Here is a 576,716-nt window from a genome sequence, read left to right as displayed (position 1 = left end):
ATACAAATAATATCAACATTCCATGACTTGAAAACCTCTCCTACAAACTGCCGCTTCTTGTTATTATTGAGCCCACAAACGTTCACTGTGGCAATACGTATTTCACTTTGCTGTCCCATCTTTATGGACGCTGATCCTTCTAGTTCCCCTGTATGCCTTGTTCGACTTTGCTGCTTTCACACCCTGACACCTTTTCCACTGATAAGAGCCATCCCCGCACCCCCTGTTGCGTGTCCCATTGTCCTTTTTGTCCCTGTGACCCCCCCACCCTCCTCTAACCCAACCCCCAACCCTTACCGCTACAAATGGAATCGCCAGGCTTCTGAGCCTGTAAGATGGTAATTGCCAGTCCCGTTAGCCCACCCATACGTAAAACACCTTCACACACTTATGGCTTGCCAATCAATACACACGGCCCCTCATATTCACCCTCCCGATCAAAACCCTTAACCGATAGATGTTAAAAAAAAAAGACACCCCAATCAGTATCACATACATTTACATATAAACAACTATTCACGGCAGTCCCTCCCCCCCCTTTTCCTGTACCCCCTGCACTTGACCAGTTTTCAGCTGCTGTACATATTCCCCCGCCTTAATTTCTGAAAGAAAAAATCTTGTAGTTGTTTTGTAGACAACTTTTAAACGCGCAGGGCTTAGCAAGTAGGCTTCCGCCCCCAACTCTTGAAATTGAGCAATCATCTGCCTAAGTCACCACCGTCTTTCTACAGTGGCATGTGCGAAGTCTGGCCTACTAAAGAATGATACACCTTCCACCGTCACCTTTGAGTTGGGGCGAGCTTTTTCAAACACAGCCTGTCTCAGTAAAAAATTACCAAAATACACTATAATGGCCCGTGGGTAACTCTGGTCTCTATTAGTAGCAGTCAAAGCTTGTTTTTTCTTCATTAACGGAAAACGGTGCGCTCTCTGAATCTCCTTTTCCCAATCCCAACCATTCAAGTCTGGGAATGCTTGCTTAAAAAGTGAAGCTATATAAGCCCTAGTATCCTGCCCCTCGAGGTCCTCTGCTATACCCAAGATCCTCAAGTTATTCCGCCGCTGACGGTTTTCAGCATCTTCCAGTTTCCATTGAATATCCGAGATCTGCTGCCCTTGTGTCGTCGTCTGTGCTGTTGCTGCTTTAACTTCGATTTCCAGCTCCTCCGTTCGAGTCTCCATGGTGGCGATGCGTACACCAATATCCTGGCAGGATTTGACCACTTTTTTAATAGATAGTTGTAGCTGTTTGCTAGCTGCTTTCATTTTCCTGCTCTCCCTCTGAGTCTGTTCATGATTCTGAACCATTGTCCTGTAGATAAGATCCAAAAAAGGAGGTTCTGCAAGGTCGCCCGTGGGGGGGGGCACCAGAGTACTACAGGCCGAATCCCTTTTCGAAAAGGCCTGTTGGGTGGCCGTATAATCCCACTGCATTTCACCATCCTCTTCTTGAGGCTTGATCGGGTCTCTCCTAAGCTTGGCCCCTGAGCTGCTCCTGGCTTCAGTTTGCTCAACTGATTTTCTTCTGCATGTTAAGTAGTTCGATACCCAGATACTTGCAGCAGAGCTACTCTCGATATCTGAATCTGTTAAAGGAATTTCCTCGTCCAAATCTGAGTCTTTAGACTGATCGGAGAGAGAAAAAAAACTCTCTGCTGTATCAAATGGCCCCTGATCGGTGTTTGTTGGTTTCGCCTCTTTTCCCCTCTGGGCAGGAGCTGGGGGGGGTAGTCTCATATATCGTTGAGGACATATCGTCAATTTGTTGCAAATTTAACTTGCACCTTGATGGACTAGATTGTACTACACATTTCTCTGGAATGGATTCCTGAGACCTCTGATTTGACTCCTTAAGCTCCTGCTCGGATAGTTTCGCACACCCCATTGGGGGGAGGGCCACCCCCTCCCCGCTATTTCCTGGGCTTGTACTGGCGGTCTCTTGACAGGGCTCCCTCCCCCCTGCATCGAACATAGGAGTGAATGCTTCAGGAGATGTAAATGCAACAGGTACATGCTCATCATTGACTCCTAACACATTTGGTTGCGCATCACAAGCTGCCTTTTCCGTGGACCTTTGCTTAGGCCGCATCACGCTAGAAAACATTGTTGGAACAGGTACCTTGCGTCTTTTTCCATGTCGGTTGTTTTGTGCGGGCCCCCTTTCACTTGAAGATTGCTGTGCTCCTTTGATCCGGGGACCGGTAGCTTTTTATCCTTTCTGGTTCTTCCTGGGTCTTGGTTCTGCCGTGCCCGTGAGGAGCGAGGGGTCCTGTTTATCTTCGGCGCCATCCGAGCGTCCCACACGCCCCAAACACCAACTAATATTGCCAGGAAGCGGCGGGAATCGCGCTTAGCCGAGAGGGGTAAGAGCGCGGGTCTGGAGCGAGCGTCACGCTCGCATATTCTTGCGGGGCCCACCGGTGCCTGCCGTTGCGGCCCCAATCCTGGCAGGGACCACCAGAAAGCCGAAAAGCGCCCGCAGCGGTCCGTGCTGCCGGCGCACAGCGTCCGCGGCATCCGCGGCTGCAGGTGAGCGAGAGCCGCGTGTAGTCTGGGGATGGGCTAGAGCGGTAGTGGCGATCAGGCGGGAAATCCGGCCGCCATCTTGGATTTGGGAGTATTAAAAGCTTAGTGAATGAAGAAGGGCGGTTGGTACACAATGGTCCTGAGATTATGGAAGTCTTTAGACAATTCTATCAAAAATTATATACCCAGGAAGAACAGCCCCAAGAAGAGGAAGGGATCGATGCCGCGGGCAATGAGATATCAGGTCAGTTAAGAGAGGAAGATAAGGCAGCTTTAGAAGCACCTATGACATTGGAGGAATTGGATGTAGCAACTCGTGCCTTGGCAAGTGGGAAGGCGGCTGGGGGGGATCTAATTCCACTAGAATTCTATAAAGTTTTTTTTGTGGAGATATGTAAACAGCTACTTAACTTATTTATTGAAGTACAAGCAGGGGCTCCTCAACCGGCCTCCTGGGGGGAGGCTAAGATAGTAGTTTTTTTGAAAAAGGACAAGGAACCCACTCAGCCTGGTTCATATCGCCCAATCTCTTTAATTAATAGCGATGCAAAAATCTACGCTAAAATACTTGCTAACCGCTTGAGTTTGGTAATCTCAGGCTTAGTATCTCCATGGCAGCATGGCTTCATCCCGGGGAAAAGCACGGCAGATCATATAAGACAAGTTATTACGTTACTTGATGTTAGTGCAATAGCCAGGCTTCCCATGGCAGTAATCTTGTTAGACGCGGAAAAAGCCTTCGATCGGGTCCATTGGCCCTTTTATGGTCTGTCCTGCGTAAAAATAACATCGGTCCCGGGTTTGTCAAGGCAATTCAACAGCTTTACCAAAACCCAACGGCTACGATACAAGTTGCCGGGCTAAAGTCGTCCTCAATTAATATTCAGAGAGGCACGCGACAAGGGTGCCCGTGTTCACCACTGCTTTTTGCGTTATATATTGATCCCTTGATCAGGAAAATGATCCGGAATGGTCGGATCATGCCAGTCTCATTGAAAGGGGGGTGTACTAAGATTTTAGCATATGCAGACGATATTGCGGTGGTGAGCACGGACCCCAGGACTGCTATATTGGAAATAGAGCAGGAAGCCCTGCAGTTTGGGAAACGATCTGGTTATTTGCTGAACAAGAGTAAATGCCAAATATTGGTGAATGAATCAGTAGATTTTAAGGACGAGCGGGTGCTGACACAGGTACAATATTTAGGTGTTAAACTTACAGCAAACCTTGACGAAGTGGTGAAAATAAACATGGGCCCAATTTTAACAAAGACTAGGAAAGATCTTGCTCGCATTAACAATCTACACTTGTCACTCATGGGACGCTGTAATGTGATAAAAATGGTGTTTCTACCCAAAGTACTCTACCTCTTTAGAACAATCCCCCTAGAGATTGGGCAACATTGGTTTAAATTAATAGAGGGATTGGTTAATAGCTTCATTTGGTCCTATACAAAACCGCGCCGGGCTTTCCATTATATGACTCTCCCAAGAGAGCAAGGGGGGTGGGCACTTCCCAATTTTAAACTTTATTATTTGGCAGCAGTGCTTCAGTATGCACAGATACTTTATGTTACGGATAGACCCGGACAAGATGCTCTCCCTTCGATATATATACCCTGATTCTGGGCAAAGAAGCAGACGCAGTCTTCCTGCGGATTCTGGAACCCAGCTACTATAAAAAGGTTAAATTTAAGGTAATTTACGCTGCATTTAAGGCATGGACCCAGGTTAAGCGCAAGATAGGTATAGGACGAATCTGCCACTACACTCCCTTGTGGATTACCCCAACGCTTCCAGCAATATTTAAAGACCACTATTGCTTGAGGTGGAGTAATCGGGGTATTCACAAAGTCGGGGACTTGTTTCATTCTGGCAGCCACCTCAAATCATTTGAGGAACTGAGTGCGGAATTTGTGCTGGAAAAAATAGACTTTTTAAATTTTTTACAGATTAGAGCCTTTTTACTAACTAGTATGACCCAAGGTTGGCACACGGATAAGATTAAGCTAATGGAAGTCTCACGACACCCCACTAGCTGCGGTATTAAAAACCTGTATCCACTGCTTTTAAATTCTATACAAGATGACCTGGCGACATTGGTTAAAAAATGGGAAGCACGGGTTGGAGCTAAAGAGACAGAGGTTTGTGAGTCTATGGAAGTGACACGGACTGTTTTAGTGTCTGCTGGCCCGCAAGCTCAACATTTTATGGTTTTGTATAATTTCTATTATACACCTGCTAAGATTGCGAGCTGGGGCAAAACGGCGGGAATTATGTGTCCACGATGCGGTTGCCCGAAAGCAGATCTCTGTCATATGTTCTTTCAGTGTGTAAAACTGGGAAGTTTGATTACTGGGATATCCGATATATTGAAGAAAATCTTGAAACAGTCTATCTATCTGACACCTCAAATGGTTTTACTGGGAGTTGATCATTCAGTCTGCAATAGTCGAGATAGATACTTTCTGTTCATAGCAATGTCAGTATTTCGTAACTGCATAGCATCTCTGTGGCGTGATGTTGATCCCCCACGGTTCAATCAATGGTTTTCACAACTCTTATCTATGTATCACCTGGAGAATAGCCTGTATGAACTAAAAGGAGCAGCGGCCTGTAAAAGATTCACTAGAGCTTGGGCACCTCTCTCCGTATGGCTCTTGGGCCCCGAGAACGTGCCGACTATATAAGTAAATTTATGAGATTCTTAAGAGTAGAAACTATTATCATTGACTCTTGTTTAGAATGTTTGCTTCACCTGTACGACAATATTGATGTATTTATGCTTCTCTTTTTTTGTGTTTTTTTTCCTCTTTATTATTGCAAACATGTAACCCGCTGCGTGCCCTTTAAAAAAAAAAAAAAAAAAAAAAAAGAAACATCCCAACATAGGGAGCTGGGTCATCTAGCAAGGGAGCATAAAAACTAACAAAGATAAATCTTTCTTTGGCAATCAAACACTGCACCCAGCACCTTCGCCCTCCAGGATCAGAAAAAAAATCAAGTGGTTGTGCACTGAGGCCTCTGGCTAAAAAGACCGCAACATCTCTATGTGCCGCTGAGGCTGCAGCGACCACCTTAAAATCGACCATCTTTCTAAACATGTGAAAGCCCAGGACTTTATTAGCCGGAATATGAGTCTCCTGTAAAAGAATAACTGAAGGGTTTAAAGTAACAACCCTTTTCTCAATTGCAGCCCTTTTACTACGGCTATTTAATCCATTGACGTTCTAGGACAGTATTCTTAATGGAGAATACAACCTTGCCATTGATTTAAACCTTGACTTACTTTGAATGATATTGCCCACATTGTGGGCTGAAAAATTCAATAATAATAAGTGTAACAGCGTTCTGGAGTGGCAACAAAAAATAGATCCTGACATCCTACCCTCTTCTCCCATTCCCTCCCCTACTGACCCATCCCTCACCCTTGGTGGCCAATACTTGGAGCCCTCCCATCTGGGCCAACCTAGACCACCCCCCACCCCCATGCCCCCTTCATCCCTATCGTGGTAGCTTGACATAGCACCCAAAGCCAAAGACCAGCAAGGGGCTAAAGTGTGACTGCCCTGGAAGTGCGCTGTGGTCGCTCTCAGTACAATCTGCCATTCTAATACAACGAGATCCTCCCTCTTAGCACAGAATGTGTCTCGCCCCCCCTTTCTGTTATATTTTTTCCCTTATATTTTTCCCCTATACTTTTCCCACCCCAGCTTCCTCCTCACCCGCTTGTCCGTCTTGACTGCTCAGGATTTTTTAATTACATGGAGCAAAGACTTAGCAGCATCAACTGTATGAATAAAATTAGAGTGACCCTGAAAAAAAACTTTAAGCTCAGATTGCTGCACTAGCCCAGCCGGGGCCCCAGCCTTTTGAAATGCCGGGATCAACGCCTTCAGTTCTCTCCTCCGGTGCGCAGCCACCACCGACATATCTGAGAAAAATTGTAGTGCATAGTCGCCAGGAATCTGCTGAATTTTACTCTTAATTGCTTGCTGGAGAATCCGTTCCTTGATGCGAAAATCACCAAAATTCACAAGGATAGAGCAACGGTATTTAGCGTTGGAAGGCTGTATGGCAGGGACCCGATGGGCCCTCATAAAAGTAAGATCTAAGTGCTTGTCTGTTGGATCTAACAAAACATGACGTTGAATAAGAGCAGTAACTCTAAGTCTGTCACTATCTGACCATTTTCACGTCCTTCAGGAACCCCTGTGAATCTCAAATTAGATCTGCGTGAGCGGTTTTCAGCATCGTCAAGCCGAATCTGAAGATCTAGCAAACCTGCCTGATATTTTGTCAAGGAAGGCTCTGTAGACATACGCACGTCCTCAAGATCTGAAACTCGCTACTCGACATCCTTAATTCGTGAGTTAAGTTGCTGCATATTACTGCAGCTTAAGTTTAATTGTGACTCAGTTCTCTGGTTTGCATCATCCTGTGAAATTTTCAGAGATTTTAGTTCCCTTAAAATCTGAAGGAGTAAACTTTCTGGTGGAGTGCCTGTGTCTGTCTTGTCTTTTAGCTCCTGAAATAGGGCTGCTGTTTGATCGTTTGCCTCGGAGGATCCATTAAGAGTGGTAACAAAAGGAGGAGATCCGACTGCTGCGCTATCCCCGGCACTACTGAGTGGGTCGTACGATGGGGAGCTATCTGTCTGAGGAGCAGAAATAGAATCATTGATTAGTGAGGGAGTGATATCCTTCTGGCCCTTCCCCGACCCATTCCCAAACAGAGAATATAACGGTTTAGGAGCTGTATCCATATCGGAGACCTGGCTGCCAGAGGCCTCAAAGTTCCGGTTAGGGGATGATTGATTAAGAAGTGTGGAGCCTCTGCCAGGAGATCCGAGATTGTGATCTGGGTCGAGTACCAAAACTCCTGGTTCCTGCGATAAACAGACAGAACTGAGATCAGAGCTGAGGTGCAAACTTGTCATGTTAATCGTGGAAGAGGGTGAGTTGAGAGGCAGGGGTGGAGTGAAGTTGAGAGATAAATTTGTAGTTGATGGCAAGGCAGAGTCTAAAGGTAAAGCCTTGTTGATGTGGTTATCCGAGGGGGCAGGGCGCTTTACTTTAGCAGTGCGCACTACTCAGGGTGACCTGGCTGAAGATCGTCCTGCACCGATAGATTGATGCGGAGAGCGCCGCATGGCGTGGCGAGGCCACGTCCTGACAGAAGATACCCTGTTTATTCTTCTAGCCTTTTTTTCCTCTTGAAGCAACCCCTTCCTCACCTTCGTGTATCATATACCATAGCGGTCTCCCCCTTGCAGAGTCAAAACGGGAGTTTTCCTAAGCAAGTCCGCCTGCCAACGGGCTATTAGAAGAGCCGGGAAGTTGTAGTCCCAAAATCAGGGTGTTCAAATATGTCAACAGCCAGTAGTCTCCTGCTTACTGCCATTACTGCCTTCTGATCCCTTACAGCCCGCCTCCCACTCAGTAGCGCCGTCACTTGGCGCTGTCTCCGTTTCCCATCCACCGCCCCTCAGCTGGATAACGCACCCCTTACCGCGTCTCGTGCACCTCCGATGTTACTGGTGCTGGGGCAGAGGCGGGAGTCTGCGTCTCCTACTGCGACTGCCTTGCGCCGCAAGGGTTTTCTTACCACAGCTTCAATGTCTCAGCTGTGAGGGGTACGGCGGGGTGGAGTAGTCCGATACAGCTGTTTTTGGCCGTTGCGGGTCCGGTCCTTGCCACGGTGCCAGTGTGCTGCTGTGTCTCCGCAGCGACTTGGCTCAGCTCGGCTGCCGCTCCCCTGCTCCACCTCGTCCTGCTGTTCCTGCTGCTCGTCTTCCTGCCCCTGGAATCCGATGGAGGTGTCAGGTCAGTTTTCAGAATGTGCCCGGTTTAGCTGCTCCATTGCAACCCTTACCACCTGCGGTCCAACTGGGCTGCTGCACCTTGGAGCCTCAGACGAGGCTCCGATTAGAGAAATGCTGAATCGCGGAGCGTCTCCACAGCGCGTCTCACTCCAATGCGTGTCCTCTCGCCATGTCTGTGGCTAGCCGCAGAGCATGACGGGAGCTCCTACACGGCCTCCCTTCGTCTTGCTTTTACATTGTTACTTAGCTTTCCCATCCTTATTAGGACCATGTGTTCCTTGTCTGGAATATGCATTGCACATTTGCAAACTATGAAGCATTACCTAGCATAAATTATTAGCTTTTGCACAGTGTGATTGATCCAAAGATTCTATGTTTAATTAATTATCCTCTTATAAATGTATTAGAAGGGAAGAAGAAAAATAATGAAAACAGGAAGTAAAAGAGAAGTAAGGGTATTAAAAGAAGAGTGAAGGTAAACAGGCATGTAGGAATAAAAGTTGAGACAGTTTGAAAAAGAAAGGCAAGAGAGACTGAAAGCAGAGAAAAAGCCAGAGAGAGAGGGAGAAGGAAAAAAATCTATTATATACATCATACCAAGTTTTGACCACTGTTACCGGGTTAGTGTGATTAGAAACATGATTTTTGCACACAATCTTCTTGGGGAGGAGACATGAGTCATAGAGTAAAGTTGTATTTTCATTCTACAACGTTTAACCAATGTTACTGTGCTCATACATTTTAAAATGGAATATTTGCAGTGAGTACGCCCAAATACATTTTAGAGAGAATCTCTAAACTCTATTAAATTGAGAATGCACCGAGTAGCTTAACAATCATTGCTAAATGCTACACTATCATGCATATGAGATAGCGTATCCTCTGCCATACACTTTAAAGATATTGCAATCCAAAAAGGAGTTCCATGACCATGTAGAGGGACAAGGGTGAAGGTCATGTTCCTCTACAAAGTCATGGAACTCTGAGGTGACTTGAATATATAATTTTAACATAAGGATTCTGACAACAATCAATGTTATTTACCACCAAGGTTTAAATGCTTCAGACATTTTCTTTGTGGGGACCCCTAAATCCCACAATAAATTGGTATTTAAATCTTGCATTGATCAGTCAATGGTACTGGCTTAATGTGCTCATACATGCACTGATTTCACTTTCATATGCCAGTATTTTCTTGATGCATGAAAAGTAGTATGTGAACGTTACTAGGATCTTTCTTTAATGTAGGTAGCTGGATTACAGTGATAAAATGGCATCTTTGACAACTAAGGTGGTCATTCTGAGTTTGGCGGGCAGCGGAAGCCGCCCGCCAAACTCAACCCGCCACCTGACCACTAGTGCCGCCAGAACACCACAGGGCTTATTCCAAGTTCACTGCAGGGCCGGCGGACGGAAACAGTGTTTCCGCCTGCTGGCCCTGCGGTGAACAGGGCCTTAACATTGACGCCGGCTCTGAATCGAGCCGGCACCGATGTGGGGGTGCAGCAGGTGCAGCAGCACCTGTCACGCATTTCATCGCCCATAAGTCGGGCAGTTAAATGTGTGACCGGGCTATGCTTCGGGCCCCCGCACTGCCCATGCCAAGTGCATAGGCAGTGCAGGGATCCCCCAGGGGGCCCTGGGCACCCCCATTCCGCCAGCTTTTTTACAGCGGTGTAAACCGCCATTGAAAGCCTGGCAGATGGGGACAACCGCAGGGACCACCAGGCTGCAGGAGCCTGACCGTGTTGGCAGTTGGACCGCGGCAGATCAGCCTCCCTGAGACAACCACCCCGAGTCTGGCAGACTGCCAGACTCGGAATGACCCCCTAAGTGTTCTGAAGCTTTCCTATAGAGGAACGTCTGTTGGCTCATCCCTAACTTTCTTGCCTTTACCCCTCTTGTTTTCTGAACCCATATTTGTTGGCCTTTAGGACTCTGTTCACTTTACCACCAGTGCTAAACAGCTTGTGTTACCATCTCTAAGCGTGGTAAAATTGGCTGACATCCAATTGGCATGTCTAATTTACTTGTAAGTCCCTAGTAAAGTGGTATTGCATGTACCTATAACCTGTAAATTACACATTACTAGTGGTCCTGCAGCACTCATTGTGCCATGCACTCACACAAACAACTCTCAGGCCTGCCATTAGAGCCTATGTGTGCAGTTTTAAACTGCCATTTTGACCTGGTAAAGTAAGCCTTTTGCCAGGAGTACACCTTCCTTTTTGATATATAAACATCACCCTAAGGTAGACCTTAAACAGCCTTTAGGACAGAGTATGTTGTATTTAAAAAGTTAGGAATTTTACACAGTTTAGTATTGTATACCCTGGTAGTGAAAAACTCCCAAATTTGATTTGTCACCACTGTGAGGCCTGTCCCTCTCATAAGATACCTTTGGGTTACTGTATTGCATTTAATAAGTGATAACTTTTTATTGGAAGCAGACAGAAATGCCTTGTTCATGTTCAAATGAATTTTAATTTTAAACCATCTTTAAAGGTATTGTTAGAATTTATGTCACAAGTCTGAATATTCCACTTTTAGAAAGTTGCATTTTTTCTTGCCCTAGCTATTTGCTACCTGCAACCTGTGTCCTGGGTTACATGACTAAGCATAGTTGGCAGTTGGCCTTTGTGTATTGCTCCCGGACAGTAAGACAAAGGGGGGATTGTTGTTGGCAGGATGGTCCACCCTGCCCCAATTACATTTTAAAGTGGCTGCCTCCAGCACACTCACAAAGAACTTGGCATCAGTCTATTGTCACCCCACATCCCTTGGAGCCCTTGGAGCCTGGCCAGGGAAAGGAAGCATATTGTGGCACCAGATGTGGGTGAAAACCTAGAAGTTTCTCCAACTTCAAAGCTGCAACCAGGTATAATTATTGGACCCTCAGACCAACTCATGAATACACTCCTGGACCTGTGAACATTACAGAAGAAGGACCGCCCTGCTGCCAGAGAACTGCCATGCTGTTTGAGGCCTGTCCTGCTCTCTGAGAAAGAAGGCTGGACCTGCTCCCTTTATCCCAGGCTAACCTAAGGGATTTCAAGGGTCAGTTGGCTGATCTCCTGTTTTGAACTACAGGGATACAAGCTCCAGAAGCACGGCAATTGCCTAGCTGACCTGCTACAACTTGACGTGCCTGGACCTGCATCTGGACCTGCTTGAGCCCTTCGGACCTCTGCTAGATTGAGTCCCTGGTTCCCAAGAGGTGACTTCCTAGGTCCTGGACCCGTGGCTGGCATCAGTGAGCACTCCTCTGAAGAAGAGGGAGGAATCCCAAAGTTTTGGCTTCTTCGCAACCGCAAACTGCCCTGTTCGCTCCATGATTTTACAACCTGTAATGACTGCCTACATAGAGCTTTGATTAACTCGACTCTTCATTCTAAAGCAACCACCATGGATGACCAGCAATGGGAGATTTGTACTTCGCACTACAGTGACAACAGCCTGCAGTGACCGTCAATGCAGTGCCGTGACGCCTTCCAGTATCTTCATGCTACAGCAATCTCCATCTACAACGCCAGTCTTGCTGTCTGCACTACAGAAACTGCAATCTGCAATGCTCGCCTGGCTCTTTGCAGCCTTCCCCACTGCAAACATGACTTATCACGCCAGACTTTGAGAAGGCAACTTTTTCAACAGGAGTAACCTGGTCCTTGGATTTGGTCTGTGATCCATTGAGGTCTGTCTGAATGTGTGGCATTCCATCGGTCTAGCACGACCAGATGACTGCGAATGGCGCTTTGTGATTTTAGGCGCTATACCAACTAAAATGTTTGAAAAAACCTATCTCTCCTTTTTATGCTGGATTTTTCATTTTTTTTGGTCCTAATTTTTTTAATTAAATTTTACTTCTATTTTTCTAAATTGGTGTGGATTTTTTCTTGGGTTGTGTTTTTACTTTATCACTGTTTGTGTGCTAAATAAATACTTCACACATAGCCACTAAGTTAAACCTGACTGCTTTTGTGCGAAATAAAAGGCCTCCCATACGCCTCCCATATGCTCTTCAAGGTGGTATTTAAATCTTAACAAAAAGAGACCAATTCTACTTGGTTCATGCAATTAAAATGCCATTTGCAAGTACATTTTCCCAAAAAAGGTTTTTGGGAAAACCATACCCCAAAACCACACAAAAAACAGAAGCATCAATCATGCCAACCAATGTGCTCATGTGCTTAAAGAATGATAACTTAAGGACCAATATCCTTAATAAGCTTAGAGAAAGAAACTGCTAACCCTTTCAATTGAAACTTCAGGTACTTTAAGATTACTATTATTGGCAAAAACTGCACTGCCATGTCTAATTTTAATATTAAAGTTATTAAAATTATATTGTTCTGATAGCCCTTAACATGGAAGTGCACTATTGACATTCAAATGTTGCTCCATCATTCAGTAGATGTGTAACTATAGCTCATTACCCTAAAAAGCTTGGCAGGAGGGGGGGGTGGCTTATGGATTACATAGAAAATACCTAATTTTTCTGACGCATCAAATTTAGCTGAGCTCAGGAGGTGATGTGCATGTTTGGAAAGCTCATAAACACTGTCTTACCTCTGATGTAGGGACAGCTTATCCATAAGGACTTTAGTGCACTACCCCACCATCCACATTTTGTGAGCTGCAACACAGGTCCTGTATTTGGTGCACTGGAAGTTTAATAGAGGCCTGCCAGCAACAGTGTTGCATGACAACATGCTCTTGTTAGAAAGCTTTATTTTTGAAAACTCACTGTACTCTTGTAAATGCTAAGCCCATCCTTCTGATGGTCAGCCGCACGGATAGCTGTCTCTTTAAATATGATTGCTCTACAGAGCAAAAACACATTACTCTGTAGATCGTTCACTGAACTGCACATGTGAGGGCGTAATTTAAGGCCTGATGTACATAGGGAATGGTTTGTGATTACCAAATAGCAAATCTTTGAGATTTGCTATTTGGTAATCACAAACACCTATGTATGGAAATGTGTAATATACATTTTGCAATTTCCAGTGGGTCACAAACAGACCTACCTCATCAATATTGATGAGGTAGGTCTCGGTTTGTAACCCACTAGGAATTGTTAAAATCACAGGGATGGTGAGGTCAGCAGACCACTGTCAATGATAGCTTTTCAATAAAGCTTTTTTTTTTTAAATGCAGCCCGTTTTACTCAAAGGAAAACGGGTTGTGTTTCAAAAAGGAAAATGAAAAGCTTTCTTTTTTTTTAAGAGTAGGCACTCCCTGCTCTCAAAAAATGTTTTTACAAAATTCACAAAAGGAAAGGGGTCCCTTAGGGACCTGTTCCCATTTGAGAATGAGTTACCACCAACTTGAAGTTGGTGGTAAAATGTGAATATTTTGTGAACGCATTTCGGTGGCAGAACATTCATACATGCCAGTGTGATTCATTGTTAGTAAGGGACACCCTTACATGCCCCTTTCTAATACAATAAGACGTTACTGAATCACAGTTGGGCATTTGTACACTAAAAAGTGCCTTTCTGCTTTCACAAATGAGGCAATTCTATGCGTTGTGTCATTTGCGAACATAAAAACACTTTGGGGGTCATTCCAACCCTGGCGGTCGGTGTTAAAGCAGCGGCCCACCCGCCAACAGGCTGGCGGTTAAAAAAATGGAATTCCAACCCTGGCGGAAACCGCCAACAGAGACCGCCACTTCAACACTCCGACCGCCACGGCGGGACAAACAAACAGCGCGGCGGTCACCGCCAACAGACAGGCGGGAGACAAAGTACCGCCCACCCTATCACAACCCACCAATCCGCCACCTTTTCCGGGGTTGTAGCCCCGCCGATAAAAACACGGCGGAAACAGACATTTCGAACGGAAAACGCTCACCTCCATACACCCCACGAGGAATCTGGACAGCATGGAACCCGAACTCCACATCCTCCCAGCTATTGTCTTCCTGCTCCTCTACCAGGAGCACGAAGGCCGGCGCAGAAGACAACGGTGAGTACTGCACCTACGACACAGGGGAGGGGGGAGGGAAAAGATTGCGGGGACACACATACGCAACACACCCACCCCCACCCTCACCCACTACAACACACACATCAATGCATAGCAATACATCACAGTTACACCCCCAAACCCCCCGGAAGAATGCAAAGACAAAAGGAAATGATCATCAACTGTCGAATATATTGTATCACTGGCTTATAAATATATCACACATCTAAAACTATTATATACATAAATATTAAAAGTCCGATAATTTTTGCAGGCATTGTCCGTGGACCACTGGGCCCAAATCACATGGGCAAAGCCCACACAGGATACCTGACACCAACGGAGAGAACACTGCAGGGGCATCAGATAGCAAAACTACAGGCACCTCAGGGGGAAGGGAAGGGGGGGCACCTCAGCCAGATGAGTCCACGACGCCAGATCCACAAGGTGCCTCCATGCCCACTGTTCCATCCTGGGGAGTGCAAAGCCACAGTCTCTCAAGTCTCTACAGTGGGTGGTTTGCCCACTGTTCCATCCTGGGGAGTGCAAAGCCACAGTCTCTCAAGTCTCTGCAGTGGGTGGGTTGCCCACTGTTCCATCCTGGGGAGTGCAAAGCCACAGTCTCTCAAGTCTCTGCAGTGGGTGGGTTGCCCACTGTGCCATCCTGGGGAGTGCAAAGCCACAGTCTCTCAAGTCTCTGCAGTGGGTGGGTTGCCCACTGTGCCATCCTGGGGAGAGCAAAGCCACAGCCTCTCAAGTCTATACAGTGGGTGTGTTGCCCACTGTGCCATCCTGAGGAGTGCAAAGCCACAGTCTGTCAAGTCTCTGCAGTGGGTGGGTTGCCCACTGTGCCATCCTGGGGAGTGCAAAGCCACAGCCTCTGAAGTCTATACAGTGGGTGGGTTGCCCACTGTGCCATCCTGGGGAGTGCAAAGCCACAGTCTCACAAGTGGATGACAGTCTCCACTTGTTCTGGAGGGGGACTGGTGCCCAGAGTGCTTCGTGCAGCCCTGCCCGACACAGATGAGGGCCTGCCCCTTCTGCCAATGGGCCAGCGGTGCTTGAGACGGCGGTGCCCAGTGCAGCGGTGCTTGAGATGAAGGGCCCAGTTCAGCGGTGCTTGAGACGGCGGTGCCCAGTGCAGCGGTGCTTGAGATGAAGGGCCCAGTTCAGCGGTGCTTGAGACGGCGGTGCCCAGTGCAGCGGTGCTTGAGATGAAGGGCCCAGTTCAGCGGTGCTTGAGACGGCGGTGCCCAGTGCAGCGGTGCTTGAGATGAAGGGCCCAGTTCAGCGGTGCTTGAGACGGCGGTGCCCAGTTCAGCGGTGCTTGAGAAGAAGGGCCCAGTGCAGCGGTGCTTGAGATGAAGGGCCCAGTTCAGCGGTGCTTGAGACGGCGGTGCCCAGTGCAACGGTGTTTGAGATGAAGGGCCCAGTTCAGCGGTGCTTGAGACGGCGGTGCCCAGTTCAGTGGTGCTTGAAAAGAAGGGCCCAGTGCAGCGGTGCTTGAGATGAAGGGCCCAGTTCAGCGGTGCTTGAGACGGCGGTGCCCAGTTCAGCGGTGCTTGAGACGGCGGTGCCCAGTTCAGCGGTGCTTGAGACGGTGGTGCCCAGTGCAGCGGTGCTTGAGATGAAGGGCCCAGTTCAGCGGTGCTTGAGACGGCGGTGCCCAGTTCAGCGGTGCTTGAGACGGCGGTTCCCAGTTCAGCTGTGCTTGAGACGGCGGTGCCCAGTTCAGCGGTGCTTGAGACGGCGGTGCCCAGTGCAGCAGTGCTTCAGATGAAGGGCTCAGTTCAGCGGTGCTTGAGACGGCGGTGCCCAGTTCAGCGGTGCTTGAGAAGAAGGGCCCAGTGCAGCGGTGCTTGAGATGAAGGGCCCAGTTCAGCGGTGCTTGAGACGGCGGTGCCCAGTGCAGCTGTGCTTGAGATGAAGGGCCCAGTTTAGCAGTGCTTGAGACGGCGGTGCCCAATTCAGCAGTGCTTGAGAAGAAGGGCCCAGTTCAGCGGTGCTTGAGATGAAGGGCCCAGTTCAGCGGTGCTTGAGACGGCGGTGCCCAGTTCAGCGGTGCTTGAGACGGCGGTGCCCAGTGCAGCGGTGCTTGAGACGGCGGTGCCCAGTGCAGCGGTGCTCGAGACGGCGTGCCCAGTGCAGCGGTGCTTGAGATGAGGGGCCCAGTTCAGCGGTGCTTGAGACGGCAGTGCCCAGTTGCAGCAGTGCTTGAGATGAAGGGCCCAGTTCAGTGGTGCTTGAGACGGCGGTGCCCAGTTCAGCGGTGCTTGAGAAGAAGGGCCCAGTTCAGCGGTGCTTGAGACGACGGTGCCCAGTTCAGCGGTGCTTGAGACGGCGGTGCCCAGTGCAGCGGTGCTTGAGATGAAGGGCCCAGTTCAGTGGTGCTTGAGACGGCAGTGCCCAGTGCAGCGGTGCTTGAGATGAAGGGCCCAGTTCAGCGGTGCTTGAGACGGCGGTGCCCAGTTCAGCGGAGCTTGAGAAGAAGGGCCCAGTGCAGCGGTGCTTGAGATGAAGGGCCCAGTTCAGCGGTGCTTGAGACGGCGGTGCCCAGTGCAGCGGTGCTTGAGATGAAGGGCCAAGTTTAGCGGTGCTTGAGACGGCGGTGCCCAGTTCAGCGGTGCTTGAGAAGAAGGGCCCAGTTCAACGGTGCTTGAGATGAAGGGCCCAGTTCAGCGGTGCTTGAGACGGCGGTGCCCAGTTCAGCGGTGCTTGAGACGGCGGTGCCCAGTTCAGCGGTGCTTGAGACGGCGGTGCCCAGTGCAGCGGTGCTTGAGATGGCGGTGCCCAGTGCAGCGGTGCTTGAGATGAAGGGCCCAGTTCAGCGGTGCTTGAGACGGCGGTGCCCAGTTCAGCGGTGCTTGGGACGGCGGTGCCCAGTTCAGCGGTGCTTGAGACGGCGGTGCCCAGTGCAGTGGTGCTTGAGACGGTGGTGCCCAGTGCAGCGGTGCTTGAGACGGCGGTGCCCAGTGCAGCGCTGCTTGAGATGAAGGACCCAGTTCAGCGCTGCTTGAGACGGCGGTGCCCAGTTCAGCGGTGCTTGAGACGGCGGTTCCCAGTTCAGCGGTGCTTGAGACGGCGGTGCCCAGTTCAGCGGTGCTTGAGACGGCGGTGCCCAGTGCAGCGGTGCTTAAGATGAAGGGCTCAGTTCAGCGGTGCTTGAGACGGTGGTGCCCAGTTCAGCGGTGCTTGAGAAGAAGGGCCCAGTGCAGCGGTGCTTGAGATGAAGGGCCCAGTTCAGCGGTGCTTGAGACGGTGGTGCCCAGTTCAGCGGTGCTTGAGAAGAAGGGCCCAGTGCAGCGGTGCTTGAGATGAAGGGCCCAGTTTAGTGGTGCTTCAGACGGCGGTGCCCAGTTCAGCGGTGCTTGAGAAGAAGGGCCCAGTTCAGCGGTGCTTGAGATGAAGGGCCCAGTTCAGTGGTGCTTGAGACGGCGGTGCCCAGTTCAGCGGTGCTTGAGACGGCGGTGCCCAGTTCAGCGGTGCTTGAGACGGCGGTGCCCAGTGCAGTGGTGCTTGAGACGGCGGTGCCCAGTGCAGCGGTGCTTGAGATGAAGGGCCCAGTTCAGCGGTGCTTGAGACGGCGGTGCCCAGTTCAGCGGTGCTTGAGATGGCGGTGCCCAGTTCAGCGGTGCTTGAGACGGCGGTGCCCAGTGCAGCGGTGCTTGAGACGGCGGTGCCCAGTGCAGCGGTGCTTGAGACGGCATGCCCAGTGCAGCGGTGCTTGAGATGAGGGGCCCAGTTCAGCGGTGCTTGAGACGGCAGTGCCCAGTGCAGCAGTGCTTGAGATGAAGGGCCCAGTTCAGCGGTGCTTGAGACGGCGGTGCCCAGTTCAGCGGTGCTTGAGAAGAAGGGCCCAGTTCAGCGGTGCTTGAGACGACGGTGCCCAGTTCAGCGGTGCTTGAGACGGCGGTGCCCAGTGCAGCGGTGCTTGAGATGAAGGGCCCAGTTCAGTGGTGCTTGAGACGGCGGTGCCCAGTGCAGCGGTGCTTGAGATGAAGGGCCCAGTTCAGCGGTGCTTGAGACGGCGGTGCCCAGTTCAGCGGTGCTTGAGAAGAAGGGCCCAGTGCAGCGGTGCTTGAGATGAAGGGCCCAGTTCAGCGGTGCTTGAGACGGCGGTGCCCAGTGCAGCGGTGCTTGAGATGAAGGGCCAAGTTTAGCGGTGCTTGAGACGGCGGTGCCCAGTTCAGCGGTGCTTGAGAAGAAGGGCCCAGTTCAACGGTGCTTGAGATGAAGGGCCCAGTTCAGCGGTGCTTGAGACGGCGGTGCCCAGTTCAGCGGTGCTTGAGACGGCGGTGCCCAGTTCAGCGGTGCTTGAGACGGCGGTGCCCAGTGCAGCGGTGCTTGAGACGGCGGTGCCCAGTGCAGCGGTGCTTGAGATGAAGGGCCCAGTTCAGCGGTGCCCAGTTCAGCGGTGCTTGGGACGGCGGTGCCCAGTTCAGCGGTGCTTGAGACGGCGGTGCCCAGTGCAGCGGTGCTTGAGATTGCGTGCCCAGTGCAGCGGTGCATGAGATGAAGGGCCCAGTTCAGCGGTGCTTGAGATGAAGGGCCCAGTTCAGCGGTGCTTGAGATGAAGGGCACAGTTCAGCGGTGCTTGAGATGAGTGTCCAGGTCAGCGGATCCGGCCATGGCATGGATGTCACTCGCCACCTGACATGTGGCTGGCGGGGCCTTCCTGCCCATCTGTCTGTTGGCTTGCGGGGCCCTCCTGGGCTGCAGTACCGGGCCTGTGGGTGTCCTTCTGCACACCTGGGACGTGGCTTGCGGGGCCCTCCTGGGCTGCAGTACCGGGCCTGTGGGTGTCCTCCTGCACACCTGGGATGGGGCTGGTGGGGCCCTCCTGGGCAGCTGGCCTGCTACCGTACTTGTCGGGTGTGCTGCCCTTCCCACCCTTCCCTGTTCGCCTGTGGCCCTTTCCCACCTTTGGCGGTGTGCCAGGTGGCACCCCACTTCCTGCCGGAGCCATGGTAGGGATTTTGGTCCCTGGTGTCTTTGGCCTCTCGCGCCGGGCACTGGCAATCTGCGGATGCTTTTCCGGGGGTGGGCTGGCCGTGCCTTGGCTCCTAGCTGAACTGCCTGCCCTTGAGGGTGGGGGACTCCACAGTCCATGGCAAACAGTCTTTATAGGTCCCGGTTTTGTGGTGGCTGAGGTGCTGATTGGAGTCTTATGAGATGGACGGGGTGGGGGAGTTGTTGGAAAGAGGTTAAGGTTGGCAAGGAAAAGCAATTTCGAAAGAGAGGGACGGGTAGGTGTAGTGGGTATGGGAGTGGAGGAAGAGGATGTGGTTGTAGGAGTGTGAAGTCTGGTGTCTTTGGGTGCAGGTGCTTGGGCTGGAGGCTGTCGTGAGGTGGATGGCTGTTGGGTGGGTGGCTGCCTGCGTTTGTGTAGTTTGGAAGAGGGGGTGACAGACACACTGGGAGAGGACACAGGGGACGTGTAAATGGTAGTGTGGGTGGTGACTGCACGTGTGCTGAGTGTTCTGGTGGGTGTGCTGGTGATGGACGTAGTGGCTGAAGATGTTGTGCATGCAAGTGTGAGTGGAGACGTCACAGGGAGGGAGGAGGGAGACGAGGAGGAGGGGGACACAGTGGAGGCAGTGGGTGTTGTTATGTCTGCATGTGGATGTTGCTTGTGTGAATGCTTGTGTGATGTGTGGTGCTTATGTTTGGCTGAGCTTCCCTTGGGTGTTGAGGTGTGTGCAGGCTGGTCTGATGGTGTGTCTGGGATAGGCAGAGGTACAGGGGATTGGGTCTGGGTGGAAGAAGTTGGAGGGGGGAGGCTAGAGACAGGGACAATGGCTGCCGTCAGTGCTTAGGCCAGAGCGTTGAACGATCGCTGATGGGCAGCCTGACCAGAATGAATGCCCTCCAGGTATGCATTACTCTGGTGCACCTCCCTTTCTACACCCTGGATGGCATTCAAAAGGGTAGACTGCCCAACAATGATGGTCCTCAGGAGGTCAATGACCTCCTCACTGAGGGCAGCATGGGTGACAGGGGCAGGACCTGAGGTGCCTGGGGCGAAGGAGATGCCCACCTTCCTGGGTGAGCGGGCACAGGGCAAACGCTGAGGGGTTGCTGGGAGGGCGGTGCTGGTACGCTGGGAGGTGGCTGTACCTGTTGTTGCGGGGGGCACGGATGTTGCCACCACCACAAGGGAGCTCCCTTCAGAGGACGAGTCGCTGTCACTGACATCAGCACGAGTCCCCCTGTGGAGCTCCCCTCGCCCTCCGTCCCACTGGTGTATTCAGACTCCGTTGCATGGCCCTCCAGGGCCATGTGGGATGCAGCTCCCTCGTGCTCCGATGCCACTTCTCCTCCGCCTGATGATGCTAATGCACACATGAACAGGAAGACCACAAAAAAGGGGGGGGGGGAGAAATAAAGACATGTTGAGTGCATGCATTGGCGACACCGTTGGCGGAGAGGACAGACACAGAAGCCCCCTGCACTACGTCGCGCACTTGGGGTCCACTACGCAATCCGTGGGACATGGCCTACAAGCCTATGTACGACAACTGCACACATAGATGACACAGGGCCATGGATACCTGTACTTGGCACCCTACAGAGGTGGGGGGCGGGGGCACAGGGCCATGCCTTATGGAGGGGCCTAGCCTACAGAAATCGCCCTGGCCTAGGGATACCCACAGCCCTCCTCCCCCACCCAGACACCTCCCACTGCACGCAAACTCACCAGAGTGAGAGTGTGCTCACCCCCTTGTGTCTGCTGTGATGTCCTCACGCGCCCATCCAAATTGGGGTAGGCCACCGCCAGGATCCGGGACATCAGGGGGGTCAAAGTCCGACTGGCACCCCTCCCACGTTGGGAGGCCATCCCCAGCCGAGCCTCCGCTGTCTTCCTGCTCCAGCGGTGGATGTCCTCCCATCTCTTCCGGCAGTGGGTGCCTCGTCTGTTGTGGACCCCCAGGGTCCGGACGTCCTTGGCGATGGCACGCCTAATGTTGATTTTCTGGTGGGCGCTGACCTATGTGACATGTACAGGGAGAGAAGTATAATCATCACCTTCTGCATGCTCCATGTGAGTGGCCCCCCATCCCCACCCTTGCCATGTGGCACATGCTCCCATCTGTCGTTTGATGCATGCCTCAATCGCTCCCCTCCCCACCATCTTTCATCTACCCCACTCAACACAGGCATAGCCCACAAAGCATGGTCCCAGTGTACTTACCTGTTGGTCTGGAGGACCGTAGAGTAGCGCATACTGGGGGAGGACCCCATCCACAAGTTTCTCCAACTACTCCGCAGTGAAGGCAGGGGCCCTTTCCCCAGTTGCATGAGCCATTGTCTCTTCCAGACCGAGGTCACAGCAGCACTTGCAGTGTAGGTCCTCTCCTGTGGAAGATCAGGTATCGAGTGATTAAGCTGATAGAAATTGGCGGTTACGCACGCGGCGGTGCGTACCGCGGTGGTGCGTACCGCGACCACCGGTGCACATCGTCATTGGCTCCTGAAACCCATAGGGTTCAATGTTAACCAATGCTGCTTTGCGCCGCGGTCTTCGACCGCCTACCGCCACGGTGTCCCACGCCAGCGCATTGACCTCACATCCCATTGTCGCACTTCACAGGTCAGGCAGCCGCCATTTCAAGGGCCCACATGGCTGAATTTGTACTGCGACACACATACCTAGGCCTTGCATCGACACTCATACAAGCCATACAATGCATAGGGATTCGTGTTATGTGCAAGCTGTGGGAACGTACCTGTAGTTTGATTGACTCTGTGCTCGCTGTTGTCCTTCATAGGCACCGTCCACTGAGACATGCAAGGAGATGGAGGAATCTTCCCGTGTACAGACCGCTGGTGGACCTGTCGACAATGGAGGAAAGACATGTCATACTGACATACAGTCTTGACCGAGCCACTATACAGGAACTGTGTGCCCAGCTGGAGCCAGACCTGATGTCACCTATCCGCCAACCCACAGGGATCCCCCCTCTAGTGCAGGTTCTGTCAGTACTTCATTTCTTAGCAAGTGGGTCATTTCAAACAACTGTGGCCATTGCATCAGGGATGTCCCAGCCCATGTTTTCCAAGGTGTTGTCCAGAGTGTTGTCTTCCCTGCTCAAACACATGCGGAGCTACATCATCTTCCCTGAGGTGGGGGATTTGGCTACAGTGAAAGGTGATTTCTATGCCCTTGGACATATTCCCAACATCATTGGTGCCATTGATGGGACCCATGTTGCTTTGGTCCCCCCCAGCAGGAGTGAACAGGTGTACAGGAATAGGAAGAGTTATCATTCCATGAATGTCCAGATGGTCTGTTTGGCTGACCAGTACATCTCCCATGTTAATGCCAAGTTCCCTGGCTCAGTTCATGATGTGTACATCATGCGGAATAGCAGCATCCCTTACGTGATGGATCAACTCCAGAGGCACCGTGTGTGGCTAATTGGTGACTCTGGTTACCCCAACCTGTCATGGCTACTGACTCCAGTGAGGAATCCCCGGACAAGGGCAGAGGAACGGTACAATGAGGCCCATGGACGTACTAGGAGGGTGATAGAGCGGACCTTCGGCCTCCTAAAGGCCAGGTTTAGGTGCCTCCATATGACAGGTGGATCCCTAATGTACTCACCAAAGAAGGTGTGCCAGATCATCGTGGCCTGCTGTATGCTTCACAACCTGGCTTTGCGACGCCAGGTGCCTTTTCTGCAGGAGGATGGTCCAGATGGTGGTGTTGTAGCAGCTGTGGAGCCTGTGGAGAGTGAAGAGGAGGAAGGCGAAGAGGACGACATAGACAACAGGAACACAGTAATACTGCAGTATTTCCAATGACACACAGGTAAGAATACCCCCCGGCATATAACATTTACTTAACCTCTACTACCTCTCTACTGTCTGTCCTTTTCCCCCAGTGTATGGTAACTGAGTTGTGACTTTCCCTTCAGATTTCAGAGCTGTGGGCCCCACTACGTGACATCTGCTTTGTTTCCCCATGGACTACAGCTGTGTGACATTGGTATGGTGGCATCACAATGAAAATAAGCATTTTGGCACGGTCATATCTAATACATTTGTTCCAAATAACAGCCAGACTCCTGATTGTTTTGTGCAATAAGTGTGTTTATTACAGTGCTCTAAATTGGTGGGTGGTTGCAAATCGGTGAGTGGTGATGGTGGAGGATTGTCCATGGCAGAGTCCAGACTATCAGTATCACAGGTGCAATGTCCAAATGCCTGTGGAAAGTGGAGCAGGGGCAGTTTAAGGTTGGACAAGGTGTCAATGTGGGACAGTGGGATGACAATCAGGGAGGTATCCTTTCGTGGCGGGGGTCTTGGCATCTTACTCTGTCTTCTTCCTGGATCTCAGGGCCCGCTTGCGGGGTGGTTCTCCTTCTGCAGGAGGTGGGGTTCTGGTGGCCTGTTGGTCTTGTGTCGGGGCCTCCTGTCCACTAGCGCCGGCGGAGGTGGTAGGCAGTTCTTGGTCCATGCTAGTGACAGGGGTCCTTTGTGGTGCCAGAGTGTCCAGCAATGTGGTGACTACCTGATTCAGTGCCACTACGATGGTGCCCATGGCGGAACAGATGTTTCTTAGTTCCTCCCTGAACCCCATATACTGTTGCTCCTGCAGAAGCTGGATCTCCTGAAACCTGGCCAGGACCGTGGACGTCGTCTCCTGGGAGTGGTGGTATGCTCCCATGATGGAGGAGAGGGCCTCGTGGAGAGTGGGTTCCCTGGGCCTGCCCCCCCCTGTCGCACAGCAGCCCTCCCAGTTCCCCTGTTTCCCCGGGCCTCTGTCCCCTGGACCGTGTGCCCACTACCACTGCCCCCAGGTCCCTGTTGTTGTTGGGGTGGTGGGTTAACCTGGGTTCCCTGTAGTGGTGGATACACCGCTGATTGACGTGTCCTGGGGACAGAGGTATGGGCCCGCTGGGTGGGTGCTGTGCTGGTGTTCCCAGTGGGGGGAAGGTCTGCTGTGGGCTGTGGCTGTCTGAGGGGAACCGACTGTCCAGAGGTCCCCGATGGGCCGGGCTGGTCATCTAGATCCAGGGAGACAGAGCTGCTGTCATCACTGTGGGCCTCTTCTGGGGGTGGAGTGGACATTTGTGGACCCTCCTGCGCGGTGACGTGGCGTTCGGGTCCTGCAGGGGTATAAAGGTATGGTTATTGCTTCTGTGTGTGCCATAGCGTGCAATGGGTGGGTGCCCGTGTACCCCAGTGCTGGCATTCCCTTGTGGGGGCTTTTGTGACGGTGGTTTGGGGGGGGGGGTGCAGTGGGCATGCTTAGGTGATGGGTGTCCCTGCTTTGTGGTCGCATGCAGGGCTTGGTGTTGGGATGGGTGGGTTGTGATGGTGAGACATTTGCAAGGAGTAGGTGTGATGGGGGTGAGGGTGAGGGTGGGGGTATGAGTTGGCATGCTGGTGGGGTGGGGGGGATGAAGTAGTTAAGATTAGACTTACCAGAGTCCATTCCTCCGCCTACTCCTGCGAGGCCGTCAGGATGCAGGATCGCCAAGACCTGCTCCTCCCATGTTGTAAATTCTGGGGGAGGAGATGGGGGTCCGCCGCCAGTCTTCTGCACCGCGATGTTGTGCCTGGATACCATGGAACGCACCTTCCCCCGTAGGTCGTTCCACCGCTTCCTGATGTCGTCCCTATTTCTTGGGTGCTGTCCCACAGCGTTGACCCTGTCGACTATTCTGCTCCATAGCTCCATCTTCCTGGCAATGGTGGTGTCCCGAAGAGCTGTGGCTCTACCCGTACAATTTCCTCCACCATGACCCTGAGTTCATCGTCAGTAAACCTGGGGTGTCTTTGCGGTGCCATGGGGTGGTGTGGGTGATGTGTGGGGTGGATTGTGTGGTGCTAAGTGTGGTGCTGTGTATTGGTGTGTTGTTTGAAGTGCGTGGTAATATTGCAGGGTGACAGTGAATTGTGCGTCTGGGTGCTCTGTTCTCTTTTCTCAGTGCGTGTTCACAAATCTCTAGGAGTGGGGGTTTGTGGGTGATGTGGGTGTGTGTTTTATGCTGTATTGGGTGTGTGGGAGTGGTGTGTGTATGTGTATCAAGTGTGTGTATTTGGAATTGTCCAATGTGGCTGTGTTTTGTAAGTGTGTGTGTATTTTGAGCGCGGAATACCGCGGTTGAAAGACCGCCGCGTGGATTCGTGGGTCGTAATGGCATGGGCGTTTTTCTGTTGCCGTGGCAGTGGAGGTTTGGTCATCGCCAGTTTCTCGCTGGCCTTTGGTGTGACGGACTTTTGTGGATGTCTGTATTTTGGCGGTTTGCCTGTTGTGGGTCAGAATGACCGTGGCGGTGTACCGCGACCGCAGCGGTGTTATGGCGGTCTTCTGCACGGCGGTAAGCGCCTTTTACCGCCGAGGTTGGAATGACCACCTTTGTACATCTGGCCCTTAGAAACGTCCCCTCACACAGGCACAATCCATGATCCACAGAAGACTACACTGCAAATGACCTACAATAGCACACAAGGGGGCATATTTATATTGTGCTTGTGCTGAATTTGCATAGTTTTTTACACAAATTCAGCGCAAACTTAATTCCATATTTATATCTTGACGCTTGACACATCTAGTTTCAAAATATAGGAGTTAACATCATTTTTTGATGTGTGAAGCCACCTTGCGTCAATGAGATGCAAGGTAGGCGTTCCCATTCAAAAGATTACTCTAAGCCCATAGCTCCATATTTGTCCCCATGTGCTAAATGACGCACTGGCGGGGGGCGAATCCAAAAAAATGATGTTAAGCCCATTTTGTGTCAAATTTTAATGCCTGGGCCTGAACAGGCGTTAAAATGAGGCACATACACCACTACTTAAGGAAACTTCACAAAAGTAATATTTGCTACCTCCAGGGCACAACATGGAAATCGTACTGCTCCAGCTAGGTACACACCGCAGACGTCCGCAACAGCAGCAACTCCCTCCACCTCCACAACAGCAACCGCAAACACCACCACAGCACCCACAAAGACAACACAGAAGACAGGAGAGGATATTTCAGCAGAGGACACCCCTCCTTGTCCTCAGGGAGCAAGACATCATCAGGACTTACCGTCTCTAACGGGAGTACATTTTACGCCTGCTGAATTAGATTGCACCAGACGTTACAGACAGGTTGCAAACTCCCAATAACGTTCCATCCATGACAAGGCTCCTCACTGTTCTGCTCATGTTGGGTTCTGTATCCTTTCAGCCAAAAGGGGCACTAGTGTCTGGTGTTTCCCAGTCATCAATATCTGTTTTCCTGCCTAAGGTCCTAGATGCCATCATCCTCCTCATACTCCACCACATCTGCTTCCCAAACACCCAGCAACTGGAGCAGGAGACAAAGCAAGGTTTCTATCTAATTGCTGGGTTTCCGCATGTGCTCGGTGCAATGGACTGCACCCATGTACTACTGGTGCCACCTGCTGACACAGAACATCCCTACAGGAACCGCAAGCACACACATTAGATAAATGTGCAGGCCATTGTGGACCAGCGTTGGCTCTTCACAGGCTTCTCAGCCAACCAACAGTTCCACGTTGGACAATATGGCAATGCCCTACTTGTTGGTAAGTCAACCAACCAACCACAACATACACAACACAAAAGCCCTGTAGGACAAAGAACATATACGCCACAAAAAATACACATGGGCATGGGACCACAGATGTACTGGCAACAACACATGCAACATGCAGCAGTACAACGCAATGATTGGACATCACAAACGCAGACACCCACATGTACCGAACACAGCCACAAACTAACAGCCATGCCACGTGAAGGACAGGTGGAGCTATGTCCCCTTTGCATACAGAAGAAGACCACAAACCACTACAAGTGTCCACTGGTTGACTACTAAGTATACTTTGCGCACATTAGACCAAATCAACAATACCTCTGCCATGTCAATGGCCTATGGCATGGCCATGTAAACAAAGTCACACCTAGGCTCATCCCCACTTTATTCATGGTGTGGAAGACTCAGGCACAATCTACATCAAATGCCACCCAAGTGGTGCAACAACAATTACATCTCATCTACACATACCTGACATACCTGTAGGCTGCACATACATCTGTTGAATGCATTGTATTGCACACATAGGAAGTCTAATGTACCTGCCATTAAAGACTATGGGACAGAATCATGAGAAATTGTTCTACAACTACTCTACTGACACCTCACATGCCCCACTTGGCCCCCCTAATACCATCATGCTTCTACCTTAGACTATCAATAGTTCACAATGGTGCTGATTCACTGCTAAACTGTAATGTACGTGGATGCCATAGTAGGCCCCTGAAGGAGTATGGAGGACAGGACTGGTCAGACATGCACTGTGCTAAGTGACACTTCAGAAAAATAGCTGGGCACCCTCCCAAGGTTTGCGCTGTGCATGTGTAGTAAGTCTGGCTGACAATCCAATTACTAAAAAGCTAGGACATACACCTGTACCAAATATGATCAGCATACTAATATGTGATACACATCCTTGGACACCTGGGCACTCATCTTGAGTCTGTTGTCTCGTGGAGGCTGCTCGGCATACTTCCGCCACCATTAGACCGCCATTGTAGTCTATACCATGCCGGTCCTATTAGGAGTTCACTGCTGGGCCTGTGGGCAGCAATACCCCGGACCAGCTGGGAAGAGGGCCAAAACATTGCAGCCGGTTCGTAATTGAGCCTGCTATAATGTGGTGTAAAGGTGGGTGTAGCAGCTTAGTTGCGTGTTCTACTGGCAGTAATTGGTGCAGTGGAAAGTGCTACAGGGTAGTCTATGGGGGCCCCATCACTGCCCATGCCAAGTGCATGGCCAGTGCAGGGGCCTCCAGGGGGCACGTGACACCCCCATTCTGCCAGCCCTTGCATGGCGGTGGATCGGCCATGCAAAGGCTGGCACATTGCAGCACCGCTGGGACTGGTGGCAACCTGGTGATGTTGGTGGTCCAACCGTGGTGGGTCCACAACAGTCATAATGTGGTGGTTAGACTGCCACAACCACAGCAGTCCAAATGCCACTGTGAGTCTGTCATTCCTGAGACCATCAGATTTGTAATGAGGGCCAAGATGGGTGGCACAACTATCATCTCCCACTAAGGCCGACTAAGTGTTGCATTGCATGAATAATGCCACATGCCAACATCGACAGAATAGGCTGGCTTTGTAGGGCAACTACGCTGGCTACACATCTGACACCATTGTGCTGCAAGGAGGTGGTAGCCTCCATCTAATACATGGACCCTGCTACTAATATGGACTACACAAAACATGTTACATACATGATGAGCATACGTATTGGAATCCAGATGGTCATATACAGGTCCTTGAGTCAGTACCCAAGCATGTCATGTACATTAACACAGTCAAATTGAACCATATTATAAGACCAGGAACAAACACAACACCACAATCACCCCGGTTTACCACTCAAACTGCAACCAACTACAGCCATGGAATATTCCAGATCCCTCTCAAGTCTTTACTAAATTTCACACTCTTATCTTTGCTGCTGTCAAAGGTTATGCATACAGCCATGGGTCATGACACCATTTGCAAATCCAACAATCAATGAACAGCATGCCTACAATGAAGCACACCAGAAAACACGCAATGTGATGGAGTGAACCTTTGGCCTTCTCAAATCCAGGTGCCTGGACATGACAGGGGGTAGCCTCATGTATGCTACCCCGCTGGTATGCAAGATTATACTGGTATGTGCTATCCTGCACAACATGTGCCCTGGGATGGACAAGTTGATGTCCACAATGAGGAAGAGGAGGATGATAGGGGTGAGGACTTTGAGGGGAAACAACCAAACACAGTTGCAGGAGTTCGCAGAAGACTGACCATTGTCCAGAACTGTTATACCCATTCAACCAAAAAAGTACTTTGTAATTACCTCCAATAACATTTGGTTTAACAACATAATCCTTGGTCTACTCATTGTCCAATACATATCGTATTGACTCTAACCTCAGGGAGTGTTTCAGAAACACAAAAACAACAAGTATGGTACACACATCCTTGGTGATGTAGGGGGTTCTACAGACTCCATCTCACACATCAGTGACACCCAAATCCCTGGTATGTGACTTCTAAAGGTCTAGATCCAAGCACCACTACATATATTGTGCCATCATGTGAGCAATGTGCAATTTCATAGGCCATTCACCACCACAACACCATGCCTAACAGGTTGTATGCAATGGGGCCACACATAAGGTAGGGGCTGTCACAAAATGGAGGTTAAGTAATGTTAGAAATGAACACTGTCACTACTCTGTGTGATTGTAGCTTTGCCTGCACAGTATATGTGTCAAGGGGGGACATCATAGGTAACTCTCCTTCAGTAATTGCCCATGGAATGTAATAAATGTTGAAAGCTGAGCCTGCACAGTGTGTCCATGAGAATATGTTCTGGCACTGCATTTGGCCACATCCCTGACACATGGAGGACTGTAAATCATGTATGGTTCATACACATTGGCTGGGGAACGGCCAATGGTTTGGCAGTGACATAAAGCAGCTAGGAGTGTTGAATCCATATACAAACACATAACAGATTCTATGGTTCTATGAATTTTAATGGGAGAATGCCTTAGCCAAATGATAGTCTGGCTGGAATGTAGGCAGAGGGGGTCATTCTGACCCCGGCGGTCTAAGACCGCCGGGGCCACGGTCGGCGGGAGCACCGCCAACAGGCCGGCCGTGCCCCGCAGGGCATTCTGACCGCGGCGGTTCGGCCGGTCTCCCGCCGATTTACCGCTGCCCTTAGAATCCCCCATGGCGGCGCAGCTTGCTGCGCCGCCATGGGGGATACTGACACCCCCTACCGCCATCCTGTTCCTGGCGGTTCGCCCGCCAGGAACAGGATGGCGGTAGGGGGTGCCGCGGGGCCCCTGGGGGCCCCTGCCGTGCCCATGCCAATGGCATGGTCACAGCAGGGGCCCCCATAAGAGGGCCCCGAAAAGTATTTCAGTGTCTGCTAAGCAGACACTGAAATACGCGACGGGTGCAACTGCACCCCGTCGCACCCCTGCAACTACGCCGGCTCAATTCTGAGCCGGCGTCCTCGTTGCAAGGGCATTTCCTCTGGGCCGGCGGGCGCTCTTTTGGAGAGCGCCCGCCGGCCCAGAGGAAATGTCTGAATGGCCGCCGCGGTCTTTTGACCGCGGTGCGGTCATTCAGCGGCGGTACCCTGGTCAGCAGCGGCGGTACCCTGGCGGACGGCCTCCGCCGTCCGCCAGGGTCAGAATGAGGCCCAGAGTGTGCAACACACCATATCTACATAGGATGCACACCTGTCACACAAATTGGCTTTATTCACACATGCCTACTGCTAATAATGAAAAATATATGAAGACAAGTGTACGGGTGTCCGTCCTGGGTAGCAACGGGTATGCCATTATCCACAATGATTGACCTGTGTTTGTATGTATACACAGTATGCCCTTGTTGGACCTGGCTTTTTGACATGGACATCCCCAAACTTTTTGCCTCCTTCCTCCTATTTTTTCTGACCTGTTGTTGTTGGCTTTTGACCTCTGGGCACTTTACCACTGCTAACCAGTGCTAAAGTGCATATGCTCTGGGTAAATTGTACTACTGATTGGTTTATCCATGATTGACTATTTAATTTACTTGTAAGTCCCTGGTAGAGTGCACTACATGTGCCTAGGGCAGGTAGATTAAATGCTACTAGTGGGCCTGCAGCACTGGTTGTGCCACCCACCTCAGTAGCCCCTTAACCCTGTCTCAGGCCTGCCATTGCAAGGCCTGTGTGTGCAGTTTCACTGCCACTTCGACTTGGCATTTAAAAGTACTTGCCAAGCCTAGAACTCCCCTTTTACTACATATAAGTCATCCCTAATGTGTGCCCTAGGTAACCCCTAGAGCAGGGTGCTATGTAGGTAAAAGGCAGGACATGTACCTGTGTAGTTATATGTCCTGGTAGTGTGAAACTCCTAAATTCGTTTTTATACTACTGTGAGGCCTGCTCCTTTCATAGGCTAACATTGGGGCTGCCCTCATACACTGTTGAAGTGGCAGCTGCTGATCTGAAAGGAGCAGGAAGGTCATATTTAGTATGGCCAGAATGGTAATACAAAATCCTGCTGACTGGTGAAGTCGGATTTAATATTACTATTTTAGAAATGCCACTTTTAGAAAGTGAGCATTTCTTTGCACTAAAATCTTGTTGTGCCCTTCAATCCACGTCTGGCTAGGTTTAGTTGACAGCTCCTTGTGCATTCACTCAGACACACCCCAAACACAGGGTACTCAGCCTCACTTGCATACATCTGCATTTTGAATGGGTCTTCCTGGGCTGGGAGGGTGGAGGGCCTGCCCTCACACAAAGGACTGCCACACCCCCTACTGGGACTCTGGCAGACAGGATTGAGCTGAAAGGGAACTTGGTGCATTTCTTAGAGACTCTTTGAAGTCACCCCCACTTCAAAGGCACAACTTAGTATAAAACAGGGCCTCTGCCCTACCTCATCAGACACTTGCTGGAGAAGAAACCTGAACCAGAAACTACATCCTGCCAAGAAGAACTGCCTGGCTGCTCAAAGGACTCACCTGTCTGCTTTCTACAAAGGACTGCCGCCTTGCTGTTGCCCTGCTGCCTTGCTGAACTCTTGAGTGGCTGTGAAAGTGCTCTCCAAGGGCTTGGATAGAGCTTGCCTCCTGTTCCTTGAAGTCTCAGGACCAAAAAGACTTCTCTCTTTTACTTGGGCGCTCCGTGCGCCGAAAATTTCGACGCACAGCTTGTTTCGCGGCGAGAAAAACGCCGCACTCCGACGCTGATCGACGCGACGCTCTTGGGACGATCGAAGATCCGACGCACGGCCTCGCAAGGACAACGCCGCCCGACCTCTAGAGGAGAAATCGACGCAACGCCTGCCGTGAGATCGTAATTTCAACGCGCAGCCCCGCAGATCGAAGTCTAGAGGAGAAATCGATGCGACGCCTGCCGTGAGATCGTAATTTCGACGCACAGCCCCGCAGACCGACGTGCAGCCGGAGAACAAGCAGGAAAATCCACGCACAGACCAGGGACATCTGGTAATCCCCGCGATCCACAGAAAGAGACTGGCCGCGCGCCGGAAAACGACGCTGACTTCCCCGCGTGGAAAATAACGACGCAAGTCTGTGTGTGCTGGGGAGAAATCGACGCACACACCCTTTTTCCACGCACCTCTTCCTTTGTGGCCCTCTGAGGAGATTTTCCACCAGAAACCAGGTACTTTGTGTTTGAAAGAGACTCTGTTTACTTTCTAAAGACTTAAGACGCTTTATATCACTTTTCAGTGATATCTTTACAAATTCATATTGCAACTTTGATCGTTTTGACCTGAAGATACCCAGATAAATATTATATAAACACTGTGTGGTGTATTTTTGTGGTGTTATGCTATGGTGTTGTATGATTTATTGCACAAATGCTTTACACATTGCCTTCTAAGTTAAGCCTGACTGCTCGTGCCAAGCTACCGGAGGGTGAGCACAGGCTGGTTTTGGATTGTGTGTGACTTACCCTGACTAGAGTGAGGGTTCTTGCTTGGACAGAGGGCAACCTGACTGCCAACCAAAAACCCCATTTCTAACAGCCCTGTATAACAACATTACACAGCACATAGCAATACAAACCACTCATTATCACTTACATGACAGATCCACTGCATGGTACCAAATGTAACTAAATACTGGCCTCCAATACCACAATCAGGTGTGGCAAGTACGAACATGTGCAGCATTGTTCTATACTGTCAGAGAACCACATCACACTGAGTGGGAGTAGACACAGCCATATCTGTAGCATCTGGCAAAGGATAATTAGAGCACTAAGAAGATAATATACCTCAACATCATTCAGTCAGGGTAAGAGTCAGCTAGGTTGTGGCATGCTGAGAGAATTGCATTGCCATGTTCAAAAGTGGATGTGAATGGACAGCTCTGAGATACTCACAAATTCTTGCTGATACAACATGCCATGCCATTTGGCGAAAGCTCAAGTGCTGTGGCACGTGTAATGTCATGAGTGTCTGGCACTCATTATATCTCACTAATATCCCCAATGGGACATTAACTACTAAGTTGACAGTTGTGGGCGAAGGGAATATCTCCACATTACACAAGTCACATGTTGTATCCTGTCCCTATATCACCAGACAATGTTGCTGTAGAAGATGTTGACAAGGTCCTAGCAGACAAAAGACAGGGAGCAATGGAGGACACAATACAAACCTCACCAGTTATGGAATTAAAAAAGGATAATGACCAGACATACACCAAAACAGATACTGTAAGACACCAATGTCTATTTAACTGATGTACAGAGAGGGTGGCCACATTGTTACGTGACCCAGATATGTATGCCACTAGCATTCCATGGTATTTGCCCTCTGCATGGTACCAGAACAGGTTACAGTCACATACAACTCCATCTCTGCCATGTAATTTGTCCAAGCTTGATGTCACAACACTTATACAACCCCTAAGCAGGCTGAACATGGACACAGATCTGGACTCCAAAAATCTATACATGTCCTACATGTGTAAGCACACAACCTCTGTACCTGAGAGGGGAAGGCTGACATCAAGTACTGCACTGGAATGCATTACTAACCAAGTCTGTATGACCACATTTGTGCATGTCTCCATCTACTAGGGAGTATTTAGAGGCTGGAAATTAGCTATCATTAATGGTAGAGATCCCAGCTTAATGCACCCCCGCACCACTGCTCTGACAACATCAACATATGATAATGTCAGATGCTTGATGCACGTGCACAGGAGGCATAGTGAAGTGTTGCCACACAAACGCACACATTTATGAAGATAGGTAGGCCTGCCATATATGGCACACTGCAACACAGTGGTACGGCATTGTATGTGCCAGTCATGACTAACATGATGTTGACAAATCTGAATATACATTTGGAGGCAGGCACATATATCCCAAAGATCACTGCACACATGTACCACAATAATGGGTCAGCCATGCTAATGTGAATGGATTCAGTACAAAAGCTAACCTAGCAGCAACATAATGGCATTGATATCACAAAACCTGTGAGTAAAAATGTTCTCATCAATTGTGTAGTGACGTACAGAACATAGGTGCCAGTGATGTGACTACACAGGCAGTAGTAAAAAAAAAAACTTCTGTCTATGCAGAAAGATATCAATGTGAGCTTGCACATTTCCCTGACACGGCAAGGTCATGATGTATGACACAATGACAAACACATGGCTGTACAGACACATGGCATCTAGCATAGTTCACCAACACACGTGTCCATAACAGATGCAGCAAAACTAAGATGCATGGGAAACTACATGGCACATGTGTAGCTGGCCTATAACTAGTTAAATACGATAAGTAACCAGTGAGTAGACACACATGCACACTCAACTTGACAGGGGATATGTGATGTCAATGCAGTCCCAGTCCAGTGCATGCTCTGAGTAAAAAATTTAATGGTTGACACATGCCTTAGCATGTTTTGAGACAGGTCCTAAATACAAATATGTTGTAGGTATGTAGACATATATTGCCCACAGACATAACTATGTACTCCACCTGCTACAAACTAGTCATAGACATATGTTCACACATAGCACACATGTGCCAACATACATGTGGACACAGTGTAGGGACACATGCACATATGGACAAAGTATGAGTGAGTGCCTACAGCTGACTCATGAATACATGTATTGGTTGCACATCCTAATGACACCATAATGACATTAATGCATAGACTTGCACATGTAGCCAAAAAACATATACCACATAGTAGAACAGCCCGTGTAACATGTGAATTGAATCAGGGTGTATTCAAGGGCTGCAATGAAATAAATTTCGCTATTCCGATATGCATAAAACAAAATGATGCAAATGCATCAAACCACACCACAACATGGAGAAAATGACACCTGGGCCCTGAGCAGCAATTCAACGTCACCACTACTCTCAGTGCACCATGCAGAAAAATCTACGCATGATGCTAAAAATGTGACGCACACGCCCAGGAAATGATGTACCAGGATATCCTGCCTACAAGTACGGTACAGTAAGTATAGTTTCACTTTCACTTCACAGGCTGTTCTCCTGTAACTGTGTGGTTGTGTTTTGGATGTACTGGTGGATTTGTGGTGTGTTTGGAGGTCTTGTGTCCCTTGTGCTGTGTCCTGTGTTTTTGGTGTCTAAATTGTCTATTTACTTGTCATTTGTATTGCCAGTGTACTGTTTTTGTCAATGTATTGTGGGAAGTCTGTCTGGGGTAGTTACGTTGTTGGGGTAGTTTGGGGAGTTTGGGGTAGCTGTTGGGCTTTAGTTTTCTTTTCTTATATTGTTTTGGGTGACGTCCTTTCCCCATTGGAAATGTCTGGGAAGGGTAGGATGGGGAGAATATAGTCTGATGAACTGGGGGGGTTCATATGGTTGGTGCCCCATTACCTGCCTCTGACGCTGCAACTGGGTGGCCTGGTGATCCTCGGCTACCCCACCAAGGCAAGGAGCTGCAGTGAGGCAAGGTGGTATACCATCTGGCATGCATTTTCAAGACCGGACGCAATGAGCACCAGCTCAATCACGGGTGGGCAGATCTGGTGGCAAGGGAGAAGGATCTGCTGGACCATTTGGGCCTTGAAATTGGTAGAACTGTTGGTAAGTCTCCCATTGCCATAGAATAGGCTGCATTTAGCACTTGACTGACAGTTGCAGATACGTCTGAGTGCTGCATGTAATGGTTGTGAACATGTTGTATGCTCCTGTATGAAGAGTCTCTGCGCCACTTGAGGACTGCAGTTCAAATGTAGAACAATTCAGCCAATGCAGGACATGTATGATGAGCCCTGCATAACCTTCATGAAGGGGCATAAGTAAGAGCCCCTAGCGCTACCTTTGCGCTGCCATAGTGTCATATTATTGATGGTAAGGTGGCACAAACTTGTCATTTACCCTGTGTTGTCTTTACAAAGCGGCGCAATGCATGAATTGCACCACTTTGGAAAGGCTTGGCGCACATCATGGCTGTGCCAGGCACAATGTATGCAAGGGGGCCTTACTGGCGGAAAGGGGGCCTCCAAATTAGCACAAATGAGTCAATGAGATTGCTTCACCCCATTTATGGGGGATTTATTAACTCCTGCCCTTTCCAGGCATTAAAAATATGCTCATTATGATCAATGGGCCCCTGGGTGCTTAGCAGAACTAGCGGAAAAAACCTTTGACACTAATCTTGCAGAGCGCCAGACTACTGCCAAACAGTTTTGATGGTACTCCCCCTAACTACCACCATAGTGTGCAGTCTATTGGAGACTGTGCACACATGGTGGTATCAGGAGTGCGCTAGGGCTTGCACTTCAATTGGCACAGCACTAGGTGCTGCTCCACTTCCATATATATGAGCCCAGGTGTACAGACGTTTCCGTGATCTGTGACATCTCCTGCTGAGTGCATCATTTGCCTTCACATGTATACATGATATTGGACCACACTGCCATCATGCTGTGACTTATTTATGACTATGCACACACATGGATGTGAGTAAGGGGTGCGCTAAGGCCTACAAGGACAGTATAGATGCAATACGTGCTGCAATACTGTAGTCCTATAGGCCTCTTTGTACCTTATGCATGGCCATGTAAGGGAGCATGACCATGCACTGGGTCCAGACTACTGGCACTTCCATTTGACCTGTGTATTGTGTATCAGAGTCAGCCTATACGATCTCCATGACCACACACATGTGCTGGGTCTGTTCCACTGTCCTGCTGCTCCTCACTGCTTCTGCTCCATCACTGGCACATCCCTCACTAAACTGCAACACCAGATGCATCCTCTGACCACTGAGCAAGTGGGTTTGTGTTGACCCATGTCCCTATGCCCATGTACTCATCCGTCACTGGTTTAACACTTCTATACCATGGCAACAATGGCAGGGCACACCCATTGGCAATACATCCATGTTTCAGATCAGTCAATGTGCAAGTAGTTACAACTATCTTCACACTTCAATTGCAATTTTCATAGTGTGACTGCCTTGTGATGGCACACACGTTTCACTTACTTCACTGGAGGATGTATAATGTAAATCCTCACACCTTGGAAAACCCACACAATCCCAGGGTAGCAGTTCATCAGTTTGTTATGATCATGATATAGATGTATACTACATCTGATGCAGGCTGATATGCTATGGTTGTGATAATGGGCCAGCTACTGCAACAACCATAGCATGGCCCTCAGGTGGGATATACATGCTCAAGCTGTCCCAAATGGTCATGGAGGTGTTGTTCTAACAGAAAGCTGCATGGCAATGCCACGTAGACATGGTGCAGTGAAATGCACCTCAGGAGTGTCATGGACAATGGTGGTTTGTAGATGTCTGGGTCTACCTCATCATAGAATATGTGTGATTGAGTGCTCATAGTTATCTGGTGGATTCACTTATCCTCCATTAGGATGACTTCCTCACACATGTTGTCCATTTGCATTAACTTGGATTTACACTAAACATTGTTTAACATTTATGTCATACAAGTGGACCTGCCCCATACACCATCGGAGAGGTCACAAGACTCAAAGACCACAATGCATCCAGTAAGTGTCATATTGTGGCTCCTGTTAGCTACTCCAGGGTTTGGTTTGAGTCAGTCAGAAGTGTGGAACGTAATGAGACATGTAGGGGCATATTTATACTCCGTTTGCGCCGGAATTGCGTTGTTTCTTTTGACGCAATTTCGACGCAAAACTAACTCCATATTTATACTTTGGCGTTAGACGCGTCTAGCGCCAACGTCCATGGAGTTAGCGTCATTTTTTAGCGTGGACACCTACTTTGCGTTAATTATATGCAAGGTAGGCGTTCCCGTCTAAAAAATCAACTCCGAGGCATGTGCGTCGGATTTATACTCCCGGGCAAAATTCACGCCCGGGAGTGGGCGGGTCAAAAAAAATGACGTACGCCCGCTTTTGCGCCGTTTTTTTGCGCCTGCAAAAGGCAGGCGTTAAGGGACCTGTGGGCTCTGAAGGAGCCCAAAGGTGCCCCCCCATGCCCCCAGGGACACCCCCTGTCACCCATGCCCACACCAGGAGGACACCCAAGGCTGGAGGGACCCATCCCAGGGACATTAAGGTAAGTTCAGGTAAGTGTTTTTTTTTTTTTTTTTTTTGTGGCATAGGGGGGCCTGATTTGTGCCCCCCTACATGCCACTATGCCCAATGACCATGCCCAGGGGACAGAAGTCCCCTGGGCATGGCCATTGGGCAAGGGGGCATGACTCCTGTCTTTGCTAAGACAGGAGTCATTTCTATGGGGGTTGGGAGTGAAAAAAAATGGCGCAAATCGGGTTGAGGCGAAAAAATTGCCTCAACCTGACTTGCACCATTTCTTGACGCCCAAGCCCCATATCCCCCTATGCTGGCGCTGCCTGGTGTATGTCGTTTTTTTTAACGCACACCAGACGGCGCCGGCGGCTAACGCCGGCTAACGTCATTCAATAAATACGGCGCCCGCATGGCGCTTCAGAATGGCGTTAGCCGGCGCTAATTTTTTTGACGCAAAACTGCGTTAGCGCAGTTTTGCATCAAAAAGTATAAATATGGCCCGTAGTATTCTGGACCAATGATCGGAAATCACAGGAGGATGGATGGTGACATCATGGGGCATGTGTAAGAGACCCAAGCACCACTGGAGCTTCAAAATTTGTGAGGCTCCGGGGACGCTATGCACTGCACCGTGTATAGAAGGTGGGCTTAAGACACATTTTGTGCCTTCACATTACCTTGTCAATATGGTCCCTTCACATGCAGAACTTTGTGTGGAAGGAGTGTGCAATCGGTGTTGCTGTGGCTGTGTCACAGCAACACCTATAGCAATTAGACAGTGTCTCAGTTCCACACATTTTCTTACACTAGAGGTTGTACCAAATTCTGAAAACACATCAAGGTGTGGCTTCAGCAGGCCAAAACAAGCCAAAATATATGTTGTTGTAACCTCCATTTTTGCTATTTTAATGGGTGCTGCATTTGGCAGCACCCATCAAAAGTGCAAAGGCCCTTTGAAGATTATGTTTAGGTGGGAAGGTGTCCCTCCATGAACAATGACTATCTCCCCATCACCAGCTATGCACCATGGGGCAAGGGTGGCTTGATCAAGTACTGGAAGCAAGATTAGTGCCGACGTAGATGACAACACAGTGATGCACCGTCTCCTCTTCAATACGGCGCATCCCTGCATTGTGAATATGGTGGAGTGCTGCGCTGCCAAATGTCCGTCAGCATGGTGCTCCGTCACATTCCCATCATGTATGTTGTTGTGTTGTGCAATGAGATTGGCTTGAATGTAGTTCTAAGGGCAGCGTGTGCTAGCATGGAATTTGGTGTAAAAGGAATAGTAATGGCTGACCACATATTCATGGATGTCTTCCATCATAGGTCACAGGCCAGCTGTATATGTACATAGCATGCCTGTTGTAAACAACCTTGTCACAGCACCATAATCAGCAATGTGTGCCACACATAGCGCACACTTGTTGACAAGATGGCACAGGTGTAGGGTTCCACCTGCAGTACTCTCTAGGGGGATTCTGTAGAAGACATACACACACCACAGGTGCCTCACTACCCTCCATAGATGATGAGGTAGAGGTACAGCAAGGTGCCATAATGTGCAGAACTGCAGTAATCAGTGTACACAATGTGTGAACAACTCCACTCAAACTGTTTCAGGTTAAAGTCCATTAATCTCCTAACACCAGTTGTCAGCAGTTTAACCAATATGGAGCAGGCACCATGTGAATTGTGACTGATGTAGGTCACATCACAGATGCATAAGAATGCAATGCTGTGTGTGTAGCTGGTGCTGTGAGGATATCTGACATGCATTTCCTAATGATGTAAAACGCTTCTGGATACAGTTGCAGCACTCAAAGCTGTGACAACATTACTGTGGCATTAAGGGCATTCATACAGTCACCATGTGTGTGCTACAGAACACACGTAGGACTACATGACACAGGGTAGGGGCCTTCAGTGCTGTTATGTCTTGACAACAGTGATCTGCAGCTCAGGGTTTGCCCAATCTTTCTCATGCAAGATAGTATCAGTTGTACATGTGGTCACAGCAGGGGAAATGCAGCTGGATCCTTGTAAAGTAGGCTCAGATCAGGTTTTACCCCTGGACACATGAATGTAGATGTACTACAACATAGAATACCAGCTTTGTAGTTAGGAGCCACCCTAATTAATGGCCCACACCTTCACTCCATGATGAGTGCTCAGGCCTTTTTGTATCACCAGGGGTGTTGAGCTGATGGATTGCATACCCAACCTCAGTTTTACTCAGGGAGACAGGAAATCCAAACTTGTTGAGCCACATCTTGCTCACAGTGTAGATAAGACTGATGTTGAGCAGGCAATTGTTAGTTCCTATCAGCTGTGCCCACTTTTGATTTACAATGGATTGGGGTCATCCCACTGACATGTACAAGATACTGGTGATGTATGGTTGGATATAGACGCAGATGTGGAGCAATTCATTTTTTGAGGAATGTGTGTAGGACTGTGGGCCAGATGTAGGAAACGATTTGCGACTCGCAACTGGCAAAAAATGCAGTTTGCGAGTCGCAAATCGCAGTTTCCTATGCAGAAATGCATTTTGCGAGTCGGGACCGACTCGCAAAATGCATTTCCGAATCGCAAATAGGAAGGGGTGTTCCCTTCCTATTTGCGATTCGCAGTGGTATGCAATACCATTTGTCGCAGTTACCATCCACTTGAAGTGGATGGTAACCCACTCGCAAATTGGAAGGGGTCCCCATGGGACCCCTTCCCCTTTGTGAATGGACCACAAATTATTTTTTCAGGGCAGGTAGTGGTCCACTACCTGCCCTGAAAAAATACCGAAACTAAAGGTTTCGGTTATTTTTTTAAGTGCAGCTCGTTTTCCTTTAAGGAAAACAGGCTACACTTGAAAAAAACAAACTGCTTTATTTAAAAGCAGTCACGAACATGGAGGTCTGCTGACTACAGCAGGCCTCCATGTTTGCGAGTGCCCATAGTCGCTATGGGGACGCAAAATGCGACCCACCTCATTAATATTAATGAGTTGGGTCTTTGCGACCCCATAGCGACTCGCAGACGGTGTCTGAGACACCGTTCTGCATTGCAAATTGTCGGAAGGACTCGCAAATTGCAAGTCGCAATTTGCAATTTTGCTACATCTGGCCCTGTATGTGTAATCAGCTGTAGCAGTGTAAGTAAAAAATCTGTAAATACTCCACCCACTGCTTATCCTAATGGTTGCTTGTACTCATTTTACAGCTGCCAACATGACTAATGATGAGAGGCGCCAGTTCACCAGGAGAGCCAAACGCTACCACCACATCCTGGAGGTGCATACAGGATATCGCCACATGCCACGCCATTTCTGTGCAGAAAAAACTTCTGGGGAATGGCGAGTATTCCCACACAGGGGGCCCACACAGCCACCCAAGACAATGCACGGAGCAAGCTCCTCAACCATGGAGGGGCTCCCAGCTCCACCCAGCCACATCTGCAGCATCAGTTGCCACACAGGCACCAGTTTTGCCACGACCAGCCACTGGCCATCCCAGTTTGAACTGGACCTATGTCGGGACATCAACCTGATTCTCAGTCGTTTGGACAAGTCAGAGGAGGATTTGGCAGAGGACCGCAAACTCTTGAAATACATAAAGAAGAAAGTGAAAAAGTCAAAGAAATGTACTTGTACAGTTATGGACTCCCTCCCAGTTCCTTCCCTTCCCTTTTTTTAAAGTTGTACCATATCTTAGTTTGGGTTTTATGTAGTTAGTGGTAGGTTAGTATAGTCTAGCCATTAGTTAGGATAAGTGTATTTGGGAGTGGGTTACTATTCTTATGTTTTTATTGGTGGGTTGTTGTGTGGGGAGGTCATGTTGGGGTATATATGTGGTACTATAAAAAAACATTTTTTTAAACTATTTATATATATATTTGCTTTTTTGTTTAGGCTATAGGATTAGTTAGTACACGTGTAGTTGTAGTAATTGTTGTCCTACTTGTTTCTTGAGGGGGTGGGAGGCGGCCAATGTTTAGAGTGTGGAGTTTTATGTGTAAGTTACATTTAGCATAGCTTAGATAGATGTAGTTGTTTTATTATAACTATAGTTAGTGTAGGTTATTTTATGATAGGGTAGGTTTTAGATGTTTTTAAGTAGATCATTTTAACAATAAATATCTTGTTATAATTGCATACGGTTTGTGTAATTCGTGTGAGCCTCAGGGTTCTCCCCATGAGTGCACTGGGCAAATTGGGGAAATGGCCTAGGGAATCTGTCCTGCCTTCAAAACCCTCATTTACTTTGTGCTACCCCTATTGACAACGGAGCTGTCATATTGACTGGAACATCACATCTACTAGTCCATGCATCTGCCATCCAGTGTACCCACCATTCATGATGTCTATGTATACTTTGTATTGGATAGGTAAGTCTGGTACTTCAGCTGTCAGTGCTGGAGTCCCATAGTAACAATGTTGTGAACTGTGACACATCTGACAACAGTCACAATTGAAACTCTATCCTGAAACACTGACCGGTGGCCATCACTAATGAGGTTAGCTACCTCTGTACCACACCAATGAGTTCTTCTGTTACTCCCAGATGACCCTACACTTGCTTTTCAGCCATACCTGTTGTATATGATAAAGAAATCATATATGCATCCTTCATTTGTAACATACTCAGTGAATTGCTTGTAGGAGATGAGACCAGTATACACGTTTGTCATGTTAAGATCCTTGTATGTAGCTTTGTGCCTCCACAGACCTGCACTCATGTACTGATATTCTGTAGTCAATGACATAGATTCACACATTAAAATCATTTAGCTGAGTAGATGGATCACAATAGATGTAGACATGCTAAATGTGTACAAGGTGTTTATTTACAAGTAGAGGTGTGAGAGTGAGGCATTTACAATATCCAGGTCAAAGACCCCATTTGTGGAATCCAGATATTTGTTGCACAATATAAGTCCAGGGTTGAGGGACATGTCATGAGACATGCTTCGGAGAAGTATCGATAAGTGTGGAGGAACACAAGTTGCCAATTGGTAAATGAGAGACAATGACAGTCCATAGCAGACAGGTCAACAGTGGGTGGGTGAAGAGTGCACATATCCTACTTTTACAACACTGGCATGATCTTTAGCCCAGAACGAAAGAGAAAACTGCCCATGAGGCACAGACTGGTACTACTGGATACTTTCAGAGTAAAAGTAATTTGGTCCACATCTTCATAATCTGATATGTGTGGTGCCTCCTGTGCCATTGATGGTGGCGGTGGAGAGGTAGAGGGGTCCACACACACTTCAGGGGTTAAAGATGTGGAGTCAAAACTTCCGGCAGCTGCCATTTGTGGTATGACTTACAGCATCACTGCAGCAAGGAGGAACTGCTGATTTTTCAATATAGCTGAAACATCCCGGTGGTATGCAGCCGTCTCTTCCCTGAGAGAGCCCACTTCATGCTGAATGGAGTCCAGCTTGTTGTCTGTCACGCTGCTGCCAGTTTGGGAGGGCAGTTGTTGTGGCCTCTCCCTCATGGCAGCAGCTATGTCCTCCAGATACTGCTGAACTCCACGCAATGAGGCGTGTGTGCCTCGGATGGCAGCTGTGTGTTCATTAGCTGTCACAAGGCATGTACTGACTCCCTCTAGGCTGCCTGCCAGGGTCTCCATCCCCACCCACACCTGCTTGGCCAGCTCCTGCTGGACTCCTACCACTGTCCTCTGGAAACTTGTCTCTGGGTCCTCAGAGTCCTGAGCTGTGTTTGTACTGGCAAGTAGTATATTTTAGGTGTTTGGTGGGTCATCTGGGGAGGTCACAACATTGGTTGTCCTCCTTGCAACTGAAGGTGGTGTCTGGAGGGATCCCAGGATATCCTGGAGAGTCTGTTGGCTGATGGTTGTCAGACGGTCATCCAGGTCATCAGTGAACTCCAGGACAGGCAGCTCAGAAGGAGAGCCCTCATCTTCTGCAATGAGATGGTGTAAAATCAATCTTTCTATGTTGTGGCAGTTGGCACGGCACATCATTACATTGATATTGAAGGAACAGTGATAACATAGAGCACAAACATATTTTTTATACATTATGGGTCCTATTTAACAGAGCTTTGCACCACCTGAGTGTCACATAAAGGGAAGCTCAAGTGGTGCAATAGTCTACGTCAGATTTGCAAGGTGTGATGTATTCCCTTATAGTGGCTAGACACTAACTTGTTATTATGGCTCCTTCCCATGCGTCAGTTTGCATGCGAGGGCCTTGCAATGGCTGTTGTGGTGGTCAAGCCACACCAACACATATTCCATTTTGACCCTTTTCCAGTTTTACATGATTTCATACACCTGAGGTGCAATGATGAAGTTTACTTTGATTGTTCATCATGTTTAAGTGTGTGTATGTGTGCTGCATTCCACAGCACACATGGACCTAGCACATTGCCATTTCTGTTTCTGGATGTGCTGGAAGGTGCTCTTCCTACACAACTATGATCTCTCTCTCAGGGCAGCCAAACTTTCACTATGGTGCAAGAGATGCAGCATTGTGGCAGGGCAGCTAATTTACCACTGGCACAGGGGTGGACACAGTGATGGCCAGCAGGGTAACATTTATTGATATGAGCAGCATTTTGTACATGACAGTGTCTGATGCCACTAAATTATGGACATAGCCAGTTGACTTATTTTCAGCTTTGATCAGGGCCTCTAGCTAGTTTGATGGAGATATTGCAGCTAGTTGTACAAGTGCACACATGGGCCCTCATTACAAGACTGGTAGCCCTATGACCACCAGACTGCCATTGGTAATATGACCACCGCCAACAGCGCAGGTGGGACTGGCACATTTGGACCGTGGGGAAGCCCCACGGGCCAATGGCCTGGCAGGTTGCCACCAGCTAATGGACTGGCAAGGCCACCTGTCTTGTGACACCAGCCCAGCATTACACTCAGATCTGCCATCCAGAATATTATCCCGGTTTTCCACCAGCCTTTGCATGGCAGTCCAACCACCATGCACAGGTTGGTGGTAATGTTGTGTGTGGTGTGACCCTGGCTGCCTATGCACCTAGCATGGGCAGTGAGGGGCCCCCATGGCCAGGCCCTTTGCACTTTCCACTACCTGATTTGTGGTGACAAGTGCAGCGTATGCTGTCACACCCAATCCACCCCAAGATTGGCGCTGACTCTTTTTGATCCAGCAACAATGTTGTGGTAACTTCCCTACAGAGCTGACATAAGGAGAGGTGGTTTCCACCCACTATCCCAGCGTGAAACTTGCACTGCCAACCACAGATTGAAAACTGCACTGGCAGTCTTACCAACGCCAGACTTGCCCGTGCGCCATCCCTCACCTGTCAATGTGATAATGTGCACCATGATGTATTTGTGTGAAGGTTTCCTATTCCTCTGTGGTTCACATGGTTGTGTCAGAGCTATTTTGGGTTCACCCTGTATGTGTTGTGTACTACAGATTGCAATTTGTAGTGCAATTGTTTTTCTAGTGGCACAGTTCTGATTAACATCAATATGTGTGGCTCAACAGGTTAGGTACTCAGGGTAGTGCCATATTCACTGTGATACAGGACCACCCTGCAATTCCCCTAGCAGCTGCACAGATTAGTTCTCCCTGCACTCAGACAGGCATTGATGCAGCTCGATGAAGAAGGAGCTCCCTTGTGGGGATGTCTTGTAGATGTGTGGGGTGGTGTTCCTTCCTGCGCATGTATGAGTAATGTTAGCTAAGGTGCCATTTTAATATGTGCTGTAAGATACAGCACACGTGTTTCAGCAATGAGATATGGTGGTAGCCAAGTGTTTCTACAAGAGACACCACCATGACGTAACCACAGGAATGGTATTGAATTTCTTCACCATCTCTGATGTCTAAGTTGCATGGGTAGAGTAGTTTTGACTATATGCAAGGGGTGTTGTGATGACACAGCCACAGGCACAGTAATTAGACATGCCTTCCATCCAATGTGCTGCATATGTACATGTTGGTGTATAGCCCTGTTGATTGACGTATGTCCAGGTTGTGCATTTGTTGTGGTGCATCGCACAACCAAGACGTGTGTAAATATGTTGCTTCTGTGTGAATAGTGCTTCTTGATTCATGGGCGATGTGTCCCACTACAATTTTTTAGCATGCATTGAGTGTGTCCTATGTGCCTCCCCCTTCTGGCATTTGTAAAATTGGCAGACATTTCACCCCTGCATTTGCATTTGTGGTGGTTGTTGGAAGTCTGCACTGTCCTGTCTTTGTATTTCTGTGACCAGCTCTTCCGGGATGATCGCTGCAACCATCTCCTCCATCTCATCCAGGTCCTCCTGTGGTGCTGAAATTCCACATCCAGTTTGCAGGGCTGCCTTTCTGTTCCTGGTCATTTTCTCTTTAGTTCTACGCTTGCAATTATGCTAGCGCATCTTGCACTCCATGACAGTTCGCTTCAACTCTGCCACACTGTTGATTTTGACTACTATTTGCTGCCATATAGCCTCTCTCTTACCAATTGGCAATTTGGAGGTGGCGAAGAGCTGGTGTTGGTGCTCCGTCACCTCTCTGACAAGGATCTCGTGCTCCTCCTCACTGATCCAACACTTTCTCTTTTTCTTTCTCTTCTCCTGGGACTTCTGTGTATCCTTCTAACTGGTGCCTGGATGTATGGGTTCACCCTGGGGTCTCTTCTAGCCTGCTGCTTCCATCTTCCCTTTAAATTTGCTAGTGCGTCTAAAGTTGTTGCAAATGCAGTGCTAAAATGGTGCAAATCCATTTGCAACATGTTTACGTGCCGCAGAACGGGTTACAGTCAGTTTTGCAGCATAAATGTCATTTTGCCTTACGTCAGGGTGCAAGGGTTTACGTCATTATTTTTTACTCTAACCATTTCTTAGCGGCAGTGTGCGCCATAGTATAAATATGATGCACGGATGGCGCTGAGAAATGGCGCAAGCCATTGCTGAACTTTTTAATGCAAAACTGCATTTGTGCAGTTTTGCATCAAAAAGTATAAATATGGGCCAATGTGTGCAACACAGGAATGTCAAAAGGGGGCATCAAAAAAGCCCCCATCACCATTTCAAATCAGTTTAGAACAGTAGGGGGCAGTATGATAAGATCTCTCTCATCTCGCTATAGGAGTTAAACTTCCACCCTTGTCAGAGGCTGCGATGGTGTCTGAGTCAGGCCTCTTCCGCTATGACGGTTTTCCCTCCACTCACTAAACATACCAGAAGAGATTAGGGAGCCAGCAACTCATTATCCAACTATCAGCCGTGGTCAGCAAAGATTTAAGGAAATAAGGGAAGAGTTTTTGAACTTGCCATATGACAATTCGCCCAGAAGCATTCTAGAAGTACTGTTGGTTTAAAAAAGGTAGGCAAGGTCAAACTCTCTTTGTGCAATTAAATAACAAAGTCCTGAAAAAGTAGATGCTGAGTTTGAGGTCATTATCAATCAGTCACAGTAGAAGTGAGTGTAGCATTTGGCCCATTTGGATTCAAACACATTTGTGTTGAAGACAATTCTGTACATTTGTACTTTGGTACTTTACTTATAATGTAGGGGTGACTTTCTATTGTGTGCCATGGTCATTCATTCCAGTGAAGAGTTTCCATTTATGCTTTGATGCCAGGTGGGGGAAATAGAGACAGAGAAACGAAGAATGGATAGGAGAGGGAGTGGGGTGAGAGAGGAAGGAGGAGGCTGGGTGAGGGATAGAGAAATAAATATGAGGTGAGAAAAATGGGGTGCGAGAAAGAATAAGAGTTTAAGAAAAAGACGAGAAAGAATGCATGAATGAGATGGAAGAGGTGACTATTATGGGGGGAGAGATTAATAGATTTGTTACAGACACTTTGGCCCTCATTATGAACACGGCGGTAAACACCATCGACCGCCATGGCGACGGCGAACAGAAGACGGCCATTGGCGGTGAACAGAAACCCGCAATATGATGATTCAAAAATCGGAAACCAACAAAAATCTCCCTGCCACCAGTCACCGGCAGGACCTTGTCGGCAGAAATGCTGGACCTCCCCCAGCCACCTCAGAGCACACAAACACCCCGCCTTCCAAACAATGAAGCACAAATCAACACGGCGGTCAGTGGAAACCGAACGACCATTGGCGGTACAGACCGCCATGGGCGGCAAGTGGACCCAACAGTAAGAAATGCATACATTTGCAATTTTGAAACCCACACACCTGACACACATCCAGAACACTATAAAACACTCACAGACACACACCACAATCGTTTGCATCACCAATAGAAGAAGCCAGACGAACAACACAACAGGCAGACACTGAATGCCACATCACACAACTCACACACCCAACCACACAACAGCACCCTCACTCAGATCCACACAAGACACCATTCTCAACACACACCATGGAACCCCCCCAAGCACCCACACTTCACAGAAAGGGAGCTAAGGACCGTGGTGGACGAGATACTGAAGGTCGAGCCACAATTATTCGGGGCACAGGTCCAGCACACATCCACTACAGAAAGATGGAGCTATGGCAGACCATAGTCAACAAGGTCAATGCAGTGGGACACCATCCACGCACCAGGGATGACATCCACAAGAGATGGAACGACCTGCATGGGAAGGACAGGTCCATGGCATCCAGGCACCACATTGCAGTCCAGAAGACTGGGGGAGGACCTCCACCAACACCACCCGACTACACTGACTGGGAGGAAAAGGTACTCGCCATCCTGCACAATGAGGGACTCTCTGAACTCACTGGAGGAATGGACTCGGGTAAGTCATCTACATTTACCCCATATCCATCACACCTGTAATGCATGCACCACCCCACCCCTCTAACACCCACCAGGACCACTACCCCACCCAGGCCTCAATCACTACATTCAGTCCCCCTGCATGCCCACAAACCCACTTACAGGCCCATATCCCTCCCCCTGTGCACAGCTACCCACCCCTGCAAGGAATCACAGTGGCCTACAACGCCCACAATGCACCTCCACATCCAAAGTAAAATGCAATGCAAACCTCACAAAAGCACCCTGCATGGCCCAAAAGTGTGAAAACCTGCACAAAACTGCCCAGTCCTGTTAACCCCATCTGATCATGCAATTGTAACAGACATGTCCATTCCTCCCAACAGGCACCACCACCCATGCTACCCTGACGGATAGGACAAGGAGTGGCAGTGCCCCACAGGGAGACACAGGTACCTCCCAGGACACTGGGGCTGGAACCCTGGACATTGACGATCACCCTGGTCCCTCACACAGACCTGGTCTGTCATCATCCAGCAGCCCCACCCAGGACACCACTGACACCCCTACCACCCAGCCAACAACATCATCCCAAGACAACCGTCCCCACACCTGTGTATCCAGGCCACAGACTGGTGGAACACATGGACAGAGGCCACAGTCACCCCCTACCAACAGGCAGGAAGACAATGGCCCCAGTACACGTGCTACCATCAAACCTGTGCAGGGGACACAGGCACAGGGGGCTAGGCCCAGTGGGAGGGCATCAGTGGCCCAGGAGGGAGGCCACAGGATTGATGCTGCAGCCCAGGACGTGATCTCTGAGGTCCTGGGAGCATATCACCATACCCAGGACAGATTGGCCCAGATAGTGTCCACCCTGGAGCAGAGTCAAAGGATGCAGCTAGCACACCACCAAGAGGCCATGGAGCAATGGAAATTGCACAATGCCACAATGGCCAGCATAGCAGGTGCGCTGCTGCAACTTGTCCCAACGCAGCCTGAGGCCCACACAGACCAGGAAGCCCATACTACAGGCCAGCCTAAAGACCAGACAACAACAGCATCAACAGCAACTAGACGTGTTCCACCCTCTCAGGACACACAGGGGCCATGCATCTCAACCTGTACAGGCCAACACCAGGCACCCAAAAGGTCCCTCAGGCCCAGATATGGCACTGGAACACCTGCCAAGACCAAGGCCCCCTCAAAGAAGTGACTCTGGCAAGAACTGTCCTCCAAGTGTCCCACTGAATCAACGACCAAACCATGTGAAAACAACAACAAACTCTTGTAAACATAGATGGACATACCACTACTGCCAACAAATGCTGCAACCATGTTGCCATATTGTACAACCACCAGTGGCCCACTCCCATCACTATAATCTGCACAATGTAATCCCTGCACCAAATAAAACACCAGTTCACCTATTACAATGACCCCTGTCATTATGTTTAACAAAATGAAGTATGGATGCAACTGTATTATAAATCATTTATTATTATCTGAGTAGCAGGAAATGCACCACACGCATAACATGTTGTTGTGTCTACAGATGTGTTGAACTAGTATACTATAATGTTACCTGTCCTATGCAGACCTGGTCACAGTGGCAATGACTAGTGACCCAACACTCACCTAGATGAAAAGGTACACTGACAGTATGCTGCACAGACAGCAATCTCATCGAATAGTCCAACATAGTTACTGGAAGTAGAGTTGTATCAGTTGGGTGCTGGAATTTACATCTTCCCCCTCCTCATCATCACCATCACTCTCATCCCCTCTCTGAGGAAGCTGGTCTGGATATACAGCACCCTCCTCCTCCAAGAGGGGGATAGAATTCCTCACAGCCACGTTGTGCACCATGCAGCAGGCCACCACTATTCTACACACCTTTTCAGGCCCATAGGCCAGGGAACCGCCAGAAATATATAGGCACCAACACCAGTGAGGAATCCGGCACCTGTTCCAGGATTCTTCACTGGTGTCAGGAGCCAACGCATGTTGGGGTAGCCAGAATCACCTAAAAAATGGTGCAAAACAAGACTGTCAATGACAACCCTCGGTGGCAGACAGCCTGGGTGCCTGCTATGTGGCAATAAGTGTCAGAAACACCTACCTATGATCCATCCTCTGTCCTCTTGTAGTTGTTCCATCTTGTGTGGCACACTACTGTTCCTTAGCACAAAGGAATCATCGACTGATCCGGGGAACATGGCATTCACATGTGAGATGTACTGGTCTGCAGTACACACCAATTGAATGTTCATGGAATGAAAGTTCTTCCTGTTTCTGTCCACCTGTTCACTGACTCTTGGGGGGATGATAGCCATGTGGGTGCCATCGATGGCACCTGATACATGGGGTATGTTGGCAAAAGCATAGAAGTCCGACTTGATGGCAGGGAGGTCAGCACTTTGGGGAAACCTCACATAGGACTGAAGATGTCGCACAAATGCATTCAGGAATCTGGACAGTATAATGCTAAACATTGGCTGTGAAAAACCTGCACCCATGCCCACTGTCACTTGAAATGAAGTGTTGTGGTGGAAGTGAGCTCATACCGCGTGTGGTAGAAGTAATACCGTAAGGCAGTGTTTACCGCTGTGCGCAAATTCATTGGTTAACATGGTTGTCAATGTGCATTCTTAGCGTGTCATGATTGCCGCCGGTGGTGACGGTGCACACCGCCGCAGTGCGTATGGAAACTCGTCACACCAACTTCACTTGACTCCCCGGATCTCGTGCATGCAGGTACTCCACTGAGTGTACTGCTGCGTCCTGCCTCTGGTCATGGAAATGGCACATGTTGCAGGGGAAAGGGCCCCGGCCTTCACCAACGAGGAATTGGAAAAGCTCGTGGACGGGGTCCTGCCCTGTACGCCAAGCTGTACGGTCAGGCCAGAGGTACAGGTGAGTAGGAGGATTGGGGGGCATGGATGTGTGTAATGGTGGTAGATGGCTGCATACATGTATGCACGTTTGACACAGTATAGTCCAGGGTTCCTGACATGCAGCGTGTGTGTGTGCTGTTAGGCTGTTTGAAATGTCCGTCCCATAGTGGACCCATAGCCAGCTGTATATTATTGGCCATTGTCTGACCTCAGTGGTACTTTTTCTGTGTGTCCCTCATAGGTAAGCGCCCACCATAAGAGGGGTCTTTGGCATGCCATCGCCAAGGAGGTGCGGACCTTGGAGGTCTGCAACTGGCGGAGCACCCACTGCAGGAAGAGGTGGGAGGACCTGCGGCGCTGGGTGAGGAAGATCTGTTAGGCCCAGCTGGGGAAGTCCTCCCAAAGAGGAAGGGGTGCCTGTCAGGCACTGACCCCCTTATGCAACGCATCCTGGCTGTGGCGTACCCGGACCTGGATGGATGCTTGAAGGCTGCACAGCAGTCACAAGGGGGTGAGTACATATACCATATTTTAGCTCCTTGATGGATGTGTGTGTGTGTTCGTATTTATGCTGTCTAGTTGCAGGGACTCTGACTGATGTCCATCTACATAATGGCCCCTGTGGGGAGTAGGGGTGTAAGGGTAAAGTCTGCAGTACGTCAGGTCCTTACGTGCTGTGGGGAATGGCTGTAGAGCAGGGTTCTGGCCACTAGTCAGGGGCATAGCCATGTGTATAGCGGTAGGTGCTGCCTGGTGGAATATTTTCAGGGTGGGTGTATGTGTGAACCGGTTCTGTACCTCCATTCAGCTACTTACAAGTGTCTCTCCTGTTTTGTCTCTCCATCCCTGTTCTCTTGTGTTGTCTGTGTACATCAGCATCATCTGGGGAGGGAGCTGATGCATCAGCGAGGAGGGAGGCAGCGGCCCACAGATTCTCGGAGTCAGAGTCGTCTGATGCCAAGGGGACCAATGGGTTGGAGGGCGAGGGAGTACCACAAGGGAGGCAACTACCACTGGACGTAGTGACTCCGATACCTCCTCCGATGGGAGCTCCCTGGCGGTAGCGGACCCTAGTGGGCCCACCCCTACTGTGTCATCTTCCGCCACCCCCATGGAGGAGGCTATTGACCTCCTGAGAACCATCTCTGTAGGGCAGACAACCATCGTCAATGCCATGGGCTAGCATCAGAGGTGCAGCAGACCAATGCCTATCTGGATGGCATTCACGGTGCCGTGCCTGGCCTACAGAGATCTTTTCAGGCTCTGGCCTCCTCTTGGATGGCAGACATTTTCCCTGGTCATTCGCCCCGCCTCCAACCACCTCTACCCCTTCCAGCACCCCACTCCCCTCACCCGTCCAAAGCATACATTCTGACACGCAGGCACACACCTCAACACACAAGAAGCACACCTCAAAGCACTACACCTCCCACCACAAGCATACACACAACCAACATACACATGCACACACACCAACATCCACTTCCGCCAGTGTGTCCACCTCTTCCGCCTCCCTGTCTGTTCCCTGTACATGCACACCCACAGGCACTGCACCCTCATTCAATGTTGCTGACCCTATTCCTGCAGTCACCACAATAGCAAACATCCATTCATGCACCCCAGACACCACACCTGCACTTACCACAACGACTTTAGTTGACACATGCAGCATACTCACCAGATTTGCAGACACCCAGACAACATCCATTTACACTGGCAGCCTGTCTTGTCCCACTATGTCCACCCCCCTCCTCCCAAGACACTCAAACGCACCAAAACACCCACCCATCACACATCCCCACACCTCAACATACTGTCCAGTCAGCTGCACCCATGTCACGCACACCTACACCTGTCACTAGCACTCCCTGTACCTCCACTCCCACGCCTTCCTCCAGGTCCACCCCAATTGCACCCAAAAATCGTTTCCGATCCTGTGTAGACCTATTTGAACCCATTGGCCCACCCCGTCTCATCCCTAAATGTGCCCACCTCCTTGCCCTGTCCCCTCCTCCCATGTAACAGCCCGCCCCTGTCCACCCTTCCCATTCCTGTGCTACCTCTCCTGTGAGGAAGGGACCCGGTGCTGGCCCAGGAACATCTGCTGCACCCCAGGCCAAGTCTGCTCCACCAGCTGCTGTCACTAAACCCAAGGCCCCTCCACCTTCAAATGTAAATCCAAGCCCACCCTCCCAGTAGTAAGTCCCCCTGCCCCTGTTCCCTGAGGTGCCTGGATGCCCCATTGTTGCCCCTATGAGGTGGAGTACCGTTGCACTTGTGGGAGTCAAGTTGGGGCCATTGTGGCCCATCAGACTTCTTTAACTGTGGACTGGCCATTGGCCTTACATGCACTTCTGTTGCTCAGTGAGCAGAATAAAGGTTAATGTGTGGCCTGTGTTGTTTAAGGCACACTCTGGATCCGTGGTCTCTCGTTTTATTGTTTCGGGTGTTGGGCACATGCATGTACTTTGGGCAGGTTGGATTGCCTTGTGTCGAGTAAACACCACCTGCTGTAGGGTGTATGGCTTGTGCTGCTGTGAAGGGTTGTGGGAGCGTTGCAGGGTGGGTGGAGTGGGTGGGTATGTAACTGTGCCCTTTCTTCCCTTGTTTAGTAGGTTACGGGACTCACCGTCGTCGTCTTCGTTGGCGGTCTCGGTCGTGGAGGTATATGGCCAGGAGCAGGGCTGGCATGATCTGCAACTCTCTCTCCATGTCTGCTTCGGCATGTTGTGTGAGCCTCCGGTGAGTGTTTCCTTATATTTGGTTTGTTTCCGCCTGGCTTTGCGTGGCGGTGGTTCCTGCCCCGGAACTGACGGCGGTCTAGTGCTTCATTATTTGATGGGTGGGTAGGGCCTTTTTGTCGGCCTGTGGGCGGGCTCTGCCGTCGTTGTCTGCACTTCTCTGCTGGCGGTGAGTGATTTTCAGGATGCCTGTGTTTCAATTGGTTCATTATTTGGCGGTTCGGTGGTGCGGTGTTTACCGCTGTGTTCATAATGAGGGCCTTAATCTCCAAAACTGCGTTGAAAAAAGCTGTGCTTTTTTAACTTATTGTTTATTGGTGGCTAAGCCTGGACCCTTACTTCTGTCTTGAGTACATGCTATGTTTACAGACATGTGAAGCATAAATTAGTCATGACACAGTAGTTATTAAATTAGACAGTGTGTTGTTTCTTGGGGTGTTCTGTTCTTCCAGTTTTAGGTTTAAAAAGATGAAATACAATACTAATTGCTTGTACATGTTGCCTCACTGCTGGTAGCATTTTTTAAGACCTACCTTTCAAAAACAGTGATAATATAGGGCGACAAGGCGTTTAGATGGAAACATTGTACTTAATGGTGACATGAAACAATAAGCTGCGCTTCTTTTTTGTGCTTATTGTCACAAAATATTTGCACTGATTGCCTTTTTTCACACTTTATATTTTCTATGTGATGTAACCGATCATTTTAACTTTCTCTGACGGATATAGCCATCTAAAATCCTATTTAACTCTTCCTTTGATATACTGGTACTCGTCAGTTCCCTCCAACTAATGGAACTGGAATATTAAGTTAGAGAGATAAAGGGCAAAACTATTAGATTCAGATGAGGGATGTGTCAGTGAGCAGGCAAAAACAGTTAACTGACAGAAACTGGACATATTGGGGACTTTCCTGGTACATAACTGGTCATAGAGAGTGTATGGTCCGGTACAGCCAAGCCGTATGCATGCGGTTTGGTCTAAACAGTGATAGGACAGCCACATACAATGGCAGGCTTAAAGTTAAAATCACTGTTATAGAAAGAATTACGCATAAGTGCCACCTATTAGATTGAGGAACTTTTTCCATCTTGGAAAAATGCACCAAGGACATCTACGAAAGAAACTATTCCATTCTACGTTGGCAGTAACATGTGCTGGTTTCTAGTTCATGTGACGTAGAACCTATGGCACCTTTTAGCTCTTTCTATGAGAATTTTACATGAAAATGCATGATTTTGCCTCATTTTTTCAAGAAACGCCCCATCCCTTTCAAAGATCACCAGCTGCTACTGTTCTGATGACATGATTGTCAAATGGAAAGTCGGCAAGGCTTCCTTGGCTTTTAATTGAGAACTAGTTATTGGTGTCTCTGTGTATCAGCTAATCTAAGTTTGCAACATTTGGTGGCTCTATAGGCAAACGAAATAGATCAACATTTAAATCTGTTTTAAAAACACGTGGTTCGTCTCCATCCATTGTTATTAATGTGCCAGCAATGTAGTCAAAGTATTCTTGGTGTTGTTTACCACTGATATATAGAGAGTTGTCAATAGTATCTTTTGATGTAATATCTGTAATGCTCCACAAGGCGAAATGGTTAATTTTGTATGAATTGCTGTGTTTGTTACAGCTCAGAATGCCACTGAGGTCTATTCAGGGTGCGTTAGGGTCGTGGCTGAATTTGTGGTGGGAAACCCCGTTCATTTTTGGGAACCAAGGCCTATTTTTTGTCATCACATTTTGCCCCAAAGCAAGAGAGATAAAGGTGAAGAAGAAGCAATTGCAAGACCGAAAACAGTGACAAAGTGTATGGGGTCACAAAGGGAAAAAGCTGATATGAATCGGAAACAATTGCAAAAGCAAGATAAAGAAATGGGAAGTGTAGAGTGATGTTCCAAAGAGGCATGATGTTCTATAAAGAGTGGCAGGCATTGGGTATCTAGCAACCAATGACATCAACAGTGCAGTGGTGAGCTCATAAACTCTGTCCTACTGTACCTTCATTTTTATCTTGGAATGAATCTGTAGCTTTGGAGCAGATGAAAAAGGCCACTAAAACATAATGGTGGTCATTACAACCCTGGCGGACAGTGTTAAAGCAACGGTAAGACCGCCAACAGGCCGGCGGTAAAAAAATTGGAATAACGACCTTGGCGGAAACCGCCAACAAAGACAGCCACTTCAACACACCGACCGCCATGGCGGTACAGACAAACAGCTTGGCGGTCACCACCAACAGACAGGCGGAAGACAATGTACCGCCCACAGTATCACAACCTACCAATCCGCCACCTTTTCCGGGGCGGATTCCCCGCGGACAAAAACACGGTGGAAACAGGACTTCGAAAGGAAAACGCTCACCTCTACATACCCCATGAGGAATCCGGAAGCCATGGAACCCGAGCTGCACATCCTGCCAACCCTCATCTTCTTGCTCATCTACCAGGAGCACGAACGCCGGCGGCGAAGACAACGGTGAGTACTGCACCTACGACACAGGGGAGGGGGAGGGAAAAACAGGGACACACACACGCAACACCCCCACCCCACCCTCACCCACTACAACACACACACTAATACATATTTATACATTATAGTTACACCCCCAATCCTCCGGAAGAATGCAAAGACAAAAGGAAATGAGTGTAACCATTCTAATATATTAAAATCAAGTAAGCAAATATATATATATACACCATAAACAAAATTTACACCAAGCTTAGTAGTCCAGGTAGTGCTCCAATGAAGTCCGTAGAACACTGGGCCCACACGGTATGGGCGAGGCCCACACAAGATCCCCGACCATGATGGAGAGAACACTGCAGGGGCATCAGAGAGCAAGAAAACAGGCACCTCAGGGGGAGGGAAAGGGGGGCACCTCAGCCGGTTGAGTGCACGACGACAAATCCACGAGGGGGGCCACATGCCCACTGTTCCATCCTGGGGAGTGCAAAGCCACAGTCTCTCAAGTCTCTACAGTGGGTGGGTTGCCCACTGTTCAATCCTGGGGAGTGCAAAGCCACAGTCTCTCAAGTCTCTACAGTGGGTGGGTTGCCCACTGTGCCAACCTGGGGAGTGCAAAGCCACAGTCTCTCAAGTCTATACAGTGGGTGGGTTGCCCAGTGTGCCATCCTGGGGAGTGCAAAGCCACAGTCTCTCAAGTCTCTACAGTGGGTGGGTTGCCCACTGTTCAATTCTGGGTAGTGCAAAGCCACAGTCTCTCAAGTCTCTACAGTGGGTGGGTTGCCCACTGTGCCATCCTGGGGAGTGCAAAGTGACAGTCTCTCAAGTCTATACAGTTGGTGGGTTGCCCACTGTGCCATCCTGGGGAGTGCAAAGCCACAGTCTCTCAAGTGGATGACAGTCTCCACTGGTTCTGGAGGGGGCATGGTGCCCAGAGTGCTTCATCCTGCTAAGGACAGAGGTAGTGGATGCCTTTCTCCACTGGTTCTGGAGGGGGCATGGTGCCCAGAGTGCTTCATCGTGCTAAGGACAGAGGTAGTGGATGGGAATATCCACTGGTTCTGGAGGGGGCATGGTGCCTAGAGTGCTTCATCCTGCTAAGGACAGAGGTAGTGGATGTATCTCTCCACTGGTTCTGGAAGGGGCATGGTGCCCAGAGTGCTTCATCCTGCTAAGGACAGAGGTAGTGGATGCCTTTCTCCACTGGTTCTGGAGGGAGCATGGTGTCCAGAGTGCTTCATCCTGCTAAGGACAGAGGTAGTGGATGACAGTCTCCACTGGTTCTGGAGGGGGCATGGTGCCTAGAGTGCTTCATCCTGCTAAGGACAGAGGTAGTGGATGGGAATATCCACTGGTTCTGGAGGGGGCTCTGTGCCAGAGTGCTTCATCCTGCTCGTGACGGACTCAGTAGCGTCAGTGCCCTTGGCGCTCATGGGCCAGCGGTGCTTGTATCGGCGGTGCCCTGTTCAGCAGTGCTTGTAGCGGCGGTGCCCTGTTCAGTGGTGCATGAAGCGGCGGTGCCCTGTTCAGCGGTGCTTGTAGCGGCGGTGCCCTGTTCAGCAGTGCTTGTAGCGGCGGTGCCCTGTTCAGCAGTGCTTGTAGCGGCAGTGCCCTGTTCAGCGGTGCATTAAGCAGCGGTGCCCTGTTCAGTGGTGTTTGTAGCGGCGGTGCCCTGTTCAGCGGTAGCGGCGGTGCCCTGTTCAGCAGTGCTTGAGGCGGCGGCCTCCTTTGCAGTGACTCAGCTGGTGGTGGTCCTCTCTGTCCCAGCAGGGCTTGTGCTGGCGGTCCTCTCTGTCCCAGCAGGGCTTGTGCTGGCGGTCCTCTCTGTCCCAGCGGGGCTTGTGCTGGCGGTCCTCTCTGTCCCAGCGGGGTTTGTGCTGGCAGTCCTCTCTAGCCCAGCAGGGCTTGTGCTGGCGGTCCTCTCTGTCCCAGCGGGGCTTGTGCTGGCGGTCCTCTCTGTCCCAGCGGGGCTTGTGCTAGCGGTCCTCTCTAGCCCAGCGGGGCCTGTGCTGGCGGTCCTCTCTAGCCCAGCGGGGCTTGTGCTGGTGGTGGACTCCTGGGCAGCAGGGCAGGTGCTGGCGGTGGCCTCCTGGGCAGCGGGGATGATGGTGGTGGCCTCCTGGGCAGCAGGGCAGGTGCTGGCGGTGGCCTCCTGGGCAGCGGGGATGATGGCCGTGGCCTCCTGGGCAGCAGGGCAGGTGCTGGCAGTGGCCTCCCAGGCAGCGGGGATGATGGCGGTGGCCTCCTGGACAGCGGGGCAGGTACTAGCGGTGGCCTCCTGTGCAGCGGGGATGATGGCAGTGGCCTCCTGGATAGCGGGGATGATGGCGGTGGCCTCCGCCGTGCTGCTCTTCCCAGACTTTCTGAGTTTCTTGTGGCCCTTCCCCACCTTGGAAGGTGTCGCAGCTTACTCCACACTCCCACCAGGACCGCTGGGAGCGGCTATGGTGGCTGTAGTCTCCCCCCTCTCCCGCCGGGCACTGGCCAACTTTTGATGCTTGACAGGTGGGGGACTGTCCGTGCTGTGGCTCCGTGCCACACTGGCTGCCCTGGTGGCCGGTGCACTCCAGATTCCGGTGACTACAGGCACCATTGGTCCCGGAGATGTTGTGGCTGAGGTGCTAGGTTGGGACCTGGAGAGTCGGGCCCTAGGACACGGACGGTGTGGGGGAGGTGTGGGAAAGAGGTCAAGGTTGGACAGGAAACGTTTTTTGGAGACACTGGGACGGGTAGCTGGAGGGGGTTTGGGAGTGGAAAAAGAGGTTGTGGTTGTAGGAGGTGTTCGTTTGGTGACTTTGGGTGAAGGTGCATGCGCTGGAGGCTGTCGTGAGGTGGATGGCTGTTGGGTGGGTGTGTGCCCGCGTTTGTTTTTCGTGGGAGGTGGCGTCACAGAAACACTGGGAGAGGACACAGGGGACGTGTGAATGGTAGTGGGGGTGGTGACTGCACGTGAGCGGGGTGTGGTGGTGGGTGTGCTGGTGATGGCAGTAGTGGCTGTAGATGTAGTGCATGCAGGTGTGAGTGTAGATGAGACTGGGAGGGAGGAGGGAGACGAGGAGAAGGGGGACACAGTGGAGGCAGTGGATGTTGGTGTGTCTGCATGTGTATGATGCTTGCGTGAGGGCCTGTGGGATGTGTGGTGCTTATGTTTGCCTGAGCTTCCCTTGTGTGTTGACATGTGTGCATGCTGGTCTGAAAGTGTGCTTGGGATAGGCTGGGATACAGGGGATTGGGTGTGGGTGGAGGAAGTTGGAGGGAAGAGGCTAGAGACAGGGACAATGGCTGCCATCAGTGCTGAGGCCAGAGTCTGAAAAGCTCGCTGAAGGGCCGCCTGACCAGAATGAATGCCCTCCAGGAATGCATTTGTTTGTTGCAACTGCCTTCCGACACCCTGGATGGCATTTAAAATGGTAGACTGCCCAACAGTGAGGGGCCTGAGGAGGTCAATGTCATCCTCACTGAGGGCAGCAGGGGTGACTGGGGCAGGGGCTGAGGTGCCTGGGACAAAGGTGATGCCCACCCTCCTGGGTGAGCGGGCATGGGCCAAAGGCTGAGGGGCTGCTGGGAGGGCGGTGCTGGTAGGGGGGGTGGCGGCTGTACCTGTAGATGCGGGGGGCACAGACGTTGCCACCACCACAAGGGAGCTCCCATCAGAGGACGAGTCCGTGTCGCTGGTCTCAGCTCCTGTCCCTGCCGTGGAGCTCCCCTCGCCCTCCGTCCCACTGGCGAATTCAGACTCCATAGTGTCGCCCTCCAGGGCCATGTGGGATGCAGCTCCCTCGTGTTCCGGTGCCACTGCTCCTCCGCCTGATGATGCTGATGGTGTGCTGATATGTAGTGGGGTGTTGTGTGAGGTGCGTGGAAGTTATGTGGGTGATGGTGTTGTGTGCCTGTGGATGCTAGCATTGTTGATGGTGGTGTCTCTCTGTGTGCTTCTTTCTCAATTGTTGTCGTAGGGGTTTGTGGGTGATGTGGGTGTGTGTTTTATATTGTATTGGGTGTGAGGGAGTGGTGTGTGTATGTGTATCAGGTGTGTGTATTTCGATTTGTCCAATGTGGCTGTGTTTTGTAAGAGTGTGTGTATTTTGAGCACAGTGGTGTGTACCGCCAATGAAATACCGTGGTTGAAAGACCGCCGTGTGGATTTGTGTGTCGTGATAGTGTGGGCGTATTTCTGTTGGCATGATGGTGGAGGTTTTGTTATCACCAGTTTATCACTGACCTTTGGTGTGGCGGACTTGTGTGGGTGTCTGAATTTTGGCGGATTCCGTGCTGTGGGTCATTATAGCTGTGGCGGATTTCCGCGGCCGCAGCGGTGTGTTGGTGGTCTTCTGCACGGCGGTAAGCGGCTTTTACCGCCAATGTTGTAATGACCCCCAATGTGATAAAGTTATGCGCAATGTATTCATTAGTGTTATTTACTTTTTATTTGCAGCAAATAACTAAATATTTTGTCACTGGTCTGTTAAGAAGTACTGCATTTTACCTCCTTACAAATAGCACCTTAGGACCTGATTTAGAGTTTGGCTGACAGGTTACTTTGCCACAAACGTGGCTGATAGCCCATCCACTCTATTACGATTCCCATAAGGTACAATGGAATCCTAATATGGCGTACAAGATTTCCGTCACGTTTGTGATGGAGTAACCCATCTGCCAAACTCTAAATCAGGGCCTTAGAATTTTCAATATAATGGAAAAACAAGGCAGCAACCAGGCAAGGAAGGATATTAATGACATCTCCACATCTATCAACTTTATTCAGATTTCATCTGAACATGCACTAAAAACTGCAGTGCAATTGTCTACTCGAAGACATTGAAAGCATTGGGACTAATTCTTTCTCAATTTGGCCATCGGTAAGGGAGGCATGCTATACATGCATGAAGAGGAATAGTTGGAGGAAGGCGCTGGAAACATGTAAGGTTAAAAGAATCCACGTAATAACTGAGTTTGGTGTCCCTATTCCGTAATTTCCCAAACCAGTGTTCACTAAAATTGATTTTAAGGGTAAATTTCAAAGATACTGGACCGTCTTTCGAGGAAATCAGAGAGTCAAAAGAATCAGGTTATGTGAGCACTAAGGAATTTTCTGTGCAGGTAATGTGATTTTGTAATTTAGTTGTGTTATTACTGTATCAAAAATGTAGTAATATCACACCACAGAACACTATTGCCTGTCAGGGATGACATCTATGCTGGAAACACACGTTTGTCCCTCATTCAGATCTCTGTCTAAATGTCAAATTATTCCTCCCAGTGACTGTGCCACCCCTTCCCTACATGTTTAGAATACCAGGGGTACCAGTAACTTTGCATGGGGCAGAGTGATTGATACAATTACACGTGGGAGCCTAAGTATCCCTTACTATTGTGGAAATAGCAGGGAGATTGTTAATTCCTATTTCCACAGAATTTCCACAAAATTCTTCATTCCGCCAGAGTCTCACTGGAAGGAACAAAATGGATCCACAGTGTTCAGGCAGATCTTATAGCTCTGATTGTAAAGGAAAAACAGATACCCAACACAGACGTCTAACACACATGCATTGAAAAAAAAAGCCAGCGTGCATTCAAAATAAGCAAGTCAATTGCCTAATCAGTGGACCGGAGCTTCACCTCCGATGTGTGAGAGCATGAAATGCTAGAATCCATACATTTGCAAGTGATGTCTGGGAGTACACGTGTTAAATACAAACCTAGGGATAGGCACTAATGAGCAGATGCCGGGATCTTCTCAGGTGAAACATGTTAGAGGTCTTTAAGAAGGGGATACATGTGTCTCCAGTAACAGCGCCCTTTCCCACTCCATTGTGCCAGCTTCAGAACGCAGATCCGCTTACTAGAATAACTTAGCTAAAATGTGCCAGTGAAACACAGGAAAATAAAATGGAAACTTGTTTAAGATGCAATAATTATAAGACTTAGTGGGCTTCAAGCAAGTACAAAAACAAAATCCCAATCAATAAATACAATATATCAGCACACATTAAGGCATATATGTGGATTTGTTAGATTATTTGTTGTCTCCAAACTCTAAATGAGACCCGAAGTGGCTCAGTGCTTTTTTTTCGAAGGCACTTGGGCCCTGTCGTTTGGTCCATTTTATCTCTCCTATATTATAGAGATGTCAGTGTTGTGAATGGAACTGTTGTTGTGGAATCTTATTTCACAGCACTTGGTTTCCCACAGTGTAGCCTCCTCTTGCTCTGCTGTTGGAAACCTCAGACCAGACAGTCCATTCACTATAGGACCAGCTGGTCTTAAAGTCATCCAGCACAATGTAGGGCACAGTCCTCTTAGCCACTTTGCAAGGTATGGTATTCCCAAGCAGGGAAATTGCACCATGGCTCCCAGGTGGAAGGAGAAAGCTCTCTGCACATCGACGTCATTGCTTTTTTTGCTTTTTGTTTTTCAATAATAAACTCGTGTAAATCTCCACTGTCAAGAAAGAGTGGGATCGTCGAAAGACATTGAGGACTTTTTATCAGGTCTTCTGCTGAGAAGAATTGCAACAGAGAATAGATTTCTCCTAGAAGAAGACCTCAAGAAGGTAGAATTACTGGAAGCTGTAACTCAACTTCACCCAGGTACGACGCAAGGACCTAATGGGTTCCCAACAGACTTTTTCACGAAATATGCCTCTAGGTTGATAGAGGGACTGGAGACCATGGTGGGAGAGGCTCTGGAGGTGGGTTATCCCCCTAGATTTGTGAACACCGGACATAATGGTCATAGAAAAACCGCTCCTATCCCAAGACATCTGTTGTTCCTACTGCCAAATGTCCTCCTTAATTCAGAGGTCAAAAATAGTTGCAAAGGCATTGGCTCACTGCATGACAAAAGTGAGTGCCTCAGTTGTATCCCTAGATCAATCCAGTTTCATGTCAAAGCAGCCCACACAGCATAATATAAGGCATGTATACAATGCTCTGGCACTAGCAGAAAGACTGGGTGGACCAGTGGCCGTCCTTTTCATCAACATGGAAAAAGCACTTGATTCAATGAGATGGAGTTACTTGTTAACCTTACTGACAAGGTTGAACACGGGCCCTAACTGCATTCATATGTTGACCTATTATACCCTGGGCTGTCAGCCAGGGTGAGAGTAGGACATGCTGTGCCGGCCCTCTTCCCTATACAGAAAGGCACTATGTAAGGCTGACCTCTTTCGCCTCCACTTTAAGTGATTGCATTTAAGCCCTTGTTGAAATGGACTTGAATAGAATTCAAGTGGGCACCAGGGATATCAGAAAGAATCATACTATATGCGGATGACATTCTAGTGTTTCTCACTGTTGGAACTGGCCTTTTTTTCAGGGTCATCCCCAAACTTTTTGCCTTCCTCCTATTTTTTTGACCTCCTATTGTCGGCTCTAGGACTGTGGGCACTTTATCACTGCTGATCAGCGCTAAAAGTACATGTGCTCTCCCTTCCAAAGTTGATATGATTGGCTTACGCTTGATTGGCTTATTTAATTTACCTGTAAGTCCCTTGTACAGTGGTATCCCTTATACCCAGGACCTGTAAATTAAAGGCTACTAGTGGGCCTGCAGTGCAGTGTGTGCCTCCCACAGAAGAAGCCTTGCAAACCTGTCTCAGGGCTGCCACTGCAGGGCCTGCATGCACAGTTTACTGCCACAGGAACCTGGCATCTAAATTCCCTTTTTACTACATATAAGTCACTCCTAAGATAGGCTCTAGCTAGCCACATGGGCAGGGTTCTATGTAGGTAAGAGGTAGTACATGTGGCTGGTTGTGCGGCCTGTCTTAGTAGTGACAAACAGACTAATTGATTTCTCACTGCTGTGAGTGCTGCCTCTCTCATAGGATTGCATTGGAAATGCCCTTTCACATGGCTAAGTGGTATTTTCTGATGTATGAAGGGTAGCAAGCGCATGTGTGATACAAATGGAAGGGTAGTGAGAAATGCTGCTTACTGGTGTAGGTGGATTTATTATTACCATGGTAGACATGCCACTTTTAGAAAGTGGCATTTCTCTGTGCTTCTAACTCTGGTGCTTTTGCAGCTTGACTCCAATCCACGTCTGGGAGAGGTTGACAGCTGGGCTATGTGCATACTTTCCAAACAGTCAGTACACAGGGAGGGTGGAGGTGTGACAGGATTGCATCTGCATACCGTGTGGTTTCTCTGGGAGAGGTAGAGGTGGGGCACACATGCATCTGTAAAGACTGTACCCTGGTCTGACACAAAGGGCTCATTATCCCCTACTGATGTCTGGAGTCAGTGTTGGAGGAGAAGGGGATATTCCTGGAACCGGTTAGTGCTGGTTGGAACCCCCTCTCCACCTTTGTGGAAGCTGAGCAAAATGAGTATAAGTACAGGTGGTCGTCTCCCATATTTTGGGACACTGATGGACTTTGATAGACTGGGCAGTAGGTGCTGGAAGGACTTACCAGGAACTGCCTTGGGACTGACCTCTGTAGTGCTGACCTGTGACCTGCTAGGTCACTAAGGAAGACTGCCACTGCTTGCTTTGAACTCTTGTGCTGGCCTCCTTGTTGGGCCCTGCAGCCATGTGCCCCCATAGTGGTCTCCAGTGTCAGTGTGGTGATTTCACTTCCCCCTGCATCCCTATCCTCAGAGTGCTTGAAGAGCACTTTATGATTTAGGCCCTCAGCATGAGGGAAGAGTTGGATTATGCTACTCAGGAGCATGGAGAGCGCTCCCTTGGTTTCCCCCAGAACATGAAGAGCGCTTCATTTTTGGTCCAGTGCAGGTTTGGGGAGGCCCTGTGTCACCAGCATTGCAGAAAGGAGCCTGTGGTGGCCTCACCTAAAACGCAGACTCCTCACACTATCTGTAGTGCCCAGGGGCACAACCGGCACCTGCTTTTGCCATGTCACTGCTGCAGCCCGGGTGGGTTTTTGGGAAGCCACTGCCTGAGACCGGCCTGGCCAGGAGTGCTGTGGTTCTGATCTCCAAGCCCGGGAAGGCTCCAGACACGCTCCAGGAGGGAAGCATAGCCAGAGAGGATGCCACCGGAGTGAGCAGCGGCCTGCAGGTAGGTGGGCAGCTACCTGGTGGTTTCTTCCCTTGCAAGGGACCCAGGGAGGGTTCCTCACTGTATATGACCACCTGGTGGGCCCCTTCTCTCTTCCTCCTTGTCTCAAAGGGGAGGTCGTGGCTGTACAGCTTCAACAGTGTCGGTAGCAGACCGGAGTGGCGACTCTCATCGGAGGTCCCCAGTCCTGCCAGTACTATTTGTGCATTGCCACATTATCTATTTCTGGATTGCAGGAGCTCCTAGATTGGGACTTGTGTGTTCCTAATTACCATATTTTGTGCAAAAGAAGCACAGGAGTGCAATCACCCTCAAAGGAGACAGTCTTATGGGGCGATTAGCCTGTGACCAGCAGTATGTGCCTGGGTGTCATTCTTGGTCTGCGTTGTTACTTGTAACCTGATTTTAATGCATGTCGTCCCTGCCACGCTGGGGGAGATGTGTGTCTTTTCAGGAGGTGCATTGCAGGGTGGGATTATGGCTAATGCAAATGTTCTCAGGACATATGCCTTTATCTTGGTGATAATGATGACCTGACATTCGGGAATGTTTTGTTCTTTGTGCATTTGTTCTTAGTAATAATGTGTTTACCTGATTACTGTTGACTTGCAGAGTGCTAAGAACTTGTGTGATCATCTGGCAATTGCTTGTGTAGCAGGGTATTACTGATACATGTTGTTTTTGGTCTAATGATGTTTTGTGCAATACAGTTTATTTTTCTATAATTTATTGTGGAGTTTTCTTTGTGGTGTATTGATTGTGTCACTAGTGTTGTGTGTGTTGTGCAAACGCTGCATATATTACCTCTGGGATAAGCCTGACTGCTCATGCCAAGCTACCAAGGGGGTGAGCGGGGGTTATTTTCAGTGTGTAGTTCTCTTGCCCTGACTAGCTGCTGGTCTCTACCTGGCTGGGGTGTCTACCCTAGCCAATCAGGAACACCATTTCTAACTCTCACTAATCCTGAATTGTTATGAAATATAGTGAGGCATCTGTTCTACATCTGAATGAATTTAAAACAGTGATGTATCTGGTAGGACCCTAACATCAAGACCTTAAGTGAGCTGAAAATCTAACTATAAAAAAGCAGCAGTTAGGTACCTAAGAGTGTACATCACACACAATTCTACTCTAGCTTTGGATACTGAAATCCACTCAAACATCTCATAAATAGAGGGAGATCTAAAGTTTTGGGTCAGTCTATCACTGTTGCCACTGGGTTGGTCAGCAATATTCAAGATAGTGGCTCTGCCACAACTACTATTCCCTTTCCAAAGTTTCCAGTTTGGGCTCACAAATTCCTTTTTATCCAGGTGGAGTTATTGCTGAGAACCTTTCTCAAGAGCTTTGGAGTGTCCCGTGTAGTGTTTAGTATGAGAGGGACTTTTAGTGGCAGATATTAGGCCCTCCTTTACAGCAGCGCACCTAATATGGTAAATAAATGGCGGTATGCCACACAGGTGATATTTAGTATATGGAAAGAACCACATAAACAGATGGGTTGGGGTGGACAGATCACCAGGATGACACCACTACAAGTCAGGACAAGGTTAGCACAGGTATCTTTACTAGAGAGGTTTAGGCATTGGCACATTATTGGTACATCCCAGTTGGGGGATGTGATGAAGAGCAAAACCATGAAATCTTTTCAAGACCTGCAACAAGAATGTCAGTTACACCATGCCCTCACACTCTACACCGTAAACATGGGAAACCTGATTGATTTTAATTCCCTGGAAGTGAAGTTGTTGTCTAGGGAACTCTTGGAAGATAAAATCTCACAGATATATAGATCCATTGTAACAAGCACATCTGACTCCTTCAGACACCTGAAAACAGAGTGGGAGAAGACTAGGGATGGCTCTCCACTTGGAATGTGTAGAAGCTCTTATGTTCCAAAGGAAATCAGACATTTCTTCCAGGTACCAATTTATACAATTAAATATCCCACTCAGAGCATGCAGCACCCTTACTAAACCTTGGATAAAAAGCAGGGTGGGCTTGCCATCATGCCTTAGATGTCACTCAAAGGAAGGGAACATAGGCGGTCATTCTGACCGCGGCGGGCGGCGGTCGCCGCCCGCCATGCGGTTACCGCCGAATGACCGCCCGCGGTCAAAAGACCGCGGCGGCCATTCCAACTTTCCCGCTGGGCCGGCGGGCGACCGCCAAAAGGCCGCCCGCCGGCCCAGCAGGAAAGCCCCTGCAACGAGGAAGCCGGCTCCGAATGGAGCCGGCGGAGTTGCAGGGGTGCGACGGGTGCAGTGGCACCCGTCGCGATTTTCACTGTCTGCTAAGCAGACAGTGAAAATCTGTATGGGGCCCTGTGAGGGGGCCCCTGCACTGCCCATGCACTGCCAGTGGCATGGGCAGTGCAGGGGCCCCCGGGGCCCCACGACACCCGTTCCCGCCATCCTGGTTCTGGCGGTGACAACCGCCAGAAACAGTCTGGCGGGAAGGGGGTCGGAATCCCCGTGGCGGTGCTGCAAGCAGCGGCGCCATGGAGGATTCCCTGGGCCAGGGGAAAACCGGCGGGAAACCGCCGGTTCCCCTTTTCTGACCGCGGCTTTACCGCCGCGGTCAGAATAGCCCAGGAAGCACCGCCACCCTGTTGACGGTGCTTCCGCTGCGCTCCGCCCTGGCGGTCATGGACCGCCAGGGTCGGAATGACCCCCATAGTGCATACCCTATGATACTGCCAAGTCATAAATGATTCCTGGAGCAAGGTTCTTTCCCCTTTAGAGACAGTGCTGAGCTGGAATATCCAGGAAGTTTCCAAGCTGATCATTCAACACAATAATACAGACCTTGGCTCTCACTACAAGTTTGGCAGTTTGTCGACCACTATGGTGGCAATCCAACCACCGTGAGGATGGTAGTTGGACCACCATATTATGAGTCATGGTGGCCTGTGGAGCAAAGATCGCCACGATTCCACCGACACCGCCAGACAGCACAGACCACCACAGTCACAAGGTGGCGGAGGTTGCACATCGCTAATGTGAGCGTGACGGTCCAACCATCACATCTCAGAATATGGAAACAGACAGTATAAAGGGAGACTCTCACCTGCAGGCAGCTTTACATGGCCGATGCTTCCATGGAACTCATCACGCACATCCAGCTGCTGTTGTTGATTACCGATGGAGCAGAAAATCAATGCTGCTCTGGGTGCAACGGACTGTAAGTACACACACCTACCTGTGTAATTTTCCATAACAACAAATCATTGCGCCATCGTCCACATCATATGAGACTCATGCTACGGTCACCAAGTATAGGTCTCATTGTGTACACAGTCCAATTCATACATATAGATGGACCCATTCACAGTCACAATACACCCCCTTTGAGCAGGTCACTCAAACTGCACAGCAACAGTACACAAAAACACACATCACACATCTCAGGCACAGGGACAGTGAAGGGTACACAACACAGTCTTACGCATCACCAGCAACACACAAACATCACATCTACAAATACAACTCACACACTCACATTCCACACAGGCCAAGGACTATCATCACAAACAACACACATAGGTATTGATGTGGCATGGAACACAAATACCACTGTCAGTAAATAGCACTGCAATGGACACACACATCGCACACATCACAGCATAATGGAAGGACAAAGGCATGCACAATATACAGGGAGCCAAATAGACAAAAAACACTTCTAAAAATGCCTGCCCAAAAAAGGATGGGGGAATCAGGAGCACTCAGGGAAGGAGGTGCACTGGGACACATATCACACTGCACATGCCTCTCAAACAACATTTGCAGAGGTAATGGCCTTACATGTGTCAGAGGGACAACAATTATTATCCCAAATGACATGCCCACCTGAACAGTGTGGAAGTGGAAGTCAACAAAGCACATACAACTCCAATTGCATGGGACATACCTCTACCGGAAGTAGCTGCAAGGTACGCACAGCCAAATGAACACATGCACAGTCAAATGCAAACAAAGCTAGAACAAGTGAACACACTCCATGTCTGCAAAAACAAAACTCAAGCTGACACACATTAGATGAATCCTTACGCCATATTAGGGGGAGAAGTCTAACACCATACATGCTCACACTGGACAACACAAGATGAAATACTTACCATAACAAACAGTACACAATGCCATGACACCACCATTACATTTACAAACACATACCCTTACACTCAACATATACCCTTGTCTTGGGGGACACCAGACTGCCCACAAAGTCTGATACTGCAATCAACAGCAAATAGATCAGCAAGCAGGCTGAAAAACACACAAGTGTAGGCAGACAGCACAAGTCTCTCAGGCACAGTATTTAGGTAGAAAAAGAATTGCAGGACACCTGCATTCCCAAAAAGCAGCTGTTTGGGTTTATTAACTGGAAACGGTTTTTAAAGGCCATTGGCCAGTCCATTTAAGTCCAATAATAGCACCGTGTTGTGCCTAAACTTGACCCCCAACTGGCATGGAACCTCCACAGGAAGGGGCATTAAGGAGTCAGGCAGGCACCTCAGGGATTATCTGGGGGGGGGTGGTCTGGCGGATTTGGGAGGAGAGTTTGGACTTGGGCTTGGGAGGGGTGGTCTTATTTTTGGGAAGGGTGAGCTTCTTCTTGGGGGGGAAGTATGGGTGCTTGCAGGCGGGGCAGGGGAGGCCTGGGAGGTAGAAGGGAGGGGCTGGGAGCTGGGTGGGGGCCTCTTGGGTTTGGGACAGAGTTGGAGGGAAAAGGGGAAAGGTCCAGGTCAAACAAAAAACCCTTCTTAGGGACACAGGGATGGTCAACAGAAGGGGAAGTTGAGGGAGTGGTTGTCTGCTGTGTTGGTGTGGATATTGTGAGTGCGTGCTTCTGAGTGGTATGCTGGTGCGTTTGTGTGTCTTGGGGGACTGGGAGGTGGAGGTGCTGGGAGATAGAGTGGTAGATGTGTGTGTGTGGCTTTTGGGGTGGTGACTGCGTTATGCTGGATGTGGTGGATGTCTATATGTCTGTGATTGTGGTGTCTGTGGATGTGGTGCTTGTGGTGGATGTCTGGGGGTCTGCTGGGGTGGTGGGTGTGTCACTGACTGTTGGCGTCGTGCCTGTGGATATACTGGATATAGGGTGTGTGATGCTGGCCATGGTGGGGCTGTCTAGGGAAGTTGTGACTGTTGTTGTTTCTGTGGGTAGATGTTGTTTGCTTGTGTGGTGGTGTGTTTTGTGGTGTTTTTGTTCATGTGTGCACTTCTTGGGTGTTGATGTGGATTTGTGTGAATCTGTCTGTATGCTTTAGGTAAGTAGGGAAAGAGGGGATTTGGACTGAGAAGAGGGAGTTGGAGGGGGGACGGAAGGTGGATGAGTTACAGGCTCCCATCAGTGTGGAGGCCAGAGCCTGAGAAGATCTCCGTAGACCAGACATTGCACCATGAATGAGTTCCAAAAATGCATTAGTCTGTTGTAGCTGAGTTGACAATCCCTGGATGGCATTCACAATGGCTGACTGACTCACAGAGATATTTCTCAGGAGGTCAATAGCCTCCTCACTGAGGACAGTAGGGGTAACAGGGGCTTAGGAGGAGGTGCCTGCAGTGAAGGAGACGCCCACCCTCTTGGGCGAGCGGGTACAACCAACTTGGTGGGGAGCAACGGGGAGGGCAGTGATAGAATGCGGATGGCAGACAAGGATGGTACTGAGGGATGCCGCAATGGGCCCACCACCACCACTAGGGAGTATCCACTGGAGAAAGAATCTGATGATGTTGTGGTCTCCCCAATTGCGCTCCCCTCACCCTCCTGGCAACTGGGTCCTTCTGGGTCAGTGGTGTCTTGACCCGAGGTTCCGTAGTCAGATTTTTCCCCACTCAGCTGTGCCCCATCTCCTTTGCTTGCTGGTGCTGATGCTGCAAATACAAAGAGAAATAGGGTCATCACATGTCCATGATCACACTTCAACAATAGCTCTGATTGGCATACAGTACTATGATGTCAAGTAGGCCCCAGCAACAAACTCCACGTAAGTGGCCCATACGTTGCCATACCATATGCATCCATGCCAAGTGAACTGCCAACAGTTGCCCACAGGAAAATCTGGATTTCACACAACTACAATTGCACGGCTGAAGTTGTGCAATCGCTATGGCAATAGAACCATTAGGAGACACCATCACCCTCAAAGCTTTGGCCAATGGAGCAGCCCAGAGTCACCTGTTTGCTTACAATTGTAGGCCAGGACAAAATGCATTTCCACAAATCCAACACAAGGTCATGCACACATCTCTTTGACAGATACATGATGACCCAACAATGAGAACTTATAATACACAATCATGCCATGTTAATGACAACAGTACAATATCCTGGAGAAGGTAACATGGAAATACCTAAGTCACTATGGAAACATATCAACAATGTACACTTCACCAATTGAAAGCTGTCCCATTAGAGTAATGGAAGTATTATTAATGTTGCTCAGATAGGCCTCACATTTGGACATGGAAATGGACACTGTAGACATCATGTGCAATATGTCAGAGGGAGATGTCTACAAAATTTACAACACAATGAATCAGCAAGCGCCAGGGTAATCACCACTGATGTCTGGCACCCCTTACTACGACATACTCTGAGTGCATCAGCAGGAGCCATTAGTCCCTTGAATGATGGAGAGGCCCTGAGATTTGTAAGTACTTGCTGAAGGTTCTAAACAAGTTGCCTAACTGGAACCTGCATCACTCTCCACATTTTGGTCATGCAAACCTAGATGTCTGTCTGTGGATTAATGCCCGTACTCTAATACATGTGATTTCTACATAATTGAAAGTCACTCAATGATGCATGCCAACATTGCATTTCACCTTTCCACAAGACACCACATCAAGTGCATAGATATTCACATCGTGGCTCTAAACTCTAGGCCTCCCTGTTGTGTCCCTTATTGCTACTGCAGTTGTACATGTCAAAAGACATGCTATGATGGCTGAGGGTATGTGTCAGCAAATAAACAATGGTGACACCCTCCTGTCTGTGGCACAACATGACATGTATTCCCATCATATTTCACACATAGGTTGGCATGCACATATATGTGAGGGAATACATTCATCATCCCATAAAAAAAGGTAGATCGTGCATAAAACTGCTACTCACACATATTTCAAATAGAGAAAGGGAGACATGATGACATGTAGTGATAAGGAATGTTGGTAACAGCGAAGGAACATAAATTATGTCAATAAACATTCCCCACTCACTAATGGAAAGTAGTGACCCATAACTGCATCCAAAGACCAATGTAATCCCTGTCACATGTATGTTGCACATCTTCACATTACATACTGCAATCAGGAATCAGCACCCATCATACGCTGAAGACAAATAGCTTCTGGGTGGCAGAAGCCTATATACACATTTGCCCATACACATGGCAGTGGACAGTGACCCATCACCTACTTACATTTGGCCTGGGCCATTTAGGAGTAGCGGTCTATTGCATAGAAATTACACACACTACAACAAACAGTATTTGATTGATCAATGTACACAGCAATATGTGGTCACTGCAGAGCAAGTGGTTTGTGGATTGTTAGAAATTGGGTCTTTGGTTGGCAGTCAGGTTACCCCCTGTCCAAGCAAGGACCCTCACTCTAGTCAGGGTAAAGGAGAATCACACTCAGTTAACACCCGCCCAACCCCTTGGTAGATTGGCATGAGCAAGTAGGCTTAACTTCAGTAGCAATGTATAAAGTATTTGTACCAACACACACAGCAGTACAGTGAAAACACTACAAAATGCACACCACACCATTTTAGAAAAATAGGTAATATTTATCTAAATCAAACAAGATCAAAACAAAAAAAATCCAACATACACAAGTCAAGATATGAATTTTCAAAAGAATAAGAGTCTTAATCATTAGAAAACAGTGAGAATACTGTTGATACAGAAAGTACCTGGTTAGCGTCAAAAATAAAGCTGCCTGTCCAACCGTGCATCGGTAAAGTCAGAGATGCGTCAATTTCTTACTGGCAAGTGAGACCGTGCGTCGTTTCCTTCTCCGGTCAGTGATGCATTGTTTTTCTCTCTCGCAAGAGAGCGATGCGTCGATTTCGGGACAGGGCACCTCGGATCTGCACAGAGTCTGGTTGACTTGGACGCTCAGGGACGAGGCGTGGAAAATCCGGTCACACAGTGTTAGAAAACCACGCTGCATGGGGTTTGCGTCGTTATCAGCCTCTGTAAGCGGGTGTTGCGCATCGTTTCTCCAGCCACGTTGTGTTGATCTCCTAGCCGCGATGCAGGTGGAGCATCGATTTTAGCCACAAAGCAGGCAGCACAACTGGTTATCAGCCGCATAGCAAAAGGTGCATCGTAAATTTCCACGCACTGGATTCTGTGAGTGGATGTTCAGTTCTTTTGTGACAGCTTCACTTCTCAAGGGCCCAGGGACTGGGTAGGGTACCAATTGGCAGGGCAGGAGCCTCAGCAGAGAGTCCAGGTGCTGTCAGGGGAAGTCATGGATGGCCCTGAGACTTCAACAACAGGAGGCAAGCTCAGTTCAACCCCTTGAAGATTCTTCTCAAGCAAGAATGTACAACAAAGTCCAGTCTTTGCCCCCTTTCACTGGCAGCAGCAGCAACTGCAGGATAGCCCAAAAAAGCACAGTCACATGCAGAGGCAGCACTTCTCCTCAGCTCTTAAGCTCTTCTCCTTGGCAGAGGTTCCTGTTGATTCCAGAAGTGATCTAATTTTCAGGGGTTTTTGATCCACTACTTATTCCCCTTTCTGCTTTTGAAGTAGGCAAACTTCAAAGGAAATTATCTGTTGTTTGTAAGATCCTGTCTTGCCCTGACCAGGCCCCAGACACACACCAGGATGTTGGAGATTGCATTGTGTGAGGGCAGGCATAGTCCTATCAGGTGTGAGTGACCACTCCTCCCCTCTCTCCTAGCACAAATGGCTCATCAGGAAATGCAGTCTACACCCCAGCTCCCTTTGTGTCACTGTCTAGAGGAGAGGTGCATACAGCCCAACTGTCAAACTGACCCAGACAAAATGGTATGAGCAGGAAAATGCCTAATTTCTAAAAGTACACAAAGGAAACAAGAGCCAACACTGTAATTAACTTGGAAAAAAGTATTATTTACAATGAGAAGGCAAAACCAATTAACTCTCCCCAGCATTTATACATGACATTTATCAAGAACAATTGCAATTGAATAACATTTATCGCACACAGAAGAACAAATACAAAATTGAGCAATTACCTCATATAAAAAAAAAATTGGCACCGCACACACATTCCTTACATCAAAAACATATGACAATATACAAATTGAAGAAGAAAAATTTACACAAAAATTCAACCTAAAATTCAGGTTCTGCACCAACTTGAAATAGAGGAACTCAGAGCCTAACTCATTTGGAAAATTTTAAGGCTCCTCCTTAAAGAGCAGTATGGCACAAAAGGCGCTAATTATAAGTGTTAGACTTTTCATCCTTGGAGTGGTCTCCCTTTATTTTTTTCCTCTGTTTCCTAGGTTGTTGATGTGTGCTGGACTCTGTTTTTGCTGTTTTTGTTACTCTGGGCACTTTACCACTGCAAACCAGTGCTACAGTGCAAGTGCTCCTTTACAAAATGTGTGTGTAACTGGTTTATCCATGATTGGCATATTTGATTTACTAGTAAGTCCCTAGTACAGTGCACTAGAGGTGCCCAAGGCCTTTAAACCAAATGCTACTAGTGGGCCTGCAGCACTGGTTGTGCCACCCACATAAGTAGCTTTGTAATCATGCCTCACACCTGCCACTACAGTGTCTGTGTGTGCAGTTTTAAACTGTAAATTCGACTTGGCAAGTGTACCCACTTGCCAGGCTTAAACCTTCCCTTTTCTTACATGTAAGACACCCCTAAGGTAGGCCCTAGGTAGCCCCAAGGGCAGGGTGCAGTGTATGATTAAGGTAGGACACATAGGCGGTGATTCTAACCGCGGCGGGCGGCGGTCGCCGCCCGCCATGCGGTTACCGCCAAATGACCGCACCGCAGTCACAAGACTGCGGCGGCCATTCTGGCTTTCCCGCTGTGCTGGCGGGCGACCGCCAAAAGGCCACCCGCCAGCACAGCGGGAAAGACCCTGCAACGATGAAGCCGGCTCCGAATGGAGCCGGCGGAGTTGCTGGAGTGCGACGGGTGCAGTAGCACCCGTCGCGAATTTCAGTGTCTGCTAGGCAGACACTGAAATTCTTTTTGGGGCCCTCTTACGGGGGCCCCTGCAGTGCCCATGCCGTTGGCATGGGCACTGCAGGGGCCCCCAGGGTCCCCGCGGCACCCCCTACCGCCATCCTGTTCCTGGCGGGAGACCCGCCAGGAACAGGATGGCGGTAGGGGGTGTCAGAATCCCCATGGCGGCGGAGCGCGCTCTGCCGCCTTGGAGGATTCTCAAGGGCAGCGGAAAGTCGGCGGTACACCGCCGAATTTCCGTTTCGGGCCGCGGCTAAACCGCCGCGGTCAGAATGCCCAGCGGTGCACCGCCAGCCTGTTGGCGGTGCTACCGCGGTCATTCGCCCTGGCGGTTTTTACCGCCAGGGTTAGAATGACCACCATAGTAATGTGTTTTATATGTCCTGACAGTGAAATATTGCTAAATTTGTTTTTCACTGTTGCAAGGCCTGTCCCTCTCACATGTTAACATGGGGGCTACCCTTAAATCTGATTAAAGTCTAGATTCCCTTTGGGAGCGGATAGACATGTGGAGTTTGGGGTCTCTGAGCTCACAATTTAAAAATACATCTTTTAGTAAAGTTGATTTTAAGATTGTGGGTTTGAAAATGCCACTTTTAGAAAGTGAGCATTTTCTTGCTCATACCATTTCTGTGACTCTGCCTGTTTGTGGATTCCCTTTCTGGGTCAGTTTGACAGTTGGGCTGGTTGCACCTCTCACTAGACAGTGACACAAGGGGAGCTGGGGTGTAGTCTGCATTTCCTGATGAGCCATCTGTGCTAGGAGAGAGGGGAGGAGTGGTCACTCACACCTGAAAGGACTGTGCCTGCCCTCACACAATGCAGTCTCCAACCCCCTGGTGAGTGTCTGGGGCCTGGCCTGGGCAAGGCAGAATTTCACAATCAAGAGAGACTTTGCTTTGAAGTAGCTGGCAGCCCAAGAGTGAGAAATCTACACACCATCCGCCGTGCAGGGAAAAAAAACGACGTGACTCCGATCTGCGGCTGAAAAACCAATGTGTTTCCGGCTATGCGGCTGAAAACCGAAGCTCGCCTGCACCGCAACCCAAAGATCGACGCCCTGGGCTGGAAAAACAATGCACAGGATCACTGATGAGGCTGTTGAGATCGCAACCCGCGCAGCGTGGTTTTCGGATCATCGTGCAGCTGGATTTCCAAGCGGTGCTGACCAGATCGACGCATCACCCTCCTGCGGAGAGAAGAAACAACACACCAGACTGGACTAAAGGAGAAATGATGCAAGGTCCCGCTCGTGAGTGAAATCGGCACATCGCAAGTCCTTTTTGACGCACACTCACCCGTGTGGGGTTATTTTTGGCGCACCCAAGGTACATTTTCACTCTAACAGCATTAGCGTGTGTTTAAGATTACATGAAGACTCTTTTTGGTTTTTAATTGATAACTTGACTTGTGTTTTGTAGATTTTGTCGTTTTGGTCTTGTTTTGTTTAGATAAATACTCTCAATTTTTCTAAACCTGTGTTGTCTCATTTTGTAGTGTTTTCAGTGTGTTGGTACAAATACTTTACACCTACCACTCAAATTAAGCCTACTGCTCATGCAGTTTGAGTGGCCTAGCCTTTCTGTTTTATAGGCCATGCCCCTTTTCTATTACAGTACTTTTTAAAAGTGGCATTTTCAAACACACAGTCTAAAAACAACCTTTACCAAAAGATGTATTTTTAAATTGTGAGTTCAGAGACCCTAAACTCCATTTTCCTATCTTGTCCCAAAGGGAATCTGCACTTTAATAATATTTAAAGGCTGCCCCCATGTTAACATATGAGAGAGTTAGGCCTTGCACAGTGGAAACTGAATTTGGCAGAATGTCACTGTTAGGACATAGAAACTACATTAGCATATGTCCTACCTTAAACATACACTGCACCCTGCCCAGGGGCTACCCAGGGCCCACCTTAGGGGTGCCTTACATGTATAAAAAGGGAAGGTTTAAGCCTGGCAAGTGTGTACACTTGCCAAGTCAAATTGACAGTGCAAGACTGTACACACAGACACTGCAGTGGCAGGTCGGAGACATGTTTACAGGGCTACTTATGTGGGTGGCACTATCAGTGCTGCGGGCCCACTAGGAGCATTTGATTTACTAGCTCTGGGCACCTCTACTGCACTGTACCAGGGATTTCCTAGTAAATCAAATATGCCAATCATAGAAAGCCAATTAAACATTCATTTTACATAGGAGCACTTGCACTTTAGCACTGGATAGCAGTGGTAAAGTGCCCAGAGTAACAAAAACAGCAAAAACAGAGTCTAGCACACATCAACAACCTGGGAAACAGAGGCAAAAAGTTAGGGGAGACCACGCCAAGGATGCCAAGTCTAACATGGATGCCACCCGTTGTGTCCTAGATCCCTGGGACATTAGGCAAGGCACATCAGTATACAACACATGACATGTCCACACAAACAATTACCCATCTACTGTGTGACACATTGCTCATTCCTAATTGTCAGGGGGAGCTGTCAGAACCTCCATCATTCACTGGGCAATGGGACAGGCAGTGCAGGAATATGCTGTGTACTCACCCCCTTGTGGCTGCTGTGCTGCCCTCAAATACTCATCAAGGTCCGAATAGGTCACCACCAGGATGAGGGCCATTAGGGGGTTGTGGTCCGTCAGGCACCCCGCCTACGTTGATAGGACAGCCCCAGCTGGGCCTCTGCTATCTTCTGGGCCTGGCGTCTCAGGTCCTCACACCTTTTTCTGCAGTAGGCACTCTGTCAGCTGTGGACCACCAGGGTCCGCACCTTCTTGGCGATGGCTCTTCATATTCCCTTCTTTAGATCGGAGTTGACCTGCATGGATGCAAAAGACACATCAAGAGATCATGTTCATACGTCTCATCACAAATGGTTGAGTCACATACATGTTAGTAACATCAAGGAAGAACGTTCCGATTTGTCAATGCTCCCCAAGTGTGGCATATACAAGCCAATAAGTACTGGGACATTACTACATATATGCATTTCCCAATCTGCAGACTAACACACCACCCTGATTAGGCCCTACAATGACTAAGCAAGCTTACTGATGTCATGTGGGACATCCTCTCGCAACCTGGCTGAGATGTGAGCCACTATTAGACACTTCACAAGTCTGTGGCTTCTGAAGGGTAAACTCTTTAGTCATGAATGGACCAACAAACTGTGAGAATGACCCTGCATACAATCTCTACAGGCTACTGCCAGAGTACAAACTCAATATGGTTAACAATGAATGGACTGGCATTGTGGATTCAGAAAGTGTCTACCCTGTCCTTATGTGGATATGTACAATACCAAATGCACACTCATGCCACTTGAGTGGGTGGGGTTCTGTGTTATGTACCTGTACCACAGGACATGTATTTGGACATATATGTCCATCCTCCAAAGATGGCATACAAATAAGAATGGCATGCATTGTACAGTTTCTGCTATGTGGCCAAGCTACTGAGTCACATATCATGGCCTCCCAGGAAGCAACACTGTCTGAACTGTGGGAATGTCAGTTATGCAATAAGCCTACATAGGACAAATATGGCCTGTGTGAAGGTGACAACAGGGCTGTGGGAGTAAGGGATCTGTCATGAGTCAGAGACACACATTGACAATGATGCTAAGTACACGTGTGTAATAGGTCAGTAACTCACATCTGCACCCATTCCTAATCTAATCAATGGAATGAGGCATTCTGGGCATGATATTTCACTAGAGCCTCATATTGCTCACATGAAAGGATCTGCTGGTGTACAGGGAGTGGACACCAGTCTAGACTAGGACCCATACTGGGAGATACGCATGACAGGCACTGGTCTCTGCTGGCTGAGCAGACATAACCTACATGACACTTTATTCCCATCACTTCCATGCATGTGTTCTGTGAAAGTCACTCACCTAAATTCCAGGTGTTCTGATGGGTGATGACAGTTCCCTAATCCCGGTGAGGGCTAACGTGACCTCACTGAAATGTACATTGTCCTCTTGCAAGACCTCGAGGGGTACAGGGTTTTGGGACGAGAAAAAGAGAAACTACGAGCTTCTGCTTTGGGGACTACAGAATTGGACAGCTGGGTCCCTGGACTGCGTCTCATGGTGAGTGTCAGGACTTCAGATTTCTCAAAATACTGGGTTCTTGGTATTTTAGGATTCTGGGCTGCAAACGAATTACTTCATTAATACATTGAACTTGCAGAAACCTTTGTACATTGCATAATGTCAGTTATTGCTGACACATTGTGAATGCATTTCTATAAGGCTGAACACATCTCTTCCTCTTTTTACAATACTTTCAGAGTCTCAGAAGCAATGTCCAAACTCAAAAACAATCAACTTGACTAAAGAACTTCTTTGTGTTCTGGTGTAATCTCTTGCCAATAACAGTGCTGATAAACTTGCTCTATTTCCAATCTCCTAATTCTCGGGGGAGCGCTTGTTATAGGAAATACATTGTTCCTAAATGTCTGTTTAGTGGTATCTTGGATTCCTACCCAAACGATAAATCACGTGAATTCTTATTGTCATGAATTATTTAAAAGACAGAGCTCTGTTTTCTTTCATTTAAGCAAGTAATCTTTCTTTACCTTGAAATTAAGTTACTTGCTTGAAAATTTCAGAAGAACCCAAACTGAGTTTTTTCACCTTTCTTACTTTCTCTCTTTTAACAATAAATACTGGATCAGCAGCAGAAGACGGAAGAGGACAGCTGGGACTCCGCAGGAAGCCATACAGAGGGTGACGATCGCCGGAACTCAACTGGAGTTTGTCTGGAGGATGAGAAATGCTGAACCATAACTGGAAGCTGGTTGAAGAACAAGGAACACTGGAACTTGACTGGAGGCAGGCTGGAGAACAAGGAACTTGACTTGCAATGGAACTCAACTGGAGGTATGCTGGAGGACAAGGAACTCAACTTGACTGGGAACAGGTGAGCAGAGCAATAGGTATGAAGCCAAGCAAGGCCTCCGACTCATAAGCATCATTAAGTAATAAAATGTGCACATGTGCCTTTTGGCAGTTGATTGCTTGTTAAGGAAATGAACAGTTATCCTCCTGATTGTGGCTCGTGTTCAATGCAGATCACATTGTGAAGAGCACATGTTTTGGCAGTTGCAGTTGGAGCAGATGGAAAGGCAGTTGGTTGTTTGTCAAGGAAATGAGCAAGTATTCTCCTAATTGTGGCACATATTCAATACAGATCACATTGTGAAGAGTACATGTTTTGTATGTTAAGGTTGGAGCAGGGGGAATACAATGTGCATCATCAACAAGCATTGGTTATAATAAATGAGGCATTTAACAAGCATTGGTTATTGCAAACTTGATATTCAAGGATGTAATGAATATACCAAAATAAGTCTGAATGCTGCAAGCAACAGCATTTTACTGTAATCGAACTCTTGGAAATGTTAGTGTACCCACAACAGCATGGCAGTACATCATGTCACCAACAGCTAATTGCAATGTGGTGTGTGGCAACCTGAAGGCAGAGAGAGTAATGATTTGCCTTCCAAATGGTCTAGCAAAGGTAGATGTGTGAAGAAATCTCCATGGCAACAAACACATAGCTCACATTACTCAAACTGACAAATACAACAGGCATACTCCGTTCATGCTGTCATGTGCATACATGTTGCCTCACATGTACAGCAATCAGGAGGAAAGAGATGTCAGTGGATGGCTGTAATGTCACCTCACCTTGTTTTGTGCATTCAACACAAGTAGGATCTAGGAACACAAAGAACATACACACCACAATGTCAATGAACTCAACATATGGCACTGCCACTAATAGCTGCACATTGACCCTCTCATTGATGCCACATAGAATGCACGTACAGGCACATGAGTAGTCAATCTGGCACACATAGGCACATTCTAGCCTGTGAGGAGGGAAAAGATGGTGAAGTACGGAGAAAACTGTGCACATGAGGTACTTAGCTGCTCGTCCGGTACACCATAGAGCTGTCCATAAATGTTTAGGCCCTCATCTACTAACCTCTCCAGCTCCTCTGGTGGGAAGGCAGAGGCCATATGACCTGCTTTACATGGCATGATTGCTCCCAGAGGCGGTACACAGCAGCTTGGTAGTGGAAGTCCTGGTGGCAGCAGGGACAGGAGTTAAGTGAGTGAATCTGCAGAACACTACAGTCACGTCTGCAACATAAGTAGTCATCAACGCCAGCAGACACAGTCATTGGCCTGCAACCACCACTGGCAACAACGTTTGCCTATGTGTGTGTCTACAGCGGTTACAACCGCCTTCCACAATGATGACTTCCACCGGTGGTTGCAGGCATTTCCTAATGTCCAGCAGAGTAGGTCAGGCAGCCGTCATTTTAGAAATGCGGGCTTCACAAACTGCGTCACTCCTCCAAAAACCTGGTTTTGAGCTCACAAACAGGTCTATCCTGTCTTATCATGTAGGTCCTACTACTCAAACACCATTGTAGTATGTTGCAGGGCACAGTTGACACTTTACAGTGGGACACAGGCCACCCCCGTCAAAGGTCATTTTTACGGCTAGGATATCCAGTCACATTTCAAGAGGCATTTGTGATGCACATATTTGAGCTTGGTCCAGATACGGACATGTGTGGAAAACCATGGAGGTCACAAGTGAACTTTGTTTTATTTGCAGCTGTGATGTGTATCTGTTTGCCATATCTATCCCTTCTAAAATGACTTGTCACATGTTATCATTGACATGCATCATGTATGCAGCTGGGGACACAATGACTAATGTCAGAACTCATTTCTTGTCATGAATAGGTACCCAGGGAGAGGGAGGATGTGTCAACCACCTACCATCCAGTGCCAGACCTTCAAACCATGGAAGAATGCCACATCATACTCCTATATCGTCTGAATCGGCAAACAATAGTGGACTTATGTCATCACTTGGAGCCAGATCTGATACCAGCTATTAGTAATCCAACCAGCATATCACCCATTGCACAAGTCATGTCAGTATTGCACTTCCTAGCCATAGGATCCTTCCAAAATACAGTAGCCCTGTCAGCTGGCATGTCCCAACCTATGTTTAGTCTGGTTTTGAAGGATGTCCTCTCAGCACTGTTGGAACACCTGGACAGCTGCATCCAGTTTCTCTGACGTGAAGATTTAGCCCATGTAAAGGCTGACTTTTATGGTTCTGCATGCCTCTCATATGTGGTGTGGGCTATTGATGGCACAGATGTTGGCTTAGTTCCACCGCATGCCAATGAACAAGTATAACACAACAGAAAGAACTTCCATTCCATCAACGTGCAAGGTGTATGTTTGGTGGACCATTACATTTCAAAGGTCTGTGCCTGTTATCTGGGTTCAGTCCATGGTTTATTCATTATGCAGAGCAGCACTATGCCCCAACTAATATTAAGTCACATCTGTCCTGTTTGCAATGTCTGGTGCCACAATTCTTTGTTGCACATATGTCCCATACCTTAACAGGATACTCTGCATATCCAAACCATACTTGGTTGTTGATGCCACAAAGGAATCCAACTATGCCAGGGGAATTCAGCTTCAATGAGGCCCATGGAAGAACAAGGAAGGTAGTGGGGTGGGCTTTTGGGCTCCTGAAGGGCAGATTTAGGTGTATGGACCGGACTGGTGGAGCCCTCGCTACTCACCCAAAAAAGTGAGTCAGGTCACTGTGACACGCTGCATGCTCCACAGCATTGCCTTGCGTAGGAATATCCCGTACATTCCAGAGGAAGGGGAGTCTCGGGTACCACTGGGTGATCCTCCTGAAATGCCAAGCGAGGATGACAGCTAATGCTCTGCAATATTCAGCCAAAGACAGCAAGACGAGTTAGCCTTTGACATATCCCCACCTTGATGTAGCTACATTGTTTGTGTCAGACTCATTGCAATGTAATTTCCTTTCATGATGCTTGCCATATCAATTGTGTCAAAGGAATGTTTTCAAGCCTATACTCCTTGTTTTGTCTTTGCTCAGATACCTTCACCATGACATCCTCGTGTAGGCATTTCAGAGTTGTGACATTGGCAGGTATCTGATGCTGTTCTGACATAGGAAGTGGACATGGATTGTTACAGGTAATGTAGGTCACAGATTTGGGTGTATGAGACCTGTGATAAGGCAGCTTGAACAGTGTTTGGGTGGAAGGTCAGAAGTGCACATTGTACTTGTTTATCGTGCTGTGGTGGGCCGATCGCATGATGTGTGTGATCGTTTGTCCATGAAATATATTGTCACCAGTTGCAAGCATGGCATTCACCCTTCACAAAGGCTGATCGCTCTTCTTATATGGCCTGTATGTAACTGTAGATGTGTTTCATCACTGCAGGCCACAGTGCCTCTGCCACAACATTGACATGTTTGTGTCATACCACCAGATGCAAGGTGTAGGAAAGTACCATCTTGCCTGGCATGTTACCCCCATATTTCACTGTATATATGTTGTTTTAGTGTATGTGTCACTGGGACCCTGCCAGCCAGGGCCCCAGTGCTCATAAGTGTGCCCTGCATGTGTTCCCTGTGTGATGACTAACTATCTCACTGAGGCTCTGCTAACCAGAACCTCAGTGGTTATGCTCTCTCTTTACTTTCTAAATTGTCACTAACAGGCTAGTGACCAATTTCACCAATTCACATTGGCATACTGGAGCACCCTTATAATTCCCTAGTATACGGTACTGAGGTACCCAGGGTATTGGGGTTCCAGGAGATACCTATGGGCTGCAGCATTTCTTTTGCCACCCATAGGGAGCTCTGACAATTCTTACACAGGCCTGCCACTGCAGCCTGAGTGAAATAACGTCCACGTTATTTCACAGCCATTTACCACTGCACTTAAGTAACTTATAAGTCACCTATATGTCTAACCTTTACCTGGTAAAGGTTGGGTGCTAAGTTACTTAGTGTGTGGGCACCCTGGCACTAGCCAAGGTGCCCGCACATTGTTCAGGGCAAATTCCCCGGACTTTGTGAGTGCGGGGACACCATAACACGCGTGCACTGTACATAGGTCACTACCTATGTACAACGTCACAATGGTAACTCCGAACATGGCCATGTAACATGTCTAAGATCATGGAATTGTCACCCCAATGCCATTCTGGCATTGGGGAGACAATTCCATGATCCCCCGAGTCTCTAGCACAGACCCGGGTACTGCCAAACTACCTTTCCCGGGGTTTCACTGCAGCTGCTGCTGCTGCCAACCCCTCAGACAGGTTTCTGCCCTCCTGGGGTCCAGCCAGGCTTGGCCCAGGAAGGCAGAACAAAGGACTTCCTCAGAGAGAGGGTGTTACACCCTCTCCCTTTGGAAAACGGTGTCAGGGCTGGGGAGGAGTAGCCTCCCCCAGCCTCTGGAAATGCTTTGATGGGCACAGATGGTGCTCATCTCTGCATAAGCCAGTCTACACCGGTTCAGGGATCCCCCAGTCCTGCTCTGGCGCGAAATTGGACAAAGGAAAGGGGAGTGACCACTCCCCTGACCAGCACCTCCCAGGGGAGGTGCCCAGAGCTCCTCCAGTGTGCTCCAGACCTCTGCCATCTTGGAAACAGAGGTGCTGCTGGCACACTAGACTGCTCTGAGTGGCCAGTGCCAGCAGGTGACGTCAGAGACTCCTCCTGATAGGCTCTTACCTGTGTTGCTAGCCTATCCTCCTTCCTAAGTAGCCAAACCTCCTTTTCTGGCTATTTAGGGTCTCTGCTTTGGGGATTTCTTTAGATAACGAATGCAAGAGCTCATCATAGTTCTTCTGCATCTCTCTCTTCACCTTCTGCCAAAGGATCGACCGCTGACTGCTCAGGACGCCTGCAAAACCGCAACAAAGTAGCAAAGACGACTACTGCAACCTTGTATTGCTGATCCTGCCGCCTTCTCGACTGTTTTCCTGGTGGTGCATGCTGTGGGGGTAGTCTGCCTCCTCTCTGCACTAGGAGCTCTGAAGAAATCTCCTGTGGGATGACGGAATCCTCCCCCTGCAACCGCAGGCACCAAAAGAACTGCATCACCTGTCCTCTGGGTCCCCTCTCAGCACAACGAGCGTGGTCCCTGGAACTCAGCAACTCTGTCCAAGTGACTCCCACAGTCCAGTGACTCTTCAGTCCAAGTTTGGTGGAGGTAAGTCCTTGCCTCCCCGCGCTAGACTGCATTGCGCTGGGTACCGCGTGATTTGCAGCTACTCCGGTTCCTGTGCACTCTTCCAGGATTTCCTTTGTGCACAGCCAAGCCTGGGTCCCTGACACTCTAACCTGCAGTGCGCAACCTCCTGAGTTGTCCTCCGGCGTCGTGGGATCTCCTTTTGTGACTTAGGGTGAGCTCCGGTTCACTCCTCTTTGTAGTGCCTGTTCTGGCACTTCTGCAGGTGCTGCCTGCTTCTGTGAGGGCTCTCTGTCTTGCTGGGCAACCCTCTGTCTCCTCACACAAGTGGCGACATCCTGGTCCCTCCTGGGCCACAACAGCATCCAAAAACCCTAACCGTGACCCTTGCAGCTAGCAAGGCTTGTTTGCAGTCTTTCTGTGTGGGAATACCTCTGCAAGCTTCTTCATGACGTGGGACATCCATCCTCCAAAGGGGAAGTTCCTAGTCCTCTTTGTTCTTGCAGAATCCACAGCTTCTACCATCCAGTGGCAGCTTCTTTGCACCCTCAGCTGGCATTTCCTGGGCATCTGCCCAATCTCGACTTTGTCACGACTCTTGGACTTGGCCCCCTTGTTCCACAGGTACTCTCATCCAGATATCCACTTTGGTTGCATTGCTGGTGTTGGTCTTCCTTGCAGAATTCCCTTATCACGACTCCTGTGCTCTCTGGGGAATATAGGTGCACTTTACACCTACTTTTCAGGGTCTTGGGGTGGGCTATTTTTCTAACCCTCACTGTTTTCTTACAGTCCCAGCGACCCTCTACAAGCTCACATAGGTTTGGGGTCCATTCGTGGTTCGCATTCCACTTCTAGAGTATATGGTTTGTGTTGCCCCTGTGCCTATGTGCTCCTATTACAATCTACTGTAATTCTACATTGCTTGCATTACTTCCTTTTGCTATTACTGCATATTTTTGGTATTGGGTACATATATCTTGTGTATATCTGGCATCCTCATACTGAAGGTACTCACTGAGATACTTTTGGCATATTGTCATAAAAATAAAGTACCTTTATTTTTAGTATATCTGTGTATTGTGTTTTCCTATGATATTGTGCATATGACACCAGTGGTATAGTAGGAGCTTTGCATGTCTCCTAGTTCAGCCTAAGCTGCTCTGCTATAGCTACCTTCTATCAGCCTAAGCTGCTAGAAACACCTCTACACTAATAAGGGCTAACTGGACCTGGTACAGAGTGTAAGTACCCCTTGGTACCCACTACAAGCCAGGCCAGCCTCCTACACAAGGTCATTGGATTATTATGGACCTGTGACCAGGGACTGTTGTACTACCCTCTGTCTGTACCTTGGTTTATGTGATGTTTGATTACTTTGGTTTGGTATGTGATAAGGCTCAAGCTGGTGACACCATTCACTTTTTTGTTTGCCTACTCTGCAGGACAGTCTCTGACAAGGCCCTTCCTTCTGTTGTCTGGGGGGGCTGTACCTTGGTATATCTATCTTGAAATATATCATCCAGCCATTCTTGGCTCAGACAGTCCAGACATATGGACAGCCTATGTGTCGTAAAGTGAAATAAAATGTTTGGTGTGACCAGCCCTCTGTAGCAATTTGTTTGCATGTGTTGCTAGCAATCCTTAGCAGGACACTGTACCTGTTATATGTCCCTCCTTGCATTAGTACATTGTGTGTTCCTCATTTGCTTGACATGGTCTGACATCTCTACATAGCAAAATGTGGAACAAAAGCAAGCAGACAATTACTTTTTTGATAGGTGGAGTTATTGAAAAATTGTGCTTTAAAACTGAATTGGGGCGTGGTTGAAAAGAACAGTGAAGGGTTCTGTCATGGTGGATGAAATAATTGGAGTAGATGCTACACAATTGTAAGTCCAAAGTCCAGTGTACTCCTCCCATGAGAATTGGAAGGTGGTTGAAGAACAGTCAACAGAGTGAATGTGTGGCACACAAAGGAGGTTCTTTAGGAAGAGGTCACTTGCTGACAGAGGTGGGTGTGTTGCCATCCATACCTCCAAGAGTCTTTGCTGAACATCCCGGCTTGTGGTAGGGAGGTGATCTGCTGTTACAGAGGCAGGGGTGTCTGTGTTGGGTTCTTCCCCTGACAGGGTCTCCCTTCTAGTGGTTTCACCAATGAAGAGCCAGGTGTTGCTGTGCCAAAGGAAGAGGTAGATTGTTGTTGACGATCCCTGATCAGGGGGGTGTTAATGTCCCACAATACCTGTGTTAGGGAGGACATGTTGGTATTGTGGGCCTCCCACTTTTCACACATATCCCTATTGATGTCCCTCTGAAGCTGCTTGATCTCCCGGAGTTCTGTAAGTACCAGGCCCATCACGCCTTGGGACTCCCGCTAGACCCCTAAGACTTAGTTGATGGTGTTCTGGCCAGGAGCATCCGCAGTGGCCTCACTCCGTTAGCCCATAGCATCCCTGCCACGTACTCTACCCCCACTGGCCTGTGCCACAGGGTACCCCCTACCACTGGTTCCAGGACCATCATTGTCCAAGGGGTGGTACTGCGACTCAGGATCCTGGATTGGGAGCACATGATGGATGCCACTGTCCTAGGGACATAGGTTGGGGGGGCGAATGGCTGCCTGTGACGTAGAGGCAACCGGGCTGGGATGTGTTGATATAGCCACAGTGAGACTCACAGTTGGGTTCAGACCAGGTTGTCCAGATGGGCCTGAACTGTCTTCCATGTTCAGACATTTGAATTATCAATTGATGTATTGACATGCATACTTTATAACTTAATAAGGCTGTCTTTGTGAGATACACCAAAGATCACATTACTATAAGCTATTTCTTTATTGCTTTATGGTGTGGTGTCTCTTTGCTCGCTTGGGGATAACTTTTTTCAACTTTCACTCTTTGTTTATTTTCCTAAAGTATGATTCTAAAAATGATTCACCATTATAGGCTGTTGCAGCTCTCAAAACATTCAAAACATGTTTTTCACATGCATGTTTGTTACTGGATTCAGTGGAGTTTTTTAAAAAGATTCTAGACAGAAGACTTTCGTCTTCATTTAAGAATTTGTGTTATGAGTTAATCAGTAGGAAGATTTTTGTGCTATAATATTTAAATTGATTGAAAATACGTTTCAATTGGATATGTGTTTTGTGATAATTATACCCAGGTTCACACAGACATTCTGGATTGCTCTTGTGTTTGTTTAGTGAGAGTGAACTGAGGCCTTCTAACCAGACCTCAGTGCCAGTGCTCAGTGCCAGTGTTTTAACCGTATACAAAAGTATGTCCCTAGTATATGGTACCCAGGTACCCAGGGCATGTGAGGCAGAGGGTTCACACAAGACACCAGCACTGTTTGTGCCATCCTGCATGTACAAAATGTGAAAGACACCTCAGCCTGCCGCTTCAGACTGAAAGGGGGAGTGTACTACACTGCTAACTTGCCTTTGCCATTACCACAAAAGCAGAGAGACCACCTCCCTTAAGTGTGTATGTCTGTCTCCCCTAAAGCAGGCCTACCAAATCCTAGGGCCAGGACCAATATATTCTTAAGTTAGTGTTTGTTTTAATGTGTCTTTCCAGCAACACTTTTAAATTGTTGTTTTGCTGGGTAATGTTAGGAACCTCATTGGCAAACAGTTTACACAAAAATGCATCTAACTCCTGAATGGGACCACCTAAACAGGTCAAGTAATGTAACAAATTAATGGGAAAATTAAACCCAATCTGATCGGATTTAGGGCCTGATTTACATCTTGGCGGGAATACCGCCGTCCTGCCGGAGTGGAAGTTCCATGTACTCCGTCAAGTTGACAGAGTTCCGATCACCGTATTTAGATGGAGTGCTTTTCATAGCCTTCAAACTGGTGAATTCCCACTTACCATATTTAGATGGCACAGTTCTGCAGGCGGTTTACTGGCAGCGGATTGCTGATGAAGTGAGCCTGTTATGGAAGCCTATGTACAGCTTACAATGGCAGTGGCTATGAAAAAGAGGCAAGTCACGCACACCCGGAGTACTTCTGCCATATGTTTCCAGGTGCATAACACACTATATATACACCATGATCCTTTGGCATTCCACCACTACACAACATTTACATGTAGAAAGCATGCAATGTCATGCATTCTAAACACAACATACACACACTTTTGATACTACACTCAAATACAACACAACCCCAACTACCAACTCTATGACAGACCCACCTACACAAACACACTCACACAAAAGCACACATCGCAACAATGACCACAACCAAACAACAACACTCACCTAAATGTTGCACACAGCAACCCAACAAGCCACAAAACACACATACCAAACATCAGATCCAAATGAAAGTGGCACACATACAGATACAACCACATCACCCCCTCCAGGTCCTTCTACCTCAACCAGCCAATCTACTCCTGCCCTTCCTAAATAAAAGCTTAGAGGTCCCAGATATGTGCCTAATAGGTGCCCATCCATGAGGAAGACGCTGCAGGACTTTAGGAAGGAGATAAGTGAAGGGCAACAGAGCTACGGGAAATTTTACCATTCAAACTTATCTCACTGTCACATAATGAGTTTCATTGCCAAAATAATATACATGACAGTAGGGGTACATGTCTGATGACCTGAGTTCAACTTTCACAAAGTATGTTTCACACTGTGTATTGCAATACAAATCATAATGTCATTGGAGAGATATACATGTACTGACTCACATTCACAACTGGAAGCACCATATTACACTTACAGGTCCCATTGCAAAGTGCATACATGGCCATAGGTTACAATAATCTACAATTGTGATGTTCATTTTATTTTGGTGGAAGCATTCATTTGATAATATATACTTACACCAAAATAGGAATTCTGCATGCCATTGTTTTTTTTAATATACAGGTGTGTCTCTATTAATGTATTTCACAGATGTTTTACAGACATTTGCATGTCACATTATGTTTTAAAAAATGTTACTGTGACATGTATATCGCTGCACTGGTTTCCAAGCTAATGTTAAGTGACCAAACAATGTTTACTATTTATATGTAATGCTTACCTTCAAGTCCAGCGACAACAGGGTCGTGTTTCATTCGTGGTCCAGTGGCAGCAGCAACGGCAGGACTTGTCATAGGCCATAGGTTGGCTATTACTCTAAAAAAAGCTATATAATATGCAGTATAATGACTCCTCTGGGCCCGTCTGTACGTGGACGGAGGCAGGGGCCAGCACCCTGTTTCTCCCATTTCACACAGACTAGTGTATTCTTCTGGTGAACTCCACACTCTTAGAATCTAGCCACAGCCCTGCAGCGAGCACAAGTGGGCTGCAGCTGACTTACCTCAACGGTGCAGGACTCGCAATTTTGCACTTAGTCTACCTGCACCTATTACTACACTGATTACCCAGACCTCGCCTAAGTTTATGGAGAGTAGGCTTTATGGCATCAACTGCAGCTCCCTGGTTAAATACCATACCAATGTCTTCCACTTTATTCATGACAATGCCCTAGGTGTCCTGTTTCTTACTAAACCCTGGTATAGCCAGGTCATGGTAGTAGAACCTGCCTCAGCACTCAGTCCCGGCTATCAGCGGAAGAATATTAACAAGACTAGCAGCAGAGGGGGTGGCATTGCTGTGATCTATTAAGATAGTTATGTCTACAGTCTATCCCACTGCGCCATCCCAGACTACGAAAGTGCTCTCTTCAAGATTTCCCTGAACTGCAATTTTTCTCTTTCAGTACTTCTCATTTATCATCCACACAGCCCTTCAAAAGCCATTATGGAGGCACTGATTAATTGTTTTGCCCCACTGATTATTATATCAGTGTACTTTAACATTTTGGGAGACCTCAATCTTCACTTAGCTGCTACTCATGAATGTGATATTGCCAATTTAATAGATTATCTCGCTGCTCTGCAACTAACCCAATTGGTGTCTGGTGCCATGCACTCAGCTGGTGACCCCTTAGATCTCTTTTATAAACCTAAGCACCCTCTAGGCCACAACCCCTTTTCCTATGCTACGGACTGACCACTTCATGATTCCCCTCACCCTCCCCTGCCTCACCAAACATTGACAATCACCTCAGACCCGACAATGAAACACCCTTTGCATAAACTCGACCCCCCAAAATGTGGGGATTTCATTCAGGCTAATCAGTCTCATCAACAACACTCTCCAATTTTGGCTTACCACAGCCTTAGATCTTTCTTACTCCTGCTAGACAGACTGCCAACAGAAAGAAACATGTCACTCCCTGGTTTAATGAGTCCCTTACTGAAGCCAAAAAGTGCTGTAAGGTCCTAGAACGTTCTTGGAGGAAATCTTCTGATCCCCTACAAAAAAATTCAATACAGATCTGCCATCAAATCCTATCATAAACTTCTTCTAAAAACAAAGGCTGAATATTTTGGTAGTAAAATTAGGAACAATAGATATCCCACAATGGAATTTTTTAACCTAATGAATAGCCTTATTAAATTAACCCTTCCTGCCAACCCCATCAACACCTAGTGTGCATTCTGAGAAGTTAGCAGAATACCTTACTGACAAAACAGAGGATGTCTACCAGCACTTCCCCTCTGATGTCCCTGTGGCAAGGCTAGACACCACAGTGTGGTCAGCTGTTAGTAGCCTTATGCCAGCACTCATTTCACTTCCTCTCCTGTGTCTGCCTGAGCTGCTCACCCTCTATAGGCAAGTTAAAGCTGACTCACCAGCAGATCCACTCAAACCTAATCTGTTCCTCAAACTTCATGACCCTCTCCTCTCACCTTGCTTAGAAGTGATTAATCTCTCCTTATCATCAGATTATCTGCCCAGTCTCTGTAAGCATGCCACGGATATTACTCTCCTGAAGAAATCTTCCTTGGATGCCACCAGACCTGAAAGTTACTGTCCTATTTATCTCTGCCCTTTTCTTGCAAAGGTAACAGAGAGACATGTCAACAGTATTCTGACCAATTTAATTCATGATAATCACATATTGGATACCTCCCACAATGGTTTCAAGCTAGGGCACAACACAGAAACTGTGCATCTCGCAGTCACCAAGCAACTGCATAGTGCCATGGACAAATGCCAATCTACAGCCCTGATCTTGTTAAATTTGAATCCCCCCATTTGATAAGGTGTCCCACAAAAGTATTGACATATGTGTGGCAGCACTGTCCTGGGTTGATCTTTTTTTCCTGATCGCTCATTCCAGGTAATCTCACCAGCCACAATCGCACACTTCACCCCATGGCATTCCCCAGGGGTCCTCATTGAGCCCCACCTTGTTCAAAATGTATATCTAACCATTGGCATAGGTTAATAAATCCAGAGGTATTGCACTGATATCCACCCAGATTGTACTCTCCTTTACAAATAACCTGACGTTTAACCAGTCTGATTTCCAAATTCTGTTGTAGAATGGATGAACGTCAATTGCCTCCCACTAAATGAAAACAAAAACTAAACTCCTTCTACTGGAAAAAGTCACCCATTCCTAGAGTGACCATCAGTGGCCCCTTTCCCTCAGGCCTCCCCCCATACTCAAGTCCCCATTTAAAAATCTAGGAGTTGTCATGAACAGCACCCTGGCCTTTGAGGCCAAGCTAAATCGGTAGTAGACATCCTCTTTCAAGTTTTTGAGAAGCCTCAAACCCATTTTTGGACTTTTTTAAAAATTCTATCACATAACAAACTATCACACAGACAGCAATTCTGTCTCAGGTAAACTTATTTTAACATCTATACCTAGGCACCAACAAAGCACTCATCAGAAGATTACAGCTTTCCCGAAATGTGGCAGTTAGGCTGCTTTTTTCCCATCCAAAGTTTTATTCTTTTTCTGGTCTTCATCAGAAACTGTATTGGCTTCCAGTGGAAAAGTGCTTCCACTTTGAGACCTTGTGTGTTGCTCATAAGATCCTGTAGTCGCAGAGGCCCCCATTTTGTCCAATTTCTTATCTCATTTCCGAACCTCCCACCTTCTATGATCAGTCGATCTTAATTTGGCCACTGTCCCACGAATCAGGAGAGTGAGAGCTGGATGCTGCTCCTTTCATGCCAAGACCCCTGTTTTGTGGAATTCGCTACCCCTTCCCATCAAGAACACTGAGAAACATCTACACTTCAGCAAAACCCTGAAGGCATGGCTTTTCTCTACCTACTGCATGTCTTTCCTCTGATAGGCCAATGGCTACAGCTCATCCAGCTTTGAGGTCTAGGACTGGGCAGCCATGCACTTTATACATCACGGAACATAACATAACGTAACAATGCATAAACAATTTTGTGAAAGGTGTTCACACTAAGAGGATATGATTTAGTATTCCCACTCCAGTGTAAATCATTGTGTGGAAGAGTGCTGGACATTGAAAGGATAAGATATGCTATTCCTACTGTAAAGTAACCATATTGGGCAAGGTGTTGGACACTACAGGGTTAAAACTTACTATTTCCTCTCCAACCTAACCCATTGTGGTAAAGGTAAAGCTGTGGGAGGCTAAAGGGGTCAAATCCACTATTAACGCTTCAATTTAAACCATTTTGGGGAATATGTTGGACACTAAACAGGTAATATTAACTATTCCTACTAGAAGATACATTATTTTACAATTTTTTGAATAGCAATAAAAATAAAGTAAATATTTATTAAAATTTATATTTACAATTTAGTTAAATATGCCATAAAAATAAACAAAACACAATATAAAATCTAACATACAGACCAATACGAACAACATTTAATAATAAATAAAATCGAACATTTAAAGCTATATTTAAATTTTCTAAAACAGCTTTAGTAACAAAATTAATTTTGTAAAATTACAAACTAGTTATGAATTTAATTTTAAATGTTCTTTTAAATAAAAAATGTAATTTTACATATGGTTCCATAAATCATTAAAATAATGAAATGTAATGAAAAATGAACACATTATATACTTACAATAACTACACACATACAATGGTAATCTACATAGTATATATTGATAAAATTGAAAATAAATTTTGAATATTAAAACCATTTTTTAATGTCATCTAAATTTATAATAATCAAATTATTTACCGGTTGTGTGCGTTGGACGAGGTGATCTCGTCCAAGGCACTGGTTCCCCGGTGCGTTGGACGATATCACCTCGTCCTGCACCCGGCCCACGGGGGGAGCGCTTGCGCTCCCCCCGTGGGCCCCCCACCCACACCCCCCGTTGTGGATGGAAGAGGAATCCCTTCCCCTTCCACCCCAACCCCCTCTCGGCTCAAGGCGCGCCGACGTCATCAAGTATTGCCGAGGACGCGCTGGAAGCCATTTCCTTCCAGCGCGTCGAGGGAAAGGAACTCAAACAGGTGAGCCCTTCCCTTTTTGGGGGTTTTGGGGGGGAAAACAGACAAGGGTTTTTCCTTCCCCCCCGTGCCTGTTTTCAGTCGATTCCTGGTCCATGATTGCGGCCACCAGGGATTTTTTGGCTGATTATTTTTGGGAGTGACCCCTTGGGCAAGGGTCGCTCCCATGGGGGGCTATTTTTTTTTCATATTTCAGCCTCCCCTGGGGGCAGATCGGGTGTTTTTCAGCCGATCTGCCCCCAGGGGGAGTCGAATCCCCACTAGACACCAGGGATTCTTTGGCTGATTATTTTTGGGAGCGACCCTTTGGGCAAGGGTCGCTCCCATGGGGGGCTATTTTTTTTCATATTTCGGCCCCCCCTGGGGCAGATCGGCCGTTTTTTTGGCCGATCTGCCCCCAGGGGGGTCGAATCCCCACTAGACACCAGGGATTCTTTGGCTGATTATTTTTGGGAGCGACCCCTTAGGCAAGGGTCGCTCCCATAGGGGGCTATTTTTTTTAATATTTCGGCCCCCCAGGGGGCAGATCGGCCGTTTGTTCAGCAAATCTGCCCCCAGAGGGGGTCGAAAACCACTAGACCACTAGGGATTATGTTTACCGTATGTTTTTGAGCAGCGACCCCTTAGGTAAGGGTCGCTGCCCTAGGGGCAATCATTTATTATATGTTTCAGCCCCCCCGGGGCTAGATTGGCCATGTTTTTGGCCGTTCTCGCCCCGGGGGGGTCGAAACTCACTAGGCGCCAGGGATTGTGTGTGTGTTTTGTGTGTTTGGGGGCACCCCTTGGGCAAGGGTCGCCCCCCCAAAGGGGGGAAAATTGGTATTGGCTATTTCTGACCCCCTTGGGGGCAGATAAGCCTATTTTTTTAGGCCTTTTAGGCACCAGGGATCTTGTGTGTGTGTATGTGTTTTGTGTGGGTGGGGAGGGCGGACCCTTTTGCAAGCATCACTCCCCAAAGGGGGGCACATTACTGATGACCATTTCTACTCCCCTTGGGGGCAGATCGGGCTATTTTTTTAGGCCTATCTGCCCCCAAGAGGGCAGAAGCCACCAAGACATGAGGGGATTTTTTTTTTGTTTGCTCCACTTATTTTCTTTTTGTGCTGTGGACACCCCTATTCACCCCCTTTGGCAAGGGTCACCCCCCCCCCAAACAGGGTACAGAGCTGATGGCCATTTCTGCCCCCTTGGGGGCAGATCGGACTATTTTTTTAGGCCTATCTGCCCCCAAAGGGGGCAGAAGCCACTTAGGCACCAGGGACAGTTTCTAATTTCTTGGTGGCGGGGTGTTTGTCAACTGGCGAAGTATTTGTATTTGTGATCATAACAGTTTATTTCTTCTTTTTGTTCTAGTTCAAAGCTTTTGCTTCCTTTTCTGTGGATCCTTGCGGTTTTGGCAGTAGTTGTCCTGCGGTTTGCATAGTTGCATGTTTTAGGTAAGTGAAAGCAATGTACTCCAAAGGAGTATAGTTGACATGCATGAATGACATGTTTGTAGGTGGTGTACTAAATGTAGTACTGTTTGTGAAATTGATTTGGGCACAATGATATTTGTGTTGTCATATGTCTAATTTGCTTTTTTCTTTTTTTTTGTGGGATATCATTGGTGATTGCTGTGTCTGTGCAGAGTAGTTGCTGGTGAGTAGTTTTTTCAGGCACGTGAGTGGTATAGTTTTTTAGTACATAACTCTTTATGATAAATCTACACTTTGTTTATTACTTATTTTAGTGCTGGTGGTTGTTGCCAATCCATTTGTTGGTAAGGATCATGGCTAGCTGCAGAGTGACCGCTCAGCAGGTTGTTGGCATGCTTTTTGAGTCATCTTCAGACCATGATTACGAGACTGACTCTGCATCTGAGGCAGAGGAGGAAGTGAGAGATTCTGGCAGTGAGTTTTCTGACCGAGAGGATTATTCTGATGAGGAAGCCACTTTTAGTGCAGATGAAGGGCCTGTTTTAGAGGAGGACATTGATGTGCCAAGAATGCAGCAGCCTGGGGCTGAAGGGTTTCCCATTAGAAGACCTGACACCTGGATTGCCCCAAACATGGAGCAGCCACAGTTACCTATTAACTGGTCTCCCAGGGTGTAGAGTCAATACGGAAAACTTTTTGCCTGTCAATTTCTTTCACTTGTTTATGGACAATGTATTTTTGGAAGAGATTGTGGAGCAGACTAATGTGTATGTGGAGCAATATTTGAGGGACAACGCTGCCAGACTTAGGCCTCAGTCTAGAGCTACTCAGTGGGTTCCCACATATCTTGAAGAGATGAAAAAGTTGATAAGGAAGCCGTCACTGGCTTCTTATTGGTCTACTAGTCCCTTGATGGCAAAGGCTATATTTCCTGCAACTTTGACTCGTAATCGCTATTTGCTTCTTCTTCATATGCTGCATTTTGTAGACAATGCTTTAGCATTGCCACAAGATCACCCTGATTGTGACCGTCTTTTTAAGATTAGGCCTGTCCTTGATCATTTTGTAGATCGGTTTTCAGAGGTCTATGTTCCAGGCAAAGAGATAAGTGTGGACGAGTCCTTGGTCCTTTTCAAGGGGCGTTTAGTTTTTAAGCAGTACATTCCTAGTAAGAGAGCACAGTATGGGATTAAATTGTATATGCTGTCAGAAAGCAGTACAGAATACGTGTATAATTTCCGGGTCTACACTGGTAGGGATTCCGTTATTGACCCTGCTGGTGGTCCGGCCACTTTTGGAGTTAGTGAAAAAATTGTGTGGGAACTTGGTAGATGACTGTTTAACAAAGGTCACCATTTGTACGTAGATAATTTCTACACTGGAGTGCAGTTGTTCAAGGAGTTGTTTAGAATGGGCACTGTTGCTTGTGGCACAATCCGTTCTAACCGGAAAGGCTATCCAAGGGAGCTTGTCTGTTAAAAACTTGAGAGGGGACAGTGCAGTGCCTTGCAGAATTATGAGCTGCTAGCTCTGAAATTTTCAGACAGGAGGGATGTGTACATGCTACCTACCATCCATCAGGAGAGTACTTCCCCTGTGACTGTTTGGGGCCAGGTTGCAGAAGCACGCAAACCTGCGTGCATTTTGGACTACAATAGGCACATGGGTGGTGTTGATAGAGTAGATCAGAGGTTGGAACCTTACACTGCTCTGCGTAAGTCTTACGTGTGGTATAAAAAGTTGGCCCTACATTTATATCATCTGGCAACTTTTAATCCCTTTATTGTGTTTATTGTGTTCAATGATAGTTCACCTGAATCAAGGATGACATTTGTTAAATTTCAGGAGTCGGTGATAGAGAGCCTTATTGTGGTGGAACAGGCAAGAGTTCCTAGAGTAGCAGTGGTGGATGCGGCTAGATTGAAAGATCGGCACTTTCCAGAGAACATTCCTCCCACTCCCAAGAAAGACTTACCCACTAAGAAATGTAGAGTATGTGCCCGAAGAGGTATCCGGAGGGAGAACCGGATGTACTACCCCGATTGCCCTTCAAAGCCTGGGCTGTGTGTGCCCGCCTGTTTCAGAAATTACCACACCAAGAAAACGTTTGAGGAAATACCGTGAGGGCAAACTGCCTATTTTATATTTTCGTATGTTCCGTTTCGCGGTTGGCATTACTGTCATGTATTTAGTTAGAGCTGTTGTGTTTGTAGTTTTATAATTAGTTAGTGGTTTCTTTGTTGTTTATAAATGGGAAAAAAGTGATGGTGGTGTGTGTGGGGTGGTGCTTGGCTGGTGGTGTGCTTGGGGTGGCGCTTGGCTGGCAGTGTGCGTGGGGTGGTGCTTGGCTGGCGGTGTGCTTGGGGTGGCGCTTGGCTGGCGGTGTGCTTGGGGTGGCGCTTGGCTGACAGTGTGCGTGGGGTGGGGCTTGGCTGGCAGTGTGCATGGGGTGGGGCTTGGCTGGCAGTGTGCGTGTGGTGGCACTTGGCTGGCAGTGTGCTTGGGGTGGTGCTTGGCTGGCGGTGTGCGTGGGGTGGAGCTTGGCTGGCGGTTTGCGTGGGGTGGTGCTTGGCTGGTGGTGTGCGTGAGGTGGCGCTTGGCTGGCGGTGCCAGCCAAACGTCAGTCCACACATTACCAACAGCTAGTGTGACTGCTGTATCAGGTATGTGGGCGTATGTAAGTGATGGGCCCTTGAGTGGCGCTGTCTGTCGATGCGAGTGTTGTAATGTGCTGGGCCCGTGGCTGGCGGCGTGAATGGTCTTGTGCATGTCATGTATGAAAAGTGTGTGAATGGACTGTAAAACGGTTGGTGCCTTGACACGGCTTTACAGCTCACGAGCTGTGAGTCATTGGTTCAGTTTTTTGGCCTTTCAGTTATTAACAGTGCATTTCACTTTTGTGAAATCTCTTGTTAATAAAATTTGATCTACTGAACCATCACTCACCCTCGTGCCAAATCCAACCAGTATGTGTGGTACAAATGACAAAACCTGCTCCGCTGTAATCAGGCGTCGCAGCACACTTGTGACACGCTAGGTGTCTCAGGTGGAACCCCAATGATGAAGCATGCCACCAACTTGGTTGGTGGGTGAGGGGTCCTTTTCACATAACCTAAGTGCGTTTCTTTTCACAATTTTAGTGTTTGGCACATCACGGACGTACATGGACACATCAAAATGATAAATTTCAAAACTACCTGTGTTTGGGGGGGAGAGGGCACCTCTGTTTTTGGTCGTGGGTGCAGCCTTCATCTAGGGAAACCTACCAAACCTAGACGTTTTTTTAAACTAGACACCCCAATTAGTCCAGGGAGGTGTGGCTTGCGTGGATCCCCAAACATTTTCTTACTCAGACTCCTCTGCAAACCTCAAAATTTGCTTAAAAAAGCATATTTTTCTGACTTTTGTTAGTAGGATCACCGCTCCAGCACAAAATTCCTACTCCCCAGCATTCCTCTTAGTCTCCCAAGTAAAATGACACCTCACTTGTGTGGGTCCCCAAAGCAGAGTCAGCCTTAAGATGTATAAAAGAAGAATTTGTCCTTATCAACTCTCTGTGCTATCCCCTCGATCTCTACAAGTTTTTGGCCTTATTCTGTTGCAGGCACCTGGCCCACCCACACAAGTGAGGTATCATTTTTATTGGGAGACTTGGGGAAACGCTGGGTGGAAGGAAATTTGTGGCTCCTCTCTGGTTCCAGAACTCTCTGTCACCGAAATGTGAGGAAAAAGTGTTTTTTTAGCCACATGTTGAGGTTTGCAAAGGATTCTGGGTAACAGAACCTGGTGAGAGCCCCACAGGTCACCCCTAATTGGATTACCCTAGGTCTCTAGCTTTCAAAAATGCACAGGTTTGGTAGGTTTCCCTTGGTGCCGGCTGAGCTAGAGGCCAAAATCCAGAGGTAGGCCCTTTGCAAAAAACACCTCTGTTTACTGCAGAAAAATGTGATGTGTCCACGTTGTGTTTTGGAGCATTTCCTGTTGTGGGCACTATGCCTACCCACACAAGTGAGGTACCATTTTTATCGGGAGACTTGGGGAAACGCTGGGTGGAAGTACATTTTTGGCTCCTCTCAGATTCCAGAACTCTCTGTCACCGAAATGTGAAGAAAAGGTGTTTTTTTTAGCCAAATTGTGAGGTTTGCAAAGGATTCTGGGTAACAGAACCTGGTGAGAGCCCCACAAGTCACCCCGTCTTGGATTCCTCTTGGTCTCTAGTTTTCAAAAATGCACAGGTTTGGTAGGTTTCTCTAGGTGCAGGCTGAGCTAGAGGCCAAAATCCACAGGTAGGCACTTTGCAAAAAAACCTCTGTTTTCTGTGGAAAAATGTGATGTGTCCACGTTGTGTTTTGGGGCATTTCCTGTCGCGGGCACTAGGCCTACCCACACAAGTGAGGTACCATTTTTATCGGGAGACTTGGGGGAACATAGAATAGCAAAACAAGTGTTATTGCCCCTTGTCTTTCTCTACATTTTTTCTTCCAAATATAAGACAGTGTGTAAAAAAGATGTATATTTGAGAAATGCCCTGTAATTCACATGCTAGAAGGGGCACGCCAGAATTCAGAGATGTGCAAATAATCACTGCTCCTCAACACCTTATCTTGTGCCCATTTTGTAAATACAAAGGTTTTCTTGATACCTATTTTTCACTCTTTACATTTCAGCAAATGAATTGCTGTATACCCGGTATAGAATGAAAACCTACTGCAAGGTGCAGCTCATTTATTGGCTCTGGGTGCCTAGGGTTCTTGATGAACCTACAAGCCCTATATATCCCGGCAACCAGAAGCGTCCAGCAGACTTGACAGTATATTGCTTTAAAAAATCTGACATTACAGGAAAAAGTTACAGAGTGAAACGCAGAGAAAAATGGCTGTTTTTTTTCACCTCAATTTCAATATTATTTTTTGCAGTTGTTATTTTCTGCAGGAAACCCTTGTAGGATCTACACAAATTACCCATTGCTGGATTCAGATTTTTGTCTACTTTTCAGAAATGTTTAGGTTTCTGGGATCCAGCATTGGTTTCATACCCATTTCTGTCTCTGACTGGAAGGAGACTGAAAGCACAAAAAATCGTAAAAATGGGGTATGTCCCAGTAAAATGCTAAAATTGTGTTGAAAAATTGTGTTTTCTGATTCAAGTCTGCCTGTTCGTGAAAGCTGGAATGCCAGTGATTTTAGCACCACAAATCCTTTGTTGATGCCATTTTCAGGGAAAAAACCACAAGCCTTCTTCTGCAGCCCTTTTTCCCATTTTTTTAAAAAAAACAAAATTTTCACTGTATTTTGGCTAATTTCTTGGCCTCCTTCAGGGGAACCCACAAAGTCTGGGTACCTCTAGAATCCCTAAGATGTTGGAAAAGGACTAACCCTAAACCCTAGTAAATCCTTGCTGGTCCCCCTCCATCAATCTCGGGACTGTGTGGACTGGCAGCAAAACATCCCAGTACGATGGAATAGCTTTAAATACTTAGGTGTACATGTCTCAATGCTCCCTGAATTAACATGGGAACTCAACATCACACCATTAACCAAGAGAATAAAAAATGATCTCCAGCGATGGAGGGACCTCCCCCTTAACCTACTTGGAAGAATCGCACTTTATAAGATGATGGTTCTCCCCAGACTCTACCTCCTCCAGAATTTCCCTCACCCTCTCCCCATGAGATGGTTCAGAGAGATGGACTCGCAAGCACGCCAATTTTTATGGAATGGCACCCGCCCCCGGTTGGCGCTTAAAACCTGCCAGAGAGACGTTTATGAAGGGGGATTAGCAATGTCCAACATCCATTATTACCATCTAGCAATGCACCTACTCGTGATTAATGACTGGATGGGGGGTGGATGGTCAGACCCGGCGTACCGGCTAGAACTCCAGACACTGAGTTATCCAAAGATTTTTGATGCCCTGTATGGCGGTCCGATCTCGCGTGGGACCCCAGAAGTGACCGGGGTGGTACTGCGGGGTTGGTGGACGGCCCAAAGGGTGTCGGGGTGGTGGGGGCGCCTCACCCAGCAGACCCCACTATGGCATGGGACGCACTTAAGAGAAGTGGGGGTCCTGGAGGGATTCCAGAAATGGGACAGCATAGGTATCTCTACACTGGGTGACGTATGGGAGGGCTCACACATGTGTTCCTTTGAAGATCTCCAGAAAATCTTTTCACTAAACAAGATGCAATTCCATAAATACCTCCAGATCCGCCACGCCCTACTAGCACAGGTCCAGACAGGGGACATCATACCTGAATATAGCCCTATGGAGGCGAGAGCACTGATGGGGAACCTGGGTAGGGGAGGCGTCTCCCAGATATATCGCACGTTAATCGCCATCACTGCCTGTTCCCGGGGGGGGCTACGTCAGAGATGGGAGGGATGGGTGGGTCCTATGGAAGAGGTGGACTGGAACGAGATACTGACAGCTCCACACACCTTAACGATGACGACTCGTCTCCGACTAATACAGACCTACTATCTCCATACGGCCTACCTTACACCCACCAGACTGCGCAGGGCAGGTCTCCGACCCACAGCTGACTGCCCCCGTTGCATGAGCTCGGACGCTGATTTCTTCCACATGGTATGGACATGCCCAACTATTAAAGCCTACTGGGGGGCGGTCACACGAGAGATCTCGGCGGTCTTGCAGGTAGACTTGGGGTTGACACCAATGCCACTCCTGCTGGGGATCATGGGAGATACTGGACTGAGGAGAGCGGAACGAACCTTTCTAGGGGTGGCATACCTAGTGGCCACAAGAGACATAGGGGGTCATTCAGACCCCGGCGGTCATGGACCGCCGGGGCCAGGGTTGGCGGGAGCACCGCCAACAGGCTGGCGGTGCCCCGCAGGGCATTCTGACCGCAGCGGTTTGGCCGCGGTCAGATGCGGAAAACCGGCGGTCTCCCGCCGGTTTTCCGCTGCCCTTTAGAATCCTCCATGGCGGCGCAGCTTGCTGCGCCGCCATGGGGATTCTGATAGCCCATACCGCCATCCTGTTCCTGGCGGTTCTCCCGCCAGGAACAGGATGGTGGTATGGGTTGTCGTGGGGCCCCTGGGGGCCCCTGCAGTGCCCATACCAATGGCATGGGCACTGCAGGGGCCCCCGTAAGAGGGCCCCACTTTGTATTTCAGTGTCTGCTTTGCAGACACTGAAATACACGAAGGGTGCCACTGCACCCGTCGCACCTTCCCACTCCACCGGCTCAATTCTGAGCCGGCGTCCTCGTGGGAAGGCTCTTTTGCACTGGGCTGGCGGGCGGCCTTTTGGCGGCCGCCCGCCAGCCCAGTGCAAAAGCCAGAATCACCGCAGCGGTCTTATGACCGCGGAGCGGTGTTCTGGAGGGGGGAACTCTGGCGGGCGGCCTCCGCCGCCCGTCAGGGTTAGAATCACCCCCATAATGACAGAGTGGAAAACCAAAAGCGCACCGGCCTTGACTAAATGGAGGCGTGGGGTGGTTTGGTGTGCTCAGAGTGAAAAACTTGTATATGAGGCTAGAGGGTGCCCGAATAAATACAAGGTGTGGGGGAAGTGGGAGGCCGCAACAATCAACCTCCCTCCACTATTGACCGGCTCAACACTGGGGAGAGCCGGAACAAGCTCCTCTCTTCCCCCCCCCCAATGGGTCGAAGCACTCACAAGACACTCCAAAAGGGAGGTACACAACTTATTCGCTCAACGTGTTGTCTGAGACTTGGGATTGACCACTGTTCGGTGCCCGGTGGCGCCTAGTTACATGTATGTACCACTGTTTTACTTTTTTGCAAAACCAATAAAAATCTCTTTATCAAAAAAAAAAAACTTGCAATGGACAAACACTGTGGGAAATACGAACTTTTAGATGGTAGTGCAGTGCTGTGACTTGGACGAGGGAGCGTTCTTAATGGGACTGTATTTTTCCTATTGCGCAGTCTCTTTCCTCTATTGTGGGACTGCAATTAATATATTCTCTTTGAGATGTACTTTAGGTTGACATCAGTTTGGGATGAGGTGAATTTGAGAATGATGGATGTTTGTTCTAATGCATTTGACTGGAGGAGAATCTTGCTAAGGACATGTTATTTCAATCTGTGCTTTTTGTAGTAAATGGCTACCTCCTTGGGGCTTTAAAGTCATGTTCTTAAGCTTCTTTACTTTCCATTCCAGAAGATTATTTTCGATTATGCAATATCCTTTTATCTTTGACAGACAAGCAATGGGCATGAAAAATTCCGAAAGAATGAGACGTATTGTTTCTGATGAGTAGATTTTGACATGAAAAACCCCTTCCAGGAAGTAAGGAGTGATAGCATTCTGTGAGGGTCTCACTTTGGGCAATTCTCATAGGAGTCTGTATAATATATTGACACCCCCTTCCTTTTTCTTCATATTTTTGTACTCTGTAGATGTTCTTAGAAATGTGGGGATTGGAAATCAACCCATGAACTTTGGTGAACTGACAAATTAAAGAAAAACTGTACTTTGTACTTTTTGGCATGATTTTTCAGTAGTGTAGGAAGAGAAAATTAAAATTACAAGGAGAGCAGGGACATAGTAGCTACTTGCCACAAAAGCACAAGCTATGGATTATATTTTGTGAGGAATCTACTACGAGTATGTAGTCTTATTAGATAGGTTTTGAATTAGAGGCAGATAACTTGTATCCAACTACAATAGAGTGGCTAATACCACCCACGAGTAGGAGTGCAATAAGATATCCTGTATTGTGATCAATATATATGTTGTTTATTTCGGCAAACAGGAAAATCTTATGTGGATTTAGCTGGGAGTCATTTTAGTCATAAACTTATTTATACCTGTAAGATTATAGCTAGTAGTGTGATATCGTAGGCAATATATATCTGTTGTGATACTAGGGGGATACCTGGTATTGTATGTAATAAATGCAAATCATATTTTATATTTGAATAAATGTTGTGTATATTTTCTTTCTTTTCAGCCCTGAAGAAGCAGCTAAATTCGCTGCGAAACACGTGTTGACTAAAGTTTGCTATGGATGAATCTTGTAGACATATATTTATGGAATTATTGTTTCTGTTCTGATTGTCTAGATCTTTGTGTGCTTACACTTCCAAAACGTATAAAGGTATAAATAAATCTGAGAATAAAAAATACTTTTTACTGTAAAAATGTACTAGTGAGGACTCATGTTATCTAGCGCCCGATTGGGAAACTGGTTATGGATGGGGTGGCTTGTGCAGGGCCATTTCATCTTATTGCTTAGATTTATGGATCTAATAATTTGAAGCATACATTTACCTTCATTTTTTATTTAGATATTTTATCCAGTTTTTGAAATGAAAAGTTATAAGCATGATTAGCAGAAAGAACCAAATCAAACCTAAACATTTCAATCCTCATTCCTATCCATATCTTTTGACCAACCTAGAAAAGAAAACATTTCTCAATTTTTATATTCTGATTAAAAACATGAATATCCAACTCTACTGAAAGTCAATTTAAAAATCATTGATGTGGAGTAACTATTAGTTCAAATATACCACAAATGCTAAAAAATCACATGATTAGTCAAAAGTGAAGGGTATGGGGAACAAGAGTGCTACAGTCTAATACGTTCATACTCAGCCTTTTGATTGGCTAATAGTATCATATTTCTAGTGCTTCCAGAATATGTGCCTATATCCTGGCCCCTCCTTTTTGCACCATTACCCTTATGTGCATACAAATTGTACTCCAAATAGAAAATGGAAAATAATCTGGGCAATCATTGATTGTATGTAGAAGGGTCTGGGTTAAGCCAGGTCTAAGCAATACAAATTAGTGCTATTGCCATTGCCACAAAAACAAAATATTGAAAGTGGCTAGCTACCTTTTGATCGTCTATCCCCAATAGAATAAGCAGAGGTAAAAGGCAAATTTGTCTGTGCAAAACAGCACTTAAAACCTGATAATCCCCTACTTTAACCAATCCAGCTTGATGCAATTACTAAACATGTGGACAAGGTCTAAAAGTTTATTACTACATCACAGGCAGTTTATCTCTATGTTTCCTCTCCAAACAGCTATTTTTGCAGGGGTATAGTATAGATTAGAAAGTGCTTTATAGTGCTAGGCCTGTAATCGGCAGACTATACTACCATCTGCCTATCTCCAATGACTCATATAATTGTGCCCCATTAATGCCCAGTCACAAACTCCAATTATCTGATTGTTTTTCCAAACCATTTTGCCAGAGCTTAATTAAATGTTCATAGATATGACTAATCTTGCAGTCTTCTGGCTTACCAATAATTGCTACCCTGTAATCCTCTCTCCCCATACAATACTCCTGGTATTTTGTAACAAAAAGTCCCTAAACTGAAGAAACTTTAAAAAAAACTCACCTTTCAAGACAAATTTCCCATTGACAGTTCTCCTCAAACCACTTCATTTGTTTATGATTAAATAAATCCCTTAGTGTCCCTATTCCACACTGTTCTCAATTAGTGCAAACCTTATTATGGAAAATGGTTGGGAGGGTCTGAGCTCTCCATAGGGGAGTATGATAAGTATACCATTGAATCCCTAACTTCCTCTTTACCTGAGACCAAATCTTTAATGCCTACAGCACTACATTAAATTCAATCTTTTTAAAATAGCTGGGTTCAATTATTCTTAAGAAACTCTTGTTGGCCTCTTCCCCCATAAAGAGATGATCATAAATGAAGGGGGGTAGCTCCATTTTCAATTGACCACCCGGCTGCTTCACTATAATTAAAGTCTTCATATATTGAAGGGCTGCTGCCCAATAATGAAGCCTAAAATTAGGTGCAGCCTACTCCCTTTGCTCTGGGAAGCATTAAATATTTAAGGGCCATTCTAGCTCTAGCACATGACCATATAAAGCTACTGGTCATATCATCCATCTGCCTAAACCAACTTATTTTGCATTCCAAAGGAGTATCCCTGAGGAAATAAAGAACTCTAGGTAAGATAAGCATTTTGATTATATTGCATCACCCCACTGTTGACAAGTGTAAATTGTCCATCCACTGAAAAACCCTCTTAATTTTCTGCAGCACTGCGGGCAAATTTATTTCCACTATCTTCTCTACTTTGCTTGTGATACTAATCACCTAATATTCAGCATTTTCCATTCTACGATTATCCACTAGCTGCACCCACTCATTAGCAACTATCTGTCTTTTTTTATTCTTTAAGAGATACCCCAACACTTTGCTAAACTGTAATGCCTAACCCTCCACTTCCCTTAATACTGCTTCAGGGTTGGGTAACACCACTGCACTCTTGTCTGCATACATTAATTCCTTTGTACCTAAACCATGTGAAACCATCAGAGTAATTGAATCTTTACCAATAAGCCTCTTAGTTAAGGGATCAATGTACAACGCAAATAGTAGGAGTGAACAAATGCACCCATGCCGTGTCCTTTTCATTATCGTAAAAGCCTCCAATTCTGCCCGCTATTTGCAATCGGGTTTCAGGCTCATTATACAATGCCTTTACTGCTCTCAAGAAGCCTGGGCCAAAAGTTCCATTGAAGTACGGCTCACAGATAATCCCATATCACGAGATCAAAAGCCTTTTCAGCATTGAGTAATCTCAGGGACCTGGGATCTCCTGCTATTCCAGCTCTATCAAACAAATCACTTACACGTCTAGTGTGATCAGTGGTTCCTCTACCAGGGATGAACCCATGTGGCCATGGGAATACCAGCTTACAAATCACTTTGCTTAGCCGGGAGGCTAAACCCTTAGCATATAGTTTCACATCCCCATTTATCCATGAAATGGGTCTATGGGACCCTGACTCAGTTGAAGGCTTCCCTTTCTTCTTAAATACTATGATATTGGTGGAGACCCAGGATAGCGGAGCTTGCACCCCACCTTGCACATCTCTGGCTAGATAGTATATCCTCCCTTAATTGGGGGTGAAATATTTTGTAGAATTTGAGTGGAATTTCATCTGGACCTTGTGCTTTCCCAGAATCCAATGTACCCAGAGCTATTTCTACTTCCTCTTCGGTTTATGTAGTGTCTAAAAAGCACTTCTCATCTGCATCTAGACGACCTCCTCAAAATAAGTCCTACATATTGACCTATTGCAGTCTCTATAGAGGTGATTTCAGCATGATACAGCTTCCAAAAAACACCTTCAATACTCCCAGTATCGCTTCTGGTGTGGTAACCATTTGCTTCTGCTTATCTTTAATTTCCTGAATATTACCTTAGACCACCTTTTGCCATGTCAGGAGTGCCAACAACTTTCCCACATTTTCATTATACTCATCACACTCGGAATGGTGGGCCAAATATTTCTTACCTTTCTGGCATAGATACTGCTAATGTTAGCCCTCACTGCTGAAATCTTATTTATTATCTCCTGCATTGTCCCTTCTTCTGCTGCCACATGCATGAGTAGCACCTTCAGATCACTCAGCTCTTCACTACTGGCTTTCTTCTTCTGAACCTGAATTTGCTGCCTGTTAAACTGAAGCTGAGGGTCTCCTCCTTATTCCAGCCTTCAGGGCATCCCACTCAGTATTACCAGAAGCACTACCCCTATTCAGTTGCATAAAAGCAGCAATCCATTTCTTCATGTGATCAACATACTCCATGTATTATAGTAGTCCACTATCAAATGACCAGGACTGCAACTCGGACTTTTTAATCAGGGTCCCACAGTCAATCACTAGGGGTTGTGGTCTGACAAAACCAGGAAATACTTCTCAATCTTTAGGCCCTAAAGAAGATCAATTCATACTAAAAAATAATCAAGTCTAAACATGCTTCTTATAGGGAGCTGAAACAAATGTATACCCTGGTTCCAGTGCCCTCAGTTGTTTCCAAACATCCACCATCCCATTTTTTTATTAAGCCTCTGTAATGCCCAAAAATCCCTAGGCTTACACCCCTCATAGCAACCTATGGGCACAGGTTCTGGACCTCTGTTGATATGTATATTCATCTCTGCACATATTATTACCGGCGTGGCCCAAGATGAAACCCCAACATTGATTATATTGATTACTGGTGGGTTATCCAGATTGAACCTAGGCACTCTACCAACACCCAATGACCATATTTATCGGTGAGCTTTCAGAATAGCCTCACCACTTTCATACGAGCCCAGATAGCACCGCTTTTGTACTGGTCCCCTGCATAGTATATGCCAATAATATTTTCCCAATGGTTTCCAAAAGGTATTTCATTGAACTTTCAATATGAGTTTCCTGCGAACAGATGATATCAGCCTTATAAAATTCCAATCTTTCCGCTACCTTCCTCCGCTTTAGGTTGTCATTCAGGCAACAAACATTTAGGTCCCGGTTATGAGTGTAGCAGTACGAGGACCGCCAGACTCGCAGTGACGGTCCAACCGCCACAACTGTGGTGGTCCGACTGCCACATTACGACCCTAGCAGTCGAACTGCCAGGGGACTGTCGTTCCCACCAGAAACATTGTTCCTGATAGGGTAACAGCAGTTTGAGTTGTACTCAGCCAGGGCGGCACTGAACTCAATGCCGCCTGGTTCATTACAACTCACCTTACCACCAGCCTTTCTATGGCGGTCACCCCACCCTGGAAAGGCTGGTGGTAAGGGTGTGCTGGGGGCCAAAGGGCAGTCCCTGCACTACCCTTAGCATAGGCAGTGTGGGGGGCCCCTGCCCAGTACCCTCGAAATGTGCACTTTCTGCTTCGCAGCATTCCAAGGGTGCTGGACAGCCTCCCTGTGCAATGGCATGGGGCTCTGCTCTATGTGGAGCTGAGTTCAATGCCACCACAGGTTTTGCTGGGCTATGGTCAGCCCAGTGGAAAACTTGGAATGGGTCTGGTGGGGAGACTGCCAGCTCTACGGCGGTCTCCTCACCACGGGTCTGGCAGTCTGGTTTTCTGACCACCAGACTGGCAATCAGGCCCTAAGTTTTCCTACCTGTACCATTTAAGGATCTTTCCAAACAGCCATATCTTAAAGCAGCATCAGCAAAAATAACCTGCCAATCATAACTTCCCCATGTTTATATGTTTGCTTTCTCTGTGAACTCAAAGTCCTCCCTTCCCTCCCTCTACCCCTGCACGCCCAACCTTCCTACCCTCAAAAACATACTTTTATCAAATCCACCCACATACCTTCCTCCCACCACTCAATGCAGCCAGAACTACACTTATCTGAGAGATGGGCTGTGTGCATCCCTCCCTTTTCAGCATACCCCCACAGCCACCCACAATTCAAAAAAGAGAGAAAAGAACAAATAATTTAGAGAACAAAAAAAGACACAGAATAAAACAATACAGCAAAAAAAACTAAACCCTGTAGCAGGCAAGACTATGATATTCACAACAGTTCAAGAATGTCCAAACACTTTACTTCAACAGGGTAAATAACAGATTTTAGCAGCCTACAGAGTTTCTTAACCTCTATAGGGTAACCCATCAAGATATTCCTTGGCCTTGATTTCAGAGGAAAATACCAGAGTCACATTTTTATAAATTATCTTTTGTTTTGCAGGATTCATTAGAAACCCCTCAGCCCCTTTCTCCTAAAAGGGGCTAATAAGCTGTCTGAGCCTCCAACATCTTTCGACAAAAGTCGGGATTCGAAAAATCATCATAGTTCCATCAAGCATCATGCCGTGCCTTCTTAAATACAGCCTGTCTTAACAGAAAATTCCCAGAGTAGACAATACTTGCCCTTGGCAGAGAGGAGCCACTGCCTGTATCCTGGGCTGACGTCTTTAAAAAGAGTGGGAACCTATGGGCCTTTCAAATCTCTATCTCCCAGCTCCAACTCTCCAGCTCCGGAAAGGCACCCTTACATAATTTGATAACAAAAGCCCTTACACCATTGTCCTTCACACCTTCACCTGGGCCCAGAATCCATAAGTTATTTCTCTGTTGCCAGTTTTGAAAATCCTTAATTTCCCACTGGATATCTGCGATCTGAGACTCTTACATAGGCGGATTGCTTAAACTAAGCCAAAACATCAGATTCCAACACTGAAGCCTGAATATCCACAGCTGCACAATTCTTTCACCAATATCCTCCTGGCCATCCCCTGCAGTTTCCTGTTGGACACTCTTGCTTTTCTGCTATCCTGCTGGGTCTCCTCATGATGTTGCATTGTGGTCCGGTAAATGAGATCCAAGGAGGGTGATTAAGGTGCCCTTTTAGAGTGAGCTGCTGCTTTCTGCGATAGATTCCCAGAGCTGTCAAAAGGTTGATGGTTTAGATAATAGTCCTACTTCAAGCCATGAATAACCTGTGCTGTAATTTTTTAAGCTCTCTTCTTTAAGGTCCCACCCCAGTTTCTCTTGACTGGGTACACTAGTCTTGGCTTAGTCACTCAAACCCCTTAAAGAGACTCTTAGACTACTGCTGTCAGAGTCTCTACCACTGGCATCATTGGTATGACTTGAATCATCAGAGAGGAAAAAAACGGTTCTCACTGGATTGAACAAATCCCTGGTCTGGTATTTTTGCTTTTATAGTGCAAGCCTAGCTATGCTCCTTAATGGCACCCCAATTTCCCCACTAATCGCTATCTTCAACTGATATCAAAGCTTTCTGAGCCAATAGTCCTGTAGTGTCTACCCCACCAGCTAAGCCGTAACTTGCCCTAATGTCCCCAGCAATGCACTGGTTTACCTCTCAAGACATGAGGGGGTCTTTGTCACCCTCAAATGTCAATATCTCCATACTGAGCCCCGGCCTTTTGGACGTTAAACCTTCCAACACTCTCCTACCCCCACCATGTTCACCAACAGATTGAATATCGCACAGAGTCACTGTCTTCCCATTATCTATGCCCTGTGAAAAGAGAGAAGTTGCATGCCCTAATACTAAATCTCTAGGCCTGTCGTTAACTCTAACGTCCGATCTGAAGTGAAAAACCTGAAATGCAGAAGTGCCCTCTCTTCCTGTAAGAATGAGATTCTAGAGCCCTCCCTCCCCCACCAACGTTAATAGTGACTTGAGGCTGATGTCCATGAGGGTCTCTTTTGTGTGTTGGTTCTGCTCACTATGCACAGCCAATATGCTGCAAGCGGCCCCCACTGAAAGGCACTTTCTTTAGTGGTGGTTGAGCATGTCTTTTTTTTTTATAATTCAGATCATAGCCTTGTTCAAGGGAGGCATTCAAAGTGCACAGCCGAAGAGGGGAGGGGTAGTCATGTATGCATGTTCAGTATTTGGAGGGATTGGTTAATCTGAGTAATGGCAGGGCCTATTTCGAAGACCACTTTCTTGTATAATTATGGGTGTGAATTTACAACATATGGTGGAGTTTCATCTGTTGTAGATAATTGGGCATGTCTTAAGAGGTGGAGGAAGAATATCAGTCTTCTTCCTGGTGGCAGTGATTTTGTAAAAGAAGTATGCTTTAAAATCCTCAAGTCTTGGTTCTATGTTCCAGACTTCTGTCCATTAGGGACAATGTAACTTTAGTACATTGAAGGTCTCTTTTTGGGAATATTTTTGACATGAGGATGTCACTATAAACCTGGGGTTTGTAGATGTCCTTTTATGATTTCAAAACAGCAATTTTCTCTGGACGTTCATTTGAGAATTATACCAATATGTATTTCTCTTGGATTAAATTGATCTTAATGGGGAGGGGATCTATTCCATCTGAAATGTGGGCTAAGTTCTGCATCTATTTCTGCAGGAGAGAGGAACGGTCAGCACACTTGTGTTGCATCTTTGCCCAGATTGAAAGAGCTTAGCTGTTACATTTGAGCTCCCTGTCAGTTATTAGAAGTTTTTTTCAAGTTACTTTTGGTGATGGAGGGCTCACAGGGATGTGGAACATGGTAAGTAACTATCAGGCAATTCTGCTAGCAGAGGATCTGCAGTTTCTATAGTTTTCCACCTGGCAATCATAAGATAAAGAATTAGTTATGTGTCACGAAAAATGTATTGTTGAAGATTAAAATAATCTAAACTGGCTCGACGTTGAGATTAGGTCCTATCATTTTGATTGTTTTTTTGGAAGTTTAAATCTCCTATGGGAGGTGATCTTTGTGACTGCAATACCCCTGCCATTTTAGAACATCTACTCTTTCAGTGACATTTCTGAGAGTTTCGAGTTTCTGTAAAATGCCTCCTTGCAGTAGTGTTTTATGGTTGCAAGCTAGACAAACCTAGTTCAACTCAGGAATGTAATCACTGTGTGTTAGAAATGGGGTTTCTGGTTGGCTAGGGTATGTACCTCAGCCAGGCAGAACTTACCCACTCTAGTCAGGGCAAGGGAGTTACACGTCCAAGATAACCCCTGCTCACCCCCTTGGTAGCTTGGCACGAGCAGTCAGGCTTAACCCGGAGGCAATGCGTAAAGCGTTTGCACAACACACACATATATGTGACGCAATATCCCCACCACAAAGGAAACACAACACCAGATTATATAAAAATACACTGTATTGTACACAACGTAATTATTAGACCAACATCACATAACAGTACTATCCTGCTACCTTAGCAGTTGTCAGAACACGTTACACAGTAATTACTCTGCAAACTAGCAGTAGTCACACATAACACACAGGTTACTCAGTATTCTGCACCATAAGCAGTAGTCAGGAAACACGTTATCACATTAGAACACTTGTCATAAGCATATCATAAAACGCCCATAGTAGGAACATTAGAAAACCTATGGCAAGTTAGGGAAACATATTAGCAAGTCATGTCCATAAAAGGAACATGTGCACACATATGTCAGAGCATCATAGAACAGGTAGGCAATATATCATAATGGCAAAGTCTGTAGAAAGAACTTTAGACTATAATCATATTGGTCCATTTTAAAGTACCTGGGGATGATGAAGCAGGCACCTTCCGTGCCTGAAGACAACTAACAGGGCCCCCGGCGCTCTTCTGCGCAAAACGGGGGCCTCCCTGGTCTCCTGGAGTTAGGGGAGGGCGGCACGCACCTCCTCCGTAACAAACATGGGCCCCTCCAGGGACCGTGAACACTGGGGGCCCCCCTAGGCCTCCACCGGCCCTCTCGAGCGGGGCCCAGGTCCGGGAAACCTTTAAAGCGGGAGGGGGGCGCCTCGCACCCCCTCCTTGTTGAAACACGGGCCCCTCCGGGGGACCCGCTAACTTCTGGGGTCTCCCTGGGCCTCCGTGGCCCTTCCTCAAAGGGAGACCCCTAAATAAAATACTCCTGGCCCGCAAGGGGGCCAACAAGAGAGCCGGGGGCCAGGGCGAGCCTCCGGTGAGGCTGCCGCCGGGCCCGGAAGAGCAGGAGAGTCCTCCGGGACTCCTGCAAGGGAGGGAGAGGTGTCCTCCTCTCCCTCTGCCTCCGGGACTCCAGTAAGCGAGGGAGAGGCGTCCTCCTCTCCCTCTGATGACGTTGCGGCCCCAGGTGGGGCCTGCTGGTGCCCCGGGGGCGCTCTGAAAAGCGCGCGTCCCCCGGGAGCACGCTAGGAGCGTGCTAGCTCCTTCCTTGGCTCTTGGACGTGCCCCGGGGGCACTAGACACAGCGCGAACCTCGCGCTTGAAGGCAAATGCTCTGCCCGGGCTGCGGCGGTGATTCCAGCACACAAAAGGCACCGTAGAGAGCGCGAAAACACATGGAGGCTCCCGGGCTGCGGCGGTGATTTCCCTGGGCATAAGAAAGGCGCTTTCAAAGCGCTAAGACACCTCAACAGCCCCGGTTGCGGCGGTGATCCTCTGCAGTAGCTATAAGGAAGAGCGCTTTCCCTAAGCGCTAAAGCAACGCTGTAGGAGATCGGTGCAGGGGTCAGGGGCCACAGCACCCTGCCCCTGGGAACAACTTAAGCAAAAAGGAGCACAGGGCTGGTGGGCTCAGCTACAGGCCAGCACAAAGGGTGCAGATGGTGGCAGTTCCTCCTAGTGACCAGGCAGGTCACAGGTCAGCACAGCAGCAGCAGTCCATGGCGGTTTCCTGGTGAGTCCATTCATCAGCGTTCTGTGTCCAGTTCCAAGTTCCAAGAATGTTCAAATTGTGGGGAAAATTCCCCTGTACTTATAGTCAGTTCTTACAGTGTTTTACAGTGGCAGGGAGAGGAGGTTCCAGCCAGTTACAACTGGTTCTGGGAGTGCCCCCTCTCTCCTTTCAGCACAGGCTCCAAACATCAGTGGGGGGTTAACGACCCTATTGTGTGAGGCCAGGGCACAGCCTTTACAAATGTAGGTGTGCCCCGCCTCTCCCTTCTCTCAGCCCAGGAAGACTATTCAGTATGTAGATGCACCTCAGTGACACCTCCACCCTCCCTGTGTACAGGCTGTCTGAAAAGTATGCACAAAGCCCCAACTGTCACTCTGCCCAGACGTGGATTGGAGTCAAGCTGCAAAACACCAGAATCATAAGCACAGATAAATGCGCACTTTCTAGAAGTGGCATTTCTGTGATAGTAATAAAAAATACACCCACACCAGTAAGCAGTATTTATTATCACCATCACAACCATACCAAACACGCCTACGCTAGCCCTCATAAATCAGACAATACCCCTACACATAAGGCAGGGCATTTCTAATGCAATCCTATGAGAAGGCAGCACTCACAGCAGTGAGACACCAAGTTAGGCTGTTTGTCACTACCAGGACAGGCCATGCAATATGGCACATGTCCTGCCTTTCTACATACATGGCACCCTGCCCACAGGGCGTACTTTAGGGGTGACTTACATGTAGTAAAAGGGGAGTTCTGGGCCTGGCAAGTAAATTTAGATGCCAGGTCCCTGTGGCAGAAAACTGCGCACACAGGCCCTGCGCTAGCAGGCCTGAGACAGGTTTGAAAGTCTACTTCAGTGGGTGGCGCAAGCAGCGCTGCAGGCCCACTAGTAGTATTTAATTTACAGGCCCTGGGTATAGAGATACCACTGTACAAGGGACTTATAGGTAAATTAAATATGCCAATCAGGTATAAGCCAATCATACCAACTTTAGATGGGAGAGCACCTGCACTTTAACACTGGTCAGCAGTGATAAAGTGCTCAGAGTCCTAGAGCCAACAGCGAAAGGTCAGAAAAACCAGGAGGAAGGAGGCAAAAAGACTAGGGATGACCATGCGTATGGCCAAAAGTCCAACACAACCCCCTACCAGCCAAAATCCAGGGGAGAACAATCAATACCTTGATGTACTTTCCTGATTGGGGCGATAGAACAAGGACCCAGGCCCACAACAGCAGGGGCATGTTCCAGTTCTACGCCTTCCTGACTCCACTGGGATCTCTCTGTCAATGCGTCCCAGGCAGCCTAGACCAACCCACGGGGATTCTCTAGCTGCCAATGGCCAGAACCAGGCCCCAGGCCATCTAGGAGCCTCTGGTCTCTGAAACCATAATGAGTGGGGGGCGGTAGCCCCAGGTGCAAAGCAACCTGTCTCCACTCCATTTCTGATCAGTTCAGGGGCTCTACCCTGCCACTGATCCACCAACCTAGGGTCCGCACCCATAGGTTCTACAGGGGCTAGAGGCGAGGCTCTCCTCCCTCTACCCCTCCTTCTAGGATCCCGCCCTCCTCTCCTAGGAGGGGTATCACCAGAATCCACACTTGCCAGGGTGCTGGGTACAGCAGCCCTGCACAACTTTCTCGCCAGCCCAGGATCACTACCTGGCGACTGACCACCCAACCCAGGGACGACACCCTTGGGTTGCACCGGGGTCCGGGGCGGGCTTCCCCCTCCCTGAACCCCACTTCCAGAGTCCTGCGTCTCCCCACCTCGGGAGAAGCCACCAGAAGTTTCACACAGGGGGGTGAGCACACTAACCGCCCCCCCAACCAGGTCAGAGTTTACCCCCTGAACCTGTCTATCTAGTCCAGGGACGACACCCTTAGACTGGACCATTGCCCAGCGAACCAGGACTTCTTTGGGAGCACACCTACCCCCTAGCAGATCAGAGCTTACCCCCTGAATCTGGCAATCCAACCCAGAGTCACTACCCTGCGGTTGAACCACTGCCTGGCGCACCAGGACTTCCTTGGGAGCACACGTACTCCCCATCAGGTCAGAGTTTACCCCCTGAACCTGATCATCCAACCCAGAGTCACCACCCTGCGGTTGAATCATTGCCTGGCGCACCAGGACTTCCTGGGGGGCACACCTACCCCCCACAAGGGAAACACTTTCCCCAAGGGCCATACAAGAGTCTGGCTGGCGCAGGTCTCCTGACCTCTGCCCATCTGACAGAGTCTGGATTCCCCCCAGCCCAGAAATGGTCTCACCAAGGTCATTCCTGGGGGGCTCTGCACTCAGAGCTGACCCCTGACCCTCCAGGTTCTCCACTGGGGCCCGCAGCCCCCTCTCAACCCTATGCCTGGATTTCTGCCTCCTCCGCTGTAGAGCGAGACTACCAGACACCAGGACCGGCGGAACGCTATCACCAGCCACCCACCTAAGTCCTAATGACAAAATGGGATCCTTCTGAACAGCTGGCCCTACGGCACAGGTTAGGCTCACCTCCTGGCGTTCACTCATGGAACCTTCAGGGGCCTGGGACGGTATCTTGGGCACCTTGGGCCTCAGCCCAGCCCCATTCCCTCTCCTCAGAGACGGGACATGGGGTCCCTCACCCATCCCAGTCCACTGGGACCTACCTGGGACACTCCATTCCTTTCCCACCACACCTTGTTGGGAAACACCTAGACCACTCTCATTAGGAACACCCCCTAATGTCACACCAGACCCTCTGGTACGCAACCAGAAGTCTGCCTCCTTTTCAAGCTCCCTGGGGTCAGAGAGCTCACACACTGACAAGTGTTGGCGTAACTCTGAAAAACAACAACGAAACAGGTGCTCTCTGAGAATCAGATTAAACAGCCCTTCAAAATTGTTTACTGTGCTACCCTTCACCCATCCATCTAGTGCCATGCAGCAAGCCTCCACAAACTCCTCCCAAGACTGGTGGGACAGTTTCTTACCACCCCTAAACCTTTTTCTGTATTCCTCAGGGGAAAAACCATACTTCACAATCAGTGCGTTCTTCACAGCGGAGTACCCCTCCCTGTCACTCTCTTCTAGAGTCAGTAGGGCATCCCTCCCCTCCTCAGGAATAAAACTCCCTAGGCCAGTTCCCCAATCCTTCTCAGGGATCCTGCGCTCTACCAGAGCCTTCTCATATTCCTTTAACCACTGACGTATGTCACCCCCCTCTTGGAACCTAGGTACCAGATCTATGGGTATGTGAGGAACCTCTTTGCTACAGCACTGTACATTGCTGCCACCACTGGACTCCACCTGCAACGCTGGTGAGTCCAGAACCTTCAGACTGCGCTCTAGAGCGAGTCTTTCTCTGGCAAAGGCCCTCTCTGCCTCTGCCATTCTCTCCTGTACTAAGGCCTTCTCTACCTCAGCCCTTCTCTCCTCAACAGCTAGGCGCGCTAACTGCAACTTCAGGTCCCTCTCTTCCCGCCTATCTCTTAGCTCATCAGGCGTCAAGGAATGAGAGGTAGCCCTGCTTCTTACACTGGACCCAGCAAGGGACTCCCTATCACTGGGGCCTTCCCTGTCAACTGGCGTCCCCAACCGGTCATTCTCACCCTCCTGATCAGTCTCTCTACCACTCTCTAGGGATGAGGTCTGGGAGCCCTCCCATTGGGAACCCTCGCTACACTCAGGATCCTCTGGGTACCCCCTACGCACACTCCCTCCCTGGGTAAATGTCACAAACCTTTCAAAGAAATTCAGAGATCTCCTGAGGTCCCCTTCTACAGGCAGCCCTCTCTCTCTACAGAACCCCTCTAATTCCTCCTGCGTGTAAAACGGCAGGTCCTCTAAATCAAAGGTAAGCCCCATCTTGAAAAGGTACAAATAACTCAACTGTGACAACCACAATACCCAAGCGTGAGAACTGAAAACAGGAAAAATGACCAAAGAGAGAAAGTTAAGAGAAGCCAAACATGTGATGGTCTAAACGCAATCCTTGTAGTGAAATAATGAGTCACAATGGTATTGTGCAAGCGCAAGTCCTATCCTCACCGCTGACTTCCAATGTTAGAAATGGGGTTTCTGGTTGGCTAGGGTATGTACCTCAGCCAGGCAGAACTTACCCACTCTAGTCAGGGCAAGGGAGTTACACGTCCAAGATAACCCCTGCTCACCCCCTTGGTAGCTTGGCACGAGCAGTCAGGCTTAACCCGGAGGCAATGCGTAAAGCGTTTGCACAACACACACATATATGTGACGCAATATCCCCACCACAAAGGAAACACAACACCAGATTATATAAAAATACACTGTATTGTACACAACGTAATTATTAGACCAACATCACATAACAGTACTATCCTGCTACCTTAGCAGTTGTCAGAACACGTTACACAGTAATTACTCTGCAAACTAGCAGTAGTCACACATAACACACAGGTTACTCAGTATTCTGCACCATAAGCAGTAGTCAGGAAACACGTTATCACATTAGAACACTTGTCATAAGCATATCATAAAACGCCCATAGTAGGAACATTAGAAAACCTATGGCAAGTTAGGGAAACATATTAGCAAGTCATGTCCATAAAAGGAACATGTGCACACATATGTCAGAGCATCATAGAACAGGTAGGCAATATATCATAATGGCAAAGTCTGTAGAAAGAACTTTAGACTATAATCATATTGGTCCATTTTAAAGTACCTGGGGATGATGAAGCAGGCACCTTCCGTGCCTGAAGACAACTAACAGGGCCCCCGGCGCTCTTCTGCGCAAAACGGGGGCCTCCCTGGTCTCCTGGAGTTAGGGGAGGGCGGCACGCACCTCCTCCGTAACAAACATGGGCCCCTCCAGGGACCGTGAACACTGGGGGCCCCCCTAGGCCTCCACCGGCCCTCTCGAGCGGGGCCCAGGTCCGGGAAACCTTTAAAGCGGGAGGGGGGCGCCTCGCACCCCCTCCTTGTTGAAACACGGGCCCCTCCGGGGGACCCGCTAACTTCTGGGGTCTCCCTGGGCCTCCGTGGCCCTTCCTCAAAGGGAGACCCCTAAATAAAATACTCCTGGCCCGCAAGGGGGCCAACAAGAGAGCCGGGGGCCAGGGCGAGCCTCCGGTGAGGCTGCCGCCGGGCCCGGAAGAGCAGGAGAGTCCTCCGGGACTCCTGCAAGGGAGGGAGAGGTGTCCTCCTCTCCCTCTGCCTCCGGGACTCCAGTAAGCGAGGGAGAGGCGTCCTCCTCTCCCTCTGATGACGTTGCGGCCCCAGGTGGGGCCTGCTGGTGCCCCGGGGGCGCTCTGAAAAGCGCGCGTCCCCCGGGAGCACGCTAGGAGCGTGCTAGCTCCTTCCTTGGCTCTTGGACGTGCCCCGGGGGCACTAGACACAGCGCGAACCTCGCGCTTGAAGGCAAATGCTCTGCCCGGGCTGCGGCGGTGATTCCAGCACACAAAAGGCACCGTAGAGAGCGCGAAAACACATGGAGGCTCCCGGGCTGCGGCGGTGATTTCCCTGGGCATAAGAAAGGCGCTTTCAAAGCGCTAAGACACCTCAACAGCCCCGGTTGCGGCGGTGATCCTCTGCAGCAGCTATAAGGAAGAGCGCTTTCCCTAAGCGCTAAAGCAACGCTGTAGGAGATCGGTGCAGGGGTCAGGGGCCACAGCACCCTGCCCCTGGGAACAACTTAAGCAAAAAGGAGCACAGGGCTGGTGGGCTCAGCTACAGGCCAGCACAAAGGGTGCAGATGGTGGCAGTTCCTCCTAGTGACCAGGCAGGTCACAGGTCAGCACAGCAGCAGCAGTCCATGGCGGTTTCCTGGTGAGTCCATTCATCAGCGTTCTGTGTCCAGTTCCAAGTTCCAAGAATGTTCAAATTGTGGGGAAAATTCCCCTGTACTTATAGTCAGTTCTTACAGTGTTTTACAGTGGTAGGGAGAGGAGGTTCCAGCCAGTTACAACTGGTTCTGGGAGTGCCCCCTCTCTCCTTTCAGCACAGGCTCCAAACATCAGTGGGGGGTTAACGACCCTATTGTGTGAGGCCAGGGCACAGCCTTTACAAATGTAGGTGTGCCCCGCCTCTCCCTTCTCTCAGCCCAGGAAGACTATTCAGTATGTAGATGCACCTCAGTGACACCTCCACCCTCCCTGTGTACAGGCTGTCTGAAAAGTATGCACAAAGCCCCAACTGTCACTCTGCCCAGACGTGGATTGGAGTCAAGCTGCAAAACACCAGAATCATAAGCACAGATAAATGCGCACTTTCTAGAAGTGGCATTTCTGTGATAGTAATAAAAAATACACCCACACCAGTAAGCAGTATTTATTATCACCATCACAACCATACCAAACACGCCTACGCTAGCCCTCATAAATCAGACAATACCCCTACACATAAGGCAGGGCATTTCTAATGCAATCCTATGAGAAGGCAGCACTCACAGCAGTGAGACACCAAGTTAGGCTGTTTGTCACTACCAGGACAGGCCATGCAATATGGCACATGTCCTGCCTTTCTACATACATGGCACCCTGCCCACAGGGCGTACTTTAGGGGTGACTTACATGTAGTAAAAGGGGAGTTCTGGGCCTGGCAAGTAAATTTAGATGCCAGGTCCCTGTGGCAGAAAACTGCGCACACAGGCCCTGCGCTAGCAGGCCTGAGACAGGTTTGAAAGTCTACTTCAGTGGGTGGCGCAAGCAGCGCTGCAGGCCCACTAGTAGTATTTAATTTACAGGCCCTGGGTATAGAGATACCACTGTACAAGGGACTTATAGGTAAATTAAATATGCCAATCAGGTATAAGCCAATCATACCAACTTTAGATGGGAGAGCACCTGCACTTTAACACTGGTCAGCAGTGATAAAGTGCTCAGAGTCCTAGAGCCAACAGCGAAAGGTCAGAAAAACCAGGAGGAAGGAGGCAAAAAGACTAGGGATGACCATGCGTATGGCCAAAAGTCCAACACTGTGCAATTCAAGTAAGCAGTCTGTCAGGTCGCTTTATTCATATAATGAATAGAAGGTCGTCTTAGAATATATATATATATATATATCATATGGGCATTCCATTTCAGATTAGCATGCAGATAGGACTACAGTTTTCATATTCAGAATCACATGGGGATTCAGTTCCATGTAACTCAAAGCCATGTACACCAGCTAGCTTTGTTTACGTTAGATTCCGCTGAGTGATGCTGGAGGATTGCAAAGGTCATATGACATTATATTTTGATTCCATAATAGATCGAAATGCAAGTGTGTGTACATTAATTATTAACTGTCATGACTAATTGGTTCACATGAAGGCAGATAAGGGGCCAGAGGCAAAGGAAGATAAGAGATTTGTTCAGGATCACACCATTTAGTCATGTTTAAAAGCCAAGATTATAACTGGCATGCTTTGTGTCACATCCATATGGCAACTCGAGCATTCTACCCTCTAACACAATCAGACTAGTGACCGCCAAATAGTCATTATAATAACTTGCATTTGAATATCACTTTGAAACCCTGTTCTGGCCTTCTACAAGCACTGTGAATATGTGTTAGTCCTATCCATCTTAATGTTCCTCAATTAGGTCTGAAACGGTTTCATCTAAGTGGGTACGTTCACGATATTGCAGTGTATCCTTCTGTTAGTATGTAGGTTTATGCCACCCATCAATATACTGAATGCTGGAAATGATTCCTCCAGGGTTTGTTCTGAACTGTTTTTTACCGCAGACGTTGTGCGTTCCTAGAAAATTTAGGGCATTTCACTATCTCAGCTAGGCACTAAGGAAGCCAATAGGTACTTTTTATGGTCGGTCTTGACAGTACAGTTGTCGCCAGACAATTCTATGAGAATAGCCAGGAGGGGGATTTGGCTCCTCCAGACATTGGGAGCACATGTTTTGATTGGACAGAAATTGTGAGACCCTTAAAAAAGTGTTTGCACAGCTGTCATCATTTTGTTTTTTTATCCAGCCACCTGAGTTTGAACTTTCAGGAACCCACATGGCACTGAAATGTTTAAAGTATCTTAACTAACTAGATCATTTATGATGTTTCTCTCTCACAGCAGCAGGGATGGAAGGAGGGCAGTCACTAACATACATGGAGATGTAGGTGTAGCTTGACAGAATCACCTGACCTTTCAACCTGCTCCAATATTATCCTGCAGTACTTTGCTTCAATACAAATACATATCCATTCCCATGCTAGCTACTTGTTACGATCCGGAGGCCTCCAAAACGGCCCACACTCCCCACGCCAGGAATACACGAGACGACAAGCTTTACTCGTTGGAAGAAGTATCTTTTATTTCAAAAAGACATAATTCAAAATGACTCATAACTTCAATAAGCCAAACATCAAATAGCAAGCATGACAAGGTTAGTCAACAGGGAAAACAGTTTTTATTTACATGTTACTGAGAAATTCTTGTGACCATAACCAATCTGACAGGATCCCTTCCTGTCCTGAACCACCATTTGGACCACACAGGTGACCCATGTGTCACCTGTATCCCTAGGAGGGACGGTTACCCCGACTACACGGTACCTTGTCCTCCAGTTTCGGGTTCCGCCCCCCCCTCCAAACACCAATCAGCCCTGGGGTGTAATGGGGGGAGCCAAGAGCTGGAGCCCCATGTTCTCCCCCAGCGATCTGAGGTCTCTTACCCCCTGATCTGGTGTGTACATCCGCTGGTTGGCTCAGAACTTCAGGATCCTATCCCAGATGTCCTCCTGGGGGCCCCACCTTGGGGAACCCCTCCTATTGTTTCTAGTCACATTTTTTATCTCAATTTCCCAACTTCTTTCCAAACTACTAAACATAAAGGAGAGGGTGGGTGGGACAATCGCGGGCCGCACGCCAGGTCCCGCCGCCGCACACAGGAAAAGAAGGTCTAGCCTTCTTGGGGGGGGCCTTTAAATAGCCCCCCACCAGTATGCGCCGGCCGGAACCGGCGCACGGCGAACGCCGGCCCCACGTCATGCCCCCTGCAGGATTGACTTCCGCCCTAACGCCTCGCGAGGCGCCAGGGCGGAAATCCGGCCGAACTCCGGCACCCCCGGCAGAAGGAAAGGGGGGGGGAGTGCCCCAGGGCCTTGGAGGCCCCGTCTCCTAACGGGACGCGCCCCCCCACTGCGGGGCGGGCGCTTTTCCCTACGATCCGGAGGCCTCCAAAACGGCCCACACTCCCCACGCCAGGAATACACGAGACGACAAGCTTTACTCGTTGGAAGAAGTATCTTTTATTTCAAAAAGACATAATTCAAAATGACTCATAACTTCAATAAGCCAAACATCAAATAGCAAGCATGACAAGGTTAGTCAACAGGGAAAACAGTTTTTATTTACATGTTACTGAGAAATTCTTGTGACCATAACCAATCTGACAGGATCCCTTCCTGTCCTGAACCACCATTTGGACCACACAGGTGACCCATGTGTCACCTGTATCCCTAGGAGGGACGGTTACCCCGACTACACGGTACCTTGTCCTCCAGTTTCGGGTTCCGCCCCCCCCTCCAAACACCAATCAGCCCTGGGGTGTAATGGGGGGAGCCAAGAGCTGGAGCCCCATGTTCTCCCCCAGCGATCTGAGGTCTCTTACCCCCTGATCTGGTGTGTACATCCGCTGGTTGGCTCAGAACTTCAGGATCCTATCCCAGATGTCCTCCTGGGGGCCCCACCTTGGGGAACCCCTCCTATTGTTTCTAGTCACATTTTTTATCTCAATTTCCGCCACAAGGGCGACCAGGGCCCAAAAGGTCCTTCGCCCACCCCACCCAAAAAAAGGGGGCTGACCAAGTCTCACCTGTATACGGCAAAGAGGTCTGGGAACAGAAGTCCCCCGCCCCCCTTCACCTTCAGGACCAGTCGCTGTAGGTGAGCGACTCTCAGCCCGACGATCACCACAGTGTATGCTGCGCATCCCCTGCCGGCATGGGCTTACGGAGCGGAGGCAACCTGTAAGCCGCCTGCCAGACAAAGGAGTGACTGAGCACTCATAAACCATCCTGCTACTGAAACAGAGGAAAACAAGCATGAGTGTGTTTAACAGAAGCGAGGCATAAGCGAAGCAGAATAGTAATTTCCAATGCATCACCGGCTGCATACAACGCCAGCAGCAAACAGGGGGAGGCCCCTAGCCGCTTGCTCCTGCTTCCCCTGAGAACATACCGGCGTTTGCCGCCGCGGCATCCGCCCCTTGAAGAAATGACCGCCAAATAACCAGTTGGGAGCCGCAGTTATTCCTGAGTCCGCCGCCCTGTCTGAAGAGAGCTAATACCGAACCCGTTCATCTTCACCCGTGTGAAGGAAAACCTTTGCTGAGGAAGTGCACCCCTCTCCCACAGGAAATGGGGGTTACTGCCTTACAGATTTCAACTGCCCACCAACAGGATGCCTATAAGTCAAGTGAGCAGCTGCTTGCCGTGGTCCCAGCAGAATGTTGCTGAAGCATCATAGGGTTCTGGCCGGAACAGGCCTCCTAGGGAGTGGGACCACAGGGGTTCCAGTGACAGGGCGAGAGAGAGACGACCCGCTAAGATGAGGAAGAGAGAGACAACCTGCAATTGACCCAGCAAGGGTTTGCTATGCCCCCCGCTAGGCTTGGATTGGGCAGGGAAAGGAGCCCCAAGGCTCGAGAAGGGAGGGGCTCGTGTAAGCTGTGCAATTACACATGAGATGTGAGTGCAGTCATGCTGGCGCACATCGGTGCCTCTCTGCCAACACCACATGATGAAACAGTGCCCATTCACGGAACGAAGAGATATGTTTTTTGCCAAACATACTGATGAACCCAAGGACAAGGAACTAACTAGGTATCATACGGGTACCTCTTTGAATTGCCCGAGTCATTTACGGACTCGCAGTAGCTTGGTTACTGTAAAATTGGTATTCATTGATCTGACCTCAAAAGGATGAAGGGATGGGCTCCCAAATGATTGTGTATCTCACCCGCCATAGGTGAGAGATAGGGTGGCCCGGGGCAGGAGCCCCCATCCCCCTCAATTCGAGCCACTAAGGCAATGAAATATGTTCGTGTATCAGCCTTTCACCCCGCGATGCAACCAAAGGACAACAGAAGCTCCATCTACCAGCTCCCATTGCTAGTTACCTAAGATGCAGACATTGTGGCACCATCAGGGTGTTAAGGAGCCTTCCCACCCTATTTCTTGCCAGACCTTCCTTAAATGCTGGAAGTGCACTACAGGTAATAATGCAAACCCTAGCTGGTCAAGCTATCCCAACCCCAGGAGCCCCTTTAGAAATTCCGTATATGACTGGGGTTCTGTTTCTACCGCCCAGGCTTTAAAGGTTGGAGAACACCGACAGACGCAGAGTAGCATCATGTTCTATTGCAAATCCTGCGGTGAGCCATGTTAACTCGGCACCCTAAATTACCTATATGTAATGCCCCCTCCAATTATTGCTGGGGAAAATTGCTCCTGTGCCAAGGGAGTATATGGCGCCGCCATTGCCTTTTTGTGAGGCCTAACCGCTGACCTCGTCCCTGCCCCTAGTTTAAAGCAGGAAACGGGGATATACATTATTGCTATGTATTAATGCTTGCACGCGACCCAGCCCAGCCCCCTACATGCTCTCCGAATTAGAGTTTGCTAACCAGCCCCCTACATGCTCTCCGAATTAGAGTTTGCTAACAAGGAAGACCTACCCCTTGATTGAATTCAATGCACGTTGGATTCAGTGTACCCCTGTGCTCACTTACTGCACCCCAGCTGGAGCCTGCATGGTTCCTTACCAGTGCTAACATGACCTGCATGACTTTAGCAACTGAACATTTTATTTGTTCCCTCCCCATACACTCCCCATTGAATTTTCACCTGCAAATATCCACATTAGAACCAGAATGACCAGTAATTAGCACGACCAGTATCTCCAACCTGCTGCTCCCGGAAGTACTGGTCGCCAACAGACTTTTGGGACAACTGATGAGACTGTATTAAAACCCAGGACAAACCACTGCTTTCCATGAGGAAATGCTCAGGCGAAAAAAGGCCCCATCACCCCTTAGCACCCTTGTGAACAAAGCACCTCCAGCCTGGGGACTTTCGTCCCTCCCTAAGAAACAGCGAGGCGTCTCTTCTGTCTTGCCAAGAAGGTGAACCCTTGATAACCAAAAGGGCGCTAAATCTACACTCGGGAACAGGGATGCTGTTAAAGTACGTATGTAGACCCATCACCAAGGATTCATACAGTATGTGTGTTGATTAAGAAATGATTCTAAACTGAGATCGAACTACCTCCCAGGAGAGTACTGAGTTCAGAAGAAACTGTAGACCAAATGTACTTACGCGAATAGCAAGGTACCTCTTTCAAGTGACTTCAAAACTCCTTTCACCCGGTAAAGGTGGGCCCCAATGATTTTTATTTTTCAACTGGGGGAACGGGGCGCGACACTGAAAAGTTTGAAAACCACTACTCTATAGTGATGCCTGCGCCCCTCTACTTGTAATCCGAGTTTAGGAAGAAACCTCGATGTCTCAAGTGCTGCATTAGTACCCAGCAGAGGCTTTACATCATAAAACAAGGGTACTGGAGATCGAGGTGCCATTCTAGAAATACCTCCAGATGTGTCACTGTGTGACATCAGCAGTAACTTTGTTGCACGAGCTCTACTGTTCTTGCCTAAGCTGAAATGGGACTTTGAGGCAAGGGGGGAAAAAAGCTTCTTTGGCGTATGTGGATTTCTGGGTAATTATGAAGAAATCCTGCTGCTCAAACAAACTATACTGCAGTGCTTCAAATGGGCCGGTACTGAGTACCGGCACTTTTTTATTTTGCGAGGGAGAATACCGGCATATCTCAAGAAAAACGTAATACTTTTAATTGGAGAGTACCGGCACTTCTCAGAAACAAGCAGGTACTCTGGTACAGAGTACCCGCACTTCTATTTTTCCATCTAAAGCACTGACTATACCGAGACTAACTCGGTAATTCAGTAAGACACCATGGTTTGCACCTCACTTCTTGTTGTCATGACCCCACGATTCCAGTAGGGGGCGGAGTGGTATATGATAGCTAGCAGATGCATCTATACAATTAGTCGAACCAAGACTACAGCACCCAGTATGCATTTTATCATATCAACATCTAAGGCGTGAAACGTTGTGCACAGATGACCTTGTTGGAGGTGGTGATGCTATACCCCACGTTCCCCTCACATATAAATAAAGACCCAGCCTACGGGTTCACACCCCGTAGAAGTACTCGGGTGCAAACTACCTGGTCCTTCAAGAAGAAACTGAAGATGCAGCCCTGCCGACCCGAGCCCTGCCCGCAAAATAGGGCCTACTTTAGTTTACAGAGTTATACAGTTCAAGTCTCCACACGCACAGGAAGCTCATCGCTGAAAAGGGCAATAATGTAATAGGGGAGCATTTCTCGCCTAGTTTTTCAATTACCCAAAACAGTGTTAAGTCACATCAGGTAGACAACATTTGTCTACCTGTTTTCTGGTTCTCTATCCGGCTCCCACAGCCAAGACATTACTACATCGCACCTCGTCTCTCGGGTACAATTTATGTGCGCCGTCTTGAAAAAACAGCAACAAAACACGACACTGCTGCCAATTCGTGGGATATGAAAACTAAGATACAACAGAAGTTACAGTGAATCATTAGAAAAATGACGCTCCTTAAATCTTACCGCCTTGTCCACAAGAGCAAATACTGCGTAAGAAAACTGGCATCTTTCACCCTCACTAGTCAAGAGCAATAGTGGAAAATCAGTGTTTCCAGATTAAGGAAGCACGCCACCCTGGGCCCTCGCACGGGCGATCCTTGCAAACTGTCCATGCCACGGTCGCAACCTCGACGAGAGGGAGCGCCGACCGCGCTATAGAAATCGCGTTTCAGGAAAAGACATGCAAATGCGTGACTATTCCACAGCAATGACGACGGACAGGCACGACGAGGCCCCATTGTGGCTACTAACTGCAGCCGTCGCCCGTGATTACCCGAGAAGTAAACAGGCAATAATTGGGGGGAGCTTAGGCAGCTAATTTAGGGGCTTAGCAGAGGTGTCTGCTCCGGCCAATCAGTGACCTCCGGCAAAAAGGGCGTGCCCGCGGGCTCTTCTAACGCAGCACGAAGAAAATGACAAGAACGTAATAATTTATTGATTTCGACTCCGGTAGTGAGCGCTATAAAATACCTAAATATAAATACACTATATAGCGCTTTAAACGGTACTCTTTTCGTTTCTAGGCGCTGTAAAATATTGAATTTGACTATTCTGGAGAACACGCAAGCCACAAGGTCATTGTTAAAATGATGACCCGCGAACACAAGCCAGTCCTGTAAAAAAAGAGGCTTAGATTTTTCATCGCCCAGCAAACCTGTCTATCTAAAGAAGGGTTTCTCTGGAATTGGGGGAAACGTGGCAGCACGTGCGCTATATTCCCCCGACCTCCCCTCTCAGCGGATAGACGCATCGGGTGTTTGAAGGGCTAAGAGAAACCAGAAGACGTCTGACAAATGACCTCGGCCTGGGAATGGGAGGTTTATTATTTGCAGAGCGGTGTTGAGGGCTGAGGAGGTGGGCGAGCTCTCGCCGGGGAAACAGAAGGGACCTTGGCGAGGTGGAGGCACCAGAGAGCGGCAGGTGATTGCCGGGGGGGAAGGGCCCGTCCGCCGGACCCAACCACACATCACCAAAGAGAGCGTAGCCTAGGCGCCAATGGAGCGTCACCGCAGGGGGAGAGAACTGCTGTTGGTTCCTTATCACGGGAGGGTCCCTCTACATAGGACGCATGTATAGACCCCGTCTGCTAATCTGCGCGCACCGACATCACTTGCACCAGTCATGGGCTTTTTCATACAGTTATTGTGTACATTAAATAAGCTCTGCAAATAACGCAGACGCACAACCAAGAAGAAACCATAATGGCCAATCTTCTTTAACAAGGAAAGTGAAATACCTGCTGCACCATGCTGCTCCCTCTCTCCTCCATAAACTTAGCAGATGCACAATCGCGGGCCGCACGCCAGGTCCCGCCGCCGCACACAGGAAAAGAAGGTCTAGCCTTCTTGGGGGGGCCTTTAAATAGCCCCCCACCAGTATGCGCCGGCCGGAACCGGCGCACGGCGAACGCCGGCCCCACGTCATGCCCCCTGCAGGATTGACTTCCGCCCTAACGCCTCGCGAGGCGCCAGGGCGGAAATCCAGCCGAACTCCGGCACCCCCGGCAGAAGGAAAGGGGGGGGGAGTGCCCCAGGGCCTTGGAGGCCCCGTCTCCTAACGGGACGCGCCCCCCCACTGCGGGGCGGGCGCTTTTCCCAATGCTTCACATTGTCATGTAATGTATGCCCGATTCACCAATCTATTCATTCATGCAGTCACTCATCCATCCATTAATGCTTTTACATGGTCATCCATCCATTGTACAACTTTGGACACATTCTCACAATGCACCCACCATGCAATCGACAAAAAACAAACTTGCAAAATTTCCAATCAATGAGGAAACAGATTCCTTTTTTTTTTTTTTTTTTTTTGTAAAAACCTCAATAGCTTTGTTATTGGTTGTTTTAGCCATGGAGAAGGACATTCTTTAGAAAAGTTTGTCATTTTCCAGGACTCTAAGTATGTTAGTAAACACAATAAGAAACATTAAGGGCCGTATTTATACTTTTTGACGCAAAACTGCGCTAACGCAGTTTAGCGTCAAAAAGTTTAGCGCCGGCTAACGCCATTCTGAAGCGCCATGCGGGCGCCGTATTTATTGAATGGCGTTAGCCGGCGCTAGCAGACCGGCGCTGCCTGGTGTGCGTGGAAAAAAACCACGTACACCAGACAGCGCCGGCGTAGGGGGAAAATGGCGTATGGGCGTCTTAAAATGGGGCAAGTCAGGTTGCGTCGAAAAAATCGTCGTAACCCGACTTGCGCCATATTTTTTCGACGCCCATCCCCCATCAACATGACTCCTATCATTGTAAAGATAGGAGTCATGCCCCCTTGCCCAATGGCCATGCCCAGGGGACTTATGTCCCCTGGGCATGGTCATTGGGCATAGTGGCATGTAGGGGGGCACAAATCAGGCCCCCCTATGCCACAAAAAATAAAAAAATAAATACTTACCTGAACTTACCTTAATGTCCATGGGATGGGTCCCTCCGTCCTTGGGTGTCCTCCTGGGGTGGGCAAGGGTGGCAGGGGGGGTCCCTGGGGGCAGGGGAGGGCACTCTGGGCTCATTTTGAGCCCACTTGTCCCTTAACGCCATCCCTGACCCAGGCGTTAAAAAGCGGCGCAAATGCGCCGTTTTTGGCCACGCCCACTCCCGGGCGTCTCTTTTGCCCGGGAGTATAAATACCACGTAAAGGCCTGGGAGTCATTTTTTAAGACGGGAACGCCTCCCTTGCATATCATTAACGCAAGGAAGGGGTTCACGCTAAAAAATGACGCACACTCCGGGCACTTTGGCGCCCGAAGCGTCTAACGCCAGAGTATAAATATGGCGTTAGTTGGCGTTAGTTCTGCGTCGAATTTGCGTCGAAAAAAACGACGCAAATTCGGCGCAACCAGAGTATAAATATGGCCCTAAATATAGTATGATTTTTTTAAGTGAAACAAGGCATTCTCTCAGCTTCGTTTCTGTTCCACGTGTACAGAGTGGGCTTGTAGATTTGGCTTGAAGGGCGCAGAAGTATTACTTACGTAGCATCAAGATATTTCTTTTTCTCCAAACTACATCTGGTGAACACCTGCCATTGCTAGTTGTCTTTGGCGCACAAGTTGTAAAAGAGAATGACAAGTTAATTTATAGATAGTGTCTAACAAATAGTACAGCAAATGTGCATTTAAGATGCTCCTCTTAGATCTTCCACAAGAGTGCCTCACTAGCCTCATGTTTGTCACGCACAGCTCTAAAGTGACAAATAGCATAAGGTAGTGTTTTTATAAACACAACGATGGCCTTGTTTGTGTGATTTGAATAACAGCAGTCGGCAACTAAAAACACCTTCCTAATTACGGGCCTGAGGAGTACCATGTCTGCCAAACTCTTGGCTCGCCCGCCCTATTGTAGTCAGGGGCACAGTCAGCTTTGTGTCAGCAGTTCCCCTTAACCCTCTTGATAGAAAGTTTACTCCAACAGCCTGACGGAGTGCTGACCTTCAGTGTAAAGGCCCCACATCACCTGTCTTATTTAAGGCAGGAGGCTTGATGTGCTTTTTATGGTCGAGCCTGCGTTGCATGCGCTCATGCATGCGTATCGCCCCGAGATGCTTTTGTATTTAGAAAAGGGATTGGAGCCCTGTCAACTTCACGTCAGTGTTTTTTATTGGTTCATGGGCTTGCCTAATAAAATCTGCTTGCTTTCATTAGTCAAGGCACGCATATGTCACGCCTTTTTGGTGGCTAGCCCTCCTCCAGCACAGCGACCAAGTACAGAAAACATGCGAGGCTTGCATCGGGCTCGTGGACTTCTTTTTCTCTAATTTACGAGTGCGATCCCGCTTGGCAGAAGTCAAGCACTTTACATAGTTAGTTTCCCTTTTTCGGGTTATGTACATAAATGCACTTCTGCCCGATAGGTGAAAAGTCGGGTTAGGAGTTTACAACGCGATCAGCTCTAACATGAGCAAACGCGAGACCCGTTGCATTGTAAATGCTTGTTTCTGTTCGTCACCGCCAGGGACAATAGAATAATGGCCCCCACACCCAGGGAAAAAAGCACACTGCATGTGCGGGTCAATAGGTATCTGTTTTTCACACACAGGTTTTGTTTTCCAAATAAAACGTTTGGTGGATATCAAACTTTACTGCAGCCCCCCACAAAATATTTACCTCCCTCAGAGGAACCTCCAATTCAGAAACTCCAATTCAGAACCACTAATACAGGGGTTCCTCTGAAGGTACAGATATCGCTCATAGGCTAAACACGGTGGTACTCTGTCTGTCAGAGAGGCAGCTGTAATTATCTCCATCACCCCAACAGACAGAGGTAAAAATATGAAAGCTTAAATAAGACTAAGATGAAAGAAAAGAAAATAAGTTGCGCTATTTTTCCCCCAGATTTGGATGTATTGAAATGAAATATGTTGAAGTGGAGAACAAAAATGCAGAACAAGTTAGTAAACACATGTAGAAAACATTCCCAGGCTATTCTAGTTTTGTGAAAGGGTTTGCACAACGTACCAACATTAGTGTAGAATGAATGCCATCGAAGGGTTTTGGAAAACAAGCACTGACACAGACACGATCTTTAGCTTTTCATAAGTGTGGGTGTTTCCTTATAATTGTTTGAGTTTGCGTGTTACCATCTGAATGGTGAGTTCGTGTTTGAATAGGTGAATAGATGGAAGGAAGACTGCATTTTGAAGCACATTTAGTACATAACACTGCTCAATGTTATGAATTTTACTGAAAGGTAGTGGGTAATTGTACATTTTAAATCAAACTAGACCCAAAGAAAAAACAGTGCGCTGGGTTATTATGAAAGGCTTAAATGATAGTCTTTATTTTTCAAAATGCTGTCATTTTATTGTTAAACTCTATTACAGTTAAAGTGACAAAGAAGAAGAATGGAATGGAAAAACTGAAAGTGATGTTAGATGAGACTTCATGTATAACAAAGATACTGCACATACAAATACTTAATACTATTATGATGATTTCCAACTCTGGAGTGGCATATTTATAAAAAGGTAAATGTTCGTGCCAAGTTCTTATATGTATTTATTTATGAAAGGTAATATTACCCAGCATCACACAGCACTGCCAAATATCACACATTGTTCCTTGGTATAATACAGTAATTTTTATATATTACAACCGACACACACAATACAGTTGAAAAGAGTTCAAAGTTCAAATGTATATCAAACAGATCCGTTCTGCGTTGACAAGTGTTAATTTATTTTAAATCTCCAATTCCATTCATGTTTTCAGTATAATTCTTCAATAAAGTTAGTTCATACTTGACAGCCAACACGTGATTCGTCACAGCGCGACTTTATCAAGGCCGAAATTCAACAATTCTCAAGACGTCATATGGTCACATCCGTATCCACAGAATATTAAATCCGTTAGGTGTGACGGCTTGTGTTCATACACCACAAGGACATGGAGTACTTTCATCCAACAGTTTAACTAATGGCAACAAGCTCGAAAATTTAAAAAGTAATCAAATATACAGGCCATAATATGCCTGAATCAGAAGTCCGGCGAGAACAGTCTCTTCGGCATGCCAACCGAGTACAGTCGGGAATTCTAGCTGCCGTGAGTACTCAGAGACACTTATGGGAGTTGCATGTTTTTGGCATTGCCACCCTGTACATAATACAGTAATGACCAGTATGAAACAGTGCTCCCTTTCGGATCATCTACGCGGAGAAGTGCTTTTCTATATTGTATAGTGCAGCACCATAGCGGATGGTGCTGCACATTATCAAATAAAGCTATTTAACAGCAACCAACAAATACGACACAGTAGTTCTTAATATGACACAAAGCAACTCATTATAGCACAATTTAACCAAATAAGACACAGTGCTAAATCATAATACATAGTGCTGCCCCACATTGCATATTTTATATGCTATATTAGAAAGTGCACCTCAATATGGCATATTTCTCAAGATATCACCATTTGCGATGAATATTAAAAAGGGCTTCCCGATATCAGAATTTCTGCTAAATTAAACTGTTCATACGCTCACTCCCTCTTTAAGATCATTTTTCAAGGTTCAGTCCAAAAAAGAGGTTGAAAACTCCCTTTTATCCCCCCAACTTTGATCGACAAACCTGTTAGGCCCGCAAAAGGGAAACATCGCCCCCATGGAAACTGATAAGCAGAGCACTGGGAAAGACATGGTGAGTTTAGAAGCTGGGAGTATTAGCAAAGAAAGGGATGAAAGTAGACCAGGCTGTTGAGACACACACACAGATACAGTCATGTGGGTACAGTCTAAAGGCCCTGAAGGCCAGCAAGGAGTTGAAAGGATCCTAGCAGCCTTAACGGAAGAAATCAGAGGCAAACGTGCACATTTGGGAAAATAAACAAGCAAGGATAGAAGAGGCTTGTGAAATCCTAGAAGGCAAAATAAATGTTCTAATAGAGAAAGTGTGGGTGATGGAAGCCTCTCTAGAGGAACTGAATAGAGAGGTTGAAGTCAATTGTGGAGAAATCCAAGCATTAAAGGCAGGGGCCAAAGAAATCTGCGACAAGATAGAATTTTTGGAAAATAACACAAGAAGAAATTATGTAAGAGTATTCAACATCCCAGAAGGCACAGAGGGACACAACCTTAAAGGGTTTATGACAAAATTGTTTAAGGAATTTATTCCATCTGTAGATTCCAATGAGCTTCAAGCAGACTTACAAAGGATTCACTGAGATGAGGATATATGTGAGGCAGCAGATTAAAGACTTGGGGTTAATCAATATCTGGAGACAGAGGGACAATAGGAATAAATGCATTACTTTTCATAATAGTAAAATATGGGCATGGCTCCAGAATCGATTTCTTTTTTGTGGATACCAGGGTGGGTAAAAAAGTCAAAAAGGTAGAACACATCCCTGAGCACCTCTCAGATCACTCTGCATTGAGAACTACTCCTTGATAAAATACCAGTTCCTCCTAGTTGCAATCTAAATTGAACATTGCTGCTGGACCAAACAGTTACCGATTAACTGAAGAAAGCTACAGTAGAATTTTTCCAATTAAACAACAACTCGGCCCCTACACATGTAATCTGGGACTTTTATAAAGCCATCATTGGGGAAAGGATAATAAACCAGGGAGACTACAAACATAGAGAATTAAAAACAGATTAAGAGATTTAGAAGCTAGAATTGAGAGACTTCAAAGAGATGTAGGGATCTCCCATAAGGCCCAGGACCAGATTGCCTAGGACAATGAGATCAGAAATGCTAGACCTGAACTAGAAGACTATTTTGAAGGAATAGTATGGACCAAATGGGAGGCTAGTAAACTAGCTCACTATACATATGAAGAGGGCTGTGGGAAATTACCAGCCTGGAAAATTAAGGTGGAACACACCAAGTATACCATTAAGGAAACAGAAATTAAATCACTGGGTAAACTCTGCACAGAGGACTCTGAGATAGAGCTGACCTTCACCAGTTTTTTTTTCAAGAATTGTACACAGATGAAATTAGAGCCTCTGAAAATCAGATGGGGAAATGGTTCAGGGAGGATGCCCTACGCTTGAAGCTGAATTAAAACAGAGCTTAAATCAGGAGATTATTATGAAGGAAGTGAGGGTGCTATCAAGTCTCTCAAGAGAGAGAAAGCATCTGGCCCAAGTGGCTTGAATGGGATGAAGCTAAAATCAGCATAATATTGAAACCCAATAGGGACCCTAAATTCTGCAAATCATATAGACCGGTCTCGCTCCTAAATAGCAAATATAAGATCTAGACTCATGTTTAAGCAAAGAGGTTGGAGAGGGTGATTGGGACCCTAGTTCATGAAGACAAAAAGGGCTTCATTAACGGAAAACAACCTTACGAGCTTACACATGATCTGGTGGGTGCGATCAATGTGGCCACAGAGAATTAAAACTTCATTAACATAAATTAACTTTTGACTTCACTAAGGCATTCGAAAGGATGAGCAGGCCTTTCTTGTACTATGTGGTTAAGCAATATGACTTGGGAGAAAAATTGTCAAGGGCAATTCTGTCAATCTACAAAGAACCGACAGCGAGAACTGTAATGAATGGAAATCTAAGTAAACAGATCAACATAGAAAGAAGAATGTGGCAAGGGTGCCCATTGTCACCTCTGCTCTTTAACCTATTTATTGAGTCCGTAGCAAACAGAATCAGAACAAATCTGGATAACATCCCCTTCGAATATAATGGACGGGTGAAAAAAAGTTGTAATCTATGCTGATGATCTGATGGGTTATACATTACAGGGTAATTCTGAGCAAGCTTTCAAACTCTGAATGTTTTTACGAGAGTTTATGGGTATTTGTTAGACCAGCAAAATTAATAATAACAATGGCATTGAATACCCACTGTGATAGCTCTCTTGTAAAAAAGGAAATAAGATATTTAGGGCTACAGGATAGTGATCATTCCCTTTATAAGTTTGGCTACCCAAAGTTTTTTTTATTAAATATGAAATTGAAGATTCTGACTGCAGCTTTTAAGCTTTGGATCCAGAACAGCAGGTGCTGGGGATACTCTATTGTAGTGACTTTGTACCAATGTTGAACTCACCTGGAACACAGCCTACAGGATAATCTGGCTAGACCCTCAATAGAAGCAGGTGTGAATAATTGGGGTCAAATAATTGAGGGAAACCATCTGGTTCCCTGGGAAACCTTTGTTTGGATTAAAAATAAAAGGCTATCTAAATTTAAGTTTTAGCAATTGGAAAGTTGGGGTCATGGATTGGATAAAGACAGGGAAAGAAACATGGACTGGGAAGAAAAACTACAAGGTTGCCCCCCCTCAAAGAAGAAAAGTTCCTAAATGGTATTGGATGGTAGTGCAAGGTGTGGATGGAGCCTTCACCTTGCCAGATGAGTCTTGGAAAAGGGATCTGCCAATGCTGGAGTTATCACACTTATGGCAAGTATCAATGTCTACTCAATGGCCTTCAGTCAAATCTGCACCTCTCAGAAAAAAATCATCTAAATACAGGACACAGGGTGAACTGGACACCAAGGAATCTATCAAGCTTAGGAGGTTGCTAGACAAAGGTTTGCCTCAAGTGTGGTTTGGAGAAGGCAGACAATGCTCATATGTTCTAGCAGTATCCCACTATTCAGGTGTTCTGGCAAGAAGAGGATAAAGCTCTACATAGGTATATATATACATAAGATATAATAGGAAAGGAAATTAAGGTAAGCCTTGCACTGGTGATCTTTGGCATTTTAGAATGTGGTGGGTCCTTGACAAAGATACGGAAAAAACAATTATTACTATTATTTTTACTAATCCTGCTTGCACTGTGGAAGATTTGCATGAAATGGGTGTCTTCTGCACCTCAATTTTTATGCATTGGGTAAATTCAGCTCAGCGGGTCAACAACCTATATCGCTGCTGTCACTTTGGTAAAAAAGCTGAGATGTTGGGGTCTTGGGAGCACTGGTGTAAGGGTATGTTTGGGGAAATATGAGTCTCCTCAGAGACGTAAATCTAAAGTCCAATGATCATGATACAAAAACAACCAACAAAGGGCAGAGTACCGAAGGCAGTACAAACCTCCTACAGATGATTGCACGGGGTCTAGGACCAAGAACTGGGGATTTACAACTACTCTCCTATAGAATTTCCTTTTATGCCTGAGCTCCTTCCTCTCATTGCAAATTAGGACAAAAAAAACACTGTTCATATCTTTCACAAACATTAAGAGATATGAAGGGATGTAGAAGATGAAGGAAATAGCAAAAAAGAAAATGGTGAGTATTTTGAAGATACAGATGTGGAATGGAAGGTGTTGGGCATATGAGGAGGAATCTTATTTTATTATGGTCATCTGCATACAAGAATAGGATAACATATATATGAAAAACACACATTTATTTTACTATTAGATACACTGAAATATATCTGATGTATCTGGCAGTGCTACGCACTGTCTATGCATTGTTCAATATGATTGGGAATTACCCATCATTAGCAATGACCTTGAGTATTACACAGTGGTAGTCAGTATCAATCAGTGCTATCCTGTATCATACAGTGCTGCTCTGTATGAGAAAGAACTGTCCAGCATGACCTATTAATGCCCGAAATTACACATTGTGCCCAATATGACAAAATACAATGCAAAATGACAAAGCAGGAGAATAATTTGATACTTGAGGAAAATCCAGAAGACTTGAATGTGCATGAATCATCAGTATAATAAAATAATGTAAATATGACACAGTGCTGACTAATAATGCACACTTCTACTAAATGTGAATGTGTTTTATTCTTTAGACTCAGTGCAACCCAAATGGCTCTCTTCACTGTCTCGTAGTACTCCATATATTACCCTGAGTTGTCCAGCATCACATTCCTAGGCAATATCACCCATTGATGCACAGTAACACACACAGGGGGTCATTCTGACCCTGGCGGTCACCGACCGCCAGGGCCAACAACCGCGGAAGCACCGCCAACAGGCTGGCGGTGCTTCCTGGGCCATTCTGACCGCGGCGGTAAAGCCGCGGTCAGAAAAGGGGAACCGGCGGTTTCCCGCCGATTTTCCCCTGGCCCAGGGAATCCGCCATGGCGGCGCTATGGGGATTCCGACCCCCTTCCCGCCATCCCGTTCCTGGCGGTTTCTACCGCCAGGGACAGGATGGCGGGAACGGGTGTCGTGGGGCCCCTGGGGGCCCCTGCACTGCCCATGCCACTGGCATGGGCAGTGCAGGGGCCCCCTCACAGGGCCCCATAATGATTTTCAATGTCTGCTGTGCAGACACTGAAAATCGCAACGGGTGCCACTGCACCCATCGCACCCCAGCAACTCCGCCGGCTCCATTCGGAGCCGGCTTCATCGTTGCTGGGTCTTTCCCGCTGGGCCGGCGGGCGGCCTTTTGGCGGTCGCCCGCCGGCCCAGCGGGAAAGTCAGAATGACCGCTGCGGTCATTTGACCGCGGTGCGGTCTTTTGGCGGTCTCCCGCAGGGGTCGGAATGACCCCCACAGTGTTTTCTAATTTTGTCCAGTGATTCTGAATATGACAGAGCCTTACATAAATACGAGGAAACTCAATATAAGACAACAGGAGATTAAATTAATACAAGAGGATGAGCAGCTTTAGTGTAGATGTCCACATGAGATGACAAACTTTAGTATACAGAATTTAAGAATACACTGAGTGAGTATGCTGTTATTGATAAGTATAAATCTACAACTTGCAGTTAAAAACCATGGAGCATATTTACTAACATTTCACACAACACAGCCCAGCCCAGCCCAGCCCAGTAAGAGTAGTTGCTCTGCTGAGTAGCGCGAAAGGGAGAGAGTTGAACTACACCATATTTAAATATATATGGTGCAGTTCAGATCTCTCCTTGTGCTGGCATACTTTGTGCTGCCTATTGCCAACAAAGCCCCCTTGTGTCATGGCTCAAGGGTGCCTGTTTTGAGCTCTGGATAGTTTTTGTGCAGGAAGGAATACCTTTCTGCATAAAAATTACGCTAAGTGGCGTATTCCTCTTTTCATGAAAAGAGAATGTAACAAGGAATAATAAAGATATTTCTCCTCCTTATGAGAGCCACGGTAGATGCACCATTTTGGTGCAAACCTATTATAGCCTTAGAACCCGCCGTAGCGGGCTCTACCGGCTATTAAAGGCCCGCTCCCGAGTTAAATGCCCGAGCCGAAGGCGAGGGCATTTAACAAGGGAAAGGGCCTTTAATAGCCGGTAGAGCCCGCTACGGCGGGTTCTAAGGCTATTAGAACATTCTGCCACTCAGGGCAGAATGTTCTCTTAAAAAAAACAAATTGCTCACGGAGCCCGAGGGGATTAGAATCCCCTCGGGCTCCCTGAGGCTTTGTTCACAGCTGCTGCTGTGAACAAAGCCCATTGGAATGTTGGCGCTGCGGGCTTTTACCGGCCAGTAAAAGCCCGCAGCACTCCATTGTTTTCAATGGAGCTGCCAACTTCCAATGTTCTAAGTTTACTGATTTTTGTGAATATGGGTTGGCATCAAAATAAATGGGTGGGTGCACAGCAATGCCCATGTTCCACATATGTAACTCTTCCCGACATAAGGTAATGCAAGACAGTGCTTTTTTGTTTTCAAAGCCACACAATTAAGGCTTAGTAAATAGCAAATAAGATTTTGCATTTGAGCTGTGTCAAAAACGTAATGGAACTCTGACACAAATTATTAGTAAATCTAGGCCCAAGTCTTTACTGTTGATTTGATTTTTGGGGCAGGGGCTTCTCTGTTCTTTTTAACTGCGGACTTGTGGTTCTCCCAGCATTGTCTTTTAGCATTGTTGACTACTGGTGCAGAGGGATAAATATGAATTTGTACCCAATCCTGAGGGGTACACATTTAAATTTATGAATATTGGTAGTAGAAAGTGTCTAGCTATAAAAGCCCAAATACCACTATCTCAACTAGTAGGCTCCATTCTAACCTAAAGACTTCACTGCATATTGGAGAACTGTATGGAAATTTTGGCATAGTTAAAAGCAGTGGAGTTTGTATGAGAAGATATAATTTGCCAGGCAAGGGCAGATCTTCAGGGGGGGGTTTGGGGTGTTACACCCCCCCTAATAAATGTATTTGCTGATAAATAGTTGGGTGCAGAGGCTTTCAGTCGGGTAATGTGAAGTGTCCGTAGGATTTCACCAGGAATTGTTCCTTTCACACAGAAAAAAACGCAACCACAATCTCTCCCTTTCTTTGTTTTGAAAGTCCTAAACATGTTAGTTATTTTACCAAAAGTTACTGTTAGACCGAACATCCTCAGCATGGTCTTCCCTAACTTTTTGCCTCTGCTTCCCAAGTTGTTGCTATGTGCTGGACTCTGTTTTTGCCGTTTTTGTTACTTATGGCACTTTACCACTGCTGGCCAGTGCTAAAGTGCAAGTGCTCCCTATGTGAAATTGTATGTGTATTTGGCTTTTCCATAATTGGCATGTTTGATTTAGAAGTAAATCCCTAGAAAAGTGCACTAAAGGTGCCTAGGGACTGTAAATCAAATGCTACTAGTGGGCCTGCAGCACTGATTGTGCCACCCACATGAGTAGCCCTGTAAACATTGCTCAGGCCTGCCACTGCAGTGTCTGTGTGTGCAGCTTTAAACTGCCAATTCGACCTGGCATGTGTACCCACTTGCCAGGCACAAACCTTCCCTTTTTATACATGTAAGGCCCCCTAAGGTAGGTTCTAGGTATCCCCATGGGCAGGGTCCAGTGTATGTTAAAGTTGGGACATGTACTGATGTGTGTTACATGTTTTACAGTGAAATACCGCCAAATTGTTATTCACTTTTGCAAGCCCTATTCCTCTCATAGGTTTACATGGGGGCTGCCTTTAAATATTCTTAAAGTGTAGTTCCCTTTGAGAGCAGACACAGATCTGGAGTTTAGGATCTCTGAACGCACAATTTAATAATACATCTTTTAGTGAAGTTGATTTTTAGATTGTTAGTTTGAAAATGCCACTTTTAGAAAGTAGCCATTTTCTTGCTTAAACCTTTCTGTGACTGTGCCTGTTTGTGGATTCCCTGTCTGGGTCAGACTGAAAGTTGGGTTGTTTGTGAATCTCGGCACTGGAGTGGAGGGAGGAGTAGTCACTTACACCTGATTGGACTGTGCCTGCCCTCACACAATGCCTCCAACCCCCTGGTGTGAGTCTGGGGCCTGGCCTGGGCAAGGCAGGATCCTGTAAACAACAGAGACATTTCTTTGAAGTTGGGCACTTTCAAAGGCAGAAAGGGGTATAAGTGGTGGACCCAAAACCCCAGACTTTAGATTACTTCAAGATTTGTTTCTGGAACCAAGAGGAACCTCTGTCAAGGAGAAGGGCTGAGGAGAAGTGCTGCCCCTGCCAGTGACTGTGCTTTGTTGGGCTATCCTGCAGTTGTTGCTTCTGCCTGTGAAAGGGGACAAAGACTGGACTTTGTGGTAACTTCCTGCTTGAGAAGAAACTCCAAGGGCTTGGACTGAGCTTTCCCCCTGTTCTGAAGGTCTCAGGGGCATCACAGACTTCCTCTGCCAGCCCCTGGACTCTCTGTTGAGACTCCTTCTCTGCCAAGTTTTGCCTAATCCAGTCCCTTGAAAGGAGAAGCTGGTAAAAACAAACAAGAAAAAACAAGGAAACCGACTTTGGATGACTCTGGACTGATGCTGCTGCCGAATCCTATGACGCCACCTGCAACCAAAGCCGCGGTCCTCCCAGGAGTGCGACGACTCCACAGGCCCAACGCCACTGCAGCCTCGCAGAAGTCTGCGACTCTGTGAAAGTCGCTGCATCTCGTTGTGACCTCCAGATATCGACTCCGCCAGAAGTGCGAGGATCCAATGTTTGTCATGAACGCCACTTTACCTCCACCGCTCCGCAGAAAGGACCCAATGCCTCTTTGTGACACCTCTGATCCTTTGCTCCACAGCACCGGAACCTACCCAGCCTCGGATCAAGCGACGCCGCGATTCCCAACTCCATACACTGGCTTGTTCTTCATTTTCACAAGGTACTGTACCTGGGGGGCCGTGTGACTCCGTGACTGGCGTCACTGGCTTTGGATTGTTGGAAACGACTCTGTTACGACGCCATGATATCACTTAATCCAAGCATTTGTGTTTCTAAGCGCTAAATTGAAGTTTAATCCTTAGAAATTCATAACTTTACCTGTGTATGTTGGATTTTTGTTGTTTTGGTCTTGTGTTGCTCAGATACATGTTGGCTATTGTTCTAACTGGGTATTGAGGCATTTTGTGGTGTTTTTACTGTATTATTGTGTGTGTTGGTACAAATACTTTACATGTTGTCTCTGGGTTAAGCCTTTCTGCTCGTGTCAAGCTATCAAAGGGGTGAGCAAGGTGAACTGGGTGTGTTTCTCCTTTGCCCTGACTAGAGTCAGGGTCCTTGCTTGGACAAGGGGTAACTTGACTGTCAACTAAAGACCCCATTTCTAACAGTTAAATTATCCCTCACTTAATACTCCTACCAGTCCACAGTCCTCCCCCTTTCCACTACCCCTTAGGCCCCTCTCATGCACCCTGCTTGGTGCATAATGTATTTAAATATTATAGCCCATATATATTTTTTTTAAAGTGGTGCATCAGCAAAGATGCGCCAATTTCCTTGCACCCCACCTAACAACACTACAGTTGTGCGGTATTTATACTACGGTGCACCATGCTGGTTATTAGCACAATAACATAAACATTTTGTTATGCTATAGTGGCGCTTTGCTGCACTAGCATCAAAAATGTTGACAATAGGGCAGCAAAGTGCAAGGTGGCCCATAGGTTACTATGGGAGTGTAATTTTAATGCCTGCTCTGAGCAGGCATTAAAAATTATACCAAACGTGGCACAGTGAAATCTTTTAAAATTCACTATGCCATTTTTGTGGGCCTCCTAGAGCCGGAACGCCTCCCTTGCATACATTATGCCTGGCACAAGCATAATGTGACGCAAAAGGTTACAAAGTGGCACACTGCATGCATTGCACCACTTTGTAAATATTGTGTGGCAGAAAAGCCACTTTAGCACCTCCTTAGCATAAAAAAAAATAAGGTATAGCAGCACTAAGGTGGCACTAGGGGCTCCTAAAAATGCCACTATATGTGAGCGTGATTTTTGGACTATCTGAAGCTCACACACCCTCAATCTTACTCACTAAGATATACTCCTGTTGGAAAGACTCAGATAATCTACTGATTGTAAATCTGACTTTAAGAAACCTCACAGACGGAAGTAATGTATACTCAAATTAGGGAACACACACTGAATATTATAAGAATAAAAATTCCCAAGGAACTAGAAGTAAACTGGCAAAATTTGACAAAAGCTTTTGGGCTTCAATAGAGGGAAAAGGACAGAAATATATTTTTAACTAGTACCTGGAACGTTTACTGCAGATAGCTAATGAACCAGCTCCAGTAAAACAGAAAGCAAAAGGAACCGTAAAAGGCCTAGCTGTAAATAGTTTACTAAGTACCAACAAATACTAAAACAACCCTGTCCATAGAATGGCAATGTACGTACAGGTTAAAGGATAAGAATAAATAGAGTAGCATGCTGGCACTGCTTTGTAAAGCAGAGACACTGAGTCAACTGGGACAGTTCCCTGTTGGTCGAGTGCCAATAGCCTAATATGTCGCTGGACATAAGAGCATTAGATTGGCCTTCGCCATATTAGTTGCTTTACCTTTTGCACAGGCTCAAAATTACAGGGCAGAAAAAACCCCGCTGTTAATGGCCTATCCTGTGAATATTCATCAATGTTAATTTCCTGAGCAGAAAACAACAATGCCTAAAAATAAGCATTGGAAATTTTCAATTAGTGGGTGTCCACAGAAGTGGAAAGGTTAAGAACTGCTGTCTTAAGGAATGCATTATTATTTTGTGACAAAAATCAAGTGGCAAAACATTCATACTTTACTACCAAATAAAACATGATGGTAAGCTATTCATAAATGGGATGTGGTCCATAGGGGACCCCTTCCCCTTTGACAATGTTGACCAAAACATTTCCTGGGACCACTGCCTACCAGTGCCTACTCTTAAAAATGTTTTTTTAATTGTTCATATATTTTTTTTTAATTGTGATCCTGATAGGGAAATGGGCCGCTTTTAAAAGATGACTATTCAAAAGCAATCACAGGCACAATGGCCAGCTGACTTCAGCAGGCCACTGTGTCTATGACTTTAGCCAATCATAGTAGGTTACAATATGCGGCCTGCCTCATGCACATAAATGAGGTATGTCGAATTGTGACCCACTACATTTCAGAATTTTCTTACCTAACCTTTTAGGCCAGTGGACAAAATTCCTTTCCATTCACAAAAAGTTGGTGTGCAAATGGAACATTGGTACATCAGGTGCATTTTTTTTTTTTTTTTTTTTTTTTAAGAATGCTTTGCACAAGGCTTTATTATGCAGTGTCTCTACTTGCGTTGTTTAGTACAGCACTTAAAAGAAGATTACAACTCACATAATCCTGCTCCGCTGGGCAGGAAGTTAATGCAGAGGGCATACCCACCTATAATTAGTAGGTGTGGCGGAACCCATGGAGTTTTACCCTGCGGAATTCCATGGAGTTGCACAAAAACTCTGCACAATTTCTGCTGAGTCCCACCCACCCCAAGTGGATAGGCAGTAGTAATACAGCACTCCTCAAGACTCAAGCAGTACTCACAAAGAGAGAAATATTTATGTTATCTCAGATTTCTGATCAAACACAACACTGATATTTTACTTTCGAGGTACACTGTACACCTTACTCTGATGCATGATTAGCAACTTGCTTGGGATGTGACTAGGAAAGGTATGATGATCTAAGAGAGTTGAAACTGTAGCGCATTATAACAAATGTAAATATATGATGTCAATCATTTATCCAGGAAAAGTCGGGTCATGCTTACCGAAGGACGGAAGCGGAGTGAGGCTCCGGGAGGTGTTCACTGCTCCTGCAGTGATGAGCTGTTGACTGGAAACGCCAGGGTTGTCTTGACCTGCAGTGGCCAGCTGTGGGCAGGCAGTGTTTCAAGGTGGCATGCAGCCTTGACAGAGGGTCCTGGCTGCTGAGATAACACAGTCATGGAGTGGGACTGTGTGCATTCTGGATTCCTCCGACTGCAAAGGTGAGATGGGGAGGGGCCGTGTTATTGCTGTAGCCCATCTGCTGTACACTGTATATAGGCATGTGGCACCCCTCAGAGTCCCGTGGTGGTGAAAGGTGTTGGGGCAGCCTAAATGGGCCCAGGCTGCACGTGGGCTGTGCGGTCACTAAGAATTAAACTGTGGCACCCTGCCCATATGCGGCTCCCCTGACTGCCTGGCTTGGTCTGGGACTGTGATGGTTGTTGCCCTCTGATTGAAGCATTGTGCATATTTGCTAACCTATACATGTGTAAAAGCCATGTGTCCTGACTATTGCTCGTACTTACGTGTTCTTCAGATACCTGAGTCATTTTTGCCCATTGGGCTATAATATTACTCCACCCAGCACCTATATCCTTCAGGAAAAACCCTGCTCCTGTGTATCGAGGCATTGTTTTTTCCTACATAGCCAGGCATCAAGTGTACAGACCTGATGTATGCTGCCCAAGGGTGAGTGTTTTTTTGAGCAGGTGAGACTGCGGCTATCCTGACCCATTTGATGCATGGACCATCCAGGGACCTGTGCAACCAAAGTTGCAGCCTGCACGGCCTTGATTACAGAATAGCCCCTTCCTGGACTGAGTGGTACTGGGAAAACTGGTGGTGATCCTGCTGGTACAATGGATAAATCGGACAATACACAGAAAAACTGCAATTTGACGGGTGTAAAGTGCAGAAACCCAGAGAGAGTGAGGCTGCGTCGCCGGGCGATGAGACAGGTGCCTGGGCTATAGGGAATGATGCAGTCCTCAGACAGATGTTATCTGCCACGCAACATAGCCACACAAAAATCAATGGAAAAATGTATTCCACATAGACCGTATGATGGAATGGCAAGACAAACATGCTGAACACCTGGATCAGGCAAAGCGGAGCATCTCTGACATTGAGGATGAGCAAACTTCTCTGGTGACCACACAAAAGTGAATGGACAAACTGAGACTCACCCTGCAAACCAAAGCAGAAGACCTGGAGGCAAGATCTAGGCTACATAACTTGAGAATTATGGACATAGAAGAAAGTACTCACTTTGATCAAATTGAACTCCTTGTGGAGAAACTGCTTCAAAACCTGATGGGCCACAAATCCTTTTCAAATACATTTGTTGTTGAGAGTGCACACTGCTCGTTGGTGCCTTTCCCAGTCCCGGGGGACCCCCAGACTCATTTTAGATAGGCTCCTGAATTACAGTGACAGGGATGAAGTGCGATGCAGAGTTCGGGAGCTGAAGGAGCTACAATATGAGGGCACCACAGTGTCACTTCATCCTGTCTTTACGCAACAGGTTTCTTCCAGCCAAACATAAGCTATGAGAACTTAACCTACAATATAATGCTGTATCTGGCCTTTCTCTGGGTAATGATAGACGGTAAGCCTACTATATTCTCCAAACCAAAACCACTATACCAATTCATACAGTGAAGGGAGGGTTACGCTGGATGGCGCCAGTCTTCAAGGTCAGACAATGAAAGGGACAGGAGAGATTTACATGTTGGGGAGTGAAAGGACATGCATCACCTAGGCACTGGCCCTTCCTTGTTTTTGAACAGGCGGTTATAACAAGAAGCCCGATTGATGTTTGAATACCCAGTGATTATTATTTGTAGCCATTACCAAGGGTTTGACTGTCTCATTAATGACCCTTGCATGCAACGTAGCTATAAACTTTCATTACATTTATGTAGTACACGATTCTCGAGAAATGAGCTGTGTGACTTTTTAATATGTTCCTGGTTCCATTTTGTAGAGCTGCAGTGGGGCTTGATATCAGAAGAAGTGGCAGGGACTCTGCAGGCACCAAGCATGTGGACATGAGGGGCTTTGGCTTGGATAGATGTTTTAGCAGGTTTTAACCATCTTCAGGCTAGCAGTTGGTTGTGAGACAAGGTAATTGAGTACATCAGAGGCAAATCCCCCAGTGTGTGTTCCACATATGCATTCTAATAAGGGAAAATGTTGGGGTTTGAGATGGGTGCAGGAGGGTATGAGAACATTGTGTCCGTTGGTGTGCAACACATTGTGGGTGGGGATTTGTACCATGCAGTTGTCAATAGCTCAATTGCCAGAATTTTGCAAGTGGCCAATCAGAGGTGGCAATTTACTACAGCCAAGTGGTTCGGGGACGGCTGAGGACCACTCCCGTGAGATGGCACCTAACCTGGAATGTCAAGGGCCTAAATGACTGCAGGAAACTAATGAAAGTTGTGGCATACCTTAAACGATACACAATTGACAGAGCTATAATACAGGAAAGGCACTTGCCCTTGGTGAGCAGTATGTTAACACAGCTCAGATTACAAGGCCAATACTGTGCTACAGGTTTCACCACACATGCTAGAGGGGTGTTAGTATGGATGCACAGTTGCTCAGGCATAAAGATGCAGGAGATAGAGGCTCACCCTGGTGGGAGGTATGTGGTTGCACATTGTAGCAATGATGATTTGACCTTCTTAGTTATAGGATTATATGGTGCTAATTATGATGTACCGCAATTTTACTACTTGTTACATGCACACCTCTCCCAATGGTCAGGTATGTGGCAGATTTGGGGAGGTGTCTTTAATTCTGTATTGTCCTCAGAGCGAGACTGATCTAGAGGACGGAGCCGGAGGCCACCTGCAGCAGAACATGACATCAATGACACAGCACTACAGACCGGCCTAACTGATGTTTGGCGTCACTGCTCCCCAGAGAGTCTAGGATACACACACTACTCCTCAGTGCATGACATCCACACATGCATAGATTTTTGGCTGTTATCCAATGGCTGCTTCCATGGGTGGGTAGGTGGGAATCACTCCCATGGGCATATTCCGATTGCTCTCTGGTTTTACTGGAATTGATGGTGGGTCCCCTGCGGCGTACTCCCTTTGCAAGGTGCTTCCAGCCATAATCACTGTTGAATGCTGCGTTCAGAGAGGACTTGCGTTTAGCCATTGAAGAATTTTTCAGCACTAACCTGAGGTCAGTTGCTAAATTTGCAACCATCTAGGAAGCCTTCAAGGTTTACATCAGAGGTATTTACCTATCGAAACATGCAGAGGCACTTCGCACCATTCGAAATTGGCTAACTACCCTAGTCTAGCACTTGGATGCCATTGAGAGGTGACACAGAGAGTCGGGAGGGAGTGACCTCCTGTCACAATTAGTATGGACCACACTGCATGCGTTGATGAACCACCTAGCATGGGCTGGGAAACAACCATGTGTTCGCTGGGACACTATCACAATGCCAACAACATGGAGGGTTAAATGCCCCCGATCTTGAAACCTATTATCATGCGGCACAAAGCAGCTTGACCCACTAATGGATTCCTGGCCCGAAGAAACTTCCAAGTTTACAGCTGGAATGTGTCATGGCAGCCCCACTCACCCTTCTACAAGTTCTTTTTCGTAGGCTGAAACGCAGATTCTGTGCTTACGCCTCCTTGAATGTAATGAGCAACTCCTGATGTCATCTGATGGCCCAGCAGGCTGGAGCACTTTCATACTCCCCGCTTGCTAATCTGATTAGCTTTTGTGGTTCGTGCTCGGACAAGAGAAGAATTCTTCGAGGATGGGACAATCTGTAGCTAGGAACAGGTGAAGGTCCATTGGGTGGCCCCCACCAGTTTGATGCATTTTCATTAATACAGGGCTAGACATGCCATGAGTAAGTTGCTTGGTGAAGATTTACATGAGCCCCTTGAATTGTCAGTGTTAACATCCGTTCTACAGACAACCACTCTCATGCGTATAATGGGCAAACTCTATGCTTATGCACAAGAAGCATGCAGGCCCGGTCTCTCCAAAGCAAGATTAGACTCGCAAAGAGATTTGCCGGTTTACTATCACAGACACTCAGTGGCAATACTGTTCCTTAGTGATGCAGTCAATCTCTCCTAGTGGTAGACACACACACACACACACACTTCAAATATATAAGCAGGGTATATTATACTCTAATCAGGCTAGCAAGATAGGGTCTGCGAGACAACACACAATGTTTAGGCTGCAGGTGGATGAAGCGGGGTTTGTCCACCTTGCCTGCCACTGCCTGGGAGTCAGTGGATTCTGGGAACAGTGGTTTCAGTAATAGAGGATATCAGAGGGCTTTCTCTACTGAGGAGCCACTGTTGGCCCTACTAGTGTACAATAGAGAAGTCGTACAACCAATGAGAAGACTTGTGGCCATTGGCCTATTTTAGCAAAACGCAGAGTTGCTGTCCGGTGGGCCCGATGACCTGTTCCACTATGAAAGGAGTGGCATGTGGACATGCCTTATTGCAACACATGCTCAGACTCCTATAGGGACCTGCTCTCCACGACCTGCACACCACAAGACATCTGGGGCGATATAAGTCTTACCTCTACAGCCACACCAATTCGTATCCTGAAAATAACAGAACAGAAACTAGGTATTAGAGTATGTCATAGCTGCATGTTCTGGTACATAGGGGTGCACAATGGAGAGCATGAATCGAGTGCCACTGAGACTCTGTTTTATGGTCATTGTTATAATGTATGTTTGACCAGAATTTGTCATAAATAGTAGAAAGTCTCTCTAATGTATGCAACCGATGCTGTGATCCTTGACCCTATCACTATTAGGGTGTGCGACCCTGATTGCCAAATTCTCACCTCCACATTGCAATATTGCAATTTTCTAGCCAATGATCTCTGTCCCTATTGTTAAATATGATCTTCTGCCTGTATTCAATCACTCTGGATCGCCACATGCAACGACTGTATGTATTTGTTGGAAAATCAATAAATAAATGTTAAAAAAATTATGGGTGGGCAGCGAGTGCCAGTAAACTCCGGGATGAAGTGGTTGGCTGAGTTGTTGTCCAACTCTGCGGACTGGGAAAACTCTGTGAACTCTGCCGGCAGACCAAAGTTTACCACCCACCTTATAAATAAATAGCAGTAGTCCATCCACCATTTCCTCTTTCCTTGCTGTTAATGATAACTACATTACAAAATGCTGTTTGCTAGCATTAGATTGTGATTTACTGTAAAATGATTTATTGTTTGGTGTTCAAACTGAAGTTTTGATTTCTTTTGCTTAATTTCGCACAAGTGTCTGCATTTAAGGCTCTGTGTGAAATTGTTACTTTTTGGAGTCAATTTCACACTTGCATCTGCATTTAAGGCTCGTGTGTGAAATTATTACTTTGTTTCAGCACGCTGTGGCCGGTTTATTTAAGGTCAAATCCTTAAGAGCAAATAATTACATTGTAGCAGTGCAAGGCTGCGGGGGAGTCTTGCCTACATTTAGTTAATGTCAGATACTTTGTATTATTAATTTCATGTCAGAGGCTTGCCTGAGGAAGTGTGTATGAAAGCAACTGCCTCGATTTATGTGAAAGGCATTTAAAGGTGCTACATTTTTTCTGTGATTGTTGTAATAATTTGATACAAGTTCAATTCAGAGACACCAGTGTATGGGAGGGCGAAGACAGAACTACCCTTCTAAAATGTATGAGAACTTTTTATGGAGGGATTGTTGATTAGACCCACGGACATCATAAGGGTTTTGAGGGCCCTGGGACAAACGTATTTTGGGAGCCCCTGTTCCAAACAGCTTTGAATTTATGATCCAATTTAAGCTCTTACATGCTTTCTTCGGCCAAGTCACTGACAATGTACAGGTACACTCATCCTAATTCTGAGGTTTACTTCTAATATTCATGGATAATGAAGTATGTTTTTTCAATATTGTAACAGAGCAGCAGCAACAACATTTCTGTGCAAAATGTCTGTAATAGACTCTCGGATATCACACACATTGCAAATAAATGAAATAAAAATAGTATTTAAAAAAATGTGTGTTTAAAAATTATTCAAGGACATCAGGGAAGACTCCCTGCAGAACACAGAGGGCTCCACTAAGGGGTCCCATGAGAGGCTGGGGCCCTGGGACAGCGCCCACTTTGCCTATGTCTTAAAACCTTTCTGATTAGACCTTCCTGAGAACTGCCTTTTCGAGACTGGTAGGAGAGAGTGGGAGAGTCAGTAGACTCTGTTGGTAGAGGTGAGGAACTTTCCAGGCAGGGCCTGCAATTTTGTGTTTCCCTAATTGTTAAATAAGGATGGCTGATGATAGTCAGGTGCAGAGACCTAACACTTCATTGTGCTAATGATCTGGATTTTGACAACTGAAAGAGTAAAGCCCAAACTGGTACAATGACCTTAGACAGTGGATCCATATCACTTGCCTGGAAGATGACTATAATGATGGGATGCAACCAATCCCATCTTGTTCCATTTCCAAGTTTGTCTGTACCAAGGAAGGAAGTGCTCTGCAGACTACTCAAAGAGCTGCTGAGAAATTAGGGCTTTTGTCTCCATAGCAGCCAGTCTCCCCGAGTTGAAGGGACTGCACCCGACGTTTGCACAGCTTGCTAGAGAAGCTATGGGTCTGCTGACCTCCCAGGAGCCTGCTTCCCTGCTAAAAAAAAGGCACATAGCTGGCTCTTCAGGAGGAGAGACTGTCCAAGTGGTGAACCCCAGACCTGTTACTGGTGTGAGGCATACGCAAAAGAAGCTGACTACCATTGGGAGTGACGATGATGCCAACTGAAACCATGTGAGGTCACCAAGAATTCCTGGGCAAACTATAAAGAAACTTCAAGCCAGAATAACAGTGTGCAATATAACACCCCTGTGGTGTGCCTGAAGAATGTGCGTTGATGCTGCCCAATTGGGCGGAATCCTGGGAGAATCCTCTTGACCACCATAGCGAAGGGCCTCTCCCATGATCTCTGTCACATGTACTTTAGAGTAGCAACCGCTGATCAAGCCAGCCATACAATTCATCCCAGTGGTCTGAGTGAGGAGTAAGGTCACTGCCACTGGTCCTGTGCTTCCAAAGAAGGCACTACCATTGCAATCCTGCCAAATGGACTACTGAGGACCACACTAAGACATGCCTCTGCTGAGCAGTAAACATAAACCCTCAGATTGAAAGGCTGAGCGACTGTATCTTGAATGCATAAAGATAAACTTAGGAATTTGCTATTTGCCAGTGTGCATTCTTAGGCTCAATAACTAATCACACTGATCTAGGGAATGCCCCACTTTGTAATCACTTAGTAAACATGCACCTATACTTAATCCTAGCCTATGATTAAATATTTAATAAGTCATTGTAAGAATTGGGAGGCATCCTAGAATTAAGATAGATTACTGAAGATAGTGTGGTGATTTACTGGAGTCGTAAGTCACATTGTAAACTGCTGTAGCCTAACCCATCATCAAACTGTGTAGTATTTTGTTTTGCTGTGACAATAATATGCTTTCCTTTTACAAAGAAGCACTGGGAAGGTAATTATTTTGTTTGTTTTTTAACTGTTTGAGATCTGAGTCTCTGACCCAAACACTACCTCCCTGTATATACTCTCACTGCTAGATGAGTGCAAACCAGATGTTCTGTTTTTAACAGAAACCTGGCTGCTAGAGAGCTCCACTCCTGATGTGATTATGTCTTTGTCTCCTAATTATTCAATTATAAGTCTTGACAGATCACTGGGTAGAGGTGGTGGTATTAGAATAATTTATAAAAACTCAATTCAATGTCCCAACCACTCCCTCTCTATCCCAGATTGTAAGAGTTTGGCTTTTTCACTGGCATTAGATGCCACTTTTACCTTCTTGGGTATCTTAATATATCGCCCCCCTGGCCCCTATCGGAAGTTCCTTTTGCCCTTTCCAGAAATTGTAGCAGCTTTTGCCTGTAATCACTCCAATTGTACTATACTAGGGGACTTTAACATACATGCTGAGGACCCTTGCAGTGGTCCCGGTACAATGATACTAGGGGATCTAGCAGCATTAAATTTCTCACAACATATATCTGGCCCTACACACTGTAAAGGCCACACACTCGATTTAGTCTTCAGTAACCTCTCTAATATTGTAGCAGAATCCCTCCTTCCCTTAACTTGGACTGACCACTTTTTAATCACACTGATTCTTCTGACTTTTGTCCCCCTAGACACCAGTCGCGTGGCCACCTTACCATTCGTCAGTGGTCAAAACTAAATACAAAAGATTGGGTAAATACCCTTACCAATTTGCAGACCACTGCATCCCCCGAATTATCTTACACTGCAGACAGATTCGACAAATGGATCTCCCAATCCTTAGATACTGTATTACCCACCAAGACCATAACTAAGACTAATCGTCCAAAGAACCCTCCCTGGTTTTCCTCACATCTGCTATGTCTAAAAGAGGAATGTAAGTGGATGGAGAGGAAATGGAGGAAATCATATGACCCAGACCTAAAAAAAGTTTATAGAAGCCTAACCTATTCCTTCCACTCAGAAATCAAAGCGGAGCAAGCCTCTTACTATACTGCTAGGATTGAACAGTCTTTCTGTTCCCCCAAAGAGATCTTTTCAATTGTCAGAGAAATGACCCAGCTTCCATCAGTCAAAACCTTGACAGATGGTTCTAAGGAATATAGCAAAGAATTGGCCTGCTTCTTTCTGAAAAAAATATCTGATATTCAGGCATCTTTGTCAGACAATCTGTCTAATCTGGATCAGAAGGATAATGGGGCCCTGTGCACGGACGGCCTAAGTCCTTGTGCACTACTCTCAGCATTCCAGCCTATTAAGGGAGAGGAGGAGGTTGAACACCTCTGCTCTATTAAATCGGGCTCTCCTTTAGATCCATCTCCTCCGTCCACACTAGCATTGGGCTCAGAAGTTGTAACCCCAGTTCTAACTAGGATTCTCAATGATTGTCTGTCTTCTGGTCATATCCCCCATCATTGGGAACATGCTGTGGTCAAGCCTTTGCTAAAAAAAACAAATCTTGACCCCTCTCTACCTGAGAACTATAGACCTATTGCTCTCCTCCTTATTTCATCTAAAATCATGGAGAAACACGTCAACTCCCAAGTGTCAGGCTTCCTGGAGGAGCATAACTGTCTTCACAATACCCAAATGGGTTTTAGACCTTTCCACAGTACCGAATCTGTCCCTTTGGCTCTTACTGAAGATACTAGACGCCGCCTATACGCAGGCGACTATGCAGCCATCAGTCTCCTTGATCTGAGCACGGCATTTGACACTGTGGACCATAAGATTCTGTTATGCAGAATCGCTCAAGTGGGACTTGAAGCCAAATGCCTCAAATGGCTGGCATCTTTTCTCTCGCATAGGACGTTTTCTAGTCTTGAATCAGACACACTATTCAGACACTTTTTCCTTGACAAGCGGTGTTCCACAGGGCCCTTCTCTGAGTCCCATGCTTTTTAACATTTATATGGCCTTGTTGTCAAAGACCATGGAACCATATGGATTATCTCTTATCTCCTATGCGGATGACACTCAATTGTTTTTTTTCTTTTTGCACCAAGAGTAACTCAGAATCTGCCGCCCTCTCTTCATGTCTGTCAGACATTGATTGTTGAATGGTGAACAGTAAATTAAAATTAAATGATGGAAAGACTGAGGTCATGCTGGTAGGACTCTCTCTGTCTCCTCAGACCCTCTTACTGGCATCAGTAGGATTAAACACCCTTCCTCCATCCAAAGATATCATTAAGAGTTTGGGCTTCTGGTTGGACTCAAAACTCATAATGGAATGCCATGCACAGAAATTAGCTTCCTCCTGTTTTTGCGCACTGAGGACTTGCAGGAAACTCTTCCCATTTCTTCCTTTTTCAGCCAGAAGACTTATTGTTCAGGCCTTAATCCTTTCACGTGTTGACTATGGCAATGTCCTGTTTATGAGCTCTCCTAAATATGTCCTGAGGAGGCTGCAGGTAATACAGAATGCCACTGCCCGTCTCTTGTTGGGGATCCTGAGTCATCTTTCGGTTAAATCCGCCTTGGCCTCCCTTCATTGGCTGCACATAGAACAACGCATAAACTTCAAAGCAGCTTGCATTGTCCATTGAGCTCTTCACGACAGAGGTCCGTTATTTCTTAGACAGATTATAACCCTATACACTCCCCAACGACTACTCAGATCCTCATCTGCATCCCTGATTAACATGCCTCTGGGCAGCCCAACTATGGAACTCTCTTCCGGTTGAAGTTCGCTCAGTGGACTCTGAACTTTCTTTTCGGAAATTGTTGAAGACCTTCCTTTTTCCTTTATAGGTCTTCTCAGTTGCTGTCTGCTTTTCTGGTTTTGCATTAGCTCTGGGAAGCATTCAGGCAGCCATGCGCTTTATAAAACATCAAAATAGAAATAGAAACCTTTGACTGCTGGCTTTCCCTAGTTTGAGAGTCCCAAGTGAGTAAAGGGTGAACTTAGCCTAGTTTGGAGAGCCATAATAGTATTCACTTTAGGACTCTAGTTTCAAAGACCTAAACCATCACAGGTGTGGGCCAGTAGCCCACATCTGTCCTGCTGGCCACTCAAATAGGGTCTGAGATGCTGGTAACCATCAAGTTGCATTTTGTGTTAGAATAAGAGTCATATGTCTCTTTTCTGCCCATGTGGCTACGCCTCCTATCATCTGTGGCAATTGTTACTTTTACTTTGTCCACAGACGTTGCATGGCTCCATAATTGAAAGTCAATAGCGGGTAGTGTTTAGACAGGATCATCTTTTATTGTTACAGGGTTCAGAGCAAAATATGAAGTACTCCAATTCTATACAGTAGTAAACAATCTGCAGTAGTCACTGTCACTGTCCTATTATTAGGTGTTTGTATTGGTATTGTTTCACTACGAAAATGAATATAAATCAGTGTTTCACAATGGAATATTGTACTGATGTGATTAGATCCCCATCAGAAAGGATTTCATGTGGGTCCACTTGCTATCATATTGCATGCACGTTCTTGGCCTTTGCATTGATCCTGAAATCATTGGTCATGTTTACAGTGCACTGAAATGTGGGTGTTATTTGGCTTTCTTATTGTCAAGGCATATTATTGTTTTGTTGCATCACGATCTTCTGTACCGCACAGTTTGATTAACAATTCTGATTTGTTAAATATATATTGGTGCATACCACAGACAGACTTTTCTCCTGGCACTTAAACTGTTGGGGTGGTTTGACTGCCCCTATTACTAGGGCACAAAATGTTCATGAAGTGGGTGCTCAGACATCCAATTTATCCCATTATGAGGCAGAAACAGCCCATCCCCTTGGAGACACTGCAAGTTCATTTAAGGCTCACCTGCCGTTGATGCTGTCATGGAAGAGAAAATCCATTCAGGGATCCAGTGGACTGACGTCCCCGCATCAAAACAGCCTGAGGGTGATACCTAGCATAAAACATTTTAGAGGTCGGAAAGGTCAGCTTTCCAAGTGGAGCACCAGATCAGGGTTGCCGGCTCTACTGCTCTGCTCCTACATGATCTTTTCAAGGGATGCTCAACAGCCTTCATCATGACTCGCACTATACATAACCTCACATCATTTCAGATGCATGGGATATCCCCGGAACTTTGTGTGCTCCTTAGGAGAAAAGATTGATTGCATATGCCTCATCCATATGGAAACATAACAAAGAGCATGGGACTGCATCCTTGCTCCAAGGGTAACTTTTAGGTAGTAACTGCTCCTGGATGAATAAAAACATTCTGATACGTAATGCTCTGACGATTGGAATCTTGGAAGCAAATCAAGCTGCAGAGATCTAGTTAGAGAGGTCTTGCCAGAAGCACTGGATTAGTGCCCTGTCTCAGTAAGTAGGTACAGAGAATGACAGTTTTAAGAGGCTTTCAATTACTAGTGTGGCTTAAAAAGGAGCAAGCCTCGAGAGTTTCTGTGTTTTGGTCTTTGTTTTAGGAAGAGAGCTACCATATTTGGTTTTCCTGCATCACCTCTAAAGTGTTAATGCCTATGCACCTTCACTCTGTTGTTGTGTAATAATGTTTATTTGGGATTGCTCCAGGACACTAGTAAGCTACAGAAGGTGGGAGACGAGGCAGCTAGGGCACTGTCCGAATGGAAACATTTGAGCTCATAACACTCCAGCACTGCATTCAGGCACATATCGCCAACAGGTATAGGACAGTAGGGGTAACGGTTTTTGAAAGACACATTGGTCCCATAGTTGCCTACTAGGACCCTGAACTCTGCCTCGATCTGTCAGATGTTTGTGCTACATTTTAAGCGTATTCCCTTGGAGGGATGACTCCCCCTACTGGTGGTGGTAGGTATTACGACTGGAAATCCATCGACAAGAAAAAACTTGCAATTTAGACAAAATGTAAAAACAATGTTGTTTCCCGAAACGTTTCTTACACAATAACACTGGCAGGTTTATTTAATTGTTTTAAATGAATGCCCGGCCTTCATTTCTGACATTTCTGATGAATGCGTATTTTATAAAAAAACAAATTAATTTAACAAACTATCTGGCACTGCCAACTATCATACAGTGTTTCCCAATGTCACACAGTTCTGTCAAGTATCCTAAAGTATTGAGATATGTGTCAGAACAGCCAATTACCACAGTACTGCCCAATGTTACACAACACTCCCAGTATTAGATTTGCTGCTAAACATAACACAGAGGTCTATTTTCAGGTTTTCAAATCTAGGCAGTATAAAGTGATAACGAAGATAGAATAGGACATAAAGAATATAGCATGAGGATGTGTAAAAGTGTCACAGAGCAGGGATTTCATTTCATCAATCTTACCATTTAGAAGTTTAAGATATCATGCCCAATATGGCACAATGCTTCTCAGTATTATACAGTGATGACCTATGTGACAGAATTTTAATTGAATTGAAAATGTAATAATATAGCACTTACTACCCCGTGACAAGGGGCTGAAGAGCTTTACGGAGAGCAGCATGTTACCTGTGAGCCCAAAGTTAGTAGCCAGTCCATTGGTTATAGGGGTTAGTCTTGCAAGCTAAAGAAAACCATTCCATGCATTTGCTCCAGTTTCTTTATTGTAATTTGTTTATGCAAGTCTTTTTATACCATATATAAATGACACATATAAAACATAAGCTATGGAAATACAGAATGCTATTCAGTGTGGCAGAGCTCTGCCGAGTATCTCACATTACAGCGCAGTATTCCACAATCCTGCCCTCTGCCTGTGTTCCAGAACATCCTCTCCAGAAATACAGTCTGACATAATTATAGTGTATGGTTTAGAGAACATTTGAATTGTGTAAATACAGCCTCTTAGGATGGCTGCATGATGCTCCTATTGTGTTTTCATGTACGAGCCATCTTCTCCAGGGATATAACAGGGGTAGGAAGTGCTGTGACCGAGCGTTTGGCCACTTAAGGCTGCTATACTCAGTCAGATTGCAGAACATTTTCTCCATGGATATGAACGTGAGTAACAGGTTTTAAACGCATGTATGGAGAATATTGTGATATAGGTGTATTTTGGTGCTAGTAGTCTAGTTAATGAATTCGGTTGGTGGGGTGTTTGACTTGTGACTTACTCTAGTTGGAACATAATTTTCTAATTTACAACCATGTTTACGAGGTCCTTGATGAGGGGGCTCTGACTACAAATACTTCCAGCCATCAACAGGAGTTTTGATAGTGTTCTCACAACATGTGAGTATGAGCAGCCCTACGTTGATGGCATTCTTTGCTAAAAGCCCAAGTAGGTTTTTGAATCTGGTGAAGGCAGGTTTGCTTTGAGCAGTGTGTGCAAGATTGAGGGTATTTTAATCACAAGTAGAACACATAAACATGAAATTGCATTAGTTTGTTTTCAGGTTATTGGATCCCAGCTAGCGATATGAGGTTATTTATTTTCATTAAATGTTAGTTGAAACATTGTTTATTGACAATTAAGCTTATTTTAAGGAGCTTGAACAATATTAATTGAATGTATTTCAACACTAGCACATTCGTATATTTGAATTTTGATTGTGTTACGATCTCTGCTTTCACCGTCAGTGAGATAAAAAGCTTTGAGTAATTGCTGTTGTTGTTTTTGTAATTGAATCATTATGATCAAAATGCATCTCCCCCTCATTACGTACACAGTGTCCAAAATGCATTGGGGAAAGGATATGAGTCTGTGATGTTCTACTTTTAATGATTCCCCAAGAAATCAATTTGTGAAAAAATAATTAGAAATGAATGTTTGATGAATATGATACAATAAAGATAAAGAAAATTTAATAACATACTGTTTCAAGTGGTGTAATCACGAGTTGAAGGTTTGACGATGGAGTCAGCACTTTGAGCAGTGAATCTAAGAGACTTTCTCTTTGACAAATAGCAAGCGGCATACCATAAGGAATACTAGGGTACAAAAAAGGGAAAAAAATAAATCTCTCCTGAACGCGGTGGTGGTATCTGAAGTGCACAGGTACCATAATGTACATGAATGCAATATCAGAAGTATAGACTCTACCTATTTCCAAGCCCTGCACCTCCAGTGTCAGAGAAGATAATGGAAAAGGACGCCCAGGCTAAGGAGGTAGCTCAGCTTTCCTTTACCAAAATAGGGCTCCTCTGGTTTACAAGAGCAGGGAGATGTACACCTTCCAGTGGAACCACATCTACCCAGAGTCATGATCCCACTACCCAACTACTATTCCAATGCTTTACTTCAGGAAACATTGTTTCAGATTTATATTTTTGATAATATCAAACAATTATTTTGGATGCTTTGAAATTCACCATCCTCGCAACTCTCTTGAATACCATCCATCCCTGACCACTAAAAGCCCCTCACCATGCCTAAACAATAACCAGCCTTGACCCTTAAATTCTACTAATCCCTGAATCGTAAAACTTTTTCTACCCCTATGTGCCACCCATTGCTGGAACCCCTTCGCTTCACCTAACTTACACCTTCCACTGAATCCTAAACTCTGCCCATCACTGACCCCTAAAAGCCCATCACCACTGCTAAACTCCCCCATTCATTGAACTCTAAAATACACTTTCTACATCTAAACTCCCCCACCCCTGAATCTGTAAAGCTCCTTATCACCCAAAAGTCCCCCCAGCCTGTACCCTATAATTCTTTCTTTCCATAAAGTCCACCCATTTCTTATCCCTATTACCTATCACCACTCCTTAAGTCCACCTGTTCATGAACCCTAAAAACCATTCACAACCCCTAACCTCCAGCCACCCCCGAACCTTAGAAAGCCCAGTATACTTCTAAACTCCACGCATCCCTGAATCTATACTCCTACACTCCACCCATCCCTGAATCCTAAAAACCCATCATCACCCCTAAACTCCACACATATGTGAACTCTAAAACTCCCTCATCACTATTAAACAATACCTATTTCTGATCTCTAAAAACACCTCACTATCACTAAACTTCAGCTATCTCTGAACCCTAAAAACTCCTTTCTAAAGCTGAACCCCAGCCATCCTTCACCCCTGAAAGCTCTTCATGACTCTTAAACATCACCCATCCCTGAACCCAAAAACCGTCACTGTTCCTATTCGTAAACTCCAACCAAGTTTAATGTACTTGGGGTTTGTCCTTAAAATTATCTTTCTTTAAAATGTTTCCTTTAATTTTCAATTTATTTGTATTTCCTTAAACTGTCTTTCCTTAAATTGGTTTCCATTATTTGGTTTCCTTCAATGTGGTTTCTTAGTTTTCGTTTTTCCATTAACTCACATACATGAATCACAAGGCTACGGAGAAAATTGTGTGTAATACATGAGGAGCAATTAAAGTTAGAAAGTACACAAAATACATTTTTTCAACATAAAAATAACAATTTGGAATGCTTTTTGCATCTAATAAAGTCTCTGGAAGTACCACACCAATGTTCTGGCTTTGATTCACAAAAGTGTCAAACAAAAAGTTTGTTAATTTGCTTTTGGCACTGAAACTATGTGTGTAATGTATGATGATCAGCACCAAAAACATTATACTTAAGAAATAAATAAGATAAAATTCACAAATCAATTTAGTGAAAAAGAAAAAAATAATGAGCCTTGTGTACAAAATGTTTGCATTTACAATGCATGCAATTCATAAACAAATTGGATTTGGGACTGTAAATGCTTGTTGCAATGACCAAAAGGCACATTTCAAGTTGGAGATGTCTTTCTGACTCACCGAATGCACTTTGCGACCCATTGTGAATTGCAAGAAAAAAAAAATGGGTGTAGCTTATGTCCTCCTTGCCTTTGAAATTCGCAATGCAATATGTCAGTGCTTTGCAATCACAATTGCGGTTGCAAACCACTGATCTTTAAAATACTTTGGAAAGAGGATTGGGAGTCTTCCACCACAGAAGAATAACTTCCACCTTGTGGATGGTACCACTTACAGAAAGCCAATTCATATTTTATGAAAGCATCCCCTGTGCCACCAAGAGACAGGAGCAACTTTAAAACATGTTGGAATTCAGTGAATGTAAATGCAGAGATGGAGGTTTGCTGTCCCTCTAAGGAAGAGGTCTTCAAACTGGGGGGTGTGCCCCCCCAGGGGGAGCGCGAGTGATCTCAGGGGGATGCCAGGCTCTTGCCATAGGAAGCATTATACTGATAGCAGTGTTTTGTTTTAGTGAGTGGCAGTAACCTGCTTTGCAATGGGCCGTCAATAACCTCTTTTGTCATTTATATTCTGGCTGGGAGAAGGTGTCAAAACGGAAGGGATTTCAATTATTCTTCAAACCCATCACCCCCCCATTTCTAATAATCACACTGTGCATACTTTTGCACATTATTAAAGCGTACCTGACCAGAAAAACATATGTTGGCAATCATGTATTTGATTGTAATTTTAAATCGGTATTTAAACATTGCCAGTTAAATAAAATAATTGTGAAAAATATTGAGGGGGGGTGGGGCGATGATTTTTGTTTTCCCACAGGAGGGACGTGACATTAAACAGTTAGAAGAACACCGCTCCCAGAATGGGCAGGCATTCATAGGGAGTTGCAAAACTCGCTGGATCCTAAATAGTAAAGAACCAGATTGTTTTGCAACTTGTTGCGAATGGGCATTTTGCACTGCAACTGACCAGTTCATCCATTGCAGTGGAAATGAAAGGGAGATCGAAAAGCAGCCTATGTGCAAAAAACAACAATTGCTTTCCACCGAAGTACATGGAGTGCTCAATGATTAAAATGACATCCAAATAAAGAAAATCTGATGTGAGTATAAGAAGCAATCAAACACATCAATTGGGATACCTCAAAGGCAGTGTCTAGTGATCAAACACAGCTTGTCACTGACGATACGCTGAGGATACACAGTCTGTAATCTCCATAGTGGGCAATTCTAACACCACGAGGAGTAGGTTCTGTAAAGGTTTGTGGATCCTCCTATGGTATCATGTGTATGTTATGCACACTTTTCAAATGGGTACTATTACAATAAAGGATAACAATCATGCAGGCCCTCAATATGAGTTGTGTTAATTGTGGCAATGCTTTATCTGCAGGTATTGATGATTACTCCTTACCCATCTACAAACCATCCAAACCACTACTGCCAGACTCCAGGCTGGTTTGTCACCTCCCCCCTACATATGCACCCATTCCCAACCTGAAAGCCCATAATCAGCTTCATAAGCATACCATATTTAAACTTGTGTGCCATGTCCACAGAGCCCTTTATTCTTGAGGCCCCCACTATCTATCCAGCAGTATTCCTTTCTATAAATCAGCTAGAGCATTCAGAGCCATAATTCTTGCCCTAGCTCAAACCCATCATATTTGTTAAGCCACAATGGCTTATCTGGCTGCCAAACACTGGAGTTTTCAAAAAGCTACTTAAAACCTGACTGCTTTAGCTTAGCTCCATCCTTAGAGCGGGCCACCTCTGATATTCTGTCCTACATGCATGAATGGTCTGACTTTCAATGCCTGGATAGTTCTTAGTAGGTGGGGTATGAATCTGGATACTCTAACATGGTGCTAAGAAATGGAAGGTGCTCTGGGTGTGCGTCTCACAAACAACCATTGTGGGCAGCAGTGAATTTGTTTTGGCACTGAAAGTAATGCCTTCATGGAAATGATTTTAAAACTGAACAGTTGTCATTCCTTAAAATACACTCTTTTACTCATTTACAGGATTAAATGTGTAGTAGCAGATGAATACATGTCCATATTATCAAGGCTTTATCTTCTTCCCTGGGGCTCCAAAAGTTTCCAAACTAACATGGAATACTATTTCATCACCAGGCCAATTTCTGAACCTTTACAGCCAAATCAAAAACAGTCCTGAAAGAGTGCAAAACTATGGGCTCCCCCTTGTCTTAGCCCTAAACAGCACTGACCACATCACACCAGTATTACCACTACACTGGCTGCCTACCAAGCAATAGGCTGAATTGTAGATGCTATGCCTTGTACCTACAGGATTCCACTGGTGAGCACCATCATACCTCTACAGACTGTTGACACAACATGTGCTGATCAGACACTTCATGATGAGCTCCCAAAATAGTCTCTCTAGCCACTTAACAAGATACCAATTGGGGTAGAACACTACCCATACAAAGCCCCTCCATCTGGAAATACTCTACCCATATCTCCTTGCCTCAAAGAGTGAGGTTTTTGAAAGTCAGAAAAAACATTTTATTCCACAAGGCTTTGTATGACTCCAGAGGTACTTTTGGTGCAGACTAAAAACTTTTCCTCTGTTATGTGAGGAGCTACACCTGATCCCTGGAAGTCTGTCTACATCAAACAAGCGCTTTGTAGTGGCCTCAGTGCAGTATCAGTCCTATAAAAAGAATTGAGAAAATTGATTAAATAATTAACACAATATGAATAAGCCTTTTGAAGCAGATGATATAACAGATTGTGCATTTTCCTGTTTGTATTAAAGTGGATTATTATTTGGTGTGGGCAGTTGTCCATCTCAAGGAATAATGACACACACTTGCCAAGGTGAACCTCAAAGTCCCTAAATTACCCTGAGGTCACTTCCTAGGTATTTATGGCACAGGGCACACAGGCCTAACTTAGTGCAAAGGATTTATGCAGTACCAAAACTGTAGTAAAGTAAAAATACCAAACAATAAACATTCCAAATTTAATTAAGATAGAGCAAATTATAATAAACAAAATGGCTAAAATCCAAAAAGGGGAACCAGAGATTTGACCTTTTAAAAGTTTTAAGTGAAAATAGTGCCAAAAAAGCACCAAGCACCAATGATGGTCTATGGTCACAGTAGACCGGGACCTAGAAGCACACTGTTTAAAGCCAATTGTGATTGATATCCAGGTCACATACACAAAACAGGATGGCCCAGTCAAGGAACTTACCTTCTGACTTAGTCTACAAAATGGAAGTCAAAATCTCTCATCTGGACAAGGTAGCAATTTGTAATGCCTTCTGTAGAAGTCAGATAGGCATTGAGCAAGATCTTGCTGAAGCTGTTGGTTTTGGCAGGAAAAGCTCAGAGCGAGAAAGTCAAATGTCACAGCTAGAGATGTTTTTGCATCTCCAGAATACTTGTGGTGCTTTCACCTAGTCCTGATTTCTATGTTGAAACGTAGGGCCTGATTTAGAATTTGGCACAGGGGTTACTCCATCACAAACGTGACGGATATCCCGTCCACCGTATTATGATTCCCATAGGCTATAATGGGATACTAATACGGCGGACGGAATATCTGTGATGTCTGTGACTGAGTAACCCTTCCTGACAAACTGTAAATCAGGCCCTTAGTCACTTTTTAGAAGCTTGGACTTCTCCAGCAGGGCAAGGCGGGAGGTTGTATCCACAGAAGGCTCCACGAAGTCGGATACTTTCTGAGTAACTGCTGAAACACATTTGCTGCTGTGGAGAAGATTCAAACATCACAAACCTGTTTCTTCAGCTCAGGGTGGTCACAATTTCATCGGATTGCCTCTTTTGGTTGGTCCAGGCCCTCCAGAGATCTGGAAGTCCAAAACAATTTCAAAATCCCAATTTTGCCAGGGTAAGTCTCTTCTTCCCTCAGTTCTTTACATAAAGCTCCAAACATAAAGGGAAACTCCTAGAAGTTGTAGAGCTTGATCCTGTCAAAGGTTTTCATAGTCCAGGACACATCCAATTGGAACTATGCAACTGGTCTTCCACAGAAATGTTTATTCTCAGCTTATTGTGCTCTTATAGTCCCACAGAAGGTCCGCGACTGACAAATGGAGTCCCTTTCTTTGTCCTAGGTACAACAGGGAACAGGTCCAGTCCTCCAGAGCTCCTGTCATGTCACAACAAGCAGGGTCCAGACCTCTTTTGCTCTCCACAGGTCCAGAAAGGTTTCTCATAATGGTGCCTTGTCGTGCCACATTTATGATTGGCACTAGCTAGTGGATAGGCTAAACTCCTGGCTCCTTCCTAACCAATGGGGTGAAAGATCTCAGGAGCAACCCTACCCACTTTTCAGCAGTTCCTGTTTGCCCAAATGCAAACAATCCCACTGCACCCTATACCTCCTAAAATCCAAGATGGAGAAACATGTTCTCCTTTATGCAGCTTTTGTGTGCCTGCCTAGAAGTGTGGCCTGGTAAATGACCAGTTTCCCCTATGTGGGGATGCAGAATTGGTCCTGGGGTAACTTACCTCTTACTGTGTTTTGTGCCAACCTGACTGGAGGGTGCAGGAGAGGCAAATGGCTACCTTCTTCAGGTCTCAACGTACATGTACTTAAGAAAGGACAGGTACTTTTACAAGTTATTCCTGGGTGCACCCTACTGGTACTTCTGCAAGGGAAGAAAAACATATCCACACAACCAGGCCATTGTTGTTCTTCTGGCAGCAATTTTCATACCTCATTAAGACCAAGCACTGACTGGATAGCTGCTGAGGGCTAAGGTAAATGTTCCTCCAAGAAAAAGATAACTTTTTAAAAGTATTTATAAAAACTACAAATTTACCAATGAACTGGACGTTTTAATAAATGTGAAAAATAGTCTTTGAATTACTATTTTAGCTGGTTTGTCTCTAAAGTTACAGATTAAGGTTTATAATTGTAACTTTAAAATTCTCTAGGAACCAACTACAACCCTGCCAGTGAAAATACCTTTTAGGGGATTGTCTCTGGAGGAACATGCCAACATCAATTCATAACTGTTACACTTTTAGATATCATGCCCCTACCATGTGAGCAACAAGGTGGACTTAGGGGTGACATTAATATTTAAAAGCAGGCTTTCCCACATGTCAAAAAGGGTTCTTGTGACAGGTGTGACTGCAGTGAGACTACACATGGTAGCCATAAAGCCATGATTTACAGGCCCACTCTTTTGCCAGGACAATAGGTACTTCAGTTCACAGGCAGCATTTAACTTGAAGGTACTGGGTACATTTTCTACACCATATACTAGGGACATATAGGCAAGTTAAATATGTCAGTCAGGGATAAGCCAGTTTAACCATGTTTAAAAGAGGTAACACATGCACTTTACTCTTATTTAGCAGGTGTCAAGTGCACAGGGTTCTAAATCCAGAAAAACAGATATGAACAGGGATCACACAAAAAGATCATAATTTCTTATACTGCTTAGCCCCTTTTCATAACAATATCTGGAGAACTGCTTCTCTCTCCCCTGTTAAAGATGGCTGCTGCAAGCTAAAAATAAGGGAAGTACTATTATGCTCTCCTTGTGCAGTTAACAAAGTAAGCTGCACCTACAACCTATGAGAAGACTACAATTCCATCATGCACTCTTTCTTCTTCACTAAGGTTTCTTAAGTTCGTTAAGCAAAAATGACTTTTTCATTTTGTTATCAGATTTAAAGGATCTAATTTGAAGAAGGGGATGCACTGCATCAATAAACAGAATACATAACATCCCAGGGATTCAGCTCTACCCACCAATCTATGGAACAATGTGCGTTCCAGCATTTAACTTCTACTCTTGTCCCACCAAGTGCAGAACTGGAACAGACAGGTTGCTATACCAAACACACCAACCAACGGAGTTGCCTGAAATATCATGCATGTTGCAAAACAATATATTTTGGTGGACAGAGCCTGAAGGATATATACCTGGAATCCCCTAGCAGATGTTGGAAACAGTAAATGGTAGCTTTCTTTAGGGACTGAGGTAGTCCTCTATTTTGCCAATTCCTAGTCTCTGTTACTAGTAATGACCCACAGATCACATGAAAAAATTTCCCAGTCGATTTAAAGACAAAGTGTAAGGAACTGGATCCCTCAAAAGCCTTACCCATGTAAATGAGCTTCAACAATCAATAACTGTTTCTTATGTTAGTCTACAAAGAGTGTTTGTTCTAATTGACTTAGAACGTGGTATTTTTGAGGAGACATTTATTCCTGATTTATATTTTTACTTTCTCCTTTATTGGGGATGGAAGCATTTTCTATTTGTTTAATTGATAAAACATGTTTCAGGTGTAGGTGGTATTGATCTGCAGCTTCTGCTGGTATTTGTACTCAACATCTTGTATAAACGTACAAATCTTGCTCTCAAACAGGAGATGGTCTCACACTCTTTAAGGTGTTGTATCATGATGTCAGGTGAAAAAAGGTTTATCTGAACCCCCTCTGAAATTAAGCAATTATTGCACTATTGTATGTCTGCCTTAGCCACCAAATGTTTTGAAGAATGTGGGAGTTGTGCAGTTACAGTCTGTTATAGATTATTATTTTGTGGACAGCCCTGGTTTCAAACCTGTGTGTTCCCTGGGCCATCACTAGTGCATCCTCTTTGTTAATGCTCACCCTCTTAGACTTCTCTGATGCTTTGATTTGGCAGATCACAATATTTTACTGCAGATGGCTCAGCACAATGTTTTTGTGGAGCACATCTAAAGATAGTTTCATTCACTTAAAAACGTTTTTGAATGAGAATTAACAATGGAAGGGCTTAAATGATTTTTGAACGAGGGAGTATAATGCAAGAGACTAAGGGCCTGATTTAGAACTCGGCGAATGGGTTATTGCGTCATAACGCTGACGGATATCCTGTCTGCTGAAACCAAAATCCCAATATGTCCTATGGGATTTAGATTTCTGCAGGTAGGGAATCCATCACCATTAAGATGAGTAACCCGCCCGCCGAGTTCTAAATCAAGCCCAGAGTGACTTTTTAATGAAGAACAATGGAATGACTTAAGTAACTTTTGAATGAAAAAGAACAATTGAAGGTCTTCAGTTATTTCCTTTCTCAATTGGTAACAGTTACTGCACGGTTCTACAGAGTTAACTTCCTCCCATTCTATTTAATAGCAATGGTACACTTCTTACGAACTTCCTGTGATCTGTGACCCCACAAACTGAAACTGTGTAGTGACCCAGATAGCCCATCCAGCTGGTTTATTTATCAGAATGGAGATTGCCATGTGTGAAACCGGGACCTTGAATGTGCATGTGCCTAGACATTCAAATGCAAGTGACATACAGATTTGCCTACATATCCCAGGCCAATTGGGACAATTATCAGTTACGTCCTTAATAATGCAACAACTATCCGAAACCAAAAGGTAAGAAGGATATTGTTATTTTTAACTCTAGATACTTGAAGATCTGGACAATCTAAGCTCCACTTTTTCAAGTCCCCGTCCAATTAAGAAAACATTGAAAATGATATGTAATTTGTGGGTTGAAGTTCTAAATTGTGTTTGTGAAGGAAGGGCCACCTTTCTGTCCAAAAACAAGCGATGGAGGCATTTTCCTTCTTCTATTTGTGATGCAGAAAGCAGCACATGTGGAAAGAGGGAAAACTGGGAGAAATAAAGATATTTCTCCCTGTGGCATCACTCTCACGTCACCCATGGGGTGGCGTAGGCTTTTGACACATTCCCAGGTTTACGAAACCTTGTAAATCTGGGAATGCATCAAAATCCATGGATGTTGCATGGGAATGCCCACTTGTCACCCATAGAAATGCCTCCCTGATTCAAACTAAATCAACGCAGCCACTTGCGCTGCATTGCCTTGCTCCATATCTACATGGCCATGAAAAGCCATGCATAGTGGCTATGTGTGCCCTTCTAGATGTGGGTTAGCAGAGTCCCCTGCCAGTGCATCAGGCTGCTTGAAAATATAGGCCTAAATATCATGCAATTGGTGCTGGGTGATTTCTTTAACCCCTGATTACACCACTGGTATTTTTCTGATCTCTCCTCTTAAATGCTTAGCCATTTCAGAAGGGTTCAAAACCGAGAATGATGGCTACAGGATTGCAGAAGCACTAACTGGTTACACCGCTAATGACGTCACGCCACTGGATTTCAGTTAAAGCTTGGTCTCCTTTGCATTGTCATTCTAATATAAATATTTGTAAAAGCCATTGCTGCTGCAAAGATATCCATGTTAGCTACCAATCAGTTTGTGCTTCTGACTGGATGCTTCTGGTAGTGTGTAGAAGCAGGTGTGTGAGCCAAGAGGATAAGCGATTGTATCAGTATTGCAGAATGTCCTCTCACTCAACATTTTGAATGTTTTATCTTTTATAGTCATATGCGCTTGCTAAATCCTATCCCTTATAAGAAGTCCATTCTTAGGTTGTTTTTCTGTGTGTTTTCATCTGTTGTGAGCCAAAAAGGCAATTCAGTTTGTGGCGCAGACTATAAAAAATATTAACTTTCATCAAATTCCTCAAGGACATGGATGAAATGCTTCACATTCACTCAGTCTAAGACACTTTTTTTTCTGATTCTTCATCAGTGTCATTCATTCATTCATTCATTCACTATTTATAATGGAACCTCTTTGAACTGCTAAATGTTAAGGGATTGCTGTTCCAGTCAATTCCAAGGTTGCTTCAAAAACCAAGATGACAGTATTTTCTCTGCCCAAATTAAAGTACATTGCATCTCGCTTTCTCTTTTCTGAAGTGCATTGCATCTCTCTTTCTCTTTTCTGAGTGTTTATCAGTTTTGGTGGTGATAAACCTATCTTCTAAGGAAGAAACATAGACATACTAGATACTCTTACATTTTACCTTAAAAAAACAGGTCTTGCAAGAAATTTAGGCGGTCATTCTGACCGCGGCGGTCGGCGGTCGCCGCCCGCCAAGAGGTTCCCGCCGAAAGACCGCTCTGCGGTCAAAAGACCGCGGCGGCCATTCTGGCTTTCCCGCTGGGCCGGCGGGCGACCGCCAGAAGACCGCCGGCCGGCCCAGCGGGAAAGCCCCTTCAACAATGAAGCCGGCTCGGAATGGAGCCGGCGGAGTTGCAGGGGTGCGACGGGTGCAGTGGCACCCGTCGCGATTTTCACTGTCTGCAAAGCAGACAGTGAAAATCTTTGTGGGGCCCTGTTAGGGGGCCCCTGCACTGCCCATGCCAGTGGCATGGGCGGTACAGGGGCCCCCAGGGGCCCCACGGCACCCGTTCCCGCCATCCTGGTTCTGGCGGTGGACACCGCCAGAAACAGGCTGGCGGGAAGGCGGTCGGAATCCCCATGGCGGTGCTGCAAGCAGTGCCGCCATGGCGGATACCCTGGGCCAGCGGGAAACCGGCGGGAAACCGCCGGCTCCCCTTTTCTGACCGCGGCTTTACCGCCGCAGTCAGAATCGCCTAGGAAGCACCGCCAGCCTGTTGGCGGTGCTTCCGCCGCCCTCTGCCATGGCGGTCATGGACCGCCAGGGTCAGAATGACCCCCTTAGTCATGAATCTTGGTGCAGTTCTACTTGGAAAAGGTAGGAAACATATATGACTCCTTTCCCGCAGGGGCTAGAGATGCCCCCTGTTTGAATGATTGGTTAAAGTGGTCAGAGGATCATTCTAGTCTGCTCAGTTTCAAACCTATCAAAACTGAAGAGCTACCTGCAATATATGTGTCCGTGAAGTCAGGTTTTCCATTAGATCCAGCATCCCCGTCCATTTTTGGAATAAGGCCTGGAGATTATCCACCTAGATTTAGGTGAATTGATCAACATCGCCCTAACCTCTGTCCGGGTACCCTGGAGATTGAAGCATGCAGTGTTGGTTCTGCCTTTCAAAAAAATGCTGCTAGACCCCACCAAGCTGGAACACTATTGTCCAGTCTCACTATGACAACTATTCTCCAAGATTAGGGAGAAAGCTGTTCACAATCAGTTATTACGTTTTATAGAGAGTGTGTAGAAGCAGGTATGTGAGCCAATGAGATAAGTGATTGTCTCAGTATTGCAGAATGTTCTTGCACTCAACATTGATATTGTTCTATCTTTTATAGCCATATAGGCATTGCTAAAATCCTATCCTTTATGAGAAGTCATAGCCTATTACACAGAACCCAATCTGTTATCCACCCCTCATACAGCACAGAGTCAGCCTTACTGCTGGCAACACAGTCAATTCAGCAGATCTTAGACGCTGGTGATTCTGCAGCACTGTTGATGTTGGATCTCAGTGCCACATTCGGCACAGTGTCCCATAGCATCTTGCTAGAGAGACGCTGGAACTGTGGCATGGGACATAAAGCACTGCTATAGGTTGCTTCTTTTCTGCAAGGGGATACCTTTCAGATGGTACAGAAGCCCAACCAGTCAAATGTGGTCACACTGAAGCAAGGGGTGCAACAGGGCTTCTCTTTGAGTCCAACCCTGTTTAATGTATAAAATTAACACAAATTTCATAGGGGGCACAACCCTCTAAATATTTTTACTTCATCAACTTATTAATCACAGAAGCTCAAAGAATATTTTCAATACAACAACTCCTTTTAATCCCAAATATTCAAAGAAATGCATATATTGTTGAATAAACTCATAAGAACGGTTTTCCACTTTACATCAATTCTTCGTATTCCAAATGCACTTGAATACATGTCCCTGTTATTTCCAACCCTTATTTAAAAATATGTGAAATCAAGAGCTTCCAGCCTTTCTTGGGAAGCCGTAATTGTACCTGAATGCATAAGACCAAAAACTTCCAGCCAACATGTGTTTCGCCATGATGAATGCTGCTTCTTCAGGGATACAATCACAAATTAAAAAACAAAATGGAGATCACATTTACAACCATTTAACAAATATGATCTTACTCACTCATCAAAACACCTACAAGCACACAATACATTTACTAGAATAATCATTTCATGTATTCGAACTCACCCCTACTCAGTTTAAGTACAACCTATATAGTTCATTTCCCCAAGCATGTACAGATAGCCATGTTCCCTCCCCAAACCACAACTGGAACAATTATCTCATGTTATTGAGTTCATGTACTATCATAATTTACTATCATATCAACGCAGAGAAAACATCCTGACTAATTAAGTTTTCACAGAATTGCACTATTTCATTATCATATATTGGAGTCCCATGGCATTGCATATTTCCATCATTCCCTACTACATACGTTCTAACTCTCTACAAACATCTCCATCCCCATAAATGATATTTCTCATCTCACTGCAAATGGATTGATTGTCACTTCCACTTTGTCACAAAGCTGAGTGATCCACTCCTGACATCAATCTTTGTATGTCGTCTCATGAGCTTATTATTTCTACAAAGCAAAGATAAAACCACACTAAAACAGAAGAAGGAATTTCTCAGTTATCCATTATTTCTTTCTGTGCCATATTTCCCTTACTTTAGTGCACTACTTACTTACCACTGACAGTACCACTTGGAGCTAAAACAAAACTCACCTTATTCTCAGGCTACAACAACTGCTCTTAATTACAATATATCAATAATTCATTGAAACACAAACAGCTCCACTCCATTACCCTAGGGAGGTCATTCCCCACTCCACACACATACAGAGTACCCTGTCACTTCATAACCTGCCACACATGTCTCTCTTGTTCTCTGTCCCTACTATATAAGGTCCTCTTATTTGAAAATTCAAAACTGTGAACCATTCTCCCATAAAGAATCTCCACAGTGCAATTTGAATTCTACCTACCTTAACATATACTATTCAATGGTTTCAATCCTTTTACACTCTATATATTAGCCAAACACCAGCACATTCTAAAAGAAAGGAAAAGCATGAACATGAGTAAAACAAACATATATAAAACGCAACTTCCAAATAAAACCCTTACCCCTTCAACCAGTCAGTAACTTGCCAATTAATTAAAAACGTACCAAAGTTCCAAGCGTTGCTGCTATTACTAAATTCGACACAAGTTTTCACTCCAATATTTTTATAACGATTCCATTCTAAAATAAACACAAAATACTAAAAGAAGGATAAGGATGTCTCTACCCTGCTTCTCGGCATGTCCCTCAAGTCCTCCAAAACCTTCGACCCATACCTGATGGTAATCGCGTTGCCGCTCTCCATCCGTCAAGTGAAATTCTATCTAAATACAAAATCCCTAATTACGGTTCAACCGTCACTACCGTGCCATTGGTCTGATTTGAATTCTAAGTACACTCAAAATACTGAAATGGATTCCCCTATCCTATCTATCCCTCTTAGCTAACTAAAACACCTCTTCAACCTTTACTCCAAGTCACCTCAAATTACAATACAAGACAAAAACCAAAACTAAAATAGCATCCCAACCTCTTTGTTTAAAAGCTGCCTAATTCCATTAGTCAAACTGTATCTTGCTAACAGCCCTATAATAGAAATTTTATTTTGAGATAATTATCCTCATTAATAAGCAATTCTACATACACTTCCTCGTTTTATCCCCAAACCTTGTACACACCCTCACTGTGAATCAAACTCACACATATCTTGTGATTATAGTGTACCTTTCTTACCCAGATATGCTATGCATTAAAGTATTCCAACATACTTCAAGTTTAGATCTATTCCTTGCGAATCCTTGCTAATATAAAAAACAGTAGTCCATTCCATTTCATACAATACAAAGTCACGATCTATAGTCATGAAAAACAATTTTCACAACCCCCCAAGTTCCAAATACGCGGCCTGGTAGATGCCTTCCTTCAGACTCAAAACCCCACTCATCTTGTACCTACAGTTTGCCACTCGTCATCTTAACATTACGTATTGCCTTCATTTCCACTGTCCCCAAACTTTAGTCTAGCACTTGGAGCATCATACTGAAATCCAGAAAAATAGTTACCATCATCCTAAACTGAAATTCCTATTCCTATAAAAAAAAACTTTTCCCTTTGACTTCCACAAACTCATACTAACTTCAGGGAGAAAGGAACCCCCACTCCTCTTATACCTGCAGTATGTCTATTTTCACCACAATGCTATATGTTCCTCCAGTCCAATGTGTTTCAAAACAAGACAAAATCCTTCCTTCGGGCACTTCACCCCTTGCTAATCCCTGGCATATTCTACTCCCTAAAATGTGAAGCTCTGTCAAAGCCAGTCACAGCTTAATTTTCACATATCTTCATTTGTGCCACCTTCCACCACAGCAACCTATTATTGTCATTAATGCTCACTTTCTACAAAGATGTTTCATCCTATAGACACCCATCTGCATCACATCACACAACAATTTGAAATACCTTTGTCCTTCATGAAGCCCCATTCACATTTCCAAACAAAATCATCTCTCGTCTGCCACCCTTCCTCAAAGTGTGGTGTGAATTTCTCTATCCACATTCAAGCCAGTCTCAACTGAGCGTAGTGCCTCTTTCCTCCAAGGTTCTCTCAAATGGAGTTGGTGTTCTCTATATCCTCGTGAAGCATTTTTATGTGATCAATGCCTATAACCTTCATAATGAACATATTACTGTCCAAATTACATTCTTTAAAATGTTTTCATATCATATTAAGATGTTCTTTAATCCTCTCTTTTAGCGGTCGGACAGTTAAACCCACAACCTGCTTCACACATAAAACAGATTATCACATAGTCACAAAACGTAGTTTTACAATTAATAAACAATCTCATTCTAAAACTCCTCTTTTTGCCAAAACTATTCAACTCTTGAGCTTTATCTTGAACAAATTTGCAACACACACAATTATGGCATCGGAAACATCCTTCTGGTTTGTCCTTAAGCCAGGCATGGGCTCTATGAGGTACATACCTATGTGCATTACTAGGACTTAAAAAATGTTTCAACGTCTCAGCTTTTCTTAAAGTGATAAGTGGTCATGGGTTAATCAGATCCCTCAAATCCTTGTCTATTTTTAGTATATCCCAGTGTCTATGATGCATGTCATATATTATACCATTCTCAGCAGAACATTTTTGGACAAATCTCACTTGTTGCCTATTTGACCGGTGTTTTTTTTTCTCAAATCTTTGAATAATTCTTCATGAAAGATCCCTGAAGCTTTTCTAACTGATTGCATCAAAACCTTTCTAGAATACTTTTTTGTCTCTCATCTCTCAACAGTTATTGTGATAAATATCTTTTAAATATAAAATACCTTCTTTAATCTAAGAGTGCAAGAATTTAATGGTATGGTTTAGCATTAGCAATCGGTTATACCACAATGAACATTTCAGAGTAGTCGAAATAGGTGACTGAAATGATGAGTTGAAGTCTTGCAAAATTAATTTTGTGGACTTAAGAATGGCAGATGGCTTTACTATTTTGGTACAATTAGACATAGTTAATAACTCAGGTAAACAAAAGTGTGAAACCAATCCTTGTTCAATATGAAGCCACATGGGTGAATTAGATGGATCCATGTGACTAAACCGAAGAGAACCTTGTTTTAAAATAAAAGCTTTATGATATTTAAGAAAATCTGGCAAGCCACGACCCCTATTAATTTTTGCAAGTTTTAATTTTTTTCAGCTCAAAACAAGGTGTTTTGGTAATCCAAATAAATGTAGTTATGTTTATCAGTACTTTATAATACTGAAGGGGTAATTGAGTAGGTAGCATAGATAAAAAGTAAAAGATTTGTGGGGCAATAACCATTTTGGTAGATTACATTTTCCCCCACCACGGCAAATGTAAGGAAGGCCAAATGTGAAGTTTATCTTCAACATTAGCAAGGATGTGATCACAATTCAAAGTAACTGATTGTTTAACAGAGTGACAGAATAGAATACCTAAATATATTTTTTGTTTTACCACATTATATCATTGTTGGTGAGCATATCTGTGGTGCAATGGACATTTAAAGGAAAACATTTTGTTGTATTACTCTCTAACATGTACCCTGAAACTTGGGAATTGTTTTGTATGAGATTGAGCAGAGGAGGAAAGGAGAAATCAGGATTACCAACATATAAAAGAACATCGTCTGTGTTAGACCTGACAGCCTTAGGGTGGTCACCCCTAACTTTTTGCCTGCCTCCCTCCACTTTTTGGACACTGTTTTTGCTGGTTTTTAGACTCTGCTCACTTTACCACTGCTAACCAGTGCTAAAGTGCATATGCTCTCTCCCTTTAAACATGGTAACCTTGGATCACACCAAATCGGATTATTTGATTTACTTATAAGTCCCTAGTAGAGTGCACTATATGTGCCCAGGGCCTGTAGATTAAATGCTACTAGTGGGCCTGCTACTAATGGGCCTGAAGCACTGTGCTGTGCCACCCACTTAAGTAGCCCCTTTACCTTGTCTCAGGCCTGCCATTGCAAAGCCTGTGTGTGCAGTTTCACTGTCACTTCGACTTGGCATTTAAAAGTACTTTCCAAGCCTAAAACTCCCCTTTTTCTACATATAAGTCACTCCTAAGGTGTGCCCTAGGTAACCCCTAGAGCAGGGTGCTGTCTGGGTAAAAGGCAGGACAGGTACCTGTGTAGTTTACATGTCCTGGTAGTGTAAAACTCTTAAATTAGTTTTTACACTCCTGTGGAGCCTGCTCCCTTCATAGGCTACCATTGGGGCTGCCCTCATACATTGTTGAAGTGGTAGCTGCTGATCTGAAAGGAGTAGGAAGGTCATATTGAGTATGGCCAGGATGGTAATACAAAATCCTGCTGACTGGTGAAGTTGGATTTAATATTACTATTTTAGAAATGCCACTTTTAGAAAGTGAGCATTTCTCTGCACTTAAATCTTTCTGTGCCTTACAATCCACGTCTGGCTGGGTTTAGTTGACAGCTCCTTGTGCATTCACTCAGACACACCCCAAACACAGGGTACTTTGCATTTTGGATGGGTCTTCCTGGGCTGGGAGGGTGGAGGGCCTGCTCTCACACAAAGGACTGGCACACCCCCTACTGGGACCCTGACAGACAGGATTGAACTGAAAGGGGACCTGGTGCACTTCTAAGCCACTCTTTGAAGTCTCCCACACTGCAAAGGCACATTTGGGTATAAAACAGGGCCTCTGCCCTACCACCTCAGACACTTCCTGGAGAAGAAACCTGAACCAGAACCTGCACCCTGACAAGAAGAACTGCCTGGCTGCCTAAAGGACTCACCTGACTGCTTTCTACAGAGGACTGCTGCCTTGCTGCTGTCCTGCTGTCTTGCTGCTCTCTTGCTTTGCTGCAGAAGTGCTTTCCAAGGGCTTGGATAGAGCTTGCCTCCTGTTCCCTGAAGTCTCAGGACCAAAAAGACTTCTCTCCTGCAACTGGACTCCTTGTGCGGTGAAAAATTTGACGCACAGCTTGTTCCGCGGTGAAACATTTACTGTACGCTGAACCGAGACAACGACGCTCGACTTCGCAAGGAAAAGATCGACGCGGCACCTGCGGAGCAACTGAAACTTCGACGCACGGCCGACCTGGGACAACGCAGCCCGACTTCCAGAAGGGAAATCGATGTACAGCCTGCCGTGAGGGAGAAATTTCCCCGCATCACCCACCGGAACGACGCAGAGCTGGTCAACAAGCCCAGGATTCCACGCACAGACCCCGGGGCATCTGAAAAACTGAAGAGGAGACCCGTCCGTGTGCCGGAAATCAACACAACGTCTTCCCCGCGAGGAAAATAATGCTGCATGTCCATGTGTGAAGGGGCAAAACCGACGCACACACCATTTTCCACGCATCTCCTCCTCTGCGGCCCTTTGAAGAGATTTTTCACTCAAACCAGGTACTTTGTGCTTGAAAGAGACTTTGTTTGCTTTTAAAAGACTTAAGACACTTTGGGGGTCATTCTGACCCTGGCGGCCGGTGGCCGCCAGGGCCACCGACCACGGGAGCACCGCCAACAGGCTGGCGGTGCTCCCACGAGCATTCTGACCGCGGCGGTTCAGCCGCGGTCAGAAGCGGCAAGTCGGCGGGCTCCCGCCGACTTACCGCTGCTCGGGGGAATCCTTCATGGCGGCGGAGCGCGCTCCGCCGCCATGAGGATTCTGACCCCCCCTACCGCCATCCTGTTCATGGCGGGAAAGCTGCCATGAACAGGATGGCGGTAGGGGGGGTCGCGGGGCCCCTGGGGGCCCCTGCCGTGCCCATGCCAATGGCATGGGCACGGCAGGGGCCCCCGTAAGAGGGCCCCGCAAAGTATTTCAGTGTCTGCCTTGCAGACACTGAAATACGCGACGGGTGCCACTGCACCCGTCGCACCTTCCCACTCCGCCGGCTCGATTACGAGCCGGCATCCTCGTGGGAAGGGAGTTTTTCCCTGGGCTGGCGGGCGGTCTTTTGGAGACCGCCCGCCAGCCCAGGGAAAAACTCATAATACCCTCCGCGGTCTTCTGACCGCGGAGCGGTATAATGGGGGCGGAATTCTGGCGGGCGGCCTCCGCCGCCTGCCAGAATCAGAATCACCCCCTTTATATCACTTTCCAGTGATATCTTTACATTATCGATTGCATCTTTTATCGTTTTGACCTGCAAGTATCCAGATAAATATTATATATTTTTCTAAACACTGTGTGGTGTATTTTTGTGGTGCTATATTGTGTTATTGTATGATTTATTGCACAAATGCTTTACACATTGCCTTCTAAGTTAAACCTGACTGCTCAGTGCCAAGCTACCACAGGGTGGGCACAGGATAGTTTGGATTGTGTGTGACTTACCCTGACTAGAGTGAGGGTCCTTGCTTGGACAGGGGGTAACCTGACTGCCAACCAAAGAACCCATTTCTAACATTGGTGATCAGCGGTGAGGATAGGACTTGTATTTGTGAAGTGACATACAGTAGCTAAGTATTTCACTACCTACCCACAGTTGAAGGTCAACTTGATTTGTATCTCTTTTTGCAAATTCGTTTTTCCTGACAATTTTCTAAACCTAAATCCTCACTCAACATGTCTCAGGCTGGGTCTCAAGCAGGAGATTTTTACCTAGCCCTGTTGGAGACATATACTGTCAAACAGCTAAAAGCGTTCTGCAGGGAGATGAGTGTACCCACCCAAGGGGCCTCCAGAAAGGAGGACTTTCAAGTGGTGCTGAGGGCCTGGGCAGAAGCCCATTTAGAGGAGGATGCTGAGGAGGAGGGGCCAGAACATGGCCCCCCAGAGGATTTTTTGCCATCAGTGGGTGATGTTACCACTGCAACTGTGCCACCTTCCAGATCAGGGAGCAGTGTCTCGGATCAAGGCCTGACCGCAGAGGAAAGGAGAGAGGAGAGGCGAGTTCCAATTCCAAATGGCAAGACTTAAAATTGAGGCTCAACAGGAGGAAAGAAGGGCAGAGAGTGAAGCACAAGCAGCTGAGAGAGCCTTGGCTGAAAATAAACTTTTGTTGGCTCATGAACTGAGTCTCAAGGAGCTGGAACTCAAGGCAAAGCAGTCTGAATCCAGCAGTAGTGGTGGAAGCATACGGACAGGACCTCCTGGAGAAAAGAAGGTTCGTATACCCAAAAATATGGTGCCCAGTTTTGTGGTGGGAGATTAAATAGATAAATGGCCAGCTGCTTATGAAGTTGCACATGAGGTTCCTGAAGGGCAATGGGGTACAGCTATGTGGAGTTATGTGCCACCATTGGGGAGGGACACATTTCTCACATTGGACATAAAGGATCAAACACATACCCACTTCAGAAAGCCATTTTACTTGCCAGGTTTGGGCTGACCTCTGAGAAATACCGTCAGAGGTTCAGGGACAGCACCAAACTGTCCACACAAACATGGGTAGATTTCTTTGACTTTTCCAGTAAGGCACTGAATGGATGTGTGCTGGGGTGCAAAGTAGATGATTACACAGGATTGTATAATTTGATTCTGAGAGAGCATATGCTCAGTATTTGTTTTACAGAGTTGCACCAGCACCTAGTAGACAGTAAGCTGACTGATCCCAGGAAGCTTGCTGAGGAGGCAGACCTCTGGACTATACCAGAGTGTCCAGAAAGGTATCTGGGGGAGACACCCACAAAGGTGGTCAGGGTTCCCAGCAGAAGAAAGAGGGGGGAGAAAAATGTGAAAACAAGGAGTTCTCAAAAGGCCCCCAAAATAGTTCCCAAGGGAGTAGTAGTAACCAGTCCCGGTCTGATTCCCAAAGGAAAGGTTTTACTGACTGTAAGACAGGGAGGTTTGTACCCCAATGTGCAGAGTGCAATAAGTATGGGCACTCTGAGGGTGACTCCAAGTGTCCCAAGAGGGCACAGCCCCCCAAAGGAGGGCAGACACTTGGGTTGGCTAGCGTAGCGCTCGGGGAGGAGATGGTCCCAGTCAGTTTTGGCGAGCAGACAGAAGTAACCCTAGTGTCCCTGGGGGATGCAGAGATGGTGCTAAAAACCCACATGCCTGCCAATACTTCCAAGTATAGGCAGTGGGTCACCATCAATCGGCAAAGGGTGGAGGCTCTGCGTGACACAGGAGCCAGCAGGACTACTGTCAAGGGTCAGCTGGTGTCAGCAGAGCAGGTCATCCCAAATACATTCCACCAAGTCATAGTCACCTACAATCATGAGAGCCACCTACCGGTAGCTCTGGTTCCCTTTGAGTGGGGGGGCGGGGGGTCTCTGGTACTCTAAAAGTAGCTGTGAGTCCTGCCATGCCTGTAGATTGTTTGTTAGGCAACGACCTTGAGCACAGTACCTGGAACGAGGTAGAGCTAAGGTCTCACTTGGAGATGTTAGGATTGCCTGAGTGGGTCTGCATGACCACACGGTCCATGGCTGCCCTAGAGGGAAGTCAAGGGCGTCTGGAGCCTGGAACAATGGCCCAGACAACTGCCAAGAGGAGGGGCAAGGGGCGCGGGAAACCGGTCCCAGAAGTTCCCGCAATGGTTCACGGGGTTCCTGAGGAGGAGGCCCCCGAACCAAGTGGGGAAGACATTGCCGCCCTAGGTGACCTACCTGAGCTTTCTGGCTGGCAAGTTGAGGGTGGGCCCACCAGGGAGGAATTCTGCAAGGTGCAGAAAGAATGTCCCACTCTAGAGGGCATGAGGAAGCAAGCCTCAGCCCAGGCAGCAGGTGAAGCCTCTGGCGATCACCACATATATTGGGAGAATGATCTCCTCTACAGTGAGCCTAAGGTTCCGGCCATTGGGGCGGCGTGTGCACTGGTGGTCCCCCAGTATTACCGGACCTTCCTACTGGGACTAGCTCACGACATTCCCCTGGCAGGACATTTAGGGCAAGACGAGACCTTTGCCAGGCTTGTCACCCACTTCAATTGGCCCAGAATGAGGACAAACTCAGATACGTTCTGTAGGTCCTGTCCTACCTGCCAGGCCAGTGGTAAAACAGGAAAAAGGGTTAAGGCCCCCCTGATTCCACTTCCTGTCGTTGGCACTCCCTTTGAAAGGGTGGGCATCGACATTGTGAATCCATTGGACCCCAAAACTGCCCTAGGCAACAGGTTCATCCTGGTTTTGGTGGACCATGCCACCCGTTACACAGAGGCAATCCCTCTGAGGACTGTAACTGCACCGGTGGTGACCAGAACTCTTATGGGGACATTTACCCGTGTGGGATTCCCAAAGGAGATAGTGTCTGACAGAGGCACTAACTTCATGTTTGCATACATGAAGTCTATGTGGGATGCGTGTGGTGTAACCTACAAGTTCACCACACCCTATCACCCCCAATCTAATGGTCTTGTGGAGAGATTCAACAAGACCTTGAAAGGCATGATCACAGGCCTCCCTGAGGCCCTGAGGCATAAGTGGGACGTCCTCTTACCATGCCTTCTCTTTGCTTACAGAGAGGTACCCCAGAAGGGGGTAGGGTTCAGTCCCTTTGAGCTCCTCTATGGGTCAGGGGACCCTTAAGCATTGTCAAGGAGGGGTTGGAGAAAGCTCCAAAGGCACCCCCTCAGGATGTGGTCAGCTACAAGCTGGCCCTCTGCAACCAGATGCACCGTTTCTTGAAAGTGCCCAAAAGTAACCTTGAGGCCAGTCGAGAGGTAATGAAACGCTGGTATGACCAGTAGGCCACCCTGGTAGTTTCAACCTGGAGACAAAGTGTGGGTAATGGAGCCAGTAGAGCCTAGAGCTCTCCAGGACCGCTGGTCTGGCCCACTTGAAGTGAAGGAGCAGAAAGGGGAGGCCACTTACCTAGTGGACATCCAATCCCCTAGGAACCCTCTAAGGGTGCTCCATGTCAACCGACTGAAGCCTCATTTTGAGAGGTCTGAAGTCAACATGCTTCTGGTGACAGATGAGGGGGCGGAGGAGGAGAGTGAACCTCTCCCGACCTCCTCGCTGCCAAGGAAGGTGATGGGTCAGTGGAGGGTGTCATTCTCTCTGACTCCCTGACCCTAGACCAGAGAGGAGGCTGCTACCAGTTATTGGAACAGTACTCCTCCCTGTTTTCTCTCACACCTGGACGCACACACTTGTGTGTCCATGATATTGACACGGGATACAGTCCCCCTGTAAAGAACAACATTTACAGGTTGTCAGACAAGGTGAAGGCCAGCATCAAAGAGGAAGTCTCCAAGATGTTGGCTCTAGGGGTTATTGAGAAGTCTAGCAGTCCCTGGGCCAGCCCTGTGGTGCTGGTACCCAAGGCTGCTGCCCCCAGTGCCAATCTAGAACTTAGGTTCTGCGTGGACTACCGGGGTCTCAATTCAGTCACACAGACTGACGCTCACCCCATCCCCCCGAACTGATGAGCTCGTAGACAGGCTAGGCGTTGCCAAATTCCTCAGTACTTTTGATCTCACATCAGGGTACTGGCAGATCGCCTTGACTGAGGGGGCTAAAGAGAGATCAGCATTTTACACACCTGAGGGCCATTACCAATTCCGGGTGATACCCTTTGGGTTGAAAAATGCCCCCGCTACCTTCCAACGGTTGGTTAACGGGATCGTAGCTGGCAAGGATTCCTTCTGCGCAGCCTACCTGGACGACATTGTTGTCTACAGTGACAGCTGGGAGGAACACCTGCTCCACCTCAAGGAGGTGCTTCAGGCCCAGCGACAGGCAGGCCTGACCATCAAGGCCAGTAAGTGCCAGATTGGGCAGGGTTCCGTGGTGTACTTGGGACACCTAGTAGGTGGTGGCAAGGTGCAGCCACTCCAGGCCAAGATTGAAACTATCAAGGCCTGGCAGCCACCTAGAACCCAAACAGAGGTGAGAGCCTTCTTAGGCCTCACCGGGTATTACCGCAGGTTTGTCAAGGGCTATGGAACCATAGTGACACCCTTGACAGAACTCACATCCAAACTGCAGCCTAGCTTGGTGACTTGGACAGAGGCTTGTCAGAAAGCCTTTGACTCCCTGAAGGAAGCCATGTGCACGGCCCCCATGCTCAAGGCCCCTGACTAATCCAAGGAATTTATCGTGCAGACAGACGCTACAGAGCATGGCATAGGGGTGGTCCTAGCACAGCTAAATGAGGAGGGCCTAGACCAAACAGTAATCTTTATTAGCAAAAGACTATTACCACGGGAACAGAGGTGGAGTGCTATTGAAAGAGAAGCCTTTGCTGTGGTCTGGGCACTGAAGAAGCTGAGACCATACCTGTTTGGGACTCACTTCCGGGTTCAGACAGACCACAGGCCCCTCAGATGGCTCATGCAGATGAGGGGTGAAAATCCCAAACTCTTGAGGTGGTCCATTTCCCTACAGGGGATGGACTTTACGGTGGAGCATCGCCTGGGGGTTGACCAAGCCAATGCTGATGGTCTCTCCAGATACTTCCGCCTTAGCGATGAGAGCTCCCAGGAGGTTGGGTAGCTCTCCCCACTTTCAGCTGGGGGGGACACATGTTAGACCTGACAGCCTTAGGGTGGTCACCCCTAACTCTTTACCTGCCTCCCTCCACTTTTTGGACACTGTTGTTGCTGGTTTTTAGACTCTGCGCACTTTACCACTGCTAACCAGTGCTAAAGTGCATATGCTCTCTCCCTTTAAACATGGTAACCTTGGATCACACCAAATTGGACTAGTTGATTTACTTACAAGTCCCTAGCACTATATGTGCCCAGGGCCTGTAGATTAAATGTTACTAGTGGGCCTGCAGCACTGGTTGTGCCACTCACTTACGTAGCCCCTTTACCTTGTCTCAGGCCTGCCATTGCAATGCCTGTGTGTGCAGTTTCACTGTCAATTCGACTTGCCATTTAAAAGTACTTGCCAAGCCTAAAATTCCCCTTTTTCTACATATAAATCACCCCTAAGGTGTGCCCTAGGTAACCCCTAGAGCAGGGTGCTGCGTGGGTAAAAGGCAGGACATGTACCTGTGTAGTTTACATGTCCTGGTAGTGTAAAACTCCTAAATTCGTTTTTACACTACTGTGAGGCCTGCTCCCTTCACAGGCTAGCATTGGGGGCGCCCTCATACATTGTTGAAGTGGTAGCTGCTGATCTGAAAGGAGTAGGAAGGTCATATTGAGTATGGTCAGAATGGTAATACAAAATACTGCTGACTGGTGAAGTTGGATTTAACATTACTATTTTAGAAATGCCACTTTTAGAAAGTCAGCATTTCTCTGCACTTAAATCTTTTTGTGCCTTATAATCCACGTCTGGCTGGGTTTAGTTGACAGCTCCTTGTGCATTCACTCAGACACACCCCAAACACAGGGTACTCAGCCTCACTTGCATACATCTGCATTTTGAATGGGTCTTCCTGGGATGGGAGGGTGGGACCCTGGCAGACAGGATTGAACTGAAAGGGGACCTGATGCACTTCTAAGCCACTCTTTGAAGTCTCCCCCACTTCAAAGGCACATTTGGGTATAAAACAGGGCCTCTGCCCTACCACCTCAGACACTTCCTTGAGAAGAAACCTGAACCAGAACCTGCACCCTGACAAGAAGAACTGCCTGGCTGCCTAAAGGACTCACCTGACTGCTTTCTACAGAGGACTGCTGCCTTGCTGTTGCCCTGCTGTCTTGCTGCTCTCTTGCTTTGCTGCAGAAGTGCTCTCCAAGGGCTTCGATAGAGCTTGCCTCCTGTTCCCTGAAGTCTCAGGACCAAAAAGACTTCTCTCCTGCAACTGGACTCCTTATGCAGTGAAATATTTGACGCACAGCTTGTTCCGCTGTGAAAAATTTACCACACGCTGAACAGGGACGATGACCCTCGACTTCGCAAGGAAAAGATCGACGCGGTGCCTGCGGTGCGACCGGAACTTCGACACACGGCCCACCTGGGACAACGCAGCCCGACTTCCAGAGGGGAAATCGACGCACCGCCTGCCGTGAGGGAGAAATTTCCCCGCATCACCCACCGGAACGACGCAGAGCTGGTCAACAAGCCCAGGACTACACGCACAGACGCCGGGGCACCTGAAAACCCCGCAACCCGAAGAGGAGACCCATCCGCGTGCCGGAATTCGATGCAACGTCTTTCCCCCGTGGAAAATAACGACACAAGCCTGTGTGTGAAGGGGCAAAACCGACGCACACACCATTTTCCACGCATCTCCTCCTCTGTGGCCCTTTGCGGAGATTTTTCACTCAAACCAGGTATTTTGTGCTTGAAAGAGACTTTGTTTGCTTTTAAAAGGCTTAAGACACTTTATATCACTTTCCATTGATATCTTTACATTTTCTATTGCATCTTTTATCGTTTTGACCTGCACGTATCAAGATAAATATTATATATTGTTCTAAACACTGTGTGGTGTATTTTTGTGGTGCTATATTGTGTTATTGCATGATTTGTTGCACAAATACTTTACACATTGCCTTCTAAGTTAAGCCTGACTGCTCAGTGGCAAGCTACCAGAGGGTGGGCGCAGGATAATTTGGATTGTGTGTGACTTACCCTGACTAGAGTGAGGGTCCTTGCTTGGACAGGGGGTAACCTGACTGCCAACCAAAGACCCCATTTCTAACAGTCTGCAGAAATTTATGTTTTAATGGCAACTTTGTTAATAGCAAGGCCTTGGATTTCATTACAATTTCTGATGGCTGAAAGTAGTGGTTCAATAACCAGTAAGAAAAGTAACAGTGATAAGGACAACCTTGTTGAAAAGTACTGAAGAATTGGCAATTGATAAATAGTCTGGCAGAGAGCCATGAATGTAGTGCTGATACCATGAGTATAAATGAATTGCCAAAATTGAACTCAGAAAGAGTACAGAAAAAATATTGCCAATGAACGTTATCAAATGTTTTACTAAAGTGAGTAAATAATTGGAATAAATGAGATAAAAGGTGAGAAGAAACCTCTTTGTAAAATTCTGCTGGGATACCATTCGGACCTAGAGTTTTAAGTGGTTTCAGTGATTTAATGGCTGATGGATATGTCAATTTCAGATTTAACTGATTGAGAAATTATAGATAAACCACAAGTATCTAAAATGTTTCAATATTATGAGTGTCAATTGAAGCAGGATTGCTGTAAAGGGTGGAAATAATACTCTAAAAATTCATTAATCATTTCTGTACAGATAATGGAATTTTTACATTGGGCCCATGAATGGCATTTATTTGATTTTTACCTCATTTAAAATGAAGGTAATTTGCTGCAAACCTCTCAGATCAGTTAGCGCAGAAGCAATGTTTAGCCTTATCATTGGAAATTGGGATGCCAGCTTTTTTGTTTAAAAGAGAATTTAATTCACAGTAAAGTTTTTGTATGTGTACTTTGTAGGTAAGATTATTAGATGTAATAAATAGGTGTTGATATGCAGCTATTTGTTTATTCAATCCTTTAAGTTTAGAATGAAATGCTTTATGGTCATGCACCAGTATTGACGTAATTACACCTCTGATGTAAGCTTTAAATGCATCCCAATGATTGACGTTGGAAGTAGTGCCTTCTGGATTAAAGAAAAAATAATCATTAATGCCAGATAACATTTTTGGATTATTACCATAATTGAGAGCAACATTAACATGTATATGCCATCTGTGTTGAGAATTCTGAGTTGTAACCTGTTGTAAGACCAGTGTAGTGAGCGCATGGTCAGAAATATCAATATTGTTAACAATAGGGTCTGAAACTGAAATAATTAAAATTATGAGAGGTCAGTAAATAATCAAATCAGGAATAAGAAATATGAGGATTAGACAAAAAGTAAAATCTTTATCTGTTGGGTAGTGTCAGCACCAAATATCTACACGTTTGATAGTTTTAACAAAAGGTTTTGAGAGCATAAAATGCTTTGGGAGGACAATATGCAGCGGAAGAAGTTCTTTCTTTGAGGGCATTGCATATCAGATTAAATTTAGCTCCAACAATAAGGGCACTTCAGAGTGAAATAGGTCCACAAAGTTGGATCATCTTCTGTTGGACCGTATATATTAATTAAATGTAAAAGTGAATTGTCAATTTTGATCTTAACTATTAGAAATCAAACCTCAGTATCAGAATGTTTATCTAATATTTGGAATTTACGTTTTTAGAGAAACAAATACTGACTCTATTTTTATGTTGATAGCAGGGGAAGACAGTATACAACCTCCCCATTTCTCCATAAATAATAAATCCCATACATTTAAATTGTAGATCTGTAAAATTAAAAGAAACAATTTTAAATCTGTTGACATTATCTGAACCCATGAGTAATTGAGAAAATAAGTTATTGATAGTTAATCATTCCTGAACAATCTGAAAGGAGAATAAAGATTGTCACCAAAGGAAGCTCTAAGAAAAAAAGGAAATAGGGAAAAGGAAAAACGAAGACAAACATATAAAGGATAATATGAGGACTTTAATAAAGCAATGGAATCACACACATGCATGCAGAAGAGTAGCCAGAGGAAACAATGCTCTGAACAGTAATATCCTACAGAAGGCTCGCAAGAGAAGGGAGGAGAAATAGGAATTGCAATAATCTCAAGCAGCAGTCTCATGAGTATCCGTAGAGAACGGGGAATGTTGATCCAAAAGGGTACGAAGTTCATCTGGGTGCTAGAATGATTAGAGAAGGCATCATTCCAAATTCTCATAGCAGAAGGATCAAAACGATCATATTAAAATACAGAACTTTTTAGTCTTGTTTGTAGTGGTGTAAATGCTTTGCAAATATTAACTGTTTTGTTGGTTTGATGAATGAAAAGTTTGTTACCATTGACCAGGAGAGACAGAATATCTCTTGCAGCTGTCCTTATCATCACTAAACGGTGATGGTGCAGTGCCTTTAAAATCACTTGATGAGGTTTCTTGTGACTTGGATTGTGAATTGATGGAATCCAATGTGCTTTGTCAATTTCAAATTTTTCTGGACATTTTAAATGTAAAAGGATAGCTAATAACCCCTCTAGGTAATGTCCACACTGATTGCCTTCAACACCTTTAGGCAGGTTAAAAATGCACAAATTATATTGCCTGTTACGATTTTCGAAACCGAGTTAGAGATTACTAATTAGAAGTACTTTGGGGGTAAAGGGCATAAGTCTGTCATTATTTTACTCAATATCTTCAATTACGATGGCATTATATGAGACTTTCATAGATAGGCTCACCATATCCTTGGACTATTTTTTATTTCTGAGGAAATATTGATGGTGTAAGAGTAGACAGCCGTTAATTCTTCCAATAATGTCGATAAAGAAGGTTCAGTACCATCAACAATTTTTGTTTTGACCAGGGGAGAAATTGCCCTTCTGCACTTATCATTATTGACATGCACATTTTTTCCATTCATGATAGGAAAGTGCCTCGAAAAGTCAAGAAAATGAAGAATAAAAGGTGATGAAAGGATGAAAAGTAAAATCATCACAGAAGCAGTAGATGCAGCAGCTAAAACCATCAGTGGGAGTGGTCCAGGCCTCAGTCGCACCCTTTACTGAAAGTAGCTCGGCCTTCCTGACAGGAATTTCAGCTGTGAGATGAAGGAGAGACCGGTTAGCAGGTCAGCAGGCACACATGTCATGAAAACACGAAGAAAAACACTTGCAAAGGTATCCAGGTAAAGTGCTGGAGGGTGCAGCCAAAGAGAAGTAGAAAAGATATTCCTGTAGTAGCATGTGAAAGTGGAAAAAGTTGCCATTTATGTGGGCATCAGCAAGAGCTATCAAGGGGTGGCCCTCTTGTTTTGCGACTCCCATCCTTGCCCACGTTTGATGTGTGAGACACGGTGGAAACATTTAGTGAAAATGTTAAAACCTCCAGACCAAGAGAAAAAGCTCCATGCTTGTCACAGCCATTTTTACATTTTGCTCAAGAAAACAAACGTCTTCTTTTTGGAGTTTGTTTTCTCGCAACAAAAAAGTTTCCTGAGTCGAGTTTTAAACATAGCACCTGTTCGGCAATCCTTCAGTGCTTGGAAGGCAGCTGTGGAGACCGCCCTCACAACATAGACACCCCTGCCAGGAAATAGCCTGAAAATTGTATTGCAAGCAATTGCTTTCTCTACGATTCATTAAACACAGTCTCTCTACTTGGGCCTTTCAAAATATTTGATGCAGCAAATGCAGTTAATTCAAAATATAGCTGGCACACCCTTATTATGTCAGCCTGCCTGGGCAGTCATCACTCTCCAGTCATCTTCCAGCTCCGGCACTCGATACGATTACGAGGGCTCAGTCTTCAAATTTGTATGCATCTGTCCACAAAAAAGGACCTACTCTTCATCCAGCATTGGGTCATTTTATGAGCCTTGCAGAACCATACAATCATCATCTTCCCTTCTAGTACATGTTCTGATCATAAAGACAGATAGGACTGGCAGCCATTCCTTTTAAAATCTTTCTACAAATCAAAGGAAGTCTTCACCTCTTTCCCTCCTCCTGAAACCGATCATTCCACAGGCTGACAAAATCTGAAAACTGGGTTATTTTAACCTTCCCTTTGTTCTTCAGTTCTGCATAAAGTACCACGGCACCCTGTTTATGCCAACAGTTCGTGCTTACAGTTAATAATTTTCAATGTCATGATTTCATTCAATGCCTAATTTGAGCCTGTTATTGCAGGCAAGGCTCAGTGGCATTCATTTTTGGTGACCAGCAGTGATTTTTCCTTAAAAGACTTTGATCCAGGGCAAGAAAAAGAAAAACACAAAAGGGGAAAAGAAGGAGTAAGAGAAAGATGGTAAACAGTGATAAGGAAGACAGCAGAGATGAAAAAGGATCTCCAAGAGTGAGGTGAAGAGGCATGGGGTGTTTTAAAGAGGCATGAGCTGGAATAAAGATTACACAGCCTTGGTATTCAGTACCCTGACCTTCGATGATGCTAGCCGCAGACACATTTTAAGGTCTGGGCAAAGTGGGCAAATGCGCAGGGCCTCCATCTTGAAAGGGGCCCTCTGAGAAGGTGAACTTTCGCTGTATTAGACCCAGTGGCATAACAAAGGTCCCCGCAGCCCCTGCAGTGCAGGGGCCCCTGATCTCCAAAGGGCCCCCCTCAGCACACTGCACTGTGCACAAGTGGCAAGCCCCTGACTGGGTCCAGGGGGACGTCCAGGTACTTTCCAGGGGGCCCCTCAAGTTTTGTCACGCCACTGGTTAGGCCACGGTCTCTTAAATTACTCATTCATAACCAGTCTCACTCCTTCTGCTCATCCTCTGATTCTTTCTCTCCCTACTGAGTGTCATTTTAACGGTATTTGGGGCCCTAAACAGGACTGTTTTTGTGTGATACTTTTACAGAAATGGTAACATATTTTCATAATTACTTGGCATAATGTGGACTCAAATTTGTTCTGAACAGGGGCCCTCAAAATATGTTTTGTCCAGGGCTCCAAAATCCTTAGGATGACATTAATTGGGCTGACCTCGGGCTTCCTAGCAAAACTGCAGCCCCTGGCACTTATTATTTATTTTACAAATTAAGACTGATTTCCTCCTGGTACTTGCGCTTGATAATTTTTATTCATCCCTTCGCCTAGATGTGTTAGGTTTATGTTTATATCACAATAGGAATAAACACGAAGATCTCATAAACTGATGTGGCAAAAAAAAGGAAATAGTTTAGAGCATATGGCAAATGCATAAATAAATACATATGCAGCTTTGTACGGTGTTTGAAGCCCTGCCTGCCTTGAGCGACTTAAACCAAGAGGTGGGGTGCAATGTGAATGCAGAGCTCGTGCAGAGAGGCCACCTGTGAAAACGTAGGTAATGAGAGAGCAGTGACCAGAATTTCAATGGTGACCTTTCGGAAGCAGAGTGTTGCTTAGTTACCGCATTTCATGACCCGCTGCACAGTTTTGTATTCTGCATACGACAGTTCGGCTGAGAGGCACAGACGTTCACAATTTCTCGCTGTTTTCTCACGCGCCATTCGTTTTTAAAGCTTCCCTGATTGTTTGACAAAACAAAACATCCTGGCTTGATATCTGTGTCGCCGTTCTGTTCTTTTTTCCCATGGTGTCAGCGAGTTAAAACTCACTGCCAGCTTCCAAAGAGAACAACTGCGGTCTGCCACAGAGAGGGCATTTATTATTTCAATAGTCCATGGTGTTGGAAAACATACTTGCCTGGCTCGGTGGGAAGCAAATCGAAGAAGCATGCCTATTAAAATATGTGTTATGGTGCCAAACTGTCAGACTCCAGGTGTTTCAACAAACACTGCGTTCCTGTACATAAATAACACCGTTTTCTTGTAGTTTAGTGAACATTCTTTCCTTACTCCGGAACAATTCTGGCGAGCCACGCATATTCTGCTACAGAAGGATTTTCAGCACGGAAAGTAATGCATGCTTCCCAGCTTCGGCAGGTTCTTTAAAGACGCAGACGCCAGACTCATGAACTATTTCTTTCTTACAAAAAGCGTAAGCAAAGGTAAAGGGTCCGGCTTTGGAAAGCTAGTTGTATGTTTTAATTTGCAAGGGTGCGTCACAAAAATATACTGAAAGAAGAGAACATACAGCCACCGGTATAGGACTGCCATGTGATTGTCATAAAAACATTAAAATTAAAAAAAACATTGATGTGTCCTTTTTACCAGTGTTTTGCTAAAAAATAACAAGACTTTATGAAGTGCCCTGTTTTTTATTATTATTATTTATGAAGGCAACAAGAATAAATAACAACGTAACAAAACCCTCACATCACAGACAGCTACAATGTTACAATGTTACAATGTCACTTAAACCATTCATAACCTGCTACTTTAAATAAGTGAGGAAACATTATTCACTTTCTAATTGAGCAACTGAAGTGCAGGCTAAATGGTTGTATGACAGAACCAGGCATGCCATTACCTTGCATACATTTACCCCTGCGGTCATTGCAACAAATGTGTTTTTACCACACATTCCTTTACAAAGAAAGCTTTTACCATGCATCTGCTTTTACCATACATCCCTTTACAATGAAAATTTCAGTGCATGGTGAGGGTGCAAGTTATAGTTACTTTAGGGCCCAAAGGGATCCCCCTGAGCTAAAAAAGCATTTTTTAAAATTTTCGCAGTGATTCACAGAAGAGTCACGGATCTGGAATATTAAAAAAAAAAAAAAACAAGGGTTGGCTCCCATGCTTGTTTTCTGTAGAGCCACTGGGTGGGCGAGGAATCACCCTTACCTGCAGCTCTGGGGACCACCACCACCCTGGGGCTTTGTTCAAAATGAATGCGGCTGGGGCGCTTGGCCTCCCTGCAGCCCCGGGGACCACCACCTCCCCGGTGCACTAAAGTAATATGATCAGGAGAACTGCCCACCCCCTGAATCCCAGGGTCCATCAACTCCCTGGGGCAGCCCTGGGGATCACCACCTCCTCTGGCTTTTACCAATATACAGGAGGGCACCACTCGCAGCCCTCGCCTCGCATCCCGCAGCCCCATTGACCACCACCCCCAGGGGCTTCAATAAAAAAAGTAAAGGGGGCCTGTTTCGGACCCTCGGGCCCCAGGGACCACCACCCCCTGGGGCTATGCTAGTTGGAGTGGGGCCATGCAGACCTCCCTTGGGAGCCACTGATGGCCTTCGGAACCGCCACCCCCAGGGCCGGGTCCTGCTACGATCCAGGGTGCACACCCCATGATATAGCTGTTTGCTTTTGCTTGCTGGGAGCTGACTGCTACCATCAAGCAAAAGCAAACAAAATGTGGTTTCTTCAAGAGAGAGCTATCAAACAGCTGTCCCTTGCAGAAAGCAAAGTTTACATCTGTCTTCCCTGCATGCAAATATGCATGCAGGGAAGACAGATGAAAACCTTGTTCCCGCATGCAGGGAGCTGCTATTAAAAGCAGCTCCCTGCTTCTGGGAGCAATACCGACTCCTGCAGGATGTGGGGAGCCGGCTAGGACCACAAATCCTTGAGGCTCCCCCCTCTGTTCGTTCTCTCTCTCTCTCTCTCTCTCTCTTCCATCCCATAATGGGATGAGAGAGAGAGAAATTGTCATTGCATGGTCTCTCCATGCAATGACTTCTAAGAGTTAGACTAGCACAATGTTTTGTTCGAATGTTATAGCTGCTTTTGTATTCAGCGCAGAACAGTCACTTCTAGCTGAATGGTCAAGGTCTTGGACTGTCATTCAATAGGCTGAAGGTTCAAATCCTAGTATGACGTGGCAGTCTGTTTGTTTATTTACTAATGTTTTGACAGTTAAACCTTCCTAATGATGGAACACTCATGTACGTGTGCTATCGCAATCCTTGTTTTGAATGTCATAGGTATGTCTGGACATACCACAGTGACTAGTCACCTGTGGCAGAATGGTTAAGGTCTCATGCCCTTACTCCGAAATTTGAGGGTTCTACTTCAGGTGTGCCCATGGTCATTTTCCTTCTTTAATTTCTTTTAAACTTCAAAAGTTTAAGGTTCATACTTAAAGGTGATCTCACTCTTTTTAACTGACAAATACATTTTTCTTTGCAATGTGTCCAGAAATATCTCATTCTAAGTATATCATCCACAAAGCCTAAAAAACTCTCTATCACTCTCCCTCTCACCCTGTTTCTTACTCTCTCTCTCAATTTCTCTTTTTCATTCTTTATCTCCCACTCACACACCCACTCAGACTCTTATGCACCGACTGACATACCCACTTAGACACTCATGTACCCACTCACAGATCCATGCAGACCCTCACACATCCACTCACAGACCCACTCAGACACTGACACACCCACTTACAGACCCACTCAGACTCTCACACACCTACCCACAGACCCACTGAAACCCTCATGCACACACTCACTGACACACGCACACAATGACGCACCCACTAAAACACTGATGTACGCACTTTCACACCCAGACAGACACTCTCCCAGCCACTCTCACCCCCAAATACGCCCTCTCATAACTATTCTCACACCAAGAGAGTCAGGCAGCCGAAGGGCCGTGCGCAGTGTGGGGTTGGGTGGTTTGTGGGGTTGGCCGCAGGGTCAGGCTTCAGGCCAGGCCATGTGTGCAACCTCTGCAGCATAAGGGTAAAGGTCGTGCATGGCGCAAGGTTGGGTACTTATAGGGGCTTGACCTCAGGGCCTGGCCGCAGGTGGTGGTTAGATTAGCGTATAGTAATGAAAATTACTAAATGTTTAAAAAAACATAGAAATTCACTGAAAAAACAAAGATTACCGGGACGTTATGGTTAGGAAATATAATTTTAAAAAACAAAGAAATTGTACATTTAAAATGTGAGCATAACTATAACGTCCCTGTTACCTTTGGTTTTTGTAAGGAATATATATATATATATATATAAAATTTAACTTACCTGTAAAACCTTTACAATGAATGTATCTTTAGCATTCCTGCCTTTACAATGAAAATCATTGTAATGGCATGCTTGGTAATGTCACATGCGTAGTTAAGTATGCGTGGTAATGGCATGTAGGGTTCAGCCTTCATTGTTAAGGCTGTTTCCCAGGAAAAATAAATAGCTGGATTTAAGGTTAATAAGAATAATATGAAACACTTTGAACTAGATGTTTCACTGAAAAGAAAGGTACTATATTAGGGGATGTGAAATATGTGAACAGGCTTTGCTCCCTCACCCAAACAGAAGAGAGCCAGTCAGTAAACTGGGTTCACCCATTGCTCCATGCTGACTGCTATGGTGGATGAAAACAAAACATGAATGGCAATTTGATAGATGAATGGATAAAGCCTGTTGACCAAAAAGCCCCTCAAAGTATTTAGATTTGGTATGTTCGTGTAGAAAAACAGTCTGTCATGAAGGTTAGTGCTGTCCCAATATCCAGACCTGAGAAATGCTGCTTCTTTCATTTAGAGTTTAGGAAATCCGGAATGAAGGGGGGCTGAAACAGAGATCTACACAAACGGAAGTCAGGAAAAAAATGTATTTTGCTCATGTGCTAATTCACAAAGTTACCCCAAGCATGTAGAAAATGTGTTGTGTTACCTTATATCTGACTCCAGTGCTCTCTGGTGCAGGGTCAATGGAGTGGCAGACGCACTGCTTGCTCAGAGCAGGATGCGCAGAGGGGAAATGAATGTGGTGTATAACCATTTTCCCTACAGCTGCAGTGAAATAGCTCAAGGAAGCACTCGGGAAGGCGCCATGCAGGCAGGGGACTGTAAATTTGCCTCACAGTTTTGTTTTGTGAGCCCGTGCACTCTTCTGTTCATGTAAGCCCTTAGCAATAACACACGCAATTACAATTCTACCCTAAACTGGGGTTAGCAAAGGAATCAAATGCATTTGTATGCATATAGGCCCCGAAGACCCGTACAAGTCTGTGCTCCTCCCGTCCGTGACGTGAACTAAATGCGCGAACATACTGGTACCACAGGCCCATCTCACCACTAACGTGGCTCCCAGGAGTACACGCACATTGGCAAAGTTAGCCTTTTAATGTGCCTTAAGGGCCATACGAAAAATGCAAGAACATCTGCTCTTGCAATCTGCCCCTCCTTCTGGGCACAAGTCCTAATTCTGATGTGGATCCTGAGACCATGAATGCACAAATTCACATTTGTCATGGGGGATCTGTGGGTGTGCGTGTGTGCGCGCGCATTGACAGCGCTATGTATGCATTAACAGCCTAGCAGAATGGAAGTGTTTTATGTGAATGAGGCTTCCTCCAGCTGAGAATCAGTGACCTGTGGTAGAGATGGGCAGAGCTAGGGTTAAGTCGTAGCTCCTAGTGGGGGTACACATTGAAGAAACTTACTTAAGCCATTTATATGCCTGTAAAGACTCAATAAGGCATTTTAAATGGAACTCCCTGTATTTGAATATTGAATGTCTCGATCAGTTTGTCAGTTGCAAATGCAGGAGCATACTTAATAATGGTGCTCTCCTTCTCTAGGAAGTGAATGGGTCTACTCCACTGAAAAGGCTGAGGCGAGATCAGATGTAATGTAATCCCTTGCCAGACACAAACTCCCATTTGTGCATTACAAGCAATTAAAGCGTATGTTTGCAAGCGGTAGGTCCCAAATTTGCAGCCCTGCAGTGGAATGTGTGCAAAACACAGCTGACGTAAAAATATTGATTCTACAATTTTATTTTGATGTTGCCTCACACATCATCATTAAGTTGTCAAAAATGTTGCTGTTTATGCAGTTCTCAGGGCCAGCGGTATATATAAATAAACGGAAATGTGCAGGCCCAGACTGACTTCCTTAGCCCACTTTCCTGATCTCTTTTGTTGGAATTGATGAGGTTTAAGATGCAGGAAGGTGACAGAGAGTCCACATTCACAGGTCATCACTGTGGGGAATTAATTAAATCTGAATTTCCTTTGCTGTGAAATAAACTCGAACAATGTTTAAACTGCACTAACTCTTGTCTTGAGAAAACACAAAGGCAGATAAGTCCAGCCACCAAACCAACAGGCCCGGCGTGGTGCAGCAGCAACATTATGAACGTTTACTTCTGCCAAAAGAGTAGTGGAAATATCCACACTCATCACCGAAAGACTAGTAAAAGAAGTAAAATTGTAACAATGTACCAGCAAATACAGCACTAAATTACACTTCCGAGAACACTTTCAGGAACACATCTCCATTGGCATCCAAATATGGCTCAGTCTTGCAATTCAGACATATTCTAGAATTTAGAATAGATTCTAAAAGTTTAAGATTTATTATAGACTAAATGCAATGCGCACACCTAGACTCTACCACTGTCTTGCAAGGAACTATACTTAACAAGCATTTGCAATTCAATAGGTCTTGCATATTTAGAACAAGTTAATGGTCATCTTTTGACAACAGCACCAACGAGCAAAAACAAAAGAAAACATGCATGGGAACTGATAAAAGATGACTTGGCAAAATAAAAAAGTTAGCTTTAAAAAAAACTTTGCAATTTTGGTATCCTGCTGGGCCCGTTTTCACCACCCACAAGCATTCTTTTAGCGGGGAACTAGAAGGTAAAGAGAAGTTAAAAAACAAATAGTTCCTCGATCACGTCAGGATCAGCGAATGGGCACTAATTAAGTTTAAATCAATTAGTTCTTGATACCTGCTCCACAATGAGGAACAGAAATGATGCCAGAGGTGCCTTGACGAATTACGAGGCTGTAAAGAAGAGTCCATGTAAACTAACAAATGGTGAGTGACAGACGGGCTCCAAGCCCGTTACTGAACACAAGAGTGTCTCCGATGCGGAACGCATGCGCTAACACATGCACTCACAGGCTCGACCCTAAAAATATCATGGGCAGAATGGATTAGTGTCATAAACAGAAGGCCCCGAAAATCACAGGAAAAGAAGGCAAGTGCTTACAGCAACTGCACCTGCATAATGACTCAAGTCAGGCATCCTACATGGCTGCACAGTTAACAATATCAGATGCATAGCACAAAAGATACATTCTCAAACATGCTAAAGAAATAAAAGTTTCTATCACACTGGAAAAAAAAACTTCGAAAAAGTATGAATTGACAAACCAAATCCACAGGCCAAACTTGCTACACAGTATATTGCCCCAGAACTACAAGTGCATGTCTATTCCTATAGAACAAACACTCATATGTGCACCTCTTACCCTGCATATGTGGCCATCATTATGGTGGTAAAGCATCACTGCAGTATGGAACCTGAAATCTGGGCGACCGCAGACAGTGATTATTAAGACACATGCACCTCACAAAAGCACTAATAGGTTAACACTATGAAGACACCATGTAATGGGCTGGACAGGACAGAATATTAAAATTAATTGAATACAGCCTCGAGGATGATGACTAGACCTCAATAAACTTGTTTTAAGGGGACTAGGGAACTTTCACTGATCTTTCCAGAAAATCTAGTTAACCAAAGAATATTCTTGGCCAGTGAGGATCCAGAATGCCACTACAAACTCTTGATGGCATTCAGACGACCCTGTTAAATTTGGCTTTATTTTATGTGTGTGTGTGTGTATGTGTGTGTGTGCGCGTGCACACACACTCTCTCTGTCACACACTCAAAGTGGAGTGCTATGTGAGGAAGGTAGTAAGATTTTAACTTATGTTAAAACAAAATCTTAAAAGTTCACAGAAAGAGCATTACTGTTTAAAAAACATATCATTAGGGAAATTCACTAGTTACATGTAACTGACATATGTAGAATTTGCACCGTCATAGATTTCAGATGCCAACAGTGTCATATATGAGGTCGTAAGCTGTGCATCACAGCAGTGCATGTAAGTGTGAGTTCCTGCTCTATTTTACCATGTGGTCCTGAGGAACTCCCACTGGAGTATCATGGCAATGGATAGTTCTACATTTTGAACCATACTTTCTCTAACACCACAAACAAAATTCACCAAATCACAAAAAGGACACTTTCTGAATAAAGATCTAGCCTTCTGCTAAATTTGATGTAACCTTGTTTAGCTGTTTTTCCCGTATCTTTGCCTAATTCTTCATATGGAAAATGCATGGGGCAAAATGTTTTGGGCTCCCTGTTTTCCTGGTCCCCACTTGGTGGCTCACTCTGAAAGTTTCCAAGAAGGAGGTAAGGTAGATGAACCTTTTTTGGAAAGTTTCAGGAAGATTCATCAAACATTGCTAAAGCACCAAAGTTATAAGCAAAACAAAAATGCTCTTTCTACAGAAACTCAGACCCTCTTTATCTATTGATCTTCTTAAATGTCATTCACATTTTGCTGTCACCTATGGCAGAATGAAGCAGCAATAGATCATCCCACTGCAACCACTGGCTCTCTTTAATGTGAGTAACTGCATTTTGCTTCTTCACATGCACACATCCACCTAAAAATTATTCCATCTTACTGTAGGCTTGTAGCACAATCTCCGTTTTCATCTCTGCTTTTTTATTTATTATTATGATTGGGTCATTTCATTTTTTGTATAGCAAACATATGCATGCCACTTTTAGAAGTTGGCATTTCTACTTTTCACTACTTGTACATGGTAACCCCTTTGCTGCCAGGCCTTTTCCCCCTCAGGTGCCATACTTTTTTTTGGCTACTTGGGGCAGTTTGTGCTTAGGCCCTCATACCCTCATACCCTCATAACTTTTTACCCATATAAGCTACCCATGCCACGTTTGTGTCCTTTTTTTCCAACATCCTAGGTATTCTAGAGGTACACAGTTTGTGGGTTCCCCTGGAGGAGACCAAGAAATTAGTCAAAATACAGCAACAATTTTGATTTAAAAAATGGGGAATGGGGCTGCAAAAGAAGGCTTGTGGTTTTTCTCTGAAAATGGCATCAACAAACAGTTTGTGGTGCTAAAATCGCCATCTTCCCAGCTTTCAGGAATAGGCAGACTTGAATCAGAAAACTACAGTTTTCGACACAATTTTGGCATTTTACTGGGACATACCCCATTTTCACTATTTGTTGTGCTTTTAGCCTCCTTCCACCTAGTGACAGAAATGGATGTGAAACCAGTGCTGGATCCCAGACAGCTAAACATTTCTGAAAAGTACACATAATTCTAAATTCAGCAAGGGGTCATTGTGTAGATCATTCAAGGGTTTCCTACAGACATTAACAGCTGAAATAAAAAAATTATTGAAATGGAAGTGAAAAAAACAGCCATTTCTGCCAACATTTTACTCTGTGACTTTTTTCTGGGATGTCAGATTTTCAAAAGCAATATACCGTTACGTGTTCTGGACAATAGCACTTGTTCTACTACTCTGTGTTCCCCCAAGGTACCTTGTGTGGGTAGGCCTAATGCCCGTGACAGGAAACGCAACATGGACACATCACATTTTTATATTGAAATCTGACATGTTTTTTGGAACGTGCCTAGCTGTGGATTTTGGCCTCTACCTCATCCGGCACAAAGTAAACCCTAGAAAACCTGGACGTTTCTGAAAACTAGACACCTAGGAGAATTTAGAATGGAGTCACTTGTGGGGCTCTCACCAGGTTCTGTTACCCAGAATTCTTTGCAAACCTCAACATTTGGCAAAAAAAACACTTTTTCCTCACATTTCGGTGATAGAAAGTTCAGGAATCTAAGAGGGACCACAAATTTCCTTCCATCCAGCATTCCTCCAAGTCTTCCGATAAAAATGGTACCTCACTTGTGTGGGTAGGCCTAGTGCCCGTGACAGGTAATGTCCCAAAACAAAACAAGGACACATCACATTTTCCCAAAGAAAACAGACCTGGTTTTTGTGAAGTTAGCAGTGGATTTTGGCCTCTAGCTCAGCCAGAACCTAGGGAAACCTACCAAACCTGTGCTTTTTTAAAAACTAGACACCTAGGGAAACTCAGAATGGGGTGACTTGTGGGGCTCTTGCCAGGTTCTATTATCCAGAATCCTTTGCAAACCTCATAATTCGGCAAAAAAGAAACTTTTTCCTCACATTTTGGTGATGGAATGTTCTGAAATCTGAGGGGAGCCACAAACTTCTTTCTACCCAGTGTTCCCCCAGACCTCCTGATAAAAATGGTACCTCACTTGTGTGGGTAGGCCTAGTGCCCGCAAGAGGAAATAACCCAAAACACAACATAAACACATCACACTTTCACAAGGAAAACTGACCTGTTTTTTGCAAAGTGCCTAGCTGTGGATTTTGGACTCTAGCTCAGCCGGCACTTAGAGAAACCTCGCAAACCTATATATTTTTTAAAACTAGACACCTAGGGGAATTCAGAATGAGGTGACATGTGGGGCTCCAGCTAGGTTCTATTGCCCAGAATACTTTGTAAACCTCAAAATCTGGCAAAAAACACCTTTTCCTCCTATTTCGGTGATAGAAAGTTCTGGAATCTAAGAGGAGCCACAAACTTCTTTCCACCCAGCGTTTCCCCAGGTCTCCCAATAAAAATGGTACCTCACTTGTGTGGGTAGGCCTAGTGCCCACAACAGGAAATGCTCCAAAACACAACATAAACACATCACATTTTCACAATCAAAACTGACCTGTTTTTTGCAAAGTACCTAGCTGTGGATTTTGGCCTCTAGCTCAGCTGGCACCTAGGGAAACCTAGCAAATCTATATATTTTTTAAAACTAGACACCTAGGGAAATTCACAATGGTGTGACTTTTGGAGCCTCACCAGTTTCTGTTACCCAAAATCCTTTGCAAACCTCTAAATGTAGCAAAACAAAACACATTTTCCTCACATTTCGGTGATGGAATGTTTTGGAATCTGAGGGGAGCCACAAAATTCCTACTCAGTGTTCCCCCAGGTCTCCAGATAAACATGGTACCTCACTTGTGTGGGTAGGCCTAGTGCCCACGACAGGAAATGACTCAAAACACAACATAAACACATCACATTTTCACTAAGAAAACTAACCTGTTTTTTTCAGTGCCTAGCTGTGGATTTTGGATTCTAGCTCAGCCGGCACCTAGGGGAACCTAGCAAGCCTATATATCTTTTAAAACTAGACACCTAGGGGAATTCAGAATGGGATGACTTGTGGGGCTCTCACCAGGTTCTGTTATGCAGAATCCTTTGAAAATGTCAAAATATGGCCAAAAAAAAAGTTTTCCTCACATTTCGGTGATGGAAAGTTCTGGAATCTGAGGGAAGCCACAAACTTCCTTCTACTCACCGTTTTCCCAGGTCTCCCGATAAAAATGGTACCTTATTTGTGTGGGTAGACCCAGTGTCCGCTTTAGGAAATGCCCCAAAGCACAATGTGGACACATCAAAATGATCTATTACAAAACTACCTGTTTTTGCGGGGGGTTGGGGCATCTGCATTAATGGTCCCTGGTGCAGCAGTCATCTAGGGAGACCTACCAAACCCAGACATTTTTTAAAACTAGACACCCGGTGAAGCCCAGGGAGGAGCGGCCTGCGTGGGACCAAAAACGCAGGTGCCCCCCACCCCCGGAAAAAGAGGTAGTTTTGTATTTAATCATTTTGGTGTATCCACATCCTTCTGTGATGTTATAAACACTACAAATGTGAAAACAAACGCACTTAGGTTATGTTACAAAGACCCCTCCCCAACCAAACAAGTTGGTGGCATGCTTCATCATCAGGGTCCCACCCGAGACACCTAGCATGTCACTGGTGTGCTGCGATGCCTGATTATAGCAGAGCAGGTTTTTTCAGTTTTTACCACACATACTAGTTGGATTTGGTATGAGGGTGAGTGATGGTTCAGAAGATCACAGTTTATTAACAAGAGATTTTACAAAAATGAAATGCACTGTTAAAAACTGAAAGGCCATTCATATGCCCGGATGCCTGATACAGCAATCACACCAGCTGATGGGATTGTGTGGGCTGGCGTTTGGCTAACAGTGTGTTGCAGTGGCCAACAGCAAGTCACTGTTTACACCGCCAGCCATGTACACTGCCATCACTTTTTTTTGAAACAACAAAGAAACCACTAACTAATGAGAAATAAGTACAAAACTACAAACACAAAAGCTCAAACTCAACACATGACAGTAATGCCAAACGTGAAACTGAACATATGAAAATATGAAACAGGCAGTTTATGCTCACAGTAGTTCCCAATAATGTTTTTGAGTGTGGTAACTCCTGAAACAGCCACCCGCACACAGCCCAGGCTTTGAAGGACAATCAGGGCAGTACATCCTAGTCTCCTTTCGGATACCTCTTCTAGCACAGACTCTACATCTCGGGACAGGAAAGTCTTTTTTGGCAGTGGGAGGAATGTGCTCAGCAAAGTGGTGATCTTCAATCTAGCCCCATCCTCCACCACTTCTTCTCTAGGAACCCTTGCCTGTTCCAGCAGAAGAAGGCTCGCTATAACAGACTCCTGAAATTTTACAAATGTCATCCTTGACTCTAGAGAACTATTCTTGAACACAATAAAAGCATTAAAAGTTGCCAAGTGAAACAGGTGAACCACTAATTTCTTATACCAATAAAGCCTTACGAGCAGCAATGCAAGGTTCCAACCTCTGGCCTACTTTATCAACACCACCCATGTGCTTATTGTAGTCTAAAATGCACACAGGTTTGCGCACTTCAGCAACTTGACCCTAAACAGTCACAGGTGAAGTACTCTCGTCATGGATAGTAGTTAGCATGTAGACATCCCCCCAGTCTGCAAATTTCAGAGCTAGCAGCTCATCATTCCGCAAAGCACTGCACTGTCCTCTATCAAGTTTTTTACAGACAAGCTCCATTGGATAGCCTTTCCTGTTAGAGTGGATTGTGCCAAAAGCAACAGTGTCCATTCTGAACAATTACTTGAACAACCACACTCCAGTGTAGAAATTATCTATGCACAAATGGTGACCTTTATTAAATAGTCATCTACCAAGTGCCCACACAATTTTCGCACTAACTCCAAAAGTGGACGGACAACCATGGGGGTCAATACTGGAATCCCTACCAATGTAGACCCAGAAATTATAAACATATCCTGTACTACGGTCAGACAGCATATACAGTTTAATTCTATACTGTGCCCTCTTGCTAGGAATGTACTGCCTAAAAACCAAACGACCCTTAAACAGGACCAAAGACTCATCTACGGATATTTCTTTGCCTGGAACATAGACCTCTGAAAACCGATCTACAAAATGATCAAGGACAGGTCTAATCTTAAAAAGGTGGTCAGAATCAGGGTGATCTCGTGGCAAGGCTAAAGCATCATCAACAAAATGCAGCATCCAAAGAAGAAGCTCATATCGGTTCCGGCTCATGGTTGCAGGAAAAATAGCAGTTGCCATCAAGGGACTAGTAGACCAGTATGAAGACAGTGATGGCTTCTTTATCAGCCCCATCAAAAAAGTTAAACCCAAGAACTTTTTCAACTCTACAGATTTGTGGGAATCCACCGGCTAGCTCTAGAGTGTGGCCTAAGTCTGGCAGCATTGTTCTGCAAATACTGCTCTGCATACAAATTAGTCTGCTCAACAATCTCTTCCAAAAATACATTGTCCATAAACAACTAAAAGTAATTGACAGGCTAAAAGTTTTCTGTATTCACTCTACACCCTGGGAGACCAGTAAAGGCCGGCATCTGTGGCTACTCCACGTTTGGGGCAACCCAGAGTTCAGATCTTCCAGTGAGAAGTCTTTCAGCAGTTGGTTGCTGCACTATTTGCACATCAGTGTCCTCCTCTAAAATAGGCACTTCAACAGTACTGAGAGTGGCTTCATCATTAGACGATTCCTCTCTGGCAGAAAATTAACTTCCAGAATCTTGCACTTCCTCCTCTGCCTCAGATGCAGAGTCAGTCTCATAATCATGGTCAGAAGACGACTCAAAAAGCACACCAACAACCTGCTGAGTGGTCATCCTACAGCTAGCCATGATCCTTTCTATGAAAAGTAACTGGACAAATGCACCATCAACAACCAGCACTGCGTAAGATAAGTAGTAAATAAAGTGTGGCTTTATCACTAAGAGGTATAAACTCAAAAACTATACCACTTACTTGCCTGAAAAAGCTAGACTCACCTGCAACTACTCTGCACAGCCACAGCAATCACCAATGATATTGCACTAAAAAGAAAATAATATTACACATAAGACAACACAAATATCATTGTGCACTAATCTAAAGCAATTTCACACACAATCCTGAATTTAGTATACCACTTACAAAATGTCATTCATGCATGGCAACAATAGTCATTTGGAGTACATTGTTTTTTCTTACCTAAAACATACAACTACGCTGTTAGAAATGGGGTCTTTGGTTGGCAGTCAGGTTACCCCCTGTCCAAGCAAGGACCCTGACTATAGTCAGGGTAAGTCACACACAATCCAAATTATCTTGTGCCCACCCTCTGATAGCTTGGCACTGAGCAGTCAGGCTTAACTTAGAAGGCAATGTGTAAAGTATTAGTGCAATAAATCATACAATGACACAATATAGCACCACAAAAAATACACCACACAGTGTTTAGAAAAATACATAATATTTATCTGGATATTTGTAGGTCAAAATGATAAAAGATGCAATAAGAAATTGTAAAGATATCACTTGAAAGTGATATAAAGTGTCTTAAGTCTTTAAATAGCAAACAAAGGCCCTCATTCCAACCCTGGCGGTCTATGACAGGCTGGCGGTGCTTCTAGGGCCATTCTGACGGTCAGAAAAGGGGAACCAGCGGTTTCCCACCGGTTTTCCGGAATCCCCATGGCTTGCAGCGCCGCCATGGGGATTCCGACCCCCTTCCCGCCAGCCTGTTTCTGGCGGTTTACACCGCCAGAACCAGGATGGCGGGAACGGGTGTCGTGGGGCCCCTGGGGGCCCCTGCACTCCCCATGCCACTGGCATGGGCAGTGCAGGGGCCCCCTAACAGGGCCCCATGAAGATTTTCACTGTCTGCTTTGCAGACAGTGAAAATCGCGCCGGGTGCTACTGCACCCGTCGCACCCCTGCAACACCGCCGGCTCCATTCGGAGCCGGCTTCTATGTTGCAGGGGCTTTCCCGCTGGGCCGGCGGGCGGTCTTTTGACGGTCGCCCGCCGGCCCAGCGGGAAAGCCAGAATGGCATCCGCGGTCTCCTGACCGCGGAGCGGCCATTTGGCGGTGACCGCATGGCGGGCAAGTCAGAATGACAGCCAAAGTCTCTTTCAAGCACAAAGTACCTGGTTGGAGTGAAAAATCTCTGCAAAGGGCCGCAGAGGAGGAGATGCGTGGAAAAATGGCGTGTGCGTCGGTTTCGCATTGATTTCCAGCCGCGGACGGGTCTCCTCTTTGGGTTGCTGGGTTTTCACATGCCCCGGGGTCTGTGCGTGGAATCCTGGGCTTGTTGACCGGCTGCGCGTCGTTCCGGTGGGCGATGCGTGGAATTTTCTCCCTCACGGCAGGCGCTGCGTCGATTTCCCCTCTGGAAGTCAGGCGGCGTTGTCCTGGTGGGGCGTGCGTCGAAGTTCCGGTCACACCGCAGGCACCGTGTTGATCTTTTCCTTGCAAAGTCGAGCGGCGTCATTCCGGGTTCGGCGTGCAGTGAATTTTTCACCGCGGAACAAGCTGTGCGTCAAATTTTTCGCCGCACAAGGAGTCCAGTTGCAAGAGAGAAGTCTTTTTGGTCCTGAGACTTCAGGGAACAGGAAGCAAGCTCTATCCAAGCCCTTGGAGAGCACTTCTGCAGCAAAGCTAAAGAGCAGCAAGACAGCAGGGCAACAGCAAGGCAGCAGTCCTCTGTAGAAAGCAGTCAGGTGAGTCCTTTAGGCAGCCAGGCAGTTCTTCTTGTCAGGGTGCAGGTTCTGGTTCAGGTTTCTTCTCCAGGAAGTGTCTGAGATGGTAGGGCAGAGGCCCTGTTTTATACCCCAATCTGCCTTTGAAGTGGGGGGGACTTCAAAGATTGGCTTAGAAGTGCACCAGGTCCCCTTTCAGTTCAATCCTGTCTACCAGGGTCCCACTAGGGCGTGTGGCAGTCCTTTGTGTGAGAGCAGGCCCTCCACCCTCCCAGCCCAGGAAGATCCATTCAAAATGCAGATGTATGCAAGTAAGGCTGAGTACCCTGTGTTTGGGGTGTGTCTGAGTGAATGCACAAGGAGCTGTCAACTAAACCCAGCCAGACGTGGATTGAAAGGCACAGAAAGATTTAAGTGCAGAGAAATGCTCACTTTCTAAAAGTGGCATTTCTAAAATAGTAATATTAAATCCAACTTCGCCTGTCAGCAGGATTTTGTATTACCATTCTGGCCATACTAAATATGACCTTCCTACTCCTTTCGGATCAGCAGCTACCACTTCAACAATGTATGAGGGCAGCCCCAATGTTAGTCTATGAATGGAGCAGGCCTCACAGTAGTGTAAAAACGAATTTAGGAGTTTTACGCTACCAGGACATGTAAACTACACAGGTCCATGTCCTGCCTTTTACCCACACAGCACCCTGCTCTAGGGGTTACCTAGGGCACACATTAGAGGTGACTTATATGTAGAAAAAGGGGTGTTTTAGGCTTGGCAAGTACTTTTAAATGCCAAGTCGAGGTGACAGTGAAACTGCACACACAGGCCTTGCAATGGCAGGCCTGAGACAAGGTAAAGGGGCTACTAAAGTGGGTGGCACAAACAGTGCTGCAGGCCCACTCGTAGCATTCAATCTAAAGGCCCTGGGCACATATAGTGCACTCTACTAGGGACTTACAAGTAAATCAAATAGTCCAATTTAGTGTGATCCAAGGTTACCATGTTAAAAGGGAGAGAGCATATGCACTTTAGCACTGGTTAGCAGTGGTAAAGTGCGCAGAGTCTAAAAACCAGCAAAAATGAGGTCAGAAAAATAGAAGGAGGAAGGCAAAAAGTCTGGGACTAACCCTGCAGAAGGGCCATTTCCAACATACGTAAAATGCTGGTCAACCACTGGCAAAACCGCAAGGAGTCAAAGGGAATGGAAGCAAAAGCTTTGAACTAGAACAAAAAAGAGAAATAAAATATTATAATCACAAATGCAAATACTTTGCTATTCGACAAACACCCCGCCAGCAAACATTTAGAAATTTCCCCTGGTGCCTTAGTGGCTTCTGGGGGCCTATAGGCCTAAAAGATATAGGCTGATCTGCCCCAAGGGGGGCAGAAATGGTCTACAGTGCTGTGCCCCCTTTGGGGGTGAACCTAACCCATGGGGCCGCCCCCACACAAAAAACACACACAAAAACAATCCGTGGCTTCTGCCCCACTTGGGGGCAGATGGGCCAAAAAAAAATAGGCCGTTTCTGCCCCCAAGTGGGGCAGAAATGGCATAAAATATATTGCCCCTTTGAGAGGTGACCCTTGCCCAAGGAGCCACCTCCCCCACACAAAACATACACACAATATCCCTGGTGCTAAGAGGCTTCTGCTTCCCTTGGGGGCAGATGGGCGTAAAAAAAAGTAGGCCAATCTGCGTCCAAGGGGGGCAGAACTGCCCAACAGGGCTTTGCCCCCTTTAGGGGGGAGCAGCCCTTGCCCAAGGGGCTGCCCCCACACAAAAAATAAACACACAGAAAAATCCCTGGCTTCCAGTGGCTTCTGCCCCTCTTGGGGCAGATGGGCCTAAACAAAATAGGCCGATCTGCCCCAAAGGGGCAGAACTGCCCAACAGTGCTTTGCACTCTTTGGGGGGCGAACCTTGCTCAAGGGGCCACCCCCCACACAAAAATAAACACACAAAAAATCCCTGGCTTCTAGTGGCTTCTGCCCCCCTTGGGGACAGATTGTCCTAAAAATAAAAGGCCAATCTGCCCCCAAGAGGGGCAAAAACGGCAAAAAACATTATTCCCCCCTAAGGGAAGCGACCCTTGCCTAAGGGGGCCACTCCCCGCCAGATAAAAACACACAAAATCAAAATCCCTGGTGCGATCGGGCATCAGGAATGCTAAAAAAGACATCGAGGAAAGGAAAAGCTTTTCCTTTCCCCCAATGCCTCTTTTCAGAAAACCCCCTCCCAGCCGGAGGAGAAACTTACCTCCTGGTAATGGTTACATCCTTGGTGCCTCAGCGCCACAGCCAAGGACGTAACCGTTACGTCCATGGCAGGGAAGCCTACTGAATGTTTACAAATATTCACAAAAATGGAAATAAAAATATGCAGGGGTGCCAATGCCAGACCTATTGGATTTTGCAGTGCTTATTTCTATTTGGAGCCTTCAGGGGAGACTAAGGCCCTAAATGACAGTGTGGCCGTTTGATATAAGTCTTGTGGTAGAGTTCACCCCTTGCAAGGCAGGCCTGTTTAAAAAAGAATTTATTTACTTTAACCCCAGTCTGAAGTCAAATCATGGAGCTGTAGACACAATAAGTCGAATCCTGTCTTTACTTTAATACATAGCATATATTATTTTTATTATGCCAAGGATGCAAGCATAGTACAACTGCAGTAGGCATAATACAAAGACTACTGTTTGATATATATATTTGTACCAATTGAGAGTCTTTTTCTGCATCTAAAGTAATGTGTTCCAACTCCAGACTTCGGACTGGATAAGTAAAAAAGCTTCTCTCTCTCTGTTTTTTAAAGCATTGCATTTAAGGGGCTGCCTACTCTGTGGGGCAGCAACACTTTTACAAAAAAAAAGTCACAGCCCTGCAAGAGATTGCTGTGCCTTCCACAGGTTAAGTATTTACTTAATGTTTTAGTTTCAAGTGCCCATCTCTTTAAACAAAAACGCTGTAACACCACCAAAACCACATCGTTCATTGTTTGACTTGGTGCCAGTGTTCACCTGTAACAGAGCAGAAACAATACTTCCAAGATGCCTTAAATGTGCTCCACTGAAGGAAAACTGGAGGACACCTATTATCCTAGCAAATAAGACAACTCCCACACAGAAGCCACTGATAGATAATACAAGAACAGACAAAAACACTGATAGCCCAATTAGAAAGGATTTTACTCCAGCAGGAACAGCCTCAGCAAAGTCATGCCAACATCTCCTGCAATGACATCAACCAGCCCTGCACAGCACCCCACAGCAGAGAGCAGAACATTATGGGTGAGGACACCCAAGGCAACTGGGACACAACATCTGGAATCATCCACTCCTGCCAGCTCCAGGGCTGCACTGTCAGTGACACTTATATCTCAGACATTAAGCAGCCCATGATAGATGGTTATTGAATCCTTACAAACATACTGGAACCATGATGCAGATAGGTTTATATTGCACGGTGCACATCCACAAAACACATATTACTATTGAGTGATGTTTCCTTTTGTCAATAGCTGCGATCCAGCTTGGACTATATCTACAAATGTTAACTCCAATTACTATTTCCTTCTCTGTTCCGAGGGGTGAAGAGACTCAGATCAAATTATTTAAGATCAACGGTCAACCAGATCAAATGGTCACACATTCAATCTCAGATACCAACTTAAAATTTCAAAGGGCTTTATTACAAAGTCAAACTTACATATATGAGTCTCAGAAATATGGTATAAATATACAGAATCACTAAAGGAGTGTTAAAACTTCACACAATATTAAATCAAATTAGCAGATGGTGCCAATATCTCAATAGCGACAATGCAGAAAATCAAAAAAAGTGTTTGATGTTTAAAATCCAAAATCAAACTCTCCTGCCTAACAACTGAATTTAGATTTCTAACTATTTTAGTATTTAAAAGGTTTTCAGAGAAAGGTCAGCGTAACAGAATGTCATTAGAAGATTCTGTCAAGAGAAGTGTGTGCAACCTAAAGCAGCTGAATCTCCAGGAATTGAGGTCTATACCTCAAATAAATCTGCTCTGTTCAAGGGAATAAAGGAGTCTAAAGCTTTTGCTACCTAAACCATGCTTAAATCTCAAACCCTCCAAATATGACATCACTATCAATCTCCTCTTCTGAAAAACAAAGTCGTAAATCAAACAAACAATTAGCAACAGTATCTACTTTAAGTGTCTTCTATGTGGTCTTGGAGCAGCCCTGCACTCACAAATTTCAAAACAATAACTGCTAATTCAGGATACTCCTTCCATCCTTGCAATGCTTCTATCAGACTTTCATATCTCTCACGCACAATAGGCTCCTCATTAGTTTTGGGAACCCGCAGCTTCAAAAAACAAGCAAAAAGCAAACTGCACATTGAAATTAAAATTCACTCCGGCCAAGCTAAATATGCACAAGTACACTTTTGAATTAAATGGTTTCTGTACATCTTCTTATATTGAATATAAAATGATTATAAAGAATAATAGTGCTTAAAATACCATAACATAAAAATGTTCAAACGATCATTAAATGCAGCATACATGAGACATTATATTCATTTGTGCACTTTACTTGTATGAAATTTGGTGTACAACATTTGAATGGAAAAATGTTCATGTTATGCAGACAAATAACCACCCCTTCATTTCATGTTCTAAGCGATCTAGGGCCAGATGTAGCCAAACTAGGTTTTGCGACTCGGAAATTGCGACTCCGAGCAACTCGCAATTTCCGAGTCGCAAAACCAAAAGCAGAAAGGTGTCTCAGACACCTTCTGCGAGTCGCTATGGGGTCGCAAAGACCCACCTCATTAATATTAATGAGGTGGGTCGCAATTTGCGCCCCCATAGCGACTCTGGGCACTCACGGAGATGGAGGCCTGCTGGGAACAGCAGACCTCCATGTCCGTGACTGCTTTTAAATAAAGCAGGTTTTTTTTTCCAAGTGTAGCCCGTTTTTCTTAAAGGAAAACGAGCTGCACTTAGGAAAAAAAACCGAAACCTTTAGTTTCGGATTTTTTCAGGGCAGGTAGTGGTCCCTTGGACCACTGCCTGCCCTGAAAAAATAATTTTGGGTCCAGTCACAAAGGGGAAGGGGTCCCATGGGGACCCCTTCCCGTTTGCGAGTGGGTTACCATCCACTTCAAGTGGATGGTAACTGCGACTCCATTTGCGACCGCATGGTCGCAAATGGAATTGCATACCACTGCGACTCGCAAATAGGAAGGGAACACCCCTTCCTATTTGTGACTCGGAAATGCATTTTGCGAGTCGGTTCCGACTCGCAAAATGCATTTCTGCATAGCAAACACACGTTTGCGACATCTGGCCCCTAATGCACAGCCAGATTATGCTCTCTCAGTTGTGTAAACACACCTGATGCAGCGCTCCCATGCACCTGAAGGTACATCATCCCATGAGCAGAAATGACACTGACATATCCAAAGAGAATCAGCCTGCAGAGCAAACGACATTAGATCTTTCCTTTCCACATCCCTGTGAATGCCACACCACAGTTAGTTCCCTGACATTATAGTGGTAAAGCGTCATCAAGAATGGTAGGACTGCGATACCCTTGTCTTATACGACCATGTGTAAAGAGAACTGGGCCTCATTTTGAGTTCCCGAAGAGCAGATATTACAGGCTCTGTGTTGGAGATGCAAATAGAAAGCCTTGTACAGATGCTCCAGGATTTGGTGATTTTTGCAATTTGCTAAATAATCACAAAATCTCCACTTTTAAATTCTGGCGCAGACAGCTTTAGTTGTCTTGCCAGAGTCATGAAATAAATAGATAAATACATAGATATGTAAATAGAGCAACTTTGAGGCGAGCCGTCTTCATCCATTGCTCTGTTCAACTGCCACTTTGGCTACTAAGGAGCACATCCACCTACAAATAATTGCACCTCTGTGCCAGGAGTGATGAGCCAATACCTTACATTAGCAATGTTTTTCTACTTTTTGTTATTCCTTTTTCTTTTTTTATTCATCGATGTGTATATTAACACTGTCACCAGTTTTCTACGTCAGATCTGTTGGCTTTGTCAGTGCTTATTTTATTTTTTAAAATCGGCGCTTTTTACTGGAGCTTTCATGAGGTATCGAGAATTCTTTATCACCTCAATGTATTCTCAAAAAAATCATAACAGGCCGCATCGCTTTTCTTAATAGGGTTTGTAGCTCCATCTAGTGGGCAAAAAGCAAATTATTTTCTTCGATCACAAACCATTATTTTTCAGTCTGGCTACAGATAACTTCTGATATACGTTACATACAGCACTGTATGCAATATTCCATAGCATGGGATTCGAGTCAGCAGCCCCTTTATCACAGCTGGATGATTTTACTCTATACTCTAGAGCCCTGCTCTTTAATGGGTAGTTTTCTTCCCTATGTGTGTTTCTCCAGACCTTAAAGCATTTCTTCATCACACTTGCTTTTTATTGGATTTGCTCTTCCATTATGAATATCATAGAACTGCTTTTCTTTTTTCAGCTTAATTTCTTTTTTAATACGTTATACATGTTCTGCTCCTTCCTCTGCGTGAGCGGTAAGCTCTCTCTTTCTCTGCTTACCCAGACCTCGTTCACCCTGTCCTTGTCTCCCACACTCCCTCTTGATGGAGCCCACATTGCGTCATCATGTTGCATCATGCAGCATGGTGGCCACCTTGAAAATATATAAAACAGAGGGTCTAATTTACAAGAATCTGACGCATGGCTCCGTTGTGACAGATTTCTTGTACTGCCCTGCAACTCCTTAACAACGCCATGGATGCGCTGTATTTACAATACTGAGCTCCATGGCACACATTTCCACAGATGCGTCTGAAATTCTGATGCATCTGTGGAACTAAAGTCACGCAATGCTGGACTGGCATAAGAAAATTACCCTACTCCAGCAATGCAAGGAGGACCCCATAGACAAAAGCCCTGTGTCAGTTTAACGCCTGCTCTGAGCAAGCGTTAAATTTTTCATGCAGTGAAGACGCAGAATGTTACAGTGAAATCTTGTACATTTCACTCCACCAGTTCTGCTTGGCATTTCATGGGGGACCACCTACCTTGCATACATTATACCTGGTGCAGGTATTATGTGGTACAAGGCTTTACAAACTGGCACAATGGTCCCATTGTGCCAATTTGTAAATGTTGGCCCTGTAGGGAACTGCTTTGCGCCTCTGCAGCGTAAAAAAAAATGATACAACGGTGGCCCAAGGGGCTTGTAAATAACTCACAGTGTTTCTAAGCATATCCAGCACTGGCAAAGCTAAAATCAGTGAACCAAGGGCATAAAGCAGGCTCCTGTAGACCCTGTGGCAGAAGGGGGGGAGCAACCCTCCAAGGGTCCCTAGCCCTTCAAAGGAAGGGGCCCCATTCACTCATGTTCAATGACTATCTGTGAGATGTGGGAAGGTAAGGGGTCCCTCATCCCATTAAGCAGAGGGCCCCATCATTATGCGTGACACCACTGCTTTAACTGCAAAGCATTGTCAAAGTAAGACCAACTGGCTTTGCAGGTGCTTAGTTACATAGTGCGTCAAACTTTCCTTGTTCTGTTGGTAGGCACTAAAAGGCACTTGTAATTTGCATGTTCTTCAGAGCGAGAGTACAGCCTCCTTTGCCATTAACTACAGCTCAGCTCAGTCTCTTCTGACTTTGGTGTCCATGGAGCTCGGTCTTTATTATGCAAATCCGTCTATTGCGTGAACGAGCCAGAAATAGGCAGAATGATCTACACATCAGAGGGCCAGGGGCAGGCAGAATGACAACAGATTGAGAAACGAAGGAGGGAAAGAACGCATTTGCCACCCCCTCAGTCCCATGCTAAACCTGTGTTCAAAAGGATCTCCAGCTTCCCGCGCCAACACAGGCAGTTGAACTCACAACCTGTAGATTACTGCAGCCAGCATAAGCATAGTGAGATCGCTTGCCTACACACTGGGCCGCTCCCTGAATATATTTTATATGATGAATGTGCTTGCTGTTGATTTTTTTTAATCAAAAAATAACGCTGTTACAAGTGTTACTCCATTTTACCATTATGCAGGTAACAACCAGGATGTTGTATCATCCCAACATGTATAGCATGGGGGGAGGGGCTAGCATGTGAAGAAAAATCAGAAAATCAGAAACAATTGGTCAAGCCAAGCAGACTAGTTTGCCATTTTGCTCTTTCTCAGAGCCCAGTTATTGGCAGGGATGTAATCTTTGGCAGTGAAGTTGTGTTCAGTTCAACAAAATTGGTCATGCATTGATCATACTGGCCTCTCGAAATGTACAATGTCTAATGTTTTAAATTGTAGACGTCTGTCAATGAGCAATATCATCAGGCAGTAATTTATTATTAGCAACAAAGACAACACACTGCCTGGGGGGGGGACGGAGGGGCAGGGTGAGGGGGGTAAAAGGTGAGAGAGAGTGCAGTGGTTTATCTGGTATCTGGATATTGTTGGCCATTTAGCTTTGGAGTCTTCTCTTGTGGTCATGTTGTGAAGCATAACACAGACCTACATTTTCCCTTCCTTAACTGACTGCACCTTGCCTCTGCATATGCCATGGTTAAAATACACAAATTACCCTGGGAGCGGCCAAAAGGCTCTCTTGGAGGTGTATCATGACCTATTGGTGTGAGTGGTGTGAACGCTGAATTTATTACTAATGAATTGTATGTATTTTGGGTTGAGAATTTACATAGAATTTGACTAATATAGAAAATAATGTGTGTCTTGGAAAATGTGTCCACTTGAGTGGCCATCACTAAGTTACTGAGGCCCTCATTACAACCCTGGCGGTAAATCCCGCTTTCCGCCGTGCTGAAGACCTCCAACATACTGTTGCGCCGGCGGAATTCCGCTACACGTATTACGACCCACATCTCGGAATCTGTCACAATACAGACACCCACACAAGTCCGCCACACCAAAGGTCAGTGATAAACTGGTGATACCAAAACCTACACCGTCACGCGAACAAGAACACGCCCACACTATCACGACCCACGAAACAATACGGTGGTCTTTCAACTGCGGTAATCCATTGGCGGCACACACCACCGCGCTCAAAATACACACACATTTACAATACACAACCACATTGGACAATTTGAAATACACACACCTGATACACATACACACACCACACCCACAACACTATAAAACACACAGCCACATTACCCACAAACCCTTCCAACAATTTTTTTTGAAGAAGGCCAGAGAGAGATATTAGCTAACACAACACCAGCATCCACAGACACACAACACCATCACTTATTCAACATCCACGCACCTCAAACAACACACACCAACACATCCCCCCACACATCACAACAGACAGTACCTCACACATCACCCCCACCACATCATGGCACCTCAAAGACACCCCAGGTTTTCTGAGGAAGAGCTCAGGGTCATGGTGGAGGAAATGATCCGGGTAGAGCCACAGCTATTCGGACCACAGGTGTAGCAGACATCCATTGCAAGGAGGATGGAGCTATGGCAGAGAATCGTCAACAAGGTCAACGCAGTGGGATAGCATCCAAGAACATGGGATGACATCAGGAAGAGGTGGAACGATTTACGGGGGAAGGTACGTTCCGTGGTATCAAGACACCAGATTGCTGTACAGAGGACTGGCGGTGGATCCCCACCTCCTCCCCCACAACTAACAACATGGGAGGAGCAAGTCTTGGCAATCATGCATCCTGAGAGCCTCACAGGAGTAGCAGGAGGACTGGACTCTGGTAAGTCATATCTTAACTACTTCATCCCCCCCACCCCACCTGCATTTTCCATGAATCTATTTATTTGCTTTTTATTTCTACATGACATGAAACATTAAACATTAGCGTGCAAGGAGATAGTGTTGTGTGGTTACAATGCTTAGAAATGTCCATTCAGATTGAAACAATCAAGTAAAGAAAAACGTAGGCAGCTTGACAAGCTGCTGCTCATTCTTCAGTCATTCCGTTGGTTCAGGCATGGAATGGGCTACAACAGCATACTGTTTTCGAGAGAACCCCACTGAGACAGCAATAAGTGCTGACTCTGATGGCCCCAAGTAATGGACAGCAGCGACAAAAGGTTGAACAAAGGTAGAACATGGTAAGACAAGTCACTGTGCTAAATTTCCGCCATGCACACTATGGGGGTCATACCGCCCGCCGGGCGGAAACCGCCCAAAGACCGCACTGCGGTCAAGTGACCGCAGGGGTCATTCTAACTTTCCCGCTGGGCCGGCGGGCGATCTCCAAAAGATCGCCCGCCGGCCCAGCGGGAAAGCCCCTGCAAAGAGGAAGCCGGCTCCGAATGGAGCCGGCGGATTTGCAGGGGTGCGACGGGTGCAGTGGCACCCGTCGCGATTTTCAGTGTCTGCAAAGCAGACACTGAAAATCTTTGTGGGGCCCTGTTAGGGGGCCCCACGACACCCGTTCCCGCCAGCCTGGTTCTGGCGGTGAAAACCGCCAGAAACAGGCTGGCGGGAAGGGGGTCGGAATCCCCATGGCGGAGGATTCCCTGGGTCAGGGGTAAACCGGCGGGAAACCGCCGGTTCCCCTTTTCTGACCGCGGCGGTCAGAATATCCCAGGAAGCACCGCCAGCCTGTTGGCGGTGCTTCTGCTGCCCTCTGCCCTGGCGGTTTCAAACCGCCAGGGTCAGAATGAGGGCCTATGTCTGGAATGCGGCTGACTGGTAAGCGAATGCTGTAAACAGGTTACAAACAAACATTATAAACAATAACTATTGCTGGTTGTTAAACATACATGCAGAGAATTATCTTGCAGGCACATCCTGGCTAGATTGAGGGCCACTTCGCTTCAAGCCAGTACACCGGTGGGGGGTAAACGCCCATCACCAGCTCCAGTCAACAACTCACGGTCTAACTCCCACGCTGCATCAGGCCTCGACAGTGAACACACACAACGCCCCACCTCTGTGTACCACGTACCCAGTGAACCCTCATCCATGCTAGACCAAGCTCTCCGCCTCCGGAGCCCCATTCATGTTCCACAATCGCAACATCAGCTCCTCCCAGCTAGCCGACAATGGAAACTGACGCAGCCCCAGCACCGCTTCCCTCCTCAGCGCCGCACTCTCGCCCCGGCCCACACCTCAAAGGAGCATCTCCAAGCTTGCAATTGCGGGGTATCAGATGACTTCTATCTGCGGGTCACCAGCCTCTTTGCCGTAATTAATCCCAGATCCGTGAATCGCATTGCGGCTCTATGCTTCTTACCTCTGGGAAACAGCCCCAGAATGAATGCCTCCCAAGTACATGGAACCCGCCGAGCCGTGCACGCAGCTCCAAGCCCGATGTGATCCTGGGACCACGTGGCCTGCCCAGTAGCGCTAAGGCTGGTGCAAACGGGACCACCCGCCTGGTGAGTCGAAGGGATCTTTGAAAACATCTGTATGCCACCCCGAGGTACAGCTGCTGCGGGATAGGCGCGCACGTAAGCGGATGAAATAAGTGTAAGATCTGCTGTGCCGACCAGGGACCGCTCTCGGATGCCGTATCAGTAAGCTGGGCGCCCGCCAGCCACCTAGACACCCACTGAAGCTGGGCCGCCAGGTAGTAATGCTCTAGATTCGGGACTGCCAACCCACCCCTCTCAGACGGTAAATACAGCTTCTTCAAGGCAACCCTGCAATGGCCACCATTCCATATGAAGTCCCGCAATTCCGACTCCAGAGACCTAAAGAAGTCAGGGGAGACCACCATTTTTAAAAGGGCTATTCTACCGGCCACCGACAACTGCAGCGTCCTCCAAAAGGACATCTGTGACTTAATCGAAGACAGCACTCTTGTGAGGTTGCCGTCAATCAGGTCCTTCTCATAGTGGTAAACACGAATACCCAGATAACGGATCATGCATGGCTGCCACGGTACAGGACTCCCAGCTATTGTGAGTCCCGGATCCCTGAGCCCCGGGTCAAAGGGGAAGAGACTTGATTTGGACCAATTAATTTTGAGACCGGATACTAACGCAAAGCGCTGTAGCAGCGGCCCCACCCTAGAAGTCAAGGAAGTTCAGGAGAAGGTCGTCGGCATACAACGACACTATGTGTATACCATCTCCCAGAGCGATGCCCCAGTCAGTCCCCTCTCCACGCAGTGCCGCCGCCAGGGGCTCCATGGCGAGAGAAAACAGCAACGGTAAGAGAGGGCAGCCCTGCCTCGTGCCCCTGCACACATTGATCGGCTCTGATATCATGCCCGAGCTTCACACGAACCTGCGGCTTAGTATACAGCAGCCGCACCAGCCGGGTAAAGGAGGGTCCCACACTGAACCGCCGCAGCACTCGAAACAGGGAAGGCCACTCCAGAGAGTCGAAGGCCTTTTCCAAATCCAGGACTAAGCAGCCCGCCCTCGGCCAATCTCTCCTCGCATACTGCATGAAGCAAAACAGCCGTCTAATATTATGCGAGGTGTCCCTGGCTGGCACAAACCCATTCTGGTCGGAGTGGACCATGTCCGGCACCCTCGGAGCAAGATGCACTGCTAACAATTTAGCCAAAATGTTGTAGTCGGTGTTCAGCATTGCTAGGGGCCGGTACGATCCCAGCTCCGTTGGATCTCTCCCGAGCTTAGGAAGAGACACCAGTAATGCCTCTCTCTGAGAGGCTGACAAACAACCCCTCTGAATAGCTTCTTCGTATATGTGAAGCAACCGGGGCGCCAACTAGGGTGCAAAAGCCTTGTAAAAGTCAACAGGCAAACCATCCGGACCTGGGGTTTTTCCTGATGCAAGCTGACCTATACTAGACTTTATTTCCTCACGGTGGAGAGGCTCTTCAAGTGCCTCCGCCTGCTCCTCCTCCAGACATGGAAGCTCCAAACCAGCAAGAAAGTTGTTGCCAAGACCCTCCGCGGGAGGCATATCCGAGGCGTATAGCGCCTCATTGTGGTTCGTGAACTCTGCGTGTATCTCCCGGGCGTATACACCATCCCCCCACCCCGCGACCGAATCTCCACAATTGGCCCCCTGTCGCAGTCAGGACGAATCAGCCAGGCAAATAGTTTTCCCGCCCTATCGGCCGAGGCATGCGTTCTTGCGGAATGCGCAGCATAGTTCAGACAGCGCAACCGCTCAAGTAACGATAAGTGTTCTGCACGAGCCACAGATAACCTCAGATCTTGTATCAGATCATCAGCCACCTCCCCCTCCGGACGCAGCACAGAACGTTCCACCCGCATCAAATCACGCTCAACAGAGCGACGCAAACTACACTGGGTCCCCAGGCAGTGCCCGCAAATAAAAACTTTGAACGCATCCCTTTCCAACAATCCCGACGAGGCTGTGCCCTCATTGTGCTCAAAGTATTCCAGGATCACAACGCCCAACGACGTCTGAAAGTCAGCATCCTCTAACAGTTCCGGTCTCAAACGCCAGGTAGGAACGGCTGGCGGAGCAGAGTCCCAACTCAGACTTGTGAATAACGGATTATGATCCGAGTGTGTTCGCCCCTAATAATCTGTGTCAACAATCACTGGGGCCAGATTCTGAGTGCAAAATATCCTATCTAAGCGCACATGCAGGGAGTGCGGAGCAGAGTAGAATGAGTAAACCCTGTCCCCGGTATGGCGCTGCCTCCAAATATCAACTAACTGCCAATGCTGGGCCCACGACTTCAGGCCACGCGCAACTGTCACAACTGGAGATGTAGGCAACGGAGTGAAGGAGCGATCCAGATCAACGTCAAGAACACTATTGAAGTCCCCACCCAGCAACCACGGAAACTCACTCCAGCCCGCTAAGTGCTGGGACAATCTGCGTAGGAAAGAGGTCTGGTCTACATTAGGAGCATAAATGGAGCCCAGCACCACAGCGTGACCCGCCAGTCGTCCACGGGCCAGCACAAATCTTCCCTGCGGGTCTAAGATCCGTTCCTCTGCCGCAAAGGGGACTCCCGGCTGAATCTAGATCATGGCGCCCCTAGCATACGCCGAGTGACCCGTCGCATAAAGCTGCCCCCTCCAGCGTCATTGCAATCAGGGGATTTCCGGACCCACCAAGTGCGTCTCCTGCAAAAACGCCAAATGGACTGTCTTCTAAGGTAGGAATAAATGGCATATCAGCGCTTAGGGGTGTGTATGCCTCTCACATTCCATGTGATCGCAGTGTATGAAGACATGGTGCAAATAATCGGCCACCCCCCTCCACAGATACCCCGCCCCACTGCATATCGTCATAGCACATATTAACAGTAGCCCAACCTCCGATCGGATGTCCTGTATATGTCTTCCAGCATAACCAAAACATATCTAATACCATCAGGGCAGTTAGACAACAGGTCGCTGCCCAAACCCAATAACAAAAACCGTAGCATGCAACAACACAACCACTCATTTTGAAACTCCACTAGTAGGAGTGTGGGGTAGGCCAATCCCGCAGGTAGACAGTCCCTACGTGACTCGCACAGCCCGGCTATAGCAGATGATTGTGAGGGGTACAGGAAGGAGAATACCGGGAGAGGGGGAGACCGCTCCCATCAGCGAGGGCAGACCCACACCCAGCGTCCACTTGCATAGAACCACAAGACCGAGGATCCATGTGCGGTAATCAAGTTCGCCATAGGATCACAACCTCAAGCGTACTGACCGGACTCAAACACATACAACAGGCCAAGCATACAACCCCAGCGGCGCATAATACCCAACACAGCTCCAGCCACTTTTTAAAAAGTTCATCCGCCGTAGCAGGCGTGACAGATGGACCCTCAACGAGGCCCAGTTCGGAGAGTCAATCTGGCGTGGTAGGTCAGTCACTGGGTGGCTTCAGTTTCCGAGTCCGACGCCAGCGGGAAGGCACTAATAGTTGCGGCTGAGTGAATCGCCTCTCTCCTCTCCTGCATGAGCTGCTCCAAGTCTGGTGCATGTGTTGCAGATCTCATACCAGCGTCACCCCTCCTCCAGGCACGCCTGGCTCGACTGCATTTACTACGCGGTACCTGGACCTTTCGCCCCTCCACACCGCCCGAAGTGTGGCCCGTAACTTCGAACCACTCCCACGCTGCCTCGGGCGTGGAGAAAAAGTGTGATTTGTTCTCAGCCACAATACGCAGCTTGGCTGGAAATAACAAGGAGTAGTAGAGACCTAAGTCTGCGCTTCAAGGGCAGGTAGGAGGCGCGATCTCTCTGTACCGCTAGAGTGTAGTCCTGAAACAGCAAAATCTGTGCATCATCCACCCGGGGGGGCGGCGAAGCGCGGACAGTACGGAGTATGACATCTCTGTCCACATAATGAAGGAGGCAGATGACGAACGCACTCCCCGGAGGCCTAGGCCGCACTGGTATCCGGTGTGCTCGCTCCACAGAAAAAAAGGAAGTGAGAGTGCCCGTCGGCATCAGTTCCCTCCGCCATCTCTACGAGTAGGTTACTGCGTCCTGGCCCTCAGTGCCCTCCGGAAGACCAACCACCCGAATATTGTTCCTCCTGGAACGCCCTTCTGCGTCCGCCACTCAACGCTCCAATTCAGCTACACGGGCCAGCACGTCCTCCATCTCCGATGTCAAGCAGGAGGTTGTCGGTTTCAAATCGTCCACTTTTGCCTCAATTTCGCCAGTTCTGTCCACCAGCTTATGGTGATCAGCATGTAGTAGCACAAGGTCGCTGGCCACCTTGTCTATTTTAGCTTCTAATGACGAGCGGGCCCGCTCCAGCGATTCTCCAATGCGCTTCACCACGGCAAGGACTGCATCTGGCTGTCCTGCCCCATCGTGTCCTGTGTCCCCCCAGCTCCAGCACCAGAACGCAAGCGTCCCGCCCCTGTCATGTTCCAGGCCTCAGGTTGGTTACACTCACTCCCGGGGTGACGCTCGCCCTCTCGCTATCAGCTGCACCTGAAATATCCCTCTAATTGACCCCGATTGGCACAGAGGCTCCAATGCGAGAATTTGCCACCAAGGGTGCAGTTGTTCGACACCAAATTGGTGCAGTCTGTGTCCACCTCCAACACCGCACCTCCAACCCCCAGCGACAGCTGGGTCCACAGCAGCAGATACCAGGGATGTTTGCCCACCCGCCACTTTTGTCGCCGCTAACTGGCGGCTTGTCTCTCTGGGCTCCGCAACTCCACCGCCCCCAGAGTCACACCTGGGGATATGTCCTGAATCGGGCCGGGCCCGCTTGCCGGTGTCACCAGGTCCTCACCATTCTGCAGCACGAGCAGCCCAGCCCCCTGGCGCAGCACCCCCGGGGTCTGCACACCTCCTCCAACTCTACAGGCTCCACCGCCGACCTCCAAGCCCGCAGAGGGGTCAGCCAGATCCCGAGCGGGCACCGGCCCAGTGCAGCAATCGTTCTTGGGCCTGATCCGGCCCCGGCCACCTCACCACCACTAGCAGCATGGATGTGCCCCAAGAAAAGGCGCCGGTTCCGCAGAACGTTCTTCCTCCTCCAATGGCCCTGAGCGGGTCTCGCCCAAGGATCACCACGACTCTACCAGTTCTCAGCTAGGCCGCACAGGCCCGACACAGGCCCCGAGCCCACCCAAGGCTAGGCATCCCTCAGCAGCCCGCACCTTTCGCTCACCTCTCTCTTCTGCTGGGCCACCTCTCCCTCCTCCAGGGCAGCAGCGGCCATGCGACAGCACTTCCAAGGGGCCGCTCTAATCTTCAGCCTCCATTTATGCCGCGCGCCACTCCACGCAGCACGGCAACAGCGCCGCATAACTCACCCCCCGCAGGCCCAACCCACGCGGCCCCGGGCAGCACGCAACCTGGTCCCGGCAGTCAAGCCCCGCCAAAAGCGACGCAGCCCCGCACGACGCAGGCCCAGCCATCCGCCGAGACGCTCTGGCTCCCTGCCCCCTCAGATTACGCCGGATAAACCGGACACGGCGCAGAGCTCACTCAGCTCGCGTCCGCCATGTTTAGCAGCTCGGCCCCCCACCCCACCTGTATGCCATCACATACTCCCACCCTTACCCTCACCCCCATCACACCATCATCTCCATATGTCCCACTATCACAACCCACACATCTCAATACCAAGGCCCTGCATGCAACACCTATGCATGGACCACCGTCACCAAAGCATGTCCAGTACAGAAACCCACACAGACCCCAAACCAACTATCACAAAAGGGCTAACACAATGACCCAAGCACAGGAGTAGTGGGTACCTCACCCAATGCAAAAGATGGCCCACACAGATACTAAAACTATGCATTTACACCCCAACAGGACCCCTACCCAACGTCACCGGACAGGAGGTGCCAGACATATCCAGTCCCCCCACAGAAGAGGACCACAGTGATGACAGCAGCTCTGCACGCCTGGATCAAGAGGACCAGCCCGGCCTATGAGGGACCGCGGGACAGTTGGTTCCCCTGACACAGTCCCAAACCACCACAGAGCCTTCCCCCTCAGGAAACATCGCCACAGCACCCACCGAGCGGGCCCATCCCTCTGTCCCCAGGACATGTCAGTCAGCAGTGTGTCCACCACTACAGGGACCCCAGGCAAACCCACCAACCCAAGACAATCAGGGACCTGGGGTCAGTGGCAGTGGGCACACGGTTCAGGGGACAGAGGCACAGGATAACAGGGAAGCTGGGAGGACTGCTGTGCGAGAGGGGAAGGACAGGCCCAGGGAACCGACACTCCATGAGGCACTCTCCAGCATCATGGGAGCTTACCACCATTCCCAGGAGACTATGGGCACGGTACTGGCCAAGTTTCAAGATACCCAGCGGCTGCAGGAGAAACACTACCTGGGGATAAGAGAGGACTTGAAGTCCATTAACACCAACCTGGTCACCATTGCAGGGGTGCTGGCAGACCTTGTCAACACCATGAGGGACACAGTGGCACACAAACGGCCCCCTGACACTAGCCTGGACGATGAACAGCCCTCCACCTCCGCCGGCACTAGTGGACAGGAGGCACCGCCACAGGACCAACAGGCCACCAGCACCCCACCCCCTGCAGAAGGGGAACCAGCCCGCAAACAGTCCCTGAGATCCAGGAACAAGACAGAGAACATTGCCAAGACCTCTGCCAGGAAATAAGACCCTCCTGAATGTCACCCTTCTGTCCCACTTCGTCACCCTGTCCACCTTAAACTGCCATTGCTCCACTTCCTATGCCCCATTGGACAATGCATCTGTGAGACCAAGAGACTGGACTCTGCCATGGACATTCCTCCACCATCACCCAAGCCCATTTCACACACCCCTCCACTTGTTTGCACAGAAATAAATACCCTTGAATCACAAATCAATCTGGAGTCTGTGTTTTCACAAATGTGTAATTGCAAAATCTCTGGAATATAGCAATGTCAATGTACTTGTTCACATACCAATGCTACACAGCTGTAGGCCAGGAGTACACATGGCAGAGGGCACAAATTGGAACCCAGATCTGTGAAATAGAAAGCCAAAGTGACATGTCAGGGTCCATACACAAAGTTCAAAAGGCAGGCTTATGCTAGGTCCTACAATAGTATGAGATGTGGGAAGCAGTTCCATCTTCTTTCCTGTGTCTCACTGGAAGTATTGCATGATGATGTTGTTTCGGTTGTCCACATCTTCTTCTTCTGCCTCATCTTCTTCACTGTCCACAGGCTCTACAGCTGCCACAAGACCACCATCATGCCCATCCTCCTGCAGAAAAGGCACCTGGTGTTGCAAAGCCAGGTTGTGCAACATATAGCAGGCCACGATGATCTGGCACACCTTCTTCGGTGAGTAGTATAGGGATCCACCTGTCAGATGGAGGCACCGGAATCTGGCCTTCAGGAGGCAGAAGGTGCGCTCTATTATCCTCCTAGTTCGCCCATGTGCCTCATTGTAGCGTTCCTCTGCCCTTGTCCTGGGATTCCTCACTGGGGTCAGTAGCCATGACAGGTTGGGGTAACCAGAGTCAACTGCAGATATCGAGGGACAACTGTTAGACATACTCCAAACATTGGGGAATCTCCCATACCCAGACAGCAAATGAAACTGTGTGGGGACTTTAGGCTCACCTATTAGCCACACACGGTGCCACTGGAGTTGGCCCATCACATAAGGGATGCTGCTATTCCTCAAAATGTAAGCGTCATGCACTGAGCCAGGATACTTGGCATTCACATGGGAGATGTACTGGTCTGCCAAACACACCATCTGCACATTCATAGAATGGTAGCTTTTCCGGTTTCTGTACACCTGTTCATTCCTGCGGGTGGTGACAAATGCCACATGTGTACCATCAATGGCACCAATGATGTTGGGGATATGTCTCAGGGCATAGAAGTCACCTTTCACTGTGGGCAAATCCTCCACTTGAGGGAAAACAATGTAGCTGTGCATGTGTTTCAGCAGGGCAGACAACACTCTGGACAACACGTTAGAGAACATTGGCTGGGACATCCCTGATGCCATGGCCACTGTTGTTTGAAAAGACCCATTGGCCAGGAAATGGAGTACAGACAGGACCTGCACTAGAGGGGGTATTCCTGTGGGATGGCGGATAGCTGAAATCAGGTATTGCTCCAACTGGGCACACAGTTCCTGGATTGTTGCACAATCAAGTCTATAAGTGATAATTATGTGTCTCTCTTACATTGTCGACAGGTCCACCAGGGGTCTGTACACGGGAGAATGCCGCCATCTTATCACCTGCCCCAGCCGACGTGCCCTATGGAGGAGAACGGTGAGCAGAGGGCCATACAACACTTAGGTATCACAATGCTGTTTTGCAAAAACGTAACAATTTCTCTATGTGCCTTTGTCTGTCCGTATTCATGGCCTATATAGGTGTGACGCAGTTACTTGGCCTGCCATGTGGCCCCCTGAAATGGCGGCTGCCTGACCTGTAAGGTGGGCAAGGGGAAATGAGGTAACTGCGCTGGCACCATCACGGTAGGCGGTCGAAGACCGTGGCGCAATTCAGCATTGGTTAACATTGGGCCCTATGGGTTCCAGGAGCCAATGACGATATATGCCGGTGGTGAGGGTACGCACCGCCGTGGACATGGCTGCCATTTTCTAACTGTTCACTCACTTGATACCTGACCTTCAACAGGAGAGGACCTACACTGCAAGTGCTGCTGTGACCTGTGTCTGGAAGCGACAATGGCTACAGTGTCTGGGGAAAGGGCCCCTGCCATCACTTCAGAGGATTTGGAGAAACTAGTGAATGGGGTCCTCCCCCAGTACACGCAACTGTACAGTCCTCCAGATAAACAGGTGAGTACACAGTGAGCATGGTGGATGGCACATGATTGTATGAGTGTCGTGGATGGAAGAGGGAGGGGAGGGGGACAGGCCAGCATGTGATGATAGTGTGTGTGCATGTATGTCTGGACCAGGGTGGGAGGTTTTTAAGCAATGCGTGAGAAGAACTGTACGGGATAGTAACATCCATTATTACTTCACTTTTCCTCTAGGTCAGCGCCCACCAGAAGAAGGGGATTTGGCGTGCCATCGCCAAGGAAGGACGAAGCACCCACTGCCGGAAAAGATGGGAGGACCTGCGCCGTTGGAGCAAGAAGGCGGCGGAGGCCCAGCTGGGGATGGCCTCCCAACATGTTTTGCAGCCTCACTCCCAGTCCAACACCAAAGGTGTTATTTGTCCTCTACACCTAGTCAGGCTCCCATGGGTGCCAGCTGTGCATGAAATGGGTCTAGACAGAATCCCCCTTGGGCATGTGCTTTTCCCCTGCACTGTTAGTGCATGGCTTAGTGCAAAGGGCTGCTCCCTGTGTGTTGTGTCCGTCAACGGTAGTGGTGTTGCATGCACTGACCATGTGTCTCTTGTCTCCCCCCCTTTTTGTTTTGTCTTTTGTTTTGTTCTTGCGGCCATTTGCATCATCTGGCGGAGGAGCAGTGGCACCGAAGCAGGAGGGAGCTGCATCCCACATGGCCCTGGAGGGTGAAGTAATGGAGTCTGAAGGCACCAGTGGGACGGTGGACGAGGGGAGCTCCACGACGGGGACAGGAGCATACACCAGCGACTCCTCCTCTGATGGGAGCTCCATTGCGGTGGCGGGCACCTCTGTGCCAACCGCATCAACAAGTACAGCCGCCACCTCCCACCAGCACCGCCCTCCCAGCAGCCCCTCAGCGTGTGTCCCGTGCCCGCTCACTCAGAAGGGTGGGCATCTCCTTCACCCCAGGCACCTCAGGCCCTGCCCCAGTCAGCCATGCGGCCCTCAGTGAGGAGGCTACTGACCTCCTGAGATCCCTCACTGTTGGGCAATCTACCATTTTTAATGCCATCCAGGGTGTTGAGACGCATTTGCAGCAAACAAATGCATACCTGGAGGGCATTCATTCCGTGCAGGTGGCCCAACAGAGAGCATTTCAGGCTCTGGCCTCAGCACTGATGGCAGCCATTGTCCCTGTGTTCAGCCTCCCCCCTCCAACTTCCTCCACCCAGACCCAATCCCCTGTACCTCAGCCTATCCCAGGCACAGCATCAGACCAGCATGCACACTCATCAACACACAAGAGTGGACATGGCAAACATAAGCACCACACATCCCACAGTCACTCACACAAGCACCATCCCCATGAAGACACACCAACATCCACTGCCTCCACTGTGAACCCTCCTCCACATCCTCTTCCTTCCTCCCTGTTTCATCTCCACTCAAACCTGCATGCACTACATCCTCAGCCACTACCTCCATCACCAGCACGCCCATCACCACACACCGCTCATGTGCACTCACCACCCCCACTACCATTCACACATCCCCTGGGTCCACTCCCGGTGTGTCTGGGAGCCCTCCTCCCAAAGTACACAAACACAGACACACACACACCCAACAGCCATCCACCTCACAACAGCCTCCGGCCCATGCACCTTCACCCAAACTCAGCAAACGTTCACCTCCTACAACCACTACCTCTTCCTCCACTCCCAAACCCCCTCCATCTTCCCATCCCAGTGTGTCTAAGAAACTTTTCCTGGCTAACATTGACCTCTTCCCTACACCTCCCCCACCATCCTTCCCCTAGGGCCAGGCTGTCCAGGTCCCAGCCCAGCACCTCAGCCACCAAATCCCCAAGGCACAGTGGTCACAGCAACTCCGGTCTCATCGCGGCCTCCACCCATCAGGGTTGCCAGTGTGCCACCTAGTGAGGCCAAGGAGCAGGCCATTCCGCCACCTGCCAAGGTGAAGAAGGTGCCCACATGCCGGAGGGAGAAGCCGCACCTACCAGCAAGCAAGGGCTCCTCCAAACCAAAAGGGGACAATGGCAAGACACCAGCAGCAACATCAAAGGTGGGGAAAGGACACAGGCCGAAGAGCAGGTCAGGACAGGGCACGGTGGCTCCGGCTGAGGGACCAGAGTCACCCCTTCTGTCAACCAGTACATCAACCTGTACGGCGGTGGACACTGCCACCTGCACCGCCACAAGCCCCGCCACCTGCACATCTGCTGCCTCAGCAACAGTCCTCAGAATCATCCCCAGTGGGCAGCCGTCCAAGGCTGCAGTAGACGTCCTGCTGTGTCCCTCAACAAGTAAAGACACATGCACCACTGCCAGCACCTCCGCCACAGACACCGCCGCAACCACCGCCACCAGCCCCGCGACGTGTTCAGACAGTGCCACCACAATGGCGTATCATGCTACTTGTTCCCAGGCAATCTCATGGCACACACACCCAGGTGAGTGAATGGGACCTTCCACACTACATGTGAAGCAATCTGGGCACAAAGCCCCCTCCAGAACCAGTGGAGAAAAGCATCCACTTCCTCAGTCCTTGGCAGGATGAAGCACTCTGGGCACAAAGCCCCCTCCAGAACCAGTCGAGACTGACATCCACTTGTCAAAGAGACTGTGGCTTTGCACTCCCCAGGATATAGCAGTGGGCAAACCACCCACTGGAAAGACGTGAGAGACTGTGGCTTTGCACTCCCCAGGATAGAGCAGTGGGCAAACCTCCCACTGGAAAGACTTGTGAGACTGTGGCTTTGCACTCCCCAGGATAGAGCAGTGGGCAACCCACCCACTGGAAAGACTTGTGAGACTGTGGCTTTGCACTCCCCAGGATACAGCAGTGGGCAAACCACCCACTGGAAAGACTTGTGAGACTGTGGCTTTGCACTCCCCAGGATACAGCAGTGGGCATGGAGCCCCCTCGTGGAGCAGTGGCATTGTGCGTTCATCCGGCTGAGGTGCCCCCCTTCCCCTCCCCCTGAGGTGCCTGTTTCATTTCGATCTGATGCCCCTGCAGTGTTCTTTCCGTTTTGAGTCAGATATCTTGTGTGGGCTTCGCCCATGCATTTTGGGACACTGCTCCACAGACGATGTTTGATTAATATCCAGACTTGTGTAATTGGTGTACATATTTGTATATACTGATTTTTGAAATTGCACTATCTGATTTTTATTGATTACAATCGTTACAACTATTTTCTTTTGTCCTTGCATTCTTCCAGGGGGTGAGGGGGTGTATAAGTGATGTTGCTGCATGTATTTGTGTGTATGGTGTTGTGGGTGAAGGTGGGGGTATTGCGTGTTGCGTGGGTGTGTCACTCTCTTTTCCCTCCCACCCTCCCCTCTGTTGTAGGTGCAGTACTCACTGTGGTCGTCAACGGCGTCTTTCCTGCTCCTGATACAAGAGGAGGAAGACCAGCATGGGCAGGACCGGAAGCTTGGGCTCCATGGCGTCCTGGTTCCTCGTTGGGTGTCTAGAGGTGAGTGGTTTCCGTTCCAAGTCCTGTTTCCGCCGTGCTTTTGATAGCGTTGGTACCGCCCCGGAAAAGGTTGCAGATAGGCCTCTTGTAATAGTGTGGGTGGTACATTGTCCACCGTCTGTCTGTTCGCGCTTACTGCCGCGGTGTTTGTTTCTACCACCGTGGCGGTCGGAGTGTTAAAGTGGCTGTCTATGTTGGCGGTTTCCGCCATGGTCGTGGTTCCATTTTTTTTTCCACCGGGCTGTTGGTGGTATTACTGCTGCTTTAACACTGACTGCCAGGGTTGTAATGAGGGCCTAAATGTCTTTATGAAATGCTCATTATGATTAATTGAAGTGATTGCATTAGGAAAATGTAGCAGTGTGTTATGTTAATGATTTTGCATTATGTGTTTGCTTTATTAGTTATAGGCCTTAAGTTAGCGAGGGTGAGGCCTAGTTTTGCACAGCCTCATATTAAACTGTACTGTTTAAGAAAATTGTGGGAACGTATGTCTAGAGAATTTAATTCATGTATTATTCACACTGTGTTGACCAAATAATAGCAGATGTTTTAAACTTTCTCATGAGAACTGCTTGCTAGAATATCTGGTGTTAAGTAATTGATACACAGTATAGTTTAATGTGTAGACAGCAATGTTCCCAGGAGCTAACAATGGATGCACTGACTGGAGTACGGATGGATACAGAAATGTTACCTGACGAGCCTGACGATGGGAACAGGAGAAGAGGAGCCAATCATCAACATGTGAAAGACAGTTTAGTTATATCTTAGATTTGAGGTTAAATCCTTATTGTACTAATTGTAAATGTACGATTCTCTGACCAATGACAATGTGGGAAGTTCTTTAGATGATTCTAACATAGCCCAACTGTACCGAAAGGATCGCGCCTTTTCCTACTTTGAATTCCTCCGTAGAGGCTCATTCTTTTCTCTTTGAGGAGCTGAACAGTTCCTGATGATTTATTTCTAACTTTAACTTTATTGCTTAAATATCTGATGCGGAATGCTGATCCTTTAGTCATTGTTTCTTAAATAGTTCAGTGATTGCTTAGAGATCTCTGTTTCTCAACCATTCCCCTTTCACTGCCCGTTGCTGATGTTGACTGAACCGATGTCCAACTGACGAAGATAATTGCAGCTTGCTGATCCATATGAGGAAAGGTATGACAAAATGCTATTGTTTTTGTTGTAAACTTGTCTTTTGTTTCTAGGTACCAACCGCTATTTTGATAGAGCCATAGTTAGATGTTTTCCAAATTTATGTTGACTAAATTGTTTTGCACGAAGTCCAAGCATGCTATTCTAATCAGAAGGTTAGTAAGGGAGACACCCAGAGAATGTCTACAAATTATTAATAACAATTGGTGTTGCTCATTTGCTGAACCTAGATGTGTGCTATTTCTATAGCGCAGTTGCTCTTGCTCTTAATTTGTACTGTGACGCTCAAATGTTTAGTGATTGATGCTTTAGCTAAATTGAGATTCTTTAGAAGATTTGGTCATCCAGTGTTATTCTTGTTTGTTTATCAGTTGGTGTTGAGACTAGTGTACGTGAGATTAGCATTGTTAATATAGGGAAATAAACTTTCTAATTTTTACATAAAGGTGTCGTTATTCATGACCAAATGGGTCATGGTGTGTAAAGATTACTGACTCCAAAGAATATTTGATGATGTTTATTGATTATGAGAGGCTTTTGGGACTTATAGTGGAATCACTCTAAGCGTAGTAAAAAGGTCTATCAAACTTCTAAGGCGTCCCCTTATTAAATAAGAATAAAAGACCAAATAAGGACAGGTGCATTAACAGAAATGGTGGCAGAGTAGGATGGTTAGTCTCCTTAAGAGGCCACTATACAGTAGTTTCCTTAGAAACAGGTAGAAGAGTAGGATGGTTTGTCTCCTTAGGAAGCCATCATAGAATCCTTTACACTGTTTGTCTCCTTAAGAGGTCATCATAGGACCGTTTCCTCAGAAGTCGTAAAAGAGTTGGATGGGTAGTCTCCTTAAGAGATCAAATTAATTCGCAGATTTGGTAAGAGAAATTGGTGAAGGTTAGGATTTTCAGATACAATGATACAAAGTAGAGAGAAAATGTCTCCCTAAGAACCTTCCATGACTTTTCCAGAACCTTGGATCGTGCCAATGCTTGTTTGAGGATGTTCTCAGCGTTCTAGTGACAGTGTGAATGAAATAGGTTTCGCGCTTGCACAGCTTAAGCAAATACAGGTGAACTGTGATGTTTGTAAGTGGATAGCGAGTCGGCGTACTCCAGACATTTGAAGTCTGTCTACTCCAAATGCAGTTGTTGAAGGAGTTTGCGTACTCCAAAGTCTGAGAGTAGGGAAGTCATCAAACTTCACATGTGTGTGGTGCTTTGTGCTAAAAAATTATCCATGTGGTTGTTTTTATATTGTTACTATATGGACTCTGAGGGGTCTAAGACTCCGGCATATTTGGTTAATGTTGTAATTTGTCTATTTAATAGGTCAATAGGGCATGATTGACAAGTCAAGAGTGCGTGTTAAAGTGAGTGATAGGTTTTGGACTGAGACTTGGCGAATCCTATGTGCACCATGACAAACCCAATAATCAGTTGAGAGTGAAATTTGCTGGTCGAATTTTGCATGTGAGTCAGGGAAACTGAGATAGAAAGAGTATCTGTTAGAGCGAAATGCCACAGCGAAAAATCAGCAAGGTTTCCGAAGCGATTGTGTTACCTTCCTGTAGTAAACAGACAAATTGGGTTTTGATTTTGTTTAGTTCTCGCAATATTTTGCATTTAGTTTTGTATGACTTTGAGTTTAGGAGGACAAGCCGAAAGACGTTGTCAGCCGTGATGCTTATGAGTGTGACATCATTAGAGCCGCGTTGGGATAGGTCGGTTAGTAAGATAAGCCTTGAATGGGTTGGTGGACAACCATGAAACATAAATGGCTGAAAAGGTCAGCGAAAAGGATTTTGGGATTGAAAGTCACTTCCTGATTTGATTGAAAGTAGTGTAAATTACAGAAATGAAATTTTTCAAAGCTTTAAAGAGTGTCCTAATGGGAGATAAGTTTATTCCAACTAGAATAGGAGAAATAATACCGCCAGAAGGTACACCTGTATATTTGAAGAACAAGGTGCTGCGCCATGTCGTTGGTTGAAACAGTGGTGCAAAGAGATGGAGAGAGATGGGAGCTTGGCATTCTTGGCCCACGGAACATTTAATTTGAGGATTCTAGAGAATTTGAGGAAAGTACCGTATGATCTGAAACCTCCTCCGAGACCCGCACGATTTGAAACATTAGCGATTTGGGAACTGGTAGCTAGACAGCAACAGCAACTAAAATTTGAGAGAAGAATGAGGAAAGCTGAAAATAATCTAGCAGAGGCTAGATGGGATATTGAGGAGAAATTGTGGAGAACTGAGACTTTACAGGGAATTAGGCTGTTTCTGGCAATTGCACAAGAGAACAAGAACAAGGCTAAAAAGAGTACTAAAAAGAGGGATTCTTATCCTTCAGATGAGAGAAAGCAGAAATCCACAGAGTCTAGGATGTCTTTAACATCTGATGAAGAGTAAGATGATGATGAGTTTATTTGACAGTTATTGAGAAATCGTCCCCCACCATATGTAGCACATGAGAAACGTTCGACCACCAGTGTAGACACTACAGCTCCGATACCAATTGAATCCCCACAGAGCCAGATTCGGGTCAGTCATAATATTCCAGCTACTTCAGCAATTCAAAGGCCTATGCCGCAGATGGATATTCACAGAATTTATCCAGATGTACATATGGTAGCTACTGCAACAAACTTAGTAGTGCAGGCAGGACAGGTTTATCAGAAGCTGACATTTTTCCAGATAGATTCTACCCCGAATTTAATGTTCCCAATACAAACACAGATGATCCCAAGATACACTCCCATAACAGGATCACAGACAGAGATGTCTGCATTTACAAGTCAGAATACAGGAGTAATGTACCCGAGAGACCCAAATGCCCGACCAAGTCCAGATGCTGTGTCAGTACCAGTTACCATAGGTCCAGTCTTGCTGTTGTTTGCCCAGGGAAAGGATAAGAACAGTGAGCAGAAAATCCTGAATCCAAGCACAGAGAGGGAGAGATTCACTGAGAATGCAAGAATAATGACCCCCATGAGTCCGACATTTGATAGAACTGGTCCGTTGATTGATTTAAGTTCTTTCAGGACTCCCTCCAAATAATGAAGTGGGTTCATACATAGGTCCTAATTCAAGCATGGTGACACTGGAAACCCCAAGCCTAACATTACAGTAAGTGCCCAGTGTATGTAATAATAACACTTCATTACACGATTTGACAGCTTAGCAGTTAACTGGATGGTTAGAGAAGTTGAGTAACATACAAGGAAATTCCAGCAGAAGAAGTGCACTGAATTTGACCAGGCTTAAACTAGAAGCAGAAGACCTAATTGAGGGAACGATTGGCTTGAACAGGATTGACAGAATCAGGGAAGATGAATTGCAATATTTGTGCAAACTGATTACCAGCAAAGCAGGAACGGAAAATAAGAAATTCGCAGATTTGGCAGGAAAATGTGGCGTGGAACTTGAGAAAACAAGGCATTTAAAGAGGAGTTACAGATTAGGGTTCGACTTAAAGGACTTTGAGAACATGAGAGTCCCAGGAATGAAAATTCACATTAGAGAATTAATTCAGAGCATTCAAACATGGGGAGCATTAACTAAATGGAAAGACAGATGGGCAAAAAAAGAGATAAGAGGAAAAGGGATTATGCAAATCTTACTGTGAATGTGCAGCAGGTAGAGGATCCAGTGAAAATCTGGAAATGTTACTGAAATTGAAATATTACTATAAAGTGATTGAATTTTTGAAAACGAGAATTTCGCCCAAGAACATTGACTGACAGAGAATAGACAGGACAGCCCAAGAAGTGAAGAAGTCAATATATACATACTATGAGAGATTGTTGCAGGTGTTCAATGACAGTGGCACAGGATCAATTGAGCCGAAAGACATGATTCATTTTGTGTTCAGATTTGTCGAAGGATTGAGACCCGAAATTAGCCAAATGATTAAGAGTTAGCCAAATAATTGAGTCATTTGATTTGTTGGCAAGTGAAGCCGATTGATGAAGTATTGCAGTATGCAAAGTACTGTAGTGATGAGATTGAGTTGAAGCAGAGAAAGTTGAAAGAGAAGGTAATGGTGATGCAGATTAAAGTGTTTCAATCAGAAATGCAGGGACTTTTTCCACAGCAGCAGCAGGGAAACTAGTGGTTGCAGAACCAGGTGAAAGGTAGAGGTCGTGGTGGAATTGAAAATGTAAACCATGGCCCTGATTTGAATACAGTGGTTGTTCAGAATGATGTGCAAGGAATGAAGAGATTGTTGCCATGTCATGCTTGTGGAGGCCTCGGACATTGGAAACGGGAATGAGCAAGAGTTTGGATGAAGAGGAATTTGTGTTAGCAGTTTCACTAGAAGTAGATCGGAAAGGCCCCTATGTGAAGGGAAAAGTGATGGGTCACAAAGTCTCATTTTAGGTTAACACAGGAGCTTCACGCTCCACAGTAAGAACGGAGGAAGTTCCAAACCTGCCCCTTTCAGGGAAAACAGTCCAGATTGTAGAAGTTGCGAACCAACATTTGACAAATCCAATCACAGAACCAGTTCAGATTTAAATTGGCAATTTTAAAGGCTTACACAAATTTGTAGTTTGTGATTCGAGTCTGGTATACTTATTAGGGATGGAATTGCTATACAAACTGAGATGTTCAATTACTTGTTCAAATGATGGAATTGCCATTCAGACAAACAGTGATGGTGAAGATTACTTGTTCTCAGAACAGATTGTGACACAGTAAATGAGGAGTACCCCTTAATCAGTTTCTTTCCAGTTTTTACAGTGAGAGATCTTGCTCCTGACTTACTGGGAACAATTAAAATGAAAGTGTGGTATTTTAAAGGAAGGAAAAAGCATTGGCCTAATCAAAGGAGTTGAGCCAGTTAAGGTCCCAGTCAAGCCAAATGCAGTTTTCCCTCAGATTCCTCAATACCATATGACACAGGACACAATTGAAGGTATTGCACCCATAATTACAGAGTTTGTAAACCAAGGTGTTTTGAGAGAAGTGCTGAGCAGCCCATGTAATTCACCGATAAAGGGATGCGAAAGGCATGTGGGAAATTCCTAATTGTTCAGGATTTGAGGAAAGTAAATGACATTGTGGTTGAGTGTTGTCTCGTGGTGCCAAATCCAGCAATGATATTGTTTCAGGTCCCATGTGATGCTGAATGGTTGACCGTAGTGGACCTGTCACAAGCATTCTTTTCAGTACCTCTTCATGAGGATCGTCAATTTATTTTCTGTTTTGCATTTTTGGATCAAGTCTACTGGCGCAGAATTCCTCAAGGATTTTCATAGTCACAGTCCATTTTCAACCAGCTCCTGAAAAAGAAACTGGAGTTATTGGAAATGCCTTTCCAATCAACATTAGCCCAATACATTGATGACCTATCGGTTGCGTCCAAGACAAAAGCGGCATGCAAGGACAATACTATTGCCTTGCTGAATCACTTAGGAAAAAATTGGCAAGAGGTGTCCCAGTGAAATTATAGTACTGTCAGAAAGAGGTTAAATATTTGGGTCACCTAATTGGGAAGGGAACTAGGAAAATATCCAGAGAAAGGGTCACAGCCATATTGCAGATGAATCCTCCAGCAACACAGAGAGATGTCAGAATGTTTTTGGAAATGGTGAGCTATTGCCGTCAGTGTATTCCAACTTTTCAGTCATTCCAAAGTCATTGCAGAAGCTCACTCACTAAGAAGTTACCGATCCCTTAGTGTTAGACCAAGCCTGTATGAAAGCCTTTACTGAGTCAAGAGAAGGTCTGTGCAAAGCCCCGGCTTTGGGTATGCCTGACTACACAAAACCCTTCATGTTGTTTTGTATCAGAATAATGCTTGTCCGTTGTTTGTTTTGACACAAGTCCATGGTGGTATAAACCGCTGAGTAGCATATTTTGCAGCTACTTTGGACCCCATTGCAGCAGCTCTACCAGGCTGTTTACGTGCAGTAGCTGCGGTTGGACTAAGCCTCACTCAGATTGAGAGCATTGTAATGGGACATCCTTTAATTGTCATAGTCCCTCACTCCATTGCAGTTTTACTCACCAGAACCAAGACTCAGCATTTAACTAATACCAGGTTGACCTGGTCTGAGACTGTCATGCTGTGTTCCCTCAATGTGTTGTTAAAAAGGGATACAGTGATTAACTTCCAAAAAAGAATATTGTTATTTACAAATTGAAAGAGGTTGAACATGACTGTCTGGAGGTTACTGATTTGTGCACAAAACCGTGACCTGATATTCGAGATACCCGATTGGAAGAAAATGACCAAATTATTTTTGTTGATAGTTCCTGTTTAACCACTTCACTACCGCACCTTTTTCCCCTCCTGTGCCGAGCCTTTTTTTGGCTATTTGGGGCAGTTCGTGCTTAGACCCTCATAACTTTTTATCCACTAATGCTATCCATGCCAAATTTGCATCCTTTGTTTCCAACATCCTAGGGATTTTAAAGGTACCCAGAGTTTTTGGGTTCCCCTGCAGAAGACCAAGTAATTAGCGAAGATACAGCTAAAATTTAGGTTTAAAAAAAAAAAGGGAAAAAAGGGCTGCAGAAGAAAGCATGTGGTTTTTTACCCTGAAAATGTCATCAACAAAGGGTTTGTGGTGCTACAATCACCATCTTTCCAGCTTTGAGGAACAGGCAGACTTGAATCAGAAAATCACATTTTTTAACACAATTTTGGCATTTTACTGGGATATACCCCATTTGTACTATTTTTTGTGCTTTCAGCCTCCTTCCAGTTAGTGACAGAAATGGGTGTGAAACCAATCCTGGACATCTAAATATTTCTGAAGATCCTTCAAGGTTTTCCTACAGGAACTAACAACTAAAATAAAAAATTATTAAAATTGAGGTGAAAAAAGAGCCATTTCTGTCCTTTTCTTCTATAACTTTTTCCAAATATGGCAGATTTTTTAAAGCCATATACTGTTATGTCTGCTCAGCTCTTCTGGTTACGGGGATATATGGGGCTTGTAGGTTCATCAAGAACCCTAGATACCCAGAGCCAATAAATGAGATGCACCTTGCAATGGGTTTTCATTGTATACAGCAATTCATTTGGTGAAATATAAAGAGTGAAAAATAGGTATCAAGGAAACCTTTGTATTTCCAAAATGGGCACAAGATAAGGTATTGGGAAGCAGCGGTTATTTTCACATCTCTGAATTCCGGGGTCCCCATACTAGCATGTGATTCACAGGGCATTTCTCAAATAGACTTTTTTTTTTCACACTGTCTTACATTTGGAAGGAAAAAATGTAGAGAAAGACAATGGGCAATAACACTTGTTCTTCTATTCTGTGTTCCCCCATGTCTCTGATAAAAATGGCACCTCACTTGTGTAGGTAGGCCTAATGCCCGCGATAGGAAATGCAACATGGACACATCACATTTTTACATTGAAATCTGACTTTTTTGGAAAGTGCCTAGTTGTGGATTTTGCAATCTAGCTCAGCCGGCACCTAGGGAAACCTAGCAAACCTGTGCATTTTTCAAAACTAGACACCCAGGGGAATCAAGGGTGGGGTGACTTGTGGGGCACTCACCAGGTTCTGTTACCCAGAATCCTTAGCAAACCTCAAAAATTTGGCAAAGAAAACACTTTTTTCTCACATTTCGGTGCTACAAAGTTCTGGAATCTGAGGGGAGCCACAAACTTCCTTCTACCCAGCATTCCTCCACATCTCCCAATACAAATGGTACCTCACTTGTGTGGGTAGACCCAGTGTTCGCGTTAGAAAATGCCCCAAAACACAATGTGGACACATCAAAATGATCAAATACAAAATTACCCGTTTTTACGGGGGGATCTGCATTTCTGGTCCTGGGCTCAGCAGCCATCAAGGGAAACCTACCAAACCCAGACATTTCTGATAACTAGACACCCGAGGGAGTCCAGGGAGGTGTGACCTGCGTGGATCCCCCAGTGCTTTCTTACCCAGAATCCTCAGCAAACCTCAAATTTAGCTAAAAAAACACATTTTCTCCACATTTCTGTGTGGGATCACTGCACCAGCACAAATTACCTACCACCCAACGTTCCCCTCAGTCTCCCGGTAAAAATGATACCTCACTTGTGTAGGTGGGCCAAGTGCCTGTGACAGGGAAGAGCCAAAAACATGTCGATATTGAGGGGGAAACAAAGTGGGTCCAAAAGGGCAGTTTGAAAAAAACATTTTTAGGCTGACAAGTGCGGCAGAATTTTTATTGATATAGATGTGATAATGCTGGGTGGTAGGAATTATGTGGATTCCTGCAGATTCCAGAAGGTTCCATGACAAAAATGTGGGAAAAATGTGTGATTTCCAGCTAAGTTGTAGGTTTGCAAGGCACAGTGGGTAAGAAAATGGTGCGGGGTGCATGTGAAGCACACTACCCTGGACTCACCCAGATGTTTAGTTTTCAGATGTGTCTAGGTCTTGTAGATTTTTCTACATGTAGAGTCCCAAAGTCCAAAAAGTGCAGCCCTCAGTATTCCAAGTGGGACAATTTTGAGAGTTAGAAAAGCTCTTGTGGCCCAAATGTAAAACCAAAACCCCAAATAATCTAATGTCCTCTTGCTTGCCATTGAGATAAGATCTTTTAGTGTGCGGGAGAGAGCTGAAAGACTGTTACCCCCTTCAGTTGGGGTGAGGGCACAACCATGCCCATACTGGTTGCTAGCCACCACCCCACTATTTTTTTTAATTCCCTGGCATGTAGTAGGCTTTCTGTCGCCCACCGGTGGGCAGAACAACTTTATCCCCATTTATTTGGGTGGGGGTATGGCCATACCCTACCCTCTTTTTTTAAAAAAAAGTATTCCTTGGTCTCTGGTAGGCTTTCTGAAATTGGCACAAAAAACCCTGTTGTCTAGTGGTATCTGCCCCCCTTGGGGGAAGATTGGCCAAGGAAAAATAGGCTGATCTGCCCCCAAAGTGGACACAAATGGCCTAAAATAAAATTGCCCTCCAGGGGAGCGGCCCTTCCCTATGGGGTCGCTCCCCATCTGTAAAATCCTGGTGCCTAGTGGTTTCTGCCCCCTTGGGGGCAGATCGGCCTAATCAATACAAGCCAATCTCCCCCTAATGGGGGCAGAAATGGCCTAAATAAATGTGCCCCCCAGGGGAGTGACCCTTGTCTAAGGGGTCGCTCCCCTCACGTGAAATTGACATAAAAATAATAAATCCCTGGTGTCTAGTGGTTTCTGCCCCCCTTGGGCACAGGTTGGCCTAATAAAAATAGGCAATCTGCCCCCAAGGGGGTCAGAAATGGCCTAAAAACTATTTACCCTCCAAGGAAGCGATCCTTACCTAAGTAGTTGCTCCCCACACGTAAAAAAGAAAATCATTTATCCCTGGTGACTAGTGGCTTCTGCCCCACCAGGGGAAAATCGGCCTAATTAAAATAGGCTAATCTGTCCCCTGGGGGAGCAGAAAAAGACTAATCAAAAAAATGCCCCCCAGGGGAGCAACCCTTGTCCAAGGGGTTGCTCCCCTACAATGTTTATAAAAAAAAATAAAAAACTCCCTGGTGCCTAGTGGGCATTTCTGCAGCCCGATTGCTTTACGATCGGGCTGCAGAAATGCTCAGAAAGACATGAAAGGAAAGGAAAAACCTTTCCTTTCCTTTCATGTCTCTCTGCCCTCCCCACCCCCGATCAGAAGAGAAATGCAAGCGTTTCTCTCAATGGGGCGACCTCTGATGAGGTCAACGTGTGATCACATGCTGATGTCATCAGACGTCACCGGGGGGCGCGGGTGAAAGGGGAAGCGATTCCCCTTCCATCCTTGCCCAGGGGAGGGGGTGGTAGGGGTTAAGAGATAACATGGGAACATTGAGAGCGGAATATGCTGTATGCCCAATTTCTGGTATACTCGAAGTGTCCTGGCTTCTAGGAGTGTATTCCACACAAGTGGCAGAGTGGGTAGCCCTTACGAGAGTATGCCATGTCTCTGCAAAGCTTAAAGTTACTATTTATACAGACAGCCATTATAGATTTGGAATAGTCCACAATTGTGTCCAGCTATGGTCACAGAGAAGTTTCCTGACCTCTTCTGGTTCACCAGTTAGGAATGATGAAAGGTTTCATGAGTTGTTACATGAAAATATTGCTGTGCCTGAAAATATCGCTGTGGTGAAATGCAGTGCATACCTGAAATCACAAGATTTTATGACAATGGGAACTGGATATAGGGATCAAGTTGCTAGATTTTGCGCATCGAACTGTATATCATTCAAAGTTAAATGGGAACTGTTACCTGAAGAAGAGGAAATGTGCCCGAATTATGCATTACATGTAATTGACACTTGGGAAGAACTGAAAGCACTTCAGGATAATGTTGGCAGAGATGAGAAGAAAAACTGGTTGAAATTAAAATGTGTTCAACGTGAGGATGACGTCTGGGTGTCCAGGAAGGGACAAGTGGTTTTGCCGGACAGTTTACTATCGCAAATGGCTAAATATTATCATGGTTAAGCACATGTTCGAAGGGATAAGATGATTCATACATTCAAACAATTCTGGTTTAATCCAAAGTTTAGACAGGTTGCCAAAGCAATTTGCCATCAATGTGTATCTGTCAGCAGGTGAACATGGGTAAAGGGACTGTAGTCAACATGAGCCACATTGGAAGAGCAGGAGGTCCATTTAGGAGAATGAAGATGGATTTCATTGAAATGCCTGTGTGTGGAGTATTGAGATATGTGTTGGTGATTGCATGAGTTTTTAGCCATTGTATTGAAGCTTACCCTACATGAAGAAATTACAGCCTTACAGTAGTGAAATTACTGCTTAGGGAACTGACACCTCGTTTTGGTTTTCCGGTCTCTTTAGAATCAGATAGAGGAAGTCACTTCAACAATGAGTTAATTAAATTAATATGCTCAGCTTCAAACATTGAGCAGAAGTTGCATTGTAGCTATCGCCCTGAAGCCTCAGGACTTGTTGAGCAGATGAATAGTACCTTGAAGTCAAGAATTGCAAAGATGTTTGTGCCCACGAATCTGAAATGGCCAGATGGACTGCCGTTAGTTCTGATAAGTATGAGAAATACACCCAACAGGAAAACTGGACTGTCGCCAAACGAAATCCTCATGGGTAGAGCAATGAGGTTGCCAGCAGTTCCTCCAAATGCTCTTGTGAACATGAGATGATATGGTGTTGGATTACTGCAAAGGTCTGGCTGATGTATTTCGCTCTTTCTCTCATCAGGTGGAAGCCAACACATTGCAACCGTCTCAAGATCAAAGCCACAACCTGAGAGCGGGAGATTGGGTTGTGATCAGAAAGCACATGAGGAAGATTTGTTTGGAGCCTCGTGGAAAGGCCCTTACCAAGTAGTACTGATTACTACTACAGCTGTGAAGTGCGCTGTAGCTCCAAACTGGGATCATGCCAGCCATACGAAGAATTTATCCCATCCTTTGGACGATGAGGAAGAGTTGTTGAGAGTACCAACAACTTCTGGATGAAACCCAGGCTCAGAGAAAGAAACAAGCGGATCAAAAACTGAATCTGCGCAGACTGAAACCAGTGCAAATACTCCTGTGAGAGACGAAGTGGAAGACCTACAGAAGAGTGACAATGAGCCAACCTCAACTGAGGTAACAGGAGAGTCTAGTGAGAGGAGGGCTCACCTAGAAGCAGGCGGTCTTGAAAGACAAACAGAGCAAACTACAGACCCCGAGGGGGAAGAAGTTGAGGCGGATCAAAGCCAAAATTATCTGATGCCTCCTGAACAAATCACATGTACGGCAAGAGAAAATCCTACAGAACAAAGAGAAGTTACAAGTCCAGCACTGAAAAGAGCATTAACAAAAGGTCCACTGAAAGAAGATAAGTTGCCAAGATCACAAGCAAAGAGGAAAGAAGCAATTACAGTAAAAACAATTGAAGAAGAAATAGACACAACGAGAAGAGAAGACTTGAGTGATGGAGAATTAAATGGAGCTCGAAGATTGAAAAGAAAGAGAACCACCAATAGAAGGTACGCAGGTCCTGAATGGGCATATGCAATGACAAGTGAATGGCAAAGTGTGTTTTTGTCTTTTTGTTTTGATCAAGACATCCCAGGTCAATATTTTTGCACATGAAAAAGATCAATTAACTGAACTTTGTAAGACTGTGAAATTGAAGAAAAGAGAAAAGAGGCTGTTGAAAATAACAGGAAAAGACTCTTTGACATAACCAGAGATGACAAGCTGCTAAACTGATTTTGACAAGCTACCTATTTTGACAAAAAATCCTGGAAGAAAGACTCAAAGCTGTAAATAACTGCTAAAGAAGATTGGAGATTTTTGTTTTGTTTTGCTGCATAGTTATAATTTTCCCTTCTACTTTTTGATTCTTTACAGATCACGAGTAACCATAGTCAACAGGGTAGGAAGAATAGGTGCTGTAAATACATAGGTATTGGTTTGGTAATTGCATGTATGATATTGTGTCTGGCATTGATTGAGAGCATAACACTTCTTGACAAGATTGTGGCTAACCATACCTCTGCTTTAGAGTCAACTACTGCACTCACAGAAGTAGATAAGTTTAGGATAGATGAGAAATATTTACACCTAGACAGTACTCAAAGAGAACTTTCTTCTAATGTTTTCTATCACTTGTTGTGTGAGTATGTTGAGATGATGGATGTGAGAGATTTTTATGTTTGTATGCAGGTTTCTTCATTGGTGGAGGAAGGAGCTATGTACCATAGTTTGCCCCTTACTTATGGAATTTGTAGTCTTTTACTAACAAGATTTTATAACAAGGAGTACATTCCGTACTTCTACTCAAACCACAATGTGGTGTTTTCATTTGTTCCTATAATTAAGTACCTGGGTAAAGTAGTGAAAGAAAACACTATAGAGCTAGTGAGAGGATACTTTGAACCTACATTGCCATTTGGCACAGCTTACGCTCATCGCAACAATTTGACATGCTTGCTCACACCTATAGGAAAGAGTTTTTAGACCAGACAGATGACAGGAGAAAGGCATTGAAAGAGAGATTAGAAAAGGGCTTAGAGAAAAGGACATTTAGAAATGTCATGCATTTAGTGACACAAAAATACAAGGGAGGCTAGCTTTAGATGCACAACACGTAAGAAAGTTTTGCATATATAGGTCTAAGTCTAGAACTGACACATTATTTGTGGGAATGGGTGAATGTAGATGTGTGTTTTTGTTTCAGAGTAAACGGACATTCATGTTAAATGGACAAGACCCAACTATTCCAGGAGTTTATTACATTTGTGGACCAAATGCATATTACCGTCTTCCTAGAGGATGTTATGGTACATGTTTCTTGGCGATAGTTTTTCCAAAGATTTATCAACTTGAGAATATGAGTAAGATACGTAAAATCACTGAATTACATCATGTCAGACAAAAGTGAGAATCATATTCTGGCGTAGTTGAAGACATATTTGGAGCAATAATTCCTTCAGTGGGAGTTATTCTGAATTCTTTGAAAATTAGAATGTTGTCTACTATTGTGGATAACGTGATGACACATTTTTCAGGATCCATGATCCTAAAGGGAAAAGGAATGGCTGCGGTAAGATCTATTGTTCTTCAGAACTGCCTTGCATTAGACATCCTTTTAGCAAAGGAGGGAGGAGTTTGTAAAATGCTGAACTCGCAACATTGTTGCTCATTTATACCTAAAAATAGTAAAGAGATTAGAAGCCTTATTAACAATTTAACTATTGATAGTGCTGATTTGAGAGAGCGGAAGGAGCCTGGAGTTTGGGAAAATATTGACAAAGGTTTTGCTTCCATTGGAAAATGGCAGGGCAACCTAGGGAAAGAGATAATATGGAAAATAATACAGATAATATTGATTATTTTGATTTGTATAGTTGGAGCATGGGGAATTCATAGATTATATCATGTAATTAAAATGTTGAAATTGAAAAATGATCAGATGAGGGAAGAAATTAAAACGGAACGATTATTTAGAGAAAATTAGAAAAGGGAAAAAAAATTAAAAGTTATAGGGAGAACAGATGTTAGGTGAACAAAAATTTGTATAGGATAATGTAAAGTGTGATGACATATTTAGTCATCAGAGGAGGGATTGTGAACACTGAATTTATACAATTAACTTTATGTATTTTGAGTTGAGAATTTGCATAGAATTTGACTAATATAGAAATTAATGTGCGTCTTGTAAAATGTGCCCACTTTAGTGGCTGCCATTAAGTTATGAAATGTCATAATTAAATGCTTATTAATATTGATTGAAGTGCCTGCATTAGGAGAAATATAGCAGTGTGTTATGTTAATGATTTTGCATTATGTATTTACTTTATTAGTTATAGGTCTTAAGTTAGCGAGGTTGGGGCCTAGTTTTGCACAGCCTCATATTAAACTGCACTGTTTAATAAAATTGTGGGAATGTATGATAAGAGAAATTAATTCATGTATTATTCACACTGTGTTGACCAACTGATAGCGGATGTCTTTAACTTTCTCAGAGAACTGCTTGCTAGAATAGCTTGTATTAAGTAATTGATACACTGTATACTTGAATGCGTGTGACAGCGATGTTCCCAGGAGCTAACAATGGATGCACTGACTGGAGTATGGATGGATACAAAAATGTTACCTGACGAATCTGATGATGGGAACAGGAGAAGAGGAGCCAATCATCGACATGTGAAAAACAGTTTAGTTATATCTTAGATTTGAGGCTAAATCTTTGTTGGACTAATTGTAAATGTAAGATTCTCTGACCAATGACAATGTGGGATGTTCTTTAGGTGATTCTAACATAGCCCATATTGCATTGCAATACTGCACTGAGAGCAGCCTGCCTTTTCCTACTTTGATTTCCTCCATAGAGGCTCATTCTTTTCTATTTGAGGACCTGAACAGTTCCTGATTATTTATTTATATCTTTAACTTTACTGCTTACATTTCTGAATCTGAATGCTGATCCTTTAGACATTGCTTCTTAAATGGTTCAGTGATTGCTTAGAGATCCCCATTTCTGAACCATTCCCCTTTCACTACCCATTGCTGATGTTGACCGAAACGATGTCCAACTGGCAAAGACAATTGCAGCTTGCTGATCCATATGAGGAAAGGTATGACAAAATGCTATTGTTCTTGTTGTAAGCTTGTCTTTTGTTTCTAGGTACCAACCGCTATTTTGATAGAGCCATAGTTAGATGTTTTCCAAATTTATGTTGACTAAACTATTTTGCATGACGTCCAAACATGCTGTTCTAATCAGAAGGTTTGTAAGGGAGACCTAGAGAATGTCACCACATTATTAATAACAATTGGTGTTGCTCATTTGCCTAACCTAGATGTATGCTATTTCTATTGCGCAGTTGCTCTTGCTCCTAATTTGTGCTGTGACACTCAAATTTTTAGTGACTGATGCTTTAGCTAAATTGAGATTCTTTAGAAGATTTGGTCATCCAGCGTTATTCTTGTATGTTTATCAGTTGGTGTTGAGTCTAATTTACGTGACATTAGCATTGTTAATATAGGAAAATAAACGTTCTAACTTTTACATAAAGGTGTGGTTATTCGTGACTAAATGGGTCATGGTGCATAAAGATTACTGACTCCAAAGAATATTTGATGATGTTTATTGATTATGATGACGTAATTGAAATGCATTTGAGACTTATGGTGGAATCACTCTAAGCTTAGTTAAATGGTCTATCAAACCTCTAACGAGGCCCCTTATATAATAACAATAAAAGACCAAATAAGGACAGACACGCTAACAGTGGTTACACAGTGACTTATGTCTGTACAGATAGGAGCTGTGTCTCCAATAGAACGGTATAGTTAATATACCTGTCTTTCCGTTTGTCTAATAATTCCGACGGCATACAGGACCGCTGTATCACGTCATGAGACAGGAAAATAATCGCAACAGGCTGTAGAGCATAGTTGGGTACCATACGTTTGTGTGCCCCCTTTCCCTGAAAGGATCGTTTCCTAACAGAGAATTGTCCCAAGACAGCCTCTGCTCAAAACCAGTCTGATTCACCATTTGCTACAAACTGACATAAAACGATGCTGAACACTGGAAGAGGGAAAGATTACCATGCATTCCATCAGGCCCTATTCAGGCGTGAGACTTCCGATTTTAGAAGCAAAAATGGGTTTCTTTTAGCTATCTGGCATCTAAAATTGCATCTGCTGCAATATAAATCAATGGGGAAAATGCCTATTCCCCATTTTGTTTTCAAAATCTCCATCTTCTCTGTTGTAAAATGTTGGCATTTATGGATTATTGACCTTACACATACTGTATACAAGAAGAGACTGCAGCAGTCCTCCCTTGGAGACCTGTAGGCCTACTTTCAGGCCACCTCCAGAGAGTTCTCAGCCCAAATGTGAGATTCCAGCTAAGCCCATAAAGCATATCCCCAAAAGGATGCAACATGCTCAGAAAACAGTGTCATTCTGTTCTGCAAGTTCCATTCAGGTGACCGCACATATTGGTCCCATTTTGGGCTTTCAGTGGGACCCCTCGTGAGGATGGCCGTCTCTGTATCTATTGCGGTTCTCCGCACAGACAGGATATGCAGAGGGTCACTGCCAAGGCTTAAATAATCTATATGCATTTCTCCTTAAGTGCCCTTCACTATGTCTAGTTATTGTGTAAGTGTTAATCAGAGGCCCTCCATCGGTTTAGGCAGAGCCTACCCATTTTCCAGCACATATCACTGTGGACCTTTTTCCGAGTGAGGCAGAGCAAAAGTACCGCACAGAATTTCACTCCATCCGATTCAGAGTTTGCAGGTATTTCCATAGTTGGTTGTACCGGGTATGGGAGAACCACAGCCAATTTTTCCAACTGGTAATTCCAGCCAGAAAAAATCACATGAGGTTGTGGCTGCAGAAGCAGCCAAGCCTCAATCTGTGTTTTTTTAATCTCTCCTACATCCCGCCCACGGTCCCATGTAGTTTTATTACCATAAAAAAACAGTTCCACATGGTAATTTCCCAATGTATTTCGTTTATTCAAAATTGGACAATACTGGTGCGAATGACTGCATGGTAAAGGTAAAATCGCATGTAATTTTTACTGTCGCAACAGAACTGTGCTTCTTGCAATCAAGGCCTCTGTGTTGAGACTTAAGTATCACATGGTGTTGTAATAGGCGCCAGGGTTGTTTGCAGACTTGCTGCTGGCAATGTTTGAGTTGTCGACGATGCTTGGAAAGACAGTGGTGTCATTTGAGTAACTCTTGGTTTATCCTGTTTCCTTTATTTTGCTTGGACAAGCGGAAGTCTGGTACGTGAACTTTGAGGGCATTTGTGACTTGCAAGACTGCCTTTCAGATAGATATTTAGATAGATATTTACGAATTATAAAGTGAGTTGCTAATGACTGTCTTGAGGCATCATATCCGAGTGCACTTCTTAGCTTCCTGTCTGTGTTGCCTTTTTGAGGGGAAGCCTAGTACAGCAAAAGAACAATTACATTAAATTAACTGGAGAACAACAATTCATAATCAAATGTAAACAATGTACTTTCAGTGTTGTAGTAAGATAACAATAAGACAATGCAATGCATAAGGCAAAACTGAAATTAATACAATGGCAAGACAAGTTCTGAAGAATTTAAAAACACAGTCATAGTCAGATAAGGTAGGCGGAGTTGCAATAAATTGTAGCGCTCTCTTTGGGGTAATAATATAAAATGCAATAAAGACACATATGATTGTTTTCGTTTTACCTCATCGGTCTCAGAAAATAATGTCAAAGTTTAGATATTCTTTGAGCGCTAGGCAGCATCAGGCGTCTCTTCTAACTGAATGTTTAATTTCATGCTTCATTTGATAAAGAGTGCGCCATCATAGCATGGCTGCGCAGGGAGTTTTAAGTTAATTAACAGCAGACGTAAAACTTCAAATTGACCTTTCTTGCTGCTCCGAAGTACGTGACTGCTAGTACGGAATAAAATCTCTTAACATATAAATAAGTATCTGCCGCATAGATTGGGTAGACCTGCCTCGAGGCACAAAACTTGCACAGACAAGCGCTTCCTGGGGGATCGATAATAAACCTTTGAATACAATAACTTGTCATGAGATCGAAGATCAGTGGCAAACAAGAGAATGGGCGGAATCTTTGATAGACATTTAATAAATGCTCAAATGTCTCCTACTCATTGCACTATATACTTTTGTTCGGCCTCGCTGTGGGCTATAGTTATGGATGTTTTGCTGTGGAATGGGGAGGGGATCGACTGAAGGTTTTAAGGACAGCACCCTGCACAGGAAAACAGACTGTGGCCCATATTTATACTTTTTGACGCTAAACTGCGCTAACGCAGTTTAGCGTCAAAAAATTTTGCGCCGTCTAACGCCATTCTGAAGCGCCATGCGGGCGCCGTATTTATGGAATGGCGTTAGACGGCGCAATCAGACCGGCGCTGCCTGGTTTGCGTGGGAAAAAACCACGTAGACCAGACAGCGCCGGCGTAGGGGGAAAATGGCGTATGGGCGTCTTAAAATGGGGCAAGTCAGGTTACGTCGAAAAAATCGTCGTAACCCGACTTGCGCCATTTTTTTTCGACGCCCATCCCCCATCAACATGACTCCTATCATTGTAAAGATAGGAGTCATGCCCCCTTGCCCAATGGCCATGCCCAGGGGACTTCTGTCCCCTGGGCATGGTCATTGGGCATAGTGGCATGTAGGGGGGCACAAATCAGGCCCCCCTATGCCACAAAAAATTTAAAAAAAAATACTTACCTGAACTTACCTTAATGTCCATGGGATGGGTCCCTCCGTCCTTGGGTGTCCTCCTGGGGTGGGCAAGGGTGGCAGGGGGGGTCCCTGGGGGCAGGGGAGGGCACTCTGGGCTCATTTTGAGCCCACTTGTCCCTTAACGCCATGCCTGACCCAGGCGTTAAAAAGCGGCGCAAATGCGCCGTTTTTAGCCACGCCCACTCCCGGGCGTCTCTTTTGCCCGGGAGTATAAATACCACGTAAAGGCCTGGGAGTCATTTTTTAAGACGGGAACGCCTCCCTTGCATATCATTAACGCAAGGAAGGGGTTCACGCTAAAAAATGACGCACATTCCGGGAACTTTGGCGCTAGACGCCTCTAACGCCATAGTATAAATATGGCGTTAGTTGGCGTTAGTTTAGCGTCGAATTTGCGTCGAAAAAAACGACGCAAATTCGGCGCAAACGGAGTATAAATACGGGCCTGTGTCTCTGTGGATTTACTATTCAGTTTGCAGTTAAACCGTAGAAATGTTCAAGATTTAGAAAACACCAAGATTTGACCTTAGGGAAATGTTCTTTTACACAGCGCTAAACTCGAGAGCACTCACAATATATACTTACAGAGAAAAGTTGATTTTTTTGCCTTGATTAGAAGAAAGCTTTTGAACACTGCTGAACGTTCGAGTAAATCCTTTAAGTATAATGAGAACAGCAGCGAGCATGGAGGGACCCATATTTTCATTTTCGGCAACATTGTGAGCCGTTCAGCACCCGTTTAGTACCAAGGGCCTGTCTGTTCTGTATGCAAAGCAATCACGAGTTTTAAATGACCAGATGTGATACCCAAATTATCCAATTTATGCCACAAAGTTTTCAACCTACAGAATCGAATGCTCTTGAAAAATCAGTGAATGCGGCATATATTGGTGCCAACTTGTCAAAAATTGTATGCACCACTGCTTTATTATCAAGTACTGAAAGGTGATCCTGAAAACCCAACTGTTCAACTGGTGAAAATGCATTTTCCTTAACCCGCCCTTGGAGGTGGCCCGATAAAGAATTAGGAAAATGTTTGGCACTAACATTTGGAAGGACAACGTGTCGATAATGTTGAGGCAATATCTTAGATCTCCTTCTGATGATAAGAATGAAAATCCTACCCAGGGCCGGCTTTAGTACTGGTGGCGCCCTGTGCTACAGTTTATTGGGGCGCCCCCCCACCCTATGACCTCCTCCTCGGTTTCACTCACTTCCACCCGTCAAATGTGCCCCTCATCTCTCCATCGCTCCCCTTTCACATATATTCATGTGTTTTAAAGCACTTGTAAAGGCTGGCTTTGCTAATCCACTCAGCTAGCCACTTAAAATATAGGACCATATTTAAGAGCCACTCGCACCATTCTAACGCCACATTAGCGTCATTTTTGTTACGCTAATGGGGCGTTTGAAGGCCAAAAACACTGTGGCATTTTTACAAAGTTGCGCAATGGATGAATTGCGCCACTTTGTATCCCTTTGCGCTGCATTATGCCTGCACCAGGCATAATGTATGCAAAGGTGGCATTCCCCCATTGGGGGGGAGCAAAGAATTGGTGCAAAGAAATCGGATAGATTTCTTTGCGTCATTTTTTTCGGCACTTTTAACGCCTGCTCAGAGCAGGCATTAAAAGGAGACTTCTGTTGGTTACAATGGGCCTCTGGGTGCTTTGCAGGATTAGCATCAACATTTTTTACGCTAATCCTGCAAAGTGCCGGGCTAGCGTAAAAAATTCTGACACTAGTCCCCTAACTACCACCATGTTGCGCCGTATTTGAAATACAGCACACACATGGTGGCGTTAGGGGAGCGCTAAAGGGAGCAAGAAAAATGGTGCAGCACTGTGTGCAGTGCCACTTTTTTCATGTGCCAGGCATAATGTATGCAAAGGGGGCACCCCCGTTAGAGGGGCCAAAAATATGGCGCAAAGAAATCTGACAGATTTCTTTGCGTCATTTTTTTCCTGGACTTTTACCGCCTGCTCAGAGCAGGCATTAAAAGGAGGCTTCTATTGGCTACAATGGGCCTCTGGGTGCTTTGCATGATTAGCGTCAACATTTTTTATGCTAATCCTGCAAAGCGTTGGACTAGCATAAACAATTCTGATGCTAGTCCCCTAACTGCTGCCATGGTGCACAGTATTTTAGATATGATGCGTTAGGAGGGTGGTGCTCAGGGGGCGCAAGAAAAGTGGCGCAGCACTGTGTGCTGCACCACATTTTTCAAATATGCCCCATAGGGAGTGCTTAATTTGTAAATAAAAAGGTTCCGGTGCCCGAAGCCCTCCTCTTAAACATGCAGCTGCTGCAATTAAATGTGTGAACATGGCATACAGAGGCAGCAAAATCCTGAAGCCATCTCGGGCCTCTTCAATCCATTAACAGGCGCTCCCTGCCACTTTAGCTCACTCTTGTGGATTTCAGGTTTTTCCCATTGTGACACTTTTTCATTTTTCTCTTTCTCCGTCTTTCCCATATGTGTCTTTTTCTCGCAGTAAATGATTGAGGCAGAAAAATAAGTGCCGGCCCTCAAAAATAAGTGTCAGTGCTCCGCACTAGAAACAACAAGCACAAATTAAGCACTGCTATAGGTGCATATTTAAAAGCCCCTAGTGCCATTCTAACGCCACATTAGTGTAATTTTTTTTAATTAATGTGGCGTTAGAAGGCCAAAAACGCTGTGCCATATTTACAAAGAGGCGCAATGCATGCATTGCACCACTTTGTAACCCTTTGCGCTACATTATGCCTGCGCCAGGCATAATGTATATATACAAAGGGGGCATCCCCCTGTTAGAGGGACCAAAAAAATGACGCAAAGAAATCTGACAGACTTCTTTGCGTCATTTTTTTCCTGCACTTTTAACACCTGCTCAGAGCAGGCATTAAAAGGTGACTTCCATTGGTTACAATGGGCCTCTGGGTGCTTTGCAAGATTAGTGTCAACATTTTTTACGCTAAGCCTGCAAAGCGCCGTACTAGCGTAAAAAATTCAGACGCTAGTCCCCTAACTACCGCCATGGTGCACCGTATTTTAAATATGATGCACACATGGTGGCGTTAGGGGGGAGCTGAGGGGTGCAAGAAAAGTGGCACTGCACTGTGTGCAGCACCACTTTTCCTAAATATACCCCATAGTTCTGTTTTTTTTGCAGCAGGCATATTAACCCTCTATGCTTCTTTATGTTGAGCCAAAGCTGCCACTAGGCAAAACTCCCATCTCTCTCTCTAGCAGGAACATTAATCACAAGAGGTATATTGACATTTTAATTGTTTCTTTAAGGCTAAACGCACAAGAAACAATTCAGCAGGTGCTTTTAAATTGCAAGTTTTGGAAGTTATTGCTAAACACAGCGCCCCCCTGAGGTCAGCGCCTGGTGCGGTCGCACCGCTGGCACTGCCCAAAAGCCATCCCTGATCCTACCCTTTCAAGAATCTAGAATCAGGAATTAGGCCAGAATTATAACATACAACTAAAAGTGTGCCGATGAGAATCCCAGCTAAATGGATCGTTTTTCATTAATGTAACAAGTATTCCATCAACATCTTCCACCGTTGAGCATATAATCATCCTAGTATAAGTAGCTACTTTAGCTGGGGGCGGTGGTACAAGAGGTACAAAAAGCAATCAAATAATTCACCACAGGCTGCTTTACAATTCATACCTTTGGCCCTGATTCTGACCTTGGCGGACGGCGGAGGCCGTCCGCCAAGGTACCGCCGCCAAATGACCGCACCGCGGTCAGAAGACCGCGGCGGCCATTCAGACATTTCCTCTGGGCCGGCGGGCGCTCTCCAAAAGAGTGCCCGCTGGCCCAGAGGAAATGCCCCTGCAACGAGGACGCCGGCTCAGAATTGAGCCGGCGTAGTTGCAGGCGTGCGACGGGTGCAGTTTGCACCCGTCGCGTATTTCAGTGTCTGCAAGGCAGACACTGAAATACTTTGCGGGGCCCTCTTACGGGGGCTCCTGCAGTGCCCATGCCATTGGCATGGGCACTGCAGGGGCCCCCAGGGGCCCCGCGGCACCCCCTACCGCCATCCTGTTCATGGCGGGTTTCCCGCCATGAACAGGATGGCGGTAGGGGGTGTCTGAATCCCCATGGCAGCGGAGCGCGCTCCGCCGCCATGGAGGATTCCCCCGAGCAGCGGAAAGTCAGCGGGAGACCGCCGACTTTCCGCTTCTGACCGCGGCTGAACCGCCGCGGTCAGAATGCTCGTGGGAGCACCGCCAGCCTGTTGGCGGTGCTCCCGTGGTCGGTGGCCCTGGCGGCCACCGGCCGCCAGGGTCAGAATGACCCCCTTTATGTTTTTTTCTGCATGTAGGTCAGAGACACATTATACCTCAATTGTACCTATTCTTGCTCGGTTATTGATACGGTCGATCTCTTGATTTCTGAACCCGTCAGTAAGGCGATCAGTTGATCATACTTATGAGAAATATTATTCCTTATGGCTTCTTGGAGTAAGAACCACCATCCTATGGACATTCTCATGATGAACACCTTGGCTGCGTTAGAATAACCTGGATACGCATCCGTGCACTGTCCCACACAAAAGGAGAAAACTAATTACCTCCCTTGCCTTCCTTCTTAACCAATAAGGCCCCTTGCCTCCAAGAGACCCCTCCCTCCTCTAAATAAAAACTTCCCCTGCCCCTTTCCTCGTCCTGTTATTTTGTGTCTCCCTATAGACTTACAGTCATTCTCCCTTCAAGGTGTGGCCTGGGGGGCTTCATGGTTTGGATCCCTACTGTAAGCGGAACTCTAGGCCGTGGTTTCCCAGCTGGATGGCATTTTCTGCTCTTCAGAATGGCTGCAGATGGAGCACAGCCTGTGTGAATGTGTGCTGATGAGAAGTTCAGCTAAATGTTTTTTTTTTTGTTATTCATGTTACAAGAATGCCATCAATATTTTCTGTCCTTGAGCATCTTAACATCTTAATATAAGTAGCTACTTTAGCTGGGGGTGGTGGCACAAGAGGTACAAAAGTGCAATCAAATAATTCACCACAGGCTTCTTCACAATTCATACCTTTATGTTTTTTTCTGCATGTAGGTCAGAGACATATTATACCTATATTGTACCTATTTATGCTCAGTTATTGATACAGCCGATCTCTTGAATTCTGAACCCATCAGTAAGGCGATCAGTTGATCATACCTAGGAGAAATATAATTCCTTACGGCTTCTTGGAGCAAGAACCACCATACTATGGACACTCTGATGATGGGCACCTTGGCTACGCTAGAATAACCTGGATACACATCCGTACACAGTCGCTCACAAAAGGGGTATACTAATTACCTCCCTCGCATTCCTTCTTAACCAATGAGGTTCCTTGCCTCCATCAGACCCCTCCCTCCTCTAAATAAAAACGACCTCTGCCCCCTTCCTCGTCCTGTTCTTTTTTGTCTCCCTGTAGACTTACCTTCATTCTCCCTTCATGACGTGGCCTGGGGGGCTTTGTGGTTTGAATCTCCACTGTGAGCGGAGTTAAAATCATAAGTGATCTATAACACTAAAACTTCATCTGAACATAACTGGGAAATTCTGAGCTAAACTGAACTGACTGAACGGAAAAACTGATTTACATCATTTAGAACTTTGCCTAATTAAAGTCCCAAAAAACACTAGCTAAGCTTCTATTGGACAAGACTGTGAGGTGGGACAGTGAGCAACCAATTAAACTGAGTTTCTTCTTTAATTGTATCTTTCTCATTCCTTCTTCAAGATAGGTTCATGTTAATGCTCCTCTATGGTTGGCAGTTTCCGCAGAACATTGACATTGTAGAAAACAGCACAGAACATGACATTTATCTACTATTACTTCCTACCAGAAACTAAGACCCATCTTTAAAAGTTGCAGTAGTTATCACAAGGAACTACAGAATGAGCAGAGTGGAACAAGACAGTAGATTTCCACTGTGAGCTTACAATGGTATGTCGAATAAACAATGTTTGTAAAAGCATTTCAGTAAAGCCAGCAAAACGTTTCAACACTGTACTTGTGAAAAAATGCTACAACATAAGCCTTTTAACTAATGCTAATACATGAAAAAATAATACAATTCTAATATTCAAACCATATTTAGTACAATATTTATCAGCTAATAATAATTTCAAATCATTAGTTTTGCACATCAATAGTAATCATCTTTTGTCAGTACAAATCAAATCAAATCAAATCATTAACATTTATAAAGCGCGCTACTCACCCGTGCGGGTCTCAAGGCGCTAGGGGGGAAAGGGGGGGTTATCGCTGCTCGAACAGCCAAGTCTTTAGGAGTCTCCGGAAAGCGGAGTGGTCCTGGGTGGTCCTGAGGCTGGTGGGGAGGGAGTTCCAGGTCTTGGTTGTGATTCTTCAAAATACATTTTCACAGTCATTTATTATTTCACATAGAACTCAAGTTGGTGGACACCATATCAACCACATTTTAAAACACACATTTTACATTTCTAGTGCAAGTTTTCTCTAATTGGGCCTTTTAATTCACCTTATTTTTACATTTTGGTTAGTCATATTCTATTAATAATGTTTGCTCTCTAACAATCTCTCCTCTGACAGCGATATGTGACATCACAAAAGAACATTTCATTAATGACACAATTCAAAACTTAGTTTGTTTAGTATATCTACAGTTAGGCTTTCACCATTCTTCAAAATTTCTCAAATGCCTATCTGCTTGGTCTCTTTTCCATTTCTATTTCTTCCCTCTTCTGTTTATTTTTCATCCTTTGTAAATAAATAAATCTATACGGTTTGTAAAATCTGATTATACAAATGAGACACACAACCACTATTAATAATGGTTTCAGTATCATTCCCCAGCACCCTGACCAAGATTTCCCAACCAATTTCCCATCTAAGTGAACTTTTACCTATATTTCCCCCACACTTGATTGTTTCAGGTCCTTTAAGTCAGAATTCAAAGTTGTCAAATTTCTAATATAGCTCCTAATTTCTTTACTGTTGTCTGAGATAAAAGTTCACCAATGTCGCGCCTTAAACATCTGACAAACTCAGCCCTCTTTTGCTAAAAGGATGTCTAACGCAAGACGGCTCTGAAGAACCATCAAACTTACCACAACCATTTCTGTACCCAAGAGAAGCATTGCTCCAGAAAAAAGCTGTTAACATTTGGTCCACAATGGCTGTCAGTTTTGTTATTTTCATGTCATTCAGAACAACTCCTATAGAAGGAATAATGGTTCAAAAAATATCTCCAATTATTTCTGAATAACTTTCTTTTTTGATCTTGGTCTTAAGTTCTCATGAGTATCATTTATGTTGTCAATCTGGTACATTTTAGGGAAAACCACTCCAAAGAAACAAGTTCCATACCATTACCTAGGGAGATGTTAATAGGCATTTCTTCCACAAATATAATATACACCAGGACTCACAGGATCTTGTCTATTTAGCATAAAGTCCAATGTATTCCTAAATAGAAATGTCTGCATTCACTCGTTCCCACAAACTTAGTATCAGTTCTAGATTGAGGCCTGTATATAAAAAGCTTTCCTACATGTTGCTCATCTAAAGCAAGCTTCCTTTGTATGTTAGTTACACAATATGCATGGTCATTCTTATAATTTTGTTTTACTAAACCCTTCTCTATTTTCTACTTCATTGCCTTTCTTCTATCATCAGCCTGATTCAGGAAACTTTTCTTAATTGGTGAAAGTATACATGTCAAATCATTCTTGTGAGCATAGGTTGTACCAAATGTCAGTGTAGGTTCAAAGTAACAGCCTACAATGTCTATGTTTCTAACTTTAGCAATACTACTCAAGTGTGGGTTAACAGGAACAAAAGAAAAGACTAGGTAAAAATTTGAGTAAAAATAATGTATGTATTCCAGATTATAAAGCTTTGTTAATAAAAGACTACAATTATTCCCATATGTTCAGGGTAAGCTATGATACGTAATCCCTCTTGCACCGAGGAAGGAATTTGTATACACACATAACATCCTCTCACATCCATAGTCTCAATATATTTATACAACAAACGATAGAAAACATTGGAAGAATGTTCTCCTTGTGAACTAAGTGTAAGTAACTCTCATCTTTATAAAAGTTGTTTATCTCAGAAAATGTAGCCTCCGCTTGTATTGGAGAAGGTATATAAGTAGTTTCAGCTTTATCAGAAACACTCATGCTTGTGATCAATAACAAACTTATGAACACACATACGACTGCCAATCCAGCATACACATACTAGCACCTATTATTTCTATTGTGTTTGGTATTCATGGCCTGAAAAGAATCAAAAGTGGAAAGGGAAAAAATATATAAACGTAACTATGCAGCCACAATCAAAAAATCAAAAATAATTTTCAGTTCTCTTTGTGATTATCTACAGAAGTTTTCAGGCTCTCACAATTAATCAAAAGTCTGTTTAGCAGCTTTGTCAAAATCAGTTCCAAATGTTTCTTTAGGAGATCTCAGTTTGCTGATCACTAACTGTTACTTCCAGTGTATAATACCTTTCCTGGCCACTTGACAATGTAAGTTCAAAACTCAGCTCACGTATGATTTCAAGTTCCAAAATGTTGAACTGGATTCTCATGATCAAAACAAAAGGACAAAGACTTGTGTTCCCACTCACCAGCTGCAAGGTACGCCCATTCAGGAACAGAGTATCTTCGGCTTGCAACTCCCTTTCTTTTTGATTTACAACTTGCCCTTATTTCTTCCTCACTCAGATCTGTTCCTTCTGTTGTTTCTGCTTCCCCATTTATGCTTGACAACACATCAGAAACGTTTTCAGTTGCATGTAAGGAAGACCATTCATCTCCTTTTTACAGTTTTTCTAGACAGTGATGGCACAACTGGACTTACGATTCTTCTTGGTTTAGCAGGAATTTAACGAATTCTTCTTTGACTTTGAATTGTTTCACCTGAATCATTAGCCACTTCAGGAGAAGTCAAATCTGCATGGCTTTGATTCAACTCAACTCCACTTTTGGCAACAAGATTTGCTTTATTTCCTTTCCCCACTCATCTGCTTCTGGGAGAGTCCTCTGGCTCAGACTTGACTCTCTTGCTACATCCACTTCCACTTCTACTAATAGAGGAGTACCAGGATTATCCTCAATTTCATCTTTCAGAAGAGTACCTGGATCTTCATCAGTTTGTACTGTCTTTAATCCAGTTTTGAATTCCAGTATACTTTACAGCAGTCGTTGTCACCAGTAGGACCTGAAATGGTCATTTACACCTACGCTCCAAGCAAGTCTTCTGGACATGTTTCTTGATCACCACCCAATCACCAGCCCGAAGACTGTGACACTGGTCTTGGGATGGTGGCACGGCTGTAGCTTCCACCTGCTGAGACAAAGAGCCAACCACATCAGCTAGACCCTTGCAGTAAACCAGCACCAAGTCATCTGTTATGCTTAAAAGCACATTTGCAGGAACATCTGGCAATCTCATTGCTCTACTCATTAATATCTAAGGGGACAGAGACCAGTTTTTCTGTCAGGTGTACTTCGCATGATCATCAGAACCAACGGTAAAGCATCAGGCCATTTCAGAGAAGTAGATGCACACATCTTTTGCCAGTCAAGCTTTCAAAATGCCATTCATTTGCTCCACTAATCAAGAAGCTTCAGGGTGATAACTACAGTGCAGCTTCTGCTCAATGTTTAAGGCTGAACATAGCATTTTTATCACCTTATTATTGAAGTGACTTCCTCTATCTGACTGTAAAGAGGCCAGAAAACCGAACCTTGGGATTAACTCCCCAAGTAACAGCTTTTCTGCTGCGAGGCTATCATTTCTACGTGTAGGGTAGGCTTAAATCCACTGACTAAATATACAGACAATCACCAACATGTACCTCAAACCACCACACACAGGCATCTCAATGAAATCCATCTGCAGTCTGTTAAGTGGACCACCTGTTCTTCCAATGTGACTCAAATTGACACCAGTTCTGTTTCCCACGCTCATTTGTTGGCATGTAATGCACCTGTGACAAATTGCTTCTGCAACCTGACTACATTTTGCACTGAACCAAACTTACTTAAATGTTCAAATCATTGCATTTCTGCCAATGTGAGTTTGACCATGATAATATCTAGCCATTTGTGTCAGCAGACAGTTTGGCAAGATTAGCTGCCCTTCATTGGAAACACAGGTTTCATCAATTTCTCTTTGATTACAACCCAATTGTATCCTGTTTCTTTTTTCATCTTCTGCAACCTCATCTTGCATTTTTTTAATGTCTTCCAAAATGTCAATCACTCTTGACTTGTCTCATCAGTGCTTGTTACATATTTCCATTCTTCATTGAAGGTGGCACAATTCAGTGCACAGTATCTGGCAATTTGATCAGTATATGCATTACCCATAGAGATAAAATCATTTGCTTTGTCATGCGCAGTACATTTCACAACTGCAACTTTTTTCAGGTAACTGTAGAGCTTCTAACAATTCATGAATCCTGTACCCATTTGTGAAAGGGGTGCCATAAGAGGTCATAAAACCTCTCTGGGACCACAACTGCCCAAAGTCGTGTACCACACCAAATCCATATTGGCTGCCTATAAAAATCATAATTTTACACTGTGATGAAATATAACATGCTCTAGTAAGAGCAACCAATGCACCCACTTGTGCAGAAACTACTCCTTGAAGCCATGAAGCTTCGAGTACACCAGAAATGGTGCACACAGCAAAGCCAGATCTCAATGTTCCCGCACTGTCTCTTAAACAGAAACCACCAACAGAACTTATTTGATCATTGTTCTCTAACAGTATCCTGAATATCAGGTCTAGCTTTGGTGCACAATTCAGTAACATCCAGCAGTCATGTTCCACTTCATTTACATTTTCTGATTCAGCAGTGTCTATAGGTAGCAAAGTAGCAGGATTAAGTACTACGTACCTTCACAGGGTGCCATTCAGTGAGCCCAAAATCAGTAACTCATAGCAGGTCCTCCAAGCATTTGCCAGATATTGAGTCTTTGTCCTAATAAACAACACCTAAACTGAATGAGGGACCAGAACAGTTAAAGGATGTCCCATCACAATGCTCTCACTCTGGGCAAGACTAGTACCAACCACAGCCACCTGTTTCAGGCAGCCTGGTAAAGCTGCAGCAACTGGATCCAATGTAGCTGAAAAATATGCTGCAGGACGATTTACACCACCATGTACCTGTGTTTGGACAGATCGAGCACAACAATCATGTTCTTGACAAACAGTGATAATGGTTTAATGGGGTCAGGCATTCCTGGAGTTAGAGCTCTGCACAGACTCTCTTTCAGCCCAGTTAAAGCTTTCATACAAGCTTCAACAAGAGGAACCAGATCAGTAATGTCTTTGTAGGTCAGGAAATAACAGAAACATTGAGAATCCATTGGCGACAGTAACTCACCATTCCCAAAAGCATCCTGACATCTCTTTGGGTAACAGGGGTGTTCATTTTCAAAATAGCTGTAACCCTTTCTCTAGACACTTTCCCTGCACTTTCTCTATTTGATGTCCCAAGTACTTCACTTCTTTTTTACTGTAATTTTGCTGGAGACACTTTGGGCCTCATTACGATTTCGGTGGATGGTAAAGCCTGCCCACCGAGGTTGCCACCATGGTGGCTGCCTCCGCGCCAGGCCGTGAGGCCCATTATGAGTTTTCCACTGGGTCAGCGGACAAAAACCTCAATTTCTCCCCACTGCCCTAGCAGGAAACGGCTTACAGTATTGTCTCTAGCTTGTAATGGAGCCAGCAGCAATGCTGTAGTGCTCAGGGTGCATCAGCACTCTTACAATGTTCACTGTCTGCAGACAGTGAACATTGCGATGGTGCTGGCCAGGGGGGCCCACTGCACTCGTTCTCTGCCAGCCTTTTAATGGTGGTGCTACCACCATGAAATCTCTGGTGGAGAACGAAGTCGTAACGCCCAGGGAAGTGCTGTTTTCAGTGCTGCCCTGGTGGATTAGGACTGTCATGACCGTCAGACCTCCGGGACAATTAATCCTGGCAATGCTGGCAGTCCCACCGGGGCACGTCCACTGCACTCGTAATATGGCAGTTGGACCATCCCATTGGTGGCAGTCTGACTGCCACGCGAACCTGGCGGTCATGAGACCCCCAGGTTCATAATGAGGGCGTTTATGTCCATTTTCACCCAGATGATTAAATAAAGCCAAGTATCTTGCCTGCATGCTTCTCATGTCTTTGAAGCAATCATTAAGTCATCAATTTACTGAACCAATGTAGATTGGAAAGGCATTTCCAATGATTCTAAATTATTTTTCAAGACTTGATTAAATATGGATGGTGATTCTGAAAATCATTGTGAAATTCTACATCAGGAATACACATGATTGCAGAATTTTAAACAAAAGAGAAACTGGCTATTCTCATGCAGAGGCACTGAGAAAAATGCTTGTGATAAGTCCACTACTGTGAACCATTCTGCGTCACATGAAATTTGGAGCAAAATCACTGCTGGACAACATTTGACCACTATGTCATTAGGTTTTCTCAAATCCCGAACTATGCAAAATTTCCCACTAGGTTTTCACAAACCCAGAAAAGGTGAGTTACATGGGCTGCTCAGAACTTCTCTCAAAACTCCTTGCTCAACAAAATCTGCAATTACAGAAGTAACCCCTTCAATTACATCGGGTGTCATGTGATATTCGGGATTTTTCGGAAAAACTGCATTAGGTTCAACAGTGACTTTGACTGGTTCCACTCCTTTAATTAGATCACTATCTTCCCCAGAAAGCTCTCAGACTTTTAAAATAACTATATCTTGTAAGTCATTTGACAGGTCCTGTACTGTAAAAGCAGGAAAAAGAATATTCAATGGGAATTCTTCATTAATTAGATTACATCCAATTGGTATGCATGACTCCTTGTCTTCACTATTTGTTTGGATGGCAATTCCATTGTATGTACAAGTAATCAAATAATTTAAGTTGCACAATAAATCTCTTCCCAGCAGACATACTGGAATTGAGTCACAGACTACGAATTTGTGCATGCCTTCAAAAGTACCAATTTTGAAAGGAATTGATTCTGTGATCGGATTTGTCAGGTGTTGATTGGCTACTCCTACAACCTGTACTGTTCTCCCAGAAAGTGGCACATTAGGAACATCTGCCATTCGGACAGTAGGGCGTGTAGCTCCTGTTTTAACCTGGATTGGAACTTCATGACACATAACTGTTCCATTCACATAGGGACCACTCACATCGAACTCTAATGAAGGTGCCAGCACACATTCTTCTTAATCTGAACTCTCACTCACAGTTTCATTACTCAATTCATCCTCATTGTGTAATGGTTATTGTGTGATCAATTGCTGACTGTTTTGATTTAATCTTTGACTCATGTTCCTCTGAGGAACCACTACCTGCTGCTGTGCCATTGGAGTTTCATTTGCATTTGTTGTTGCATTTGTTGTTGTGGCACCTGAAAACGTGGCACCTGCTGTTGTTGAATTTGCATTTGTGGAATCTGCATGTGGTTATTCATATTCTGAACATTTACATTAGGATTCCGATTTCGTGGTCCTCTCAAATTTGGAAAAAGATTATGTTCATTCATCTGCACACCTTCCTGCACCATCAAAGGACATTCCCGCTTCTACTGTCCAAGACCCCCACAAGCATGACAAGGTAACATTTTCTTTATTGCCTGAATATCACCTGAATTAACATTCATATTCAGATCAACATGATTTCCATTTCCAACACCACAATCTCCTCTTCCTCTCACCTTTCCCTGAGTCGAAATCACTTGTATGTTTCCCTGTTGTTGCTGAATTCACTGGATCCCTGATTGTGCTACTCTAATTTGCATCACTGTTGCCTTTCTTTCAATCTTGTCTGCTTCATGTCAATTTTGTCACTGCAATATTTAGCAAACTGCAATACTTCATCAATCAGTTTTGCTTGCCAGCAAATCAAATGACTCTTAATCATGTTGCTAATTTCAAGTTTCAATCCCTGCACAAACCTAAACAAAAAATGAATAATGTCTTTGGGCTCAATTGTCTCTGTACCACTGTAATGTTTGAATGCCTACAACAACCTTTCATAATATGCATGTAAGTTAAGTATTTCTTTATTTCAGATTAATAAATATCATAGCAAATTGTAAACCCTATTATAATAAACAGCATCTAAAAAACAAAATAGCAGTGAATACACAAGGTATGACAAGAAATGTTTGGGCCTAGTTCGCTCCTAAGCACTATTTTTATTTTGTGTAAAATAAAATATTTTAGAATCAACTAAACAACAAAACTTAAAATATAAAAACAAAGGCCTAATTGAATACGCAGGCGTGATTCCAGGAATATCTGCTGCAACTGCCCACTTGCGAGCCGGGTATACCACAGCCATGTACATGCTAGATCACGAGTGACCCATAGCAAATTCTGTAGCCAAATGGAGCCTGGAGTTAAAATATATTAGGCTATTGGTTGCATTGACATTTGATGCTCTTTTTTAAACATATGCTGACCAAAATGAATACTACAACAACCACATGCTAAAATGCGGTAAATGGTGCAAAAAACTTGGCTTGTGGCATGTTAGGTGCAATATTGGCTTGCCACCAATTTTTGACAATTAGGCTTTGTGAGCCTAAGCTGATTGCCCTAGAATCAGCGTTTCCCTAGAAGCAAGCTGAATATTGTGCCCAATTAAAAGCACTAACACTGCTGGGGGACAAAAGTTAATCCGGAGCAACCTCAAGGCGGGGCATATCAGCAGCTGTCTCAAGTGACTGACTATCGGGCAGATCCACAGAAAGTAGAGTCCACTTTCTTCAAATAAACCTATAAGCGCCTGTAAGGGTCTGACCAAGTTTCTTTCCAAAGTTGAACTAGGTCTTTTGATGGAAACTCCTGCAGATGAAATAAAGGAAGTGAATGTTGGAGGTGCTGAGATGTGGTTGACAATATAAGGTTGTGGGCTCCACAAGATATAAGACTGGAGGACTGTCCAACCATGCCTCTTTTTGGCCAACTCAGCTTTATCTTATGTGCATGTGTGCAGTTTGAAGGCCTTACTGATGTTTTTTGAAAACCTTGTTAGGTTGATCTGTGAGTCCCATGCACTGTTCATGTTTAAGATGGCCAATGCATGTTGGATTGCAGTTGCCCATTAATTTATTTGCTTGGGAAGAGACTTCATCTCTAACCAACACTGAGCAGCCAATTAATCTAACAGCGCCAATCTAAGCTTCATGCAGAATTTAAAAATTGCTCCCAGCCTCACCGATGCTTGATCAAAAAGGCCAAACTCCAGTGCTTGTGAGATGTTTTTTGGAATGAGGAAAATACATTTAAACAGAGCCGGTTGGAGCTGATTTAATGTGGAGGCATCATGCTCTTTCGATAATTCAGATCTATAGGTTAGGGTAGGAAGGAATTTGTCTCAAATTAATTGGAGTAGATCATCTTGAAAAGTACTTCCAAGCTTTTTTGTAATAATCTTAGAGCAATCGTAATTTCTGGCCCAACACTCTCCCATGGATTAGATGTTCCTTGTATGATAATCTTTCATCCAGGATAAACCCAGGTACTTGTAGGATTTAACCAGCTCCAAATGATTCCCTGCAACTTTACATCTACATTTGCTTTGGTGAAGACGCAAGTTATATGAAAAGCAAATTATTTTAGTTTTATTGTAGTGAATTTCCAGGCCCAGGGTAACGATGTATTTGGCCAACTTGGTGATTAGTCGCTGAAGGCCGACCAACGTCTGGCTTAATAGCACGATGTTGTCTGCATATTGTAGACATCTCACTGCTTAACCAGCTAACTTAGGTGGATCAGTTACAACGTCTGACAAACATGAGGCTGGGTCTGCCGTGTAAATGTTCAATAAAATTGGTGCAAGAATGCACCCCTGCTTAAGGCCGCTGTGCGTTGCAATCTTCCGGGTAGTTCTGTCTCCCTTGCCAATTTTTACCTGTACCCAAGTATCTGAATACATATTAATCACTACCTCCATTAAGTTTGGTTGAACTCCCCAACTGGCCATCTTAGCCCATAGCAGATGTCTTGAGACCTTATCAAAGCTGCTTTCAGATTGACAAAGCAGGAGCAAAGATTAGCATTTTTACTTATGGCTTTTTCAGCAAGAAGAGTAACTGCGAAAAGGCTGATCACAGTGTTTGTTCCCACCCTGAAGCCTGTCTGCGTTTTTGGAATAATCTTTTCAGTTGTGGCCCAGGCTTCCAAACCCATTAACAAATCTGAGGCAAATTTCTTGATCTCAACACCTATGAGGGCGATTAATCTATAATTTGTTGGGTCAGACCATGCGCCAGATTTAAAGATAGGTTGCAAGATGCTACCTTTCCAGGATCCCAGATGGGAATTGGTGTAGAAAACCTAATTGAACATGGGAGTAAAATAGCTAGCCCAAAACTGTTGGTCATGTTTGAACAGGGCGCTAGGGAGACCATAAAGGTCAGGAGCCCCGTTGGATCTCAATTTCTTAAGAGACAGCAGAAATTGTAGTTCTTTCAGCCACTATCCTTCTGGGAGGGTCGACGAGGAAGCTGCTGCGTAACAACTATGGACATTTGTGTGGAGTTAGGGTATCCTGTTAACTACCATGCTCCCCAAGTTCACAGCAGTTATGTGATTTATTCAGTCCACTTCACTAATGCCTGCATTGTAATGACAAAATCTGCTGTTTGCAATTAAGATAATTTCTGCCTAAAAGGACTTGCTATTTTTTATTCTAGTTGATTGAAGAAGCTTTGGCGACACACTTGCCCAATATGCTTGTTTGGCAGACCAGATGGCGTTTCTACAGGCTAAGCTTAGATTTGCAATTTGCTTCCTTATTTGATTATGGATGAGCTCTGCTTTCCAGAGATTTCTGATATCTCTGTTTAATTCTCTAATTTTTCTGTAAGAGCGATGAAGTGTACCAGACTGCCCCCTTCCTTAACTTATGGTGGCATTCTGTGGTATTTGCTGCAAAATTCCCTATAAGAGCAGAAATAAATCACATTCTCCCAAGATGACTTGTGTTAAACTCTGTTGATGAATAAAGGATGGGATAATGCACATAATGGACTCCACCCCATTTCCTTTCCAAACCAGGTGCTTCGGATTATACGCACTCACAGACGTAAACACAACATTTGCTTGCACGGCTCTGGGCGGACAAAGCAGTAGCTCCACCTGCCGAGGAAAATAATTGCTCTCTACTCTCTCTAATATGCTATAATGGGAGACCGTGGGTAACAACTCTGAGTTAGCCAATGTATAATCAAAAATTGACATGGCTTTGTTGAATAGCCTTGTGAAAGCTGCCAGTTGAGCTTGCAGAATGTGCCCGTTAAGAGAAAAAAGACAAATGTTAGCCAGGGACATGGGGCATACTTTCTCATACTGATCAGTTTTGATATAAGTTGTGGAAACTGGAAGAATATTTGGCATCATTTTTAAATGGCCAAGGAGAGAAAAGCATTGGCATAATTGATAGGCGGTATCATGATCTTTTTGCGCTCGCCCAACCAAGGAACTGAGGTCCTGGATTCTTTCTTCAATGCTCACCACATAAATGGCTAAAGAGTTTAATGAATCTACTTGGATTTTGAGCTTTTGTGAGTTCAACAACAGCGCCAATTAGATCACCTCCATTGTGTTCAAAAGAGGAGCCCACAGAGGGGCTGGTACAGGTGCATTCATGTCCATGGTGTTACTGAAGACATCGACGTGCACCTCCCTCTCAATCACCTTGGCAGAAGGGGAGCTGGTTTTAGCCTCAAGACATCCCGCATTTCTGCATTTAACCTGCAGACTATTGCTGGACGTAACCTCCGGGCTGCTTCTGGCTTGCATTATGCTGTTATGCTGCTGGAGTTTGATTGTGGAGAGCATGACGTTATAATCATGTGTGGGTCTTGACTTAACTGTGATGTTGAGCTGGTCCTTTGCATCATCGGTGTCTTAAAAAGGGCTCATTAATAAATCCTGTCCTGCCATGATATTGAGTCCTCCACAGGATTATCTTCTGAAAAGTTGTCCTTGATAGGGTCAGGGACCAAAGTAGGAGAATTCTCAGATGTGGGTGTTAAAGCCAGGTGTGACTTTGTGGGTGATAAAGTGCAGTTGCACCTCACCGGGTGGTTGCACATTTTCACTTACGTGAACTTGGGCTCTAACTATAAAATGATTGTGGCTGAGTGACTGCCTAGACCCTTTCTCAGTCAGCTCCGGTGATGAGGAAGTCTGCTGGGCACACTGCCCTGATCAAATGCCACTGGATTTATCAGTGATTTTAAGAAGTCTGTGATTTTTTTCTTTTGTCTTCCTAGGGACATTTATCATTTCAGTTGGTTTTGCAAAGGAGAACTCATTGATCCCCAAGACTGGTTTATCTTTGATTGTAGCCCCACGTTTCTTGGTGGTTCTGATTGTGCCATGGATCTTACCAGAGCTCATGATGGGGCAATGGTGCTTAGAAATTATTGAAGAATAAAGGGCAAGACTTTATCCAGGTGGTTCTACCTATTGTGGTAATGTAGTTATCCCCACAGAGACTTTCTGGTGTCTAAGTTTGTTTGATGGAACATGATTATTTGATACACTGGACGGTGCCACCACAGCCTGGCATATTACGGTTATCATCTGAGGAGGAGCCACGAGCACGCACCTCTTGGGGGAAGGTAGCCAAACAAGGGTTCCTGTCAGAAGCAACCGGCCAACAATTCTAAGACTTCAATGTCAAGCCCTTTGAACAATGACAAGGTCTTCTGCACTGAGGTGTAATAGAAGCATCCTTGCCCTGAGCTTCCCGGTGGAAGTCAATAGCCAAGAAGCACTGGTTTCCCGTAAACTGGTTTCCTGCTGGTGTCCCAAATATCTAATTATGATGTTTCATCTATTTTCAAAGGGCCTTGCCATCCCTTTCCATTGGCTGTGGCCAGCTGGTAGGCAACTAGTGCTCTGCATTGTGCTCCAAGCTCCTGGGTCGATTGGGGCCAAGCACAAGTGGGGATGACAGCAAAAGAATGGGTCCGCTGTGGGAGCAAGCCACACTGGCCCAATGCCAGCCGCCTCCACTCCCCTCAGCGAGACCCAAAAAGAACATCCCCTGTCTCACCGTGCCTTCGTCGCTCCTCAATCTTTGATTCTGTTGCTCCTGGGAACATAATGACTGCTGGCTGTTGAGCATGTATGTATGCATGTATTGCCTCCATTGCTTCCTGAACTGTCCTATCAATTCTCTATCAATCAATATCTATAGGGGAAGTTTTTGCTTTCAAACATTCAACTCTGTAATAGCTTTTCATTATTTCAGGAGACGGTGCACCTGTAACTGGATCTTGTGGATAGTTTCTTGTTGGCCAGTCAATACTCCTCTTGCATTCAATCCACAAATCATGTGGGACCACTGTTTCTAATAGAGTATTTACATCCTCCCACAAACATTTTTCAAGTTTCACAAACCTATCTGTCTGCTTACACCATTCCACTGGCTTTTCTCGCAATCTCGGGTAATCATTTGTGAATGACAAACTGTCACTCCTGCTCTGAGGGACATGAACATAATTCCCTCCACAAATTTCTCTCATTGGTAATATATTTACTGGATTATCACTCTGCTGAGTGTCAGTAGAGTTTGAAGTTGCAGACTCTCTTTTCTTCTGGTCTCTTTTCTTTACCCATCTGCCTTCCCATTTATCTAATGCTTCCCCTGTTTGAATAATATGGATTAATTCTCTAATGTGAATTTTCATACCAGGTGATTTCATGTTTGCAATGTTGTTTGAATCAAATTCTAATTTGTAACTCCTCTTTAATTGTTTGGATTTCTCAATATCCACTTTCTGCAAGTTCTGATAACTTCTGAAGTGCCAATCCTGCTCTATTTGTAACATCTTTACACATGAAGCGTAACTCATTTTCATTATATGAGTCAATTCTATTTAATTCAATTGTTTGTTCAATCATTTCATTTAATTCTAATTTTAATCTTGCCAGATTCAGTGTTCTTTCCCTTTCAGCAACTGTTTTCATTGCTCATGCTCCCCCTCACTTTCTCCAACCATTCTGTTAATTGCTGAGCTGTCAAGCCTCATAAAGAAACGTTATTATTCACACTAGGCACACTTTGTGAAGTATTACATGGCCGACCTATCACTTTCTTCAGGTGACAATAGAACCAAATTTGGAGACAGTAAAGTTTGTGAGACCCCAGAACAAGTTATGTCTATACATGGACCTGCTTTATCAAATGTCTGATTAATTGGAGACATAACTTCCACAGTAGCATTGAGTTTCTCCATTTCTGCATTTGAATTAAAAGGAGAAAACATTATAGCATTAATTAATTTAGGATTTTGCATATTGCTGTCAGTATTTCCCTGAGCATAGAGTGGAGCAACTGGATCGATTTGGACAGGAACTGTTAATGCTTCTGGACTTGACGAAGTATTCTGATTACTTGAGTAAATTATTCTGGAACTCTGACCTGTAAATACTGAGGAACCCGATTGTGATATTGTTACTGGAGTATACATTGGCATTGTCTGAGCTTGACTAACAACTTTCACAGGAGTTACTGAATTAGGTGTAGACTCCACCTGAACCATCATCTGTATCTGAATATTCTGTGGTGTCACCGGAACTGTAATACTTGGTGCCGAACTAACAACAGGAACTGAATATATTACAGGCTGAGCTACAGTTTGAATCACAGGAGTCAGAGTTACTGTAATAGTAGGACCTGTACTTGACTATGGGGGACATTCTAAGTCTGGTGGGCGGCGGAGGCCGCCCGCCAGACTTCCCCCACCAAAATACCGCTCCGCGGTCGAAAGACCGCTGAGGGTATTTTGGGATTTGCCCTGGGCTGGCGGGCGACCGCCAAAAGGCCGCCCGCCAGCCCAGGACAAATCAACGTTCCCACGAGGACGCCGGCTCAGAATTGAGCCGGCGGAGTGGGAAGGTGCGACGGGTGCAGTGGCAGACACTGAAATACAGAGTGGGGCCCTCTTACGGGGGCCCCGCGAGTGCCCATGCCATTGGCATGGGCACTGCAGGGGCCCCCAGGGGCCCCGCGGCACCCCCCTACCGCCATCCTGTTCCTGGCGGGAGACCCGTCAGGAACAGGATGGCGGTAGGGGGTGTCAGAATCCCCATGGCGGCGGAGCGTGCTCCGCCGCCATGGAGGATTCTCAAGGGCAGCGGAAAACCGGCGGGAGACCGCCGGTTTTCCAAATCTGACCGCGGCCAAAGCGCCGCGGTCAGAATGCCCTACGGGGCACCGCCGGCCTGTCGGCGGTGCTCCCGCCGACCCTGGCCCCGGCGGTCTCAGATCGCCGGGGTCAGAATCAGGGCCTATGTGTTACCACAACTGGAGGTGTGCTTGGACTAGCACTGGCACCCTGACTTGACTTTTCTGCTGCATATGGAGGAGGAGGATTGCCCAATAATAGTGTTATTTATTTGTCATCATCTGGGTCACTATCATAAGTCAGTGGTCTTTTAGCTTAGTCTGATTTTGACTCAGTTATTTCAGAATTTGTTTTATTCTTCTTTGATCTGACACTGTCATCTTTTTTTGTGAAATTGCAGGAAACATTCCAATAACCTGTAAGGTTTCTGTTCTCCAAACTCCTGCTCATTATCCCATTTGGCTTCTAACAATGTTTTCTCAGATTTTCGCATTCATATCTAAAATTTTAATTTTTCTTGTTGTCTGGCTACTAACTCACAAAAAGTCTTTGAATTGCGCTGGTCTCAGAGGGGGCTTTAATTCATAAAGTACTCTTTTCAGATTTTCCAAAATTTTCATATTAAAACTTCCATGAACAGTGAAAGATAAGCAGCCTTCCTTTTCCGTTATTTTTCACCACAGTTTTAACCAAATGTATGCTGATGGACCTTTCTCTTAATTTAATATGTATGCAGGTGTACTTTCTGTTGCGGCAATTTCTCCTATTCTAACTGGAATGAAAGCATCTCTTCTTATCGCACTTTTTAATAGTTTGATCAATTTCATTATTACCTTTATTAGGGCTTACTATAAATTAAATTCAAAACAGGAAGTATTTCAATCCCAAAATCCTTTTCTCTTGCTACTCTAAACCAACAGATGTTTGTGGTTGTCCACCAATCCGTGCATGGCTCTCCTTTCACTAACCGATCAATCCCAGCGCGGATCCAGTGACGTCACGCTTACTCACACAGTAGTTGACACATCCTCGCGGCTCGTCTTTCAAACTTGATTCACACCGAAAACTGACTGCAAAATATTGCAAGCACTAAAAAAAACTCAATAAAAACAAACTTGTCTGCTCACTACAGCTTGGGCTCAATCACTTCGGAAGCTGTACAGAAATTTCGACTGTGGCCTTCCGCACAAACAGCTGCTCTTCCAGCTGTGTCTTTGTGTCATGCACCTGCAAATTTTACTCTTGACTAGTACCAGATCCTCCTTGCGTACTCAGGGATCGCCTAGTATCTGTCAAACTAGCACTCACTTAACACGTACACTAGGAATACAACTACACCAACTGCAGACAAGTAAACAACAACAAACAAGTGTCTCACACTTGTACAATACTCCGGAGTCTTAGCCCTTTCAGGGTCCATTACAACAACAATCACGTGGGCAATTTCTGAGCACAAAGCGCCACCTCATTTGAAGTTCGACGACTTCCCTACTCTCACCCTTTGGAGTATGCAAACACCCTACTCAACTACTTTGGAGTATGCAAACTCCCAACTTCACTCATACATCACAGTTCACCTGCGATTTGCCAAAGCAAGGCCAGTGCAAATCCTACTCAGAACTCAAACACTGGAAATACTAGGAACATAACAACCCCATCTAAACAAACATTGGCAAAACCAAATCTCTGTAAACCAGGATGTTCTCTCTCCCTTTGAGACGAAACCATCAAAAATGAACAAAACCTTAGATGGTCTCTCTCCTATTGAGACAACACCATCCTCTGCTACCAAATTCTGTGAGCATGTGACCTTATAATATTAGACTAAGGTGACACGTTTTATGGCAGAGACATATACTACCCTCAGAGGTCAACACAAATATTTTGACAGCATTAATAAGATCATCACATCAAACACTAAGAATTAATAGCCATAAACGATAACAATATTCGATAAGCAGTCAGAAATGTATACACACCATGACCTACGTGGTCATGAATCACCACACCAATTTAATAAAGTTCAAACATTTATTGCCCTTATATCAACAATGCTAAAGTCATGTGAATGATGCGCTAAACCAATGAAAGCAATACAGAAACAACACAGGCTGTCCAAATTGTCTGAAGAATCTCTTCATTATAAGAGCAATTATCATTAAACACTCTAAAAGAATTATCCAGAATAGCTACAGAATTATTTGAGAAATAGTAACATGAATCAATCATAATCAATTAATAAACATTTTATTTAATTATTGGATTGGACACCCTGACTATCAAATTCTAATTTGAAAAGCATGTGTGGGGCAGGGCTTTGCACATGCAAAAATGTAAAAACTAAAAAAAAATTATTTGGAAAACATCTAACTATGGTGCAGTAATCTGTTCCCTGCTTTTCAGTGGCACATACTGTCCCCTGCTTTCGGCTCATAGAATGTTCCTCTTCCCCACAACACAGCTTGTGATACTCTGTGTTTTAGATGAGTGGGCCTCTTCTGCCTGGGGAGGAGTTGCAGGTCATGGTTATGGTGGGAGGAGCCATTGGACACAGCTTGCATGACCTGTTGCGACAGTCTTGCCTATGATGGTGTGTCTGTATATGATTCATCAACCTCTGTTTTGGGGCACCCTCTACTTCTTTTGTGGGGTGATTTGTTTCTCATGTGGACTGGTGGGATATTCTGGCACCTGTGTGGATACCTTTGGGGTGCTCTGTCCTTTCTGTCTGTGCAGCTTGGGGGTGCTCTGTTTCCCAGCTAGGCTCAGCTTTCTGATTTTCCATGCCCTTTCTGGTTCCTGTTGGGTCCTGGTTCTGAGGATAGGGCAGGTTGTTACTATGATTCCTATTCCTTGCTTTCTACAGTTCTTGCTCTTCCTCCATCTGTTTGTCTGGACTCTGTTTTGTCTCCCCTGCTTGGTGGCCTTTACTCTGGCATGCTGTGCTCTCTCTGCTGCAACGGATGTGCTAGGGGACTCTGGTTTTTAGGGGCGTATACTGGCGGGAAATTGGCTTTGTCCGCTGGTCTTTTCTCAGCATCTTTGACGCGCTCCTTACAGGTCTTTGATAAGGTGGCTTTGGCCATTGAGGTGGATGCAGAGTGCTCTACTCTGTTGGCTGCTATGGAGTAGTGGACGAGGCTCTTTGAAGCCGTTTCATTGGACTTATTTGTTCCTCACTGGTGATCTAGTTGTGGCCAGGAGTGCTTTTTTGACTTGATGGACTGCGGACCCTGGGGGGAAGCTGCCTTGACGTCTTTTTTGTTTGTGGGTCGGGCACTCTTTGGTGTGTAGTTCTCTGCCCTGTTCTCTAGGGCCTTTCCCGAATGGTTGCATGCCTTGCCATTTAAGAGTGTGTCAGGTCAATGGATCCTGGTCATTGTGACCTCTGGCTATGCTGTGGGCTTCAAGCATGTTCCCCTTTCTGCTGGCATCCTTCTGCCTCTGGTTCCAGCAGTCATGGGGGAATAGTTGGCCCTTTGGTTTGGAATCAGGGGCTTGTTGGCATTTGGGGCCTTCTGCATGGTACTTGTTGCAGTTCTCAGGGTCAGGACCTCTTCCCTCATGTTTCTGTTTCTGTAGGTGTCAGGGAAATTTTGCCAGTCATGGTTGTCACTTAGGTCTGTTCCTGGATGTGTTTTGTTCATTTTCACCTGTTGATGGTTTTGACGGTTCTTCCGTTGCTGGGTCCAGGTGTTTTTGTCATCCCTGGGTCTCTGGGTGCATATCTGCCCCATTCTGTCGCTGTTCCCTTTCTGTGGGTTCTCCAGTTTGCGTTGGGGGGCATGCTTTTCCAGTTTTGAGTTCTTTCCTTTGGCCTTGAGTTGTCACCTATGTATTTGCAACGGTTCTGGCTTTTCTTAACATAAAGTGGGTGTCGTTCCTACCTTTTTTGGCAGACCGTTGGTAGACTCTCCTTTAGATACCCTGTTGGGGGTTCCTGTAGATGGGTGTTGCAGGTCTTACAGGGGCTTGGATTTTTGCTGTCTTAGGGACCTTTCTTCTTTGTTCCTGTCCATTGACATGATGTTCTTTGGGGTGAGTTTTCAACCTCACTAGAGTGATTGTTGGTGCTGGTCTCTTGGCTCTGATTGTATTTCTGTTTCCTTGAGCCGGGTTTCAAATGCACATTCTGCTTCCCAGGATTTTCTTCTTGCGGTTGCCGGGGGCTCATGATTTTCTGGTCCATTTCCTGCTGTTTCTTGGTTGTGGTCCGCGGGCTTCTGTTGTGCTGGCTGGTGGGTGGCGGAATAGTAAATGGGATTTCTCTTTCTCCTCTAGCTCCAGGAGTGGTGTCATTGAATGCCTATCTCTCTGTATAGGGGCTTGACTGGTGTCCTGGGATTTGGGCACTTGAGGACTTCAGCCCGGTAGGGGTTTGTGTCTGTCCTGCTGGCTCTGGTTTGTGTGTTGGCAGGACGTGAGGGGTTCGGTGGTGCTGGTTCAGACGGACGGTCTGGTGCAGCGATCTTTTTTTCTCTGGCACTGCAGTACCAGTTCCGAATCCCTGGGTGTGTTTGCTCAGGGCTTTTTGCATCTGGGCTCTAGACTCGGTTCTGTCTCTGACTGCTGTATAACTTCAGAGCGTGGTGAATGTTGGGGGGATCTTTTTGGCTGGGCTTTGCCATATCCCGGCCTGTTCAATATGTTTGTTGAGTGGTGGGGTGTTCTGGTGTTAGCCCTGCTTGCTCATCCTATGCATGCCACAAGGCTGATGCTTTTCTCAAGGGGCTTTCTTGGGCGTGGGGCACAGGCATGTTTCCTTGTCATTCGCCTCAGGTCTGTTGTACAGTTTTCCTCTTTTCCTGTTGTTCGGGCATTTCTGATGAGGGCAGAAATATGGGGGTTCGGTGCTTTTGATTGCTTCATGGTGGCCCCAGGAGACTTTGTTCCTGCTTCTGGCCTTGTTGGGGTGCAGTCTGGAATGGGCTCTTCCATTTGTCCAGTCTCCTCTATTCTTTACAGCTCTTCCTCTGAGATCATTTGGGTGCTTGAACTTGGGTGTGTGGTGGTTTTAAGATGCACTTTTGTTGATCTATGGGTCCCTGTGTGGTTAGCACTGTCTTTCTGGACTTCAAGGATGGTTTTTCTGCAGCAGTCTTCTGTCTGGCTTTGCATGGTGTTTTCTGTGTAGTGTTCGGGGAGTCGGATGGATCTGACTTTGGTCATTCTTTTTCTGTTTTTGCGGTTCTTGCAGGTGTGGCTCATAGGGTCTTCCCGTTGCTACTTTGCGGGTTCCCTGGGTGGCGATTCTGGCATTTTGTGGCTTTTTGCATTTTCTTGATGATGTGGTTGGGCTGCCGCATAGGTTTTGCCCATGGTTGTTGTCTTTGTTTCCTGGTGTGGTGCATTCTTTCCCTGATTGGGATAAGTGGTTGGTGTTGGTGGCCTTTTTCAGGTTGCTTGGATGCTTTTGGCTTTTCATCCTCCTTTTCAGGTGGCCACTATGGTGGTGGCTGTCTTTCAGGGGACCTCAGTTGTGGGAATTTATTGAGCTGTGCCTTGGGTTACCACTTCGGCTTTTGTTGGTCCCTTTCAGATTACTGAGTGGGAACGTCTGGATTTTGTGTTGGGTCACAGTGTTTGTCCTCTATGGGGGTATAGGGGTGTCTCTTTCAGCATTCCTGCTGCCAGATCACACCGTAATCGGGCAGCAGGAATGCCCACTAGACACCAAGGATTTTGTGTTTGTGTCTATTTCATGTGGGGGGAGTGGCCCCTTGAGCAAGGGTTGCTACCCATAGGGGGGGCATATTGTTTATCGACGTTTCTGCCCTGCTGCGCCATTTTAGGCCGATTTTCCACAAAGGGGGGCAGAAGCCACAGGGACATTAGGTATTTTTTTTTTCTGTGGGAGGGGGGCTGCCCCTTGGGCAAGGGTCCCCCCCCAAAGGGGGTAAAGAACCGTTGGCCATTTCTGTCCCCCTTGGGGTCAGATCGGCCTATTGTTTTTTAGGCCCATCTGCCCCCAAGGGGGGCAGAAGCCACTTAGGCACCAGGGATAATGTGTGTGTGTGTCTGTGTGTGTGCTTTTTTTAGACTGTGGCCTACGTCTGGCAGGTACGAAATTTGTACCGGCACGGTGATCCAACAAAGAAAAGTGTTGAAAATTTGATTTTTTAAGCTAAATTTGAGGTTTGCAGAGGAGTCTGGGTAAGAAAATGTTGGGGTATCCATGCAAGCCACACCTCCCTAGACTCCTCTGGGTGTCTAGTTTAAAAAAATGTCTGGGTTTGGTAGGTTTCCCTAGATGACCGCCCCACCTGGGACCGAAAATTCACGTGCCTCCCCTTGCAAAAACAGGTAGTTTTGTAATAGATCATTTTGATGTGTCCACGTTGTGTTTTGGGGCATTTCCTAACGTGGGCACTGGATCTACCCACACACATGAGGTACCACTTTTATCGGGAGACTTGAGGGAACGCTGGGTAGAAGGAAGTTTGTGACTCCCCTCATATCACCGAAATGTGAGGAAAAAGTGTTTTTGTGTCAACTTTTTAGGTTTGCAAAGGATTCTGGGTAATAGAACCTGGTGAGAGCCCTACAAGTCACCCCATTCTGAATTCCCCTAGATGTCTAGTTTTCAAAACTGTATATGTTTACTAGGTTTTCCTAGGTGTTTTCTGAGCTAGAAACCAAAATCCACAGCTTGGCACTTTGCAAAAAACAGGTCAGTTTTCCTTGGAAAAATGCGATGTGTCCACATTGTGTTTTGGGACATTTCCTGTTGCAGGCACTAGGCCTACCCACACAAGTGAAGTACCATTTGTATGGGGCACACTGGGGAAAAGCTGGGTAGAAGGAAGTTTGTGGCTTCCCTCAGACTCCAGGGGAACCCACAAACTGGGTACCTCTAGAATTACTAAGATGTTGGAAAAACAATTGCAAATTTGGTGTGGGTAGCCATAAGCTACATACGGAGAGGGAAAAGGCCTGGCAGCAAAAGGGGTTCATATTTCATTAAAGTTGGATTGACAGAAAGTTGTTGGTTCTTCTCTAGGACGAAGGTGTTAGAAGAGCTCAATACAGATCCATGGAGAACCAATGCAAGAGTCAAGAAGTGAAGTTCAGTCAGAGGAGAGTGAGAGTCAAAACTGCTACCTAACATATCAGGATATCATTATACCAACAGATTCAGGCCACTGAGGCCTACTGGGATTCAGGCTAAGATTGGGCAAATAGCTCTGGTCATTGAGAAGGGGTATCTCCAAGCAGTAATTAGCAGTGAGGGTTGATCAAAGACAGAGGATACCAGAAGTAGCTACAGTATCATTAAGCAGTCAAAGAGAGAGGGGAAAAAAACTTACCAGGCCATTAGACTGCTGACTCTGTGGTAGGGATGAGTAGAACAAACTTCCAAGTTAGAGCACTTTGCAAGCCTAGAGAACGACAACAAAGCTCTGGGGCATGCATTAAAGCAGCCATGGCCCATGCACCAAAAGAGTAGCTGGGGACACAGCAGCAGTTGTTGTTCAGGAGCTAGATCTGAGTACTGATGGCTGCAATGATCCCCAGCACAACAAATGACTTTGAGCGAAAGAACTTAAGGACGAAGATGTTGCACTGTGTAGACATGTGATCAAAATGTACAGGTATCCAAATATACCAAATAAGTGATAACCAATCTAAAAATCCCTTATACTGTTATTAATGTCTTGCAAATAGAAGGCGGGTGTTTAGGAAGCCTGATCCAAGCCAGATTCAATGTAATTCAAAGAGCACAAGGCCTTGGTTTGTGAGCACACATCGCAAGAAAAATGTAGTGTGTTTATTATGTAATCAGTAATCAGCTATGGGAAAGCCTCTTGGTCTCTTCCCCTCTCTGTGTTTCTGCAAGGTGTCTAATTAGGAACTTCAGAAGTGTATTCAGAGCCCCCTATGTATTCTTCAGCTGCTTCTCTTTAACACGAGAACCCTGGGTTTTATTCCAGTGTATTGTAAATAGGCATCTGTCAACAAATATCACTTCTTCTAAGTACTAGATGATACATTTCCATTGTTTGATAAGAAGGGGAGAAGAAGGAACATGTTTGAGATCAATAGGAGTATGAGTACTAGCCCAAAGTATAAGAAGGGAATGTTAGCACTATTGACATGTACCTTTTGTCGACCTAAAATGCGGGTGACTGACTTGGCCCTGCAAGGATACGAAACTAGATCTGTGCAGCAAGATATGCCACTGGGATATTTTACTGTGACTTCAAAGTACTACTTACTAATTATAAGAAAATCTGTATGGCAGACACCATAACCATGAGCTATTCAATAAGGATTGGAACCCTTGATTCTTTTGGTAAACTATATGTTGCAGAAGGCACATTAAAACCTTAAGCTGTCTTGGTGTGACACAGATATCTTCATCTGGTGCATTATCAAGTCATGCTGCATTTTCCGGACCAAATCTTGTACTTTCCAGATTAGACCTTTCTGCAGCATTAAGATACCAAGCAATGCAAATGGGTTTGGAACCTGCTTCCTGCAAGTTACACATGCATCTTTACAGCAGAGACAAATTTGACCCTGAGGAATTGTGTTGGGAAGTTATAACCAGAAAATTACATGCAAAGTCAGATTTTCAAGTCATGGATGCATTATCACCTTACTGAAAATGATTTGATACAATGCACAGAGAGTGAAATGCTTCCACTCAAGGAGTTTCTCCCTTTACATAATCACATCCTAAACAGTGATTTATATAAGCGTTTGAGGTAGACTGTTGAAAAATATGGCATTTGTTTAGCACATTGACTGTAAATGTTCCAGATCAATGAGTGTTACAGTCATGCAATATCAACAATTTTATAGTCCAGAGAACACACAATAAAACTCCCACACCAATGTAAAGCAACTGAGTTAAAATTATTGAGCAAAAAGACACCAAGTTATCAAAATCAGGTAAGAGCAAAGGGATATATAACTTTATAAGGCAAAAAGAATCTAAAAAAGTAAAGCACCAATGAAAAATAGCAGTTTGTAGTTGACTGGAACCTAGACACAATATCATGCTGGCCGTAATAGAGCAGAGACCAGTTAAGCCAAGCAGGTCACACCGATCAAAGGGCCATATGTACGAACACATTTTCCCATAGACACAAAATGGGTAAAACCCTTTGCTACATCTGGCCCTAAGTTTTTACCTTGGCATTTTGTCTGTTTCTTAGTTCCTACAGTCTTCCCATTGGGTGAGTTCTAGGGAACAGAGAGTTCCTCCTGCTCACTCCTGAAGCCCTAGGTCCTCGGTTCAGGCTCCCAAGTACCAGATTTCTCTCCAGCCAGATCTCCTACAGCATTCAGTCCACAGAAGTCACCTGGTCATTCTTAAAGTCAGGAGCGCTCCTGCTTTTGGAGTCCATAGACCAGGCAAACAGGAAGCCAACCACTCAACCCTTGGAGAGCAGTTCCAGGTCCTAGGTGGAAGCAGTAGTCAATCAATCAATAGTAGGATTTGTAAAGCATAGCTTATCACCCCAGAGGGTATCCAGGTGCTGAGGGATGTCACTATGCATTGGTAACTACTCCTCAAAGAGCAATGTCTTGAGCCTTCTCCTGAAGATGAAGAGGGTGTGCGAGGTGTGAAAGTGGGGGTGGAGTTGTTCCAGGTCTTGGCGGCAAGGTAGGAGGAGTGTCGTCCATTGTGGCTGCTTTGGACTCTTAGGACATGCACAAGTGCTAGAGTTGTTGAACAAAGCTCACTGGTTGCTTGGTGGAAGGAGAGTATGGGGTTGATTAGCTCGGGTCCGATGTTGTGTAGGGCTTTGTAAGCAATGGTGAGTGCCTTGAATATGCAACTATTGTGCATTGGTAGCCAATTAACACCTCTGAGGTGGAGGGAAATGTGGGTTCTTCTGGGAAGGTCTAGGATGAGTCTTGATGCTGGGTTCTGGATGATCTGGAGGCAGTAGAGGTGCTGGGTGGGGAGTCCGATGTACAGGGCGTTTCCGTAGTCCAGTCTGCTGGTGACAATGGCTTGGATAACCATCTTTCTGGTTTCAATGGGGATCCATTTGAAAATATTCTGTACTATGCAGAGGTTGTGGAAACTGGAGTAGGCCACCGCATTAATCTGTTATTTGAATGTGAGTTTGCTGTTGATTATGATGCAGAGGTTGCGGGCGTGGTCTGTCGGGTCGGTGGTTGTCCAAGTGTGGAGGGTCATCAGGAGTCTTTCCATGAGAAGGGGTTGCTTCCAAAGATAATCACATCTTTTTTGTCAGTGTTCAGTTTCAAAAAGTTGGATCTCATCTACTCAGCGATGTGTGTCCTGACGTTGCTGAAGTTGACTCGTAGGGGCGTGGTCTTCGCAAAGGGAGAGTATTACTGGAGTGTTGTCAGTGTAAGAGATGATGTTGACTCCATGGCAATGAACAATCTCAGACAAAGGCATCACATAGACCTTGAAGAGGTTGGGGCTGAGAGAGGATCCCTCTGCGAAACCCCATATGAAGTTCTTAGATTCTGAGGTGAAAGGTGGGAGGCGCACCCTCTAAGTGCAGCCTGTGATGAAGGTATGGATCCATTTGACGGCATTGCTTCGGATCCCAATGTGGTAAAGCCTGGAGGTGAGGGTGAAGTGGGAGATGGTATCGAACACTGCAGAGACATCTAGAAGGATCAGGGCCTTTTTATCTTTGTGGTTGAGGAGGGACCTGATGTCATCTGTTGTGGTGATAAGGGCGGTCTCAGTGCTGTGGTTGGAGCAGAAACCACATTGAGAGGAGTCCAGTTGGTTGTGTTTTTCAAGGTGTTCAGTGAGCTGCTTGTTGGTGGCTTTTTCCAGGACCTTGGCTGCAACGGGGAGCATAGAGACAGGGCAGTAATTTTTGGGTTCGCAGAGGTTGGCAGAAGGTTTCTTAAGGAGCGGTTTGACCTTTGCTTGTTTCCATACTTCGGAGATGGTGGCAGTCCTCATGGAGTTGTTGTGGATGGAAGAGAAGATTCTGCTGATTTCCTTCTGGCCCAGGTTGAAGATGTAGTCAGGAGTCATTGTATGTTTTCTTCCAGCACTCTAAGCCAGCTTTTTTCAGGCAGCACAAACTACACTTTCTTAAAGTTACTTTCCCACCAAAGTTATCTAAAAATCTCTAAATCACAGTTTCAAAAATTACTTTGAATCATTTATTTAGCCTTGTCCCAAGAAGAGATATAAAATAATGATTGTATGGATAGCTAGGTCTTGTAAGGGAAATGTAGCGTTACTTAAGCAGAGAAAATAGCTTCAAAACAATTGTTGACTAAGAAAGCATACTATTCCTAATGTCTAGTGTGCCACATTTTTATATATTAAGCACCCAGCCCTGTAGGCTTACAAGGTGTACTTTAGGAGTGACTTATTTAAAATATAAAAATAGCTTTTCCTACAAGGCAAATGCATTTTTCCAAGCATGTGTCACTGCAGTGCTTTTAAACTATAGCTCGGCCAGAGCACCATTGTGCTACCTGTCACCATACAAATTTGTCACATATTCAAGAGGAGTAAAAACACTCTGCAGCCAAATATGACGCATAATTTCCATTCCTTTAGAGCAAGTTCTGTGCAAAGTGACCTCTGCCGTAGTGAAGAGTTAGAAGCACCAACTGGGTGAAACCAATTTTACAGTACCATATTAGAGCCAGAGGACACTCACTATAGCACTAATTGGCAGTGTCACAGTGCACAGAGGCTTAATACCAGAAAAAGTAGGGTCCATTAAAAGGCAATGAATCCAGGTTGGCAACAGAGAAATGGCATTTTAGGCACAATTAATGTTGCCTGGGAATATCAGAGAATCAGGTAATAATTTGACCATTGTGGTAAGGAAATGCAGAACAATGAACAGCAAGGTATTGTGGGATAATGTCAGGTGGAAGAAGCACAGACTGTAGCGGGAAGCAGACTGTACCTCAGAAAATAAATTCTGATCTAAGGAAAAGATGATGTTTCAAAATGATCTTGCCTCAAAGATGCTAGAAGACCATGTAACATAGGGCCTGTTTTTAAGGCTACTACAAGATGATGTAATCCCAAATTCCAGCCTTGCAGCACAATTTGTTTGGTGATCATCACTCATCGGGGGAAGTCAAAGAATGGAAAAATTGTACCTAAAGCCCTCAGATGAAGAAAATGGCTTGAGATGAAGCTGAAACGTTGATGAAGAGTAAATTCGCAATCTAACACCATCGAGATTTGTAATGACTGCCAATGGCTTACAGTCGTCTCCCATTGAGTCAAACCATAGGTCTGGATTCCAAAGTAGCAGATTACCACTTCGCAGCAGAATGGTTGGAGTTCGTGATTTTATAAGAATTAGTTTCAGGAATATTTACTTATCCACCATCTTACACCCCTAGGTTTGTGAAAGAAAGGAGGTTTGAAAAACGTTAGATTAACAGTGTATTGGTCTTTGCTAGGTTCACCTTAAAGTAGCTTGTGGACATCCATCATCTTACCACCACCAGAAAAATTCTGAGATGAGCAGATTGACTTACATTCCCTGATATTTCTCCACATTCACAAGGCCAGACATTAACTGCATACTTGTAGACTGGACTCACAGATCCTGGAATTAGCCCTTGAATGACTGCATAAAGATGTTGAAAAGTACGGGATATTATATTGAGCCTTGAGGAATGTGCCACTTAAGATCACATGCAATGGAGATGAAGGGTGTAAGACCAATAGTTGTGATGTTGTGGAAAGAAAAAGTTTGTCTCATACAACACCGTGATATTTGCACTATCACTGTATAGAGAAATCAGAGAAAAATTGCAGACGTTCTTCGATCCAGGGCGATATTTTGGAAGGAATAGACCACAATTGCCTTATGTAGCTATGGCACCATTCAACAGTGCAGGGGACAGATTTATAAAGACATCTAAACCAGTCCCATGTGTTTCAGGAGGCCTGCTGGACAAGGATCGTTTGGTGAACCAGATGGCAACTGAATGCCATTATCCTGTGTTTCACCAATAACAGAAGGGGTGTAAACTCTGATGTTATGGGAGGAATGGCACCATCTGATAGGCAGTGATCTCTATTCTAGCACTGACCTAATGTTGGCCATCCTAAGACAGAAGAAGTAGAAAAGGTTGCTACATCATTTTTGCAAAGACAAAATTTGACTGTAGTCGATCGACTGTTTATGTCAATTAAACTCTTACATAGCTCCTATGACGTTTAGTTGGCTGTAAAGATGCATTCAATACATATCTGTTTTTTTAGCCATATTGATCGGTGCAATGTTGCTTGCTTAGGTCTAGTGCAAGATCTTTATGAGTTTTCTGTCATTTTAGAGCTTGGAGCACATCTACAGTTTATGTTTACAGATTTTGTCAGTATTTTTGTTGTTCTTTTTTTAGTATTATGATTTCTAATGCACCAGGAAGCATAAGGTGTATCTCTGATAAACATTTTTGCATGAGAGAGCATTTAAAACCTTACTGAATTGAAATTCTTCAGGCCCAGCTTTACCTGGAAACTGCCGCTAATCCTGTTCAAGCATCCACTCCTGTTTTGTGTTCAATTGTCAGAGAGGCCTACTCTTATTTGTATTCAGAGTAGCAATTTCAGTAGACTAGGGTCAGATGAAACTAAGGTTGCACCTTACTGTAGTGCTATATTTTCTCTTAATAGATGGGTTTCTCCTATATTTGATCTTTGTACATAGGGCTTTGCCATTGCACATGAGGAGGGGGTACAATGGCAGCCTGCTGTCCCTCATTTATCCACCAGACCAGGGTGTCGTTGTGAGGTCCCTTCATCTCCTTTCCTCCACTGATCCTGCAGGAGAAGAGAGTTCTGTCTACCTGCTGCTGTTGCTACACTTCAAATATGCACCCTATGGAAGTTTGAAAACTGTTCAATGTGGGCCTGACCCAGATGGACCAGAAGTACTTTCTCGTCTAACAGAATGATAGAGTGGAGACTGGCGGGACAGCATTATTTTCTGTAGGCCATTCCTTACTCCTATGGGGATACAGCCAGCATGTACCCATCCCTAAGACTCAGGCCCTCTTTATGTTATCAGGCTGGTAACAGGAGACCGGTTTGGATTACAAGTTCTGCAGGAACATCAGAGTTTGGGAGTGCTTCACCCTAGCACTTTGCCTGTTCTGGTGAAATACTGAGGATAATGGGGAAATGAGAAACAACTGCAGGAATCAGGTGCAGTATTCCTGATTCCCTAGCATATTCTCAATTTTTAGGGGACACTAAGGGCTTCATTATGAGTAGGGCGGTCAGACCACCCGAACTCCAATCTGGCAGTCGGGAGGTGGTCGTCAAGCCAGCGGCCTCACCAACACTGTATTACAATGTTTTGCCGGGCTGACCAGCGGAAACAGTGCAACAGCATTGGCTTTGGCTCTAAGAGAGAGCCAAAGCCATGCCGCTGCTGCAGCACCCTCGGAATGCCATAGCAGACAGTGCGCATTCCAGTGGGTGCTGACAGGGAGAAACCTGTGGCCCCAACGCTGCCTTTCCACCAGACTTTTAATGGCAGGGACCCCACCATGAAAAGTAACTGCAGGAAATGCATTACTTCACTCTGACTGATTATTCTATATATGTGCACATTATGAAATTACTGTGTAAGCTAGTCCTTCTGCACAGCTCATCAGGAGATCATTCTTCAGACTCCCTGCTGGGTACAGTGGGTTAGGTATTTTAATTAAGAGGGATCTAGTGCTATTATAATATAGATATAAGGGAATGGGTCACAAAACATTTTAACTGACACTCCTTCATGGTCTTGGCAGCAAGTTAAGGCAGTGCTTGGAGCAAACACCTCTTACCACCATATTAAGAAAGCAGCTTTCTGGAGATGGTAACATTCATGGCATGTATCTTCATCAACTGCACTGCTGGAGCTGTTTACCCAAGGAAAAGACTCTGCATACTTAGCACTAGGTGCACAATATAGGATAATAATAGGAACCACGGCCAAGCTCCAGAGGAAACTGCAGCACATACAGAACGCCTCCGCACGCCTCATCCTCAACATCACACGCCGCAACCACATCTCAGCCTACCTCAGAGACCTTCACTGGCTCCCCGTCACCAAGAGGATCACCCTCAAACTCCTCATCCACGCCCACAAAGCTCTACCTCAACGAGCGACTCACCTTCCACACTCCCACCCGCCAACTCCGCTCCGCCAACCCTGCCCTCACCGCCGTCCCTCACATTCATCGGACTAAAGCCGGTGGCAGATTCTTTTCCCACCTCGCAGCCAAGACCTGGAACACCCTCCCGGCCCACCTACGACAGCCCCAGGACCTCCTGACCTTCAGGAAACACCTCAATACCTGGTTATTCGAGCAGTAGCAGTCCTTCCCCACCTCAGCGCCTTGAGACCCTAGCGGGTGAGCAGCTCGCTTTACAAATGATTGATTGATTGATATAAACTGGAGGCTATGGGATGCTTCCTGTGCTCATCTCTTCCCTACCTGCACTCTACAAGGTTTTACATTTTTAACTGGAATAAGGGTAAATGTCCCATCCTCACACCCCTTTTTAACTGAAATGTCTCAAGCTAGAGTAATATGGTGTGCATCCACCGCTACACCCTCATTCTTCTTTAAGGTTTCTTGTTTTGCCTTCAAAATATTTATTGTGGCCTTAATATATCTTTGTGGGGAGTAATGTGAGTTCTCACTCAGCTATTTAACCATTGTATTATTTATTTATTTTAGAAATTGTAATTGAAATTAACTGGATTGCCCATTGAAATCCTTATTTAAGCATTGCTTTTATACCAACATTTCGCAAGAGATATTTCAGGCTTGTGTGTTCTTAACATAGAGCCGCATAAAAACAGTAGAAGTATTGACTCGAGCAGTCTTTGATTCTCTATTCTCCCTGAATGGAAGATGAGTTAGTGAATATCTCTGGTCTGCAACGTGCCTTCCTTTCACTGCGTACATTACAGTCCCGATTACAGGTTGTTCAGAAAAAGGTGAGGTATTTACAACACACATTAAATACGATTACCCTTGAGTGGGGCTGTGGTAAATATCTCCTAGTCCAAATGTTCAACTTGGACATCAGGAATGAGATCCAGAATCGATATGAAACACCTTTTTGCTGTATATTTTGCCTTTTTCCCAAGCCTTTTTCCTGATAAATTCCAGGAGGTTTGACCTGCCATAATGGCAGAATATGTCAAGCGAAAAACGCGAGGATGCGATAATTATTACACAACTCTTTATTACGATCTCGTCTCAAACTCATTTTTACCCTGTGATTGGAATTTAACCCTGAACTTGTAATAAGGGCCTGAATATGCCTTATTTCAGACACGCCTACTTCCGCTTGTCACCTTACCTCAAATTTCATTGAAATGTTTACATTTGTTTTTGTATCCTGCCAAATATTTGCCCGCGAAGGTGATAGCCCTTATGCATCTATGAAGGCAAGAAGATTTGCTGACTTTTTAGAAGACCAAAACTTGTTTTTAAGAAAGAAATATATAACAGCAATTCTTTCCCAGAAGAAACAGCATATCTTTAATTTGTCACACATTTTTATTATCTTCGGTTTGATACTTACCACGTTGTGATACACACTGGATGCAAATTATATATAGGTTACAATAGGTGTTCAATTTAATAATCTGTTTTGCAAAAAATATCTAAGACTCGAAAAAATTATAAACGAAAGAAGAACAGCACAAAAGTTGTGAGTCTGGAGTAGTAGGTCTTTACATGATGTCACCGCACATTTATAGCTTCTTGAAGCCGTTAGACCTTGATCATGAATGTGAACAGACAGTCTACAAAAATTTTTGGGAGGTCAGGCTGTTCGGCTTCGGCGATATGAAGTTCGTGATCTAGAGGACACGTAATAACTCCTGGGGCTTGTGTGCAGGGACGTTCTAAGGCATTGGCAAAGTGGGGAATTGCTCACACCGAGCAAGAAAATGTTGTCTCTTTCTGTATCCCCTCTGCCTATTTCTCAACCTCTCCCCCCCCCCCCCCCCCCCACCACGACCAACCTCCCCCACTCCACCCCCCAACCCTTCGCTCTGCCTACCGCCATGTCTATGTTTTCTCTGTCCAGTATCATCTTCATGATTTTGGGATTACCAAGATAAAACATATTGTAACTGTTTTGTGTGAACCCCATGTTTGGAACGTAGTTAGCCATCACTTGGGCTTCAATTAGCTGCAAATGAGTACTACAATTCAAAGCTGTTATGAACAAAGGGCCCCAAAACACGTCTTGCCCGAGGTCTAAAAAATCCTTAAAATGACGCTGCTTGTGAGTAAAACTGGGTTTCTGTTGCCCGTCTTCCTACTTCTGGGCACTTCCCCATGTCAAGGCACGATATTATGTTGTTTTTCTAAGAGAGTGAACAGAGAAGCAGCTTTCTCGGTGTGGTTCTGAACCAAGTTCGTGAGGCTTCCTGTTGGTGAGTGTACCAGGGCCCATATTTATACTTTTTGACGCTAAACTGCGCTAACGCAGTTTAGCGTCAAAAATTTTTGCGCCGTCTAACGCCATTCTGAAGCGCCATGCGGGCGCCGTATTTATGGAATGGCGTTAGCCGGTGCAAGCAGACCGGCGCTGCCTGGTTTGCGTGGAAAAAAACCACGTACACCAGACAGCGCCGGCGTAGGGGGAAAATGGCGTATGGGCGTCTTAAAATGGGGCAAGTCAGGTTACGTCGAAAAAATCGTCGTAACTCGACTTGCGCCATTTTTTTTCGACGCCCATCCCCCATCAACATGACTCCTATCATTGTAAAGATAGGAGTCATGCCCCCTTGCCCAATGGCCATGCCCAGGGGACTTATGTCCCCTGGGCATGGTCATTGGGCATAGTGGCATGTAGGGGGGCACAAATAAGGCCCCCCTATGCCACAAAAAAAATTTGGAAAATAACAAAAATTATACTTACCTGAACTTACCTGTACTTCACTGGGATGGGTCCCTCCATCCTTGGGTGTCCTCCTGGGGTGGGCAGGGGTGGCAGGGGGGGTCCCTGGGGGCAGGGGAGGGCACTGTGGGCTCATTTTGAGCCCACTTGTCCCTTAACGCCATCCCTGACCCAGGCGTTAAAAAGCGGCGCAAATGCGCCGTTTTTGGCCACGCCCACTCCCGGGCGTCATTTTTGCCCGGGAGTATAAATACCACGTAAAGGCCTGGGAGTCATTTTTTTAGACGGGAACCCCTCCCTTGCATCTCATTAACGCAAGGAAGGGGTTCACGCTAAAAAATGACGCTCACTCCGGGCACTTTGGCGCCCGAAGCGTCTAACGCCATAGTATAAATATGGCGTTAGTTGGCGTTAGTTTAGCGTCGAATTTGCGTCGAAAAAAACGACGCAAATTCGGCGCAACCAGAGTATAAATACGGCCCCAAGTATTCATCCCTGCTGTAAGCGCCTCTGTCCTTACGCTTCCTTATGCTACACTCCCCCTGTAGTAATGTCATTAGAGACCACTAGAACTCTTTATTCACATAATCACGTTGCTTGTCTAATAGGCGGATATCAGAGGTCTAAAATCAGTTAATGCATGGACAGGTAAATAATGATTCATCGTCCTAAATCACACACATCAATCCATCCCTTTCAAAACAATACCGTGAATGCATGAGATCCCAAGAGCACAAACTGGACACACTTACCACAATCAATCCTCAAGGAAACAAAAAAGCACTTTTATTGATCTACTACCTTCTTACTTCTAGCTTTGGGCTCTGGAATGGTGTGCTACTCGCCGCAAAGCGCTTCAATGTCTCGCTAGGGTAGTATGTATTTTTAAAATATAGTTGACAATTGTAATTTACATATGTAGCTCACAAAAAGTAAGGTTTCCACATTTTAGCTAATATACCTGCCCACTGTGGACGTAGTTACTTGTAGCAGGCACGGTGTTTTATTAAGCATAAAGACAACACCCTAACATAAAAACCATTGCCGTTCTCAACATACATTTTAGTGGACTGAAAAATTGCTTTCTCCAAAGTCTCCAAGTAATTCAGAGCATTGATGCGGCTGGAAATTTCAACCTCTTGCTTCGGTCTCTGTCTCCCTCTTGCGGATTAACCATTATTTAGAATTTGTACCATAATTGTTCTGAATATGACACAGTTAAAAAAGGATGTTTTTACTACATTAAACACTATGATATTAAATCAAAGTACACATAACCTTCGTTTACCAAGCAATGAATTCCTACATTTCAGTGCTCAGCATACAACTAATCAATGTAGAACTCAGCCGTTCAAAAGTGAACAATGGGGCGATAGAGTTGGTATTTGTAACAAAGGGCCTGATATTGAAAGGATGGGGTCGCAAAGTAATTTCTGCACAATACTGTGATGTGAATGGCTCCCATTTTTTTTGCTCCGATAGATGTACTAATTAGTCACAGCATAAAAAATAACTCGGGGCCAGTCTCAAAAGTACGGCTTCATGCATATTAATGAGACAGGAACCCTTCTCCTAATCCTCCCTAAAGGCAGCAAATGAACCGCTGGTGGCCGGCGACCCCCATCACTGCATTCACATCCGCATTCGTAGGATGCCTACATTGTAGGCCCTCGGATTAACGCAAAGTACTGTGACTGTTTACATTTTTATCCTTTTAGGAAACACATTCCCATTCACTCCTAAGGAAGTGACTCTCATGCCTGTCCCTTCCCGTATCGCAGCGAAGCTCCATTATGAATAAGTTCGACCACGTGTCTCGGCATGGAGAGATCTTTATTGTTGACAGTGGAACAGCGAATTCAATATACATACTTCTGTTTGATGCACAAAGATTTGTAGAACCCTGAGTTCTACCTATTAGATTTATGCAGTAGAGGCCATTCCTTAACATAGAGGCACAGCCCCCCATCTTTTTTTAGTCATGAAAAGTGTCTGTCAGGATGAGCAAAGGTCAGCCTGAAAGACACCTTCATGTTCAGGTCGGACAGCCAGGCACTGTACATGAGCTAAATGTGTAGGGGCCTTGCTGGCTGAGCTTAACTTTTCTGGGCTGAACATTTTAAAGACTTGTGGGCCTGACCTGCTCAGCCCGGCAAGTATTTGGAGGTACTTGCCCTCATGACAAGTGGGTATGTCAAAGATAGACTGGGACCCGGGCTCTTCAGTTTTATGTCCTGAAGTGCCCAGGGCCAAGTGTCGTTTAGAGACAATCAGCAGTCTTAACAACCCACTGACAGTCTGTGACAAAGGAGGAGGCACTGCCACCGCTTCTCATTGGTTGACCCATAATGAGGTCAGTCAATGAGAGGAGGTGGCAGTCCCAATCCTCCAGGAACCACTAAGGCTTCTCTTCTACCACCTAAGTTCACCACTGCAGTCCGATAAGTTTTTTTTTTTTTAAATGTTTGGTGTGTATGAGTATGTATGTATGAATGAATGTGTATGTGGTGCTTGAGTGCAGAGAAGGAGTGTGTGTGCATGTGTATGTGCTTGTGAATGGTGGGTGTATGTGTGCACACTTGTGAATGTATGGGTGTACATGTAGATGGGTGAGCATGTGTGTGTGTGTCTGTGCATGTATGTGTGTGTGTGTGTGAACTGCTTGCCCCCACCCCCACAAATTACCAGCCACCACTTGTTTTCTATTTCGTCATGTCTGCGCTCCAAACTATCATAATGCAGTGTGAGCTGTTAGAAGGCAGATCCCCGAGATGTCTGGGTTCCAAACTGTGGAAGAAATAATCTCTGGCTGCAGTTAAGGGAAATTAAATTGCATCTCACCTTCAGAAAGACCTAAAGGCTTGCTTCTGGGTTAGCTTGGTCATTGCTCCAGTAGCCGCTCGCAGGCTGTGGAAGGGGTGGGGCAGGGAGGTGCGGGAGGAGGGAGAAAATAAACGTTAAATTTAATTATTATTTTTTTTTTTAAAACCACCTCCGCCGCTCCTTGTCCCGCGATGCTCCTCTGCAGGCACAGGTTCCCAGCCTGCCCTGCGCCAATCCTAACGTTGCTCAGAGCAGCGTCAGTATTGGCTGGGAACACCCAGTCAGGGAGCTCCCAGGCAGACTGGGGCACTGTGCAGGCTCTCTCCAGCCCAGCAACTGCATTGCTGGGCTGGAGAGAGCCTACAGCTCATGTGTGTTTGGCCGGCCCGAGATGGCCAGCCAAACACACATGCGCTGTGAAGGGGGAGTGCTGAACACTCCCCCTCAGTGCACGTCACCCCGTGGCCCCACTCCTTTCAAAGAAAACGATAATAAACATAGTTTATTATAGTTTTCTTTAAAAGGTTTTTCAGCTCCCGCTGCAGGTGGGGGGCAATGCTCCTCCGCCCGCACGGAGGAGCCGCCACTGCATTGCTCCCTTTCACCTGTACTGGGTTTTCTTTCTTCAGCATCACGGAAGCCAATTAGTATGTCTGTGCTTTACAAGAAATAAGATCAAAAGTAACCATTCAAATGCTGTCCCTTTAAGGAACAGAAAGCAAAATATTAAAAATAATTGCAATAATGTGAAGAGATATTGTGGGGCATATTGCGATCAGACCAATATTTGCTTCTCCTGATATTCTTGGCACACATTTTTATGGTGGAAGCTACTGCTCATAGACTAATACTTTGTAAATGAATACCACCTCCTTCCAGGTGTCAAAATCTCATCAATGGTTTGCAAACCCCAATAAAGGTTACAATCCATTGATAAATATCCTTGTTGATGCAGGGATCGGGGTGATGACCTTTTACACTCTTTTTTACTCACAAGCCACTAGAAATCACAATATGGACATTGCACATTGCAAAACGATTTGCAACTTATAATGTTTCTTTCGTACACAGATGTGGTTTTGGACTTGGAAAACCTGCAATTTTGTGCACCATAGTGCTTGTGAATGCAAAATGCTTTCTTACATTAGGCCCAAAGTTTCATTTATAATTCAGGTCACTCTCATTCACCCCTCAGAGGATAAATCACCGACTCACCTAGGGCCAGGATTCTAACAAGCCTTCACAACAAATAACAGCAGTAACTCAGAATGGACAGGGTACCCCACATTTCACAAAAAGATATGGACTAAAATTAAGAACATGATAGATGGACTGAGTCCACCCAAAAAACTCTAACAATAAAGGTCACAAACAGTGATGCATATTTTCCCAGTCAATGTCAATATATTTTTACCAGACACCCCCATCGAAATATATAGAATTAAGTGTCAGCATTTTAAAAGAGGTAGCTTACCATATTGAATTCTGCTGTATGTGCAAAACCTAATGGTACTCACACTCACGCTTCTGTTGGATAGCGACATTTACTTAGTAGCCTCACAATGTACTCTCAAACTCACACAGAGCAAATATACCTAAAACAAAACCTAATAATGCTCTAATGTTGATATATATATATATATATATATATATATATATATATATATATATATATATGCATAGAAAGTTATTGATTGTGATCTCAAATATCAGTCACAAGATCAAAATGTCTAATTAACCATTCTAATAAAAAAGCACCAATAGACTTTTCAATATATATATATATATATATATATATATATATATATATATATGTGTATATATATATATATATATATATAAAATTCAATGAACAAACAGCTCTTCCCAATTCAGTTAAAAGGGGTTATTACACACAATCATTATCCATTAGATTACGTGCAATCAATTACTAAATGATGGAATGATTGAATATCAGCATTACAGTGTTGGCATGATTTTTATGATGTCAGATACTCAACCAAAATAATAGTATGTTGGATATTGATGCATAAATATCATCGGACACAAATATTATTTTGAAAAAATATAATGTAGACAGGAATTCGTAGGCAAGCATATTGGGAATTAAAACCTTTTTTGAGTGGTTAGTAATTTATATATTTTTTTAAATTGTTTTATTTGCTTTGGTACATTTACAGAATTACTTTGATTTTATTTTACATTTTTACATTTTTGGTGGGCTGCTAGGATTGCAGGGGAGTAGGATGGGAGGTGTTTTTAGTACTCATTTTCTAAACGGTTTATTCTCTTTTTAAATTTTAATTGGCCAGATGATTACGTAATTATGTAAGTTGGTTAATAAATTATGTAAAATCTTTAAATATAATTTTTTTATTTTGAATGGATAATTGGATTATTACACATGTAAATAATTTTTTTGTTTGAATTAGTTGTTTACATCTTTGTAAAGAGGTAATTTTTGTTTCTTGTTGTAGTAGCCTTATGGTATTAATAAGCTTTATTTCGGTTGATAAAACCATAAAAGCACAAATACAATTATACAATAAATATGCAGTTTAAAACATTACATAAAATACAATAAAAAATCAAAAATGTTCATTCACCCAAATAAAACCAACTACTTAAATAGATAATACATTAAACTATCTGTGGTATAGTGCTAAAGGATTATAATGACAATAGTCTAACAGCGCACCTCTAGAGGCGTACAGCCCTTACCCATCTCATCGTAAGCAAATTGGTAGATTAACAACATAGCCACAAAGGAAAGGCTAGGATTCAATGCTAATTCCTTGCTTCCTGCGGATAATCAAGGCCGTGTGCAGGAATTTAGCAAGCCCAATAACGACCACCTTACGCATATCAGTTTTTAGCAGCCTGAGGACTGGGCCAGGGGTTATTACACTAAGGAGCTTACATATTGGAACAACCAGTTTTTTCTGGCCCTTTATGCCACACAAAAGAAAACAAGATGCAGGAGAGTCTCTGGGGCACTGCAACACAATGGACAAACATTACTCGAGGCATTAGTGCCCCTCCATGTAGCCACAAACTCCAAAGTATGAAGAGTCCCATACCTGAAATTCAGATATAACAGTCTCGGGATAAAGCCTTGAATGGCATCTAGGGCGGGTTCAAATGCTGGTGAGACCTTATGGTCGAGGAATTGATCAGTTAGATTCTCCCATCACAATTCTTAATAACCTCACCCCAGAGAAAGTCCCAACAACGATCCTTAATTATCTGCCTTGAGACAGCAGCAGAATTTTACGGGCTGACCCAAAGATCTTCTAATGCAAGTGATTTCATCATTTTCTTAATGCAGGAAAGCCACACAATCCTCAAATGACTAACAAAACTCATGACCTCTCTAAAGGGGGGAATCTATAAGCTACAAGCTCTGGTGTAGTCTGCAGTTTATGCCAGAAAAGCCGGGGTTTCATCTCTACTATTAAGAACATCGGGGACAGACCCAAATCAGACAACAAGGGGAGGGTTGGAGTATTAAATGGCAGATTAGTCAAATACTTGATAAACTTACTCTCGACCACGTTAAGTTTGTCAGTGGCCAGGTGCCCCAAAAGCTCAGCCCCATATAAAGCTAAAGCAGTAGGCCAACTGACTTTATTTCCTTCACCATCTTTAATATTGGCCGAGTCTCCTGTTGTAGTTTCAGTGGACTTCTCACTATTTCAGCCTTCCAGCTGAAATTTGCAGAAGGTGTGTAGTGATAGATGTATGTTGACCACTGACCTCATGTCGCACCACTTTGCACTTGGCTTAGCTGCCCATCGTCACATTAGTGGTCACCAGTTACAGACTCCATTTTGTATTCAGCTTCACCTTAGCTTTACTGCTTCACTGCCACGTTAGAAGTGCGAGTAGTTTTCCATACAAACATGTTATGCAATGTGTTTTATATTTCTGCGTGTTCTCTTTCTCATAGAAGAGCTAGGACATATTATCACCCAAAAGCTAGGACATAATATGGAGGAGTTAGTCAGCACGATAAGAATGTACTAGATTGATGTTTATTGTACAGCAGGGAACGGTTTGACTTGGGATTTTGGCCAACTCCCAACATGCTTCTTTCAAAGCTTACCTAAACTAGCCAGCATTTTTTAATACTTCTCAATGGGAGGGGTTTTCCAGAAAGCTCCTTCTCCGGTTCTTTAAGATATAAAAGATGACCCTGATCGACAACAGCAGATTCAGAGACCTCAATCAGGATTCACACATCGAATGCCTGATATAGATTTCCCATGAGGGTGGAGATCTCTCTTTCTCACAGTCGAACGGGGTCATCGGCTTGCTGGCATGAGAAAGATGAAGCACCTGACAGGCCCCACGATGATGCATTTTTATTAATTATTTGCTTTGCATTGTGTATGAATATATATACATATATCAATATCAGTGTTTGTATTCTAGCATGTATATATTTGCTGTTTATAGATTGAAGATTCTTTATATATGGTCTTACTTCATTGTTGCACATTTTAAAACTACACTTTTTGCTATTCAAGCCTTCCTTCACAAACCTTGCGAAAAGCTATAATAAATGTCTTCTTCAGATTAAAAAGTGAATTCTAGAGAATCTTTTCGACTCCCTTCAATGTGTATATTTTGGCTCAGTCAAACGTAAAGAAAAACAGGGTGTTACCCCTAGTACACAAAATTGGAGACTTGCTCTAGTGGCGTGTGGTACGCGCAAATCCTGGGCTGTACCGATTTGTAAGGGTTAAACACCAACTATTTGGTCTTGCTTGCATTCAACTTTAGACTGCGATCATCACAAAAAGATAAAAATTGGTCCAAAATTGTTTGCAAGTCTCTCAGGGTCTTTGATGGAAGGAGAGTATTGTCCGCAAATAGCAATAAAGAGATTTTTAACCCACCAATCCATGAAGCGTAATTATTTGGAAAGTTAATAATGTTGGCAAGATCATTAATGAAGAGGGAGAAGAGTGTTGGGCCAGAACTCAGCCCTGTAGTACTCCCCTCTCAATGCCAAAATGTTCTGTTCACTCCCCATTCCTCCCAAATCTCACTCAGGCTTGGCTATTCTCATGCAATCTTATCAAAACATCCAATATGGATGGCGGTACTCCCATATTTTCCAGAATTTTCCACAGCTTAGGTCTGGGTACTGAATCAAAAGCTGACTTAAGGTCCACAAAGATGACATAAAGAAGACCTTTCCCCAAAAGAATCACTTTCCAATAGATTAGCATGAACCTAAATATTTGGTTGAGAGTGCTTACCTTTGCCCGAAAACCTGCCTGTAGGTCTGATAGTATGCTATTGTACTGTACCCAGTCAGTAAGCTTACCCAGAACCTGGCAACAAAAAACCTTCTGCAGCCCATCTAATAAACTGATCAGCCTGTAGTTCTCGGGATCGTCCAGCCAAACTTTTTTATATATCGGGACAATCTATGCTTGAGACCACAATTCCGGTATATGCCCCCCTCTCATGATTGCCTTGTATAATAGACTTAAATAAACCACCAAAAGTCCGGTTCCGAGGCAAAAAGATCGGAAGGGACACAATCTGGGCTATGGGCCTTGTTAGGAGTTATTTGCTTCAATGCCTCCAGGGAAATCAGCATGGGTGAATACAAGACCCTTTAATTGCCCCTGCAACTTAATTATACGATTACCAATGCTTCCCTTGCCTGCTAATGTACTAATCTTGGCTATGTACAGCTCTGATAAATGTTTAATCCATTTGCATGGCTCAACAAAGCAACATCACAAAACAAAGTAAAATAATGGACAGAGTGTTTAAACTTTTCAAACACTCACCGGCCAGTAACAGATCTGGGTTTAATCCATCGTTATTTTGCTCACAACATCACCCCAGTTTGGAGCCAGCCATATGCACATCAGTCTTGATCCTGTTTCGCATGGGAACAGTCCACCCTGAACTGCCAGGCCAGGCCCTCCCTGGACATGATTCAAGCATCCTAGGACCGGTTTCAGGGTATCACCCTTCATCAGCCAGGCCAGCTTGAATCCAGTGGCGCAGCAAGCAAGGGACCCACGTCTGGGCATACCCTAGCCACTTAGGGTGGACAAAGCAACATCACAAAACAAAATAAAATGATGGACAGTGTGTTCAAACTTTTCAAACACTCACCCCCAGTCATGAAGGGTAATACCCCAAAACCGGTCTCACAATGCTTGCTTCCGGTCCAGGGAGGACCTAGCCTGGCAGTTTGGTCTGGACTATTCCCATAGGGAACAGGGCCAAGAGACGTGGCCCAGCCCGGCCTCCTTCGGGAAGGGACGAGCGAAGACAGGCCCAGTCTTGGCCCTGGCACATGCCCAGGCGCGTCCCGCACCGAGGAACACAGGAGATCCTGGAATGCGCCTTTGGGTGTGAAGAGCGGAAGCAGCAGCCCTCCTGCTGCACAGGTTCTTGGGGGTTGAAATGGACAGCCCCCCCCTTAGTCTCCAGTAAGTCTCCTCCGCCGCAGGAACACAGAAGATCCTGAAATGCACCTCTGGGAGCGAAGAGTGGAAGCAGCGGCCCTCCTGCCGCAAGGCTCTTGGGGTGGAAGTGTGAGGCCCACCTTAGTCCCCGGTACGTCTCCCATTCTGCGGGAACACAGAAAATCTTGAAATGCACCGCCGGGTGTGAAGAGCGGAAGCAGCGGCCCTCCTGCCACTAAGGGTTGTGAGGGTTGAAGTGCGCAGCCCACCTTAGTTCCTGGTAAGCCTTCCCTGCTGCAGGAACACGGAAAATCCTGAAATGTACCTCTGGGCGCAAAGAGCAGAAACAGCGGCCCTCCTGCCACACGGGCTCTTGGGGGTTGAAGTGCGTGGGCCACCTTAGTGCCCGGTAAGTCTTCCACACTGCAGGAACACAGAAGACCCTGAAATGCGCCTCCGGCCACGAAAAGCTGAGACAGAGGCCCTCATGCTGCACAGGCTCTAGGAGATTGAAGTAAACGGCTTCCTTTACTCCCCGGCCTTCTTGTATTTATACATTTGTAGTGATTTATTTAAACATTTAGCATCATTTGAAATGTTTTTGTAGATTGTTGGGACTGTAGGGAGTAGAGTGGGAGTGTTTTAAATGTATAACGTTTTATTTTATTAATATTTTTTCATTGCTGTTTGATTTATTAATAACAACATTTTGTCAAAATGTATTGTTTAAGAACATTTTATAAATATTTGGTAAATATTTTAAAAATATTTTTTATTATTAACTATAATTACATTTTGTTTGTTGTTTGTGTTACCTTTTATTAAAGATGTTAATATTTGTTGTGTTGGGTTTCTAGGGAAGAATGTAGGTAAAGTTTTAGTTTAGTTTTACTATTTTTAATTTAAAATTAATTGTATATATATTCACTGAAAAACACAAAAGTTAAAGTGGTGTTATAATTAGATGGAAATGTAAGTATTAACATAATATTATAAACTAAAAAAACAATGAAATTCAGCAGCTATAGTTAACTAAAGTGATTTAAAAACCCGCACCCCAGCAATGCACAGTGATGCCATCAATGATTTGTGTTCAAATGCCATCAGGGATGTTATCAATGATGACATTGAACATGTCATGAGTGATGTAATATGTGAGGTCGTAGCAATGCTTGGTGAGGGCATGTGTTATAGTTACTTTGATTTGTGATATGTTGTAGAAACATGGTGTGCGGTTATTGCCAATTGAGGATTTATCAAAATCTGGACACAATACGATGGATTTCTAACAATTTCAAGCTGAAGAAAGTAATAAATCTCTCTATGTCGTGAGTCTTGTTGCCCATAGAAGTAGGCTCATTTATTAACATGTCCCTACTCCTAGCTTGGACTTTCTTGGCAGTCTGAATGGGGACTGCATTGGGATACCCTCTTTGCTTGGATCTAAAAATAATGGTTTTCTCTTCTTTGTTCATTTGTCCTTTGTTCATAGGTCTTCTATGAAGTGCAGTTTTTTTTGGAGCAAGATAGGGGCGAAATCTCCTGGAAGAATAACCAAGGATGAGCATCCATCTGTCCACGTCGATTAGGATATCATTACCTTACATTCACTATATATGGAAAGATTAAAATAAAACAGCATTCCCATATGTTTATTGTCTCTGGAATAAATCTGATTTATTAGGACTACTGTAATTACATTGGGCCCCCTTACGAGTTTGGCAGTCTTGTGACTGCCAAACTCACAGTGGTGGTTGGACCAGCCACGCTCCTGGGGGATCCGACTGCCAGATTATGACCTAGTGGTCAGACAGCCTTGGGACCGCCGGGGCCACCGCCAGGATCACAAATACTGACGGGGTGGCAGCAGTCAAAGTCACGGTCAGCCTTCTAATATGGAGGTTTCTGCCGGTCAGCTCAGTGGAAACATCGTAATTGGGCTGGGGGGAGACCCCCAGCTCTGCAGTGGTTTCTCCATATGTGTTTGGCGGGCCGGCAGTCGGCCCACCAAACTCATATTGAGGCCCACTGTTTCCCTGCAGGGGTTATATATTTACAAATAGTGAAGATAGGTGTAAAAAGTATAGGAAATTCATTGGACAATTTCGTTACGGAATAGGAGAAATGACAAAAATATTTTGTGAAGAAAAACAGCAGGCATCAGTGTTTTACCTGCCCAAATCCCCTACCCAGCTAATGGGGAACGGATTAGGGCCACTAGAAATTGCACTAAATCCTACCGTTGCTCAGGTTGGAGTGGCAATAATACATTTTTTTCCTCCAAATTTTAACACATTTTCAAAACAGTTTTATGTTGAAGTTGGAACGTGTAATGTGTTTTTAATGCTTCGTTTAATTGAGTTTAGCTGTTTGGTATTTCTTATACATATTTTATCTTTATTAGCTTAAGGTAGAATTGTAAATATTTTTTTCTTCTTTTAGAAGATGTTTCTATTTTTGTAATATTTGCAGGATTTTTTATATTAGTATATTTATATTTTTATTTTTATTTCATTTTTATTTGTTTTAGGTTTTAGATACTTATTTGTGATTTTATATTATAGTATATTATTATTATTTTCACATTTTGTTTTTAACTTTCTTGACTCATACAACTTTTAGCAATGTATTTTTTAAATTTAATAATAAAGACTTAAAAATGAAATTGTATTATTTTACTTATATTCAATTATATATATATATATATATCTATATATATATATATATATAGATATATATATATATATATATATATAGCGAGAGTTCTTAAAACTGGCTGTTTATTATTAGTATTTATAATATACTTGTTAAATGTATGAATTTATTTATATGTTTATTACATATCCCTTTGTTTAAATGTATTTTAATTATATGTTTGTATTAAGTTTAATTGTTTTTCTTTAGATTATGTCACACACACACATATATAGGTATATACATATGAAGATAGATAGATAGATAAAGAGAGGAGCTTCATACGATCATTTATCTTGTCTTTTTCTTGACTTCACTGTTAGCTTTTATGCTAGTTTTTAATGAGGGTTTCCCCCCATCTTTTTATATCCACAGGAGGAAAGGAAGGAAAGCTCTATTGAGATATGATGTAGTCCCGCTGGGTAGGAGCCCCTCTACCCCTTTCCTCTTCAAGTTATGGTCATGTTATAAACATCCTTTTGCAAATAAGATGTTTTGGTTTTTCTGTTACCTATTTTTATGTTTTTAAGTTTTTTGGGATGTTACATTGTGAAGATAGAGATGCTAGATTAACTCTTGGATATGTGGAATTGAGAGAGGTAGCTAGAGTATGAATATTGACTGTAGGTGTGCTTTATGACATTTGCTTTGTTGGATTCTGTAATTATAGTGTATTTTGATATTACAAGAATGTCACTCCTTGATGTGTATTCCCTCCTTGTTTCTGATCTTTAGCATATTTGGGCATTATGTGAAGTTGCATGTGTGCAATTTGATACTCTTACATGGGTTAGTTTGTATTTTATTTTTACGCTTCGCAGGTTCCTTTGGCATAATGATGTATAGATTTGTTTAATTTCTTTTGGTAGTGTTAGGTTATTTTTCATACCTTATGTATGTCATATGTCTTATTCTGTGTAATTGAACATTACTTTGGAATTTCATACCAAACTAATAATATGTGCAATGTAAAAGTCTCCCTATGTATGTAAAGAGATATAGTTATTACAATATGGCGCCCAAATTGTCAAGATATGTCCTTTCACAATGTCTCTCATGGCTGTTAGCGTAAGACAGGTGGGTCCGGCGCTGCTGCTCATGTAATCAAGGCTGTAAGGTCAAAACGCTAAATGGGTGTGGTATGAGTAATACTGGATTTGGTGCACTTACCTCTGCATTGTGGAAATGGCTTAACTTTTTATTTTTCATTGTTCAGACAGTTGGTATATCCTAACCGAGTGTTGCTCCCTCATATAAGGGGCCCCTAATGGCACTGAAAAAATAATAATTACCTCTGCTAACCCAGGATGGGGCTTCCCCATCCTACGGTGTCTCTCTGGTCTGGTTGGTGGTGTTCCTGGGGCTCGGGGTGGGCACCTGTGGGCCCATTCCATGGTGTTTAGCCATTGAAATGAGTCACAGGTCCCCTAACGCCTGGTCAGACCCAGGCGTTAAATAATGGTGCTAAGCAGGCTTAGCACAATTATTTGGGTTCACCTCCTCCGTGCTCATCATTTTTGACCCGAAGTATAAATAAGGCATTAGGGTGTTAGCGTAATACTGTGGATGGTAATGCCTACCTTGCATCTAATTAGCGGAAGGTAGTTTGACGCATCCACAATATGGCGCTAAGCCCTATATTTTGACACTCGACGGGTCTAGCATCAAAATATAAATATGGAGTTAACTTTGCACAACAAAATAAATGATGCTAAAAACGGCGCAAATCAAGTACAAATATGCCCCTAAATGCATGTGTTGAGGAGTAATGACTAGTTCAGTTCGAACTAGATACGGTGTTGTCTTTGCTGGCACAATTAAGTAGCTCAAACAAGAACAGAGATTGCTGTCAGCTGTTTCTTATTGTTGAAACTACTATCACACCATTGTCAGAGCGAAGGTTTTGGTACCATATTTCCACTCAAGCCTGTTTATGGAGAAACAGACCAACCAGTAGAATTCCTGTTTCATCACTACCAGATGCACTGGACTCCAAAATAAGTTTCGGCTATGAATTTATGAGTGGAACAGTATACAGATTCAGAAGCTCAAAGATTTTCAAAGCTCTGCGGACAGAGCTGTCATTACGACTCCAAGAAAGGAGCATATTAAAACTGTGAATTAAAAATTAAGGTTGCTATCTCATAAAAGTTAAAAGAAAACATGTACTTTATCATAATAAATAATAGAACTACCTATTGATAGAAACCAGGGTACATACAAAGTCGTTTGAGACTCCCATAGGACATTTGGGACTTCAGTCGAAGGTACCTGGTAATCCTGATTCAGCTGGTAACTGTATTTACCTCCCTAGCCTGGATTACAAGAGCCTTGGTAACTCCAAAGTCCCGTGATTAAATCTCAGGGTGAAATACGGGGAAAACTGAGGAACTCTCAAGGGACTGGGGCTGCCATTGACAATTGTGTTAACTGTTGTTTTCTAAGTGGCCTGCACTAGGGGTCGTACTTGTAAATCACACCCCGCCCCCTCAGGAGATTTGTAACTCTGACGGCGGAGTTAACACGTATTATTCCGGTTTTGAGTAATAAGTAACTATTTGAAAGTAGAGAACAAGTCCTTTGGCTTCCCAGTTCCTTCAAGATTCTGAAATGTTCTGCCTCTTTCTGCTCAGGAGTCATATTCCATACTTTCTTTCCGTTGTTCCTCGTAAGCATCACTTATTGTATTTCTATCTGAAACAATGTATGTGTTTAATGCCTTCACTGGCAGTGGTTTGCGAGGGTGCCGTAGGTCCTAATACAAGCAAGAAAATTGGGCCTCCACTTCCCGGTTCGATAGAAAAAAATATACACTAATTTGAGCAAAGTTGGATCCTCACATCCATGGGACCTGGTGTGATTCCATTATTGAATAGCTGCGCTCCTGTTAACTGGGTTGAATGCCAATTTAAACAAACATTGGTAAACTCAAAAGGCCTGGCTGATAACTGCTTTCCCTCATCCTTGCAGTCACTTACCTATCTGTCCTTCCACTTAAACATGTATCCTTGTAAATGTCAATCTGTTCATCCATGCACAGCACCCTTCTTCTATTCGCTCTCCCTCCAATCCACATACCACACAAACAAACTGAGTAATCAATGAAGAGGCACTGTTAGTCTGAATGTTGTTTTGCTTCTCCATCATAAGGGCTTTCAGAGTTCCCTTCTCGTCTATGTTGAGCACGTGACTGAAGACGCCCTGAACACTTATTTACCAATGGAAGAGTGTTACTCTTGAAACAAGGTTACAGCAATCGTTTAGGTTTTCTTTCTCCACTTATGAACCTTGGCAGAGTGCTTTGCCTTATGAGGCTGCCCAAAGATTGGGAGGTGGTTAATGACCCTGCTGTCCATTTACCTGAAAAACCTTGCCCTTGGCCCATTGATAGGGCACAAACAATGTCTGATTAATGCCTCTTTGCCAGTCAGTGCCCCCCAACTTCAAATGTACAGCTAGTTTTGCATAATTTCATCACCAATCACCAGTTACTCCAGTGAGTAAAAAGTCTCAGTGCCTTTCCTAGGAGCCTCCTGTCAAGGTCAGACTGGCCTATAGGGCAATCAGGCAGCGCTCGATGGGTTGATCTGATAGATCAATGTGTGGGACAGTTTTTCAGCAGTTTAAGGGCCTGTTTATAGCAAGGTGGGGTGGTCTTGTACTGTTGACTTCCCTGTTATTACCACAAACATTGCCTGCAGCAAACACAAATGCATTCAGTCTCACATACCATGTAGAATTCCCAAACAGCGTGTCATTAAAAGTTTACTATTGGCCTGATTTTCAAATGTGGGCCACTTTTTTAACTATTTGGTTTACTAATGGGGCCACTTTTATTTAAGTTCACAAGCTTATTTTTTGTCTCAGCCCGACCCTGCCTTCACTATAAATTCACCCATGAGCACTTTGTAACCAGCCTCACATGAACAGCTCTGCAGCAGTTTCCTGAAGCTGATCTCCTTGGCTGATAACAGTCCAAGTGACCCAACCCCAATGCCACTCCAGTTCCTCTGTGTGCAGGCACATAAAGTCCACATGTGCAGCAACTTGCTTTTTACACACAGGGTGTATGGGGAGTACAATGAGCTTGAAAGGAACAGATGGTTCACTACAAGGCAAGATCATTGTAGCACACGTGCTGAAAATCATGTACACTTGTATGCACCAAAAAGCAACACACATGCACTAGTCAAAACATCACAGTGCATAGAACCAACACATCACTATCATCACCACCCACTAGAATGGATGGGACAGAAAATATAGACCAGGGTACTAAAATAAGAGTGGCCCCGTTTGCAAACTGGTTAGTAAAAAAGTGGCTCATATTTATCAAATGAGCAACTCTGACGTTTTTATGACATGCTGTCTGAGTAGTCTGATGTGTGTGGAACCAGAGCCATTTGGCTTGATTCAAGTGATGTTTGCAGTAATATTAGGGAAATGCTGCCATGAAATATATTATGTTCCTCTCTCATGAAAAGGATAAAAGTATTACACATCCTTGGCGTGGTTTCCACTATCTTTTTTTACTTCTGTTTTTGATTCTGTGCTGAATTTTGTTCTTGCTGGCTTTAGGACTCTGGGCACTTTATCACTGCTGACCAGTGCTAAAGTGTAAGTCCCTAGTAGAGTGCACTATGTGTGCCCAGTGCCTGTAAATCAAATGCTACCAGTGGGCCTACAGCACTGATTGTGCCACCCACATGAGTAGCCCTGTAAACTAGCCTCAGACCTGCCACTGTATGTCTCTGTGTGCAGTGTTAGCTGCCAGTTCGACCTGGCAAGTACACACACACTTGCCAGGCAAAAACTGTCTCTTTTACTACATGTAAGTCACCCCTAATGTAGGTCCAAGGCAGCCCCAGGGGCAGGGTGCAGTGTATTTAAAAGGTAGGACATATAGTGGTGTGTTTTACATGTCCTGATAGTGAAATACTGCTACATTCTTACTACTGCAATGCCTTTCTCTCCCATAGGGTAACATGGGGATTGCCTTGAAATATCTTTCAAGAGTAATTTCCCATTGGGAGCAGATAGAGATCTGGAGTCTGAGGTCTCTGACCTCACAATATAAAAATACATATTTTGGTGAAGTTGGTTTTCAAATTGTAATGTAAAAAGTCCACTTTTAGAAAGTGAGCATTTTCTTACTTAACCATTCTGTTCCTCTGCCTGTCTGTGTAATACACGTCTAGGTCAGGATGACAGTTGCACTGTTTGTGAATTCACTATAGACAGTAACACAAAGGGAGCTGAGGTGTTCCCAGCATTTCCTGATAGGCCTTCCTGGGTTATAGTGGGGGGAGGAGCTGATGCTTGCACCTGAATAGGGCTGTGCCTATCCTTACACAAAGCAGTCTCCAACCCCCTAGAGTGTGTCTGGGGCCAGGGCAGGAAAGGCAGGGTCTTGTGCACTACAAAGACTTTCCTTTAAAGTTTGCCTACTTCAAAGGCAGAAATGAGTATAAGTATTGGATCTGTGAGACCACAACTTTAGAACACTTCTGGACTGAGGTCATTCGGCCAGGAAGAAGAGCTAGATGCCGTAGGAGGGACTGCCACTCTGCCTGTTGCTTTGTTGTGCTGGACTGCTGTTTGCTGCTTCTGTTCTGGGAGTGAAAGGACTGGACTTTGCTTTCTACATCCTACTTTCCAAGGTTCTCCAAGGGCTTAAACTGAGCTTGCCTCCTGTTAGAAGTTCCAGGGACATCAAAGACTTGGCTCTTCTGCTGAGAGTCCTGACTTGCCAAGTGGGCCAAATCTAGTCCCTGGGTCTTTGGAAGAGGAAGCAGATGATCTGAAGAAGAAAATCCACACATCAGCATGCTACAGCAGAAAAAGTGACACAGCGCCTGCCCCGCAGCTGAAGAATTGAGGTACCACTGGTCTTGCGGCAGGAGAATCGACGCAGCATCTGTTTCACTGTGGAACCATCAGCACAGCGTGGCTGGATTTTCCATGCATCGTCCCTGGGCCTCATTTTCTCACCAACCCCGCATCGCAGTAAGGACCCAATGCATTGCCTCTCCTGCAAGGAAAGAATAGACGCAGCGCTTGCTTTGCATTTCCTCCTTTGCGGCCCACATCATCTTTGGTTTTTTTATGCATCCCAGGTACTGTGTGTTAAAAAGAGATCATTATTGATTCCTATGGATTACGACTCCCTTAACCCCTTCTGTGCCGAGGACCTAGTGGTTACGTCCTACGGCACAGTGCTGCTGTGCCGAGGACGTAACCACTACGTCCTCGGCACACAGCCCAGAGGGAGCGCTCTCGCTCCCTCTGTGTGCTTCCCCCCACCCCCCCAAAGTCAGGGATGTAAGGGGAAGCCCGGGGAGGGGTTGGGGCGGGTGGGGGGGACAAATTTATTTTAGGCCATTTCTGCCCCCCCGGGGGCAGTTCGGCCTATTGTTGTTAGGCCGATGAATCCTCTAGGCGCCAGGGCAAATTGTTTTTTTGTGTTTTTTTTTTGTTTGTTTGTTTTTTTAGAGATGGGGAGCGACCCATTAGGCAAGGGTCGCTCCCCTGGGGGGCAAATTGTATTTAGACCATTTCTGCCCGCCTTGGGGGCAGATTGGCCGATTTTAGGTCAATCTGTCCCCAAGGGCGCAGAAAACACTAGGCACCGGGGATTTTTTTTTGGGTGCCAATGTCACGCAGGAGGAGCGACCCCGTAGGCAAGGTTCGCTCCCAGAGGGGGGCCGGGGGGTGGGGGGGCATATTTATTTTAGGCCATTTCTGCCCCCCCGGGGGCTGATCGCCCTATTGTTAGTAGGCAAGGGTCGCTCCCGGGAGGGGGGGTTTGGGGGGGGGACAAATTTACTTTAGGCCATTTCTGCCCCCCCTGGGGCCGGCTGAGCTAGATGCCAAAATCCACAGGTAGGCACTGTTTTCTATGAAAAAATGTGTCCACGTTGTGTTTTGGCCCATTTCCTGTCACGGGCTAGGCCTACCCACACAAGTGAGGTATCATTTTTATCAGGAGACTTGGGGCAACGCTGGGTGGAAGGAAATTTGTGGCTCCTCTCAGATTCCAGAACTTTCTGTCACCGAAATGTGAGGAAAACGTGTTTTTTTTGGCCAAATTTTGAGCTTTGCAAAGGATTCTGGGTAACAGAACCTGGTCAGAGCCCCACAAGTCACCCCATCTTGGATTCCCCTGGGTTTCTAGTTTTCAAAAATGCGCTGGTTTGCTAGGTTTCCCCAGGTGCCGGCTGAGCTAGAGGCCAAAATCCACAGGTAGGCACTGTTTTCTATGAAAAAATTTGATGTGTCCACGTTGTGTTTTGGTCCATTTCCTGTCGCGGGCGCTAGCCCTACCCACACAAGTGAGGTATCATTTTTATCGGGAGACTTGGGGGAACGCTGGGTAGAAGGACATTTGTGGCTCCTCTCAGATTCCAGAACTTTCTGTCACCGAAATGTGAGGAAAATGTGTTTTTTAGCCAAATTTTGAGGTTTGCAAAGGATTCTGGGTAACAGAACCTGGTCAGAGCCCCACAAGTCACCCCATCTTGGATTCCCCTAGGTCTCTAGTTTTCAAAAATGCAAAGGTTTGGTAGGTTTCCCTATGTGCCGGCTGAGCTAGAGGCCAAAATCTACAGGTAGGCACTTTGCAAAAAACACTTCTTTTTTCTGTAAAAAAAATGTGATGTGTCCACGTTGTGTTTTGGGGCGTTTCCTGTCACGGGGGCTAGGCCTGCCCACACAAGTGAGGTATCATTTTTATCGGGAGACTTGGGGGAACGCTGGGTGGAAGGAAATTTGTGGCTCCTCACAGATTCCAGAACTTTCTGTCACCGAAATGTGAGGAAAACGTGTTTTTGTAGCCAAATTTTGAGGTTTGAAAGGATTCTGGGTAACAGAACCTGGTCAGAGCCCCACAAGTCACCCCATCTTGGATTCCCCTAGGTCTCTAGTTTTCAAAAATGCACAGGTTTGGTAGGTTTCCCTAGGTGCCGGCTGAGCTAGAGGCCAAAATCTACAGTTAGGCACTTTGCAAAAAACACCTCTGTTTTCTTTCAAAAAATGTGATGTGTCCACGTTGCATTTTGGGGCATTTCCTGTCACGGGCTAGGCCTACCCACACAAGTGAGGTATCATTTTTATCAGGAGACTTGGGGCAACGCTGGGTGGAAGGAAATTTGTGGCTCCTCTCAGATTCCAGAACTTTCTGTCACCGAAATGTGAGGAAAACGTGTTTTTTTTGGCCAAATTTTGAGCTTTGCAAAGGATTCTGGGTAACAGAACCTGGTCAGAGCCCCACAAGTCACCCCATCTTGGATTCCCCTGGGTTTCTAGTTTTCAAAAATTCGCTGGTTTGCTAGGTTTCCCCAGGTGCCGGCTGAGCTAGAGGCCAAAATCCACAGGTAGGCACTGTTTTCTATGAAAAAATTTGATGTGTCCACGTTGTGTTTTGGTCCATTTCCTGTCGCTGGCGCTAGGCCTACCCACACAAGTGAGGTATCATTTTTATCGGGAGACTTGGGGGAACGCTGGGTAGAAGGACATTTGTGGCTCCTCTCAGATTCCAGAACTTTCTGTCACCGAAATGTGAGGAAAATGTGTTTTTTAGCCAAATTTTGAGGTTTGCAAAGGATTCTGGGTAACAGAACCTGGTCAGAGCCCCACAAGTCACCCCATCTTGGATTCCCCTAGGTCTCTAGTTTTCAAAAATGCAAAGGTTTGGTAGGTTTCCCTAGGTGTCAGCTGAGCTAGAGGCCAAAATCTACAGGTAGGCACTTTGCAAAAAACACCTCTGTTTTCTTTCAAAAAATGTGATGTGTCCACGTTGTGTTTTGGGGCATTTCCTGTCACGGTCGCTAGGCCTACCCACACAAGTGAGGTATCATTTTTATCGGGAGACTTGGGGGAACATAGATTAGCAAAACAAGTGTTATTGCCCCTTGTCTTTCTCTACATTTTTTCCTTCCAAATATAAGAGAGTGTGTAAAAAAGACATCTATTTGAGAAATGCCCTGTAATTCACATGCTAGTATGGTCACCCCGGAATTCAGAGATGTGCAAATAACCACTGCTCCTCAACACCTTATCTTGTGCCCTTTTTGGAAATACAAAGGTTTTCTTGATAGCTATTTTTCACTCTTTATATGTCAGCAAATGAATTGCTGTATACCCGGTATAGAATGAAAAAGCACTGCAGGGTGCAGCTCATTTATTGGCTCTGGGTACCTAGGGTTCTTGATGAACCTACAAGCCCTATATATCCCCGCAACCACAGGAGTCCAGCAGACGTAACGGTATATTGCTTACGAAAATCTGACATTGCAGGAAAAAGTTACAGAGTAAAACGTAGAGAAAAATTGATGTTTTTTTTCACCTCAATTTCAATATTTTTCTTTTTCAGTTGTTATTTTCTGTAGGAAATCCTTGTAGGATCTACACAAATTACCCCTTGCTGAATTTAGAATTTTGTCTACTTTTCAGAAATGTTGCGGTTTCTGGGATCCAGCATTGGTTTCATGCCCATTTCTGTCACTGACTGGAAGGAGGCTGAAAGCACACAAAATCGTAAAAATGGGGTATGTCCCAGTAAAATGCCAAAATTGTTTTGAAAAATTGGGTTTTCTGATTTCAGTCTGCCTGTTCCGGAAAGCTGGGAAGATGGTGATTTTAGCACCGTAAACCCTTTGTTGATGCCATTTTCAGGGAAAAAACCACAAGCCTTCTTCTGCAGCCCCCTTTTCCCAGTTTTTTGAAAAAAACGAAATTTTCACTGTATTTTGGCTAATTTCTTGGCTTCCTTCTGGGGAACCCACAAAGTCTGGGTACCTCTAGAATCCCTAGGATGTTGGAAAAAAAGGACGCAAATTTGGCTTGGCTTGGCTAGCTTATGTGGACAAAAAGTTATGAGGGCCTAAGCGCGAACTGCCCCAAATAGCCAAAAAAAGGCTCGGCACAGGAGGGGGAAAAGGCCTGGCAGCGAAGGGGTTAAACCTTTAAAAAGTGATATCTTTATTTGTGTATGTTGGATTTTTGTTGTTTTGTTCTTGTTTTATTCAGATAAATATTGGATATTGATCTAAATTGGTTTGGGGTCCTTTTGTAATGTTTTCACTGTGTTACTGTGTGTATGAATAAATACGTTACACACTGCCTCTGAGATAGGCCTGACTGCTTGAGTCAAGCTACCAAGGGGGCGAGCGGGGTTATCTTAGCTGTGTAACTTCCTCACCCTGACTAGAGCGAGGGTCCCAGCTTGGACAGGGTGCAAACCGCTGCCAACTAGAGACCCAATTTCTAACACATCCAAACTCTTGTACGCACAAAGTGTTACTGGTACATCAACACTGTCTTCATCCACAATGCACCTTCTTCTTTCCCTCAATCTTGTCCCTCTCATTACCTCTCTCCTGGTCTCACTTTTCTACCTCTGCTCTCCAGCTGAGCACTTTAAAAGACTGGCCATCACATTGTAGATTAGAAAATGTGATTGAAAAGTGACACAAAGTGCTTGGCAGCTGGAGATTAACCCTTCAAGATGTTTTATGAGTGACTGTACTTGTGAGCAGCATGTTATGCACTGATTGCTTTAGCAAGCACCTGAACAGCCTAAGTAATATATTGGACGCATTACACTAAAAGATTATGGATGTACACAGATCTCCAGGATCCTTAACCCCCTCACCAGGTACCTTACCACCTAAACCAGCTTACCATTAGATAACATTTCCTTGGAGATGCAGCTGGTAAAATAACTCAATGGCCAGTTTTCCCATTGTGGTTAACTGAGGGCAACCAGGGGGTGACAGAGTTTAATATTGTACTGCAAATTCAGTCTTCCATTCTTATAGGATGAATAAAATAAGCACCACTGAGTTGGTTGCTGCTAACTTCCCATTATACTAATGCTAAAGTAAACAGAAAGACAGGTAAAAGTAGGCATGCATCTGTGTGCATCTGAATCTGTGTCTACGTACGGACTCACTTTTTAAAGTGAAAAGGCTTGCTGCAAAGGGGCTTTTCCCTTTCAGGTAGGCAGATCTTATACTTCACTTTATCCTTGCAGTAAAACTAGCAAACATAACCCTGTCTTATCTGATAACTACCTAGTTATATTGTGGTCCAGGAAAGTCATTTGTTTTTATCTCATGCAATATATAGGATGGTTCACAACTGCCATTTAGAAATATAGGAAGGAGAGACAGAACACATGGGTGGATGGCAAAGACTACGCTTTTTTCCCTGCATGCCACCTAGTAGGCTGGCAACCCTCTCTCACCTAAATTAGTTTAAAATATTACAACTAAGAAAGTGGGATGGTGATTAAGAGCAGCATTTGTGCCTGGTGTAATTTGGTGAAATATTTATTTGCACTGACTGCATACGGACATGTGCTCGCCATTCAGCTCAGGGCAGGGCAAAAGAAGTAATTGCTTTCTCTACATGATAAAACTTGAAAACAGTTTACAGATGATGTAGTTTGGGGTGGAGAAGCCAAGGAAACACCCTGTTCCCAAGACTGCATGGCATATTCTTCGGGTGATTTGATCTTCAGACATTATTGAGAATGTTTCAGGATGTAGATGTCACCTGTGGTCACTCCACTTCCTAAGTCTTGTATCCATCTTAAGTGTGGACGGCATGTTCTGTAGTCTCCAGTACATAGAAAATGTTAAATAGCAGCAGGGAGTGGCAGCATGTTCTAGGGTTATCTGCCACTTGCTGCTGCTGGTGCTTCAGGTGGGATTCAAAAATGGACCATTGACTGCTTATGTGACTACTTGCAGGATAGAAACGGAGAGGGGGGAATTTGCTGAAGTTACTTGTGCAGGAGCCATGATGAGATAGGTGCCATTTGATTTATTTTCAGATTAGAACTTCCCAGCCTGCCATACCATACCCACTATTACATGATGCAATAACTTCTGTACTATGTGAGACATTCATCCCTTGCTCCTCCGTGCTCCCAGTGCAAACTACTAACGCCTGCACATTGCTGGTACCAGAATATCATTGTTATAGTATGTGACATTAATATTATGTCCTAAAAATGGGCCCAATTGGAGTTAATAATAGAACATCTGCACCCAGGGGACAATATATTAGTAAATTAATTACGGCATCATATTTCTACACCTGCTATTGTGTTAAACAAATGTCTTTTACTGGATCCTAGCCATTACATAATAGATGTTCATACAGCCCGGACAAAGATATAAAAACCAGCCCACCATACCACAAAACAAGCCAACACACAACCACAAATATAGCCCATTCACTGACACTTCACACTGGCCCATCCAGCACTGCCAGATTGCCGTATAGGGTAGGTTAACTTTGGAGGTGGCTCTGGTAACAGCCTAGGAGAAGTCAAAACAATACGTAAGACAATCACTGCTGGGAAGCGGGAGTACACCATAGAAGATTCACCATTCGTGTAGGCAAACACACTAAAGGTGATTAGACTTTTCTAACCACTGGCAATCGCTCGAGTAGCATTCCAACCCATGGTCCTTTTGCCCACCATGCCACCTCAGATTAGATCCAGCCCGCAAATCAGCCTAGGTTCTGGTCCAAAATGAGCAGTACAGCCAGAGCTGCCAACTCAGCTCCTCTCTGAACTGGAAGACAAGCAACCCAAGACCGGTTTCAGCCTGATTGGGTTGCTTCAGTCAGATGCAGCTTCGTTCCAGAGGTACAGTGAACAAGGGACCATGCCTGGGCATACCCTTGGCCACTTAGGGCATTACATCAAATAAACAAAATGTGATGGAAAAAAAGCTTGCAATTTGTCTAACCACTGGCCATTGTCCACAGTAGCATCCCAACCAATCATTCTTTTGCCTACCATGCCACCTCAGATTAGACCCTGCCATACCCATTTGTTTACAGCAACAAACACTGCTCACCAGCTCAATCTATATGGTGTCACATCATTAAGTGTGGATGCAGCATTCATCTTACGAGTAGGGAGTCTTGTTTATGAATATGCATTATATTAGCCCTGATGCCTCTGGCATTCGCAGCATGACGCACTATTGCTGTTTTTCAGAGACCAGCACTGCACTGCATTGCAGGTGTTGCAGCTTGCAGGGCTACATAATGTGGCACTGGAGAAGTAGACTGTGGCAGGTCTATTTTCATCTGGTGTAATGGCCATTAACAGTGCACCACCATGGCAGTTCATCTAGGAATGTGGGAAGTGGTTTGGTTGGAGATACAAAGGCAATGGCAGGTTTCTGGCTTCAATTATGGAGATTTGAGTCCTTTACCTCTGGTGTCATGGGGCCACTTTACAATGGCCCCTCCCTGAGCACCAAGTACAGCACTTTAGCATGCAATGAGGTTCAGCAGTCCAAGACTTACTCATGAAGTTGGTGTGGGTTAGAAACTTGGAGGGCCATGAAGAACAAAATAAGCCTTAATAAATAAATAAATGTACAAGAATACTTTTGCTTTTATAATCGGAAAATACTTTAATTGATGCACAACAAAATTTGAAATATAAAATTACGAAGCAATCCAGACCTCTGTAGTTTCTCTTGAATTAGAAATCTGTGCAAGAAGGTATTTTAGGGTTAAAGAACATATAGCACCTTCCTCATGTATTTGTCTGGGCATTCACAAAGACCCCTTTTGACTGTATTTGTCGGAATTCACAATGAGGCCCATTAATGCTGTATTTGTCACGGGTTACACAAGGAAAAGCCCTTTCTTACTCTATTTGACACTAGTCTGCTTTAGAAGTGTCTCTTTAGACCCTTACAGTAAAGGTATTAAATAAGAGCCGGCTAAGGGTTACTGAGGGATATGGTGTGGATTAGAAACCCAAATCTCAACAAAGCCCACAATGGCATTTAATAAATCAACATCCAGTCAGTGCTTCTTGTTTTAAAAAGGAAAACACTGTATAATTGACACACAACTAAATACAAAAAATAAAATTACATATGTAGACAATGTACATTAGAACTCTTCAGCCGCTCTTGAAAGAAAAGGACGGTCTCCCGTGATTAAACAAGATGAAAATCCATTCCGATTGAGTTTGTTATGGTGTTCACAATGTAACACCACATACATAAAACGTATATATATATACCCGATGCTCAGCACAAATGTTTGTGCCCACGTTGTTTTGCTCCTGCAACACACACACTCATCTAATTACCCCCCTGGACTTTTTTTTACATTTCTAACTGGCCAGTATTGTTCTGAAAAAGGTAGCAACTCTAGTCTCCTTCACATTAGAAACATTAGTTGCCCTCTGGAAGTGCCATTGTCTTCTTGTGCCACACTTTAAAATCATTATTTGTACAGACTAAACTATTTTCCGCAGCCTACTGTACAAACATAGAAATGCGGACTAAAAAGATGTATGTCTACAGCATTTATGCTGCATTATCATTAGAGGTAAGCGAGCCACTGAAGGTTTGGAGCAAATGCCTGCCTTTGGTCGAGATCATCTTTACCAGCCAAGATTCATGTGACTTCTGCCACCATTCTTTTGCCTCAGTTGTTTCAAGCCCTCTGCTGCAACCCCTCCTACGGCACAGCAGATGTTGCCCTGTGCTGCACCATAGAAGTCTCGCAGGTGGGCAGATAGTCAAGACCTTGTGGAGTGCTACGAAAGTCTCTGCAGGAGAATGTCATGCTAATGATGTTTCTCCAAGCATTTTCACAGCACTCCACATTTTCTATACTGGTCAGCCCATCTTAAATGCTGCCCACATCCCAGGAGGAATGAAAAATGCAAAAAGACTGCATGTTGTGTTCTCTGTGTGAGCGTTTGCCAGGCATTTGTTTTGTTAATGCATATAATTGTCTTCACTAAAGATTGAGCCTCTCCTGTAATCGAGCTTTTTGTTAATTCAAGGGAAGTAGGTGACATCAATATTAAAATAGAGTCCCTTGTCTTCCATAATATTATTCAGCTTGATTTAACACGTAAAATGTGTTTTTATTCAAGAGTTAGCTGATGTAGCTTATGAAAGAATTAAAGATAAAACATTATCCTTAGATATAAAATGGGAGAGAGGATGAAAACACCTCTAGTGGCTTAATTGCACGTCCAGAAACAATAAAACCTGGAATCAAATCTGGCTTCTCCACTTGACCAAATTGTGTGACCCAAGACAATTCCCATATTTCAATGTGCGTCCATTTTCTTTATCATCAGATTTGTCAAACACATCTATTGTGTAGGGTTTAATTTATTATAATGTAGCTAGCTCTCTATACAATAACAACATATGGGATCCACATGATAACTGAATTGCTTCTTGGTTCGCTAATGACGTTGTTGGGGTGATTAGCAGGTGAATGAATGGGTAAGTTCATATTTAGAAACTTTCACTTCTACTAAATGCCATTCAATGCATTTATTTGAGTGGTGGTGGTGCAATTGGTGTCCGCCAAGAGGCCTGAGGCCCTAATCAGGTGCCAGAGGTAGGTGGAGGAGGGAATACATTACAGTATTGCCACGGTAGGTAGAAGTGTGTGTGTGTCGCACCATAGCTATGAGGCTTATTGTGGCATTCGATGTTGCTGGAGAAGAAAAGCCCCGCAAAGATTGCTCCTGGTGGTGGCTCCAGGGGCTGAAATGTGGGAAGACATTGGATCACCCACTAAGAGAGAGAGCTTTTTTTGTACACCTTGGTGAGTGTGTGGAGTAGCGATCTTGATGCTGTAAAACAGACAGCCTTTAGATGATGCATCTAGTTGTGAGAGGAGAGGGCCAGCTTGGCACTCAGGGGACTAGCAGCCTGTGTTGGGGGGCCCAGACTACACCAATATAATGAAGGACAGGAACGCCAAGCCCTCTGAGATCAACAAGATATTGCACTACACTGCACAGTAGCAGGGTGCAGACCTAGCCTGGGCTCTAACAACTACACAGCAAGCTGAGGATTTTTCAGAACTCAGCATGTGAGATTATGTTTGTGACACAGTCCTCCAGGGCAGTCACAGGTTGCAGGGGGAAGGGGCAGAGTGGCGTGTGGCATATGGGCAACAAAAAAAAAATATTTAATTTGTTTTAAAATGTACCTTCCTCCACTCGGTGCGCCACACCGCACCACACCGCTCTGCCGTCCTCACTGCAGACACAGGCTCCCAGCCTGCCCTGCAGCCAATCCTAATGCTGCTTTCATGCTGCTGGCAGCATGAAAGCAGCGTTTGGATGGAATGGGGCAACCAGCCAGGGCGCTCCGAGGCAGAGTGGGAGCCTCTGCCTGCTGTCTCCAACCCAGAAACACAGTGCCGGGTTGGAGGGAGCACAGTGCACATGTGTGTTTGGCTAGCCCGCACAGCCTGCCAAACATACATGTGCACTGAGGGGAAGTGCTGTGCACTCCCCCTCCGTCCTTGTGTTCGCCCGTGGCCCTGCCCCTTTTACACAAAGGCTTTGCAGCTGTTGCGGTGGTGGGGGTGACGTTCCTCCGCAATAGCGGAGGAGCTGTTGCTGCTCCAGGATGGTGTTGGAGGTAAAAATCGATGCAGTTGCCATCTGAGTCCATTTGAGACAGATGTACTGTTGAAGATACACCCTGTTGTGAAAGAAGAGCACGCTATTGGCCTTCAGTGGACTAGTGGCCAGCGTTGGGGCACATACTACACAGCCCTGTGGTGAAGGACAGGCAGATTAAGCCCTCGGAGATCAATAAGATACTGCATTACACTGTGCAGCCGGGTGGGTGTGGACCTAACCTAAGCTCTGATGCTGACACAGCTGAATGATGAAGGTTCACACCCTTCAGCGTTTTAAATTATGTTGGAATTAGCCCTCCCGGGCAGTTACAGATGCCATAGATTTTCAATCTGACCGAGGCTAACAAGACAAGAATCAGAGAGAGAGTAAAGGAGACAGAGACAAATGATAAGAGCATGCATCGTGAAATTAAAACAGTGTGTGACCTGTTTAATACACTGGTGAACCATACACTGACTTGAGGAGCGGGCAAAGGATCTGTGAGACATTCCAGCAGAAGAAACCAGAGGTTCTTGGGATTCCCTGATAGGTTGAGGGCCATTGAATGAGTTTTCCTGGAGGACTAGATAAAGAACACCCTGAAGCCTGTGAGGCTATCGCCATTCGTCACCATTGATGTACATAGGAGGCCAGCAGGATCCCCCACCCCATGTGGTGTACCTCCTAAGGTGCTAATTGCACACTTATTCAATTACTGAGACTCAGACATTACTTAAAGCTGGAATGCCTCAGTATAACAATAACTCCATAATGGTCTTTCCTGTTAACACCTAAGTTACTTGGAACATTGCCCTAAAATACAGCCTGATGTATCACTACAAAGCTCAGGGTGGTTCATGGGGGAAAAAACAAATGTTTTCACAGTCACAGAAAGTGACTTGGCCCAAATGGGAAAACAGCTCCCAGAGCTGGTACGTTGAAAACCAAGCGCTCTTTAAGATCATCACAGAGTGAAACTGTGATAAGATGCAAGACAGAAAAACAGTAATAACTGAGAGCTGCCAGGCAGACAGGATGGTACTTTGATCTCACAGGAGACACGCAGAATGAGCTTTCCATGCCTAAAACAGAAGATTCAGATGTATATGCTGGATATGGCATGAAATCCATGGAATAAGCAAATAAATATATTTTTAGTTAAGGAATACAGAGAAGTTGCCTTATAAAAATAAATCACATGAGTTTGTAAGACATAGTCGTTACTTTAATTTTTAACATACAAAACATGGTCAACAGAGATAAAATAATTCACATTCAGATGGTTAAGAAGAGTTTATATTTAAAACATTAAGGGGGTGATTCTGATTCTGGCGGGCGGCGGAGGCCGCCCGCCAGAATTCCGCCCCCATTATACCGCTCCGCGGTCAGAAGACCGCGGAGGGTATTCTGAGTTTTTCCCTGGGCTGGCGGGCGGTCTCCAAAAGACCGCCCGCCAGCCCAGGGAAAAACTCCCTTCCCACGAGGATGCCGGCTCGTAATCGAGCCGGCGGAGTGGGAAGGTGCGACGGGTGCAGTGGCACCCGTCGCGTATTTCAGTGTCTGCAAGGCAGACACTGAAATAATTTGCGGGGCCCTCTTACGGGGGCCCCTGCCGTGCCTCAGATGGTTAAGAAGAGTTTATATTTAAAACATTAAGGGGGTGATTCTGATTCTGGCGGGCGGCGGAGGCCGCCCGCCAGAATTCCGCCCCCATTATACCGCTCCGCGGTCAGAAGACCGCGGAGGGTATTCTGAGTTTTTCCCTGGGCTGGCGGGCGGTCTCCAAAAGACCGCCCGCCAGCCCAGGGAAAAACTCCCTTCCCACGAGGATGCCGGCTCGTAATCGAGCCGGCGGAGTGGGAAGGTGCGACGGGTGCAGTGGCACCCGTCGCGTATTTCAGTGTCTGCAAGGCAGACACTGAAATAATTTGCGGGGCCCTCTTACGGGGGCCCCTGCCGTGCCCATGCCATTGGCATGGGCACGGCAGGGGCCCCCAGGGGCCCCGTGACCCCCCCTACCGCCATCCTGTTCATGGCGGCTTTCCCGCCATGAACAGGATGGCGGTAGGGGGGGTCAGAATCCTCATGGCTGCGGAGCGCGCTCCGCAGCCATGGAGGATTCAAACGAGCAGCGGAAAGTCAGCGGGAGACCGCTGACTTTCCGCTTCTGACCACGGCTGAACCGCCGCGGTCAGAATGCTCGTTGGAGCACCGCCAGCCTGTTGGCGGTGCTCCCGTGGTCGGTGGCCCTGACGGCACCGCCCGCCAGGGTCAGAATGACCCCCTAAGTGTACATAGTAAGTGCTTGTTGTTAGACCTAGCATCCTTAGGGTGGTCTTACCCCAGACTTTATGCCTTACCTCCTGATTTGTTGCTGTACATTTTTGTTGGCCTTAGGACTCTGAGCACTTTACCACTGCTAACCAGGGCTAAAGTGCATGTGCTTCTCCTCTAAAACATGGTAACTTTGGTGTGCCTACAATTGGCATATGTAATTTGCATGTACATCTCTTGTACAGTGGTATCCCATATACCCAGGGTCTGTAAACTAAATGCTACTAGAGGGCCTGGAGCACTGGTTGTGCCACCCAGTTAGGTAGCCCTTTAAACATGTCTCAGGACTGCCACTGCAGAGTCTGGATGTGCAGTCTCACTGCCTCCCCAACTTGCCATTCAAAACCCATGCCAAGTCTTAAACTGCTATTTTCTTGCATATATGTCACTTCTAAGGTAGGCCCTAGGTAGCCCATAAGGCAGGGTGCCATGTACGTAAAAGGCAGGGCATGTACTTTCATGTCCTGGTAATGAAAGTCATTTTTCATTACTGTGAGGACTGTCCCTCTCAAATGCCAGCATTGGGAATTCCTTATAATTCATTAAAGCTGTAAATCCTGACCTGAGAGGAGTAGCTCCATCATGTTTAGTATTATTGGAATGGCCATGTTTAATCCTCTTTACTGGTAAAGTCAGTTTTATTATTACTATTTTTGAAATGACAGTTTTAGAAAGTGGACATTTCTTTGGTCTCACTGCCTTGTATGTCTACAATATACATTTGGCCTGGAATAGGTGACAGCTACACTTGTGCATTCCCTTCAGACACCCACAACACAGGATACTCAACTGCATCTGCATATAAAGGCTCTTCCTGGGGAGGAGGTTGGGAAGGGCTCCCACTTACATCTCAAAGGGAAGTGGCCAGAACCCTCACAAAGGGGCTGATTACCCCCCAGTGATAGTCTGGAGCTGGGGATGAGCTTAAAGGGGGGACCAGAGCACTTCACAGAAACTTTCTGAAGTCAACCCCACATCAAAGGTACTTTTAGTATAAGCACTGGGCCTCTGACCCACTAAATACAGTACACTTCTGGATCACAGAAACTCTGGTGGAGTAAAGTCTGCTATGCTGGATGATCACAAATTTGTTGTGTCTGACAGTTCCAAGGAACTGCTGCCCTGCCTTGCTGAGCTGCCCTACTGCCTGCTGATCTCTGCCAGGCAATTCAAGACTCACCTATCACCCCCAGAGTGACTCCAATGGCTTGCCCACAGTTCTATGCCAAGTCTCTGGGACATCAAAGACCTCAAGTGCGGCTTCATTGCAGTTTGCAACTCACTTAATAAACGCTTCAGCGCAGCTTCGTTGCAGCCTGTAGCTCATCTAACCAAGATTTCAGCACAGCTTCGTTGCAGCCCGCCGCTCATCGAACCAAGATTTCAGTGCGGCTTTGTTGCAGCCCGCCGCTCATCTAACCAAGATTTCAGCAAGGCTTCATTGCAGCCAGCCGCTCACCTAATGAAGATTTCAACACAGCTTCATTGCAGCTTGCCGCTCCCTTTTGCTCAAGATTTCAGAGTAGTTTGTTGCTTGCCCTGTCAAGACTTCAGAGCTGCCTTGTGCAACCCGCCACCCATCTCACCAACTTCAGCTTCGGAGCAGCTTCAGTACAGGTTGCAGGACGTGTTGCCAAGTGACGGAGACCTGCTGTACATGCTAGCCTTCCACAACCCGTACGTCACACTTGAACGCAACCCTGCTTCTTGCCCTCGCACTGGCCCGACTCAGATCACTTAACCTTCATCCAGGCCGCTCCCAAAGAGCCCGAGCACCCTAATCGGGCCTCCTCGCATAGGGACACCTATACTCTCACATAATACCATAAATACTCTAAAATTAACCTCATACACAGTGCGCGTAAAGTGATAACTTTGAAAAGTGAATATTCATTGGATTTTTGTCATTTTGGTCTACATTTTTTCAGATAAATATTCTCTTTTTTAATAAACCCTTGTAGCGTCCTTTTTGTGGTATGTAATTGTTATTACTGTATGTGTGTTGCAAAACACTTTATACATTGCATTGCCTTCTAAGTTAAGCCTGCCTGCTCCATGCCAAGCTACCAGAGGGTGAGCATATGTTAATTTAGGTATTGTATTTGTCTTGCCCTAACTACTTCGACAGGGTGTATACTCCTACCAACTAGGGACCCAATTTCCAACACTTGTGGACACACATTCCTTTACCATGCTTACAGTAAATACCTGTTGCACATGTTGTTTACTCAAGTACCTTGAGCAGTGTGGGAAATTTACATTTTTGAATCAGTTTGAAGGTCAGATGTGCTCTATCCCACAAGTCTTCACTCCACCTGCAATGATTTGTAGTATCAGTGTTAGAAATTCGGTCACTACTTGACAGAGGTTTGTGCTTTGTTCAAGTAGGGACCACAATCCTAGTAAGGGAAAGTAAGATACACACTAAAAGTTTACCTATGCTCACCCTCTGGTAGCTTGGCACAGAGCAGTCAGGCTAAACTAAAGAGGGAAGGTGTAAAAATGTGTGCACAAACACAGTAATACAGCGAAAACACCACAAAAGACTCCACACCAGTTTAGAAAAATAGCCGAAATTTATCTGAGCCCAACAAGACCAAAATAACAAAAATCCAACATACACAAGCCAAGTTATGAATTTTGAAAGATTAAATCAAAATGCAGTGCTTAGAAGACAATAGCTCCCACTTGGGGCTATTTGGGCGCGCTCGATCGGGGCAAATCGAAAAATTCAGTCTGACCACAATGGGGTGTAGGCCGGCTACAGGAGTCACGCAGACTCGCCGACAGTTCCTTGGGTACGTTGAAGCTCGGTGATGATGCATCGATCCAAGGAGGGGATGCATCGGTGCTACGTCGGCCAAGCAGGGCTGAGTTGCAAGCCGGGCCATTGTGTTGCGCAGTCAGTGAGCAGTGTCCACGGTTTTGGTGCAGGCAGCGGCAAAGCAGCATTTCTGCAGTGGTGTAATTTCGGGAATTTTGCATAACAATAGTAATGTGGAAGTTACCAAAATATGTGATTTTAAGTTTCCCTCAGGTTGAGTTAAGAGGAGCAAAGCAGGAAACATGTATATTTAAAAATGGGGGACTCATTCTTACAAGGAGGCACTTAATATTTACTGCAAACCGAAAACTAATATAATGAAGTTGTGTCAAAAAACACAACAGACAATCCACTTCCAGAAGTTACTGCTTAAGCAGTGCATATACTGGATCTAAAAGGGCATGGGTGGGAGGTGTCGAGGTGCTCCAGTCCACGATCAGTAGGCTGCACACACAGCGGGAATTCACTGCAAACACAATCAGTGCGAATCAAGTACGTTCTCGTCACAAGCCCTGAGTGGCTGCGCGCCCCTTTATTTATCGCCCTGAGGCCAAGCCCAGCCTCTAGGATGAAACATTGCAACACAGAAATGTTCTCTACAGGAGGGCTGCATCCTGCTGTATTCAGTCTCGAGGCATTGTCACATGAAGGGGGAGAGGGCTCCTAAGAAGCGTGGGGTCTGATTGTAAATCTGGATTGTATTTGACTACTGGAAGCACTTGTGCTCTTATTTGGGCGTCTGATGAGTGTTGTCTCAAGTTCCCTCACCTGAGCTTGAAATCCAAATGAATCGGATAAGCCCCGTCAGGACCGTACCCCATTCAGGCTAGAAGGGATCATTTGTGATAAAGGACAGTCCGGGGGTAAAGTCTTGTATCGGCCAACCACCCTGTATAAATTATGAGTAAGGGTCCCTGTTTTCCATTTTTACTGATTTTTACAGATAAGTACAGTCAGAAAACGCTCTGTTTCCTGTTTGTATTTATTTTTTAAAGTGGAAAAATACAGACAATTGTAATTCTTGTAAGTGACTCCACACGCTGTCCTTCACACATTTCACACCAGTTGCTAAGGAGATCCACAGGGAGTTAAAAACAGGATGAGATTCCCGAAATACAGGCATATGTTAACATACATTTGTGTATAATGCCAATATTTACCTGTGGATAGAGTGTTTTGCTTAATTTGCTAAAGCGCGACAGGCATATCAAAATAGGAGTGCATGTTTTTCAGTTAAATAAATGTGGAAATATACCATTTTACTACTCCATTTAGTCTCATACCACAAAATAATTATTGATAAATAACAATAAAAAGGCCAAAAGATAAATACAGACGGAAATGTTATAAAAATAAATACCATAAAACCGGGAGCCCTAATTATGAGATGTTAGGTGTTCACCTCATGTCATTGGCAGGAACCATCATATACACGTGGGGAAGAGCAAGATGGAAAATGTAGTCCTAATTATTGAGAAGGGAGAGGAGAATTTTAATAAAGCCTTGTGGTGAAGTTTATTTACGGCAAAACGTCATTGCACTATTGAGGGGTAGGGAAAAAGACTGTTGACCGATAAACTCTACAAGCATATAAATGTCCAAAGTGTTAGAAGGGCTACTGCGCTTATTTGGCTTCAGTGCCAGAATTCTCCTAAATAAACAGCAGAGCATATGGCCCATTCCATTCATTATTCCCAATTACACATTAACAAGCACAGGAAAGTATACCTTAGACCTGCGGTTCTCCATCTTTGGTACACAGACCCTGGGAGGGTCCGTGGCACCTATTCAGAGGGCTCGCGAACCTATAGGTAGCTAAATAAATACAGGTGATCCATCCTATGAGGATAATGGTTTCATCAAGCAATAGCAATACTTGACGTCCACCATGTTGCCTCTCCTCTGTGTTTGATGTCTGTATTAATAAAAACAATAAAGTTATTTTTGAAAAATCATAAGCATTTTAAAAACATTTTAAACAGAAACTGATTGCCAGCTCAGGGCTGAGTATGTGTGCATGTGCACAATCACTGGCTGCATTCAAATATGCTTTGACTTGAACATTTGAATTGCTTGTCATACGTGCCTGCACACTTAGAGAGCCAGTGCACTAGTGTTCTAATTGCTCAGTGATCTACTCATGTACACACAGATTGACTGTCCAAAATGCTGTTATTGACTCCAAGCACCTACACCTTGGAGAGGTCACATTTAAGCTGAGCTGTAATACTTCCAAATGCAGAGTACCACTTCCTAGTAGGTAGTCTGCACTCCAGCATATTAAGCATGTGGAATTCTAGCTTCTATGCAATCGCTGTTTTTGTCAAATGTTGACACAAAGACCCTGTCCAAGGCCAATATCCATCCAGTTACAACTCCTGTCCCACCAGTTCGGCTCAGATCCCTGATTTCACATGATTGCCTATTGATTTGTGAATATGACCTTGGTCTTATACTGGTGTGTGGGCACTCTCGTATTTAAACATTCAGTTGCAGAGGAAAGGAGAGGTGCTAAGTATACTGCGCACTTGCTTATGTATGTTTGTCATTACTGTTGAGGTTCAAACTGTAAAATAGGCTTTGAGGTTCCTTGCTTCCTGCTGTAATTGAATAAGGTATGCAGAAGCCAAGACGTTAATAACCGCTGCTATAGACAACAAAATACTCACTTTTATGTGACCAACTACTGTTCTCTTGTTTGCATTAATGATTTTGCCTGGGAGGTCCACATCAGAGATCTTCAGCACATGCTGGCTCCTGACTGGTGGCCGGTTGTTGCGCTGTTGTATGTGGCCCATCATACAATTTAGGGGCATACAGAAGTACTTGTGATTGCATTATGGTGGGTGGATAGCCATGTTGTTGGTATGCCAAGTGTTTTTAGTAGGGTTCTGCGCATGAGAGCATGATTATATCACCACTTCTGAAATGCAGCGGAAATGCATGTCATGATGGGTGAACTGTGGCAAAATTGAGTGGAGCAGGTGTGCCAGGAGTGCCTGGGTCCCACCTCATCCTGACACTTGTGCATCACGAGTGTGTGTACACCACAGTCAGTATGGGAAAGCAGTGGAAAATAATCACAAAGAACATGAGAGGCTAGCTCAAAAAGCCCAGGGTTAAAGAGAAAAGGGCCATGCTCAAAGAAACGGATTTGGCACTAGATGAAATTTCCAAGACCTGTAAGAATTTGCAAGAGTGACTTTATGCGGGAGTCTATTCCAGTTAAACTCAGGAGTTCCATTTGAGGTGAATAGGATTGACACCGACCTCGAGGGTAGATATGTATTAGTGTATGGAGTACTTGATGATAAGGATAATTGTGGTTTGACAAAGTAGGCACCACATGTGTTTGATAGACAATTATTTTGATTTTGGAACCTTATTGAAAGTAAGGCCTCACTGGTCTATGTAGAATCAGACTTGTTTTGGGAGGGAGGCATGAAGAGGATCTTAGATAATAATATAGGCATATTCTGGCTGAAGAAGAGTAACAAGCCCAGTATGGACAGGACCTTAAGGGAGGTGTTGGATAGGGCGAGGTAATATACCCTGACGGCTGCAGCACCCATTGGAAAAAGCCTGTTCTTGATATTCTGCAAACTATAGCACGCACAGTAGACTAAATTATGTTAGGGCACAGGAGGAGAGGCGGTAAGTAGACAGTGCAGTGAATATATTCCAAGTCCCTGTTTGACCAGCCCGCTGTTAATGGTGCATGAAACAGCTATGAGTCAAGCTAGAGTTCCAAAATGAAACTTCAGTGTAGAAGTGCTGAATGATTCTGTCTTTCTGAGGTGAAGCAAGAAGTTATTGAGCAATATTTTGCAGTGAAATGGGGCAGCATTCACAGTAGAGATAACAAATGGGAGGTGTTTAAAGCAGTACTGTGTAGTAAATGCAGTTCTCAATATATGAAATAAGGCTATTGCTGGACATTGATATCAAGAAACAGGAGACCGAGTTGTCTGAATTTGATAAACTTTTGGTGCTCTCCCCAGGTAAGCAACAGGCATGGATAAATGTGAAAAGACAAATGGATAACAAGTAGGATGCTCTAGTTAAGTTCATGATCATAGCAGAGACAGCAGCTCTATATAGCAGGAGATAAGACATGAAGACTGTTGGCCTGGGGATGCAGTCGACCCCCAGCAATGCACTTGGGGTAGGCACATGGTGAACAAGTTTTTACCCAAGTGGACTTCAATGAAGTCTGTTACTGCCATTTGGCAAAACGTAATGGTTGATGGATGGGGTGGAGCTATATCAAATTCAGAAGTTCCTATGGAGTGTGACTCTGCCACACCTACTGGATGAGTATAAAGTAAAGTGTGATGCTTTGCTGACTAAGGAGGAACTCCTGGAAGTTATAAAGTCCATACAAAAGTGGAAGAACCCCGCTGAGCATGGCTTTCCCCTTGACCTATGACAGTCATTTGTTGGCTCTCTCTGACAAACTGCTAAAAGTAGTAATTGAAGCATATGGCTATTACTAGTACCATGAGGGAGGAGCTGATTGTGTTGACTGCTAGTCATCAAGAGGGTGATGTGGAAGGTGTTAATTCCCAGGCTGGACAGGGATACCTCCGTTGTGGGATCCTATTAACTGTTGAAGATTAAAACATGTTAACATTTTAACAAAAGCACTGGTGAACAGATCGTTGGGGGAGTTAAAATACTAGTGCATTATGACCAGTGTGGGTTCATAATGTGCTGGAGCAAACAACACATTTTATATCACCCTGTTCATGTTATGCACAGCCTGGAGGGAGTTTGCCCTGGCAATGTTATATGTGGAGAAAGCCTTTAATACGATTGGCTGTAAGCATGCCTGGATGATGCGTAAGCAAATAGATTTTAGGCAAGTATTTCTGAACTGGGTTAAATTGCTGTACACAGTGTTACAGCTTGAGTTAAGAAGGGGGTAGTATCTGATGGGTAATCATGAGAGGGGCAATAGGCAAGGATGTCTCCTTTCATCCTTGCCATTAATGTTGGCTGAGGAACCTCTGGTTTGTCAGCAATCAGTAGCCCTTCAGGACTGGAAGATAAAATGTGGAAATCTCACCCATCTATTGTCTTTTTATGCTGATGTTACATTTATACATTTGAGTAGCTCAGAAGGATCAGTGATGATCCTCCTGCAGGTGCTGACTCAGCGGGCGTGTCAGACCTTATTTGCTTTTATACTGTTATGATAAGATGACACGTGTAGGGTAAAACATCTATTACCCTCAGGGTCGACTCAGACTTTTTGACCTAGACAGGAGTGTGAAATCATCCAAATAAACACTATGAAACTAACAGACATCAAATATACATCAAATAATCAACATCATTAATAAGAGTCAGTAACTTGAACACACCATGACCTATGTCGCCATGAACCACCAGACCAGTTTGGTAAAGTTTATACATATTATTGCCCTTTAGATTAAGAATGTTGGGATCACGTAAATCATGTGCAAGACCAAATGATAGAAATAAGGAAATATCACAGGCTGTCCAAAACACCTGAAAAATCTTAATCTAATTAAGGCATTAAGCATAAGACATTCCAAAAAAATAATGCAGAACAATGGTAGAATTAAGTGGAAAATAGAAATGGCATACATTTAGTTGTGCAATTGAATGAAATCATAATCAATTAATATACATTCAAAATTAGATTTAGGTCAGGCGTCCCTAACCAACACTCTAATTCAAAAAGCATGTGTGGCCTACATGCTAAAATGAAAATAAGACAAAACAAATTAGGAAAACATCTAAGGCGCTGACCTGAATAAGCATTTGGATTTTCTAAGGAAGAAAAAACCTGCAAAAAAGACAAATGCACCTGGTTATACCTATGATAAATGGATCAGCAAGCAGCAGGCACTTCATCGGCAGAGAGCAGGAACATCAGGTTTTCAGGAAACTGCATCAGGACATTAGAGGGAAACAGTTCAGCTAGTTTGGCCTAATGTGACTGAACTGTTAGAATCATAGATAAGGAGCTAAGTAACAGCATCTGAACAGAAATTAAGCTAAATTGAATATCTGAAAATGAAGAACTAGCAAGCAGGTCAGGAAAAGGGCAAATAACTTACATCACCTAAAACATTGCTATATTAAAGTCCCAAAAGTTACTAACTAAGCCTCTACTGGACATGACTATGAGTTGGTTTAGTTTGCAGCCAAATAAATACCATATTGGCAAAAGGTGTATCTCTTCACGTTTTCTGCAACAAGAATTGGATTAACACTGTCACTCCTCTCTCCTCTCTGGACATCAGCTTCCTTGATTAATTACATTTAAAACTACGGGGAAACATAAAGGGGGTTATTCTAACTTTGGAGGAGTGTTAATCCGACCCAAAAGTGACGGTAAAGTGACGGATATACCACCAGCCGTATTACGAGTTCCATAGGATATAATGGACTCGTAATACGGCTGGTGGTAAATCCGTCACTTTTCCGTCACTTTTGGGACGGATTAACACCTCCTCCAAAGTTAGAATAACCCCCAAAATGTGCTTCCTGCCAAAAATGAAACTCGAACAGAAAATAAATGTTACATGAAAAACACGACATTGAGTACTGAGGCTCTTTGTTTAGTTTGTACGTTATTATCTCATCTCAGGAAGGACAACAGTATTGAGTAAAGAACATAACTTTTCCACAGTGTACGAGTGTAATGCTATCTGTATTTAACCACAGGCTTTATCTTGACCACTGACTCCATTTTGGGCTTAGCTTAGCTGCAAACGCTGTCACATTAGTGGCGCAAGTATTTTTCCACGTACAACTTGTGTAACGTGTTTTCGCTCTTTCTCACCAAAGACGGGCACATAACATGGGGGAGTAGTAATGATAATATGTACCAGGCTGAGAATGTTTATGGTAAAGCACAGAACAGCTCAGTTTGGAAATGCACCTTGGGATTTGGCCAGTCTCTAAACGTGTGCTTTCAACACAGACCTGGTATAACCATCATTTGAACAACAACTTACCCGATGGGAGGGAGGTTGCTACAATCTTCCTCTTAAGTTTAAAGTATATAAGGTAGTGAAGGCCTGACAACTGGGAAGAAGGAGCTCATCTGAGGAGAGATGCATTGTTTAGAACATAATCCCATTGCAGGCATTCTCTCTTTTCGGTTGTCCGGTTTTGCGACCTGAAGCTGGCAGACAAAGGGATGATGTCGATGTTAAGACTCATGGTGATGCATTTTTTATTCTTATTTTTAGCTTTGCCTTGTGCATGCATGAACACGTAGTCTACATATATATATATACATATATATGTGTATATATATATATATATATATATATATATATATATATATATATATATATATAATAATATCCATTGTTGATGTATTGCATTTTCTCTGTTTCTGTGATCATTGTTATTCTACCTCTGTGCTCATTTTTAGAATTGCACGTGTGTTCCTGCATGTGAAATGAAAGTTCACGATATTCTTTCCGTGTATGAAACTTGAGAAGGGCTTTAATAAATTCATTACTCAGACTGAGAGTGCTGCATTCTTTGTATTCCATTTACTTTGTTTTCCTCTCAGTCTGAAGTAGAGCAGAACAGCGAGTCGTAAAGAATGCTTGAAGAAAATTATTTTTGCAGAGCTAGCATTCTGTATTTAAAACAAAGTGCCTCTGGAAAATTACTAAAACGTGAGCCCGTTAAACTAGTGCGAAAACATGAAGAATAAAACATTTCATAATATTTAAATCATAAATCTTTTTAGTACACATTAATATTTTTTTTTCAGTATATTTAATTATTATCAGGCAAAATACATTTTCATTAGTTATTATTTATTCTCATGTTGAACCACATGGTAGGTACATTTTCAAAGTGCACAATTTTCAGTACGGCCTTTACATATATGTTAGGTTTATTATTTCATATTAGGTTTTATTGACACATTTTACTAAAAATGTTTACACTCAAACAATCTCTCCTCTGATGACTGCATGTGTTGTGACAAAAAACACACTTATTAATACTTGTAATAATGCTAATGAGACAATTTAAACTTCGTTTATTTACTATGTCTACTATTTCTTGGTTTTCACCAGGTGTCATGTCAGAATTTCTTAATTCATGAAAGTATTTGCTTCTCATCTTTTTCATTTTTATTTCTTCCCTGCTCTGTTCATTTTTCATCTTTTGTCTTTGCAGGAATCTGTACAATTTTTAAAATCCAATTATGCAAATGACGCATACAACCACTATTAATAATGGTTTCATTATCCGCCCCACAACACCCTGAACAAGATTTCCTAACCAATGTTTCACTTCAGTAAAACTTTCGCCTATATTTCCCCACACACTTGGCTCTTTGAGGTTAGAATTTAGATCCGTCAAATTCTTAATGAAATTTTTAATTCCTTTACTGTTATCAGGAATAAATGTGCATCAATGTTTTGCTTTAAACATCTGGCAGACTCTGCCTTCCTTTGCTAAAAGGATGTCTAACGCAAGACGGTTCTAAAGAACCATTGAAAATACAGCAACCATTTCAGTATCCATCAATATGATTGCTCCAGAAAAATCTGCTTGCATTCTATCTACAATAGTAGACAGCTTTCTAATTTTCATGTCATTCAGAACAACTCCTACAGCAGGAATAATTTTTTAAAATATTCCACCCAACTATTTAGAATAACTTGACATTTTTAATCTTGATCTCACATTTGCATGTGTTTCGTCAATGTTGCCAACTTGATACATTTTAGGAAAACCCACTCCTAAATATCATTACCATACCATCCCTTTGTGAGATGATAATAAACACTTTTTCCACAGATGTAATAAACCCCAGCGATCGCATAATCTTGTCCATTCAGCATAAAGTCCCATGTATTCTTAAAAAGAAATACATGTCTGCATTCACTCGTTCCCACAAACTTAGTAGCAGTTCTAGATTGAGCTCTGTAAACACAAAGCTTTCCTACATGTTGGTAGTCTATTCTAAAGCAAGCTTCCCTTGAGTGTTAGTTACACTATTGCATAATCATTCTTGTAAGTGTGTTTCACTAAGCCCTTCTCTATCTTCTCCTTTAAATCCTTTCGTCTATCATCAGTCTGATCCAGGAAAGTTTTCTCAACTTGTGAAAGTGCACATGTGAGATTGTTGGGATGTGTTTAAGCTGTACCAAATGTTAGTGTAGGTTCAAAGAAACCTCCTACAATGTCAATATTTTTAGCTTTAGCAATGATACTCAAGTGTTAGTTAATTAGAACAAAAGAAAAAACAATATCCATATTCGAGCAAAAATATTGGATGTATTCTTGTTTATATGTTCTTGTTAATAGAAGACTGCAACTAATTCTATATGTTCGTGGCAAGCTATGATAAGTAATTCCTTCTTGTACTGATGAAGGAATTTGTGTACACACATAACAATCTCTCACATTCATCGTCTCAACATATTCATACAATAAGTGAGAGAAAACATTAAAAGAAAGATCTCCCTGTGAGTTGACTAAGTGTAAGTATTTGTCATCCATATTAAACTTCTCTAATTTAGAAAGTGTAGCAGTCTCCAGAGGAGGTGTATAATTAGTTTCATCTTTACTAGAAACATTCATAATTATAATCAATATCAAACTTATAAACACACATACGATTGCTAATCCAACACACACACACACTCTTGTAATACCTATTTGTTTAAATGCGATTGTGATCGAAATACATGACCTGTAAAGAATCACAAAGTGAAAGAAAATGAAAAATAGATTTAACTATGCAGCCAAACAAAAAGTAAAAAAAAAAAAATCTTCAGTCTTCTTTTGCGATTACTTACAGCAGCTTTCAGACTTTCTCCCGAACTTGTCAAAAATCGGTTTAGCAACTTTAGCACAATCAGTTTCAAATGTCTCTTGTCATATCATAATCTGCTGATCACTAACTATTACTTCCAGTGCATAATGTCTCTCTTGTTCAATTAGTAGTGTGATTTCAAAACTCAGTTTGAATGCAATTTCAAGATCCAAAATGAAAAATTGATTCTCAGGGTCAAAACAAAAGCACATAATCTTGTGTTCCCATTCATCAGCTGTCAGATACGCCCATTCAGGACCTGTGCATCTACGACTTGCAACGCTCTTTCTCCTTGATCTGTGATTTGCACTTGTCTCCCCTTCACTAAAATCTGTTCCTTCTGTTGTTTCAGCTTCCTCATTTATGATTGACAGTACATTAGAAACCTTTTCAGTTTCATGTAGTGTGGGTCACTTGTCTCTATTCACAGTTTTTCTAGACAGTGATGCCAAAACTAGACTTACAATTCTTCTTTGTTCAGCAGGACTTTGACTTGCTTCACCTGCCCCATTACCCACTTAAGGAGGAGTCAGATCTGCATGACTTTGATTCAACGCAACCCCACTTTCGGTTTCTTCAGGGACAAGATCTGTTTTATTGCTTTTGGTCAATCGTCTGCTTCTGGGTGAGTCCTCCCTAGACTTGACTCTCCTGCTTTATCTGTTTCTGATTCTGCTGTTTGAGGAATATCAGGATTAACCCCTATATCATCTCTCAGAAGTGTACCTGGATCTTTACCAGTTTGCACTGTCTTTACTCTTTCAGTCTCCACAGTCTCTCTTCTTGAGACCGCACAACTCCTGCTGGAGCTCTCAGCAAAACTGGATCTTCTTCCAGAGGATACGTCAATTTGCGAGTATAGCTCAAACACCAGCTCGGAGACTATGACACTGGTCTTGGGATGGTGGCAGGTTTGTTGCTTCCACCCGGTGAGACAAAGAGTAAACCACATCAGCTAGACCCTTGCAGTAATCTAGCACCAAGTCGTCTGTTATGTTTACAAGTAAATTTGCAGGAACAGCTGGTAATCTCATTGCTCTGCCCATGAGGATTTCATGAGGAGGGAGTCCAGTCTTTCTGTCAAGTGTATTTCTCATGCTCACTGGAACCTATGGTAAAGCATCTGGCCATTTCAGATTTGTGGATGCACACATGTTTGCAAATCAAGCTTTCAAAGTTCCATTCATTTGTTCTACTACTCCAGAAGCTTCTGGTTGGTAGCTACAATGCAGCTTCTGCTCAATGTTTAAGGCTGAATATAGTAATTTAATCACCTCGTTACCGAAGTGACTTCCTCTGTCTGACTATAAAGAGGCTGAAATACCGAAACGAGGTATAAACTCCCTACGTAAAAGCTTTGCTATTGTGAGGCTATCATTTCTACGTGTACGATAGGCTTCAATCCAGTGACTAAGGCCCTAATTCCAACCCTGGCGGTCTCACGGGAAGGGTCGGACCGCTGCCAATGTGGTGGTCCGGCCTTCACATTATGACCATGGCGAATGCACCATGGTCGGGCCGTCAAAATTACGCATCCTACACCCGCAACATTGCCACTGCCTCAATTATGAGCCGGCGTCAATGTTGTGGGCTGTTCCTGCTGGGCCAGCGGGAAACTCTTAATAGGGGCCGTGGGAAGGGGACCGCACTCATGGTAACCCAACCGCAGGAGTTTGGCAGGCGGCCTTTTCAGCCTGCCAAACTCATAATGAGGGGCTAAATATAGACAATCACCAATACGTATCTCAAACCACCACATACAGGCATCTCAATGAAATCCATTTGCATTCTGTTAAATGGACCACCTGCTCCTCCAATTTGACTCAAATTAACAACAGTACTTTTTCCCACGTTCATTTGTTGGCACGTTATGCATCTGTGACAAATCGCTTCAGCAACCTGTCTAAACTTTGGACTGAACCAGGATTGCTTAAATGTACAAATTATTGCATCTCTGCCAATGTGTGTTTGACCGTGATAGTATCTTGCCATTTGCGTCAGTAGACAGTCTGGCAAAACCACCTGCCCTTCATCTGAAACCCAAATTTCATTCCGTTCTCTTTGTGTGCAACCCAATTTTATCCAGCTTTTCTTTTCATCATCTGGAACCTCACCTTGCATTCTTTTTATCTCTTCCCAAGTGTCAATTACTGACAACATATAGGGCCTCATTACGACCCTGGCGGTCATAGACCGCCAGGGTGGAGGCCGGATGTAGCACCGCCAACAGGCTGGCGGTGCTACATCAGGTATTCCGACCCCAGCTGTGAAGCCGCGGTCGCCCAGCCGGGTCCGGCGGTTTCCCGCCGGATTTCCCCCGGCTGGGGGAATCCTCCATGGCGGCGCTGCATGCAGCGCCGCCATGGGGATTCCGACCCCCTTCCCGCCAGCCTGTTCATCGCGGTTTACACCGCCAGGAAGAGGCTGGCGGGAACGGGTGTCGTGGGGCCCCCTAACAGGGCCCCATTAAGATTTTCAGTGTCTGCTTGGCAGACACTGAAAATCGTGATAGGTGCAACTGCACCCGTCGCACCCCAGCAAATCCGCCGGCTCCATTCGGAGCCGGCTTCATCTTTGATGGGGCTTTCCCGCTGGGCCGGCGGGCGATCTTTTGAAGATCGCCCGCCGGCCCAGCGGGAAAGTTAGAATGGTCCCCGCGGTCATTTGACCGCGGGGCGGTGTTTGGGCGGTTTCCACCCGCCGGGGTCGGAATGACCCCCATAATTTTGACTTGTCTCACCAGTATTCATTGCACCAACATTTTAGCATTCTTCATTAAATGTTACACAATTGGGTGCAGTGAAGCGAGCAAACTGACGAGCATAGGAATTTCCCATGGAGATGAAATTGCTCAACTTCTGATGTGGACCGCACTTGACTATAGAAATTTGTTTAGGAAACTGTAGGGCTTGTAACAAATCATGATTTCTATCACCATTTCTAACTGGTGAGTCACAAGAGGTCATGATACATCTCTGAGACCAAAGCTGCCCAAAGCCATGCACTACACCAAATCCATACTGGCTGTCTGTAAAAATTGTAATTTTAAGCTGTGCAGAAATACAGCATGCTTGAGTAAGAGCCATCAATTCAGCTACTTGTGCAGAAAATACTCCTTGAAGCCATGAAGCTTTGAGTATGCCAGAGATAGTGCACACAGCATAACCAGCTCTCAAAGTTACCATGTTGGCTCTTAAACAGCAACCATCAACAAACATTATTTGATCATTTTTCCCCAGCGGAGTATCCTGAATATCAGGTCTGGGTTTGGTGCACAGTTCAGTAATTTCTTAGTAGTCTTGTTCAACTTCATTTACATTTTCATTTTCAACATTGTCTACTTGGAGCAAAGTTGCTGGATTAAGGACTGTGCAAAGGGACACATTCGGTGAGCCTAAAATTGTCAACTCCTATCGAGTCAACCTGGAATTTGTTAAATACTGAGTCTTGGTCCTGGCAAGCAAGACCTCAACCAAGTGAGGGACCAAAACAGTTCAAGGATATCCCATCACAATGCTCTCACACTGAGTGATGCTCAAACCAACCACAGCTACCTGATTAAGGCAGCCTGGTAAAGCGGCAGCAACCGAATCCAATGTAGCTGAAAAATATGCTACAGGGCGATTTACGCCACCAGGTACCTGTGCCAAGACAGAAAGCGCACAACAACCACATTCATAACAAAACAGTAAAAATTGTATCGTATAGTCAGGCATTCCCAAAGCTGGTGCTCTGCACAGACTCTCTCTCAGCTCAGTAAAAGCTTTCATACAAGTTTCATCAAAGGGCACTGGATAAGTTATGTCTTTGCAGGTCAATCTCTGTAATGACTTTGAAATAACAGAAAAATTGGAAATCCATTGGCAGCAGTAACTCACTATTCCCAAAAACATCCTGACATCTCTTTAAGTAGCTGGAGGGTTCATTTGCAAAATAGCTGTAACCCTTTCTCTGGACACCTTCCTTGCACCTTTCTCTATCTGAGGTCCAAAGTATTTCACTTCTTTCTGACAGTGCCTTAATTTTGTTGGGGACACTTTATGTCCATTCTCACCCAAATGATTCAGTAAGGCAATAGTATCCTGTCTGTATGCTTCCTGTGTTTTTGAAGCAACAAGTAATTCATCAATGTACTGAACCAATGTTGATTGGAAAGGCATTTCCAATGATTCCAAATTCTTTTTCAACACCTGATTAAATACGGAGACTCTGAAAAACCTTGTGGGATCCTGCACCAACAATACACACAATTGCAGAATTTAAAACAGAAGAGAAACTGGTTATCCTCATGTAAAGGCACTGAGAAAAATACTTGCAACAAGTCCACGACTGTGAACCATTCTGCAACACATGAAATTTGGAACAGAATCACTGCTGGATTGGGTACCACTGGACAACATTTGAGGACAAAATCATAAATTTTTTTCAAATCCTGAACAAGTCGAAATGTTCCAATTGGTTTTCGCAAACCCATAATAGGTGAATTACATGGGTTGGTCAGCACTTCTTTAAAAAAGTCTTGCTTAACAAAATCTGCAATTACAGGATATTGGGGAGTCTTCTGAAAAATTACATTAGGTTTCAATGTGACTTTGACTGGTTTAACTCCTTTAATTAGACCAATGTCTTTCCCAGAAAGATCCCAAACTTTGGAAATAACTGTATCTCGTAAGTCAGTTGGCAGGTCCAATACAGTAAATGCAGGATAAGGAGTAATAAATGGAAACTCTTCATTAATCAAATTACAATTTCCAATTGGGAAACAGGAGTCTTCATCATCACTATTTGTTTGGATAGTAATTCCATCATTAGTGCAAGTAATTAAGACGGTCATTCTGACCGCGGCGGGCGGCGGTCGCCGCCCGCCATGCGGTTACCGCCGAATGATCGCCCCGCGGTCAAAAGACCGCGCCGGCCATTCCAACTTTCCCGCTGAGCCGGCGGGCGACCGCCAAACGGCCGCCCGCCGGCCCAGCGGGAAAGCCCCTGCAATGAGGAAGCCGGCTCCATGCCGGCGGAGTTGCAGGGGTGCGACGGGTGCAGTGGCACCCGTCGCGATTTTCACTGTCTGCAAAGCAGACAGTGAAAATCTGTATGGGGCCCTGTTAGGGGGCCCCACGACACCCGTTCCCGCCATCCTGGTCAGGCTGGCGGGAAGGGGGTCGGAATCCCCATGGCGGCGCTGCAAGCAGCGCCACCATGGAGGATTCCCTGGGCCAGGGGAAAACCGGCGGGAAACCGCCGGTTCCCCTTTTCTGACCGCGGCTTTACCGCCGCGGTCAGAATAGCCCAGAAAGCACCGCCAGCCTGTTGGCGGTGCTTCCGCTGCCTTCCGCCCTGGCGGTCAGAGACCGCCAGGGTTGGAATGAGGGCCTAAATGTCTTGTTTTGCACAACAAATAGCTTCCCAAAAGGCTTACTGGGCTCGAGTCACAGACTACGAATCTGTTTGCCTACTAAATTACCTATTTTAACAGGAACCGATTCAGTAATCGGATTTGTCAGATGTTGATTTGCTACTCCTTCAACCTGTACTGTTTTCCTAGAAAGTGGCACATTAGGGACTTCCTCAGTTCTGACAGTAGAGCGTGTCAACCAGGAAAGAAACATCATGACCCATTAAGGTTCCATTTACATAAGGACCACTCTGATCAACCTCTAATGAACCAGCTAGCACACATTCCTCTTCATCCAAACTTTCACTCACAATTTCATCACTCGATTTGTTCTCACTGTGTAAAGGGTACTGTGAAATACATGGTTGACTACTTTGACTTAACTTTTGACCCATGCTCTGCTGAAGAACCACTATTTGTTGCTGTGCCATTAGAGCTTCAGGTATTTGCATTTGCTCCTAAGCATCATTTGCACCTGCGGTTGCATCTGCTTTTGCTGTCGTACCTGAAAACGTGGCACCTGCATCTGCTATTGGAGAATGTGCATTTGCTGCGGAATCTGCATCTGATTACTCATATTCTGGACATTTAAATTAGGATTCCAAATTCTCAGTCCTCTCAAACTTTGAAATAGATTTTGTTAATTAATCTGCACAACGCCTTCTTGTACCACCATTGGACACTCCTGTTTCCAATGACCTCGACCACCACAAGCGTTACAAAGTAACATCATCTTTATTTTCTGCATATTACCTGAATAAACATTAGTACTCAGATAAACACCTGCACAATTTCCATTTCCATTTCCAAAACCACCACGTCCTCTGCTGCTTGCCATTTCCTGACTCAGAATCATCTGCATGTTTCCCTGTTGTTGTGGAATTCCCTGCATCCCTTATTGTGCTGCTCTAATCTGCATAACCATTGCCTTTTCTTTCAATCTCTTCTGCTTCATTTCAATCTCATCACTACAATATTTAGCAAACTGTAATATTGCATCAACCGGTTTTGCTTGCCAGCAAATCAAAAGACTCTCAAGCATGGTACCGACTTCAAGTCTCAACCTTTCAACAAATCTGAACACAAAATGAATCATGTCTTTTGGCTCAATTGTTTCAGTGCCATTGTAATGTTTGAATACCTGAAACTACCTTTCATAATATGCATATATTGACTCCTTTGCTTCCTGAGCTGTCCTATGAATTTTCTGCCAATCAATATTCTTACCGGAAATTTTCATTTTCAGAAATTCAATTCCTTGTAATAGCTTTTCATTACTTCAGGAGATGGTACACCTGTAACTGAATCTCCAGGAGGTTCTCTTGTTGGACAATCAGCACTTCTTTTGCACTCGATCCATAAATCAGTTGAGACCACTATTTCTAACAGAGTATTTAATTCCTCCTACAGGCATTTTGCAACTTTCACAAACCTGTCTGTTTGCTGATACCATTCCACTGTTTTTTCTCTCAATTTTGGGTAATCATTTGTGACTGGTAAAATATCACTCTTGCTCCAAGGGACATGAACATAAATCCCTCCATGAATTTCTCATTTGAAATATCTTTACTGGACTATCAGTCTACTGTTTATCAGTAGAAGTCAAATTTGCAGACTCTCTGTTCTTCTGATCTATTTTCTTTACCCATCTGCCTTCCCATTTATCTAATGCTCTCCATGTTTGAATACTTTGGATTCATTCTCTAATGTGAATTTTCATCCCAGGTGATCTCATGTTCTGAATGTCCCTTTGAATCGAATTCTAATCTATAACTCCTCTTCAAATGTTTAGATTTCTCAATATCCACTTCATATTTTTCAGCAAGTTCTGGTAATTTCTTATGTGCTAATCCTGCTGTTTGTGACATATTTACACATGAAGCGTAACTAATCTTCATTGTATGAGTCAATTCTATTTAATTCAAATGTTCCCTCAATCATTCCATTTAATTCTAATTTTAATCTTGAAAGGTTCAGTGTTCTTTCCCCTTCAGCAACTGCTCTCATTGCTGATGTTCTACTCACTTTCTCCAACTAATATGTTAACTGCTGAGCTGTCAAGCCTTGTAAAGAAACATTATTATTTACATTGGGCACACATTGTGGAGTACTACATAGCGGACCCATTACTTTCTCAGGTGTCCTCAGAATTAAATTCAAACTTGGAATTGACTTCTCCAAATTTTGAGAAATCCTGGAATAAGTTAAATCTATAAGCGGACCTGGTTTGGCAAAAGTCTGATTCATTGGAGACATGACTCCCACAGTAGCATTGAGTATCTCCATTTCTGCATTTGAATTAAAAAGATTCTGTACATTACTCTTATTATTTCCCTGGGCATACAATGGAACAACTGGACCAATTGTTAGAGGCACTGTCAATGCTTCTGGGCTTGATTGAACATTCTGATGTCTTGAGTAAATTACTCCAGAGTTTTGACTTCTCAGTACTGAGGAACTTGTTTGTGATACTGTTATTGGATCAAACCTTGACATTGTCTAAGCTTGATTAACAACTTTCAGAGGAGTCATTGAATTAGGTGTAGACTCTACTTGAACCCTCATTGGTTTCTGGTAAATCTCTGGTAATACCGGTATGTAATACTCTGTGCAGAACTCACAATAGAAACTGTAGAATATACCTTAGGCTGCTCAGGCTGAGTCAGAGGTGTCTGAGTTACTGTAATAGCAGGACTATTGGTTGTTTGTTTGTGACCTGTACTTGACTCTGTGTTACCACAACTGGGTAGCTTTCTCAATAATTGCGTTATAAATTCATCATCATCTGAGTCACTATCATAAGTCAGCAATTTCTTTGTTTCACCTTACTTTGACTCAATCTCTTCAGGATCCTTATTCTTTTTCTTTGGTCTAACACTGTCCTCTTTCTCTTGTGTAATTGCGGGATAGATTCCAATACCTTGTAAAGTTTCTGTTCTCCAAAATTTCTGATCATTGTCCCTTCTTGCTTCTAGCAACGTTTTTGCAGCTTTTCACATTTTACTCTCAAATTTTAATTTCTCTCATTGTCTGGCCACTAATTCCCAAATAGCTGAGGCTTCAAATTGTGCTGGTCTCGGAGGGAGCTTTAATTCATAAAGTACTTTTCTCAGAGTCTCTAAAATTCTTCCATGAGCAGGAAACACTAAGCTCCCTTCCTTCTCTGTAATTTTGCACCATTGCCTTAACCAAATACATGCTGAAGGACCTTTCTCCTCAATTACGATGTATGCGGGTGTACCTTCTGGCGGGGTAATTTCTCCTAGTCTGACTGAAATGAAAGCATGTCCTCTTAATGCACTCTTTAACACTTTAAACATTTTCAATTTCACCTTTAAAATGACTCAAAACTATGTATTTAAATTCAAAACAGGAAGTAATTCAATCCCAAAATCCTTTTTGCTTGTTACTCTTGACCAATAGTGCGTCATGTTTGTCCACCAATCCGTCTGCGGCTCCTTTTCACCAACCAACCAATACCAGCGTGGACCCAATGATGTCACACTCACAAACAGCGGCTGACAAAGCCTTGCAGCTCATCTTCCAAACTCGATTCACACAAAACTAAATGCTAAATATTGTGAGCTGTAAGGAAAAATCAACAAATAAACATATCTGCTTACTACAGGTAGGGCCTCAATCACTTCAGAAGCCTTACAGAATTTTCGACTGCAGCTTTTAGCTCTGACAGATACTGGTTGGACTTTAGCTTTCTTTCACGCAAGATAAATTTGACCAGCAAATTTCACTCTTGACTAATACCAGATCCTCCCGGCGCGCTCAGGAATCACCAAGTACCTGTCAAACTAGCACTCCTTTAACACACACACTAGAAAACTATTTGTCAACCACGTCCGATTGACCTAACACAGCAAACAAGTTACAACAACAACCAAGTGTCTCATACACTTTTACAATACTACAGAGTCTTGACCAACGCAGGGTCCATACATCAGCAACCACTTGGGCAATTTTTAGCACAAAGCGCCACAATCATGTGAAGTGCAACAACTTCCTTATTCTCACCCTTTGGAATGCACACACTCCCTAATCAACTACATTTTAGTACGCAGGCTCCCTATTTCTCTCACACATCACAATTCACCTGCGATTTGCCAAGGCATTGCGAGCACAAACCCTACTAAAAACTCATTCAATCACTAGGAACATACCTTATTTCACCTAAACAAGCATTGGCAAAAATAAAATTCACCTAAACAAACATTGGTAAAACCAAAAAAAAGAACGACAAGACAAAACAAAAAAACTTTCAACAAACCTTGGCAAAAACAAATCTCTAAATTTTCTCCTATTGAGATTGAACCAAACAAATTAGGAGGTTTCCCTCCTACTGAGATGAAACCATCCTCTATATTGTTATGATGAGGTGACACATGTAGGGTAAAACATCTATTACTCTCAGAGGTCGACTAGGATCTTTTGATTCCGACAGAAGTGTAATATCATCCAAATAAACACTGTGAAAATAACAGAGATCAAATATTCATCAAATAATCAACCTAATCAATAACAGTCAGTAAATTGAACACACCATGACCTATGTTGCCATGAATCACCATACCAGTATAGTAAAGTTCAAACATTTATGGACCTTTAGATTAACAATGCTGGGATCACGTAAATCATGCGCAAGACCAAGTGACAGAAATAAAGAAACTTCACAGGCTGTCAAAAACACCTGAAAAATCTTAATCTAATTAAAGTAATAGGCATAAGACATTCAAAAAGAATAATGCAGAACAATAGAATTCAGTGGAAAATTGAAATGGCATACATTTAGTTGTGCAATTAAATGAAATCATAATCAATTAATATACATTCAAAATTCGATTAGGTCAGGCGTCCCTAACCAACACTCTAATTAGAAAAGCATGTGTGGACTACATGCAAAAAGGAAAATAAGACAAAAATGTATTTAGAAAACATCTACCTAAGGCGCTAACCAGGATAAGCGGTTAGATTTTCTAAGGAAGAAAAAAACCTGCAAGAAAGAACATTGCACATTGGTTATATCTCACCTAAATGGATCAGCAAGCAGCAGACACTTCATTAGCAGAGCGCCAGAACATCAGGCCTTCAGGAAACAGCATCAGAGGGAAACAGTTCAGCAAGTTGGGCCTAATATAACCAAACTGTTAGAATCATAGGTAAGGAGCTAAGTAACAGCATCTGTAAAGTAATTAAGCTAAATGGAATCTCTGAAACTGAAGAACTAGCAAGCAGCTCAGGAAAAGGGCAACTAACTTACATCACCTAAAACACTACTATATTAAAGTCCCAAAAGTTATTAACTAAGCCCCTATTGGACATGACTATGAGGTGGTTTAGTTTGCAGCCAATAAAACATCATCTGCACATTAGATGTATCTCTTCACGTTTTCTGCAGCAACGATTGGATTAATACTGTCACTCCTCTCCAGACATCAGATTCCATGATCAATTACATTTAAAACTATGTGAAAACATAAAATATGCTTCATGCCAACATTGAAACTCAAACAGAAAATAAATGTTACATGAAAAACACAACATTGAGCACTGTGGCTCTTTGTTTAGTTTGTATGTTATTATCTCATCTCAGGAAGGACAACGGTATCAAGACAAGAACATAACTTTCCCATAGTGTGTGAGTCACACAGAATGCTTGAAGAAAATTATTTTTGCAGAGCTAGCATTCTGTATTCAAAACAAAGGGCCTGATTACAACTTTGGAGCAGGTGTTAATCCGTCCCAAATGTGACGGATATACCACCAGCCGTATTACGAGTTCCATAGGATTTAATGGACTCGTAATACGGCTGGTGGTATATCCGTCACTTTACAGTCACTTTTGGCACGGATTAACACCTCCTCCAAAGTTGTAATCAGGCCCAAAGTGCCTCTGGAAAATTACTAAAACGTGAGCCCTTTAAACTAGTGCTAAAACATGAAGAATAAGACATTTAATAATATTTAAATCATAAATCTTTTTAGTACACATTAATATTCATTTTTCAGTACATTTATTATCAAGCAAAGTACAGCTTAATTAGTTATTATTTATTCTCATGTTGAACCACATTGTGGCTGACACCAAAGTAGGTAGGTTTTCAAAGTGCACAATTTCCAGTTAGGCCTTTAAATATATGTTAGGTTTATTATTTCATATTACGTTCTATTGACACATTTTTATTAATAATGTTTACACTCCAACACTCACCAACGAACCTGCAATGAGAAACCAACCACTTTCAATAAGTGGACATGTGGGTGACTTATGACAGCAAGGCACAATACTTGTTTAGTATGAGGAAAGTTTGGAGCAATTTCATTTTCAAATATGCTGCCCTTATCAGTAATAATTAGAGTATCGATCACCAAAATGGTGGTTCTGCCACGGTATCTGTATGTGTTCAGGGCTCCCATCCTGATCGAAGTCTTTAAAGTTTTGGATTGCATCTTGATATCTTTGGTATAGGTATGGAGTTGGGCCTCCCCAACATGGATGTAAGGTATCTGGCAGCCCAACTACAACACACAGTTGAGTGGCAAACACGCAGTTGAGTGACCCGATTATAAGGTAAACTGAAAAAAGCAGCTGCTGAAGGGGACCTGTCCTGGAGAGACACTTCCTAAACTCTTTTTCGTGGGTGCCTGTAACCTGTGAGAATTGCAATACACAGATCAGCAAGTGGGTAAAATCTGGGAAAGATAGTTATAGTGATGTTTCATCACCTTCCATTTAGACCAAACTTTCAGATAAGGACAGAGTCCTCTGAAGAAGACTGCACAGATGATGTCCTTGTCTGATTGGAGGGTTGGTGGAGGCTATGCATCGGGAGACTTGTCTCTCAATTACAGGTTTATGGCGTTTGATAAGGCAGAGGAATTGTTTTGGCACAGTGCGAGGCAGGTCATGCAGCACACTGACGTGGAAAGTCAACCACAGAAATCTGGATCACACTTACAGAGAGTTCTGAGGTGATATGAACTGTATCCAGCTACCTGCCGAGTAGGGGGAGACTAGTGTCTAGCACATATTAAGCGTTCAGATAAAGCAAGGGAAGAAGAACTTCAAAGAAGAGAAGTAGATAGGAGTGGAAAGGCAAGAGCTTGTGCTCAGGTTAGGAGGATATTCAGCAATGTGAATTTTAACGGTTCAATGCAATCATTTAAATAATACATTCCTTACCCCAATAAAATTGGACAGGATCTTTCCTGTGCTTTTTTCTAATTGTCCCAGATGTAGCGCAGATGGGTATAATTCCTTGCACATGACCCGGAGTTGTCTCTGCATTCGGGCCCATTGATCAGTAGTGTTGGTGGAACTGCACCCAATTGCAGGAGGCCCACTGATCCAGATACAAAAACAGTGCCTAATGAATTTAATGTCTACTAGGAAAAAGAGAAAGATGAAACATAATTTTGCAGTGCAACACACAAGATAGCCATACTCCGAATGAACCCTCAAAGAACATAAGTGTCTGCAATGCTGTACAGCACCAGAAAAAGTAGTGAGAAGGGGAGAAGTTGGGAATATGGAGAGATGGAGGAAATATGAAGGGATCACATCGACTGCAGGATGTGCTGGGGGAGCTGGGTACAGCATTTAGGAGATTCTGTGTGAGATGACACAAAAAGGGCTGCACTGCTTGTAAAGTAGGACATTCCTTACATGTGACATGCATTGTAATTATGAACTGGCTATGTATGCTGTGGGAGCTAGCCTTTGTTGTTTCACAAGGAAGTGTGCACGTTTGAATTATGGTGGAACATGTGACCACCATTCGCATTAAGCAGTAAGTTTTAACATGAGAGATTTGCATTCATAAAAAATAAAGTACTAAAATCAGTTAACGTTAAGAGTGTTTTATTAGGATGAATATTAGAATGAAAGTATTGAATGAATATGGATTAATCATATTTATTGTGAATTGAATACATTTCATTACTACAAGTTACATGTGTGCAGAAAAATAAATGCACATTTAAATTGCTCTAACATGCCATAAATAATGTTTGCGATTAAATAATTGCTTTACATATTTAATTTTAATTGTAGGGTGGGTAATAGGTTTTATTAATGTGTTAAGTGTATTAATGTGTATTGAGTCTTTGTTAGCTTGACTAGGGCTGAAAGATTAATTGAGCAGCAGTAGTGGAAAATCACTTGGATATTCTGTTCCCTCTGGCCTGAATTCTTTTCCTAAGCTGTTTACGTGATGTTGAACGACCTATTGTATTGAAGGCAAAGAACATGTTTGTTATTAACAATGTTGCATTATTTGTTCTAGCTGTCAAACAAGACAGGAAACATATGATTCCTATACACAATTATATTGTTCATTTTGTGTATTGTGAGAGAAGATCCTGATGTTGCACATAATTAGATAATGTAATATTTTGTCGGAAATGTGTGAAATCATTAAAATAACAATGCACTTTTGCTGAGAAAATCCGGAATAGTTGTAAACTTGATGGTGCCATCAACAACAATTGTACACTGGATCTGACTCCTGAAGTGAGCCCACCTGAAGGACCAAAAAAGAGGATTGTGATTAGTATAACTAGTGAATGACTTTGAAACTTGAAGTCACTCCATCCAGAACTCTGCTAGAGCCAGTCTTGATGTTCTGATGATGTCCAGCTGCTCTCTGCTCCCTTTAAATCTCTCTACATCCCTAGCTATCTTTGAAGACTAAAGTCATATTCTTTAATTGCCCCATCTGTTGATGCTGTTCAGTACTAATATGCCGAACTAATACAGAACTGCTGACTTGTCCTAGCTGCAGTCTGTGTTCTGCACTATCCCAATGCTGCATTTAACTGACGTCGGGAGAAGGTGACCATTCTTGCTGATGGGATATTCCTTTCTGTTGTTCCATGAGGAGAGGTATAAATAAATGTGGTTTCTTGTTTCCTTTTCAGCTTAGGCACTTGCACCAGTGTATTTTATAGGGAGTTGCCCTAGTTAGATGATTTTTCCAAATTATTTATGTCTTTCTATTATCTTTTGTTTTTACTCGCATGTGTTAGCCCATTCCCAAACATGCAAGTCTAAATTTGTGTTAGTGATTGGAATGGCCCAGCCCTGAAATCTGAGTGTTAAAACTGTAATTTGATGATTTACTGATGTCACCATCATCTGCTTTGAAGTCTGGTAATAATGTGCATATTGAGTTGTTGCTTATCTCTATTATTCTTTTGGAGCGTTTAACAGTATTGATGTTTAGTAGGTTAAATCTTTTTAGATGTTTTGGTCAGCCTATGGTTTTCATGTATGTTTATAATTTTGTTTTGCGCATCATATATATACATTGATTTGGGGATTGTAATAAAGCTTTGAAACTTTATTCAGTTTGGAGTTTGATTTCATTGATTTGTGATTGAATGAATCTGACTACTACACTCTTCGGCAAGTCCAAAGATCTAGACAACCACTATTGGTGAGAATAGTGATGGTGTTTTACCAGCGCGCTTGTGGTTTCTGAACCACATGAATGAATGAATGACACAATGTAAATCCAAGAGTAATGCTATTAGAGAAAGAAAAATCATGTAAATGTTCTTTTAAAATTGCCCTGTCACTTTTTGTAGTACTTGAGCTCAAGCAGATTTCCTGAAGCACATTTAGGCAAGTAACTACAGCAATAATGTAGAATGTTCAGAAATGCATTCGCCTCTTCAAGATAAGCACTCTGCCAAAATATGAGGTCTGAAATACACCAGCTATTCTAGGAAAGCGCGGCGTTCAAAGAACAAATTCCCTAGAGAATACTAGTCACTTAGCTGCAGTCTTTTCCGGAGTGCTGGAGGAATGCCTGGTGTCAGCTGGTACAGGAACGAAGAAAAGAATTTCCTCAAAAGTCCTGAATACGAGGGTGACAGCAGGGGCTGGACTGCCAAATCAGATGCTGAGATCAGGAGGCAAAACAAAGCCAAGCAGAGAGGCATGCTTCACTCTGCTATTTATAGCCAATCAGGAAAGCAGTTGAGTTTCCACATGTGGATGAGTCACCACACCCAATTAGAAGCACATATCTACACCACACCCAATTAGAAGCACATGTCTACACCTGCTCACATTAGCAAACAAGCATTGGAAAAAACAAGCACTGATAAAACCAATTGTGTAACACAGCACATTATGTTTACTTAGAAACATGAAGGCTCAACCAAGAACAGAGAAAAGATTTAACCCTAATCCCTGGGGATGCTGACAGATAACGCAGGAGGCACCTTGGGGATTCCTGACAGTCCTCCCCACCAAGGACCCTCTCAAAGGGCAGGCTTGGAAGTGTACAGGAGATGGAATTTTTTAGTAAGACGTGGAGCATGAACTGTGGACGCGGGTTCCCAGGAATTGTCCTCAGGCCCATAGCCTTTCCAAGCCAATAAATAGTGTAGAACACCACGGACGTGCCTGGAGTCAAGAATTTTGGCCACTTCAAATTCTCATTGCCTGTGTAATTTTTCCAGGGGAGGTGGTGGGGCATCGCGGGTATCAGGGGAATAGGGACGGAGTAACGACACATGAAACACAGGGTGTACCTTGAAATCATCTGGCAATGTCAGTTCTACTACCACAGGATTGATGATTTTGGCAATACAAAAGGGGCCTAGAAATCGGGGGTTTAATTTTCTGGATCCTGCAAGATGGAGATTTTTTGATGAGAGCCACACATGATCTCCTATCTGATAAGAGGGAGCAGGTCTCCTTCTTTTGTCTGCTTGTTTTTTTACTTGAGCTTGGTAGAGTTTTAAATGGTGTTGTACTTGTTTTTGAATCTCCTGTAACTCTTTATGGTGTTTCTGTACTGATGGGACTCTTGTTGATGTTTGGGACCCAGTTATAGGTAGCATTCTTGGGTGCAGACCAAACAAACAGTAAAATGGGGATACCCCTGTAGCCATGTGGGCATTGTTGTTATATACAAATTCAACAAGAGGTAAAGCCTTATCCCACTCAGTAGACCATGTGTCAATGTAACATCTCAGGATTTGCTCCAGCGATTGGTTGGCACGTTCTGTCTGCCCATCCGTTTGTGGATGATATGCACAGGACAAACGGACGTCCATGCCGACAGAGGAACAGAAGCTACGCCAAAACAGTGATATAAATTGGGGGCCACGATCGGAAACAATTGTGGTGGGCAACCCAGGAAGCCGTACAATGTGTTGGACAAACAAATCAGAGAGCTTGGAAGCCGTAGGGAGGCAGTTTAATGGAACAAAATGAGTCATTTTAGTTAGGTAACCACCCATATGACAGTGTGTCCATTGGAAGCTGAGAGATCAGAAATAAAATCCATACTTACGGTATGCCATGGGGCCACCGGAATTGGCATGGGAAGTAACAATCCTGTGGCTGGAGTACGTGGGGTTTTAGCCCGAACACAGGTGGAACAAGCCTGGGCGTAGCTTCTGACATTCTGCACAAGTGTGGGTCACCAAAACCATCTTTGACAGAGATTAACCTCTTTTTCTCACCCGGGTGACCTTCGAGGACTGAATCATGTCCCCAATGTAACACTGTATCCCGTAATTCTTTGGTAGGGACATACAACTGATCAGCATGGTATAGTAAACACTCTTTTTCATACACATCAGTTGAACAGGGAACCGTGTTCTCAAGGAACTCTTGGGAAGGGCACACAGCCAGGATTTTTTCTGGGGGGTATAATACTTCTGACCTGTTCTAGCGCCACATCAGAGGAGAAACCCATCCTAGACAACGTGTCTGCCGTTTGTTGTGGAGTACCAGGCCTATAGGTGATTACAAAGTCAAACTCATTAAAGAATAGAAGCCAGCGTAATTGACGAGGTGTCAGGGCCTTGGTCGCTTGAAAAAACTGAAAACATTATAATGATCTGTGTAAATAGTTACGGTGTGTCTAGCTCCTAGTAGGTGGTGACGCCATTCCTGGAAGGCAAGCTTGATGGCCAGAAGTTCCCGCTCCCCCACCATGTAATTTTGCTCTGCGGGTAGCAATTTCTTTGAAAAGTAAGCTACTGGATGGAAATTCCCAGACTCAGGATCTCGTTGGGACAAGACACCACCACTGCCATTTGGGAAGCGTCTGCTTCCCCCAAAAATGGCTGAGCTGGGTAAGGATGATGGGGAATGTGTGCTTCAGTGAATGTGTTTTTAAGATGTTGGAAGGCTTTCTCAGCTTCTGCATCACAGAGGAACTTAACCCCCTTTTGTGGGAGACGAGTTATGGGAGATACCATGGTAGAAAAGTGGGGTATAAATCTCCGATAAAAATTTGCAAAGCCCAAAAACTGTTGCAATTCCTTGATGGATCTTGGGGCTACCCAATCCAGGATGGCCTATACCTTGGACCTATCCATGGAAATTCCATCGGGAGTGATCACATATCCCAGGAATTCTACAGTTGTAACGGGAAAAACACATTTTTCCAGCTTGGCGAAGAGATGATGCTCACAAAGCCGTTGTGAAACCGCTCTTACATGTCCTATATGTTCCTCAGTAGAAGCTGAATAGATCGAAATGTCATCTATGTATACCACTACACAGATATCCAGGAACTCCTGCAGCACTTAATTGATGAAAAATGTAAACGCTGCAGGAGTGTTACACAACCCGAAGGGCATCACTGTGTACTCGAAGAGTCCGAATTTAGTTTGGAATGCCGTCTTCCACTCATCCCCCTTCATCACAAGTGGTAGGCGCCCCGGAGGTCGAGTTTAGTATAAATGGTCGACTGAAGTACCTGATCTAAAAGTACCGGGATCAACGGAAGTGGATACCAATTTTTTATGGTCACTTTGTTCACTGCGCGATAATCTATACAGGCGCAAAGCTCGCAATTCTTCTTGGGCACGAAGAACAAAGACGACAATACTGGTGACGTTGAATGACAAAGGAAACCCTTAGCCAATAGATCATCCAGTTAGTCTCGCAGGTATCGATTCTTAGGCTCAGAAAGAGCATACACCCTACAACATGGTAACGTTGCCCCTGGAATCAAGTCTATACGACAATCGTATGACCTATGTGGCGGCAGCGAGGTGGCCTTCTGTTCACTAAGGACATCATGAAAGTCTTTACATGGTGCAGGATTGGCCAGTGTGTCGTCCGGCTTGATAGCCGTACTATGTGTGGACCCACAATGCAAGGATGTCACGAGAAATGGTTTGTCTTGGTAACAGGAGTGCCAGCAATGTTTAGAGTCTAATGTCACTGTCCTTGCTGCCCAGTCAATTTTGGGATTGTGTAACTGAAGCCAGGTAATCCACAAAATGGCTCTAAATACTGGGGTATCTATGAGGTCAAACTGAATTTGTTCTGTATGGTTGTTTGCACAAACCATGGACAAGGGTGTTGTTTGATAAACGATAAACCCAGAAGACAATTCTGAGCCATCCACGGCTCTGATTAGTTCAGGGATGTCTTTTCTGACAGTCGTAATATTTAGGGTTTTAGCCAAACCCAAGTCTAAAAGGTTTCTGGTAGCCCCAGAGTCAAGCAATATGGGAATGACCTTACGAACCTGAGGGGACAACACTAACGTCACAATAAGAGTTAGGTGTCGAGGTACTGGACTGGTGGTATTAGCCAGAAGATGTGAGACCATATTGAAAGAAGCGCTCGATAAAACGTTTAACCAAGAACAGAGATATGATTTAACCCTAATCCTTGGGGATGCTGACAGATAACGCAGGAGGCACCTTGGGGATTCCTGACACATTCTGAGTTGTTCTTGGTGTAGTGTAACAGTTGATGAAATTCCAGCATTGTGTCACAGGTGCATGGTATGTGTTTTGAGTAGGGCTTGCAATGCTTTTTCTAAATTGCAGTGAAGTATGGTGTATTAAGTGAGTAGTTAATTGAGAAGGGAGTTTGCGTACTCCAAGTAAGAGAGTGGGGAGCTGGTGTACTCCAAACGAATGTTGCGCTTTGTGCCACATATTGCCCACGTGGTTGTTGTTGTCCTGCGAGGCCTAAGGCTCCGGAGTATTGTATAAGTGTATGGAGACACTGGGGTAATTTATTGTCTGCAATTGAGCGCTGTAGATAATACCAGTAGATTTTCCTTGAGAGTGAGAGTTGCTGGTTTGTAATAGGTGAATCATGAGTGCACAAGGAGAATCAATATCAATGGGAGTGAGGTTTGTGGGTTAAATCTTACTTGCGCATGTGAGAAAGCCATAGCGGAAAGAGTAGCTGCTTGTGCGAAAGGCCACAGTCGAAAGTTCCATACAGCTTTCACAGCATTTGAGTCCTAACCTTGGTGAGCAGCCAGGTTTTGTTTTTTTGTGCTCGCAGTATCTGCATTTAGGTTTTGCATGAGAAGTGTATGAGACAACTCTGAAAAGAGTCTCAGCTGCTGAGCGAAGTGAGTGTGACATCATTTGGTCCGCGCTGGGATAGGTCAGTTGGTGAGAAAAGCCATGCACGGATTAGTGGACAAGACTGTGCTGCTAAAGGTTAAGAAAAGCTCATGAAAGGGATTGTGAGATCGAAATTACTTCCTGGTTTCGTAGAATTTGTGTTTGTGAATTAGATTTGTGTAAAAATGAAGTTTTTTAAAGTTTGAGGTGCGCACTGAGGAGAAGTTTTTATTCCAGTTAGGGAGGGTGAACCTACTCCACCAGAGGGTACACGAGCATTTGAGGTAATGAAGGAAAAGGGAGTTTCAGCATGTCTTCGGGTAAATCAATGGTGCAGATTTATTGAGAAGGAAGATACTTTAGCTAGTCCATGTTATGGAACTTTTAATTTAAGAATTTTAGAGAATTTGAGGAGGGTGTTGTATGAGTCAAAACCCCTTCCTAGACCTGCACAATTTGAAGCACTTGTTATTTGGGAATTAGTTGTGAGACAGAAAAAGGCTCAGAATTTTGAAAAGAGAATGAGGAAAGCAGAAAAAACACTAGCAGAAGCTAGATGGGATGAAGAGTAGAGAATGTGGAAAGCAGAGCCATACATGTAGTGAAGTTATTCCCTGCAATTACACAGGAAGGTAAGGGAGGTGTTATGCCTGAAGCCAAAAAGAAATCAGAGGAAGTTACAGAACAGAAATTGAGTGAAAACAAAAGGGTAGCAGATGTCAAAAGTGATTCAGATTATGAATTCATTACTCAGTTGTTGCAGAATCGTCTCCCACCGTATAACTCAGTTGCATCAGTAAGCCAGAATGTAGTCCAGAGTGTTGCTCCAGTTCCAGGTGCATAAAGCCAGTTTCCGATTATTCCAAATGTACTTACTGCTAATGTTAAACAGGTGCCAGCTGTATATCCAACAGCTCCAAATGTAGATACAGCTCAGAATGTCACCGTTCCAGTTATGCCACCACCAATTCAGAATGCAGGAATGACTCAATTTGAGCCCACACCTAATGTACTGACACTTGCACAAATTGTGAATCAGAGACAGACAATGCCTATGTATTCCCTAGTAACAACACCAAAGAATGTTGCCTTGAATCAATTAAATCAGACGTTTGGTACAGTATTGACTGGCAAAGGTAAAGGATTAATGTTCCAGGCAAATAAAGCAAACTTGTCGGGACCAGAAGCATTAACAGTTCCTGTAACAATAGGTCCAGATGTCCTGTTGTATGCCCGGGGAAATACCTAGAGTAGTCCCCCAGCTTCCAGAGCCGGTGTCAGCAATGATTTCACCTTTTGGAACTAATGCAGAAATGGAGAGTGTGAGCACTACTGTGCCAGCCATGACCTCTATGAATTCATTTGGCATGAATCAAACATATGATAGAGTAGGTCCACTGATTGATGTTACATGTCCCCCTGCTCTACAGGTTCATTGGTATTAGCTCAGGAGAAGGCTACAAGAACATCCTGTATTCATCCACAGCCTCTAACTCGTGGAAATAACATTAGCTTACAAGGATTATCAGCACAACAATAGAGTGAATGGTTAGACAATCTGAGTGGGGCATCAGTTCCAGGAAACACACCTGGGGGAGAAAAGACATTAAACATGGCTAGATTAAAATGGGAATTAAATGAAATGATTGAGGGAACACCAAAATTGAATAGATTAGACTCTTACAATGAAAATGAATTGCACTTCATGTGTGAGGATGTTACTCTGCGAGCAGGACAGGTTTATGAAGAATTAACTAATTTGGCTGACAAAATATGAAATGGGGATGAATAAATCCAAACAGTTAAAGAAGACTTATAGATTAGAATTTGATTTGAGAGACATTGTGAACAAGAGATCACCTGGAATGAAGATTCACACTAAGGAGTTGAACCCCATTACAGAGACGATTCTAGTTAAGATAGGTACCTTTGAGGCTTTGCATCGATTTGTAGTTTGTGATTCAAGTCCTTTGAGTCTGTTAGGAAGACACTTCCTATGAAAATTAAAATGTTCCATCACTTGTACACATGAAGGGATAGCAATTCAAACCAACAGTGATGATGAGACTTCCAGTCAATCTGATGAGATGTATTGTCTCATTACACTGTTTCCTGCCATGACAATTAAAGATCTGCCTGATGAATTACAAGACACGGTAACGCTGAGTTTGGGATCTCTCTGGAAAAGATATTGGACTTATTTGAGATGTTGAACCAGTCAAAGTGACTGTAAAGCCAAATGCAGTTTTTCCCAGAATGCCACAGTATAACATGACCCCAGAAGTAATTGAAGCTATTACCCCAGTAATTGCAGACTTTGTTAAGCAGGGAGTTTTAAAAGAAGTAATGGACAGCTCATGTAATTCACCAATTATAGGATTGCAAAAGCCAAATGGGAATATCGCATAGTATAGGATTTAAGAAAGGTGAATGAAATTGTGGTATCGTGTTGTCCCGTTGTGCCAAATGCAGCAGTGATTGTATTTTGGATTCCACGTGAAGCAGAATGGTGTTCACTTATTGACTTGTCACAGGCATTTTTCTCTGTGCCCTTACGTGAAGATAGTCCATTCCTCTTTTCATTCCGATTCGGCAACCCTGTGTATTTATGGTGCCGTACTTCAAAGGGGTATTCCGAATCTCTGTCCATTTTTAATCAGATCACGAAGAAGAAATTAGAGTCTTGAAACATGCCATTTCAGTCTGCTTTAGTGCAGCACATTGATGACCTGATGGTTGCATCCAATACATGTGAAGCTTGCAGACAAGATACCATAGTCTTATTGAATCATTTGGGTAAAAACGGACACAAGGTTTCCCCTGATAAGTTGCAGTATTGCCAGAAAGAAGTAAAGTATTTGGGTCACCAGATTGAAAAGAGTGCAAGGAAAGTATGCTGAGAGAGAGAGTTGTAGCAATAATGCCAATAAATACCCCAGTGACGCTGAGAGATGTCAGAATGTTTTGAGGCATGTTGAACTACTGTCATCAATGGATCCTAAATGTTTTAGTAATTTCCAAACCACTGCAGAAGTTAACGCACAAAGAGATTCCAGACCCAGTCCCCTTCAATGAAAAATGCATGAAAGCTTTCACTGAGTTGTGAGAGAGTTTGTGCATAGCTCCAGCTTTGGGAATGCCTGATTACACAAAAGGTGTTGCATTGTTTTGTCATGAACGTGATGGTCGTGCTCTTTCTGTTTTGACACAATTGCATGAAGGAGCAAACAGGCCAGTGGCATATTTTTCCACCATATTGGATCCTTTCGTTGGTGCTCTGCCGGGCTATTTAAAAGCTGTGGCGGACACTGGTGTAAGTACAGATCAATGTGAAGACATTGTGATGGGACACCCTTTAACCGTTTGTGCCTCACAGTCAGTTGAAGTACTTTTGACCAGATCAAAAAACAAATATCTGACCAGTGCCCGTCTTACCCATTATGAGTTATTGATCCTTGGGTCAGCCAATGTGATTGTCAAGAGGTGTGCAATACTAAACCCTACCACATTATTGCCTGTAAAATGTTAATGATTCAAATGATGTTAATGAAGTGGAACATGACTGTCTGGATGTCACTGAATTGTGCACAAAATCCAGACATGATATTCAGGATACTCTTTTAGAGGAGAATGGCCAAGTTCTATTTGTTGATGTCTCCTGTTTAAGAGACAGTGGAGGTACCTCTGAGAGCTGGTTAGACAGTTTGCACCCTTTCAGGTGAGGTTGAAGCCTCGTGGCTTCAAGGAGTTGTTTCTACCCAAGTAGCAGAATTGGTTGCTCTTTCAAGAGCATGCTGCATATCAGAGCAGCTCAAAGTAACAATATTCACAGATAGACAATACAGATTTGGTGTTCTGTATGACTCTGGGCTGTTAATTATTTAATAGTGGTCATTGAGGTGTTGAGCCTCTAGTAAAATCGATCTGTTTGTCAAGCCAGGTGAGCCGTCAGAGTACAAGAAGGCAGGAGATACTATTTTAAGGTAATGTTGCTTCTGGCTCTGCTGACTTGAGAAAATAATGACTTAAGAGAAGCTGTACACCTCAATGGCCGCAATTACATAGGTTAGCTAAAAAAACAGCGGTCTCAGGCCCCCATAGAGTTTGCTCCTGCAGCATCATTTCAGACTGACATGTTCTGTCAATGTGTTTGATCTTCAGTGTCTGTGGAAACATTAAAAACAGAAAAGCACATTTTGAAATCTTATGTTAATGCATATTGACGTATGTGTGTAGTGACAGCTTTATTTAAGGTGCGATGATTGTATGCATTGAACTTCATATACTAGCACTAATTGAAAAAAAGAATTCAATAACTGAACACAAAGCACTGTCCTTAGGCATAAAACGGACAAGGGGAGGATGTAAGCCTACAATTTCTAAATAGTACGGCTCTCAGACTGGACGATTAAGGAAAAAGATACGTGGTGAAGTAAAGCAATGGCCAGTGGATCACACAATTTGGACGAGAAGCCAGGATTTGAGTCCGATATAATATGGAATATCGGACTCAAATCCTGGCTTCTCGTCCAAATTGTGTGATCCACTGGCCATTGCTTTACTTCACCACGTATCTTTTTCCTTAATCGTCCAGTCTGAGAGCAAATGGAAGTAATTAAGTACAGGATCTCTGCTCTAGAAAAAAACTCTTTAAATAACCTTACTTCACATTTAATAACAGTGTGGGCAATATAAATAGAGAACAGCAAAAAATAGACATAGACCTTCACTTGTGGCGATGTCATCAGCGGATGGGGATATTCTTGAAGCTCCCCGATCCGAAATTTAGGGTCTCATATGGCCTTGAGCATTGATTAAAAAATGTAACGCCATTTGCTGTCCTTCGTTTATTCCACAGGGTATTTCAGCCTGAAATAACAGAACTGTGTCAAAATAGCACTAACTGCATTAGCGTGATTTGTGTTTTAAACGCGTCGCTGGTACAACTACTTGTCTCTTACCTTCCTTCTATAGGCTAACCATTTATAACATTCCTACCATCCCCTTCGCTCTGATCGCAGAAAGCATGATGGGCAGAAAAAACACACAACTGCATAAAACGACTTCCTGTGTCACTCGGCGGGAGAGAGCACTTCCTGTGGATACACAGCTGAGAGATTGCAGATGGATGTCGGTTTGAGAATGAATCGCTGCTTCCACGTTGCTCGGCAACATGCACTGGGAGGAAAGAAATTATTTTGAGCAGTCCCATGTTGGCGGAAAATAATAGTGCATCACTCATGCGTGTCGGTACCCCTTGGGATGAGAGTTGAGGCTGGCAGATTAGCTCCTCCGAAGGTAAGCCGGCATTTATCGATTATCGACAAGGAGCATGCCAAGCAGTGATAACGGGACATCATTAGGTGTTACTTCCTAACAGACCCCTGCAATAAATAAAACAAATTACTCAGGGTAAAGGAACTTATGCATTTGCTCTATATTCAGACTGTAAACGGTGTGTTTCCTGATTTTTTACATGCTCCAGGTGTTGCGTTAGTATTTTACTTCTTTCGTCTTTTTCAGTCTGTCTCGGTGTTACTTTACATATAACATACTTGTCATTATTAAGTGACCAAAGAGATAGAGGATTTTTTTTCAGGCTCCAATATGATTAATCAGCATAACGATGTCACCAAAAATGGCATTATATGATCCTTGCCTAGTTCACAGAGGAAGGGAAGCCGACAAATTAAGATTACTGAGCCAAGGGATGGTTGGCTATAAGACCTAGGTCACCTGCACGTGCTGAGCCTTTAAAATGTTTGTGCATGTAAATCATGCAAGGAGCATTATTGAAGAATATGATATATCTTCTAGTGCATTCCGTTATCATTATATCACTGCATTCGTTAGCATTAATTGGAAGTGATAGTTGTTTAAATATTAAACTAGAAACATTCATATCTCATTTCTTAGCAAAGAGCATGCTGCATTGTGGGGCTTGTAGATTTGCTAATGACAGTGTCATTATGGGTGCAAACCTCCGCATGCAAAGTGCTGTTGTCTAAAATTCCAAAATTGTCCAAAGGTGTTTTACACAACCACTTGTCAGGTATGTTCTTAAATTTTACAAGCTGTCTAGACCATTTAAAAAATGCTTGTTTCGCATGTAAAACCAAAAGCAAATTCTGCTCATATAGTTTGAGGGTTCAATCTTTTATTCATTAAAACACGTATTGGCAATGTAAATTGTGCTTTCTTTTGTGTAGTGAAAAGTTTTATACCGAGCTTCACAATACAACAAAGATGCAACATAGACAGCTGCAGCGCAGTATTCCGTAACACACAGAGCCCATGTAAAGAGTACAATGTAGACAGTCAACACACTAAAGATGGAGTGAGTGTAACTAAAGAACTATTGTATGCTCTCTGTAAACATACATAAACATACTAGAAGTAAAAAAAAAAAACTCTTGTAAGAAATAGCCAAAGCTCTTACGGCACTGGCCAACAACCTGTGGTCAAGGGAACCCTGGGGGCCCGCAACTGCTTAGAAAATTGAATAATGTGAAGAGAATAATAAAGTGTATGATCAGTATCTGCAACCAAGAGAGTACTGCTGTTCACTCGTTGTACAGTCTCTTAGTTATGAGTCCCCTAGTTTGCTTGAGAATATGTCACTTGAGATGACATTTATAGTCGTACTTTGTTAAAGTGTCAGCCTATATTAAAATAGTTTTTGGATGAGCTATAAATGCTTTATTAGATCTCTGTAGCACGAGATTAAAATGAAAAAAAACAGAAGGGCCAAGCACCCTATGTGGATTCTCTTTTCCATTGACATGTTTCAATGCTCAAATATTGCTCCTATTAGGTCAGGCACCTTCCCCAGGACCATAGGTGTCAGTGTCTCACATCAAATATTATGAAAGACTTCCTGGTTCAGGGGGCATCACTGGCCAATTATATTATAAGTACATTTAAAATATGCTTTGTTTTTTATATGATAGGGTAATGGCAGTAATAACATCCCTTCTTCATAGAACTTGTGCATCTTGGGCAGAAACAATCAAAGCTTCCCTCTTTCAGAGGGCACGTACAGCTAGTGCAGTAGCAGTGACATCTTACCCTGTCACATGACATGTATAAATCGGGGAGCAGCACAAGCTTTGCTTCCTTACGTAATAGGTACAATATGGCAGTAGGAAAGCGAAACCACTGTCACAGAAGCTAGCAAGTACACTCTTCCATTCCTTGCAGAACTGATTCAGCAGGGCAGACTACTACAAGACTTCATCATTCAAGGAACATGCGCAGCTAAGGCATATGTGTCATAGGAAGAAGACAGATCACTTGAACCGGTGCTTAACCCACTGACAACAGTGTATAGGTAGATGAGCAACTGAACATGCAAAATCTCACACCATTATCACTTGGGTGATATTCTACGTCGGTATCATGAAAGTCCTACTGCTGTCACTTGGAGACCTGCAGTCTGTTTTGATTATTTGGTTTTCCAATCATTATTTAATTACAAGATCCTGTCAGACAGCTAAGCCTGTCAGGCTTTCAAGGAGGTTGTAGCAAGAATTCTTACAGTGTAAATCTACTCCTGTGGTTTGTCAATGTGGTAGTCAGTACTAAAATCACTGTCTACAAAAGTCATCAGTGAGATTTAATCTAAACAAAACACCTGCCTTCAGGTTTAAAATAGTGCAAAAACAATCCACCCTTATAGGCCTATAGGTTTTAACATATGTATTTCATAATAAATAAATCAGACCCACTGTCTTCTCATAAGCCTTCATAATAACCAGATCACACCTCTGGCCCCCTGAAATAACTTTTCCCAATAAACCAATGAGGCCTATGGCTTTTATCATTGGCTTGGCACCATAACCTACTCAGACCTCACAAGGCAGCTGTCAGGTATACCGTTATAAAGTTACAAATATATACAATATTACAGTTGTCAAAACTATAAAATCTCTTCCAAGAGGGCATAATGATAATTATTACACTTCAATAATATGTTTAAGTGGGTCTCCAACATCAAAACCCTCGCCTACTGTGGTTATATGTGAGATGCTATGTAACAGAATACCTGATTATAACCTTTAGCACAGTGTAACAACAATTCACTCTCAAAGGTCTATTGCCTTTAACATGCGTTTTTCAAACCAGGTACGAAAGGCCTACTAGTTTTGTCATAACATTTCATAATAAACAGTTCAAACCCATGGAATCTGACACAACGTTTCCCTATGAACCTAAAAGGTTTATGGCATTTACCATTTGTTTGACATCGTAGCCAACACAGGCCTACTGAAGTGTGCATAAACTGGCTGCCATCATTTAGAGAGTTATAAAATTACAAATCTGCAAACAATTACATTTGCTATGCCAATATAAAGTCCATCTCAAATATGTGTAACAAGAATCATCACAGTGAAAATCTTCTAACAGTAGAGTTTGTCAGAGTGAATAACCAACACCAAAAGCTTTTCTAATGCTCTAATGTGTATGATGTCCCGGAATAAAATGCCTGCTTATAGCCTTTAAAATAGTGTGATAATAATCCATTGTTTGAGTCCTTTTAACTTTAACAAATTATTTTCACAGTAAATAGGCCAGGCCTCCTACTGTTGCCATAATTATTCATAACAAACAGATCAGGCTTATGGCAATAGACAAACCTTTCTAAGTGAACCATTCAGTTCTATTTCATTTTCGTTGACTTGTCACCATGACCAATGCAAGCCTACTAAATAGAATGTAAACTTCCTCACAATGCAACCATCAGGGACACAGTCAAAATTACAGAGGTATACAAAGGTACTTTGGCAAAGCAAAATGTTATCTCTCTTAAGAGGGCCTAATAGGAATAATCACAGTGCACAGTTCTCTCCCTACGGGTTTTCACAGTGGGTAACTAAAACCAAAACCCTTGCCCACTACTGTAATTTGTAGGATTACATATAAGAAAATACCTTTCTGCGGGCTTAAATACGGAGTAATACCAATCCACCATTAACTGGCTATACGCTTAAACATATGCTCTTCGCAGTAAATGCGTCAGGTTTAATTTTAACAGATCAGGCTTTTAGCCTTGACCATTGGCTTGCCACCATAGCCTATACAGTCCTGGTGTATGTAGCATAAGCTTAAAAGCAAGCAAAAAAGTGCAACGTGAGCACTCTTTTTCAGAGGAAGCACACAACGTCTATTTAATCAAATCTAATCAAGTTCTCTGCTCAGGAACACCAACATGTGGGTGGAGCCTATTCTCCTCTCTCAGTAAACTTATGAAAGCTCTTTTTCGGTTGCTTACATAAGGACTGGCTACAGACGTGCTCTCAAGCTAGACATAAAAAAGGAGACCAGTGAACTAAAATAATTGCCTCGCATTGCCCGATTTGGTCCAGCATGAAATCTGGGATTGATCCTATGTTTTATGGTTTCACAATATGCATTTCAACCTCTAGTTGGGTGTCTTTTTTTCTCTTGCCTATTTTACATCAAAGGTGAATGTTTTGTCTTTAATCCTTGGCACATGAAAGAGTGGGTGGCAGACAGAAGTCACATTAAAGCTCAGCTAGTTTTGGGCTTGAGGGCCTAAGAGGAACTTGAGCTGAACTAGAACCAGACATCTAGCTCAAGCCTTGAGTGGCTCACCCACCTCTACTATTTCATGTCATCACAGGATAATGTATGCCATTGAGCAGGTAGCTGCTCGGTCCCACGTTTCTCTATATTTTGCGGAACAGCCGTGCCTGCTTACATGCAGCAGTTAGTTTGATCTAAGAGAGATAAGATGATAAATCATAAGCTAGGTTAAAAGAAATTGTGATTTTGCGTTTTCCTAAAAATTTCATAATTCAAAAAAACAGGGGTGCCTGTGAAATCAGTTCTTTCTTTGAAGAGTAGCTACTTCAACCCTGCATGACGTAAATGAAAAATTAGGTCAATTGAAAAATGTGGCGGGGAACCCCAGAGATTACTACAAATTACGTCACCCTACATAAACAGAAAAATAGCTCAGGTGCAGCAAAACCCACAGAACCAGATGCCTGTCCATTTACGTCCCGGTTGTCAGGTACTGCCACCAGGAGTTCCTTTGTTAGTGAGGACCATAAGCTGATAAAACCAAAAAAGTATTAACAATTTCCAACCACTAATGGACATCTCTCTCTCCCCCCTGATGTGAGAGCATTAAATGTTAGGAGTTAGAATCCTTTTGCGGTCAGGGCTTATGGACTAGGAGGGGAAAACACGGTCCTGTAATGTGAGATCCCTGTTTTCTAGAGACTATTACCTCCTATAGTGATACGGTAGAATCTTTATCACGTGTGACAATACTGGCTATGAGGGCTAGAGCTTCTTTGCAGTGTATGCACACTGGCCATGATGGGCTAGTACCCTCCTGCAGTACAGGGTCATGGGCTGTGAGGGGCTAGAGCCCCTTTTGAGGCCAAGCTCTCTCCTTGGGCGTTATGTTGGATTTATGATTACATAGCTCTCCACAAGCTTAAGAGGACTGTGCCTTGCGCTTTTAGATCACTGAAATCTCACAGGGGACAGGGCTTGCCTCATCTGCCCTCAAATAGTGGGATAGATGACCTATGTATTGTTGGATTTTACATGAATGTGACTGTATTAGCATGTTTGTTCAGGGAATGGTGTACGATCTGTTTTCCACCCACTGTGAATCATTTCTCTAACACCATCCATAATATTGTTACTGTGGGCAAACAGGACCTCAGGAAATCTACAATACAAAAGTGCGCTGAAACATTGGGTGAATGGGGGACTGTGTTAAACTCGCACTCTATCATGCAAAGTGTCAGTTGCTTTAACAACATTTCAAAGTACAATCAAAAAGAAAGGACTTAATCAAAAAGGGAGATGGAGATTAGACTCTAGAAAAACTTTGTAGGTATTACAAATTTCAAAGTACAATACAGGATATAGTAAATTCAAATGCAGCAGTTAAATTGCACAGAAGTAATTTGTCGTGAAGGCCATAAAATAACAAAGTACTATATAGACAAAAATTAAAGAAATGCTTAGTCTCAAGTGTGCAGTAAAATTAGTACGAAATCAGACAGCACCCCTAAAAGAGACCAAAATATATAACCTACCCCTAAATTCTAGAGTTCAAGGACAGTTTTCTTCCATAGAAGCTACACAAACTGCAAAGTCGTCACGGTATGATCCGACGATCGTTGCTTAAACAAATCGCGTTTTAAAAACATCACATAATCTTATCACCTCAGCACTATCCCACTAAATAAATATTGATTGGCCCATTCTGACCTAATGCCACCTGGAGGTAGTAGAACAAACTAGTTACATAAACAACAGAAAACCATTAACTATGAGTGGAATACCCAGTGGGAAGGGACAGACCTTACATTTTGTTGCATAATGATTCCTTCTAGTAGACTCTTGGAGAACAGGCTCATTCAGAAATAATACTCATCTTGCTGCTAAAAACATAGAATGAGCATCATGAAACAGCATAATTTTCTAACAAGATCGTGTCCAGGTCTAACTGAGGTCTATTTAGCACAAGCCAGAAAAACACACTTAAAACATAATGATTTAGTTTCAATTGCATTAGCTCCATGTCAATATACATGTGTGAATCAAAGTGCAGTGTGACTAATATTATTTCACGTTCTAGTTGAAATGTACAAAAACTTCTACATTACAAAGGTAAGCCTGGCTTTGGTCTAGGCATTAAATACACCATTTGGCTCTACTCTGTATCACTGTTGTTCTGCCTACTGAGTTTTCGCTGCCATCATTTAACATTGCAATTGACGAACTGATAGCAATGGGCAGTTCCACTGCCAATAACATTTTCAGGCACTAGTATGCAGCGTGATACAAATGTCTTCTCTGTTCTAGTTGAATTAATTAAAAGAACGAAGTCATGAACGTTGGGTCTGTATTTTTGTTGGCAGGGTACTGCAGCTCTTTGTTGGATCATACAAAATAAATGTGGTTTCCATGTGAGACGAGTACTTAACCTTAAACCCTTTGCTGCCAGGCCTTTTCCCCTCCTGTGCTGAGCTTTTTTTTTGGCTACTTGGGGCAGTTCGCGCTTAGGCCCTCATAACTTTTTGTCCACATAAGTTATCCACACCAAATGTGCGTCCTTTTTTCCAACATCCTAGGGATTCTAGAGGTACCCCGAGTTTGTGGGATCCCCTGGAGGAGACCAAGAAATTAGCCAAAAAACAGCAAAACGTTTTTTTGTTGGTTTTTTTGTTTGTGCAAAAAAATGGGAAAAAGGGCTGCAGAAGAAGGCTTGTGTTTTTTTCTGTGAAAACGGCATCAACAAAGCGCTTGCAGTGCTAAAATCACCATCTTCACAGCTTTCAGGAACAGGCAGACTTGAATCAGAAAACCCAATTTTTCAATTTTTGCATTTTACAGGGATATATCCCATTTTGACTATTTTTTGTGCTTTCAGCCTCCTTTCAGTTAGTGACAGAAATGGGTGTGAAACCAATGCTGGATCCCAGAAAGCTAAACATTTCTGAAAAGTAGACACAATTCTGAATTCAGCCAGGGGTAATTTGTGTAGATCCTACAAGGTTTTCCCGCAGAAAATAACAGCGGATATAAACAAAATATTTAAATTGAGGTAAAAAAACAGCAATTTTTCTTCACGTTTTTCTCTGTAACATTTTTCTGCAATGTCAGATGTTTGAAAGCAAAATACCATTACATCCTAGGTACCCAGAGCCAATAAATGAGCTGCACCTTGCAATGGGTTTTCATTCTATACTGGGTATACAGCAATTCAATTGCTGAAATATAAAGAGTGAAAAATAGGTATCAAGAAAATCTTTGTATTTCCAAAATGGGCACAAAAAAAGTGTTGAGAAGCAGTGGTTACTGCACATCTCTGAATTCCGGGGTGCCCATACTAGCATGTGAATTACAGGGCATTTCTCAAATAGACGCCTCTTTTACACACTGTCTTACATTTGGAAGGTAAAACATGAAGAGAAAGACAAGGGGCAATAACACTTGTTTTGCTATTCTGTATTTCCCCAAGTCTCTCGATAAAAATGGTACCTCACTTGCGTGGGTAGGCCTAATGCTCGCGACAGGAAACCCAACATGGACACATCACATTTTTACATTGAAATACAATGTGTTTTTTGTAAAGTGCCTAGCTGTAGATTTTGGCCTCTAGCTCAGCTGGCACCTAGGAAAACCTACTAAACCTGTGCATTTTTGAAAACTAGACACCTAGGGGACTCCAGGATGGGGTGACTTGTGGGGCTCTCACCAGGTTCTGTTACCCAGAATCCTTTGCAAACCTCAAAATTTGGCTAAAAAACACTTTTTCCTCACATTTTAGTGACAGAAAGTTCTGGAATCTGAGAGGAGCCACAAATTTCCTTCCACCCAGCATTCCCCCAAGTGTCCCAATAAAAATGGTACCTCACTTGTGTGGGTGGGCCTAGTGTCCGCAACAGGAAATGTCCCAAAACACAACACAACATCACATCACATTTTCCCAAAGAAAACAGAGCTGTTTTTTGGAAAGTGCCTAGCTGTGGATTTTGGTCTCTAGCTCAGCCGGCACCTAAGGAAACCTACCAAACCTGTGCATTTCTGAAAAATAGACACCTAGGGTAATCCAGGATGGGATGACTTGTGGGGCTCTCACCAGGTTCAGTTACCAAGAATCCTTGGCAAGCCTTAAAATTTGGCCAAAAAACACTTTTTCTTCACATTTTGGTGACAGAAAGTTCTGGAATCTGAGAGGAGCCACACATTTCCACATCCAGCATTCCCCCACGTCTCCCAATAAAAATGGTGCCTCACTTGTGTGGGTAGGCCTAGTGCCCGAGAAAGGAAATGCCCCTAAACACTATCTGGACACATCAAAATTATCAAATACAAAACTACCTGCGGATGGGGGGGTTTACCGGGGTTTTTGGTCCTGGGCTCAGCAGCCATACAGGGAAACCTACCAAACCCAGACATTTCTAAAACTAGACACTCAAGGGAATCCAGGGTGGTCTGACTTGCGTGGATCCCCCAGTGTTTTCTTACCCAGAATCCTCAGCAAACCTCACTCAAATTTAGCTAAGAAATCAGATTTTCCCCACATTTCTGTTCGGGATCACCGCACCGGGACAAATTTCCTACCACCCAACGTTCCCCTCAGTCTCCTGGTAAAAATGATACCTCACTTGTGTAGGTGGGCCAAGTCCCTGTGACAGGGAAGAGCCAAAAACATGTTGAAATTGAGGGGGAACCAAAGCGGGTCCAAAAGGGCAGTTTGGAAGAAAACATTTTTAGGCTGACAAGTGGGGCAGCATTTTTATCAGTATAGATGAGACAATGCTGAGTGGTAGGAATTTTGTGGATTTCTGCAGATTCCGGATGGTTCTATCACAAAAATGTGGAAAAAAGTGTGATTTCCAGCAAAGTTGGAGGTTTGCAGGGCATTGTGGGTAAGAAAATGGTACGGGGTGCATGTGAAGCACACCACCCTGGACTCACCCAGATGTTTCGTTTTCAGATGTGTCTAGGTCTTGTGGATTCTTCTACATGGCAGCGTCTCAAAGTCCAAAAAGTGCAGCCCTCACCATTCCAAGTGGGACGATTTTGAGAGTTAGCCTAGCTCTCATGGCCCAAATGTAAAACCAAACCCCCAAATAATCAAATGTCCTCTTGCTTGCCGTGGGATAAGATGTTTTAGTGTGCGGGGGGAGATGTGAAAGACTGTTATCGCCTTCACTTGTGGTGGGGGCATAACCATGCCCATACTGGTTGGTAGCCACCACCACACTATTTTTTTTTTTTTTTTTAATTCCTTGGCATCTAGTAGATTTTCTTCCCCCTGGGGTCTGGATTGGGGGTAATTGCCCCATCTGCCGGCTGGTGGGTAGAACAACTTTGGCCCCATTTATTTGAAAAATATTTTGAAAAAAAAATTCTCTTTTGGGCTTTCTGCCCCCCTTGGGGGCAGATGGGCCTTCCAAAAATAGGCCAATCTGCCCCCAAGGGGCGCAGATATGGCCAACAGTAATGTGCCCCCATGGGGAGCAACCCTTGCCCAAGGAGCTGCCCCCCGAACAAAACACACACATACACACACACCAGTCCCTGGGCCTTAGTGGTTTCTGCCCCCCTCCCGGGGGCAGATCGGCCTGATAGAAATAGGCAGATCTGCCCAAATGTCCTAAAAACAATTCCCCCCCCCCCACCCCCACTGGGGAGCGACCCTTGCCTAAGGGGTCGCTCCCCCTATCAATATAAATAAATAAATAAAAAATCCCATGTGATCGGCCTAAATAATATAGGGCAATCTGCCCCCGGGGGCAGAAAAGGCCTAATTAAAAAAATTGCCTCCCAGGGAGCAACCCTTGCCTAAGGGGTCACTCCCCTTATCAATACAAATAAAATAAAAATCCCTGGTGTCTAGTGGCTTCTGTCCCCCTTGGGGTCAGCTCGGCCTAATTATTATAGGCCAATCTGCCCCCGGGGGGAGGTCAGAAAAGGCCTAATTAAAAAATTGCCTCCCAGGGGGCGACCCTTGCCTAAGGGGTCACTCCCCTTATCAATGCAAATAAAATAAAACTCCCTGGTGTCTAGTGGCTTCTGTTCCCCCTTGGGGGCTGCTCGGCCTAATTATTATAGGCCAATCTGCCCCCAGGGGGAGGTCAGAAAAGGCCTAATAAAAAAATTGCCTCCCAGGGAGCAAACCTTGCCTTAGGGGACACTCCCCTTATCAATATAAATTAAAAAAACAAAAACATTCCTGGTGCCTAATGGCTTCAGTCCCCCTGGGGCAGATCAGCCTAATGTATATAGGTTGATCTGCCCCAGGGGAGTGGGTGTGTAGCAGAAAAGGCCTAAGAAAAAAATTGCCCCCCGGGGAGCGACCCTTGCCTAAGGGGTCACACGCCTTATCAATATAAATACAATTTAAAAAAATCCCTGGTGTCTAGTGGCGTCTGGCCCCCCTGGAGGCAGATCGGCCTAATTAATATAGGCCGATCTGCCCCCAGGGTGGGAAGAAAAGACCTAATAAAAAAAACTGCCCCCCTGGGAGCGACCCTTGCCTAAGGGGTCGCTCCCCTTCTTTGTTTACCTAACATAAACAAAGTCCCTAGTGTCTAGGGGGCATTCCTGCAGCAAGATCGCTATGCGTTCTTGCTGCAGGAATGCTCATTGAGACATGAAAAGTGAAGGAAACTCGTTCCTTCCCTTTTCATGCCTCTCTGCCTCCCCTGCGCCCCCGTACGGAGGAGAAACTAATCTGTTTCTCCTTGGCCACACTGGAAGCATGCTTCCACCGTGACGGGAGTTGACCTCTGATGAGGTCCGTGCGCGATCGTGCGCTGACATCATCAGACGTCACTGGGGGGGTCGGGGTTGGAAGGTGAAGCGATTTCCCCTTCCAGCCCTCCCATAGGGGGGTGAGGGGGAAGCACACGGAGGGAGCGCTAGCGCTCCCTCTAAGCTCCGGTGCTGGGACATAATGGTTATGTCCTCGGCACAGGAGCACTGTGCCGCGGGACGTTACCATTACATCCACGGCACAGAACCAGTTAGGAGCGCTCAGTCAGGAGACACGCATTGCCCTTGGAAAGATGCTATTTTTTCCTTGATACTTAACCTCTTAGGGCAAAACAACTCCTAGTCCCTCACAGCTCTACTGGACAGGTATAAAATTAAACGAGATTTTCTTGTTTGCAAAATCCTAAGTAAACCTCGCTGTGTCATTCGTTTTCAAACTCAGTGTCAGTTTTCTACATCGTAGGCTTTTTAAGTGCAGTTTGTGTCTTGAAGTCAACATGCAGACCCTCACATGGACTTGCATTTGTTTTTTAAAAAGTAGAAGTGTGTTGTGGTGACGAGATAAGTTTATACGCAGCACCACTTTCCAGCACTCACTCTGGACTCCTAAATAGCTGTGGGCACGGGCGACCCTACACTTATGACACCCCAACCTTTACCTGAACAGAAAACCCACAATTCGATAAATCTGAAGTGTTAAACCTCAGTTTCGTGAGGCAATGTGTCTTTGAGGTAAAACACCTCCCAACATCAGAAATATGGTCAATTGCGTAAAAGGGCCACTCAACAACTGAGTTCAAGATCATTGTAACAGTTCAAAGGATTTATTACAGAAATTCAAAAAAGGAAATATATAATAATTTCCACAAAGGCTCTCCGCAAATAAAACATTAGAGAAGAGCAAAATCAGAATTATTCTAACTCCCAAGTGGGAAGCAAAATCAAGAGAGAAAGAGACGGGATCCCTAGCAGCATCTAAGTCTTCAGGAAAGTCTCCTGGCTCTCCCACAAAATCAATGTTTTTTATACACCATTTTCTCATAGGAATGACTAAAATTGCAGAATCATCATGATATGATCACATCTGTTACATTCTAAGCAGATCAGAGCACAGTTTTATTAAGCATCATATTGCTTTAGCACCTAAGCTTTATCCCACTACATGAATAATGATTTTGCCCAGTTTGTGTTACTGCCATCTGGAGATGGTAGAACAAACTAGATAAATGAACAACTGCAAACTAGTATGAATAAACAAGGTACAGTGAGCTAGCAGAAGGACCTTAAGGTAGTGTTGCAATTTTGTGACTTGGCCGGGAAAGATTAATCAAGAATAGCATGGAATAGCATGGTTATGCTTGACTGTGTGCATTAGGAATAACAAGCAGTGAAATATGCAGGGGGGGGAACAGGAGAAGATATTCATTTTGAAAAACATGACTGCTAGGCCTAAATTGAGGCCTAGTTAACGAGTGTCAGAAAAACACACTTTCACACATCAAAGGACATTCATTTTAGGGACATTAGTACTATATAAGTATAACCATGCGTAATTAAGCATAAACCAGATCCTGCATGTTGCTGATAATGAACAAAAATTTAAAGTAAAAAACTCACTAACATAGCACTGCACCTGTTCCAACCAAGCCTTTAATTTTAGCGTGATCTACACTTTCCCCAAGATGACATATAAATATAAGTGGTCTGATTGTACATATGCCTGATTGTACCCATGCCTACTCACACAGTGCCACTGTGTGTGTCACTCAATCACCTCGCTTCACACTTCACCCGGTGAAGAGCTGACCTCATACAGCAGCTGGGATGGTGAACGGAAACCCCTACATTGAGTGAGTTTTCAAGTTGTCTTTGGTGACTTCAAGCAGTTGATGTCCATTTATGTGTGTTTAAACTCCCAGGACATCAGAGGTAGTTTCAGCCATCTTTTTAGGGTTTTGGGGGGTCAGGAGGGTGCACCCAGAAGTGTCTCTCATTGAGTTTTCAACATGAAGCTATGCCCCCTCCTCACACTGAATTTACTTTTAGGTTTGTAGGTTCTTGATTATTGTCTGGCCACAATAGTTAGACATTGCAGCAGCTTGAAGTAGTACTAGACACCCAGTCTCACCCTCATGGCTTCTCATTGGCTAGACTCACTGTGATGAAGTCAAGGGTGTGGAATTTAATAAAATATCTACTTGTCGATGGAAAAGGTTACTTCATTACTCTACTGGTCCTGTAAAAAAATCTACTTGTCCCTTTGGTGCCATGTAGTGCGGTGACAAATTATGGCACCACTCTCATTATATTAGAGTTCTGATAGTAGCTTTTCCTTATTTTGCCACCTTTCTGCTGATCTACATACTGGTGCTAAAGGTAGGAGTCAGCAAGAGTTCCAGGGCTGGAATGCCCCTTTGAGTCTCTGCAAATCTACTAATCTGCATGTTTTTAGGGTTTTCACCAGCTTTTCCGTTTTTTTTCCCATATTAAGAAAGGTTGGAAATTTACTTCTGACAAGGGTCAAAAGTAACTTAATCAGTGAAAAAAGGCTACCAGCAGTTTATTTAAGTGCAGGTATGGGAACTGGGGAAATAACGACATATAATTATCAAAGATCCTGCTAAACCCGTCTCTTCTTTTCAGTGGAAATGAATCCTACAGTGGACAGACCCATATCCCATCTTACAACTATTTACCACCAAACGTGATCTTAAATAAAAAAGGATTCTTTTTTATTTCTGATTCGATATTGTCAACAGACTTTAATACTTTATATTATTTTTTGATACTTGTTCATTTGGTCTCACATAACAGTAATTCCATATACAAAGCATTCACAATAACTGTGTAAAACTTCTTAAATGGCTTATACATGATTCCTCACAGAAACCATTTTTTCCAGAGGACATAGTATAAGGGAACAAATGTAGTATAAGAAAACTAAAGTATATAAAAAAAACTACCATCCCACATGGCAGTCCCATCTCACACTTGCATTTATCAAACACTCATATAACACCTCATTCATACTCCAAACACCCCAGTTCAGGATTTCCTTTACACCCACAACGGTGTCTGTTCTTCCTTTGCCTCCAGTTGTGGTGTCCACAGCTGAGTTAAAACCTCTCAAAACACGTTTTAGTGGATTTACATACTTCCTTCCACCTTCTTCAGGACCAGTACATCCATATACGCCTCTTATATAAATAGGCTGATAGATGGGGATATATGTTTGTGCTCGATGGAGGTCACCTCACAATAATCTTTCCAATGAGTACTTGGAGCCCAATTACAATCTTGGTGGATGGGATACTCCGTCACAAACGTGACACATATCCTGTCCGCCGTATAACAAGTTCTATGGGATATAATGGAACTTGTAATACAGTGGACGGGATATCCATCATGTTTGTGACGGACGATCCCATGAGAAAAAAGTCAGCACCTGCTTTTTAGTATTTTGCCATGCCCTCCAAAAGAGTAGCCAAGTCCTAGAGAGTATAATTCTTTTACCTGAAAACGCTACAGCTTCATATATCCTATTGGATGTCCTTCAGATGGCCTGTCCGCTCGTAGCTCCAAAAGTGGCATGTTACAGAAACCAGCCAATCTTGCTTTTAAGCTTCTGCAAATATTTGTATCTAATCAGAGAGCATTCTGGGAGTAGTATATGTAGCCTCATATTATCAAACTTTGCAATCATGTGTGTAATTTTTTTTACTAGAACCACTGTCAGTAGTGCAGTCCAGCAGAGGTGCCTAGATTAAATACTTTGGTGGTCTCACCTTTACCTCAGGTCCTGATATGCTTAACTCGGAAAATTGAGGATCAGGGAAAGGGTCTAAGGGCCAGATGTAGCAAAAATAAAAATTGCGACTCGCATTTTGCGAGTTGATGTGACTCGCATTTTGCGAGTTGATGCGACTCGCAAAATGCGAGTCGCAATTTGGAATGCCAGAAAAAAAACAGATCCGATTTTGCGACTCGCAGCCAGACTCGCAACGCTGTGTGCGAGTCTGCAGATTGCGAGGTCGCTGTTTGCGAGTGTGCAAAAAACGAACTCGCAATTAGCGAGTAGGTGTCGCAAATTGCGACTACCTTCAAAATTGCTTACAGGTGCAGCAGAACACTCCAGAAAGCACACCAGAACACTCTGTAAACACTTCCTGGCACATGATGATGACATCACAGCCAGGAAGTTAACAAATACACCTGGGAGGAGGCTGGACCACACCCTTTTATAACTGCCAGTCTTCACACTGAACAAGCAGCAGCAGCCATGGAGGGAACCCCACGAAGAAGAAAACTCAAATTTTCTGAGAGGGAGCTGGAGGTGCTGACAGAGGAATGCTGTCAGCACCATGATGAGCTTTTTGGGAGAGCAGCCCTCACTGTTCCTGAGGCCACCAAAAAGAAACTCTGGCAGGACATTCAAGAAAAAATTAATTCCCTGGGTGTGAGCCACAGGACAATTGAGGACATAAAGAAGAGGTGGTATGACCTCCGCTCCCGGACCAAGGAGAGGGTGGCAGAAAGGCTCCGGGAGATGAGAGGCACTGGAGGGGGACCATCATCTGTGCCACCACCCACACCCCTGTAAGAAAGGGTGGAGGAAACATTGGAGCAGGAGGCAGTGTGTGGATTTGGGGACCTGGACACCTCAGAGCCCAGTACATCAACCGGTGAGTACCATGTGATAAGCCTGTACCCCTATCAATGTCATACCCCACCCACCATGTACACAGGTGCATGCACAACCAAGATAGCTCCATTACAGGGTAGAAAAAGCCAGAATGATGCATTATGGGAAATGTAGTCAAATAGGCAGTTCATAGGCAAATGTTTATTAGGAATTGTGCAATAGATACTAGACACTGACAGTGTGTTCCCCATGTCCCACAGGTCTCCAGCAAGACACCCCCAACACCCCAACCACCCAGGCCCAGGAGGACACCCCAGGACCCGCCAGCACCCCCACCTGCATAGTCAGCAGCATTCCTGCATTAGTAACGCCTGCTGCAACAATCACGCCAGAAGCTGCCCCAGCAACAGGCAGGGAGGATACAGGTGGGAGCACAGGGCAGCCACTGCTGCGCAGGCGTCGCCGGGCAAGACCATCTGGATCCGGGATACTTCCTCCAACCAGCAGTGAGGCACATCTGCTGCGGGGTCAGCGCCTGCAGAACAGAATATTGGGCAGGATTAGTGGTGTGCTGCACCGCTTTGTTAGACACAACCATGCAAGCATGCAGCACCTCAACAGACGCATGGACATGATGTGCCAGAACACTGGGGACATTGCCCTTGCCATTAGGGAACTGGCGGGCGGACTGCTGGGCCAGGCAGAGGCTGGGCGGTGCAGAGATCGCCAGACAATGCAACGACTGGACAGGATGACCACATCGATCGGCAGGCTAGCCATTAATACAACAGGCCTGTCGAGGAGGACAGTTGGCCTGCAAATAGAGATGGGCCATTTTGCTGGGGATGTTGCCAGGGGCCTGGGACGTCTCACCCACATAATTGAACTTATGGAGACACGGGAAATGTCAAGGGCCACCGGGGAAACACCCCAAGACAGTGAGGAGGGCTCAACAGTGAGCAGTGTATCTGCCACTGACAGCAGGGTGCTGAGGAGTGGTAGGCACAGCACCACGGACGCAGCAGGGACCAGCCAGGCTGGCAGGAGGGGCAGGAGAACATAGATGACACCCAGGACCAATAAATGTGGCACATGGTGTTAATGTGCCACATGACTGGTTGGCATTTCCCTGCCCATGGACAATTTCAACTTGTATATAGTTTCTCAATTACAGTAATAAAACAGTTATTTTTGTTCCACTTAACAAATGGAGTTTTTGGTTAATAGGTGAGTATGGTGGGAGTTGACACGTACCGTCCAAAATATTGTGTTGCAATTTGTTCCTGTCTCAGTCTGCCTTGATTAGCTAGACTCCTATCCCCATGATGGCGATGTGGTTGTTCTTGCTCTTCATCATCAGGATCTGGGTCTGCAGGGGTGAGAGGTAGCCCACGTCGGATGGCTATGTTGTGGAGGATGGCGCATGCGACCACAATTTTGAATGCGGTAATGGGGGTGTATTGGAGTGCACCTCCACTGCGGTGGAGGCATCTGAATTTTGCCTTCAGGAGTCCGAAGGTGCGCTCTACCAGGTTCCTGGTCCTCTTATGCGCACTGTTGTATTGCCTCTCAGATTCAGTTCTGGGTGTCAAAAACGGAGTCATGATCCAAGGCCTAAGAGCATATGCACTGTCACCTGTTGGGCACAAAAAGTACACTGTTAGGAAGTCCAGATTGTCGTGCACAGTGACCTGTGTGTATGTCTGCAAGTGTCTGTGGCTCTACCTAGAAGGTAACCGTCTCCGAATTCCCCACGTTCCAGGCGTTGATGTATCCCACTATGCCTAAAAATGTATGAGTCATGGGTACTGCCTGGAAACTTAGCTACGATGTCCGTGATGACATAATGGGCATCACAAATGACCTGTATGTTGAGTGAGTGGGTACACTTTCTGTTGCGGAAAATGTGTTCCAGATTAGCAGGGGGGCATATTTGAATGTGTGTCCCATCTACACACCCTATGACATGGGGAAAGTGGGCAATGCGGTAAAAGTCCAGCTTGGTGCTGTTGATTTCTGCCTCATTCCTTGGTAAGTATATGAAGTGAGACATGTGCGTGACTAAGGCATCTAGGAAGGCCCTGAGGAACCTTGACACTGCACTTTGGGATACCCCACCTGCCACAGCAATGACCCCCTGATAGCTCCCTGAGGCCAAGAGGTGCAGTGAGCATAGTACTTGCACATGCGTAGGAATGGCGCAGCCACGCAGAGTCTGGTGTTCTAGCTGTGGTTTCAGTAAATCAATTAATTCTAGGATGGCTGCGCTGCTAAGGCGGTATTTGTCATAGATCTCCTCTTCAGTTTGCTGAAAAAGAGTCTGCCTGGTTCTATATATCTTCTCCTGTCTGTGGCCCCTCCTCCTCCTCTGCTGGGCTGCGTAGACTCTCCTCCTCACTGCTATCAGGTATATCTCCGCCATCTTGAGTAACCCAGATGGCTTCTGGGTCCCCTTTTATACTTTGGTAATGGTTACCACCTGCTCTGAGTTAGTGGTAAATGGGACATGCAAACTAGGCTTTTTGCGACTAGTCGCAATTTGCGAGTTGCAATTGCATAAGGTTTGCGACTCGCAAATTGCGACTTGCTATTTGCGGGTCGCAAAATGGGGTCGCACCGGATGCGACTCGCAAACGGGTCCCATCGCTTTTTGCGAGTCGGAAATGGGCTTTTTGCATCCCATTTCCGATTTTGCACTGTCGCAAATTGCGATTCTGCCCGTTTGCGAGTCGCAAACGTTTGCTACATCTGGCCCCTAAGTCCCTGAGAACCCCAGGTGTTAGAAATGGGTTTCTGGTCGGCTAGGGCATGCACCTGAGCCAGGCAGAACCCACCCACTCTAGTCAGGGCAAGGGAGTTACACATCCAAGATAACCCCTGCTCACCCCCTTGGTAGCTTGGCACAAGCAGTCACCCCTATCCCATAGGCAATGTGTTAAGTGTTTGCACAACACACCCAGCACACGTGACACACTATCTCCACCACAAAGGAAACACAACACCAAGTTATATAAAAATAAAATGCATTGTAGACAACATAATTAGAACACACAAAACATATCAATAATACCCTGATACCCAAACAGTTGTCAGAACCTTACACAATAGTTATTCTGCATTACCAGGAGTAGTCACACGTAACACATGTTACTTATTATTCTGCAGCATAAGTAGTAATCAGGAATCGCAATACTAAAGAAATGCACTTGTCATAAAAATATCATAAATGCCCATACCAGGAACATTTGAAAATATATGGCAAGTTATAAGAACATATCAGCAAGTCATGCCCATAAAAGGAACATCAGCACACATATGTCGCATTAAACCCCTAAAAACATGTTAGAAAACAGTCCCCGCAAGTAATAATAGGAACATCAGGAAAGGGTATTATCCCTAAAAAAGTACCTGCTTTTGAGGAAAAGGTACCTCCAGTGCCGTGAATTAAAACAAGGGGGCCCGGGTGCTCCTTGCGCAAAACAGGGGCCTCATGCTGATGTTTTAGGGGGAGGGGGCAGCATGCACCCCCTCTGGGTTTTATATCCGGCCCCTCCTGGGGCCCGCGATCTCTGAGGCCCCCCCAGACCACAATGGGGAGCAAAGCCACAAAAACAAGGGTGCCCAGCGAGGGGACCTTGCGATGTGCGGATTCTCCGGCGAGGCTTCCACCCTGCCCGCAGTCCCCGAGAACAGGAATGAGGGCTCCGGTGGGGAGGGAAGTCTCCGGTGAGGCTTTGTCCCCGCCCGTCTCGCAACACACAACAAAGGTCCCCGGTGGGGCGGGGAGCCTCCGATGAGGCTTCCTTCCCCGCCAGTCTCCTCTAGACAACAGAGAAGCCCGTCCAGGCCGCAGGGGTTAGCAGGCACCAAAGTGGGTGCCTGCTTGTGCTCCGGGGGCGCTCCTCAGAGTGTGCTTTGCCCCGGGGGCACACTAGGAGGGCGCTTGCTACTTTCTTTACTTTAGGGGTGCCCCGGGAAGTCGAGAGGAAGCGCGTCTCTGGCGCATTTCAAATCAAGAACGCCCAGGTCACAGCACTGATTCTTCACAGCAGTAAAGTGCTTCCAAGTGCAAATCCTCCAACTGGGAAGCACTCTCAAGGCGCTCCCAATAATTTGAGCAAAGAGCACTCCAGGCATAAGGGTTTAGTATGGCACACTCCTCATGTGCCTCAGACCAGGAAGAGTGCTCACGAGGCGCTAGGCAGATTGTTGCAGGGGTCCAGGGCCACTGCACCCAGCCCCTGGAGGACACAACAGAAGAACCACAGGGCGGCAGGGCCCAGCAGCAGGCCAGCACAAAGGGTTGGAGGCAGTTGGCAGTTCCTGCAAGTGGCCAGGCAGCTCACAGGTCAGCACAGCAGCAGTCCAAGGCAGTTCCTGGTGAGTCCCTTTAGCAGCATTTTGTGTCCAGTTACCAGTCTGTTTCAGTTCCAAAATGTCTCCAAATTGTGGGGAAAAATCGCCTGTACTTATACTCAGTTTTGCAATGCGGTAACAAAGAAATGGAGAGGAGGTTCCAACCAGTTACAACTGGTTCTGGGAGTGCCCCCTCTCTCCTCCAGCACAGGCTCCAAACATCAGTTGGGGGTGAACAACCCTTTTGTGTGAGGCCAGGGCACAGCCTTTACAGATGCATGTGTGCCCCCCCTCCCCCTTCTCTCAGCCCAGGAAGGCTATTCAAAATGCAGATGCTCCTCTGTGACACCCCCCCCACCTGTGTACAGACTGTCTGAAAAGTATGCACAAAGCCCAACTGTCACTCTGCCCAGGCGTGGATTTATGATTGGAGTGAAGCTGCAAAACACCAGAGTCATAAGTACAGCGAAATGCTCACTTTCTAGAAGTAGCATTTCTGTAATAGTAATAAAAATATCCACTTACACCAGTAAGCAGCATTTCTCACTACCATTACAACCATACCAAACATGCTTACGCTACCCCTCATAAATCAGACAATACCCCCTAGACATAAGGCAGGACATTTCCAATGCAATCCTATGAGAATGCAGCACTCACAGCAGTGATAAACCAAATAGGCTGTTTGTCACTTACAGGACAGGCCACGCAACCAGGCCTCTGTCATGCCTTCTACATACATAGCCCCCTGCCCATAGGGCTAGTTAGGGCCTACCTTAGGGGTGACTTACATGTAGTAAAAGTGGAGTTCTGGGCCTGGCAAGTAATTTTAGAAGCCAGGTCCCTATGGCAGAAAACTGCGCTAGCAGCCCTGAGACAGGTTTGAAAGGCTACTTCAGTAGGTGATGCAAGCAGTGCTGCAGGCCCACTAGTAGCATTTAATTTACAGGCCCTGGGTACAGAGATACCACTATACAAGGGACTTACAGGTAAATTAAATATGCTAATAAGGTATAAGCCAATCATACCATCTTTAGAAGGGAGAGCACCTGCACTTTAGCACTGGTCAGCAGTGATAAAGTGCTCACAGTCCTAGGGCCAACAGCAAGAGGTCAGAAAAAATAGGAAGAAGGAGGCAAAAAGTCAGGGGATGAACCTGCCAAAAGGACCAGGTCCAACACAACCCCTCACCATCCTAAAGCCAGGGGAGACCAATCAATACCTTGATGGGCTTCCCTGGTTGGGGCGATAGAACATGTACCCTGGCCTGCAACTGCAGGTGCACGCTCTTGTTCTACACTACACTGATCCCAGTGGGGTTCCAACGTCAATGCATCCCAGACAACCTAGACTAACCCATGGGGGCTCCCTAGCTGCTAATGGCCAGAACCATGCCCCAGGCTATCTAGGAGCCTCTGGTCTCTGAAGCCACAATAAGTGGGGGGCAGTAGCCCCAGGTGCATAGCAACCTGTCTCCACTACACTTCCAGTCAGTTCAGGGAGTCTACCCTGCTACTGATCTACCAACCTAGGATTCGCACCCATAGGTTCCACAGGGGCTAGAGGCGAGGCTCTCCTCCCTCTACCCCTCCTTCTAGGATCCCGCCCTCCTCTCCTAGGAGGGGTATCCCAAGAATCCATAACTACCAGGGTGCTGGGTAGAGCCATCCTGCACAAGTCTCCTGCCAGCCCACGATCACCACCCAGCGACTGGCCACCCAACCCAGGGTCACCACCCATGGATTGCACTGGGGTCCAGGGCGAGTTTCCCCCTCGCTGAACCCTACCTCCAGAGCGCTGCGCCTCCTCCCTGTGGGAAGTGCCCCCAGATGTCATACACGGGGTGAGCACACTAACTGCCCCCAACCAGGTCAGAGTTTACACCCTGAACCTGTCTACCCAGTCCAGAGTCAACACCCTCAGACTGGACCATTGCCCAGTGGACCAGGACTTCCTGGGGAGCACATCTAGCCCGGCCAGGCCAGCGTTTACCCCTGAATCTGACCATCCAACCCAGTCACCACCCTGAGGTTGAACCACTGTACACCTACCCTCCTTCCCCCCACCAGGGAAAACACCTTCCCCAAGGGCTACACTAGAGTCTGGCTGGCGCAGTTCCCCTGACCTCTGCCCATCTGGCAGAGTCTGGATTCCCTCCAACCCAGAAATGGTAACACCAAGGTCATTTCTGGGTGGCTGTGACCTCAGAGCTGACCCTCCAGGTTCTCCACTGGGGCCTGCGGCCCACTCTCAACCCTATGCCTGGATTTCTGCCTCCTCCACTCTGGAGTGAGACTACCAGACACTGAGACCAGCGGAACACTATCACCAGCCACCCCCCCTCCCCCCCAAGTTCTTGTGGAAAAATGGGATCCCTCTGAGCAGCTGGCCCTACGGTGCAGGCTAGGCTCCCCTCCTGGGGTCCACGCATGGAACCAGCCAGGCTATGAGACTGGGTCTCGGACATCCTGGGACACAGCCCACCACACTCTCTCTCCTCCGATACAAGACATGGGAACCCGACCCCAACCCATTACACTGGGAGCTTGGGAGCTACCTGGGACACAAGCCTCTCCCAACAAACCTGGTTGGGAAACACCTAGACCACTCTCTTTAGGAACACCACCTAATGCCACACCAGACTGTCTGGCACTCAACCAGAGGTCTGCCTCCTTTGCAAGATCCGTAGGGTTAGAGAGCTCACACACTGACAAGTGTTGGTATAACCCTGAAAAACAACAACGAAGCAGGTGCTCTCTGACAATTAGATTGAACAGTCCTTCAAAAGTGTTTACTGTGCTACCCTTCACCCATCCATCTAGTGCAATGCAGCAATCCTCCACAAACTCCTCCCAAGACTGGTGGGACAGTTTCTTACAGCCCCTGAACCTCTCTGTATTCCTCAGGGGAAAAACCATACTTCTCAATGAGTGTGTTCTTCATAGTGGAGTACCCCTCCCTGTCACTCCCTTCCAGAGCCAGTAGGGCATCCCTCCCCTCATCGGGAATAAAACTCCCTAGGTCAGTCTCCCAATCCTTCTCAGGGATCCTGCGCTCCACCAGAGCCTTCCCATATTCCTTCAACCACTGACGTATGTCACCCCCCTCTTGGAACCTAGCTACCAGATTTGTGGATATGTGAGGAACATCTTTGGAACAAAAAACAAATATGCTGTTTGTCACTACCAGGACAGGCCAGGCAACCAGGCACATGTCCTGCCTTCTACATACATAGAACCCTGCCCATATGGATATCTAGGGCCTACCTTAGGCATAACTTACATGTAGTAAAAGGTGAGTTCTAGGCCGGGCAAGTAAATTTAGATGCCAGGTCCCTGTGCCAGAAAACTGCGCATGCAGGTCCTGCGCTAGCAGGCCTGAGACAGGTTTTAAAGGCTACTTTAGTGAGTGGCACAAGTAGCGCTGCAGGCCCACTAGTAGGATTTCCTTTACAGGCCCTGGGTATCGAGATACCCCTCTACAAGGGACTTGCAGGTAAATTAAATATGCCAATTAGGTATAAGCCAATCATACCAACTTTAGAAGGTAAAGCACCTGCACTTTAGTACTGGTCAGCAGTGATAAAGTGCTCAGAGCCCTAAAGCCAACAGCACGAGGTCAGAAAAAATAGGAGGAAGGAGGCAAAAAGTCAGGGGATGAACCTGCCAAAAGGTCCAGGTCCAACACCAGGCCCCCCTAATTTTGAGACTTCAGATTCAACAAAGGATGGCCTGACTGTTGCCATTAATACTGGTCCAGAACTGGTGATCAATTCCAGCTTTAGTGAAGTTAGTGCAGGGTGTGGTAATGGAGAGGCCAATGTGCTAGATAACGCTCTTGATCTTGTAGGTAAGTCTTTTTTCAATGACAGAGGGCTAAGAAGGCTCTGAGAGCTCAGAGGTCTCCAGGTCAGAAGACACAGAACTGGTTAAAAGCTCGATGTTGTCTAGAAGCTCCACTAATGAAATTGCTACTACAGTGAAAAACAACTAGTCAGTATGAAGGGGGAAAACAGTTGAAATTGGCTGCTAAGCCAGGCAGGAAGCAAGTCATTTCTGCGCTCAAATGGGACTATTTTGCTACTCAACAGACATACCCTGAGAATTATCCTGAGCCTTATCACTCCTTCCCTGAGGTGGCCCAAGAACCTTCACTACGATTAATCTATGATTCAAATAAACAGCACCAGGAGCACCTCTAGTGCACTTTACTAGGGACTTACCAGTAAATGAAATATGCCAATCATGGATAAGCCAATGTACACATATAAGTTATACAGGGAATACACTTAAGCACTGGTCAGCAGTGTTAAAGTGTCCAGAGCAAACAAAACAGCAAAAACAGAGTCCAGCATACATCAACAACCTGGGAAACAGAGGCAAAAGGTTAGGGGAGACCATGCCAAGGATGCCAAGTCTAACACATTTCCCCCCCTCAGCTGAATGTGGGTAGCAACTACCCAACCTCATGGGAATTCTCATCACTAAGGCGGTAAAATCTGGACACACCATCAGCATTGGCGTAGTCGGTGCCAGGGTGGTGTTCCACTGTAAAGTCCATTCCCTGTAGGGAGATGAACCACCTCAACAATTTGGGATTCTTACCCCTCATCTGCATTAACCTTCTGAGGGGCCTGTGGTCTGTCTGAACCCGGAAGTAAGTCCTAAACAAGTAGGGTCTTAGCTTCTTCAGTGCCCAGACCACAGCAAAAGCTGCATGCTCAATCGCTCTCTATCTACGCTCCCTGGGAAGTAACCACCTGCTAATGAAGGCTACTGGTTGATAATTAAGCTGTGAGAGTACTACTCCAATGCTATGCTCTGAGGTGTCTGTCTGCACAACAAATTCCTTGGAATGGTCATGTGCCTTCAGCACAGTTGCGGTGCACATGGCAGCCTTCAGGGCATCAAAAGCTGTCTGGCAAGACTCAGTCCAGATCACATTTCTGGGCTGCTTTTTGGAAGTTAACTCAATCAAGGGAGCAACAAGTGTGCCATATCTCTTGACAAACCTCCTATAGTATCCTGTGAAACCTAAAAAGGCCATAACCTCAGTCTGGGTCTTGGGGAGGCTCCCAAGCCAGAATGGTTTCAATCTTAGGCTGTAGGGGTGCCATCTGGCCACTCCCCAACTGGTGTCCCAAGTACACCACAGAACCTTGCCCTATTTGGCACTTGCTTGCCTTAATAGTGAGGCCTACATTCTGCAGGGCCTCCAACACTTTACAGAGGTGTTGCAAGTGTTCCTAACCGTGTGGAATTAAAGACAGCAGTGTCATCCAGGTAGGCAGCACTGAAATCATCCAGTCCAGCCAACCAACCACTGAAAGGTGGCAGGGGCATTCTTCATTCCAAAGGGCATCACCCTAAACTGGTAGTGCCCATCTGGTGTGGAGAATGTAGACCTCTCCTTAGCCCCCTCAGTCAGGTAGATCTGCCCGTACCCAGAGGTAAGGTCAAACTTACTTAGGTACTTGGCACCTCCCAATTGGTCAATGAGCTCATCAGCTCGGGGATGGGGTGCGCGTCAGTCTTAGTGACCGCACTGAGTCCCCAGTAATCCACACAGAACCGGAGTTCTGGAGTGCCACCAGGAGCAGCAGGCTTTGGGACCAAAACCACTGGACTGGCCCAAGGGCTGCTGGAATACTCAATAACCCCAACACTAACATTTTAGAGACTTCCTCTTTAATGTTAGCCCTTACCCTGTCAGTCACTCTGTAAACCTTGTGTTTAACAGGAGGATTGTCCCCAGTGTCCACATCGTGTGTATACAAGTGTGCGACCCCTGGGATCATGGAGAACAGTGAGGCTAACTGACCCAACACCTGGCGACAGTCCCTCTGCTGTCCCTCTGCTGCTCCTCTGCTGCTCTGGGGTTCAGAGAGGTGGAGAGGATCACTCCCTCCACAGACCCATCTTTTTCTCCAGCAGACAGGAGGTCAGGAAGAGGCTCACTCTGTTCCTCCACCCCATCATCTGTTGCTAGGAGCATGGACAGTTCAGTCCACTCAAAGTGTGGCTTGAGCCGGTTCACATGCAGGACCCTTAAAGGGTTCCTGGGAGTCCGCAAGTCCACTAGGTAGGTGACTTCACCCTTGCGCTCCACCACCTCAAATGGCCCAGTCCAGTTGTCCTGGAGCGCCATAGGCTCCACTGGCGCCATCACCCACACTTTCTGACCAGGTTGAAACTCGAACCAGAGTGGCATTCTGGTCATACCAGCGTTTCATGTCTTCCTGGCTTGCTTCCAGGTTCTGCTTTGCAAGACTCCTGAAGCTGCCAGTCTGGTTTCTCAGAGCCAGCATGGAACTGAATACTTCCTGGGGGGGTTTACTAGGTGCTTTCTCCAAAGCCTCCTTGTAGGAAAATGGCTCTCTGTTTCAGCTACGCCCCCTTTTTACCTGATATTGATGCTGACTTGACTGAGAAGTGTGCTAGGACCCTGCTAACCAGGCCCAGTACCAGTGTTCTTTCACTAAAAATGTATAATTGTTTCCACAATTGGCACACCCCGTTACACAGATAAGTCCCTTGTAAAAGGTACCAGTGGTACCAAGGGCCCTGTTACCGTGGAAGGTCCCTAAGGGCTGCAGCATGTGTTTGCCACCCTAAGGGACCCCTCACTTAACACATGCAAACTGCTATTGTAGATTGTGTGTGTTGCTGGGGAGAAAAAGGCAAAGTCGACATGGCATCCCCCTCAGGATGCCATGCACACAAAATACTGCCTGTGACATACGTAAGTCACCCCTCTAGCAGGCCTTAAAGACCTAAGGCAGGGTGCACTATACCACAGGTGAGGGCATAGCTGCATGAGCAATATGCCCCTACAGTGTCTAAGTCAATTCTTAGACATTGTAAGTACAGTGTGGCCATATTGAGTATATGGTCTGGGAGTTTGTCAAAACGAACTTCACAGTTCCATAATGGCTACACTGAATACTGGGAAGTTTGATATCAAACTTCTCAGTATAATAAACCCACACTGATGCCAGTGCTGGATTTATTACAAAATGCACACACAGGGCATCTTAGAGATGCCCCCTGTATTTTACCCAGTCCTTCAGTGCAGGACTGAGTGGTCTGTGCCAGCCCGCCACTGAGACGAGTTTCTGACCCCATGGGGTGAGAGCCTTTGTGCTCTCTGAGGCCAGAAACAAAGCCTGCACTGGGTGGAGGTGCTTCACACCTCTCCCCTGCAGGAACTGTAACACCTAGCAGTGAGCCTCAAAGGCTCAGGCTTTGTGTTACAATGCCCCAGGGCACTCCAGCTAGTGGAGATGCCCACCCCTGGACACAGCCCCCACTTTGGCGGCAAGTCCAGAGGAGATAATGAGAAAAACAAGGAGGAGTCACCCACCAGTAAGGACAGCCCCAAAGGTGCCCTGAGCTGAGGCGACCCCTGCCTTTATAAATCCTCCATCTTGAGTTTGGAGGTTTCCCCCAATAGGAATAGAGATGTGTCCTCCTCCCCTCAGGGAGGAGGCACAAAGAGGATGTAGCCACCCTCAAGGACAGTAGCGGCTACTGCCCCCTGACCTAAACACACCCCTAAATTCAGTATTTAGCGGCAACCCTGAACCCAGGAAATCAGATTCCTGCAACTTGAAGAAATAAGAAGAACTGCTGACCTGAAAGCCCTGCAGAGGCGACGGAGACACCAACTGACTTGGCCCTAGCCCTACCGGCCTGTCTCCAGACTCAAAGAACCTGCACAGCGACACATCCAGCGCGGCCAGCGACCTCTGAGGACTCAGAGTACTGCCCTGCACCTAAAGGACCAAGAAACTCCAGAGAACAGCGGCACTGTTCAGAAACTACAACAACTTTGCAACTTTGAAACAACTTTAAAGAGACTCTCACTTCCCGCCAGAAACGTGAGTCTTCACACTCTGCACCTGATGCCTACTTTGCCTACTGCACCCGGCTGCCCCTGTGCAGCTGAGAGTTTGTTTTGTGAGCTTGTGTGTGTCCCCCCAGTGCTCTACAAAACCCCCCTGGTCTGCTCCCCAAGGACACAGGTACTTACCTGTAAGCAGACTTGGACCAGAGCACCCCTGTTCTTCATAGGCGCCTATGTGTTTTGCGCCCTCCTTTGACCTCTGCACCTGACCGGCCCTGTGTTGCTGGTGCAATGGCTTTGGGGTTGCCTTGAACCCCCAGCGGTGGGCTGCCTATGCCCAGGAGACTGACTGTGTAAGTGCTTTACTTACCTGAGAAACCTAACAAAACTGACCTTCCCAGGAACTGTTGATTTTTGCAGTGTCCACTTTTAAAATAGCTATTTGCCATTTTAACCAAAACTGTGTGTACTACTGTTTTAAATCAAAGTTATATACTTACCTGTGTGAAGTACCTTGCATTTTATGTATTTACCTCAAATTTGAATCTTGTGGTTCTAAAAATAAATTAAGAAAATATACTTTTCTATATAAAAACCTATTGGCCTGGAGTTAAGTCTTTTTGTGTGTGTTCCTCATTTATTGCCTATGTGTGGACAACAAATGCTTAACACTACCCTCTGATAAGCCTACTGCTTGACCACACTACCAAAAAATAGAGCATTAGAATTATCTAATTTTGCCACTATCAACCTCTAAGGGGAACCCTTGGACTCTGTGCACACTATCTCTCACTTTGAGATAGCATAGACATAGCCAACTTCCTACACTCCTTGCCCGGACTCAAAGGTCTCCTCACAGGGTGGCCATATAACAGCTCAAAAGGACTAAAGCCAAGCCCTTTTTGAGGTACCTTCCTGTAAGCGAACAGAAGGCATGGCAAGAGGACATTCCACTTCCTCCTCAAGGGATCTGGCAGGCCCATTATCATGCCCTTCAAGGTGCAGTTGAATCTCTCAACCAGACCATTGCTTTGGGGGTGGTAAGGTGTGGTGAACCTTTACGTTACCTCACACCTTCCACAGAGTCTTCATATATGTTGATATGAAGTTGGTACCTCTATCGAACACCACCTTCTTGGGGAACCCCATGCCGGTAAAGACCCCCATCAATGCACGGCCCACCACAGGTGCAGTGTTGGAACTCAAAGGTATGGCTTCCGGGTACAGGGTGGCCTGATCCACCAAGACCAGGATAAACCTGTTGCCCATGGCTGTCTTGGGACCCAGAGGCCCCACAATGTCAATACCAACCCTCTCAAAGGGTACTAACCACAGGAAAGGTTGGAGTGGAGCTTTACATTTCCCACCACTCTTGCCACTTGCCTGACAAGTTGGGCAAGACCTACAATGAACATCAGAGTGCCTGCGCATTTGGGGCCAATAGAAGTGGGTGACAAGCCGCTCAAAGGTCTTGTCCTGCCCCAAGTGACCAGCTAAAGTCATGTAATGAGCCAGACCCAGTAGGAAGGCTCTGAAGCACTGGGGTACCACCAGCACACGGACTGACCCAGGCTCAGGAACCTTACACTCGCTATATAGGAGGCCATCCTCCGTAAATTAAATGTGATCCAGGCTCCTTGCCAGATGCCTGGTCTGCAGCCTACTGCTGCAAACCCTCCAGTAGGGCATGACTTCCGTGCCTCACAGAATGCTTCCCTGGTAGGCACCCCCCCTTCCTGCTGCCACTGTGACAACTTAGAGGGACCTCACCCAATTCAGCCACCTGTTCCCCTGTAGGCTCCAGGGCCTCCCCCTCAGGTTCAGCCTCCTCCTGGACTGTGAGAACTTCTTGGGCCGGTTTCCCATGCCCCTTGCCCTTCCTCCTTCTGGCAGATACCCCGGCCACTCTTTCAGGCTCCAGGGGTCTCCTGATCACCCTGGCGGGCTGCCATAGACTAGGTAGACACAGGCCCACCCACCCAGGTAGACCCAACATTTCCAAGTGTGACCTGCGTTCCACCTCCTGCCAAGGGGAATCCTCCAGGTCATTTCCAAACAATCTACAGGCATGGTTGGACTCACAGCTACCTTCAAGGAACCTGAGACCCCCCATTCACAGGGAACCTGCACCACTCTGCACAGGTGCTCTGAGTTGTCCACTGCAACTACTTGGTGAAGTACACGGGGATCTATCTGCTCTTCAGACATCAGGTGTCTCCTCACTGTAGTCACACTGGCTCTTGTGTCTCTCAGAGCCTCCACCCTCAGTCCATTGATGGTCACCAACCGCCTGTACTTCTTAGTGTTATCAGGCACGAGGGTCCTCTGTACCATCGAACTGTCCCCTAGTGAGACAAGGGTCATCTCAGCTGGCTCCCACCCACCTGGAACCAACTCCTCCCCAAGCGCTACACTAGCCAAACTCTGTCACTTAGCACCAGTGGGTGCCGGTGTCCATTTGGGACATTTGGGGTCCCCTCTCATGTGACCCTCCTGATCACATGCAAAGGACTTGTGGGACCCCTTCTCTGCAGGTTTGCCTGTAGAGACCCATGGTTTCTTTTCTACTGGGGGCTGGGATTCTTTACCCTGGGAACTAGGTTGAGGCCCTTTTGAGAACTCACCCCTGTTTACCCTTACCCCCCACTTCTTCTGATGGGGACTCTGCCCATCATTGGTGTTGTTTTCCCCATTCCTCTCTGGTGCTCTCCCAATGGTCCGCTTCCTGCGCAATCTTCCTGGGGTCAGTCAGCTTGCTGTCAATTCGGTGTTGGCGCAGCTCTGGAAACATAAGCTCCCAAGCAATCATATTGTAAAGCCCCTCATATGTTGTAACCTTACTGCCCTTCACCCAACCATCCAGTGACCTGCAAAAAGAATCAACACATTCCAACCATGTTTGGTATTCCTTCTTCTTATGGGACCTAAACTTCTCCATTTACTGATCAGGGGTGAGACCATACCTAGTGATCAGGGCGTCCTTCATGATAGGGTTAGAAAGCCCCTGGGGATCCCCTAAGGATGTCAGAGTATCCCTTCCCTCTACCTTGAAGTGCTTCCACAGACTGCCCCCAATGAGCTTCAGGGACCAGATTCATATGGAGAGCAGACTCATACCCCTTAAACCGCAACAGTATGTCATGCTCCCTCTTGTAATCCTTCACCAGGTTCTTAGGAACGTGCACCCTCCTCTCAGGCTGCACTGTGTTATTGCTGCCACCATCCCTATTAGACTGGCTCCGCTTATCCAGCTCCCTCAAACTGAGCTCATGAGCCAACAATAACTTTTTCTCTTCTATGGCCATCCTAATTTTCTCCAGCTCCACCTGGTGAGCCCTCTCTGCCTGTCTGTCCTGCAACTCTTCAGGAGTCAGACCCTTGGATGACACACTGCTACCTGCCCTAGAGACCCTCTCCTTGGACATAACAGGCCCACCCACTGTACCATTGTAAATACTCTGCATCTTATACCTCTCCTCACCCTCATCTTCTGTGTGCCCTCAGCTTCCTTGGCTGTCACCCAGGCCCTCAGTGCCTTTTGCAGCTCCTCCTTCCTGGTGGAACTCTTAATGGGACAGGCAATATCCTTACAAAGCTGTTTCAGTTGGGCAACAGTGTAACTCTCCAGTTTCCCTAAATCTAAAGCAGCTCCAGGTGATGCATCTCCAGATTGAGACATAATGAAGAGTTAAAAGTGCAAAGTTCCAAAGAAAAACAAGTTCCCAAATGGAGTTCAAAAGTCAATCAAGGATTACCACAAAAATGGAAGTAGGGAAAAATCCAAAAAAGAGAAAACAGCAAAAATCACAAAAACAAGTAGTATGTGGTCATGTAATGGTCTTCACTAAAAACAGTAGTGTACACTTAATCACTGTATGTCAAGTACAAATACAAGTCCAATGCCACCGCTCCCACCAATGTTAGAAATTGGGTCTTTGGTTGGCAGTAAGGTTACCCCCTATCCAAGCAAGGACCCTCACTTTAGGCAGGGTAAAGGAGAATCACCCTCAGTTAACCCCCGCTCACTCCCTTGGTAGCTTGGCATGAGCATGCAGGCTTAACTTCAGAAGCAATGTGTAAAGTATTTGCACCAACACATACAGTAACTCAGTGAAAACACCACAAAATGACACAACACAGGTTTAGGAAAATAGATAATATTTATCTAAACAAACTAAGACCAAAAGGACAAAAATCCAACATACACAAGTCAAGTTATGAATTTAATCTTAGTCTTAAATCATTTAGAAAACGGCAAGAACGCGGTTAGCGTACAAAAGTACCTGGGTAGCGTTAAAATAAAGCCTCATGGGCAAGTGTGCGTCTAAAAAGGCAATTTCTCACTCGCAAGCGAGACCGTGCACCATTCCTCCTCCAGTCAGGTTGGCTTGCATCGTTTCTTCTCTCCCGCAAGAGAGCGGTGCGTCGATCCGGACGGGCACCTCGGGTCTGGGCAGGCTTTGCATTGATTTTTCACGCCCAGCGATGTTACATCAAAATCTGGTCGCACGGTGTCAAGAAACCGCGTTGTTAACAGCAGCTGCTGCTGGTGTTGCGCATCGTTTCTCCAGCCATGTTGCATGGATCTCCCAGCCGAGATGCAGGTGGAGCGTCGATTTTAGCTGCGAGGCCGGCGGCGTGTCGTTTTTCAGCTGGAAAGCAGGCGGTGCATCAAAAGTTTCCCCGCACAGCGGTCTTTGCATGGATTTCTGTCCTTTTCCACCAGCTGCACCTTTCATGGGCCCAGAGACAGGTTAGGGCACCACTTGGCAGGCAGGACTGTCAGCAAAAAGCCCAAGTGCTGGCAGAGAAAAGTCTTTGCTGTCCCTGAGACTTCAACAACAGGAGGCAAGCTCGGTTTCAAGCCCTTGGAGATTCTTCACCATTGGGAATACACACAAAAGTCAGTCTTTGTCCTCTCTCAGATAGAAGCAGATACTGCGGGCCAACCCAGCAAAGCACAGACACAGGCAAAGGGGCAGTACTCCTCCTCCAGCTTCTCCAGCTCTTCTCCTTGGCAGAGGTTCCTCTTGGTTTCAGAAGTAATCTGATTTTCAGGGGTTTTGGGTGCTGTTATACCCCTTTCTTCCTTTGAAGTAGGCCTACTTCAAAGAAAAGTCTCTGTTGTTTTCAAGATCCTATCTTGCACAGGCCAGGCCCCAGACACACACCAGGGGGTTGGAGACGGCATTGTGTGAGGGTAGGCACAGCCCTTACAGGTGTAAGTGACCACTCCTCCCCTCAGCCCAGATGGCCCATCAAGATATGCAGTCTACATTCCAGCTCCCTTTGTGTCACTGTCTAGAAGAGAGGTGCAAACTGCCCAGCTGTCAAACTGACCCAGACAGGGAATCCACAAACAAGCAGAGCCACAGAATGGTTTAAGCAAGAAAATGCCTACTTTCTAAAAGTGGCATTTTTAAACATGCAATCTAAAAACCAGCTTCACTAAAAGATGTATTTTTAAGTTGTGAGTTCAGAGACCCCAAACTCCACTTGTCTATCTGCTCCCAAAGGAAATCTGCGCTTTAATCTTATTTAAAGGCAGCCCCCATGTTAACCAATGAGAGAGATCGGCCTTAGAACAGTGAAAAATGAATTTGGTGGTATTTCACTGTCAGGACATGTAAAACACATACTTACATGTCACACTTTAACATACACTGCACCCTGCCCATGGGGCTACCTAGGGTCTAACTTAGGGGTGTCTTACATGTATAAAAAGTGAGGGTTTAGGCCTGTCAAGAGGGTAGACTTGCCAAGTCGAATTGGCAATTTAAAACTGCACTCCCAGACACTGCAGTGGCAGGTCTGAATCATGTTTACAGGGCTACTAATGTGGGTGGCACAACCAGTGCTGCAGGCCCACTAGTAGCATTTCGTTTACAGGCCCTGGGCACCTCTAGTGCACTTTACTAGGGACTTACCAGTAAATCAAAAATGCCAATCATGGCTAAACCAGTGTACACATATAAGTTATACAGGGAACACTTACACTTTAGCAGTGGTAAATTGTCCAGAGCAAACAAAACAGCAAAAACCGAGTCAAGCACACAGAAACAACATAGGAAGTAGAGGCAAAATGTTAGGGGAGACCATGCCAATGATGTAAAGTCTAACAACCTTTGTCTCTGAACACAGAACAAATTTGACAAGAATAAGATTTAAAGGCATCTTAAATTCTAATTCCGTTTCTGACTAAACAGAACACCAGTACCAGAAGGGTGGAGTAGGTTCTGAAAATAAAATATGACTCACCATAGCGAGTCCAGTAGATTTTTCGAGCGCTGCGCTTTAAATTGATAAATGCTTTTAGGGAAAATTGTTTACCTAAAACAGAAATCCTCAACGAGAAAGCGGCTATCCAGGCACAGCGGGAGAGCAGACACTACAATATTCACTGCACTCTGGAAAATCTGCCCATAAAGCTTTGCAGCGCATTATTTTACAAAACATGTTTGCTCGTAACTCAGCCTGTGGTGGTCCTAGGACAATGGGACCACCACCGAAACGTTCAGCACGATGTCGTCTTTCCGTCTAGGTCTCTGGGCCCCAACACTAGGTTAGTGGGACACCAGAGTAATAACCCCTTCCACCATTCAGTGTCTTTTAAGCATTCTCATGGCTGGAACTTTTGTTTTACAGCTGGGAATAGCTTGTGTTTGAAGGGCCTTGTTTGTAATATTATTGCTGTAGGCCTGTTACCCCAGAAAATTTGTAATGCACTGTGCCCTCTACGGGCTAAATATATGGTTACACTGCATTATTCATTGCTATTGTTTTTGTGTGCTTATGTCCTCTAGGGGCTAACTATATAGTTACATTGCCATGTTTCTTAAAAAAAAATAATTGTGGTGTCCTCTAGGGGCTCGTCTAAGCATTACAGTCATATCAACATAATAACATTTTCGTGGCACAGAAACTTGCCCCATAATGCTTTGCAGGGCATTACTTTTACAAAAACATTTTTGCTCATAACTCAGCCTATGGTGGTCCTAGGACAATGGGGCCACCCTTAAAACATTCATCATTATGTGCTTTTTCTGTTACATCATCTCTGGGTCCCACACTATGTTAGTGGGGACTCCAAAATAAACACCCGTACCACCATTCATTATCTTTTTAAGTTCTTTCCTGGCTAGAATGTTTGTTTTATAGCTGGGAGAAGTTATGTTTTATGGGCCTCATTTGTAATATCATTGCAATAGGACTGCTAGCTTTGAAAATGTGTAATGCACTACGTCCTCTAAGGGCTACATATATGGTTACACTGCATTGCTTTCTCCCATTTTTTCATGTGGTTATGCTCTCTAAGCGCTGACTGTATGGTCACATGACCATGTTTTTTCCAAATGCTGTTTTTATTGTGGCATCCTCTATGGGCTGTTCTGAGCATTGCAGTCGACATGCTATAATATTCACGGCACAAAAACTCGCCCCATAATGCTTTGCAGGACATTACTTTTTACAAAACCTTTTTGCTCATAACTCAGCCTTTGGTGGTCCTAGGACAATGGGACCACCTTCAAAACACTCTTTCTGTCTACATCATCTCTGGGTCCCCACACGTGGTTAGTGGGGACCCCAAAATAATACCTCTCCCACCATTCAGTGTCTTTTAAGCTTTTGCAGCACTAGAACTATGTTTTACAGCTGGGAGAAGTGTTGTTTTAAATACCTGGTTTGTAATATCATTGCACTAGCCCTAAAATGCTCTCTAGGGGATAAGTATATGGTTGCACTGCATTGCTTTCTCCAGTTTTTTTTCATGGGGTTATGCCATCTAGTGGCTAACAATATAGTTACATGACCATGTTTCCTACAAATTATATTTTTGTTTTGATGCTCTCTAGGGGTGGTTTTGAGCATCACTTTATATGATAATTGTATATGTTTTAATGATCTTTCCTTATTACAATTATGGCCATTCATTCCGGCCAAAGTAACATCCTTATTATACTATGACTGTTTGAACACTCTTGAAATGTTTGGGTGACCTCTCTAGGTTTTTTTTGGGGGGAATTGTGTTAGCCAGCCAGCACCTCTGATGGTGGAGTAGTGAAAGTGGTATTCTATGGCAGATTTAAATTAGGATGCTAAATGGCAACCTTTTCATTTTCTTTGCTGCAGATAGAGGAAGAAGGTAAACTGAAGTGGTTTGGTTTAATGCAGGGACACTGGAATTATATGGCAGGGAAAGATGAAATTATGAGGCAGGGTTGACCAATTTATGTGGCAAGAAAAGTCCAGTTATGAATTTACAGTGCCAATAGCTACAGCAAATGCGACACCTATTGTATTGCAAATGCTTGTGTTATAGGATTAATGGGTTAATTTGAGGGCAGTATTATGAAGTATGCAGGGGTATGGAATTCCTATAGCCTAACGCCCAGGACATATTGCTTGTGGTCAAGGACAACATGTTTTCATGTTTATTTTGTCCTTGAAGCAAGAAGGACCAACCCCATGCAGCACAAACCCTTTAGCCGACATTAATACTGTTCGAACTTGTATTTATGATTCATTAATGTGAAGCCTTTATTATTAGGGTGAGCACTCTAAATAAGTGTTGTAAGGTCACACTGCACTACTGACAGTACAAAAGTGTGCACAAGTTTGAAAAGTTTACCAATATGAGGCTGCATATAACGCCCTCGGAATGCTCTCTGAATAGATGCAAATGTTTGCAGGAGCTCGTAAGCAAGATTGACGATTTCTTGCTTTCAACAAAATAAAATGTTCAGAAAAAAACACAAATAGGAAAAAAAAGTTTTGCTAAATTACTGTGAAACTTTAGGTACTATTGCTTTGAAGCATCAGTTAGTAATATGTGGTAGTATTTCCAAAACGTATTCATAATGCAAAATCAATGTAATCATTTTCAGCAAGATTAAGGGAAACGTGAAAACAAACAAGTACTGGCCAGTCTTTTGGCTTTGTAACTGCGTGTCTTGTTTTGACATGCCTTTTGTAACACTTTATTGTTGTGGGAGCTGCCAGGCCCTCACCATTGTAACAAATGTTGGCAAAAAGCAAATAGTTTTTTTGGTTTCAAAATGCACACATTGTCACAGTAGTTCCTGGAACTGAACAAAACTACTTTGTGTGCAAATATGCTCCTTCTAGAACAGCAGAATGCTGTCACTCGCAGAAAAGCCAGCCGATGGATGGAACAGAGAGAAATGGAATTTTAATAAAAACGAAGGGGGTCATTCAGACCTTGGCGGACGGCGGAGGCCGTCCGCCAAGGTACCGCCGACAAATGACCGCACCGCGGTCAAAAGACCGCGGCGGCCATTCAAACATTTCCGCTGGGCCGGCGGGCGCTCTCCAAAAGAGCGCCCGCCGGCCCAGCGGAAATGCCCCTGCAACGAGGACGCCGGCTCAGAATTGAGCCGGTGTAGTTGCAGGGGTGCGACGGGTGCAGTTGCACCCGTCGCGTATTTCAGTGTCTGCAAAGCAGACACTGAAATACTTTGTGGGGCCCTCTTACAGGGGCCCCTGCAGTGCCCATGCCATTGGCATGGGCACTGCAGGGGCCCCCAGGGGCCCCACGGCACCCCCTACCGCCATCCTGTTCATGGCGGGTTTCCCGCCATGAACAGGATGGCAGTAGGGGGTGTCTGAATCCCCATGGCGGCGGAGCGCGCTCCGCCGCCATGGAGGATTCAATGGGGCAGCGGTAAACCGGCGGGAGACCGCCGGTTTACCCTTTCTGACCGCGGCTGAACCGCCGCGGTCAGAATGCCCTTGGGAGCCGGCCGCCAGGGTCAGAATGACCCCCAAAGTGCCTTGGTTAATGTCTGTCCTAATTTGGGGCCCAATTCTTAAAGAAAGTCACAAAAGTGCACCCATGGTTTATGTCTTTGCATTACAGTAGTGGCTTTCATGAATTCACAAAAATGTACAGAAGAAGACCAGGAAATCGTACTCCTAGAAAATATTTGTAAGCTGTATTTTAGCACAAGCAAATGTGCATGTGTAGATTTGCTCATGCGAAAATCTATTCAGCATTTACAAGTTCACTTTCCCTCCATCTACTTTGTTCCTAACCCGGGAAGAACGTCTGCTTCTGCCCTTGTCAGGAGTGAATAATCAACCTTTGGCAGTATGGGAAAAGATTAGGGAAGAGCAAGTAAAAATCCTTAAAACATTCAAGTTAGTAGGTTTGCAAAGACTCAAAGGCATTGGAGCCCTGGAACTATTGCTTATTGTTCCCTCCAGCCCCAGTGTGTAGATCTGCAGAAAGGTGGCAAAATAAGGAAATTGCTACAGTAGGGCTTGAAATTGCTAGTATTCAAGCCCTACGATAGTATTAGCCTTGGCATAATCAGAGAGGCTGTTATCAGAGCTCTTACATAACTCGATTGCTGCCGTAATTTGTCACCACATTACATGGCACCAAAGGGCCTAGTAGATTTTCTTACAGGGCAAGTAGATTTTAGAAGGAACCTGTCCCATGGACAGGTAGATATTTTATTAAATTCCACACCCCTGAGCATGTAATGATATGGAATTGATAAGTGATGAATTGATTACAATGAAAAATGTTAATCTTATTTTCTGTTTATTTTGTTTTTCTCATTAGAATATTTTGTGCTTTTTGTCTGCTCCTTTTGTGAAGAAAATAATAATTAAAAAAGGGTGGCATCTGTCCAGCAACTTGTTGAGGTATGTTTTGGGTCACTTAAGGCAATATGGAACCTGATGGCTCATTGAAAGTGCTTTTAATTGTTCAACAGTTTCTGGGACCACTACAACTAACGCAGTGGTGGGGTGCTTATGCTTTCCTGAAAGTCCCCTAGAGTAACTGTGCTACCATTTCCACTCGGCTCTGGATTCAGTATTTCTGTCCTACAATAAACATACCCATATGTTAAGCAGCCTGTTTCCCCCCCCCTTTTTACATGTGACGTACCGGGTGGGGTTATGTTTTCTGCGGATGCCTTTACATTCTGTCAAAACTACCAGGAAAAAAAATCAAAGAACTTTAGTACTGTTGTTCACTATGTTGTCATTTGTGCCTGATTACATTTACTTTTTTTATAACACCCTAGAAATGCCCTTTTTATACATATATATACGTTCTCCTTCTCCTTGGGTTCATTTGTTTTCTTAGGAAAGGATAATGTTTGGTAAAATATCTATCTTCTTTGTATATTTTTGCAATGCTCTTTTGACGTATAGGAGCGAAATGTAGCTAAGATATAATTTTTAGTTTAGCTTATATGTTTTAATTTTCATGTTTTTTCACTACTCTATAAAGAGGAAAAAGGGTATTAGCATACTTCTCATTTATCACAAATCTTTTTTGACATGAAAAAAATTAGTTATCAGTGTGTTTCTTTAATTAATGGTAGTATATTCTCTATATATGATGTAGATTGTTTTAGTGAGACTGCCGTTTCAGTGGTCAGTTGTATTATGGTATAACAACAGGTCAGAGATGTTTCTCTCTCCAAAAATGTATTTGGAAAATCCTGCTAATAAATAAAGCCAAAATATTTTCTCAAAAAGTTTTCTTCTCAGTTCCATAATGTGGTACTGTAAATTGGCAGCCAAAGGGTTTGTGCTGCAGGGCGCTGGGCCTACTTGCCCCAAGGACAAAATAAACCTGAAAACTTGTTGTCCTTGACCCCAGACAATATGTCCTAGGTGCCAGGCTATAGGAATTCCACACCCCTGTGAAGAATATGAATGGTTATTAAGGCTGCACTCAGTCTCCAGCAGACTCTGTTAGGCTGCCCACTGTGGATTGTTTTCTTTGTGTCACAGTGCTTAGGCAGAGATTGCAAAGTCCTCTTCAGGCTTTGGAAAAATTGGTAGGGAGTAAGAAATTATAGGTAGCGTACTGGTACTGCCTAATGGCTGGGATTAGGAAGTAGGTATATACATACAGTGTTAATCTCAGTTACTTAATAAGAAGCACCAAGGAGTAAAACATATTTTTCATTAAAAACTTGTAATTGCCTTTTTTCTTGCACTGTGTGGGAGATTTTGTGCAGGGCACACCTAGCTGCAAAGCAGTACTAATGAGTGGAGCTGAAGCTGTATTGCAGTGAGAGACGTGGGAGAAGTGGGCAACACACAATCTGAGGAGCGGAGCTTAAACAGTTGAAAGTGAAGGGCATAAGACAGTGGAGGAGGGGGGGCAACGTAGAAGGAAGGTCTGCCTGCAGAAATCTGATGGGAACAAGATTGGTGTTGACTCCAGCATAGCCATTGTGTTTATGTGTAAGGACTGGGCAATAATGTACAATATATATATACATGATAAAGACCAATGATGAGGAGCCAAAATGGCGGCCGGAACGGGAGCCTAAAATCTGAGCTCCGGCCCGTGCCCTTACAAAACTATCCTGTGGGTGCTCCTGGGCCGCTGCGGGGGTCGCGGGCGTGAGGGGGGCCGGCGCGGACATCCGGCGATCCCCGGGACTTGAAAGTGTTCGCCCACGTTGAACCGCGGGAAAACTGAGGTGCGCCCCGAGTGAAGCTGGCGGCCGAGCCCGCAAAGTGTGCTTTAAGCGGCGCGGCAGCGCTGGGATGCCGCGCTGCGGTCGGACCCCGGCGGAATCTTTGCCGGGGCAGGGGGTGAAGCCGAGGGGGTGCTCCCCCCTTCCCCCCCTCCCCTACACGAGGAGATTGCAGCAGGCGTGGACCCGCGTGTGGGCCACCCCTCCCCCGCTGGAGCGAAGGCTGCTGCGCTGAGGGTGAAGGTGCCCTGCCCAGGATCGCGGCGAAAGCAGCTGTGAGGTCGGTGGAAGCACGGAGTGGCCGAGGAGAGGCTGTCGAGGGACACTCCTGACCGAATCCCCCCCCTCTCTGGCAGGGGCGAAGGTAACAGCGGAGGCCGCCTGCGTGAGGTGGGGCGGGCCCTGTGGAGCGCGGGCAGTATCGGGCCGTTTCCCCCCCCTTCCGGCCTCGGCTGTTCTGGGGAATGTCGCGTCTCTCCCCCCCCATCTCCCTGTGCTTATCGTGGGAGGGGGCCCGGAGTGAGGCAGCATGGGGAGAGAGGGGCAGGCCCAGGGCCCCTGGGTGGACCGGAGCAGCCACCCTGTAAACTGCCAGCAGCTGCAGGACTCAAAGCCCAATGGAGTATGGTATCTCCTGCTAGCAGACCGGAGCCGTTGTCCAGCGGAGGGATAGGGCACCCAGCACAAGGATTGTGCAATACTTCAAATTGCAGCTCCTCCTAGGGGGATCAAAGTGGGTCCACGGCCCCAAAGGACTTGACAAGCCCCGCCGGCTCGGGAGTACTGTGAGCACGGGGCGCCTGCGGGTCGCGTGGAACCGCGGCCACCCCCTGCCCTTCTGATTGGTGTGAGCGGCGGATTGGGCTGGCTGTGGCGCAAGGGGAAGCTCGACTGGCTGCTCTCAAAGGCCACAATTGAGTTCCGCACTGCTCAACAGGTGCACAGCTACACGGCCCGCTCATTGCGAGCTGCTCACCCACCGCACATCATGGCTGCAAGAAACAAATCCACGAAAAGCCAGGACCGTCTCACACAGGGGCTGTCAACAAGTGACCAGCAGTTAGCACCAACTTTACAAGCACTGGAAACCACTCTGCAAGCCCACTCCACTCAGTTCGAAAAGGTACTGCAAGCAACTATGGACACTAAAACTTCCCTGGAGAACAGGATTGACTCAGTGTCACAAGACCTAAACTTGCTAAGGGTGGATCATCGTAATTTAGCAGAGAGGGTGAAGTCAGCGGAGGCGGAGCTAAAAGAATTGAATCCTTTGGTCTTGGCTAATCAAAAAGAAATACAGCGGGTGGATGCAGAGGTAAAAACACTTTGGCGCCGCGCCGAAGAGGCGGAAGGCAGATCCCGGAGAAACAACGTACGCTTTATAGGATTTCCTGAAAAGTCAGCAGAGCAGAGTACAGAAATATTCCTGGAGCAATGGCTGATCAAGGAAGTGCTAAATGGGACCCTGTCGAAATTCTTCTCTGTGGAAAGAGTACACAGGATACCGGGGAGACCCCCGGCTCCGGGCCAGCCACCAAGACCTCTGATAGCGAGATTCTTAAATTATAGAAACCGCGATCTTATCTTGCAACAATTCCGCAGCAAAGGCCCATTTCGACACGAAGTCTCAGAAATCAGCACTTACCCAGACTTCACACAGGAAGTGCAAAGACAGCGTAATTCATTTGTGAGGTTCAAACAACGTCTCCGAGAGCACAACATCAAATATGCACTGCTGTTTCCCGCAAAGCTAAGAGTAATATCGGATGAACGCACCCATGTATTCACCTCCCCCGAGGATGCTTGGACGTGGCTGCATGCTAAGGGTCTGGCGCGATCCCAATCCGGAACGGAGGAGAGAGAGGAATGGTTGACCGCCCCAATGCGGAAGCGCTCCAAGAGAAGGCCCAAAGGCCAGCCCACTGAGGAACAGGCAGAAGAGGAAAGGGCAAAAGCCCTGAAAGCCACTCAGTTGCACACGCAAAATACCTTTGCGGCTCTGAGGGAGATCCCAGCGGACAGCCTAGACTCCGACTCGATCAGCTCGGCATCCGTGCTTACGGATTCACCTACAGGGCCGAAACTCACTCCTCAAGCTGCGGACGAACTGTAGACGCGGGTTGCCGCCCGCTTTCCTTCCCCCCCTCTTGCCCCTGCCCCCCTTCTCTCCCCCCCCCCCCCGGGCGCGGGGAACGACAACCTGGCTGGGAAGCCCGTGGCGACTCCACGCTTGCCTGCACGCTGAGGAGCACCGCCGACGGCCTCAAATAAGTCTGACTATATAATTGACGGTATTGCTTAATGCTGGTGGCCGGGTGGGCGGGGTGGGGAGGGGGGGCTGGGAGTGCCTAGAAACACAGGCAGTCTACGGCTGCGGAAAGATGGGGGCCCTATACACGAGCCACATCTGGTCGCTAATATGGCTGCCCCACAGGTATTCGAATGGACACAAAGGGGGTCATTCTGACCATGGCGGCCGGTGACCGCCAGGGTCACCGACCACGGGAGCACCGCCAACAGGCTGGCGGTGCTCCCGAGGGCATTCTGACCGCGGCGGTTCAGCCGCGGTCAGAAAGGGTAAACCGGCGGTCTCCCGCCGGTTTACCGCTGCCCCATTGAATCCTCCATGGCGGCGGAGCGCGCTCCGCCGCCATGGGGATTCAGACACCCCCTACCGCCATCCTGTTCATGGCGGGAAACCCGCCATGAACAGGATGGCGGTAGGGGGTGCCGCGGGGCCCCTGGGGGCCTCTGCAGTGCCCATGCCAATGGCATGGGCACTGCAGGGGCCCCCGTAAGAGGGCCCCGCAAAGTATTTCAGTGTCTGCTTTGCAGACACTGAAATACGCGACGGGTGCAACTGCACCCGTCGCACCCCTGCAACTACGCCGGCTCAATTCTGAGCCGGCGTCCTCGTTGCAGGGGCATTTCTGCTGGGCCGGCGGGCGCTCTTTTGGAGAGCGCCCGCCGGCCCAGCGGAAATGTCTGAATGGCCGCCGCGGTCTTTTGACCGCGGTGCGGTCATTCGGCGGCGGAACCTTGGCGGACGGCCTCCGCCGTCCGCCAAGGTCTGAATCAGGCCCAAAGTTTGCTGTGTGTTAGCGGGATTAGTAGTTTGTTATTAGTCAATAGTTTGATATTGGGTGTGAGTAGTGGGTGTGTAGTGGGAACAACAGTTAAGTTGAACTCAAAAGGTCAATACAAAATACAGGAAATACTGCTAGCGGTGACATATCGGAGGACACACTTAATTGAGTTGGAGGGGACCCGCGCGGATACAGCTAACGACGCAAGGAGGCGGGTAGGTGCTATACATACAATGTGAAATGGCGCTAAGTGCAAACCTCTCTGTGCATCAATATGATATAATCACGTGGAAAATAAGAGGTTTGGGGGCTCCAAGCAAAAGACATCGGGTATATGATCGCCTTAAACTACAGGGCGCACACATATTTATCCTGAAGGAGTCACACTGCCTGGAATCTGACCTATGTGAGCTGCGTGGAAGATGGGGTGGACAGGTGGTGGGTACAACGCTCTCGGCATACGCCAGGGGAGTGCTGATTTGGATAGCTGGCGGGGTCCCCTTTGTCATAACCCATCAGACGATCGATAAGGGGGGCAGATATGTGGTATTAGAGGGGTTCCTGGACGGAAGGCAGCTGTCAATAATCGGCGTCTACGCCCCCAACAGTGCTATAGTTGAATTTCTGTGCACACTCACCCCAGCATTATTAGTGAACCCCGAAGTCCCATCTATTTGGGGAGGTGATTTTAATAGTATCCCAAATGCAGAATTAGACAGGTCCAACATTACCTCAAAAGCAACACCAAATAGAACAGCTAGAAGCCCCCTGCTTGGCTGGGCGGCAGATATGAGCATATTCGATTTATGGCGCACGAAAATCTCCAACTGAGGGAATATTCATTCTACTCAATACCTCATAAGGTACACACAAGAATAGATATTATGTGGGGGTCCCGGGATATCTGCGCCCTGATAAATAAGTCAGAATACTTGGCCAAAACATTATCCGATCATTCTCCACTAAGAATAACTCTGAACTGGGGCAGGAGACGCTCACAGATCCCCACCTGGCGAATGCAGGGGGAGGCCCATCAGGGCCAAGCGTTCAGAGAAGGACTAAATGCAGCGGTGAAGCAGTACTGGGAAATAAACAAGGAATCAACCAGCTCCAGAGCATTGGAATGGGAGGCACACAAGGTCGTAGTTAGAGGGTATTGTATCTCCACCAGCTGGGGAGTCAGGTGCACGCTGAATGTGGAAATAAATAAACTAGAGAAGGAACTGGGAGAACTGGAAAAAGCGGTGGCAAATAAAGTGGTCCCTTACACAACACTGAAAGAGGCACGAACGAAATATAATGAAGCAGACTTTCGCCTCCGAAAACACGACCATAAATACCGCTTAACGCGCTTGCACGCGGAGGGCGATAGGTCTGGTAGGATGCTGGCGTGGCTTCTCTGCGAGAACTGGCAGCACTCCCCGATCGGATCCATAAAGGGGCACGCAGGTAAAATTTTCACCACACAGGAAGAAATTAATGGGGCATTCAGAGAGCACTATACAAATTTATACACCAAACGTACAGAACAGTATGTACCCCCCTGCAGTTGCGGTCCTTTCTGGAGGGCTCCCCAATGGCACAAATATCGCTGACAGATAGGCAGCTACTAGAGGCTCCACTAACAATGGAAGAAATAGACAGAGCAGTGTTGCAGATGCCCAGGAATAAAGCCCCAGGCACAGACGGACTCCAAATAGAATACTACTCCACATGCTCAGCACACCTGAAAATACACTTGCAGAAAGTGTTTGAGGAGGCATGGGCCAATAAAACTCTACCTCCTACATTAAGAGAGGCAATGGTGGTGGTCCTCCCCAAACAAGGGCGCGACCCCACCGATGTTAAATCCTACAGGCCATTATCTCTCCTGAACTTAGACTGCAAAATATTAGGCAAGATCCTGGCCAACAGGCTTGCCCCCCTAATGCACACTGTGATACACGAAGACCAAAATGGCTTCATCCCAAAACGCAACACCTTCTTAAATATCCGCAGGCTTCTAGGAGTACTGGGGGACACCCCCCTGGAGGCTTATGATGAGATGGTATTATCGTTAGATAGCGAGAAGGCATTGGACACCCTGGAGTGGGACTTCCTGTTTGCCACAATGCAGGGCATGGGAATAGGGCCTAATTTTATACAGTGGCTACAGACACTGTACACCAAACCACAAGCCAGGGTAAAAACAGGCGGGTCATATCAGATAGATTCCTAATTACAAGGGGCACCAGACAGGGCTGTCCCTTGTCCCCCCTATTGTTCGCCATAGCAATGGAGCCGCTGGCCACCCGAATACGTGCTACACAGGCGAGATTGGGGGTGATCAGGAGTGGGCTACACCACAGTATATCGCTGTATGCAGATGATGCGCTAATATACGTCACTACTAACTAAGTACGGGGACTTATCGGGGTTGGTGGTGAATTGGGACAAATCATGTATATTTCTGTTAACTAGATGGTCCCCGGCAAGACAAGAGAATGCCCCAGCAGGCTGTTTGAAATGGTGCTTTGACACATTCAAATACCTGGGGGTACATATATACCACAAAAACGAAGACCTCAGAGACGGGAATCTAGGGAGAGCGCTAACCTCCATGAAGGGGTCGCTAAGATTCTGGACCAAACTTCCACTGTCGCCCCTGGGCAGGGTGGCGGAGGCAAATATGCTGCTGCTGCCTAGGTTACTATATTACTTTGCGGCGCTGCCTCTCTGGGTCCCCAGGAGTTTTTTCAAGGATCTGAATGCAGTCTTACTACAACTAATATGGGGAGGCGGCAGGACAAGGGTTGCGCTCACCACCCTGCAGCGCCCGCTTGCTGCGGGCGGGCTGGGAGCCCCTAACTTCGAACTGTATTATGCGGCTGCACAACTACAGTGGATACTGAACTGGTTGCACAGGCCAACACAGGCGGAAACCAAATGGCTTCTGGCGCGGCTGAATGGGGCACCACTGATCACATGGTTAATGAACAAAACACCAAGGGGGGTACCCAGTAACCCGCTAATGGATGTAGCGCAATCGTGCTGGCAAAGATACATACAAAAGGGCCATAAAACACTCCCATACTCGCCACTTCTAACAATAGGATCGATCCCGGGCTGTGCTAATGCGGTGGGCTCACACTCACTCAAGACTTGGACCGAGGCCGGGATAACAATGGTTGGGGACTGCTTCGAAGATGGGAAATTGATGACATTTGAAGCTATTCAAGCCCTCACAGCAGTGAACCCCAGGCAATTCCTGTCTTATTATGCAATAAGTGACCTGATCCAAAAGACGTGGGCAGCGGGGGATGGGGAACCTGAGTGCTCTCCCACATTACACCACATACTGCATTTTGACAACCAAACAAAAATAGTGACAAATTTGTACAAAACTCTGAACAAACCCTCCGAGCTCAACCTAGAGAGAACAAGGGACAGGTGGAATGCAGTCCTCACTGACCCGATTCCGCAGGCGGAGTGGCTAAACGCCCTCTACCACATCATGGGGGTGTCCAGGAACCCCAGGTTCCGCTACACACAATTCAATTACACGCACCAAACATACCTATCCCCAGCTAGGATACGTTGCATGTTCCCCGGGTCGACGCCTGCCTGCCTGCCCGCGGTGTGGTGCCTCAGAAGCGCACTTCTATCATACGGTATGGGAATGCGCTCATATATACAGGGAATGGAGAGGATTGACAGAGGTGGTAGCGGAATTAACAGGCCTGACACTCGCAGCAAACCCCAAATCTTGCCTGCTAGGGCTGAGAGTTAGAGAAAAGAAACATAGACATCTACACAAGTTTATAGACCTAGCATTTGTGTTATACAAAAGGTTGATTGCAATGAACTGGAAGGCATCCAGGGCCCCCGATCTGAAAGCCTGGCGCTCCCTCACACTGTGCTGGACTAGGACGGAGGCTCTGGTACTGAGCAAACTTGCACGCGCGGGACAACACCACATGGGAAAGGAAACCTGGGAAACACTGATTACCCGACTAGAGGCCAAAAACGATGAAAGGCCGCCTTGATGCAGATGGAGACCACGGGAGGGTATAGACTCGGCAAGCACTCATTTTGCGCCGGATCACTCAAATCAAACCGGTAATACAACCCACGGGAGGGCTGGAAGCCCACACCCTCTCCCTAGAGACCGGCATAACTCGCAGTTGGTGTCCGGGGAGGAACACACACACAAACAACACGCGCATAACGCACACTATCATGCCACACCGAACAATCAGAAATAAAACGTGGCTCCTCTCAATATAATTAATAAGCAACATCGTCCAGGTACCCCGAGACAGGTTCACTGGGTGCCAATCAGAACGTCCCTCCATAGAAGCACGGCATTTAAATAGTCATACTACAGCAACATTTGACCTAAGTTTTGTTATGAGTAAGGTGTGGGAGTACTAGTTTGTTTATTTTGTTGTATAAGTACTGTCTGTTCTATCATTATTGATCCTGCTGTATCTACCTCTCCTCTGCAGTTGGCGAGGAAGTAGTGTTGCAATGTAACAGTATAATCCTACCAATGTAAACAGTCAAAACTTAATAAACATATTTCAAAAAATAAAGACCAATGATATCAGTCTTGTATTTATCTCCCAAATTCTGTATCTTATAGTGTTGAATTTCCTGGAAACCTTGCACAGCCTTGGGAAATTTCTTGCCTGGGACTAGTAAGAGTTGTACACAGATGATTACCTTTTCTCAAGCAAGCAGTTGTTTTCAGTATGATACATTGGTATAATTTTTTATAACTGCACCGCAAGCATCAGAATTACAGTGGCAATCCCATGTAAAACAGTTATTATCGTTGGCATTAATTGGATGGAAACATATATTCATGAGTTTGCATACAGAAGATAAAACGTATTACTTTGTACTAAAGCTGAAGCAACACCCTTGCACCCAAACCTGATAAACTTTGGACTTGCTGCTTCCTGAAACTTTTGAGTAAGTGACTGCTGTCTACAAAGTGGGACTAGTGCGGGGAGGGGGACTTTGTTCTCAAGTGGAGGTTTTATTTGCCTTTGTCACCTCCACCACAGTCTGTATTGCTGTCAGCTGTAGGGTTGAGAAGAAGTGCAATACCTCCTACTGTCAGTGTATATAATAACCACATTTCCACTTACGGAATAAGCACATAGCTCATGAAATTAAGGCACAACCAAGGAAGAGGAGGAAAGAGGGGCACAGAACCAAGAAACTGTTAACAAAGACAGAAATCTTGAGCATCACAGACTCCCATAGTTTTTAGCTGACCTATGTTCACTGTTTTCCTCTTTGTGATGCCTCAAGAAGCTAAACTGTCCAAAGAAAAGTGATCTTATTAATTCTCAGGCTCTTCCTGGTTCAGGAGTTTTCCTTCTCATAGATCTTCCAAGAAGTGATGCTGTTTGTGCACCAGTATGGAGTTAAAATGACTAGCCTGTGTCTGTACTCTTCTGTGGCCATTGTTCTTCCTAACATAACCTCAGAGAAGCCATTGGTCATGCGTAAGCTGTGTCTCTTCCTCTTGTTTTAACCCCTTCTGTGCCGAGGACGTAATTGTTACGTCCTGCGGCACAGTGCTGCTGTGCCCAGGACGTAACCATTACGTCCTGGGCACCCAGCCCAGAGGGAGCGCTCCCTCTGTGGGGTTCCCCCCCACCCCCCCAAGTCAGGGATGGAAGGGGAAGCCCTTCCCCTTCCACCCCGACCCCCCCACCCCCCCCCCCTGTGACGTCAGCGCACGCGCTGACAATCACAATGCCTCCTCCTTCGCGCTGGAAGCTCAGCTTCCAGCACGATGATCGGAAGAGAAATGCAAAGCATTTCTCTTCCGATCACGGGGAGGAGGCAGAGAGGCTTCAAAGGGAAGGAAATGTATTTCCTTCCCTTTGAAGTCTCTCTCTGCGTTTTGGCAGCCGGATTGTAAAGCAATCCAGCTGTCAAAACGCCCACTAGACACCAGGGATGTCTTTTTTATTTAAGAAACAAACAAAAGGGAGCGACCACTTGGGCAAGGGTCGCTCCCAGGGGGGGGGGGGGGCATTTTTTTTAAGGCCTCTAGGCACCAGGGATAATTATTATTATTATTTTTTAGGCCTCTAGGCACCAGGGATAATTATTATTATTATTTTTTAGTTTTTTTTTTTTTTGAGGTGGGGAGCGGCCCCTTAGGCAAGGGTCGCTCCCCTAGGGGGCAAATTATATTTAGGCCATTTCTGCCCCCCTTGGGGGCAGATTGGCCTATTTTTATGAGGCCAATCGGCCCCCAAGGGGGGCAGAAACCACTAGACACCAGGGAGTTTTTTTTGTTTGTTTGTTTTTCACGTAAGCTGTGTCTCTTCCTCTTGTTTTAACCCCTTCTGTGCCGAGGACGTAATGGTTACGTCCTGCGGCACAGTGCTGCTGTGCCCAGGACGTAACCATTACGTCCTGGGCACCCAGCCCAGAGGGAGCGCTCCCTCTGTGGGGTTCCCCCCCACCCCCCCAAGTCAGGGATGGAAGGGGAAGCCCTTCCCCTTCCACCCCGACCCCCCCCACCCCCCCCTGTGACGTTACCGCGCGCGCTGACAATCACAATGCTTCCTCCTTCGCGCTGGAAGCTCAGCTTCCAGCACGATGATCGGAAGAGAAATGCAAAGCATTTCTCTTCCGATCACGGGGAGGAGGCAGAGAGGCTTCAAAGGGAAGGAAATGTATTTCCTTCCCTTTGAAGTCTCTCTCTGCGTTTTGGCAGCCGGATTGTAAAGCAATCCAGCTGTCAAAACGCCCACTAGACACCAGGGATGTCTTTTTTATTTAAGAAACAAACAAAAGGGAGCGACCACTTGGGCAAGGGTCGCTCCCAGGGGGGTGGGCATTTTTTTTAAGGCCTCTAGGCACCAGGGATAATTATTATTATTATTTTTTTTTTTTTTTTTTTTTTGAGGTGGGGAGCGACCCCTTAGGCAAGGGTCGCTCCCCTAGGGGGCAAATTATATTTAGGCCATTTCTGCCCCCCTTGGGGGCAGATTGGCCTATTTTTATGAGGCCAATCGGCCCCCAAGGGGGGCAGAAACCACTAGACACCAGGGAGTTTTTTTTGTTTGTTTGTTTTTCACGTAAGGGGAGCGACCCCTTAGGCAAGGGTCGTTCCCCTGGGGGGCAAATTTATTTTAGGCCATTTCTACCCCCCATGGGGGCAGATCAGCCTATTTTTATTAGGCCGATCTGCCCCCATGGGGGGCAGAAACCACTAGGCACCAGGGATTTTTGTTGTTGTTGTGTTTTACAGATGGGGAGCGTCCCCTTAGGCAAGGGTCGCTCCCCTGGAGGGGCAAATTGTATTTAGGCCATTTCTGCCCGCTTTGGGGGCAGATCGGCCGATTTTAGGTCAATCTGCCCCCAAGGGGGGCAGAAACCACTAGGCACCAGGGATCATTTTTTTTGCGCCGTCACGCAAGTGGAGCGACCTTGTAGGCAAGGGTCGCTCCCCGGAGGGGGATGTGGGGGCAAATTTATTTTAGGCCATTTCTGCCCCCCCTGGGGGCAGATCGGCCTATTGGTATTAGGCCGATCTGCCCCCCGGGGGGGCAGAAACCTCTAGACGCCAGTGCAAATTTTTTTGGTTTTTTTTTGTTTTTGTTTGTTTTTTTAGAGATGGGGAGCAACCCATTAGGCAAGGGTCGCTCCCCTGGGGGCAAATTGTATTTAGACCATTTCTGCCCCCCTTGGGGGCAGATTGGCCGATTGTAGGTCAATCTGCCCCCAAGGGGGGCAGAAACCACTAGGCACCAGGGATCTTTTTTTTTTCTCGCCGTCACGCAAGGGGAGCGACCTTGTAGGCAAGGGTCGCTCCCCGGGGGGGTAAATTAGTTTTAGGCCATTTCCGCCCCCCCTGGGGGCAGATCGGCCTATTGGTATTAGGCCGATCTGCCCCCAGGGGGGTCAGAAATCTCTAGGCGCCAGGGCAAATTGTTTTTTTGTGTTTTATTTTTATTTTTTTATTTTTTTTAGATTGGGAGCGACCCATTATGCAAGGGTCGCTCCCCTGAGGGGCAAATTGTATTTAGACCATTTCTGCCCCCCTTGGGGGCAGATTGGCCGATTTTAGGTCAATCTGCCCCCAAGGGGGGCAGAAACCACTAGGCATCAGGGATCTTTTTTTTGCTCCGTCACGCAAGGGGAGTGACCTTGTAGGCAAGGGTCGCTCCCCCGGGGGGTGGGGGGCAAATTTATTTTAGGCCATTTCTGCCTGCCCTGGGGGCAGATCGGCCTATTGGTGTTAGGCTGATCTGCCCCCAGGGAGGGCAGAAACCTCTAGGCGCCGGTGCAAATTGTTTTTTTGTGTTTTTTTTTTTTTGTTTGTTTTTTTTGAGATGGGGAGCGACCCATTAGGCAAGGGTTGCTCCCCTGGGGGGCAAATTGTATTTAGACCATTTCTGCCCCCCTTGGTGGCTGATTGGCCGATTTTAGGTCAATCTGCCCCCAAGGGGGCAGAAACCACTAGGCACTGTGGATTTTTTTTTTTGGCGCCAATGTTACGCAGGGGGAGCGACCCCATAGGCAAGGGCCGCTCCCGGGGGGGTGGGGTTGGGGGGGGTGGGGGACAAATTTATTTTAGGCCATTTCTGCCCCCCCTGGGACCGGCTGAGCTAGAGGCCAAAATCCACAGGTAGGCACTGTTTTCTATGAAAAAATGTGATGTGTCCAAGTTGTATTTTGGGACATTTCCTGTCGCGGGCGCTAGGCCTACCCACACAAGTGAGGTATTATTTTTATCGGGAGACTTGGGGGAACGCTGGGTAGAAGTAAATTTGTGTCTCCTCTCAGATTCCAGAACTTTCTGTCACCGAAATGTGAGGAAAATGTGTTTTTTTAGCCAAATTTTGAGGTTTGCAAAGGATTCTGGGTAACAGAACCTGGTCAGAGCCCCACAAGTCACCCCATCTTGGATTCCCCCGGGTTTCTAGTTTTCAAAAATGCGCTGGTTTGCTAGGTTTCCCCAGGTGCCGGCTGAGCTAGAGGCCAAAATCCACAGGTAGGCACTGTTTTCTATGAAAAAATGTGATGTGTCCACGTTGTGTTTTGGGCCATTTCCTGTCGCGGGCGCTAGGCCTACCCACACAAGTGAGGTATCATTTTTATCGGGAGACTTGGGGGAACGCTGGGTGGAAGGAAATTTGTGGCTCCTCTCAGATTCCAGAACTTTCTGTCACCGAAATGTGAGGAAAATTTGTTTTTTTAGCCAAATATTGAGGTTTGCAAAGGATTCTGGGTAACAGAACCTGGTCAGAGCCCCACAAGTCACCCCATCTTGGATTCCCCTAGGTCTGTAGTTTTCAGAAATGCACAGGTTTGGTAGGTTTCCCTAGGTGCCGGCTGAGCTAGAGGCCAAAATCTACAGGTAGGCACTTTGCAAAAAACACCTCTGTTTTCTTTCAAAAAATGTGATGTGTCCACGTTGTGTTTTGGGGCGTTTCCTGTCACGGGCGCTAGGCCTACCCACACAAGTGAGGTATCATTTTTATCGGGAGACTTGGGGGAACGCTGGGAGGAAGGAAATTTGTGGCTCCTCTCAGATTCCAGAACTTTCTGTCACCGAAATGTGAGGAAAATGTGTTTTTTTAGCCAAATTTTGAGGTTTGCAAAGGATTCTGGGTAACAGAACCTGGTCAGAGCCCCGCAAGTCACCCTATCTTGGATTCCCCTAGGTCTCTAGTTTTCAAAAATGCACAGGTTTCGTAGGTTTCCCTAGGTGCCGGCTGAGCTAGAGGCCAAAATCTACAGGTAGGCATTTTGCAAAAACATCTCTGTTTTCTTTAAAAAAATGTGATGTGTCCACATCGCGTTTTGGGGCATTTCCTGTCGCGGGCGCTAGGCCTACCCACACAAGTGAGGTATCATTTTTATCGGGAGACTTGGGGGAACATAGATTAGCAAAACAAGTGTAATTGCCCCTTGTCTTTCTCTACATTTTTTCCTTCCAAATATAAGAGAGTGTGTAAAAAAGACATCTATTTGAGAAATGCCCTGTAATTCACATGCTAGTATGGTCACCCCGGAATTCAGAGATGTGCAAATAACCACTGCTCCTCAACACTTTATCTTGTGCCCTTTTTGGAAATACAAAGGTTTTCTTGATAGCTATTTTTCACTCTTTATATTTCAGCAAATGAATTGCTGTATACCCGGTATAGAATGAAAACGCACTGCAGGGTGCAGCTCATTTATTGGCTCTGGGTACCTAGGGTTCTTGATGAACCTACAAGCCCTATATATCCCCGCAACCAGAGGAGTCCAGCAGACGTAACGGTATATTGCTTTCGAAAATCTGACATTGCAGGAAAAAGTTACAGAGTAAAACGTAGAGAAAAATTGATGTTTTTTTCACCTCAATTTCAATATTTTTCTTTTTCAGTTGTTATTTTCTGTAGGAAACCCTTGTAGGATCTACACAAATTACCCCTTGCTAAATTCAGAATTTTGTCTACTTTTCAGAAATGTTCCAGCATTGGTTTCATGCCCATTTCTGTCACTGACTGGAAGGAGGCTGAAAGCACAAAAAATTGTAAAAATGGGGTATGTCCCAGTAAAATGCAAAAATTGTGTTGAAAAATTGGGTTTTCTGATTCAAGTCTGCCTGTTCCTGAAAGCTGGGAAGCTGGTGATTTTAGCACCGCAAACCCTTTGTTGATGCCATTTTCAGGGGAAAAAACACAAGCCTTCTTCTGCAGCCCCTTTTTCCCATTTTTTTGAAGAAAAACAAATTTTTCACTGTATTTTGGCTAATTTCTTGGCCTCCTTCTGGGGAACCCACAAAGTCTGGGTTCCTCTAGAATACCTAGGATGTTGGAAAAAAAGGACGCAAATTTGGCGTGGGTAGTTTATGTGAACAAAAAGTTATGAGGGCCTAAGCGTGAACTGCACCAAATAGCCAAAAAAAGGCTCGGCACAGGAGGGGGAAAAGGCCTGGCAGCGAAGGGGTTAAGAAAGGATGCCCAGAGAGAAATCAAAGAAACCAAAACGTGATGCCCCATATCAAGCTTGTAGTGTCAACTTGCAGCATAACCAACATAGACAATGCCAGTGGTATCCACAGTGTGCCAAGATCCAAATCCTATATGCCTTTGGAGGTTTATGTGGTTTTGTTCTGGGCAAGTGCATAACTCCTTATATTTCTGCGTCCAGACGATACTCTATAATGAACCATATAGGAAAGGAATAGTGAGGAGCTCTCTTAACTGCAAAGATGCTTACTGCAGGCTGAGTTACCACTTTAAATGTAGAGCCGGAGTAGGGATTGGTGTATGTCAATCGAAAAAATACTTTTTGATGAAGCTTATTAAGACCAGTATGCAAGGTGTTTTAGGGACACCATAAACCTGAACAGTTCTTGGAAATCTAGGTTAACACTGCACCAAAGTATATGAATTGCTTTGATTAATACTATGTAGGGATTTGTTTGATTTCATTGCAGTATGGCATATCATGGTTATTGTCTTTGCGGAGTTACAGTTTGGAAAATTGGATGAATCATTTAAAATCTGACTTCTGGGGGCCCAAGGGTGGAAGGAAATGTTATCCAGTGAGTGTAAGCCTAAACAAATGTTGATTGAGCTTAAAATGCTGTTAAGGTTCTCTGAACCTGTACAATAAGAAGGATGGATAACTAGCTGCAAGGAAAATAAACCTCAGAGTAATAAGGCTAGTCTGCAGTTGCAAGTAACCGAAGCCCCTTTTCTAATGTGGGTGAGAGTTAAGTACATTTTAGTTTCTTAGATGTTGACTTCGATTCTTGCCAGAACCAAGGGTCTGAGTGTTTTGAAAACTGCTGGGGTCTAATCAGACCACGGTAGGAATATGGTTCATTACTCCAAAAAATGACATGCCTAGAGACAAATTCTGACTTCTTGACAAATCAGCACAATTGCCCTCCAGTAGAGATAACATTAAAGTCAAAGGTGGTTGTTGCTCTCAGGGAGTAGCTATTTGCCTTAGCTGAGCTGACTTGTGTGACCCTGCAGTGTTGGAGGTTGTGACCACCACCCAGTGTGAGTCTGGCCCTAACGTTGGGCAGGGGTTTTAGAAGAAAGCAAATGGTAAACTTCCCAGGCATCGGTCTTGTACTTGTGTGCCATAGGATCCAATGTACACCTTACTGATCAGTACCAGCAAGAGTGAAAAAGTCGGGGTTTGCTTGTGATACCATTCTCAGGGGAGGTGGCGTAGAAGTTAAAACTGTACTGTTCGTGATAAAGCAGGACCCTGGCAGATTTGCATGTGGTTGGGTCAGGTCTGTAATGTTGCAGTGACCAAAAAGCTGTTGTACTGGAATGTGTCCCAAAGTTATTCCCAATGGCTGATATTAATTAAGGTTGTACACCATCACTTTGTTTTTCTTATTAATGACATTATCATTGTACTTCTGCTTTGGGTCAGGAGTACACTCGGCTCCACCAGCCTGCCTCCGTGCCCCGACCCCGCCTTTGCTGCAAAAAGAACTTCGAGGCCCTCCACCACCCGCAGGCACCCGCCTGCGCATCTTCCCTGATACCTAGTGATAGGCGTATCTAGTGTGCTTTGTACTGTGTACTTAGTTTTCTGTAAATCGTATTTTGTTTCTTGTAATTGGTTTTTCGTTTTACACACTGTTTTTAACTTGCCCATTTTCTGCTCCACTTCGTATTATTTGCTCAATTGGTCCTGTTTTTTCTATCCCCAGCTCTTGCCGGTTGTTCTGACCCAGCCGCTGTGTCCCCTGCGGCCCGCCCCCCTCGCACCCCTATTGGCCAGTCCCTCCCACCTCCCAGCTGCTCCTCTCTCCCACCTCCCCTTCTTAATGGCGGCTGCTGCGCGCACCTAGTGTGACCCCCTGACCTGCTTTGGGCCAGGAGTACACTCAGCTCCACCAGCCTACCTCTGTGCCCCTGAACCCGCCGTTGCTGCAAAAAGAAGTTTGTGGCCCTCCACCACCCGCAGGCACACGTCTGTACCTCATCCCTGGTGCCTAGTGGTAGGCGTATCTAGTGTGCTTTGTACCGTGTATTTTGTTTTCTGTAAATCGTATTTCGTTTCTTGTCATTGGTTTTTGGTTTTACACACTGTTTTTAACTTTAACTGTGCCCATTTTCTGCTCTGCTTCGTATTATTCGCTCTAATTGTGCCCGTTTTTCTTTTCCGGCTCTTGCCGGTTGTTCTGACCCAGCCGCTGCGTCCCCTTCGGCCCGGCCACCCTCGCGCCCCCATTGGCCACTCCCTCCCAGCTGCTCCTCCCTCCCACCTCCCCTTCTTAATGGCGGCCACGCCGCTGGCATGCCGCTGGCACGCCAGACGCAAGCCCGTCTGCACCCGTCTACGCCTGGACCACACCCAGTGCCCGTCCCCCTGGTCCACGCTTCTCAGGCCCCCCCAAGGGCCACTACTCCTCCACAGAGCTCCTTGCTCTCAACCCCGGCCGGCACACCGCCTGCACCCAGGCCAACCCCAGACATACACACGGACCTTTCACATGCCACTCATGCCACGTCTCTTGCACTCTCACCAACAAGCACCACAACAACACCAAACCCCCCAATCACCTCAACTGCATCCTCCTTAACACCCACTCCGTCCACAAGCATGCCTTCGAGCTTTGGGACCTACTCACCACAAACTCTCCCGACATCGCCTTCCTCACTGAAACATGGATGAACTCCTCATCGGAACCCGACATCGCCAAAGCCATCCCAGAAGGATAGAAAATCACTCGTAGAGACCGCACCAACAAACCAGGAGGAGGAATCGCCATAATACACAGAAACTCCATCAAGATTTCCACCAACACCGACACCCTAGAAACTGCAGAGCACCTATACTTTCAGGTACACATCAACGCCAACACCACCCTAAGAGGAACCCTCATCTACAGACCACCAGGACTCCGCCCCCTATTCTCTGACACCATTGCCGACACTATCAGCTCCCACGCCCTCACCTCCGCAGACTACACACTCCTTGGTGGCCTTAACTTTCACCTGGAAAGCACCCATGACTGCAACTCCACAGCCCTGCTGGAGAACCTCGCAAACCTCGGCCTCAAGCAACTGGTCACCTCACCCACCCACTCAGCCAGACACATGCTAGATGCCATCTTCACCTCCGGCAGCCACATCGCCTTCACTCACACCACCGATCTCCACTGGACTGACCACCACTACGTCCATTTCTCCTTCCTGAAACCCACCACCCACCACCAACAACATCCTACCTCCTACCGCAAGTGGAACAAGAGCTCCAAAGAACAACTAATCTCCAACTCGCACAAGCTCCACCTCCCAGTACCAACTACCCCAACGCAGCCACCCTCAACCTCACACGATGGCTAGAAACATGCAAGACTCCCTCGTCCCATTCAAAATAACCAACAACACCCGCACCATCAAGACCGCCCCCTGGTTCACCACAGAACTTTAGTCTTCCAAACGAGAATGCCGGAAAATTGAGAAAGCCTGGTGCCAAGAACCCTCAGTGAGCAACTTCTCCGCCCTCAAATCAGCCAGGCGCAAACGTCACCAACTCATCCAGACCACCAAACGATCCTTCTACAAAGAACACATAGACGACAACACACACAACAGCAAGGAACTTTTTGCCATCATCAAAGAACTCACCAAACCCAAATCCTGCACCATCGACCCTCCAACCTCCCAAGACCTCTGCAATTCCCTCTCCAACTACTTCCACCGCAAGATCGCAGACATACACGACAGCTTTACATCATCATCACCCACCATCAGCACCACTGACATAACCAACACCACAGCACCCTGCCGCACCAACCTACTGAACACCTGGACCCCCACCAACAACGAAGAAATCGACAAAACCATGAGCTCCATCCACTCAGGCTCCCCAACAGACCCTTGCCCCCACCACATCTTCAACAAGGCCAGCCAAATCATCGCTCCCCAGCTCCGGGCTGTCATCAACAGTTCCTTTGAGACCGCAACCTTCCCAGATATTTGGAAACACGCCGAAGTCAACGCTCTTCTCAAAAAACCCAAAGCAGACCCTGAAGACCTCACAAACTACCAACCCATCTCTCTACTCCCTTTCCCCGCAAAGGTCATAGAGAAGATAGTAAACATACAACTATCACTCTTCCTAGAAGACAACAACATATTCAACGTCTCCCAGTCTGAATTCTGCAAAAACCACAGTACCGAGATCACCCTCATCGCCTGTACAGACGACATCAGGACCATATTGGACAAGGGCGAAACCGTCGCCCTCATCCTCCTAGACCTCTCCGCAGCCTTCAACACCGTATGCCACCAAACCCTCCACACACGCCTCTTCGATGCCGGAATTCGCCACAAAGCCCTGGACTGGCTCACTTCCTTCCTCTCCGAAAGAACCAAAAGAGGTCACCTCCCTCCTTTCCGGTCTACAGCCACCAAGACCATCTGTGGGGTCCCCCAAGGATCCTCCCTCAGCCCCACCCTTTTCAATATCTACATGGCTCCTCTCACCAACATCATCCGCCCCATGGCCTCACCATCATTTCATACACTGATGACACCCAGCTCATCATCTCCCTCACGAGGAACCCATCTACCGGCAAGAATAACCTACACGCCTGAGTCCTCGCCATCGCTAACTGGATGACAGCAAGCCACCTCAAACTGAACTGAGACAGCATGGAACGACTCTTGGTGGCCCAGCACCCTTGGACCTCCCCCAACACCCACCACCCACACATGCAAACTCGGCATCATACTGGACTCATCCCTCTCCATGACTCAGCAAATCAACGCTATATCATCCTCCTGCTTCAACACCCTTTGCTTGCTACATAAGACTTTCAAATGGATTCCTTTAGAAACAAGAAGAACGGTCACCCACGCCCTCATAAGCAGCAGACCAGACTACGGCAACGCCCTCTACGTAGGGACCACAGCTAAGCTGCAGAGAAAACTCCAGCGAATCCAGAACGCAGCCACACGTCTCATCCTCAACCTCCCTCGCCAAGAACACATCTCTGCCCACCTCAGATCCCTACACTGGCTGCCCATCAACAAAAGGATCATTCTCAAAATCCTTGTCCACGCTCACAAGGCCCTCCACGACACTGGACCGGCCTACCTCAACGAACAAATCAATTTCCACAAACTAACTCGACAGCTCCGCTCCGCCACGCTCGCTACAGTCCCCCGCATCCAACGCACCACGTCTGGCAGCAGATCCTTCTCCCACCTCACCACCAAAACCTGGAACTCCCTCTCCACCAACCCACGCAAGACCCAGGACCTCCTAACCTTCAGAAAGCACCTCAAAACATGGCTTTTCAAGCAGTAGTCCCCCCCTCACCCCCCAGCGCCTTGAGACCCTACCAGGTGAGTAGTGCGCTTAAGAAATTTGTTTGATTTTATTGTCAGAATTATAAGCACTGGTGTTGCCGAAGATCTGTGTCTCTTAATCTGCTGTGGTCTAACCTAAGAGATTAAATCTAGGTAAACAGTGGTGGCTATGGTACTGTAGTTACTTAGTTACACTCTAATACATCACACATCAATATCCATTACGATAATAAACACCAGGTACCTATTTATCTAAGCAAAGGGTATGCCGTAATGTTTCTGTCTGCTTGGTAGAACTTATCAAGCTACTCGCCAGGGACTCTTTTTCATACCTACTCGGAAAGATCATAATTTACAGGCTTTACAGCTTCAGCTGCTTTAGTTCCATTCCATCCATTAAACTGTGGCCATTAGTAAGATGTAGTTGTCATTTTATCGTATCTCTGAAGAAGAACCCATTATTATTATTCATAAAGGGCTATGTCAAGTCTAGTTCCAAAACAGTTTTTGTAGTGTGTGTGCCTGCTTATCACAGCAAGAATGCCAGATACCTTGGCTAATAAGCAATGGTTGTAAGGTAGTGTCAGCGAGATTATTCAAATGTGCTCTTAGTTACAGAGGGCTGGTCAGTCACATTTGTTTTTCTTCTCTATTATCCCACCTGGAATGGGTCCTAGATTGTACAACCTAAGGTCTTTGTGGTAAAGGAAATTCCCAAATACCAAATGGGCATGCTGCACCATTTATTGTTTCTGTCAACACGGTATGGGCTGATAGTCCGAGGAGGATCACCGATAGGAATATTGACTGCCTATTGCCAAAAAATACTAAGGGCTTCTCTGTATACATTGATAAAGTAGCCTTGCTTTCGAGAATGGCCAACAGAGAGCCTGAAGAACTTGAACACTACAGATAACATACCTTAATAAATGTATGGCAGGTCAAAGGGACAACTGTAGTATAGCCATTTATGACTTAATTACTTTTACGGTAATCGTGGTTGTCGTTTGTGTTCTTGCATGTTTTCATTTATGAAAAAGTTACAGTTTTCAGTCTTAAAATAAACCTTAGATGTTAGAAAAAAAATAATTACCCTGTGATTAATATTAATAAATATGTATTCTGTCTTGGCAGGTTAGAAATATGAAGATCCTCATTAAATCAAAAATTGCAGCTTCAAATCTTTTATGTTCCTTGCACTCCTTTTACAAGCTAGGTCACCTCTGCGATACAAGAATTCATACAGAACACCTAGGGGGACAGCAAGAGTTTTTGGTCCACAGAGCTGTGCTGGCTGCGTCAAGTAATTATTTCAAGGAGCTATTTCTCAGTGATGAGGTGTCCGACACTAAGGATTGCACACTGACTGTGTCTGACATTTGCTCCACTGAGTTCACCTCGTTTTTAGAATTTGTCTACACTGCCAAGGTGGAGCTAGAGTTGGATCAAGTGCAGAGAATGAGGGAGGTGGCAGAGAAATTAGAATGTAGGGATTTGCTTCTGATATTTGAAGAGATGAAGCCAGAAGGATGGGAAGGGTTCATGGACGCTTGCAGAGAACTGAAAAATGGGAATAAAGAGTCCTCCTCTGTGCACGTTCACAAAATCGAGGTTGACCAGTCAAGTTATGCTTTGCAAAAGTTAGTTACGGAAAGTTCTGACAAAGGCGCTCCAGAGGACCAAGACAAACACAATGCCAAAGAAAATGCACCACCCGGTCTGGTGCAAGTGTTAGAGCTAACAAGCATGAGGAATTTTTGCATGGATAATGTTGAACATCCAAGAAATACTAATAGAAATCAAAGTGAGGTTAACCTCTGTGTACTGCATCATTGTAAATCACTAGAAATCTGTACTGATATCAGAAATGTGGACGGCCTGCGTGAAACCAATTGCCATTCGGAATACCGTGCTAAAAGTAAGCACAAAAGCTCCCTGGGGAAGTCTGATAACAGCATGTGGCAAGCCTACGCCTGTCGAACATGCAATAAGTCTTTTCAGTTTGGGAACCAGTACCAGTCGCATATGATAACAAAACACTCTATGAACCTAGCCTTCAAGTACTGCTGTCATGAGTGCAACCAGTTCTTTTCTAATCAACAGCATCTTTGCCGGCACGGGTTGACTGTTCACAGTAAGGAAAGGCACCTCCATTTCATGAATTGCAACAAGCAGTTTAAGCTTCATAAGGGTAGAAAAGTCCACATTCAAGCCCCGTGCAGGAAAAGAAAGAAGGCAACAGTATGCTCTCATTGTGGTAGGGCTGTCAAATGTGACATAGCTCTTCATGTCCAAACCCGCTCTTCAGAAAAATCTCAAGATAATTTCTACAAATGTGAGCACTGCTCTGAAGGCTTTCCACAGGAGTCTGGCCACAATACTCGCTTAAGGTACAATATTTAATAAGATCTTCATGTCAATTGGTGAGGCTAACCTCCCATTTTTCCTCTTTTAGAGGGACAGTTTATTTTATTTTTTTTGTATGTATTTTATTTCTTTGTTCCTTATGATGACCTATTCTTCTCGGTAAATTTCGGTAAGAATTTTTTAAAAGCTCTGACTCTTTTGACCAAAAAATGCCCTTCTTTAGAGCTTTCTTAAATATGAGATAGGTTTCAGCTGATGACTGAATATTTTATTGATTCACAGTGTGGAAGGAGAAATGGCTTTAGGGTATGTGCATCATTATTGTGGGGGCTACGACCCAGGTAGCTGAACTATTATCAGATGCAGAGTGAGTTCCCTGCAGTTTATGAATTATCCTACCACATGCATTCAGTTCTCAACACATCGCAACTGCAGGGGTTGTAGCACAGTTTACCAGTGGATGGAACACAGAAAGGGGTGTGCAGTGGGGATATGAAAGGTGGACAAGACAGCACAACAGCGGTAGATTGGTGTGAGATGGAGCATACAAGGCAGGGATTGCAGGTCAGAAAATAAGGAGTGGTACCCAAAATGTGCTTTGGGTAAGCTAAAGCAGAACATAGGACTGTATGTGATAGGGTAAGGACGATGGATAGGCTGATATTCAGCTGTTGTGGTCTTTGTAGAAGCAGGATGTGATTACATTTTAGACAGCCGCGGCTCGTCCTTTAGGGCAGAGGGGCCACGCCGCCCCCCACCTTTTGCTCCTCATGAATGGTGTCTGTCAGGCCGAGCAAAGGTCAGCCTGACAGACACTCTTCATTTTCAGATCAGGTGGCCAGGAGTTAGAGGTGTGATTTGCGCAAACTCCTGTCTACCTGAGCTGAACTTTGCTGGGCTGAAGCGGTCACAGCTCATATGGGCGTGACCTCCTCAGCTCAGCAAAGGTGCCTCGAGGCCCTTCCCTTCTGTGACGAGGGGAAGCATCTCTGATTGACTTCGACCTGGTGCTTCAGGTTTAAGCCCTGAAGCGCCCAGACCGAGTGTGAATCAGTGACACTCGTCACAGAGTGTGGGGGGCTCAGAAGTCTCACTATCCCCATCCCACTCTGTGACAAAGTTGGGACTGCTGCCGTCCCTCATTGGCTGACCTAAGGACAGCCAGAGAGGGAAGGCAGCAGTCCCAACCCTCCTGGGATCTCCGAGCTGAAGGTAAGTGTGGGTGTGTGGTTTTTTAAAATGAATGTTTGGTGCGTGGGTGTATGTTTGAATGTTGATGAGTGTTGTGAATGGATGTGCGTGCGTGCGTGTGTGAATGAATAAGTGTAAATGTGAGTGTGCTTCCCGCCCGCCCCCCTCCCTCCTAAAATTACCATCCGCCACTGATTTAGGAGCATATATAAAGAGATGTGCAGGACCTAAATTGAAATCACACAGGTGTTGTTGTTTGCCTTATGCGTGCCATCTGTTTTATCTTTTTTTTTCTTAGCACGGACATGATCCACGAGGATAATAGAGCTCATTTTATAAATATATGGATTTGATGCAATACCAGAGATTAAATATACAATTGTTGAGAATAAGAAAAATAAGAAACATGAACAAGGCGTTTTAGAACTGTAAAGCAGGTTACAGTGGAAGACAATGAGGAATGTTCCAAGCACATGTTTTTAAGTCTCGCCTACCAGACATTTCAAGCAGACCTATAGTAAGCCTGCCAAGAACGTAAGTGGGATTACAGCCCATCTGTTGTTTACCATTCATTGGCTTTATTATATTTCTCATTTGCTTGCTTCTTATTGGTTTGACCCTCCATCGGAACATACTCCCTTTATTGTCCTTTCAGCTGGCTTGCTTGCATGCTTCACTACTTTTTCTATTCGCAAGAGAGCATGTGTTTTCCAGCTCTCTCCCTCCTGGGCTCTTTCCACTCGCGATCTGTGGCTCTCTCCCTTGTGTGCTGTTATTCCCCTCCTCTCCCACCCATGCAGTCGTTTTTCTTTTTGTTTTTTTAGTATTTTAGTTATTATGTAGGACCATGCGTCATCATGCATGCACACCCCTGCAAGATGACACATCTGCATCAGCACACTGTTTTTTCCTTTTCACCAACGCTGCACAGCATCAGCAAAATATGCTTTTTGTGATTGCTGTACAACATCGCCAAAACGTCATTGGAAATACCAATATGTGTCAAAGGTGAGATCTATTGGGTTTGCCAGTGCTTGTTAACATCACTGGTCCATGCAGCATGTGGATGGGAGGTCAGTGTAACTAGGAGCAGTGTCAAACTGTGTTGTTCAGCTGTAATTCGTGCTAAGAAGAGGCCCAAGTCCTATGCCAATGCACTTCGAATTAACACCATCAATACAACGCTGTGCTGGCAATCCCAAACCTATCACATATTCTGTGTTTGACTTGTGAGAGAACATGGATACCTTTCTTAGTACAATCTGAACACAAGTCTCCCCTCTTTCTTCTAGCTTTATTCAATCTCTTACAGTACCGGTAATGTTCCCATAATTTATGTTATGTGGCTGCTTAATGTACATAAACCGCTTTGAGACTATGGCCCTGATTCTAACCCCGGCGGTCTTCGACCGCCGGGGCGAGGGTCGGCGGGAGCACCGCCGACAGGCCGGCGGTGCCCCGCAGGGCATTCTGACCGCGGCGCTTTGGCCGCGGTCAGAAAGGGTAAACCGGCGGTCTCCCGCCGGTTTACCGCTGCCCTCAGAATCCCCCATGGCGGCGCAGCTTGCTGCGCCGCCATGGGGGATTCTGACCCCCCCTACCGCCATCCTGTTCATGGTGGGATAGCCGCCATGAACAGGATGGCGGTAGGGGGGGTCGCGGGGCCCCTGGCTCAGTACTCAGCCAGGGTGGCACTGAGTTCAGCATCGCCTGGCTGGTTACAACTCTTATTGCCACTAGCCTTTACATGGTGGTCTGACTGCCATGGAAAGGCTGACAGTAAGGCAGTGCTGGGGGCCACAGGGGGCACCTGCATTGTCCATGCCCATGCCCATGGCATGGAGAGTGCAGGAGCCCCGCTGCCCAGCACCATCAGAATGCGCACTGTCTGCTCTGCAGACAGTGCGCATTCTGATGGTGCTCGTGTGCTACTGTATTGGAGCCAAGACCAATATCATAGCACTGTTCCCACCGGGCAGCCCGGCAAGAACCTCATAATACAATGTTCCTGCCATTCAGCCCGGTGGGAATATTGCAATACGGTCGTGAGGACGACACTGCCATGGTGGTGGCATCCTCCCTGTGAGTTTGCCAGTCGGCTGGTCCGACCACCAAACTCATAATGAGGGCCTATGTCTCAGGTGCCAAGGTATGGCCAATGCCTAGAAGGTGGCTACTTCTGGCGAGCAGAGTTGGCATGAAGAAGAAAACATGAGAGTTTTTTTTTTTTTTTTGTTTTTTTTTGTTTTTTTTACCGGATGGGGAACACATTCAAGTCTCTTGCCCTCAGTTCAGCATTCAGTCACAGACTATCTTGGGTAATTTATTTTTTAATTTTATTTTTTTGCATTTTTATTTATTTATTGGAATACAGTACAGAAGAAAAGTTTTCCCTCCCACCACACAATCACCTCCTACCATCTTTAATAATAAATAACATTTATTGCAACATAATGCCACACCTCATCATAGGGTAATGTTGATCATTTCAGACTTTCATAAGAATGACAATATAAATACCATTCACATTCCTTCAGTCTCTCCCAAGGGGAGATACAATTGCTAAATATGTGGCTGTTAGCATCAGCTACCATCAAATTAAATAAAGTGACAATGCCTGCCCAAGTCCAAGAAAATGTGTGACCAAAATTCAAAGATGGTCTATGGAAAAAAACGAAATGAGACTTCCTGAAAGGTATTCCCAGAGCAAATCTCTTCCACTGACTTTATTCTGTCCTGACTCAATAAGTCTCCAATCTTAGAAATATGGATGCTTTCCACTTCTTAATGGCAGATAGCAAGAGGCAGGGAGAAAGATGGGAACAGCACTCCAAGGGGGTTTCAAAATGAATCGCAGGTATTTTAAATTTGCGAAACAATTGACACTTCACAGCAATAATATTTGACAGGGTCTTATACCTCACTTTCTTTGGAATTTTGGGTCATGCATAGCTTTTGATAAACTAGTAATATGGCAATGGCCAAGCATATTAGAATCAAAAGTTGTCGAACGAAGACCACTGCATGGCAAAGCAGAGTAACTGTACCACAACAGATGAGGAGTATTGGGTCCTGAGACAGGGAAGTGTCAAACTACCATCGGTCTCAGGCAGTTGGAGTATTTTTAAACTAACCCTGTTTTTTTTTACCCCATATGAATGTTGAAAAACTACTCTCCAACTTACAGAAAATCCTGCATTCAATTTATGTGGTACATTATTAATAATAATAATAAAATGAGAATCAACATATTTATTAATGATGTCCGTCCGATCAAAGAAATAGGGAGGGATTTTTAAAGGGCAAAAGGAGAATGGACAAAATTCAAACAATACCTATCCAAAACGGAATCTGAGTGAAATATCCCAAGATATCTCTTGGGGTGTGCATTGTAATTGCACCTGATGTCCAATGGTAAGACTTCCATAGAAGTATTGAATAACAAGGACTCTGTCTTGGATTCGTTAATTTTATACCCCCCTAGTCTAGTATACAGCTGGATCATTTGCAAAGCTGTCTCAGTATTTTGCTTTTCCGCAAGTAAATACAAAGCAACATCATCAGCATATAATTGTATTTTCGCAGCACCTGGGAAAGGGGGGCGGATACCATTATGCAACCGAATATATTGAGCTACTGGCTCTATAAACAGGGCAAATAAGGTTGGGATAGAGGACAACCCTGACGATTCCCTCTACTCGGAAACACTGTCCGAGTGCTTGAATTATTTAGTATTATTTGAGCCAACGTATTCTCCTGTAGTCTGGCTATCGACCTTGTGAGCTGGATTTTCAATTGCTCCAAGATTCTAAACAGGAAATAGCAGCTCACAAGGTTAAATACCTTTTCTGCGTCTAATAAAATTATGGCAAGTGGGAGACTGTCAGTAGTGACCAGATCAATACATTCGGCCAAATAATAAGTATTAGCTCAGAGGCTGCAGCCTTTGATAAAGCCGTTTTTGGTCAGGATGAATCCGTGACCCCAACACAACATTGATACAATTGGATAGAATTTTTATGAAAAGCTTGTAATCCGTATTTAAGAGTGTTTATAGGCCTATATGACGATGTAGCTGCCTCATCCTTAACTTTTTAAAAATGTTTTTTACTAAGACTCCTTTCTTAAAAGAGGGTGAGACTGGGCCCCTAGAAAGGATTGAATTAAACAAATCAAATAGGTGGTTGCTAAAAAAGTGCAGAACTCTGTCCCAATGCTATCTTTACCAGGGGCCTTCGACCAAGGTAGCTCTTTTATGGCCCTTTTAACCCCTGCTGGGCTGATTGGGCTTATCAAAAGGGCCACAGACTCACTACTCAGCCCTGGAAGTTGCATTTTGTGAAAAAATGTATCCATGAGGGCCAAATCCCATGTTTCGATATCCCCCTTGTAAAGACAGTCATAATAACTTTTAAAAAGTGTCCTGTCTTCCCACTGTCTCTTACTATCTCTTCCATTTCCAGATCTTTTATGCCAGTAATTAAATTTAGATTTGTTTTTTCCCTTGGCCATCCAGGCTAAAAAATGACCCATTTTCTACACCCTCTTCGTACACCTGGCAGTTGTTGGCCAACCTATTAAGAATTTCCTTACCCTGGAAGAATTCTTTCAGAGCTTCTTTCTTGTCCTGACAGGATTGTAGGGAACTAGGAGATTGCTCCGCCAAAGCTTTAGGATATGCCTCATTGGCCATCCTCTGTTCACTATCCTGTTTTCCTTTATCCCTCTTTCTCTGGAAGACCAGAATGGAAATCATAGACCCCTGAAATTGTGGCCTGAAAAGCCTCCTAAACCTAGCCTCCCTCCGCTGTATGGCCATTAATCAAGAAAAAGTGTTTGATCTCTGTTTCCAAGGACAGGACATAGGATTCCTGCCCCAACAATATCTTATTCATATCCACTCTCCTAGTAGCCCTCAAGTGGAATGTAGAACATTTTAGGACCATCACTTAATGATCTGAAAAAGCCCCCTTGTGATATTGGGAAGAGATATTTGGGATGGTTAAAAGGCTAGAAAAATATCTATCCTCGAGGCGGACCGGTACTTTTTGGAGTGACAAGAGTACTCTCTGGTTGTTGGATGTAGCTTATGCCATGCATCTTAGACATCCCCCCACCCCCAACCTTGAGCACAAATCCAAAAAGACCCTTTCTATATTCCTGTTATGTTGCCCACGGTTTGGATTAGAGGAATCATGCCCAGGAACGGGGAGATAGTTAAAATTGCCACCTATGATGGATATCCCGGGGAGATTACATAGCTCCCATAGCAAAGGATGAAGTGGCTTGATGTTATCATTAATTGGAACATAGTAGGAGACAGTGTTATACCTGGCATTTGAAATTACCACAGGAACTATAACCAAAAAAACACCCTCATCCCTTACAAGAAAAGACAATTGACCTGGTCTCTGCGACTAACATCCACCGCTGTCCCTCTATGAGCGGAATCTGTGGAGAATAAACACAGGCATACCATAATTTATTACCTTCCTTCCCGCGAACCAGATGCGTTCCTTGTTTACAGATTGCAGAAGGATCAAACTGCTGCAGACTCAAAAAGACTGCGCCTCTCTTCCATCTATTATTTAAGCTGTTCGCATTAATGCAAACTATGATAGTCTGTTCCTTTATTATCCATATGTAGACCTTTCTTTCCTATCGCACTGAAGACCCATTAGTTCAGCTAGTAATCACAAACCATACACATCCACTGTATCCAAGCAAATTTCTCCCCTTGCAGGGACTATCTCCCCATGCTTCCCCAGTTTGTGCATCCCACTCCTCACCCACTCCCTCAGCACCCGTCCTCCAGAAGCCGGGAGCAGCGCAACCAAATAACCTGTGGTGCATTTCTTCCTGCATCAATGGTGGCCTAAAGCACATTCTGTTTCTATCAAATTCACTTCTTGGAGTTCCCTCTCATTTGAATTAGAAAATCCTCGATAGGGTTGGAAAACGTGTAGAATGTCCCTCCCCACAAAACCTTCAATTTAACAGGGTGCAACAGCTGTACTTGAGCACCATTAGCCCTCCATGTCTGTGACAGGCATTTCTGTTCCCAGCTCCTCCTGGACGTTTCATATGTCTTGTCCGGTGAAAATCTTGAATGAGAAATCGTCCCCCACTTTTACAGTTTTCAACTGAATGGTTCTTTTGAGTATCTCCTCCTGTACTCTACAATCTTGAAAACAGACCAAGATAGTTTGCAATCTGGCCGCATCCCTGCAGGCTGTAGGGGGAACTCTACGGGCCCTTGCAATGGAGAGATCTGAAAGTGAGTTTTAAGACATATTTCAACATCAGCTTAGCTATCTCATCAGACAAAACTTGATTCTGACCGGAAGTTTCCGGGATCCTAACAAGCCTAAGATTTGATCATCTGGATCTATTCTCCTAATCTTCTCCTTCACTTGCTGCATATCTTTGAGGAGCTTGGTGGTGGACACAGAGTGTGACTGTTGAATGTCCTCCAGGGTAGATATCCTTTGCTCAGCTTTGGAGCACTTGGTGTTCAGCATCTACAGATCCTTATCTATCAAATCCATCCTCCTCTCTATAACCATCTCTTTATAGGCAGCTCTCATTCCTTGAACCTCTGCCAACAGTTGCTTAAGGAGTGCGCATATTGGGGTACTGAAGTTCCAGAGATTTGCAGAGTTTTGCTCTGTTACTCTGAGCACCACCAGAGAGTCAGAGAAAGGCATTTGAGTGTGCAAAAAGCCACCCTCTCCACCCTGAGCAGTAATCTGAGTGTTGCCCAGAGCTTCTGGTTATGCAAACCTGCAGAAATTATACACGACTGTCTTAATAGCTGGGGCTTGTGTTTCTGATATAGACTTGCCATTATCAACTGCAGCGTCCAGCTTTGAGAGAGTAAGAGAAACACTTGCATTTGGCTTCTGTTGTTCATGTGGAGAATGTCTATTGAAGATGGGATATTGGGGGACACACATCTGACTGCCCGTTGGGGCTACCTTCAAAATGAATTGTTGATAAATCAGATGCAATCAGTTTCCCCACATCAGCCTCAGGGAATTCCTCCGGACTATTCATTTCAGTTCTCAATTCTAGGAGGACTAACTTCCGGAATACTTGTCAAGTTCCCTGAGAGTTCCACTTGGAAGCCCTTGATGTCTCCATCCTCCGTAGCTCGAGACAGGGAGAGCACTGCCGGGTGCTGTAATAGAGATGGTGATGATGTTTTGGTGCGCCCAGAAAGACGTGCAATCTCCTCTACCATCCTTTCATGCTACCGCTCAGCCCCCTCATATCAGTTCACCTCGCTACCACTGCTGGCAGGTGCTTTATTTTCAATAGAGGCCCTTACCTCAGTGTGAGTCAATTTACTGTGCAAGTCTATGGGAAATTTAAGTCTGGGTGCCCCTGAACTTTCTTCCCACAGTACGTCTTCATATCTTAGGAAGGGAAAATATCTTGCCACTGAAATCTGGGGCGATAGCATTAGAAAGAGTCCAGGCTTTCATTAAGAAGAATTAAAGGCCTGAACTCTAATGTTCATAGTATCCCCATGTCCATATCAGATAGCGTTGCTGGGAGAAACGCAGGGAGTGGGAAGCAAATAAAAAACAAAGATGCTGACATGTGGGAGGATGGCACAAAAGGCAAAGGCAGAAAGAGGCTGAAGGCTCACTCACCCCTTTCTGCGGCACTACAGTCTTCCTTACAAATCAGTCACCCCTCCAGCGCCGCACACCAACGCTGTTTGAGATAGGCCTATAGAGGCTAATTAGAAGCCAGTAATCTGCCGTACTGCCTGAGACCTTCCTCCACATAAAAACACTAACCTGGGGCCCATGCAGTTGCAGGCTTCATGCCAGCACAGTTAATGATTGCTTGCCACTGCTCCCTCTTGTTTACCCCCAGAGCGCGACGTGCATAAACAGCCCTGACAGGCCTCAAGCTGCGACAAGCGTGCTACTGTGAGTGGGAATCGGCATACAGCGTCCTGACAGATGTGGACTCAGGCCGCAATGACAGGATCAGGCAGCACGTCTGCTGAGTGAGTTGCCCATCATCATCCGCATAACAAGTTCATTGACTCTCTTGAGTAAAGGTCGGGTTACATGCCGAACTGATCCAACTAAGTTATCGTGTCAGATTCTCAACTAGTCATCGTGCTTGCTACACTACCATAAGATGTGCTGCTGCCTCCTTCACTGCTGCTCACTGCACACATTTGCACTCTTGCTTCTTGCTCTGTCCTTGCTTGAACGATACTGACCATCAACTGGCACTGTGCTGATATTGCCCTCCATTGCTTGCTGGTGGGCCCATGGCCACCTCAACCAGAATAATGGAACTATAAATGTATAATTTGTGGTCCTCTGTCTTCCGGAACCTCATCAGTAATTTGGGTAAAAAGATACAAGTGAGGCAGTGCAATGAGGGACACAATTGTGAATGCTATCCACCATGTGACTAATTTAGTAATTTCTCTTGTGTGTTTTAAGACCCTTCATTTAAGATTCTTACCTGTGTTTTAGGGCTTCCTTATTCCAGTTCAGGGAAACCATCTTTTCTGGTGTGGTTTTGTTCATGGGATCTGTTTAGATTGTCAATATCAAAGGTGCCTTCTTAGGCTGATTGACAAGATGTGGGCAGAAGCCCCTGTAGACAGAACCTTGGTTTGCTTTGATTCTCTGGTTCCCATTTTTTCTAACATTCCCTTACTTTCACCAAGATTTAGGTTATCTAACACATATTGGTGCAGCTTTTGGCAAAGGGGAGGGTAGGAAAGGTTTAGGATAAGAGAAAAAGAAAGAATGTGACGTACTTTTGTGCCGTCTCAATCTAGGAAGGAGAATGGAAAGTTTATCCACACCTTTTTACAGGAAATTGAACAACTCCAGTTAAGAGCCTTTGAGAATCTCAGAAGATCTGAACAGCTGAACCCGTGGATCTCTTTCAAGAGCTCTGTCCCAACAGAATTGATACAGAGGCACCTAAGCACATGCTTTGCTATCTATCCCGAGCCTTGTGCTCCATTTGTTTGAGGATTACTACCCATACCTTTATCTCCTAGGTTCCTCGACAGCCACCTCCCAACAAAAAAAACTAATTTCTTTCTGTCATCTGCTACTCCTATGATTTTTTCACAATAAAATTAACAAAAAAGTACACAGTGTTTAATCACTACATGCAAAACAAGCTCGCATTTAGGAAATTTGAATTGCGTAACACTGACTGACCTGGGTGGAGAGCCAGACACCAGGCCATCCTCTAGACAAATCTTCCCTGAAGAAATCTCTATCTAAATTTTGTGGCCTATGTTTGTCAAGGCGGGCCAGTCCCGCTCAGGATGCTGTTTTCACAGCCAACTCATTGTGATTCTTGGCCATTGCACCAAGATCTGTTAAAGAAAACTATTTTTAGAATGAGTCTCTAAAATGTTTTCTGCACAAAAATAACAGTCTGAGAATCACAGAGCGATTTCCCTAACAGCCAAATGAAGAAAGCCACACTGAGTGGGGGCAAGATGCACATATGTCCTTTGTTAGAGACAACTCTAGTATCAATCATGTGACTAAATTCTAATGAAGAAAAAGGGATGATACATAGCTGAGATCATGAGAGCTAGAAGGCCTTTACAAGTAACAATAACAAACATTTTCGGATGAGCTGGCTGCTTCGAAAAGTCTACCTCTCAAGTATCAAGGCATGGTTTACCTTGCCTCAGACATGGTATAAGTTACTGGTTACTATAGTCAAGCATCAAACATTCTAATGACACTCTACTTTTGTGAAACAAGTTACCTCACACCAGTTAATATGAGTTGTTGCTATATTCCACTGCATACATTTTAATGGCCTTTGATGGATAAAAGATTGAGTTAGCCTCCATAAGATCTGATACTCTAAACCCGCATGATCAATTCTCTGCAGCAGACACGTTAACTTGAAAACTATCATCCCAGAAAAGGGGCCTAGCTTCTGTTCCTTATTTTAATGGTCTTTACTAAATGCATTTGGTAGAATATTTTGATGGTCAATAATGAAATACTACAAGTCAGAAAGACGGCCTATGTTTGTCCGCCAGTTCAGATATGCAGCAGTGATTGATGCAAGTCAGTCCAAATGCACATTGTAAAAGTCTTGTGACTGTCACAGCGACAAAGGATTGTTACATTGTGCTTTGGCAGTTGATAATATATGAGAAGATTCTCAGCGAGAGAGCTTGGAAAGGGAAACTAAAGTTAGGAGACTGGAGGCAAAATAAAAAGAGATAGAAGAGTGAGTGAGGTGAATAAGAAAATGAGTGTGAGAAGAGAGGATGTGAGAGAGTAAGACAAAGAAGAGGGCGAGAAACCAAGAGAAAAGTGGGTTGCCAGAACATATGGATAAGGAGTGAGAGAAAAGGATGGTGAGGAAAAAGAGAGAATATATATTGATAGAAAGAAGAGTGAGAGAAAAAGGAAAGTGAAGGCAAAGATGGTAAGGGACTGGAATATAAAAAGGAAGGTGTAGATGGAATATGCCATAGGTGGGTTAAAATGTGGTGCAGAAAAGAGGAAGGTGAGAAAGAAAGAGAAATATATAAAGGGTTTGGGAGACAAAAGAGAACGTGTCAAAATAATGTGGGCAAGCCGGAGATGTTAGAGGTGGATAGAGGGGAGAGAACAGGGACATGCAGTGGGCAGTACGTGATGGTAAGACGAGGCATCAAAGGAGAGAGTGACGGGGGAAGAGGAACAAGAAAGAGAAGATGAGGAATGTGTAAAAGGAAATATCAGAGGCGTGAGAAAATGAATGATGTAAGGAGGGAAACAGAGCAGAAGAAAAAAGGATGATGAGATGGGTTATGATTAGGAGAAGTAGCACAATTGAATAAGAGAAGCAGAGGATACAGGAGACGATAGGCTAAAGGTAAGAAAAGTGTTGAGAGAGAGGGGTGCAGCAGAATAAGAGGGGTTGAGGTTAAAAAGACAGAAGAGGATACTAAGTAGAGATCAGCAAGAGAAGGGAGAAAAAAAAGAGTCTGGAGTTTAAGTAATGTGAAAAATAAGGTAGGTGAAAAGAAAGGTAGAAGATGTGTGGAAATAGCGTATGAGGCCGAGGGAAGAGCAAAAGATTAGAGAGGGAAATAAAAAAAGCAGGGCATAGGAAATAGAGACATTGGAGTAGATGAGGGGCTCACACGCCACAATATGAAATGATAGAGAAGAAAAATGGTAATAAGGTTCTTACAAAGGAGTAGAAGAAGTGAGAAAAAAATGCATCAAGTGATAGGAAAGTGCCACTTAAAGAAGCACAGTCACAGGCCTTCACATTTTTATTGTCCTTGGCAGAGGTGCTGGAAGGGTGCTGGGGATGCCCATAAATAATCCTGCTGAAGTTTAAAAGGTGAGTGAGCAATAAAAATGTATTTACATCTTGTGTGTATCCTATCACATTTGCTGAGCCTTCAGAGACAAAGGTCAAAAATATCAGACTACATCTTTGACAAATTGCTGCTTATTCGATAACAGGAGTATACTTTTATTTCTCTGACTGCAAAGTGAGAGAATTTTGTCAAAGTAATGTAGATGACAATCTTGCTGGTGTAGCATGCCAGTTTTTTCTAACACACAGCATTTAAATATGAGGAAATAAACTATACATATATTTCAAATTACATCAGCAACTGGGAAAACACAAATCAAGCACATTTTTGTAAATGTGAAGTGTGATGGAAACAAAAGCCCTCATTACAACATATGCGGTAAAAGCAGCTTACCGCCATGCAGAAGACCGCCAACACACCGCTGCGCCCGCGGAAATCCGCCACAGCTATTATGACCCACAGCACGGAATCCGCCAAAATTCAGACACCCACACAAGTCCGCCACACCAAAGGTCAGTGATAAACTGGCGAAAACAAAACCTCCAACTGTCACGCCAATAGAAATACGCCCACACTATCACGACACACGAATGCACTCGGTGGTCTTTCAACCGTGGTATTCCATTGGCAGTACACACCGCCGCGCTCAAAATACACACACACATACAAAACACAGCCACATTGGACAATTCAAAATACACCCACCTGATACACATACACACACCACTCCCACACACCCAATACAATATAAAACACACCCCCACATCACCCACAAACCCCTACGACCACAACTGAGAAAGAAGCACAGAGAGAGACACCACCATCAACAATACTAGCATCCACAGGCACACCAGACCATCACCCACATAACTTCCACGCACCTCACACAACACCCCACTACATATCAGCACACTTATCACCACACACAACACCCCATGGCACGGCAAAGACACCCCAGGTTCTCGGAGGATGAGCTCAGGGTCATGCTGGAGGAAATAATCTGGGTAGAGCCACAGCTATTCGGATCACAGGTGCAGCACACCTCCATTGCACGGAAGATGGAGCTATGGCGAAGAATAGTGGACAGGTTCAATGCAGTGGGACAGCACCCAAGAAATCGGGATGACATTAGGAAAAGGTGGAACGGCCTACGGGGGAAGGTGCGTTCTGTGGTCTCAAGACACCACCTTGCAGTTCAGCGGACTGGCGGCGGACCCCCACCTCCTCCCCAACAACTAACAACATGGGAGGAGCAGGTCCTGGCGATTCTGCATCCCGAGGGCCTTGCAGGAGTAGATAGAGGAATGGACTCTTGTAAGTCAAATCTTAACTATTACATCCCCCACCCTACCTGCATGCCATCACATACCCCCACCCTCACCCTCACCCCATCACTCCAACTCCTCACAAATGTCCCAAGATCACAAGCCACACATCCCAACAGCAAGCCCTGCATGCAACACCAAAGCATGGACACCCATCACCAAAGCATGCCCACTGCACAAACCCATACACCCCCCCTCAACCATCATCACACAAGGTCCCACACAGGAATTCAAGCACTGGGGTACACGGTCACCCACCCATTGCACACCATGGCACACACAGATGTAATAAACATCCTTTTATACCCCTGAAGGACCCCTACCCAACTTCACCGGACAGGAGTGTCCACACCACCAACAGAAGAGGCCCACAGTGATGACAGCAGCTCCGTCCAACTGGATCTAGATGACCAGCCCGGCCCATCGGGGAACTCGGGACAGTAGGTTCCCATCACACAGTCACAGGACACTACAGAGCTTCCCCCCTCTGGAAACACCAGCACAGCACCCACCCAGCGGGCCCATACCTCTGTCCCCAGGACACGTCAATCAGCAGTGTGTCCACCACTACAGGGAACCCAGGCTAACCCACCACCCCAACAACAACAGGGACCGGGGGGCAGTGGCAGTGGGCACACGGTCCAGGGGAGGGAGGCCCAGGAACACAGGGGAACTGGGAGGGCTGCTGTGTGACAGGGGGAGGACAGGCCAAGGGAACCCACTCTCCACAAGGCCCTCTCCAACATCATGGGAGCCTACCGCCACTCCCAGTAGACGATGGCAACAGTACTGGCCAAGTTTCAGGAGACCCAGCGCCTGCAGGAGGAACAGTATTTGGGCTTCAGGGAGGAACTCAGAGCCATCAATTCCACCCTGGGCACCATTGTAGGGGTGCTGAAGGAAGTACTCAACACCAGGAGGGACACTGTGGCACAACAAGGGGCCCTGACACTAGCATGGATGATGAACTGCCCACCACCACCTCTGCCGGCGCTAGTGGACAGGAGGCACGTCCACAGGACCACCACACCAGCACCCCACCCCCTGCAGAGAGAGAACCAACCCGCAAACGGTCCCTGAGATCCAGGACAAAGACAGAGAACGATGTCAAGACCCCGCCAAGAAATGAGACCACCCTGAATGACATCCTTTTGTCCCACTTTGTCACCCTGTCCATCCTTAAACTGCCCCAGCTCCACTTCCTATGCCCATTTGGGCAATGCACCTGTGAGACTAATAGACTGGACTCTGCCATGGACATTCCTCCACCATCACCCCTCACCATTTTGCAACCCCCTCCAATATTGAGCACTTATATAAACACCCTTGAAGCACAAAACAATCTGGAGTTAGTCTGTGATTTCGGAATAGTGTATTAGCAATTACTATGGCAAAAAGCTCTTTCAATTGTAATGTCAACATACCTATGTCACGCAGCTCTAGTCCATGAGGAATCAAAGCAGATGTCACACAGTGGGACCCACATCTCTGAAATCGTAAGGGAAAGTGACAACTCAGTGACCATACACTGGGTGAAAACGACAGGCAGTAGAGAGGTAGTAGTTTTAAAGTACATGTAGTAGGCAGGTATGTATTCTCACCTGTGTCTCACTGGAAATATTGCAGTATCACCGAGTCCCTGTTGTCCATGTCCACTTCTTCTGCTTCCTCGTCTTCACTGTCCACAGCTTCCACAGCTGCAACAACACCGCCATGTGGACCATCCTCCTGCAGAAAAGGCACCTGTCGTCGCAAAGCTACGTTGTGAAGCAAGCAGCAGGCCACGATGATCTGGCACACCTTCTTTGGTGAGTAGAATAGGGATCCACCTGCCATATGGAGGCACCTGAACCTGGCCTTCAGGAGGCCGAAGGTCCGCTCGATTATCCGCCGTGTTTGCCCATGGGCCTTATTGTAGCATTCCTCTGCCCTTGTCCTGGGATTTCACACTGGGGTCAGTATCCATGACAGGTTGGGGTAACCAGAGTCACCTGCAAATGGCGAGGGACAACTGTTAGACACACACTAACCTGTAGGGATAACCCCAGACCCAGACAACCATTCCCACTGTCTTGCTTCCAGGTGCTCACCTAATAGCCACACACAGTGCCTCTGGAGTTGACCCACCACATAAGGGATGCTGCTATTCCGCAGGATGTAGGCATCATACACTGAGCCAGGGAACTTGGCATTAACATGGGAGATGTACTGGTCTGCCAAAAATACCATCTGCACATTCATCGAATGATAACTCTTCCGGTTTCTGTACACCTGTTCACTCCTGCGGGGTGGGACTAAACCCACATGTGCCCCAACAATGGCACCTATGATGTTGGGGATATGTCCCAGGGCATAGAAATCACCTTTCACTGGAGGCAAATCCTCAACCCGAGGGGAAACGATGTAGCTCCGCATGTGTTTCAGCAGGGCAGACAACACTCTGGACAGTACGTTGGAAAACATAGGCTGGGACATCCCTGATGCTAGGGCCACTGTTTGAAATTACTCACTTGCAAGGAAATGGAGCACTGACAGCACCTGCACTTGAGGGGGGATTCCTGTGGGATGGCGGATAGCTGACATCAGGTCTGGCTCCAGCTGGGTACACAGTTCCTGGATTGTGGCACGGTCAAGCCTGTATGTGATGATCACATGTCTTTCCTCCATTGACGACAGGTCCACCAGCGGTCTGTACACCGGAGGATGCCGCCATCTCCTCACATGTCCCAGCAGACGGTGCCTATGAAGGACAACAGCGAGCACAGAGTCAACCAACTCAGAGGTACGTACCCACAGCTTACACAGAACACGAATCATAATCCGAAAAGTGGCCTGTATGTGTGTTGAGTCTAGGCCGAGGTATATGTGACGCAGTTAAAAATGAAGCCATGTGGGCCCCTGAAATGGCGGCTGCCTGACCTCTAAAGTAGGACAATGGGATGTGAGGTAACTGCGCTGGCGTTGTACACCGTCGCGGTAGGTGGTCGAAGATCGCTGCACAATGCTGCATTGGTTAACATTGGATCCTATGGGTCCCAGGAGCCAATGACGATGTACGCCGGCGGTGACGGTACGCACCGCCGCGGACGTGACCGCCATTTTCTATCTATTCAATCACTCGATACCTGATCTTCGACAGGAGAGGACCTACACTGCAAGTGCTGCTGTGACCTCGGTCTGAAAGAGACAATGGCTCGAGTGCCTGGGGAAAGGGCCCCTGCCTTCACATCGGAAGAGTTGGAGAAACTCGTGGACGGGGTCCTCCCCCAGTACACGCTACTCTACGGTCCTTGAGACAAACAGGTAAGTACACAGGGAGCATGCAGTATGGGCTATGCCTGTGTGGAGTGGGGTGGATGTAAGAAGGGGGGTGGAGATTGCGGCGTGCATGAAACCACGGTGAGTGCATGTGCCACATGGGAAGGGTAGGGATGGGGGCCAATGACTGTGACGGTACAGTTGATAATAAGTTTCTCTTCCCCCTGTACAATTCATGTAGGTCAGCACCCACCAGAAAAAAGATATTTGGCATGCCATCGCCAAGGACGTCCGGACCCTGGGGGTCTACCACAGACGGAGCACCCACTGCCGGAAAAGATGGGAGGACATTCGCCGCTGGAGCAAGAAGACGGCGGAGGCTCAGCTGGGGATGGCCTCCCAACGTGATGTTCAGGATCCTGGTGGTGGCGTATGGGCGCTTGAGGGCATCACAGCAGCCACAAGGGGGTGAGTACACTCTCATCCTGCTGATTTTGCGCGCAGTGGAGGGGTCTGGGTGGGGGAGGTGGGCTGTGGGTTTCCCTAGGCCAGGGCGAGTTTAGTAGGCAAGGTCCCTCCGTAAGGCAGGCCCTGTGGCACCTCACCCTACCTCTGTAGAGTGCCAAGTACACCTAGTCATGCCCCGTGTCATCCATGTGTGCAGATGTCGTCCATAGCCTAGTAGGCCATTTCCCAGGGATTGAACAGTGGAGCCCAAGAGCGCGGTGTAGTGCAGGGGGCTTCTGTGTCTGTCGTGTCCGCCAACGGTAGCGGTAATGCATGCACTGAACATGTCTTTCTTCTATCATCCCCCCTTTTTGTGGTCTCCCTGTTCTTGTGTGCATTAGCATACTCAGGCGGAGGAGCAGTGGCATCGGAGCACGAGGGAGCTGCATCCCACATGGCCATGGAGGACGACACTACGACTTGGAGTTCACCAGTGGGACGGAGGGTGAGGGGAGCTCCACGTCCGGGACAGGAGCTGACACCAGCGACACGGACTCGTCCTCTGATGGGAGCTCCCTTGTGGTGGCGGCAACATCTGTGCCCCCCGCATCTACAGGTACAGCCGCCACCCCCCCCCACCAGCACCGCCCTCCCAGCAGCCCCACAGTCTTTGACCCGTGCCCGCTCACCCAGGAGGGTGGGCATCACCTTTACCCCAGGCACCTCAGCCCCTCCCCCTGTCACCCCTGCTGCCCTCAGTGAGGAGGCCATTGACCTCCTCAGGTCCCTCACTGTTGGGCAGTCTACCATTTTGAATGCCATCCAGGGTGTTGAAAGGCAGTTGCAACAAACCAATGTATTCCTGGAGGGCATTCATTCTGGTCAGGCGGCCCTTCAGCGAGCTTTTCAGACTCTGACCTCAGCACTGATGGCAGCCATTGTGCCTGTCTCTAGCCTCCCGCTCCAACTTCCTCCACCCAGACCCAATCCCCTCTACCCCAGCCTATCCCAAGTACACCTTCAGACCAGCATGCACACACCTCAACACACAAGGGAAGCTCTGGCAAACATAAGCACCACACATCCCACAGGCACTCACGCAAGCATCACACACATGCAGACACACCAACATCCACTGCCTCCACTGTGTCCCCTTCCTCCTCGTCTCCTTCCTCCCTCCCAGTCTCGTCTACACTCACACCTGCATGCACTACCACTACAGCCACTACTGCCATCACCAGCACACCCACCACCACACCCTGCTCACGTGCAGTCACCACCCCCACTACCATTTACACGTCCCGTGTCCTCTCCCAGTGTGTCTGTGACGCCACCTCACAAGATACACAAACGCAGGCACCCACCCACCCAACAGCCATCCTCCTCACGACAGCCTCCAGCGCATGCACCTTCACCCAAAGTCACCAAACGAACACCTCCTACAACCACAACCTCTTCCTCCACTCCCAAACCCCCTCCAGCTACCCATCCCAGGGTCTCCCAAAAACTATTCCTGTCCAACCTTGACCTCTTTCCCACACCTCCCCCACCCCGTCCGTCTCCGAGGGCCCGACTCTCCAGGTCCCAACCTAGCACCTCAGCCACAACATCTCTGGGACCAGTGGTGCCTGTAGTTACCGGAATCTGGAGTGTACCGGCCACCAGGGCAGCCAGTGTGGCACGGAGCCACAGCACGGACAGTCCCCCACCTGTCAAGCATCAGACGTTGGCCAGTGCCCGGCGGGAGAGGGGGAAGACTCCAGCCACCAAAGCCGCTCCCAGGGGTCCCGGTGGGAGTGTGGAGTCAGCTGCGACACGTTCCAAGGTGGGGAAGGGCCACAAGAAACCAGGAAAGTCTGGGAAGAGCAGCACGGCAGAGGAGACCGTCATCATCCCCGCTGCCCAGGAGGCCACCGCCATCATCCCCGCTGCCTAGGAGGCCACCGCCATCATCCCTGCTGGGACAGAGAGGAGCGCCAGCACAAGCCCCGCTGGGACAGAGAGGAGCGCCAGCACAGCCCTGCTGGGACAGAGAGGCCCTGCTGGGACAGAGAGGGCCGCCAGCAGAAGCCCCGCTGGGTCAGAGAGGCCTGCTAGGATAGAGAGGACCACCAGCAGCTGAGTCACTGCAAAGGAGCCCGCTGCCTCAAGCACCGCTGAACAGGGCACCGCCGCCTCAAGCACCGTTGAACAGGGCACCGCCGATCCAAGCACCGCTGAACAGGGCACCTCCACTCCAAGCACCGCTGAACAGGGCACCTCCGCTCCAAGCACCGCTGAACAGGGCACCGCCGCTCCAAGCACTGCTGAACAGGGCACCGCCGCCACAAGCACCGCTGGCCAATGAGCACCAAGGGCAATGATGCTACTGAGTCCGTCACAGGCAGAATGAAGCACTCTGGGCACCATGCCCCCTCCAGAACCATTGGAGAGATACATCCACTACCTCTGTCCTTAGCAGGATGAAGCACTCTGGGCACCATGCCCCCTCCAGAACCAGTGGAGAGACACATCCACTACCTCTGTCCTTAGCAAGATGAAGCACTCTGGACACCATGCCCCCTCCAGAACCAGTGGAGAGATACATCCAATACCTCTGTCCTTCACAGGATGAATCACTCTGGGCACAAGGCCCCCTCCAGAACCAGTGGAGAAAGGCATCCACTTGAGAGACTGTGGCTTTGCACTCCCTAGGATGGAACAGTGGGCAAACCACCCACCGTAGAGACTTGAGAGACTGTGGGTTTGCACTCCCCAGGATGGAACAGTGGGCAACCCACCCACTGTAGAGACTTGAGAGACTGTGGCTTTGCACTCCCCAGGATGGAACAGTGGGCAAACCACCCACTGTAGAGACTTGAGAGACTGTGGCTTTGCACTCCCCAAGATGGAACAGTGGGCAACCCACCCACTGTAGAGACTTGAGAGACTGTGGCTTTGCACACACCAGGATAAAGCAGTGGGCAACCCACCCACTGTAGAGACTTGAGAGACTGTGGCTTTGCACTCCCCAGGATTGAACAGTGGGCATGTGGCCCCCTCGTGGATTTGGCGTTGTGCACTCAGCCGGCTGAGGTGCCCCCCCTTTCCCTTCCCCCTGAGGTGCCTGTTTTATTGCTCTCTGATGCCCCTGCAGTGTTCTCTCCGTCATGGTCGGGGAACTTGTGTGGGCCTCGCCCATACCGTGTGGGCCCAGTGTTCCAGGGACTTCATTGGAGCACTACCTGGACTACTAAGCTTGGTGTATATTTTGTTTATGGTGTATATATATATATTTTTGCGTACTTGATTTTAATATATTACAATGGTTACTTTTGTCTTTGCATTCTTCCGGGGGGGTTGGGGGGTGTAACTATAATGTATAAATATGTATTAGTGTGTGTGTTGTAGTGGGTGAGGTTGGGGCTGGGGGTTTTGCGTGGGTGTGTCCCTGTTTTTTCCCTCCCCTGTGTCGTAGGTGCAGTACTCTCTGTTGTCTTCGCCGCTGGCGTTCGTGCTCCTGGTAGAGGAGCAAGAAGATGAGGGCTGGCAGGATTACGCTATCCCACAGCGTTTGTGTTTTGTTTTGCTTGTGCAGCTCTGGTTCCATGGCGTCCAGATTCCTCGTGGGGTGTGTAGAGGTGAGCGTTTTCCCTTCGAAGTTCTGTTTCCGCTGTGTTTTTGTCCACGGTGAATCCGCCCCGGAAAAGGTGGCGGATTGGTAGGTTGTGATACTGTGGGCGGTACTTTGTCTTCCGCCTGGCTGTTGGCGGTCGGAGTGTTAAAGTGGCTGTCTTTGTTGGCAGTTTCCGCCACGGTCATAATTCCAATTTTAACACCGTCCGCCAGGGTTGTAATGACCACCAAAGTTTTTAATAGGAACATAAGAAATTAAGGCACTACTTGGTGATGTGCACGTAATAAATATTCACTGAAACCCAATTTTCACACACATTTGTTTTTGCACTATTATTTTTTCCCAGTTAATCTGCTTGTCTATGCAAATTTAGTGGACATTTCAACGGAACATTTGCTGTACGTAAATGACAGTGCACTGCCTCCCCTGTGCTCTGCCCATGCACCCGAGCTACATACTGCACCTTTACAACTCTCCTGTTGAATGGGTGTGGCACCTTTTGTATGATGCTTGGATCTTTCACAATGCCTACGACTTCAGTGATATTGCTAGCGCAGGTGCTTTAATAAAAAACTATTAATGAGTGTTTATGTATTTTGAATAATAAGTTTATGTAGAAACTAAAATAATGTAGAAAAATAATGCACACATTTGAAAATGTGTTCGCGAAGAATGGCCACCAATGTTAACGAAATGTATTAATCCATGATTTAATACTTATTAAATGTGGAATATATGTTAGATTACTGCACTAATATGTCATATTACGGGTTATGCAGTAAGCTTTAGCTTATTAATTGTAGGACTTAACTTAGCGAATGTCTTGGCCTACTTGCCAGGCCTCAGGTAAAAGCTGTATTTCTTAGCGTTTAATAAAATTGGTGACCAAGTGAGTTAAACTGTGAATTTCTATTGTATTGTGTAAATGTGCTCATAACAGAAGCTTTTCGTGAGAACCGACTGCTAGAAGATGATGTTCCTGCTAATGCAACATTTTATGTGGAATGTGTGTGAGACTGACTTTCCCAGGACAAGAACAATAAAGATATTGACTAGGGTAGAAGCTGCAACAATATTGTTACCTGACAAGCCAGATGATGAGGACATCGCAAGACAAACCAATCAACAATATGTGAACGGAGAAATATTAGAATTCATAGATCTGGGATTTTAGTTTTATTGGACAGAGTGCGAACATACGATTAACTGACCAATAGGGATTTGGGGGGTAGTTTTGACTTAACAAGAGTACATGGAGGGAAGAGTCCCACCTCATTCATTCATTCTGGGAGAAGACAGCTTGCTGCCCATTTTTCTGACCGAAAGGTTATTACTTTCTTATGCGTCTTGACTAGAGACGGGCTTAACTTCAATGCTTAAAGACTTTACCCTTTCTTAAATTCTGATGCTGAAACCTGATGCCTTTCTGACCAACTGATGTCCTGAGGACGAAAGCTCTCTCTGTTTTGCTGGTCCACCCTGGCGATAGGTATATCCAGATTGTGATTATTATGCATAATTGCTTTTTCTTTCTAGGTACCAACTGCACTGTTTTGTCTGCGGCTCTATCATAGTTAGATGTTTTTCCAAAGTTGTGATAGTAAATTGTTTTGCATGAAGACCAACATGCTGATGCTAATTTGATGTTAGTTCAGGATTCTCACTAATGACTTACGATAACAGGGACTGACATTTGGTGAATTTCTTTGCTGAATTCTATGTATGTTATATGATTTACAGTTGACTTTGCCATTGATTTGCACCGTAACTTTAGAATGTGTTGTTGTTCAAGCTTTGATTAGATTGTGTTTCTTCCACCGGTTTGGACAACCAGTATTGTATTTGTATGTGTTTCATCTGATTTTGAGATTAATCTACATGACCTTAGCATTGTTAATATAGGGAAATAAAATGTTTAAACTTTTACTAAAGGTGTGGTTATTTATGACTGAAAGGTCATGGTGTGTGACAATTACTGACAATTGATTTATTGATTACTAAAGATTATTGATTATTGTGTATTGATTGTTGATTATGTACTGGATCTATGGTAAGAACATCTTAATTGCGAGTCAAAAGGTTCATCGACCTATTCGCGTCCCCTTGTAAGTTTACTTATCAAGGTCAGACGCGCTAACAAAGATGGTTAGGATGGTTAGTGTCCTTAAGAGCTTACCATAGACGTCCGGTATAGAATAATAGACAAACAGAGACATGGTAAAAGACTGATGGTTTGTCTCTTTAAGAGACTGCCATATATGACCTGTACAGAGTGACAGGTGTTAACAGAGATAATAGCAGAATTGAAGGTCCCAGAGGTAGTAGCGGATATCATTGTTATTGAGATTTGGATTTTGTTTTTCAGTGATGATAATTGAAGAGAGAATGATGTTCCCTTAAGTCCAGAAATGACTTTCCCAGATCCTGCTAATGGGTGTTTGCGGATGTTGCTGGCGTTCTAGCGACAGAGTGAGTGAAATAGGTTGCGCTTGCGCAGCTTATGCAAATCGCAGGTGATTTGTGAGGTCTGTGATGGTTTAATGGAGTCTGCTTACTCCAAATGAAGTTGTAGTAGGAGTGTGCGTACTCCGCAGTGTGAGAGTAGAGAAGTCGTCGAACTTCATATGTGTGTGGCACTTTGTGTTAAAAAATTGTCTAAGTGGCTGTTGATGTACGGACCCTGTGTGGTCTAAGACTCCAGAGTATATTGAAAAGTGTATGAGACTCTTGGTTATATGTTGTAATTTGTCTGGTTTAGTAGGTTGATCGGGCGTGGTCAACAGGTCAGAGTGTGAGTTCAAGTGAGTGAAAGAAAATTTCGACTGAGATTTGGCGAGTTCTATGTGCACAAGGACAGACCCATTGATCAGTTGAGATTAAAATTTGCGGGTTGAATTTTGCTTGCGAATCTGGGTGACCGAGAAAGGAGTAGCTGTAAGTGTGGGAAGAGCCATCAGTGAAACATCCGTAAGGTTTCTGAATCGATCATGTTACCTTTCCTGTAGTAAACCAGCAGATTTGTGGGTTTTTTTGGTTTTTGGTTTTTGGTTTTTGATTAGTGCTCACGATATTTGCATTAGTTTTGTGTGAATTGGAGTTTAGGAGGATGAGCCGTAAGACTTTGTCAGCCGCAGTACGTGTGAGTGTGACGTCATTGGAGCTGCACTGGGATAGATCGGTTAGTGAGAAGGGTCGCGCATGGATTGGCAGCCGTCCGTAAGAGGCAATTGTTTGAGATCGTAGGTGAGAAGGAATCTTGGGATTAAAAGTCACTTCCTTATTTTATTTGAATAACAAAAAGGTCGAAAAGATTAATTTTTTTAAAGCGTTAAAAAGTGCCCTGAGGGAGATACGTATATTACAACAAGTGTAGGCGAGGCTACACCACCAGAAGGTACACCAGCTTACATTGTAATGGAAGAGAAGGGTGTCGCGCCATGTCTTTGGCTAAAACGATGGTGCAAATTATCAGAAAAGGCTGTAAACCTAGCATTTCCTACAAATAGGACGTTCAATTTGAGAGTTTTGCAGCATTTGTGTATGGTGCTATATGGATAAAAGCCCCTTTCAAGACCAGCACAGTTTAAGGCATTAGCGATTTGGGAGCTAGTAGCTATACAGCAACAGCTGTTGCTATACAGCAACAGCAATTGAAATTCGAGAGGAGGATGAGAAAAGCAGAAAAGACTTCAGAGGAGGCTAGATGGGATTGTGTTCAGAAAGCATGGAGAATGGAGACTTTGCATGGAATTAAGTTGTTTCCGGCATTACGTAGGAGAATGAGAAGTAAGGAAAGAAAGTTGCTAGGAAAACTAGTAAAAGTCCATCCGAGAGTAAGGAGGCTAGAAAGTCTTCAACAGTGGAGGAGACTCAGACTATGAGGAGTTTATTACACAGTTATCGAGAGATTGACAACCATCATATACAGTACATGAGTGTTCCAAGTACCAGTGTTGATCCAACAGCCCCGACACTGGTTAATTGGCCAATGAGTCTGGTACAGGTTAATGCTAACCTGACACAGAATGCAATGCAAAGAGTAGTCTTAATGTGCATACTACTCCTGTAGTGCAGACCCAGATGCAACCGTCACAGGTGCAGAGAATTTACCCAGATGTACCCATTATGGAAACTACTTTGAAAATAGTGGTGCTAACAGAGCAGGTGATTCTGAGACCGATACTGGTTCAGACTGAGCCGACTCCGATTTTACTGCCCCCAGTACAGCCAAAGGTAATGCCAAGATTTACTCCAGTGGCAGGGACACAGTCAGATATGACTCCGATGAAAATCAGAATATGGGAGTTACTCTCCCACAGAGCGTAGGAGCCAAAGCAGCCCCAGATGCTATATCACTACCTATTATTGTCGGTCCAGCTGTACCATTATTTGTACAGAAGAAATCAACTGTAGATGAACAGGGAACAATGTCCCGGAACCTAATGAGGGGAGGACAAAAGGAACATGTTCAGGTAGTCTCTCCTGTGGGGCAGACTTTTGACAGATCAAGATCATTGCTAGACCTTAGTCCATTTGTTGTACTTCCAGATACAGTGACAGGGCCAAACGTTAGTCAAAGTTTGAAATTATTGACATTGCAGACTCCGAATGCAGTTGCACAGTAGGTGCCACCGGTCCAAGCAAGTAACATTTTGTAACAAGGACTGACAGCTCAGCAATTAACTGAATGGTTAGACAAGCTGAATACCCCACAGAGTGCCACTAAAGGAGAGGAGTATTTGAGTTGTGCTAGGCTAAGCATGGAAGCGGGTGAACTCATTGAGGGAACAATGGGGGTGAACAGGTTGGAATCCTACACAGAGGCAGAATTGAAAGACCTGTGCCCAAAGATTACGAGAGAAGTGAGCAATGTGCTTTGAGGCAAAAGGTTTTGAACATATGAGATCTGCCGGAATGAAGGCACACCTTAAGGAATTGCTTGAAAGTGCTCAGACCTGGGGAGCATTAGACAAATGGGAAGGCAGATGGGTAAAGAAAAGAGACAAGAGAAAAAGGTTCTCTGGAACTGACTGAAAATGTGCAGCAGGATAAAGATCCAGTTAAGATTTTACCAATGAGAGAGATTGCAGGGGGACATTTTGTGTTCGTGTTCCGTGGAGCAGAAGGGACATTTTGTCATTTACAAATGATTATCCAAAGCAGAGAGAAAAGCCAGTAGAGTTGTATCAGCAGAAAGACAGATTTGTGAAACTTGCGAAGTGTTTGTGGGAGGACTTAAACCCATTACTAGAGATAGTGGTTCCAGCTGATCTGTGGATCGAATGCAAGAGTGGCATAGACTGGCCAACAAGTGAACCAGAGAGTGACAAGAATACAGGTGTACCATCTCCTGAAGTAATGAAATATTACTATAAGGTGATTGAGTTTCTGAAATTGAGAATTTCGCCTAAAAATATTGATTGGCAGAGGATTGACAGGGCAGCTCAGGAAGCAAAGGAGTCGATACATGCATATTATGAGAGATTGTTGCAGGCATTCAAGCATTACAGTGGTACAGAGTCAATTGAGGCGAAAGATATACTTCATTTTGTGTTCAGATTTGCAGAAGTATTAATACCTGAAATTAGCCAGATGATTGAGTCATTTGATTTGCTGGCAAGCAAAGCCAATTGATGAGGTGCTGCAGTATGCAAAATGCTGTAGTGATGAGATTGAGTTGAAGCAGAAAAAGTTGAAAGAGAAGGCAATGGTGATGCGGATTAAAGCAGCTCAGACGGGAGTACAAGGGAATTTTTCACAGCAGTTGCCACAGCAACAACAGAGAAACATGATGTTTGAGCCCCAGATGAGAGGGAGAGTTCGCGGAGGCGATCTGAATCGTAGTCTTGATTTGAATACTGTAGTAGTTCAGAATGATGTGCAGGGAATGAAGAAGCTATTGCCATGTCACATTTGCGGAGCCGTTGGACATTGGAAGCAGGAGTGTCCGATAATGGTGCAGGAAGGTGTTGTTCAGCAGAGTAATTACATCAATTTATTCCCAAATGTGAGAGGACCGAGAGTGAGAGGTCCTAATCCAAATTTTTGGAAAAATCTGAATCAAATGCAGAATTTTCCGCCCATGCAGCAGGTGCAAATTCCCCATGCACAAATATAACAGTTGCAGCCGATGCAACAACAGGTTCCCATGGTACCTAGACAGCAAATTCAAATACCTCGAGGTCCGATGGAGCAGCAACAGATGATGCTTTCTCAACGGGTCAGAGTCATAACAAAAGTAGTAACACAGTGCATCAATTCCCGTTACACAGTGAGAATGGAATAAATTATGAATGGGCGAGTGACAGTTCAGATGAGGAGCCATGTGTGCTTGCGACTTCCCTAGATGTAGATCAAAGAGGACCTTATGTGAAGGGAAAGGTTATGGGTCACAAGGTTTCATTCTTGGTTGACACTAGAGCTACACGCTCTACAATAAGAAGCGCAGAAGTTCCAAACTTGCCTGTTTTAGGTAGAACAGTCCAGGTTGTGGGGGTAGCAAATCAGTATTTGACAGACCCGATTACAGATCCAGTTCAAGTGGAGATTGGCAATTTCCAGGGATTGCATAAATTTGTAGTCTACGATTTAAGTCCGGTATCCCTAATGGGAAGAGACTGGTGTAAAACAAAAGTGTTTGATTACTTGCTCAAATGATGGAATTGAGATTCAGACGAATAGTGATGATGAAGAAGAACAAGCCCCAGAAACAGAGTGCAAAACTACAAATGAGGAGTACTCCTTGATTAAATTTTTCCTGTTGTTCACAGTGAAAGAGCTTCATTCTGAGTTGCAGGGAACGGTAAAGGAGAAAGTGTGGGATCTAACAGGAAAAGAAGTTGGTTTGATAAAGGAAGTGGAGCCAGTCAAAAGCCGAATGCAGTTTTTCGTCAACTTCCGCAGTATCATATGCCGCAAGATGTCCTTGTGAAAGTGGCTCAGATAATTGCAGACTTTGTAAAGCAAGGGGTTCTAAAGGAAGTATTGAACAGTCCATGTAACTCACCAATAATGGGTTTGAAAAAGCCCTGTGGGAAGGTTCGGATTGTTCAGGAGTTGAGAAAAATAAATAAGACCATGGTCAAATGTTGTCCTGTGGTGCCAAATCCAGCTGTCATAATGTTCCAGATTCCACGTGATGCAGAGTGGTTTACAGTTATCGATTTGTCACAATCTTTCTTTTTTGTACCACTTCATGAGGATAGCCAATTTCTCTTTGTTTCAAATTCCTGAATCGAGTTCATTGCTGGTGCAGAATTCCTCAACGGATTTCAGAGTCACCTTAAATATTCAAACAGGTTTTGAAAAATAATTTGGTGTCATTGCAATTGCCTTTCTAATTGACCTTGGTGCAGTACATTGATGACTTACTGATTGCATCCAAAACAAGGGACGAGTGCAAGTATGATACAATTGCCCTGCTGAACCATTTGGGAAAGAATTATCACAAAGTGTCACCGCTTAAATATCAGTACTTTCTTTTTTTTATTTTTTTTTATTTTGTGTCCTCATTTGCTTTATATACTTCCATTGTGAAAACAAGGCCCACATTCCAGTATTTTAGAAAGTAGTGAAATATATGGGTCATCAGATTGAAAAGGGTTCAAGAAAGATATCCAGAGAAAGGATTACAACCATATTGCAGATGAATCCCCTGACTACACAGAGAGATGTCAAGATGTTTTTGGGAATGGTGGGCTATTGTCGCCAATGGATACCAAATTTTTCAGTCATTTCAAGACCATTGCAGAAGTTGACTCATAAGGAAGTCACCGATCCCATAGTGTTAGACCAGGATAAAATGAAAGTATTCACTGAATTGAGAAAGAGTTTGTGCAGGGCTTCAGTATGCCTGATTACACAAAACCTTTCACATTGTTTTGTCATGAGCGTGATGCATGTTCTTTGTCTGTCTTGACGGAGGTCCATAGAGGTGTACCGCTAGTAGCATATTTTTCAGCTACTTTAGACCCGGTCACAGCAGCCTTACCGGGTTGATTGCGTGCAGTTGCTGCAATTGGTCAAAGCCTTACACAGTGGGAGGGCATTGTGATGGGACATCCCCTGACTGTAATGGTCCCTAACTCTATTGAGATTCTACTGATATGGACGAAAACCCAATATTTGAATGGTGCAAGGTTGACTAGATATGAAACGAGTATTCTGGGGTCACCAAATGTATCATTGAAAAGATGTACAGTGCTGAAACCGGCAACCTTACTTCCAAGTGAAAATGCTGAAATTGAGAAAGAGGAAGATGTTAAACATGATTGTCTTGAAGTAACTGACTTGTGCAAAAAACCAAGACCTGACATTAGAGATACATGATTGGAAGAAAATGACCAAATTATCTTTGTTGAAGGTTCTTGTCTGAGAGACAATACAGGGACACTGAGAGCAGGATATGCTCTGTGCACAATTTCAGGTACCTTGGAAGCTTCCTTGCTTCGAGGAGTGTATTCTCCCCAAGTAGCGGAACTGGTAACCCTTACTAGAGCGTGCCATGTTTCTGCTCAGTTAAAAGTTACAATCTATTTGGATAGCCAGTATGGATTCGGAATAGTTCATGGTTTTGGTCAGTTGTGGTCACAGTGAGGTGTCTGGACCTCTTCTGGTTCACCAGTGAGAAATGGTGAGAGAATTAAAGAATTGTTATATGCTATTCAAATGCCTGAAAAAATTGCCGTGGTAAAATGCAGTGCACATCTGAAGTCACAGGACTAAGTGTCATTGGGAAATGGACATGCAAGGTTTTGCGCATTGAACTGTATATCATTCAAAGACGAGTGGGAACTGTTACCTGAAGAAGCTGAAACGTGTACCAGCTATGCATTGAAAATAATTGACACTTTGGAAGAATTAAAAGCGTTGCAGAATAATGTTGACAGGGAGGAAAAACATTCATGGAGCAAAATGAAATGTGCGCAAAGACCATATGAATTGTGGATTTCAGAAGAGGGTCAATTGGTCTAGCCAAATAGCCTGTTGTCCCAAATGGCAAAGTATCATGGTCAAGCACATATTGGAAGGGATGCAATGGTTTCTTTGTTCAAACATGATTGGTTTAACCCAAAGTTTAGACAAGTTGCTGAAGCAGTTTGCCATTGATGTGTCATTTGCCAACAGCTAAATGCAGGGAAAGGGGCAGTGGTTAACTTAAGCCACATTGGAAGAGCAGTAGGTCCATTCAGCAGAATCCAAATGGATTTTATTGAGATGCCTGTGTGTTGAGGTTTGAGATATGTGTTGGTGATTGTTTGCATCTTTAGTCACTGGATTGAAGCATACCCTACACGAAGAAATTATAGTATCACAGTAGCGAAACTACTGCTTAGGGAATTGGTACCACTTTTCGGGTTTCCAATCTCTTTAGAATCAGCTAGGAGAAGTCACTTCAACAATGTAGTAATTAAATTACTGTGTGCAGCATTGCACATTGAGCAGAAGTTGCATTGTAGTTACCGCCCTCAAGCATCAGGACTAGTGGAACAGATGAATGGTACATTGAAGTCGAGTTGTAAAGATGTGTGCGGCCACTAATTTGAAATGGCCTGACACATTGCCTCTAGTGTTGATGTCAATGAGAAACACATCTGACAGGAAGACAGGATTGTCACCCCATAAGATCCTCATAGGCAGAGCAATGAGGTTACCAGCGGTGCCAGCAAATGCACTTGTCAACATTATAGATGATATGGTGTTGGATTACTGCAAAGGTCTGGCATATGTGGTTCGCTCTTTTTCTCAGCAGGTGTAAGCCACCACACTACCACCGATCCATGACCCAGGACACAACCTGAGAGCTGGGGACTGAGTTGTGAGCCGAAAGCACAGGAGAAAGACGTGTTTGGAGCCTTGTTGGAAGGGACCATACCAGGTAACTTTGACAACTACCCCAGCTGTGAAGTATGCTGGAATTCCAAACTGGATTCATGCAAGTCACACGAAGAAAGTGACATGTCCACTGGATCATGAAAAAGCGTTGTTGAGAGTACCAACAACAGTGAGACAAGCCTCAGGGCCAGAAGGAGAACAAAGGGGAACTGAGACCGGATCTGAGCTCGTTGAGAACGGTTCAGTCACTCCTGTGAGAGATTAGGGAAGAGACCTCCAGGAGGGCGACGGAGAGCCTATCTCAATTGAGGCAGCAGGAGAGCCTAGTCAGAGGAGGGCTTTCCCAGAAGCAGATGATCTTGAAAGGCAAACAGAGCAATTGCCAGACCCAGAAGGGGAAGGAGTTGAGGTGGATCAAAGTCAATGTGATCTAACTACTCCTGAACCGGTTGCAGGTCCGTCAAGAGAAAACACCACAGAACAAGGAGAAGGTTCAAGTTCGACTCTGAAGAGAACACTGACAAAGGGTCCTCTGAAAGGAGATAAGTGGCCGGAGTCATAAGTGGAGCAAAGGAAAGAGGTGGTTGTTAAACCAACAATCGAAGAAGTAAATATCACAAGGAGAGAAGATCTAAGTGAAGGAGAGCTGAATGGTGATCAGAAATTGAAAAGAAAGAGAATAGCAAGTCGAAGATACGCAGGTCCTCAATGGGCGTATGCAACTACGAATGAATGGCAGCAAGAGGTTTTGTCTTTTTGTTTTGATAGAGAAGTTCCAGGTCAGTATTTTGGCACGCGAAGGAAACTGATGAACTGAACTGTTAAAACAATGTGAGAGAAAAAAATTGAGAAAAGAAACTGTTGAAAGTAACCGGAAGAGACAATGATAACCTGATTTGACTTTTTGAAACCTGATTTTGACAAAGCTGCTAACCGATTTTAACAAGGAATCCTGGAAGTGAAACTGAACTGCTGAAAGAAGGGTTGTCTATTTTTGATTTTTGCTGCAAGCTTTTCTTATTTTCTTCTGCTTTGATTCTTTACAGATAATGAGTAACATTAGTCAACAAGGTAGAGATGTTAGGTGCTGTAAATATATGAGCATTGGTTTGGCGATTATGTGTAGGATATTGTTTGTGGTGTTGATTGTGAGTATGTCTGTTCTTGATAAAAGAGAAGCCAAGTATACTTCTGCTTTTGAAACACCTACTGCACTAACAGCATTAGAGAAGTTTAGGTTAGATACTAATGTGCAAGGAGAACTTTCTTCTAATGTTTTCTATCGCTTATTGAGTGAGTATGTTGAGACAATGGATGCAAAGAATTTCTGTGTGTGTACGCAGATTCCTTCATCAGTCGATAAAGGAGTCACCTATCATAGTCTGCCTGTAACTTACGGGATAAGTTGTAGTCTGTTACTAACAAGACTTTATAACCAGGAGTACATTCAGTACTTTTACTCAAACTATGATGTAGTGTTTTTGTTTGTTCCTATAATTAGGTACTGGAGTAGAGTAGCTAAGGACAATGACATAGTAATAGTTAGAGGTTTCTTTGAACCTACATTGACGTTTGACACAGCCTATGCGCATAGAAATTATTTGACATGCTTGATTACACCTTTAGAGAATACCTTCTTAGATCGCACAGATGACCGGAGAAAGGCATTAAAGGAGAAATTAGAAAAAGGCTTAGAGAATAGGACTTACAAGAATGATTATGCTTATAGTGCTGCACAACCAACCTAAAAATTGTTCCAGCACCACTTGTCCGTGGTCTTCTTAAACTTTATTCTGCGTGTGTATATAAACTGACTTAAGATTCCATGATTGGATAAGTTGTGTGAAAAATAGAAAGGGTGAGGTAAAGAGAAGAGTCAAAGAGTAAGCCCTTGTAAAATATTCACACAGGTGTAAGCAGTAGTCTGTTTGCCTTGTATCTGCTTTTTTAATCTCTTGCTGTCTTGGCATGGTAGCCAAACACACAATGCTAACACAGCCAGTTGTGAGTTGCATCATTTGAAGTTAATGTAGCTGCATGCAAAATATTGCAAAGCTGCAAAATTTTCAGTTTGCTCCAGTGTGACATTTCAATGTTATCCGTTTCATATGTGCAGGCATGGCCCGAGTTAAGGGTGGAGGGGCTGCTCCCACCACCTTTTTCCAAAGCATGAAAAGTGTCTGTCAGGCTGAGGAAAGGTCAGCCTGACAGACACTCTTTGTGTTCAGGTCTGGTAGCCAAGCACTGTACATGCCCTAAATGCGTAGGTGCCTGGCCCTAACATCTGGACTGAAGACCCTGCGGGTGTGACCTCTTCAGCCTGCAAAGCACATAGGCGGCATGTCAACAATAGACTCAGACCTAGGCTCTTCAGTTTTAAGCCCTGAAGTGCCCTGGACTGACTGGCCATCAGTGACGCCTCATCACAGAGTAGCACAGGGTCAGCAAATCACACTGACCCATCCCACTTTGTGATGAGTAAGTGAAGGGCCTGCTCTCATTTATGATAAGGTCAGCCAGTGACAGGAGGTGGCAAGATGTTCCGGCAGTCCTTTCCCTGAAGCTTCCAGGAACTACCAAGACTTCCTTCCCGCCACCCAATGTCACCGTCACAGCCCAGTAAGTTTTTTTCCAGTGTTTTTTTCTTTTTTTTCTTCAATGATGGGTGCTTGTGTGTATGTATGTGTATTTGTGTGTGTGCTGTGGGAGGGTGTATGCGTGTGAATGGTGGGTGAATGTGTGCGTGCTTGTGAATGGATCGGTGTTTCAGTGAGTGGATGTGTGAATGTGTGTGGGTGGCCTTCCCCACTGCTCTAGTACATTTCTGGCTGCCACTGCTTATGTGTGACATTTTGAAGCATCACATGTGACACTTTGATAGACCCTTTCTTGCAAGTAGAACAAATCACTCAAGTCCATACAATTAGGTCAATTTCATAAATTATGAATGTTTGATCAATCTAGTGGTCTAGAAACAGCCTGTAAAGAGTGGCAGTATTTCTGGAAGGATTGAAAAGGTCACTTACCTAATTCTGGGAGATGGCCTCACTCAGAATACCAACACACAACTGATGGATTGGGCCCAAGAAGTACAGATAATCACTGTGAACGGCACTAATGACAGATGATCCCCAATGGTCCAAACATATATGGTGGTAACATATTGCGAACAAAGCGGACAGTATTTTTTACTGGCATTTGAACCCTCAGTCCTCCATCAGCAAGAATGTGCCCAAGGATTCACAACAGCCAGGCACAAGATAAGTGTCAAAGAGTTGAAAAATGTAACACTAGAAAACACAGTAAAATGTGAACGTAGAAAGAGTGCACTCCATATCAGCAAAGCTTTACAGGATTTGAGAATCTTACAAGAGAAGAGGAGTTCAGCAACTACGAGCTTCACGTATCGGTTGCCGCCTATCACATTGCTCACAGTGAGCCAATGTGATATTTTAGAATGTGAGCCTGGAGTGTGGAAGTTGGTTCGTGGTATTCCACCTAACACTCTTTGGGGCAGAGGTTGCAAATTCATGCAGGGAGAGCTCCCATTGCTTACTCTGATTCTGTTGTTTAGTTATTTAGCTCTCTGTGTTGTGCAGATTGTCTGTCCCGGAAAGCAGAGAATTTCGAACTCAGACAGTTCCTCAGATTCCCACCAAATAACCCTGGGACTTATATGGAGGGTTTGGTGATTCCATGGCACGATTATTCCTCCCCTCTTCTCCATGGCTAAAGGTAACTGAGGGCTAAAAAGATCCACATCCGTACACTGAATAATCGCTAAGCTATCAAAGATTTACCAGAAGAAATGTTACCTGGGAGAAGCTGACTTAAGGGTTTGCAGGCATGTGAAGTGTGGGCTTCAGGATGCTGATCTATGTGGTGCCCATGCACACCCTGTGTTCCCTCAAAGGGTTAGAAACGTAATTTCTCCTACAAGCATTACCTGCTTCACGGTCTTCATATAGTTGACGTATTCGATCTCCATTAGTCTAATTGCCTCTTCTTCCCTGGTCTCTTATTTATGCATGTAAACTGCTGCACTAAACTCAGCCCTAATGTGAATGCAGTAATAAAGAAACTGTGTGTTGAACAGCTGTGCCCATGCTTTAGAGACACTGTATTTTAAAAAAAAAAGAAAAAGTGGATTAGTTTCCTGTGTTTTAGATGGCCTCTCATACCCTGGAGGGCTAGAGTCTGACTTGGGAGCAGAAGATGCAAATAGCAAACTGCCTCTGAGGTACAGAGCTGTCAGCAACTCTCCAGTCATCTGGAGCCACCAACATGTCAATGTTCAGGATCAACAAACTATTATATAACAATACCTGAAAGACAGCAACAGCTGCCAACAACAACTCCACAGGCGCACAGTGATAAAAATAGACCTCCAAAGACTTAACTCCCTCGTTGAAAGAAACCCACCCAATATGCACCCGCAGGATCTACCCACCTTTTATAATTGGCTCTGCACTGTATGGGGCAACCAGAAACAGCCACAACCAGGGATAACCTCAAAAGAATACATGGTTTAATGATAAGATAAAAAAAATGAAACCACAATCCATCATCTTACAAAACAAGTGCAGGGAATCAAGAGTCGAAAATGACAAACTCATACTGCTCCCCTGAAACACAGCCTTCCAAGCAGCCATCAGGACCAAAAAAAGACTGCACTACATAATTGATGCTGACTGCAACACCAACAATGGAACTCCACTAGATTCTTGCAGTTTTGCAATCTGAGTGCCAAAATGCAAAGCAAGCCTTCTGTAACAAAATTTCCTTAGTACTGATCTCAAAAATTGAATGGTAAAAAACTACCATAAGGTTGAAACATCTAACACTCCTTTTACATATGACAGAATCGCTACAAAGATGACACCGCCAATTTTCAATCTCTCACCACAACCAACACCTTATCTAGAAACAATTTTATGGCTTTACTCATGCATGCAGACTATCATCACCCTGAAAAGTCTTCAAACATATCCTTTGAAGAACCTGTGTAGGACGTGGCCCTTTTTGCAGGGTCATCCCCAAATCTTTTACCTTCCTCCTCCTATTTTTCCGACCTCTTTTTGTTGGCTCTAGGACTATGGGCACTTTATCACTGCGATCAGTGCTAAAATGCATGGACTCACCTTTCTAAACTTGGTATGATTGGCTTATTTAATTACTTTAAGTCATTTGTACAGTGGTATCCCTTATACCCAGGGCCTGTAAATTAAATGCTACTAGTGGGCCTGCAGCACAGCTTGCGCCACCCACAGAAGTAGCCTTTCAAACCTGGCTCAGGCCTGCCACTGCAGTGCCTGTGTGTGCAGGTTACTGCCACAGGGGCCTGGAATCCAAATCTACTCGCCATGCCTGGAGCTCCCCCTTTTACTACATCTACGTCATCCCAAAGTTAGGCCCTGGGCAACCCTATGTGCAGGTTACTGTGTAGGTAAGAAGTAGAACATGTGCCCTGTTGTGTGGCCTGTCGTAGTAGTGACAAACAGCCTATCTCGTTTCTCACTGCTGTGAGTACTAACTCTTTTATAGAATTGCATTGGAAATACCCTTTCATATGGCTAAGTGGTATTGTATGATCATTGAGGAATGGCCTAGGCATGTTTGGTATGGTTGGAATGGTAGCGAGAAATGTTGCTTACTGGTGTAGGTGGATATTTTATTACCATTGTAGAAATGCCACTCTTAGAAAGTGAGCATTTCTCTGTGCCTATAACTGGTGCTTTTGCAGCTTGACTCCAATCCAAGTCTGGGGCAGAGTGACAGCTGGGCTTTGTGCATTTTTTTCCAGACAGCAATCACACAGGGAGGGTGGAGGTGTAACAGCAGTACATCTTCATGCTCAATGGTTTTCCTGGGCTGGGAGAGGTAGAGGCGGGGCACACAAGCATCAGTAAAGTCTGTGCCATGGCCTCACACAAAGGGCTTGTTTACCCCCAACTGATGTCTGGAGCTAGTGTTGGAGGAGAAGGGAACCTCCCTTTCCTCCTTTGTGAAAGCTGAGCAAAAATGAGTATAAGTACACAGGGTTGCCCCCCACATTTTTAGACACTGACAGGACACTGATGGTCACTGGATGCTGCTGGAGGGACTCTGCAGGAATCACCTTGGGACTGCTCTGCTGTTGGACTGACCTGTGACCTGCTAGGTCACTAGAAGGACTGCCACTGCTTCCTCTGAACCCTTGTGCTGGCCTGAGTTCTGCAATCCTGTGCCTCTATAGCTTTATCCAGGGGCTCGGTGGTGTGACCCCTGTTCCTCCTCCATCTCTGTGTCCTCTGGGCTGTTTTTCCTCTGCTGGGCGAGTGGAGTGCCTCTAAGAGCTTGTAGAGCAAGTGGGGAGCGCCTCAGAGGCATCAGCGTGGGAGAAGCCCTTTAAATTTCTTAAAGAGTGCTTTGTGCTGTTCCTGAAGCGCTTGTAGTGCCCTTTATGAGTTATTCCCTCATTGCGAAGTAAGCTCTGTGGTATTGCTATCCAGGTGCGTGGAAGGCGCTCCATTGATGCACTCTAGCGCATGCAGACCGTTTTTGTTTTGAGTTTCGCCAGCTTGGAGGTGCAAGCAAGCTCTGTGTTGTCATGGCTGGGAGCACTACCCCTTCCCCCCTGACGTATGAGTTGTGAAAAGGAACTCCTTTGGAGTGTAGTGTGGACGAGTGCTACTGGCCGTGCCTCCGGGGCACAAGTGGGCACCTTCTTCAGGGTAATCACCGCCGCATAACAAAGATGCCTGCCAGCTAGGCAGGAAGGTCACAATCCCAGCCATTCGTGCAGGAGGGCTGGACTTTGCACCCCCAAGCTAGAAGGCTTATTCAGCAGAAGTGTTGCATCCTGAGTAGAGACAGAGCTGGCTGGAGACGCCTTGCCCTCCCCTTGTAACTCCAGAGAACCAAAGATGGCTACCCTACGTCCGTGAGATTCAAGGACTGGGTGCGTGGGTCTTTTGTAAGGAAGACTCATTGCTCCTTATTCGGGGAAACTAGGAGAGGTCTCCCCGGCCAAGGGAGTAGGTGAGGGGGTCCCTTTTCCTCGCCTGATGTTGCCGATACTGTGAGGGCAGAAGTTAGCACTCGAAACATTGTTAGTTGGCAGCAAGTTACCGCTAGCAGGATGGGAGAAGAACCTCAAGGGAGGTCTCATGCCTGCCCAGACACCTCTAATTACCGCATTACTGCTAAAAGGAGCGCAGGAGCCCCCAGATGGGGACAAGTGTGTCCCGATTTGCCCTCATTGTTTTTACCTCACTCGCATAATCTGACCCTCAATGTTGTGATTGCCCTGTTGGGAGGGGAGTGTATATTTGCAGAAAGGATATTACTGAACAAGTTTATTACCTGCCCTATACGAATGTTTCCAAAATATGTGCATTTATGCTAGTGATAATGATGACCTGCCATACAAAAATGTTTTCATGATATGTGCATCTATTCTTGGTAATAATGTGTTTACCTGACTACTGCTGGTTTGCAGAGTACTAATAAGTTGTGCGATAATCTGAAAACTGCTTGGGTAGCAGAGTATTACAGACATGTTGTTTGTAGTCTAATGATGTTTTGTGCAATACAGTTTATTTTTATATAACTTGTTGTGGAGTTTCTTTTGTGATGTTTTTATTGTGTCACATGTGTTGTACAAACGCTTTACACATTGCCTCTGGGACAAGCTTAACTGCTTGCACCAAGCTATCAAGGGGGTGAGCAGGGGTTATCTTGAGTGTGTTGCCCCCTTGCCCTGACTATAGTGGTTGTTCCCTGCCTGGCTGAGGTGGCTACCCTAGCCAATCAGGAACCCTATTTCTAACAGTAATAAACAATTTTTAGAGCTAGGATCTTTCTCACCCTCAGTTTTTACTCAACTCTCCAATTTTACTGAAGAAAATAACTTGATGTTAGAATAACAGTCTAGGTTCAGTCCAGCTAGAAGCACAGAGGCAGCCTTTGTATTTATAAGAGATGACCTAAAACTCACAGTGGACAGAAATGGAGTGGTCTCCCTACTTTGGTGTGTTATAGGGAGTCTTGTCCAGGAGATCCCATTAGTCCCAAAATCAAATGTGCTCTTTTCAGAGAAAAGAGATATTGCTCACCTTCTCACTAGTGAGTTATGATCTGTCAGTCAGGGAGTGCTAGGAGTCAGTGCAACCTGTCACAGAATCTTTTATCAGTGGATGATGACAAAGCAGAGCTCTGCCCTTGTACTTTCAAATAAGTACTCACACACAATGAATTGTATTTTACTATTATATTATTATCCATTATGCAGCATTTATTTTCAAACCATGGGTATCAGAATGATGATCATAATGGTACACAATTAAGCAGAAAATATGCAAATCAGGGCGAATGATCATATGTCATCATATATCTCTTTACTACTGTTTTATTTAACATGTATGGCTGCATTAGTTGGCTGTGATTTTATTATGCCGAACCATGGATAGCATCCCTGCATACATTATGCTGTCAGCAAGATTCAGTCGTTCAGCCTATCATCCTTCAGCAACTGGTACATGTGTCTGAACCCACCTCTGCCCCAGTACCTTATATACCTTTATTGCCAGTGACACCTTATGGAGCGAGGGGAGGATTCCATATGTTTGGCTTCTGCTTTGCTACAAAAATGTGCAAACCATGCCTTTGTAACAAAAACATACAGAAGCTATAGAAACTAATGCTACCTCTTTCTTCTTCTATCCAAATTGGATTTCAACAAGGTTATCTCCTTCGCAGTTACAACACATATATCAGCACATATACCAGAGAAGTTAAAGGGTTTCCTTCCCCATACTATTAGTTTGAACAGTGTAAAAATATGAAATTTCTAAATTGAAAATATGGCACTCAAGCACACACTATCAGAAATATCATTCACAAGATTAGTCCTCTTATCTAGGCCATGTGCCAGTTACCCACATTTGTCAAATAATATTAAATACAATTGTGTTTATATGCAATCAGGATTGTCTGTTTTTATTTGGGAGAGCTAAGCATCAATGAATACAAATGGACCTTATCTGTACATTAAAATTACTTGAGAGGCAATTAAATTACTCCAAAAAAAACTTGGTGTATGTCAACCAGCTGAGATGAACTATCTAGATCTAAGCAGATCATCCCAGTTTGAGAGCGTCATCTTTATTCCTTTTGGTCTTTAACCTTCAGAATAAAATAACAAATTTAGGCCCTCATTACAACCCTGGCGGTAAAAGGCGCTTACCGCCGTGCAGAAGACCGCCAAAACACTGCAGCGGCCGTGGAATTTCGCCACAGCTATTATGACCACATCTCGGAAACCACCGAAATTCAGACACCCACACAAGTCCGCCACACCAAAGGTCAGTGTTAAACTGGCGAAAACAAAACCCCCACCATCACACCAACAGAAATACGCCCACACTATCACGACCCACGAATCCACGCAGCAGTCTTTCAACCGCGGTATTCCATTGGCGGTTCACACCGCCGCGCTCAAAATACACACACATCTCCAAATCACCGCCACATTGGACAATTCAAAATACACACACCTGACACACATACAAACACCACTCCCACACACCCAACACAATATAAAACACACACCCACATCACCCACAAACCCCTACGACCACAATTCACGGATGAAGTCCAGATAGACAGAGAGCACCGCAACTGAGAACCCCACCACACAGAGGCACACAACACCATCACCCATACAACATTACACGCACAAAACACCACACACCACTACACATCAACACACACATCAACACTTACACCACCCCACACATCACCCACACCACCCCATGTCATGCCAAAGACACCCCCGGTTTTCCGAGGAGGAGCTCAGGGTCATGGTGGAGGAAATCCTACGGGTAGAGCCACAGCTATTTGGCTCACAGGTGAAGCACACATCCATAGCCAGGAAGATGGAGCTATGGCAAAGAATCGTGGACAGGGTCAACGCTGTGGGACAGCATCCAAGAAATCGGGAGGACATCAGGAAGAGGTGGAACGACCTACGGGGGAAGGTGCGTTCAGTGGTCTCCAGGCACAACATCACGGTACAGCGGACTGGCGGTGGACCCCCACCTCCTCCCCCACAACTAACAACATGGGAGGAGCAAGTCTTGACCATCATGCATCCAGAGGGGCCTCGGAGGAGTCGGTGGAGGAATGGACACTGTAAGAGCACTCGGAAGCGCCACATTTATTGTTTAGTTAGGAATGTTCATGCTATCTGCTACTGCTATCACACACCCCCACCCTCAGCCCCTCCCCTATCACTCCAACTCCTCACTAATGTACTAATAACACAATCCCCTCATCCCAACACCAAGCCCTGCATGACACAACTAAGCATGGTCACCCCTCACCAAAGCATGCTCACTGCACGTACCCAGAACAACCCCCTAACCATCATCACACAAACCCACACACAGGAATGCTTGCACTGGGGTACACAAACACCCACCCATTGAACACCATTACACACACACATGCAATAATCATGCTCTTATATCCCTGCAGGACCACTAAGGAACGTCACCACACCGGGGGGTCCAGACAACTCCACTCCACCCACAGAAGAGGCCCACAGTGACAACAGCAGCTCTGCCCTACTGGATCCTGATGACCAGCCCGGACCATCGTGGGCCTCTGGACAGTCGGTTCCCCTTGCACAGGCACAGCCCAACACTGACTTTCCACCCTCTGGTAACACCAGCACAGCACCCACCCAGCGGGCCCATACCTCCGTACCCAGGACACGTCAATCAGCGGTGTGTCCACCACTACAGGGAAATCAGGATCACCCACCACCCCAACAACAACAGGTACCTGGGGGCAGTGGTAGTGGGCACACGGTCCAGGGGACGGAGGCCCAGGAACACAGGGGAACTGGGAGGGCTGCTGTGCGATAGGGGCGGACAGGCCAAGGGAACCCACTCTCCATGAGGCCCTCTCCTCCATCATGGGAGCATACCACCACTCCCAGGAGACGATGGCGACGGTCCTGGACAAGTTTCAGGAGACCCAGCGCCTGCAGGAGGAACAGTATTTGGGGTTCAGGGAGGAGCTTGGGACCATCAGCTCCGCTCTGGGCACCATCGTAGGGGTGCTGAAGGACATACAAAAGACCATGAGGGACACCGTGGCACTCCAAGGGGCCCCTGACACTAGCCAGGATGATGAACTGTCCACCACCTCCGCCGGCGCTAATGCGCAGGAGGCACCGCCACAGGACCACCACACCAGCACCCCACCCCCTGCAGACGAACAACCACCACGCAAGCAGTCCCTGAGATCCAGGAACAGGACAGAGCAAGATGGCAAGACCCCCACCAGGAAATGAGACCACCCTGATTGTCCTCCCACTGTCCCACTTTGTTACCCTGTCCATACTGAAACTGCCCCAGCTCCACTTCCTATGCCCATACGGGCAGTGCACCTGTGTGACCAATGGACTGGACTCTGCCATGGACATTCCTCCACTGTCCCCCATCACCATATTACTACCCCCCTCCATTTTTGGGCACTTAAATAAACACCCTCGAACCACAAAACAATCTGGAGTCAGTCTGTGATTTGGTAAATATGTATAATCAATGACAGTGTCAAAATGCGTTTCCAATTGTAAAGCCAACATACCTATGTCAGACATCACAAGTCCTTGAAGGATGCAAGCAGATGACACACGTTGCTAACCACACCTGTGAAACAGTAATGGAAAGGTACAACTCAGTGACCAAATACTGCTAAGAAATAACAGACAGGATAGATGTAGAACCGTGAAAGTGAATGTAATGGTAAAAAGAAAACTGTTCTCACCTGTGTGTCACTGGAAATATTGCTGTATGACTGACTCCCTGTGGTCCATGTCTTCTTCCTCAGCGTCCTCCTCATCACTGTCCACAGGCTCCACAGCTGCCACAACACCGTCATCTGGACCATCCTCCTGCAGAAAAGGCACCCGGCGTCGCAAAGCAAGATTGTGAAGCATCGAGCAGGCGATGATGATCTGGCACACCTTCTCTGGTGAGTAGAATAGGGAACCACCTATCATATGGAGGCACCTGAACCTGGCCTTCAGGAGGCCAAAGGTGCGTTCGATCACCCTCCTAGTCCGCCCATGTGCCTCATTTTAGCGTTCCTCTGCCCTGGTCCTGGGATTCCTCACTGGGGTCAATAGCCAGGACAGGTTGGGGTAACCAGAGTCCCCTAATAGCCACACACAGTGCCTCTGGAGTTGACCCATCATATAAGGGATGCTGCTATTCCGCAGGATGTAGGCGTCATGCACTGAACCAGGGAACATAGCATTTACCTGCGAGATGTACTGGTCTGCCAAACATACCATCTGTACATTCATCGAATGATAACTCTTCCTGTTCCTGTGCACCTGTTCACTCCTGTGGGGGGGGGACCAAAGCTACATGGGTCCCATCAATAGCACCTATGATGTTGGGGATATGTCCAAGGGCATAGAAATCACCTTTAACAGTAGCCAAATCCTCCACCTGAGGGAAAACGATGTAGCTCCTTACGTGTTTCAGCAGGGCAGACAACACTCTGGACAACACGTTGGAAAACATAGGCTGGGACATCCCTGATGCCATGGCCACTGTTGTCTGAAAAGACCCACTTGCAAGGAAATGGAGCACTGACAGCACCTGCACGCCAGGGGGGATTCCTGTGGGATGGCGGACTGGTGACATCAGGTCTGGCTGCAACTGGGTACATAGTTCATGGATAGTGGCACGGTCAAACCTGTAGGTGATGATCAAATGTCGCTCCTCCATTGTCAACAGGTCCACCAGCGGTCGGTACACCGGAGGATTCCGCCATCTTCTCAAATGTCCCAGCTGACGGTGCCTAGGAAGGACAACAGCGACCACAGACTCAACAAAATCCCAGGTATGTACCCACAGATACACAGAACACGACACCAAAGACAAAAATCTTCCTGTATGTGTGTCGAGTGTAGGCCTAGGTATGTGTGACGCAGTAGTAAATGAAGCCATGTGGGCCCCTGAAATGGCGGCTGCCTGACCTCTAAACTGGGACAATGGGGTGTGAGGTAACTGCGCTGGCATTGTACACCGTCGTGGTAGGCGGTCATAGACCGCGGCGCAATGCTCCATTGGTTAACATTGGACCCTATGGGTCCCAGGAGCCAATGATGACTTGCGCCGGCGGTGATGACACGCACCGCCGCGGACGTGACCGCCGCGGACGTGACCGCCATTTTCTATCTGTTCAATCACTCGATACCTGATCTTCGACAGGAGAGGACCTACACTGCAAGTGCTGCTGTGACCTCGGTCTGGAAGAGACAATGGCTGCTGCGTCTGGGGAAAGGGCCCCTGCCTTCACTGCTCAGGAGTAGAAGCTAGTAGACGGGGTCCTCCCCCAGTACACGCTACTCTACGGTTCTCCAGACCAACAGGTAAGTACACAGGGAGCACGTTGTATGGGCTATGCCTGTGTGGAGAGGACTGGTTGTAAGAGGGAAGGGGGCAGAGTTCAGGGAACAATAATGAGTGTGAATGCATGTGCCACATGGCAAGGGCAGGGATGTGGGCCACTCACTTTGACGGTGCAGTTGGTAATGACTTCTCTTCTTCCCCTGTGCATGTCATGTAGGTCAGCGCCCACCAGAAGAAGGACATATGGCGTGCCATCGCCAAGGACGTACGGACCATGGGGGTCCACCAGAGACGGGGCACCCACTGCCGTAAAAGATGGGAGGACATTCGCCGCTGGAGCAAGAAGACGCAGGAGAAGATGCCTGTCGCCCATGACCCCCCTGATGTTCCGGATCCTGGCGGTGGCCTACCCGGAGTTGGATGGGCGCTTGAGGGCATCACAGCAGACACAAGGGGGTGAGTACACCCTCATTCTGGGGACTTTGCGCGCAGTTGAGGGGTCTGGGTGTGGGAGGAGGGCTGTGGGTTTCCCTAGGCCAGGGCGACTTCCGTAGGCTAGGCCCCTCCGTAATTCAGGCCATGTGCCACTCCACCCCACCTCAGTAGAGTGCCAAGTACAGGTATACATGCCCCTGTGGCATCCATGTGTGCAGATGTCCACCATAGCGTTGTAGGCCAGATCCCAGGAATTGCATATGTAGAGGCCTAGAGCGTGGCGTAGTGCAGGGGGCTGCTGTGTCTGTATTGTCCGCCAACGGTAGCGGTAAGCCATGCACTCAACCTCTTTTTCTTCTGTCCACCCCCCCCCCCTTTTTGTGCTCTCCCTGTTCTTTTGTGCATCAGCATCATCAGGCGGAGGTACAGTGGCACCGGAGCACGAGGGAGCTGCATCCCACATGGCCATGGAGGGCCACACCACGGACTCAGAATGCACCAGTGGGACGGAGGGCGAGGGGAGCTTCACGTCAGTCACCGGATCACCAAACAGCGACACGGACTCGTCCACCGATGGGAGCTCCCTTGTGGTGGCGGCACCATCTGTGCCCACCACTTCTACAGGTACAGCCGCCACCTCCCCTACCAGCACCGCCCTCCCAGCAGCCCCTCAGCGTTCGCACCGTGCCCGCTCACCCAGGAGGGTGGGCATCACCTTCGCCCCAGGCACCTCAGGCCCTGCCCCAGTCACCCCTGCTGCCCTCAGTGAGGAGGCCATTGACCTCCTGAGGTCACTCACTGTTGGGCAGTCTACCATTGTGAATGTCATCCAGGGTATAGAAAGGGAGTTGCAACACGGTAATGCATTCCTGGAGGGCATTCATTCTGGTCAGGCTGCCCTTCATCGAACCCTGCAATCTCTGGCCTCAGCACTGATGGCAGCCATTGTCCCTGTGTCTAGCCTCCCCCCTCCAACTTCCTCCACCCAGACCCAATCCACTGTACCCCAGCCTATCCCAAGCACACCATCAGACAAGCATGCATACACCTCAACACACAAAAGTAGCTCAGGCAAACATAGGCACCACACATCCCACAGGCACTCACACAAGCATCACACACATACAGACACAGCAACATCCACTGCCTCCACTGTGTCCCCCTCCTCGTCGTCTCCCTCCTCCCTCCCAGTCTCGTCTACACTCTCACCTGCATGCAGTACATCTACAGGCACTAGGACTCGCACCAGAACACCCAGCACCACACCCCGCTCACCTGCACTCACCACCCCCAATACCATTTACAAGTCCCCTGTGTCTTCTCCCAGTGTGTCTGTGACGCCCCCTCCCAAAGTACACAAACGCGGGCACCCACACACCCAACATCCATCCACCTCACGACAGCCTCCAGTACCTACACCTGCACCCAAAACACCCAAAGTGACATCTCCTACAACCACCTCCTCTTCCTCCACTCCCAGACCCCCTCCAGCTACCCATCCCAGTGTTCGTCAGAAACTCTCCCTCAGCAAAGTTGACCTCTTTGCCCCCACCCCCACCCCTCCAATTCATAAGTCACGTAGTAGCACCTCAGCCAAAAAGACTCCAGTACCAGTGGTGCGTGTTACAGGTGTGTGGAGTGCACAGGCCACCAGGGCAGGCAGTGTGACACGGAGCCAAAGCACTGCCAGTCCACCCCCTGTAAGGCATCTCAAGTTGGAAAGTGGCCGACGGGACAGGGTGAAGACTCCTGGCGGAAAAACTGCTCACAAGGGTCCCAGGGGGATTGCAGTCAGCGGTGACTCCTCCAAAGGTGGTGAAGTGCCAGAAGAAGTCTGCGCAGTCTGGTAAGAGCAGCACGTCGGAGAAGGGCGCCATCCTCCCCGGCGGCCTGGACGCCACCGCCAGCACCGTCGTCACTGGTCAGGAGACCACCGCCAGAGTCATTGCCCAGGAGGGCAGCACAATCGTCACTGGTAAGGAGACCACCACCAGAGTCATTGCCCAGGAGGGCAGGAGTATCGTCACTGGTCAGGAGACCACCGCCGGAGTCAGTGCCCAGGAGGCCAGGAGTATCGTCACTGGTCAGGAGACCACCGCCAGAGTCATTACCCAGGAGGGCAGGAGTATCGTCACTGGACAGGAGACCACCGCCGGAGTCAGTGCCCAGGAGGGCAGGAGTATCGTCACTGGTCAGAAGACCACCGACTGAGTCAGTGCCCAGGAGGGCAAGGCTGCCACAGCCCCGCTGGGCAATGAGGGACCGTCATGCCACACACCAATGCACAGGTCAGAGACCGCCATGGCAAAGCACCGATGAACAAGGAACTCACCACCATGGTGAAGACCGCTGAACATGGCAAAGCACCGCTGAACAGGGCAGAGAACCGCTGAACAGGTCAGAGACCGCCATGGCAAAGCACCGCTGAACAAGGAACTCACCGCCATGGTGAAGACCGCTGAACATGGCAAAGCACCGCTGAACAGGGCAGAGAACCGCTGAACAGGTCAGAGACCGCCATGGCAAAGCACCGCTGAACAAGGAACTCACCGCCATGGTGAAGACCGCTGAACAGGGCAGAGCACCGCTGAAGAATGAAAACACCGCCACATCAAGCATCGTTATCCCATGTACAGCTGGGACAATGACGGAACAGGAAGCGTCACGGGGAGCCTGATGCAGTGTGGGCACCATTCCCCCTCCAGAACCAGTGGAGACTGTTATCCACTTGAGAGACTGTGGCTTTGCACTCCCCAGGATGTAACAGTGGGAAACCCACCCACTTGTGAGACTTGAGAGACTGTGGCTTTGCACTCCCCAGGATGGTACAGTGGGCAACCCACCCACTGTAGAGACTTGAGAGACTGTGGCTTTGCACTCCCCAGGATGGAACAGTGGGCAACCCACCCACTTGTGAGACTTGAGAGACTGTGGCTTTGCACTCCCCAGGATGGAACAGTGGGCAACCCACCCACTTGTGAGACTTGAGAGACTGTGGCTTTGAACTCCCCAGGATGGAACAGTGGGCAACCCACCCACTGTAGAGACTTGAGAGACTGTGGCTTTGCACTCCCCAGGATGGAACAGTGGGCAACCCACCCACTTGTGAGACTTGAAAGACTGTGGCTTTCACTCCCCAGGACGTAACAGTGGGCAACCCACCCACTTGTGAGACTTGAGAGACTGTGGCTTTGCACTCCCCAGGATATGGCAGTGGGCAACCCACCCACTGTAGAGACTTGAGAGACTGTGGCTTTGCACTCCCCAGGAGGGAACAGTGGGCATGGAGCCCTGTCGTGGATCTGCCGTGGTACTGTCATCCGGCTGAGGTGCCCCCCCCCCCCTTCCCTTCCCCCTGAGGTGCCTGTTGTATTTCTATCTGATGCCCCAGCAGTGTTCTCTCCGTTTGTGGACAGGTATCAAATGTGGGCCTCGCCCATGCATTTTTGGCCCAGTGGTGCACGGACATTGATATGTGCATACCTGCACTACTTCTCGTAATATATAACAGCTGGAATGTGTATATATATCTGTATATATTTGGTAACTGTATTTTGATACATTACAATTTATGTCCCCCTGACTTTTGACTCCCGCCTCCCCTATGTCGCAGGTGCAGTACTCACCGTTGTCTTCGGCGCCGCCGTTGCTGGTGTTCGTAAATGAGCAGGAAGACAAGGGCAGGTAGGATTTGTAATTCCGGCTCCATGGTGTCCTCCTTCCTCGTGGGATGTGTAGAAGGTGAGCATTTTCCCATTGCCAAAGCTGTTTCCGCCGTATTTTTATCCACAGTGAATCCGCCCCGGAAAAGTTGGCGGATTGGCGGGTTGTGATACTGTGGGCGGTACATTGTCTCCCACCTGTCTGTTGGCGGTGACCGCCGCGCTGCTTGTCTGTACCGCCATGGCGGTCGGAGTGTTAAAGTGGCTGTCTATGTTGGCGGTTTCCGCCACGGTCATGATTCCCTTTTTTTGTCCACCGTCCTGTTTGCGGTATTACCGCACCTTTAACACCATCCGCTAGGGTTGTAATGACCCCCTAAGTTTTATGGTAATAGCACAAGGTAGACCACCAATTATTCATCCAGGGTGTGGCTATGACAATAAATGATAGGTGCATCCCAGCATGGCACATTAAATTCAGTACCCAACATATTATGGCTCACAGTGAATTAAAATTCAATATTAGGCTAATCAGAAATACATCTAGCAATTGTCCTAGCAGTTGTCCTCCAGTATTCACAAGGCTGAGGACCCCTAGCAAACATATGTGCTATGTCAGCATCATCAAGCCCACACCTCAGACATCTAGAATCTTATCTATTTTTCCATCTGGATCGTTTTTATGGTGAGTAACATAGCATATTCACAGTTTGTAATTGTTAAGTTCAATCAAACAGATATAAACTAGTAATGAAACCAAGCTTGTTTAATTTACTGTGAAAAAATACCCATTCCAATCATAGCAGCCCATCTATTCTTCAAAACAACCAAATCAATGTAATTTGAGCTTGAAAATACAACATACAGTTCTCTCAAATACAAATTAAATTTATATCTGAAAGAATTAAACATGTAGGTTTTACTTATTCTGAAATATTCATATATTTACAAGTATACAAAGAAGATTTGTTGCTGAAGATCAAACTCCTTTTGAAAATCAGAAAATGTGTCAAATACACCTTAAGGCATATAGCTGGCCAGCAGTCATTGCACCTATTTCTAGACCACAAATGACAAATGAGTTCATGAAAGACAGTGGAAAAAGAGAAATTGTCCCAGTATATGGATTGAAAGCCAGATTTTCAAAACTAGTTTCCCTCTTCAGCTGCTGTTTTGAAAGTTTTGGGGTGATTCGTCAATCGGGGGAGGGGACTCCCAAAACACATTTTTCCCCATGAAATTTCCCATCAGGATTTTGAACACAACTACGGGCCGAACTGCTGAACGGAATTACACCAAATTTTGCAAAAAGCTAGATTGTGGTCCAGAAAGAGTGCTTTTTGTAATTTGGTATAAATCCAAACAGTTGTTTTGTAGCTATTCAAGAAAAAAGATTTATATATATCTAGGGATGTGGAGGGTGCACGAATCCGAGAGATCTCATAGTGAGATCTGATTGTCTGCTAGCACTTCAGTCAGGAAGTGCTGGCAGCCATGTTGGGACTCGGGCCTCAGCCTGAGTCCAAAAAAAAACACACAAAAAAGAAAGGGGAAGGGTAGGCCTAGTGGTGGGGTCCTACAGGAACCCCGCCGGGAGCCAAAATGCTCTTTTTTAATTAAAAACATTTTTTTTTGCTGAGAATTCACGGAGGGATCCACAGATCTGCAGCAAACAATATTTTTTAAAAACAAGTGCGGTCTCCTGTGTTTGTATTTTTAATTGAATCCTAGATGGGCTAGGTCTCAGGGGGAATTTTTATTATAAGTTTGGGGGAGGAGGGTAAAAAGCATGCGACTCCCCTCCCTGGGGAGCTACTGGCCCCGGGGGCCACCAACCGACGAGGCATGTCTGAGTAGCAGGGTCCGCGCAGTCCCCCTGCTGCGCCAATTTTAATCCCGGAGACCACTACCCCCTGGGGCCCAGCTATAGGAATTAACGGCAAAGGTACTCCACAGCCCTCCTCCCAGGCCATTTTCGGCCCTGGAGACCCCCACTTCGGGCACCCTCCATAGCCCTGTGAACACCATCCCCTAGGACCAGCTCCAGCTATGTCCAGGGGTGCCCACCTCAAGGACATAGCGGTTTCCCTGCATGCTGTGTTTTGTCTAGTTCAGTGGGAGCAATTTTAAAGCTCCCGCCAAGAAAGAGCAAACTCTAATGCCCTCATTAGGACTTCGGTGGATGGAAGCGCCCATCCGCCGATGCCTTGCGGTCAGAAAGCCGCCTGCGCAGTGATCTGACCGAGAGGGCTATTAAAAGTTTCCGCCCGGCGGGAAACAGCCCACAATATTGACACCGGCTCATGATAGAGCCGCAGCAATGTTGCGGTGCGTCACGTGCGGCAGCACCCGTCGCATTTTTCAAAGTGTGCTTGGGTCTGGCCACAGGGGCCCCTGCACTGGCCATGCCAAGTGCATGGGCAGTGCAAGAGCCCCTAGCGCCCAGTGTCTGCCAACTTTACATGGCAGTGTAACCGCCATGTAGAAGCCGGCAGAGAGGGGACTCATAATCCCCAGGGCAGTGCTGCCCTGGTGGATTAAGACCACTGACACCACCAGGTGGTCGGAAATGTGGCTTTGCCTGCAGTACGACCGTGGCGCTTTCGCCATGGTCATAATATGGAGGTCCGACCACCACTGTGTGTCTGGCAGTCCTAGAACCACCAGACTTGTAATGAGGGGATAAGTCTGCCCCCAGCAGGCAGGAGGGGATTTTTCATCTGTTTCCCTGTGTATTGTGAAGTGGGCAGTGAAACAGATTTTAAAAAAAATGCTCCCATCCACATGGAGCAGCATGTTTTGCTGCTCCCTGCGTGTGGGAGCAATGCTGGCTTCCGCTGAAGGTGGGAAACCAACTGGGGTCGAGGGGCCTTTGGGGCTCCCTGTACAACTCCCAACAAAGGCAAAGTGGGTTCCCTGGATGGGGTTCCTGGGACCAGTTTTGGCCCAGGGAAGGGGGTTACATGCCCCCATTTCCATTCTTAATGTGGCCGGCCCCTGGGAGATGGGCTCCCTGGGGCCAAAATAAGCCCGGGGAAGGAGGGGCTGCTGCCCTCTGTCCCCACTAATTAAGCAATGGGTCAAGGGGAATGGGGTCCCCAGGGTCAGATACACCCTGGCGAGGGAGACTGGTTACCCCTTTACCCAAATAAAATATGTGGGGCCCAGGGCTGAAATTGACCCAGGAAGGGGATATGAATGCCCTCCTCCCAGGTTGACTGCTTTTGGGGGGTTGAACATGCATGGCGGCGATTGGATCAACATGTGGTAATTAAATATTTCTGTAAGTAAAAAAAACACGTAGAAATTCACTGAAAAGCAAGGTTACAGAGATGTTATAGTTAGGTTCACATTTTACACACACAAAACCATAGAAATCCAGCAGTTATAGTTATACTTATCTGCAGAAACTATAACTCATGCCTTAAAGTAAATTTAGGCCACAAGTTATTGATTCTTAACATAAGTGTAACTATAACAGTTGAATTTCCATTGTTTTGTGTGTGTAATATGTGAACCTAACAATAGCGTCCCTGTAACCTTTGTTTTTTTTCAGTGACATAAGGTATAGGTAGAGACAAATAATTAAATTGCAGTATTTATGTGTTGCAATATCACATCCAGGTATGAAACCATGTTACTGTATACATATAAGAGCTTGAATAATAGAAGCATGCTGTATGGCTAAACTATTTGAATAAACGTTGGCATCAGTATCGATTAGTGATATGGGTCGGAATTATACTCTCTCATCCGCAGGCCTTTTTTTTTTTTTTTTTTATAAACAATTGCAGTATTGATAGAGTTCCATGTGCCATGAATGTCAAGCCCATGATCAACACCTAGAGCAGTTTGTAGGAAAATGGGAGGTAGCTGATCTGTAAATGTGTTGTAAAACTTGAGAGGGGATAGTGTCTCGTCCTGCAACTTTACCTGATGGTAAGGAAACTATAGCTTATATGATTTTTTCTAGGCAACCACAGAACATGTGAAGTCCTCATTATAAAATTATTTATTATACAAATCATGAACTGCTGAAGTATTTCTTCCAGCTGTTCTATACTACAGGCCTGATTATCCATGATACTTGAGATGGCCATTTTATTATGCCTTTCTTTAGCATTATAAGCTAGAACTTTGCTGATAGATTCACCATATTCATTACCTAAGCCCTTTCTAGATTTCAATTACAAGCTTGTAGAGCGCAATACTCACCCATAGGGTCTCAAGGTGCTGAGGAGTGACCTCAGAGATCAGTTGAAGAGCCAGATCTTCAGGTCGTACCTGAACTGAGACAGTGATGGCGACCATCTGCGGTGCGGTGGTAAGGAGTTCCAGCCTTTTGCCGCCAGGTAAGAAAAAGATTTTCCTCCAGCCGAGGACTTCTTTATCCGGGGTATGTTTGCGAGTAACTTTTGGGACGAGCGGAGATGTCTGGAGGGGGAGTACCAGTTGATGAGGCTGTTGAGGTAGTTGGGTCCGTTGTCGTGGAGGGCTCTGTAGGCGTGTACGTGGAGTTTGAAGTTGAAGCAATTTGTAAGTGGTAACAGCTTTTTCTCTAAGTCATCACCCAATTTTACTACTGCATTCTACCATTTGTGAGCAAGTGTCCCTTTCACCTGGATCCCTATTCTGAATTGAGCTGACATGGTTAAATGTTTAATGTCAATTAATTGGTATAGCTTTGATTTTCTTTAGAACTTTCTATCCTGTTTTGATTAGCTAAAAAATATTTTTATTCCCCAATATACGTTTTTAGGGCATCCCAAACTGCATTAATCAGAGCAGTGCCAATATCTGCTGTCAAAATGTCCTGTATGTATACGTACATTTCCCCTTTATCGTTAGCATCAAAAAGTAGGGATCACGTAAATATCCACCTGAAGGGTTTCCTTTTCTTGGGCTTATCCTTTATAGTTATAGTCACTAAGAAAGTGTTATGATCTGACATCACCTTAAGACAAATTCCAGTATTAATACTAGGCATTAGTTCGTACACAGGAACAACCATGTGAGTACAAGGCTAGTGTTTATTAGCAGAACAAAAATATGTGTAGCCTGGTTGATTAGTTCTTTTTTCAGTGTGCTGTACATCGAAAAGACTGTGTACCATCTGAAGTGTTGTGTGAGTTGTGTGACAGAACCTTCTTGGCTTCTGAATGGTTCCGTAGAACTGTGACATAAGTGTTGGAACATGGTGAAGTGAATGTATAGAATGTTGAGTTCCCGGTTATGTACAGGCAAATAAAGATGTGTAATATATAGCTCCATGTGTGGAGTAGTTTTTGGTGGTTACCGCGGCTGCGGAACATGCTACAACTGGTGACTAGATAGGGGATAGGTAACCCGAAGATCGACAGTGCTCTCCCATAGTTTGCTGTGGTCCAAGCAAACTGTTGGTGCATGCCAGATGTGCCTCCGTCAAACTACAGAGTTGACACTTTGCATATGTGGAGTCGAAGTGCAGCGCCAGCCAGCATAAAGCTTCTGAAGCTAAAGAAAGCTTCACTGAGAAATCTACACCTTGTTGGCCAAGAGCCGGCTGCAAGGCCATAAAGAGAGGTATTGTGCTACTACGAATCATAGGGCTGTACAGTGTATGGAGTAATAATGCTAAACCCAGGTTTTGAAATAGTGACAGCAAATTGCAAGATAACGCTGCAATCAGAAGAGCTGCGAGGCAGTGATCAACTAGGTGTCAGACAGTACTAAGACGCTGCAAAGCAATTCAAGAAACGATCATCTGCTTACCAGAACCAATTAAAGAAGGCCATCATACCGCAGCACCGGGGAGTGGCTCAAGGAGAAGTGCCCAGTGTTGTGCTTATGGAGTCGCCCATACCTGAAGAGGTGATTGGAAGAGTCAAAGGCTGTTCTGAAGCAAAATACTAGTAAGAGAAAAGTAGACATGAAAAAGCACCAAAGTAATTCTAACACAGTCTTAAAATTACCTTTCGTTATCAACAGTGATGCGTCGATAAACATTATGCCTGAAGAAAAATACAATGAACTGTCTCCATTACCGCGACTGACACCAATTGAAAACTAAAGTATACACAAGGTGCTGCATTGATGCCATTGAAAAGTCAAGGTTCATTCGTAGCGAGGATTATGCACAAGAAGACGAAGGTGCAAACACCGATTCATGTGCTTCAGGGTACGGCATCAAGTGCTTGTTTACTCAGTTTTAGCACAGCTTCTGATATGGGACGGATCTCAGTGAACTACAACATGAATGCTAATCAAGAAATAGTAAGTCAGTTCCCTTCTTTATTTCATGGGTTAGGAAAACTTTAGACTATGAAAGTACAATTGCATATTAATGAGGATATCTGTCCTGTTCCACAAAGTCACAGAAGAATTGCATTCCATTTACAAGAAGCTGTTGAAATGGAACTCGAGTTGTTACTTAAACATGATATCAATCTGCGTTCTACTGGTCCAGTGCCATGGGTTTCTCCCTTAGTGTCCCTTAGGACAGTGAAGGAGCTGTAAGCATCTCTGTGGATATGCGTCAAATGAACAAGGAAATTGAAAGAGAACGACATCCAGGTCTGCATATCACTGACATGATAACACAATTGAAGGGTATGAAAGTCTTCCCTCGCCTTGATTTAAATAAAGGATATCATCAGTTGGAACTTGAGGAGAATTGCAGGTACATTACAGCCTTTTCTATACATCTTGGTCTATTTAGATGTAAAATCCTGAGATTTGGTGTATTCGGCAGCATTGGAGGCATCTCTGCATACATTTACCAAACATTACTGCCTGGACAGTCTGGTCTGTAGGGATGGGCACTTTGTCCGTTCGGTCCTGCAGGATTTTCTCATTTGAAATTAGATTGCAAACCCACCAGATGGACAAGTTACTTATCTTCACTACAACCTTAACTGGTAGAGACTATATCTAGGTGCAGATTCCTTACCAACCCACCCATCGTCTCCACTCTGTGAAAAGATTTCTAGGGGAAGGGACTTTCCTGACAGGGCCCTAGTTTTGACACACCAGTGGTCAGTGTTTTTCATGGCTCCGTGCTTCTGGTGTGAAAAGACGTGAAAAGTAATTGATGCTGGCACACCTGGGTGGCGTCTACATAAATACACGCCATAATTTCGGTGGTGCTGACGCCACCGATGGCAGATGTGGAGCCGAACGACACAACCTAATGGGGCACTGCTCACAAAAAATCTTCCAAAGGAGGACGCCTGGGGAGAATTTACAGGGAAGGAATCTGCAGCTAGATATAGGTGGTCATTACAACCCTGGCGGACGGTGTTAAAGCTGCGGTAATACCGCAAACAGGCCGGCGGACAAAAAAAGGGAATTATGACCGTGGCGGAAACCGCCAACAAAGACAGCCACTTTAACACACCGCCCGCCACGGCAGTACAGACAAGCAGTGCGGCGGTCACCGCCAACAGACAGGCGGAAGACAATGTACCGCCCATAGTATTACAACCCGCCAGTCCGCCACCTTTTCCGGGGCGGATTCACCATGGATAAAAACACGGCGGAAACAGTTTCTGTAATGGAAAAACGCTCACCTGAACACATCCCACGAGGAAGGAGGACTCCATGGATCCGGAATTACAAATCCTACCGGCCCTTGTATTCCTACTCATCTACGAAGAGCAACGCCGGCGCCGGCGAAGACAACGGTGAGTACTGCACCTACAACATAGGGGAGGGGGGAGGCAAAAGTCAGGGGGACACACACACAACACCCCCACCCGCACCCTCGCATATTATAACACACACCAATGCATTCACAAACATCACAGTAACAACCCACAACCCCCCTGGAAGAATGCAAAGACAAAACGAAATCAGTTCAAACATTGTAATGTTTCAATATACATGTCTCAAATATATACAGATATATTATAAAATCATTCAAAAGTATATACATTACGAGAAGTAGTGCAGATAAGCACATATCAATGTCCGTGCACCACTAGTCCAAAAATGCATGGGCGAGGCCCACACAAGATACCTGTCCACAAACGGAGAGAACACTGCCGGGGCATCAGAGAGAAATACAACAGGCACCTCAGGGGGAAGGGAAGGGGGGGCACCTCAGCCGGATGAGTGCAAAGCCAGATCCACGACGGGGCTCCATGCCCATTGATGTACCCTGGGGAGTGCAAAGCCACAGTCTCTCAAGTCTCTACAGTGGGTGGGTTGCCCACTGGACCATCCTGGGGAGTGCAAAGCCACAGTCTCTCAAGTCTCTACAGTGGGTGGGTTGCCCACTGGACCATCCTGGGGAGTGCAAAGCCACAGTCTCTCAAGTCTCTCCACTGGACCATCCTGGGGAGTGCAAAGCCACAGTCTCTCAAGTCTCTACAGTGGGTGGGTTGCCCACTGTTCAATCCTGGGGAGTGCAAAGCCACAGTCTCTCAAGTCTCTACAGTGGGTGGGTTGCCCACTGTTCAATCCTGGGGAGTGCAAAGCCACAGTCTCTCAAGTCTCTACAGTGCGGGGGTTGCCCACTGTACCATCCTTGGGAGTGCAAAGCCACAGTCTCTCAAGTGGATAACAGCCACCACTGGTTCTGGAGGGGGACTGATGCCCAGACTGGATTAGTCTCCCCGTGACAGTTCCTGTCCCGTCACTGTCCCAGCTGCACATGGGATAACGATGCTTGATGTGGCGGTCTTTTCCTTCTTCAGCGGTGCATGCCCTGTTCAGCGGTGCTCTGCCATGGCGGTGTCTGGACTGTTCAGCGGTGCTTTGCCATGGAGGTCTCTGGACTGTTCAGCTGTGCTTTGCCATGGCGGTCTCTGGACTGTTCAGCGGTGCTTTGCCATGGCAGTCTCTGGACTGTTCAGCGGTGCTTTGCCATGGCGGTCTCTGGACTGTTCAGCGGTGCTTTGCCATGGCAGTCTCTGGACTGTTCAGCGGTGCTTTGCCATGGCGGTCTCTGGGCTGGGCATTGGTGTGTGGCATGACGGTCTCTGGACTGTTCAGCGGTGCTTTGCCATGGCGGTCTCTGGAGTGTTCAGCGGTGCTTTGCCATTGCGTACTCTGGAGTGTTCAGCGGTGCTTTGCCATGGCGGTCTCTGGACTGTTCAGCGGTGCTTTGCCATGGCGGTCTCTGGACTGGACATTGGTGTGTGGCATGACGGTCTCTGGACTGTTCAGCGGTGCTTTGCCATGGCGGTCTCTGGACTGTTCAGCGGTGCTTTGCCATTGCGTACTCTGGACTGTTCAGCGGTGCTTTGCCATGGCGGTCTCTGGACTGTTCAGCAGTGCTTTGCCATGGCGGTCTCTGGACTGTTCAGCGGTGCTTAGCCATGGCGGTCTCTGGACTGTTCAGCGGTGCTTTGCCATGGCGGTCTCTGGACTGGGCATTGGTGTGTGGCATGACGGTCTCTGGACTGTTCAGCGGTGCTTTGCCATGGCGGTCTCTGGACTGTTCAGCAGTGCTTTGCCAATGCGGTCTCTGGACTGTTCAGCGGTGCTTAGCCATGGCGGTCTCTGGACTGTCCAGCGGTGCTTTGCCATGGTGGTCTCTGGACTGGGCATTGGTGTGTGGCATGACGGTCCCTCATTGCCCAGCGGGGCTGTGGCTGCCGGGGCCCTCCTGGGCAATGACTCTGGCGGTGGTCTCCTGACCAGTGACGATACTTGGGCCCTCCTGGGCACTGACTCCGGCGGTGGTCTCCTGACCAGTGACGATAATTGGGCCCTCCTGGGCACTGACTCTGGCGGTGGCGGTGGTCTCCTGACCAGTGACGATACTTGGGCCCTCCTGGGCACTGACTCCGGCGGTGGTCTCCTGACCAGTGACGATACTTGGGCCCTCCTGGGCACTGCCTCTGGCGGTGGTCTCCTGACCAGTGACGATACTTGGGCCCCCTGGGCAATGACTCTGGCGGTGGTCTCCTGACCAGTGACGACAGTGCTGGCGGTGGCGTCCCGGCAGCCGGGAAGGATGCCGCCCTTCTCCGCCGTGATGCTCACACCAGGCTGTGCAGACTTCTTCTGGGCTTTCCCCACCTTTGGAGGAGTCACAGGTGACTCTGCAATCTTCCTGGGACCACTGTGAGTTGTTTTGCCTCCAGGAGTCTTCACACGGTCCCATCGGCCACTTTCCAACTTCAGAGCCTTTACAGGGGGTGGACTGGCAGTGCCTTAGCTCCGTTTCACACTGCCTGCCCTGGTGGCCGGTGCACTCCACACACCTTGAACAGGCACCACTGGTACTAGAGGCTTTTTGGCTGAGGCGCTACGATGGGACTGATGAATTGGAGGGAGGGGTGGGGGCAAAAAGGTCAACTTTGCAGAGGGACAGTTTCTGACGAACACTAGAATGGGTAGTTGGAGGAGGCCTGGGAGTGGAGGAAGAGGAGGTGGTTGTAGGAGGTGTCACTTTAAGTGTTTTGGCTGCAGGTGCAGGTACTGGAAGCTGTAGTGAGGTGGATGGATGTTGGGTGTGTGGGTGCCCGCGTTTGTGTACTTTGGGAGGGGGTGTCACAGACACACTGGGAGAGGACACAGGGGAAGTGTAAATGGGAGTGGAGGTGGTGAGTGCAGGTGAGCGGGGTGTGGTGCTGGGTGTTGTGGTGCTAGTCCTGGTGCCTGTAGATGTAGTGCATGCAGGTGAGAGTGTAGACGAGACTGGGAGGGAGGAGGGAGACGACGAGTAGGGGGACACAGTGGAGGCAGTGGATGTTGCTGTGTCTGCACGTGGGTGATGTTTGTGTGTGTGCCTGTGGGTTGTGTGGTGCCTATGTTTGCCTGAGCTACTTTTGTGTGTTGAGGTCTGCGCATTCTGGTCTGATGGTGTGATTGGGATAGGCTGGGGTACAGGGCATTGGGTCTGGGTGGAGGAAGTTGGAGGGGGGAGGCTAGACACAGGGACAATGGCTGCCATCAGTGCTGAGGCCAGAGATTGCAGGGTTCGATGAAGGGCAGCCTAACCAGAATGAATGCCCTCCAGGAATGCATTACCGTGTTGCAACTCCCTTTCTACACCCTGGATGGCATTCACAATGGTAGACTGCCCAACAGTGAGTGACCTAAAGAGGTCAATGGCCTCCTCACTGAGGGCAGCAGGGGTGACTGGGGCAGGGCCTGAGGTGCCTGGGGCGAAGGTGATGCCCACCCTCCTGGGTGAGCGGGCATGGGGCGAACGCTGAGGGGCTGCTGGGAGGGCGGTGCTGGTAGGGGAGGTGGCGGCTGTACCTGTAGAAGTGGGGCGCACAGATGGTGCTGCCACCACAAGGGAGCTCCCATCGGCGGACGAGTCAGTGTCGCTGGTTGGTGATCCGGTGGCCGACGTGAAGCTCCCCTCGCCCTCCGTCCCACTGGTGTATTCTGAGTCCGTGGTGTGGCCCTCCATGGCCATGTGGAATGCAGCTCCCTCGTGCTCCGGTGCCACTGTACCTCCGCCTGATGATGCTGATGCACAAAAGAACAGGGAGAGCACAAAAAGAGGGGGGGGAAGACAGAAGAAAGACAGGTTGAGTGCATGGCATACCGCTACCGCTGGCGGACACTACAGACACAGCTGCCCCCTGCACTACGCCGTGCTCCTGGCCTCTACATATGCAATTCCTGGGATCTGGCCTACATGGCTATGATGGACTTCTGCACACATGGATGCCACAGGGGCATGTATACCTGTACTTGGCACTCTACTGCGGTGGGGTAGAATGCCACATGACCTGCATTACGGAGGGGCCTAGCCTACGTATTTCTGCCTGGCCTAGGTACACCCACAGGCCTCCTCCCCCACCCAGAGCCCTCCACAGCGCGCAAAGTCCGCAGAATGAGAGTGTACTCACCCCCTTGTGTCTGCTGTGATGCCTTCAAGCGCCCATCCAACTCAGGGTAGGCCACCGCCACGATCCGGAACATCAGAGGGGTCATGGTGCGACAGGCACCCCTCCCACTTTGGGAGGCCATCCCCAGCTGAGCCTCCGCCGTCTTCTTGCTCCAGCGGCGAATGTCCTCCCATCTTTTACAGCAGTGGGTGCCCTGTCTCTGCTGGACCCCCAGGGTCCAGACATCCTTGGCGATGGCACGCCAAATGTCCTTTTCTGGTGGGTGCTGACCTACATGACATGCACAAGGGAAGAAGAGGAGTCATTACCAACTGCACCGTCGATGTGAGTGTCCCCCCTCCCTATCCTAGCCATGTGACACATTCATTCACATGCATTAATGTTCCCTGAACTCTAACCCCTTCCCTCTTACAACCAGCCTTCTCCACTCAGGCATAGCCCATACAACGTGCTCCCTGTGTACTTACCTGTTGGTCTGGAGGACCGTAGAGTAGCGTGTACTGGGGGAGGACCCTGTCTACTAGTTTCTCCAACTCCTGAGCAGTGAAGGCAGGGGCCCTTTCCCCAGACGCAGCAGCCATCGTCACTTCCAGACCGAGGTCACAGCAGCACTTGCAGTGTAGGTCCTCTCCTGTCGAAGATCAGGTATCTAGTGATTGAACAGATAGAAAATGGCGGTGACGTCCGCGGCGGTGACGTCCACGCGGTGCGTATCATCACCGCCGGCGCACTTCCTCATTGGCTCCTGGGACCCATAGGGTCCAATGTTAACCAATGCAGCATTACGCCGCGGTCTACGACCGCCTACCGCAACGGTGTGCAACGCCAGCGCAGTTACCCCACAAACCCATTGTCCCAGTTTAGAGGTCAGGCAGCCGCCATTTCAGGGGCCCACATGGCTTCATATACTTCTGCGTCACACATAGCTAGGCCTACACTCAACACACATACAGGAAGGTTTTTGTGTTTGGTGTCGTGTTCTGTGTAACTGTGGGTACATACCTGGAAAAAAGTTGACTCTGTGGTCGCTGTTGTCCTTCCTAGGCACCGTCATTTAGGACAATTGAGAAGATGGCGGAATCCTCCAGTGTACCGACCGCTGGTGGACCTGTTGACAATGGAGGAACGACATGTAATCGTCACCTACAGGTTTGACCGTGCCACTATCCAGGAACTATGTACCCAGTTGAAGCCAGACCTGATGTCACCAATCCGCCATCCCACTGGAATCCCCCCTGACGTGCAGGTGCTGTCAGTGCTCCATTTCCTTGCAAGTGGATCTTTTCAGACAACAGTAGCCATGGCATCAGGGATGTCCCAGCCCATGTTTTCCAACGTGCTGTCCAGAGTGTTGTCTGCCCTGCTGAAACACGTAAGGAGATACATCATTTTCCCTGAGGTGGAAGATTTGGCTACAGTGAAAGGTGACTTCTATGCCCTTGGACATATCCCCAACATCATAGGTGCTATTGATGGCACCCATGTAGCTCTGGTCCCCCCCACAGGAGTGAACAGGTGTACAGGAACCGTAAGAGTTATCATTCCATGAATGTACAGATGGTCTGTTTGGCAGACCAGTACATCTCCCAGGTTAATGCTATGTTCCCTGGCTCAGTGCATGACGCCTACATCCTGCGGAATAGCAGCATCCCTGATATGATGGGTCAACTCCAGAGGCACAGTGTGTGGCTATTAGGAGACTCTGGTTACCCCAACCTGTCCTGGCTATTGACCCCAGTGAGGAATCCGAGGACCAGGGCAGAGGAACGCTACAATGAGGCCCATGGGCGGACTAGGAGGGTGATCGAACGCACCTTCGGCCTCCTGAAGGCCAGGTTCAGGTGCCTCCATATGACAGGTGGTTCCCTATTGTACTCACCGAAGAAGGTGTGCCAGATCATCATCGCCTGCTCGATGCTTCACAATCTTGCTTTGCGACGCCAGGTGCCTTTTCTGCAGGAGGATGGTCCAGATGACGGTGTTATGGCACCTGTGGAGCCTGTGGAGCCTGTGGACAGTGATGAGGAGGAAGCTGAGGAAGAAGACAACGACAACAGGCAGTCAGTCATACAGCAATATTTCCAGTGACACACAGGTGAGAACATTTTAATTTTTACCATTACATTCACTGTCACATGTCTTCCTCTATCCTGTGTGTAATTTCATAGCATTATTTGGGAATTGAGTTGTTCCTTTACATTACGGTTTCACAGGTGTGCTTACCAACGTGTGTCATCTGCATGCATCCTTCAAGGACTTGTGATGTGTGACATAGGTATGTTGCCTTTACAACTAGAAACGCATTTTGACACTGTCATTGATAATACATTTTACCAAATCATAGACTGACTCAACATAGTTTTGTGGTTAAAGGGTGTTTATTTAAGTGCTCAAAAATGGAGGGGGGTGGCAAAATGGTGATGGGTGATGGTGGAGGAATGTCCTTGGCAGAGTCCAGTCTATTAGTCTCACAGGTGCACTGCCCATATGGGCATAGGAAGTGGAGCTGGGCATAGGAAGTGGAGCTGGGGCAGTTTAAGTATGGACAGGGTAACAAAGTGGGACAGTGGGGTGACAATCAGGGTGGTCTCATTTCCTGGCGGGGGTCTTGCCATCTTGCTCTGTCCTGTTCCTGGATCTCAGGGACCGCTTGGGTGGTGGTTGTCCGTCTGCAGGGGGTGGGGTGCTGGTGTGATGGTCCTGTGGCGGGGCGTCCTGTCCACTAGCGCCGGCGGAAGGTGGTGGGCAGTTCATCGTCCTGGCTAGTGTCAAGGGCCCCTTGGAGTGCCACGGTGTCCCTCATGGTCTGCTGTATGTCCTTCAGCACCCCTACGATGGTGCCCGCGGTGGCGCTGATGGTCCTGAGCTCCTCCCTGAACCCCAAATACTGGTCCTCCTGCAGGCGCTGGGTCTCCTGAAACTTGACCAGGACCGTCGCCATCGTCTCCTGGGAGTGGTGGTATGCTCCCATGATGGAGGAGAGGGCCTCGTGGAGAGTGGGTTCCCTTGGCCTGTCCGCCCCCTGTCGCACAGCAGCCCTCCCAGTTCCCCTCTGTTCCTGTGCCTCCGTCCCCTGGACCGTGTGCCCACTACCACTGCCCCCAGGTCCCTGTTGTTGTTGGGGTGGTGGGTTAGCCTGGGTTCCCTGTAGTGGTGGACACACAGCTGATTGACCTGTCCTGGGTACGGAGGTTTGGGCGCGCTGGGAGGGTGCTGTGCTGGTGTTACCAGAGGGTGGAAGGTCAGTGTTGGGCTGTGCCTGTGCAAGGGGAACCGACTGTCCCGAGGCCCACGATGGTCCGGGCTGGTCATCTGGATCCAGTAGGGCAGAGCTGCTATTGTCACTGTGGGCCTCTTCTGTGGGTGGAGTGGAGTTGTCTGGACCCTCCGGTGTGGTGACGGTCCTTTGTGATCCTGCAGGGGCATAAGAGCATGATTATTGCATGTGTGTGTGTCATGGTGTGCAATGGGTGGGTGTGCGTGTACCCCAGTGCAAGCATTCCTGTATGGGGGCTTGTGTGATGATGGTTAGGGGTTGTTCTGGGTATGTGCAGTGAGCATGCTTTCGTGATGGGTCTCCATGCTTAGTTGTGTCATGCAGGGCTTGTTGTTGGGATGTGTGGTTTGTGTTCTTAGTACATTAGTGAGGAGTTTGGGTGATAGGGGAGGGGGTGAGGGTGGGGGTGTGTGATAGCATGCAGGTAGGGTGGGGGATATGATAGTTAAGATTAGACTTACCAGTGTCCATTCCTCCACCAACTCCTCCGAGGCCCTCAGGATGCATGATGGTCAAGACTTGCTCCTCCCATGTTGTTAGTTGTGGGGGAGGAGGTGGGGGTCCGCCGCCAGTCCGCTGAACCACGATGTTGTGCCTAGAGACCGCTGAACGCACCTTCCCCCGTAGGTCGTTCCACCTCTTCCTGATGTCCTCACGATTTCTTGGATGCTGTCCCACAGCGTTGACCCTGTTGACTATTCTGCGCCATAGCTCCATCTTCCTGGCTATGGATGTGTGCTGCACCTGTGAGCCAAATAGCTGCGGCTCTACCCGTAGGATTTCCTCCACCATGACCCGGAACTCCTCCTCGGAAAAGCGGGGGTGTCTTTGGAGTGACATGGGGTGGTGTGTGTGATGTGTGGGGCGGTGTGAGTGTTGATGTGTGTGGTGATGTGTAGTGGTGTGTGGTGTTTTGTGCGTGGATGTTGTGTGGGTGATGGTGTTGTGTGCCACTGTGTGGTGGGATTGTCTATTCTGTGCTCTCTCTCTGGCCTTCGTCTCTATTTTTTGGTCGTAGGGGTTTGTGGGTGATGTAGGTGTGTGTTTTATATTGTGTTGGGTGTGTGGGAGTGTTGTTTGTATGTGTATCAGGTGTGTGTATTTGGAATTGTCCAATGTGGCAGTGTTTTGGAGATGTGTGTGTATTTTGAGCATGGCGGTGTGTACCGCCAATGGAATACCGTGGTTGAAAGACCGCCGCATGGATTCGTGGGTCGTAATAGCAGGGGCGTGTTTCTGTTGGCGTGGAGGTGGAGGTTTTGTTTTCGCCAGTTTAACACTGACCTTTGGTGTGGCAGACTTGTGTGGGTGACTGAATTTCGTCGGATTCCGAGATGTGGATCATAATAGCTGTGGCGGAATTCCGCAGCTGCAGCGGTGTATTGGCGGTCTTCTGCACGGCGGTAAGCGGCTTTTACCGCCAATGTTGTAATGACCTCCATAGTTCCTACCAGATGTGGCATGACTGAAGGTAAGTAACTTGTCCTTTAAATGTTTTCACACAGTGTTTGAAGGGAAAGCGCTGCCTCTCAGTGATCCGAGAACAGGCTGTTTGTGGTTTGTTGCTGGAACGCAGCCTTTACAGATCACGTAGGGGCGTTTTAGTTTTCAACATTCACTCATGTCTCATGTTGATTTAGGTGCTTTTGTTGCAACTGATGTTGCATTAGTATTTTCAGGGACAATATTTAGCTAATCAGGACATATTGTCCCTTTGCACGTAGCAAGGGTGTTGTGTCGTCTCGAGTAAGTAACATGGTCCACCCCATTCCCAGCTGCGTAGTAAAATTCAACTAAAATAAGGTACAGAAGGCTGCTCACACCCAGGTGACCAGGTACCCATGGTCCCGCTGCATTACGAACAGCTACTTCCCTGCTAGATACCCATTTGAGCTTATTATTAGCTCCAAAAAAAAAAAAGAACAGTTGGGAGGGTGGGCGAATAATTATTAAATCCTGAAAGTGACATTCCTGGGCCCCTCCTAAAGCCACTTCATGCTCTAGTGGACAGACAACACCGTAACAGCTGCTTATAGAAGCCCCAGCCTGCCGGTGCCGGATGTCTTATATCTACTCAGTGACTTATGGGGCCTTAAATACAAGTCAGTACCCTCAAGCAAGCAGAAAGGCTATTAACTGCACTATGTCAAAGGGCTGTTTCAATACAACCTTCTTTGGGGGAGTAGTTGCTATAGCAGATAAAGGACACAGTGTGCAGTACACATGCACTGAATCCATGCATATATTTAGATGTGTCTTCCGTCATGTTTTTTTATTTTTGGGAGAATTTTGAGGGGAATTGTATGCCAACTTTTTTACATGTTGCACAGTTGAGCTGCAGTGCGACATGGCTTTAAAAAAAAGAAATTCTGTAAGGTGACCAGCATTGACTGCGCAGTAGCGCTTTTTTTTCACTTTAAGCCATGATGCACAGCAACTTAAATAATATGCAAAGTGTAAAGGAAACATCGACAGCACCAATACATTTCGCATAGGCATTGGCTTTGCCAATACTTGTTTACTCCAAGTCTGTACTTTTGTGATTGTTTATGGCCCCCCAAAGGTATTCACTGCCAGTAGCCGGTGGCCGTGGCCACGGTTACCACCAGCTCCCCAGGGAGCAACCGTAACGAAGCTGGTTACATCAACAGGACACAGGGAGAAAATGTGCACTTCTGTTAGAATTTGGAGTTTCAGAGGTCCAGTTTCACTTAATATCACCCAAAAGATGATGCAATGTAACCACCAGGATGACCTGTGATCATCAGTTGTGCAGAGAGGTGGGGAGCAGAGCAGTACTTTGGTAGCTTTCAGCTGCCCACTACTTTTCGCCCTGTTCCGATCAGGACTATTTTGCATGTAACATTCATCATTATTGGTGACATTTGACACTGCCCACTACAACTTAATGCCCACCAACTATGTCAAGCGAAGTGAGCTATGTAGTGGTAACCATGGACTCTGATCTGCCTCTGATACCAGATGCCAAGAGAGACATAAGGTGCCACTTCTACACAATGAAAATACTGCAACACATGTTCCCATACCTTGGATACCAAAAACTACAAGCTATCCTTACACTTGTGATTTCCAAGCTTGACTATGATAATGGCTTATCAGTTGGCACCCTCTTTTTCATCATGCGCAAAATAACACAAATCCAAAATGTTGCGGTAAGACTTCGATGCTTTCACCCTAGCAAACACATGACCCCTGTCCATTGACTTCATTTAGGGTAGCCAGGGGTCACAGCTGCGACCCAAACTTTGCCCTGTGCAAATCCTGGCGCGTCTTTTGTGATCCCTGGCCTCAGAGGTGGCAACATCAGTGCCAAGAACACTGGGGAGGCTCACCCTTATAGGTGGCAGGTTCCTCCCTCCTTGTTGGCCCATTATTAGGGTCGAGCCTGTAAGTTCCTGCGTAGTGCATGTGCTCGCTTACCAGACACTATTGTTTACAAAAAGGGCTTACCATTGTTTGCTTCATTGGCACTGCTGTTTGCAGCTTCCTTAATAGGCCAGCGCAGGCCAAACTTCACTTCTGTGGATCACAAACAAAGCACAGATTGATTCAGCTTTATCAGTGTTCCCTAGCTCCTAATCTGATTGAGGTGCTATTTATTTCCCTTTTTGAGGTCCATCTCAGGTTTTGCTGGTCTTTGCGCCTCCACCTTGCGCACAGAAGTTTCTTGCCAACAGCTTTCTTTTATAGTGACCAAAGTGCTCAATATTATACTGAGTTCCTGCCGGTTGGTGTTTTTACATCACGGAATGAAGGCGGGATATTTCAGTGTAAACTGACTTCTCAGTAGTCTGTTTTCTCTTTCACTTGCAGGTTTTTCTGGTTCTAGCTTTTTAGTTGTTATGGCGCTGACTCCACCCACATGTGCAGTGTGCTGCCCTACTTTTCTTGTTTTTTGTTATCGTGAGCAGCTGTGGATTCTAAACCATCAAGGCAGAGTAAGCCAAAAAAAAAGAGTTCTAAAAAACACTGACAACAGTCCTGTAAAAGCCACTGGGAGGTGAGAGTACAGGTGCCGGGCTGTTAAGAGCTGATTCCGTGCCAAGCAGTGCTTTCACTGATTGCCCGGGCTCCCGTCTGATAATGAGTTAAGTACAAAACATAAAACAAGAACTGGCAATGCTAATAGGTCTCATTTATAAGAAACCTATTGGCTTTGTCAATTTTTTTAACTGTGTTGCACAGCGGTGCTATGCAACACTGCTTAAAGTAAAGAAAATAAAAGCAGTATGACACTTACCACATCATTTCTCTTTTTTCTTACTTTCAGCCGTGTTGCATAGCGGTCCTGCTGCTATGCAACATGGTTAAAAAATATTGCCAAAGCCAATAGATCTTCTATAGGCAAGACCTATTGGCCTTGCCAATACTTGTTTACTATGCTGACGATGACCAATAATCACTGTTAGCGTAGTATAAAAATGAACCAGCATGAACTGGAACAAGACCTTCTCCGGCAGCTATGTTAAATGAAAAAATGCATTTAAATGTATGGTGTGCGCATGCACGTGAGAGTGTGTGTGTGTGTCTGTATGTGTGTGTGTGTGCGTGTGAAAGACTGTGTTTATGTGTGAGAGACTTTCTGTATGTGTGACCGTACGTTTGTGTGTGAAAGTGAGTGACACGTAGAGAGAGGGTGACTGATATCGAGGGGCAGATTTATCAATACTTTGGGGGTCATTCTGACCTCGGCGGTAAAAGCCGCTTACCGCCGGTCAGAAGGCCGCCACAATACCGCCGCGGTCAGCCGCCACGGACATTCTGACCCACAACTGCAAAACCTCCGAAAATCCGCCCTCCACTGCAGTCCGCCACATCAGCGGCCAGCGGTAAACTGGAGAAGACCAAACCTCCACCGCCACGCCAACAGAAATACGCCCATCCCATCATGACCCGCAAATCCACACGGCGGTCATTCAACCGCGGTATTCCATTGGCGGTAGACCCCGCCGCGGTCAAAATACACACACCTTTACAAACCCCTACCACATTGGACAATTTGAAAGGCACACACCTGAAACCCATACACACACCACTCCCACACATCCAATACCATATAAAACACACACCCACATCACCCACAAACCCCTACCAACAAAAACCAGAGACGAAGGAGAGAGAGACACACATCAGAGAATAGATAGCCAGACACACAGAGGCACACCGCAACATCACACACACCACATAGAAGCACAAAGCACCACACACCAACACACACATCATCACATACACCACCCCACACCTCATACACCCCACCCCATGGCACCACAAAGGCACCCACGCTTTTTGGACCAAGAACTCCGGGTCATGGTGGAGGAGATCATAAGAGTGGAACCCCAGCTCTTCGGCTCACAGGTCCAGCACACCACCATAGCGAGGAAGGCGGAGCTCTGGCAGCGGATCGTGGACAGGGTCAACGCGGTGGGACAGCATCCCAGAAATAGAGAGGACATCCGCAAACGATGGAACGACCTACGGGGGAAGGTGCGCTCGATGGTCTCGCGACACAACATCGCAGTGCAGAAGACTGGCGGGGGACCCCCACCCACTCCACCCGAATTCACAACATGGGAGCAGGAGGTACTCAACATCCTGCATCCTGATGGCCTCGCTGGAGTACACGGAGGAATGGACTCTGGTAAGTACAAGGCCAACCACTTCACCCCACCCCCAGCATGCTAACCCCCACCCTCACCCCCAACCCCCCAGCACACATCCTCCCTGAGAATGTCTCCCCAGCACAACCCACCCAACACCAACCCCTGCATGCCACCCCCAAACTATGGACACCCATCACCTAAGCATGACCACTGCACATACCCATCACCCCCCCCCCCACAAAACACCCTCACAACACCTCCCCCAAGGGAATGCCAGCACTGGGGGACAAGGGCACCTATAAAACGCAAGCTAATGCACACACAGAAACAATAACCATACCCTCTTACCCCATGCAGGACCCGAACGACAACACACCGGTCAGGAGGGACCAGAAATGTCCATCCCACCCCCGGAACAGGCCACTAGTGATGACAGCAGCTCTGTCGACCTGGAACCTGACGACCAGCCCGGACCATCGGGGACCTCTGGGCAGTCGGTTCCCCTCACCCAGACACAGGCCACTGCAGACCCAACCCCCTCTGGGAACAACCGCACAGCTCCCACCCAGCGGGCCCATGCCTCTGTCTCTAGGACAGGTCAAGCAGCGGTGTGTCTACCACTACAGGGCCCCCAGGGTAACCCACCAACCCAACAACAACAGGGACCTGGGGGCAGTGGGAGTGGGCACACCGTCCAGGGGACAGAGGCCCAGGGAAACAGGGCAACTCGGAGGGCTGCTGTGCGACAGGGGGGGGAGGAGAGGCCCAGGGAACCCACTCTCCAAGAGGCCCTCACCACCATCATGGCTGCCTACCACCACTCACAAGAGACGATGGCGACGGTACTGGCCAGGTTCCAGGAGATCCAGGCACAGCAGGAGCAACGCTACATGGGGTTCAGCGACCAACTAACCAACATCTCAACCGCTATGGGGAGCATAGTCCAGGCCCTGAACCGCATAGAGGACACGTTTCGGGACCATGTGGCATCACACAGGGCCCCTGTCACTAGCCAGGAACAGGAACAGCCTACCACCTCCGCCGGCGCTAGTGGACAGGAGGCCCCACCACAACGACAGCCCCCCAGAACCCCACCTCCTGCTGAACAACAACCGCCCCGCAAAAGGAGCCTGAGATAAAAAAAAACGACAGAGTAGGATGTCAAGTCCCCCGCCAGCATCACATACCCCCTGAAGTCCTCCCACTGTCCCACATGGCCACCCTGTCAAACCTTGAACTGCCCCTGCTCCATCCTGCCACAGGCGTATGGACAATGCACCTGTGAGACTGAGAACTGGACTCCGCCATGGACATTACTCCACCCCCACCCATCACTGTTTCACCATCATGTACCAATATCTATGCACTAATAATAAATCACACATTGCACTGAAATCAATCAGGACTCAGGCTGTCTTATTTACAAATGTATGACACATTACATATCAATTACGTATTGTGAACATTGTGAATTACACATACTGAGGTGTCCTGCCATTTGATAAAGTTTGTTTTGACCAATGACTTTGTGTTTCACCACTGCGCATATTAGTTGCTCAATGTTCACCAGTAGCACATGGTATGTTTTGTTCAGTTGAGCCGCCTATGGGCTTTGACATTGCATTAGTCATTACATTCTGTATTCTGCCTATTGGCTTTGACATGGCATTAGCCATTGCTTTCTGTATTCAGTTTAGCCGCCTATGGGCTTTGACATTGCATTAGCCATTACATTCTGTATTCTGCCTATTGGCTTTGACATGCTGTATCCAGTCTAGCCGCCTATTGGCTTTGACATTGCATTCCTATTGGCTTTGACATGATGTATTCAGTTTAGCTGCCTATTGACTTTGACATGCTATTAGATATTCTGCCTATTGGCTTTGACATGATATCATATATTACATTTTATATTCAGCTTAACTGCCTATTGGCTTTGACATGATATTATACATTGCATTTTGTATTCAGCTCAGCTGCCTATTGGCTTTGACATGATATTAGACATTGCATTTTGTATTCAGCTTAGATGCTTATTGGCTTTGACATGACACTAGACATTGCATTTGATATTTAGGTTAGCTGCCTATTGCCTTTAACATGACATTGCATTTGATATTTAGGTTAGCTGCCCATTGCCTTTAACGTGGAGTTAGACATTGCAGTTGAGAATCCAAGCTGTATTTTTCCAAGCTGTGTTTTTGCACCAGATGAACCAAGATGTTTTGCTCTCACAGTAGACTAGACCTGATAAGAGAGGGTACATGGGCGTTGTTTTTCCTCGCTTGAGCTTGGGAACAGGAGTAGTCTTGGAGACCTGGCCAGTCTCCAAAAGGCTTGCTCAGTTTCCCAGGTCTGAGAGGAGGGGGCACACCTTTGTAACGAATGTAACAGGCTGCAGAGAGTGAGATTCGAATCTGCCGGACCTCGTGCTGGAGCTTGGCGCCAGCTGCCAGCATCCCGTGTGGGTAGATGAAACTCTTTCTCGCGGCTGACAGGGGTCATCAGCTTGCAGACCTTAGAAAGATGTAGCTGTAAATAGTTCCTACACGGTGAAGTATTTGTTTTGCTTTGCATTCAGTATCTTATAAATATAACCTGCTGTGTATATTGCAAACTGATATATTTTGTTTGATTAACGCGGACTGGAAAGCTACTAATTCGTCATTCATAAATATTAAGAATTAACAACAATAAAAGTCTTCTTTGACCTCAGAAGTGCATTTCTGTTGTGTTATGTTAGTGCTTAGAAACTAAATAAGAGGAAAGCACTACAATTGGTACCAGGAGTGGGGTCGGTCATTAAGAGGTGATTAAAGGGTTTGACGAGTTAGTAGATTTCTAAGTGCACACTTTAAAAGTGTAATTGTTTTTTTGTTGTTTGGAGAATTACAGAAATTGTTTTCTGTTTGGAGAATCACAGTAGCACGGCAGACCATGTCTGAGAATACATGTGTTGATGAACTGCCTGATGGTGCTAAGAAAAACTGTGAATTGTTTTCTGTTTGGGGAATTACAGAAGAAAATGCATGTGTAGCTAAAAGGCCTGATAATGTTTTGAGAAATAATTCCTGTTGTATATATGTAGAAAACGTGTCTTTTGGAAGTAATGATGACAGAAAGGTCTGGATACCTTTATCTGCTTACAGAGAAATGCAGGAGAAATGTAGGAAGTTGGAACATGAAAATAGGAATTTACGTCAGCAAATTAGCCAGGATACAATAATTCAAAATAAGACTGAAAGTTATAAAAAGGCTGTTTTTGAAGAATCTTTCTTTTCCCATTCCAGTAATGAGGGGGTTAAGACAGCTCCGAGCTGCACTGAGTTTTCGTGTGAGCCAGGGTTTTTGGCAGACAAAATGCATTCCTTAACTGATAACACGGACGAGAGAGACCAGAATGTGAACGAAGGATTTTAGAGCAAGACACCCCGAGTTTCATTAGCTTGTTTGATTTTTGGAAAAAGAATAGCCCTCATTTGAGAGAAATCCTAACACTTTTGTATATGGTCACTGTGAAAAATTATATGCAGCTGCGCGCTTGTGATTTGGCAAATGAAATAATGCAGACTTTAGGTTTCTGCGCAGTGCAAGAAGGAAATACTTATGTACATTTAAATCATGAACAAGGAAAGAAAATAGTGCCCCTAGCTAGAATCATACAATGGATCTGGTACTTGCAAGACAGGGCTAGAGTACCACAGATAAAAGAATTACCGATGAAATTGTATGCACCATTTGAATTCGTGTCCACTGAAGATAAAAAGCATGTTTGTTTTACTAATGATTCATTGACTGAAATGTTGCTTTCTGGCACAGTAGAAGGAACAGCGTTGTATAATGTGTGTCAGATTTTAAAGCAAGAGCTACGTGAGATGTGTCATTTTTATGCTGATTTTTGGTTCTTTGATAATGTTTTAGCCACATGGCTTGTACCTAACTGGTTCAATTACATGGCAGATGTTAATGAGAAAAATGCAGAGAGAGAAGTGTTCACCCAGAATTCTGCCTTAGTGGGGATGGCTAAGTGGGTGCCCCAGAAATGTGAACAACTGAGAGAAAAAGCCACTTACAGGTGGGCAGAGATGAGAGAGATGCACATTCCCCTAGATTTGATAAAAACTGTGCAGCACGCACAAAAGCAATCTGTCATGCAAGCAGTCACAGAGCAGTTGGGGAGAGGAAAGTTACCAGAACAGAAATGGCAAATTGATCAGGTTTTAGGGAGAGTGATTGCTGCAAATTACCAAGGAAAAATCGAAATTATGCTGATACCTAGAAAAGAATCTGATTCATTCATACAAATTGGAGACAGAATGGCCCAAATTGGCAAAAGTGCAGTGAATGGAGGTTTGTTAAAGAAGGAGTCTGCCCCAGCCCTTCTGACAGTGCAAGAAAAGGGAAGCTGTGGCGCAGCAGATAAAAACCTCAGTGCTGGTGTGTGGGTTGAAGACCCAAGTGACCCTCCAGAACCTGCAGAAAATATAACAAAGGGCCCCAAAAACGTCCTGCTGATTATAAAACAGGGAAAGAAAGAGGAAGGGTGCAGTTTAAATGAAAAATGTTATTTGCAAGAAAAGTCATACTTGTTTCTTTTGCAGATCCTACCACGTTTCGCCACTGTCCCTGAGTGCGCTGTGTGGTCCCCCTTCCGGTGTGTGCGTGTGGGGTCGGGGAAGGGACCGAATCCCCAACCTGAACCTGGCTGAGTAAAGTGCCAGCACCATGGATCCATTTTGCGCAAACTGCGCCTTCAGTTCAAGTTCAACTTGTTTGATTGCATTCTTCAAGCTGTGATTTATTTTATTTTTTTTCCCTCTCGTATGGAACTCTGACTTTTGCTTATCTTCCAGCAAACCTTTCAAGTGGACCGTGCATCTTTACATGAGTAGAACTCATGCCACATCAAATTGCTAACACTGTTGAATTAGAGACTCATTCAGAGAAAAAAAATAAAAAAAATTGCTCAGTCTTTTCTATGTAGATGTATCTGATGTGAAAGGTTATGAAATCAATGTGTTAATTCACTTCTATTGCTTTACAGGGATTGCTTTGATCATAATGTTTTTTTGTGCTGATGTTTTTTTTTTTGTTTGTTTGAAATATGGGATATGTGAAACAAAAATTCATTGGTCAAAGGGCGGAATGTCCTGCCATTTGATAAAGTTTGTTTTGACCAATGACTTTGTGTTTCACCACTGCGCATATTAGTTGCTCAATGTTCACCAGTAGCACATGGTATGTTTTGTTCAGTTGAGCCGCCTATGGGCTTTGACATTGCATTAGTCATTACATTCTGTATTCTGCCTATTGGCTTTGACATGGCATTAGCCATTGCTTTCTGTATTCAGTTTAGCCGCCTATGGGCTTTGACATTGCATTAGCCATTACATTCTGTATTCTGCCTATTGGCTTTGACATGCTGTATCCAGTCTAGCCGCCTATTGGCTTTGACATTGCATTCCTATTGGCTTTGACATGATGTATTCAGTTTAGCTGCCTATTGACTTTGACATGCTATTAGATATTCTGCCTATTGGCTTTGACATGATATCATATATTACATTTTATATTCAGCTTAACTGCCTATTGGCTTTGACATGATATTATACATTGCATTTTGTATTCAGCTCAGCTGCCTATTGGCTTTGACATGATATTAGACATTGCATTTTGTATTCAGCTTAGATGCTTATTGGCTTTGACATGACACTAGACATTGCATTTGATATTTAGGTTAGCTGCCTATTGCCTTTAACATGACATTGCATTTGATATTTAGGTTAGCTGCCCATTGCCTTTAACGTGGAGTTAGACATTGCAGTTGAGAATCCAAGCTGTATTTTTCCAAGCTGTGTTTTTGCACCAGATGAACCAAGATGTTTTGCTCTCACACTAGACTAGACCTGATAATAGAGGGTACATGGGCGTTGTTTTTCCTCGCTTGAGCTTGGGAACAGGAGTAGTCTTGGAGACCTGGCCAGTCTCCAAAAGGCTTGCTCAGTTTCCCAGGTCTGAGAGGAGGGGGCACACCTTTGTAACGAATGTAACAGGCTGCAGAGAGTGAGATTCGAATCTGCCGGACCTCGTGCTGGAGCTTGGCGCCAGCTGCCAGCATCCCGTGTGGGTAGATGAAACTCTTTCTCGCGGCTGACAGGGGTCATCAGCTTGCAGACCTTAGAAAGATGTAGCTGTAAATAGTTCCTACACGGTGAAGTATTTTTTTTGCTTTGCATTCAATATCTTATAAATATAACCTGCTGTGTATATTGCAAACTGATATATTTTGTTTGATTAACGCGGACTGGAAAGCTACTAATTCGTCATTCATAAATATTAAGAATTAACAACAATAAAAGTCTTCTTTGACCTCAGAAGTGCATTTCTGTTGTGTTATGTTAGTGCTTAGAAACTAAATAAGAGGAAAGCACTACACGAGGTAACTTAGCATTAGTCCATGGGCCAACCAAGCCGAGGTCACGCAGTGGCTCATACAGCACAGAAAAGGGAAGGGAAATTCAAACATCATGTCCATAGGTCTGGGGGGAAACCGACAAAGTTGAGATGCAGGAGGCTTTCAGGAAATGTAAAATGGCATGGGTGATCATTACCTGTGTGCTACTGGAAATACTGTGCTATTACTCTGTCCCTGTTGTCTGTGTCGTCCTCTGAGTCTTCCTCCTCTTCACTCTCCGCAGGCTCCACAGCTACTTCAACACCACCATCTGCACCATCCTCCTGCAGGAAAGGGACCTGACGTCGCAATGCCAGATTGTGAAGCATACAGCAGGCCACGATGATGTGGCACACCTTCTTTGGTGAGTACATCAGGGATCCCCCAGTCATATGCAGGCACCTAAACCTGGCCTTCAGGAGGCCAAAGGTCCTTTCGATGATCCTCCTAGTTCGCCCATGGGCCTCATTGTACCGTTCCTCTGCCCTCGTCCGGGGATTCCTTACTGGGGTCAGTAGCCAAGGCAGGTTGGGGTAACCAGAGTCACCTATTAGCCACACACGTTGTCTCTGTAGCTGCTCCATCACATAGGGGATGCTGCTATTTCGCATCACATACGCGTCATGCACTGACCCTGGGAACTTGGCATTTACATGGGAGATGTACTGGTCAGCCAAACAGACCACCTGGACATTCATCGAATGATAACTTTTTCTGTTTCTGTACACCTGCTCATCGTCTTTTGGGGGTACCAAAGCCACATGGGTCCCATCAATGGCACCAATGATGTTGGGGATATGTCCAAGGGCATAGAAATCACCCTTCACTGTAGGCAAGTCACCCTCCTCTGGGAAAATGATGTAGCTCCGCATGAGTTTCATCAGGGCAGACAACACTCTACTCAAAATCTTTGAAAACATAGGCTGAGACATTCCAGATGACATGGCCACTGTGGTCTGGAATGACCCACTTGCCAAAAAATGGAGGACTGACAAAACCTGCACCAGAGGGGGAATCCCTGTGGGTTGGCGGATGGGGGACGTCAGGGCTGGCTCCAGCTGGGCACACAGTTCATGGATAGTGGCTCGGTCAAGTCGGTATCGTAGTATGATGTGGCGTTCTTCCATTGTCGACAGGTCCACCAGCGGTCGGTACACGCGAGGATTCCTCCTTCTCATCGCAAGTCCCAGCGGACGGTGCCTAGGAAGGACAACATGGAGCACAGAGTCAGCCAAACCACAGGTACGTACAGACAGCTTGCACAGTTAAAGAATGGCAATGGGTTGAAAGGCGTGTATGTGTGGCAATGCAAGGCCTAGGCCTGTGTGTCGCATTCAAAATTAAGCCATGTAGGCCCTTGAAATGGCGGCTGCCTGACCTGTGAAGTGGGACAATGGGATGTGAGGTCAATGCGCTGGCGGGGCACACCGTGGCGGTAGGCGGTCGAAGACCGCGGCGCAAAGCCGCATTGGTTAACATTGAAGCCTATGGGTTTCAGGAGCCAATGACGAAGTGCGCCGGCGGTCGCGGTACGCACCGCCGCGGTACGCACTGCCGCGGGCGTGACCGCCATTTTCTATCTGCTTAATCACTCGAGACCTGATCATCCACAGGAGAGGACCTATACTGCAAGTGCTGCTGTGACCTCGGTCTGGAAGATACAATGGCTGCTGCGACTGGGGAAAGGGCCCCTGCCTTCACGTCTGAAGAGTTGGAGAAGCTCGTGGATGGGGTCCTCCCCCAGTATGCGGTACTCTACGGTCCTCCAGACCAACAAGTGAGTACACCGGGTGCACATGGAATGGGCTATGCCTGTGTGGATTGGGGTGGATGTAAGTTGGTGGGGTGGGGGGCGAATGAGGAGTGCAACGCCCGACACATGAGAGCATGTGCCATATGGCAAAGTTGGTGGGGGGGGCCAATCACATCTAACATGCAGGTCATTGATGAATTCCTCCTTTCCACCCTGTACATGTCAAATAGGACAGCGCCCATCAGAAGATCGAGATTTGGTGTGCCATCGCCAAGGAAGTCCGGAACTTGGGGGTCCACAACAGACGGGGCACCCACTGCCGCAAGAGGTGGGAGGACATCCGCCGCGGAACAAGGAAGACCGCAGAAACACTGCTGGGGATGGCCTCCCAACCTAGGAGGGGTGCCAGTCGCACCATGACCCCCCTGATGTCCCGGATCCTGGCGGTGGCTTACCCAGAATTGGATGGGCGCTTTAAGACATCACAGCAGACACAAGGGGGTGAGTATCAGCACATTCTCCTATCTTTCTGCGCAGTGGAGGCGTCTGGGTGGGGGAGGAGGGCTGTGGGTGACATTAGGCCAGGGCGCTTTCTGTAGTGTAGTCCTCTCCCTTAGGCATGGCCCTGTGCCCCCGGCCCCCACCTCGGTAGGGTGACAAGTACAGCCATTGAAGGTCCAGCATCTCCCATGTGCGCGTTTGACGTCTCTTGGCCTGTTGTCCTAGTCAGTAGTACTGAGTAGTGTACCCCGAATGCGCGGCTTAGTGCATTAGGCTCCTGTGTCTGTCCTCTCCGCCAACGGTGTTGACATTGCATGCACTCAACCTGGTCTTCTTTTTTCTCCCCCCACCCTTTCTCTTCATCTTCTTGTGCATGTGTGCATTAGCATCATCAGGCGGAGGAGATTTGGCATCGGAGCACGAGGGAGCTGCAGGACACAAGGCCCCGGTGGGCCCAGGAACAGACACCGAGGGCACCAGTGATCCGGAGGGCGAGGGGAGCACCACGACCGGGACCGCTGGTGAGAGCAGCGAAAGTGACACGTCCTCGGACGGGAGCTCCCTAGCGGTGGCGGCAACATCCGTGCCCCCCGCCTCTACAGGTACAGCCGCCACCCAGCGCACCAGCCCCGCCCTCCCAGCAGCCCCTCAGTCTTCGCTCCGTGCCGGTTCGCCCAGGAAGGCGGGCGTCTCCTTCGCCCCAGGCACCTCAGCCCCTGCCCCTGTTGCCCCTGCTGCCCTCAGTGCAGAGCTCATTAACCTGGTAAGGACGCTCATTGTTGGGCAGACGACCCTTTTGAATGCCATCCAGGGTGTGCAAAGGGAGGTGCAACAGAGCAATGCGTACCTGGAGGGCATTCATTCGGGTCAGGCTGCCCATCAACGAGCGTTCACTGCTCTGGCCTCAGCACTGACGGCAGCCATTGTCCCTGTTTCCAGTCTCCCTCTTCTTACTGCCTCCAGCCTTTCTCTGTCTCCTGTCCCTCAGCCTATCCCATCCACACCATCAGACCAGCCTGCACACACCTCAACACCCAAGAGCAGCTCATCCAAACACAAGCACCACAGATCCCACAAACACTCACCCAAGCAACACCCAGATGCAGACATGCCAACAGCCACTGCCACCCCTGTGTCCCCCTCCTCCTCGTCTCCCTCCTCCCTCCCTGTGACGTCTACACTCACACCTGCATGCACCCCAACATCAGCCAGTGCTTCCATCACCACCTCACCCTCCCGTACAGTCCACACTCGTGCAGTCACCACCCCCACTGCCATTTAAACGTCCCCTGTGTCCTCTTCCACTGTGTCTGTCACCCCCTCTTCCAAGACACACAAACGCAGGCAGCCACCCACCCAACAGCCATCCACCTCACGACAGCCTACAGCACCAGCACCTTCACCCAATGACAGCACACCTGACTCTCCTACAACCACCTCCTCTACCTCCACTTCCATCTCCACTTTTCCTACCTTTTACCTTGGCCCTAAAAAACTTTTCCTGGCTAACCTTGACCTCTTTCCCCCCGATGAGCTCCCCCATCCATCTTCAAAGAGTCCCAAGAGCACCGCAGCCACCACCAGCCCAGCTTCGGGTGTCACTGTTGTGCATGGGCTCTGGAGCCCACCCTTTGCCAGCAGTGACACATCCATCAGCAGCAAGGACACGTCCAGCCCCCCCCCGGCAAGAGGACCCGCAAAAACAAGGGCCGCCGTGCGAGGACCGACAGGGCTGCCCCCAAGGAGCAATGTGCGGCCACTTCACCACCCACACCATCTAGGGGAGGCAAGGGCCCGAGAGCCCCATCAAAGGAGCGGAAGGGCAGCAGGAGCGCGGAGAAGGTGGACCCCACATGCCACATCCCAGCTGGGAAGGAGGACACTAAGGAGGCCAGGAGTCCGTCCCCGAAGGGTCCAGAAACGTCACGGTCCGAGGGCGACTGAGCCGGGAGTCCAGGCCAGGTCTGGCTCCCTTGACCTGCTGGATGAGCACCGCTGAACCGGGCCCGCGGGGCAGAAGAGCACCGCTGAACCGGGCCCGCGGGGCAGAAGAGCACCGCTGAACAGGGCCCGCGGGGCAGAAGAGCACCGCTGAACAGGGCCCCGCCGTGGAGATAGGCACCGCTGAACAGGGCCCGCGGTGCAGAAGAGCACCGCTGAACAGGGCCCGCGGGGCAGAAGAGCACTGCTGAACAGGGCCCCGCCGTGGAGATAGGCACCGCTGAACAGGGCCCGCGGTGCAGAAGAGCACCGCTGAACAGGGCCCCGCCGTGGAGATAGGCACCGCTGAACAGGGCCCGCGGGGCAGAAGAGCACCGCTGAACAGGGCCCCGCCGTGGAGATAGGCACCGCTGAACAGGGCCCCGCCGTGGAGATAGGCACCGCTGAACAGGGCCCGCGGTGCAGAAGAGCACCGCTGAACAGGGCCCCGCCGTCTCAAGCACCGCTCCGCTGGGCCCTTCATCTCAAGCACCGTTACGCTGGGCACCGCTGTCTCTCCACCTCTCCGCTGGGCCCTTCTTCTCAAGCACCGCTCCGCTGGGCACCGCCGTCTCAAGCACCGCTCCGCTGGGCCCTTCATCTCAAGCACCGCTCCGCTGGGCCCTTCATCTCAAGCACCGCTCCGCTGGGCCCTTCCTGTCATGCACCGCTCCGCTGGACACCGCCGTCTCAAGCACCGCTCCGCTGGGCCCTTCTTCTCAAGCACCGCTCCGCTGGGCCCTTCATCTCAAGCACCGCTCCGCTGGGCCCTTCCTGTCATGCACCGCTCCGCTGGGCACCGCCGTCTCAAGCACCGCTCCGCTGGGCACCGCCGTCTCAAGCACCGCTCCGCTGGGCACCGCCGTCTCAAGCACCGCTCCGCTGGGCACCGCCGTCTCAAGCACCGCTCCGCTGGGCCCTTCTTCTCAAGCACCGCTCCGCTGGGCACCGCCGTCTCAAGCACCGCTCCGCTGGGCCCTTCTTCTCAAGCACCGCTCCGCTGGGCACCGCTGTCTCAATCACTGTTTATGGTTCACTGTGCCCACCATGCCTCCTCCTTGACCAGTGGAGACTGTCATCCACCTGATGGACTGTGGCTTTGCACTCCCCAGGATGGTCCAGTGGGCAGCCCACCCACTGTAGAGACATTGAGAGACTGTGGCTTTGCACTCCCCAGGATGGTACAGTGGGCAGCCCACCCACTGTAGAGACATTGAGAGACTGTGGCTTTGCACTCCCCAGGATGGTACAGTGGGCAGCCCACCCACTGTAGAGACATTGAGAGACTGTGGCTTTGCACTCCCCAGGATGGTACAGTGGGCATGGTGGCTCCTCGTGGATCTGGCGTCGTGGACTCATGTGGCTGTGGTGCCCCCTCCTTCCCTTCCCCCTGAGGTGCCTGTAGTTTTTACATCTGATGCCCCTGCAGTGTTCTCTCCAAAGGACTCAGGTCTCCTGTGTGGGCTTTGCCCTTATTTCTCAAGACTTTGGCCCACGGACATGATGAATTCGTAGGATGTGCAGGACTTGGTACTTCAGTTATACACTGATGTGTATGTCATTAGTTTTGTTGTGAATATCTTTCATGGTTGTACGATAATTTTCTGGAGCTTTTTGGTACATAAATATTTATTCCAAATTTGATTATGTCCTAGCATTTTTCAGGGGTGTTTGGGTGGTGTCACTGTGACTTGTTGCTCTGCATTGGTGTGTACATAGTTGGGGGGGGGGGTCGCATATGTGTGTGCCCGTAACCTTTCGTCCTCCCCCTCCCGTGTGTCGTAGGTGCAGTACTCACCGTTGTCGTCTGCGCCGGACTTCGTACTCGTGGTAGATGAGAAGGTAGACGAGAGCAGGTAGGATGTTTAATTCGGATTCCATGCTGTCCTCCTTCCTCCTGGAGTGCGTAGTGGTGAGCGTTTTCCCGTCCGTAGTCTGTTTCCGCCGTGTTTTTATCGGCGGTGCTCCCGCCCCGGAAAAGGTGGCGGATTGGTGAGTTGGAATAGTGTGGGCGGTACATTGGCTGCCGCCTGGCTGTCGGCGGTGACCGCCGCGCTGTTTGTTTGTACCGCCGTGGCGGTCGGAGTGTTAAAGTGGCTGTCTGTGTTGCCGGTTCCCGCCAGGGTCAGAATCCCATATTTTTTACCGCCAGCCTGTTGGCGGGTTGGCCGCCGCTTTAACACCGACCGCCAGGGTTAGAATCACCCCCTTTGTGTCTTGATAAAGTATTTGCTTTCTAGTGCAGAACATTTTTTTACACTGGAAAGTAGCCTTAAAGTAACACCAGCAATGCTTTGTACTGCTTTGCCCTACTTTGCATCATAGGGCATGCCATGGGTGTTATATGGCATTCCCATGCTACAACACATGCTTTTTTATGCAAAGCCCTATCCATTAACAGACAGGACTTTCCACTAAAAAATAGCACCTTTTCAGGTAAACATTAAGTTGGCGAAGTGTTTTCATGTCTACTAACTTTTTACACATTGCTTGTTTGCAAAACACATCCAATGTGTGAAAAATATGTAAATTTGTATAGGCATAGTATTCTTTACTAGAAGGCTAATCTTCAACTACAAAATTTATGCTAGACATCAGGCATACACTTGTGTACTTTGGGGCAAAGGAATGTGTGCATGTGTTCGGCAGCCTGTATGTACACTAGGGCTGGGAAATGAGCAGCAGTGCCATATATCAGCTCTGCAATGCTCTCTTCCCCTAGCGCAGTGCAACGTAGTACCTTTAGTTGCTCTGCTGCATTGTGCTATGTTTTTTTAGTAAATATTCCCCTAAGTGTCAGTGAGTATGAGTGAGTCAGAGTGAAAGAGGAGCTGAAAAAAAGTATGGGGGTGAGAATCCATTACTATGAGCGTGAGGGAGTGCTAGAGAGTATGAGCAAGTGTGATCAAGGATGAGTGAGTGGAAGTGAGCGAGCATAACTGTGAGTGAGAATGAAGAAGCACGTGTGTAGGAGGCTGGCCTGGCTTGTGGTGAGTACCAGAGGTACTTACACCTTGTGCCAGGTCCAGTTATCCCTTATTAGTGTAAAAGAGGTGTTTCTAGCAATTTAGGCTGATAGAAGGTAGCTATGGCAAAGCAGCTTAGGCTGAACTAGGAGACATGTAAAGCTCCTACTATACCACTGGTGTCATATGCACAATATCATAAGAAAACACAATACACAGAAGTACTAAAAATAAAGGTACTTTATTTTTATGACAATATGCCAAAAGTATCTCAGTGAGTACCCTCAGTATGAGGATAAGTTACATACACAAGATATATGTACACAAAACCAAAATTAGGTAAGTAATAGCAAGAAAAGTATTGCAAACAGTGTAAAATTACAGTAGATTGCAATAGGAGCACATAGGTATAGGGGCAACACAAACCATATACTCCAAAAGTGGAATGCGAACCACAAATGGACCCCAAACCTATGTGAGCTTGTAGAGGGTCGCTGGGACTGTAAGAAAACAGTGAGGGTTAGAAAAATAGCCCACCCCAAGACCCTGAAAGGTAGGTGTAAAGTGCACCTACTACCCCCAGAGAGCACAGAAGTCGTGATATGGGGATTCTGCAGGAAGAACAAACACCAGCAATGCAACAACAGTGGATTTCCGGACCTGAGTACCTGTAAGACAAGGGAACCAAGTCCAATAGTTGCGACAGTGTCGAGAGTGGGCAGGAGCCCAGGAAATGCCAGCTGAGGGTGCAAGTAAGCTGCCACCTGTTGGAAGAAGCTTGGAGTTCTGCAAGAAAGAAGAGGACTAGGAACTTCTCCTTTGGAGGATGGATGTCCTACATCGCAATGAAGCTTGCAGAAGTGTTCCCACGCAGAAAGACCACAAACAAGCCTTGCTAGCTGCAAGGGTCGCGGTAGAGATTTTTGGGTGCTGCTGTGGCCCAGGAGGGACCAGGATGTCGCCAATTGGAGGAGGAGACAGAGGGGGCGCCGAGCAAGTCAGGGAGCCCTTACAGAAGCAGGCAGCACCCGCAGAAGTACCTGAACAGGCACTTGGAAGGAAAGTGAACCGGAGTCCACCCGAAGTCACAAAAGGGAGTCCCACGACGCCAGAGGACAACTCAGAAGGTTGTGCACTACAGGAAGGAGTGTTGGGGACCCAGGCTTGGCTGTGCATGAAGGAAATCCTGGAAGAGTGCACAGGAGCCGGAGCAGCTGCAAATCACGCGGTACCCAGCAATGCAGTCTAGCGTGGGGAGGCAAGGACTTACCTCCACCAAACTTGGACTGAAGAGTCACTGGGCTGTGGGAGTCACTTGGACAGAGTTGCTGAGTTCCAGGGACCACGCTCGTCGTGCTGAGAGGGGACCCAGAGGACCAGTGATGCAATCTTTTGGTGCCTGCGGTTGCAGGGGAAGATTCCGTCGACCCACGGGAGATTTCTTCAGAGCTCCTGGTGCAGAGAGGAGGCAGGCTACCCCCAGAGCATGCACCACCTGGAAACAGTCGAGAAAGCCGGCAGGATGAAGCGATACAAGGTTGCTAGTAGTCGTCTTACTACTTTGTTGCGGTTTTGCAGGCGCCCTGAGCAGTCACAGGTCGATCCTTTGGCAGAAGGTGAAGAGGGAGATGCAGAGGAACTCTGGTGAGCTCTTGCATTCGTTATCTGAAGAAGTTCCCAAAGCAGAGACCCTAAATAGTCAGAAAAGGAGGTTTGGCTACCAAGGAAGGAGGATTGGCTACCAAGAGAGGTAAGAGTCTATCAGAAGGAGCATCTGACATCACCTGCTGGCACTGGCCACTCAGAGCAGTCCAGCGTGTCACAAACACCTCTGTTTCCAAGATGGCAGAGGTCTGGGACACACTGGAGGAGCTCTGGGCACCTCCCATGGGAGGTGCCGGTCAAGGGAGTGGTCACTCCCCTTTCCTTTGTCCAGTTTCGCGCCAGAGCAGGGCTGGGGGATCCCTAAACCGGTGTAGACTGGCTTATGCAGAGATGGGCACCATCTGTGCCCATCAAAGCATTTCCAGAGGCTGGGGGAGGCTACTCCTCCCCAGCCCTGACACCTATTTCCAAAGGGAGAGGGTGTTACACCCTCTCTCAGAGGAAATCCTTTGTTCTGCCTTCCTGGGCCAGGGCTGCCTGGACCCCAGGAGGGCAGAAACCTGTCTGAGGGGTTGGCAGCAGCAGCAGCTGCAGTGGAGACCCCGGAAAGGCAGTTTGGCAGTACCCAGGTACTATGCTAGAGACCCAGGGGATCATGGAATTGTCACCCCAATGCCAGAATGGCATTGGGGTGACAATTCCATGATCTTGGACATGTTACATGGCCATGTTCGGAGTTACCATTGTGACGTTGTACATAGGTAGTGACCTATGTACAGTGCACGCGTGTAATGGGAATTTGCCCTGAACGATGTGGGGGCACCTTGGCTAGTGCCAGGGTGCCCACACACTAAGTAACTTTGCACCCAACCTTCACCAGGTGAAGGTTAGACATATAGGTGACTTATAAGTTACTTAAGTGCAGTGGTAAATGACTGTGAAATAACGTGGACTTTATTTCACGCAGGCTGCACTGGCAGGCCTGTGTGAGAATTGTCAGAGCTCCCTATGGGTGGCAAAAGAAATGCTGCAGCCCATTGGGATCTCCTGGAACCCCAATACCCTGGGTACCTCAGTACCATATACTAGGGAATTATATGGGTGTACCAGTATGCCAATGTGAATTGGTGAATTTAGCCACTAGCCTGTTAGTGACAAATTTGGAAAGCAGAGAGAGCATAACCACTGAGGTTCTGGTTAGCAGAGCCTCAGTGAGACAGTTAGGCATCACACAGGGAACACATATAGGCCACAAACTTATGAGCACTGGGGTCCTGGCTAGCAGGGTCCCAGTGACACATAACAAACATACTGACAACATAGGGGTTTCACTATGAGCACTGGCCCTGGCTAGCAGGATACCAGTGAGACAGTGAAAACACCCTGACATATACTCACAAACAACCCGAAAAGTGGGGGTAACAAGGCTAGAAAGAGGCTGCTTTCTCACAACGTGCAAGTGAGTAAGAATAAGTGAGTGTATACTTGAGAATGTGGTCTTATGCTTGGGAGTATGCCCTTTGCAAAGGCATACTGTTGGTAATACCTTAAACAGGCCTGCATGACAAAATTCTGACACTGGCATACTGGAGGCAGTTCCTCGCATCACAGGTACATGTGACAAATGCCAGCAAACAAGGGCACATTAGAGGTTATACTTGCCACATGGGGACATCCAGGACAAAAAACGTGCACTAGCGTACTGTTTGTAATTCTTGACCTAGGGGCACCTATAGAATACTGCTGGTGTTGGCATACTGGAGGAAATTCTTGGGGGCACCTGTGGCAAAATGCTAGCCACATTGAGGTAATGTTTGACATAGGGGAGGACAAATGTGGTATATACGAAGGGGCAATCATAACAAAATGGTGGACAACACATGTGGCAAAATTCTAGCAAGGTCATTTTGTATGTAATTTGGGGACTACAGGAGCATTCATTGTATATGGGAAGCACCCATGTTAATCTGCTGGACTCGCACAATGTAGGTAATTTCCGACAGCAGCAGACATGGGAACTGCTTACAGTTGCTGTCTCTGAAACCTGTTTTTTGTGATGAAAGGAAAATAGACGCACCTACAGTGTTGTTCATATACTCATCGTTCATTTTGTACAAAACAGTTTGATAAAAGAACATGGCTGACCTTACTCAAATACTCTTTTTTTGAAGCAGCAGAGACTGTTCTTTACCAGTACCACCAGGGTTTTGCTCTGCACTACTGTAGATATCTCAGGGATATCATATGTTTTGTGCTCACAGTGTCTTCCTACCCGCCAGGCTAGAGGGGCAGGGTGGACTCTGCAGTTATCAAATATTGGTTTATCAACTTTTGGACATCTGGTTTTCCAGCAAATAGAGTTCCAAGTTTGAAGGTTTTGCTGCAGAGGATCACACTGTTACTGGAATTCCTGGAACAAGAATTACCAGAACTTTATTGGAGCTGAACGTCAGTCAAGCGGAGACTCTGGTCCACTATGAGCCACTCCAGTTGTTTTCTGTCAGAGGATCACGAGTTACTACTAGATGAACTTTTTATATGAGGGATTGCCTAGAAATTAAGATATGTTCACAAACTGTTCATGAATTTGAGCGCAATAAGCTCATAGCTCATTCAGGTGGCAAAACGGGTCTCCTTCGTGGAACTATTTGGAGTGTTAAGAAGATTGTATGTTCCTTCCAAATGTATTATTGTATAAATTATTTAAGTTATTTAAATAATTTGTAAAGCCTAAACTGTCAACAAAAACTGGCATTTTGGCGCTGACAGCTAAAAAAGAGATTCCACATGCAGACAACAGAAGGAGGGCACGCAAAGGGTGGGGTAGGAATACTGACAATAAGCATCAGTTTGGAAAAAGCCAGGTCTTAAGAGCCCTTTCTACAAGTTAGACGTTTTGCGACTGATCTGCATTTAGGAGGCAATATTTTCCAAATCTGAGCAGCTTTCATTGTGAAGGCGCGGCCACCTTGTGTGACCCTGTAAAAATGTATTTATGGTGACCAAGTTAGCAGTGCTCGAGCGAAGGCATCTTCCAGGGGTATAGTGCTTCAATTTATGTTGTAAAGGCAGCAGACCACATCCATGTTTCAAACACAATACACTTGGCTTTGAAAATAATCCTCTGTTTTGTTGGGAGCCATTGAAGATCTCTCACGGCCTTAGTCGCTGATGACCTGCGAGGTCGATCTAGGGCTGGTTTGGCTTCCACCACTTAAACTCTGCAGTTTGCTGATCAGAGTGTCTGGAGCGCCAAGCAGGAGGGCATTACAATAATCAACCCTGCTCTTGATGACTCTAGGCATGAGTGTGGATCGGACTCCATAAGATAAAAGTGGTAGCACCTTCCTAAGATCTCTTAGCAGCGCAGAACGAGTGCCTACAACTTTAGTGACTTGCGCCTCCATAGATAGGATGCAATTCTTCTTTTGTCGGTAATGGGCAAAAGTGTGGGGGGAGCTCCATAGGAATTTTATTTTCCGAGCAGCAGAGGAATTCGGTTTTGTCTGCGTTTAATTTAACGGAGTTTGAGTTCATCCCCTTGATGACATCTGAGATACAGTTTTGAAAGATTGCCAGGAATCTTGATATTTATGATTCAAGGACAGAATCAATTGTGTGTCGCCTGAATAACTGACTAGCCTGATCTCGTGAGCCTTTACCAGATAGATCAGTGGCCTCATATAAACGTTAAACAGGACTGGGCTCAAAGCCGAGCCCTGTGGGACTGAATGAAGGTTTTTGAACTTTGAACGGAAGGGGGACAAGCCAACAGCCTGAGATCGATCAGATAGGTGGGATTCCATCCACTTCAAGACCAGGCCTCCTACTCCGATTTCAGCTAGTCTTTCAATGAGAATTTTATGATTGACTGTGTCAAAGGCAACTGTCAAGTCTAGCATAACCAAGATTGTTGACTGAGCCTTGTCTACTCTCTTGCGTAACTTTTCCATAGTGACGAGTAAGGCAGGCTCAGTGCCATGTCCTGGCCTGAAACCAAATTGTTCCTCTTCTAAGAGCGACTGTGTTTCCAAGTATTGTGAGAGCATCTTACTCACAAAACGCTCCAATATTTTCACAGGAAAAAGGAGAAACGAAATAGGCCTAAAGTTGCTCAGTGTCAAAGGTTCTGCTGTGGATTTCTTTAAAAGGGGGGAGACAATATCCTTTTACCACATTGAGGGGCTCTCCCTTGTCTCCAAGGACTGATTGCATAGCCGCAGTGTCAGTGGGATAAACTCATCTCCCAGCTCTTTCCATATCCTAGGTGGCATGGGATCCAAAGGGGAGCCTGGTGAGGTTGATCAATAATGGATTGAAAGTGTTCCTCTGAGATAGGTTCGAATACCTCAAGTCTATTTTTCTGATACTCCAAAGCTGTCTGACCAGTTTGAAACTTATCAGATCTGGTTATACAGCTGCCTGATTGGAGATTACTCGCCTTAGGCAAAATAAGGAGCTTAACATTATCTGAAGTAGTCAAAGCCGGGACTGTATTCTGGAGCTGAAAGCTAATGTCCTCTAGGACCTTGCAAATCTTATTATAAAAAAAAATCAGCAAGGTTGTCACAAAGCTTCTGTAAAGGAAGAACTCCCTGTTTGATACATTAACAATGGATTAATTCCCGAAGGACCTCATACACCTTTTTTGTGCCCATTTGTAGCAGTGTGAAATTTTATTAGCCTAATATTCTGCTTCAACACTCCTGACCTTAGTTTTATATTCACGGAGTGCTTTTCTTCGACTTTCCTTCTTACCTTCATTATCCTCCCTACACCATATGCATTCTAGTGTCTTACAAGCACATTTTAGAGTTTTAATGAATCATTATACCAAGGTTCCAAGGGTTTACGATGACATTTCATGTTGTTAAACAGGATGATTCTGTCCAGTGTATCCAAGAGCTCCTCTTCATGGACTATAAAATTGGCCTCAACTGGCATTGCAGGGTCAAAGGAGTTGAAGAAATTAAAAATTGGTTTTGACAGGGACATAACCGGAATCAGCTAATGCCAAGGCCTACCTTTCCTGACACCACCTTCTGCTGTTTAGGGTGACCAGAGTCGTTCACCATCAAATCAAAGGCAACCAGTGCATGATCAGTCCAAAGTAGGAGAAGAATCTTTTTCAAATAGACCAGACTCCTTTTGGGGCATAAATCAAATCCAAGGTATGAGCCTGATAAGTTGGGCTTAACACACATTGTTGTAATCCCATAATTTCACAAGACTCCTGTAGCTCTTTAAGAGGAGAGGATAAATGTCCCTCCGCCCAAAGGTTAAAGTCCTCTAAGTGTGTAAGTGCCATGTTAGAAAGTACTTCTATAAAGCTCTGAAGATGCGAAGTGGGAGTACCTGGAGGCCTATAGCAATGAATTCCCAAAAACGGACTGCCTCTATTAGTTTTGAGAGTGAAGTTTAAGCCTCAACATCTCTGGCCTCATCTAGGGGGAGAGAGGAAAGGTTCAATTTCTTCTTATGGATAATCCCAGCTCCACCTTCCCTCCTGTTGGAACGCAGTTTATGGAGGGCCTTGAAGACTACTGGACAAGCCAAACCAAGGTCTGCCACAGATTCAGATGAGGCCCATGTTTCCGTGCAGAATAATATATCCCACTCGCCTGTTTCCACTAGTATGTTAATTTCAGTAGCATGCTTCAATAACAATCTAGCGTTAATCAGTCCACACTTCAAACTTATGTGATAATGGTTACGCGTGTGAGAGGGCAGGTCCCACGCTGCCACCCCAGTGCCTAGTTTGGGGAAAGGGATATGATGTAACCCACCCTGCTTACCGATATCCAGTAAATTCTTCCTGAAGTAGCTGATCCTGTATTTTGAATCATTAGCAAAAGTAGGCCTACTTAATTCTGGGGAGCCACCAGCAGCATGGCTGGCGTTGAGCACGGTCGAACCACAGATGGGCTTGCCTTTGGCGGACCTTTGTAAGGGGTAAAGCCTTCATAAGGGCTAAAGGGCCCCCTGCCCTACCTTATAAGGATATTACAAGTCACCTAGGTGTTCCATAAGGTTATGGAACTCCAAGGTGACTTGCAATATCCTTATGTACACTAGGGTGTACTTTATCCCATGTTATACATGGTCACACTTTCACCTTTCCCACAAATCACTTAAACCTTGGTGAACCTGCTGGTCCACACAAACCGCGGGAGACTTTTGCCATAGACGTCATGGGACCCAGAGAAGAGGAGTAGAAGTATGTGATAGCCTTCAATGGAAACTTTTCTAGATCTCCAGTCATCACAATTGTAGAAAGTGTAGACACTGATGATGTCTTAACATTTATGGATGAAGTTTTTCCAAATGAGGGGTTGCCAATGCAATTAATTGATGACAATGGCATTCAATTCATGTCTGGCAAAGCCCAGAGTTATTTTACCTGTGTGGGCATCAAACATAGAACCACGTCATTCTATAATCCCAGTGGGAATGGTATGTTAGAACGCTTTATTAGAGTGATCAAAATGGTGTGCAATTAGCCATTAAGAACAAGATGATTGGGAAATCCACATTTTTAAAACAGTTTGGATGTATAGAACTGTTACACATTGGGTGTCTCACCTTTTGAAATCATGAGAGGAAGGGAGGCCAGCACCAAAGCTAACCCAGAGTAGTTGGTACATTCTCCTACTACCCATTTTTCCAATGAAGATGATAGGAATAAAATTGTGGATACTTGTTTAATATACAAAAAAACAATATGATTTGACTAAAAGCACTAAAGATACTAATGTGGAAGTAGGAATGATGGTCAAAGTGAGGAAACCTTGGAGAGTCAAGAAGGATGAAAGCCAGTTCCCTGAACTTTGAAGGTAATAATGCCCTCTTGTTGAGTGCTGGTAAGGTTTGGAATTTAAAAAGAATTGTTGTGTTGAACAGTGAGAATGTATTGAATGACAGCGTTATAAATAAGAGTGTTAATATGGACTGGGAAGATGTTGAGCTAGCAGTTAATGCTTGAAGGAAAGGGTATTCTGAGAGGCAGATTGAAGCCGGAGAATGTGTAGCAGGTGAATGTATAGGAGAAGAAGGAGATGTTTGTCTGGAAAGTCAGGAGGATGGAAATGAAATTACTGCTGACATGCAAGATAAGGAGGATGGGAAGAATAAACGAAGAGAAGATGTAGGTGGAAGAGTTCTGATGTCTTTTCTTTATAATCAGCTACTGGATGTGTCACAAGTTGCCACAAGTTGCCAAGTAGAAAGATATTAGAGACAGGTGAATATACAGGGATTACAGAATCCCATGTTTTATAATATGGTATTTGTTTTATGATGCTTAACGTTGATGTTCTAATTCTTGACCTGTGCATGATTGTTTTAACTGACACAATTGAATTCACATGGAGCTTGGTGGGTGGCTGGGAGGAAGCAGGGGAGCGGGGGAGAGAGAGAGAGAGAGAGAGAGAAAAAGAGAGAGATAAAGAATACACATGAAATTTCGTGCACGCTTTGATCATGGCAAGAACCCTGGATCTTCGTTATCCTTTTTAGTTATTGGCTGGAAGTGGGAGGGCTCAGTGGGGCTTGTTTAGCTCCAGTATACATTTTTTTTCCATTAGGAAGATTCCTTCAGTTTAGAAAAGCAGAGCATTTAATAAAATGTGAAAGAAGGGAAGTGAGAAAAGTGTAAAAACCTGCTATGTATGTATTGGATATTGTAGTGGTTTTATTCTGTCTGCAGATGAGCTGCTCTAAATGTGAGTTGAGCCAACACAGAAGCTTTAGTAAGGTAAGCACCACCTTAACCCTTTATCTGCTACTTTTCCCGCCCCAGTGCTGAGCCCTTTTTTATGTTTGGAGCCTTTCGTGTCGAACCTTTCATAACTTTTTTCCATAAAAATTATCCACAACAAATTTGCTTCCTTTTTTAGGTCGAGTATACTAGACAGCATAGGTGCTGTCTGCTGCATGACATATTGTCGATAACCAAGAAAATAAAGAGGCTTGGAGCCCGCCCACTGCTTACCATTGTTTGGATTTCCTGTCACTTTCATTTCCTGCTTCTTATTCCTGTCCCAGCTCTTTTGGCCATACCATCCTGAATGCGCCTGATCTCGTCTTTACAAGTTTTGTGATTGGCTGGCATCTCTGATTCTTCTGCTTGCTTTTCAAGTAGTACTTTTTTTGTTTTGTGTTAAACACTTCCTGAGACTGCATGTGTTTTCGAGCTGTCTCTCTCAAAATCTGCCTCTGTAATTTTGTAGACACAATGCTTGGTGCACACGTCTATTCTATAAAAATTGCGTTGGCGATTGCGTGCAAGGCTTTTTTTCCCCAACTTTAGCAATGCTGCACAGCACTGTGCGTGCTGTGCAATTTGCTTAAAAACAATAGGCAAAATCAACAGATCCCAAAGATGTTGGCCATTCTTAAGGTACCCAGGATCGAAATATAGGAAAATGTAGGTGTTTCTTATTAAAGGAAATGAGGAAAAAGTGCTGTGGAAGGTTTGTTTCTTTTCCTAAAAAATTAAACCAACCTGTGGTTTACTTTGCTAAAATCACCATTTATCAAACTTTAAAGAACAAGCAGAGTTCTGAAAAAATAAATATGACCGTTTTTTTGTTTTTCTAAAGGCTAGTCCATTTTCCTTTTGTTTTAATGGTACCTATCTATGTGACATTTGTGGTGGAAACAGGTTTGAAACTCATGAGTGAACCTGCAAAGATGTAGATTTCTGAAAGTGGACAACATTGCAACTTCAGCAAGGGGTCATTTGTGTATATTGTCCATGTATGTCCCCAAAACACTGATCATTGAAATAAAAAATAATTAAAAAAGTAGGATAAAATAGAAATAGCTGAACATTTTTCCTGAGTAATTTGTTTCCCTAATGGATGATGTACAAAAGCAATACATTGTTAGATGCGGCAGACCCTTCTGGTCTCGGGATTAATGGTGTTTGTTGGATGTGGAAAAAGACACTGGACAGAGAGCCAACAACTGAGCTGCAGCTTGCAATGATTTTACATCGTGTCCCCACCATAATATGTACAGTTTAACAAATAAAAAATGGGTATGACGGAAACCTATATATTTTTATTAAATATGCCTGCGATACTAAATGTAGGAATAGTGGTTATTTGTACAACTCTGAATTTGGGGTTATCCATACAATTATGTTATTCAGAGGGCTGTTTGCAAAATGTGTTCTTTCTTGCACCCTAGCTTACATTTGGAAGTCATTATTGAAGAGAAATTCAGTCCATAGTAACAAATGTTCAACTATTCTGTGTTCCTACGCTTCTTTAAATAAAAACGGCATCTCATTTGTGTCGATGGACCTATCATCTGCAACAGGAAACTCCCCAAAATGCAACGCAACCCCTATGAGCGATGATGTGCTTAGGTGCAGTATTTCGGCCTGGTCTCAGCCGCCACCCTGGGAAACCTACTACATCAGGACACTTTCGAAAACTAGATATTCAGGGCAGTCTATAGTGGTGTGACTTGTGTGGATCTTACCTGATTGTCCTGCAAAGATCACTTTTTGGCTAAAAAAAAAAAGTGAATTTTCTTCACTTTTTTGTGAGGGAAAGTTCTGGAACCTGCTGTTATCCACAACATCCTTATCACCCACCATTTCTGCACTTCTCCCAGTAAAAGCAGTACACTCCTTCTGTGGCTGGATGTAAGGCATAGATCCCCTTGGGATAGGTACTGCTGGAAAAAAAACATTGTCCCCTTTCCATTTTTACCTCGCCGATACAGAGTTATGCTCAGAGGGAAGAGTTATGCCCCCAAGTACCAAACAAAGTGAAAGCAGACTGCCCCTAATGGCATAGTCTGCTTACACTTTGCTTACTGCGACGTCAGTATGCTGCGTGTGCTACGCAGCACAGCCACCAAACAAAAACAAAAAAAGAAAGAAAAAAACTCAGGAGATGGGGGAAACTGTTCCCTTAGCTCCCTACTTTATTTTTCAGAAAGAAAATGCTTCTGGTGCTTGCATTTAGTATTGTGGGAAACCTGCTGACTTGCAACGCACTTTGGACATCAGTGGGTTGTCTGCTTTATTTAAGGTGTCAAAGGTGAATCGTAACAGCCTCTGTATGTTATATGAGTGTGGCATCTGTTGTTTCTCTTGATCTTTTAACAGCGTTTCATTGTTACCAGTATGTGATAGCACATGGCTTTTTGAGACAATGCAGTAGAGTGGTTTGTCTGGGCTCATGTTCTAGCCCCCCGCATCCTACAACTCTTACATGCATTATAGAGATGCATCTACTATTCCCAGCATAGGACTGTGCACCCAGGGATAGGTATTTGGACTGGTCTGGAGTGACTGTATATACCAGATGTCTATCTAATACCAGTTACTGTTGCACTGCTGGCTGGGTAGTTGGTACATCCTGTAGTTCAGTGTGCAGCATGGCACTAGCGGCTTTCACATCCAACCATAATTTCTACCTGGTGAGTGTACTTCTACTCCTTTTGAGGTTCCTTTGTCTTTGCTGGGCTTGGGTGCCTGATTTATTGCTCCCATATAAGGTCATTATGTGGCAGCCACAGTGGCAGCTAATTTGTCCAATCTATTAGTTAAGTGTTTTCGGTAATTACCTCTCAGTTTTTACTGCCAATTACACAAAGTCAATATATGTTTCTCTGCCGCACTGGATGTCACTTACAACCTTGCCAAACTATCTTCATTTGACAGTACAGTTATACATTTAACTTTCTCCTGGTCTTTCTCTTTGATAAATGTAAGAGAGCAGGTTGGGACGTTAGTTTTTGTTTGATAAGGCACACTGCTGTTTGGAAGTGCGTATCTTTTGTCTAATATGGCTTGAATCATTTCTGACCACTGTAATTTGTATTATGGTGTGATGTAAAATGTGTAACTTTATTCTTTGGGGCCTGAAGTAAATATAACCTTTCCAAAGATGTGATGGAATAATACAGCTTTTGTAATCCAGAATGTTTACATTTGGTATTAGCGGTACACCACGAATCATAGTTGTAAATGAAGATGAAAAGAAAGTAATTGAATGATTTCTTAGTTGGATGGAAATTAGTACAGTCATAGATATCCAGATCACCAACAAATATCAGGCATTGTTAGTGTTCACACAGAGATATCTGTGGCTTCTTATAGTAACCCCTGCTTGACTTCTGGTGTCAGACAAAGCGAAATAATCTAATTGTGCACTTTCACACTCAGATAGATATATTAATCAGAAGGCATAGGAGACAAACTATCAGGGTTTGACCCTCAAAATACCCTACATCTGAATGCTATTCTGTGGATTGTGCTGGTAAAGTGTCCTATGGTGGCATGCAGGGCTTTATTTAGCTTTTAGTATATAGGGTACTCTATCAAAATGTCACAGATGCCGTCTGCCATACTGAAATTGCCATTGATTGTGAAAGTTTGTTATTTTTATAGTGTGAAACTAGCCGAAAGGCAGTGGAGCTATGTACATGGCCAAAGGCAATTTTAAAGTCAGCAAGTTATAGCAGAGGAATCTGAACTGTGAATGTGAATGTTTAATGCTCTGTGATGTAGTGCTGTTTAAAGAGGTGAGTCTTCAACTGTTGCCTAAATTGGACCTGTGTTGGGGCAGACCTAATAGATACAGGCATGTTGCGCAAGATCCTGGGTGCATAGATGGAAATGGACTGTTTTCTTTTTTCTTTTTTTACACTTCATAACTCTGCAGTCTGATAGTGTCCCCACTGTGGGTGTGCCGAGAACCACCAGAGGTGGTGAGTTTGTCTGCAAAGTAGACGGGGTGCTGGTTGTAATGCCTTTGTAAATGATGTAGCAGGTTTTAAAGACGGTGCGTGCTGACAAGGAGAGCCAATAATGTTCCATCAGGAAGGGGGTGATCAGGGTCCTGACATTTACAAACAATTGATGTTAGAAACAAAAACAAATGTAAAGAGTATGTTATTTTGGTCATTCACAGCATTTTTAAACTATGCCTACTATTACATTTAATAATCACCCTACCTCATGTGCCTAGTTAGGTGGTTTGCGAATGTTTGTCATTTTAAAAATTGGGTTGTGGATCTAAAACGTTTGGGAAGCACTGGACTAAAGAGCAATTGTGAAAACAGTTGAAAGACTTCTGGAAATAACACTGGTGAAAATCAGGTAAAATAAATGGAAAAAATCACTGTGTAATCTTTTGTAAAATGAGGACAGTGATAACTGCAACAATGTGAAAGGCTTCAGATTGAAAATATTTATTAAAAACATTTGAAGGTATGGGACTGCTTTTCTTTTCAACCTGATTGAAATTGAAGCTACTTGTGAATATCCAAAAAGTAAAACTGTCTAGAAAAATGATGTTAGTTTTCGAAGGTTTATATTTTTAAACCTTTGTTTCCCCTTTTGCATTTAGTGTTCTTGAATATTATGAGATTTAAAATAAACTAGATGAAAGATTAATGTGAAAAAGTTGCACAAAATTAAACAGATTTCCTTTTTTTTCTGTGAGCTCGGTGAAAAAATATAAATGTCATACTTGGCCCATTCCTTCACTCTTCATCAAGCCTAGCCTCTAACTGGTATTAAGGTGCACTGCACGAGGCGTTTGGCATTGTTGAGGGCTTCTCCAGGCATGTGCCTGTCAGAGATATATGGTGGCCAGCTTTGTCCTTACCCCTACACTCATTTCGTGACACTAAGCTCTAAAGAGTTCCTGTTGGAGTGATGCAAGAGGACATTCTGCAGAACCTATTTTGCCTATGCTTAAGCTTTCTGTTGTCATTGGCTGTGGAATCTTCACAACGTTTAGAATGAGAACGTTTCAGGAACTTTGATAGGCTAAAGTTGTGATTGGGCTGATTCGGTTATACTTAGTCCATAGGCTCCTTACCATTATCAACGACCTGATACCGATAACTTAGCCACAGTTAAACCAATACACACCTATTGGCTCCCATCTTTATTTTTTAATTGAAGGCAGCCGGTACTGGCACATGTTCGTGAATTCATTGGATGCATGTTTTTGCTCTGCTGGCGAACAAAGCACTACATTATTACAGCTGTGTAAGCAATGTCCTGTCACTGCTAAGTGGCACGGGCACCACCAGGTTGAAAATGAGAAATATACTATGTACCAAAAGTAAGGTATTCACCATGAAAATAACTGTGTTCTTTTTTTTGTTCATAATTCACAAAAAAATCATTGTGTTCTTTGCCTGTGAGAGTAAACATTTTGGGGGCATCTGAGTTACTTATAATAGTAAAAGCGATACTTAATTCTTGTTTTCTTGAAGTGATTTTATTAATAACGTTCACAGATCTTTTAATATTTTGTTGCTTTCTCATTTTTATAGAAAAGTAGAAATACAGAACAAGAGGTATCTCCCAGCTCATTCTAAAGCGATGTTATCTGAACACCATGATGTGGATAAACGAAGTGGTCCTGAATTCAGGGCTCAGACACCCATTTCCGGGTCACCAGCATCCACATACAATGCACTCTCCTCTGAAGTAGACGTTGGAAATGGCAAAGAAGCTCAGGAGGAAAATGAAGACAGTGAAGTTGATATGGAGGACAAGGAAGAAGAAGACGAAGATAAATCAAGTGCCCTGCGAATTGAGGAGACTGTAGAAGATACTGTTTTTTCTGAAGGTGAAGAAGTTGTAATCAGTGATACCAATGATTGTTCTGACAATGATTTTTTTAATGAGAAGGATGCAGACCACATTGACTCTGATGAGGACTTCAGCGTAAATAAAAGTGCTGGCAGAGCAGTCGCCAAGAGGTCATCCTACATTATCAAATGCGATAGGTGCGAAAAAGAGTTTGCTTCACGAAAAAATTATGTGGATCACTGTAAGGTTGTCCATCAGTGCTTACCAGGAAAAGTCTATCACTGTGATGTCTGCAGCAAATCCTTCGCCACATACAACAGCTGGAAAGAGCACAAAGCATGTGTGCACACAGAAGAGCGGCACTTTGCATGCTCCCTCTGCAGTGCTACTTTCAAAAGAAAGAGAGACGTCAGGACCCACTACGCGCGGAAGCACGAAGGCCACGTGAAGCGTCCCCTTTGCTCTGTCTGTGGCAAGATACTGAGCTCTAGAACTGCCCTTGTATTCCACATGAGGACACATACCGGAGAGAAACCTTATTTATGCAGCATTTGCCATTCACGATTTGCACAGCCCTCTCAGCTCAAGATTCACACCAGGTAAGCTCAGTTTATCAAATCTATAGTCTAAATTCCCTCCCACCCCCAACCCTGTGAGCATTCTATGGGTCCTTCCACCGTTCCATTCTCTCCCATCAATAAAAGAGACCAAAACCTCTTGTTGTGTTAGAACGACTGCAGTTTATTCACATCTTAAGATGGTGCATAGATTATCACAATGGCATCATCATTAACACGCTCACCTCTTCCCTTTGAAAAGCAGTCTGGTCATAACGGATTATACATTCTACATCTCATCTATATTTCATATTAGTAATCATAACTTTCATAATTCTTCAGTGCATCATCCGTACAGTCATAACATGTATTTATTTGTTGTTGTAAATCGTTTTAATTTCTGTGACGGCTCTCCTCCGGTTGATTACTCGGTACAAAGGGTCACGGCTTCGAGGCTTCCCTTGCTACCAAATGTTTGGCGTTACGTGGCCCTGAGGCCATGCCTGGCCTGCAAATAGCATGTTCATCCATCGCTGACCATTTCTTACATTTTTAGTGTTCCCAAGTGTGCCTGCCCTGAGCCATTCAAAGGACCTTGTTCTGGCAATTGTGTGTCCCTACCATGAGACATCCCAAGGACCTTGATGGGACAATTGTCCTTTTACATCCTTGTGTAAAGATATTTATTGTTACACCTTGCGATTCCCACTGTGTCCCTGTCATGAGGCATCCCAAGAAGCTTGTCTGGGCAATTGTGTGCCCCTGCCATTAGGCATCCTAAGGAAGGACCCTGTTGAGACAATTGTTCTTTTACATCCTTGTGTGAAGATCTTTATTGTTAAACCTCCGTCATACCGCAACTGTGACACCCATATTATTTGGTGTGGGTGGGTACAGATTCTTCTGGCAACAATGTTAGAGATGCTTGTCCTGGTCGCCTCTTCAGTCGTATCGCGGCCAAGGCCCCTCATCTGATTGGGCCATTTGAGGCCAAATGTTTTTGCCAGTTGTTGACCCTTTGATTTGGCACGCTTTTTGCCGCCCTGATACTGCTAGGCCCTTTGTCTGCTTCCCATGTTGGGGGGGGGGCAGGGGTGTAGCCACCATCCCTCTAGGGCCAAAGGGCCTACTGGTTCAGCTGTGCAAGCATTTTCTGGGCCCACCCCCCATTCCATTCTTTCCAATCAATAAAATACACCAAAATATCTTGTGGTGTTAGAATGGCCGCAGTTTATTCACTTCTTAAGCTGGTGTATGGATTATCACAATGGCATTGGTTATTAACATGCTCAGCTCTTGCCTTTGAAAAACACTCTGTTCACAACTGGTTATACATTGTATGTCTCATCTGTATTGCATATTAGTAACCATAACTTGCATAATCCTGAAATGCCTAATCAAAAAAAATAGGAATACTGGGCCATATGTACGAACACATTTTCCCATTGACACAGAATGGGAAAAACCCTTTGCTACATCTGGCCCACTGTTCCTAACAGAGAAGATCCTAGAAGGAAACACACTAACTCAGGTCAAACAATAGGGGAATTGCTCCTTTAACTTTTGGTGCCCTCACACATCCTAGAAGGGATGTTGTGCTTCGTCCTGGGACTGCTCCTTAGAGGATGCACTGCAGTGTCCTACGGGCCCCATGATGGGTCACTTTAGCAGAGCTCCTTTTATTAGATGTAGTGTTGTGAAGCCTATAAGTGTGAGGGTGTCCTAAAATATGAAGTCAAATATGCTCACAATGTAAGTGAAGGGAGAAGTGAATAACTAAAACCATCTAGCGGTTACCAAAAAGTCATTTAATTACATGGTACTTCTGGTGGGATTAAAAAATCAAAATCCACCGAAAAAAGGCATTGAGGGCTCCTTTGGAAAGGTAATTAACCCACCTAGTTATAGAAGTCAAAAGTGGGTAAAAGTCGACATGTTTCACGCCTGGTGGTCCAACAGAATTGGATCGACGGCGCTTCTTCAGGACCACAAGTGAATAAGTGATTAATTGTTGTACAGATCCAGGGTACTTGACCTTTTCGGCTCCTGGTCCCCCCTTCCTATATCTTGAGTTTTGTTTGAGTAATCCTGCAATGCATCATCCTTACAGTCATAACATCACTTTAATGGTTGTCATAAATAATTTTAATTGCTGTGACAGCTCTCCTCCTGTTGATTACTTGGTACAGCGGGTCTGGAATTCGAAGTTTCCCTTGCTACAGAATGTCTTGCATTTGTGGCCCTAAGACAATGCCTGGGCTTCAAGTGCCATGCCCGCTCAGCGCTGACCATTTCTTACTCTTTTGCTGCCCTCAAGTATCCCTACCATGAGGCATCCGAAGGACCTTGTTCGGGCAGTTGTGTGTCCCTGCAGTGAGGCAACCCAAGGACCTTGCTGGGGCAATTGTTCTTTTACATCCTGGGGTGAAGTTATTTATTGTTAAACCTTGTGACTCCTGCCATGTTGGTAGTGATTTACTGAACTCCAACAGCTCCTCCCTTTCAGTCCTAGGAGAAACCCAGTAGGTGAAGTGTTCCTAGTATGTTCAAGGACAACATGTCCGTCCCCATACTTGAAAGATGAACCTTGTTGTATGCATATTATCCAGCTATTCTCAAGTTTGTGAGGCCATGCCTCACGAATTGCCAATCCATGACCTTACAGAACCTTGCCAGGTCCCAACCCATGACCTTACAGAACCTGGCCATTCCTATGTTTAACTTTCACCTCGACCTCCCCACTGTTCCCTGGTTCACTGCCCCCACAATTCGAGTACTGCTATGATTTCTTACCATATTAAGTAAGCCAGACGCACCTCGTGATACAGTAGTTAGATCCGCTTGAATAGCTTTCAACAGGGTTTTTCACCCCATTGCCCTTGAGTTGTTGTCCCCAGATGGGATTGCCACTGCAGCGGGGTTCCCATGCACCTGTTGCACTATCCTCATTACGTGTAGAAGCTGGCTCCCATCTGTTAGAAATGGGGTCTTTGGTTGACAGTCAGGTTACCCCCTGTTCAAGCAAGAACCCTCACTCTAGTCAGGGTAAAAGAGAATCACCCTCAGCTAACCCCTGCTTACCTCCTTGGTAGCTTGGCAGAGCAGTAGGCTTAACTTCAGAGTGCTAGGTGTAAAGTATTTGTACCAACACACACAGTAACTTAATGAAAACACTACAAAATGACACAACACCAGTTTAGACAAATAGGACATATTTATTTAAACAAAACAAGACCAAAACGACAAAAATCCACCATACACAAGTCAAGTTGTCAATAAAAATGCAAAAAGAGTCTTTAAGTAGTTTTGAAACACACACTGGCACTGCTAGAGTGAAAATGTACCTGTTGTGCGTCAAAAATAACTCAGCACGGCGGTACTTGAGTCAAAAATCCAGCCGCACGATAATCTGAAAATCCCGCAGCGCAGGTTGTGATCTCCCAGCCTCCGTCAGCGATGCTGCGTGTCGTTTCTCCGGCTCCGTGCGTCAATTTTTCGGTCGCATTTCCTGCGAGCGTCGTTTCGCAGGTGCGCAGCCGGCGGCGCGTCGTTTTTTCAGCCGCAGATCGGATTTGCGTCAATCTTTTCCCCGCACGGCGCTCTGTGCGTGGAGTTTCTTGTCTTTAGGCTGCCAGCTTCTCCTTTCAGGGTCCCATTAACTGGATGGGCACCACAGGGCAGAGTAGGAGTCTCTCCAGAGACTCCAGGTGCTGGCAGAGAGAAGTCTTTGCTGTCCCTGAGACTTCAAACAACAGGAGGCAAGCTCTAGATCAAACCCTTGGAGATTTCTTCTCAAGATGGAAGGCACACAAAGTTCAGTCTTTGCCCTCTTACTCTGGCAGAAGCAGCAACTGCAGGATAGCTCCACAAAGCACAGTCACAGGCAGGGCAGCTCTTCTTCCTCAGCTATTCAGCTCTTCTCCCGGCAGAGGTTCCTCTTGGTTCCAGAAGTGTTTCTGAAGTCTGTGGTTTTGGGTGCCCTTCTTATACCCAGTTTCTCCTTTGAAGTAGGCCTACTTCAAAGTAAAGTCTCTTTAGAATGTGAAATCCTGCCTTGCCCAGGCCAGGCCCCAGACACTCACCAGGGGGTTGGAGACTGCATTGTGTGAGGGCAGGCACAGCCCTTTCAGGTACGAGTGACCACTCCTCCCCACCCTCCTAGCACAGATGGCTCATCAGGATATGCAGGCTACACCCCAGCTCCCTTTGTGTTACTGTCTAGTGTGAGGTGCAATCAGCCCAACTGTCAAACTGACCCAGACAGGGAATCCACAAACAGGCAGAGTCACAGAAATGGTATAAGCAAGAAAATGCTCACTTTCTGAAAGTGGCATTTTCAAACACACAATCTTAAAATCAACTTTACTAAAATATGTATTTTTAAATTGTGAGCTCAGAGACCCCAAATTCCACATGTCCATCCACTCCCAAAGGGAATCTACACTTTAATCAGGTTTAAAGGTAGCCCTCATGTTACTATATGTTCTACCTTAACAATACACTGCACCCTGCCTTTGGGGCTCCCTAGGGCCTACCTTAGGGGTGTCTTACATGTAAGAAAATGGAAGGTTTAGGCCTGGCAAGTGGGTACACTTGCCAAGTCGAATTTACAGTTACAACTGCACACACAGACACTGCAATGGCAGGTGTGAGACATGATTACAGAGCTACTCATGTGGGTGGCACAACCAGTGCTGCAGGCCCACTAGTAGCATTTGATTTACAGGCCCTGGCACCTCTAGTGCACTTTACTAGGGACTTACTAGTAAATCAAATATGCCAATCATGGATAAACCAATCAACATTACAATTTACACAGAGAGCATATGCACTTTAGCACTGGTTAGCAGTGGTAAAGGGCTCAGAGTTCAAAAGCCAACGGCAACAGGTCAGAAAAAATAGGAGGCAGGAGGCAGGAGGCAAAAAGACTGGGGATGACCCTGCATAAGAAAAAAAGTCCAACACCATCTATATAATCTTGCAATTGCAGCGCTTCAGATTGTGGACTAACAAGCGTTTAGCCATCCTTACTGCTATCTTTCATCCATTTGGTAATTTGCCTGATTATTGCACCCTGCAATCCTGTTCATAACCTCTAGCCCATCTGCCCTTGTGTGTAGCTAAGGAGAAACAAGTGGAAGAGTTCCTTGAATTTGGTGATCTCCAATTAGCAGGGTATCCTCAAATATTGACTGCCCAACGGCTTCATCTCAACAATGTCAGTGCAGTACTCTGCCCGCGTCTTTGGAGTCATTCTACCCAACCAACAGGTCAGTTTAAGGTTAAGGCAGCCAAGATCGTCATTGAGTATTGCTTAATACTGTGGTGCTACCTCGCAAGCTGCAAGTGAAATGCATCTGTCTGCATTTAATTGATACTCCTGGCAAGCCTCCACATATTACTCACTTGCCTTAACACAACATGTAGTAACGGTCCTTGTTCTCGTCTGGGTGATCCTTACACTCTCCAAAACACCCCAGGCTTACATGTAGCGACATTTGACACTTTGGGTACATCACATCATCAGCACCGAATGCACCTCCGCAAACGTGTTCCACATAGGCCAAAGTACAAACAACAGCCTTACAAACCATGCACCCTGAGGGTGCCCAGGAACCTGATGCAACTGCAATGCTCTGTGAACTCGCCAAGACCATAAAGCGCAAAATACATAATACAAGGGTAAGAAGGCACAATACAAGCCCCAGCACAATGGCAATTCTGTAGCTTACTTCAATAATGCAATGTATATAGTGCTTACTACTCCTTATGAGGTGTTGATTGTGTTGCAGCTCTTTTATAGCACTTTATACTTCTGATGAGAGTTGCCAAGTGCTCCTATATATAACGGTGCTCTTAATTTAGGAGCTGTTAAGACAGCTTTAATGTGCGTATGAAGCAATTTCTTGCATTTGCAGTTGTGCGCTGCCCTGGGGATTACGACCCCTCTCTCCGCCGGTGTTTACATGGTAGTTTCACCACCATGTAAAGGCTGGCGGAGGTGGGGTGCCGGGGGCCCCCCGGGTCTGCCCAGTCGCGCAAATCACTGTTTGCTTTGCAGACAGTGATTTGTGCAATGGATTCTGGTTCACCCGACGCACAACAGCATTGCCGCCGGCTCTATTATCAGCCGTCGTCAATGTTGTTGTGCGTTTCCCGCTGGGCCAGCGGGCAGAAACACCCCCTGACCCAGTGGGAAACTCATAATAGGAGCTGCAGGTGGGCTGCCTCATAGGCGGTTACCCGACCACGGAGTTTGGCAGACGGCATTTTCTGCCCACCAAACTCTTAATTAGTGCCTCAGTCTCTTAAAGCAAGCAATTTCGCCCGAACAGGGCAGACTCTGGATCCTCAGATTAAGACCCTGATGCTCTGTAGAATATTACTTATGCATGAATAACTGTGCTCAGTGCGGAGCGGACATAGCACAGGATATACTGTTCCCCCTCCACCCGATCTTTTTTGTGGTAACAGGAGCCTTAATGATTCCAACCCACACTCGCCTGCACAGACTAGATTGCCTGAAGCCTCAGCTGCCACTCGCCGTACTGAAGTTAATGAATTTGGGGCATCTCAGTGTGGTGCAAGACCAGACCAATCTGGCCCTCCTCACAATAGCCAGCTGCCCCAGGTCAGAGTATCCCATGCCCTGCTGGGCTGCTCCCCTTGAGCACCACTGCACTGGCTTCAGGTGCTTCCGGTTAGCCTGTACCTCTGGCCACACTGTTCTCGTTGACGCCGTTTTGTCCAATGCACCCGTCCCCTGTTCCTGGGCACCACCATCCTGGCAGCAGGTGTCTGCAAGTTGGGGTAGTTTATACTTCAGTTGATTCTTTGTTGATTCTTCAATTGTTGAAAGCCAACCCTCCACACAAGAGCCAGCCAATCCAGGTTAGAGTATCCTATGTGCCATCCTGGCCACAGGCACCGATATGTCAGGTCAGTTGTTAAAGTTTTTGCTTGTTGCTGCACTTCGACCACAGTCCATGCCTTGCTGGGTTCCTCATCATATGGCATGTTAGTTTCTCCAGGTTACGGTGTTGGAGATGCTTGTCCCGGTCGCCTTTTCAGCCACGCTTGCAGCCGTTCCCTGATTAGGCCATTTGAACCCAAACTTGTTTTGCGGCAGTGGCTGGCTGACTGCTTTGATGCACTTTTTGCCATCCTGATCCTGCCGGGCCTTTTGTCTGCCATCCACGGGGGTTAGCCACCATCCTTCTAGGGGTGGCTGTGCCTCCCGGTCCAGCGCTACTTCTTGTGGATCCTCTATTTTATGCCTTCACACATTCATTTCATCAGCTTCTGCTGTTTGGTGAAATGGGGCAACCACAGGGACATTGTATGACTTTTTGAATTACCTAAGTGTTGCACTGGAGAAGAATGCAGTCCGATTCACAAAAGTATTTTTCATGCATCGTTTACACTTACTATTGGGGCACCCAGCCGAGGGGCACTGGGAAGATAGTACAAATAATGGTCTACCCCTCCAAAGGAGGAATTCCAAACAGGGTTGATGAGTAAAAAGTACAGAAGCACAAGCGTTGATCTACTGTTTCCTTGTAATAATGTGCCCCTGTTTCAATCAGTCAATCAATCAATAAATCATTTGTAAAGTGTGCTACTCACCCGCTAGGGTCTCAAGGCGCTGATGGGGGGAGGGGGGAGGACTGCTACTGCTCAAATAACCAGGTCTTCAGGTGTTTCCTGAAGGTCAGGAGGTCCTGGGTCTGTCGTAGGTGGGCGGGGAGGGTGTTCCAGGTCATGGCGGCGAGGTGGGAAAAGGATCTGCCGCTCGCTGTAGTTCGATGGATACAATGGATCTTAACAACCCGTTATGCATTTTTTTGTAAGTAATGTTAACTAAAAGATGAGCCATGCACCCATTTTTAAAATTTCAGTATTTTAAATACAGGTGAGAATATTACTTTTTAGGTGTCTCCTATCAGGCAGTTGCATTTAAGTTAAGCTGATATTAATGATGGGAGACATCTGCTAATAGGGTGTTAAACTGTAAAAATGGCAATATGATGAAGTAATACCGCGTCATAATTTGCCTTTTCTTGCTGCATAGTTTAGTCAACCCTGTCAAATAATTTGGTTCTCCGCTGCCGCATTATTCCAGTGGCCCTGGCCTTAAGCCAGTGCTTAATTTGTGCTTATTGTTTCCGGTGCTGAGCACCGGCACTTATTTTTGAGGGACAGCGCTTATTTTTCTGCCTCAAGCATTTGCTGTGAGCAAAAGACACATATGGGAAAGACGAAGGAAGGAAAAACGAAAAAGCATCACAAAGGTAGAAAGCAGAAAGCTGCCAGAGTGAGCTGAAGGGGCAGGGAGTGGCTTTAAATGGATTGAAGAGGCCCGAGATGGCTTCAGGATTACGCCACCTTAGTATTCTATACTCACGCATTTAAATGCAGCAACCGCATGTTTAAGAGGAGGGCTTTGGGCACCGGAATGTATTGATTTACAAATTAAGCACTGCTTTAAGCAATATTTATAAACTCAAAATCTACAGAGTCCCTGTTATTCACAAACGTTTATGCGTTTGTCAAGCCTTCTGGATTACTCCCGTGAGATCCAGTTGGAGGTGATGCAGTAATTGTAGGTAACTGCACCAGTACTCGCCATTACTGTACGTAGGTTCTAGACCTCTGAGTGAAACTACACGTATGCCGTTAGTTTTGTGAATGAGGGAAACGTTTGTAAATCTTTGGTATTTGTAGACTTAATCACGACCCATTAGGAGATTAACAGCTGTCTATGTGAAAGTGAGGTGTAAATGAAGAAGGTAGGGATGAAGAATGGCACTAAAAAAGGAATAACGAGTAATAAAAAAAGGAAGAAATCAATGACAATAGCAAAAGGAATGACAAGAAGAAGGATAGGTATAAAGAGATGAAAAAGGATGTCAAGAAGAAAGGACGGCAGGCAGGAGTAAGTGAGTGAAAGACTAGAAGGGAAGAAACTGCCCTGTTGGCAGGCAATCCTGGACTACTCTGCGTGTCAGAGAGATTTCAATTAAATATGTTCGACGGGAATGATAGAGGTGTCAATATATTTAAAAAGAGTAGCTGGAATAGAGTTAGCAAAACGAAAATATAAGTAGCAGGAAAGGAGGAACTACGTGTCCGGTAGGTAGACACCTCAGTGGTTGGACTGAAATAAAGATCATTATTGTGTAAACGTGCCCATTCCTCACTCAGAGAAGTATATGGCTCTTCCACCAAGTCTTTAACACCCTTCTACCAGACACCTATACTAGCCAATAGAGGGAGAAATGGGTAGCTGGAGATCAACGCCTTTCTTGGTGCTTGCTGACAAAATTCAAGCACTGTTATAACTGTTATCTGAGGAACCAAAATATATAACTTTAAATCATGCATTATGACTTGCAGAGATGTGCAGTTGTACAATTGTATTAAGTCCCTGTGAACTTGAATGGCCTAAAACTAAAACCTTGTTGAAACTCATTCAAACACTGGGGCTGCCTCTAAATCTCAATGTACCTTTAGCAATCCTTGTTAATTTCCAAGTTCCACAAACTCTATAGCAGTAAATCATCTTTGCATTACCTACTTTACCAGCCGACGTGTTTGGGCTCATCATGGCCCTTCCCCAGGGCCTCATGGGATTATACAATTCATGTGGGACTGTAGAAAGACATGATGGGCATGAAAAACGTGTCAGAAAGGAACGCAGGGAATGCAAACATGAATTTGCACCTTATAATTTTAAAGATGAAAATAAAAAAATTACTTTTAATGATTTTTCAACTCCTCTGTTTTATGCTGTACATGGTTGCCGATACCTTCTACGAACATTAGCAGCACGTGTTTATTGAAACTGTTTTTATGTTTTTCTTTGGTGATGCAGAGTATTGGTCCTGGGTATGTAATTCTCACAAACTCCTTTTGCTTATCAGCACACCAACAAAGTGCAAAATCCAGTATGCTTCTGCAATGAGCACTCGGCTTGTTTATAAAAAACAGTATATATAGATATCACAAGGAAAATGCTATAGAAGGCGATTTACTTTTTTTTTATAGAGTTTATATATTAAGAATGCAGTGAGACTATTTTGTCCTCCACTCCTGCGCAAAGTACTGCCCAGTGTTCTGTTCGAGCCCCCTAACAGAACTCTTCTATGTCCCATAAATTGACACAAGCAGTAAAGAAACTGTTCACCATTGGATAACTCTCAGTTCATGCACCAGGCGTGCTCAGGACTGTCGCCGTAATTCAACCAGGTGTTTTTATCCACACACAAGAACCCGCAACCCAGTTCCATACTCCCAGTCTGTAATTCATGAACCCAAAATATCAATGCACCCTCAAACCGGGTCACGCCTTCAGTTAGCTTGATCTGCCGTTGGTTGTCAGCCCAATATCCTCTGTGATTGCAGGATGGTGGTATTGCGGACAGACCTCTGCTTTGCGCATAACTTCTAGTTCCCCGTAGCTTGTTTGATTGCTATTACAAAGTTTAGCACTCAGGATCCCGAGAATTATGTTCAGCCATTTACCGTGTTTCCTGTGTAGTGAGTTGCAGGGGATCACTTATTTACTATTTATTCTTCTGTCAAGGTAGCAACTAAGAGTGATACGTGTTCACATCACAGGATAGTGATATGGGAGTTCTCCTCGTGCTCTCTAATATCTCTGCTTGAGTGTTCTAGATGTTTCTGGCCGAGTATCACCACTCCGTTGAATTGTAATCCCATTTTGGGAGTCCCTCATTTATGCTGTCAGGTTCCTTCTCTTGGGGTGGACAGCCCTTCCACCATCGTACCAGGCATTTCAAAGATACTGATTACTTTGAAGGAGCTCATCTATGTAAAAACCTATTCCTATCCAGGTGATGATGGATACGTTTGTTGGTTGGTTAGATAGTTGGGGAAGGCGAGGTGTGTTTTAACCAAAATAAAATAAATGTATTAAACTGTTTTGGAAAAAAGTGTAATTGAAAAGGAACTACAAGTTAAACGGTCATGCAGTGCACTTTGTGGTTTACTGTATTTCTTAAAGTTAGTTGCTCGAATTTCTACTGTTTACCTGAGTTTGCTGCATTTTGTTTCGTGGATTTCAGGTCACACACTGGAGAAAAACCTTATATCTGTGAAGAATGTGGAGCTTGTTTTGCTGATAAAGGCAAACTAAATGGTCACAAACGAACTCATACAGGTGAGTGTGACACAAGTGCATATTGTTCTTTTTTTCAAAATTGTTTTATAAAGTTTCAACTTATCATTACAATCAACAGAAGAAGAACTCGTAGGAAAAGTAAGGGCAATAATTAACATAATTGACCTCCTGAAAGAATGGTAATACATTTCGCATTTCCTGTCAATCATTCCTTTGCTGCCCGTTGTCAAAGCCTAAAATTAGCACGTCTCGAAGGATTGTTTCCTCATTCTCCACGTCGATAATATAGAGGTCAGTGCAGAGTAAAGGGCAGGGGCCGTGTTTATACATGTTCTAAGGTAGCTGAATTTCCTCTCCTTCCATTGGTTTCCTATTAGCTAAGCATGACAGGCTAAAGCAATGATTGGTGGAGGCCAGACTACAGGCAAAAAGGAGAGGAAAGTGTGAGTAACCTGCTGTCCTCACTGTGGCCCTATGAGTTTGTTCAAGAGATCAACATTGTTTAAAATATCTAAACGAGTAACCTAGGGAGATGTTTAATTCTTGAAGAGGTAAACATGTCTAAAATGTTGTGAGATTGATAGCGCTTACTTGTAGAGCAACTAGGTAGTTTTTTGAGCCCTCTGCAGATCTACCATTAGCAAATGGCCGGCTTTTTTCTTATCTCAAATAATTATACTTGTTCAGAATAGTGTAGGAATTTGAAAGAAGGTAAAGATATGAGTGAAGAAATTGGCTTTATTCTTTCAGAGAAAAATAAAGCGAGCCATCTCACAAAACTATTGTTTGAAATGGCAATACAATCTATAGCGCTATAGGCAATGTACTTTTGAAAGTGGGCTGTTAAATGCATATGGCATTCCAGTGTGTAATTTTGAATACATTCACATGTATATCATTTATCTTTCTAGGAGAGCGCCTTTTCAAATGTGATGTTTGTGGAAAACATTTTGCAACCAATGAATACTTAAAGTGCCATAAACGATGTCATATGGGTGCCAAGCCTTATAAGTGTGAAGTGTGCGGAAAAACATTTGGATTGAGAGCCTCTCTGGCGCAGCACAGTAATGTCCATGCAGGTGAGACAAGCTAACTTTGTGCATTTCACCAGGACTTAGCCTGTGGTGTGAGCAGTCCCCTCGCTTTTCCTTTGGAGACCCTCCTCCTTTCAGGTCCTTGTTTCTCACTGCTCACCAATCGCCTTTTCAAATATCATCTGTATTAGTATCTTTATGTACATCCATGGTCAATACTGCTTTGAGTATGGTGCTATGTTTAAAAGAGAAAAAATGGGTCAAGATGGTGTAAAGGGCAAACAAGTGATTCCCAAGAGAGTCCAGTACAAACCAAGGAGAGTCACAGTCTCTACAGTGCCACAGTTATCTGCAAACATCTTCTAGCACGCTTTGCATAGGGCTATTACACAGACCTAAGAGGGTGTTCCATTGAGGGTGCATGGAGATCGTTGGTGGATTGTTATATGCCTTTGGATGCTTAATATACTTCGAGCAGTATATTCAGTACTCTCTCACAACAAACGTTTTAAAAAGTGCCTTCTGTTGCTACTATCCTAGCAAACCTCCCTGCCGCCTGAGTAGATGTGAGACATGCAGAGTCATTGTAAGTTAATTCAGTCACGCTTCTTTAGAGGAACTTGGCTCCCTGCACATTCATTTGTTAATGTTTCATGAATATTAGTGACACAGCTACCTGGATGTAGCTGTGTCCAGTGTGCGATGTATGAGAAGGTAATTCTAGTATCTGGGGCTGTTGTAAGACAGTGGGTTGGATGGGTGATAAAAATGGTTAATATTGCTATTTAAAAAGTTAAATGTAGATCTGAACGTCTCTGTAAAAGGGAACCTCATTTAGCACTAATTTCATTAAGTTTACATCAATACCCTCTGCAAATGTAACTTGGAACGAGTAAGCAGTCCTAGAAGCTGGGAAAAACACAAACTGCATAAGGGCCACCTCCATCACTCTTTGATCCTGACCAAGTTGGCTTCACCATGGGAATAACAACACATCTTGCTAACAGTAACATTCCAACTAGCGTCAAAGCAAAATTGCCCCGAAACAATTAGATAGCTGTAGCCCTCTGTGTAGAGAAGGATTTTTTCAGCAGTATTGGAAACGTTTGAATACTGTCCAACCTTCACTATTCCCATTCTTCATTCATAAACCTTAGAAGTATTGTCAGTGTTTGTGAAACTAATTTGGTTCAACCTTTAACCACAAAGAAGACATGGCTATCAGATTGGGCAGCAACAGATATAAACGTTTTTTGACTCAAGGACTCCATGCGACCACCGAAGAGCTGTTGCTTTGCTTTCACCTTGTTATGAATCCCCTTTTTCCATGAGGCACAATTGAATACAGGACCTACCCAGTTTATGAACTGAAGTTCAGTTAGTGTATATTGATTGGGATCCCCTAATGGCTTGAAAAGAAGATATGTAGTTGAATATGGAGTAGAATGTTTCACCTATCAATCTATTTGCTGTTTGTGCAAATCTATTCCCTTGGCAGTGACAAAGACTTTTCAGTTTGTGTTCAATACCTGTTTCTTGGAGAAACTTCATATCATCAGGTGTGAACCACACACTATTATCTGTGATGTATTTTTGGCAACCCTTTGCATGGGGGTAATGAAGACTTTTCCGTTTGTGTTCAGTACCTCTTTCTTCAAGAAACTTCATCATATGAGATGTGAACTGTGCACCATTATCTGTGACAAGTGTGTAGGGCAGCCCTTCACATGGCAACTTAAAAAAAAAACAAATCAGAGAAAGCAAAGGTGATCTATTTACTGGTTCAGTCACTGCTTGCGTTCACAAATCAGTGAACCCTGGGACCAAGGAAAACAATGAGGCAAACTGTCCCAACACCTGACGACAGTCCCTCTGTTGCTCTGGGGTCAGTGAGGGGGAGAGATTCACACCCTCTACAGACCCATCTTTCTCCTGAGCAGACAGGAGGTCAGAAGAGGCTCACTCTCTTCTTCCACCCCATCATCTGTTGCTAGGAGCATCGGAGACCACTTCCTTGGGGAATCCAATGCGTGTAAAAACCCCCATCAACGCATGTCCCACCACAAGGGTAATGACTGATCTTAAAGGAATGGTTTCTGGGTACTGGGTGGCATGGTCTACCAAGACCAGGATAAACCTGCTGCCCATGGCTGTCTTGGGATCCAGAGGCCCCACAATGTCAATACGAACCCTTTCAAAGGGGGTGCTAACTACCGGAAAAGGTTGGAGGGAAGCCTTACATTTCCCTCCATTATTGCCACTTGCGTGATAAGTTTGGCAAAACCTGCAGTGTGCATCTGAGTGCCTTAGGCTCACTATGTAGGAGTTCGTCCTCCCAGTAGATCAGAATTGAACCAGACTCCTTGCCAGACACCTGGTCTGCAGCCTGTTGCCGCAAACCCTCCAGTATAGGGCATGCTTCTGTGCTTCACAGAATGCTTCTTTGATGGGTCCCCCTTCCTGCTGCCACTGAGTCAGCTCAGGGACCTCCCCCAGTTCAGCCACCTGTTCCCCTGTAGGCTCTGGGGCATCCCCCTCAGGTTCAACCTCCTCCCAGACCGTGGGAACTTCTGGGGCTAGTTTCCCGCATCCCTTGCCCTTCCTCCTTTTGGCAGACACCTGGGCCACTCTTTCAGGCTCCAGGGTCTCCTGATCTCCCTGATGGGCTGCCATTGACTAGGTGGACACACACACCCACCCTGGCAGACCCAGCATCTCCAAGTGAGACATGTTTTCTACCTCCTTCCAAGGGAAATCCTCCAGGTCATTGCCAAGCAGACAATCTACAGGCATGATTGGATTCACAGCTACCCTCAAGGAACCTGAAACGCCCCCCCTCCCCACTCAAAGGGAATCTGCGCCACTTTGCACAGGCATTCAGAGTTGTCTACTGCAACTACTCGGTGAAGTGCATGGGGAACTACCTGCTCTTCAGACACCAGGTGACTTCTCACAGAAGTCACACTGGCTCCTGTCTCTCTCAGAGCCTCCACCCTCTGTCCATTGATAGTCACCCATTGCCTGTCCTCTAGACCATCTCACTGTCCCCTAGAGAGATAAGAGTCATCTCAGCTGGCTTCCACCCACCTGAAACCAACTCTTCCCAAAGAGCTACACTGGCCAAACCCTGTGACTGAGCACCAGTGAGTGCCTGTGTCCCCTTTGGACATTTGGGATCCCCCCCTTATGTGACCCACCTGATCACATGTAAAGCACTTGTGGGCACCCTTCTCTGCAGGTTTCCGTGTAGAGACTCATGGTTTCTTTTCAACTGGGGACTGGGAATCCTTACCCTGGGAACTACGTCGGGATCCTTTAGAGCACTCCCTCTGTTTACCCTTACCCCCCACCCCCACTTCTTCTGATGGGGACTCTGCTCACCCTTGGCATGGTCTCCCCATACCTCTTCTGGACCCTGGTGCTTTCCCACTGGTCCGCTTCCTGATCAAGCTTTCTGGGGTCAGTCAGCTTGATGTCAATTAGGTGCTGGCACAGCTCTGGAAAACAAAGACTGTATAGGTACTCCAAAACAATTAAGCTGTAAAGCCCCTCATAAGTTGTTACCTTACTCCCCTTCACCCAACCATCCAGTGACCTGAAAAAGAGTCTACACACTCCAACCAATTTTAGGAATCCTTATTCTTTTAGGACCCAAACATTTCCTTGTACTGCTCAGGAGTGAGACCATGTCTTGTGAGTAGGGCATCCTTCATAATAGAGTAGGTGAGTCCATGAGGATCCCCTAAGGATTGGAGTGTCCCTCCCCTCTACCTCAAAGTTACTTCACAGACCGGCTCCCAATGTGCTTAAGGGACCATGTTCATGTGGAGAGTTGACTCACACCCCTTAAACCACAGATAGATGTCATCCTTCCTCTTGTAATCCTTTACTAAGTCCTTGGGAATGTGTACCCTCCTCTCAGGCTGCACTGAGGTACTGCTGCCACCATCTCTGCTAGACTAGCTCCTCTGATCCAGCTGCCTTAAACTGAGCTCATGAGCAAGCAGCATCTTTTTCTCCTCTATGGCCAACCTTCTCTCTTCAATCTCCATTCTAAGCTTCTCTAATTCCAACTGGTGAACTCTCTGCCGGTCTGTCCTGCAACTCCTCAGGGGTCAGACCCTTGAATGACACACTGCCACCTGTCATGGAGACCCTCCTCCCAGGCAAAACAGGTACATTCACTGCCACATTATGAACACTCTGAACCTCCTCAGCCTCATCCGTCGCTGGAGAGTTGAAAGGGCTGATATTGGTGCAACATTATCATCCTATTCACTTCCTGTATCTGTGACTTGATCCTGAGGTATTTAATCTTGTTCAGGTTCTTCATCATCATCGCCCTGATCCACATAATCTTTGTGAATAGTAATTTGGTCTAACTGTTTTGATTGTGGAATGTCTTTCTGCAGAGCAATTGAGTTCCTTTGTTGTATCGTTATCCCAGGAGAATGAGATGAAATGCCAGCTGGGGATATTCAAGTCTGTAGCTGTTTTTGTGGTGTAGGTTCTTTTTCAGGAAATCTCTTATAATAATCCTGAAGCATCATACAGAGGTATGTAACAAGGGCTGTAGAAACCTGGATCATTGGTCCCTGGAAAAACTTTCCTCAAATGTTTCCTCACACGGGTAAGTCTAATGAAACTCTTCATATGATTTTGTTCTATCATGTTGCCTTTCCCTAAAGGAGAAATACCCTTGTAAGTGAGCTAGCTCATCCTGGTCAAACTCCTTGTCTGTTTCCTGGCATTTTACCTGCAGTTTTGATGGCAGCCCCAAAAGGTCTGTCATCATCCTCATCTTTGAACCTCATACCTCTAAAAGGCGAACTGGTGGCAGACGAGAAACTTTGCTTGTTGAGGTTTGTTCTGGCCTTAAATATGGTTCATCAATGACCGTCAACAGAGCTGTCTTCGACGATGAAACCTTGGTCGTCATTGGAGTGGCCATCAGTGGTGCAGCGAAGGCAGTGTCAACAGAGCAGCCATCTTCAGTGTCAGTAACAACACAGTCATGGGCAGTATCGTCAGCGACAAAGACATTGTCAAGATTAGTTGTGATGTTGCTGATGCGGTTGACTCTGAGGTCATCGACGTAGACCTCTTAGCTGTCAACCGTGCTGTCAACAGTCTCATTGACAATTTTGCCATTGACGTGAGTGATCTAAGAGAAGTATCTGAGTTAGGCTTTTTTATGGCTGCAGAGACTAGTGCCACTTCAAAAGGAGTGGACATGTCTGACCTTGATTTCTTTTGCTTAGAAGAGTCGAGTTGCTGAATGACTCAATTTCTCCTGATCTGTCTTCTTTTTCTCTTGTCACTTTAGGTATTTTCTTAGGTGGTTCCCCACACAACTCCATACCATGTTTTTCTCTCTTGAAGGTCATTTCCTCAAGAGTTATGGATCATTCATGTCCACAGTCATTTTCCACTTTGGAAGGCATAATAGAAGTCTTGCTTCTCTCTCTTTAAGTGTCTTGGCAGAAAATGTACTGCAGTATTTACATCTTTAGGCCTATGATCAGGATTAAGCAATATAGACACTCCTAGTGGGGGTCCTCAGAAAATAGTCTCATCTTACCACAGGCCTTACAAGTTTTAAATAAACCCTTCATGGCTTGAGGTGAGGGTGACATTGCTACAGCAGGCAGTATACCACTGATTTTGTTCTTCCCAATGGCAAAATGTTGATCTGCTTCCGTGACTTCCCACACCTTTCTTGGGGACCTAAAAGAAGCAGAACAGAAACTGGAGCAGAGATAGCATGACTATGACACTCCTTTTTGGGTGACCAACCATCTCGCATTGTGCAGTTTTGTCTCACACTCATTGCTGCTGTCTTTTACCAGCACAGCGGGAAGCCACTTGACTTGCATTTTGGTTCCTGCCACTTTTGAACCTCTAACTAGGGAAGAAGATTGGAACTTCCAGACAGGACACATTCAGCACCTTGGCAGGGTGATCAGCTCTCACTCTTTGAGCCCTCTATGAGCTACAGAACAGGTGTCGATGCGGAGAAGGAGGAGATACAACACATAGAGGGGCCTGCACATTGCAGCCTTAGGAGAAGTTCATCTATTGAAATGCAAAAACAGAATGTGGCTACCTACCGTTAAACAGCCTGACTTTTGAACAACAACATTTCTCGTGCGTCTTTGCTGAGAAACTGCCTTTAGAACTAATTTCTTCCATTAAGCCTGTTTCAGATTGTTTGCTTTTTTCAGGTTAGTAGACCGAGCCACAGATTGAGAATGATTTCCCCAAGATCAAACCATTCATTAACATTGGAGACCCAAATCTGCAGCAGATTGCTACTTGCTCCAAAAGCTATACGGAGACCACCATAATGCATTTTAGTGAATACTCAATGAAGTAGGGCTGTAAATATTATCAAGTCCTGTTTCTATAACAACACATTACTAACAGCTTTTTCCTTGATTCCAAATACTGCCAATCTTGCTCAAAATGAGGCAGAGGAATATGTTTAAAATGTGATTACCCATAGGCACACAGTCTACCCAATGGGGAACCCAGGGTTAAAAACCATGCCTCCTTGTTCCAGTTTCCAACTAGCCCACAAGAATACAATTGGGTTGTAGTAATTGTGATGGAAAGACCAGGAACCTCCCCTTGCCAGGAAAATGTCACTGCTTTGTGGGGTGTGCCCAGCTTTAAAATATAGGGCCAGTTGTATGAAAAATCCAGTTTGTGATTTGCACTTAGGAAATCGCAAAACTGTGATGTATTACAGTGTGCTTAACATGGTTTCAATTCTGAAATGGGTTGCAAGGTACCTGCCTCATCAATATTCATAAGGCAGGTCGCAATTCACGACCCATTGGGGATGGGCAGCATTCAAAGGGACGGTGACCTGCTGGTGTCAGCAGACCACCATGTCTGTGACTGCTTTTTAAATAAGGCAGCTTTTTTGTAATGCACCCTGCTTTTTAAAGGAAAACTGAATGCATTATAAAAAGAAAACTAAAACTTTTTCTTCACATTTTTTAAAGATTAGGAAGTGGTTCATTAAAAATTGTTTTCACCCACATTCCCAAATGGGAAGATGCCCCTTCCCATTTGGGAATTGGTTACCGCCTCCTCTACTGAGTTGGTAAAATCGAAATGTTCTGTGATTGCTTTCTAATCGCAAAACATTCATACATGCCAGTACTATTCTGTATTAGGAAGTGATGCCCTAAACACGCCCCTTCCTAATACCGAATCGCAAAACAAAATGTGATTCAGTAACAAGTTACAGAGTCACATTTTGCCTTTTGTACATGGCAAAATGCATTTTACCGGTTGGTGGTTCTTACTTCTGGGCCATAGTGTTTATTTCCAGTATATTTGGATGAAGAGGTAGGGTTGAGATTAGATGTCAATTATCACTGATGTAACTCTAACACAAACCATCTACACCATATTTGTTGTGTTGTCTACCCACCCTAGTGATTGTCTAACTTGTTAGGGTTCCTGTCAAGATTTTGTATAGCACTCATTACTTCAATTGAGCCTGTTTCTAAGCTGCCCCAGTATTTTCATTTGAGAAAAGGAGATAAGTAGATCGTGAGTCCTTTTCTTTTGAGTCCTGTGGCAGTAGGTAGTTATATTGGGCAGTATTTGTGGTAGAAACTGATATTTACCATTGGTGTTTTAGGGCTTAAAACTATTTCATTCCGTTTAGATAACAGTTGTTAATTTTGTAAACCTGTCCTTTAAAATTGACAATAGCGAGCCGTCATGGTTTACTCCAGAAAGTGATAAACAGATTGCAACTCAAATAGAGTATCAATAGTAATCACACTCAATAGGTTCAATATCTGGTGAGTTATATGTTTTTAAAATTGCCTGATTTAGAGGCAGAGATCTAGATTGAGCTCCCCAAAAATTTGATTTGTGACTTAAAGTCCCTTTTTCACCAAGAAATGCCTTTAGGTGTCTCATGCAGGCAAAGTGTCTCGACACATGGAGAGTTTCCTACAAAGTGATAATGGAAAGTCGGCTACCCTACCCTCCTCTCTTGCAAAGCACCCCAGAACTGGAAGGCAGAGCACACATGCCCTGTATTCTCCAGCTACGCACTCTACTGAAACCTTCAGTTCAGTTCAGCATAAGTCATGATCGTCAGCATTGACAGTTTTAGACAGAAGTCTATTAATCTTCGAACTGATCAAAAACTGCAAGTGTCACCACTTTTGTTGTTAATTTGGACAAAAGGATTATAGCTCACAGGAGAGTTGAACCCAGATCAAAATTCAGCATCCATCTTGAAATATAATCACACCATGTATTTGCTTTGATTATTTAAAAAAAAAAAAAAAACTTTCTATAACATTTGGAATCAGACCCAAAATATAGATGCTCGATTTGACAAACCTTGCCGTGAAGGGGACCTGGGGACAGAACTGCAATTATGAGCAGCAACCTTGTCAGACACCCAGAGCACAGCCACTGCAGCACTCACCAGCAAGGTGTAGCATTGGGGAACTGGACAGTGTCAGTACCTACCCACCTAGCACAATAAACAGCCATAACTTTTAAGCACAGTCAGCACCAACTCTTAGTATGCATCGCTAACAGACTATGGCCCTCATTACAACATTGCCGGTAATGATGGCCTCCCGCCACGGCGACGGCCGCCAACATACCACCGCTGTGGCTACCAGCCGGCAATGCGTATTATGACCACCGACGGTATTCCTCCAGAAATCTGGTGGAACACCGCCGATGGTGATGGCGGCGGACGGTGGTGCTGCTGAAAACAGCACCGCAACGCCAGCAAAACACCACCAAACTTATAATGAGCAATGATACGGCCTGGCAGTGTTTTGCTGGTGGACGCTGCTGCTGACAGCAGCGTCGCGGACCGTCTCCTGCTGGAGGACCCCCTGCTAGCAGGTAAGTCGGTTTCTCCAACCGGAAAGGGGGGTGTTGTGTGTGTGTGGGGTGTGTGTGTATGTTTTGGGATGCGTACATGCGGGTGTGAGTCACGTTGGATGCATGCGTGAATGAGTGCTTGTGAGTGTTGTGTGTTGTGGATGCATGTGTGTGACAAGTTATGTTGGTGTGTGGGTATGTATGTGTGCATGCGTGGGTGGAGGTGGGTTTGCGTGTGTGCATGTGTGTATATGGGTGCGCGTGTGGGTGTGTATATGTGCGGGGGCAAGAGCGGGTGGGGGAGGACTCTTGGAAGGGGGTGGGGAGGTAGGGGAGACCCCTATCAGTGCCAGGGTATGGATTCCTGACACTCATAGTGCATACTGCCATGGTTTTCGTGGCGGTACAGAAACCACGAAAACCATAGCGGTAGGCCGGGTCGTAATGCCGAGGGTGGGAATGTGACGGCCGCCGGGCTGGAGATTGAAGTCTCTAGGCCAGCGGCTGTTACCACCCTAGCAGTCGGTGTGTTAAAGTGGAGGTGTTGGATGGCGGTAACCGCCAGGGTCCAAATCCCATTTTTTTTACCGCCGGCCCTTTTGGCAGTATTACCACCGCTTTAACACCGACCGCCAGGGTTGTAATGAGGGCCTATATGTTTATATGTTTCACTGTGTTCTACTTGTAAGTTCAAGGAGCACTTAGGTGTTGTCTTTGACCTTTGTGTCCCCTGTTGTCCAAGAAGATGGCACACCCTTTTTAGGAACAGAGGGTGGCTACAGTTGATAGGGACTTCTTCCTTTCCCCATTATCAATTTCAGTGGCCATACCAAACAAAATGTATTCATCTGCGATGTGATGTAGGTTGATCCCAGAAAGGACAGACAGCCACAGAGTCAAAGAAGGGTGGTGCACTCAGACAAACCTGTGGCTGACCCCCTTTCTCCATGTTGTGTCTTATGATGTCACAGTTAATACCCATCTTGGTATTTTTTTCTGATCAGTGGAACAGTAGCATTTCTTGGGACCAAATAACTCTTTTCATTATATAAATATATCTTACACAGAAACTTTACCTTTTAATTAAGAAATCTATATGAAAGATCTCAATGACAACTTATGAAGGCAGCCATTTTCTTTTCTGACCATACGTTGGACATAGGATGCCAACACCATGCGGTGGTGGCCATATTGGACAACAGGAGTTTATATTCATACTGGATACTGAAGGAAATACCATGTCCCTCTCAAGACCTCTACTTCCATATGAAATTAGTTCACAAAATGTTCTTTTGTAGCGAGTAATATAGTTATTGACTATAGTTTGTGAAAGTCCTTTTCTAATTTGTTATATATAGGTCATAAACAGAACAGTTCAAGCCTGGAACTGTTGTTTTGTACAAAATGTGGTTTACACTTTTACCCAGTAAGGAAACAATGGTGATAGACAAGTATGACAATAATTTTAATATAATATTTAAAACCTGTTGAATTCTATTCTTGACTTGAAACAGCACGCACTTTACAGCTAGCCGTATATGTACAAGATCGGAATGGAATCTAAGAAGCTAATCAAAATACAGTGCATAATAGTGAGCATAATTTGAAAAGGCTCCAAAGAAATTATGAGATAATAATATATGTATAAGAAAACCAACAATAATGCTGTTAAACAATTATGATATTATGACAATCTGTTGACCCTAATGCAATGTCAAAATACCTTGCAAAAATATATTGACTAGCATAAACAAGAAAATGAGAAAAATAAAAAGTGCAGTGCTTTTATTTAGAACGTATTATATTTGTGAACTCAAGTGAAAGTATAAAGAAATTCATATTGAGATAGAGTAACTTGCAAACAATTGCAACTATTGATAGACATGATTAGCTCTCCTCTATGCAGATGATATTGTATTACTGGTTTTGACCCCTAAAGGTTTGCAGAAACGCTTTCATTTTTTAACAGCTTCTGAGGACAGACATTACCTAAAAGGCAATATAAACAAAAGTAAAGTAATGAGATTTCAAAGGAAGGGTTGCCACCCGAAGACTATCTATAGTTGGCTCTTGGGTATTATGCCTATGGAAATAGTTCAATCTTATCTATACTTAGGGAAAACTTTCTTTGATGATTTAAGTGAGAAAGATCATATTGTCCACTTGACAAATAAGGCTCTGTCGATGCAAACGTATTTAAGGCACTTTATGATGCTACAGGCCGAAGACATTTTATTCATCTACTGACTGTCTACAAGATGAAAATTCTGCCGACACTATTTTATGGGGTGTAATCTTTAAATATTAAGCACTTTATGCACAAAGTAGAAGAGAAAATCCTGAGATCGATTTGTAATTTAAACACCATTGCCCCAATGGAGGCACTATGCATCAAAATTGGGCTGGTGATCACCTTTGTAAGGGGTTTGGTAGCTATAGTCAGCTGGGGCTATCATCTTATGTATTAAATAGAGCATTCTCTGGGGAAACTTATAAGTATTGAAGGTTTCACTTCGGCAAGGGGTGACCATTCTTTGATGCGGAACCTTATTCTGCTACTTGAGCGCTTTAGCCTGAAATTGGTAAATCTGCAAGATATGAGCTTTGGCAGTCTTAGAGGCTTCCTAAAATCCTCCAGGAAACTTAGTACTATGGAACAGGATAGTCACCATTATGGGAGGCAAAAAAAACAGGGGGAAGTAACTAGGACACAAAGTGTTTTGGTCTCACAGCCTTACCTAAGATGGAATTTGGATCATGGGATCTGCCGCTGCATGCTTATGTTCAGACTAAACTGTTTCCCCTTAAGCTGTGTTGTGGATGCGTGGCGACGAATAAGTTGGGTTGACAGGATGTGTAATTTATGCAAGGATGCAGTTCAGAGGGTTGATCATGAATTATTTGTTTGACCAGTTTTAAAATTTGCTAAATATGTTACTTAAAACCCCTGTTTATGAAATACAATATTACATCGGCTAGAGCAGCCACTCAGTTTCTATATAACTTGGTTAATGAAATAATGTGCTATAGAATTTTTTAAGAGTTTTTTAAATATGTATCACATTTTGTCTCATATAGTCTAACATGCAAAATAGAATTTTGTATGTGAATTTAATTCTACTGTATGAAGTTTTATCTCTGTCAATGTTTTACTGTTGATCTCTTCCCAGATCGAAAATTTTTATAAAATCTTGATCTATGTCAAATATCATAGGTCTGATCTGTTTATTATGAAATACATGATTAGCTATGTTTTTATGATTATAGTTTTATTTTGCCAAAATTCGTGTTAGACGTGTTTTGTGAGATCTATTCATGAACAGAATAATGCCTCGATGTAATATATTGCTGCTAAACATGTATTCTTGTATAGCATAAGAAAAATGTATATTTATTTTAAAACAAAAAAGGCATATGACAACTGGATAATCTAATTTTGATATAAAAAAGAATGAGCAATACAAAAAACATGAAGGTATCGATTTAAAAAACATTATTCTTCATAATTGGACTGTCCTTGAAAAAAGTACTAGTGTATGTTCAAATTTCTCTGCAGCTTATTCGAAATTCAAGAGATCTTGGTGACAATCTATGCCAATTTATGAGCATTCATACCAGGTTCATATTTTGCTGCCAGTAAATGGTTCCAGGTATGCCCAATCTCTGCCTGCTTAAAGCCATTTGTAAAATAATCCACAAACAGCGCAACTGGTGTGAAAGTCGAATCAGGGTTGCTACATAGACCAATGTATAGATTTACAAAGATAAAACTATAGACAGCACTATGGGCCAGTGGCACAACCCCATTTTGCGATGGCAAAAGCTGTGATTCACAAAATCACAGGATTTGTGATGCAAAGGGTTTTAGCTATATTTTGCAAACCTATTTTTCCAATTAGGAACAGGCATGAAAGGGGCATCCTTGCCCAATTGCGATTTGGTATGGCAGGTATCAATGGTTTGGAACCGCAATTGCAGTTACAAACCATTTATCACTTAGTGACACCTCAGAGGAGCTGGTAATTGATTCACAAAGTTGGTTCCTTTGGGACCCTTTCCTCTTTGTTTATGGTGTCAGGTGGCCTTGGGTAAGGGAGAAGTAAGCAGTGATCCAGCGGAAACACGGAGTTGTCCCAAACTGGAAACTTATTTTTTTTAAAAAATTATACCGATTCCTTTAAAGAATATAAGATGTTTAAAAAAACAATAAAAAAAGGTTTCCCGTTGGTGAATACAAACACAGGAATGGTGGTCTGCTGTTCCTGGCCGGCTACCAGCCCCTTGTTTGTAGCCAATCACAAGGTTTCACACATAGCGACCTGCCTAATTAATTTTAATTAGGCGAGTCGTTCTGCTACTCGAGTATTTGCACTGCGACGTAATAGTGCATGGGATGCGTCTCAAAATCATCGATGGGTCTCAAAATTGGTGTACAATTTTCGACCACTTATTGCGTACTGTGTCTTTACATCTGTCCCAAAGTTAGGTGACTGAAGAACAGTTTAAAATGACACCATGTGTTTCTTAATTGAGTGTAAACTGATTCGAAACATATTTTGATGAAGATAATGTTTCAGTTTATTTTCCAAACGGGAGTTAAGCTTTCTTCAGTGAATAGATTTTCTTTAAATTTGGTTGCAATCCTTGCAAAAATGCTTGAATAACAATGAGACGTGAAAACCAAACCAACAATAAGGGATTATTAACTTAAAAAAAGAAAAACATCGGCAGCTACAAGACATGTTTTGCTATTTTGTTATGCCACATATTTGAACGTTATGTGCTCACAGTACTAGTACATTCTTCTTAAATATTTCTTCTTTACTGTAGAGACTCGGCCTTATTTCTGTGATCAGTGTGGGAAAACCTTCACTCAACAGGGAGCTCTGCGACGGCACCAGCGCATTCACACAGGAGAAAAGCCTTATAAATGCAAAGCTTGTGAAAGAACATTTACTGACATGTCTACTTTGAGGCGACATGTTTCTGTACGTATTTTGTTATCTCATTTTATTCTGTTTCACAGACAGAAGAAAACAAAACAGGTCAAAGTGTGGTTTTTTATTGTATGATGCTTTGTTTTTATTGAATACTCTGAAGAGGGGTGATACATATGTTGCTTGCTTAACCAGCCCTTTGATATAGTGGTACAAGATGGAAGGACTTATCACATTCACTGGGCTTTGTGCCCCAATAATCCTTAGTTTCCATTCCTACCATTCATACCCAGCTATGTGCATCGAACATTTGTTCATTGTCATTGAACCCTGACACAAGGGACTCGCCAATAGCTGCAATCTACATGCATTGCTTCTATGCGTGTCAAGCATGTGCCAATGTGTGCTGCCATTATAAAGGCAACATTTTGTGAACTGAGGTATGTCTAGCATGTGTAATCGTTCACATCCCTTAATGTGCTGGAACTGCGTAAGTGAATCTAAATCATTGAGTTGTAGTGTTTTACAGTGGATGATGTGTAGTGGAGTGTGTGAGTTTGAGCGTGTATGCAGTTTTCATACAGATATTGCTGTGTCTATTGTCCTCATATGTATTGAGTAAATTCTAGCCTGGACTCTAAAATGGCCATGGGTGTCAATTGCTCCACAGTTTGTGTTCATTTAAGCCACAAGTGTGCCACTTATGCTATGTCTTGGCTTGTGTTCTTAATCGGATGAATTTATGAATTATTCTCATCATTGCTATGTTTTCGTGCAAGCTGCTCCTGCAGCTTTGTTGACGCAGGCTTGCTTTTAGTCTCACTCCTGTTGGAATACTGTAGCCCCTATCACCAGGAGTGTATGTGCACAAACTGCACAATTCCTATTGGTTTGGATGGTTCTGCAGCTGTGCATGGTAACAGAAATGTAGTGTTCATGGGAACATGACAGCTTCCATCGATTTAGCAAGCTTTATTAAAGATCATCCTAAACATCAGATACAACTAACTACAATTCGTAACACAATTATCAATGCAGCTCATTTTCCCAGCGCTTCTTTCTATAAGACTAAACAAGTCAAGGTAAGTACAGCACATTACTCTGTGAGATCACTCCCATTCTCATTGTTTTCTATTGACAAAATCTATTCATAAACAATTAACTTATGAAAATTAAACTAACATTTCAATACCTAATAATATTTTATGTAGGTCAAATGGGTAGAAGAACTAACACATCTTCTAGTCATTCTGTTAAAAAGCATTTACGTCATAAAAAGATATACACTTATGACCATGACAGAAGTCAGAGCAAAACAAAGAAGAAAGGAAAGAAAGAGAAAAACACATTTGTTAGTGTTTTAAGCTAAATACACTTCTCTATGAAAACTCAATGTACAACGCCTTGTCCAAAGGCAGTGTTTGGTTGAGGCGTACACAACATATCATACAGGTTAATTATGTGAAGTCTTAATTGTGAAAACGCTTTCACAGCTCGGGCCTATAACTCAGGTTCAATACCTTTAACAAGAGGTATAGCCCTCGCATCAGGCTATAAGGCTATTATATAACACCAGAATGGTGGGGTTAACTGAGATGAGGGTTAAGTTATCATGAGTAGAGGGTAGTTTAGCTATGTTACTATTCATGGTTGAGGAGGTGGTTTTTGAGAACAATCGAAAAGGCAAGGTTCCCTAGGAAAGACATTTCTGTTTTAAAGTTCCCTTAAACAGAAGAAATCAAGGTACAATTAAGGCCTTTTAGCTGGTTAGAGTGACGATCTAGTATTGTGGGGACTCTTTAGCACAGGACTGGGTGTGGCCCACTCTAACTAGAAAATATTTATGTTCATCTTTGGGTATCATGAAACATGCTTGCGAAAAACTATACCACTCTGAACTCAGGCATGCTGAGAGTGTATAGTATTAGAATTAATTCTTGTTGTGATTTGTTTTCTTTAATATTATTTACACTGTCTCTTTTGATTTATGTGTGATTTCTTTTCTTTTATTCCAAGATCCATGATCGAAGTACACACTGGAGAAGCTTTTTAATAGATCTGACTACTAAGAAGGTTCATAACTGGTCCAAAATTGAAACTTTGTCCAATGTCTATAATGGTGATGATTCAGCATCAGACATTTGGTCTGTAGACCAAGAAAAACTTCCTCAACCAGAAGGCGTGAGTGAAAACGGTGCAGAAGACTTGATCGCCAACGGCAAACCTAGAGACAATGAACTATCTTTTACACAATTGTAAGAAATGGCATATTAACATAACAGGTTAAATGTGGAAGTATCTATGTTTCGCAGATTTTTAACTAGTGGGTTTGAGTCACTAGTGATTTCAGACACTGGCCCTCGATGGACATGTCATGGCTCAAAGTGTGGGAGTTGTGTCGGTCCCTGTCTTTTGGACAGCCATCTATAATACATAAAGAAACCTTTCCAAAAGAACATAACATCAGGTCTTTTATAAATGGTTTGCTATCATGTCCCTTCTGAAGTGTGCTCCTGGTAACGTGTGTCTGACAGACAACCTGTTGGTTGGCTTTGATTGTGGAAAATCTCAATTTCATACCTGCTGCTTCGTGCTGTGTTACTCATCTGCTGGGTTTGTCATACATGCATCCTATATTTCAATATATACATTCATTCAAACACGGAAACAATCTGTCCTTTACGGTTGGTTGCCCATATCAAGAATGTATTATGAAATTGGAAAGATAGCCTTGAGGCTCTGCCAGTGCGTCTTAAAGTTCTACATGCGATCTGTAAATAACAAGGATTCATTTTTATTTCCATACTAATTCTGATGGAAACTTCTAACAGCAGATTGTTCACCTTAGTTTATCCGCCAGGCACCAAACAGGATTTAGAACTATTGTCATAGCATTGCTCCAATGAGCCTCTAAGTGGCATTGTGCGACTCCGCATTGGCTCCACACCACCTTAAAAGTTTCTTGTGCGCCTTTGGATACCACCCAACTACAGGGGTCTCCAGTTGGGTTACCCCTGGCAGGTTCCTTCCAGGTGCTGTCTGTGGCCTTAAAACCTGTTACCATGCCTGTACCTACTCTGGTACAGGCTTCCACTTTGGTCCTAAGATCCATGGCTGTTCCTGCCACCTTGCCACCGGTATCACCACCACCACCTGCTCTGGAAGATAATTAAGTGCCGGACCCAAACTGACATCTTCCCAGGCTCGACCAATGACACAGTATTAAATTAAAAAAGTACAACCAGCCACCATGTAGCCTGGCTCTAACCCTGTGCCTCTACCATGTTGTAACTACCAACAGAGGTTCCATTATCTTTTTGGTTCTGACTCTGATCCTGTACTAAAGCTGAGTGCGCCCCAGAGTGCTGATGATAATGATGGAGAGGGGGTGGCTTACTCTTCCTTTAATATATTGATGATGCCATATACCTTTATTTACAGAATAACAGTGGGCTTTACACCTTTCATTAGACAGAGATTGACTCGCAACAGAGGCCACCAAAAAAAGAGAGTTAGAGAGTAAAGAGAGTAGAATTATAGCTACCATCCACTGAGACTTAAACACATTTCTTGTCAGAAATTCTGCAACCTGGGCTTGCAACATTTGATCCTCTACTTCAAGTTAATGATACCCTCACAGATACTCTAATGGCCACTTGGTTAAAATCATGTTCTTGCCTGTCTGTAAATAGGCAAGTGGCCATTCAGGAGACAGGTGCATTTTGACTCAGATTTTCTTACCAGCACCCCCTTAAAGCGACAGAGACCCTTATTGTGCAGGCTTCGACCAATAAGTGAATCCAAATTCATTTCCAACCACCACCCCGGATAAAGATTCCAATAAGATTGCTGCTTTTGGTAAATGCATGTTTTCTTCTGCCCATCTGGCACTGCGATCTGTGAATGCAATTTAATTGCTGTGTCCCTACTGAAATGCCTGTTTGGGACATGGCTAGTGAGATCTTGCTGGCAGTCCCAGAAGATGTTAAGACCTCTTTGGCCCCAAAGATACATGATGGGCAGGGGAACAGGCAAGTATGTTATTCATCCAGGACAGGATACCACAGGTTGCCGGGGGTGGGGGGAGGGAGGAGGCGAGGTTGTCAGTACCAGTGTTGTCGTTCATAGACAGGTCTGGATGAGGTCTGCTGGATTCTCCAGTAATGTGCAGGCCTCCCTTATTGACATGTCTGTTGATGGGTCCAGCCTCTATGGAGAGAAAGCAGACCATGCTTAGGAATGTTTTAAAGAAAGCATACCTATAGCACGTTCCTTTGGGCTGCTGACCCATGCCAAACAAGTTCTACATCAGTTCAGAGTTAGAGTGGCTATTCCAGAGGGCTGGCTTATACACAGCTATGCAGCAGACAAGCCAGTCCTTTTGAGGGCGTAGACGCTGGTCTGGCAGGTAGTGTGCAGGCCAGCAGGGGCATTAGTTTTCCAACTCCTCCTCTCCTGCTGTTACTGCTAAAAGACTGCTTTAGTTTATCCTTGGTGGAGCATGCCCAACCAGTGAGAGGCAGGGTTCAACATGTCCTCCCATGTTGGCGATCTATCACATTCAACAGATGGGTTTTACTGATTGTTCAAAACCACTATGCCTTGCATTTTCTACCCCATCACCCAGGACAAATTTCAGAGGAGCAACTGTCCATCCTGTTACAGGTGGTACGCCTGCTTGTGTCCAAGGGCAGCATCGTGAGGCTCAGAAAAAAATGGTGGTTGTTACTCTTGCTAATTCCTTATCCCAACAAAGGATGAGGACATTGGGCATATCGTAGATCGTCAACCTTTGAATGCCTTCTTGCAGAAGGGCATATTAAAAATGTCCATGATGACACACATCCTGTCTACTCTGGACTCCGCATTCGTGACAAATGAGCCGAAGTCCCACCTGATTCCTTTGCAGAGGCTTCTCTTTCTTGGGGAAATCTTTGACACAGTGGAGTTCAGGGCTTTTCCTCCACAACCGTAAGTTCAGGACATTCGGACTATGATAGTGATATTTCAATTTTGATACTGAATCTCAGTGAGAGTAGCTCTGAGGCTTCTTAGCCTCTTGGCCTTGTGTATTCTTCTCATCAACAATGTGATGTGACTCATACAGTGGGACTTGCAATTACAGTGGGCCCAGCCTCAAGGCAACCTTTCCAACACCATCCAGATCTCAGGGGAGACAACTCAACATCTATTGTGTTGGCTGCTTGAACGCAATTGGTCCACATTCAGGCCCATCTCCCTTCTTCAACCAGAGCTGATGGTAGTAACAGACAAAACAATTATGGGCTGGGGTGGTCATTCGGTATAGGTGGAGCTCAAGGGCCGGCCACAACAGTCTATTGATGCTGTTGGCCACTCGTCTGCTCTGAAGGCCTTCCTGCCATCTGTCAAGGAGAGGCTGGTGCAAGTTCTCATGAACAATACCACTGCCATGTCGTACTGCAACAGGCAGGGCAGAGTTGGGTCCTGGGACCTGTGGCAAGAAGCCTTGTATATCTAGCGGTGGGTGGAGCATCAGGGCACCTTCCTGATCGCAACCAACTAGCAGGCTCAGTGAATGTCAGATGGGGTCGGGCTTCGAAATAAGCAGATGTCATCCAGTAGACCACAAGTGGTGTCTGCATTGTGAGGTTGCGCAGGGTGTTTTGACTGTTGGGAGAACACTAGCTAGGAGCAAGTCTTACTAGTGGCTTCAGATTGGGGCCATGAAAGTGTGGTACCTGGAACTCCTGGACATAACTATCACTTTTCCAATCAGATTTTCAATTTGGGAGGACCTCCTGTCTCAGTAACACGGCAGGGTCTTTCACCTTAATCTGCATGCGTGGAGATTGAGCATCGGCAATTGACTGTTTGATTTGCCTCCTGAACTGGTGAATGTCATCTTTCTCAGGTGCACGTCTACAAAATCCATTTATGCTGTGTGCTGGAAAAACAGTTGTAACTGGTGTGTTGTTAGCAGCACTAACCCTTTAAAGGGGAAGCTGTCAGATGTATTTTTATTTGTTTTTGTCTTTAGCCCAGCAAGGACATGCAGTGGGCACTACAGAGGTTTCTCAGTCTGCCCGTTTGACCTTTCTACGTTTGCCAGACCAACCGTTCTTGTTCAGATCACCTGTTGTGATGAAATTTGTTAAAGGTTCAACATGTTTCCATCCATCTTGTTTGTGTTGCTAAAGTGGGACCTTCACTTAGTCTTGACATTTCTCACATGTAACCCCCCTTGAGCCGATGCATAACTGCTCACTATGCCTCCTGACCATGAAGACTATTTTCCGCTTTGCAATTATGTCAGCTCATCCAGTGAGTGAACAACCAACACTTTCAGTACAACCACCGTACACCACCTTTTTTCCAAACAAATTAATGCTAATCGCTCAGGTGACCTTCTTACCAAAAGTCTTGACTCTTTTCCATGGTCGGCAATACATCACTGTACCAGCGCTCTTTGCTTACCCTCACTCCTGGAAAGAGGATAGGCTTCATCAGTTGGCCCAACAAGAGCTTTAATTGTTTACATTGATCATATCAAGAAACATCGAGTGGACAATCAGCTTTTTGTGGAATTCTAAGGAGCGAAAAAGGGAAAGAGAGGTGGATAGTGCTCAGCTACACCCCAGCCAAAAATCAGCCCCCAGAAGGTCTGAAATCCCATTCCACCAGGCTGAAAGCTGCTACCATTGCGTTGGCGCACTGAGTTCCTGTCCTTGACATCTGCCAGGCTGCAACATGGTCATCAGTACCTATTTTCATAAAGCACTACTGCTTTGGCAGCTGGGTCCTCTAGGTAGGACATTTCACATTCTCCTCTTACAAGACTTTTCCGATTGTGTCTGCTTCACAGACCCTCCATTTCGAGGAGGTGCTGCTTTGGTATCTATTCTAAGGTGACAGATCTATGGTTAGAATTACACACCTGAAGAACAAGTTACTTATGTTTGGTAACATTCTTTATGCTGGAAACTTTATCTAACTGCAGATTCCTCACTGTCCTCCCACCTCCCTGTTATGTGGCGTGGCCCCTTTTTAACATCTAGAAAGGTCTCAAGTTAGTACTTAGCCCATTGTTACCAACATTTGTTCACTCTTTGCACCTTTGGGTGAAGAAGGAGAAATATTTTTTTTAAACTGAGGTGAGTGTGCAGGAGTGATGTATGTATGCAATTTCACTTTGCCACTTTTGGGGTAGTATGGAGCCAATGCAGACCAGAACAATGCACCTATCAGCATGCTGGAGGAATTCAATGGAAAAAACCTCTGGATCCAGTCTTGCACCTGTGGCGTATCCTAAGGCAGGGTGAGGAATCTGTGTTAGGAGTATCCAACAAAAACAGCTTTACCAGAGGTAAGTAACTTCCTTGTTGTGTGCAGAACCATTGAAAAAAAAGCCACTGGTGATACGGGGATGAATGAGCAGCCTACTGTCTGCACACTCCATAGGGGTGGGGAATATAAATTCCTCATGTGATAGGAAATTTTACAATAATGGCGGTACAATTTTGTACCAACTAGTGAGAAAATGATATTTACACTGACCAATGGGTAATGTACAGTGTTTTTGTTGTGGTCATTTGAGACAGATGTTGTGTTTTTTTGCTCATAATGCAGATGTAATTAGAACTTGACAGCCAGATTTACATCTCTGTTTGATACAGCTGTGATATCGAATTGGCCCTTCTTATCAATAGACCTTGTGTTGCTTCTGACATTTATAAAGACTGATATTCCCCACTCAGAGCGAACTCTGTCCTGCAGTAACTGCTACAATTGTAACTTAATGCATCCTGGCGCTTTTTTAAGTTGCTATTGCCGTAATAAAATAAAAAAACTTGAATACAGTGCAATTAATTCAGCCTCCTTCACAAACATTGTTTTTACTGTAACAGACACACAGATATATTAGAGTATTCAATACAACTAGAGTGTTTTATGTTTTTTAAGCAAAGCAATTTCGAAGTGCTTCTGGGTAGAGTTTTTCAAACAACGTGAGCCATGAAGAGGCTTAGCAGTCATACAAATCTCCTTTTTCATTGCGATTTTGAACACACAGGACTTTAATCCACTAATATTTGGCAGTACAGAGTATTTGGGCATGCAGTGTTTGTGGTGTTAACCTTTTCAGTATGGTCATAGACTTATACTTTAGAAACCATGTTGAAGCCATGTATTTCTAGACGTGAGCTCTGGGAGTACTGGGTTCCTTGTTTCGTGGGTCGTTAAACATCCATTCCTGGTTGCAAAATTATTTAGGGATCTTTTTCAAACAGGGGTTCTTAGTTAATCCTATGTCTAATTTTCCTAAGTAGTGCCATTTATTGGTTTGCCACAAAGCGTAATGTGTCCAACTGGTACTTTACCATTAGTAGAGTTTATTTTCAATGACACAGTTGGTGCTATAATCCCGAAGAAATCAATATATAACAAATGTCACATGGGACTTATTTGGCCAGAGCTGTTATCAAATAGGTCTGCGAGCTCTGCAATATTATTCAAACAATTTCTTTTAATAACAATCTAATTGGAAAATGAGTCCTATACGTTTGAGGATAATTGAAATTCAACCAATTCAAAGAATAATCAAATATGATTGCTTGACAAATAATTCTCTCTCTCTCTCTATATATATTATATATATGTATATATATATATATTATATATATATATGTATATATAGTCAAAATATAATAATCAAAAAGCACTATACAATAATCAGAGTATAAAGTGTGAGAGAGTGAATCAGTAATGCAGAGGACGCAGTGCTCACATACAAGTAGGGATACAAACTGGACATTACAATAACAGACCGTAAATTCCCCAGTGGTAATACTAAAGTAGCAAATTCGTAGGGAAGCCATAATATCAATGCCTAATCCTTTGTATCAAAAATAGTTCTTAACTATATGAGAGCATAATGTTGGTGTTTTGACCCAGAACTACTAATGGGTTCTCCTCAGGACTCCATCGTCCACCTCTCACACATATCTTCAAATTAATATGAAAAGCTCCACAAATTGCAACGTCAAAACCATGATTAAATTAAAATGAAACTGCAGTGCTTCCAAATCCTTATGAAAAGCAGGCCCATGTATGGGGAGCAAGCGTTTCACATTGGCCGGTCTAAGGGGGTCCAAGTCCACCTCAATGCAGTACACCCCTTGTGTCTCATGAAACGTCTGGACATTTAATTGCAGCTTCATTTCGCTTTAATCTTTGTGGTTTCGATGTCACCATTTTTGGAGCCTTTATATTACTTTGAAGATATGTAATAGAGGTGGATGACGGCGTCCTGAGGAGAACCCCATTAGTGGTTCGAAGTCAAACCGTTGACAATATTCTCCCATATGGTTAAGGACCATTTTTCATACAAGGGATTAAGCATTGATGTACTGGCTACCCTACAAATTTGCTACTTCGGTATTACCATTGGGGAACGTACAGTGTGTTACTGTAATGTCCTTTTTGTAGCCCTTTTTGTACGTGATCATTGTGTCATCTGCACTACTGATTCACTCTCACACTTTATATTGATTATTGTATTCTATTGTATATTGATTTTTTATTATTGTATTTTGACATATGAACTTTATATATAAATGAAGAAATTAAATTAACATAATGGGTGGTCCTGGTTGTGTGTGTGTGTGTATATATATATATATATATATATATATATATATGTATATAATGGTGAATTACACATTACACACCAATCTATTAAGTACAATGTTATCATCCATCCATATAAATAAAAGACTGCTTGTCAGACTTGGACATGAGATTCCACTTTAGACATATGTAAGTTCCTTCATTGAGTCCCAATGTCCCAGTATGGAGACAGATTAAATTCAAATGTTTGTGTTTGCTTTGATCACAGAATACCTTGATCTATGTCTCTTGAATTTGTAGTCTATTCTCTTACAGTCTCTCACTCCTTGAATAGTTTGTCTCTGCCCAGATGAGGTTAAAAAAGAGTTGGCAGACGTTTCTCTGCTGTATACACCGCAATCTGTAACACCCATCTTGCCAACATACATAATTTTAGGTCGAGAATAAGCTTATGACCTCAAGTATACTTTAGTAAACATCATCTGAGGACTTAAACCCCCCCCCCCTTCTTGTCATTTGTTTATTTCAGTGTCCTTTTACAATTTTTGCTTGCCAGTGGTCAGTCCTTCCTATTGCCCCTCCATTTTGTTGGCTGGACTATGATCCTGATATTTCAATTGGGATACTGAATCACAGGGAGAGTAGCTCTGAGGCTTCTTAGCCTTTTGGCCTTGTGTATTCTCCTCATCAACAATGTGATGTGACACATACAGTGGGACTTGCAATTACAGTGGGCCCAGCCTCAAGGCAACCTTTCCAACGCCATCCAGGTCTCAGGGGAGACAACTTGAGATCTATTGTGTTGGCTGCTTGAATGCAATTTGTCCACAGGCAGGCCCATCTTCCTTCCTCAGCCAGAGCTGATGGTAGTAACAGAAAAAAACACTTATGGGCTGGGGCGGTCATCCGGTATAAGTGGAGCTCAGCAGACCTGGGTCTCCAGTGAAGGGCCGGCCGCAACAGTATATTGATGCTGTGGGCCACTCGTCTGCTCTGAAGGCCTTCCTGCTATCTGTCAAGGGGACGCTGGTGCAAGTTCTCATGAATACTACCACTGCCATGTCGTACTGCAACAGGCAGGGCAGAGTTGGGTCCTGGGATCTCTGACAAGAGGCCTTGTATATCTAGAGGTGGGTGGAGCATCAGGGCATCTTCCTGATCGCAAACCATCTAGCAGGATCAATGAATGTCAGGCGGGGTCGGGCTTCGAACTAAGCAGATGTCATCTAGTAGACCACAAGTGGTGTGTGCATTGTGAGGTTGCGCAGGGTGTTTTGACTGTTGGGAGAACACTAGCTAGGAGCAAGTCATGCTAGTGGCTTCGGATCGGGGCCACAAAAGTGCAGTACCTGGAACTCCTGGACATAACCATCACTCTTCCAATCAGATTGTCAATTTGGGACGACCTCCTGTCTCAGCAACACGGCAGGGTCTTTCACCTAAATCTGCATGCGTGGAGATTGAGCATCGGCAATTGACTGTTTGATTTGCCCCCTGAACTGGTGAATGTCATCTTTCTCAGGTGCACGTCTACAAAATCAATTTATGCTGTGTGCTGAGACTGGTGTGTTGTTAGCAGCACTGACCCTTTAAAGGGGAAGCTGTCAGATGTATTTTTATTTGTTTTTGTCTTTAGCCCAGCAAGGACATGCAGTGGGCGCTACAGAAGTTTCTCTGTCTGACCGTTTGACCTTTCTACGTTTTACAGACCAACGTTCTTGTTCAGATCACCTGTTGTGATGAAGTTTGTTAAAGGTTTGACATGTTTCCATCCATGTTGTTTATGTTGCTACAGTGGGACCTTCACTAAGTCTTGACATTTCTCACATGTAACCCCGTGAGCCGATGCATAACGGCTCACTATGACTCCTGACCATGAAGACTATATTCCGCTTTGCGATTATGTCCACTCATCCAGTGAGTGAACAATCAATACTTTCAGTACAACCTCCGTACACCACCTTTTTTCCAGACAAATGAATGCTAATCGCTCAGGTAACCTTCTTACCAAAAGTCGTGACTCTCTTCCATGGTCGGCAATACATCACTGTACCAGCGCTCTTTGCTTCCCCTCACTCCTGGAAAGAGGATAGGCTTCATCAGTTGGACACAACAAGAGCTTTCATTATTTACATTGATCATATCAAGAAACATTGATTGGAAAATCAGCTTTTTGTGGCGTTCTAAGGAGCAAAACAGGGAAAGCCAGGTGGATAGTGCTCTGCATTAAGATCGTCTACACACCAGCCAAAAACATCCCCCAGAAGGTCTGAAATCCCATTCTACCAGGCTGAACGCTGCTACCATTGCATTGGCGCACAGAGTTCCTGTCCTTGACATCTGCCAGGCTGCAGCATGGTCATCAGTGCCTATTTTCATGAAGCACCACTGCTTTGACAGCCAGGTCCTCTAGGAAGGACATTTCACATGCTCCTCTTACAAGACTTTTCAGATTGTGTCTGCTCCAGAGACCCTCCATTTTGAGGAGGTGCTGCTTTGGTATCTATTCTAAGGTGACAAATTTATGGTTAGAATTACACACCAGAAGAACAAGTTACTTATGTTTGGTAACATTCTTTATGCTGGAAACTTTATCTAACTACAGATTCCTCACAGTCCTCCCACCTCCCTTTTCTGTGGTGTGGCGTGGCCTCTTTTTAACATCTAAAAAGTTCTCAAGTTAGTACATAGCCCACTGTTTCCAACATTTGTTCACTCTTTGCACCTGTGGGTGAAGAAGGAGAAATATTTTTTTTAAACTGAGGTGAGCGTGCAGGAGTGATGTATGTATGCAATTCCACTTTGCCACTTTTGGGGTAGTATGGAGCCAATGCAGACCAGAACAATGCACCTATCAGCATGCTGGAGGAATTCAATGGAAAAAACCTCTGGATCCAGTCTTGCACCTGTGGCGTATCCTAAGGCAGGGTGAGGAATCTGTGTTAGGAGTATCCAACAAAAACAGCTTTACCAGAGGTAAGTAACTTGCTTGTTGTGTGCAGAACCATTAAAAAATAAACCCACTGGTAATACGGGGATGAATGAGCAGCCTACTATCTGCACACTCCATAGGGATGGAGAATATAAATTCCTCAGATGCTAGGCAATTTTACAATAATGGCGGTACAATTTTGCATCACCTAGTGAGAAAATGATATTTGTACTGACCAACGGGTAAAATACAGTGTTTTTGTTGTGGTCATTTGAGACAGATGTCGTGTTTTTTTGCTCATAATGCAGATGTAATTAGAGCTTGACAGCCAAATTTACATCTCTGTTTGATACAGCTGTGATATCGAATTGGCCCTTCTTATCAATAGACCTTGTGTTGCTTCTGACATTTATAAAGACTGATATTCCCCACTCAGAGCTAACTCTGTCCTGCAGTAACTGCTACAATTTTAACTTAATGCATCCTGGAGCTTTTTTTAAGTTGCTATTGCTGCAATACAAAAAACCTGAATACAGTGCAATTAATTCAGCCTCCTTCACAAACATTGTTTTTACTCTAACAAACACACAGATATATTTGAGTATTCAATACCGTTAGAGTGTTTTATATTTTTTAAGCAAAGCAATTTTGTAGTGCTTCTGGGTAGTTTTTCAAACTACGTGAGCCATGAAGAGGCTGAGCAGTCATACAAATCTCCTTTTTCATTGCGATTTTGAACACACAGGACTTTAATCCACTAATATTTGGCAGTACAGAGTATTTGGACATGCAGTGTTTGTGGTGTTAACCTTTTCTGTATGGTCATAGACTTATACTGTAGAAACCATGTTAAGGCCATGTATTTCTAGACGTGAGCTCAGGGAGTACTGGGTTCCTTGTTTCGTGGGTCGTTAACCATCCAGTCCTGGTTGCGAAATTATTTAGGGATCTTTGTCAAACAGGGGTTCATAGTTACTTCCTATGTCTAATTTTCCTAAGTAGTGCCATTTATTGGTTTGCCACAAAGCGTAATGTGTCCAACTGGTATTTTACCAGTAGTGTAGTTTATTTCCAATGACCCAGTTGGTGCTATAATCCCAAAGCAATCAATATATAACAAATGTCATATGGGACTTATTTGGCCGGAGCTGTTATCAATAGGTCTGTGAGCTCTGCAATATTATTTAATCAATTTATTTTCATAACAATCTAATTGGAAAATGATTCCTATACGTGTGAGGATAATTGAAATTCAACCAATTCAAAGAATAAACAAATATGATTGCTTGACAAATAATTCAATTTCCGCCTATAGACTTCAAGGAGGGGCTTGATAGGTTTATTTCCCACCCTTGCAGCAAAGTCAAACGTGGCACCTACTGTAACATTAATGAGAACCCCTCTTCTAGAAATACAGGGTTTCCAGGTACCTTTATCATCAAAAACAACCCCCAAATAGGTGAAATCCTGGACCTTTCTGATTACTTGTCCTTTAATCTTCAGCACCCCCACCCTACTAAGAAGCCTCCCAAAGACCATAAAATGTGATTTTTTTAACAATTAATCTCTAGATCAAGTGCTGACATAAAGGAATCATAGGCTCTGACTGCTTCTCGTAGGCCATTCATAGTGCGGGCCATAAGCACTGCATCATCCGCATAGATCAATGCAGGGACACTTTTGCCATTAATTTTAGGAGCAACCCTACAACGTTCCGCTAAAAAGTCAAACAATCCGTTGGTATACAAAAGGAAAAGAGTAGGAGCCAGGACACAACACTGGTGCACCCCGCTATTTAAATCAAAGTATCCGAACATTCCCCATTTATCCTCACCCTTACATTAGCATTAGTTCCTACGTGGAGGTACCGAAGCAACTCCACAATGTGGGGATCCATGCCTAACTGATTTAGCCTCTCCCAAAGCTTGGCCCGACTTACCTCATCAAAGGCACAACTAAGGTCTATAAAGGCAAGATAAAAAGTCTCTTTCCTGGCTAGTGTATATTTTCCAATCACCATCAACAGGTTTAGACACTGTTCCTGAGAGCCTAGCCCTTCCCTAAAACCGTACCGTGTCTGGCACAAGATTTCATTTTCAGCCATCCAAGCCTCAATGCGCCTGAGGATAATCTGGCCCAAGATTTTAGAAGAGGAATCAAGAAGGGAAATGGGACAATAGGATTTGGGATCATTTCGGTCCCCATTTTTGAACACAGGAATAATGCAGGCTGATCTCCAAGTGGCAGGAATTCCCACAGTAACTGCTGCATTAAGAACATTTAACAGAATAGGCGCCCATAACTGGGGGCAAGATTTATAAAGATCCATGGGAATTAAGTCCAGGCCCAGAGCTTTATTGCTAGCGCTACCGCAGAGTGCCTCCCTAACCTCAGGGAGTGTGAACCTGATCGCTAAATTGGGTGAAGCATCAAATTGTCTGTCCCAATTGTCTCTCAAGGGACTCCCCAGAAAAATTCTACAAAAATGATTCACCCAGACATCAGAAGCGATATTACAGCCCAGACCCTCTGAAGTTTCAGTTTCAAAGAGACCCCTGTTTACAACCTTCCAAAACAGGCCAGGATTCTTTTGCTTTACTACACGTTCCAATTTCTCCCAGGCTATTTCTTTGAGATTAAGCTTTCTTGCCCTCAGAACACTTTTATACTTAACCCTCGCATCTCTAATATGGTCCATATCTCTGGGGTGGGCTTTAAGAGCCCTCCTCAGGGTTTTCTTAGCATCGTATCAGGCTTTGCTGAACCAACCACCCACATGCTTACTGGGGGACTTGACAGCTGAGAACAAACAGTCATTTAAAGCTTTGTTCACTCTCAGCATTGCAGCCATTACTTCCTTTGGACCGGAGGACTCTACCAGAAGTGTACCCGTGATCAGATTTAGATTGTCACCCACTACCCTTACTACTACTTGCTGGATATTTACTTGTTTCCACCCCGCTCTCCTGCTGTGGTCTTTTATCTTCACCAATGCAGGCCCACCCGTCTTAATTTACATAGGGACTCTGAGAAATTAAAACAGATTGCGAGGGGGTTATGATCACTAAGGTGGTTCTCTAGCACTTCTCCTCCTAACTCCAGATCTTTTAATGATGGGGACACAAAAATATAATCAATAGTAGAACCAGCCCCTCTACCCACAAAAGTAGGGGGCTGCTCAGAGCCCACCACTTTAAAATCACGAATATCCAAGAGGCCCATATTCCTTAAGCCCTTAATCAAGACCATGCCCCTAGAATCCAGTGCTCCCTCAGCTGGGTAATCCTCGCACTCAAACTCAAAGGGGTTTAGCACTGTGCTATATCGCCCTGTCTTTGCATTAAAATCTCCTGACACAACAGCATAGAATTCCACCCCCACCTCCTCTATTCTACCCTTCAATACCTGAAGAACTGAGAAAAGGACCCTAATTTGGCATCCCACATCCCAGACAGCATTATAAAAATTGACCAAGAGAACATTAGAGTTGTCAGGGAGAAATACCCAAACAATCAATATGCCCTGATGGTTACAGTTAATTTGAAATGCTCTCACTATTTTGGAAAATCGAATTAGGGTAACCAAACCACCTTTGGGGTGACCTCCGTGGGACCAGACTGCCGGGACTGCGAACCTATGATAACCATCCCAAGCTGCCTGCCCATCCGACCAACTTTCTTGGAGCATGATAAAGTCATAATGAGCCAGACACCTGACCCATGCCCGATCTGAAAGTTTTGAATCGTACCCTGCAATATTCCATGAGATAAGACAACACTTAGTAGTCTTCCTCCCCTGTACCTACCTTGACATATCAGCGTTGGGGGGAGCCTGAATTACACATTACACACCAATCTATTAAGTACAATGTTATCGTCCACCCATATAAATAAAAGACTGCTTGTCAGACTTGGACATGAGAGTCCACTATAGACATATCTAAGTTTCTTCATTGACTTCCAGTATGGAGACAGATTAAATTCAAATATTTGTGTTTGATCACAGAATACCTTGAGCTATGTTTCTTGAATTTGTAGTCTACTCTCTTACAGTCTCTCACTCGCTTGAATGGTTTGGCACTGCCCAGATCAGGTTCAAAAAGAGTTGACAGTCGTTTCTCTGCTGTATACACCGTAATCTGTAACAACATATATAATTTTAGGTCGAGCATAAGCTTATGACCTCAAGTAAACTTTAGTAAACATCATCTGTGGACTTAGACACCCCCCTCCTTGTCATTTGTTTGTTTCAGTGTCCTTTTACAATCTTTACTTGCCAGTGGTCAGTCTTTCCTATCCCTTCTCCTTTTTGTTGGTTGTTCACTCCCACGGACCAGTACCGCATTACTTGTAGCCTTCCACTTATCCCATTACAGCAACTGGAAAAGGGACTACTTTTTCTTTTGTCTAAGAGCATTCACATGAGGACTGGATGTTTTCAATGGCTCCGAACTCCCACTTCTGTTTCTGTAAATAGGGCTGTAATTCTTATCTCCTCATATTTTCTGTGTATTCAAAGCTGTTCTTCACTCCCCAAGGGGGCCTCTTAACTTTTATTTCTGTAACCTCAAAACGAGATAACTGTAATTAGTAGATCAATAATGGCTGCGCTCTCTCCTCTGGCTGCTAATAATACCCAATGCTGTTCCGCTGTTTATCTCCCACCTCTGTCGCGTAGGCTCTCATTATCCTAATGAGACTACTGGATTTTGAGCAACAAGATCGTCCACGATGGTGGGGACTGAGTCTGGCCCACGGTAGATGACGCTTGTCACTCCAAATCCGGGTTTTACTCCGGCTAACTAGCAGTGCTTCATCTCTCCCAAATGGTAGAGACAATTGGGCAGCCGAGCGCATGACATCTCAGTACTTCTCAGGGAAGTCGTGGTCACTCAGGTCACAACTGGTTCTCTCATACACAGTACGGTCTCATATATACATGACAATATAAACAGTATAAGTTTTAAAGATTGGTTTAATAAAACGACTGCATTTTGGATAACAAAGCGTGAGCTGCAATAACCAGAACTATACAACACAGTAATATTAAAATGGTAACGATGAGAGTGAAGCACAAGAATAAGGCTATCATAGTGCCACTAGATTATTCTCTCTCTAAATTAAATTTCTAGCACGGAATGTTAAGCTCTAAGCCTGCCTTTCAGGTTCCCACGGGAGGACATCAACCCTCATACCTGAGCAAAGTCCTGTAATCCGCCTCAGCATCTGCAACGGGGCATTCAGCACACAGTTGTGGTTCCCTGGCTGGAATCTCCCTCTTGACGTGTACTAGGACTAGAAAGTGTTTTTATAACTAACACGCAGATGTTTTAAGAAAATGTCCTTATGTAAGGATGTGTATTTTCTACGAATGCTGGAGACTAAACTTCTACCACGTTTACCTGCAATGTACTAGACTGTAGCCTTGACTGAAGCACAGGGTGATCAAGAATGCATTATTTGAGAACACAGTGCTGAACTAAGCTAAACAGTGTGATAGAAGAAATTAAAACAAGACCGTAAAGACTGGTTATTGTAAAATAACAGTGCGAAGCTGAATAAAATATATCTTGGGCAAAGTGCACAGCAGCCTAGTATGTTAAACAAACGTGCGTAGAGCTATACTTAAAATGGCTAAACTACAGCTCCATGGCTGCAAATCATGCTCCCAATTCTGTCTGTCCCTGCTACCTCATCACTTCCCCCTGTGCTGCAGACAATGCCACCCTCCCTCCCTCTCCCCTTACGTCCACCATAGCCTTAAATTTACATGATGTGGTGTTTTAAGGAAACCTCTCTCATCTGCTTGGGTCCTGCTCTGCCAGCCAGGCTGATCTCAGGTGTGCTTGTCGGCTGGCTGATGGGCCGCGGCATTCAAGTGACATGGTATCACATGTCTTCAACATTATCCATTTATTTACTGAGACAGGACTTAAGTCACTAATGAGCGGGTGGCAGTTATGTTTTGAAGTTTAGTTTTGCAAACCGCTGCTGCTCATACTGCTGCCTGTGCCACCAGTGCCTTTCTCATGAGGCTCTGCGACTGGTCCGGGCTGCCGGAGACTCGTCCTCACGGACGATGGATGATAGTCACTCTTAGGTTTGTAATTTGACCAGCTCCTTAAATTATATTTAATCTTACAGCGTCAGCCGGAGACTAAGTTCACTGTTCTCCTCAGGCGCTGGTGTGGCGGTGGGCTGCTGCAGCTGAGCAGCTGCGTTCCGCTATCAGTTGACAATAAGTGACTAGGGGCTGGTTGCCGGAGTGAAACTCGTTGGCGCTGTGGCTCACAGTCAGGTCTCTCATCCTGAAATATATTTAATTTGCAGAGTCATCCTGAGCCTGTAGCTCACTGCTCTCTTAAGGCTGAGCTACAGTGGTGAACGGCGGCTGGGCACTCCTACACTCTGTTGCTTCATACCCCACATGTCCCCCCTTTTTCCTCCATTGCAAGCCTGCCTGATTTACTTTAGTGGTTAGGGAACTGAAAGGTAGTTCAGCAGTTGTATACGCATCTTCCCAGCTCAGCTCATAAAGTTAGTCACTCAAGAAAACGTTATCTATGACAGTTTATTAAACTCCCTCTTTCCCTCTTCTATCTCTAGCATGATCCAACTGTGCAGTCAAAATGATGAATACCCCGGGAAGCAGCCAAATAGCCCTAGAGAAAGCAGGCACCTAATTCTTTCTGCCTGAGAGCCACATTCTCCTCTCATTAATTATTTGATTCCTCTCTGTCTCCCATCGGAGTCCCTTCCCGCGCTCTGGGCCTGATGTCAGTCTTCACTCCACACAGGGCCGACAGTGGGCTTCACAGATCAGGCTTTGGAACTAGACAAGCCACACAGCGTTTACTAGAGGTAAAGCCTGAAAGGAGTTTGCCTCCTGTCTGGCATTTCACACACATACCAGTTGGCACTTGCTGTTCATGCTAGACAGCTCTAGTAAATCTGTCTAAGCCTGTCCTTTCTCTGCGGCGTGTGCTGGAACACATCCTCCAACCTCGAAGTTGGTGAATAGCGAGTTGTGGTCGTAGTCTGCCAACACTGCTCGGTTTGCACCTTGTTGCATGCCTCACTTGCCTGCCCAACTTGCATGCACACTTAACACCATGTCATAAGGATGCTATTCATCCTCAGAAGGCTGCCCCTAAGGTTCAACCCACTGAGCACCAAGTCCGTCTCCTCTTTATCTATGATAACTAGATCCTTCTGAAAACAGAGGTAGCCCTGGCTGAGGCCACATTCGGTGCTCGCTCCCTCTTCCCCCCCCCCCCCCCCCCCCACCACCCAAAACCATCAGAACAACACATAACCAAACCTTTCCAATGAGGCCTCTTTTAATGCATTTTCACCATCCCATCTAGATATTGCTGTGAATTTTCCCAATGTGGTCAGTAGAGGTGGGCGACCCACTTAAGGCATGAGTCAAGCTCAACAGTACAGGCCTGGCTCAGCTCGAGGTCTTCTTGGACCCTCAATCTCAAAACGAGCCGACCTTTAATGTTGCTTTTGTCTGCCACCCACACTCTACCATCACATGCCAAAAACTAAAACAAAGCATAAACCTTTTGTGTTGAAAAGGAGGGAAAAGGGTAGCCATCTAGTGGGTGAATCGCACAAGGTGAGACCAGAAATCCTGTTTTCCCAGCCTGACCATCTTTGTGATCCTAAGCAAATGTTTTATTTTATAGAGGCTCCTGATATATATCTTCCAATACATGAGTTCAGGATGTGCACTGTACAAAAGTAATCTTTTTTATTAAGGTGAAACATTTCTGCAAGTTAAAGAAATGTTTTTGTTTTTTTAATTTGAAAAATACCTTCATAATTTCACGTGGTGATTGTTGCATTATTCAAATGACAACTATTTCCACTGATTGGTTCGTGTTTGGCCTCTTAAAGGCAAGCTAGACCCCAAGGCTCAGTTCTCCTTATTGACTTGTTGGCTCCCTTGGGAAGTTTCTTCTATATGTGCATCTGTTATTTTCGCTACAGTAATGCTAAACTTACCAGCTCGATCATCCCTTGTCGACCCTGCACCTTTAAGAAGTACAATATCTGCATGTCAAGTACTAGTAGTGCATTGTGAAGTGTAGGTTTTGTACTCCGAAGTGTACCCTGATAACAGAGAGGCAGGGCAAGGGGGTATTGGGTCAGAGGAAACTAACTGCAAATGTCTGCGAGAAAATGAGGACTGAGGCTAAGTGGGGGTAAGTGTTCTCACTCCACTACAAGCTATAAAACCAACAAATGGTTTTCTTCGATGATGGGAATGTAGCAGTTACAAATGTAATACCTTCCCTTAGATGGAAACCCTTAAATATCAATACTCTTTTGATCTTGTCCTTCCACTTCACTCTGTCAATAAACAAGCTGTGTTTTTGCAGACATTTAGATGACACATTTATGGTATCGCTGTAACCTGGAAAATAATGGTGTGGGAAGGTTACTCGCTACTTAGTGTATCTGGTGAAGTCAACTGTTTCAAAGAGTGCAGTAGAAAGTGGTTTCATCAAGATGTCTGATCGATTGATGCCCCCGTGGTTCTGAATCCTGGTGAGTACCTAACTAAGCAGCCTCGCTATGGCCGCTGAACTATCGCACTGCTTACAATTCATGATGGAAATAAGTGTGAATAGTTAATGACCACCCATGCTTGTCTCCAGTGCTTCACAAGACGTGTTCGTTTTGTTTGGCGCATAGAGCAGGAGCCAGAGTCCGCTGCAAAGGGAACATGGCAGCTGCCCTATGGTTATCGTGAGGGTCTGTATAGCTGTTGAGAAGACAAAACCTATAGGTATCTACTATTTCTGTGAGTTGCAGCAGTTTGAGCAAGCAGTTGTAGAACGCTTGAGTGATTGGACACTGACAGGGATTCCTTTGAAAGATGGCTGGCAGGCGATCATGAAATCTGAGAAAATTAGTGTTTTCTTTAGCACATCTTCCATTTGCTGCCATGTTAGTTGGAGGCACATCATTTCCTGGGAAGTTGATGAACACGAATTGCTGTTTTCATGAGCTATAGTCTAGAGAGCTACCTGGAGGTTGCTGTGGGTTACCCATTAAGCACCTAATCAATTGGATGAGACGTTCAACCTATGGGAGTAGAAGATGAATATTGATGTAGAGACATAGGGGAAGTGCTTTTGAGGTTCTTATTTATTGCAATGAAAAAATAAAATCTTTTGAGATCCAAGAAATCTACAGACCCTCCATTTAGAAGCATCTTCACCGCAGCGGTCTGGTTTTACCAAGCACTGGCCATACAACATAGGCTTTTAGGATGATCTGAACTTGCACACAATGTTTGACTTATGGACTTTTCTACATAAACCCAACGCTGCGTTCTTCAGCACTGCACAGACCAACATATGTCTAGCTCACTGGTTCTCATGGGCTGTTGGAATGAACACATCAGATACTGAGTTGAGTTCAAAGTCTGCATCGTGCAGCAGCAAGTCTTCATGTCCATCTTATAGTGTGCAGATAACGGCAGGAGTGAAGCATTCTGAAGCATGGCAATATGCAAAGGCCACAACTTCACTTGGCATAAGGAAGCTGGAAATTGAAACCTATTTTTACACACCACACAATTCAGCACCACCCAACATAAATGCACTCCACATATTACTACTCAGCGCAACTTGATTTAACTTCACATAATTACACTCTACTCAATACCACATAAATACACCCCACATAAAACCACTCTGTGCCACATAGCAACAATCCACATGGATACACACCACGCCACATAAGTCAAATCAGCATAATTTCACACACCACAGTTCTACTCCACACATTTCCATTCTACACCACTTAATTCGACAACAAAACACATAATTTAACTCAACAACACAATTACACAACACACCACAGAATTCCAAATCATACCACAAAGCTCAACAGCCCACCACATAATTAAACTCCACTAGATACCACTCCACAACATACCAATCCACATAATTACACCATGACACACTCCCACTCCTCATAATTCCAATACAATCCATGCCACTTAATTACTATCTACATAATCCCACTGCACCCCATGTCACATACATTCCCTGCACTCCATAACACATGGGTAAAAGACATTGCCATGTACAATGCCAATAAATCTAACTCTCGCTAAACCTACTGGCTTTGCCAATTCTTGTTATGATTAGTGATACCTGTTCATTAACATCAAACATTATATTTTCCAATACATAAATATGTTTAGGATGCATCCAAGATTGTAAAAAGGGGAACAAATGTTTTGAATGTAGTTTAAAACTCACATTTTGCACACACAAAAAACAACAGTACTCTCGATTTTTTGTCAAATAGGACTGCAAAGAACTATTGTCTTCGACATGTCCATAGTGAAAAAGTGTACAGTCTTAAAACAGAAAGACAATAGGGATACAGCACATTTTAACAGATGTTCTCAAAGGTGTAAGCAGGTTTATTTTGGGAAAAGCCAGAAATCTGAAAAAGGGCCAGGTTGTTCCTATTGACAAGTACCATTTCCACAGATTCATATTCTTATAGGGGCACAAACTAGCTAATTCATTATAAAATTGATTCCTTTTGCTAGACATTATTGTAGGATGTATAAAAGTTGAAATATGTAAATCTTCAAGCCACTGGATAAGTGGAAATTATCCCTTCCCGATGGTCATAGAGATGGTATGCAGAGAAAACAGGATATTATATGTTTGACTCAGAGTTCTGGGAAAAGCTCAGTTTGGAACAAAAGGCAAAGAGTTATTTTCAGAAAGACCAATCATCATGAGGAGCTGACCAGGGATCAGTGTACGAACCATTTTACCGGTTGCAAACGGCCCACAGGGCTGTCTGTGACCGGTAAAATGCATTTTGCCGTGTACTAAAGGCAAAATGTGACTCAGTAACTTGTAACGGAATCGCATTTTGCTTTTGCGATTCAGTATTAGGCACGTATGAATGCTTTGCGGATGGAAAACTGAGGCAGATCTTTCCGACTCGGACCACCTGTCAGATGAATGTCATTGGCCGCCCGAGAGCACAGCCACAGCTCCTGGGCCACAGGAAACCTCTGAAAAGTGTCTGGTTCAGACAAGCATTCAGCAGCCGGTAGCAGAAAATTAGCTAAGTACCGAGGAGTTGCTGGATCAGGTCGGTAAACCTTGATTCCCTTATATATGATGATGGTTATCAGACTTACAAAGCCGACCTCACCCAACAGCGTCAATAACCCACATAATTGTGCCACACCATCTACACCACCGAATGATACCTGGGAACTATTTTGTATAAAATGCACCTAAGTGGCCACGAGCAGAAAATGTATGTAACGTACAGAGAAAATACATAAGTAAATGTGTGCCACGCCAGTGTGAGGACCGTGTTGAACGTACAGAATATTTTAACAGTGGGAGACATCGCGTTGTCCAGCACATCTGATGAAGCAGTGAGGCGCAGGAACTTCTCTGTTTTGCTAATAAGGGGAACAGTGATGTAATGGGTGATGTGATTAGTATTTATCATGATAACTTCAACTCGACCCAAGTTCAAACACACTTTCTGCAACATCCACGGATGTTTTTATAGTTGCTTCACAGGGGTAGGATAGCCTGCCTCATAAATACAACAACTGGACTTCTTCGCTTAGGAAAGCCCATGCTCCAGCGAAGGTTCATCTTTAAAGGCTAATGGCAGCTTCATTCTGGAAGTCGTGCTGTACCATAACCTGAGACAGTTATTGCCAGTTATAAAAACATTCGACGTCTATTTACCATACCCTACAAAATTCAAATGTCGTAGGGATTCATCATGTGCGTCGTTCCCTGCTGCTCATGTGTGCCTAGGGTGGCAGAACAGTAGCTGCTCAGTCCTTCAAGTAACTGAAGTAAATATTGCTAATAAATATCTTATTAAAGTAGCCTGAGGGTCAGCCCTCAATCCTCTACAAAGACCTATTTGATTACTCCAGAATACGTATTTCTGTGCAGGTTAGAATCCCTCCATGGAGGCAACAACCATTGAGTCAATTCCAGTTTTCCATATTTACTAAATGTCATTCCACAAGACGGGTATCAATAGCCATTCCCAGAGTGTTCAATAAACCTCCTTTATTCTCATCTCCGGTGTCACCACTTCCACATCAGATAAGTAATGTAAGAGAATGTGAAAAATGTGTTCCATGTGGAAAGCTTGTGCAAATGTGGACTGCAAAAACCTCATAACACAGACTAGTACAATCTAAACTTTGTATAAATAAATATCACACTAAAATCCTGTCCTGTAGCTGCCTCCAAAATGGCAGGATTGAGTTAGAATAGTAAATCACCCTGTTATAAATGTGTTAGCTTGCTGGATTTAAGAAGCAAATACGGATGCACTTTTATATAACAACCAGTTAAGTAAGATCAAAACCTGGGCACCCTATATTTTTTGCAAAAGATGTTTGTGTATTCTGTTTTCAGATAGAATCTTCAATGTAACTGAGTAACGTAAACATTGCTTGCTTTTCAAAAAAAGTAGTATCCAAATGTTGTTCTTGTGGTATACTGGAACATAGTCTGCTTGTACGCAGGTAGGAGAAAGCTTGTGTGATGGGGGTAAAGTCAGCAGACCCACTGCATCCTGCCATGCGCTTGAATTTGGAATGCCTCACCGTCCTAATCTGTTCTCTTCTGTCATTATTGAATGCTATTGAACACCACTTTTTTAGTCCCGAGGTCAACTTCAGAGACCCCCCGCTGTGCCCATCACAATGTTTTCGACTTGATGTAGACATATTTGGAGAAAATACTGATGATGTTGAACCATTGTTAGTGGAAAGTAACTTTTTCTTGTTCCCAGCTGGGAAACCCTTTATATGCTAAATAACAGAGCAAGTGCTAACATTTGTGCACTATGGTGCCTTCTTGCCCTACATAGTAGCGCTCACTCTGCATCTTGCACCCTCTGGACTTGTCATGCTCTCTACAGTGTAAATAATCAGAGTTGTCTCTTACACAGAGTGCGAGCCTGTCCTACTCCTAACTTTCTTGGCCAGGTACTGTACTGAAATATGCGGTGGGCACTAGGTCAGTCAAACAAGGTTGAGCAGCTGTGGCGCGGAAGAGGCTGGGTTAAGAACCGACGCAGCTTGCTTTCCAGCAAGCTCCCTCGCTTCACGTATATTAAAATGAGGATGCTCAATAAGGGGGTTGGCTAAATTGTCTAAACTGCTGAAAACCTCTGGAAATCCGCTCAACAATTAGCCTTGGTACAACATAGACAGTAAAGGCACATTGTGCTATTCTTACTCTGATGCAGAAAACCAGGGCGAAAACAACACTTCAGAAATGTTGCCTCACAACCACCAATAAGAAAAGTGTAGCAGACTCTTATTGGCAGTTTTTTAAACACAACCAAAGGAACAGCAAAGTCAAAGCTTATGGAGGGGACAAGTACCTAAAAGCTAAACAGGTCAGCTGGCTGGTTCAAGATTATATTCTGGTTGACTGTGCAGTGGGTCAGCAACTGCTTAGCAAGAGCGTGAGAGAGGCAGACGAGTCAACAGCTTCCATCCTGTTATGTCACCTCTGTTCAATGTTTAGTTAGGTCAAGCATTAGCAGTCAGCCTCTTGTATACTTCTCTTGTGGGCTTAAAACCATTTCATTTGTTTGTTTCATTGTCCTTTAAAATTCCTTGCTTGCTAGTGGTTAGTCCTGCCCTTTTATACCTCCTTTTTTAGGGTCGAGTCTGCGTCCGTTTGGCTTGCGAGACACTTTAGGAGTTAGAAAAGGGCTCGGAGCCCCGCCCATGTCACTGCAGTGTCTTTCATTGGTTCGTGGGCTTGCCTGTTAACCCCTTGGGTGCCCAGGACGAGGTGGACTGGAGCCGAGGACGTGACCACCTCGTCCTGCTATGGGCCCCCGGGGAAAGCGCTAGCGCTCCCCCGATGGCCAGGCACCCCCCTCCCCACACCCCCCATGCTCCACCCTGTGGTGTCTGATGACATCAGCATTTCACTATGCGATCGGGCAGCAGAAATGCCACTAGACACCAGGGAATTTATTTGTTTTATATTTACTTGACAAGGAGAGCAGCCCTCCAGGGGGGCTATTTTTTTTAGCTGTTTCAGCCCCCCCTGGGGGCAGATAGGCCTAATTCAATTAGGCCGATCTGCCCCCAGGGGGGGCAGAAACCCCCCTAGACACCAGGGATTTGGGTTTTTTTTGTGTTTGTGTTTTTATTTGTGGGGAGCGACCCCTTAGGCAAGGGTCCCTCCCCTGGGTGCAAAGTTTTTTCTAGGCCATTTCTGCCCCCCTTGGGGGCAGATCGCCTATTTTTATTAGGCCAATATGGCCCCAAGGTGGGCAGAAACCACTAGACACCAGGGATTTATTTTTTAATTATATGTACACATAAGGGGAGCAGCCCTTTGGGCAAGGGCAGCTCCCCAGGGGGGGGCAAATAATTTGATGGATGTTTCTGCCCCCAGGGGGAGAAGAAATCCCCAGGGGGCAAAATTAATTCTAGGCCGTTTCTGCCCCCCTTGGGGGCAGATTGGCCTATTTCTATTAGGCTAATCTGCCCCAAAGGCGGCAGAAACCACTAGACACCAGGGATTTTTTTTGTCAGTTTCACTTGAGGGGAGCGACCCCTCAGGCAAGGGTTGCTCTCCTGGGGGGGCACATTTGTTTTAGGCCATTCCGGGGGGGCAGAAACCTCCAGGCACCAGGGTTTTTTTTATTTTTATTTTTTTATGTGGGGCGCAACCCATTAGGCAAGGGTCGCTCCCCTGGGGGCAAAATTATCTTTGGGCCATTTCTGCCCCCCTTTGGGGGCAGATCGGCTTATTTTTGGAAAGCCCATCTGCCCCCAAGAGGGGCAGAAAGCCCACCAGAGACCAGGGAAGATTTGTTTTTAAAATAACAGGGTGGGGGTATGGCCATACCCCCACCGCAAATAAATGGGGCCAAAGTTGCTCTGCCCACCAGTGGGCAAATGGGGCAATTACCCCCGATCCACACCCCAGGGGGCAGGAAGTCTACTAAATGCCAAGGAATTAAAAAAAAAAAATAGTGGGGTGGTGGCTACCAACCAGTATGGGCATGGTTATGCCCCCACCCCAACTGAAGGGGGTAACAGTATTTCAGCTCTCCCTCGCACACTAAAACATCTTATCCCACGGCAAGCAAGTGGACATTTGATTATTTGGGGTTTTGGATTTACATTTGGGCCATGAGAGCTTGGCTAACTCTCAAAATCGTCCCACTTGGAATGGTGAGGGCTGCACATTTTGGACTTTGGGACGCTGCCATGTAGAAAAATCCACAAGACCTAGACACATCTGAAAACTAAACATCTGGGTGAGTCCAGGGTGGCGTGCTTCACATGCACCCGCACCATTTTCTTACCCACAATGCCCTGAAAACCTCCAACTTTGCTGGAAATCACACATTTTTCCCACATTTTTGTGATGGAACCTACCGAAATCTGCAGGAACCCACAAAATTCCTACCACCCAGCATTGTCTCATCTTTACCGATAGAAATTCTGCCCCAGTTGTCAGCCTAAAAATGTTTTTTTCCAAACTGCCCTTTTGGACCCCCTTTGGTTCCCCCTCAATTTTTACATGTTTTTGGCTCTTCCCTGTCACCGGCACTTGGCCCACCTACACAAGTGAGGTATAATTTTTACCGGGAGACTGAGGGGAAAGATGGGTGGTAGGAAATTTGTCCTGGTGCAGTGATCCCACCCAGAAATATGGGAATAACGTGATTTTTTTAGGTAAATTTGAGGTTTGCTGAGGATTCTGGGTAAGAAAATACTGGGGTATCCACGCAAGTCACACCTCCCTGGACTCCCTCGGGTATCTAGTTTTCAGAAATGTCTGGGTTCGGTAGGTTTCCCTGTATGGCTTCTGAGCCCAGGACCAAAAACCCCCGCAAAAACAGGTAGTTTTGTATTTGATAATTTTGATGTGTCCAGATAGTGTTTTGGGGCATTTCCTTTCGCGGGCACTGGACTTACCCACACAAGTGAGGTACCATTCTTATCGGAAGACTTGGGGGAACACTGGGTGGAAGGAAATTTGTGGCTCCTCTCAGATTCCAGAACTTTCTGTCACCGAAAGGGAAAAGTGTTTTTTTGGCCAAATTTTGAGGTTTGCAAAGGATTCTGGGTAACAGAACCTGGTGAGAGCCCCACAAGTCACCCCATCTTGGATTCCCCTAGGTGTCAGTTTTAAAAAATGTGCAGGTTCGGTAGGTTTTCCTAGGTGCCGGCTGAGCTGGAGGCCAAAATCCATAGGTAGGCACTTTGCAAAAAACACCTCTGTTTTCTTTGAGAAAATGTGATGTGTCCATGTTGTGTTTTGGGGATTTTCCTGTCGCGGGCACTAGGCCTACCCACACAAGTGAGGTACCATTTTTATCGGGAGACTTGGGGGAACATAGAATAACAAAACAAGTGTTATTGCCCCTTGTCTTTTTCTACATTCTTTCCTTCCAAATATAAGGCAGTGTGTAAAAGAGACGTCTATTTGAGAAATGCCCTGTAATTCACATGCTAGTATGGGCACCCCAGAATTCAGGGATGTGCAAATAACCACTGCTCCTCAACACCTTATCTTGTGCCCATTTTGGAAATACAAAGGTTTTCTTGATACCTATTTTTGACTCTTTATATTTCAGCAAATGAATTGCTGTATACCCGGTATAGAATGAAAACCCACTGCAAGGTGCAGCTCATTTATTGGCTCTGGGTACCTAGGGTTCTTGATGAACCTACAAGCCCTATATATCCCTGCAACCAAAAGAGTCCAGCAGACGTAACGGTATATTGCTTAAAAAAATCTGACATTGCAGGAAAAAGTTACAGAGTAAAACATAGAGAAAAATTGCTTTTTTTTACCTCAATTTCAATATTTTATTATTTCAGTTGTTATTTTCTGCAGCAAACCCTTGTATGATCTACACAAATTACCCATTGCTGTATTCAGAATTTTTTCTACTTTTCAGAATTGTTTAGGTTTCTGGGATCCAGCATTGGTTTCACACCCATTTCTGTCACTGACTGGAAGGAGGCTGAAAGCACAAAAAATCATAAAAATGGGGTATGTACCAGTAAAATGCCAAAGTGTTTTTCTGATTCAAGTCTGCCTGTTCCTGAAAGCTGGGAAGCTGGTAATTGTAGCACCGCAAACCCTTTGTTGATGCCATTTTCAGGGAAGAAAACACAAGCCTTCTTCTGCAGCCCTTTTTTCCAATTTTTAAAAAAAAACGATTTTTTCACTGTATTTTGGCTATTTTCTTGGCCTCCTTCAGGGGAACCCACAAAGTCTGGGTACCTCTAGAATTCCTAGGATGTTGGAAAAAAAGGACGCAAATTTGGCATGGGTAGCTTATGTGGACAAAAAGTTATGAGGGCCTAAGCGTGCCCTGCCCCAAATAGCCAAAAAAAGGCCTGGCACCTGAGGGGGAAAAGGCCTGGCAGCGAAGGGGTTAAAATCTGTTTGCTTTCATTAGTGGAAGGCATGCATACGTCATGCCTTTTCTGGTGGCTAGCCCTCCTCGAGCGCAGCGACCAAGTACTGAAAACATACGAGGTTCGCTGTTTCCCGTCAGGTTTGTGGACTACTTTTTATCTTTTGTTCGCAGCATGATCTCGCTTGGCAGAAGTCAAGCATCGACCCTGTTACATAGTTAATTGCACTTTTGCCAATAGGTTTCACTACGAGTGAACTGTAGCAGCACGATCGTGCTGTTTTTTTTTTCCATTCAATGTGGCAAGAAAAATCCGGTTAGGAGTTTACAACTGCTAATAGCTGTAACTCTGAGAAATGCGAGACCCTATTGCATTGCAAATGATTGTCTCTTTTTCGTTCCTTCAGTGGAGCAGGGACTAAGGGCCAGA

At 45.7% G+C, this 576,716-nt stretch overlaps 1 protein-coding gene and 1 long non-coding RNA gene across 2 annotated transcripts; one reads left to right on the top strand and one right to left on the bottom strand.

Moving 5' to 3' along the window:
* Positions 1 to 250,440: 250,440 nt before the first annotated feature.
* Positions 250,441 to 359,366, bottom strand: LOC138297261 (uncharacterized). The gene is made up of 5 exons (XR_011203981.1): positions 359,300 to 359,366; positions 359,063 to 359,207; positions 330,535 to 330,571; positions 252,768 to 252,944; positions 250,441 to 250,867 (listed from the first exon to the last, which is right to left on the bottom strand). It is a non-coding gene; the product is annotated as an uncharacterized lncRNA (long non-coding RNA).
* A 76-nt stretch (positions 359,367 to 359,442) lies between these two features.
* On the top strand, positions 359,443 to 554,108 carry LOC138295709 (GDNF-inducible zinc finger protein 1-like). Its single transcript, XM_069234171.1, has 7 exons — positions 359,443 to 359,636; positions 420,463 to 421,718; positions 519,486 to 520,346; positions 531,392 to 531,486; positions 532,359 to 532,526; positions 546,189 to 546,346; positions 548,312 to 554,108. Exons 1-7 carry the CDS (start codon positions 359,601 to 359,603, stop codon positions 548,552 to 548,554), a joined length of 2,817 nt encoding a protein of 938 aa, XP_069090272.1. The 5' UTR covers positions 359,443 to 359,600; the 3' UTR covers positions 548,555 to 554,108.
* The last annotated feature ends 22,608 nt before the right edge of the window (positions 554,109 to 576,716 follow it).

The sequence above is a fragment of the Pleurodeles waltl genome, chromosome 5 (assembly GCF_031143425.1).
Source record: "Pleurodeles waltl isolate 20211129_DDA chromosome 5, aPleWal1.hap1.20221129, whole genome shotgun sequence".
In the NCBI taxonomy this organism is placed as follows: domain Eukaryota; kingdom Metazoa; phylum Chordata; class Amphibia; order Caudata; family Salamandridae; genus Pleurodeles; species Pleurodeles waltl.
The sequence above is the reverse complement of the archived record's forward strand: the minus strand, read 5'-3'. Positions and strand labels throughout refer to the sequence as shown.

What these genes read in the sequence shown, in the direction of transcription:
- LOC138295709 (XM_069234171.1), top strand. Translation starts at nt 359,601, where the DNA reads ATGAGAGTTGAGGCTGGCAGATTAGCTCCTCCGAAG. An exon ending in GGCCACAATACTCGCTTAAG is followed by an intron (nt 421,719 to 519,485) that starts GTACAATATTTA and finishes TCATTTTTATAG; the next exon opens with AAAAGTAGAAATACAGAACA. An exon ending in TCACAAACGAACTCATACAG is followed by an intron (nt 531,487 to 532,358) that starts GTGAGTGTGACA and finishes TTATCTTTCTAG; the next exon opens with GAGAGCGCCTTTTCAAATGT.